At 38.2% G+C, this 542500-nt stretch overlaps 53 protein-coding genes, 1 long non-coding RNA gene and 11 pseudogenes across 65 annotated transcripts; 42 read left to right on the top strand and 23 right to left on the bottom strand.

The window, feature by feature from the left end:
- The first annotated feature begins 181 nt into the window (after positions 1-181).
- On the top strand, positions 182-1108 carry LOC131776873 (adenosine receptor A2b-like). Its single transcript, XM_059093077.2, has one exon. It carries the CDS (start codon positions 182-184, stop codon positions 1106-1108), a length of 927 nt encoding a protein of 308 aa, XP_058949060.2.
- Positions 1109-7685: 6577 nt separating this feature from the next.
- LOC131776908 (glutamate receptor 3-like) lies at positions 7686-14373 on the bottom strand. Its single transcript, XM_059093115.2, has 13 exons — positions 14209-14373; positions 13726-13931; positions 13581-13628; positions 13172-13297; positions 12624-12755; positions 12277-12381; positions 11656-11775; positions 10614-10808; positions 9781-10141; positions 9116-9478; positions 8622-8792; positions 8028-8153; positions 7686-7820 (listed from the first exon to the last, which is right to left on the bottom strand). Exons 1-13 carry the CDS (start codon positions 14294-14296, stop codon positions 7801-7803), a joined length of 2061 nt encoding a protein of 686 aa, XP_058949098.2. The 5' UTR covers positions 14297-14373; the 3' UTR covers positions 7686-7800.
- A 16890-nt stretch (positions 14374-31263) lies between these two features.
- LOC131776906 (histamine H2 receptor) lies at positions 31264-33460 on the bottom strand. Its single transcript, XM_059093113.2, has 3 exons — positions 33003-33460; positions 32820-32911; positions 31264-32710 (listed from the first exon to the last, which is right to left on the bottom strand). The coding sequence occupies exon 3, from the start codon at positions 32672-32674 to the stop codon at positions 31685-31687; it is 990 nt and encodes a 329-aa protein (XP_058949096.2). The 5' UTR covers positions 32675-32710; positions 32820-32911; positions 33003-33460; the 3' UTR covers positions 31264-31684.
- A 6279-nt stretch (positions 33461-39739) lies between these two features.
- Positions 39740-40663, top strand: LOC131776874 (adenosine receptor A3-like). Its single transcript, XM_059093078.2, has one exon. The coding sequence runs from the start codon at positions 39740-39742 to the stop codon at positions 40661-40663; it is 924 nt and encodes a 307-aa protein (XP_058949061.2).
- Positions 40664-48075: 7412 nt separating this feature from the next.
- Positions 48076-54889, top strand: LOC136279881 (adenosine receptor A3-like). The gene is made up of 2 exons (XM_066164295.1): positions 48076-48143; positions 52654-54889. The coding sequence occupies exon 2, from the start codon at positions 52687-52689 to the stop codon at positions 53617-53619; it is 933 nt and encodes a 310-aa protein (XP_066020392.1). The 5' UTR covers positions 48076-48143; positions 52654-52686; the 3' UTR covers positions 53620-54889.
- Positions 54890-57377: 2488 nt separating this feature from the next.
- LOC136279316 (adenosine receptor A3-like) lies at positions 57378-58641 on the top strand (annotated as a pseudogene).
- A 6641-nt stretch (positions 58642-65282) lies between these two features.
- On the top strand, positions 65283-72589 carry LOC131776875 (adenosine receptor A3-like). The gene is made up of 3 exons (XM_066164249.1): positions 65283-65451; positions 65525-65654; positions 70157-72589. Exon 3 carries the CDS (start codon positions 70190-70192, stop codon positions 71120-71122), a length of 933 nt encoding a protein of 310 aa, XP_066020346.1. The 5' UTR covers positions 65283-65451; positions 65525-65654; positions 70157-70189; the 3' UTR covers positions 71123-72589.
- Positions 72590-76096: 3507 nt separating this feature from the next.
- Positions 76097-83334, top strand: LOC131776876 (melatonin receptor type 1B-B-like). Of its 3 annotated transcripts, none has more exons than XM_066164210.1 (2): positions 76097-76203; positions 82041-83334. In XM_066164210.1, exon 2 carries the CDS (start codon positions 82046-82048, stop codon positions 83018-83020), a length of 975 nt encoding a protein of 324 aa, XP_066020307.1. In that variant the 5' UTR covers positions 76097-76203; positions 82041-82045; the 3' UTR covers positions 83021-83334. The 3 variants fall into 3 exon arrangements, with proteins under 3 accessions (XP_066020307.1, XP_066020308.1, XP_058949064.2); XM_066164211.1 differs by lacking the exon at positions 76097-76203 and adding an exon at positions 80516-80662; XM_059093081.2 differs by lacking the exon at positions 76097-76203 and adding an exon at positions 80516-80662 and having other exon boundaries at positions 82038-83334.
- Positions 83335-87909: 4575 nt separating this feature from the next.
- On the bottom strand, positions 87910-91315 carry LOC131776877 (adenosine receptor A3-like). The gene is made up of 3 exons (XM_066162938.1): positions 91211-91315; positions 90473-90537; positions 87910-89447 (listed from the first exon to the last, which is right to left on the bottom strand). The coding sequence occupies exon 3, from the start codon at positions 89406-89408 to the stop codon at positions 88482-88484; it is 927 nt and encodes a 308-aa protein (XP_066019035.1). The 5' UTR covers positions 89409-89447; positions 90473-90537; positions 91211-91315; the 3' UTR covers positions 87910-88481.
- A 6315-nt stretch (positions 91316-97630) lies between these two features.
- On the top strand, positions 97631-98596 carry LOC131776878 (histamine H2 receptor-like). The gene has a single exon (XM_059093083.2). It carries the CDS (start codon positions 97631-97633, stop codon positions 98594-98596), a length of 966 nt encoding a protein of 321 aa, XP_058949066.2.
- Positions 98597-103244: 4648 nt separating this feature from the next.
- Positions 103245-104216, top strand: LOC131776879 (histamine H2 receptor-like). The gene has a single exon (XM_059093084.2). The coding sequence runs from the start codon at positions 103245-103247 to the stop codon at positions 104214-104216; it is 972 nt and encodes a 323-aa protein (XP_058949067.2).
- A 4468-nt stretch (positions 104217-108684) lies between these two features.
- Positions 108685-109638, top strand: LOC131776880 (histamine H2 receptor-like). Its single transcript, XM_059093085.2, has one exon. The coding sequence runs from the start codon at positions 108685-108687 to the stop codon at positions 109636-109638; it is 954 nt and encodes a 317-aa protein (XP_058949068.2).
- Positions 109639-114651: 5013 nt separating this feature from the next.
- Positions 114652-115644, top strand: LOC131776881 (histamine H2 receptor-like). The gene has a single exon (XM_059093086.2). The coding sequence runs from the start codon at positions 114652-114654 to the stop codon at positions 115642-115644; it is 993 nt and encodes a 330-aa protein (XP_058949069.2).
- Positions 115645-116800: 1156 nt separating this feature from the next.
- Positions 116801-127160, bottom strand: LOC131776895 (aldehyde dehydrogenase, dimeric NADP-preferring-like). The gene is made up of 15 exons (XM_059093099.2): positions 126964-127160; positions 125671-125817; positions 125166-125223; positions 124342-124515; positions 123611-123696; positions 123110-123276; positions 122471-122552; positions 122205-122300; positions 121610-121662; positions 120792-120918; positions 120195-120265; positions 119483-119598; positions 118805-118934; positions 118069-118204; positions 116801-117505 (listed from the first exon to the last, which is right to left on the bottom strand). The coding sequence occupies exons 1-15, from the start codon at positions 126988-126990 to the stop codon at positions 117473-117475; spliced, it is 1503 nt and encodes a 500-aa protein (XP_058949082.1). The 5' UTR covers positions 126991-127160; the 3' UTR covers positions 116801-117472.
- A 1124-nt stretch (positions 127161-128284) lies between these two features.
- Positions 128285-133481, top strand: LOC131776891 (SAP30-binding protein). 2 transcript variants are annotated; one of them, XM_059093096.2, is made up of 12 exons: positions 128285-128463; positions 129129-129187; positions 129513-129564; positions 130326-130390; positions 130504-130558; positions 130897-130994; positions 131364-131455; positions 131550-131610; positions 131909-131960; positions 132065-132129; positions 132676-132706; positions 133130-133481. In XM_059093096.2, the coding sequence occupies exons 1-12, from the start codon at positions 128358-128360 to the stop codon at positions 133282-133284; spliced, it is 891 nt and encodes a 296-aa protein (XP_058949079.2). In that variant the 5' UTR covers positions 128285-128357; the 3' UTR covers positions 133285-133481. The 2 variants fall into 2 exon arrangements, with proteins under 2 accessions (XP_058949079.2, XP_058949078.2); XM_059093095.2 differs by having other exon boundaries at positions 132676-132712.
- A 1705-nt stretch (positions 133482-135186) lies between these two features.
- LOC131776883 (uncharacterized) lies at positions 135187-141428 on the top strand. Its single transcript, XM_066162937.1, has 4 exons — positions 135187-135283; positions 138790-139130; positions 140191-140385; positions 141105-141428. The coding sequence occupies exons 1-4, from the start codon at positions 135187-135189 to the stop codon at positions 141426-141428; spliced, it is 957 nt and encodes a 318-aa protein (XP_066019034.1).
- A 1620-nt stretch (positions 141429-143048) lies between these two features.
- Positions 143049-165720, bottom strand: LOC131776884 (uncharacterized). Its single transcript, XM_059093088.2, has 37 exons — positions 165637-165720; positions 164878-165021; positions 164237-164268; positions 163438-163697; positions 162772-162935; positions 162034-162176; positions 161560-161802; positions 160942-161058; positions 160619-160718; positions 159877-159955; positions 159221-159366; positions 156870-156991; positions 156079-156264; positions 155277-155387; positions 154567-154734; positions 154132-154215; positions 153855-153931; positions 153379-153437; positions 152899-152954; positions 152331-152473; positions 151888-151991; positions 151189-151332; positions 151060-151100; positions 150719-150839; positions 150224-150340; positions 149398-149534; positions 148705-148897; positions 148198-148428; positions 147720-147791; positions 147029-147285; positions 146201-146334; positions 145934-146047; positions 145503-145630; positions 145224-145306; positions 144548-144638; positions 143729-143869; positions 143049-143423 (listed from the first exon to the last, which is right to left on the bottom strand). Exons 2-37 carry the CDS (start codon positions 164917-164919, stop codon positions 143175-143177), a joined length of 4689 nt encoding a protein of 1562 aa, XP_058949071.2. The 5' UTR covers positions 164920-165021; positions 165637-165720; the 3' UTR covers positions 143049-143174.
- Positions 157000-158618, top strand: LOC136279977 (uncharacterized). Its single transcript, XM_066164544.1, has 3 exons — positions 157000-157020; positions 158259-158342; positions 158499-158618. Exons 1-3 carry the CDS (start codon positions 157000-157002, stop codon positions 158616-158618), a joined length of 225 nt encoding a protein of 74 aa, XP_066020641.1.
- LOC131776885 (cyclic nucleotide-gated channel rod photoreceptor subunit alpha-like) lies at positions 165599-170996 on the bottom strand. Its single transcript, XM_066162936.1, has 9 exons — positions 170513-170996; positions 169792-169992; positions 168881-168956; positions 168160-168337; positions 167532-167591; positions 167299-167403; positions 166999-167145; positions 166468-166530; positions 165599-165751 (listed from the first exon to the last, which is right to left on the bottom strand). Exons 1-9 carry the CDS (start codon positions 170994-170996, stop codon positions 165599-165601), a joined length of 1467 nt encoding a protein of 488 aa, XP_066019033.1.
- Positions 170997-174862: 3866 nt separating this feature from the next.
- On the top strand, positions 174863-177055 carry LOC136279903 (uncharacterized). Its single transcript, XM_066164350.1, has 2 exons — positions 174863-175712; positions 176377-177055. Exons 1-2 carry the CDS (start codon positions 175382-175384, stop codon positions 176520-176522), a joined length of 477 nt encoding a protein of 158 aa, XP_066020447.1. The 5' UTR covers positions 174863-175381; the 3' UTR covers positions 176523-177055.
- Positions 177056-179651: 2596 nt separating this feature from the next.
- Positions 179652-185316, bottom strand: LOC131776905 (arrestin domain-containing protein 3-like; annotated as a pseudogene).
- Positions 185317-186844: 1528 nt separating this feature from the next.
- LOC131776903 (DNA repair protein XRCC4-like) lies at positions 186845-193271 on the top strand. The gene is made up of 12 exons (XM_066164223.1): positions 186845-186989; positions 187676-187711; positions 187955-188053; positions 188842-188907; positions 189271-189327; positions 189645-189699; positions 189793-189822; positions 190298-190361; positions 190785-190836; positions 191709-191827; positions 192403-192501; positions 193055-193271. Exons 1-12 carry the CDS (start codon positions 186864-186866, stop codon positions 193137-193139), a joined length of 888 nt encoding a protein of 295 aa, XP_066020320.1. The 5' UTR covers positions 186845-186863; the 3' UTR covers positions 193140-193271.
- Positions 193161-198311, bottom strand: LOC131776902 (creatinase-like). Of its 4 annotated transcripts, none has more exons than XM_066164221.1 (8): positions 198237-198311; positions 197402-197595; positions 197070-197185; positions 196161-196359; positions 195949-196046; positions 195110-195416; positions 194678-194792; positions 193161-194307 (listed from the first exon to the last, which is right to left on the bottom strand). In XM_066164221.1, the coding sequence occupies exons 3-8, from the start codon at positions 197169-197171 to the stop codon at positions 193857-193859; spliced, it is 1272 nt and encodes a 423-aa protein (XP_066020318.1). In that variant the 5' UTR covers positions 197172-197185; positions 197402-197595; positions 198237-198311; the 3' UTR covers positions 193161-193856. The 4 variants fall into 4 exon arrangements, with proteins under 4 accessions (XP_066020318.1, XP_066020317.1, XP_066020319.1 ...); XM_066164220.1 differs by having other exon boundaries at positions 197430-197595; XM_066164222.1 differs by having other exon boundaries at positions 197447-197595.
- An 83-nt stretch (positions 198312-198394) lies between these two features.
- LOC131776894 (uncharacterized) lies at positions 198395-201473 on the top strand. The gene is made up of 3 exons (XR_009339589.2): positions 198395-198519; positions 200121-200295; positions 200745-201473. It is a non-coding gene; the product is annotated as an uncharacterized lncRNA (long non-coding RNA).
- Positions 201474-209232: 7759 nt separating this feature from the next.
- On the top strand, positions 209233-219906 carry LOC131776897 (uncharacterized). Its single transcript, XM_066162934.1, has 13 exons — positions 209233-209564; positions 211197-211426; positions 212011-212215; positions 212661-212836; positions 213411-213579; positions 213695-213896; positions 215715-215751; positions 216172-216463; positions 217213-217439; positions 217878-218085; positions 218240-218406; positions 218934-219111; positions 219406-219906. Exons 1-13 carry the CDS (start codon positions 209327-209329, stop codon positions 219534-219536), a joined length of 2460 nt encoding a protein of 819 aa, XP_066019031.1. The 5' UTR covers positions 209233-209326; the 3' UTR covers positions 219537-219906.
- Positions 219907-220693: 787 nt separating this feature from the next.
- On the bottom strand, positions 220694-230585 carry LOC131776899 (nose resistant to fluoxetine protein 6). Its single transcript, XM_066163664.1, is given in 22 exon segments — positions 220694-221817; positions 221950-222092; positions 222572-222779; positions 223118-223244; positions 223437-223565; positions 224159-224238; positions 224574-224742; positions 225026-225118; positions 225790-225842; positions 225844-225889; positions 226048-226222; positions 227138-227188; positions 227191-227253; positions 227256-227285; positions 227288-227343; positions 227345-227395; positions 227921-228027; positions 228029-228057; positions 228828-228912; positions 229266-229384; positions 229387-229416; positions 230220-230585. Coding segments are annotated over 22 exon segments (2205 nt in total). The 5' UTR covers positions 230464-230585; the 3' UTR covers positions 220694-221700.
- A 113-nt stretch (positions 230586-230698) lies between these two features.
- LOC131776888 (O-acyltransferase like protein) lies at positions 230699-248266 on the top strand. Of its 2 annotated transcripts, none has more exons than XM_066163662.1 (15): positions 230699-231364; positions 234374-234525; positions 234975-235059; positions 235200-235332; positions 235824-236104; positions 236580-236750; positions 237860-237959; positions 238996-239088; positions 239695-239863; positions 240477-240556; positions 242145-242273; positions 243013-243139; positions 244357-244564; positions 245761-245903; positions 246548-248266. In XM_066163662.1, the coding sequence occupies exons 1-15, from the start codon at positions 231094-231096 to the stop codon at positions 246662-246664; spliced, it is 2259 nt and encodes a 752-aa protein (XP_066019759.1). In that variant the 5' UTR covers positions 230699-231093; the 3' UTR covers positions 246665-248266. The 2 variants fall into 2 exon arrangements, with proteins under 2 accessions (XP_066019759.1, XP_058949075.2); XM_059093092.2 differs by having other exon boundaries at positions 237866-237959; positions 246548-248265.
- Positions 248267-249235: 969 nt separating this feature from the next.
- Positions 249236-263715, top strand: LOC131776889 (nose resistant to fluoxetine protein 6). The gene is made up of 15 exons (XM_059093093.2): positions 249236-249618; positions 250988-251139; positions 251587-251671; positions 251811-251940; positions 254028-254308; positions 255258-255428; positions 255989-256082; positions 257263-257355; positions 257963-258131; positions 258806-258885; positions 259336-259464; positions 259858-259984; positions 261013-261220; positions 261921-262063; positions 262697-263715. The coding sequence occupies exons 1-15, from the start codon at positions 249369-249371 to the stop codon at positions 262811-262813; spliced, it is 2229 nt and encodes a 742-aa protein (XP_058949076.2). The 5' UTR covers positions 249236-249368; the 3' UTR covers positions 262814-263715.
- A 1307-nt stretch (positions 263716-265022) lies between these two features.
- On the top strand, positions 265023-269874 carry LOC131776887 (arrestin domain-containing protein 3-like). Its single transcript, XM_059093091.1, has 6 exons — positions 265023-265275; positions 266277-266503; positions 267403-267610; positions 268091-268248; positions 268954-269170; positions 269693-269874. The coding sequence occupies exons 1-6, from the start codon at positions 265023-265025 to the stop codon at positions 269872-269874; spliced, it is 1245 nt and encodes a 414-aa protein (XP_058949074.1).
- Positions 269875-273531: 3657 nt separating this feature from the next.
- LOC131776890 (microtubule-associated proteins 1A/1B light chain 3A) lies at positions 273532-276989 on the bottom strand. Its single transcript, XM_059093094.2, has 4 exons — positions 276838-276989; positions 276626-276681; positions 276329-276435; positions 273532-274575 (listed from the first exon to the last, which is right to left on the bottom strand). Exons 1-4 carry the CDS (start codon positions 276881-276883, stop codon positions 274413-274415), a joined length of 372 nt encoding a protein of 123 aa, XP_058949077.1. The 5' UTR covers positions 276884-276989; the 3' UTR covers positions 273532-274412.
- Positions 276990-277316: 327 nt separating this feature from the next.
- Positions 277317-289625, top strand: LOC131776907 (rho GTPase-activating protein 39-like). Its single transcript, XM_059093114.2, has 15 exons — positions 277317-277452; positions 279999-280100; positions 280578-280716; positions 281553-281867; positions 282405-282718; positions 283113-283276; positions 283554-283867; positions 284163-284303; positions 284925-285148; positions 285507-285633; positions 286225-286338; positions 287077-287234; positions 287677-287829; positions 288315-288423; positions 288806-289625. The coding sequence occupies exons 1-15, from the start codon at positions 277442-277444 to the stop codon at positions 288998-289000; spliced, it is 2580 nt and encodes an 859-aa protein (XP_058949097.2). The 5' UTR covers positions 277317-277441; the 3' UTR covers positions 289001-289625.
- Positions 289626-292029: 2404 nt separating this feature from the next.
- LOC131776898 (contactin-associated protein-like 2) lies at positions 292030-293989 on the bottom strand. The gene is made up of 3 exons (XM_059093103.2): positions 293613-293989; positions 293403-293520; positions 292030-293046 (listed from the first exon to the last, which is right to left on the bottom strand). Exons 1-3 carry the CDS (start codon positions 293955-293957, stop codon positions 292433-292435), a joined length of 1077 nt encoding a protein of 358 aa, XP_058949086.2. The 5' UTR covers positions 293958-293989; the 3' UTR covers positions 292030-292432.
- Positions 293990-299786: 5797 nt separating this feature from the next.
- Positions 299787-301342, bottom strand: LOC131792759 (contactin-associated protein-like 2; annotated as a pseudogene).
- Positions 301343-302228: 886 nt separating this feature from the next.
- Positions 302229-309356, top strand: LOC131768850 (rho GTPase-activating protein 39-like; the record flags this gene model as incomplete). The annotated part of the gene is given in 11 exon segments (XM_066162933.1): positions 302229-302344; positions 302747-302910; positions 303188-303501; positions 303800-303940; positions 304563-304786; positions 305145-305271; positions 305856-305969; positions 306703-306860; positions 307377-307529; positions 308015-308123; positions 308489-309356. Coding segments are annotated over 11 exon segments (1815 nt in total), but the record flags the coding sequence as incomplete, so codon positions are not given.
- A 1874-nt stretch (positions 309357-311230) lies between these two features.
- LOC131776900 (contactin-associated protein-like 2) lies at positions 311231-313251 on the bottom strand. The gene is made up of 3 exons (XM_059093106.2): positions 312872-313251; positions 312662-312779; positions 311231-312305 (listed from the first exon to the last, which is right to left on the bottom strand). Exons 1-3 carry the CDS (start codon positions 313214-313216, stop codon positions 311692-311694), a joined length of 1077 nt encoding a protein of 358 aa, XP_058949089.2. The 5' UTR covers positions 313217-313251; the 3' UTR covers positions 311231-311691.
- A 5807-nt stretch (positions 313252-319058) lies between these two features.
- Positions 319059-320615, bottom strand: LOC136279938 (contactin-associated protein-like 2; annotated as a pseudogene).
- Positions 320616-321500: 885 nt separating this feature from the next.
- LOC136279314 (ubiquitin carboxyl-terminal hydrolase 36-like) lies at positions 321501-329729 on the top strand (the record flags this gene model as incomplete). The annotated part of the gene is made up of 9 exons (XM_066162932.1): positions 321501-321616; positions 322016-322103; positions 325765-325840; positions 326119-326432; positions 326731-326871; positions 327494-327717; positions 328076-328202; positions 328785-328898; positions 329637-329729. Coding segments are annotated over 9 exons (1293 nt in total), but the record flags the coding sequence as incomplete, so codon positions are not given.
- A 3555-nt stretch (positions 329730-333284) lies between these two features.
- Positions 333285-335110, bottom strand: LOC136279811 (contactin-associated protein-like 2). Its single transcript, XM_066164088.1, has 3 exons — positions 334750-335110; positions 334540-334657; positions 333285-334183 (listed from the first exon to the last, which is right to left on the bottom strand). The coding sequence occupies exons 1-3, from the start codon at positions 335092-335094 to the stop codon at positions 333570-333572; spliced, it is 1077 nt and encodes a 358-aa protein (XP_066020185.1). The 5' UTR covers positions 335095-335110; the 3' UTR covers positions 333285-333569.
- Positions 335111-340878: 5768 nt separating this feature from the next.
- Positions 340879-342433, bottom strand: LOC136279911 (contactin-associated protein-like 2; annotated as a pseudogene).
- A 5685-nt stretch (positions 342434-348118) lies between these two features.
- On the bottom strand, positions 348119-349686 carry LOC131792758 (contactin-associated protein-like 2). Its single transcript, XM_059110159.2, has 3 exons — positions 349348-349686; positions 349141-349258; positions 348119-348726 (listed from the first exon to the last, which is right to left on the bottom strand). The coding sequence occupies exons 1-3, from the start codon at positions 349684-349686 to the stop codon at positions 348119-348121; spliced, it is 1065 nt and encodes a 354-aa protein (XP_058966142.2).
- Positions 349687-355670: 5984 nt separating this feature from the next.
- Positions 355671-357234, bottom strand: LOC131792757 (contactin-associated protein-like 2). Its single transcript, XM_059110158.2, has 3 exons — positions 356896-357234; positions 356689-356806; positions 355671-356278 (listed from the first exon to the last, which is right to left on the bottom strand). Exons 1-3 carry the CDS (start codon positions 357232-357234, stop codon positions 355671-355673), a joined length of 1065 nt encoding a protein of 354 aa, XP_058966141.2.
- A 12663-nt stretch (positions 357235-369897) lies between these two features.
- On the bottom strand, positions 369898-372281 carry LOC131792766 (contactin-associated protein 1-like). Its single transcript, XM_059110166.2, has 3 exons — positions 371943-372281; positions 371513-371627; positions 369898-370526 (listed from the first exon to the last, which is right to left on the bottom strand). The coding sequence occupies exons 1-3, from the start codon at positions 372279-372281 to the stop codon at positions 369898-369900; spliced, it is 1083 nt and encodes a 360-aa protein (XP_058966149.2).
- Positions 372282-373467: 1186 nt separating this feature from the next.
- On the top strand, positions 373468-382530 carry LOC131792764 (DBH-like monooxygenase protein 1). The gene is given in 15 exon segments (XM_066162916.1): positions 373468-373743; positions 374582-374728; positions 375715-375885; positions 376218-376301; positions 377024-377206; positions 377897-377999; positions 378399-378562; positions 379066-379141; positions 380108-380193; positions 380532-380570; positions 380718-380777; positions 381037-381161; positions 381850-382003; positions 382365-382442; positions 382444-382530. Coding segments are annotated over 15 exon segments (1833 nt in total).
- A 3688-nt stretch (positions 382531-386218) lies between these two features.
- LOC131792762 (GTPase KRas) lies at positions 386219-393415 on the top strand. The gene is made up of 9 exons (XM_059110164.2): positions 386219-386364; positions 386485-386533; positions 388528-388556; positions 388806-388855; positions 389385-389419; positions 390298-390400; positions 390683-390722; positions 391421-391578; positions 391677-393415. Exons 1-9 carry the CDS (start codon positions 386334-386336, stop codon positions 391731-391733), a joined length of 552 nt encoding a protein of 183 aa, XP_058966147.1. The 5' UTR covers positions 386219-386333; the 3' UTR covers positions 391734-393415.
- A 462-nt stretch (positions 393416-393877) lies between these two features.
- On the top strand, positions 393878-395658 carry LOC131792760 (UPF0739 protein C1orf74 homolog). Its single transcript, XM_059110163.2, has one exon. The coding sequence runs from the start codon at positions 393885-393887 to the stop codon at positions 394767-394769; it is 885 nt and encodes a 294-aa protein (XP_058966146.1). The 5' UTR covers positions 393878-393884; the 3' UTR covers positions 394770-395658.
- Positions 395659-398976: 3318 nt separating this feature from the next.
- LOC131792754 (contactin-associated protein-like 2) lies at positions 398977-400431 on the bottom strand. Its single transcript, XM_059110156.2, has 3 exons — positions 400087-400431; positions 399883-400000; positions 398977-399749 (listed from the first exon to the last, which is right to left on the bottom strand). The coding sequence occupies exons 1-3, from the start codon at positions 400429-400431 to the stop codon at positions 399130-399132; spliced, it is 1083 nt and encodes a 360-aa protein (XP_058966139.2). The 3' UTR covers positions 398977-399129.
- A 10921-nt stretch (positions 400432-411352) lies between these two features.
- On the top strand, positions 411353-415220 carry LOC131792753 (contactin-associated protein-like 2). Its single transcript, XM_059110155.2, has 4 exons — positions 411353-411489; positions 413061-413461; positions 413558-413675; positions 414048-415220. Exons 2-4 carry the CDS (start codon positions 413117-413119, stop codon positions 414671-414673), a joined length of 1089 nt encoding a protein of 362 aa, XP_058966138.2. The 5' UTR covers positions 411353-411489; positions 413061-413116; the 3' UTR covers positions 414674-415220.
- Positions 415221-418215: 2995 nt separating this feature from the next.
- On the bottom strand, positions 418216-419584 carry LOC131783607 (uncharacterized protein KIAA1958-like; annotated as a pseudogene).
- Positions 419585-421225: 1641 nt separating this feature from the next.
- On the top strand, positions 421226-422696 carry LOC131781998 (contactin-associated protein-like 2; annotated as a pseudogene).
- Positions 422697-428650: 5954 nt separating this feature from the next.
- Positions 428651-443941, top strand: LOC131770532 (contactin-associated protein-like 2). Of its 3 annotated transcripts, none has more exons than XM_066163110.1 (3): positions 428651-429012; positions 429105-429231; positions 442680-443941. In XM_066163110.1, exons 1-3 carry the CDS (start codon positions 428668-428670, stop codon positions 443297-443299), a joined length of 1092 nt encoding a protein of 363 aa, XP_066019207.1. In that variant the 5' UTR covers positions 428651-428667; the 3' UTR covers positions 443300-443941. The 3 variants fall into 3 exon arrangements, with proteins under 3 accessions (XP_066019207.1, XP_066019208.1, XP_066019209.1); XM_066163111.1 differs by lacking the exon at positions 442680-443941 and adding an exon at positions 429523-430683; XM_066163112.1 differs by lacking the exons at positions 428651-429012; positions 429105-429231 and adding exons at positions 440331-440524; positions 440617-440734.
- LOC136279416 (contactin-associated protein-like 2) lies at positions 433191-434618 on the top strand (annotated as a pseudogene).
- A 2469-nt stretch (positions 443942-446410) lies between the features above and the next one.
- On the top strand, positions 446411-447882 carry LOC131768852 (contactin-associated protein-like 2; annotated as a pseudogene).
- A 9100-nt stretch (positions 447883-456982) lies between these two features.
- Positions 456983-458290, top strand: LOC136276739 (contactin-associated protein-like 2). Its single transcript, XM_066162912.1, has 2 exons — positions 456983-457049; positions 457385-458290. The coding sequence occupies exons 1-2, from the start codon at positions 456983-456985 to the stop codon at positions 457999-458001; spliced, it is 684 nt and encodes a 227-aa protein (XP_066019009.1). The 3' UTR covers positions 458002-458290.
- A 7070-nt stretch (positions 458291-465360) lies between these two features.
- Positions 465361-468379, top strand: LOC136279414 (neurexin-4-like). Its single transcript, XM_066163113.1, has 3 exons — positions 465361-465721; positions 465814-465931; positions 467566-468379. Exons 1-3 carry the CDS (start codon positions 465377-465379, stop codon positions 468174-468176), a joined length of 1074 nt encoding a protein of 357 aa, XP_066019210.1. The 5' UTR covers positions 465361-465376; the 3' UTR covers positions 468177-468379.
- A 9000-nt stretch (positions 468380-477379) lies between these two features.
- LOC131791788 (contactin-associated protein-like 2) lies at positions 477380-480782 on the top strand. Its single transcript, XM_059109179.2, has 3 exons — positions 477380-477541; positions 477634-477751; positions 479558-480782. The coding sequence occupies exons 1-3, from the start codon at positions 477380-477382 to the stop codon at positions 480166-480168; spliced, it is 891 nt and encodes a 296-aa protein (XP_058965162.2). The 3' UTR covers positions 480169-480782.
- A 3548-nt stretch (positions 480783-484330) lies between these two features.
- On the top strand, positions 484331-512913 carry LOC131791829 (contactin-associated protein-like 2; annotated as a pseudogene).
- LOC131791770 (neurexin-4-like) lies at positions 485093-485846 on the top strand. Its single transcript, XM_066163114.1, has one exon. It carries the CDS (start codon positions 485202-485204, stop codon positions 485697-485699), a length of 498 nt encoding a protein of 165 aa, XP_066019211.1. The 5' UTR covers positions 485093-485201; the 3' UTR covers positions 485700-485846.
- Positions 490860-492937, top strand: LOC131768851 (contactin-associated protein-like 2). The gene is made up of 3 exons (XM_066163109.1): positions 490860-491235; positions 491328-491454; positions 491733-492937. Exons 1-3 carry the CDS (start codon positions 490891-490893, stop codon positions 492350-492352), a joined length of 1092 nt encoding a protein of 363 aa, XP_066019206.1. The 5' UTR covers positions 490860-490890; the 3' UTR covers positions 492353-492937.
- LOC136276885 (contactin-associated protein-like 2) lies at positions 496135-497567 on the top strand (annotated as a pseudogene).
- Positions 512914-517170: 4257 nt separating the features above from the next.
- Positions 517171-519532, top strand: LOC131781990 (neurexin-4-like). The gene is made up of 4 exons (XM_066163108.1): positions 517171-517219; positions 517706-518094; positions 518187-518313; positions 518591-519532. The coding sequence occupies exons 2-4, from the start codon at positions 517750-517752 to the stop codon at positions 519211-519213; spliced, it is 1095 nt and encodes a 364-aa protein (XP_066019205.1). The 5' UTR covers positions 517171-517219; positions 517706-517749; the 3' UTR covers positions 519214-519532.
- A 974-nt stretch (positions 519533-520506) lies between these two features.
- LOC136279417 (chromosome partition protein Smc-like) lies at positions 520507-522764 on the bottom strand. The gene is made up of 5 exons (XM_066163115.1): positions 522610-522764; positions 522162-522206; positions 521916-521957; positions 521608-521661; positions 520507-520945 (listed from the first exon to the last, which is right to left on the bottom strand). Exons 1-5 carry the CDS (start codon positions 522700-522702, stop codon positions 520904-520906), a joined length of 276 nt encoding a protein of 91 aa, XP_066019212.1. The 5' UTR covers positions 522703-522764; the 3' UTR covers positions 520507-520903.
- A 1777-nt stretch (positions 522765-524541) lies between these two features.
- LOC131791818 (contactin-associated protein-like 2) lies at positions 524542-527832 on the top strand. 3 transcript variants are annotated; one of them, XM_066163998.1, is made up of 5 exons: positions 524542-524642; positions 524744-524930; positions 526083-526336; positions 526429-526555; positions 526846-527832. In XM_066163998.1, exons 2-5 carry the CDS (start codon positions 524879-524881, stop codon positions 527466-527468), a joined length of 1056 nt encoding a protein of 351 aa, XP_066020095.1. In that variant the 5' UTR covers positions 524542-524642; positions 524744-524878; the 3' UTR covers positions 527469-527832. The 3 variants fall into 3 exon arrangements, with proteins under 3 accessions (XP_066020095.1, XP_066020096.1, XP_066020094.1); XM_066163999.1 differs by lacking the exons at positions 524542-524642; positions 524744-524930 and adding an exon at positions 525406-525501; XM_066163997.1 differs by lacking the exons at positions 524542-524642; positions 524744-524930 and having other exon boundaries at positions 525976-526336.
- A 4679-nt stretch (positions 527833-532511) lies between these two features.
- Positions 532512-533891, top strand: LOC131782788 (uncharacterized protein F54H12.2-like). The gene has a single exon (XM_059099522.2). The coding sequence runs from the start codon at positions 532512-532514 to the stop codon at positions 533889-533891; it is 1380 nt and encodes a 459-aa protein (XP_058955505.1).
- Positions 533892-534622: 731 nt separating this feature from the next.
- LOC131775004 (uncharacterized) lies at positions 534623-535096 on the top strand. Its single transcript, XM_059091101.2, has one exon. It carries the CDS (start codon positions 534623-534625, stop codon positions 535094-535096), a length of 474 nt encoding a protein of 157 aa, XP_058947084.2.
- A 3428-nt stretch (positions 535097-538524) lies between these two features.
- On the bottom strand, positions 538525-541833 carry LOC136280054 (uncharacterized). Its single transcript, XM_066164693.1, has 2 exons — positions 541480-541833; positions 538525-541338 (listed from the first exon to the last, which is right to left on the bottom strand). Exons 1-2 carry the CDS (start codon positions 541831-541833, stop codon positions 538525-538527), a joined length of 3168 nt encoding a protein of 1055 aa, XP_066020790.1.
- Positions 541834-542500: the final 667 nt, after the last annotated feature.

Below are 542500 nucleotides of genomic sequence, written 5' to 3'. Positions count from 1 at the left end.
CATTGAGACCCTCTTGGGTGCTACGACCGACTGAGTGACGAAGCCACACTTTGGCGGCGAGGGAAACTTTGAACTACTAGTAGGTTATTTCAAAAATGAAAGATTCATGTAACATAGCACAAGTTTTGTTTTGTTTTGATACCAAAAGGTTTCTTCGGTATAGAAACAGCATCCCACTGCCATGGATCTCAACACATGGAATATGTTCTGGAGGTTATGTTTTGGATTTTTGGCAACTTTGATCGTTGCTGGAAATATTCTAAACATCTGGATGTTTTCTAAGCTGAGACGCCGAAAGCGGTCCTCATTTCTTCTGATCGGTTTGGGCGTGGCTGATTTACTGGTTGGAGGACTGGCCATTCCTCTTTTCATAGCGGCATTTGAATTAGCTTCAATAACAACATGGCGTGTTTTCAGCATTGTTGACATGTTTACAAGTACATCGTCCATTTATACACTTGCAGTCATTTCCTTGGAAAGAATGTTCTCTGTTGGTTGGCCTTATCGTCATAGAACTGCAAACTTTCGTATTTATATCTGTGCCATTTCCATACCGTGGATCATAGCAGCAATATTCACTGTTCTCACTGATGTATACTTAAACTTCATTATAAGAGACAGGGTAATCTACTTTCTAGTTTTGTTTCCTGTAACACCTCTATTAGTTATGTGTGTAGCGTATTTTGTTATTTGGAGGAAACAAAAATCACCAATATGTAACCATAACAATATCATCAGAGAGACCAAATTGGCAAACACATTACTTTTGATAACAGGAGCTTCTGTTTTTACCTGGCTTCCATTCCAGATTATTAACATATTAGTAAATTTGCATGTTTTTCCATCTTTTTCTCATCTGCAACTGACAGTATTCATCATCAGGGTTTTACAATACAGCAATTCTTTCGTAAACGTAATCATTTATCCACTAAGAATTCCAGAATTTAAAAACTTCCTGCTACACTTGCTTCGTTGTTGTGTAGGTCCTCATCAGATATTTAGAGTTAGGGTTTTACCATCAGCTGAGTCTGGGTCAGTTGTATCCTTAGTAAGATTTACAAGTAGGCGGTTCTTATCACCGAGCTCTAAACAGGAGAGTGCAGTTTGATTGATTGATTTTTTAAATTGATAATTCGACATTTTTTACTGACAAGTGATACAATTGAGGGGAAATCGTGCTCTTCATCATCTGTTTGTGTGTAAAAGTAAGATACCTAAATGAATATCAAGCTAGTTCAAAGCCGAGGTAAACAGATATGTATACTTACCGAGAACGAAAGCATCGAGGGCCGTATCAGACAGTTTCACATCAGCTGAGATAAATAGTCTTGATATTTACCCCTCAAAATGAAGTAAAAGCGGCAATATCATCAGACATAAATGTCTATCTAATTTGGACATCAAACCGGAAAACATCGTACCGTGGTAATTCGGGCTCAAAAAACTGCTCGTAATTTTTAATGACAAGTCAAGGGATGAAAACGATAGAACGAAGTAGAATATTTCATGCGTTCTTTGCTAAAAACAACTTGCATAATTTGTTATACCTGACAATCAAAGAAAAAGAGTTATATTGTACTCTGACTTTTCTCTTTTGAACATCCTGTCGGAGAGATTATTTGAATTAATTTAAGATGAAAACCGAGGTTCAGCTATTTTGGCATTATTTGCGTCCTTCTTCTCGTTTATCAAATAGTTTCCTCATCGGTTATAAGTTATATTTCCCTCTGCATGCATAATGTTGTATATAGTTTTAAATAATATTGGCATTGTAATGTAGCATATGTTTATTTCATTTTAGCTTATTTTCTCGAAGATATTAGCTCTACAGCGACACTGTGAATTTCCGAGCATAAATGAAGTATGTGTATGTATATATTTATGTATGTATGTATCGGTATCCAAGTGGAAGTCATCGCGTTTCCTTTTGACACCTAAGAGCAGGATAGTACAAATCACCCTTGAATTTCCACTAAGAACGTGCGAAAAGCACCATTCAATCACATTGTTTCTACCAAGTCATACACCAGATGTGCATATAACCAGACTGTTATATAAACTAATTGATCAATTTTAGCTCATTTGAAATAGTGTACAATCTACGTCTCGATTTGAATAATAAAAAAATCAAATTAAGTGGGTGAAAGAGATTCAGTACTATAAATGTCCCATCGTTCTCTTATATACTGTGTTAGTGCTTGATGTACATAGTTAATGACGGTTGAGCACATTCAAGTTTCAAGCTGAAGGTGTCGATCTTTTTCTCATTCGAGCTCTTTCACACTGCAACCAAATGTAATACATCATGGTGATGACTGAAATCTAGGACACACGGATCATGTGTACTATAGGTGGCCTCGGTCGACATATAGGCTGACAATCGACCGATATATCGGTCGACTGTCGACCAATAGTCGACCGACAGTCGACTGATAGTCGACCGATAGTCGACCGATATATAAACCAATAGTCCACCAATGTATCACCTGATATGTACACATTTATCGGTCGACTGTCGGCCGATATATCAGTCGACCGATTGTCGACCGATAGTCGACCGATAATCGACCGATATAGCGACCGACTGTCGGCCGATGCATCAGCCGATATGTGCACATTTATCGGTCGACTGTCGGCCGATATATCGGTCCACTGTCGGCCGTTCTATCGGTCGACTATCGACCGATAGTCGACCTATAGTCGGTCGATTGTCGACCGAGGCCACCTATAGTACACATGATCCGGAAAGACTAGTTAAGATGATCATTTCATTTCTGGAAATAACTGGCACCTTTGTTGAATTGCTATCCATATTCTTTGTGCTAATTTTGAGGTCAATTCGAAAGGAGATTGCATTAGGAAATTTATGAAAATTGAGGACCTTTTTAAATTGTGGAACTTCGATTTCTTATTTTGACCTTGGACTTACTCAAGAATCATAGATGTTTAACCAAGAAAAAGTTTTAAAAATGTTCATGTGAACTTAGTAAATTTCTACGACGAAACTAGCAAGAGCCTGAATCAATTTTGTTTACTTCGGCTGAGTGCTTTTATTTGTTATCCATCTTGATGACTTCATAATATTGGCACCGTGGTTCTGTGCGATACAAATTTTTCAGGCGTTGCATCCTCTTAGTCGGCAAATCAAGTGGACCCTCTGTAATATTTTGGAAGTAGTTGCCCTCTTTTGGATACAAACACGTCCTATATATAATTGAATGTTTCCGTTGATCTCCCTTTCAGATTTTACGGCGTGAAGTTTGATCACATGACTAGCTAATCCCAAAAAAACGTTGTTGCGTAAGCAGCTCCTTGCAACGTTGAAATTAAGTAATGGCAATACACCTGCCGTTTTATTGGTGCAGCACCAACATATAATCTCCCGAACTCATTTCTAAAGCAACGCTTTGAAAGTGGAAGGATCATATCGCTACGATCGTTTATTAGTTGAAAATACATACAGCATCAACACCAAGTGGGAATGGAACGAGATGAGTTCGGTCACGTGGGAAATTCCATTTCATTGGACGTGTGAAAATATTGCTAGGAAATGTTTATTCGGCCAATCTAAGGGATCTGTACATTGTTTAACTTTAATTTTTTTCAAAAATAGCGCATGCGATGAAATTTTTGAACGGGATTTAGCGTGATGAAATTCAGAAACGGAGAACTGAAAAACTGAACTTTCAATAATATTTAAGTTATCGCTGATTTGTAATTCATTCTGCTAAACTTAAAGTCGACAGATGTTGGTTTAAGAAGCTTCTATGAAGAAAATAATTTAAATCGTGTTTAACAAAGCACCTTAAAACATTTTAAAGCTTTTTTGTGAATGGGGCATTAGTTGCATGGGAATGAAATGATGAAGCACTAGGCGAATTAAAAAGTTTGACGCAAACCTACATTCCAAACATCCCAAATATGCTCCCTCCTGAATAAACTCACAATCATTAGAATGAATAAACGGCTCCTCAAAAAATCATTATCACTAATCTATTCATGATATCCTAATAGCAGTTAAAATTTCAAGTGTTATATTAGAACATCAAGCATCTTTTTTAATCGTTGAGAGGCAACGGCTTTAAACTCTTGGCCCCTATCCATCGGATAGTGAGGCTATGAGTAGGTAAATATACTTACAGGGAGAATTTCCACATATAATAAGTAATTTGACATAAATAAAAGATTAAGTTGCACTTTACCAGCCTCAAAATGTGTTATTAGTCTTAAGGCGTCCATTTTTAAGACAAATGAATAAAGGGGTAAGTTTTTAAAGAAACTGTGATGCTGCATCGGTAGGAGAGTATACGGCAGGTAATTTAGTTTTAACAACTGACATGAAAACGTAAATTAGCCACCGTAAAGGGTTAAAAAGTTGAAGTTTCGAGCGTTAGCCCTTCGTTAGAGCGATCGGAGGAATTGTGGGATGTATGTGGGTACAGAAAGTGGAGCTACGCCATTGGTGAGAATATGGTGACAAGCAAACAGGAATAAATTAGTTGAATGAAAAGCGCTCGTTGATTCCGTGGGGGTTAAGGGTGCCGATTTGGAAGATAAATTTTTGTTCTTGTGTTTTACGGCTTTCCAAACTGCCTAGATGTAAGGAAAGGCCGCAAACTGCCATATGCCGTTCAGAATGATTAGGAAGATTAAAGTGTCTAGCGAGTGGTTTGGGTGCGTCCTTGTCATTTCTTTCCACGTCGCGAAGGTGTTCTCGGAATCGGTCACTTAGTCGTCTTCCTGCTTCGCCGATGTATAACTTATTGCAATAAGCGCATGTTATGCTGCGAATAACATTGGCGGAGGTACACGTAAAGTGATCAATGATCTTAATGGATCTCTTGGGTCCCGATATTCTATCTACGTTATGAATGAAAGAACAAGTTTTGCATCGTGAGCGAGCGCATTTGAAAGTTCCAGATTGGTCACTGGTTTGAAATGAACTCCTGACCAAAGGGTTGCCTATGTTTGTGTCACGTTTGAATGAAATAAGTGGGGGTTGCGAAAAGATAGTGCCAGTCTCTGAATCGTTTTGAAGTAATTCAAAATTTTAAAGAATGATGGATTTAAATGCGTGGTTGTGAGGGTAAAATATAAGAGTAAATGGAATGCGGTCAGTGCTATCCTTCTCAGCCGTTTGTAGTGCTGACTGTCGATCAATTTGTTGGGCACAGTGGTGGCCCGCTTGAACGACAGAGGCAGGATAGCCACGTTTATCGAAAAACTGGCACATTGCCTCTGATTTTTCGGAAAAATCAGAGTCGTCACTACATAAACGACGAAGTCTGAGAAACTGTGAAAAAGGTATGGAGTTCTTGACTTGTGATGGATGTGAAGATGAATACAACTGTATTTATGTATTCGTCTTCACATCCATCACACGTCAAGAACTCCATACCTTTTTCACAGTTTCTCAGACTTCGTCGTTTATATGAAACTGTAGGTTTTATAGTAAATTCTAGTGCATAAAATGTTGCCTTCGATTGAAATTTTGATGTCTAGAAAAGCCAAAGAAGTGTCGGAAATTTCCCAGGTATATTTAAGATCCGGATGAAAGGAAATGACGGCGGTTATAAATTGAGTGAGCTCCTCTTTGGTAAAGGAGGTAGCACCGATCCCATCGTCAATGTAACGGCCGTAGAGTTCAGGTTTTGGGCCGTGGTGTTGACTAAAAAATTGATGTTCGATAAAATCTACAAAAAGATTGGCGTAGCTAGGTCCATATGCGTTTTAGTACCCATGGCTACGCCATTAGTTTGTATGTAGTAGTTGCCACCGAATGAAAAGGGATTGAGTGTGAGCATTAGTTCGGCTAGACGGAGTAGTGTTTCAGAGCTGGCTTAACAGTGCGATAATCGAAAAAAATGTTTGAGGGCCCGGAGACCTTCGTCATTGGGAATGACAGTATAAAGAGATATTATATCCATAGTGAAAATAAGTTTGTTTTGGCCGAGGAAACTAAAGTCACGAAAAATTTCAAGTGCGTGTTGGCTGTCCTTAATGTAAGACGGTAAAGTTTTGACGATAGGTGCCATAATTTTATCTAAATAGCTGGAAATAAGTTCGGTGGGACAACTGCAGGCAGAAACGATGGGTCGACCTGGGTTGTTAGGTTTATGGATTTTAGACAGCTACGCGAAGGAAACCTTTGTGAGTCCCGAGAGGATCGTCGGCTGTCAGAAAATTCAGAATCAATTCAGTCATGATTAAGAAAAAAAAAATTAATTCTCTAACGCACACAGGAAATTGCTGATATTCTGACATGCCGCCTTACCCGGAACATTTTTATAACAAAGGACGATATTTGAGACGACATGTTGCCGCTTCTACTTATTTTGTCTAGGTTAGCTTGAGTCTTGAATAAATTTATCTCATGAAATTTTCTTCACCTAGGGACATTTTTATGACGAAGGACGCTATAAAGGACTGTATCTTGCTGCTTCTATTGAGTGAGATTGTATCTTGAACTAATTTTATCTCATAAATAATAAGTTATGTAAATCAGAAATTTATCCGTGACGCTTTATGACACAATTGTAAAACCGCTCTTGTCTCCCCAAACCTAGACAAAATTCGTTTAGTAAGGAAGATTGATTACAAAGATCTTTAGGCTGTTCTCTACATTGTCACGCTTGAGAGGTGTGGTGTCCAAGCAAGCAAATTTAATATTTACAAAATTACGAGACAACCTACGACTGATATAACCTACACACACAAGTCTCATATTTGGCGCACGCCTAACCTTAACTATCGTCTCGATATAAGCATTCCTAATTTGACAAGTACATGACATTTTCACAAGTATGCCATTCCTTAACAGCTATGCTACAATAGGGATAAAGAAAACTTGTTTCATTTCATGTGTTCGTGAAAGACAAGTGGATAAAAACATAAACTGAATGACAGTAGTGAGCAGAAATGAGAAAATAAGCCACGCTCTTCGATAAATCGGAATTTTCTGCTCTGACTCGAAAAAGGAAAGGAAGGATTTTTATCGGAGAATCTTTTTTTGAGGTTATCCCCACGCACGCCAGGGGGCTGTCCCGGGGGAATTCCTATTGTTTTCATATCCATACGTGGAGTTGTGACGCAGTTCGTTAATATTTCGTTCCTTTGTGTACCGGTACACGAAGACACACAACCCACGCCAGCCTATCGCGTCCTATTTAAGTAAAAAACAATCTTTTCGAAATATTCAAAAGTTATTCATGGTCATATAATAAAATGCTTATTGACTGAGTCAAGTCATACATAATCCCAAGCTACACATATGAAGTTACCGCTTTTTCCGGTTAGAAATCTTTGTTAAACACCGCAGTTTATATGATAGTTTGCATTTATCAGTCGGACCAGCTGAATTTTCACAACTTCAGTGTTTCTCTAGCAAAATAATAGTTTTCTCAAGAGCTTTGGGAGTAATGCCGAATAATAAACAATTCATTCTTTTTAAGGATCTGTACGCTGTTAAACTTTAATTTTTCTCATAAATAGCGCATGCGATGAAATTTTTCTTTACCAGTTCATACACAATAATGAAAGTATGAGGTTGTGTGGAAGAGTTGTTAAAACTCGGCAGATTACTTTTGAATTTGAATCAAAGAAGAATCCCTCATTCCTTCCTTCCTTTCAACCTCACTCCTTGCGTTTTCGTGAATTTAATATAAAAGTAAATAGTATTAAAAGTAAAAACAACAGAAATAATGATCGAAATACACAATCTTTGACTCCTTCTTTACTTTTTAAAAGAATACCACGACATAAAATATTGAGTCATTCGAGAAGGTCTTGAGGGTCGAATTTTCATGGAACGAAGTTATGCCCTGTGGAAAAAACAAAAGAATAATGTGAGCCTCTCTAGGTCTTATTTGATTTCCTCAAAAAAATATATGCATTAAATAAACAGTTTCATCCATGGAAAAAAAGTTCGAGCCTTACTCCTGCAGCCCCGTTTGCCACAAAATCTAATCGACCAAAAGGGGTAAATAAAAGATGGACAATCCAACAGTCACTGATTCCGTGAGACATACCTTGTTCACCTTTTCTTTTCCAGTAAATTTCGGCCAGTAAGGTCAGGAAAGCAACCACCATTCCAACAAACAGGACCAAGTACACACCCAACATACTATTTAGACCAATTTGCTTGCGAGACAACGCTACGAAATGGAAGAAAGACACGGTTTGCTCGAAACTGTATAAAGGTATAGTACACCTCCATCCATATGCCTAAGGATTTACCGATTCCTTGACATAAAAACTTGATGTGCAGCAATGTTGTGGTTTTTGTTGCGAGGTATCGATTCTGTACGTGAACCATTTACAACTGAAGGGCTCAAACCACTTTAAGTGAATCCTGTTCGATAACACTAAAGACTATCTTCTTGTGCTAATTTGTGAAGTCAATCAATTTGGCGAAACTTTCCTCTTTGATTAGGATGGAGATTACAATTAAATGAACCACATTTTGGAAATTGAGGACCTTCATTAAATGTTAAAATGATTGTTGTCCACCTAATTCAATGCTATAACGAAACTAGCAGAGACAAGCAGAAGAGGAGTTTTGGACCACAATTACTGGAAACTCCAGTGGGAAACGAAAGTCTTATCAAATTGACATATCGTACATGTTTCTTCTTTAACTGAGCAGCTACTTTTGCTCTCCCACCATTTCCGTTCCAGGCTGGCAAGGAAATCGTTTTCGTGTAAACGCAATATGGTCAGACTGAAGTTATGCACATGAGGATCGTTGTCGTGGAAGGCCAGTGCATATCCTTTAGCTGTGCCTAAACCTGGTACTGAGGGGAAAAATCAGATGCTTTTACAAGTGATATAGCTGCAATGAGTTAAATAAATGTATTGGGTCTGATGTGAAGAATTTTTTGTCAGGCCAATCAGAGTAAAAAGTTATAGGCGGAAGATTGTTTGAAATCATAAAATCCCTCGCACAATGTTTTGGTGCGGCTAATTTTTGTTTCATTAACCATTTTTAGTGTTGATTTTGTGGTCATTTACAAACAGTAACTTAAAATCAACTTCAGATATAGAATGGCACAGGAATTATTACCAAACGTACTCACAAAGTCTCTATAAAACTGCCGACTGTTAATTCAGTATTTACCTACTTCCAGGTCACACGGTGGCTTGCTAACAATCTTCCTTAGATAAGGCCCGTCAGTTATCAGAGCGAAGTCTTCTTTTTCTCTCACCCATTGAACACCCTGTGCAATGGTTTGAACCAGTGTTCCGTCCAATTCAATTTTACGCCAGATCTTTTTGTATGTTTCGTAGTCACTAGTCTTGAAAAACTCTGACGTACTGGATGAGCTAAGCACTGATATAGAGTAAGATGATTCCGTGAGTTCTCCAAGGTTATTAATGGGATGCACTGCGTTCTTCACCGTAAAAAATGCTGCCAGATTAGCAGTGTATGTTGAGATACAGATCAGTACGCAGAACCAGTAGCAACCAGTAAGTATGCGGCCTAGGAAATATTTGAGGTAAAATTGTTAGGCTTCGATTATAATGTGTGGATTTTAGGAAGGCACTGGTTTAAACCATTGTGTAATTTATGGATTTCGAACCAGTCTGCCTCACTCTACCGCTTCTCTTATAGAGGTATATAGACAATACGAAAATCTTTTCTAGCCTTTGCTTAGGCACTGTGGCCAGGGTACATAAAAAAAAAATACAGGTAATTTTAAAGTGACGAAACAGTGATAGGTAGAGCGAGAATACCATCACTTCTCAGTTATCACTTGGGTATCTGATTAATTTCTACTCCACCTGATAGGCTTTTTGGTGTGTTATCTCCTCCCTGTTGTAGCATACAAGCTAAAGCAAACCACACACTGTTGAAAAAGCTGAATTCCTTTGATGTCCCTCTTCCATTATCATCTTTATATCCATAAGGACTGTAGTAGTTTATTACAAACACAGCAACAGAGCTGATAACCAAGGTGGCTAAATTAGCGAACCAAACTTGATTATCAAACGGATTCATGAACTGCAAAAGTTCGTATTTGTCTTCGGACGATGCTTTCTTCAGCAATATATCTGATGTGTAGTGCATAAAGGGGACACTGAAATCCACGACCTCCTCTCGCCTTTCAGTAATAGTGAGGGCGGTAAGGGCCATATCTGCTCGCTTTTAGGTAATAAAAGAACAGCCTATTAATTTGATTTATATTACTGTATTTATAGTTGTATCTCTCTCCCAATGAAACTCCATAGCTCGCAAAGATCGTTTTTCAGATTTAAATCTTTGTATTCTGTGTAATATCGCACCCACATTTACGTAAAATAATACAGTAAGGTTTTCAGCAGGAAAATTTCAATCAAAAGGCCAATATATTGTTGTTATAGCAGGTCCAAATCAACAGTTGCTGCCATAACCCTGCTTGAGTGCATGGACGTAATTGGTTGAGGCGAATGTCAGGAAATCGGACCGATTTTTTTCCTACCCAGAGTTTGTTGTTCAGCTTTGTAGACCTTACCAAGGACAATTTTCGATACCATTTCACTTAAGCCTTTCAATTTCTGATTTTGGCTAGTGTGTTTGCTTTCCGATGATATGACCTATCAGAGAAGTTAATTTGATGAGAAATTCTTGAGCATACCTCGTTTACAATCTCACCAATAACCCCATTCCAAGTTCCATCCTCCATTTCAGCGCCATATTTCCCGTCAGACGCGGTGTAGATCTCATAGGTAAATTTGAGATTTCTTGCAAGCTCATTAAGAAAATCAATGCAGTATCCTTCATAAAATAATCCGCCATCTTCCTTTCTCCTTTCCTCAACGTAGGGACTTTCCTGATGGCAAAACAATCGACCCTTAACTCCCAGAAGTGATTAAAATCTAACTTCTCCCCGCAATATTTATACGTTATCCAGCAAACAAGTAATGAGAATACTGAAACACATCAAATAGAAGTTGTTGTCTTTATCTAACACCAAATTCTTGTAATTAATTTAAAAGGAAATAGGTAATAGCTGGAGGGGAGAATTGACCATCAGATCACCATCAGACCTGGTACTTAAAGAGTTAAACGATAATCGTTTTTGAATTGGTAACGCAACTTGTTGCGGATGATGATGAAAATTCAATTACATTATCATAATAATAATTAGGCTTTAAATCGACGCGTTTTCAAGGCGAATAGACTGCCTATCTGGATTATAAGTTTGTGTGGTTTAATTTGTTTTCTGTTTGAACACCTTAATCTTTCCAAGGGACCTCAAGAAAAGATCTTTTTTAGCCTCCCTCTGGTACAACGAAGTGTTATCCGCTTTAATTCAGAAGGAATGGAAATTCATAACAATACGTGACGAGCAATATGAAGACACTTTTTGTGGTACAAAAAATACTTGAATAAATAAACAATCTCAAGAAACACAGACGGAAAATGAAAAAAATTATTAAATATTTCGAGTTAAAGAAATACCCTCCATCTCCCTCTGATACAGTCAATTTTGCAAGCCATCGATTTTCCACCTTATTCAAAGGAAGCTTGTTCATAAAGAATGCCAAATACTTACGCACCCATGAAAATCATGGACTATAATTTTGAGTATTTATGGGCAAATTTTGGCCATTATAGTAAACTATTCCATGACTAATCCCTCATAGGTACAGATATCTGAGTTTGAGGCTCATTACCAATAAGACAACGACTCGAAGCTTTCTTTCCTCCAAAGTTTTTTTTGATGAAGGGCTATCCATGTTGCGCTTGATGTTCCCAGTCATAACAGCGCCTTTGGTTGAATTCCACGTACCAACCTACAAAATAGATTTTGCTTTATAATGTCACCTACTTTGAATAGGATGTTCAATGTTCTGGAGTACGGTAGGTGTAGATAAATACCACACGTTGGACATGTATTTAGATGTAAAGATGCGTAACCAGGTCCGGAAGTGAAATACTTAGCTAAAAGTAACATTGCACAAGCAAAAAACAGCAAACATGGCTGAGATAGTTGAAATCAACTAACAACCAGGATTATGAAACCATTTTATAATTATGAAACCATAATGAAACCAGAACGCATTCGGGCGAGTAATAAATGGCTACTAGCGTTACGAAATTCTTACATAACTTCACGCAAAAGCATTTCAATAGTTGCACAGTAGAGTAAAAAACAAAATGAATTATTTCGCAGTTTCTTGACAATAAATAGAAATGCAAATTCTAGCTGCTACAGTAGCTTTCCTGAGAATTGAAGGATTAATAAATCGAAACACTGATGAAGTTAAGTGGTAAGGTAGATAAAAGACACCCACCCTCTTAAAGTAATTGTTTTGAAGATTTAAGATTTCCAGTTCAATTCTTTCCCGCTCCCCACGCTCAGTAAATTGAAGAAGTCCAGTCATACCACAAAGAACAACCTGTTTCATTCGGAGAAATGTGAACATGATTCAGCTTTACGCACGCATTTGGTTTAGGGTAATAAGATTCTTAGATTTCATTTTCAACCTGAAATGAAAATAAACGCCAAAATTGCAACTACCAAGAAGAGGTCTAAGCACCCAGATTTAAAGAAGAACTTTTCAAAAAGAGTTCTTTTACTCTCTAGTGGATATAATTTGAGAATTAAATGAGAATGATTACGGAAGAAAAATATGCTCACCTTTCTCATGCATGTTAACATTATGTTCCTATCTTCCAGACGAATGTCAGACCCATTTATCGACGAACAAGACTCCGTGTTCACTGCTTCCTGGATGATACGGACAGCGTCATGACTGACGGCAACTAATTCCTGAGGTAATGACAAAAATAAATGTCCTTAGAATATCACAGTGAAAGGTAAGGATAGTGCTTCACTCTTACGTCGAGACATTATAATGCTACTTCCAAATATGAGATCGTTGTCCAGAAAACTGATAATTACTTAGAGTATGCGGTTTAACCTTGACACTTGCAGTTAATAATAGAGTCCGATAAAGAAAGAGAAGTTTTGAAATGGTCTGTTGCTGGTAACAGTGACAGCAAACTATACGGAAGACATTATGGCTTTAACAGCAATTGTCTTAAAGAGTGTGGTTCTGAATTGATTAGATACCTTTGCATCTCAGTCAGAAGGAAATAGAAGCGTGGCAGCGAAATAGCGCAGGGAAAACCAAACAAACAAATAAAAACAAAAAACATAAATCTTTCCTAAACAAGAAAGCTTACCTTGTTAATAAAATCTGAAAAATTGTCTCCAACAACATGTTTCATTTCATCTACGAGTGAAGCCTCAGCATGCGGTAATTTTAAAGCTATCACCACATTTTGGTACCAGGTGAAATTCAAGGGAATCTGTCGAAGTAATGAATTAAGTACTGAACGTAGTTCGCTAATGAAGGCTAGTATCTCCCACGCAGCTTCTAAATTTAGTGGAAATACTGTCTAGGTGAATTCCCGAGTTGTCATTGCTAACTGTAGTAGGCTGCAGGCCTTGGAATATTATGGGCGAGAGAAGTTGGATTAGCTATACTGTCCAAATCGATTTTCGGTCTACCCGTCAGCCATGTGAACTTTTGTCAGTAATAATGGTTTGATGGTAAAATTGAAATGTTTATAGCAAGTTCCAATATCAAACCTGTTCTTGAATGATCCATATATATGTCTTTTCGTGTTGACAAGGCCTCTGACATAAAATGAGAGACGGATTCAAACTTAGATTCCATGAAATTTACGTCAATGAAACAAAGAAGACTTAATAAAAACAAAGACATAATTATTACCTGTTGCAGCAATAGCTCGATGTTTTTCTTCCCCAGGTAGAGTATAATAACTTCGGCATCAAATTTCTGTATTTTTTCTATCACTCTGTGTGCCGGTTCAGTCAGTTCTTTATTTTTGTCGCGCCCAGAAAACTGAACTAAATTAATGATCAGCCGTAATTTCTGTGAAACAGTTAGAAAATTTCCAGCCTCGTGCACTCGACGCTCTAAACAATAACATACAGTAAGCATTAAAATCCACAAATTTCACACCTAACAGGGCAATAAGACCATTAAAAGACTCAACAGAAGGGGGAAAACAAATTTGTTTGCGGGCCTCAAATGCAAAGTTTTCGATGATTACTTTCAAATAAAGCTAAGTTATAGTTAGATCTCATTGTAAACACGCTTCGAATGTGTCAAAAGTACCCAGATGTTATTTGTATAACACTGAAAGGAGCTGAAGAATAACCATATTGAAGCCATGGAATTGACCAAATTTACCCTCATAAACAAGAACAATATTTTTCCACTCGTAGATTTTCAGTATGTCTAGTGTGGCATACGCATAATCTTTGTATCCTGCTGACATTGATCCAGGGGTCCATTGTTGCCATGGAGACGGATGAGAGGAATGCCGGTTATTGTAGAAAGAGCACAACCGGAAGCAGTTGCTGTACCTCCCTCGATAAGTGTGATGACGTTTGATGCTGAAATAAGTGTGGCAGAAAAGGAAGTTTGAATTAGTTGGCCTCATAACATCTCAAAAACTGAAAAAAAGGACTTGACCAAGTATTGGGTCATCTTACCTTCACTAAATAGGTCTACAGCTTCGGAAATATTGAATTCTTTTAAAACCAGTGAAACATTGTTCGAGCCAAAGAAATAACTGGCGACTGAGTTTACTATATGAAACTCCTCAGAATGTCCATTAATAAACCCTGTTTAAAATTGGGCAAGAAGAGAATTATTTAGGCGAGCGTGATAACTGTCATAATGATGACAACAACATTGATAATAATAATGATGATGATGATCATATTGAGGATAATAAAAGCAAATTATGGATTTTATCTCTTGGCTTTCGAATTTCTTTATGACCAAGTAATATCGAGTTTTATGTTGAAAGTTTTTTCCTTTGTTTCCATGAAGATCAATGAAGGAGGTAAATATAAAAAGTTCATTTATCCAGGATTCTTGCATTATGGTAATCGTCAATATGCATCTGGCTCTGATTCGGTAATCACTCAATATGCATGATTTCTTGAAACTTACCAGAAGTCACGATCCTATTGGCCGCGGCGATCCTCTCTAGGATTGATACAAGTAAAAATAATGTGGAGAAAAGGGCTTGCGTCTTCATCCTGTCATGAAAATTTAAAATAATAATGATAATAATAATAATAATAATGATGATGATGATGATAATTTAAAAAAATCAATTCACATGTAACTGAATAATTGATCGAATAATGTGGAAAAGAAGAAATTTTGATTAGATTGAAGAAATCACATTTTTCAAGAGCGAATTGAAACAAGGACCGAAAGGATATTTAAAGGTAAAATGTTGTCAAAGAGATTTCCGGAAAAGGAAGTCTGGAAACCAACAAACCGACAAACAGTGCACCTTGAGGTGCATGCCTGAGATGTTGAAAAAAGAATGAGAGAAAAATTCCACCATATTAAGGTAATATAATATTATTTTCATTTGGTTCAAAAACTTTAAAAACATGTCTATTCCTTCCAAAGGTTACATATAGCAAATCATGCTTATAATTTTAGTTTAAAATTGGTTTATTTTTTTACTTTTTAGATACATTTTATGTTTTGCTCCGCTGGGGGGATTCTTTACGCAAATACTTCGATACGACGCTATATTTCCCTTAATTTAAAATTTTTCATTTGTTTGTTTTATGTGATATATATTTTCCACAGTTTTGAGCAGACTATTCTCAACTTATTCTATCGATTATAAACTGGTGCATACGAATGCGATGAATACATTTTGCGCTTTGTGAAAGAATATATAAATGATAATTTTCATCATAGATTTGATAAAAAAAAAATGCTAAGCAATACACAAAAATAACGGCTAAAGCCTTACTTAACTCACCGTCAGAACTTACTTCAGGTTAAAATTCGAGCAATTTTTTTTTTTGTCGCACTTTCAATACTTAGACCGATCAATTTGTTGCCGAGCTCAATGGCGAGATCCAGTGAATCCCATGAACCTATTTATATCTTCTACAGCGGCTTTCCCAAAAAATAGAAGAATGATATTTTTCTTACTCTCACGACCTTATCCCTATAATGAATAAAAAGTCTTACTGTCAAAAATGAATTATCAAACCTGTTATGATTATTACCACAGCTTTAAATAGATGAATCATGAGCAGTCTCATTTCAAAGATACGAAGGATATCTGCTGAGTTGCAAATTGAAGTAATATAGAGAACTTAGGATGTTAGACACCTGCCAAAGGAGTTAATAAGGAGCGCAGTTGGATACCGAACAGCTTTCATCCCTGAGATAATTGAATCTAAAATTTAATATTTCGTTCTTTGTTACGAGCGTATGCCCAAATTATTTCCCCTTTTTACCATAATTCTCCTTCTTGGTACGATTGTTAAACTTCGTGACTTTTTCTCAGGCGTTTCTCTCACTTAGAGCTCAATTAAAATGTATTTTTTTAGTAAAGCCACGAGATCTGCCTCATGAAAGTTGGTTTACACCTATAGTGCAGGGCTAATAACGAAAGAAGAATCCAAAATAGAGCTAATTTATGATGAAAACGGTAAAATAACTTATTAACTTTCTACATTGAAAACCAACCGTAGCAACAAACATCGCCGTTTAGTTTCATTTGCAAGCAGCAGCAGGTGGTATTTGATAAAGATTCTCTTAATTATTACAAAGTGTTATCAACTGAGTTGATTACGTAAATTGGCCACCGTAAAGAGTTTAAAAGCCGACGTATCAGACACACGAAACGTCAGCTTTCAAACTCTTTACGGTGGCCAACTGACGTTATTACCTCAGTTAATAAATAGAGCATACTACATGGGCACGCATAGATATGGAATTTCTTTTCGAGTTGAACACGAGAAGAGAAATTTCATTTCTACAAGCAATCATGTATTATTATTTTTGTCTATGATATAAATAAAACACCCTTAAGTGACAAGAAAAGCCGACTTCCTTAATGAATGAAAATATAAGAATCGATAATCGTACAGTGCGTTGGCGCTACGGCTCAAGATGGAAAAATGCGTTGAGTCATGAATACAGAAACAACAATGGGCGTAATTCTCAATTTACAAGATTCTCATTTATTGACTTTATTGACGAAGAAATCTTTCAGGTAAACGGCAAAATCGGCTTGTGGCAAATCTTCCGGTTATCAACTTTCGTTCTCAGCGGCGAGAAACGCCACTACCAAAGCCACTGAATGCGTAACTTTCGGCTTTTGGTTTTCGTATGTTGGTTTTCTTTCTCTGAGCAATACGGATGTTCTAGCAACGTTCTAGCCGCCATAATCCGAGGAAGTTCCGACAAATTACCTTGTATTGAGAATCGAGAAGGCTTTGCCGTTCATTCATTAACCTGACCACAGGTATCACCAATCAGCAGCTGATTGGTGATATCAAACACACATGAAAAAGTATCGTATTTTGTTGTGTTTGTTTTCTAAAGCTTTCCTGAATCATAATGTTTGAAATAGAAATTGAGCATGTCGAGCGAAAGTGTATATTTCGACTTCGTTTTTCGAATCTAGAAGACCACTCGGAAACATAAATATGATATTACATAAACAATTTAAATCTTACAATCTTATGGAGGGCTGGGAAACGCTAAGGTTTGTCAACAAAGAGGAAACTCACAGACCAGTGGTGTGAATTGAATAAACTAATTGCCAAACACGCCGAGCAAAACTAAGATTAATAATGGTAATAGGGCCGAGTGGAGTCCAATTCGGTCTGTAATCATACGAGTGATTAACAAAATCAGACGACCGCGAAGCGGGAGTCCGATTTGTGAATCACGAGTATGGTTACAGACTAAATTGGACGAAAGAAAATAGAGTTTCAAATGACCACGGAAAACAAACCGTCGTTGAGATGTAATTCGCTAAGTATGTTGGGTTGCAAAGTCGGAGGAACTCAGTTGCTGCGGACCGCACCATGCTCAACGAAAGGCTTTCAAGGACTCTCGAACTGTCTTTTACTGTTCTTTCTTTAATCACCTTACATTAAGTTCTTTTCACCCTGAGCTGGAAGACATGATTTCTGATCAAATAATGACTGAAAAAATCTCATAAACATTCTGTTATCTTCAACTAGCTTAAAAATTGAGGGATCAGAAAATGTGCAGGTCACAGGGAGAATACGGCAATCAATGAATGTGTGGAACTCTTGCTACTCTAAGTCAAGAAACAATGAAGTAACGAAATCATTTTACAGTGAATTGTTTTATTCTAAGATCATTTCTGAAAAGTGAATGTTTGGAACAGAGGCTGACGATTCAAGTATCCTAGGCAAAAGTTAACAACAAGAACAAATAAAGGCAAAAACAACCCTCGCAAAACTCTGATGATAACTTCTGCTCAGGTTGGCAAAGAATGCGTAGGTATCGTTGCAACAGTTCTTTCCAATTGACTACAGCACATAAACCTTTAATTGGATAATCAGACTACAAGACCTCAAACGGCCGACATAATTCAATTAAAGCTCTCCTTGCTTAAAAAACTTGTCACCCAGGCCAGAGCAGAGAAGAATTTTATCTCATATGCAAATTCAAAAGAAGAACAAAAAGGTGTGGCAGCGGAGGAATTTCTCATAAGGAGCGATCGTCGGTGTATGCAACTATTTTACGCCTTTGAATGTAAATTACTTGAATTCCAACAACCTTTTTATAGACATGCGCAACTCAACCAAACTGATAATTTTTGAATTTTTAACGGTGGTTGACAACTTCATGACACTGAGACGATTCACTCGAAATCCTTCATGGTGCAATTACATTTGATGTCTGTCACTGCTTATCGAAGGCAGCTTAAACACGTTGTGCAGTTTTGAAAAGCCAAAAGGAGACTTCGACGAGTTGATCAAAGCTTTTACGGTAAAATGTAAGCGAACTGATCACACATTGGATGCTCACTTCACTGACATATCAACGGTTCACAACTTTGAACAGCCTTTGGCTGGTTTGAGTCATTGGTTAGAACGGTTGACACGAGAGGAAAAAGACTCATCAAAATACAGGACCTCCAGGTGACAACGTGGAAAAGAAATTATTACTTTTAAAAGGTAGCAGCATGATGAAATTTTACACCGGAGAAATAGCAAGCAAGCGTGAGAAATACGGCTTTAGAAGGGCACAAAGACAAGATACGATTTAAAATTTTTGTCGCAAAACAGGTATTAATTTTCTTAACGTTTCCTAGCTTTCGATATCATTAGAAACATCGCGTTTTTTACATTTAATTTTAAACAACATTATGTAGGTTTTATCTAGAAACTTAGTAGATGCATTTGAATGGCGAATCATCGTTTATCTTGTCTATCACCAATGTCATCATCATTTCGTGAAAATATATGTTCGCAATTGTGGTGGCTAAAAAGAAATTTCTAATTTACAGTTGGTACTTTCTTTCTTTTTGTAGTAGGTTATCAGAAGTGGGATATAGCCAGTTCTTTTTGGAACAGAGTCACTGAATCACTGTGCGGGACTACCAAAACAGACACTCCTTACATGGAAAGAATGCGACCGAGGTTAACGTTCTCGGTCATTCGCACAAGATGTGCTATTGATTTTAGTTTCGTCGTCGATTGTCAGAAGAAAAAGGAGGCAAGACAAAGATTAGAAATGAATGTACATCACAGGTTCTCCTGAAGAAAGCCAAACAGACTACCATGTAAGTTTTTTTTCTCTATGGAGAAGCTAACTTCAGAAACCGTGTAAATTTTATCTCTGTCATCAATAATCATACACACAAAAACACACAAAAAAAAGACGTTTTGAGGTTCCAAAGAGTAGCCTATTCAATCTTTATTTTTTCTTTAAATTTGCTAAATATTTTTCTCATAAGTCATGAAATATGGATACCTCTGAGGTTACAGAGGCGAGATTTTTATTTGTAATTAATTTTTCCTATTTAAGCTTATGGAGGATTGCACTTTTGTCAGCGGCTATCATTAAATACATTTACAGAACAAACATTTCTCCAGAAAACAGAAACGAAGAAAAATAAACGTCAAAACCCTTTTTCAGGTGACACAATACTGTGGGAAAAGAAAAAAAAAAAAAGCAAAATGTTTTGATGGAATTAATCGTAGTTGCACTTTATTGATCAAGTGAAGCAAAGTTTACACTGACATCAAGTTCATGTGATAGAGAAAATAGCTTGGAAGCTTTGATGAAAACATATTTCCACTCTTTATACAGTTCTTAGAAATAATGCATACAGTTTATCTCATGAAGCCTCCGTTCTCTTTCGAATGTTTAGCTTTCAATTATTTATGAGATAGAGAGCGTTTGTTTAAGAAACCTCTATTCTAAGAGAAAGTCAGTCAACACAAGTCATTTACTAAATGCACTCTTTATTTTTCAGCTCAAGGAGCGCGTTTCAGTAAAAGCCGTATCACTCTCAGGGGACAAGTTGGATCACAGAAAACAAATGGTAACATTTATAGGATAGTGAAAGAAAACACATTATAATTTGAGTCCCTACTGAGGATTCGAACCTCGAGCAGTCAGCCCATATAAGGCGATCCCAACTGGGGGAAGAGTTTCGTGCTCTCCACTCAGTGCTTGTTTATATTCGCGTCCCGAGGAGAGGTGCAGTGCAGATTGCCCATACTTCGGTCTCACCCTCTGGTACCTCGGCATAAGCTCGCATCGTTTTTGTTTTTATGTTTTTAATTTTTTCTTTCTTTTATTTTTGATGCGAGCAATAAGCCGTTAAATAGGTCTCAAACCCGGAGGCCAGACCCATTTCGGTTGTCGGCTGTAACCACCAGAGGACTGTGTCTGTACTCAAGCGGGGATTGCAGTTTCTTGGCTGTACAAAAAAAGATGAAGAAAAAAAGCAGGGTCAACAATCATAAGGATTCGAACCTTAGACCTTGAAACTTCGCCATCTGCTCTATCAGCTGTGCAGAGGAAGAAGAAATTTGGGTCGAGTGAAGAGATAGACTTTTGGTTAAATTGCGTGAGGATTCAAACCTCAGACTATATAATATCGGTATCAAATGCTCTACCAGCTGAGCTGAGGAAAACGTGTGAGTCAACCTTTCTATGAAATTACATGCTAATAGCGTGAAATGAAAAATGCTTGTCGACTATGATGAGGATTCCAACCTCAGATCTACCGATTTTGCTGTCAGATACTGTATATGCTGAAGTATGTAAGGCCTGTGCAGAAAAAGAAGATAGAAAAAGAAAAAGCTGGGTCTACAACGATAAGGATTCGAACCTTAGACCTTAAAACTTCGCCATCTGCTCTACCAGCTGGGCAGAAGAAGAAGAAATTTGTATCGAGTGAAGAGATAGACTTTTGGGTTAACTCGTGTGAGGATTCAAACCTCAGACTTTGTAATATCGGTATCAAATGCTCTACCAGCTGATCTAGGAAAAACTTGTGAGTCGAACTTTGTATGTAATTACATGCTAATAGCGTGAAATGAAAAGTACTGGTCGACTTTGATGAGGATTCCAACCTCAGATCTACCGATTTTGCTGTTAGATACTGAGGTGTGGACGTCTTGTATTCTGCGGCGTACACCTTTATTGATATCTGACGGGCTATACAGCAACTAAACTACTCTCTACATCTAGTTACAAGCTCGGCTTTTATAGGTACGGCTGAGGATCTAGAACGTTCTGTAAAATTGTAACAGATTCTATTTATATATTGCTTCAGGGATGACTCAGCATGACACAGCTACTTCTAGAACATTCTTGAAGGTCACCACATCCTCTCTTCTTTACAAAGACTGACGAACAGTTTGTTAAGGAAATGACGAGAAATCACATTGCCTATTGCAGTCTATTAAATTTCTCTAAGGTTATTTAAACAGAACGAAGTCTTTACACTTTGAGTTTGGCTTGACTTGTCGCTGTGATCTTCTTACGCCTTGTCGAATCGGTACTGGTTCTGATTTTGATTTATTTTTTTATCACTCAACTGCATTTGTCCTGTTTCATTGTTAACTCCAGGTAATTCTATGAACTTTAAATGTGGGGCACTTGGAAAGGCTGCATCTGACTGTGTGGGTGGGCCCACAGGAGATTCTAAAGAAGGGTCTGTAACAACGACTTTGGGCGTTGTAATTTCTCTAGTTTTCCTGATGTGACACCGATTCCTCCTGTACTCACGGCCATTGGCCTTCACTATGTAGGATCTGTCAGATTCTCTTCTGACCACACGGCCTTGTGTCCACAGGGACGACGACTGAGGCCTGATCTTGGCGCGAATACTATCTCCTACAACAAGAAGGGGTAAAGGCCTTGCTCCCTTATCATGATACCTCTTGTTCTGTTGCTTCTTCTTGACTGAAGCTCGTATGATGCCTAAGGTTGGTATCACATAGGGTTCAAGTAACTCTGATTTCAGTGGTATAACTGTTATTGTTCTTCTGGAGTTCAGTTTCTCATTTGGTGATGCCACTCATCAGGTGTATTCCTTTGTTCCAAAATAGCCATCCAGTGGTCGTGACTCATCTTGAGTATCCTCTTAGCTTGTTTGACTGCAGCTTCCGCTGTACCGTTTCCTTTTGGATGGTGTGGTGAAGAGGTATAGTGATGAAAGTTCCATCTCTCTAAAAACTCCTTAAATTCCTTGCTAGCATATTGAGGACCATTGTCTGATATTACCACTTCAGAGACTCCCTGCCGGGCGAAAATCTTCTTCATCTGTAAGATTGTGGACTCAGCATCAGTATCATTCAGTTGCTCTAAGTCCCAGTATTTTGTGAGATTATCCACAACTACCAAGTAGACGTCCTTCTTCACATTGAAAAGATCAGTACTGACTATTTGCCATCTTCTCTTTGAAATAGGCTGGCTCTGCATGGTTTCTCCAGGTTGATCTGGCTTAGCTTCCTGACATACGGAACAGTTATCGCAGAGATATTTTATATCATGATGAATCGATGGCCAGTACAATGTATCTCTTGCGATCTCATGCACCCTTCTGCTCCTAGGTGAGCGGAGTGTGTTTTTTCTAAAATCTGTAGGCGCATAGCCGTGGGAATGAGCACTCTCGTTCCTCTGTGGATTATTGCATCCTGAACTGCTAGTTCATCTCTTTACGGCCAATAGTCTCGGACAATGGGCGGTACTTGTGTCTTGTTCTCAGGCCATCCATTAGCAAAAATTTCAGCTAAAGTCGTGAGATTTCCATCTTTTGAGGTTGCTGTTGCTACTTTCTGAAGGGTTGTATCTGTCATGTTATGAAATATATTTGGATCTGTTCCTTCTATCTCTTTCATGAGAAGTTCTTCTGCGTGAATTGTAAAGACTTCATAATCATCTATTTCCTTCTTTTGCGTTCGGCCGTTTGGGAGGGCAGATCTTGACAGAGGATCACTTATGTACATCTTAGTTCCCTTTTTTTTTAACACAATATTCAGGCGGTACTTTTGCAGTCGTAGCATCATGCATTGTAACCTCTTGGGCGTGCTGTTGATACTTTTGGCAAGTATGGTTTCTAGAGGCTTATGATCTGTGACTGCTGTAATATTTTCTCTTCCATGGAGGTGGTGGTCAAATCGTGTGCAACCAAACACCAATGCGAGGCATTCCTTCTCGATCTGAGAGTAACGTCTCTCAGTTTCAGTCATAGCACGACTAGCAAATGTCACTGGTCTGCCGGCTTGAAGTAGGACAGCTCCTAGTCCATAGTCACTTGCATCTGTAACGGAGTAGTGGCGGTTCTGGAATCAGCTGAGTCAACTTTTTAAAGGCATCTTTGTGAACTTTCGACCAAATGAATTGGTTTTGCTCCTTGGTTAGGTTTCTGAGAGGTTCAGATACGTCAGACAGCTGAGGTAAAAATTTGCCCAGATAATTGATCATTCCAAGTGGTCTTCTCACTTCAGTCCTACTACGTGGTTTCGGCATCTGAGTGATGGCTTCAAATTTGGCTGGGTCAGGTAAATACCCTCAGAAGTCAAGATATGACCACAGTACTTCAATTTCTGTTGTTTGAAGACGAACTTGTCCTTCTTCAGTTTGAAGTTTCGCTCCCCGCATCTCTGTAGCAACGCAATCGGATTTCTATCATGGTCTACCAAGTCTTCTTGGGTGTTTCCTGCTTCAGTTACTAACAGGTCATCAGCTATGGCAGTTACTCCTTCCAGGCCCTCAATGATTTCATTTACGTCTCTGAAATTCTTCTGGTACACTACATATGCCGAAGGGCATCCTAAACCACTTGTATCAAAAGGAGTGTAAAATGTCGTTAATTTGCTAGAGTCCTCATCTAGCTACACTTGCAGAAATCCATCTTTAGCGTCCAGGACTGTGAAAACTTGCGCCTTAGCAAGTCTGGAGGTCACATTATCAATGGTTGGAAGGCAGAGCTTTGGTATTTTGACATGCTTGTTCAATTCTCTGGGATCCAGGCAAACACGTACTTGGTCATTGCGCTTCTTCACATATACTGCGCTGCTCACCCAGTCTGTTGGTTCATCAACTTTCGCTATGTGGCCTTTCTGCTCCATTTCATGAATTTTCTGCTTGAGATCGTCTCTCAGTGCGACGGGTACGGTTCTAGGAGCATCTTGTTTCGGTACTGCTCCTTCTGTCAGTTCAATCTTGCAATTTCCAATGTACCCTAGCCCAGTGAATATATCGTTGTGTTCTCGTAAAATAGCATCCTTGGTCAACCCTTTCACGTCAGAAACTGAGTTGACGAGTAATTCTCTTTTAGTAGACAGGAGTTCTAACTCCTCACATGCTTTTCCTGATAACAGTGAACTTGGAGCGTCATCAGTCACTAAGAATTTTGCTCTGGTTATTTTTCCACCTATCTGTATGTCAAGGTAGAATTCGCCTTTGGGAAACACACGTTCTCCATGGTACGCTTTCAAAATGGCACAAATTTTCTTCAAGTCTGGTCGGTTTTGAATCTTTATAAAATCTTGCATTCTTAAGCAATTAGCCTCTGATCCGCTATCAATCTGCATAGCTACCTCAATCCAATTACTTGTCTGTCCACTTCTTAGCTGAGGCTGAATCATGTATTTAGAACGGCTGCTGTCAATGACTGAATACATACAGTAAACTTCATCATCAGTGATTGCTGGCTCGGCCTCTTCAATTCGATGAATACTCCTCGTAGGTTTCTTGGAAATGCTCTTCACAGGTTTCTGTGTTTTCCTTTGAGATTCTTGATCTCGACTTCTGCACATCTTAGCAAAATGGTTCTTCATGTTACACTTGCTGCATTTTTCCATAAGCCCGATACTGGCGCAAGTTGTGGTTCGTTTCACAAAATTTACATTGTTCACCGTTTCTACTCGTCGTGTAAAATCTGGTTTCTTTCCTTTGTACTTGACAGCGTGTACTGAAGTTTCTATTTCTCTATCAATCTTTTCCAGTTGATCGCTGGCTGTTTCTGCAGCTCTAATTATGTCTAAGGTTGTATTGAGAGTAAGAGCCTTCTCACGGAGTAGTCGTTTTCTGACTTCATGGCTTTTGATTACCATGACCAGTCTGTCCCGAATCAGTTCGTCACACAGAGCGCCCTAAGCACAGGTTGACGCTAGCTTTCGAAGTCTGCTCAGGTATTGATCGATGTTTTCGTTTTCTTGGTTGGCATTGTTGAACAGGTAACGCTCAAAAATAATATTCCTCTGTGGTTCAAAATGCTGCGTCAGGGCCTGCAAGAAACTATCAGGATCTGTGCGATCAGTTACAGGCAGATTTTTAGCTATTTGGTAAGTTTCTCTTCCAAGAACTATCTTAATAGTTTCCAAAAGGACTGGTTTGGGTCTCTTATCAAGTTCAGTTGCTATCTTATAGCTCTCCCAACTCTCTCTTGAGACTCATTGGAGGTGGCGTTGGTAACTGACTGTATATCATCATCTGTGTAGGTGGCACAATAGGTTGTGCTAGAGGTGCTTCTGGAGGATTCTTTTGCACCGGAGGGTCCTCTTGATCGTCCATCCTGTTAATTCTTTTGTTGTCCTCGTGAGACGTTCGCTAAATGTATGCTAGGCTCTGGCCTTTCCCAGAAATGCAGTTTCCTCAATCTGTGAACCTCGAAATTCACTTCAAATTTCACAAGTGGCAGTGCTAAGGCTTCCGGTCTGTCCAATAACACCGCTGGATTCTTTTAGCGCCCGTGATTAATTCTTCTGTCTTCGCTTGGATCGACGAAATTTATCTTCAATTTTGTAATCCCACTTCTGACACCATGAAGTGTGGACGTCTTGTATTTTGCAGCATACACCTTTATTGATATCTGACGGGCTATACCAGCAAGTAAACTACTCTCTACATCTAGTTACAAGCTCGGCTTTTATAAGTACGGTTGAGGATCTAGAACGTTCTGTAACATTACAACAGATTCTATTTATATCTTGATTCAGGGATGACTCAGCATGACACAGCTACTTCTAAAACATTCTTGAAGGTCACACTACAGATACTGTATATGCTGAAGTATATAAAGCTGAAGAAAAAGAAGATAGAAAAAGAAAAAGCTGGGTCAACAATGCTAAGGATTCGAACCTTAGACCTTGAAACTTCGCCATCAGCCTTACCAGCTGCACAGGGGACGAATAAATGTGGGTCGATATCAGTTCGTGATGATTCAAACCTCATTTTACACAACATCACTACAAAATGGTCTTCCAACACGTTAGAAAGACAAATTTCTCTCGTGAAGATTCAAACCTCAGATTTTGCAATATCGATATTAAATGCTCTACCTGCTGAGCTGAGAAAAAAATGTGGGTCGACCTTTGTAAGAATTTGCAAGTTAACAGTGTGAAATGAAAAGTTCTGGTCGATTTTTCATAAGGATTCTAACCTCAGATCCACCGATTTTGCTGTCAAAAAACATTCATGCTGAAGTTAATAAAAGCTGTGCACAAATAGAGGAAGAAAAAAAGAAAGGTGGGTCAACAATCATAAGGATTCGAACCTTAGACCTTGAAACTTCGCCATCTGCCTTACCGGCTGGGCAGAGGAAGAAGAAATCTGGGTCGACCTCAGTTCGTGAGGATTCAAACCTCACTGAATTCAACATCTCTACAAAATGTTTTTACAGCTGAGTGAAAGGACGAACTTTTGAGTTAACATACGTGAGGATTCAAACCTCAGACTTTGCAAGATCGGTATCAAATGCTCTGCCAGCTGAGCTGAGAGAAAACTGCGGGTCGACCTTTGTATGAAATTACATGTTAACAGTGCGAGATTATAATTTCTGGTCGACATCTGTGAGGATTTTAACCTCAGATCTACCGATTATGCTATCAGATACTCAACCTGCTTAATTATACAAAACTAATTCAGTGATTGTTCTTAGCTCACACTGATATAAGCACTGTATTTTGTCTGTTATTCGAGTGTGTGATCAACAGGTTATACAGAAGCAGTCATTGTTTGGCTGGAATCAACTGCCTGATCAATTGAAGTCAGAGATCTACTGGACCAAGCCACAGGGTCTTACACGTAATGAGAGTTGCTCAGCTGTTCAGGTATGAGATCAGAGATATCGAAAATTTATATAGTATTACTGAGCTTTTTAAGTCATTAAATGCGTTATCTTTAAGTAAATATATAAAGCGTGACTGAAATTATGAATTCAACGTGGTGGAGAACTGCAAGTATATTGCAGCCACAATCATGATATGCATTACCAAATAACTAATATAAAATAAAATTTTCTGTTTCATTACAGCTGGTATAAGTATCTTAAAAGTAAACTAAGGAAAAAGATCTAAACTTCAAAGAAAAGTTGGCACACCATTCAAACCTTGTCTGACGATTGCAAACTTCTTCGAACTTCTTGAAGCTAGGTGAAGGTGTTGGGAAGTTGTTTCCTCCAGTATTAGGTGGTTATCAACAGTGAACCAGGTTAAAAGTTACGGTGTTGGGGCATCGAGTGTTTGTCAACAAGGAAGCAGTTTAAAAGTTTTGATGTCAATGCATCATGTGCTGTCATTAACGAAGCAGTATAAAAGTTGTGTTGTCAATGCATCATGTGTTTGTCGACGAGGAAGCCGTTTAGGAGTTGTGGTGTCAATGCATCACGCGTTCGTCAGCAAGGAAGCAGTTTAAGAGTTGAAATGTCAATGCATGCATCATGCGTTCGTTGACAAGGAAGCAGTTTGAGAGTTGTGTTGCCAATGCATCATGTGTTCGTTAACAAGGAAGCAGTTAAAGAGTTTTGATGCCATTGCATCATGTGTTCGTCGACAAGGGAGCAGTTTAAGAGTTGTGGTGTCGATGCATCATGTGTTTTTTGACAGGGGAGCAGTTTAAAAGTTTTGGTGTCAATTTATCATGTGTTGGGCAACAAGGAAGCAGTTTAAAAGTTATTGTGTCGATGCATCGTGTTTTTGGCAACAAGGCAACAGTTTCAAAGTTATGGTGTCAATGCTTCAAGTATTTGTCGACAGTGAAGCAGTTTAAAAGTTGTGGTGTCGATGCATCACGTGTTTTTCTGTTTTTCGACAGGGAAGCATTTTAGAAGCCGTGGTGTCAATGCATCATGTGTTTGACGACAAGGAAGCAGTTTAAAAGTTTTGGTGTCAATGCATCATGTGTTTGTCGACAGGGAAGCAGTTTAAAAGTTGTGGTGTCAATGCATCATGGTTTCGTCCACAGGGAAGCAGTTTAAAAGTTGTGGTGTCAATGCATCATGTATTTTCGACAAGGAAGTATTTAAAAAGTTGTGGTGTCAATGCATCATGTTTTTGTTAACAAGAAAGCAGTTTAAAAGTTATGGTGTCAATGCATCATGTGTTTTACGACAGGGAAGCATTTTAAAAGCTGTGGTGTCAATGTATCATATGTTTGGCAACAGGGAAGCATTTTAAAAGTTGTGTTATCAATACATCATGATTTTGGCAACAAGGAAGCAGTTTTAAAATTTGTGGTGTCAACGCTTTAAGTATATGTTGACAAGGAAGCAGTTTAAGAGTTGTGGTGTCAATGCATCATGTGTTTTACAACAGGGAAGCATTTTAAAAGCTTTAGTGTCAATGCATCATATGTTTGGCAACAAGGAAGCATTTTTAAAGTTATGTTGTCGATGCATCATGTTTTTGGCAACAAGGAAGCAGTTTAAAAGTTGTGGTGTCAATGCTTTGAGTGTTGGTCGACAAGGAAACAGTTCAAGAATTTTGGTGTCAATGCACCATGTGTTTGTCGATAGGGAAGCATTTTAAAGGCTGTGATGTCAATGCATTGTGTTTTCGACAACAAGGAAGCAGTTTAAAAGCTGTAGTGTAAACGGATCGCGTGTTTGGCAACAAGGAAGCAGTTTAAAATTTCTGGTGTCTATTCATCTTGCTGTTATCAGCAAATAAGCAGTTTAATCGTTGCAGTTTTGTGTATGATCTGATAATCAAGAAGGAAGCAGTCTCTAAAGCCTCAGTGTTTTAATATGTATTATTTACATAGTAAAATTGTAAGTAATAAAATATGTAAATTTGCCTAGAAAAATAAAGGAAAAATAAATCAATCTTTAACTTATAAATAAAAAAGTAGTAAATAAATCAAACATGCAAAAAAACATAAAAAAACTCAACCTTGATCCACCCCCTGTAATACTTCCCATGAGTACCTGCCTCTTATAAATTTACTTTATTGACTTTATTTTGAGTTTCAAGTTCTCATGATGCTTTAAGCAGTAGATGCTTCGACGGAATAATGAAAAAATTTATTATTGGTTTGTTTTATCAGCTCACAAATCGATACCGCAACAGTAATTCTGATCTCTTGTTTTAAAATCTATATCTCAGACATTCTCTTTCGGTGTTCGGAGTTTTATTTCCGATTATCAACGTTTCATTTTTCCGACTTTCAGCTTCGGACTCTTACATTGTTCTCCGACATTCGATTTCGGAGTCCCGACCATTAATATATATAATTTTCTGACTTCCGGCTTCATAATTTCGACTTCAACTTATCTGCATTGTAATCTCTGACTGAGAACTTTCGAATTCCGTATTTTTGCTACATGTAGACAGTCGACTCTAATGCTCGATCTTTTTTTCCGATTTCGACTCTGAAGTGCCATTTTTAACGTCCGCTAAGTTCGAATGTCTAACTTTCTTATTATAGTTTATAGAGTCAGGAATATAAAATAAAAACATGAGGGCATTCCAGTCATTAAATAAGAGAGAACAGCACTAAGATTTGACTTGGATTTAACCCTTAAACTAATAGTTATTATAACTTCTAATTTCTCCTCACAGCACTACCCTTGAATTAAAAATTTAAGGCAAGAGAATAAAAGAAATGATCTACAAGTTAAAGAGCTATATTGAAATATTTTGTTAGTCGGTACCATATGGGATGCACTGCGAACACTATATAGAATATGCAGTGATGTTGGGATGTCAAGAGTTAAATAAATAAGCCAACAGTTCGTAAACAGCATAGGAAAAACAGAGTTTTGAGGGTTTTTTCTTCTTTCTTTTTTTTAAAGAATAATAAAATAACACTATGTTAGCGTATCGAGTGGTTGGTTGTTCGTCCTAAAAAGCATAGTATTAGGATATGTATCTCGCACCATCAGATCTCTCTTGCCTATCATGTCATGGAATTAGGGAGGGTGCCGCAAAATATTGCAACGGAAGCAACTAAACATTGACACACTAGGAATTGACAAACAACTGTTAAAATAAAGGCCTCGTCGCTATAATCTTTGGGGGCTGGAAAGTTCGGCAGGAAAAGTTTAACCATTTAGAGGTTAAAAATTCTTTTGTGTAACCCTCACTTACAAATCACACGCCGTCAAAAAAGCTTAACTTGTGCGTTTGTTTTGGAAGGGCTAGTTTTGAGATTAGACTTGTGCAAAGCATTTGCATAAATCAGATTGATCGATATTCTTGCTTCCGCCTCGTGTTTGCTCTTTTGTCGAAGGTTGAAAAGATCAGAAGCTGTATTTTCTTTTGCTTCTACTACCATTTCAAAAGTCCGTTTCTTTGCTTTCAAGGGAAAACGATCAATGAAATAATCTAAGATTCAATTTTCACAGCAGTTGCCGTGACATTGAAAATTACTTCACCATGGCCTCTCGCCCGTGCGTAGAAGAATCAAGTAAATGTGGGTGAAAGAGAAAACTTTGATACTTAGTATTGAAGAAAAATACTAAATTTGCCTAAAGCAACCCTTGAACGTGTAGCAACAAAAGCCAAAACATAACTTGGCAGCTTCAATACTCAATCGGAACATCGAGCGCTCGCTCGGCGGAAAATACGCCTGCCACTCGGGCTAATACGCTTTTCAGGCTGAGATAGAAGTTATTTGATTTCTGGAGCACAAATCTATAGATAAACAGATTCAAGAACCTTTTGAAGTGAAACATAGGCCAATTTTATTTGTCAGTTTTTTTGCTGAGTTTTGATACGTTTAAAGTCAAGTGATCTATTTCAATAATATATACACGCGGCACATCACTCGTCTCACAACTAGCGTATATATTTAAGTTTCCTGTTGGACGTAGATGACAAAAACATACGAGTTGTTGTGAACGATTTCATTCTTAATGCAAGTCCACGTTATATTAGAATTCATAAACAAATACAAACCAACCCTGTCGCCCCCGTATTAATTTGTTATTTTAATTCTTTAACTCCAATATCGGGACTTCTGATCCGTCTTCCCTTTTAAACGTCTAATTTCGTTGAAAGTAGCTTGGAGATTTTATGTTAAACTAAGACGCCCTTCGCATTAATATATTTGTCTATTATCAGTACCATTTGGTTGGATAATGCATTGACACTATACGAAGGAGTTACGTAAACACTATATAACGATTACCTCTTACAGTTAGAAAAACGAGAACTGAATCACAAAGAGGTGAGTCGACCTGGTTTGAACTGTTCGAATTTCGGCAAAATGCGATCTTCATAATACCTTGTCTTAATTCTGGCAGTCGCATGGCGTAGATTATAGGATTTATCAGCGAGTTGGCGAGGTATAACACCAATACACCGCTGTACATGTGAAAGGCTAGTCGTTGGTTGAGCTTTTTAAGTAACTGGGGATTAAAACTGTTTAGGCTTCGCCCAATTATCAATGGAAACCAAGTCAGTATGGAGGCAAGAGTCACCATAAATAACGTACTCGTTAATTTCCTTTCCCTCACACTTGCTGCACCCTGATTTGGCAAACGATAACCAAAACGTACTTTGTTAAAAATCGAGATGTAAGAAACGGAAATTACAAAAAGAAGAACAGAAAAAAACGAAAAATACATTGTGTGGCGGCCTTTAGTGCCTATGTCTTTTCCCACCAGAGCAGCAGTCGCCGACATCAACCAAGTTACGGTAACTATAACTCCATAGACCCATTTCTTAACGGCATGATACTTGAAAGGAAAAAACGTTGCATGTGCCCGCTCTAATGAAATAACAGCGAGATTCAAAAGCGATAAATAAGGGAGAGACTGCCCCAATGCTATCGTTAGATAAGAGTACTTCTCAGACCAGACTGCCCTCTCCCACAGGTTACAAGTAGCCCCAACCCGTTGAATAAACGTAGGACCTGCCACTGCCCCTACTAGGAGATCGACGATCGCCAGGTGGATGATCAGGCATGTACCCCTGCGCTGCAGGTGGTGCTTCTTCAAGAGTACAGCAGTACTAACGGTATTTAGGATGACTATAGCCAAGCATTCCGTGATGAGCAGGACGAGCCACGGAATACACTCGGATGGGAGATACGACATCCATTTCTCGTCGCTTGTGTTATTACGAGTACTTTCTACGGTGCTGTTAGCCATTGTGTTCTTGTCTGTGTTGGTAACCCACTGCGTGAACTAGATAAGGGAGGAGGACAAAAATAAATAATTAAGAAAGAGAGTTACTTATTCAAGTGTTGTGAGTTGAACAAAATAATTTGAAATGTTTCTGTGTTATATTACGTACCTTTAGGTAACAGAATATCCAACTGGTTGAACAGAATCAAACAATTCAGCTAGCAAAGTATAGCGGAAAAAGCTAAATGACAGTCGGTCAACCTGCCAATAATGACTCAATTCGTTAAGTGTATTGAAATTATAAGATCGCACAAAGCCAAGTCAACTCGTCGTTAACACAATTTCTTCTTACCTCTCTCGGGAGAGCATGAAAATCAGCTCTCAGTATTTAAATTCCTTTGTATACAAAAGCAACCCGATCATAATGTATGCTTGAGAAAAGACACGACACTTTGTTGACGCAGACGGTCAAGAAGGCTGAATATCCTTTCAGGTCTTTTAATAACAACTCTCAATAGGTCAGAAATCTAACCACAATCCACAAGTAGTTACAAGAAGTCATCCGCCAAATGTTGGTTTATCAACCGGCCGGTGCTGTTTCCTGTGTGTGCCACATCTTATCATCATTGGACAATTTCGCTTGCATTAGGTGGCCTCCGTCTTTCCCAAATTCACCTTCAATAATTTGTTAAGTTCATTTGTTTGCAGGAATAGAAATGTGATAGACTTAACTTCCAATGCTTAACTTTCAAACGATGCTCCCATGCAAATCAAGGTCATTACTCACGTAAGTTTAAGAAAATGCAGGTACGTGAAGACACAGGGCGAATATAAGGCATGATATATTAATTTCAGCTCTTTATATCGCCATTATTATTTCCAGATACAACATATCAGGGAAAGTGACACAAGGGTGTCATCAAAAGCTATTATCGATAAATATGCAATTCGTTAATACTCGTTGAGTAATCAAGTAGTGACCGATTACGAAATATTTTGTCAATGCATTCAATCCTCTTTGAAATCCCCTTCTTTTACAAAAAGCAGAAGAACAGATAGTTAGGTGAGTTGGAATCTTTATCCATTTAACAATAAAGAATCCCCCAATATGAAATTTGATTACAAATTTTTGTGTTGCACTTTGGACATAAATATCAGTTATGTAACTCAAAGATTTATTTTCATCTCCAAATTTCATCCCAGACGTGACTTATCCAAGGTCGGTAACATCAGAGGGTTAAACTTATGGATAATGTATGAAAAGTCAATATTAAGAAAAATATGAACAGATTTTTGTCCGCGGAGATTAATTATCATTTGTTCCGAGAGGTGAACTGTCCTCCAAGAGCGAAGTTCGAGCAAAAAGTGTAAGCTTCGAGGAACATATCATTCTCAAGGAAAAGTACACGAGTATAGGAAAGTTTTGCGCCAACTGGAGGTTATTGTGCTTATTATCCTTTCAATATTTTGCACGGGCGTGAAACAATTTTTACGAACAGTTTATCGTGGATTTGCTGCGTGAGATGTTTCAGTGTTTTCTGTTACGTCTTAATGAACGAAAATAGATGCCTTATCTTCTGTAACAACCAAAAGACGCCCCCTCATCTTGAATTAAGTTTTAAACGAGGACCTGTGGTAGTGGATGTAAGGTTTGAAAATTGGGAGATGACACTTAATCAGGGTATATATCTTCGGATATTCGCCAGCTTATTTATTTATTTTCTTTTTAGTTTCAGAACAAGATGCGTAGAAAAATTTTATTATTTAATGTTTTCATTCGAAGCCGTAACATATTTTTCTCATATTTCTGTAGTTTGTTAGTTTATGTCAACACATATTCACCAAAATGTCATATTTCGACTCAGTTTGCCTGATGTTACTGAGTTCCCCTTTCATAGTCCATTTCCATGCATAACTATCCCAGATAAGCGAAAAAAGGCGAACACAGAAACTGTGGGCCTCGGCTTCGTTGTTTAAAGTCCATGCTAGGAACTCTGCCTACGTTAAGTTTTTAGGAAGACTGCACGCTCAAAATGTGTCGTTTTCTTGGTTTGCTCAGCCAGATCAAAGTCTCAGCAATCAATGCATAGTAACGACGGACTAAAACTGACGAAAGCAATTTAACGGCCTCCAGTTTTTTCTAGCACTCAATCTTATCAAATTAAATGTTACTTGAATTCTGGCAGTTTTGGCAAACAAAGGTCAACTAACTAGTTTTTTTACCCTGTGATAATCCTTTCTACAACTCGCTTTACTGGAATGTCGCGTCGTGATTTGGAAATATTCATGAGCGTATTTCCTACAGGACTTTTATGAACTGGCAGTTGGGATATATATCCTTATTGTCCTTGCAAAATAAAATAAATCGCAAGAATAGATATTCAGGAAAGACCTTTTTCAATTTTTACCCCGTTCTGACGAGAAATCGCTGAGTTGGCAGATCGTGATAGATTAAATCTGATTCCACGGAATTTCTTCGAAAAGGTTACTCGCGGCTAAATTGCATACTGTGTGGGGTTGTACTCGAGACGTTTTTGGTGAGTTTTATAGTGTAAGGGTTATAAAATGGTAATCGAAACAGAGCTAACGTAATGGTATATCGCTCGGCTTTGAACAGTTTGAAGTTCGGCGGAAGTTGATTTCCATGACATTTCGCCTTGTTCTGGTACCTGCATGGCATAGATAATAGGATTTATGAGCGAGGTGACCACGAATAATACTACTACTGTTCTTCCAATACGTAATGATAGCCGCCAAATAATATCGTTGGCGAACTGGGGATGAAACATGAAAACACCTAGTTGTATCGTCAATGGAAACTAAGCAGTTAAAGATCCAATTATCACAGTAAATAACGTAATCGTCAATTTTCTTTCCCTCGTCCCTGCTGCGCTATTGGAACGCATTTGACGATTAGAGCCGACTTTGATAAAAACGGAAATGTAAGAAACAATAGTCATTAAAAATAGAATGAAAGACGAAGAAAAAAAGCATAATATAGTGGACAATGATAGTGACCGGGAAACATCGACTTCCTGCTACCCCGGCTAATTTAATAAACCAAATGAAATGATTATAACTCCATAAACCTATTTCTTAATGAGGCATTGCTTGAATGAACAAATTGTGGTATGTGCCCTTTCAAGTGAAATTGCTGTGAGGTTTACAAGCGAAGCATTAGGGAAGACAGCCCTTAACACCACTGATGGTAGATGGATTTTCTGAGTGTATTCCCACAAATCACAGACACTCCCTACCCAAAGAATATCCAAAGAGCCTGAAACTGCCCCAGCCAAGAGGTCAATTATCGCCAGATGGATAACCAAATGTGTACTCCGACGCTGAAGCTGGCGCTGTTTCACAAATTCAATAACGGCGATCAAATTAAGGAAGTTTATGGCTAGATAATCAGTGATGAACACGACGAGCTAAGGGATATATTTTGATTCTGAAGGTATTAGCTCCTCTCTCGTGTTTGTCCGGATACTATTGACAGTGTTGCCAGCCATTGGGATCTCGTCCGCCATTGTGCTGGACGAGATGTCTTGGATATCTTTTGCAATTAAAATCGTGATCTTAAACAAAACGTTTTGAGATTTTCTTCAGGATATTATCCTCACCATAGCTTTTCTCTTAGTTTTTACAAGACATTGAGCAAGACCAAACAGAAAACGTATTTTAAATGATAAAAGATAGTCAATTTACTCAGCTGCAAAACTTTTAATGGCGGCAACAGGATTTCAATCCAACCAGAATCGGTTTAATCACTGAAGTAAGATGGTCATGTTGTTTAGTGCACACCCAACTAATGACTTAATTATTTTATTTGAGTGGTTACTTCCAGTCTACTTCAAATATCTTAATATGGAAAACCCAAATTAATATACAGCACGCCGATAAAATAGCTAAAGAAGTTTATGACGTAAGTATTTAAAAGATCGAAGTCACGAGGTAAGAGGCTCAATATTCTCAGAAAAAGCCGCAAGGAGTAGTTTTGAGTCACAAAGTGTCGGTGATTCCTGGATCTAGCTCGATATTTACGCTCTGCTGATGCGCCACAAAGTCCGGCAGTGATTGAAGTGAGCTCTAAATGTAACTGATTAGCCTTCCCTTTTCCGAACAAGTCTTGCCTACCTTTCTAAAAATTCTTACATAACAGACGTCTTGCTTACATTTTTTTACAATATAGGCAGCAACAAAGGTCGGGCAGAAATGACGCGCGTCTGGATTATACATTTGTTTTTTATCAACACAATTATCCTCATATCGAGTCACTCGCGTTAACATTGAGTAACATAAGTTCGTTACGTCACCAAAGCCACGCGACGTTTTTTGTCAATGAACTCTACCATGCAGGCGAAGGTGAACAGTGGAAATCCGCAGACGCACGCAGTTTTTTTCCTGCTCCGTAGATGCGACGTTATTTTCTTTCATTACATAATTTGCGGCGGAAAATCCCTAATTAATAACACACGTGTAAAAATAAGATATTTTTCAAGTGTGTTTGACATCGCCAATCAGCTGTTGAAACGTCACACATTTCTTGCCACTCTGTCAGGTTGATGAATGTATGGTCAAGCCTTTAACATTCTTAAAACAAGGTCGTTTGCGATACGTACATCTAGAGTTTTAGCGAGTACTGCGTGGGCGCGGGTAGATATGGAATTTCTCTTCTCGTGTTCAATTCGGAGGACAAATATCGAAGTACACGGGGGTTATGCAAAATGACTGTCCTGTGATTTTGCACCACGCGACACAAAGTGACCAATATTATTGCGCGAATATTAATCTCTCTCAACGTTTAAATCAAAGCGTAACATTGAACGGGGAAAGAAGAAGGGACAGTAAATATTTCAGGAATAAATTTATTTTAAGTTGTCCCAGAATATTGCGAATTCAGAGAGTTATGGAATATATATCAATTTCGGTTAAGTTATTCACGGATAGCCTCTGGAACGAAAGTCTGTTTCCCAAAACGACCACATGAAGGCTAACATCTATGTAATATTTTGGGTCAAAGCAAATGGCAAATAGAGATTTACATGCATTTTTGGGTGCGTAAAGATGACGAAGTAGTTGAACTGCATTTATTTTTCCGCAGCTCTGAGTAAACAAACTTCTTTTTCCAACTCGAACATACAACTAAGATTGGTGAAATCGACAAATCCCAGAAAACGCACCTATTGTTTTTCTTTCTCCCAATTGGTTTCGTTTTATTCTACTGGAATAATTCCACTTTTACGCTTTGTCAAAATGATCTCTAATGCAATCAAAATATCCTTTAATACCCTGAAATGCCATTACCTAGACAGCATGGAGAGGGAAAAAACATGGCATTTATGTAAACTAACATCCACCCACGAAGCAGGTAGTACACAGTCTAGTAGGGTAATAATCTTCGTTGGAAGTTATGGAACTTCCCAGAAACTGAAAAGTTATTTGTTTATATGACAATGGAAAAAAATGATAAGAGTAGATAATGGAGAGGAAAGTTTTGAGGTTTGATCTTCATTTTTTAGGTATTTAGTTTTTCGTCAACACGTCCGCGTTCGTGACTAGAATAAATTGCTAAGCTTTGAACTGGTGTGTTTAATTATCAATTAATAAAGGCATTATGACAATTATTCCGAGTCCATTTGCAAGATAACTGGTTTCCTTAGGAAGAAAGAAATTGGTTCGCTAAAATTAATTTTTCTAGCGTAGAAAAAGCAGCCTGTGTTACAAATATGTGTAAGTTTATGGGTAAATCGTCTTTAAACTAGAAAGAATTTATTTTTTAACTTCGTTCTACACAGCAAGGCCATCGATAAAGTGAAGTCTTTCACCCACCGAAATGTCATCTTTTATATTTATTTGAACAACGTCTCAAATAAAAATGGTCACGTTTCCATAAGTTATTTAACAACATTGCATGGTCGAAAAGTTCCGCTGAACCGGCGCTTTATATTTTTTTTGTCAAGAGCGTCTTCTCTCAGTTTTAAGTCGAGATTGTATGGAAAGAACTATGCGGCCAGAAATCAAAATTTGAAGCCATCACCAAGAAGGTAAGGTATGCTAATAAATCCTTAGCTTCTTCTTTAAAGTTACATGTATGTATTTTACTGGGCGAGAGGTCCGTTTGTAAAGATAATACGAAAACAGCGCGCGCACTCGATACCTCGAGTTCAAATCGAACCGCGCCGTCTACGAAACCTTTGTAATTCCGCACACGTTTACAACGAAACAGTTAAGCGATACTAAATAAACACTAGGTTTCCGTTAAAGAAATCTTTTTCTTTTTCTAGCAACTTGATATCAGTTGCAATTCGCTCCTAAGTTCATTACTGACAAATTTAGCTATCAACGGAAAATAAGTTTCTGAAAGAATTTTGTGAATGGGTTACACTTTGATTACATTTTGAATGCCGTCTAAAAAATTGTTCATAAAGTTGCAAATCATGGCGACCATTGTACTCATTTTACGATGCACGTTGCTTTCATTCATTCTATTCAACAATATATTTTATTTGAGTAAATCATGTGCAAAGTTTGAGCTTATAGAACAAAACCACTCCGGGTAAAAGTTTGGATCAGTCTACCCTAAATGGTAAAGAAGTCTTGAACGAAGCTTAGAAAATTCGAAGAACGAAATAATCAATACACTCTTTCAAATCGAGAAACGACAAAGCAATAGCTACAATGTCAGAAGGCACGAAGTGTAACCACCCGAACCACTTGAGTTACCCCAAAAAACATCAAACTGAGTGAATTTGCGACGGCTACTGGATTTGAGGAATAATATTTAAAGCGCTGGGAAAAATTATGGTTTGTCACCTCAAACGAGGAAACTCGCCGACCAGTGTCGTGAATCGAATAACTTAATTACTAAAAATGCTGCCAAAACTTTGATTAATTATGTAAAATAGGTAGAGTGAATATTTCAATAAAACCGTGTTGCTATATCATTCCATAATGCAATTAAATGGAAAATAACGCAGGTGAAATATAGGTTTAGGCCTGAATGACATGATTCATTATTAATAAGATGGAGGGGTATTAACAAGTAATCTTATTTATTTCTCGTTTATAGAGAGAAAACGTCCTGCTGCCATGGATTTCAACACCTGGAACATGTTCTGGAGAATATGTTTTGGATTTTTAGCTTCTTTTATCGCTGCTGGAAATATTCTCATTATCTGCATATTTTTTAAGCTGAGACGCCGAAAGCGTTCCTCATTTCTTCTGATCGGTTTGGGCGTGGCCGATTTACTAGTTGGAGGACTGGCCATTCCTCTTTTCATAGCAGGATATGAAACCTCCTCATTAAAAACAGTGTTTGTGTTCGAACGTGTTGACATGTTTACAGGCACATCGTCCATTTATACACTTGCTGTTATTTCCTTGGAGAGAATGTTCGCAATAGGTTGGCCACTTAGTCATAGAACTCTAAACTTTCGTGTTTACATCTGTGCCATCGTCATACCGTGGATAATAGCAGTAATATTCACTATTCTCATGTATGCAGGCTCAATCCTCGACAGCGACAGTGTAATCTGCCTTCTAGTTTTGTTTCCCACTACACCTCTATTGTTTATGAGTGTAGCGTATTATGTCATTTGGAAGAAACAGAAATCACGCATGGTTAACCACAATCATGTCATTAGAGAAGTAAAACTAGCAAACACATTATTTATAATAACAGGAGCTTCTCTTTTAACATGGCTTCCATTTCAGATTCTTAATCTTTCAGCATCTTTGCATATGAATGCAAATATTCCTCATATGCAACTTATGACACTAATCGTCAAGGCTTTACAATATAGCAATTCGTTCGTAAACGTAATTATTTATCCACTAAGAATCCCCGAGTTTAAAAACTGCCTGCTTCACTTACTTCGTTGTTGTGTAGTTCCCTCTCAGGTTTTTAACTCTGGGTTATCTCCATTAACCGAGTCTGGGTCAGTTGTGTCCTTAGTAAGATTTACAAGTACGCAGCTCTTATCACCGATCTCTAGGCAGGAAAGTGCGGTTTGATTGCTTTATTGTTGAAATTCATCACTCAACAATTTTTTACTGCCTCTAAGTGACAGAATTGAGGGGAAATCATGCTTGTGATATAAATCAGACTTGTGCTGAACGATTGGACATTTTGCTGAAACTTCCCAGGGTACACTGTGAATCCTTATCATCTTTCCGTTTGAGTATAAAATTTAGATTATTTAAAGGATCTCAAACTAGTTCAAGATTATGCCTCAAAGCCGAGGTAAATCAGGAGTCCGAAAATGGCGAATTCAGAGTCCTTCACATCAGCTGAGATGAATGATCATGAGGCTGAAGGTCACTCTTTCATGCTAATTCGAGCTCACAAAGTCAATATGATAAACCAAGGGATGAATATAATAAGAAAAGTGAAATATTTTATCCCCTTGTTGATCATTAGATTCAAGCAACGTATATAATTCGTTAGCTCGGTGACATTTTTCACTCATAAAAAAAGTTGCACTTTGGTTGTCTTGTGATTTAAAATATTATCAGACAGGAAAATTGTATTAATTATTATTAAATACAACTAATTAAACCAAAGTTAAGCATCATTTAATTTGCCGCTTTCTTCTCGTTTATCAATTAGTTTCTCGTGGGTTACCAAAGAGAAACTTCACTTAGTCATCTTGTTTCTCTTTGACGCCTATCATACTTGATTTGAAATAAAGTTATACAATGTACAAAACTAAGAGTAAGAGAGAGACATTCAGTACTACAAATGTTCAGGAACCATTCCCTACAATGTTCCATTGTACACTTGTATATTATATAAGTGCTTGATGTAAATTGTTAAAGACTGTTGAACGCGGCCAAGTTGCCTCGTGTTGTAAATAACTCTTTGATCTGAGGTAATAAATATTGGATGAAAAAGTTTGCCTTACTTCCCACCTCACTTACCTCATATTTCACTTTACTACAATAAGTAAAGATGGCCAACCGAAGTTTCTGCTATCTGTAAAAAGCAGTCTGTAAAGCGGTAATTAAAACCAGGTGAACAAAAAGCCGAAGTATAAAGAGACCCGTAATCACTTCCTCTCTCCCAAAACAAGCTTCTCCTGACATCCACTGATATGAGTTAGAGACTAAAAAGAAAAGTTTTTAAGGAATTAACTGCTCACAAGGTGTTTTCATTGATTTAAATTTACCATGTTAACTGTTGGCTAATCTTACACAAAAAAATCTGCTGGAATAACCATAATTTCCCAGATTTTCCGTTCCCTTTGCAGCTGTATGAAGGCTTTGAATTGGTTAATTATTAAAGTTAATCAATCTTTTTTTGCAACTACTACGGACCGTTGATATTTTCAAAACTAGTTGTACCTGTGAATAAAAAACAAGTGCTTCATCGAAGCTAAAATTGAAAAAAACAACTAGCAACGGCGAGTTGACGACATAACACTTGATTATCGGTTTGGATACGAAGATATCGAAAAGTACAAAATAGCAGGGTATTGGACCAGAACGAGAAAACCGAACGTAAAATAAGGAATATTATTATCCAACTGCACCAAGCAGAGTACAAACATCGCGGGAATTATACAATTATACAATACAAATATCCTGCGATATTGTATGGTTATTTGGCCGGTCGGTTATTTTGTACTGTATAAAAACCTTTTCAAGCAGTCGGCTTCGCGTGTTATGTTATAAAATATCTGATCATGCTTTAAGCTGTGCAACTTGGGAAGTTTGAAGAGCACCCAGAAAGCTCAAGTTAAAACTCTTAAGCTTCTCCCGTGCTCTCCAAACTTCCCGCGTGCATCCGTTTGACGATTGGCGAAGCACGGTTCTTGTCAGTTCGTTTACCATTAGAAACGTGGAAGGTTTCCCGTGAAAACATCGTTTAAGGTTATAAGCCTGTCTCAATACTTTTTCTGCGCTTCATTCGGCCAGTAATCGCTTTAATGCCAAACGAAATCATGAAGTAATCTTTGCCCAACTTCAGGTATGAATATGCATATGAATATGCTCATTTATTTATTACTATTGTCATGACAATGATAATCATTATCATTATTATTTTAAAAATCTATATTTCAAGTGCTAAAATCTACTTACAATAGAATCTATAAATCTAAATTTTTACATATGTCGATAACAATAAAATTTTAAATAAAAATACATTACTTATATGTTTGTTAAGAAAAAAACAAAATATATTTATTATCATCATTGTAATGATGTTGTTATAATGATAATAATAATAATAATAATAATAATATTTTTATCGTTATTAGTATTATTATCATTACCAATATTATCATCATTCTGTTATAGTTATTTTTCTTAGTAATAAGTTTTTTTTTCCGAGTTGAGGCGCAATTTGGCCGAAACGGATATCATAATCAAGTGAGGAGAATTTTGTTTTAATTGCATTATAAGCATTACTTTAAGAAATTCTGTGAGGAATTTAGATAAGCATAATAGAAAGCCTTCCATGACCCGGCTTCCTTCGGTCTCATTTACCTAGCAAAATCTTAAAAGAATACACAACTATTCGCAGCTTTTATACTTCTCATTCATAATCTGAAAGTAAAGTGTCTCACGTGACAACGTTGAATGTAAGTGGACCTACATGAAAACTACATGAAAACTACAATACAGCAGTCGTATTAGAAGATCTCATGCTTCAAGTTAAATCAACACAAATGCAAATGGCCCAAAAATATCATCGACAATGGCTGTAAAGTAGACAAGAAAATTGGAGAAACCTGATACATGAAATCATTTCGCTAGCCAGGAAGTCGGCAATGGCTTAATTATCTCGTGGGTAAGAGCAGTTTTTACAAAATTTGAAACCAGTTTGCTACACGAATTATGGATTTTAAGCCATTCAATTGAAATTTATCGTAGCAGTTTGCATAAACGTTGATTATGACAGTCTCATTGAAATTCTTTCTCATTAAAGTAATTTTTCCGACTTGTTTTAAGCCTTAATTTTACTTTCGTTTCGTTACCATCTGCGCGGTTTATTTGGAGTCATCGCCGGCAAAACCTTCTTATCACAGGTATGATGAAATGTTCTATTGTAAATACTTCAAAGGCTATTGAATACATTCACTTGTGAATGTTGCCATAGGGGGTTAGGAAAATCTTCTACTTGAGCACACGTTCTTTGAAAATTTAGAGTTAATTGTACTTGATATTCGGCCTACAGTTACATTTTAGAACATACTCCTTTTCCATTCAGTATGCATTTGCGACTCCTATCTAATCTTTCCAAAAACCTAATCGACACAACTCCACAGTCTCTCGAGTGAGAAACCTCCTTCACTTATTCTCTGAAATTAATATTCCTATTTCGATAATTTAGATGATTGCTTTTGCGAAGTATTTCGAACAATACGAGAAATGTTCACTCGTTTTATGCGAAATTTATTACTCCACCATTATTTCATTTTCTTGTATTTTTACCTTCAGTTTTCGAAACACCTTACATGCACAGCCTTGTTTGAGCATCGAATCAATCCCATAATACCTGTGCGAAAAAAGAAAACAACCCAATCGAAACTCTATAAATGTTAGCTACGATCGTCAAAAATCTCCTTCGCTTTAAAGTTATTTACGTGAAAATTCAAACCGATAAAAAAGGGAGAAGATTTGGATCGTTCATGGCGGCCATTTTCAGGCTCCGTCTTTTGTGCGTGTATTTCCCTATTCTGCAAGGTGAAAACGAGGTACATGTTATGGTAAAATAGCGCAATAATGGAGTGTTCTAAAACAAGTATGTAGAGTTGAATAAGTCTTCGGGTTCGCCTCAAGCTCAAGACAGTCAGCCGAAAGCAAGCATCTTAAAGACATTGGTATAAAGTCTGAATGACACTCCCTGCATGGGTTAGCTTTACTTTCTACTTGGAAAATAAATTTTGCATAACATAGCAATTAAATGAAATTCATAGTATTTTGCCTTGTGGATGAAATCGAAGTAAAAAAAAATTTTCCGGTGAGCTTCAATTGAAAAAAATTGCAGAAAGGAAGTCTCAATAGATTCAGGCCTCAACTGGAATCAAGAGAAACAAGTTTCTTCCAAATATTAGGGCAGTACTACCAACTGAGCTACGAAGCCATACGTTGGCAGCGAAGCAAAATTTAACATGATAAATATTAAAAAAAAAAAGAATAAAAATTCACGTAACATAGTTGAAATCTTCCTTTGTTTTGACTCTCCAGCACCATCATATAGGGAAACAGGACCCCATTGCCATGGATTTTAACACTTGGAATATGTTCTGGAGATTATGTTTTGGATTCTTAGCAACTTTTTCATTACGGGAAATATTCTTATCATCTGGATTTTTCTTAACCTGAGACGCAGAAAGCGTTCCACATTTCTTCTGATCGGTTTGGGCGTGGCTGATTTACTGGTGGGAAGACTGGCCATTCCTCTTTTCATAGCGGCATTTAAATTAGCTTCATTAACAGCATGGCGTGTTTTCAACCTTGTTGACGTGTTTACAAGTACATCGTCCATTTATGCACTTGCTGTCATTTCCATGGAGAGAATGTTCGCCATCGGTTGGCCTCTTCGTCATAGAACTGCAAACTTTCGTGTTTATATCTATGCCATTTCCATACCGTGGATCATAGCAGCAATATTCACTGTCTTCACTGATGCAAACTTCAACTTCATTACAAGTGACAGCGTAATCTACCTTCTAGTTTTGTTTCCTGCAACACCTCTATTAGTTATGTGTGTAGCGTATTATGTTATTTGGAGGAAACAAAAATCACCAATATGTAACCATAACAATATCATCAGAGAGACCAAATTAGCAAACACATTATTTTTGATAACAGGAGATTCCGTTTTCACCTGGCTTCCATTCCAGATTTTTAATATGTTGGTAAATTTGCATGTTTTTCCATCTTTTTCTTATCTGCAACTGACAGCATTCATCGTCAGGGTTTTACACTACAGCAATTCGTTTGTGAATGTAATTATTTATCCACTGAGAATCTCAGAGTTTAAAAACTACCTGGTTCACTTACTTCGCTCGGCTGTGTAGTCCTCTTTCAGTTTTTAAACTCTGGGGTATCTCCTTTATCTTTATCTGGGTCTGGGTCTGGGTCAGTTTTGTCCTGAATAAGATTTACGAGCATGCAGTTTCTCTCACCGATCTATAAGCAAGAGACTGTAGTTTGATACATTTATTTACTAACTTTTAGTGATACAATTTTTGGGAAATCGTGCTTATAATTCAAATCAGACTTGTGCTAAGCGACTGGACATATTAATACATTTTGGTTATTCTTTGAATTTTTCGCTATCCATTTGCTTTATCATCTCTGATCTGTTTGAGTGTAAAAGTCAGATCCCTTGATGAATCTCAAACTAGTTCGATGCTAAGGTAAATAGAGATGTGTACTCACCGAGAACGAACGCATATATCAGACACTCTCACATCAGCTGAGATAATAGCCTTGAAAAGTATCCCTAAAGATGAAGTACGAGTGGCAATATCATCAGATAAAACTGAATATTCATAGGATTCTGACGTTATTAGACCGGGAAACACCATACCGCCGAGCTCGAAAGGTCACTTGTAATGTCCAATGGTAAGTCAAGATAAAAAAAAGATGAAAAAAAAAAAGTACAATAATTCATGCCTTCTTTGCTTAAAGCAACCTGCACAATTTTTTTCCTGAGAATTTTTATGAATGTAGCGCAAAAAAAGATTTAGTTGTATTCTGAATTGTTTCCTTTGAGAATGTTATCTTTTTGAAGAGATTATTTGAATAAATTTAAGATACCTTTTCACCGAGGTTCACTATTTAAGTATTATTAACACCTTCTTCTCGTTTATCAAATAGTTTCCTCATCGGTATCCAAAGATAAACTTAAAGCCAACATGTTCCCCTTCGACACCTTAAAGGTGGATAGATAGTCGTTTGCGACCGAGGTAAGAGTTCAACCCAATACACCTCAGAAAACAACACCGAAAAATTTGCAAACGCGGGAAAAGTTGCAATTTGCTGTAAAGAAGGGGGGTAAATATGGCCACTTGGGACGTAGAAATGGAGGAATGCGTACCTCGTTGCAAATATGGGAAAGTATTTATAACGAGATACCAAAGATATAGAGTAAAAGCTGAATTTGTAATGCGCACATAAGCGGATTTTAGCATCTAATCCAAAAATCTAGATTGATTACTTTTTCTCGCAATGCTTTAAAAATAGAAGCAAATTAATCTAATTTAGTCGGACTGCGTCATTAACGAATATTTGCTTGATCCCTTTTGCTGATGAGATTCCTTTGATTTTTAACCCTTCAAAGAGACCTAAAATGGTGGTAGGGAATTTCTTAACTTCTTTGTTTACCACATAGGTATCTTTATTTTAGGGAATTTTGAGACATGCCCGGAACATTCTGCAATTCTGAGTTCCGTTGGATTGCCTTTGGCAAAAAGGTCTTTCCATTCATGTTTGCATCGTATAACATATCATCAGTTAGTAAAGGCACCCAATTTTTTACCAAACTCAACTAAAATGCACTCCACATTCCATTTGTGCGTTATGTTCTTAGCTTAACACGGGGAAAACCCACAAGAAGTGAAATGTTTTAAACTAGATGGCCTAAATTATATCTCCCAGTTTTTTACACTTCGTGCTCGCCTGAATAACGTAAATTTCACAGGATGCCAATGTATGAACTGTATATAATTTTATCTTTTTTTACATACTCTTGAGCTATATATATATATTAATATTGGCATATGCATAACTCACATTTTATCTTGTTTTGTATTTTTGGTTTGTCGAGCGTTTTTAACATAACCTTCTGGCTCGGTAGATTGTGCATACACTTTCCACGTCTTCGACATTAAATAACGTATTCTATTCTATTCTATTATTTTGTTCAATTAACAAGAATAATGGAATATTTGTTTTACATATTGCCATTTATCAATTCCAATTGTCTTTTCTTTTTCTCACCGCGAGATATTTTTCATTTCGGGAGAAACTTCGTATGTTATTCAGCCAAAGCTTTTTGCCGTTAACAGATGTTCCTCCTTTCTAATTCAGCTCGGTAAATCGCATTTCAATTTTCAGGCTTGTTTAGATCTCTCTGTTTCTAAAATGTATGAAGGATAGATGTGTTTTTATTGAGTCGCAATTCGACAAGATTTAATCGGAAAATGAAGTTTTAGCCCCTTCGCTCTTAAACTAAATTTAGAAGGGAATTTTACAGCGATTACTCGATATTACGAAAGTCCATTGGAATCCAGTATCACAGCCAAAGTTCTGTTTGTGATTGGTAATTGTTGATTGTTGCCCGTGGCAAATGTACGTAAGCAGAAGTTGGTAACCAAAGCACATACGGAATAAAGAGAAGCAATATAATTCGCATCACTGACAAAGACATCCTCTTGAGTGATCTTACAAACCTTGTTGAATCAACACAAGCTAAGTTCTCGATATCGTTTGCTGGTAGCATTCCTTCACGTCTAACTGGTTCGAGAGACCTGAAACGGTTGGTATGATTTTCTTATCTTTCGTGCCTCTTATAAGATTACATCTTAATTTAAATTGCAGTTCTGAGGTCGGCTTTCATGCCTTCATACATTTTTAAATCACTCCCTGCATTAATTAGCAAATCTTTAAACATATCTCATTTCAAAAAGTGCATACTGCGTTCCATTTGTTTCGCGATATGTCCATAGCGCAACATTAGCAAGGGCTTTAGGAAATAAGTGGCAAATAACCTCAGCTCATAACAGAGGAAAAAGATACAAAGAGAACCGTAGTACAAAGTTCCAATGAAACTGACATGAATATTGGGATCCTTGTTGAACCTACTAGACAAATCATTCATTCTACCCTCTTTGGTCCCTGTGAAATATTTCGTTGTAAACAGATATTCTTCCCTTAAAATTCAGCACTGTAATTTCCAATTGTATCCTCAGGCCTAAGCTCTCTTTTTCTTTACTGTATAATGGATAGGTGTATGTTTCCAAGAGTCGCAATTCGACCAGACCTGTGAAACAGAGAACAGAGAATAGTTGCTGGGACTAAAGCTTAAATAAATCTTGTTTAGAAGAGTAAATTCTGGCTTTCCCATGGAGTCGTTAATAACATAAGAGTGATTGAGGAGACTCCTAGTATAACTTTAGGGTTTTTTTAGGTCTCACAACTGATATTATACTGTATCACATAAACTGCGGTGTTATACAAGGATTTTCGGCCCTGAGAAAAGCCGTCACAACACACGTGAAAAAATATCATACTTTTTTACGTGTGTTGATATAGCCAATCAGCTGTTGACACGTCACTCGCCTTTGGTGCCCCTCGGTCAGGTTGATGAATAAACGGCAAAGCCTTCATGACTCTCGATACAAGTTGTTTGCCGAAGCTTTCGCGAATTATGGCGCTAAAACACTAAAAAATCAGTATCGTTGACAAAAATGAGGTTCAAACTTTCCTAGAAGAGGAAGAAAACCAATATAATAAAAAAATAAACCGAAAGTTGCACATTCAGAGGCTTAAGTGTTAGCATTTCTCTCGGCTGAGAATGAAAATCGACAACTGGAAGATTTGCCACGGGCTGATTTTAGCCGTGTACCTGAAATACTTCTTCTGTCGGTAAGGACAAAGTCAATAAATGAAAATTTTCTCGTGTTCAATTCGGCATCTCACTCGTTCGCTGCGCTCGCTCATGAGCTATCGAGTTGAACACTCGAAGAGAAATTCCATATCTACGCGCGCCCATGTATTATTCTCTATTTAAAACTACTCTTTGGAAAGTTTATGGTAGTGAATCAATTTGAATTTTACCTTGATATTGAAAATACCTTTAAGAATCCTGCATGATACCTTTTACATTAGTCATCGATGCATCAACCTCGAGCCGATCATGAAGTCTAAAAACTTAAAAGCAAAATATGTCTCCAGCTTGTGACTCAAAGACACTGATAATTGTTATTTGTTTCGAGGGTTCCCTACGATGTCTTGTGAATCACCTTCACGAGAAACCTTAATTTGCTGCTGATAAAAAGCATGACGAGTCAGTAAATTATACTGATATTTGAAACAGCACTATTCAATTACATCGCTTTTACCAAGTCATACATCAAAAGTGATATGCATGCAACCAGACTGTTAGATGAACCACTGGATCAATTTTAGCTCATTTGAAATATGTAAAATCTACAGTTCGATTAAAATGACGAAAGAAATCAAAGTAAGTGGGTCAAAGAGGTTCAGTACTATAAACGTTGTAGTGTACTCTTGTGCACAACAACAAAAACAGGTTTCTGTTGTGCTCTGTCTCTTTTCGTTTGAACATCCCATCGAAAAGTTTATTTGAATTAATTCAATATACCTTTAAGCCGAGGTTCAGTCATTTTAGCATAATTAGCCACCTTCTTCTCTTTTATCAAAAAGTTTACTCATCGATGCCATCGTGTTTCCTTTCGACACCTAAGAGCTGGATAATACAAATCACCCTAAAATTTCCCACTAAGAACGTGCGAAAAGTACTATTCAATCACATTGCTTTTACCAAGCCATACATCAAAAGTGATATGCATGCAACCAGACTGTTAGATAAACCACTTGATCCATTTTAGCTCATTTGAAATAATATACAATCTACACCTCGATTTGAGTAATTAAAAAAATTCAAAGTAAATGAGTAAAAGATTCAGTACTATAAACGTTGCAGTGTACTCTTGTATATTATGTTAGCGCTTGATGTACATAGTTAATGACTGTTGAGCACATCTAAGTTACCTTGCATCGTACACAATTCTTTGATCTAAGATAACAAATATTAGAAATGAGAGAACTCGTTAAAGAAATAAAGATGTTTTTTTGTCTTGGGACAAAGAAACATTTCTGACTCTTTATGAGGAATCGAACCTCAGACCAACAGATTCCGCGCTCCGATGCTCTTCCACTGAGCTATAGAGACTCCACAGTGAGGTGTATCACGAAGTTCATATGACGCGCGTCTTGAATACTGCTAGGATCAGCAATGTCGATGGTGTAATGTTTGTAGAAAAATATAAGAGAGATGGTAAGTTTTGAGCTCGATGAAGAACTTAAGATAGTTTTTTTTTCGTCTTGTTACGAGTGTGGGAGAGAAAAAATTCTGAGTCCCCATGAGGAATCGAACTTCAGATCTTCGGATTCTGTGCTCCGATGCTCTACCACTGAGCCATAGAGACTCCACGGTGAGCGAGGTATATTACTAAGTTCATATGACACGCGTCCTGCATACTGATAAGATCAGCAATGTCGATAGCGTAATTTTTGTAGAAAGAGTCCCACGCTCGTGACAAGACGAAAAAAACATCTTTCTTTATTTCTTTACCGAGCTCAAAATTTACCATCTCTCTTATTTCTATCAATAATTTGAATTTATAAAGGAGTCAAGTTTCTAAAGAAACTGTGGCGCTACGGTGTAACAGGGTAATTTAGTATCATTAGCGAGTTCATAACGTAAATTTGGCCGCCATAAAGAGTTTCAAATCTGACGTTTCAAGCAGTAGCCCGATACGTCAGGGTAGAGGGCAGAGTCAGGGCAGAGTCAGGACAGAGGAACACGGCAAGTCGAGACGTTAATTGCCAGAACCTATTGATTTAACGTGTAAAATGTTCACATTTCGATATATTTATCGTTGTAAATCGACCATATTTCGTTCCCCATGCTATTCCTTATAACATGTTCAATTTCTTAACGGTTCCTCCCGTAAATTAACACTGAGTCACACAACATGTGACGCTTTCATGAATTAATCGTTTGCTTTTTATCAAGACGTGAGCCTGGGAAGCCTTTGTTCTCACGAGTCTGCACTCGAATTATCGCAAGAAGCGTTGCATCTCTCTGCTGTTTTTCTTTCGATATATTAACGAGTAAAGTTAGAAATTAACCAAGTGCTAATGTTGATTGGTCGATGTGCTCTCGTGGGGAGTCCTAGTTCGCGGTAAATTCAGACTAAAAATAGACTTGTCTGTGAAAACACCGTGACAAAAATACAGAGTAGTTGAGGGCTCCAAGTGTTGGGCCCCTGCCAGAACTACGCTCCGATTGAGTGCTACTTGTAAGGTCATTCATAGATAATTCAAGGGTATTGCGTCAAGTGCAAACTTCTGCTCCGCAGTGTTCCTCTTCTCCTCGCTGTTTCAAGACGGGTCATCTATTGCGTCACGTATCGTCACGTGTCCTAACGTTTTCGTTCCCTTTGCAGCTGTATGAAAGCTTTGGTTACTTACTAAATTCAACCAATCTTTTTTTTGCAACTACTACGAACCGTTGATATTTTCAAAACTAGTTGTACCTGCGAATAAAAACAAGTTCTTCATCGAAGCTAAAATTGAAAAAAAACAAAATAAAAAAAAACAACGAGCGACGCCGAGTTGACGACATAACACTTGATTGTCAGTTTGGATACGAAGATATCGAAAAGCACGGAATAGCAACTAAATACTCAGGGTATTGGACCAGAACGAGTAAACTGAACGTATAATAAGAATATCATCATACAACTGCACAAAGTAGATTACAAATAACGGGCGAATTGAGTACTTATATCCTGCAATATTGTACGGTTATTTGGACACTTGGTTATTTTGCACTATAAAACAACCTGTTTAACCAGTCGGCTTCGCGCGTTATGTTATAAAATAACTGGTTCATGCTTTAACCTATGCAACTTCATAAGCTTGAAGAGCACTCAGAAAGCTAGAGTTAAAACTCTTACGCTTCTCTCATGCTCACCAATCTTCCCGCGTGCATCCATTTGACGATTAGCGAAGCATGGTTCTTGTCAGTTCGTTTACCATTAGAAACGTGGAAAGTTTCCCGTAAAAACATCGTTTAAGGTTATATAAGTTTCTTCTAAATATTAGGACAGTACTAACAACTGAGTTACGAAGCCACACGTTGGTAGCGAAGCAAAATTTAACATGATGAATATTGATAAAAAAGAATAAAAATTCATCTAACATAGTTGAAATCTTCCTTTGTTTTGACTCTCCAGCATCATCATATAGGGAAACAGGACCCCATTGCCATGGATTTCAAAACTTGGAACATGTTCTGGAGATTATGTTTTGGAGTCTTAGCAACTTTGATCATTACGGGAAATATTCTCATCATCTGGATTTTTTTTAAGCTGAGACGCCGAAAGCGTTCCACATTTCTTCTGATCGGTTTGGGCGTGGCTGATTTACTGGTGGGAGGACTGGCCGTTCCTCTTCTCATAGCAACATATGAATCAGCTTCAATAACAGTATTGCGTGTTTTCTACCTTGTTGACGTGTTTACAAGTACATCGTCCATTTATGCACTTGCTGTTATTTCCGTGGAGATGATGTTCGCCATCGGTTGGCCTCTTCGTCATAGAACTGCAAACTTTCGTGTTTATATATGTGTTATTGCCCTACCATGGATCATAGCAGTAATAGTCGCTATAACATTATTCGTTTATGTAAACTTCAACTTCATTACAAGTGACAGCGTATTCTACCCCATAGTTTTGTTACGTGCAACACCTCTATTAATTATGTGTGTAGCGTATTATGTTATTTGGAGGAAACAAAAATCAACAATATGTAACCAAAACAATATCATCAGAGAGGTCAAATTAGCAAACACATTATTTTTGATAACAGGAGCTTCTGTTTTCACCTGTCTCCCCTTCCAGATTCTTAACCTGTTGATATATTTGCAAATAGCCGCAAACGTTTCTCATATGCTACCAACGGTACTCATCATCAGGGTTTTGCAATATAGCAATTCGTTCGTGAACGTAATTATTTATCCATTAAGAATTCCAGAATTTAAAAACTACCTGCTACACTTACTTCGTTGTTGTGTAGTTCACCGTCAGGTATTTAGAGCTGGGGTTTTATCATCAGCCGGGTCCGGGTCAGTTGTATCCTTAGTAAGATTTACAAGTACGCAGCACTTATCACCGAGCTCTAAACAGGAGAGTGCAGTTTGATTGCTTTATTGATTGTTTAAAGTCAATAAAAAAATCGATATTTTTTACTGACTTTAAGTGATTCAACTGAGGGGAAATCGTGCTTTTCATCATCTGTTTGAGTGTAAACGTAAGATCCTTAAGTGAATCTTAAATTAACTCGATGCCAAGTGTTAGGAGTAATTGGCATCTCCAGTGTTAATGAGTACTATCATTTTTGTAAATAATATCAATACTGTTTAGTTAGGCTGACCTCATTGTCAGGGAACTTTCTGGAACGTTTTGTCGAGTAACGCAATTATTGCATCATACTTGTCATCCAGCTAAGTGCGATGCAAATACATCACGAGATTGCTTACGTAACGCTTAGGTAGTCGCCGCCTACGTAGTTTGCTTTTGTCGAGAGATACCCTTAGGAGAAAAAAAAAAAGGGAGACGGTGTGAGTGCGCAAAGAAGCTGTATGTAAGGTGTGCAAGGAACTTGGAGCTTTGGAGAAAGTGGTGTGTTTGTGTAGTGGAAAGCCGGTGTGCAAGGAACTAGGAATTTTGGAGAAAGTGGTGTGTTTGTGAAGTGGAAAGCCGGTGTGCAAGGAATTAGGAACTTTGGAGAAACTAGTGAGTTTGTGAAGTGGTAAGCTAAGAATTGGTTTGTAGAGGGCTCAAGCAAGATATTTGGAACCCAGGTTATTTTATTGTAAATTACTTTATCGTAAATTACTTCTAAGTAAGAATATTACCCGCAGTTTTATAAAGTAGTTTAGTTCGTCGGAGCAGCGTTTTTCTGTTAGTTAGGTTATATCGTAACACAAGATAAATAGAGATGCGTACTTAACGAGAATGAAAGCGTCGAGGGCGATATCAGACACTTTCACATCAACTGAGATAAATAGTCTTGATATAACCCATCAATATGAAGAACAAGCGGCAATATCGTCAGACATAAATATCTATCTAATTCGGACATCACGCTGGAAAAATTTGGGCTCAAAAAGTCACCTATTATGTCTAATGATGAATCTAGGGATGATCATGATAGAGCGAAGAAGGATATTTCACGCGTTCTTTCGTTAGAGCAACTGGCACAATTTGACTCTTTTCGTTTGAACATCCAATCGGAAGTTTAAATTCATTTGAATTAATTTAATATACCTTTAAACCGAGGTTTGAATTTCCCACTAAGAACGTGCGAAAAGTACCATTCAATTACATTGCCTTTACCAAGTCATACATCAAAAGTGACATGCATGCAACCAGACTGTTAGGTAAACCACTTGATAAATTTAAGCTCATTTGAAACATGTACAATCTACAGCTCGATTTGAATAATAAAAAAATCAAAGTGGATGAAAGAGATTCAGTACTATAAACGTTGCAGTGTACTCTTGTAAATTATGTTAGCGCTTGATGTACATAGTTAATGACTGTTGAGCACATCTAAGTTAACTCACATCGTTCAAGATTCTTTGATCTAAGATAATAAATATTAGAAATAAGAGAGATGGTAAATTTTGAGCTTGGTAAAGAAATAAAGATGGTTATTTGGTCTTGTCACGAGCGTGGGACTAAGAAAACATTCTGAGTTCCCATGAGGAATCGAACTTTAGACCAACGGATTCCGCGCTCCGATGCTCTACCACTGAGCCATAGAGACCCCACTGTAAGCGAGGTCAATTACGAAGTTCATATGACACGCGTCCTGAATACTGCTAGGATCAGCAATGTCGATAGCGTAATGTTTGTAGAAAAAAAATTAGGGAGATGGTAAGTTTTGAGCTCGGTAAAAAAAATAAAGAAAGATGTTTTTTTCGTCTTGTCACAAGCGTGGGACAAAGAAAAAATTCTGAGTCCCCGTGAGGAATCAAACTTCAGACCTTCGGATTCCGCGCTCCGATGCTCTACCACTGAGCCATAGAGACTCCACGGTGAGTGAGGTGTATTACTAAGTTCATATGACACGCGTCCTGCATACTGCTAGGATCAGCAATGTCGATAGCGTAATGTTTGTAGATAGAGTCCTAGACTAGTCCTACGCTCTTGACAAGACGGAAAAAACATCTTTCTTTATTTCTTTACCGAGCTCAAAACTTACCATCTCTCTTATTTCTATCAATAATTTGAATTATAAAGAAGTCAAGTTTCTAAAGAAACTGTGGTGCTATGTCGGTGGAAGAGTGTTCCGATTTGTTTTCAGCTTTGATTTTACTTTCGTTTCGTTACCAGCTGCGCGGTTTATTTGGAGTCATCGCCAGAAAAACCTTCTTATCGAAAGTATGATGATATTTTCTATTTTAAATATTTCTAAATAAAGGCTATTAAACACATTCACTTCTGAATGTGGCCATAGAGGGTTAGGAAAATCTTCTTCTTGGGCGCACGTTTTTTGAAAAGCTAGAGTTAATTGTACTTGATATTCGTTAATTGTGCTTGATATTCGGCCCAAAGTCACATTTTAGAACATACTCAGTATGCATTTTGCGACTCCTATCTAATCGTTCCTCTGACCAAAAACCTAATCGACACAACTCCACAGTCTCTCGAGTGAGAAATCTCCCCCACTTATTCTCTGAAATTTATATTCCTATTACGATAATTTAGATGATTGCGAGTTGCGAAATATTTCGAACAATGCGAGAAATGTCCAATTTACTCCACCATTATTTCATTTTCTTCCATTTTGTCCAGTTTTGAAAACACCTTACATGCACAGCCTTACTATTTGAGCATCGAATCAATCCCATAATGCCTCATCCTCGGAGACCCAGGGGCTGTGAGTCGATTTCAAGTCAGGGCGGAAGAGCCCCTGGGGACATTGTCTTATAAGACTAGTTCCAGACGGTTGCAGTCGTTCTGGTATCTGATTGGTGCCAGAAAATCTCTGTGTTTTTATGCCCAATCAGAGTGAAGTATGCTTTAGACTCCTTTCGTATGTTTTAACCCGGAGATGTACAAGAAGCTCAGTTGCTCGCCTTGTTTTTACTCGAGGTGAAAAGGTTCAGTCTCAGCACACGATGTAAGAGAAATCGATCAGATTGTCCGCGAAAATCTTACCAGAAATTATATTTAAAACTTTCGTAGGTATCACAGGAGAACGTGTTTAAAAGTTTGCAAGGTTCGTATAAAACGTAATGATTGCAGGCGTTAATATGTCACTTTAAACGTTAGACGAGATGTAGGTTTAAATCGTTCTAGACTTCTTGTATAATTTGCTGGGAGTGAAACTTTGCCAATCCCGTGGAGTTATTTCGTCGCACGGACCACGCAGGTATGTCGAGCAACTGGTGCTTACGCTCGCGTAGCTTTCTGTGCGTACGTACTCTTGTGATACCTGCGAGCATACTTCACTCTTTTCTCCTTTTTTTTTCGATAGGCAGCTGCAGTCAGAATTACACTCGTTTAATAGGTTAGCTTTACTTGGAAAAATATTTACACAAAAGCTTTCAGGAAAAATATTATTCATTAGCGTGTATTATCACTCATAATTAATCGGCCGATTATCAGAACGATAAAGTTTTCGATTCACTGCTTTGTTTTTGTTTCCTTTGTTTCTTACATGACTATAAACTCAAAGAGCCAAATATCTCCGTTAATCATCACATTTACATGAAATACAGAGCATTTTCCCTTGCGGATGGCACCAGAGTAAAGAAAAGATCCTCGCAGCAAGCTGCAATTAACAGAAATAGCAGAAAAGACGCCAAAATAAAAAAAAAACGGTCTGCGGCGAGATTCGAACCTGAGTGCCTATCAGGTTATAATTGGCTGAGGGTAACAATGAGGTAATGGCTTTTACGGCTAACAACTTACAGCTAACGGTTAATTTATCTCCATTGTTGTTGCCAGGAATTCTTTTGCCTACAAATTTTTTTTTGTCATTTATAGTTAAAATTTGACAATTTTATGCCTAACGGCTAAAATTTTTGGCGGTTTTACGGCCATCGGTTATCCCCATTGAGACCCTCTTGGGTGCCACGACCAACTAAGTGACGAAGCCACACTTTGGCGGCGAGGGAAACTCTGAACTATTAGTTGGTTATTTCAAAAATGAAGAATTCATGTAACGTAGCACATATTTTGTTTTGTTTTGATACCAAAAGGTTTCTCCGGTATTACCATATAAACAGCATCCCACTGCCATAGATCTCAACACATGGAATATGTTCTGGAGATTATGCTATGGATTATTGGCAACTTTGATCGTTGCTGGAAATGTTCTAACCATCTGGATATTTTTTAAGCTAAGACGCCGAAAGCGTTCCTCATTTCTTCTGATCAGTTTGGGCGTGGCTGATTTTCTGGTTGGAGGACTGGTCATTCCTCTTTTCATAGCAACATTTGAATCAGCTTCAATAACAACACGGCGTGTTTTCGGCCGTGTTTATATGTTTACAGGTACATCGTCCATTTATACACTTGCATTCATCTCCTTGGAAAGAATGTTCGCCATCGGTTGGCCTCTTCGTCATAGAACTGCAAACTTTCGTGTTTATATCTTTGCCATTTCCATACCGTGGATCATAGCAGCGATATTCACTGTTCTCACTGATGTATACGTATGCATCATTAAAAGAGACAGTGTAATCTACCTTCTAGTTTTTTTTCCTGCAACACCTCTATTAGTTATGTGTGTGGCGTATTTTGTTATTTGGAAACAATAACCATAGCAATGTCATCAGAGAGGCCAAATTAGCAAACACATTATTTCTTATTACAGGAGCTCCTGTTTTCACCTGGCTTCCATTCCAGATTCTTATTCTGTTGGTAAATTTACAAATAACTGCAAACTTGTCTCATCTGCAAATGACGGTATTCATCATCAGGGTTTTACAATACAGCAATTCTTTCGTAAACGTAATCATTTATCCACTAAGAATTCCAGAATTTAAAAACTTCCTGCTACACTTGCTTCGTTGTTGTGTAGGTCCTCATCAGATATTTAGAGCTGGGGTTTTACCATCAGCTGAGTCTAGGTCAGTTGTATCCTCAGTAAGATTTACAAGTAGGCAGTTCTTATCACCGAACTCTAAACAGGAGAGTGCAGTTTGATTGATTGATTTTTTAAATTGATAATTCGACATTTTTTTACTGACAAGTGATACAATTGAGGGGAAATCGTGCTCTTCATCATCTGTTTGTGTGTAAAAGTAAGATACCTTATGAATCTCAAGCCAGTTAAAAGCCAAGGTAAACAAATATGTATACTTACCGAGAACGAAAGCATCGAGGGCCATATCAGACAGTTTCACATCAGCTGAGATAAATAATCTTGATATTTACCCCTCAAAATGAAGTAAAAGCGGCAATATCATCAGGCATAAATGTCTATCTAATTCGGCCATCAAACCGGAAAACATCGTACCATGGTAATTCGGGCTCAAAAAAACGTTCATAATTTTTAATGACAAGTCAAGGGATGAAAACGATAGAACGAAGTAGAATATTTCATGCGTTCTTTGCTAAAAGTAACTTGCATAATTTGTTATACCTGACAACCAAAAAAAAAGAGTTATGTTGTACTCTGACTTTATTCTTTTGAACATCCTGTCGGAGAGATTATTTGAATTAATTTAAGATGTAAACCGAGGTTAACAGCTATTTTGGCATTATTTGCGTCCTTCTTCTCGTTTATCAAATAGTTTCCTCATCGGTTATAAGTTATATTTCCCTCTGCATGCATAATGTTGTATATAGTTTTAAATAATATTGGTATTGTAATGTAGCATATGTTTATTTCATTTTAGCTTATTTTCTCGAAGATATTACCTCTATAGCTACACTGTGAATTTCGAGCATAAATGAAGTATATGTATGTATATATTTATGTATGTATGTATCGGTATCCAAATGGAAGTCATCGCGTTTCCTTTCGACACCTAAGAGCTGGATAGTACAAATCACCCTTGAATTTCCATTAAGAACGTGACAAAAGCACCATTCAATCACATTGTTTCTACCAAGTCATACACCAGATGTGCATATAACCAGACTGTTATATAAACTAATTGATCAATCTTAGCTCATTTGAAATAGTGTACAATCTACGTCTCGATTTGAATAATAACAAAAACAAAGTAAGTGGGGGAAAGAGATTCAGTACTATAAATGTCCCATCGTTCTCTTATATACTGTGTTAGTGCTTGATGTACATAGTTAATGACGGTTGAGCACATTCAAGTTTCAAGCTCAAGGTGTCGATCTTTTTCTCATTCGAGCTCTTTCACACTGCAACCAAATGTAATACATCATGGTGATGACTGAAATCTAGGAAAGACGGATCATCTGTACTATAGGTGGCCTCGGTCGACATATAGGCCGACAATCGACCGATATATCGGTCGACTATCGGTCGGCAATCGACCGACTATCGGTCGACAGTCGACCGATAGTCGACCGACAGTCGACCGATAGTCGACCGATAGTCGACCGATATATCGACCGATAGTCGACCGATAGTCGACCGATAGTCGACCGATATATAAACCGATAGTCCACCAATGCATCACCTGATATGTACACATTTATCGGTCGACTGTCGGCCGATATATCAGTCGACCGATTGTCGACCGACAGTCGACCGATAATCGACCGATATATCGACCGACTGTCGGCCGATGCATCAGCCGATATGTACACATTTATCGGTCGACTGTCGGCCGATATACCGGTCCACTGTCGGCCGTTCTATCGGTCGACTATCGACCGATAGTCGGTCGACTATCGACCGTTAGTCGACTGTAGTCGATCGATTTTCGACCGTGGCCACCTATAGTACACATGATCCGGAAAGACTAGTTAAGATGATCATTCCATTTCTGGAAATAACTGGCACCTTTGTTGAATTGCTATCCATATTCTTTGTGCTAATTTTGAGGTCAATTCGAAAGGAGATTGAATTAGGAAATTTATGAAAATTGAGGACCTTTTAAATTGTGGAACTTCGATTTCTTATTTTGACCTTGGACTTACTCAAGAATCATAGATGTTTAACCAAGAAAAAGTTTTAAAAATGATTCAAGTGAATTTAGTAAATTTCTACGACGAAACTAGCAAGAGCTTGAATCAATTTTGTTTACTTCGGCCGAGTGCTTTTATTTGTTATCCATCTTGATGACTTCATAATATTGGCACCGTGGTTCTGTGCGATACAAATTTTTCAGGCGTTGCATCCTCTTAGTCGGCAAATCAAGTGGACCCTCTGTTTATTTATTTTGGAAGTAGTTGCCCTTTTTTGGATACAAACACGTCCTATATATATTTGAATGTTTCTGTTGATCTACCTTTCAGATTTTACGGCGTGAAGCTTGATCACATGACTAGCTAATCCCAAAAAAACGTTCTTGCGTAAGCAGCTCCTTGCAACGTTGAAACTAAGTAATGGCAATACACCTGCCGTTTTATTGGTGCAGCACCAACATATAATCTCTAGAACTCATTTCTAAAGCAACGCTTCGAAAGTGGAAGGATTATATCGCTACGATCGTTTATTAGTTGAAAATACATACAGCATCAACACCAATGGGAATGGAACGAGATGAGTTCGGTCACGTGGTAAATTCCATTTCATTCGACGTGTGAAAATATTGCTAGGAAATGTTCATTCGGCTAATCTAAGGGATCTGTACATTGTTTAAGTTTAATTTTTCTCATAAATAGCGCATGCAATGAAATTTTTGAACGGGATTTAGCGTGATGAAATTCAGAAACGGAGAACTGAAAAACTGAACTTTCAATAATATTTAAGTTATCGCAAATTTTGTTGGTTTAAGAAGCTTCTATGAAGAAAATAATTTAAATCGTGTTTAACAAAGCACCTTAAAACATTTTAAAGCTTTTTTGTGAATGGGGCATTAGTTGCATGGGAATGAAATGATGACGCACTAGGCGAATTAAAAAGTTTGACGCAAACCTACATCCCAAACATCCCAAATATGCTCCCTCCTGAATAAACTCACAATCATTAGAATGAATAAACGGCTCCTCAAAAATCATTATCACTAATCTATTCATGATATCCTAATAGCAGTTAAAATTTCAAGTGTTATATTAGAACATCAAGCATCTTTTTTAATCGTTGAGAGGCAACGGCTTTAAACTCTTGGCCCCTATCCATCGGATAGTGAGGCTATGAGTAGGTAAATATACTTACAGGGAGAATTTCCACATATAATAAGTTATTTGATATAAATAAAAGATTAAGTTGCACTTTACCAGCCTCAAAATGTGTTATTAGTCTTAAGGCGTCCATTTTTAAGACAAATGAATAAAGGGGTAAGTTTTTAAAGAAACTGTGGTGCTGCGTCGGTAGGAGAGTATAGCAGGTAATTTAGTGTTAACAACTGAGTTGAAAACGTAAATTAGCCACCGTAAAGGGTTAAAAAGCTGACGTTTCGAGCGTTAGCCCTTCGTTAGAGCGATTGGAGGAATTGTGGGTTGTGTGTGGGTACAGAAAGTGGAGCTACGCCATTGGTGGGAATATGGTGACAAGCAAACAGGAATAAATTAGTTGAATGAAAAGCGCTCGTTGATTCCGTGGGGGTTAAGGATGCCGATTTGGAAGATAAATTTTTGTTCTAGTGTTTAACGGTTTTCCAAACTGCCTAGATGTAAGGAAAGGCCGCAAACTGCCATATGCTGTTCAGAATGATTAGGAAGATTAAAGTGTATAGCGAGTGGTTTGGGTGCGTCCTTGTCATTTCTTTCCACGTCGCGAAGGTGTTCTCGGAATCGGTCACTTAGTCGTCTTCCTGCTTCGCCGATGTATAACTTATTGCAATAAGTGCAAGTTATGCAGCGAATAACATTGGCGGAGGTACACGTAAAGTGATCAATGATCTTAATGGATCTCTTGGGTCCCGATATTTTATCTACGTTATGAATGAAAGAACAAGTTTTGCATCGTGAGCGAGCGCATTTGAAAGTTCCAGATTGGTCACTTGTTTGAAATGAACTCCTGACTAAAGAGTTGCCTATGTTTTTGTCACGTTTGAATGAAATAAATGGGGGTTGCGAAAAGATAATGCCCTTCTCTGAATCGTTTTGGAGTAATTTAAAATTTTAAAGAATGATGGATTTAACTGCGTGGTTGTGAGGGTGAAATGTAAGAGTAAATGGAATGCGGTCAGTGTTATCCTTCTCAGCCGTTTGTAGTGCTGACTGTCGATCAATTTGTTGGGCACGGTGGTGGCCCGCTTGAACGACAGAGACAGGATAGCCACGTATGGAGTTCTTGACTTGTGATGGATGTGAAGATGAATACAACTGTATTTATGTATTCATCTTCACATCCATCACACGTCAAGAACTCCATACCTTTTTCACAGTTTCTCAGACTTCGTCATTTATATGAAACTGTAGGTTTATAGTAAACACTAGTGCATAAAACGTTGCCTTCGATTGAAATTTTTATGTCTAGAAAAGCCAAAGAAGTGTCGGACATTTCCCAGGTATATTTAAGAGCCGGATGAAAGGAAATGACAGCGGTTATAAATTGAGTGAGCTCCTCTTTGGTAAAGGAGGTAGCGCCGATCCAATCGTCAATGTAACGGCAGTAGAGTTCAGGTTTTGGGCCGTGGTGTTGACTCAAAAATTGATGTTCGATAAAACTTACAAAAAGATTGGCGTAGCTGGGTCCATATGCGTTTTAGTACCCATGGCTACGCCATTAGTTTGTATGTAGTAGTTGCCACCGAATGAAAAGCGATTGAGTGTGAGCACTAGTTCGGCTAGACGGAGTAGTGTTTCAGAGCTGGCTTAACAGTGCGATGATCGAAGAAATCTTTGACGGCCCGGAGACCTTCGTCATTGGGAATGACAGTATAAAGAGATATTTTATCCATAGTGAAAATAAGTTTGTTTTGGCCGAGGAAACTAAAGTCACGAAAAATTTCAAGTGCGTGTTGGCTGTCCGATAGGTGCCATAATTTTATCTAAATAGCTGGAAATAAGTTCGGTGGGACAACTGCAGGCAGAAACGATGGGTCGACCTGGGTTGTTAGGTTTATGGATTTTAAACAGCTACGCGAAGGAAACCTTTGTGAGTCCCGAGAGAATCGTCGGCTGTCAGAAAATTTAGAATCAATTCAGTCATGATTAAGAAAGAGAAAATTAATCCTTTCACGCACAATGGAAAATGCTGATATTATGACGCGCCGCCTTACCCGGGACATTTTTATAACAAAGAACGATATTTGAGACGACATGTTGCCGTTTCTACTTATTTTGTCTAAGTGTGAGCTTGGGTCTTGAATAAATTTATCTCAAGAAATTTTCTTCACCTAGGGACATTTTTATGACGAAGGACGGTATATAGGACGGTATGTTGCTGCTTCTATAGAGTGAGATTGTATCTTAAACTAATTTTATCTCATGCATAGTAGGTTATGTAAATCAGAAATTTATCCGTGACTCTTAATGACACAATTGTAAAACCGCTCTTGTCTCCCAAAACCTAGACAAAATTCGTTTAGAAAGGAAGATTGATTACAAAAATCTTTAGGCTGTTCTCTACATTGTCACGCTTGAGAGGTGTGGTGTCCAAGCAAGCAAATTTAATATTCACAAAATTACGAGACAACCTACGACTGATATAACCTACACACACAAGTCTCGTATTCGGCGCACGCCTGTCTCGACATTAGCATTCGTAATTTGACAAGTGCATGACATTTTCACAAGTATGCCACTCCTTGACAGCTATGTTACAATCGGGATAAAGAAAACTTGTTTCACTTCACGTGTTCGTGAAAGACAAGTGGAAAAAAACATAAACTGAACGAAATGAAATGCAACGCTCTTCGATGAATCGGAATTTCCTGCTCTGACTCGAAAAAGGAAAGGAAGAATTTTTATCGGAGAATCTTTCTTTGTGGTTATCCCCACCCACGCCAGGGGGCTGTCCCGGGGGAATTCCTATTGTTTTCATATCCACGCATGGAGTTGTGACGCAGTTCGTTAATGTTTCGTTTCTTTGTGTACCGGTACACGAGGACACAACCCACGCCAGCCTATCGCGTCCTATTTAAGTAAAAAACAAACTTTTCGAAATATTCAAAAGTTATTCATGGTCATATGATGAAATGCTTATTGACTGAGTCGAGTCATACATAATCCCAATTTACATATATGAAGTTACCGCTTTTTCCGGTTAGAAATCTTTGTTAAACACCGCAGTTAATATGATAGTTTGCATTTATCAGTCGGACCAGCCCAATTTTCACAACTTCAGTGTTTTTCTAGCAAAATAATAGTTTTCTCAAGAGCTTTGGGAATAATGCCGAATAATAAACAATTCATTCTTTTTTCAATACCTCGCCTTTCAACTTACCACCTGCTACAAGTTACAGGTGACAATAGGCCAGATATGTCATGAATAAAAACGCTGATGAAAATTCGCAATCAAGCTTATGCAAGGAAAGAGTAATTTTCTGGGGTTATCTTTCAATGAAAAAGACGAAGTATTTCGAAAACGGTAAACTTATATGTAATTTCGGCAGAATAAGAAGATTTTTTTTTTCTTGAAATCATAATTAAACATACAGATGTTCAGTCTTTATTGCATTTGTTAAGGCTTTCGTCAGGCAATTGTGTGTCTTGCAGACGTCACTATGAGGAAGTTAAAAATACATCAAACGCTCCTGGCCCTTCCGCTGTTACCTTAAAAATGGGCATAGGCATGGAAAGACCTTTCCTACTCTGAAATTTATAGAAAATGAACAGAAACTGTGGTATTTAAAAGGGAAAAAAGCATTTTGCACTTAGAAGAACCTCAGTTTGGATGAGTTAATCTTGAACTTTGGAGAAAAAGTATTTATTAGCCACTTCAATACCGTTTTGGGGAAATTTTCCTGCGGAATTAAGGTTAGTTACGGTATCTCTAGTAATTCATTTTTCGCTTTTTAAACCTAATTTTTAACTCTCTGCACTGTGACAGGTGAAGACTGGTAGAATTAAAAGACAACAGTTCCAACCTTGCAAAGAAGTTTGAACGCCGTTAAGCTATTACAAATACCGTCCCATATTCTTCTGTGATCTGAGTTGTTTTCATCGAATCTCAGCGTAAGGTAAAGCTTTCGCTAAGTCTAATAAGAATTATCTGTGAATGCTTAAGCTGGCAAAAACTTTCGCTTGGATCGCGGACAGTTCACATAATTGTCACATACTCCTCGCATAAGAAAATTCGAATTACGCAACTAACTCGCAGCCAGCTGTTCCTTGAAGCAAATAAAATAAGAGCTTTAGAGTTCTTTACTATCAATTTTGAGAAATTTGGTCGAACTCTCTGATTCTTATCGTGAGACAAAGTTTAAAACTAACCGCGCCGCAGATAAATTCAGCAGCACATTCGTGACTTTATCATCACCGAAGTAAGATGATTATTTTTCTTCAAATATTTTTGGTGTGGGAAACAGGGAGTGAAGCAATCTTCTACTTTTCTCAAGTAGAGTAGTGAAACTCCACATGTACATTTATTTATCAATTGCTCTCACCATCTTTGCGGAGAGTCATTAAAAATAGAAGCAAATTAATCTAATTTAGTCGGACTGCGTCATTAACGAATATTTGCTTGGTCTCTTTCGCTGATGAGATTCCTTTGCTTTTTAACCCTTCAAAGAAACCTAAAATGGTGGTAGGGAATTCTTAGGTACATACATACTCTATTTTTCTTTACTGTATAATGGATAGGTGTATATTTCCAAGAGTCGCAATTCGACCAGACCTGTGAAACAGAGAACAGAGAATAGTTGCTGGGACTAAAGCTTAAATAAATCTTGTTTAGAAGAGTAAATTCTGGCTTTCCCACGAAGTCGTTAATAACATAAGAGTGATTGAGGAGACTCCTAGTATAACTTTAGGGTTTCTTTAGGTCTCACAACTGATATTATACTGTATCACATAAACTGCGGTGTTATACAAGGATTTCCGGCCCTGCGAAAAGCCGTCACAACACACGTGAAAAAATATCATACTTTTTTACGTGTGTTGATATAGCCAATCAGCTGTTGACACGTCACTCGCCTTTGGTGCTCCTCGGTCAGGTTGATGAATAAACGGCAAAGCCTTCATGACTCTCAATACAAGTTGTTTGCCGAAGCTTTCTCGAATTATGGCGGCTAAAACACTAAAAAATCCGTATCGTTGACAGAAATGAGGTTCAAACTTTCCTAGAAGAGGAAGAAAACCAATATACTAAAAAAATAAACCGAAAGTTGCACATTCAGTGGCTTAAGTGTTAACATTTCTCTCGGCTGAGAATGAAAATCGACAACTGGAAGATTTGCCACGGGCTGATTTTAGCCGTGTACCTGAAATACTTCTTCTGTCGGTAAGGACAAAGTCAATAAATGAAAATTTTCTCGTGTTCAATTCGGCATCTCACTCGTTCGCTGCGCTCGCTCATGAGCTATCGAGTTGAACACTCGAAGAGAAATTCCATATCTACGCGCGCCCATGTATTATTCTCTATTTAAAACTACTCTTTGGAAAGTTTATGGTAGTGAATCAATTTGAATTTTACCTTGATATTGAAAATACCTTTAAGAATCCTGCATGATACCTTTTACATTAGTCATCGATGCATCAACCTCGAGCCGACCATGAAGTCTAAAAAATTAAAAGCAAAATATGTCTCCAGCTTGTGACTCAATGACACTGACAATTGTTATTTGTTTCGAGGGTTCCTTACGATGTCTTGTGAATCACCTTCACGAGAAACCTTAATTTGCTGCTAATAAAAAGCATGACGAGTTAGTAAATTATACTGATATTTGGAACAGCACTATTCAATTACATCGCTTTTACCAAGTCATACATCAAAAGTGATATGCATGCAACCAGACTGTACTCTGACTCTTTTCGTTTGAACATCCCATCGGTAAGTTTATTTGAATTAGTTCAATATACCTTTAAGCCGAGGTTCAGTCATTTTAGCATAATTCGCCACCTTCTTCTCTTTTATCAAAAAGTTTACTCATCGGTGCCATCGTGTTTCCTTTCGACACCTAAGAGCTGGATAATACAAATCACCCTTAAATTTCCCACTAAGAACGTGCGAAAAGTACTATTCAATCACATTGCTTTTACCAAGTCATACATCTAAAGTGATATGCATGCAACCAGACTGTTAGATAAACCACTTGATCCATTTTAGCTCATTTGAAATAATATACAATCTACACCTCGATTTGAGTAATTAAAAAAAATCAAAGTGAGTGAGTGAAAGAGATTCAGTACTATAAACGTTGCAGTGTACTCTTGTAAATTATGTTAGCGCTTGATGTACATAGTTAATGACTGTTGAGCACATCTAAGTTACCTCACATCGTACACAATTCTTTGATCTAAGATAACAAATATTAGAAATGAGAGAACTCGTTAAAGAAATAAAGATGTTTTTTTGTCTTGGGACAAAGAAACATTTCTGACTCTCCATGAGGAATCGAACCTCAGACCAACAGATTCCGCGCTCCGATGCTCTACCACTGAGCTAAAGGGACTCCACAGTGAGGTGTATTACGAAGTTCATATGACACGCGTCTTGAATACTGCTAGGATCAGCAATGTCGATGGTGTAATGTTTGTAGAAAAATATAAGAGAGATGGTAAGTTTTGAGCTCGATGAAGAACTTAAGAAAGATTTTTTTTTTCGTCTTGTTACGAGTGTGGGAGAGAAAAAATTCTGAGTCCCCATGAGGAATCGAACTTCAGATCTTCGGATTCTGCGCTCCGATGCTCTACCACTGAGCCATAGAGACTCCACGGTGAGCGATGTGTATTACTAAGTTCATATGACACGCGTCCTGCATACTGCTAGGATCAGCAATGTCGATAGCGTAATTTTTGTAGAAAGAGTCCCACGCTCGTGACAAGACGGAAAAAACATCTTTCTTTATTTCTTTACCGAGCTCAAAACTTACCATCTCTCTTATTTCTATCTAAAATTTGAATTATAAAGGAGTCAAGTTTCTAAAGAAACTGTGGTGCTACGTCGGTGGGATGGTATAACAGGGTAATTTAGTATCATTAGCGAGTTCATAACGTAAATTGGCCGCCATAAAGAGTTTCAAATCTGACGTTTCAAGCAGTAGCCCGATACGTCAGGGTAGAGGGCAGAGTCAGGGCAGAGTCAGGACAGAGGAACACGGCAAGTCGAGACGTTAATTGCCAGAACCTATTGATTTAACGTGTAAAATGTTCACATTTCGATATATTTATCGTTGTAAATCGACCATATTTCGTTCCCCATGCTATTCCTTATAACATGTTCAATTTCTTAACGGTTCCTCCCGTAAATTAACACTGAGTCACACAACATGTGACGCTTTCATGAATTAATCGTTTGCTTTTTATCAAGACGTGAGCCTGGGAAGCCTTTGTTCTCATGAGTCTGCACTCGAATTATCGCAAGAAGCGTTGCATCTCTCTGCTGTTTTTCTTTCGATATATTAACGAGTAAAGTTAGAAATTAACCAAGTGCTAATGTTGATTGGTCGATGTGCTCTCGTGGGGAGTCCTAGTTCGCGGTAAATTCAGACTAAAAATAGACTTGTCTGTGAAAACACCGTGACAAAAATACAGAGTGGTTGTGGGCTCCAAGTGTTGGGCCCCTGCCAGAACTACGCTCCGATTGAGTGCTACTTGTAAGGTCATTCATAGATAATTCATGGGTATTGCGTCAAGTGCAAACTTCTGCTCCGCAGTGTTCCTCTTCTCCTCGCTGTTTCAAGACGGGTCATCTATTGCGTCACGTATCGTCACGTGTCCTAACGTTTTCGTTCCCTTTGCAGCTGTATGAAAGCTTTGGTTACTTACTAAAGTCAACCAATCTTTTTTTTGCAACTACTACGAACCGTTGATATTTTCAAAACTAGTTGTACCTGCGAATAAAAACAAGTTCTTCATCGAAGCTAAAATTGAAAAAAAACAAAATAAAAAAACAACTAGCGACGCCGAGTTGAAGACATAACACTTGATTGTCAGTTTGGATACGAAGATATCGAAAAGCACGGAATAGCCAGGGTATTGGACCAGAACGAGTAAACTGAACGTATAATAAGAATATCATTATACAACTGCACAAAGTAGATTACAAATAACGGGCGAATTGAGTACTTATATCCTGCAATATTGTACGGTTATTTGGACACTTGGTTATTTTGCACTATAAAACAACCTGTTTAACCAGTCGGCTTCGCGCGTTATGTTATAAAATAACTGGTTCATGCTTTAAGCTATGCAACTTCATAAGTTTGAAGAGCACTCAGAAAGCTAAAGTTAAAACTCTTACGCTTCTCTCATGCTCACCAATCTTCCCGCGTGCATCCATTTGAGGATTAGCGAAGCATTGTTCTTGTCAGTTCGTTTACCATTAGAAACGTGGAAAGTTTCCCGTAAAAACATCGTGTAAGGTTATATAAGTTTCTTCTAAATATTAGGACAGTACTAACAACTGAGTTACGAAGCCACACGTTGGTAGCGAAGCAAAATTTAACATGATGAATATTGATAAAAAAGAATAAAAATTCATCTAACATAGTTGAAATCTTCCTTTGTTTTGACTCTCCAGCATCATCATATAGGGAAACAGAACCCCATTGCCATGGATTTCAAAACTTGGAACATGTTCTGGAGATTATGTTTTGGAGTCTTAGCAACTTTGATCATTACGGGAAATATTCTCATCATCTGGATTTTTTTTAAGCTGAGACGCCGAAAGCGTTCCACATTTCTTCTGATCGGTTTGGGCGTGGCTGATTTACTGGTGGGAGGACTGGCCGTTCCTCTTCTCATAGCAACATATGAATCAGCTTCAATAACAGTATGGCGTGTTTTCGACCTTGTTGACGTGTTTACAAGTACATCGTCCATTTATGCACTTGCTGTTATTTCCGTGGAGAGGATGTTCGCCATCGGTTGGCCTCTTCGTCATAGAACTGCAAACTTTCGTCTTTATATATGTGCTATTGCCCTACCGTGGATCATAGCAGCAATATTCGCTATAACATTTTTCGTTTATGCAAACTTCATCTTCATGACAAGAGACAGCGTAATCTACCCCATAGTTTTGTTACCTGCAACACCTCTGTTAATTATGTGTGTAGCGTATTATGTTATTTGGAGGAAACAAAAATCAACAATATGTAACCAAAACAATATCATCAGAGAGGTCAAATTAGCAAAAACATTATTTTTGATAACAGGAGCTTCTGTTTTCACCTGGCTCCCCTTCCAGATTCTTAACCTGTTGGCATATTTGCAAATAACCGCAAACTTTTCTCATATGCTACCAACGGTACTCATTATCAGGGTTTTGCAATATAGCAATTCGTTCGTGAACGTAATTATTTATCCATTAAGAATTCCAGAATTTAAAAACTACCTGCTACACTTACTTCGTTGTTGTGTAGTTCACCGTCAGGTATTTAGAGCTGGGGTTTTATCATCAGCCGGGTCCGGGTCAGTTGTATCCTTAGTAAGATTTACAAGTACGCAGCACTTATCACCGAGCTCTAAACAGGAGAGTGCAGTTTGATTGCTTTATTGATTGTTTAAAGTCAATAAAAAATCGATATTTTTTACTGACTTTAAGTGATTCAACTGAGGGGAAATCGTGCTCTTCATCATCTGTTTGAGTGTAAACGTAAGATCCTTAAGTGAATCTTAAATTAACTCGATGCCAAGTGTAATTGGCATCTCCAGTGTTAATGAGTAATATCATTTTTGTAAATAATATCAATACTGTTTAGTTAGGCTGACCTCATTGTCAGGGCACTTTCTGGAACGTTTTGTTGAGTAACGCAATTATTGCATCATACTTGTCATCCAGCTAAGTGCGATGCAAATACATCACGAGATTGCTTACGTAACGCTTAGGTAGTCGCCGCTTACGTAGTTTGCTTTTGTCGAGAGATACCCTTAGGAGAAAAAAAAAAAGGGAGACGATGTGAGTGCGCAAAGAAGCTGTATGCAAGGTGTGCAAGGAACTAGGAACTTTGGAGAAAGTGGTGTGTTTGTGTAGTGGAAAGCCGGTGTGCAAGGAACTAGGAATTTTGGAGAAAGTGGTGTGTTTGTGAAGTGGAAAGCCAGTGTGCAAGGAATTAGGAACTTTGGAGAAAGTAGTGAGTTTGTGAAGTAGTAAGCTAAGAATTGGTTTGTAGAGGGCTCAAGCAAGATATTTGGAACGCAGGTTATTTTATTGTAAATTACTTTATCGCAAGTCACTTCTAAGTAAGAATATTACCTGCAGTTTTATAAAGTAGTTTAGTTCGTCGGAGCAGCGTTTTTCTGTTAGTTAGGTTATATCGTAACACAAGATAAGTAGAGATGCGTACTTAACGAGAATGAAAGCGTCGAGGGCGATATCAGACACTTTCACATCAACTGAAATAAATAGTCTTGATATGACCCATCAATATGAAGAACAAGCAGCAATATCGTCAGACATAAATATCTATCTAATTCGGACATCACGCTGGAAAAATTTGGGCTCAAAAAGTCACCTATTATGTCTAATAATAATAATAATAATAACTAGGGATAATGAAATCATTGTTTCTTAAATTATATTTGTTGTTATTAATAACAAACAGGTTCTTGATGTTATTAGGGCACAGATCATTTTTAACTTTAAACATTAACACAGCTATGTCATGTAATCGCCTATTACGTAAGGTTTTTAAATTAGCCCTCTAATGATGTATCTAGGGATGATCATGATAGAGCGAAGTAGGATATTTCACGCGTTCTTTCGTTAGAGCAACTGGCACAATTTATTAGACCTGACAACAAAAAGGTTTATGTTGTACTCTGACTCTTTTCGTTTGAACATCCAATGGGAAGTTTAAATTCATTAGAATTAATTTAATATACCTTTAAACCGAGGTTTGAATTTCCCACTAAGAACGTGCGAAAAGTACCATTCAATTATATTGCCTTTACCAAGTCATACATCAAAAGTGACATGCATGCAACCAGGCTGTTAGGTAAACCACTTGATAAATTTAAGCTCATTTGAAACATGTACAATCTACAGCTCGATTTGAATAATAAAAAAATCAAAGTAAGTGAGTGAAAGAGATTCAGTACTATAAAAGTTGCAGTGTACTCTTGTATATTATGTTAGCGCTTGATGTACATACTTAATGACTGTTGAGCACATCTAAGTTACCTCACATCGTTCAAGATTCTTTGATCTAAGATAATAAATATTAGAAATAAGAGAGATGGTAAGTTTTGAGCTCGGTAAAGAAATAAAGATGGTTATTTGGTCTTGTCACGAGCGTGGGACTAAGAAAACATTCTGAGCTCCCATGAGGAATCGTACTTCAGACCAACGGATTCCGCGCTCCGATGCTCTACCACTGAGCCATAGAGACGCCACTGTAAGCGAGGTCAATTACGAAGTTCATATGACACGCGTCCTGAATACTGCTAGGATCAGCAATGTCGATGGCGTAATGTTTGTAGAAAAAAAAATAAGAGAGATGGTAAGTTTTGAGCTCGGTAAAGAAATAAAGAAAGATGTTTTTTTCGTCTTGTCACAAGCGTGGCACAAAGAAAGAATTCTGAGTCCCCGTGAGGAATCAAACTTCAGACCTTCGGATTCCGCGCTCCGATGCTCTACCACTGAGCCACGGTGAGCGAGGTGTATTACGAAGTCCATATGACATGCGTCCTGCATACTGCTAGGATCAGCAATGTCGATAGCGTAATGTTTGTGGATAGAGTCCTAGACTAGTCCTACGCTCTTGACAAGACGGAAAAAACATCTTTCTTTATTTCTTTACCGAGCTCAAAACTTACCATCTCTCTTATTTCTATCTAAAATTTGAATTTATAAAGAAGTCAAGTTTCTAAAGAAACTGTGGTGCTATGTCGGTGGAAGAGTGTTCTGATTTGTTTTCAGCTTTGATTTTACTTTCGTTTCGTTACCAGCTGCGCGGTTTATTTGGAATCATCGCCAAAAAAACCTTCTTATCGAAAGTATGATGATATTTTCTATTTTAAATATTTCTAAATAAAGGCTATTAAACACATTCACTTCTGAATGTGGCCATAGAGGGTTAGGAAAATCTTCTTCTTGGGCGCACGTTTTTTGAAAAGCTAGAGTTAATTGTACTTGATATTCGTTAATTGTGCTTGATATTCGGCCCAAAGTCACATTTTAGAACATACTCAGTATGCATTTTGCGACTCCTATCTAATCGTTCCTCTGACCAAAAACCTAATCGACACAACTCCACAGTCTCTCGAGTGAGAAATCTCCCCCACTTATTCTCTGAAATTTATATTCCTATTTCGATGATTTAGATGATTGCGAGTTGCGAAATATTTCGAACAATGCGAGAAATGTCCAATTTACTCTACCATTATTTCATTTTCTTCCACTTTGTCCAGTTTTCAAAACACCTTACATGCACAGCCTTACTATTTGAGCATCGAATCAATCCCATAATGCCTCATCCTCGGAGACCCAGGGGCTGTGAGTCGATTTCAAGTCAGGGCGGAAGAGCCCCTGGGGACATTGTCTTATAAGACTAGTTCCAGACGGTTGCATTCGTTCTGGTATCTAATTGGTGCCAGAAAATCTTTGTGTTTTTATGTCCCCAGAGGCTCTTCTACCCTGACTTGAAATCGACTCACAGCCCCTGGGTCTTCGAGGATGATAGTGCCTGTGCGAAAAAAGAAAACAACCCAATCGAAACAAAATTCAAAAATTCCTAGTTCACTTACTTCGCTCGGTCTTGTATTCCCTTCTCGCCTAGCAAAGTGTTTTTAAGCTTAATGTTTTGTTTCAAATGAAGTAGCCTTAACTGCTATCATCTTAGGTATATACAATACAGTACAAACTTTATTAACACACTCCAGGGGGGCTGTTTTGGTGTTAATCATCTCAAACAAAAATATATAAGATAAAATTGCAAAACAATCACTCTAAAATTACAATAAAATACGATAAAAGTTACGATGTGGTAAGAAGTTAAACATCCACGTAAGAGTTTATTTCTTTATTTTCTTTAAAATAAAAACAGATCCACATAACTTAAAAGTATGATACAAACCGTGTTATGGAGAGCAAAACGTAAACTGCGGCTAACGCTGGAGCGTGTGAGTCGTTTTCGACCGAGGTAAGAATTCAACCCAATGCAATCACGGAAAACAACACCGAAAAATTTGCAAACGCGGGAAAATACGCAATTTGCTGCAAAAGAGAAGAAAAAATATGGCCACCTGAGACGTAGAAATGGAGGAATACGTACCTCGTTGCAAATGCGGGAAAGTGTTTGTAACGAGATACAAAAGATATAGAGTAAAAGCTGAATTTGTAATGCGTACACAAGAAGTTAGCATCTAATCTAAAAATCTAGATTGATTACTTTTTTTCGCAATGCTTTAAAAATAGAAGCAAAATAACCTAATTTAGTCGGACTGCGTCATTAACGAATATTTGCTTGATCCCTTTTGCTGGTGAGATTCCTTTGCTTTTAAACCCTTCAAAGAGACCCAAAATGGTGATAGTAAATTTCCTAACTTCTTTGTTTACCACGTAGGTATCTTTGTTTTAGGGAATTTTGAGACATGCCCGGAACATTCTGCAATTCTGAGTTCCGTTGGATTGCCTTTGGCAAAAAGGTCCCTCCATTCATATTGACATCGTATATCATATCATCACTTAGGAAAGGCACCCAATTTATTACAAAACCCAACAAAAAATGCACACCAATTTCTATTTTTTAAACTAGATGGCCCAAATTATATCTCCCAATTTTTTACACCTCGTGCTCGCCTGATTAATGTAAATTTCACTATATATATTTTTCTTTCAATTAATCAATTTATTTTTAATATTTGTATATGCATAACTCACATTTTATCTTGTTTTGTATTTTTAGTAGTCTGACGAGCGTATTTAAGATAAGCCTCTGGCTCAGAAGATTGTGCAAACACTTTCCACACCTTCGACATTAAATAACGTATTCTCTTCTATTATTTTGTTCAATTAACAAGAATGATGGAATATTTGTTTCACATATTGCCATTTATTAATTCCACTCGTCTTTTCTTTTTTTTCTCACCGCGAGATATTTTCATTTCGGGAGAAACTTCGTATGTTATTCAGCCAAAGCTTGTTGCCGTTAACAGATGTCCCACCTTTCAAATTCAGCTCGGTAAATCACATTTTAATTTTCAAGCTTGTTTAGATCTCTCTGTTTCTAAAATGTATGAAGAATAGATGTGTTTTTATTGAGCCGCAATTCGACAAGATTCAATCGGAAAATGAAGTTTTAGCCCCTTCGCTCTTAAACTAAATTAAGAAACCAATTTTACAGCGATTATTCGATATTACGAAAGTCTATTCGAAACCAGTATCACAGCTAAAGTTCTGTTTGTGATTGATAATTGTTGATTCGTTGCCGGTGGCAAATGTACGTAAGCGGAAGTTGGTAACCAAAGCACAAACCGAACAAAGAGAAGCAATATAATTTGCAGCACTAACGAACACATCCTCTTGCATGATCTTATAAACCTTGTTGACTCAACGCAAGCTAAGTTCTCGATATCATTTGCTGGCAGCATTCCTTCTCGTCTAACTGGTTCGAGAGACCTGAAACGGTTTGTATGATTTTCTAAACTTTCGTCACTCAAGTTGTTTGCCGGAGCTTTCTCGAATTATGGCGGCTAAAACACTAAAAAATCCGTATCGCTGGCAGACAATGAGGTTCAAACTTTCCTAGAAGAGGAAGAAAACCAATATACTAAAAAAAGTTGCACATTCAGTGGCTTTGGTGTTAGCATTTCTCTCGGCTGAGAATGAAAATCGACAACTGGAAGATTTGCCACGGGCTGATTTTAGCCGTGTACCTGAAATACTTCTTCTGTCGGTAAGGACGAAGTCAATGAATGAGAATTTTCTCGTGTTCAACACGACATCTCACTCGTTCGCTGCGCTCGCTCATGAGCTATCAACTATCTACGCGCGCCCATGTACTATTCTCTATTTAAAACTACTCTTTGGAAAGTTTATGGTAGTGAATCAATTTGAACTTTACCTTGATATGGAAAATATCTTTAAAAATCCCGCACGATACCTCTTACGTAACCTATCGACGCATCAACCTCGAATCGATCATAAGCAAAATATGTCTCCAGCTTGTGACTCAATGACACTGATAATTGTTATTTGTTTCGAGGGTTCCTTACGATGTCTTTCGAATCACCTTCACGAGAAACCTTAATTCGCTGCTGATAAAAAGCATGACGAGTCAGTAAATTATACTGATATTTGGAACAGCACTATTCAATTACATTGCTTTTACCAAGTCATACATCAAAAGTGATATGCATGCAACAAGACTGTTAGATGAACCAATGGATCAACTTTAGCTAATTTGAAATATGTACAAGCTACAGATCGATTTGAATGATGAAAGAAATCAAAGGATTGCTTCTTCCATTTGTTGTGTTTTGTTTAAGGGGAAAAAAATTAAATCAGAAATTGATCCGTGACCCCTAATGACACAATCGTCAAACCGCTCGTCTCGTCAAACCCGGACAAAATTCGTCTAAGAAGGAAAATTTGTTTCAAAGATCCTCAGGCTGTTCTCAGCATTGTCAAACTTGATAAAGAAAACTTCTGTTTCACTTCACGTGTTCGTGAAAGAAAAGCGGACAAAAACGTAAACTGAATGACAGTGAATGTGAAAATAAGCCACGTTCTTCGATGAATTGTGAGTTTCCTGCTCGGACTCAAAAAAAGAAAGGAAGAGTGTTTATAGTAGAATCTTTTTTTGTGTGGTTATCCCCCCGCACACCAGTCTATCGCGTCCTATTAGGTTAAAACAAACTTTTCCAAATATTCAAAAGTCATTCATGATCATATAATAAAACGCTTATTGACTGAGATAGTTCATACATAATCCAAATGCAGTTACCGCTTTTCTCAGGCTAGAAATTTTTATTAAACACCGTAGTTTTGCATTTATCAGTCATACCAGCTGAATTTTCACAACTTGATTGTTTTCCTTGCAAATTTATAGTTTTCTCAAGGGTTTGTGGGTTCTGCCGAATAATAGACAATTCATTCAGTCATGATGTAGAAAAAATAATTATCGCCAGAAAAAACATGGAAGGAGATGAACTTCATTCGTTTGACTCACGAAGAACAACGAAATTTTGATATAATTACGTGACGCTTTACCTAGGGAGATGTTTCTTTTGTAATACACCTCGCCTTTGAAGGTGATTTTCAAACAAACTTGCCACCTGCTACAAGTTACACGAAACAATAGGCCAGAGAGTAGGTTACCTTTCAATAGAGGACGAAGTATTTCCAAAACGGCAAACTGATGTATAATTCGGCAGAATAAAAACAATTATCTTTTTCTTGAAATCATGGTCAAACATACAGATGTTTAAGTCTTGCATTAGTTTAGGCTTTCGTCAAGCAATTGTGTGTCTTGCACACGCCACTGTGAGGAAGTTAAGAATAGATCAAACGCTCTTGGCCCTTCCGGTTACTTTAAAAATGGGCATAAGCATGGAAAGGCCTTTCCTACTCTGAAAGTATATAGGAAATGAAGAGAAATTGTGGTATTTCAATAGAAAGCCGAAAGGGCATTTTGCACTAAAAAGAACCTCAATTTGTATGAGGGACACGTGAACTAGTAGTTAGCCACTTCAATACGTTTTGGGGAAATTTTCCTGTGGAATTAAGGCTAGTTACAAATAATATCTCTAGTAATCCATTTTTCGCTTTTTAAACCTAATTTTTAACTCTAAAAAAGCTACACTCTCTGCACTGTGACGGGTGAGGACTGGTAGAATTGAAAGACAACAATTCCAACCATGCAAACAATCTGTTACCTTACTGAATGAGTTAAACAACACTATTGGGAATTGTTAACGCAACCAGTGAGAGAAACTGTTAACTCCTTTTAAATCCCCAGCCGCAGGCAACAGCCATCCTTTAATTGTCGCGTGTCATTAGTAAATGAAAAGAAAAAAACAATAATAATGAAAAAGGCTTTTTTGAAAAGGATGTTAATCAACTCTAGGTCTACAACTTTCTTATTGAACAGCTGTGCTCATCACATAAAATTCAGGTTTTGCGATACAAACACCTTTCGATTCTAAGTGTTATTCCCGGGAAATTATGAAGAGATCGAGGATCCGTATAAGAAGGTTGTCATGGATGAGGTAGGCTATAAAATCATTTATTTTAAATCAGATGACAAGTTATTATCAGCCACGGGTTAGTTCACTATCCATATTTTTTATGGATCCATTCTATTTTTTTTACCAATCTTTATACAAGAACTAAGGAACAGAAAATCATGCGTCCATTTTGTATTTAACAAATAGAGAAGCCTTGACTGTGCTCTGTTCTGTTATAAAGCACGCAGGAAGCGGCTAGAGCACGAAAGAAGTGTAGGGAGAAACACTCGACTACGTCTCGTGTTTCTCCCCACTTCTTGAGTGCTCTAGCCGCTTCCTAAGTGCTTTATAACAGAACAGAGCACAGTCAAGGCTTCTATATTTGTTTTATAATAAAGAATCCATTAAATTCCCCGAGCATTACTTTCAATTTTCAAAACAAACTTTATTTCCAAAGCGAAGAACAGTGTCGTCAGCATGCTCTATACTCTCATAAAGCACGCTACAATAAGCCGATCAGAATCCCTGTTAGAAGGGTTGAAATAATCTGATTGGCTGTACAAGACTAAAGCTGTCAAAAGTGTCAAATCATCAAAATTCAAAAACCATCAAAGTTCATCTTATGCGATCGTTTACAAACTAAAATAGTTCGGTAAGTCGAATTTAACACTTTTGCCTGAAGTTTTTAAGTCTCTAATACAGAATCTTTAAGTGAAATGTTCAGTAAACTTCAACCGAATTATGGCTCATAAAAACACGCGAGTTTTTTTCACATGACAAGGTATGAAACAAACTGTTCAAGGCGAGCGTTTTTTGAATGAACGACAGCCGAATTCACCGAAACATGAAGATCGCTCGGGATACGGCAAAACTCGGCTGCAGTGACTTTCCACTCAACGCATCGGAAAGGATATCAGAGCAAGCTCTTATTTTTTCACTCGAAGGGCGGCCACTATAGTTTCTGAGACTTGCTTTACTGTGATGACCGGAGATCGCCATGATGAGCGAGCCGCGATGGACTTCAGCATGATCATATTCGCTCAGACACCGTCATGATTAGAATGAATTTTTACAGTTATGCCAGTTTGGTTATATTTTTCATCATTTCTGTTTTGTTCTGTTTTGTTTTTGAACACTGAACTTTAAATACTCAGTATATGAGTATTAGCTGTGTTTGATTTTTATTTCCGTACGTAAGCTTGCAATCTAACTGAGCGTGAATTAATCTTTAAAACTCGGAATGTCTATTTTGTTTTTTCCTTTGAGGATTTTCGTATCTGCTCACGTTTTAATAACGTAAATTACGGCGCCTGGTATGTTTACAAACCTTTATTTGGTTCTTCTGTTGCTACTTGCCGGCTCGCTTGTTCCGAAACTTCACTTTCAATTATCGGAAAAAAGCTAAAAAGAAGTCCCGGAAAAGGTCGAACACAGCACAATTTGGCAGATGGCGTGACAGCTTTAGCTCAGCTCTATGCTCTATACTCTCAAAGAGCACGCTCTTTCAACCAATGACAGCGCGCGTTATATCCGAACTTTATTATAAATATTACTAAAGATAATTATTCAGTGTGCGAGCTCCTGTTTTCTTATTCAACGGCTTTGCATAACCCATAAAATGCCGATTTTTGCAATAAGAAAGCCTTGTTTGATTCGGAGTGTTATCGTCGGAAAGTTATAAAAAGCCTTTACATGGAATGACAAAGCGGCAGAAAAAGACCACCCTGAGCCATAAAAGTAATTAAAGGTATCTTTCTTTCTGTTTTGAACATATTAGGAAAGATTATTGAGAGCTCGGCCGTGTACAGCTTATGATTGAAGTGCTGATTTCACAATGCAAACTCCTCGTTCGATTCTAAGTACTTTTGCCGGAACATAAAGAACCCCAGGATTCATATAAGAATTTTTTCTAGATAAGGTAGGTTATGAAAATTATTTACTTATTCATTCGCTTTTCACTAAAAACTATTTTCGCTACTGAGGAGGAACACCATACTTTTTAATGTTTGTATGGATTCAACAAAAATCCAGGAAGAAGTGATAAATAGGGAATAATACAAGGGCGCGCTTAGATATGGAATTTCTCTTCGAGTATTCAACTCGATAGCTCACAAGTGAGCGCAGCGAACGAGTGAGATGTCGAGTTGAACGCGAGAAGAGAAATTCCATATCTACAAGCAACCATGTATTATTTTTTTTTATCATATAAACACAAGAGCCCTTTACTGACAAGAAAAGCCGACTTCATTAATGAATGAAAATAAATGAATCGACAATCCCCAAATAACAATCGTAAAGTGCGTTAGCGCTAACTCTTATGATGGAAAAATGCGTTGAATCGTGATTACAAAAACAACAATGGTCGTAATTGTTAATTTACCAAATTCTCATTTATTGACTTTGTCCTTACCGACAGAAGTTTTTCAGGTAAACGGCCAAAATCAGCTAGTGGCAAATCTTCCAGTTGTCGATTTTCACTCTCAGCCGAAAGAAATACCAACACCAAAGCCACTGAATACGTGACTTTCGGTTTTTCTTTTAGTATATTGGTTTTCTTCCCCTTCTAGGAAAGTTTGAATCTCGCTGTCTGTCAGCGATACGGAATTTTTAGTGTTTTAGCCGCCATAATTCGAGAAAGCTCCGACAAACAACTTGTATTGAGAATCGTGAAAACTTTGCCGTTCATTCATCAACCTGACCGAGTGGTGCCAAAGGCGAGTGACGTCAGCAGCTGATTGGCTATATCAACACACGTGAAAAAATACGATATTTTTTCACGTGTGTTGTTACGGCTTTTCTCAGGGCCGGAAATCCCTGTATAACACCGCAGTTTATGTGATAGATATAGCTTCTGAAATACAATGCTATTCTGTGACAATTACATCTAAAATGCTAGGACTCAGTGAAGGCCATGTTTAACCCATATGATACGTTTTAGTTGTTATTTGTTAATGTAAAGATATTTTCAAAATACGTTGTCTTCTTCCCTTAAATGCAACAGTGGAGATGCGTTCAAATAATATATTGATAACAAGATTTAGCTGTAGAGCATACATGGGCTGCCTAAAATTTGTGTTGATTTTAATTTTATGCACGACTCGAAACTGGTATGAAAGATTGGTAGGCGACGCGCCTCAAACATACATTAGGGCCGACCTGAAAACGCATGCTTGATTGCAAACTGCATTTTAAGTTCGTAATTGTAAAAAAAATTGAGCTTTTCTAGACAGCCTGAAGTATTGGAAAGAAAATCAGTTGTTTATTCACTTATTCATTCATTATGCTTTTTCAAGTAGACAAGATGTCAAACCTAGAGCTACCAAGTCGAAGCTTAGCTGTTGTTATAATTGAGGCAAGCATATGCGTTGCTCTCAACATTACGAGCCTCATTGGAAACAGTCTGGTTTGTATAGCAGCTTACAGAAACCTTAAACTGCGATCCACTACCAACCTGTACATCGTTGCCTTAGCAGTCAGTGACCTGTTAGTTGCAACCATCGAAATACCGTTAGCTTCTTCAACGCTGATCGTTGGAAAATGGGACTTTGGCAACGCGTTATGCCAAATTCAAGGCTTTGTTGCTGAATTCGCCTATTACGTGACCCCAGCCACCCTTAGTTTGACAGCGTTTAACCGTTACGTGAAAATTGTGAAGACGAACTACTACAATAAGATTTTTTCACTCCGAAGATCTAAGATATGGCTGAGTTGCTTGTGGCTTTTCCTTGCACTATACCTGCTGATTGTCCGAGTCACAAATTGGATCACAATTAATTTCGTTCAAAGCTTTGCATTGTGCGCCTTTTCTTATCCAAGTGATGAAAGTCAAATCTTTCATTACTGTCTCACTGTCGGATTGTTTTTTGTTGTACCGTTGTGCATCGGTACTTTTAGTTACTATAAGATATTTCTCAAAATCAATGAGCATCAACAGAATGTATTCAGTTCGTTACAGAACAGAAATAACAATGATGCATTAAAGAACTCAGTGAGAGAAATCAATCTTACTCGAATGCTGTTCATCGTGGCCGTGGGATTTTTGTGTTCCTGGATACCAATGTGGGCAATAGTCCTCTGGTTTCGTTTTTCCCCTGAAACCTGCCCAAGAATTGCAGCTTTGGTTAAAATTTTTATCTTTTTTCTTAGCGCTTCAGTAAATCCCATTATTTACACTTTCACCAATGGCGTGTTCCGGAAGGAATTTCGAAAATTGCTCTGTTGCTGCCGTGAAAGGGTAAGAATGGTGCCAATCGGTAACTGTCTCGGTAATCGGTAACTGTAATCGGTAAATGTCTCTAAAGATGTCTCGCAGACTCGTGTCAGAGCAATATCATCTTTTGAAAGCTGGACGGAATTTTTATTTTATTTTTTCTATTTCTTGTTGATTTCGTGGTTCGGTCTCTTTATTTTGTTTTGAATTGTGTGTGTGGGTGCGTGTCTGCGTAATTTTTTAGGGGTTTGTTTGTTTACGTTATAGAATTACTAAACGCTTTATAGTTAACTCATATGTAAACGTAATATTTTTAATGTTGAGCACAAATTTCATGGTAATTGGCCTGAAAATAATTGAAGCAAATATAAATAATAAAATATTTCCTTACTGGCCTGTGTTGTGTAGCTTGTTTCAAGGCTCTCGCGAGCGACGTCAAGAAGGATACACAGGAAGGTTGGGAAATATTACGGAAAGTCCGATAAGTTTCCTCCAAGCGCACATTTCTAGTCCCCACACCCACTGATAACCATAGTGGAGCGCTCAAAGCGTAGCCCCATAATTATGAAATTGGGCCGGTAACCGATCCAGCCGAGAACGTTTGTTACTGTACGACCGTGCAAGCATCCAACCGTCTGCACAAGATTCTACTTATGGCATGCTTAAACAGTTATATTACGGGCACATCTTTCTCACCCCGTTACTCTTGTTTAGCGTACGACTCGTACGACTCGTCAACATATGTCTTTGCTTGTATTACTTGACCTTAGCGCTGCGTTTGATACGGTCGACCATATCATCCTCTTACCGTCTCGAGACATCATTTGGTGTTACTGGAGATGCGCTCAAATGGATCGCCTCCTACCTGTCAGCTCGATCTCAACGTATTATGATTAATGGTATACTGTCTGATTTGATTTGTCATTTGGAGTTCCTCAAGGGTCATGCGTCGGACCACTTCTGTTCTCTGCTTATGCGAGCAAGCTGTTCCAGGTTATCAAAAACCATTTGCCTAATGCGCATGCGTACGCTGACGACACTCAGCTTCATTTGTCGTTCAAGCCAGACAGTTCAATGAATCAGACGGAAGCAAGAAGTACTATGGAAAGATGTATCAGGGCCGTAAGGGCGTGGCTGATTGTTGATAAATTAAAGCTGAATGAAGATAAGTCTGATTTCCTACTCATTGGAACTCGCCAGCAACTTAGCAAAGTTAGAACTGACAGCCTTATGGTTGGTGACACGCCGGTAAAATCAGTCAGTGAAGCTAGGAATTTAGGTGTCTGGTTCGATTCTAATTTCCAGTTTCGCAGCCATATTAACAAAACATGTTAATCAGCTTTCTTTTCGTTATATAACATAAGGCGTAAAAGGAAATATCTACCTTTTGAAGCTGCAAAGTCATTAGTGCAAGCTTTTGTTATATGCAGAATCGACTACTGAAATGCAATATTATATGGTTTGCCTGCTATACACGTTAATGGGTTACAACGCGTTCAAAACGCTGCCGCCAGGTTACTGACCAATACACCGCGTTATTCGCAGATTACACCTGTGATGATTAATCTCCATTGGCTGCCAGTTAAATTCAGGATCATTTTCAAGGTAAATTTGTTGACTTTTAAAGCTCTCCATGGCCTAGCGCCAGCATATCTTAGTGATATTATATCATTCAAAGGCGATTCTAATTATAATTTAAGATCAATTTTTAGTAATTTATTAGCTCGCTTATATTTATTAGATCTGCCAAGACCACTGGGGACAGAGCTTTTTCGGTAGCTGCCCCATTTTTATGGAACATTTTTAGACTATGTACTATATAGATTTTTTTATCGCTTTTTAAGTTATTGTTAAATATAATTTTGTTTTCATTTTGTAATCTAACTATCATATTCCCTGCGATTTCTTTAGATATTTTTTAATTTATTGTAAAGCGCATTAGATCATATACTTATAAGGAATTCTGCGCTATATAAGTATTAAATTTATTGTTATTGTGACTCAGCATAACGCGCGCGCTGAATTTACACAGGGCCGTAATAACAGTTACTCTAAACCGAGATTGATCGGAATAAGGTTACTCTTAGAATGCCTCACTGGCTGCATTGCGGGGTTATTGACACCATCACGTTCCCCTTAATTCAGCAAACGACTCGTGATTCGGGTTTAAAGTTGACCAACCAGCTAATCCCATTTCAATTTTCTGTATTCTTTCGCATATTTTTGCCTAGCATACAGAGAAACGTATGAAAGTTAGTATAAATCTAAGTTTTTCATTGTAATTTCAACTGCCTATCAAATATTGTAGATAACAGCATGAATGCATCGAAGGAGCAATAGCTAGAATCAATACAGTCTAATTGAAAAGCACGTTATATTGCCAATAAATATTGCTAATGAAAAGTTGCAAGTGATTGCAGTCACCATAGGGCTTTTGTCCTTGAGTAAAAAAACTTTTAGAAAAATTCTTAAAAGATCAAAATACTCTTTAAATAATTCATTGCTAGCAGCTCCTTGATTTGAAATTATTGCGATATTTCTTTTCTTTATCCCCATTTTGGTAAAGCTCTTTCACCTATAAATTAAAACCCGTGGCGAGACGGATAAGTTCGGCTGCACGTCAGATATTTTGTTGATCATCGAATTGAGATGATAATTTTTCTTCAAGTCTTTAAACAATGAGAAACTCAGTCTGGAAGCGGTACAGCTTTTTTCCCTTCAGTGAGGTGAAACTCCAAAAAATATCCTCATATCCCTCAATTGCTTTCAGTAGTCATTTTAATTTTCGATTCATTTTTAATAGTAATGACGTATAACACATACGCTTGGAGAAAGATGAATTAAACGTTGGTGGATTCGAATTCATGCACGATTCATGAACAATAGAATGAACGGAACCTCAATGAGGGAATGAACTTTAGTCGAGTGTTGTTGTTCGTGGCTGCTGGGATTTTTTGTTGTTGGATACGAAGGTGGGCACTCATCCTTTGGACTCACTTTTCCCGGAAACCTGTCTATGAGTAGCAGTGCTTGAATGCATCGCAGGAGCAATAGCTAGAAACAATACAGGCTAATTGAAAAGCACGTTATATTGCCTATAAATATTGCTAATGAAAAGTCGCAAGTGATTGCAGTCACCGTGGGGCTTTTGTCCTCGTGTAAAAAGACTAGAAAAATTCTTAAAAGATCAAATTCTCTTTAAATAGTTCATTGCTAACAGCTCCTTGATTTGAAATTATTGAAATTATTCCTTCTTTTTTTAATCTAAGTGCTTCAATGAATCCCATTAATCCCATAGTCTTAGTAAATGAATTAAAAGAGGCGCTTGGCAAAGTTTTGACATTACTTGTAAAATCAACCAATCAGTAGAAATAGCAATATCTGTATAAAGGTGATAAAGGTTTTGAAAAGCATTCAGCCCCTTGGCACCCTCAGTCATTGTGACTAGTTATCCCTGTCATCTATCACAAAAAATTTGACAGATGCTTATTCTGTGTTGGAAAATAAATTTTTCAGAAGACGATCCTTGTTCGGCAGTTCATAGGTTATAAACAAATTGGTTTTGTGCTGCAAATGCCTTGCTTGAGGACGAAGAGTCATTAAAATTATTAACTCATTTAAATTATTAACTCAAAACTTTGAATTCTAGACGCGTTTGTACGCAAATAGTAAGCAAAAGGAAACATAAAAGTATAAGGTGAAAGATGGGATAATAACTCTCGTTAATGAGACAATTGATTCCAAGTTTCGCGTAATGTACAACCTTGAAATGGCATGGTTGGAAAAAAGAACGCATTTCTTGAAATGAACAATGTTAACACTGAAATGCAAAAATCGAATGGTTGCCATGTCATTGTTATTCATTGAGTTCAACCCCGCTTTTTCTGAATGCTGTTTATTCTTTCTCGTCCTACACTAACATACATACTGCATCTCTTGAGGAGCACTTTTCTTATGTCTCTGATATAATTTTGAAAGTACGTTTTCTGGGGCAAGAAAATTTCACTTTCTTGGAAAAAAGGACAGAAAAATATATTAAAAAAAGGGCAGATTAGGCTTACGTGAGTTGAGAAACAACTAAATAATCATACATGGAAAGCCTGCATTCGAGTCTTAGTAAACTTTATGAAAATCTTAATTTTATAAAGATTATCTCCTTTGGAAAGAAGAAAATTTATAGAAATCTACCAACAGTGTATGTTGCAAAAAAATAAAACTATGTAGAAACTGATTAAGTGACATTATTAGAAGGAAGCCTTGAAATTAAGCGGTGGTCAGCTTTAAACAAATGTGATTCGTAAATGAGCTTCTTTCATGGAGTAGAAATATCGAGTACAAAGTACCAAAGCAGAGAAATAACGTAGCGCTTACCGCTAATATCTTCGACCTAGGTAAATAGTTGTGAATTGAAAAAGTTAGTCGAGACGTCGCGAACACTGATAACAATGAAGGTGAGCTAGCACCTTCTTCTGCCAATCTTCTTCTTTTTGAGTCTACGTTGCCCAAGGTAACGTAGACTCCTTGTTATCGTGCCCGTGGGTCCGTCCGTGAAGATTCCCATCATTCATAGTGACATTATATGTGCAAGTTCTTACAATCACTCATTTGAGAAAACGGCTGAAAGCAAATTTCCAAGTAGTTGTTAGGACTCAAATTCACACCTCGCATCTATCACTCAATCACTCCTTCTCCTTCTACGCTAGCGTATAAGGCTTTCACGTGTTCAGTTAGAATTCCTGCATGGGCCTTAACTGAAAGCTAAAAATTGGTCAAAATCTTAACAACCTGCTAAGAAGTGATATGTATTTAACTGAGACTAGAAAATTTTAAGGATGGATGAAACAAAGAACACCATCGACTCGTGTATCCACTAGGCGCTTAATTTTATTACCTGTATATTACTGATAAATATGTCTACATATTTATTCATAAATTTGAGTATTTTTTTACTTCCCCGCTACAATAGACTTTTGTCAATATATTCACACCTACTGCCTCATTGTCCTTCATTAATACATCCACACCCATTGTAATTTTCGCTTTTTCTCACCTATTATATAACAACAACCTACTGTAATCAGCAGCTACCTTTTTTATATATATAAATTAGCCTACAATAATGTTTTTCATAAAATCTGTCCGACGAGTGCGTAGGCACGAAACTCAGAGATACCAAACTTCTATTCTCGTGTTGAAAAGTATTTCAATATGAGAAATTTCATATCTCCGTGCGTTACCATGGTACGATGTTTTTCCGGTTTGATGTCCGAATTAAAGAGATATTTATGTCTGATGATATTGCCGCTTATACTTCATCTTAAGGGGTGAATATCAAGACTATTAGACTATTTATCTCAGCTGATGTGAAACTGTCTGATACCACCCTCGACACTTTCGTTCTCGGTAAGTATACATCTCTGTTTACCGCGGCTTTGAACTAGTTTGAGATTCATTAAGGTGTCTTACTTTTACACTCAAACAGATGATAAAGAGCACGATTTCCCCTCAATTGTATCACTTAAAGCAATCAAACTACGCTCTCCAGTTTAGAGCTCGGTGATAAAAACTGCGTGCTCGTAAATCTTACTAAGGATACAACTGACCCAGACTCAACTGAAGGTAAAACTCTAGCTCTAAATACTCGATGGGGAACCACACAACAACGAAGTGAGTGTAGCAGGCAGTTTTTAAATTCTGGAATTCTTAGAGGGTAAATGATTACGTTTACGAAAGAATTGCTGTATTGTAAAACCCTGATGATGAATATCGTCATTTGCAGATGAGAAAAGTTTGCAGTTATTTGTAAATTTACCAACAGGATAAGAATCTGGAATGGAAGCCAAGTGAAAACAGAAGCTCCTGTAATAAAAAATAATGTGTTTGCTAATTTCGCTTCTCTGATGACATTGTTATGGTTACATATTGGTGATTTTTGTTTCCTCCAAATAACATAATACGCTACACACATAACTAATAAAGGCGTTGCAGAAAACAAAACTAGAAGGTGGATTATGCTGTCTCCTGTAATGAAGTTTAATTTTCTATTAAATAAAACAGCGAATATTGCTGCGATGATCCACGGTATGGAAATAGCACAGATATAAACACGAACGTTTGTAGTTCTGTGACGAAGAGGCCAACCGATGGCGAACATTCTCTCCAAGGAAATGACTGCAAGTGTATAAATGGACGATATACTTGTAAACATGTCAATGAGGTGGAAAATACGCCCTGTTGTTATTGAAGCTGATTCATATGTTGCTATGAAAAGGGGAATAGCTAAAACTCCAACCAGTAAATCAGCCACGCCCAAACTGATCAGAAGAAATGAAGAACGCTTTCGGCGTCTCAGCTTAAAAAACATCCAGATGATTAGAATATTTCCAGCAACGATCAAAGTTGCCAAAAATCCAAAACATAACCTCCAGAACATATTCCATGTGTTGAGATCCATAGCAGTGGGATGCTGTTGATGTGATAATACCAGAGAAACCTTTTGGTATCAAAACAAAACAAAATTTGTACTATGTTACATAAATCCTTCATTTTTTAAATAACCAACTAATATAATTCAGAGTTTCTCTCGCCGCCAAAGTATGGCATCGTTACTCAGTTGGTCACAGCACCCAAGAGTGTCTCAATGGGGAAAATCGTTGGCCGTAAAACCGCCAAAAATTTTAGCCGTTAAGCATGAAAATTGTCAAATTTTAACCATTAGTGATAAAAAACAAGTTAATCGCAAAAAATTCCTGGTGACAGCAATGGAGATATTTTAACATTTAGCCTTAAAAGCCATCTCCTCATTTTTTCTCTAAGCCAACTATAACTTAGGAGGCATGGGTTCGAATCTCGCCGCAGACCGAATTTATTTTGGCTTCTTTTCTACTATTTCTGTTCATTGCAGCTCGCTGCAAGGATCTTTTCTTCACTCCGATGCCATCCGCAAGGGAAAATGCTTTGTATTTCAATTAAATGTGATGGTTAACGGAGATGTTTGGCTCTTTGAGTTTATGGCCATGTAGACCCCTTGTGATTTAGAAGGTATGAATTTTTAAAAAAGTGACAGCCTGCAGGTGGAGATTAGCCTGAGTTATTGTTCATACGGAAGAAACACGAAAAACGGAAAAAAAGAAAATAAAATAAAAAGTAAAGAAAGCAATAAATCGGAAACTTTATCGTTCTGATAATCGGCTTATTAATTATGAGTGATCATACACGCTAATGAATGATGTTTTCCCGAAAGCTTTTGTGTAAATATATATTTCCCAAGTAAAGCTAGCCTATAAACGAGTGTCATTCTGACTGCAGCTGCTTATCGAAAAAAAAGGCGAAAGCAAAGGAAAACACAAAAAATATTTGTATATATGAAGTATATATGTAGTTATATTTTTAAATTTTTTTGAAATATGAAAGAAAAATTAGAACGCCAAGAACTGACTGATTCTTGAAAAATGAAACACAACTCGATCACTTTATGCTAATCTAATGACCCCATACACTGGCAAAGCAAAATCTTACCAGACTATTTTATTCCTCTATGAAATATCTTCTCGTTCAACATCTTCTAGCTCGACATATTTCTGCTGTAAAAAATCGAGTACAAATAATTAAACTACAGCAAAAATTTAAAACATTCAACTGTTTCCAACAAAAACAACACTCTTAATGCTCTATTACAGACCGTATACACATAAATATTCCTGCTGGGTTTCCCTAAGGCCTAAAGCTTGGAAAAACCTATGCATTTCATTAAGGTCTGAAATGTTTTGTTTTCTGGAGGCTGTTTATACATGTTACATTCAATCGTCGATGGTAGCTTTTCAAGCATGATTGTAATTTGTCGTCACCATGTACGTTTTAATTTAAGTATAGCGTTCGCTGGTTAATTCGATTCTTAATGAGGTGGAGGTGGACCCGTAAATCTATTCAGCTTTCAGGCCTTGTACTTGTTCCTTGTCATTTTACTATTACGCCATTTTTTCTTATCAGGGCAACGGAACGGGAAAAAATATGCCACGGCTAGTTACGCTCAAGTACAGGGGACGGAAAGAAGAGCAATGAAAACGGCTGCACTTAACGATCCATACTTTGCCTTTTCCGTCTTTTAGGCTTGATTCACTTAAATCAACAAATGTTTCTGCTGTTTTTTCTTTTCTTTTGTCGAACACGCCCTATGCAATCGGCCGTGAGAAGTAATTTGAAAACTAGAAGCTAAAACACTAGAAAATGACTGAGAATAGTAAAGTAATAAAGTACCTTATTCCATGGTTTAACATATGTGAATATATATTTTGCTCATTTGTAGACTTGATGGGACTCGGAAAATTACCGGGCAACTCGCAAAATATCTGCTTACTGTAATCGAAACCATCGAGTAGAGTTAATGTATTCTTATATCCGGTACAATTGACGCGCGACAACTCCAAATTTCAAAGGACAATTGCTTGAGAGTTTTTCTCTAACCCTCCATGGCCACATTCACGTGTAAATAAACAATTAAATTAATAAATAGCCTAAGAAGTATTTGAAACTGAAAAAAACACTCATATCCTTAAATGAGAAGGTTTGCCAGCGATTACTCCAAATAACCCCGCACAGCATTTAGACGGCAAAAAGTAAATTTGAGGCTTAAACGGGCCGGAATAATCAATTTAATGCGACAGATTGTCAATAAAACTGTCAAAATAAACGTCTTATGCAAGCTGGAAAGATTAGTTTTAATTTGTGGGTCAAAAGTCCATTATTTGTGCAGCAGACTGGAATGCATTTTGTCAAAACTTTTCTTAATAAAAACCAAGGAATGTTGATGCACTTTCCGGGAACCTTACTGGCTAAACATTTATCCCAGCGGTGCTGGGATGCAATAAGGTCTCAGATCATCTAACAAGTACCACTGGCGAAGGAAGATGCTGTAGCTTATTATCATTTTAAATTTTGATATTAATGTTCGCCTTTTTTACCAGAGCTGAAAGTCGAGTTAACATCGATTGTAAACATTTGAGATTAAAAGCCATGCTTCTCCGTCGATATGGCGCTGGCTGAGCAGAATTTTGTCGATACTGTGCTTGAGGTAACAAGACAGAAAATGAAAAAAATCGACACCGGTGAAATTCAGACTTCAATAACCAGATGGAAGATATTCCAGCTTGGCAGCTAGCTTGCTAAAATCATGCCGTATGGCCGTTAGCTATGACTTGTAATTACAGATGTTTAGTTTTGATTTGTAAAACTCCCGGTGGAAGTTTACGACAAACCAAAAGCGTCGTATAATAAAGAAGTTTTACAGCTATTGTTCGCAGAGTGCTACTCACTGGTTCAGGTTTAAAAAAATTAATCAAAAATTTATTATAAAAAAAATTGTATATTTGTTAGTTGTAGTTTTAGGTTGAAATACTGTTATTTCGTAAAATTTTTCACCTGATTATGAAAGAGAGGATAGAGTTGCTAGACCTGTAGCTCTAACTTTTTAACTCGTGAATTGCGCGCATGCTCAAGAGCGAGTTGTAGATACGATGTGGGGAATGGCACTCGCTCGCTCGCTCGCTCGATTGGTCGATTCCTGTAAACTTTTTTTCGATTTTAGGCTTTTAAGTGCATTTGATAGTTTTTGGCGAGCAATAAACAAACGAAATGGCGACCTTTGTTGCTAAGAATAGTGGTGGGGTGAAAAAGAAGCCAATGATAATCTTAAAAGGGTTTTTTTTTTCGTTTTAGTTTCAACAAGTGGCGCCAGCGACTGGCAGGCATGCAAGGATTCACACTGAAATAACAGAACAACCTCCGTTTTTCATAAAATTATAATTTACAATCCTTGAACTTGAAAACAATCCGAAGATTCATTGAAAATATCACTTACTGCGAAGCGCTCGGAGTTTACAGATGTTCAAAAGCTTTTTCTGTTATGCCGTGAGATTAAGGACAAAATTGTTCATTACCTCTCGTCGCGTGTGTTTTTCCTGTGTGAAGCAACAAAAGATGCCGGCGACTGAGGAAATTACAAGTTAACACGAAAATCAAATAACACCTAAACAAACAATTTTAGCTACCGATTTTCAGTGAATTTTTAAAGAACAATTTTCTTTTAAGTTTCAAGACAATTTGAAGATTCAACATACATACAACGTACTAAAATGCGAAAGTTATACACCACAAAATTGATAAATAGGCCTGAAATGAAATTCTATCTTGTTATTGATTATACGTTGCCTAGCACATGACTTAAATCTACCCAGGCGGAGATCCAAAATGACGGTGGCAGGCTTGGCTTAGTTATATCACTCAAAACTCGTTCCCGTTTGTCTCATTTGATAAAGAGGGAATCGTTAATGTTTTCATTAGGACAATATTGCCTTGATTTTCTAATATTTGCAATGATAGACAGTAAATTTCACTTTTCACCCACATTTACTTCCAACCTTTTCTTTTAAACCAGAAACAAAAATGATAGACGATTAAAACACATGACATCATCCACCCTTGTAAATGCATAATCATTTCAATTGTAATGCCTTCTTATCCCAACGTTACTTTGTTTCTTTGCTACATTAGCGAACACCGAACTACTGCTCGTACTCCAGATATGACAATCAACCACAAAATTCCCTAAACCATATAACATTAAATATAATCTAAAAAATCATGTGTCAATTCACGAGTTTGCTCACAGAGCACTTTGATTATCTTTGGAGAAAGCAAAAGTCTCCCTTCGAGAACAATGATCATGTAAATATAGAGGTTAAGTTAGCAAAAACATTATTGTTGATAACAGGAGCTTCTCTATTTACTTGGCTTCCATTTCAAATTGTAAATTTCTTGTTTGAATTGGACGTCGGTATAGTAATTTCCACCTATTTTGGTTCAAGACAATATTTATAATCAAGTTTTTACAATTTAGCAATGCATTCAGAATTCCAGAATTGAAGAATGCTCTCCTGAAGATCTTTCGCTGCTGTTAAGTTTCTGTCGTTTGGAGCTTTGATGCATCTTCAAGGGCTGTATGTGGGACTGGTGTACAAATGGATTTCAAAGGTAACGACTTTTATCTAGCCAATGAACTTGGATCTCCAGTCTTACCTGCCTTGTGGGAAAAAGATCAAACTTGCTGTACAGCGAAGATGAATCATATCAGAACGTTTGGACCAGTACAATTACAAACGAGAGCATATGGCACGTTAAACTTTTCAAGCAGGAGGTGCAAACGGCGAATTTGTAATTTTCTCTTTCACAAAAGTGTAAATTATTAAGTAAAGGATGTATAACTAATCAGTTATGATATTAAATGCGATTCTTCGATCTAAGCTACCTTTATAGATAAAAAATAATTTTTTTAGTGCATTTTCATTTAAAAACAAAACAAAATAAAAACAAAACAAAACGAAAAAGAAAGAGAGAAATTAATTTTTCGAATAATTGTTTATTGTGCTTGTACACCCCTGACGGAATATTGCAACGCTTCAGCGTTAGATAGCGAATCCTAGTCATATTCGCAATTGCAACGTAATTTGGTATCAATGTCTATTTCAGTTTAAAGGGATGTTACTAATCCGTTGTCAGTTTCGTAAACTGTTTTTTAAAAACGGCCTTCTAAATCATTTTAGGATAATACTTATTACATTCCAGGAAAGTAGCCTTAATAAGATATTCGCGTTCTACAAACGCTGCAATTTTATTGGCTACGCTACTCTTTATCTATTCCGTAACAGCCGGATAGTGATTAAAGAGAATGGCCAAACAGTGTGTAGTTGTAAACAAACGAAAATGAAAACTTGAACCTGTCTTTTTATTAAGTTTCGAAAGATGAATAAGTAGTTTTTCCAAAAACGTGTATATTATTCTCTCTCGCAATCTCTGGGTGATTCGGGCCTCTTCAATTATCACACGTTAGAAACCTCGCGCTCAAAATCTGATTTATTTATTTTCATTTATTTGATTATCTATTTTCGATATTTATACAGGGTGGCCCGATTCAACTGGTTTAAATGGATGCTTGTGTAAACAATAACAAGGCCAAATCGCAACATCAGAACTATGTTCCCTGCTATTTGCGAAAAAGAAGGAGGATTATTTAACGTCCCCTGCAAGCCAGTACAGAAAAAATGCAAGAGACGGGGCCGAGGGTTTATCGCCATTATCCGAGAAGACTCGAATGTCTATCGTTTGCAGATGTCACAGCAAAGGCAACATATTTTCCTCAATTATTTTGAGTGTTGTTCCGGTTTGTGTTGTGTACGTTATTTCAAAACACAAGGTCAAAGTGTAGTGTAAAGTGATGCAGCCGAACCTGAAGCGGTCACCCACGGGAAATGACCGTGACCGCTTAATACAGGTTTCACAGAATAGGAGTGTTAAAAACGTCATGTTTTATCATAATTGACCTCTTAATCTACAAGAAATCGCTCAAAAATTCCACTAACATTGCTTTCGGGAGATACACATGGACTAAATTTCACCTGAAAGATTATTCCTAGCTTTGTTTGACTGGTTGCACTTCAAGGGATCATGGATACAGGTGGAGAACTTTATACCGACAGGTCGTTGGGACTCAGTAAAGGATGTGACTAATACCGCTTACTACAGGTGAAATTAAGGGGAAAAAAAACATTCCGATCTTTTAAAACGGACCTCTTTATACAGGGTGATCGACTGAATGTTGTAATGATTTATTCTTGTTTTCTCGTCACCATATTCCCAACCAATAGCATAGCTCCATTTTCTGCATAAAAACGCACACACAACCCACAATTCTCCCAATCACTCTGACGAAGGGCTAAGCCCAAAACATCAGCTTTTAAACTCTTTACGGTGGCCAATTCACGTACTATACTCTCCAACCAAAGTAGCACCAGAGTTTCTTTAGATGTTTACTCCTTTTATTAATTTGATGTGATGCTTGCCGAACATGATCGATATCGAGGTGCTACGGTTGTTGAATGAAAATTGCCTAGAAAATAATTATTACATTGTTTATCTGCCTTTGTTATAGCAACCATGCCTTTTATCGCAGCGTTACATGAGCTGAGGTTGTTTTTTTCTTTCGTGCGCTGCTTGTTTGGAATCTTCCCAAACGAATTATTCATTGACGAACAGGTTTAGCATTTAGTCCCCCATGTTTTCATTTATATTTCAGACAAGTCAAACGACTCGTTTTCTTTGAATCTGTCTGAGTTATAGGAAATCTTTGATAGGAGTCAAAGTGAGTTTTTTGATGTATCGCAACTCGTGAATGAAAATCGTTCAAGCACTTTCCAAGATATATATTTATTTCACACATACTGAGATTTACACTGTGAAGTACGACGCGAACGACTGTAAAATACATCGTTAGCCCAATGAGAGACACGAACGACAGTACTTCACAGTGTGAATCTCAGTATGAAATAAATTGCGTTTCTCTGACGCGAAAAAAGTCCTTGATGGACTTAGGACAGATATTATGAAAACATTTTTATGAAATGATAGAAGATTGATATTTTCTTCTGTGCTGTAGCGTTTTCATGTTTTAAAATAATATAGAACAGATCCTCCTATAAAGTAGATTTGCAAAAACCCAGCAGGGACCTAAGAATGTCATTATTAGCATCTTCCATCCGATTCACCTGTACTCTCCACACTCCAAGAAGGAGCGGAAAACAGTAATCTAAATGAGGCGAGAAAAGGGATTTATAAAGCCTTAACATTACATTGTTAGGTACAAAACGGCTTATTCGCCAGAGAACGCCACTTTTGGTGTATACCTTACGAATCTGGTTTGAAATATGTTCTTCAATGGAAAACATGCTGTTGAGTTTAACTTGAAGAAGTTTAGTAGTTGGCAGTTAAATGATTAATTGACAAGAGTATCTTAAAAAGAATCGAGAAAGGTTTGCTTTTAAGGCTCAATGTTTCAATAATTGGCCTTTTTTCAACTTTTCAGACTTAACTTTTACATTATCTAAGCCTCTCAGTGTTTGTGTATTTAGGTTAATTGATCAAGGTGAAGAAATACTTTGAAGGCCAATTTGGAATGAATAACTATGATTGGGGCTCTAAAAGAAAGAAAAAAAGGAAACTAAGCTTGCTCACGCCCCAGGGGTTGTGTAATTTGTAGTCTTTAAAAATTAATTGGAGCTTATTTGTGCCAAATCAATTTCACGAACAATATTTATAGTTGGCGCTTAATTGTAAGGGTTTGGCTTCAACTAACTATCTATCAGGCAATGAACAAACTGATTCTTTTTGCATAAATAGACATATAAGCAATAAATTTTACTTCTAAAGTAAATACGAAAGTTTTCGTAAAATTCGTAATTAACCTGAGCTCAAGGTGTCGATTTTTTACTCATTCGAGCTCTTTCACTGCAACCAAATGTAACACATCATGGTGATGACTGAAATCTAGGAAAGGCTAGTCAAGATTATCATTCCCTTTCTGGAAATAATTGGCACGTTTGTTGAATTTCTATCCATATTCTTAAGTTGTTCGTGTTGGAAGCTGAATTAGATGTCGATAAAATATGCAAATAACACCTGCCCCCCCCCCCCCCGTTTGTCAGATATATATTGTGTTCTCAAAATTCCATTTTAACATTAATCTTTGTGCGCTGTTAGTCGTGCTAACCGTATCCTTATAAAGATAAAACATTCAGGCTAAATTGCCGGGTATAAATCGATCGATACACTGATATTCAAAAGTAAGCAATGTCCAACTTGGATTTGCCCTTCCGAAGCCTCGCAGCAGTTATAACTGGAACAAGTGTACTCCTCATAATGAACATCGTCAGTGTCATTGGAAACATTCTGGTCTGTTTAGCAATGTACAGAAACCCAAACCTACGATCAACTACCAATCTTTATATTATCGCTTTAGCAGTCAGCGATCTAATTTGCGCAACAGTTGAAATGCCATTAGCTTCAGCTGTTTTTATCACCGGAAAATGGGATTTCGGAGACGCCTTATGCCAGATTCAAGGTTTTGTGGATGCATTTGCCTCATATGTAACCCCAGCAACCATGGCTTTGACAGCGTTTAACCGCTATATGCGGATTGTTAAGACAAACCACTACAACAGGGTTTTTTCATCCCTTAGGTCTAAAATTTGGTTGAGTTGCGTGTGGCTTTTCCTCTATCTTTTGGTTGGTCGACTCACAGGCTGGAACAAGTTTCAATTTATACCTGGTTATGCAGTATGCTCTATAGCCTTTGTTAAAAATGAAAATCGCATAATTCACTATTTTCTCATGTTTGGGATCCTCTTTGTTTTGCCTCTCTCTGTCGGTTGTTTCAGTTACTGCAAAGTTTTCTCCAAGATTAGGCAACATCAGCAGAACGTGGCATCTTCGCTTCAGAATGTTTCAAATGACACAGGAAGAATCTCTGCCAAAGAGATCAATATAAGTCGAGCTTTAGGGTATGTTGCCGCTGGATTCCTTTTCTGTTGGATCCCTCCCTGGGTGTTTGTGTTTTGGAAGCGCTTCTCTCCTGATACTTCTCCAAGAACCACGGAGTTACTTGTCACCATTTTTCTCTTCATGAGTGCCACGATCAATCCCGTGATTTACGCTACAACAAATCCTCATTTTCGAAAGGAATTTGTCAAACTCTTATGCTGGTGTAACGGGGAGAAAATTCAACCAACCGAGGGCCGGTCAAGTGACGAGCAGTAAACAGCTTCAGAACTGAATTAGATTCCATAAGAAAATATATACGCACCTTTCGGATATCAATTGTTTTTCAGAACATGGAGTTTGATACCGGTTTTAACACTAAAACGTACTTACGGCTTGATCAAAGCTGATACTATAAACTTTTGGAAGAAATGAACGGGGACAGTTTCCTGAAGACATAGTCAACTATACTCAGAGATCTTAACAAAACAGGAGCTGGAGGTTGAAACTTTCGTAATTCACATTCTCCTGCCACGATGCAACGCAATCAGAGTGCGCACACCGCCTGTGTCACCAGGGAGCACCAACAGGGAATTTTGCCATGTCGAAAATCATCAAACTCAGAACATAAGAATAACCACATTAAACTACTTCGATCGAGGCCATTCAAGAAGATACATTATTTCTAAATAAACAGATAAAGTAAAAGTGAGGAAACTATGAAATAGTCAGATTATTTCTTGCTTCTGCAGTAAGAAACTAAAGCTTGGACCCATGACTTAAGTGAAATGAAGTACAATGTTAACATCCAATGCCATGGTCAGAGCAGTTACACAGTTTCATGCAACAACAACAATGACGGAAATGATGACCCAAATATGCCGAAGGAAACGTTCAGTGATGAAACATAAACTTCATGATCATCATAATCTTCCACATTAAAATTTCCTACTCAGTTTCCATATCCTGATTGAGTTCATTCTCACACTCAATTGAAGACAGAGAAATAGTTCTTTTTATTAAAGAGGAAATTTCCTTTAAAATCATTCATCTTAATTTGAAGCACAGCCATGACATTTTCATCAGAGACAAATGGAATTTTTCTTCTCTGCTATGGAGATTCTCTAATTTAGTAACATTCTTGATGTCCTCCCCCTGAACTTCATCTTGTCCAATTGTATACAAAGGTGTAATTTGAACTTTAGGTCTTGACTTTTATTCACAAAGTGTTCAAGTGACAAATCTTGTTTGTTTTTCTTCAGTACAAAGGTATTTGTCCTGAACTATGCCACAGAGGGAAAGGTGCTATTTGGGGCTTCCTGTGAAATATTTGTAAAGAAGCATTAAGGAAATGTTAAAAAAAAACAATACAAAGAATCTGGACAATAAAAAAGAATAACATACTTATGATATGATATTGTTACAAATTATGAATTAAATAAGACATTTTCAGTTAACTTTGAGACAGAAGTACATGTATTTGCAACATGGTTGCTAAGCCATAGGTTTACGAAATTCCTCAGCAAATTTAAAATTTCCCTGACCAGTTTTACAATTTCCCAAATTGGCTCTAGTGATTACCTCCAACCACCCCACAACCATTCTCTCCACCCAATTATTTATTAATATGCTTTCAGTGAGTCTCATGCAAGTCAGATTAATTTATAGTTCCTTGACACAACATGGAAAAAGGATTGATTTTGAAATTAGGAGATCCTCGCAGCTAAGAACACTACTGAAACGAGTAGTTGTAAATAGGACCTGGGATTTGAACCCATGACCTCTGCATCCAAGTGAATGAAAATTTTAGATGTATGAAAATTCAGTCCTATTTACAACTACTCGTTTCAGTAGTGTTCTTAGCTGCGAGGATCTCCTAATTTCATCTCTCCACCGCAGTGCAAATATGTGAATTTTCATATATCTAAAATCTTCTTTCACTTGGATGTTTATTTGCACCCAATTCATTGACCAGCTCCCAGTTGGCTTGTTAGCTCAATTGGTAGAGCGTTGCACCGGTATCGCAGAGGCCATGGGTTCAAATCCCGTACGGGCCTGAATTTTTTTCAGGTCCTATTTACAACTACTCGTTTCAGTAGTGTTCTTAGCTGCGAGGATCTCCTAATTTCATCTCTCCACCGCAGTGCAAATATGTGAATTTTCATATATCTAAAATCTTCAGGATTGATTTTGTTGGAAACCTAACATCTGCATCTCTTAATTTTTATGAACCAATATTTAAACAATCCAGCACGTTTGTTGTCTGCTTTTTCTAAATTACAATTCAATCTGGAATTTGATATATGAAGGTAGAGCCATTAAGCGGATATTCTACCGTATGTACCACTAAAACCAAATTATAATTTTGTTTTAGGAAAACCAATTTATTTACATTTCACGTCAATAAAAAACCTACTTAATTACTTAAATTGGTAAAAAAAAATATTCTCCCTAACTTGTCTGAAAAACATTAATTTCCTCTGATTCCACAAGGAATTAAAATTCCTTGACTTTTCCTTGACCTAGAAGGACCTTTTTTCTCTGACCATTTCCTGACTTGAGTCAAAATAAGGTAAAACCTGTACTTGAGCTAAGTTGCCCATCAAGCCAGAGTTTATCCTTAGCATGAAGCAAGTAGAAGCCAAACCAAGGTCAACCCTCAAACGGAGAATAACATTCGATGACAACAGGCTCTCATTTGACAAAGAACTATTAATAGTTTTGTTTTGTGTAATACTTAGGTTCTCCCCGGGCAGTAACAGTAAAATGAAAGGAACCGTCATTGTTTTAAAAAGGCCTCCTTACAAACTACTTCCTGTGCAGTAATAAGAAATCGTAAATAAGACAGTAATGTTCGAGTGATAAACAGAGAGATTAAAAGCATCGTCGAAAACACAAAATGGCGGTAGGCGATTGATTAAGCGATAAGTCAAGACCACCCCATATATAAGGATACGGCTAGCACGACTGACACTGCGCAAAGATTAATGCTAAAAGGGAATTATGAGAACACGATATATAACTGATAAACAAGGGGACAGGTGTTATTTAGTGACATTTGCATATTTTCTTGACATCTAATTCAACTTCCAAGAAGAAAAACAATAAGAATATGTAAGCATGATATATAAGCAAAAAGAATCAGTATGCTGATTGGCTGATAGCGAGTTAATTGAAGCCAAACACTGCAAAAAGTTCAATTAAGTGTCAACCATAACTGATTACTCGTGAAATTGATTTGGAACAAATAAGCTCCTTTTAATTTTTTGAAGACTACAAATTGCACCACCCCTGGGGCGTGGGCAAGTTTCTTTTTTATTCTTTCTTTTCTAGCCTTAATTTCGCTTATTCATTCCAAATTGCCCTTCAAATTATTTCATCTCCTACATCAATTAACTTTAATACACAATTACTAAGGGGCTGAGGTAATGTAAAGGTTGTCTGAAAAGTTGATAAAGGCCAATTATTGAAACAGGAAGCCTTGAAAGCAAACCTTTCTCGATTCTCTCCAAGATACTCATGTCGATTAATCATTTAACTGCCAACTATTAAAAATCTTGGAGTTGAACTCGACAGCATGTTTTCCATTGAAGAACATATTTCAAACCAGATTCATAAGACATACGCCAAAAGTGGCGTTCTCAGACGAATTAGGCGTTTTGTGCCTAAAAATGTAACGTTAAGGCTTTATAAATCGTTTATCTCGCCTCATTTAGATTACTGTTTTCCCCTCTTCTGGGAGGGTGGAGAGTCCAGGTGAATCGGGTGAAAGATGCTAATCATGACATTCTTAGGTCCCTGCTGGGTTCTGCAAATCTATTTTATAGGGGGATCTGTTATGTCTTAATTTAAAACATGGAAACGCTACAGGACAGGAGAAAACATCAATCTCTTATCATGTTGTAAAGATATCTTCATAAGAACGGTCCTAGGTATATCAAGGACTTTTTAGCGTCAGAGAAACGCAATTTATTTCGTACAAACTTAATATTCACACTGTGAAGTAATATCGTTCGCTTCGTACTTCACAGTGTAAATCTCAGTATGAATAAAATAAAGATATCATATCTTAGAAAGTGTTTGAACGATTTTCATTTACGAGTTGCGATGCATTAAAAAACTCACTCGTTCGCTTTTCGATGCATAATCGTCTGCTCGGGATAGTATCAGATCTAATAACCACGTGACGTTACAACTTAGCGACCATTTCGGCAATCGAAGATTTACGTACCCAATTCGAAATGTTCATTGTGTAGTCGTTATTACTCGCCGTATGTACCAATAATTCTGTTGGAAATTATCTAATAGATACTGACCTTCGCGTCTACTCAAGGTGGTAGTCATCAAGGAGTGATCGAGGCGAAATTTTGGGCACAGAAGTAACAAGACAGTTGAAATGACACGTTTGGTTGAGGTGTTTTTTTTCAACTTTGCCTTAGAGCTTAGGTCAGTAAGTAAATTTTCGGGATCCAGAAAATTATGGAGCGGTTCTTCAATCTATTTTCTTTTATTGCATCTGATAATTATCGTGATGCAAACCGCAAAAAATTAAAAGGAGCTAATTTGTTCCAAATCAATTTCACGAGTAATCAGTTATGGTTGACACTTAATTGAACTTTTTGCAGTGTTTGGCTTCAATTAACTCGCTATCAGCCAATTAGCATACTGATTCTTTTTGCTTATATATCATGCTTACATATTCTTATTGTTTTTCTTCTTGGAAGTTGAATTAGATGTCAAGAAAATATGCAAATGTCACTAAATAACACCTGTCCCCTTGTTTATCAGTTATATATCGTGTTCTCATAATTCCCTTTTAGCATTAATCTTTGCGCGCTGTCAGTCGTGCTAGCCGTATCCTTATAGAGATAAAAACATTTAAGCTAAATTGTTGAGCAGTCGATACAGTGATATTCAAAAGTAAGCAATGTCCAACTTAGAGTTACCCTTCCGAAGCCTCGCAGCAGTTATAACTGGAACAAGTGTACTCCTCATAATGAACATCGTCAGTGTCATTGGAAACATTCTGGTCTGTTTAGCAGTGTACAGAAACCCAAACCTACGATCAACTACCAATCTTTATATTATCGCTTTAGCAGTCAGCGATCTAATTTGCGCAACAGTTGAAATGCCATTGGCTTCAGCTGTTTTTATCATCGGAAAATGGGATTTCGGAGACGCCTTATGCCAGATTCAAGGTTTTGTGGATTTATTCGCCTCATATGTAACCCCAGCAACCATGACTTTGACAGCGTTTAACCGCTATATGCGGATTGTTAAGACAAACCACTACAACAGGGTATTCTCACCGCTTAGGTCTAAAATTTGGCTGAGCTGTGTGTGGCTTTTCCTTTTCCTCTATCTTTTGGTTGGTCGACTCACAGGCTGGAACAAGTTTCAATTTATACCTGGTTATGCAGTATGCTCTATAGCCTTTTTCAGAAATGAAAATCGTATCATTCACTATTTTCTCGTGTTTGGGATCCTCTTTGTTCTGCCTTTTTTCGTCGGTTGCTTCAGTTACTACAAAGTTTTCACCAAAATTAAGCAACATCAGCAGAACGTGGCATCTTCGCTTCAGAATGCATCAAATGGCACAGGAAGAATCTCTGCCAAAGAGATCAATATAAGTCGAGCTTTAGGATATGTTGCCGCTGGATTCCTTTTCTGTTGGATCCCTCATTGGGTGTTTGCGTTTTGGAAGCGCTTTTCTCCCGATACTTCTCCCAGAATCACGGAGTTACTTGTCACCATTTTGCTATTCATGAGTGCCACGATCAATCCCGTGATTTACGCTACAACAAATCCTCACTTTCGAAAGGAATTTGTTAAACTGCTATGCTGGCGTAACAAGAAGATAATTCAACCAACTGAGGGCCGGTCAAGTGGCGAACAGTAAACAGCTTCAGAACTGAATTAGATTCCACAGGAAAATATATACACTTTTCGGATATCAATCGTCTTTCAGAACATAGAGTTTGGTACCCATTTTTACTTAAACGTACTTACGGCTTGATCAAAGCTAAAACTAAACTTTTGGAAGAAATGAACAGGGACAGTTTCTTGAGGAAATAGGTAACTATACTCTGAGACCTCTGAGCTGGAGGTTGAAACTTCCGTATTTAACATAATCCTTCTTAACTCGGTAATAGCGTTGTGAAGTGAGCGATAAGAGTTGTTTTCATGGAAACTCCCCTAGAATCGGCGTTATGTTATAATGGGTCTCCAAGCAGGGGCGTACTGTAGTGTTTTGCGGTCATTTTAATTTTGGGATGGTGGGGGCTGGGGGGGGAGGGGGGTGCCAGGTGATTTGACTGATTTTTTGGCTACACGCGTTCTTGGCAAAAATGCCGATAAGAAACTGGGTCGAGAACGCCGTCACATGAGCGGCGAAGGAGAAGTTATGTCAATGTTCCGCATGGCTTCCATTGGAGTCAGGTTTGTAGGACTTTGTACTGACCTTGATATTGTGTAAATATATCTTATTGGACATTTTATCGATGAGTACACCCACTCAAAAAGTGGGTAGAAACACACGACTACGTCTCGTGTTTCTCCCTACACTTCTTCCGTGCTATCGCCGCTTCGTGCGTGCTTTACACCTGAACGCTGGAGGATAGTCAAGGCTACTCTGTTATTTGACGGGGTTGTGTGGAAATATGCTGCTCATCCTATTGGTTTCAAGAAAGTGTGTGACAGAAGAACCTACTAAGAGCCCATTCCACAACACAGTTCTCTGTAACCCAATAGTAGAGCATTGGAGCATGGGGACTGAATCGCTCAGTTTATGTCACGCCCGGCAATCACGACAGGAATAATCAACATCTCTAATAACTCCTTATCGCGCGATGACAAGATAACACTCACAAAACTCAGTGCTTATGCGTTTTTGACCAAGCGTGAGGTCGAGATGGCTGGATATGGGCCGAGTTCCTTTTCTTTATGCGTTTTAAGACGTAAAAAAAGGAACGAGGCTAATATCCAGCTATCTTGACAGAAGAACCGAGCTTAGTCAACAAATGATTTGTTATATAGCAAAAAGATTTCGCTTTATCAAATGCAAGAATAACTTGTATATTTTGAGCTGGGAAAGATAACCATGTGTGTTTTTAACACAATATCAAACCCTCGAGTGCTGTATATGTTGTATTCGTTTTAATGTCTTCAGCCACTTTCTGTGACTTCATCGCCCCCCGGCGAGGAGTGGGTAGTAGTGACAAAGGCCCCTCACTTTCACAAAGCTTATACCTTTGCGCTTAGCTACAGGACAGGGATGAATTGATTTCTTATTTTCCTCACCACTGATACACATCATTTCATATTTATCAGCTTGCCGCATTCCTCGTTACTATTTCCTGCCTGCACAGGACGAATGCTCTTATTTCAGTGCCTTTAGGCAAAACCGAAAGCATCCCTAAAGGTTGACTTAAGCTTTAGGCGTCTTTAATTGCTGCGCGAGGAAATTAGATAAACAGCTCATCGAAGAAAATGTTCCACTTTCCTTTTTGGTTATATTTTTTCACAATGAAAAGGAAGTTACTGTATGGCATTAACTACAAACAAACAAAACGATAATAAGACATCGAATTCTTCACAAGTCGTCTACTTCAAGAAATATCTCGGTAGTCCAATGACCTGAGGACACAAACAAGAAATATTCAATTGCATACTTGATCCAATACACGAGATGTGTTTAAAACTAAAGTAATCTTTATTTGAAGCATAGCCTTGCTACAGCCATAGGTTAATGAAATTCCCGGCAAACGTAAAACTTTCCTGACCAGTTTTACAATTTCCCAAATTGGATTCAGTGGTCACTTCCAACCACCCCACAACCATTCTCTCCACCCAATTATTTATTAATACGCTTTCAGTGAGTCTCATGCAAGGCAGATTAATTATAGTTCCTTGACACAATATGGAAAAGGATTGATTTTGTTGGAAACCTAACATCTGCATCTCTTTATTTTTATGAAACAATATTTAAACAATCCAACACGTTTATTGTCTGCTTTTTTTCTAAATTACAATTCAATCTGGAATTTGATAGATAAAGGAAGAGCCATTAGGTAGATATTCTACAGTATGTGCCACTAGAACCAAATTATAATTTTGTTTCAGGAAAACCGATTTGTTTACATTTCATGTCAATAAAAAACCTACTCAAGTACCTGAATTGGTAAAAAAAATATATTCTCCCTAACGTCTCTGAAAAACACAAATTTCCTCCGACTTCGATTAAATTCCTTGACTTTTCCCTGACCTTGAAGGACCTTTTTTTCCTGACCATTTCCTGACTTGTGGCAAGATAAAGTAAAACCTGTACTTGAGCCAAGTTTCCCATCAAGCCAGAGTAAAGTAAGAAATCGTAAATTAGACAGCAATGTTCGATTGATAAAAAAAAAGATTAAAAGCGTCGGCGAAAACACAAAATGGCGGTTGGCGACTGATTAAGCGGTAAATTAAAACCACCCCATGCACTTTTTTCCTGCGGTTTGCATCACGATAATTATCAAATGCATCAAGAGAAAATAGCTTGAAGAGCCGCTTCATATTTTTTTGGTTCCCGAAAAAATTTATTTACTGACCTAAACTTTAAGGCAAAGTTGAAAAAAACACCTCAACCAAACTAGTCCTTTAAACTGTCTTGTTACCTCTGTGCCCAAAATTTCGTCTCGATCACTCCTTGATGACTACCATCTTGAGTACACGCGAAGATCGGTATCTATCACTAATTTCCAATAGAGCTATTGGTACATACGGCGATTAAAAACGAATAAACAGTGAAAATTTCGAATTGGGTACGAAAATCTTCGATTGCCGAAATGGTCCCCATGTTGGGACGTCACGAAGTTATCAAATCTGATACTATCCCGAACAGACGATTATGCATCAAAAAAGCGAACGAGTGAGTTTTTTTGATGCATCGCAACTCGTGAATGAAAATCGTTCAAGCACTTTCTAAGATATAATATCTTTATTTTATACATACTGAGATTTACACTTTGAAGAACGAAGCGAACGATAGTATTTCACAGTGTGAATATTCAGTATATATGAAATAAATTACGTTCAATTTCTCTGAAGCGAAAAAGTCCTTGATATACTTAGGACCGTTGTTATGAAGATATCTTTACAACATGATAAGAGATTGATGTTTTCTCCTGTGCTGTAGCGTTTCCAAAAAATAACACAACATATCCTCCTATAAAATAGATTTGCAGAAACCCAGCAGGGACCTAGGAATGTCTTGATTAGAATCTTCCATCCGATTCACCTGTACTCTCCACACTCCCAGAAAGTGCGGAATGCAGTATTCTAAAGAAGGCGAGATGAAATATTTAATAAAGCCTTAACATTACATTACTAGGCGCAAAACACCTAATTCGCCAGAGAGCGCCACTTTTGGCGTATGTCTTAAGAATCTGGTTTGAAATATGTTCTTTAATGGACAACATGCTGTCGAATTTAACTCCAAGAACATGCTTTAACAGTTGGCAGTTAAATGATTAATTGGCAAGAGTATCTTGGAGAGAATCTAGAAAAGTTTGCTTTCAAGGCTTACTGTTTCAATAATTGGCCTTTTTCAACTTTTCAGACTTAACCTTTTACATTACTTTAGCCTCTAAGTGTTTGTGTATTAAAGTTTACTGATCTAGGCGATGAAATAATTTCAAGGGAAATTTGGAATGATTAAGCATGATAAAGGCTCTAAAAGAAAGAAAGAAAAAAGGAAACTTGCCCAATCCCTAGGGTTGTATAATTTGTAGTTTGAAAAAAATTAATAAGAGCTAATTTGTTCCAAATCAATTTCACGAATAATATTTATTGTTGGCACTTAATTGTAAGTGTTTGGCTTCAGCTGACTCGCTATCAACCAATGAACATACTTATTCTTTTTGCATCACTAGACATATAAACAATAAATTTTACTTCTAAAGTAAATACGAAAGTTTTAGTAAAACTCTTAATTAACGTGAGCTCAAGGTGTCGATCTTTTTCTCATTAGAACTCTTTCACTGAAACCAAGCGCAGAAAATCATTGTGATAACTGCAATCTAAGAAAGACTAGTTAAGATTATTATATTCCTTTTCTAGAAATAATTGGCACGGTTTTTTAATTGCTATCCATGTTCTTATTGTTGTTCTTGTTAAAAGCTGAATTAGATGTTAAGAAAATATGCAAATGTCACTAAATAACACCTGTCTCACTGTTTATCAGTTATAGATCGTGTTCTCATTATTCCTGTTTAACATTAATCTTTGCGCGCTGTCAGTCGTGCTAACCGTATCCGTATAGAGATAAAACATTCAGGCTAAATTGCTTAGCAGAAATTGATCGATACAGTGATATTCAAAAGTGAGCAATGTCCAACATGGAATTACCCTTCCGAAGCCTCGCAGCAGTTATAACTGGAACAAGTGTACTCCTTATAATGAACATCGTCAGTGTCATTGGAAACATTCTGGTCTGTTTAGCAGTGTACAGAAACCCAAACCTACGATCAACTACCAATCTTTATATTATTGCTTTAGCAGTCAGCGATCTAATTTGCGCAACAGTTGAAATGCCATTGGCTTCAGCTGTTTTTATCATTGGAAAATGGGATTTCGGAGACGCCTTATGCCAGATTCAAGGTTTTGTGGATGCATTCACCACATATGTAACCCCAGCAACCATGGCTTTGACAGCCTTTAACCGCTATATGCGGATTGTTGAGACAAACCACTACAACAGGGTATTCTCACCGCTTAGGTCTAAAATTTGGCTGAGCTGCGTGTGGCTTTTCCTTTCCCTGTACCTTTTGGTTGGTCGACTCACAGGCTGGAATAAGTTTCAATTTATACCTGGTTATGCAGTATGCTCTATAGCCTTTGTTAAAAATGAAAATCGCATAATTCACTATTTTCTAATGTTTGGGATCCTTTTTGTTTTGCCTCTCTCTGTCGGTTGCTTCAGTTACTGCAAAGTTTTCTCCAAAATTAAGCAACATCAGCAGAACGTGGCATCTTCGCTTCAGAATGTTTCAAATGGCACAGGAAGAATTTCTGCCAAAGAGATCAATATAAGTCGAGCTTTAGGGTATGTTGCCGCTGGATTCCTTTTCTGTTGGATCCCTCCTTGGGTGTTTGCTTTTTGGAAGCGCTTCTCTCCCGATACTTCTCTGAGAATCACGGAGTTATTTGTCACCATTTTAATGTTCATGAGTGCCACGATCAATCCCGTGATTTACGCTACAACAAATCCTCATTTTCGAAAGGAATTTGTTAAACTGTTATGCTGGTGTAACGGGGAGAAAATTCAACCAACCGAGCAGTAAACAGCTTCAGAACTGAATTAGATTCCATTTGAAAATATATGCGCACCTTTCGGATATCAATTGTTTTTCAAAACATAGAGTTTGGTACGGATTTTTACTCTTAGAGATACTTACGGCTTGATCAAAGCTAAAACTAAACTTTTGGAAGAAATGAGGGAAATAGTTAACTAAACTCTAAGACCTCTGAGTTGGAGGATGAAACTTCCGTATCTAGCATAATCCTTCTTAACTCGGTAATAGCGTTGTGAAGTGAGCGATAAGAGTTGTTTTCATGGAAACGCCCTTAGAATCGGCGTTATGTTATAATAGGTTTCCAAGCAGGGGCGTACCGTAGTGTTTTGCGGTCATTTTAATTTGGGGATGGTGGGGGCTGGAGGGGAGGGAGGGTGCCAGGTGATTTGATTGTTTTTTTGGTTACACGCATTCTTGGCAAAAATGCAGATAAGAAACTGGGTCGAGAACGCCGTCAGGTGAGCGGCGATGGAAAAATTATGTTAATGTTCCGCATGGCCTCCATTGCAGTCAGGTTTGTAGGACTTTGTACTGACCTTGACATTGTGTAAATATATCTTATTGGACATTTTGGCGTTTAGTATCGATGAGTGTACCCACTCAAAAAGTGGGTAGAAACAGCCAACTACGTCACGTTATCTCCCTACACTTCTTTCGTGCTATTGCCACTTCGTGCGTGCTTTACACCTGAACACTGGAGGACAGTCAAGGCTACTCTACTATTTGATGGGGTTGTGTGGAAATATGCTGCTCATCCTATTGGTTTCAAGAAAGTGTGTGACAGAAGAACCTACTAAGAGCCCATTCCACAACCCAGTTCTCTGTAACCCAGTAGTAGAGCATCGGAGCATGGGGACTGAATCGCTTTGTTTATGTCACGCCCGGCAATCACGACAGGAATAATCAACATCTTTAATAACTCCTTATCGAGCGATGACAAGATAACACTTACAAAACTCGGTGCTTATGCGTTTTTGACCAAGTGTGAGGTCGAGATGGCAAGATATGGGCCGAGTTCCTTTTTTTACGCGTTTTAAGACGTGAAAAAGGAACGAGGCTAATATTCAGCTATTTTGAAAGAAGAATTGAGCTTAGTCAACAAATGATTTGTCATATAGCAAAAGGATTTCGCTTTATCAAATGCTAGAATAACTTGTATATTTGTTTTGTGTGTTTTAAACACAATATTAAACCCTCGAGTACCCTATATGTTGTATTCGTTTTAATGTCTTCCGCCACTTTCTGCGACTCCATCGCCCCCCGGCGAGGAGTGGGTAGTAGGGACAAAGGCTCCTCACTTTCACAAAGCTTATACTACAGGACAGGGATGAATTGATTTCTTATTTTCCTCACCACTGATACACATAATTTCTTACTTCTCAGCTTGCCGCATTCATCGTTCCTATTTCCTGCCTGCTTGAGGAAATTAGATAAACAGCTCATCGAAGAAAATGTTCCATTTTCCTTTTTGGTTATATTTTTTGACAATGAAAAGGAAGTTACTGTATGGCATTAACTACAAACAAACAAAACGATAATAAGACATCGAATTCTTCACAAGTCGTCTACTTTAAGGAATATTTCGGTAGTCCAATGACCTAAGGACACAAACAAGAAATATTCAATCATATACTTGATCCAATACAACGCGATGTGTTTAAACCTAAATTAATCTTAATTTGAAGCAAAGCCTTGTTACAGCCATAGGTTAATGAAATTTCCCGGAAAACGTAAAATTTTCCTGACCATTTTTACAATTTCCCAAATTGGCTCGAGTGATCACTTCCGACCACCCCACAACCATTCTCTCCACCCAATTATTTATTAATACGCTTTCAGTGAGTCTCATGCAAGGCAGATTAATTATAGTTCCTTGACACAACATGGAAAAAGGATTGATTTTGTTGAAAACCTAACATCTGCATCTCTTTATTTCTATGAAACAATATTTAAACAATCCAGCACGTTCGTTGTCTGCTTTTGCTAAATTACAATTCAATCTGGAATTTGATACATGAAGGAAGAGTCATTAAGTGGATGTGCTACAGTATGTCACGGTACGACTAGAACCAAACTATAATTTTGATTAAGGAAAACCAATTTATTTACATTTCATTTCTATAAAAAACCTACTTAAATACTTGAATTATTAAAAAAAAATACTCTCCTTAACTTGTCTAAAAAACACAAATTTCCTCTGATTAAATTCCTTGACTTTTCGCTGACCTTGAAGGACCTTTTGTTCCTGACCATTTCCTGGTTTGTGGCAAGATAAAATAAAACCTGTACTTGAGCCAAGTTTCCCATTAAGCCAGAGTAAAGTAAGAAATCGTAAATTAGACATCAATGTTCGAATGATAAACAGAAAGATTAAAAGCATCGGCGAAAACACAAAATGGCGGTCAGCGACCGATTATTAAAGCGGTAAATTAAAAGCCACCCCATGCACTATTTTCCAGCGGTTTGCATCACGATAATTATCAGATGCATCGAAAGAAAATACATCGAAGAGTCGCTCCATAATTATTTGGACCCCGAAAAAATTCATTTACTAACCTAAACTTTAAGGCAAAGTTGAAAAAAAAACACCTCAACCAAACGTGTCGTTTCAACTGTCCTGTTACTTCTGTGCCCAAAATTTCGCCTCTATCACTCCTTGATGACCACCATTTTGAATACACGCGAATATCAGTATCTATAACTAATTTCCAATAGAGTTATTGGTACATACGGCGAGTAATAACGAATAAACAGTGAACATTTCGAATTGGGTACGAAAATCTTCGATTGCCGAAATGGTCGCCATATTGTGACGTCACGTGGTTATCAAATCTGACACTATCCCGAACAGACGATTATGCATCAAAAAAGCGAACAAGTGAGTTTTTTTGATGCATCGCAACTCGTGAATGAAAATCGTTCAAGCACTTTCCAAGATATGATATCTTTATTTCATACATACTGAGATTTACACTTTGAATAACGAAGCGAACAGTAGTACTTCACAGTGTGAATATTCAGTATGTATGAAATAAATTACGTTTCTCTGAAGCGAAAAAGTCCTTGATATACTTAGGACCTTTGTTATGAAGATATCTATACAACTTGATAAGAGATTGATGTTCTCTCCTGTGCTGTAGCGTTTCCATGTTTTAAAAAAATAACACAACATATCCTCCTATAAAATAGATTTGCAGAAACCCAGCAGGGACCTAGGAATGTCTTGATTAGAATCTTCCACCCGATTCACCTGTACTCTCCACACTCCCAGAAAGTGCGGAATGCAGTATTCTAAAGGAGGCGAGATGAAATATTTAATAAAGCCTTAACATTACATTACTAGGCGCAAAACACCTAATTCGCCAGAGAGCGCCACTTTTGGCGTATGTCTTAAGAATCTGGTTTGAAATATGTTCTTTAATGGACAACATGCTGTCGAGTTTAACTCCAAGAACATGCTTTAACAGTTGGCAGTTAAATGATTAATTGACAAGAGTATCTTGGAGTGAACCTAGAAAAGTTTGCTTTCAAGGCTTACTGTTTCAAAAATTGGCAACTGTAAGTGTTTGGCTTCAGCTGACTCGCTATCAACCAATGAACATACTGATTTTTTTTGCACCACTAGACATATAAACAATAAATTTTACTTCTAAAGTAAATACGAAAGTTTTCGTAAAATTCTTAATTAACGTGAGCTCAAGGTGTCGATCATTTTCTCAATCGAGCTCTTTCACTGTAACTAAGCGCAGCACATCATGATGATGACTGCAATCTAAGAAAGACTAGTTAAGATTATTATATTCCTTTTCTAGAAATAATTGGCGCGGTTTTTTAATTGCTATCCATGTTCTTATTGTTGTTCTTGTTGAAAGCTGAATTAGATGTTGAGAAAATATGCAAATATCACTAAATAACACCTGTCTCATTGTTTATAAGTTATATATCGTGTTCTCATAATTCCTTTGTAACATTAATATTTGTGTGCTGTCTCAATCGTGCTAGCCGTATCCTTATAGAGATAAAACATCTAAGCTAAATTACTTGGCACAATTCGATCGATAGCAACTCTAGCTTCTTGAGTGCTCTCCAAACTTCCCAAGCACTTCATATCTCGATGAACGCACAGCTTTATAACATTTTCGACCCGATGGAAAATTTTTTTTCTCGAGGGAGTTTTTTGCTGACGTCATGAGAGTGCACAATAGGAATATGAAGCACGCTCGCGCAATCGAATTTGATTACACAAATTTACTAGCTATGTTATAACGTTTATTGATCTAGGCGATGAAATAATTTGAAGGGCATTTTGAATTGATTAAGCATGATAAAGGCTCTAAAAGAAAGAAAAAAAAGGAAACTTGCCCACTCCCCAGGGTTTGTTGTGTAATTTGTAGTCTTTAAAAAATTAGTAAGAGCTAATTTGTTCCAAATCAATTTCACGAATGATATTTATGGTTGGCACTTAAATGAACTTTTTGCAATGTTTGGCTTCAACTGACTCGCCATCAGCCAATGAACATACTGACTATTGCATACATAAACATATAAACGATAAATTTTACTTCTAAAGTAAATACGAAAGTTTTCGTAAAATTCTTAATTAACCTGAGCTCAAGGTGTCGATCATTTTCTCGTTCGAGCTCTTTCGTTGCAACCAAATGCAAAACATCATTGTGATTACTGCAATCTATTTAAGAAAGACTAGTTAAGATTATTATATTCCTTTTCTAGAAATAATTGACAGGTTTTTAGAATTGCTATCCATATTCTTTTTATTGTTCTTGTTGGAGGCTGAATAAGATGTCGATAAAATATGCAAATGTCACTAAATAACACCTGTCTCACTGTTTATCAGTTATATATTGTGTTCTCATATTTCTTTTTAACATTAATCTTTGTGTGCTGTCTCAGTCGTGCTAGCCGTATCCTTATAAAGATAAAACATCTAGGTTAAATAACTTGGCAGAAATCGATCGATACAGTGATATTCAAAAGTGAGCGATGTCCAACTTAGAGTTACCCTTCCGAAGCCTCGCAGCAGTTATAACTGGAACAAGTGTACTCCTTATAATGAACATCGTCAGTGTCATTGGAAACATTCTGGTCTGTTTAGCAGTGTACAAAAACCCAAACTTACGATCAACTACCAATCTTTATATTATTGCTTTAGCAGTCAGCGATCTAATTTGCGCAACAGTTGAAATGCCATTGGCTTCAGCTGTTTTTATCATCGGAAAATGGGATTTCGGAGACGCCTTATGCCAGATTCAAGGTTTTGTGGATGCATTCGCCTCATATGTAACCCCAGCAACCATGGCTTTGACAGCCTTTAACCGCTATATGCGGATTGTCAAGACAAACCACTACAACAGGGTATTCTCACCGCTTAGGTCTAAAATTTGGCTGAGCTGCGTGTGGCTTTTCCTTTCCCTGTACCTTTTGGTTGGTCGACTCACAGGCTGGAATAAGTTTCAATTTATACCTGGTTATGCAGTATGCTCTATAGCCTTTGTTAAAAATGAAAATCGCATAATTCACTATTTTCTCATGTTTGGGATCCTCTTTGTTTTGCCTCTCTCTGTCGGTTGTTTCAGTTACTGCAAAGTTTTCTCCAAGATTAAGCAACATCAGCAGAACGTGGCATCTTCGCTTCAGAATGTTTCAAATGACACAGGAAGAATTTCTGCCAAAGAGATCAATATAAGTCGAGCTCTAGGGTATGTTGCCGCTGGATTCCTTTTCTGTTGGATCCCTCCTTGGGTGTTTGCTTTTTGGAAGCGCTTCTCTCCCGATACTTCTCCGAGAATCACGGAGTTATTTGTCACCATTTTGTTATTTATGAGTGCCACGATCAATCCCGTGATTTACGCTACAACAAATCCTCATTTTCGAAAGGAATTTGTCAAACTCCTATGCTGGTGTAACGGGGAGAAAATTCAACCAACTAAGGGCCGGTCAAGTGACGAGCAGCAAACAGCTTCAGAACTGAATTAGATTCCATAAGAAAATAAAAACACACTTTTCGGATATCAATTGCTTTTCAGAACGTGGAGTTTGGTACTGGTTTTAACACTAAAACGTACTTACGGCTTGATCAAAGCTGATACTATAAACTTTTGAAAGAAATGAACAAGGACAGTTTCTTGAGGAACTAGTAAACTGTACTCTGAGATCTCAACAAAACAGAAGCTGGATGTTGAAATTTCCTTATTTCAAATAATTCTTCTTAACTCGGTAATAGCGTTGTGAAGTGAGCGATAAGGGTTATTTTCATGGAAACTCCCTTAGAATCGGCGTTATGTTATAATGGGTTTCCAAACAGGGGCTTTTAACGACAGTAGTGTTTTGCGGTCATTTTAATTTGGGACGGCTGTTGATTTGATTGATTTTTGGCTACACGCGTTCTCGACACCCTCCATGCTTCATGAGTACTGTAGAAGGCATGTTTCAGCAACTCATTAAAAAGACCTGTTACAGTGAGGACCTTTTTTTCACGGTTTAATGGTAAGATCGTTTAATACGTGTGCATACCTGCAAGTTTAAGTGGATGGAAGAAAAAAGAAATGTCGTCAGCGCCTGGCAACAGCCTTTAGGGATTTGCATCATTATGTAATAATCGAGGGTGTTTTTACACATTTGACAATAGAGTGATTTAGCAAGAGGACGCAAACGTCATCTCAAAACGGCGCGCGCAGCAAAAATACCGATAAAAAATTGGGTCGAGAACGCCGTCACGTGAGCGGCGATGGAAAGGTTATGTTTAAGTTCCGCATGGCCTCCATTGGAGTCAGGTTTGTTGGACTTTGTACTGACCTTGACATTGTGTAAACATATCTTAGTAGACGTTTTGGTGTCAAGTATCGATGAGTGCACCCACGACTACGTCTCGTGTCTCTCCCCACACTTCTTTCGTGCTATCGCCGTTTCGTGCGTGCTTTACACCTGAACAGAGCACAGTTAAGGCTACTCTATTGTTTGACGGGGTTATGTGGAAATTTGCTGCTCATCCTATCAGTTCCAAGGATATGTTACAGAAGAACCTACTAATGGCCTATCCCACAACACAGTTCTCTGTAATCAAGTAGTAGAGCATTGGAGCATAGGGATCGAATATCTTTGTTTATGTCGTGCCCGGCAATTACGACAGGAATAATCAAAATCTTTAATAACTCCTTATTGCACGATGACAGGATAACACTCGCAAAACTCAGTACTTGTGCGTTATTGACCAAGCGTGAGGTCGAGATGGCTGGATGTGGGCCGAGTCCCTTTTTGTCTATATCTAGCCATCTTGACCGAAGAACCGAGCTTAGTCAATAATTTATTTGTTATGTAGCAAAAATATTTCGCTTTATCAAATGTAAGAATCAAGAATAACTTGTATATTTTGAGCAAGGAAAGATAGCCATCTGTGTTTTTAACACAATATGAAACTCTCGAGTGCCGTATATGTTGTATTCGTTTTAATGTCTTTTGCCACTTTCTGTGACTTCATCGCCTTCCGGCGAGGAGTGGGTAGTGGGGACAAAGGCCCTTCACTTTCACAAAGCTTATACCTGTGCACTTAGCTACAGGACAGGAATGAATTGATTTATTATTTTCCTCACCACTGATACACATAATTTCATATTTCTCAGCTTGCCACATTCCACGTTCCTATTTCCTACCTGCAGGAGGAAATTAGGGAAACAGCTCATCAAAGAAAATGTCCATTTTCGTTTTTGGTTATAATTATTTTTTCACACTGCTAAGGAAGTTACTATATGTCCTCAACTACAAACAAACAAAATGATAATGAGACATTGAATTCTTCACAAGTCGTCTACTTCAAGAAATATCTCGGTAGTCCAATGACCTGAGGACAGAAACAAGAAATATTCCATCATATACGATCTGTTTGTTTCCCAACGGAATTCAATAACGCTGGAATCACTCGTCGAACGCGTCAATTCCGTCGAGCAAATGCACTCATTTTGCCGCTGTCAGCACTATTTGATTTGTGTATGAGTCTGTGCAGAAACTCCACACCGATTTTCTTACGTTTATTGATTGTTGTTTGGTTTATTGGCCAATTATACGTCAGGTAAATTAGTGTTTCCTGATCTATAGCATTGACCAAAAAGATTGCGGTTTTTTAGGAACGAACAATCGATGCGCTTAGTAAAAGCGGTGATGTACGCTGCACGCTCCAGTTTGGGTGCTTGCTAAAGTCCAGTGGCAGAAAAGGAAAAAGAGCCCCTTGCCACGCTATAATTATCGGCATACGTATATCTCTCGTTTTAAAATTCAGGGGCTCTTTTCACTAGCAAAAAACTACTCCCATGTAAGTGTTCTTTTTCAATTTCCACTTTTAGCTAGTTTGCCGGGTTACTGCGTTATATAATAAGAATATCTGAAGTTTTTCACAGGAATACCAACCTTGTGAATCATAGCGAGTGGAACGGAGAGCAAGAGAGGCGCTATGTCCGACAGCTTTTCGTACGACTGTTCCTTAGCTTCAATCAGCCAACGAATCCACGCAAGACGTTTTTCTTCGTATGGCGGGTAACGGATGCTATCAGGAAAATGACAAACAAATGAGTGAACAGAAGCTGAAGAGAATTAAGAGCTCTGATGAATCAAATGTTCGCCTTCAGAAAGGCGCTAAACGTAAAAACGTCAGTTTTGAACATTCTGTTTGATGGTTGATGGATCTTTACCAACGTTATGTTAACAAAAACGAAGCGAGTAATAACATTTTACATGTACGTATTTGGCCGAAAGTCAAAGCGCATTTTGACCGTCAGGTACTGTAATATAATAATATTAAAAATAATGATAACCATCATCATCATCATCATCATCAACATTAAAAGAACACAGAAACAAAAACGATAATGAAAACTATAGTATTACTATTTATTATAATAATCATAATAATAATAATAATAATAGTGATAATGGTGATAGTAATGATTGATAAGAATAATACAAGAATAATGAGTAACATATAGAAGACATGAGAAGATCTAAACATCCAAGTGGATAATATATCAGAGCACTTCTTATTGAGACAGATCACTTGCAGTTGAAGTGTTTTAAAATATGCTGATTCCGTTCCTCCTCTTTGGTCAATGCTAAAACAAGGACGAATATAAAAAAAAAATTTGAATACCTATTAAACGACTCCATGGCCTGTTTCTTGATGACACAGCCCTTCTTGTGCGAAAACGAATCAAACGAATTCTTGCCATGATAGTTTCCCATTCCACTCTCGCCAACACCGCCAAATGGAAGCGATTCCACTACCAGGAGATGAAAAAAAATTAGATTTGGATTTTTTATCGAGCCATTAGAGCTAAGAAGAGGAGAGTTGTACATTGGGTAGAAATGGGAGACAGGAATGGTGCAATATTAAGAGCACAGGCGGACCAACCTATAAATGCTTTACCATGTGAGACAAACGGAAGAAATAATTGTGAAGAAACGTGCGGTGATTACGGAAAAATCACGTATATAGCTGAAAAAATCGTGGTCTGAAAGACTCAATTAAGTAAAATGAAAAGTTATTACATTGAAATGCCTCTGTTTTTCCCCTTTCAGAGCAGCTTTAAATTTTTTTTTTTCAAATCACTTTTGACCGTCAAATACGAGGCCTTTTAAACGGCCCGGAGAGGCAAAAACCAGGAGAATTTAGCTCTACTAAATAAATTGAGATGTTAGTCCAAGATGCGAGGTGTCTTCGATACGTTGCTATTTTAGTGCAAGAATTCAAAATCGGCCTAGCATAAACACTTAAAAGGGGTCCATCATTTTAACCCAAACGAAACTAGCAAACTGAACTTATACTTACCACCAGCATGTACCACTGTATCATTCGCAAGAAATCCTCCCGAGGATGTACTGTCCATGAAGCGCTGAATCTTGGACTTGTCATTAGCGAAGATGTACAGGGCCAACGGCCTGTCTCTACAAATAAACAACGATTGGAACAAAATACATAGTTCAGCGATACCCATCTGTAAGGTGGCTCTTACTTGTATGACGAAAACTTGGAGCGATGACAATGATAGAGAGAGGAAAACCGACCAACCCAGGAAAAAAAACCCTTAGTTACGTTTACAATAATATTGTATTGCCATATTATGGCCTCGTAATTCATTTCTCAGACACTTGGCCAGGGGTTCAGGTGCCTGTCTTTCGAAAGTCCCGCTTACTTTACGGGCCCTCAGCCATTTTGTCAAACCTCACACTGGGGAGTAGTCGTGCTAAAAAAAGTTTAAGAAGATACATAAATTCTGCTTCCTTTCGCGATATTTCTATTGTTCAAGTTTGACCATTATCAGCAGCAGTAACCATGGCGACTTTCGAGAGACAGACCTCTACTCTGTAACAAGCCCAAACCGTTCTGTATTTCTTTACCAATATTCTTCCATTGTGTTACTTCTGTTATCATGGGGTCAGTATTACGTACATCACTGAAGCAGCAAAAGGCAGTCTCAGCTGGTTGATGTACACGTACATAGCTGAAGATGTAATTAAAACGAAGACTTCTTCAAGATTACCTGTCATTTATGAATTCTATGGCGTCGTCAAAAGATTCTACATTAACTATGGGCAACAGCGGACCAAACACCTGCAAAAAAAATTTAAACATGAAGAAAAAGATAACTGGTTCATGCGCACAATGTTTGCCTCGAATGACATTGCCATGACAACAGTGTTTGTAGAATATTATTTCAAATCAGTTCCTCATTCTCTTCTTGAGGAAGAGGGATGATTGGCCGTTACTTGAACAGTGTTATTTCAAAAATAAATTAAAGTCTCAAGCAAACACTATGAGACTATAACTTTGAACGTGTTCACCCTTTGACCTCTTTACAGTGACCAGCATCTAGTTTCTCCTTACAATATCACCCCTTGATCAAACATTAAGGTTAAAAAGAATACATAAAATGACTTCCGACTACAGAAGCTCTTGGCTGTTCATCAAATTCTCCTTGTCAGCACCTTAGGAAATGTATAGAGAACAGTATGGAGAATATGCATACTGATGTTGGGCTATAAAGGGTTAGATCAGTACCCCTACACAAAGACTCTCTGGTCATCTCCTAATACTAAGAGCCCTGGGTTGAAAAGTTACCCAAGAGATTGTACTGCACCTCATTTTCCATGATTGGGTCTGTTGGTTTCACACCAATCATTACAGTTGGTGAGATATAGTTTTCACTCTCGTCTGTCTCACCTCCAACTGCACATTCGCCACTGCTCAACAAGCTCTTTAAACGACTGTAAACAGGAAATCATTGACGTATTACTGTTTGACAGATATTAGGTATATAGCAACAATAATTCTTTTCATGATTCCCTGTCTAAGAACTGCTTCATTGTGTCTTCCATTTGTTTCCTTTGTTTTATAAGTAGTGTCATTAGATTGTAACACAAAAGTTATGTCAAAAAAAAAGACAGTTGTCATAATTTATGTTTCAGAGAAAAGGTCTTCCATCTTCTTCTAAAACAAGTAATAAATTAAATTTTCAGCAATAAGATCAAGTCATTGTCAATTACTGAAATCTGATGGTGATTACAGTTGTTGACAGGTTGGCTAGAGAATTACTCATTTAGGTTGTAGTTTCCATGGCAGATGATTCGGCAAAAACGGGGAAGTGGTTAGAGACAACTGCAAAATCTTCACCAAGACAGTCTTTTGTTTCAGCTTGCAGTTAGTATCTCCTAATTACATTTTTTGTCTTCTCTCACATGTATGTTAACAACACTAAAAGCTACGGAGCTCTCATAATGATTTAAATAGAATAAATATCCATTACAATCTTTTGCAAATCTTTGAATTTCAACTTTATCAATTTCATGTCCTGATCTTTTCATAAGCCAGGTATCCTGTGACATAAATATTCTGTAGACCAAGTAGCACAGACAAAATGTTGGACATGTAGGGAGTCTGACGATTCAGTGATCTTACTTGAAGTGCCTGTTATTCACAATCCTTGCATAGTCAGGTGATTCTTTTGGATCCTTGACAAAGAATAAAAAAGGGAAGTCAAAAAACAAATCCATGAGACCATGACAAAGTATCATATAGACCTAATTGAACTAAAGCTAACCAACAAGGCTGAAGCCCCACTCAGTGAACTTCATTCAAGACACTTCTTACCAAATTAAAAATCATTCTGGTCACAGTTGTTTCAAGGTTGATTTCCAGTACCTCCATATAATATCGTTGCTTAAATCCATTCTAATTGTAGTAACCCAAGGTTAAATTTTAACTAATGTTCCTTTAGTCCTTCATTCAAAAGCCTTTTGGAATCAATTTCTCCATTCTTTTTGGAGCATTTAATGATCAAATTATACACAAAAAGAAAATTATGAATTTCTATTTAAGTGTTCAGATATGAAATCAGTTTCAGACTAACCCTGAGTTTCCATAACCAAGCTTTGGACAGCCTGGCCCTAGAGAACTACATTAAAAGTTTGCCCTTGATGAGTCCACCTTAATTCTATTCCGACCAGCTTTGTACTTAACATTGCTGACTTCACCTCATACACATATGCCCTACCTCTCCATAGAACTCAAACAGTGCTTCTTTGAATTGTTTAACAAGTGCTTCTTGGATGTCTGGGTGACACAGAATATAGTCTGGGGCTACACATGTCTACAGAAACAGAAACAAATAGTTCAAGGAACTTCAGTAAAAAAATTAACAATAAAAATAATAATAATAATAATAATAACACTCACAAAATTTTAAATGTTCAGCAACACCACTTTGTACATCATGTTCATTTTCCACAATTACAGTATAAGTACATGGTTACAACTCACCTGTCCAGCATTTGCAAACTTTCCCCAGCATATTCTTTTGACAGCAATCTCAAGGTCACTGTCTTTGTCAACATAGCATGGGCTAAAGTAAAACAAATTACATGTAATTACAGCCTATAGAATAAAAAGTACCAGCACTTATCAAAATACAGCCTGGCAGAACATGTATTTCAGCCAAATTAGAATCCTTTTTAGCTTGATTTTGGTCAAACAGAACTGCCACTTTATTGAGACCTTTTCCTTTCAATTTTCTGTCAAAATGTTTGTTAAAATTATGCACATGAATTGTATGTCTTGAGCATAACATTTTGTTTAAAGTTTAACAAATATGTTTGAGTTGGTATTCCCTTTGTATGAAAACTTCACAACAAAACTCGACAGGGCCTGAATCCCAATTCCTTCCCTTGACAGCCAGAACTTTACCTAACTATAGAACTCTTCCACCCCTTAGATCAACTTGGATCTAACATCTCCAAACAACATCATGCCTGTATAAAACATTACAGTCACAAGAATTAAGGAAATGACCACCAACCAAATTCCCTCTCATTTCCTTTTAAGGAAACGTATATTGAACAGTATGGAGAATATGCATACTGATGCTAGGTAGCAAAAAGTTACTGTAAGTTTCATATATACCTTTTCCCACCCAGTTCAAGAGTAACTCTTGCCAAGTTCTTTGCAGCAGCTTGCATGACCAACTTTCCCACAGCACTTCCACCTGTGTAAAATATCTTGTCAAACTTGCATTTGTTCAGCAAACACTGTGTTTCTTCTACTCCTCCATGGATAACAGTGAAGCACTCCTAAAAAATTCATTTCAAATTTACATTGATTTGCACTAGTAATGTAATCACACGTCCAAAAATATAAATTTAAGAGACTAGTTATCATGACACAGTTGCACAATTTTGGATAGGAGTTCTGTGGATGGACAGGGCTCTGGCCCTTTTAAAGTCTACTCTTAACTGTCATCATATATAGACCCTAACAGCCTCAATTCTGACCAGTTAAAGTCCCTTGTCTCCTTCTCCATTGTGTTAGCCTTGACAGAAGCCTCAGAAGGATTGTAAATAGATTACATTTTCCGAAAGCAGTTAAAGAAAAGTCATGAATATTTTGGAGCAAAGTACACTATACCTGGTCTAGGTATTGTGGAATAAGTTTTCCAACAAGCTCTGCTGATGCTTCTGCAATTTCAGATGGTTTGATGACTGCACAGTTTCCTATTAAAGGATATTTCCATGAACACGCATTAGTCAAGTAGTTGACTCTAAGCTATTAAATCAATAGGTAATAACCCTTAAAATACTCTAGAATACCATTGGTGGTCTGACACTGACAAACAGTATGACAACTCAAGAGAATATCTACTGCACATTTGAAAAACATTCTGCCCTGGTAAAAATTGTTGAAGGGTCCTCCAGGATCCCAAAAGATCTTCATCAGGACTCTTGAGGACCCTAATAAGCATCTTGAAAACATCTTTAACAAAATCTTTGAGGATCTCAATAGCTCATCCAGGTTTCCATGAAAAGAAGCCACAAGGATCATTGCTATTAATTTTTTTCTCTAGATAGGATGCTAATATACTGCAGATTAACCCCAGTATTTTTGTGGCTTCCCAAGCAGTTGACTGCTACCCACTTATCACACAAATCCAAGCTGCAGGGAAGCATTGTAAGGGCAAAGTCTCTTGCCCAAGAACACAACAAAAATGACCCATTCCAGCTTCAAACACACAACTCAAGACCCAAACTTGGGTACCCTAACCACAGGCCCACTGCATAGACGAGTGTATACCCCATTAAATCACACCAAAATTGAACAAACATTGCAGCCCTATATCAAATAAGCATGCTAAGCCTCACCAGCAGCAATGGCTCCAATGAGGGGCATGATAGTGAGCTGTATTGGGTAATTCCAAGCTCCAATGACTAATGCCAGCCCCAATGGCTCACTAACAGTAAAACAAGAATCCATTTTGTTCACTAAAGGAACGTCAAGTGGTTCTGGTTTAGTCCACTCTGATAAGTGATTCAATGCTGAAAGAATCAGTCACAGCTTATCAATGGGAGAAAAATCATGTTCATAGATACAGGTACATGATTGTATATTAATGTAACCACTAAAAACAATGCCAAGAAAACACTTTAATTTAACTATTACTGCAAAGTTTGACAACTGAGTGAAGTAAATTTTCCATCATTTATTGTTGGGACAGTAGCACTCAGGGTAATAAAAGCCACCTACAGCCTAAAAAATATTCCTGTCTGAAATCACATCTTGAATAAAGCCAAGAGCATCTAAAAGACTATCATATGTCAAATATGGGAAAATCAGGAACTGCACAACAGTCAAGTTTTACAGAGCAATAAAAACCTTCCTAATTGTCCACAATATGAGGTACCCAACAATTCCTACATTATCCAACAATGTAAAAGGTTGTAAGCTAGAACAATCAAAAGATACACATATAGGGCATAATAACTGGAACTCAGGATCCATGATCGAAACATACAAGCAAACTTCAAAATACAAGTCTTCTAAAACTTTGCAGCAACTCTGCAATCCACTACTAACAGTAACTGTATACTTCAAAAAGTACAATGACATGTCTTTTGATCTATGAACTAATTCATTATGATGCCCTTTCAATTTGATCCACCAGTAGCTCTGTTAGTTGATAACTTACCATAAGCAATGTCATTCTTCACCACCAAAATCTCTGCAAGGGTAGCCTCTGTTCTTGGCTAACAAACACAAAATAAAAAAAAATAAATTACCACAGTACTTGGTAATAAGTTGGAACAATTACAATATTGATAATAACCTCAACTGAACACTACCCCAATGGGGCTGTTCAGGGCCAATAAAAGCAAAGCCAAAACAAACACTGTAAACAAACATCCCCACAAGCTAGAAGCAGACCAGTTGGCTATATACCAAGTGCAGCACAGGAGTGAAACTCCGGGAAACCAAGAACAAATCCAGGGAGCAGCTGGGTTGAGGGTTTGAACCCAGGACCACCAGAGGCTACCAGGTACCAGCAAAATGAAATCTCAAAAAAAGACAAATTTTTTCCCATTCATTTCCTCCTCAAAAACATGCAGCTCTAATAATGCAATTGATCTAAGGCCCTTAATTTAATGCAAGGAACCTAAATTCAAAATCAAATAGTGACGTTTGAAGAGTCCAACCTTGTGCAAGTCCTTGTGAACAGCTTCCAAAATTTCCTCTTCATTCTCATCCATAAGTCTGAGGAGGTTCCTCAGCTGCTCTCTTCTAAATTCCACATCTTTTGTCCTTCCAGTTCTGTAGGTATCTCGTAATTTCTTTACTGCTAACTGTATGTACATTAAAATAGACATGCACTCAGCTAATTAGCATTTAACAGACAGAAACCTCCATAATGGCTGGAATAACCTAAACCTTCATAAAGCTAAGCTTTGTTACAGTTACCCTCTTTCTTGAGAGATTATGAATTTCATTGAACTTTGTCCATAAGTTAGAAAAACTCTTTAATTGAACATGAGCTTCTCCTAAACCTTAGTTTTTTTTGTTTTTTTTCCTTTTCACTTTTTAAAACAAACAAGACATCTGTACTAGTCCAACAGGTTAAATTTACAGTGCTTTCATGTATAAGTAGCTCACTTCAAGTACCATAAAGATTAGGGGTTAATCTTGTTCTATTTCACAATTTAAACTACAGCTCGTTCTTTTCTCGTGTGCCCTGAATGTCACCAATATTTATTCAAGATCTGACTCAAGACTTTAACCTTAAATTGTGAACATTGGAACCAGGATGCACGGATGTCGAGAAATCAGATTCATTCCCCGCGAATATTGTTGACATCACAGTAGCCAAAAATAAAAAGGTCACAGCAAGCATTAACTAATCAAACGGCGAGGCAAAATGTCACCGGTGAAAGTTTTCCAGAAATAAGATATATTCGTCTCTACATTTGCACGCAAAAATTACATAACTTGTACAATAATGGAATAAAAAATTCGCTACGTGTTGAGATCACGGGTTAGTAAAACAACACCGAGGTCGTTCAAGGTCGTATGAAATTAGTCAATATCAAGGAATGTGAAGGAGCAAATAAAAGGCAGCATTTTAAAAATAAAAACTTCTATAGATAAAAAGAAAATAGCTGCAACTGATGAACTTGAAACTTAACTTGAAGATGAACAAGCAAACGAGGGACGAGAAAACTAACATCTCATTGAAGACATATCGTGGATTGCATGAGTTCAACAAATTCCTTCTCTCACGCTAATCGTCAAAAAATTCGTGACCGCCGACAGAAAAACTCAAGACAGATCTGTATTGAATGAAAATAGCCGGTTCTTACACTTTATAAAGTTGAGCTGTGGGAGATATTTTGTAAGGGACTGATTATCAAGCTCATTTTTAAGTGTGAAGTGCAAGCTCGCCCGATGTTCGTAAGCAGCGAAAAAATGAAAGGTCATCCCACGTTTGTACCTACCGTAATCTTCTCTTCACTTCCAGACATATCCGTGTTTGTCTGATCAAATCAAGGTATACCACTCACCAAAACAGCACCTTTCTTCCAAAGTTTTGGCAAAACGTTTGCGTTTGAAAACTACGTCTCCGCTGCTGTGTTTTCTAATTTATACTCGACCCAGAGTCTCGAATGACGATTGAGCTCAGCGGAAGGGAGGAGTCTTGGAACTAGTATCACGGGACGATCAGACCCCACAGGCGTGAACCTTGACTTCGTGGATCGTGGACGTCATTTCATATTTCGTCCTTAAATGCTAATTGCGTTCGACTTGAGGAGAATGCAATGTATTTTTGTCGCGTATCTCCGGATGCCGTGCATATTTTAAGGTTTAGGCGCCATCTTGGACTGGCTGACCACTTGCCACGACTTCACATGGGAGCTTTCAGTCTGATATCCCGCTGGCAATGAGAAGCCCCCCACTGACTTGTATTTCATTTTCATCGTTTTTATCCTTTTTTGTTTTGTTTTGTTTTGTTTTTTTTGTTTGTTTGTTTGTTTTTTTGTTATATAAGGATGTTGAGGCTGAGTTTAAGCAAAATTTTGAGGGCATATGAAGAACATACCCAGACCGAGAGATATTTTGCTTTTTTTTTCTTTTTCTGTGTGAATAGTAATTGAAAGTACAATAAAAATGTAGAACTGTGGTCTAACAGCACAATTAACCCGAATACTACGAATACTAAAATATATATTTTTTTAACATTAAAAATGCGGTTTCTCATTGCACGATACACTGAAGAACAATTCAGTTTGTTATTTTCTGGTCACTTCTGAATGGATTTATTGAAATATTATACCACACTACTTAAAGAGCATACTAAGAATGTTTACAGGCTCAAAACGCAAAGAAAGACTGTTCAGCCTCAGTCTCAAAATTATTGCCATTTAGTTTTAAAGTCCATAACCGAAAACTTGAGATATGAAACGTTGAACTTCAGAAAGCACCTGCCTGGATATTCCTGGGCGGTTGGTACGATAGAAAATATTATTTTGCCAGATTAAAGGCACTTTACTAATCCATGATTTTTATGCGGATTTTGCTTTGATAACGGCTTCTGGTTATGGCGTGAGGTGTCCCTGGACCCTGATCCAGGCATGCATCAGATACATTTTCAACAAAGTACAGAGGTCAACTGCGTTCGTTACAATACTTTCGTGATCGTACCCTGCTTCCTTCCCTTCTTCCCTACCCCACCCCTGACCTAACCCCGCACTTCGCCTTGCATGCGCCAGGTATATGTTCAGCAGGCGCTCCACAACAGACATGCTCAAAAATTTCAAGATGGCGGCTGGGCTGTTAATGATGCATCTTTAAATTGTTTCCATTTTGTAGCGTCTGCATTATAAAAATTGTTATGGATAACCAAAGAATAGGGTCCTTAAACTCTCTGGCAGATTATGGACTTGGTGAGAGTGATATTGAAGACTCTGATGATGAAGTAGAACCGTACGTTAAAACAAGTAAGTCCATCGGAAGACTTGTGTTAAGATTTGCCAAGATATATGATGAGATCTTAAGATATGCATGGAAGGGAGGAGAATCTCTGAGATCGATACATTTATTAACATATGCGCAGACGAATCAGAATTGAATCGCAATTTCGGTACTTTGGCGTTTTCCTTTGAAATGTGTATCTCTAGGTTCAGAATTGTGGTCAGGTCATGTGTACCGAAGTGTGTTTTCCATTGGGGAGTTTGGCTTAAAAAGTGAAACGTCCCATTCTTTTTAAAGCCTGTTTTAACCTCAACTAAATTAGTTGACTAATCTTATGGAAATCGAGTGTTGCAATAACTTTCTAGATCGCACCATCCATTTGCATCCGTTTTTGCTAGACTGAAATTGTCCAGAAGTATTACAATTTTACTCTTTTGTAACAGAGAACCAAACACAGTCAATTGTGTTGCATGACTGCACAATGGCAACGTGGCACATGCATGTATTGCACCCTGTAAAGTGACAGAACAACACTTCATCAAAATATCTTATTTTATTATTGTAATTGTAGATTTAATGCACGTTCGTATTTTGAACGAGACGACAGTTAAATTTATAATTAAATAAATTACTGATATTGATTATTAAACACAAATCAACCAATATCCTGTGTGGCGTTTTGCTTGTTTAGGTGCTCGGTTAGTCTCCTATGATGATGAAGAAGAAAAAGGGGAAGAGCTTAAAGATGAGGTATTTTTGGAGAGATTTATTAAGAAGTTAATGATTGTTTAGAGTTAGAGATTGAATTTAAAAAATCTATAAATATGATTATCAACTACATCAGGGCTGAAGCCAAATTATCATGGTAATACGAGAATATGTATATGTATTACGTACTTATTGACTGAGTTGTGGGCACAATAATAAAATATTTGGCTTGAGTCCTTGTCATACATTACAAATATATCCATTGAAATTACAGCATTATAGTTTTTTCTTAATGCACTATAAGTAGAAAACAAAGGTTTAAATTTTATATATCAGTTCTTATTGGTTTTCGTTTTAATATTATTAGGTAATTGATAAAGACCCAGAGACTGTTGAAGAGACTGTCAGTGATGAAAAAGGTATCAAAAATATGATTGTTTTTGTAAGCTTAAATAGAGAATTATTTATTGTTAGGACTAATCTACTGTGTAATTACATGTAGTACAGTGGAACTTCGATTTAATGAACTACTATTCGACAAAGTCCTTGGTTCAATGATGATATTCTTCAGTCCAGTCAAAGTTACAATAAAATATATGGGAAAGAAACTTGATTTAATGAACCACGATATAACAAAATCCTTGTTATAACGAACGCAATGCAGAAGCCCAAACATACAATATGCCCTGTTATAACGAACAAATGTCAACAGGTGACAAAAGACAAATGTGAGCCGACCAACTAGAATCAAAATCCATCATTATTTGTCCATTTGCCTGTGACTTCCACTGAAGTTTGTCCTCCGTGCCTTATAAACAAGGTGCTGTAGCCATGTACAGACTTGTACAATGTACTGTAGCTTCATATGGTCATTAAAGCACAAATGTTATTTAAAGTAATTGTTTGGATCCCAAAAATTCATGTATTGGGTAGCATGACTTCACACAACAATAAATAAAATTGTTTTTAAATTTTAATATAATTATTAATCAGCCCTCAATATAACAAACAATTTGGTTGTTTTTCCGCAAACTTGTCAATAGAGGTTTTTGATATAACAAACCCCTATTATAACAAACCAGTTTCCTCTGTACCATCAATATGATACTACATCTTTCTTCTTTATGTTATGTCCCACATCTTTATGTGACAGCACTTTTGTTCTGTTTACCCTTTTCAGTGATAGATAAAGATGTTACTGATGAAGATTCCTCTCAAGAAAAAAATACTGCTCAAGTTTCTTTGGTAAGCATATAGTTCTAACTTTTCAGTTTTACTCATTTATTTGTTTTAATAATTACAGGCCTTGTTTGTTTTCACCATTGCTTACATTGGGTTCTGCTTTGAATGTCTTGCAGACAATCAGTGACTCATCAGAAATGGTGCAATCAGGAGAAAAAGATGATTCTATTGGTGAGTTTTTTTTAAATACAAAGTACTTTGTAGAGAGGACAACAACCACTTGAAAAACCACCAGGCAAACAATCCTAAAAAACAAACAATCAGAAATTGTCATGCTCATCACTTTCGCTCTGAGATTTATAAATCAGTCGATGATTTACAAGTCATTGAGGTGACCTCTGATAAAGAGGGAGAAAGAAGGCTTTTTTTAACCAATTTATGATAAATCCTTTTCATTATCTGTTATGTGCTAATCACAGACAGCAAATCAAAACCTGACTGCCTGATAGTGGATTGATTTTGACACTTATGTTAAAATTTCTCTTGAAATTAATTATCACACTTGTTAGTTGAGGATCTCACCACAGAAACATCAAACTCAATAACTGACATCAAGATGCCGCAGTTACCACCTGAACCTACTGGCCGGTGTTCCAACACTCTCCAGGTATCAAGTTGATAATACCATAAACTGCTGCTTATAAGCCATGGGCTCACACAATTTCCCATGAGGTTTTAGGAAGGCTTATGAATAGGGTGTTTCTATCTGAAGGGGGGGCTTATAACAAGAGAAGAAAAAGCGCTTTTGAAATGAGTTAAAGAAATGCTGATTGAAGTAGGTTTTTGGATAATTAACATGTCCTGGTTTTTTATCAAGCTTTAAAACATCATAATGCATCATTTCAGTAGAACTGTGCCACATACATGTATGCAGCAGTTTGTGTTATTTATGGCAACATGGTTATTATGTAAAGGTGGACTGTATACTTGTGCTACGAAGGAAACCTTACTTCAGTTAATTTTATTACTTACTCAGGATAAGATTCGATCACTGTTAGAAAAGACACACCAAGAAAAGCTTGATTTAAACACCAACATACAAAACAGGAAAGATTATAGAAACCCAAGGTGAGTAAGCAGTGATATTGCATCTTTTGTGAGAGTCATGAAACACACAGGTCTGTGAATCATACAATGGATTTTCATTGTCTTTTGATTTCAGTATCTATAAGAAGCTCTTGCAATTTCTCAACATTGATGAAACTGGTAGCAACTATCCAAAGGTAGGCATTTTGTCTTACAGAAGTGAACTTATTATCTGTCGCCACACACCTGTATAATTAGGAAGAAGGTAAACAGGTCATGCAGTTTTTTAAAATGATTGACTCTCAATGAGTATATTACCATAAAAAAACAATGTGATGGTAGACCTGTTGTTAACATGTTTTTGTTTTCAAGGCTAAATAGAAAATTGATTGTAAGTTACCCAAAACATGTCAATAGTAAAAAGATACATATGATTTATTTTTCACCCCTGACTTCTGACTCAATTGTTTATAAATCTTTTCTCTTCCTTAACAGAGTTTGTTCGATCCAACCTGTTGGCCTGAGGAGTCTTACTATGAAAGCTTATGTATGTTGTCTAGATACAATGCACAATGATCTTACTGGTTCCTTATCAACTTCTATCCTCTGATTATTTGATACAATGTATGTGTTTTTTTGTTTTTTTTTTAGCCAAAGCTCAGAAAGAAGCTTACGAGAGAAAGGAAAAAGAAAAAGCAAAGCAAGCAAGAACACAGGTAAGGAACTAGGATGTTTGTGAACCCTTTAGCTGCTAAGATCTGATCATTCATACTCCCTGCTAGCTGCTACACATTTCAATTTAAATTGGTTGTGAGAATTTGGTGTTAGATCAAGATAACAACTTCTACCTGATAAGTTTGAGTATTCCCAGTACCTGTTTGCTGAATAACAGAAATACCAGTACTTAAACTTATCAGGTAGAAGTTGCCATCTTGATCAAACAACAAATTCTCACAACTAATTTACATCGAAATGTGTAGCAGCTACATGTTAGTCACGCCTTGGAGTTAGAGGGTAAACTAAGTAACCAGCTAAATGTGGCATGTAAAATTCTTAGGTGAAATTTTGATGGCATTACTTATAGCTCTCATTTTAGAGGTGAAGAAACTCTTCTACTGTGGTGTCTCACTACTGCACATATTGAATTTAGATTTGCATTGTGCTTTTTCATACATTTAGTTGTTAGACAATAGCAAGAAGAACACCTGTAGAGATTTACATGTATTTGCTCTTTTAATAAGTCAATTGTTTTCCTCCTCAAGGTGGAATTTGTGTCTGGGACCAAAAAGTCAGGTGCAGGTATCTCAGCTTTTGGCTTTTTTGTTCATGAATATGACAGGATTCTTGCAATATTATATGTGCAGTTACCCCCCCCCCCCCCCCACACACACTTTGTTTCTATGGCTCTCTGGGGCAAATCACGAGAGCAGCTCTTTCTTCTTAACCCCGTGACCTCTTAGAGTGACTAGCATCTAATTTCTCCTTTCAATATCACCCATCAATCGCAAATTTAAGGGCACAAGAAAAAAGGAAATGATCACCTACTAAAAAAGCTCTTGATTGTTAAACAAATTCTCCTTGTCAGCACCTAAGGAATTTATGAAGAACAGTATGGAGAGTGTGCATTCTGGTGTTTGGTTGTAAAGTGAATTTACTTATTTTGTTGATGACTCTGTACTTGTTGTTTATTTCCTTTCAATTGTGTTTTTGTTGCAGAGGAACCAAAGAAGAGAAAGAGCAAATGGGATGTGAGTGCAGCCCCAGCACCTCCTGTCAAAACCGCAACTCCACCAGTAAAAGTTGGAGCACAGGGAACAGTTGTCTCCTCTTCTATTGACATTAGTGCTGCCAAAAAGCCAAAGGTTTCTTGATGGTAGCAGTCTCAGGCAGAAGGATCAAGTCAATCTTACAGAGACAGCTAGAACAGCATTAACAAATGCAGTTTATTTCTCAAACTGTTTTGAGGAAACACTGCAGGAGGTCGAAGATTTTCCTTGTAAATCTATGGACATGTACATTAATCTGTTATTTTACATTGTATATCAATAAATATTAGATGAAATCAAAATTTTCACTCTTGAAGATACATGGCAGATACAATCTCTTTCTCAAAGCTACTTGACTTAAGTAGTTCTAAACTTGAGCGAATTTGGAGGTTTCTTCCTGAAGTCTTTTGATTACTTCTACAGTTTTTTTATTTAAGGAATGATGGCAGTTCAGCAGACCTTCACTTCCTACCCAAACTTTCCTCTGGTGCACCATTCCCCTTCTTCCATGATCAGGAGATGACTGAATGGATGGAGATTTTTAGTCGCCATGTACACGAGCAACCAAAAATAAAATTAATCATGACAATTACAAACTATTCAAATATTATTGGTGCATTCACAGCTTTTTTGTTTTTGTTTTTTTTTTTTTTTTTTTACTAATTATTCTGTACAGATGTAATCGGATAATGTAATGGGACATTTGGCTGTAATCGGACATCTTTAATCAGATAGTTGAAGCTATTGTCTCCACTGGAATCATTTTTTTTCTAGGTGTATTTGTTTTTTTCTGAAATGGAAATGGCTATGATTAATTGGTAATAGGACTTCTTCTTCTCCAATTCTGTCTGTAATCATACTCGGGACTAACGAATCGGACTCCTGCTTCGCGGTCGTCCGATTTTGTCAATCAATCACATGATTCAGACTGAATTGGACTCCTCTAGGTCCTATTACCATTACATATATGTATATTACCAAAAAATTACCGCTAGGAAGAAATTGTTTCTTCATTATGTTTTTAAAAATTTTGAGGGAGAAGCAGACTTTTAATTTATCATCTAAGTTATTTCATATGTTAAAAACTCTTAATATGTTTGTTGACCAGTAGCAGTTTAAACAGTGGTATCTGTGAAGTATCCCACTTGCGGCCGGGCTATGGATGTTCGATGGTTTGTGAAATTTCTCACTCACATAAGTAGGATTAATGATGAAATTTAGCATTATTTATAATACTTTATTAATTTATTTTCATGATTTATATTAAGTAGGATTAAGTTTGGTTACGCACTCAATTATCAAGGTGTCTGACAGGCAGCCAGTTTCACTGGCGCTGAAGCTGGGTAACACGATCACAGTGATCGTAATTCCTGGAATTCTTAACAATTTTGCAGCAAAGTGTAGTTGTAACTTAAGTTCCTTTAAAGTAGAAGCAGAGAGACGAATTTGGCCAGACTGTTGAGAATTAAAACATCGTTTTGAAAATAACGATGAAACTTTTACCAAAAACAGAGTTGTTTACGAATCAAAACTAAACTTGACGAAATAAGCAGATGGAACCACAAGAGATAGAAGAAAAATGTTCATTCGACGTTCCGAAGTCATAATGTGTAGAAGCTTCTGACTGGATCGTATTGATTTTCTTGGAAATATTTTGGCAGAGTCGGATCCAACCGAAACATTTCCTTGAAAATCATTTCGTTCCACGTAGATTCTTCTAAAAATTTTAGGGCCGGTTATTTACACGCAGTCTAATCCAAACTATCGCAATCAGTAGGCCTCAGGGATGCGCTATAAGAGGGTTGATTTAATTTGATCAATGGCCTTCCACAGTTTTAGGCACTCTTGACACTGTTCACAAAAATGAGCGTTCAGATCGAAGGTCAAGCTAAATTGAGGATTGTTTAGACGCAGTTTTGTTTAACCAAGGCTATACTTTGTTTAAGCAACCGGCCTTAAGATTACAGACGTGACATTCATAAGTTTAGTGGGTAGTGGGTGTCCAAGATGACACCCAAGTCTTTCGTGAAAGAAACAAGTTCAAGTGATTTTGTTGTTTCAAGAAGCGGCTTTCCTGTCATCGACCTACGATCCGAGACAGCAAGTTTGAGAAGCGAAGGCAGGGCCAGTCAGGTATAAAGAAATATAAAGGCGAGAGAATGGCGTTCTGGGGCGCTCGATAGAGTGGTTTAGCAAGAGGACGGGAGCGTCAGTTGACAACGTCGCGCGCAGCAAAAATACCTTTCAGAAACTGGGTTGAGAACGTCGCCCCGTTGTGTCTCAGAAGTGACTCAGCAGTCGTTGCAACGAACCGTCAACGTTATATTTGTCCTTGAATATCCTAACCTCGGCTCTTTAAAGATCACTATCACCTTTGAATATGCAACAAGCGCATACAAAGGATAGTTATAGATACAGCAAGTAAGTTGTTAAAATGAATCCACATGGGCGATGAAACTTTGAAATTATTTCATTCCAGTTAAGTCTCGAGTCTGCTAATTCATCTATCAAATTTTGAAGCCCACTAAATAACTTTTTTAAAATTATTTGTGCCGCTTCGTTTCGTTTCGTGCCACTAGATTTCAGCACTACTCGTTTTTTTTCATAATTTTATAAAGTATAATTTGGAATTGAAATGGTCGTCGGTTTTCCCTTTGTTTTCTGAATATTCTTAATCATGACTGTACATCTCTTTTGAGCACCTCTCTCTTAGAGTTGTAATGCATTTTGAACGGAGTTATCTGGAGTTATGGCGAAACCATGTAGAAACCAAGCGACCCAACGATGCAAAGGCGTGATTTCAGACCAAAATTGCATGACACGAGGTCTAATTACCTCTTTATTACATCCATTTTGAAATCGCCCAAATACAGGACTTGGTCAGTTCAAATATTTTATTGATGCAGTACTGAGCTGGTTTGAAATTAAATTCATCCATTTTTGATGGGGGGGGGGGGGGCTGGGGGAAATAAGAGTTTTGCAAACAAAAGTTGCAAAATTTGCCACATGATACTCTTCGTCTTTCATTTTCCTGAAATTTGATTGGTTACTCTAAACAAGCCTTGAAATCTAATTGGTTGTTTTGTTTTTAGTGTGGCCTGCTCATTGGTTGGGAAAAAGATGCGATTTAAAGCGAAAAAAGGTGCGATTCGTGAATAAATCGCTCCATTTTTTGATCGAGACGGAAAAACCAGCGAAATGACGTCCTGAACTTGTTGGGGAGAAAGGCAACGCCGACACTGGAAGTCTGAATGGAGTCGTGTCCAGACTAGCCGCGTGCTCTCCCGTTCTGAAATGACGTTCTCGTCGATCATCTTGCTAAATACCTCAAATGGCTGATTGGGAGCGGACTGTTAAGGTAGAATTAAAGCAAACGGTATAGGTACGTGTTATGAATATTTAGAGTTTATTTGGAGTGGAATTCCCTTTTTTCATTGATTAGATATGAGATAACGCCAGGTGGATGACACGAAAAAAAGTTCGTCTAATTGAAAGTCTCTGTCTCTTTGTAATACGTTTAATATATAACTAGCCTCTAGGAATGTATTTTCTGAATTTATTATCATTCACATAGCCATCGGCTGTGGATGTAACTGCTGCCATTTGTATAAATTCTTAGGCGAGACTGCAATTTCGATTCTACCTGAATCTCGTCAGTTGCCTCCTACGAGCGAATTCGTCACGGAGGAAAGACAGGAGTCGCGCGGGCTCGTAAATACTTTTTAACTTTCGAAAGAATGGCATCAGACAGTGAATCCTCATTACATTCCACCTCTGTTCACGCTACCTCGCTGCTACCAATTTGCAATATGGTCATTTGCATCCTGTCGACCGCGACAGGATGCAAATGACTCACTTTTTGTGTTTGATGAGAACATAAATCAAGTATTGTCAGCATAAAATGTTTGCCGTTCTTAATAGTATCTAAGGAAACCTTGAAAAGTCCTTTTGTCTACTGTGCCCGAGTCGAGAATGGAAATGGAAATTTAAACTGTTGTCTTTGCGTACTTGGAGGAAGTAATGTCTTGTGAAACAACGAACCGCATCGAGTCAGTCGCTAAGGGATAAAGAGTGTTTTCGAGAAATGCACCAAAGTGATATGCTTTACAACGTAAAGCATTGGATTTAGGTCACGTCGTCCTTTTTTGATGTTCTTGTGATTTTCAAGATGTTCAGAAGATTAGGAAGACACTCTACCAATATTATCAAGTTGGCCATTTTTTTAATGGTAGTTGTTTCTTGTATTTGTTATTTGATCAAAACTAATGCTGAAAATCAACAACCGGCTGTTAGACCTGTTGGTAAGTAAATATTTTAGGAAGTAATTTAGCTAATGGAGTCCTAGAAGTTAAGTTGACGGAAAATTTTTGTATTAATTTGACCATGTATTGAAAAACCCTGAGTCGGGTAGGGTTGGTCTGGGTTAGGTTGACCTTACAATTCCATCGGCGGAAAGAGGAGAAGAAATAGTACTTAAATTAAAGATGATTATTCCTACTACCTTTATTTTCCAGTCGGTGATGTTTCACACAAAAGAGCACGTTACACAATGTTGTTTTTTTTTCACCCATTAAAGCTGACCCGCTATCTGCAAGTGTTTGAATAAAAGCGTTTATAGATAGGGCAGGTAGATAGTACATTTGAGAAGAAGCGATCTTTTAAGAACATAACGCGAAATTGAACTGGTGACTACACGGTCCCAGCGAGTCGCTCTAACTAACTGAGCACTGAATTAAATGCGCTGAGGAACAGATCAGTTGCAGATTCATGTCTGCAAAAATTATATGAAATTGATACGAAATGGCAATGATCGATACACTTGTACTTCAATCGCTGCGTTGAAATCAACTTGCAAATTAATCATATCACTAGACTAAATCAAATACGGAATTCTTTCATCTGAATTTCTTACTTTCATTTCAGTTGGGTCAATTCATACATGTTAATTTTTGTTCCTGCGTCGGTGTCCTTGGAACTTACCTTAAAGAGCGTCTCATTGTTATCGTAAGCGATTTAAATCCTGGTTACGTACTGGACATTTTTCGGGTGTCGAAGTAAATTTCAGCATTTATTTCCCCACCCCATAAATTATATCAGTCATTTACACAATAAGAAAAAAATGTCCACTTAAACCGAGCGAAAATCAAAACAAGTGACTCTTCTCCAAAGATCAAAATCCATTCAAATTCTGAGTCAAGAGACCTCATATCGGCTTTGGAAACATGGAAAGATATCTAGAAAATTTGGCAAAGTCGTCACGAGTTTTGTAAATTGTCTTGAAAGATACGAAAACTACGTAAAAAGTCTGGTTCAGGTGTATTACGTTTCAGATGAAGTTTTTCCATGTATTCTCAGTTACAGATGCACGGTAGGATCTAGGAACGAAAAAATAAATAAATAAATAAATAAATAAAGAGATTGGTGGCCGTGGTAACCCAAGGAGCTTAACAAAAATTTACTCGCCCTCCTTAGTTTAAGCCCCACCCCACCCCCTAACGGTTGGTTGAATTTTCAAAGAAATAAGTGATAAGGATCCTAGGAATGTATCTTATAAAATCAGTCTCATAACCTCTTTTCCTGGCTAACTAAACGCTGCTTTTCTTTCTTAAGTCCGCAAACTTGATATGGAAAGATTGCACACCGCATATGATGACGTAGATACACTGCTTCTCTTCATTGGCTACCCCAGAAGTCGCCATACGCTTGTATCTGCTCTGTTGGACGCACATCCCAACATAATACTTTCCAACGAGTTAAATTTGATAGGATCCTACAAGAATAACCCAGACTGGAGGAAAATAGAGATGTTTGACAAAATTGCCAAACGTTCATACATGTCGGCCACCTGGGGAATCCGAGCAAGACAAGCAAATGGCACAGTTTCCAATTACGAAAAGCTTGGATACAAAGTACCAAATCAGTTTCAAGGAACATTTGATCAGAAGCTTAAGGTGTGTTTTTGTATTTCATTTCCCAGTTGTGCCTAAAAAACCACCTGGTGGCAAGTTTTAAAAGTATAAGTGTTTGTAACAACAGCCTGGCGTCACTCGCCTTTCACACCACTGGGACAGGTTGATAAATGAACAGCAAAGCCCTCACCATTCTCAATCCAAGGTCGTCACTGTCGGAATTTTCTTGGATTACGGCTGCTAAAACACTGAGAAATCCGTATCGCTTACAGACAGTGACGTTCAAACTTTCCTAGAAGGGGAAGAAAATCAAAGGAAGACAAGAAAAACAGAAAGTTACGTATTCAGTGACTTTGGTAATGGCATTTTTCGCGGCTGAGAACGAAAATCGACAGCTAGAAGATTTGACATAGGCCGATTCATGTCGTTTACCTGAACCATTTCTTCTGTCGGTAAGGACCAAGTCAATAACTGAGAATTTTTCATCTTGAAAATTACGCCCATTGTATGTTTTTGTGGTTATTCAACGAATGTTAAATTTTCATCTTGGTGCACCAACGCGCTTTACGAGTATTATCCGGGATTGTCGATCCTTTTATTTTCATTCATTAATAAAGTCGACTTTTCTTGTCTGTAAAGGGCTACTGTGTTTATATGATAAATAATGGTAATAGGACCGAGCGGAGTCCAATTCGGTCCGTAATCCTACGAGTAATTAACAAAATCGGACGACCGCGAGGCGCGAGTCCGATTTGGTAATCACGAGTATGATTACAGACAGAATTGGACGACGCGAATTCCTGTTACCAATTAATCAAAACTATGGAAAAATTTGAGAAAGAAACGAGACATTGGTTAAACGTTTTCATAAGAAAAAAAACAACAGTTAACTCGGCGAAATGCGAGACAACAGAGCACGTACATGAGGCGTTCTGTCCACTTACACAAGCATGACGTGTTAATTGTCACTTTAACTGTCCTATTACACTGTCCAATTACAAGCATAACGCGTACACCTTCCTATTAGTGTTTAAATCGGGCTGGTGATAACCAATCGTGTTCGAGAACTTTAGTTTTGATTAAACTCTTTTTCACCTTGCAGATCCTTGGAGACAAATTGGGTTGGTTTACAGCTTCCCATTTGTCTACAGAAGTAGGCAGAGATTTACTGAAACAACTGGAGGACAAATTTAACGTCAGGGCAAAAATTATTCACGTGGTTAGGAACCCCTTTGACAACATATCAACAATGGCGCTGAGACTGAGAGGATTAAGAACAGGAGAACATACAAAAAAGGTGAGCCGAGTACAACATGAATTTTTTATTCTAAGAACATTCCTCTTCAGAACCCTACGATTAGTTTTTCGCGCAACTTTACGTATTAAAATATCTTTTAAATCAAGGCTTTGACTTCCCTTCATCGCTAAAGAGAAACAGAAGATTTGGTTAACTCCTCAGAGCATGATATCATTACAAGACGAAACAAAAATTTTTATTGTTACGATTCTTCGACAAATCTTTCCCTTTTAAGGTGGCCCAAAATAGGTTCTTTATTTTTAAACATATATTCTTTGATGGATTGACACCTAACACATTTTTGTGAGCTTCCTTAAAAGTACTGCTATAAATGCCTGATCATTTCTCAACAAGCTGATCTTTTGTTTTTGAAAAGGAGAGAGATTACAATAAAAACATTTAGCTTCATACATGATTGCGATTTAAATAAATATCGTTAAACCCCTATTGTTAATTACTAAATTTCAATCTACATATCAAGTTAATCTTTCTACAAAGTTTGAAAAAAAGCGAAATTGTTTTGTGAGCGCCCGCAGACACATGTGTACGGGGGAAATTAAGGACGGAGTCTAATGTCATGCGTTGTAAGCATACAATTACTGGAGGTACAGAAAAATTACGGTGGTTTAGCATCTACAGAGCAGATTTGTCTGCTTACTCTAGATTGAATCAAGTTGTTTCGCGTTAAGCTCGACATATGATTTGATTCGATTTATTAGGTGCATATCCCAAAGGCGATTGATGACAGTATAACGCGGTATTTCTACATCGCCAATAATTGCCAGGCAACAAGGGAGACTCTTGGAGATCGAATTATTGACATACAAGGGGAAGAATTTGTTCGGGAGCCAACGAAGTATCTTCGAAAAATCTGCGACTTCCTGGATATCTCATGCTCCGAAGATTATCTTCGTGACTGTGCGTCAATGGTTGACCCTGTTCCATCTAAAACTAGATCGTTAGTTGTGTGGACGGAAAAGCAGATCCAAGAAGTCAATAACCTAATGCAGCCACTAGAATTCTTGAAATCGTACACTTTTTAGAATTTAAGGTGATTCTTCAGAAAAAAAAAAAGGTTATCGAACAATTTTTTAAACTTTCCCTAAATGTTAATTACATTCTCTACCAATGTCTGTTTCGAAAAATAAAATTAAAAAGATGGGCCACCTTGTTTGTGTAGGAGATATGATGAGCCAAACTTACCCCATCTATGCCTGTTGTGGCGCTGATCACGCGCTTCATTTCATTGGTTCAAGGCACGTTATGAGGTAGCTGGAAGCAAGGGTTTTTAAACTAGCACTTGAAAAAAACTTGTTAGGTAAAAGTCTCGAGCGTATGGAACAATTTGATATACAATTTGTGGAAAAGTCACGCAGTTTTAAACAAAATCGACTCGAACATTTTCCACGAGTCGTTCATAATTTATAATTTCATAATCGAGTAGCGGGCTTCGTGCAGCACGAAGCCCACTACTTGCGTAACGCGTGACACGTGACGCGTTTAGCTATATCTCTTTTTTTTTTCCCTTCGATGATTATTTTCCAATTTCTCCAATTTATAGGGAATAATTTGTACACCAAAATTATATGATAAAAATATAGGTCACCGTGCTCGTTCAAGAGCTGAAGACAATCGTACCTCTTCACCGAGTCCATCCACTGAAAAACAATACCATGTTCTCGGAATGCACACGCGCCTATTCGCCTGATTGCGTAACTTTATGCGTATTACGGATTCGCGATACAATACTGAGGAATTGCCTAAATTAGGTTACCCCTCTCTTGATAAGTAAAATTTCGACGGCCTCCACAACATTTCAATCCATCCATGGTACTAGAGGATTAGAGGCTACGTTCAGTCTACACCACTCTCTGTTCTGCGTTGATTTAGAAAAAGGAATGCATTAATAGAACAGAGCAAAAGCGATTGGTCTAAACGCGACACGTGACCTAATACGTCCCAGCCCTCGCTCGTTGGCTATTTACCATCTCATATCCAATGCGCTTCAGGAATAATTGTTAAATGGAGTTAAAGTCTTTGTTTGAATTTTTTTTTTAAATTCATCGTTATTGTTATTAATTGTAGTCACAATAGGATGAAGGCTTTTGCCACTTTAAGGATAACAGTTAACCTAGCTTCCTTCTTTTACGATTAAGTTTTCCTGGTTAACTGTTTTGGCTTACGGTTAAATTTATCAATTTTTACGCCTGATGCCTATATTTTTTATGTGTGCGTGTGTGCGCATAAACTTGGTACAGTCGTTAATTTTGATGAATTATATAATGTAAAGTGACGTTTCGTCTGTTGATGGAAAGTCTTGCCTAATGACATTGAAAATAATAAAGAAATCAATACTAAAAAAAGGACAAAAATATATCTGGACATATTTTCGCGCTAAGTGTAAACTTTTTGTTGATATAATAACACTGACATAGGTGATTATCACTCTGAACCATTGCTTTTCAAAATGGCCACAGCGCAATCTTTTGTGTATTTGAAGAAGAATAGAATTGAAAAAGTAGTTGTTGTGGTTCCCACATATCGCGCAAACAGTATATCTGTTAAAAGAGTACAGAAAACAGCTTTTATTCATAGGCTTCATACAGGAAAAAAGAATACGAGATACCAACGATCAAGAAATAAGTGTGAAAAAAACCCAAAAGTGAATATACTTGGCTTTGAAACCACTATCAAAAACGGTTTTGAAAGAGTTTTTTTTTCCGAATATCATTGTAGTGATGAAAAATAATGAACGAGTGAGGATTGATAGTCGCACTCAAGTATGCACATCATTTGGTTTTACTTGGATTAGGATATAGCCTCTCTGCTACTTCGCTGACCTGCTTTGCAACATGGAGGTCATGAACTAGCAGGGCATCCAGATCTTCTTTGCTGAGAAGGAGCATGTCCACATGAGTTACTGCACGTAGAGACATTTTTTGGGGACAGGCGTGAATCAGGAACATTTCTCCGAAATAGTCGCCTTTCTCCAAGGTTTCAATGACCTCTGGTGGGTCTTCCTCGGTGACAACCTCCACCTAAAGAGATGGTATTAATTAATGAGACCGTTTTCGACAGATTGCGCAAAGGGCTTGATCCGATTGCTTATACTAACTGGGCAATTGACTAATTTCTGGTCTTCTTTGAGCTGACACTGGTCCCATTCACACTATCCAAGATAATCCTGGCTGATGTTTCTAACTGTCTACATGGCTGCTCAAATACACTACAGGCTTGATTTTATCCATTAAAATAACGCCAGGGTAAAAAAATTCTTTTCCAAGCTTTTTTTTCCCAGGAAGCGGCAGTGCCTTCGGATGTGAAAGTTAACATAAAAACTTACCAGTCCCTTTCGAATAATGAACATTTCCTGTCCAATATCACCCTTCCGAACGATGTATTCACTTGCGTGGAAATTCGCAGGCTTGACTTTGGTACTCAACAACCGGATGAAAGGTAGTTCAGTATTTTCTAAGAAAGGAACCTTTGTAAATAATAAATATAGAAAATCAGTTTAAAAGTGCTCACAACACAAATCAAACAAAGTAACTAGCCATGAAATAAGGAAGTGACTGAGATGAGAGATTTCACGTTTGATGTTGGAATGAACAACTAAAACGATTTTTTTTAACATTTCAGTTCTTGATTTGGGTATTTAAATTCATTCTTCGCAGAAACTGCGACAGGTAGTAATGAAATTTTAAGATTTGAAATCAATTTCTTAAAGATCTTAGTTAATTTTTATTAACAGAAAACTATTGAACCTTTTTCATCGGAACATCAATACCTACCGTGCTTGTTATATATCTATCACCATTTAGTGCCCACCAGAGCCTGTGAGAGGCCTTCATTATTAAGGCAGCGGGAAGTACGTTTTCCGCGCGCGGGAAGATTTGAGACGAGTCGAGGGAGAGGTTTGCTGGGAGTCTGACACTACTAGACTCCTTGCCGGCCTTCCGCCAGCTTGCGTTGATCAAGACCTTAATACTTTCCCATAGGCGAAGAAACTCTCCTGCCGGAGCGCTATCATGACGAGGGCTATGTTTACCATAACCAATTGTACAGAAATTTAAGTCAATTTATTCCCAGGTAACCAATAATAAACTGCTAAGGATTACAAGACTTTAAGACTCGCAGACGAATGGAAGATCGCTTTACTCACCGCATAAAGAATATCCTTAACGATGCCCAGACACAATTCACCATTCATGCAAAGAGGCATGTCATAGAACAGTGTACCGTGATCAATTCCCCTTCAAAAAGAGGCAAATAATTATTAACGACTGGAACATATTGATCAAAGTTTGGTTTCAGAGATTTTTAACGCAAAATTTTGGTTTGTTTGAATTTTATTTTAATAAAAAAGTGTTACAGTTGGATGAAAGTGTCTCCAACAGAGTCTTGGGAATCTCTGATCCCAGCTTAACGGGCCGAAGCTTATTTCTCGTATTTTAAAACTCTGCCAAAGTCTGAATCTTAAGTGTGACCACAACTGACAAATAGAGTCATCTTCAACTTAGTGTCAAAAGAAATTAAAGATTCCAATGGCTCTGCTTTGCTTTGCTCGATAATTGGTATCGCGCCGTGCTCTCAACCAATCAGATGTAGAACTAAAACCAATCACGATTTGGTCACTCGCGTTTTCCCGCGCTTCGGTTCCAGTTTGACTTCTCATTGGTTCCGATGGGTATTTTCCTGTCTTCTGATTGGTCGTCATGATAACTTTGGTTTAAGTTTTACGACACTCACTCGAAAATCACTCTACCGGTCTTTCGGGATAGTAACTACGGGGACGTTCAAGTAAAGGACCCCTGATCCGATGGAAAATCCAGACTCACTTGTTTTTGTTCCAGATAAACTCATAAAAGTCCATTACTCGATTCTGTAAAGCTTCTGGGATGTCTTGGTCTGACATATGCGCCTAACAAGTGAATAAAAAAGGCGACCAGCTCGGATGGCATAGAAAAAAATTACAACAACCACAGCAACAACAACATTAAAACAAAGAAACCACGAAATAAACAGAGCTAAACACGAAAAATCCTACAGAGTATGGCAGATTAACATTGGCCTCGTATCTGCCATTCTCGACGTGCAACTAGCAGACGGTTACACACCTGAATAGCATCCAGTTTCTCTTCGTACTTGACTCGTCTAATCTCAGCGTTAGCCAAAGTAGAAGCAATGTTTCCAAGGATAAAACCAAAAAGAAGCTTTCCAAAAATCATAACAAAACTTGCCAGAGCTCCATGTAAAAACAAGATGATTGAAAGTTATACCTTGCAGTGTAATTTTGAGCGACAATTTACTGAAAGCAACGGCTATGAAGTAATCTTTCATCTTCGAAAAAAAAAGGAAAGAAAAAGGAATGGTTTGGGGCATACATCCATCTCCATTCTACTCCGAGCGTCATTTCATTTCTTCGCTTACAGAATATTCCTGTTGCATTTTTTAGCGGTCGATATATGTGTAGTGAAGTGTTTTCAATTTAGAGTTTCACCTGTGAAAAATCGTTGGGAATTTCAAGCCTCGAGAAATTTCTGCTCACCCATTTCAGAAGAGCTATCACCATGAATGTCTCCATAACCCGTGGATGTCATAGTGGCTACAACCCAGTATACCGCTGTACAGTAACGAGAAAGAGCAGGCGCGTCTAGAAGATCTGTAAGAAACAGATGTCCAAGTTGGGTATGAAATCTGGGTTTAATTGTCGCATCAAAATGATTTATGCTGGGATGGTTAGAGAACAACTGAAAGTCACGTTAAAATGTAATTCTAAAGCGTTATCGATTCAGCTTTGTTACGTTTAACTGACCTTCAAGTTTAATCCAGTTTTCCTCAGTTGAGCAATCATTGAGCGGACAGGCCAGACCATACCAAGCGCATGCAAATACATGAATCACTATGACCAGCTGGAAGACGAATTTAGTCATGCGCACTCTGAAAACGCTGGAAAGGAACAAAAATCGACAGTTTGCACCTGATAGAATTTAATATCCTATCTTTTTTTTTGTATATAAAAAATGTGTTTCAAATTTAGGCATGAAACTCTTGCAAAATAATTTTTGCGAAAGTGGTTACTGTAAACCAAACTAGAAAACAAATTTGCAAATATGACTGAGGAGGGGACACTTCCCTTGCTGATAACATCATTTTTGACAAAATGGCAGGTCCAACAATTACGGGAGAGAGAACAACTGCGATTCATTCTAATTACGATTAGAAAACCAAGCAATTCTCGATAGTATTTTTTAATCAACAAAGGTAACCTATTAAGGCGTTCATGAGTTGCCAGCTAAAAGATGATATTTTACTTAACATATCACATTAAAGCTTGCAACTCATGAACACAGAAACTAGTCTTGTACCCAGACTTTCCACGGCTAAGCGAAGGGAAGGTCCCCACATTTTAGTTACAGTTAAACGTTAGGATCTGGGTACGAGATCACACAGAAACCTGCTTGGCTACAAGGCGATGAAAAGTAACATCGCGAATGTTGAGCTTTAAGAAGAGCGTCTCGCTGCTCTGCAAATACTAACAGAGTATTCATTCCTGAGCGTGGTTGATAAATCGTAGACGGCTTCTAGTGTAGTGAACGAGTAACACTAACATAAGACATTATTGCTCGTAAATAACACTTACTCAATATTCAACCTCTGCGCCAACTCGGAGAAAAATTGTTGCATTCGAACCACGCGAATCAAGTGAAGAAGCCTCAGATACGACAATACAAACAGCTGTTCGTCCGCGGGGGCAGCCAAGGCGAAAATATCGATCGGAAATGAAGCCAGAGAGTCTAGCGGTAGCTTTCCCTTTGCGTAGTTGATAAGCAGTGTTCTTCCATCAGAAATCACTTCTCCGATGTTATTGGTGTATGCCATGTTGAAATTGAGATATATCTGTTGGGAAAAAGGAAGGAATTTCAACTAAAAATCTGAATAAGTGATGACTGTCATTAAACTGTATTAGAATCATTGGTGGGTTTTCACAGAGAAGAAATGAGACAAAGTGATTCGTATTAGCAACGGTTCTATTTGCTCAGCATATCAAAGGCAATATGACAAACTGGATGCAAAAGTAGGGACATGAGATTTTTCTAGCCTTCGGAAACTAAAAATATATTCTATACTGTCATAGAAATAGGGCTGTTGCCAAGTTATAAACCAACAAAGTGGAAGGCATAACTACAGCTGTCCGGCTACTAAATAGACTTTTCATATTGCATTGAAATTCTTGGAACAACTTGTGTCATGAGGGTGTGAAAGCTACCTTATTTTCACATCGCATTTGATCTCATCACGCAAGGATATTAAATAATATTTCCTAAACTCACCTCGGCGTAAAACGAAAACTCACATAAGTAGTTAAATGTAATCAGATACCAGGGATGATCTTGAAAAGCAGCCTAACAAAGACAACAACGTTGCAAATGGAGACACTGAAATCTTTTCAATATGGTTTCAATCACTCTTCTATCAAGTTGAAGGGATCCTTGCCTTTATAATTTTATGCTTAATAGAAAAAAATTTCCGACTGGAACCCTGATTTTCTATTAACTATTATGGGCCCAGAGTGTCTTCAAGAAATCGTTAGATTACGATATTTTCAGTTGTTTCCTGTGCTCTACAAATTTACCATAAGGGTAAAGGGAAAGGCTGCATGTTAGATTGGTAAGATAAAAACACAAAAAAATCTGCTGAATTGGAGAGGAAGACGGTTGAGGATAAACAAATCGGTGCTAAGTTTCTAAACTCAAGAAATACAGAAACCATGACGTAACTTTCTAAGATGAGCGATGTATGATTCCTCACCATGTAGGTAATGGTTAGTGTTGTAGCAAACACAAACACGCAGTTGACATATTTGATGAGCCTCCACTTGCTGTTGGGTAAGATTACAAAGTGGACAAAAAGTTCTGTCAAACGGGCTTTGAAATTCCATAAATTAGTGAGAATCCGCTGTCCAGTTGTTGGTGTAGGCTCTGCAGGTTCCTCAATCTGGAGTGTCAGGGAAGCCTGGTCATTGTGACCCTCTTCTTGTTCCTTTGAAAAAGAGAGTGCTTAAATTGCAACGGATTACAGCTTTCAGTTTCAAAATGATATTCAAGAGGGTTGCGTGCTCACAAAAGCCTTCCGAAAAGGTTGGTGAATAATTTTGAAAATACATAATCGAATACCGGTGAATGCAACGGAACTCCTGCGCGAGGCAACCCCGGCTTTGAAACGAAGACACCCTGTAGTAATAGGATTTCTTTCTGACAGCTAGCGAACAATAATTTCCTGCAACAGAAACTGACTTCAGACAAAACCATACAATACCTTGAGCTTGTTTTCCTCTTCTCGTTTCTTATCTTCTTCCTTTTTCTTGGCAAAAGCCTTTGCTCGCTCAGCTACCATTCTCTGCCTTTCCTCCGCTGTCTCCAAGATTTTCTTACGTATCTGTGGATAGTGGCTGAGTACTTCGTCCAGGTCCTTTTTTGTCAACATAAACACGTCGGAATTTTTCTGCGTCCTAGAAGAAATGGTAAGCAGGCTGTGTTTAAGTTCTTTAGGAGAAGCAGTGATCCGATCAGTGAGTATACCTTTTCATATATTATTACTCATACGCCTAATCGTGATCGGTAAAGAATTACCGTCGTCATCGATGTCACCTTCGTCTTCGTCATCGCTACCGTCATCGTTATTGACCTTACTGTTATAGTTATTTCAAATTTGCAAAGTAAAAAATTAAATACTGGTAATAATATTCTTGATGTTAAGGGAACTTAACTAGTTTGACTTTTTATATTCATTATGGATGCTTTGCTATCGACATCGTGTCCGAGTTCTTCTGATACATGACTTTCAGGTGGTGTGTTCTCGCTTATAGGGGTACATGCTTATCAAATTAAAAGAGGTTACAGTCTGATCAACAGTCTGATCAAAAACTTGAGCCCAAAATTGTCAGCCTGGCCATGGGTTACCCAAAACAAAAGAATTAAATCAAACGTGACTGTAGCAGTTTCTCCGTACCTGATAGAAGCAGTTCTGGGGCAACTAAATACAACGCTGATCTCCCCAAAAAATCTTCCTTCGCCCATGGTATCAAATACAATCGGTTCATCGTGCTCAGATACCACTTCTACAGTGCCTCGGTGGATAAAATACATCTGAAAAGGAAGAAATTTGCTCACTGGAACGCCAAAAACTTGCTGCTTTAATTTTAAAAGTTTCTGCCAAAATTTTATATCTTTTTATATAAATGTTAATCAAGAAACGCTTTGCTTTTCGTTTTTCACAATAATAGCTAATATCGGTGTAAAGAAAAATAGCTTAAAACGTAGCGTCAAAGAATTGCTCTTAAATATGAGCGAGGTATAGGGATACTCTTAAGTTTAACGGAACAAAATAATTGTTTCATTTGTGTTCAAAAGTTTGGTAACCATTCAAGAAATTCGCTTAAATTGAAGTTTTACTATAAAATGATTAACTTTTTACTTCTTGATATGACCTCTAAACCTAGATTTTGCTCAAAAATTTTTCGAGGTTGCCAGAGCCACAAAAAACTGCTCCAAACGCCAGAAGTGGCTCAAAAGTTGCAGAGCACAATCGGGGCGATCCGTGAGCGGAGGGAAACAGTTGAAGAGCGGGAAAAAAACCCTAAGGAGTAAGGACGAAAGCCAAAAACAATCCAGGTCTGGGAATAGACTTAGCCTACACTCAGTTCGCTCATATTTCAAAGGTGTTTACCTGAGCGTTGGTCGAAATGAAAACCCGGAATAATTGGTTGCAGAGATGATTCATCTAGAACTGTCTTTATTAAATTTTATCCTCACCGAAGAAGTCAATAAAACCCTACCTCCTGACCAATATCACCCTTTCGTACGATATACTCTTTGGCAAGAAAGTAAACTGGCTTCATTTTCATGGAGAGCATCTTCAAGAAACCGATCTCTGTTCCCTCGAATAACGGTACCTGATTAGAAGAAAATGATTTTCCTGTTACACTTAATCCTAAAAGTTAACAAGTAATTAAGAGTAAAAGAAAGCTTTCGGGCTGGGTTATGAGCCATCATACCATGCACGCACATGGAAACAGTTGAACCGGAAATAATTTTGTACATTGTAACATTCGGTTTGTTCTTACAAAATAAAGTTTGGAAGAGTTATCCATATTTTGGGGCGTTTTCAATATCAAAATTATTCTATTCGCGCTTGTTGGATATGAGATGAAAATTATCAACGTGGCCTTACGGGCCTCGTTGGCTATCTATCATTTCATATCCAACGCGCTCTCGTTACAGAAAAGACAAACAGAACTTAGGAAAAATAACAGATAGAGGTTTGAATTTACCCTTTCAATCATATCTTTGTACAGGCTAACGGAGATGTCGGCTTGCAGGGCCAGCGGCAGACCTTCGAACAAAGAACTGGCATCGATTCCTTTGTTTCTCAGCCAGAGATATTCATAATAGCTGAAAACCAAAATTCAGATATAATATTTAACATGTTAGGAACTTATGTCCTTTTTTACATTGTAATTCCCAATCCAAGTGTAGATAACCGTGTTCCCTTTGTTCTATTCCGCATCTGTCTAATTTTCTAGTGTTTGCGTGTGTACGCCGTAATTCAGTCGGCTTAAAAGCGACAAGAAATTTGTCACTTCTTGTCCTACCAGTTTCTCCATAAGCATACCTTATAACACGTGTTGTTAGTTTTTCAGATATCTCTTGTTCCTGTAAAATAGAACAAGAATGGAACTTAGAGAAGAAAAAGTAAGTCGAGAGACGCGTTTCGTTTAAGTTCTTAGTACTAAAATGTTACCTCCAGAAATGTTTTGATGGCATCAAGTCTTTCTTGGTATCGAGCCCGCTGTGCGTCAGCGTTAGCCAGGCTAGCAGCAACACTGGCGATGATGTAACCATAGAATACAATACCAATGATCATGCAGAACAAAGCAAAAGTCATCTGCCAATCAAACAAACAATCAATCAGTCAATCCATCACTCTTCAATCATTGTTTTCCTCATTCCTCTAACTCAGTTGTTCATGATACTAACTGATGAATAATATCTTATCAACTTTATTGTTTAATATATGTAATATAAATATATAGTAAATCAATGGTAGAAACGAAAAGACCAAAAGAGATTGCGCGAACGGAAAAAGTATCCCGTGCGAGGTGCAAACCAGAATCCTGATAAGAAATTTGAATTTTAATAAAATTACAATAAATCTAATTAATCACTAATAGTGCACAATGAAGTGTCATTAAAATCAGTCAGATAGAAATTAAGAGCGGTGGAAAGGGCAGTTACTGGAGAGGAAGCAGGTGCAAGGTATGTTAGTAGAGTCTAGTAAAGTAAAATAAGTGGCCCGCAGAAAATTTTCAAACATACGTAGACCAGAAAACTTGTCATAAGGCCACCTAATCATTACAACGTTAAACATGCGCAAACGTTTTACGGTTGTGTTGCAACACCCACAGCACAGGTGGATCGTCGAAAATGATGTCATTCTCACCTCTGTCGTGTTATATGCATGGATGTCACCATAACCAACCGAGGCTGAGGTAGCCGCTGCCCAGTAAAGACTGGTTATATACTGTTCTCCGAAGCTATTGGTTGCTGTGGACAAACAATCAAAAACAGCGTTCTCCCTGTTAACATGTCATTATATTTGAATTTCATTCCAAATCGTTTTCAGTCAAGTATAGGCCGTTAGAAAAGTGTTTTTCCTTTTTTCATGGGAAGGATTTCATGCCCAAAAGACAAAAAATTAGGCCAAAAGAGAGATCGACAGACAGAGACCAGAGGAGAAGCATTCAGACGGACGCCTGGACACACAGTTCGGATGGTAAAGACAAAGAAGACAGATAAATGAGCAGAAAACTACAGATACAAACAAACAAAAGGACGGTAAGAGAGACAAGCGACAGCCACATAGTCTGAAACAAAGCTTCTTACCTAATGTTCGATTCCCTTGCTCTACCCAAGAATCTGCTGCGCAGGAATGATCTCCGTTTTCAAGTCCTTTACAAGCGAGCAGAAACCAACCACAAGCTATACAGTGAGTGAAAGTTGCCATGTACAGAGCAACCTTGAGCTGCCTGTGTGTATTCAAGTAAAGAGAACTGTTAGCATGTAGTGAAGTCAGTGCTCGAGCCAAGTGGTGCACACCTTTGAGCTTATTTCGGTTTTCAAGGCATGAAGCGCCAGGATTATCGCTACTCCACCTGAATGGGATTCTAAACCATTGCATTGTTACCCATCCCCTCCCCCTCCCCCTTCCCCAGTATATTGTCAGAGTTTCTCAACAGTTCACTGCTAGTAACTTAATACACAACAGAGTAGAGGAAGGCACCGTGAGAGCGATGAGTTTAGCTCGTGAAAAAAGCGTCGTCCATAGAGAATGGATTACTTGATTTGCCTTCATTTTTTGCGCCTTGGTAAATTGTAGGGTTTCCTTGGTTTATATAGGAGCTCTTTATAAGAAAATTGCAGTTACCATTTAAATCTTTGACATTCTTCTTACCCCAATAGGTTTATATTTTTCCCGATTGAATTCGTCATGAAGTGGAAAAACTGTAGCTGTAAAGAACATAATATTATGCGTAATTGTAAGTTTCGGTTTTACAGTAATAAAAGTGGATAAATTTTTGAAGACAAAAATTGTAAAATTCGCCACACAAAGGCTTCATTGTTTTTCGTTTTTCTGCAATTTGATTGGTCATTTAAAACAAGCCTTTTGAAAAAGATGTGAAAAAGATACAATTTACAGAAATTCGAGAATGAATTGCACTGCTTAGAGCCAATTAGATTGCAAGGATCACCAGTGATTTCAAAATAAATGTGTGATAAAGATGATTATCGTTCCTTTTTCCTCTCATCTGTATGAGAACCTTCTCACTAGTCAAAACTGGGTACAGCGCATGCTCATTTAAATAGACTGTAAAGAGTGGCCACTTTTTTCTCCCATGAGCCCTCATTGGACACCTTCTTCATGTAAACCTACCGTTTTGTACATGTAGAGGCATCTGTTTAGACGAGCCAAGGCCAGGATACGAAGAACGCCTAAAGGGAGGAAGGGAGGTAGACACAATCGAGTTCAAACGAAAGAAAATTTAAACAAGGTCAACGATGATGAAAATGCCAGCATTTTCTGGACAGTGCTGCGACTTGTTGGCATCTATAAAATTCATAAAATTTTTTTCTGTTTCAAGCGATTTATATTCAACAAAAGTTTTTGATAAGGAATTTTTAACTTCGGCCGTTGCATCTATGCCTTAAAAATAGAGGAAAATAGCCAGTTGATGTGAAATAGTTAATAACTGTGAACTCATACATGCGCAATGCCTAGCTCTGTAACTTGACAGTCAGCTAAAGGCAGGCCCCGTACGTCAAGGGTACACTTTTTGTACTGAACATCATCAATTGTTCAAGAGGGCGAAAAGAAACTGCTTGTTCAGCTTAATAAGTATGAACACTTACCGAGACTTACTGGCCAAATGGCCAACACGATAATGTCAGTGGGAAAGGAACAGAGAAGATCCAGTGGAAAATTTTTCCTTGAAACGCAAAAAATATTTGATCAATATGCTTCATAGTAATTACTTCACGTAGGGTTATCTGTGTGAAGATTTCTCTATGAATCTCTGTCGCGTTTAGTCCGAAGAAGAAAGTGTGAACCAGCTGCACGCAACCAATTAATTGAGAACCTTTCACAAAACTCATTTTCAAGAACAACAAGACGCCAAAAATATCTTACCTGAGGTAATTACGAGCAGTATAAATCGGATGTGTGACAAGGACGTTGTTCTCGTTGTAAAACGCCAAGTGAAATTTAATATACCTAAAATGAGAGAGCGTAGACAAGAACGTAGCATAAACTGTTAGTCGATCAGACATTTTCACTCTCACACCACCATTTTTGTGTTTCTCTGTCCCTCTTCCCCTGTATTTCTTGTTATTACCACTTTAGAGCTGATATCTCGTAGTCAACTTTGGAAGGGGAAGGGGAGACAACAAGTAGCCTGTGAACATGTTCTCACAAGCGCTGCGGCTTCAGGGACCAGTTTCATGAGAATCTAGCTATTGCAGGGTCTGTGAGGGATCTGGCACGAAGAATGGACCCTTTTGGCTTCCAAATATAGAGTGTTTGTCCACGCACGTACCACCTTGTCTAACTTTTTATGTTACTTACATGTCTACCAAGCACAGGAAATCAAAGCAGTAATTTACGATCCATAAACTGGTAGCAGTATGCAAGAAAGCCGCCTGTAACGTGAGTGTGAAGGTAAAAATCCCTGCAATGACAAGAGACAATCCCTGCCACATGACAAAGTAATGGCTGTCCGGCGAGATGGAATGTCTGTGAAAAGAGTTGGAGAAACATGAACTTAAGTGCAATGATTACATTTATCAGCAGTTCAGTAAGAAGTTCAGCAGCGTACTTTTTAAAGCAACTTGATTCGCCATTCGGAGAGTTAAAGAATCATAGACTATATGTGTAATGAATACATTTATCAGCAGCTCAGCAGTAAGCTAAAGGTAAGCTGCTTATGATTTGAAAAAACTTAAATTCATTATTAAACGCCCGAAAAATAATTCGTAATCACTATAATGATGATAGTAGCTAAAGGAAGAACAGAGGATGGAATTTGCTGAAATGTAATTTACGAAGAGAAGAAGACAAGCACCAAAATGATCTCTTCAAGAAGTAACAAAACAAAACAAAACATAATACCAGGGCTTCATTTCAAGATGATGCAGTGGAGGTGTTGGAGAGAAGGGGAAGGGGGGAGGTCTGGGGAAAGGGGGGGGGGAGGATGGAATGGCGGATGTTGCGTCTACATTTCGATGTTTAACAGTCACGTATTTCTAACCCTGTATTTCTAACTTAAGAGTTTGTACCTCATTAGGAGCCGCGAAAAAAGCCAAAAGATAGGATGAAGGTCATTATATGGTTTGTTGACATCCTCTTTACTTTCATTGGTCACAGACATAAAACCTGTCCGCATAGCACTAGAAATAGGAAGAAAGCATCATGCCACCTCATCTATTTTATTTTCACAAATTAACATTAATGGCTCATGTCTCAGCTTACTTTCAGTTGTTAATCTTAAGAAATAGTGGTCGAATTTGAACTAAGTTTTTTTTTAAAATCTCAACTGAGCAAACAAGACCAAGATCTTGGACCTTTGTCCTATTAAGGCCAATTACCCGAGCATCATGGGAAGGCCTATGACAGGCGCAAGTTTCAAATGAGTATTGTTCACTGAATTTCAATTCAAAAGGAAAATATCTTTTCACCTCTCATCTTTTAGCTACATTGATAAACACCATCTCAAAGCTACAAGACTAATAAAACTTCTGCGCGGCTCAATTTTCGAAATCTAACCAAATAGACTTTAAAAATAAAATTTAGTAGCCACCGAATAATGATGACTATTCACTTGATTGATCGAGATGATTACGCAGGGGCATACAAAATTTCGAATAAACAGGCCAAACTTGGCTTACTGTTCAACCCTGATTGAAAATTCCTTGCAAATGCGTTACGAACGTGGGCAATATACACTTAATCCTCGGCAAATAATTATTGTAAGTTAATGCACCCAAATTTTCGTGTCATAGTGACTGTTTTACAACTCAAAGATCTCAGGTTTTCGTATTTTTTGTTTTTTGGGGGGGTTTAACTTTAAAATTAATGTACCTCAACTCTGGCGACACGCGCCCTTCTTTCTTCTTTTTGGACGTTTGGCTTTTAGACATGACTGATGATCTTTCTTGATTGGCACATTTCATAGACAAGCGTCTGACGGCAGCCTTGGTGGATTCAAAAGCTGCTTGACGAACGTCTTTAACATGGTCACTGTTTACTCCAGCGTCATAGATTTGCCTGCAAAACAAATAAAGGCCCATTTTCTCAAAGTGATCATGTTAGAGGTGATAAATTATAAAAAAAAAGAAACCGAGAACCGAGACATCGATTTTAGCAACAGATTCCTTTATAATAACTGATGCTTCAGTTACATTATTGCATGGTACCATTGTGACTGCGCAATATCATGTTAGAGTTGCGATTTGTTTATACAATATATCAGCTACCATATTGCAGTATTGTTTTTCAAACGACAGCGAGGGCGAGTATGTACAGATTTTCGCCTCTCTCAACCTTCATTCAAGGTCAGGTAACCTAACTTTTGAACAAGCACTTCGTTAAGAAGAAGAAAATCTCAGATTTTGAGACATTGGAGAGCAATGCAGGACTTCAGAATCCGGACTAAAGAGGACAAATTGGTTTTTTCGATAGAGACCTATTAAGGTTGGTGAGCTCTCGAGATCGGATCAAAATTTTGCGAGATCCACGATCTTTTCAAGGTACTATTATCAACCCCTTATGTTGACCTTATCCATCTCTGATCATTCATTGGCCACGAGGCAACTTTAGCCGAAATGTTTCCCTACATGAAGTAAAAGCAATCATTTCAATATGGGCCAAACCTTGCCACAATAGGAAAACGCACCAACACCTCATCAAGATCTGGTTTAGTCAGCATCAAAATCTCACAAAACGTTTTTGCCTTTACAGTAGCCAAGCGATTCTCGCCAAAGATAAGTCCAATCTATGAACATGAACAAAACGGATATTAAGGTCTACGTGATCAAGTACTTGGTTCTCATCGCACCATTGAAAAGTCTGGGAGTGTTAAGGTTCAGAGGTTCTTAGCTGCTTGGTGTTCAGTGTCCCCGCCTTATTTGTTTCGTATAGTTGATGTAAATTGCTCCCCTCCCCCAGCCCACCTAGTCCCGTCCCTCCCTTCTCCCCCTCCCTCAGCCCACCTAGTCCCATCCCTTCCTTCTTCCCCCCTCCCCCAGCCCACCTAGTCCCGTCCCTCCCTTCTCCCCCTCCCTCAGCCCACCTAGTCCCATCCCTTCCTTCTTCCCCCCTCCCCCAGCCCACCTAGTCCCGTCCCTCCCTTCTTCCCCCTCCCCCAGCCCACCTAGTCCCACCCCTCCCTTCTCCCCCTCCCTCAGCCCACCTAGTCCCATCCCTTCCTTCTTCCCCCCTCCCTCAGCCCACATAGTCCCGTCCCTCCCTTCTTCCCCCCTCCTCCAGCCCACCTAGTCCCGTCCCTCCCTACTTCCCACTCCTCCATCCCACCTAGTCCCATCCCTCCCTTCTTCCCACTCCCCCAGCCCACCTAGTCCCGTTCCTCCCTTATTCCCCCTCCCCCAGCCCACCTAGTCCCACCCCTCCCTTCTTCCCCCCTCCTCCAGCCCACCTAGTCCCGTCCCTCCCTTCTTCCCCCTCCCCCAACCCACCTAGTCCCGTCCCTCCCTTCTTCCCCGCTCCTCCAGCCCACCTAGCCCCGTTCCTCCCTTCTTCCCCCCTCCCCCAGCCCACCTAGTCCCATCCCTCCCTTCTTCCCCCTCCCCCAGCCCACCTAGTCCCGTCCCTCCCTTCTTCCCCCTCCCCCCACCCACCTAGTCCCTTCCCTCCTTTCTCCCCCCTCCCCCAGCCCACTTAGTCCCGTCCCTTCCTTCTTCCCCTTCCCCCAGCCCACCTAGTCCCGTCCCTCCCTACTTCCCACTCCTCCAGCCCACCTAGTCCCATCCCTCCCTTCTTCCCACTCCCCCAGCCCACCTAGTCCCGTTCCTCCCTTCTTCCCCTCCCCCAGCCCACCTAGTCCCACCCCTCCCTTCTTCCCCCCTCCTCCAGCCCACCTAGTCCCGTCCCTCCCTTCTTTCCCCTCCCCCAGCCCACCTAGTCCCGTTCCTCCCTTCTTCCCCCCTCCCCAAGCCCACCTAGTCCCGTCCCTCCCTTCTTCCCCCTCCCCCAGCCCACCTAGTCCCGTCCCTCCCTTCTTCCCCCTCCCCCAACCCACCTAGTCCCGTCCCTCCTTTCTCCCCCCTCCCCCAGCCCACTTAGTCCCGTCCCTTCCATCTTCCCCCTCCCCCAGCCCACCTAGTCCCGTCCCTCCCTTCTTCCCCCTCCCCCAGCCCACCTAGTCCCGTCCCTTCCTTCTTCCCCCTCCCCCAGCCCACCTAGTCCCGTCCCTCCCTTCTTCCCCCTCCCCCAACCCACCTAGTCCCGTCCCTTCCTTCTTCCCCCTCCCCCAGCCCACCTAGTCCCGTCCCTCCCTTCTTCCCCCTCCCCCAGCCCACCTAGTCCCGTCCCTCCCTTCTTCCCCCTCCCCCAACCCACCTAGTCCCGTCCCTCCTTTCTCCCCCCTCCCCCACCCCACTTAGTCCCGTCCCTACCTTCTACCCCCTCCCCCGACCCACCTAGTCCCGTCCCTCCCTTCTTCCCCCTCCCCCAGCCCACCTAGTCCCGTCCCTTCCTTCTTCCCCCTCCCCCAGCCCACCTAGTCCCGTCCCTCCCTTCTTCCCCCTCCCCCAGCCCACCTAGTCCCGTCCCTCTCTTCTTCCCCCTTCCCCAGCCCACCTAGTACCGTCCCTCCCTTCTTCCCCCCTCCCCCCAGCCCACCTAGTCCCTTCCCTCCCTTCTTCGGCCTTCCCCAGCCCACCTAGTCCCGTCCCTCCCTTCTTCCCCCTCCCCCAGCCCACCTAGTCCCGTCCCTCTCTTCTTACCCCCGCCCGCGCCGCCCTAGCCCCATCCCTCCCTTCTTCCCCCCCAGCCCACCTAGTCCCATCCCTCCCCTCTTCCCCCCTCCCCCAGTCCACCATGCCCCATCCCTCCCTTCTTCCCCCCCCGCCCACCTAGTCCCATCCCTCCCTTCTTCCCCCTCCCCCAGCCCACCTAGCCCCATCCCCCCTTCTTCCCCCTCCCCCTCCTCCCTTCTTCCATTCCGAAAAAGAAATGAAAATAAGGAGATTGAAAGATTCTATACCTCGCCAAAGTAGGCCCCAGGTCCCAAAGTAGCGACTACAGTGGCTTCACCGGTGCCCTTGTCATCATCTGCGATGACCTCAACTAGACCACGTCTGACGCAGTACATCTCTCTACCCATATCACCCGCGTATACAATGTAGTCGCCTGAGAAGGAAAAGTAAGTAAAAAATAATAATAATTTGAGGTCACTGCAAAAAGAAATTAATAACTGAAGGAAATGAAATGTTGCATTGGTGTAATGCATGAATCTTGTGGGCTACGCTTGTCTATGGTTTAAAAAAAACACGATGAATGAAAACCTCTTTGCGTTTGTCTGCAAAGGCAGAGGTTGCTTTTAGAGATTCAGCGACAAAACAAACAAGTTGTATTAAACAACTTTTTACCGAGGTGGAGCTGACTAATACTGGCTATTTACCGAGTAATTAATACATGCTGATGCAAATAAGCGTTCAACGGTAAGAAAAGGCAAACACAAGCCAACAGTCCTCCAATGTAAGGTGCTGAAGGGACCTTACTACTGAAAAAAAAAGATGCCATCAAACGGATATCCTGATAGAAAAGCCGATGTCAGTGGTCACTCTCTGAGTAATTGCTGGCGATCATACTCTAGTAAACCGATGGGAAACAGCATTCTCAGCTTAATCATTTACTTACCTGGAGAAAATAGATATGAGGTTACTTTCAGCGATAGTTCTCGCAAAAAGATGGCGTCCGTTTCCATGAATATCGGGACCTGCCATTTATGAAAGAGTAAGAAGCTGTTATCTTCTCGGTTTTTACTAAAATCCCAATTAGTGCCGTTAAGCTTTTAGATTCGAGGAAAAATACGAGTCTGCGTACTAATCAGAAAGATTTAGCATCATTTGTTGATCCATTTGTGCTGTGGCTTTCAAAAATATGGTTTCAACGTAAGAAATTGGCAAAATATATTTACTGGTCAATTAAGATTTGTGCACAGTTCGCAGGGTTTATTCGAAATCATCAGACTCAAGACTATGTCGCTCTGACGAAGGGCTAACACTCGAAACGTCAGCTTAAAACTCTTCACGGTGGCCAGTTTACATTATCAACTCTTTTGGTTGAACAAAATTATCTTGTTACATCCCTTACGGACGCACCACTTGCGTCCATAGTTTCTTTAGAAACTCGCCCCCTTTGTTCAAGTTGATAACAACCTACGTGGATATAGAGCTTCATTTTTTATTATTCTTGAAATGAATGAAAACAAGAAAGATTAGAAAATCTTAATTGCTTAAACTCCGCTGCATTATATACCAAAAAAAAAGGGTCATTTGAGAAAGCCATTGATCAGTTCAGACAGAGTGTATTTATTCTTTTGTTCAGAATGAAATAAAAACATTGATAGATTGACAAATACGTAGATGAAAAAAAAAACCTTTTCCAAATAGTCTTTTGTCTCTTCATAAGTAACGTCCATTTGGAGTGATAAAGGCATATCCTCAATTAAACGCCTTCCTCCAGGTGTTGCCTCACCCCTTGAAAAACAAAGTAACCTGAGTTTCAGTTACTGCAATTGCAACAACAAAAAGAAAGGCAAATTCTTTCCTATTATATCTGATACCTTTCCTTGCAGTTTAGAAAGCCGAGCCCCGTATTCTACTTATCGGGCTTGACATCTTCATATAACGTGACTTTTTCATTGAACTATTGCAGAGGTTCCCTTGGGATGTATATTTGGAAGCCAACAAATTTTATTACCTGTGCACTCTCCATAGCATCGTCAGATAAGTTTCAGTTCTCTCCATGAGGTGGCGGCTAAGATTTTGCTCTGCCATAAATTCTTGCGTGGCTGTCATCCGTGCGAAGAATTCCACTCTGAGGAAAGAGAAATATTTCGCTTTGATATCTTTTGGTGTTATGTCCATCCTGTTTCCAATTCAGAACACCATGATTCCTTTTTTCGGCGGTTCACTCATGGTTTTGAGGTCATTTGCATACTGAAAACGCCACTTGCAAGATAGGCCACGTATGGCGCATTGTTAGAGGCGCTGAGTCTTCAACCGCCGAGTCTGGGTTTAGCATATAGACTTGACACCACGTGTGGCTAGTGAACTTAACATCTTGATTTAAGTATTTCTGTATCTGGATGCCTCAGAGCGTAATTCACTCTTCAGCTTGTTAGAATCTTACTTCTGTACAATAATATTTTCCTATCCGAGGAATTAATGTGATATTTCAGATGATGGACCTTGTGCAGTGGCTATTTCCTTTCCTTTTTTAACTTTGAAAATCATAGAATTTATGATGCATATCATACTAAATCCCTTGACAATCCGTTATGCTTTAACGAGTTTTTATTTAAAGGAAGAAACATACTTTGGAGCCGCTGAATTGGCGAGAGTGGCAGCAATGCTACTAAGGCAGTATCCATAAAGCAAGAGACCAGTGAGCATGACCACTGTAGCAATCAGCTGACTTTCCATATTGTGGGCGTGGATATCACCGTAACCCGTTGACGACATGGTAGCTGCTGCCCAGTAGAGACTAGAGATGTAGTCACCAAAGCCAGCTATTCTGTGGGTATTTCCGGTGTGTTGGGCCCAGCTCCCCTCTGTACATCTACAATGATTAGAAGCAAACGATAAGAATTTCAAGCTCACAGTGAGACTCACAATGACGAGCATCGATCGATCATCGATCGATCATCGGTCTGGATCACGATCATTATCACGTCTCAAACGCTTTCGAAGTGAAATAACGAAAGTGGTAGCGTCATTGAAATCGAGATCTAACAGAAAACTGCATCGATATGTAGGTAACAGAAATGATAATAACGAAAATGTAACGTACGTTTCTCTGAAGCAGGCGCCAAGGAACCACACACAGGCACTAATATGAGTGATTAAGATAATATAGATTGTAAACTTCACGGCTCGCACTTTACCAATATTGTAATGGAGATTATTCTCCAGGTTACTGAAGAAACGCGGAATCTAAAAAACACAAATCAAAAAGAAAGAAAGAAAGAATCATAGATTCAATGTAATAAGATATGTGTTTATCGTCCATCGTGCTGTAAGATAAGAGATGAACTTTGTTCGTTTGTCTCACGATAGAGTCTCTATTGATGTTGATCGCGATGTTTCGACTGCAATACTGCTAGTCTTCATCATCGTCTGATGAAGACTAGCAGTCGAAACATCGTGATCAACATCAAAAGTAACTCTATCGTGAGACAAATGAACAAAGTTCATCTCCAATCATAGATTCCTATCTTTTTTGTCTCAAAATCTTGTAATTAGGTGTGACCAAGAAAGATTGTATAAAGTAGAGGAGAGACTAACCACGAAACAAAGAGATATTGATGCAGTCACATCGCTAATTGAAAGCGTTTTGTGTGAGCCAAATTTAACATTTACAAACATTAAATGAAGATTCCCATAGCCGGTTACACGTTCTTCGATGGAAAGCAATGTATCAGTGATAGCAATGTTTTGAAATGTTCTCAAATTCTGCAAATTCCATTTTCGAAGGAAGTTAATTCATTGAAGAAAAAGATCTCTCTCTATAGTTATGCAGTGCTCTTACCCTTACAGCTTTAATGAGCCGATTCAGCCGTAGGAATGCCAAAGAATGCCAAATCTTGTGATGATCGTCTTGGGAAAGGGCGAAGATCTCAATGGGAAGAATAGCAAGTAAATCGATCCAAAATAACAGACTTCTTCTGTAAGACTTTCTTATATCTTCAATTTCTAATCATAAAAAATGAAAAGCTCATTCAAATCAGTACAAATCATTCAGCAATACTGCTCCTAGAATTTAACATCTGCTCCCGAGCTCAATTTGATTCATTTGTAGTTTGAATATATTCAGACTAAGAAAAATTTAAAACGTTTCTTTTTAGAAGGCAGTTAAGTGGTTTCTTTTTTCCCCTTTAGCCGGTTAGTTAGTCCTGAATTTACATGTTAACACGCAATAAACTTTTTAGATGTTATTTTCTAGCCATTCATTATGTATTGTTCCAATAAAAAACTTCTGAAAGTGTATGTCGTGGAGGAAAAAAAATCGTGTTGCACGACGAAACTCAGCTGGTTGGGCATTTTGTGCTAAATGTTGTCTAATTTTATGGCCCAGTTTTCACCCGTGTGTTACACCGTTTTCTAATATGACCTAAGGATGATTTTCAGTCAACTGAGTGCCGAAAAAAATCTGATATTTCTTTAGAAAAATATTAGATTCAAGATCTCTAGTTACCTGTAGTGGTCCCAGAAGCCATGTTAAATCTCATTATAAAATCAGCTACCAAAACAGCGTCCAGTAAGTAGGTAAAACTCATCAACGCTTTACTTCCGATACCTTCTCCGTAACCGAGAGCATGCAAGCTGATTGAAAACGAAGCAACGAAGGTGTACACGAAACAGATGAACAGGAGCACAGACACAAGAAGTCGCTCCCAGATCACCGCGAACCAGGAATCGGGCATGATGACGTGGCGAGAAAACCTCGTTAAAAGGCTAAAAGCACAGGTAATGGTTATTAGCAGAGGACTCTTATGCAGTTGATTTGTGGGAAGGACGAAACTAGATTTTTCCAAGTAAGAAAACGAAATAATTATTGAATTAATTAGAATTTAGCAATTTAGCAAAGTCGGCCACGACACTGAACAGGCCACTTCGAGAAATACCATGCATATGCCATTTCACGATTAATTACGATGGAAGCCCATTTTTCTGTCCTGGAACCTTTACATGGTTCGAACTGTACGTGGCATGCGTAAATTTAGCGAGGCATGCCTTGATGCTCTACTCATTTGTTCGGGAAAACAGCCATACGCGGCTAAAATGAGCATCATTTTCTAGGATTTTTGGGTTTAGACGCCCACTTTCTCTTATTTCCCCTCGTTACTGATAATTTCAAGATTCCTGACCAAAAATAATACTCTAACGTTCCCCTTGATTTTTCCTCTCGGGCAAGACAATTTCATCTTTCAGTGTTCCCTCAACCCGGACTATATATGAGTAACGGCAAAGTTTGTAATCATTTGGCATGGTACCTTTCTTTACTGGATGTATCCTCTTTAAAGTCCTATGAACGAAAGAAAATACATTCGTGATTGGACGAAACCAACATAGGATTGAAGTGCTTTTCGATCGAGTATCGAAAACCAATGTCAAAGCAAACAGAACAGGCAAATTGTTTCAAACCCGGGAAACTCGAGAAATCAAGACGAGATTCGCTATAGTTTTAAGTATAATTGGTCGAGAAAGTGGGGCCAGCTTTTCGGACCAATCATACCTTAAGGTATAGAAAAACCAGAAAAATTTAGGATTACGTTCGAAGGTCAATTGAAAATGTTTCCTTATTAAGTGAGAAACTGGACTCTTTGCAAAATCCCTCTCCCACAAATTATCCACTTCACAAGTTATTTTGCTCTTAGATTTTGGTATTTGGTCTCATTTAAGGGCATTGTGATAACTCATATATCGCGTGTAATGTTTAAACAAGGGGTTGATCATTTCAGGATCATTCTGAGCCCTTCAAAGCGATAAAAATCCGCCTGAGTCCTCTGGTGATGCTTCAAGTCAACTGAAAAAGCTTTTCATTCTGCGTATTACGCAGTAAACAGACGCGATTGTGTCATTGCCGACATACAATCGCGTGGTTACATCTGCCCCTTCCTACCACTGTACTTACCGCGCTTTGCCGTAGCCAGGCCTCAGCTTTTTCGTTTTCCATTTCCAAAAAATTCGTCTTTGTTGCTTCCTGCCTCCATGCCCAGTGTTCCAATATTGTTCAGATCACATCGATGTTCGAGGGTCAAATACAATTGCTCCGCCACTAAAATAGTAAAACCAATTCAGAAATGAAAGCCCCACGTATTTTTAGTGATCCATGCCACTGGAGAATATTTCGTGGAATTTGAGCTGGGGTACAAATGGGATCCTAACCCATCACTGGTCAAACCCTGCCCATCCATCCTAACGCCCCCTGCAGAACTAGAAGGATTGGGCGCTTAACTAATTCTACAAATTCTTTTCACATTGCGAACTCAATCAGGTCGAGCAACACCTCTGATTGGTCCAACTGAATGCAACGTGAGAAAGGAAGAGTTTCATTGATTGAACAGTATCTGAGTGACCTCATCCTACATGAACTTTCCCGTGGTTCATCTGATAGCATTTTATAAGATTTTCCTGAAAATTTACTTGTATCATCTTATACTACAGAATAGAGAGAAACACAGTGAGAGTCTTGTCTAAAAGGAGTGTTCTGACTTGATCAGAACTAGGACCCGGATATTTCCAACTGGATTCTAGCGCAAAAATTGAAATACTATTCTGTTATCGCATTCCACATAAAAGTGCTGTTTGGTTGCTTCACACAAATATAAGCACAAGTGAATCAACAATAATTATCAAAAAGATTTGTTGATGGGTTTTGGTAAAAACGTACCGGCGGGATAATGTCTAAGCACTCTGTTGAGATCAACTCTGTCAAGAAGGAGGACTACACACGGAGAAGCGGCACGAACTGAGGTAGCCCTCGGGAGATTGTACACCATACTCACCTGTGGAAAGAAACAAATAAAATGTCATCAAGAAATTATACGACAGAACTCAAAACACTGTTTTTTTTTTAATTCTATCAACAGTCATTTAGTCTTTTTATAATTCCATATACATGTGGCATAACATATTTCACCAGAAAGTGATGCAGATGGAAAGGAAAAATAAAGAATAATAAAAACGACTGTTTGTAAAATATTTTTGACTGATTTTCGTCGTTGCTTCACGTTAATGTCAAATGAAAAAAAACTATAAACTGCGTAAATAAATTGTGTAAATAAAAAAAAATCAACAGAATGTTTTTTTTCCCTATAAGTATATTTCCCAAAGATGAAACAACGAACAAATGTGCCTAACACTTTATTATTTCACCTCTAGGAGTTATACCCAAAAAAACAACAGCAAATGAACAAACAAACAAAAAAAACAAGAAAATAATAAATATGTAAAGGAAGATTTCGGTTTGATTTTTAAAAAGACGAAACAAACAAACAAAGCGAAAAGTTGACTTAACACAAATAGATCCCAGCAACTGAAAAAAAGACACGTGCACTTAAATTGGGTCGCATAAAAAAAAACAGAAAAAATATAAACAAACCAAAGACAATTAAATCCAGGCAGACAAAAATACACTTGGGTTTTTGTCATTATAAGAACTTAATCGATATCCAAGGGACAAAAAAGCTTGGTTTAAAAAAACAAAAGTGTATTTACGTACTTCACCAAAAAGCTTTCCCTCCTTAAGAGTCACCAGAACTTCATTTTCGTTTTCACAAAGAATCTGATATTAAAAAAGAAAACTTATGAGAGATAACCTTCCAAGTCCTTAATTATCGTGTTACGAATTGATAGTTTCACCTAGTTCAGCTTCAAAGTGATTGAATGACTCAGTTACTAATGACGTACACCATTTGTTGAATGATCAATAGGAAACTTTCTTAGTTTCCTGTTTCATATTTGAAACATACCAAAGACGTGGAATAATAGTTCTGTGTGAAAATGATAGTTGGATAGTAAGGCTGTCTTCAAATTTCGAGAAAGTTGTCCTTGAGGAAAGAAGAAAAATGAGACGTTGAAGGATATATCTTTTTGCCGAGTGGTTGTGAATCGAATGAATTCATTTATAGCTGAGCTAATGATCAAATGTCTGGAAATGTCTACAACAAGAACCGGCACGGAGAAACACTGGGATAACTATAAAAATGGCAATTCCGTGTTTCTGATGATATGTTTAACAAAATGAGCTCACTTCTGCCCGGCCTCGGTGTATGTAAAACATATGATGTCCAATGTCTCCTTTGTTGGCTATGATTTGGTTTGGCATGTAAAATACTGGTCGTATCACCAGTGAGAGCATGCGCCGAAATCCAGGGTTGAGACCTCTAAACAGTGGAGCCTGCAATGCAAAAAGAAAATCACACTGTTTTCGTCAATTTTCTCGGCTTGTTTCAAATTCTGACTCTCCTTGAGTAAACATTTATGGAATACCGTATCAAAAACTATCTTTTTTTAATTCTGCTGCTCGACGTACCTAAAATTTATGGCATACCTTCTCCAAAACCTTTTTGTTGATACTAAGAGACAACTCAGCTTGGAAGGTCAGCGGTAGGTCACTAAACATTCCGTCTCCATTTTCGCCTCTATTATGTGTCCACTGAAACAAGTTATCGAAATAAGTACTATTTCATTAAGATTGTATTTAAGTACTATTTCAATTATAGTCATTGTATTAAGACAGAAACAGTATTTATTAAGCATTTTATTAAGGAAAGGTCAATTTACCAGATACGCGTAGTAGGCAAGAACTCTAGACCGTATGTCAGACGAAATCTTCATGTCTCTCTGTATAAAAAAGAAACGATAGACAGATACGTTAAGCGTTTACAATGATCACTAGTTATTATAACAGCTTGCAGCTGAGCTTCAAGCCTTCCTTTTTTCCCATCGGCATAGCCTAAAGGAGAATGTGCTGCCTATGCTACGACATCCGCAAATGGGTAGACATTCTGTTCTCCTCGGATAAGGACGATAAGTTTCAGGCTTTAAGCGCGTTAAAGAACCCATGCGCTTCTCGTAAAGGGTAGGGGACGTGGTTCCCGGTGTTGTGGTCTGTTTATACGGGCTCCCATTTAAACCAGCTTTAGGGCTGAACTGAGCCAGCCTTTCTGGATGTCGAAAATAAATAATAATTATCTAAACCGGGCAGAATAGCTACAATCACGCATTGCGCATCTTGATCGCGTGGGGTAAATCTGTCTCTTACTCAGCTTTAGAAAAGAATGCAACTCAGTTATAGGAAAAAAAGAAAACGAGAAAGAAAAAAAAAAGACTCGTAATCGATCAGACCTAGAAGCATCTAGTATGCAGACGTAGACTTGACTAACAAACCACAAGGGAGGCCATAGCATACCATGTGATCTTTGATGACTTCAAAGTGATGTGTGTATCTCATTCGCCGTGAATCCAGGTTAGTTAACATGGAAGCCATTCCACCCAAAATAAATCCAAAGAATAATCCAATTCCAGTAAGCATAGCAAATATGGAAAACCATTTCTCGCCTATGGTTGCGGCGTGCAGATCTCCGTAACTGAAAAGGTTAAATGTCATTTATGCTCGCGAGGAAAAATAATATTTAACAGTCCAAAATACAAGTTACTCCAATCCAGCTTGAACTTAACAGGCAACGTTTATATGCATTGCTTTGTTCATTTTTTTCTTACTCTTGGCTAGTTCAGCACTATTCTGACCGCCTCCTGAATAACCTTGTAGAGAGAAAGTCTTGGTACCCAATAGGATCGCTGACGAAAGTCTTGGTATATAGAATGGTTGATTCGGAATCTACAAATCGTAACAAAACATGAAAGAGCCTAGGAATGCATCTGAGAAAAACAAAACGCCCTTTTAAGGGAATACTGGGCGAGAGTATTCTTTGAAACCATGCTAATTCCTTTTTTACAGCTTTGATGTTCCAATACACAAACAGTTTAGTTTTCAAAACTTTCTTAGAGAATTAAGCACTTAACCCCTCCCCCCCCCCCCTAAAAAAATAGAGCTTGATATTTTGAAGAAGGGCTGCGAAGGAGACTTGGAGGTTAAAGATATTTGGGACCTTTTTATGTCATGTACTCACCCCGTGGAAGTAGCAGTTGCAGTAGCCCAGTAAAGAGACAGGACATATCTCTTCCCAACGTTTACGAATCCAATTCCTGAAACAAAATTTTACTAAGATCGTTAGGATCATCAATTATGTCGTCGTCAACAACTTTTGCGTCTTAGCATTCTCACTTGTGAGTGAGGCTCTTGGGTTAAAGGAGATTGAAGAGATGATTGAAAGCTTGTTATCTCTTCATTAGCTTGATATCAATTTTGCTGGATAATGATTCTAGCGTCGCCCGAACATTTATTGAACAGTTTTACGGTTCTTTTGTTTCTAGTTCTTTTTGCACAAGTTTAGCTATTGCTAACCCATAATAAGAGAGTAATTTATAGAGTCTTTTAACTAATGTACCAAACAAAAGCTTTGATAAAGCCCTTATACAATAAAAATTCGCGTATAAGAACCACGGTTTGTTCAAGTAAGCCTTTATAGCTTCTTATGTAAATGACGATTACTAAGAAATTAGGCTACTTATGTTCTTAATCACGTTCTTAATTTTTGTGGAAAAAAAAATTGTATTGGTGAGTGAGGGTATGATATTGTGATGTATACCAGCCTCGGAGTGCCATGCTTTACGTGGTTAACTTGTACACACAGTCGGATATGTTGCACAGCTATGGATGTATTGACAGTACAGTATTGTGTTCTTACGGCACTAACGGTGTTCTGACTAATTTTTGTTACCTATTTGTATTGCATGGGATGTATTGCATCAAATTTGAAAAAACTCTACATTCTACAAATAAGAACTTGTTTTGAGATCTTAGCCCTAGGCTCAGTTTTTTCAAGGAGGGGTGCTTCACTGGAAAATTTTAGCCCAGCGAGTTCTTAAATTTTAGTTTCTTATAAGCGGAGTTTTATTATACTCAAATTTGATGTCTTGCCTGTGTTAAGTTTTATTGCCCAGCTGTCAGGGTCACATGACGTAACTTTTCTGATTTGACCTTCAACAGCTGCTCCCTCATTGGCGCAGGCCAGTGAATACCACACGCAGGACATCACGTGGATCGTAATCGTACCAATGGCAGCATATTTCAATGCCCGGATCAGTGCAGTGTTTGTTCCCAACTCATTTTCTCTTGCCCCTAAAAATGTAGAAAAAAAAAAAATAAAAATTAAACTAATAAGTAAAAAGGGTGAGGAAGTTGATCTCATTAGTAAAAGTTATGCGTGAATTTGAGATAAACTAAGTATTCTATAGGTGAAGGGGCTGGAGGCGACCGACCTTAGAGCCGAAAGTCGTTGAATGGGGTGTGCGCATTCGCCACATAAACACAAAAAATTTTCTTTTACCAGCTACACTATGGATGTCCAATAAATCATTTTTCTAATTTGGATATTTTGGTTGTTTGTAGTAACCTGGAGAAATTCGTCGTGTTCAACAACATCGGTCTGTTCTAACTCGCTCTTTTGAAATATTTAGGACTGAAACACGCGACATTTCATAAATGCAACTGAAATTGTAACACTGATCATGCTGATATAAATTTGTCTTAGGTTTTAGCCACCACAGTGTTTGAGAGAAATTATTCGTTTGTGAAACAACCAGATTCAAAAGTTTACAGTCCATTAATCATCATTTTGGTAAAATACGAAAAGACCTACCAAAAAACGACGCCAGCCTGTAAACCCTTAAAATCCGGTTGAGCCTCACCAAAGTCAGCAACTGATGCCATTCAAGATGTGTCTGAACTCCAAACACGAGCAGATCCAAGGGAATTAGCGTCAATAAGTCCGGTACGAATTTGGTCCGAAGATAGCGTCGACTAACCAATGATTTGTCTGTGACAAGAGTTCCTTTGTTGAAGTATCCAACCCGAAATTTAAGCATCACATCGGCGAGAAACAGCACATCAAAGATATAAACGAAAACCCAAAGATATGCATCTCGAGATTCGAAGCTTGCTTGATAAGGGACTAACAGACAAGTCAAGAAAATGCAAATCGCGCTAACGGCTTCCCACAAACGATAAGAAGTCGTGCGAGGATTTACGGCAAAGTAAGGTTGTGGTACAAAATTAAAATCCTCATTGGCGAGGGAAACTCCTCTGAAAGTAACTTGAACTTTATCGTCTTTAGCTGAGGACATTTTCCCGTAGGAAACGTGATAAATATCTAAGCACTACATCTTAACGTGGCGCTGGACGCGGAAACTCCAAAACACAACGGTTTCGTTCAATGCGCTTAGTTCGTTAAAAGATGACGCGACAGACAGTCTACGTCTTATTTGCGCGCGCTGCGAGTTGTTCATGTTCCCTGAGAGAAGAAAAAGAAGAAAGTTTAATTTGATCGAGCTTTCAGTTAAAGTCACCTCATATACAGCGCGACTCAACGTTGTTGATTGATAGATAATTTTTATATAGATTGAATGAAGCCTAAAATTGGAACTCTATATAGTTTATTTTACTGTCCTTCGTTTACGACTCTTTTCCCCTTCTGCTGGATGTGGGATACACTATTTCCCGCTTTCCCGCCACAACCCTACCGTTATTTTACTTGAATAGCGTCTAATCTGTTACTTTCATTTCTTTATTTACTACTCTTAATCTGTTTCTGATCAAATTTATCTTTTTAAGGAAATTAAAGCTTTGGGGGCTTTCAAGCTTTGAGGGATTTTGGAGAAAGGTTACATATTGTTCCTTTTATTATTTCGAAGTATCCTAAATGTTTTAAACGCGAAGACATAGGACAGAAATGAAGGCAAGTGACTGAAATTTCTCTTTCCCCTAGCAGTTCTTCCCAGTTTACTGTAGGCAATCAACATCGACCTGCTACCATCACAAATATCTCGTGAGGATCTAGTTTCTCTTTTATTCAAACATTTTCCTCAGTCTTTACCAGCAACTCCACTGTGGACACAACAAAGAATAACTACTGCTAGCAAAGCCAAGCTTACGAGCGACTTCATCACGCCGCCATAAAACATGTAAAGAAAAAGAACGCTTCTGTTACTGGTGATTGGGGTCAGTTTTACATCTAATTAGTAGAGAGCTAATATATTATGGAACGTTAATCTGTCTCTGAAATAACCTTTTCTTGAGTCAAGGAATAAAAATCAAGGCAATTTTAGAACATAACGCTGCATGGGTAGGGCGGACGTGCAAGTGAAAAAAATCTTCCTTAAAATAACCGGAGTTTTCATGGACCGAGAACTAAGAAACAACTACTGAAGCAAAATTATGCTGTCACACTCAGTGAGCCGGTGGAACGTTTCGTGTCGCGGAAAAAGCTCTTCTAGGAAAGCAAAGCAGAACGAGATAAGACACAAAGACAAAGACTATCACGGATGTCACGTATGTTTGGTCCTTGACGGCAAAACACATGGTAAGTCAACAATTGTCTCTGAGCTAAACAACTTAAGGAGAAATTAGTTATAAGCTCATTGCAAGTACCTAAGGTTTACTTTTTATCGCAAGAAATAAGCCCTAGCCAGCGATTCTCATATTTACCACCACTTAAAAGCATATCTTTAGAGGAAAACATGTACACGTATTATCATTCTCCTTTACCCTGAATTAACGGAATAGTCCAATACGTTTACACAAAGAGGTACTTAATAGCTATGCTTTCAAATGGTGGTCAATACTCATGAGCACATAATTCATTTATTAATTGGGTGTGAAATGAAAGCTATTTGTAAATGCGCTAAACTTTGTGGATTGACGGCTAAAAGCTAAAATAAAATAGTGAATCACTCCTCTTGAGCTTTTAGCCATAAATCCACAAAGTTCAGCGCATTTACAAATAGCTTTCTTGTTTTGTTCATTCCTACATCCAGATTTTACAGGACTGATTTCTGAGGGCAGTGAAGTGACGGACGAACCCATTGTGAAACTTTTGTTTTTCGAATCAGTAATCACTATATGATTCTCTCAGTCAGGAGAATACTAGAAGCTACCTATGTCATGAAGGTCAAATTATTTATTTGTTCCCACGGGTTGAAAAATTGTGTCATGCGTGTGAAATGACTTCTCAGAAATACAGGAACTTTATGATGCAATCAATTAACTTTGTCGAATTTGTTTTCTTCATCTATGAGGAATTGTCATAGCTTAATGGATCACATGTACACACTTTTCACTCAATTTTTAAAAGCCCTTATCCATCATTTAAGAATGGATTGATTGTATAGGAAAAGATTACATATTGGTTACTCTTGGCGAAAAAGGTTGGCTGATGCAATAAGTAATCATGTCATGATTCTCTTAGTCAAGAGAATACTAGAATCTATTTGTACAATGAAGGTCTAATTATTGATTCTCGCGGGTTCGAAAATTTCGTCATGCGTGAGAAATCATTTCTCAGAAATACAGAAACATTATGATACAATTAATGCACTTCGTCGGATCTGTTTTCCTCAAGCGGGAGAGCAATTGTCTTAGCTCAACTGATCACAAATGTACACATTTTTCACTCAGTTTTTAAAAACCCCCATTTGAGAATGGATTGATTGTACTGGGAAAAAAATTTACATAATGGTTACTCTTGGGGAAAAAGGTTGACTAATGGATGACCCTCCCCCCCTCCCTCTCTCCCTGAGAAGGCAATCCTCCATTTCCCTTAACTTAATCATGTGCACGAATTGACTACCACTTGAAAGCAAATCTTTAAAGTTCCACTTTGTGTAAATATGTTAGACTATTCCTTTAATCCTGTTTAAAAGAACGATTTTCACGGTCGGCTTCCTAAAGAGTAGACGATGAAGTAAAAGTCTATAACATTACTGTATTTACTCCATTACACCCCTTCCCCGAATAATCGAACTAACAAACGACTACTGAAGCAAAATTATGCCGTCACGCTCAATGAGCTGGTGGAATGTTCCGTGTCGCGGAATAAGCTTTTCTAGAAAAGCAAAACAAAACGAGACAAAAAGAAAGACACAAAAGACGAAGACTATCATTGACGCAATGTGAAGGCAAACTGGCGGAACCAAGAGAAGTTACTTAAACAGTAATTACCACACTGAAACCACTAATGACATCCTGAAGACATATTCGAGTTCACATTTTATTCTAGAGCGCGGTTTTGTGGAATTTCCGCTTTTTAAAAAAAAAAATGTCGAGTGAAACTTACGTCCAAACATCGATTGGAGCACAAATACCCTCTTTGGAGTAAAGAATTATGTTACTGTCTCACTGAACTACATTTCTCCTCCTCGCTTTCCTTCTGAGTATAGTTTTAGGGCTCCATCTCTTGGAAAAGGCCCCTGTAAAATGAAAGATTGAGGCCCACCGGGTCCCCTGGCCAATTTCTAGATCAAACCCTGGAGTTATTGCAACACTTTCACGGTACAAATGTGGTGATAATTATCCCTCTTCCTTTTCCTTTTCTGTGCCAAACGCAATTCAAACATATCTCTCGATGTTAACGTTCATCAAATATTACATTGCTTATATAACCTATAATCTACAAATATTATATTGCTTATATAACCTATAATAGGTTTTATAGATTTTTCACTTTGCAGTAAAAAGCATAATAATCCGTGGTTTAAAAGCATTTTTCTATTTTTAGAATTTTTTTTACTTTAAGCAGTAATTTCATCTTAAAAACCGCCAGGAGTTATCAGTACCTGTAGAGCTCTTTCTCTATACACGATTATGATCGCTGATCAGCTGCAGTTGTAACACCTATATCTTAACTCCTATATCAGAGCTTCCTTATTACTTGTTTGTTACATGGCGATTTTATTCCGCCATTCTCGCTTATTAGAAACCCTAGTAGTACGACGAAGTGTTTTTTTTTTTCGCGCGGTGAAACGTCTCACGCGTTAATTTGGTAGCTACAGGAAGTGCACATTTCCTTTTCTCCTTTTATCCCATTGTTTCCATTTATCAAAACTTCATCTAATCTAAGGAGTTTTTCCGTGAAAATGTCCACCCAACTCATTGAGTATGACGTATGTAGATGTCCTTGACTGCAGAAGAAAGACATTCTCTTTATTGTTTGATGCAAGGGGATGACGCAAGGTCTGAACGCAACACGCTGAGACAGACTATAAAATGGGCGACCACGTTTTTACTCCTCACTCCTTGAACGATTTGCATCAACTGAAAGGTATCTGTTTCACTGAGCAGAAAAGAGTTCGTCCAGAGATCAACTAAAAGATGCAGAAAACGTCTACGTCTGTCTATCAGTTTGGTCTGCTGTGGGACACTAACCTCAAACTCAGAGTGAATTTTGACTGTTACACAGCCAGACCTCATTTTATTATTGTGTCAGATGATCTGTCTATAACGACGTACCAAGCTCTATGCGATGATCAAAAGAAAAAGGTAATCGAGTTAGCTCTGCTGATGGCCACTAAAGACGAACTTAAGGGGTCACGAGCTGTTTTGTCCCAGCACTCTGGATCCTGGTACAGTTCGAAGCATAACTATCATGCTCATCTTTGTGTAGAGAGTGGGAAATACCTCAATATTTTAGAAGACAACTTAGAAAAATTAAAATTTTGGCCCAAGCACCTATCTTATGACAAAAAAGAAATATCCTGATCGAGAGGATAAAAAGAAGAAAGAGGTTACAAAAATCCAGGAAATCATCAAAGATAAAGGGTCCCCCGAAGCTACCGAGGAAGCCCACAACGTTACCATGGGGAACTACTCCGTTCTTTTTCACCTATCAGAACCAAGAGTTGGATTTGTAGTCGAAGAGTCAGAGAAACCAGCTGGTTGCAATGATTTGCTTGATGTTCAAAAAGAAATGATGAGGTATGCATCTGAAAATGTTCTCACCAAAGATGATGTAGATAAAGACTATCAGGGATGTCACGTATGTTTGGTCCTTGACGGCCAAAAACATGGTAAGTCAACACTTGTCTCTGAGCTAAACAACTTAAGGAGAAATTAGTTACAAGCTCATTTCGGAATACCTAAGGCTTACTTTTCATCAAAATAAAAATAAGCCCTGGCAAGAGATTCTTTTCGTTTCGTTTCTACTTTAACGTCCGCATCTACCGCTAGAACATAACCTTACAACGGGTTAGTGATGCAGTTCATAAGGATACCCGTGCCGATTCAAGTCAATAATCATTTCCTTTCGTTTCGAATAAGAGCTTATCCTTTGCAGGTTATGATCAAATTACGAAGAAGTCGAAAAAATTGTTGAACAGTATTGGTTTTTCTAGCATAATTAGAGAACTAAAATAGAGATGCTAGTAGACTTTCACATTGACTGAGTATTTGTTGGCGAGAGAAAACTGTTATGAAAATGCCATCCCCCGCTATAGTTTCATTAAACAAAATAGAAACACATCTAAATTGAATAACCTTCATCACTATAGTACTATGAATTATATATGTAAAAGGAAGAAAGCACAAGTCCCAGTTCTCTACGTCCACCCAGATGGGAAGGAGTAGTCGCCATTAAACTGACAAATGCACTCGATCGGTTTCCATTACTACGATTACCTTTCAAATGTATGTTTCCCATCTGTAGCTTTTCAATGGCATTTATTCGACTTTCAGGCTTCGATATAGCTGATTCCGAGTGCCTTGTTGGCTTCATTGAAGTAAGTGGAGCGAAGTTCTACCGAGATTTCTGTCCAGATGGAAGGAAGAAACCCTGGTTTGAAAGTTTTATGAAAAAGAGTCGTGGCTATTCACCGTGGTGAGCATGGTGCTCATTGTAAAACTTGACCATTGCTTCTGAACAGATTTTTTTTTATGATAAGATTAGTTTTGTCTAATATTTTTACTTATTCAATCTAATAGCCATTCAAGTATTCGCTGATATGTGATAGCAGATTCACTTTGATCTGTTGGCAAAATGCAACACGCGGGGTTCTCATATTAACAAATGGATGAAAACAAGTCAAATAATTAGTTCTTAGTGTTAAGCAAAGATTGAGGACTTTTTAATTGCCTTAATATAATCAACAAACTTTTTGTATATTGATCCAAAGTATCGTGATCTTGTGTTAAGTTCTTTCATATGGATATACATTTTGGAAAGTTGTAGTACTTTGGAAAATATTTAATCGCAGTTCACTTGAACAGATGATCTATGACGGATGACTTTCGCAAAGAGAAATGATGTATAAGAGTCACAGGTCATTTTGAAATACTCCTGAGATACCTCGGCAGAGTGTAACTGAGTTTTAAAAAGCAACAAGTAGTAAATGGAATAACATCACTTTAAAATTAATGTGCACAAAGCGAGATTTTTTTTCTTTGCATCTGTTAACATTAGAGTCTCTACAAAGGCGTCTATCATTGATCTGGTGTTGATAATTGTTTCGCCAGATGCGTCGTAGTTGCCATGTAGTTCCCAGTCAGAGAAATTTTCATTTACAGAATACTTCTAGTGGCGTACCTTGAGGACGGAATAACTTCGACGATATTACAGTTGACCGATAACAAGTGCACATGTTTGGAGTGATTCTATTTATCTTTCAAGCTTTTAGGCGTAAATCCACACAGTTCATGTCGCACCTTCGAATAGCTTTTAGTTGTTACATAAACATTTCTGAGGGCTGTAAAGTGACGGACGAAACCTATTGCGAAGCTTTTGTTTCGAATCAGCAATCACTACATGATTCTCGCAGTCAGGAGAATACTTGAAGCTACCTATGTCATGAAGGTCAAATTATTTATTCGTTTCCACGGGTTGAAAAATTGAGTCATGCGTGTGAACTGACTTCTCAGAAATACAGGAACTTTATGATGCAATTCAATTAACTTTGTCGAATTTGTTTTCCTCATCCGGGAGAGGAATTGTCTTAGCTTAACTGATCACTTATGTACACATTTTTAACTCAATTTTAAAAACCCTTATCCATCATTTAAGAGTGGATTGATTGAACAGGAAGAAATTTCATAATAGTTACTCTTAGCGAAAAAGGTTGAATGATGCAATCAGTAATTATTATATGATTCCCCCAGTCAAGAGAATACTAGAATCTATTATATGATGAAAGTCTAATTATTGATCCTTGTGGGTTCGAAAGTTTCGTCATGCGTGAGAAATCATTTCTTAAAAAACGGGAAGTCTAGGATGCAATCAATGCACTTTGTCGAATTTTTTTGCGGTCATGCATATAAAACTAGAAGTTTTTAGTGGAAAGTGAAGTGCTGCGAGGTTAACTCAAGGCACTTTTGCCGCAAAACTAGATTTAAAATTCACCATCACAAAAGGCAATTCCCACTTCAGCACACTACCCAAGCACGCGGTCTATTCTGTCAATGCTACGCATGATTGGTTGGCTACCGCTGACCAATGTACTGTAGAAGTGTTCACAAGAACAAATATATTTCTGTGGCCCGAATCGAAATCAGAAGTGGTTTGTAAACTCTTGCCAGGATCTACGCGCCACAGAAAGCCCTTTAGTGTTGCTGCTCGCTCGCAGCAATTATCTATAAGAGTAACGGAGAAAGTATGAGAACTTGGTCAAATTAGTGTTCCTTACGCTGAGAAATTGTCTTATTTTATGTACACATACCTGACACATTTTCATTTTATACTGACAATTTATGATTTCGTCTCTGTCATTGTCGATCATTTCTTACGATGTAACTACCAAGAATTTTGTCTTTGATCGATTGGCGTTCTCTAGTTGATACTTTTCATAATTTTGTCAGTTATCGCTTCAGAACTTAAACATGTTCAAGGAAATATTGCTTTACAATAGTGGTTACTCTGAAGGAAAAGGGCAGTGCAATAACCCTCCCGCCCTCCGTAAATTGTGTTGTATAAGGATGCACTGCCATTTGAAGGTATAGCTTTTATTTTCTTCTTTGCATGAACGTGGAACACTATTCCGTCCATTTTATCAAAAGGAGGAAGACATTGAGATCGATTGAAGATCGAATACTTGGCAGTTCGAGTAATAACCTAGGACTTTAGTTCACTCTTAGTCCGTCCTATTACGGTTAATTGAAAACGTCCATCGTTTTTTCCCACGTTTTCCAGATAATAATTACATAAATTATTTGAGCAGAACGTGCTTGTTAACAGATCAACGCTTTTTTTTAGTGTCTTGTTAATCTACAATTTTTAGGAAATTCACATTTCCTAGGTCAAACGATTTGGCAAAGGCCTTAGCATAATCATGTATCCTTGTTTATTAAATTGGCTCGCCACAATCATTGAGATTGGAGCCCTAAATTAAAGGTAAGTGAAGATGTTTGGAAACTGCCTTTTGTTTCCAAAGGGGGACACGGGGGAAAACCCAGCCCCGCCCCCCCCCCTTCCACTTCCCTCGTCCCACAAGGATGCGAGTCTTAAAAGCCTTAATAAGAGCGATGAAGTACCACTAAGCCATTAAGATCTCATTAGTGAGGTCATATAGTCAATTCACAAATGTCTATAAATGGGTCGTAGCTTAAAAAGCCTAAATAACCATACCGTTCAACTTCGGTTCATATTTCGTGGTCAGCGGCTGCCAATCCAAAGGGGGGATATATATAAATGTATATATATATATATATATATATATATATGTATATATATATATGTATATATATAGATATATATGTATATATATATGTATATATATATATATGTATATATATATGTATATATATATGTATATATATGTATGTATATATATATATATATATATATATATAGATATATAGATATGTAAATATGGGGGTAGTGTCTACCTTGGCATAAGTGCTCAATGCTCTGGTAGCAGAGCTGAAAGTGAAAGAATCAAAGAGGACGCATCGGTTCTCTGTTACTCTGAGTTTGTCGCCTAAGGCGCGAAACTCAGAGTAATGAGAATCGATGCGTCCTCTTTGATTCTTTCACTTATATATCAATATATATATTACTTTCTAATACATATAAATGAAAATGAAAACTTATGTGTAGGGCATTCACTTGTCTTCTGTGAAAAGATTTAAAAATAACTTTAGCAAATGAACCACAATTTTCTAGCGCGCATGCTCTTACTGATCATGGAAAAGAAGTAAAAAATGCCTAAAACTTAAGGCGGCCTAGTGGCCTCACAATGGTACAAACACTAATAAAATCCTCTGTACACAACTTTTCGCATCACTTCCTCTTCAAGGTCTTAATTCAATTAAAAAAAAAACATTCACACCAAAAAGCTGCAAAATATACATGGATTATATCCCCTTTCGTCTACTACTTTTTGTTGTTGTTGTTGTTTTTGATGGTGTTTTACGCCATTATATTCTGGTATATTGATATGGCTGGCCAGTGTCAGACCCACGTCTCTCGCTGCTTCTGACATCAGGCGGACCTAAAAACAACAGGCAGAGTTCGAGATGATAATATGTGACAAAATAAAACCCGCTATGGCAACTTTGTGTACGAAACAATCCTACTTGCAAGACCTGCGCATTCCTGAGTTTTTATTATTAAAGCCGTGTTTGAACTACGTTTTGTTTGAGTTTATCCAACAACTAAGCTGAATATTAGCGGAGCTCGCAGAGCGTCGCCCCATAGTTATACAAAATAGTAGTAACCCATCAAGCCGAAACAACCCATTTGGATGTACGAACCGTACGAACCGTACGACCGTACAAGTGCTAACTTTTTTAACAATGCGTTGGGTCAACTGTACCGCGGGCACGCAAACACCAACGGGCTTTGGTCCAGTAGTCGCAGTGATCAGTGCACTGGCTCCGAGTCGGACGACCCGGATCCTAGTCCTGGTCGGGGCAAGGCGTTGTGCCCTTGAGACGTGCGGGGAAAAAATGCGAGCTCCGCTTTTAGGCTTGGCTAAATCTATATATTACACACAGAGTCATAAGTACCCATCACATAATATTGATAACGCTAATAAACATAATAATAAAAATGATGAAATGACAAAAGTGAAAACACTTGATTATAACTATTACAAGATAATCTTACAGTCGTAATAATAGTAATCGATGTTTTAATCGCGTCTGTACAAAAAATAAACAATTCAACCTGCGTGTTTGTCAAGTTTACATCGCCGTAGGCGTCAAAATATCATAAGGACGTCATCACTCATATTTCCTTACCATTTTGACGTGTTCTGCGATCTACAACAAGGCAATGCGAAATATGGATTCTACTTCTTGAATCAACAGTTTCAAATAAAACGAAAACTCCCCACTGTATTTACTTACGATTATTTACTTACGATTGGCCTCTGGAGCAGGTGATCCATCCCAAACAGTGTTCCTTTCTCCCTCAGTCGCTTCTTGTGCTTCATTGTCTAGTTCTGCAGCAGCACGTGACGCAAGGTAATTGGCAAGGGCTATGTAGATGTGCTCTCCTCAAGACTGGATCAACGGAGGGCTCGGCGCTAGGAGGTACTGTAGTTATCACAATTGGGAAGATTATTTCGGTGTTGAAGGCCTTCTTCACACGTACTTTAAACTACATAGAATTAATAATCAAAAAGTGTTGAATTGACATTGGAGAGAGAACCATTTATCAGGTGTAACCGTGTCGGATAGTTTACCTTCATAAAAGGAAGGAGAACAATTAAAGTGAGAAGTAAACAGAAAAGCAGCATGGAACATGACGTCAACTGAATCAAAGAGGTCGGAAAAGGAGCTGGAAGTTGCATGCTTAGTGCTCAGCTGACTTACATTGTATTACTCGAGCTGAAAAGCGCCGTTGCTGCCTTACTAATTTTCCTAGGTAGCTGGCGGTCCTGTTTTACTTTAAAGCCTTAGTAATGAGCGATGGAGCTAGAAGATTGCTAAGAGACGCCTGGGACGGAAAACGGGGGGGGGGGGGGGGAGAAACTAATTTCTCAATGTCCCTAGCTTTCCCACGGCTTCAACGCGCGCGTTTTCGCGACTGTGCCGCTCAAAGTACCCACACAGGCTGTCACTGGCAAAGGTTACTGGGGGGAATGGCGAATACCTGACTCATAGGGAGAACAAAAGGTTCCAAGGAGGAGGCCTTAAAACGCAAAGGAACAAACTACAAAAAAATATCTTTAAAACTCTGGCCATGACATATACCCCTTCAACTATACCCTTTGAGACAAGCACTTACCCTGATTGCGTACGAAATGTCGAATACATCCGACATCCTTTTGTCGTTGGAGCCCAAGAAGAGGAAGAGAAGATTGTACAGGTGGAATGACGAAAGAATCAAAGCCTCGACATTGGTTTGGATCTCCAGGTGCTAGTTTCTTGTTCTTTCTTTAAGGATGTAAGCTTCTCTTCTCTGTTACTTTACGTGTTTGTAGCCTAAGGTCACAAAGGGAAACATACAAAAACTTAAATCAAGGTCCCTTCAACAAATGAAGCCACCATAAAAATGATCCCGAGCATCATCATCATTTTCCCGATAAATGAACTTATTTCTACGAGGGCTAGGGATGCATGGTTTGACATGTGTGGAGAATCAGCAATAATGAAACATTTGGGGAGTTAAAGGATTTTTAAAAAAAAATTGAACGTAAACAAAACACGGCACATTAACTGGTGAAGTCAGATAGGCCCGTAGATAAGGGAGTGAAACTTCCCTGCCCCTTCATCCCGCCTTCAAATTTTTCAAGCAATTGTTTCATTCCTAACCCCTAAGCATCCTAATATCAGTATGCAATTTTCCATACTCCTCTCTATTCATTTCCCTTGGTACTCACAAAGAGAATTGGTTGCAATAATCGAGAGCTCCTTTCGTGCGATCATTTGCTTCTTTTTCACATGAGCTTAATGTCACTTTTGACTTAGAGGCGACACTGTAGCAAGGATAAATTTAGATGCTTGCCGCTTCCTTTTGGGTGTAAAAGGTTAAGCTTCCTTACCTTCCGGTGGCCCTTGTATAGCACTGTCTGTACAAGTTGCGCTTCAAAACCGATAACTGTTTTTTTTTTTTGCTGCTTTCATTATTAACATGCCCAGATATCTTGACCTCCTGACCAGGCAATACGCAAGACGTTCTATTGCGGTCTTTGGTGTGTCAGCTGACGCTGAAGGGCAACATGGCCTATCCCAGCCCCCATACCCCCACAAAAAATACGATCTTCTTGTTTCACTCTTGGGTTCCTGTCGACAGACAAATGATCAGAGAGTATCCAAAACGTGGTAGAGCGATCGCCGACATGAGTACTCTAGGACTTTCAATTTTTTGATTTCTTCCTCTTCTTCGTGAAATCAATTTTATAAAAATCAAAACATTTCTTCTTAGGACAACGTGCAGCATATGCCGTTATCTCAATAGAAACCAAAGAGTCCCTAGGGCAAAGAAAGAATCAGCAATGTGATCATGATATCCATGTTTCAGAACTATAAAGACAGTCCGTTATACAATTCCTCATGCACTAGGGGACACGAAAAGGTAAGGGAATTCTAATTTGGGTTTTGTTTTCGATGCGCAAAGATAAAGTTGTGGTGGCTCCCCCCTCGAACCACATCTATAAGACGAGTTCCCTCTGGGCCTGTGAATACATTTCGAGCCAGTACTTACCAGGAATTCTGGATTCCTAGTCTGCACGCGTTTCGACAATAAACTAACGGGTGTGCGGGTACGTGAGGTCAATTCTCCACTGTCGCTCCACCACAGTAAGCGTCCTAACCAATATCGTACACTACCGTATGTACCTTCAAATGCGATGTTGGTAATGTCGGACACAGGAAGTGGGAGCAGCACATTTGGAAAGCGGAAAGTTGTAGTTTCCATACTCTGGTATTGAAGCTTTAACGTCACTCGCTTCCGTTTTGCTGGAAAGGTGCTTATAAGAAAATAAAGTTAAACGTTAGTTTGGATCGAAATGAATAAGAATTAAGGTCCGAATTAATAATAACAGATATTTTCAGACTATGTTAAACGCTGCCGAGGAGTTGATGTAAGAACGTGTTTACGCGCTTTCTATTGGTTTGATTGATCGCCAATCTCGGCCAGTATTAACTGTCGGGAGTTTTTTTTTTCCTTTCTCTTTCGAGATTCGAGATCGGACCAAGCGCTGATGGGTTCCAGAAAGATAATTTAATTTCATCTAAGGGCTCTTGAACAACGATCGTTCCAAGCAAGCACAGTTATCGAATAGCTACGAACCTTATCAACAAGGGTGAGAAACTGAGCTACATTCGTGATGTCTAACCCTCTTTCCACTTTTTTAGTTTTGTCCAATGGTGACAAAAAGGGATATGGAGACACTGAATCTATTTGAATGTGGTAGTGTGGTCACTATGTGGCACATTCTCATGAAAAATCAAATTGAGAATTTTCGGAGTCTTGATCTGCCTGCTACTTATGCTCTATTGATTTACTGTTATTGCTGCTATGAAAATGATCTTTAATTGAGCCAGTAATTTTTTTTAGAAGGAAACGCATCTGTTTGTTTTTATATATTTGAATTTGGGATTCTAGTGCTTCAAAGAAAAAATAATCCTTCGTTTTGCATCCTTCCAAACGAAGAAAATTTATCAGTTTTCTCTCACAAAGGTGTTTTATTAGAAATCGTCCTCCGAAAACCGAGTAAGAGCGCTTTTTGTCCACAAGCACGCGAGAAAGTGCGATGGCCGCCCGAGTGGGTCCTGTGAGGGTTCCTGGCACTAATGCCTCATACTGAATCAAACGTGAAAGCTGACCGTAAACAATCTGATTTTGGCACACTATCGCGGTCGCAACATCAATTTGGTGGGGTACGCATCTACATTATCAAAAAAACAGTTTTTGTTCATTTTTCTTTAATTTTAAAATTAAAATTTTCTGTAACGCTGAAAATGACTCAATTAATTGGACTTTGGAAACGAAAAAAAATGCTTGTCTTGTTTCCGTGTTTTTCTCTCTTGAGAACGAAAATCCCTTGGTTAGTGGCAATTCAACTTCTTCAGGGAGGATCGTTTGTGGGGAAGGAAACCTTTAGTTTATTGGAAAAAAAATATTAAACAAACCAACAGAACTTGGACTATTTCCCCTCCCCCGCATTTTCCCATCTGAATTCAAATTAGCAGACTACTTAAGATAACGAACAATGAAATTTAGGCTCGAGCGAGAAAGCTTGCAAAGGCTGGGTTTTTCTTCTTCTCAAAACCTGTTCGAAACCCCTTTCACACTGAGGGCTACATTCATACTAACGGCGGCAAAAAGGTTGTTAAAAAAAAGGATATTCAGATCTCAGGGTAGTGTTTACAACACTGAACCATATTTTGAAAAAGACTATTGACTGATTTGTGTTCGTCGTAAGTCTAACAGTACGTTGCTAATTTTAAAATGTTAAATTTTGTGAAACTAGTCCCTCATAAACAACGGAGAACAATCTTTTTCACCTCTTCCTACGAAGAATTGACTGAAAGCTCAGATAGTTTTCTCTTCTGGCCTAGGTGACTTTAAACCTGAACGAATACGCACATGCCCTACACCATGCAGCTCAACACGAACACCTCTCAGATTATTTTCTTTTGTTTGATATTCAGAAGCAACACGCCAGAAATTGTATCGCCGGGCTGAATTACTCGTTTGTCTCCGGTACGAGCGAATTGCAAAAAAGATTCGCGCATCATTCATCACTTCCTTTGAAGAGTTTATGCGAGCAGCTTGTTGACCACTTTATCGAGACAAGCGAAAGACACGCTTCCCTCCTCGCTTTATCAAAGCAAAACCAATGGCTGCCACATAGGACAGTGGAAAGGTTATCATTGCGTGAACCCTTTCGAAACTTATAATTTGGGTAATCATACGTCCAAAGATTGATAGTTTTTATTAAAGTAAAACCTTATTTTAATACTTATCATCTTTAAGTGTTTCCGACCAATTTAAATTCAAAACCAGCTTGTGGGAAAATATTTTATTTAAAAAATATGTTTTATAAAATCATATTGAATGCTCCTTCCGTGACCATTTTTTGACCCAATCGAATCATTGTTGATTGACAAATGTCAACCTGTCCAAAATGTGATGATTTGCTGACTGTTCTTCTCCAGTCCTCCCCTGGTCTTGTGCGCGTTTTGCTATTCCCTCAAAGAATAGTAGTTTTTTCCTGGGTGATCTTCACAAGTTGGATTTCTTGTGAGGATCTCAGAGATGCCTGCAGAATTTTTAACCAGAATCACAGCTGAAGATGTTAAATATTATCTTCCTTGTACAGAATTATTTGAGACAAGGCAAAGATGGATTCGACTCACCGTTTGCAATGGCGATCACGTTTGGCTGCGAAACAGGTAAATAGTCTGAAAATATGGAACCAATTAATCATCCTCATGAAGGATTCCTCTTTATTCAGCCATGTAATCTTGTCTTAGAATCTGGAAATATTGGCAATAAACGCTTGCATTTTTGGTAGTCAATTTACTTGGTTTCCTTTTGTAATTAGTTCAGACAACCTGATTCAAGTAAGGTCTAAGTGAGGAAAATGACAACAAGTTTAACTGAATAATGGCTGTAAATATATGAAATCATATATGTCGCACTGCGCTGCGGTTGAAGAACACGAATATAGAAGCGATCCTCGCAGCTATGAGCACTACTGAACTAGTTAGGTTTTGAAAAACACGGGCTAAAAAAAATCCCACCCCATGGACCCATGATACCCCCGGTCTGTGTTTGTGACAGTTGTAGTAATCCACTTTGCCTTCACAGCCAATCATGTTTGGGGCTTTTGGCCCTGTTAATTGTATTCAGTGTAAAAGGTCTAGTGAAGTGAAGTTTTTCTGCCATAAACCATGCTGAAAACCCCTTTGGAAAACATATGCTATATTACAGAAGGTTCCAGTGCTGTTTTTTCCTAATTATATCATAATATTTTGATTTCAATTCCTTATTTTTTTGGTTGTTGTGCTTTTGTTTTTTTCTGCTTTGAGATATTCACTGTGACAGTGACTGATTGCAGCTTTAGATAAAATTGAAAATATGGCTCTGAATCTCAGGTGATGACCTGAGATCATTTTTAACACAACACACTCTTTAGTTGTTGATTATTTCCTATTGTTATCATGAACTTAATGTGCAATTCAGGGAGATGCTGTGAGGAGAAAGTAGATGCTAGTCACTTTTAAGGATTTACTTATGTTGTTTATTTTTTCAAGTTGATTCATTGACTGTTGAATCTATGGCAAAGACTGCTGATATGAGTGTTACTGAATTTGCTGATCAAACAAGCAGAGCACTGACAGGCCAGACAACAAGTCAGGATAATTTTGTCTTTCAAGCCAAGCCTAAAGAGACAAAGTTACAGGTTGGATAAAACCTTTTGAGGCATTTTTGATTAATTACATTTCTGTATCTTTAGATATCTGTTACAAATGACTAAGATGGAATAAAACTGGGTAGTTGATTAAGCTATTTCCATTTCCTGAATTTCGATAAGAATAGAAATGGTAAGCAATTGATACAAACTTGATGTGGTGAGATGCTGAAAAAAGCTTTGTTCCCACAAGCCAGATTTTTGTTTTATTTTAGAAGAGAAACAGCAACATAAGTTAATATATATTTAATTTTTGTAAGCCCAGCTTTTTTAAAAGTTCAAGGTGGCTTGAAACTCTCACTGGAAAAAGATAATGGAGGTTCTAAAACAGCGTGATGTGATTTACAAAATAAGCATGTAAGATCTTCAAAATATATTATTGATATGTGTGCCAGAAGGAGAAGCAGTAAATTTAGATGTTATATACAACCTACTATAGATTCTAATTTCTCAATACTCAAGTCCAAATACTTTACCTTAAAGGGTCTTTTATCCAGTTAAAAAAATTTTAGCTTTCCATTCAAATAACACAAAGAAGGGTAGGGAAAAGTATGCTGGGTATGAATGCAATGTTAGGGAAAACAGAACCAGTTATGGTTTATCAGGACTGTCAGCAACTAGACTTGAGGGAAACTACAAATAATGAGATATCCTCTAATTATTTTTTTGCTTTTTAGTTCTCTTGGAAGATGCATATTGGTGATGGTGTTAAGGTAGTGAAAAGTTCAAAAGTCGTACAGACTTAGTATTGTTCATAAACAGTAGTGATTAATGTATATTCAAGTTGTTCACAGGGGATATATTAAGACCTAGATAAATTAAAGATACAATTATTTAATAACTGCATAAATAGGATTGAATTTTATTTACACATACATGTATATAACACTTCATTGTTGACTTAAGATATGTATTTTTTGAAATTAATATACATACATTATTCTGTCTCATTCCAGTTTCAACTGGGTTCTCTGACTTTGCCAAAAGTTAGTGACAGTGTTCAAGTAATCAAGAACATGTTTGATCTGGCTGTAAACCAGATGACACAGTTAAAGGTAATTGTAACTGATGTATAATTTACATTTTAAATGAAACTGAAATGAATGACTAATGCTCTCTTTGTTACCTGTATGAGTATAAAATTAACAGATATAGAATGGCACTAGATGGCAATTGTTTTCATAGACCTGGACTGCATGATACTTCATCCTCTAGAGTCCATTGACCCTTTAACTCTCAGATCAAATTTGTAATTCGCCTTACTGTCAACCATACAATTATTATGTTAGTTCAGAGAATTTAGTATTGAGTCAACTTATTATTTCCAAATTGATATTTTTCTTTGTTCTCATCACTTATCTGGTTGATATTGTATTAATACTGTAAGGAGAAATTCTGTCTTGGTTACTTATGGGAGTTAAAGGGTTAAGTTTCACTAGCACATTTAAGTTACAAAGTAGAGCCACCCCCTCTCCCCCCCTGTCACTGTAATTTGTCAAACTGTATACTGATACGTTGCAGTGCCCATTATACACCTGGGTGTGGAGACGCTCTCTGACTAAAGTGTGTTGTGCAAGAACACAACATAAAGATCAGGCTAGGGCTAATGAATATAGACTTATCCAAGCCATTTAAATTCCAGCTTACCAACCGCTAAGCTATGGCATAAACTGTCATAATTTAGGTCTCTTTTTCAAGAACTCTAATTAATGTAATCCCCATTGCAATAATTGTACTTGTGAAAATGAAAGATAAAAAATAGCAGATTGGTAGCTATTTTTTCCAGTAGATTTTATTGGCAACTTGTTCATGTGTTCATACATGTATGTTTATTATCTTTTAGCAAGAAATGTCATCTTTGAGATCTGACAATACCAGATTATCTTCAGAGAGAAAAGATACCCTGAAGGTTAGCAGTCTTATTTAACACTTTAACCCTTAAGAGTGACTGACTTCTAATTTCTACTGGCATTCAAGAGTATCACTTGTGAATCAAATGTAAAGGTCATAAGAACAAAGCAAATAATCATTTATTTAAGCAGCTTTTGATTTTCCTTGTTGGTACCATAAGAAATGTAGAGAGGGAACAGTGTAGAGAACATGAATTCTAATCTTAGGATATACAGGGTTAAATCAAAAGAGATTGACTGATTGATTGACTGACTGGATAGTTTTTTTTTAATGATTGATTGTTTCTCTACTTCTACACGATAACTGTATAATTATTTATTAATTTATTCACTTTGATTAGCTTAACATTATATTTTTTCAGCTTCTTGAGAAATGTGTCACTGCCAAAGAAGAAATGGAGAAAGATTTATTTGAAAAGGTTATTAAGGCTGTGACTTACTTTTATTATCAGTAATCAGAAGATTCATTTGGTGACCAGTTCTTGAGCATGTTTTAAGCTCTTCCACTCCAAATATCTCAGAGTCTCTGTCTATCATGAATTTTTTGTAATGGTTTTAGTGAGTGTTTGAAAAGGTATTCATAAGTTATAAGTCAGAATAATTATTTTTAGGCACTTCTAGACTTAAAAGGGTTGCTTTGATATTTTCTGGTATTTGGCCATTAGCAAGTTAAGATTTGTTATTGTTAAATAAATCATTTTTTATTTATTATTATTATTACTTATTGTAATTGCAGTTTGCAGCAGTGCTAAATGACAAGAAGAGCAAGATAAGGCAATTGAAGGAGCAAGGTTTGTTCGCCTTGTGTTAACTGTAGATGGAATTCTGATTTTTGTAAAATGATAACAATTCTTTATTTGTTTATATCCATGCAAATACTGCAGTAAAAGAGGCTTCTTCACAGCCAGTACAAGGTAAAGTGTACATAATGAAATAAATAATAATTTATGATTTCCTTGATTAGAAAATGAACTTTTCCAAAAAATGTGACATTGAATTTATGTTTAGTCAGCTCTCTTGCCTACAGTTCTTAAATGTTAGCTTCACACTAGCTTATTAGGGGTAATTTTCTAAAGGAACTGAGTTGATAATGTGAATCGTAATGAGTGTCACACCAGCTTAGCCTACCAGCCAATTTCTCTCACAAGATAAATCTAAACTTTGCCTTACAGGCATATAAGTTTGGAAAGCTGACCAGTACACAAGAAATCTTTAGTAGACATCCAAAGGCGAACCTTCAGTTTTTCACTGTTAACAGAAATACTGGTACTCAATTTCATTGCAAATTAGATTTGCCTCTAATTTCTCTGTTTTTAATTATAATAACCTTCAAATTTTCAAGATATGTCGCAGTTTTTCCCATAATATAATTATTATACTTTTCCCTAGGTAATAATGAAACACTAGACTTAGCCAACAGAAATAAAGGAAAATCTAAAGGTACAGCCATCAGGTATAAAGCAGTTACTTTAGTAATAGACTGACTGTGAAAATGCATTTTGATTGAGCTTCATAAAACCAAATCCAAAGTAATACCAATGGCCAATTGAGAAAAAGTATCACAAGAAGGTGATCCAAAAAAACAAAACAAGCCAAATGCCTAATTTCCTGGAAAATGCCAGTGAACTAGTCAAAAATGGTTTTTAGTTTTGCATCTGATTGGTTGAGAAAGTGGCATGTTTATTGAGTTTTCTGCACAGATCACGTGAAATAAAGCAAAACCCAGGCAATCCTATATTACTTTGGGCATTCAGATGAAAATTGCTTTTAATCAATAATGATGGCTTAATTTTTAATGAAAGAAATGAGATGATATTTGTCACTTAAGATAATTTAATTAAAAAAGAGGCTCTCTTTTCATGTGTTATTTTCAAAGGCAAGAGGATACTGGTGATGACACAGACATTGAAAAAACAGATACAGAGGATGTAAGCTAAAGATTTTACATGAAGGGTTACTTTTTTGTTCTATTTTCATTTTAAATTAAGTACAAATTGACTCTAAATCTTAAATCTTGATTTGAGTTGGTTCTTCCCATAGCAAAGGATTTTGATGGGAAAGGCTTTGCTCCAGTAATCATGCCATCTGTAATTCAAACAATATATTAATAAATACATAATGATATAGTTATAATATGATGGTCAGTCACTTGAGTTAGTGGCAGTCTTTAGCAGCTTTTCTTGCAAAAACAGCCTTTGAAAGAATCTCATGATCATTTTATTTTGTCTTTAACCCTTTAACTCCCAAGATCTGATTGTTAATTCTCCCCTCTAGCTGCTACACATATCCTTGTAAATTAGTTACGAGAAGGTGGTGCTAGATCAAGATAGCCACTTCTACCTGATAAGCTCGAATATTCTCATTACCTTTTTGCTGAATAATGTATGGGTGTTATAGGGAGAAGTTTCGTGTTCATAACATCTGGGAGTTAAATGGTGAACACTTGACTGCAGGTTTTACAATTCTTGTTACTTACTCTAGTTTACACTTCACTTTTTATTATTGTTTGACATTCATCACCATAAGCAGCAATTACAGTTTGGGTACAAGGTTGCTTAACCCTTTGACTCCTGGATCAAATTTGCAATTCTCCTTACTGTCAACCATACAGTTCTTATAATGTTAGTTCAGAGAATTTAGTATTAGATCAACTAATCATCCCCAAATTGAGATTTTCATTATTCTCAACACTTATCTGGTTGATATTGTATTGATATTGTAAGGAGAAATTCTGTCTTGGTCACTCATGGGAGTTAAAGGGTTAAGTGGCACATTGGATGTGAATTTTTTTTCCCTGTAGTCACCTATCTCTGAACCTGTGAGAGGAAGGAAAAAGAAACCAATGTCTTTGTCTACACCATTAAGTCAAGCTTTGTTACCAGATGATGAAGATGAAGGAATTGTACCAACTGTGAAGAGGTAATATTTGGAAAAGAAAAACAAAAAGTAGGTATATTGTTATTGGAAGCTAAAGGATGGAGAAAGAAATACTGAAAAGACTGGTGACAAGTATTGGTAATATAGGGAGGTTATATTGAGTGTCGAAAGGAATTCAAGATGTCTTTCTATTGGTTTTGTTTAACCATTTGCCTTCGTAGAGTTAAAAGCGTCTAATTTCTCCTTAAAATCTCATCCCTGAATCAAACATTAAGTTTACGAGTATAAAGGAAATGATCACCAATTGAAGAACCTATTTTTTTGACAATTTCTCCTCGTCAGCACTGTAGGAAATGTATAGAGAACAGTATGGAGGAAATGCATATTGTTGTTAGGGTGTAAAGGGCTAAAAGTCGTTCTTCGTACCAAAAATAACCTACGGATTTTTTGCTGGCGTTCTTTCACGTTTCAGGCAATTTAAGTGTCCTTCTTTTGTGATTTTCTCCTGGTTCTTATTGGCAGTTATGATTACTATGGTTATGGTTTGAGGACACTCAATTGGGAAGCACTCTTGGGTTAATCTAAATCCTTTTTTTTTGTTTGTTTGTTTTTTTCAGGCGCCGTAGAAGGAAACCTACAGAATCCCCTGCAGTAAAGCTAATACTTCCCAAGGTACCCTCCGTCAGGAAGACGCCTAGCAGTTCCTCCGGGGAGAGGTGGGGGTGATTAACATTAAGACAAGTTGAGATGTTAGTCTTTGAAGGACGATGGGAAACAAGAGGCATACGTTTTGAATTTCGTTATTTTAAATTTCCACCAAACTGGATACGTAAATGTTAAATGTCTGCTAAATTTCAGCTAATTCTGTCGCGGTTTGTAAACCACAAGCCGCCCCTCCTTTTCGGCTTAAATCTGTCGCACGAGTCAAAAAAAAAATAATAATAATAACAGTAAAACAATTAATAATTGTAGAAAAATTGATGTTAGCGCGCCGCGCGGAACTCTTGGAGTCATGCGCATGAAAAGTAGTCCCAACTTCCAGTGAGCCTCACTCCCAGAGTTCTACGCGGCGCACTAACATCAACTTTTGTCGCTGGTTTTTTTTAGACTCGCGTTAAGGAAAGAGACGGACTACTCCTAGTCCACGCGGTTTATGAAGCGCAAAGCTTTCACTGGTGTCGCTCTTCCTTTCACCCACACTTCTTACTGTTTTGACAACACAAACAGCTTCAGACGCGCACGTAGTAGTTACATCTTTTTATCTTGCAGTTTGACTTCAAGTCGATCTCGCCTTCGTCAGCGATCATCAGACACATTACCTCCTGATGCGGAAGATTTGATGGCTGAGATGTAAAATAAATACGACTCATGTGGCTCGTGGAATGGAGATGTCTTACGACATTGTAATCTTTAATCTCTCGCTCACCAATAACACAAATTGATTCAACGTTTGTTAAAAATGGGAATAAAACGTTCTGAAGCCTAATGTTGAAATTCTTTGTCATAACCCCCCTGGTATGGCTTAACTTCCGCAATGTGGCGCCTCTGTAACGAAAACTATTTTTGAAATACTTTGTGCTTGGTAATAGAACATAAGTTTTTTCTCGGAGTCCCTTAGGTTGTAACTTTATTGCGTTAAGAGAATTTCGAAGTTGAATAGTACGGAGCTAACCCATGTAGGCATTTGAATACCATGGTGAAATAAACTAACTTGTGGAACAGACATGCACATCCCCTTAACTAACATTAAAAACGGCTGAATGTGGATGCTTTTTCATACAAAGAGCAACGGCATTTTGATCAATCAGTCAATTAAGCTTATTATGGCAAATGTGCACCGCCTCTGGATGGGCGTCGAAAGGATTTTCTTGAAGGGGCTTCTTCGTCGGAAATTTATTGACAGGAAGATTGATTATTCAGCAATAAATCATCTTTTTTTTCTCAGTTTTTCTGAAACCCTAGGACCTTATCAGCTATTCCTACAAAAATAGCTTTTCCCGTCAAAATTCTTGGATCAGTCATAGAGGAGACTTACAGAAAGTTATAAACTCTGTCTTTGGGGATAGGATGCTTAGTTTTTGACAATCATTTGTTCAGGACCAATAGGAAACGATGCTGTTGTGTTCTCGGTCCCAGTCTCCGTAATAATCAAAGTATCGTGCTCTCTGTACCCGCCAGCTCCAGGTTTTCCTTCGGGAACTACAATCATTGGTTCCATGGTAATGATCATCCCAGGCTCCAGAACTGTGTCCACGTGCTCGAGGAACTCTAAGCCCCAGTCTCTTCCATAGTAGTGAGAAAGAACTCCCGTGGAGTGTCCGTAGCCAATGACTCGGTATTGCAGAATGTCGTGTTCCATATAAATTTCATTCAGTTCCCGTGCAACGTCACCGCAGCGCATGCCTGGTTTGACTAGTTCCAGGCCTCTACGGTGAACCTTGTTATTGATCTCCCAGAGTTCCATATGTCGATCTGATGGCACGTGATCAAAGAATAACGTCCGCTCTAGAGCAGCATAGTTTCTATTACAAAACAAAAATACCAGCAAAATAAATAACGTTAGAAAATCAGGCAAAAAAGAACACTCGGAAAAAAGAACACTCGAGCGCACTCGAGGCTCTTGCTAGCTTACGTATTGACTCGATCCATGTGACAAACATCCTGCATACTTATCATATTCACGTTCTGGGAGGTCGCAATGCTTTTGGACAGCGTTATGTACCAAGGATCGCAGGCTCTGACGAGATATTACTAGCATACTACGTTCGACCTGGCTGAATGTTTTGCGTATCAAAGTGGAGCCTCCCGCCGATCCGATTTAGTCGGATCATTTGTATAAGAACCTTTATGAATGTAAGAGAAGACATCTACTTTCTGTATAGATAGACTTACCCTGCTATCATTGGAAAGCAGTTCAAACTCAGAATATCGCCTTTTTGAACTCGCCGACTTGTAGGAAAGTTGTGTGCACCGTCTGTGTTTATTCCTGACTGCAGCCAAGACCACGCTAGATAGAAAAGAATGTACGCACAATGAGGAAAGTGTAATGAAAGGGGAGTAGATAACTCCATGATGGGTTATACAGGGAACTCCTCAAGTGAGGGGTACCTATCTCAGAAGTAAAAACAGGAGTAAAAATTTCACGAAGATATCTCTCACTTGAGTAAAAGAAATTTGGTATGCATCCCAGTAACATCCTTAAGTGTTGGGGTTATTTTTTGGGAGTTAAGTTAGATTTTTTGGGAAGGGCCCATCAATAAAGTTCAAAAAAAGCGTAATTAAAAATGTTCTGTTAAAGATCAAACCAGAATTCCGATAACTTACTATCTCGGATATCGATTTGTGGAAATGTTACAGCGACCTCCCGCATCATGGCACTATTTGAAGCGATCACCACTTCATACTCTGGGACACCCTCGTGTAAGGTCTTGATTCCTGCATACGCCCCAAGCTCTGCTATTCGAGAGCCTTGACGGACTATTTCGACCTCCTCTGGAGACTTCACTCGTCGAATTTCCATGGCTGCATCTGCTACGTCGACAAATTTGGCATGCGGTAAGGCCTCTGAGAAACTTTGCAGCGAGGCTCCCATATCTGGAAACTCTACACCCACCGTCTTTGCAGACTGTAACTGATAGTTTTACAAAGAGGCGATAAATAAGAAAATATATACATACTCCTATGCAGGCATCTAAAATCAAGAAGTAGTCTAACTAATGATCTTGGAAAGGCAACTCGCAAATTTTCGCTTTAAAGCTGCAGATTCCCAAGTAGAGGGGTCAAACGAGATAAAAAAAGCTATTTTTCCAAACAGTCCTAAGAGGAAAGATAATCTGCAATTCGTGGAGGACATTTGAAATCAAAGTGCAACCATTGATTTCGGGAGATGAAATGGAATTAATTTTACTTGAGAGATTATTCCTAGTTTTATATGAGTGGTTTCGCTGTATTACAGGTGGAAGACAACACAAAGTGGCCGTCAGGACGTTGTCAAGGGCGATCACGACCACTTAATAGAGGTGAAAATATTTGTGACAACCAACTGCTTAATACGGTGCTGCTTACAATGTTAACAATCACAGCTATTTATCAAGTGCTTTTCTTTCTCAATCAAACATCTGATTATTCGTGTTATTAAACGAATTTTATCTTCTTTTCGATACCTGTTGTTGCATGGCGTAGTAAAAATTTTCCTTTTGCCAGTTGGTGTAGCTAATGTTATCGCAAGTTCCTCGTCTCCATGGAAACCCATAATCTACAGCTGTAAACAGACAAGACCCATCAGTCTCAACAAAAAAATTCTACTTGAAAAAAAAAACTCTTTACTTTAACAGTAAAGTTGTTAATTGAACAAAGACATTTGACGGGTTCTTACATGGCGTAATTGTCAATGCTTTTTCGTCAGTAATGACCAAGGCGTATTGCCGTCCCATGGAACAGTATAGAAACTCGCTGAAGTAATAAATGTTGTAGTAAGAAGTGAACACGCATGCGTCAAGGCCATTTTTCTCCATGTAAGAACGGATACTGTTCAGACGCCGGTTCATTTCTTCAGAAGAAAATAGTGGTTGGGTCTGAAAATAGATTTTACATACACATAAAAGAACGTGAATCATGTAGAAATAAATGAATGGAGGAATGTAAGATTCTTTAATGCATATGGCGATCGACTCATTGAGAAATAAACCGAGAAAGTAAGATAGAAAGACGAAGGAAGGAAAGAGAGTTTTCAGAATCACCGTTACAAATAGGAAAAAACACTTTTGCGCTATAAAATAGATTGAATACTACGTAAAAGTAGTCCACAGTTTCAAATTCAATTTTATTAGTTCATGGCGTTTTCTAGGGTCGTTTTTTTGTACTTTTCGTGTCAATCGTCGGAAATTCCTTCTTTTAGCGTCACAAACCACGCAGTAATTAATCATCGCGGAGGGGGGAGGGGGGGGGATGAGGACTTTGGGGGGAATCACATAGATTTCAGGGGGGGAAGCAACAGAGTATAAAAAGGAGACTATAGAAGATCACGAGAATATTACGGAGCCTTATTCGTCGCAATTGCGGTACCCGAGGACAATACGTTTTCTTCGCATCCTGCAATCTTCTTCCACTCAGATTAAGTTTGAGGGATCCACGCACCCTTCACCTCGGGATAGTCCTCCCGTTATCAGGTTATTAGTGTGTATTATTCTGAGGTTAGGGCTTCATTCTCAGACCTGTGCCTTTTTAAAATACAGAGAGCTTTTGGAGGGGTGACCGGCCGCTCTTAATTGATAATTTAGCTAACCTTTCCGCCATTGTGAAGCTCGAGGGTTCTCGGGAAGTAATCGTTTTTCCCGCGAAATAAAACTGGTGTTAATAGGTTCTTGAGTTTGCGCAGTGTTTTCATCCTAGCTAACGAATCTGTAAAGCAACCACACGATGGCTTTAATCGCAACAAAATTATGTTTAGATTAAAATAAGTAGACTTAATTTGAAGTCCATAAACTCACACGGGGTTAGAGTAAATTTTGAATGGGTTTCAGTTATATCACTGGGAAAGGTTTTTCTCCTCTTTCCTTTCGACTGAAAACTAACAGATGATACCCCACAAACCGTAAATCAAAGACAAAATTTAACTTTTATCTTAATCCTGAGTAACGCTAACCAGCTGACCCAGACTACCCTGTAGGCAATCCGTCCTTTAAAACAACAGTTAGCATCGCTGCCCCAATCCCTCGCGGCTCGTTCTCCTTCCGTCTTCTCTTTCGTGCCTCGTTCAGCACTCGAAAATGACGAAAGCTCGCTAGCAAGCCATCTTCACAGTGTTCAGGCTGAAAAGTTGGAAAAATCGTAGTCTACATTTCATGTTCAAAGTTTTCGGTCCGAAATATGTCACTGGTTTATACTGTGTATGCCACTATTCATCAGCAGGTCATAGCGTGACATAGAAATCTCTTGGTTTCGCAACGCAAAATGCTAATTCAGGCAAAGGTTTGAATAAAAAGTGTGAGCTGTGTATTTTTTAGAAATACTTAACTTTATAACGAAGTCCAAGTGGGGCTTAGTTTTCAGTCACTTCGCCAGCAAAAAACATCGGGGAATTGGGTAATAACAAAAATAGAAACGGCCTTAGAACCGTCCGGTGTTAGCCAGCTAGGTTTTACAAACGACTCAGACAGTTTTCATGAATTTTGTACAAGGCTTCTACTGATATTTGTCACACATTAAGATCGATTCTTAGCGAATATTTAAAAGAAAAACATGCTTTTTACATCTCCTCGGGTCACCTTTGGACACTGAAAAAAGAAGACGAGTCCGCTGGTAGACAAATAATATTACAGGAGACATTATTAATCTTTCGTTCAACTGCCGGCAACTGCAGTAGATTGCATGTCAACGGTACCATTACAATCTCGATGTATATCAGGCACTTATATACGGACATTAATTAACCTTAGACCGAGCTACAAACCTGATTACTGGGTAACGTGGATTAGAGATGGAGAGTTCGCAAAATAGTACCAGAGCCAAGTTGCGTTACATCCCTGGATGAGAATGAACAATGAATGAGTGGCCAATTGGATCCTTGTGTTTACGCACAGATTTCTGGGATCGCCACGAGGAAGACATTGCAACTCACTTGAAGGAAATGTATGGCGAAAGGACGTTCCGACGTCCAGATAAACGAGAGATTTTCGCTTTTTCGCCGCTCTTTTATCAGAAATTGATTTGGGTAATGCTGATACAAGGGAGGCGTAAGTTTTTGTTTGAAAAACCATGTAATATGTTGTAAAATCTACCGATTAACTTGTCTTCATGCGTAAGGTTTATTGTGAATTTGACATCTCGTAATAGTCTCGAAATTTTGAAAACATAACTATAAATCGCCTAGGAATAACTCAACTAAGCCGTTCCAGTTTTTTGTACTTGTGTTAAGTCTCAGTACTTCCAGCGTTTTTCGTGGCTTGGTAATACAAAAGAGCGCTAGAATAGTTGCTTGAGAATTAAATATTATTCCGGTACATTAAAGTGATGAATCACCTATACTGCTTCTTTGTTGTGGTGAATGTGAACGAATCAGTGTTGATAGTTGGCTCAAAGCTGAATCCTTTCTTCTGTGACGAAGAGTAATACAAATCGGTCCCTTAAGGAGTGATGCACAACCGATGATATGTCCACAGTTTTTGCCGGAGTTTCCGTGATCTTGCTTTTCTTGACAAGATCCTTCAGGGAGTTCGAGAAGAAAAGTTGCAGTTCAAAGACCTTTGGATTTTTCTCAAACAAACTATCACTTGAGCGAGGGATTTCCTCATGTTTTTCATCGCTTATTTCATCCTTTCAGAGAGCAACAGCTCGGTAAACATATTTTCCATCTCCGTGGACAACGACTTCTCTCCTTAATAGAGGTATATTTTCAAACATCGTAATTTGTTCATTAAATACGTTAACAAGCATGAAAACAGGCAGTTCATATATAAATACAACTGAAAAGACTTAAATGAGTTATTTCCTAGCGATTCCTGACTAGTTTGTAATATTTCGAGACCATTACGTGATGACGATTTCACAATAGACCTTACGCAAGGAGAGAAGTTTTTCGGTGAAGAAATGTAAAATGGTTTCTGTGTTTACATAGCCTGGTGTAAACACGCGTGAGGTTGGGAGAACACGAGATAAGCGTAGGAAACCACGACGCGAAGCGGAGTGGTTTCCAGCTTATCGAGTGATTATATTGGTATTCGCCTTACTCTGTGTGACAAACACAACGTGGTTTCAGTCGTTTTCATGTGAGACGAGTCAGCCTTGCACTGATCCTAAGAGGGGGAGGGGGGATCGTGGAAAAAGAGACGAGTGACAGTTAGGCTTTTGACACTTCCCCCTCGGCATTTTTTCATTTCTGAACGATGCTATAAGATACTTTCTGTTCTGCAAGAATTTCTAGTCACGGGAGCTTCAAAAACATCTAAAGTTCCATGTGGAGGAACGAAGTGGAGATATGAGGGTGCTCCTAAAGAAGTATGTAGATAAAATATATGAAAGGGAGAATATGATTAAATATGTTTTAATAACTCTGTCTCTCCGGTCCCTCTGAGGTGACTCATTTTTTCACGGTCAGCTCATTAGTAAAATTGGCTGTGAGTCCTATATCGCTGTGTAGAAATTCAAGAGTAGAAATCCTATAAGAAAAGCCATAGTAACAGCGGCTTATGGCTTGTGGCTTATAGGTTGCAATTAACTACCAGGAATTAGTTTTTGATGATATTGTGTTCTGGTCCATATGGGAACTTTGTAATATTTTCGCTATCTGTTTCCTTGACAACCAGTATATCGTGTTCTCTATATCCACCTGCACCAGGCTCCCTCTCGGGTACTGTAATCATTGGTTCCATGGATACCACCATGTTTGGATGTAACACCGTCTCGATATCTTCGCGGATTTCCAGCCCAGCTTCACGTCCGTAATAATGAGAAAGAACGCCGAAGGAATGACCGTATCCAAACGTACGATATTTCAGCAAATCGTGTTCGAGGTATAGCTCGTTCAGTTCGTTAGCTATGTCACTGCAACGCGCGCCTGGCTTTATGAGCTCCAGGCCCCGACGATGAACCTTGCAGTTGACTTCCCAGAGTTCTATATGCCGGTCTGATGGCACGTGATCACAAAAGAGTGTACGCTCAAGTGCTGTGTAGTATCTAGGGAAGACATAAAGATACAGAACTGAGAATTAACGTGCAAAGGGGCTAACTGGAAAGAAACACAGTAGTCGATTAATGCTCCGGCTTGCCATGCCTGTTCAGGATTTGTGGAAAATTATTATGGCTGCGGGTTGCCATATTTGTCCAGCAGCTCGGAATAAAGGGATAGAAAACGGAGATCTGATAATGATGATGCTGCAACAACTTTTCAACTGAAAAATTAAGTTTTTCAAAAACATATTGATATTGTTTTTATTACAATTTCTGTTTATCATCTCCATAGAGAAAGGACTGGAACCTAATGAAGCCAGACCTGTCGATTCCGAGATTACCGCACAAAGCATTGGACCTCGGAGTCTTCCGTTGTAAATAAAGTCTTTTAAATCAAAGCTATATGATTTATACTCAAGTAATTACTCCGCTTGGCCCTCTGTCGCAAGTGTCCCAGATAGCAGACACCTGACGTTAAGCAGATTGCGTAAAAAATTTTAAACAACAACTTACCCAGCTATCATAGGAAAGCAGTTCAAACTGAGTATGTCTCCCTTACGCAATCGCCGCGTGGTAACTGGATTATGAGCACCATCGGTATTAATTCCTGATTGGAACCAAGTCCATGCTGAGAAATACAAGAGCGACAATAAAATTAACCAAAAAAAAGTCCGCCGTTAATTTCGGGGGAGCACTTCATGACATTCGAATGAACGGCTGCGAGAAAGCTTGGGAATTCACAAGGGTTTCAATTTTTAGTTTTAAATTGCTTCTTTTTATACTCTTCCTTATTTTAACTGGCCGTTGTGATGTCTTCAGTTCAAGTTTTACGAAATACAAGCGAAAAGCTCGTATTTTTTCGGAATCGGCAACTATTGGTACTTTCGTGGAACGCGACTCAGGTCCAGGAATTTGACCCAGGCCACCGCGGTGGGTGGCGGGGGTGGGGGCAACCCTGCGCTCCACATTTTTTTCTTGTAATTGAAGACTCCCAAGAAACAAAAAGAAAATGAATAAAGGAATTTTAAAAGGATGAACAATTGAAACTTACTATCTCGTATTTCAGAATGTGGATATGTGTCGGCGATCTCTTTGACCATCGCGTTTGTTGACGCCAAAGCAATCTCGTGCTCAGCGGCACCTTCCTTGATTGCCTTAACAACTGCCTCTCCTCCAAGATCAGCGATACGTGCTCCTTGCTTTATAAGTTCAATTTCTTCGGGAGATTTAATCATGCGCATTTTCATGGTCGGTTGACTGACATCTACGAATTTTGCATAAGGTAAAGCATCGGAGAACTTTCGGTGATTGTCGAGATGGACCCAATCAAACTCCAGGCCTACTGTTTTCGCATCGCCAACCTTGTAGAGATAATTGACGTCTTAGTGACTGCTAAGAAGCGAAAATATCCTGCGACAAATTTTACGATCACAGCAATCCTCATGCAAACCTGTTGTTGTACAGCGTGATAGTAATTGTCTCTTTTCCAGTCCGTATATACGATGTTCTCACCGAATGTTCGGCGCCACGGCTGACCGTAGTCGATGCCTGCAAAATGGAGAAAAATCGCGTTGCACTTTTCGAACAAATGTTCTCTCATCAGTAGAAGGGGGTGGGGTGGGTCGGAGGATTTTGATCCCCAAATGGCCCCCCCCTTCAAAATCTTCCGACCCCTTCCTCCCCCCCCCTTCCCACTCCAAGGTGATCAATGATTACTACCAGAACCTTACTGAAAAATAAAATTAAAAAAATAGGGAAAAGAAGAAGAAGATTATACAGCAAAGCTTACCAGCAGAAACACTTGTCGTCTTCGACGGGGTGACAATGAGCGCATACGGCCGACCAAAGTAACAGTACAGGAAATCGCTGTAATAATGTATGTTGTGATAAGATGTAAATACGCATGCGTCAATCCCGTTTGTCTCCATATGGCGTCGAATCATGTCCAGACGGCGTTGCATTTCTTGGGACGAGAAGGTTGGTTTCACCTACAATTGGAAAAGCGTGATGATGAGTAACTGTTGGCTTGGGTATGAGCCCTTGTCTTAATCAGTACAATCTTAGCTTGTTAGTTCGTTTCCTCGAGATGAGAATTGTTTGCCTAAGACGACTCAGTCTTTTAGCTTCTGGCCTCCTGTCTTTAATAAGATGCTAAAATTCCAATTTCCGTAAATTAATTATATAACACACTATTACGCACACAGGTAGCAGAAGAAAGTTTTTTAGGGTTGGCAAGCTAGGGGACTGGGTATATATTTTTTGAGTTTTTAGCCGTGACTTGTTCAGTAATCAGATCTCATACCTCATTGCAAACAGACATTGCAAAGACAAAGTGCAAATTGCACGCTTGACAAGAATAACATGAACACAAACCTTTTCGCCATTATGACATTCAAGTGTACGAATTTCTTTGTGACCGCTCAGCACATTCAAGCTTAACAACCGTTGAAAGACTGGAACCAAAGTTCGTCGAGAAAAGCGTACGTTTTTGGCCAAAAGAAACATCTGAAAAGAAGACATGGGAATGGAAGTAAATCGCGTGGGATGGTTCACAATGTCCCAAAATCCGTGGCACAACTACTGATCTCAAAATAAACTGGGTTATGGCGAAAGCATGACACATTTTACAATGGACTTTCGTTCAAACAAGAAATCCGTCTAAATCTCACCACCAACAGAACTTTTTCAATTCTTTGACAAACGTTCTGTCTCCAGATATTTAATTGTTTGTCTTCTTTTAATCCTGAAAACTTTCGAGTAAATGACGATTTAAGATAAGTCAGGGATTCGAAAATATCACTCAGCCGAAACTGATTAAATTCTTGAATTAAAAGTTCGAAAGAAAGATGGATATTGTCATAAAAAAAAAAATGGTTGGGAGGGGGGGTGGGGGGAATGGAGGAAAATTAAAATTAGTCTAATTTCCACTTAATCATCATATGCAATCACTTGGTGCTTTGATATTCTGTTGCAGTCTATTTTTTGGTCAAAAATAACAATTGATGATTGGTGAAAATTGAAACTAAAGGTTAACGCCGTATCTTACGTGACAAACAATGGGTAACAAAAACAAAAAACAAAACAAATTTATTTATTTTAGCAATTAAAATACATATCTAACAATCCCGACCAGCGAAATTCATCGAGGCGGGAGGGAAACAAACATTAAAATAAATTCTTCAATAACAAGTTTAAGTAAAACGAGGAAATGACTACGAAAGCATGCACATATACGAACAGTGAAAAACAGCAAGATAAGTTAACGATAAGCCAATTAGGTATTACATGTTACAACTAGAATAAAATTAAACGCGAAATAAACAACAACAACAACAAATGAAGCTAAAAAGATTGTAATTTTATAAATTTATCAATTTAAGTATGGACGTCAAAATAAGTATCCTCTCGCATCAAAATGTTCAGCAGCTATCTATGCAATAGTCTTTGAAATTTCTACTTAGGTAGAGCACGAAGACAGATGGGACCCAGTCTTAAAATAGAATTTTTCATATGTTCTGTTCTGGAATGTTTAGATAGAGATTGCCAGCCGCTAACAACTGCATAATCAGTCATAATTTATGCGTCTTCGCTCTGCTATTCATCTTACACCCTTACGTAATTGTTTTTTTCGTATTACTTGCTCAATTTTTGGGTCCTGGTAATTAAGAATTGTACTTGAACGAAATGATGATGTTTTAAGAAATCATTTAAGTGCGTGTCAAATTTAGCTTTTAGGATTAAAGTAAAACCGGGGCTGCAGACAGATCAGAGGCTCTAAAACGAACGGACCGATCGCTGAAAACTACTGATGCATGAAATAATTACGCATTTAGAGACGAACGATTATGCAATAAAACATTCAGTCGAGGTAAAGGGTCGCTAGATTCACTGCATATGTTACAAAAATTTAACTTTCTTCACATTATTTCTGGGACCGGTTGCATCATACGCGTGCGGAAAGTATTTCGGCTAAAATAGGTTGATTCCAGCGCGGCCCTTTGCGCTTCAATTGAAGTTAGAGTACTTCTATTGGGGCTGCGCATATATGAAAGTCATATTTGAACTGCGGATAAAGACGTGAATATGATAGCGATCTTCGCAGTAATGAATACTACTTAAGCAGTAGTGAAAAGAAGGCCTGAAAAAAATTGCACCGGTATCGCCAAGGTCATGGGTTCAAATCCCGCACAGGCCTGAATTTTTTTTTTTTTTTCAGGCCTTCTTTTCACTTCTGTTAAAGTAGTGTTCATTACTGCGAAGATCGCTATCATATTCAGTACCACTATTGTTTTCTTTACATAAGCAATATTCCTTAGAATAAATGACTGTGAATATATGAAAATCATATATGTGAACCGCGGATAAAGACGTGAATATGAAAGCGATCTTGATAGTAATGAACACTACCCGAGCAGTAGTCAAAATAAGGCCTGAAAGAAAAAATATTCAGGCCTGTATGGGATTGGAACTGGCTGATTTGTGTGCGTTACAGCGATGACAGGCGTCCCCGGGGAGGCTGAAGGCAGAAGCTTCCACTCGAGGCTTCGTCGCTTATCGCTTAACGCACTTAAAAACAGTCAAGCGCACACAAAACCGCTTGTTACGCACGCCACATGGAAGGCGATTTTTCATGTAAAAGTGAAAGAAAGCAGAATCTTTAACAGTACGATGATTTTATGCATCAAATTCGATTTAGGTCTGATATCTTAATACTCATTGCATGTTCATTGCAAATTACCACCTTGAATTCGAAACCTCAACTCGTGAAAATCGCTTGAAGTTTGTGGAACAGTCATGAAAGTGCCTGAGAATCACGGCAAGAGGAAACATGGAAATAATATGAAAAATAAACGTCAACATCGTGCTGATGAGCAATTCGAGATTCGCCAGAGTAAAGGCAACTTAATGGTTACTGACGAAACTTCAGATGAGACCGAAGTCAACAATCTACCTGTGCAAGGAAAACCATCGGTGTTTCCGGTCTGTAATTTTACTTTTCTCTCTTATAGCCCTTACTTTTTAAAGATTTGCCGGAATCGAAATGACTCGTTGAAGCAACAAGCAAAGCTGTGTTTGTGCGAAGATTGGCTCTGTTGAGTAAGATTTTTTCTTAAATCGAAGCTTACCTCGTTCAGTTGCGTGCTGGAGTCACGAACTTTCTTTTTAGGCAAGAAAGGTACGCACGGTCGCAGTCAAATAAAATCGATAGTGGAATGAGATGGTCTGCATCACGTTCCATCTAGTGAAATCACCTTAATGGAGAGGAACCAGGTGGTGTTGCGCACTCCGATTGCGTTGCATTGTAGTAGCTTCATTTTCAATACGGCGGTAAAACGACAGAATTCGGCGCATTTTGACTGAACATTCTGTAAAAGTTAGGCCGCTCCTTTTGCCTTTCACCATAGGTACATGAAATTTGATTTATTCTGAATGTGTAAAACTATTTGGTTAAATTTCCGCACAGCCCCATACTACATTATGCATTCAGTTCTTGGATAGAGAAAACAATGACAAAAACATTACATTTCCACTGGGAAAACAGATTTGTTTTACAATAGTATGGAACTGTGCGGAAATTTTTCCAAGTATTTTTTATACGTATTTGTCACGTATTGAATGGTTCTCAAGGGCAAACGCAATCACTGTTTTTAGTATGTAATTTGAGACCGGATTTAGAGACGGTCAAATTTGATGTACGTCGTAGTTTGGAGCCTTTCAAAGATTTTGATGGCCACTTTGATCCTTCTTTAACAGCACTGACCAAACGCTCTTTAATGGTGCATGTGTTTGAGACCGATTACGGTCGAGAAAAGCCCTGTTGTTGCGTTACACAGCGTTACTATTGCATACTATTGTTACTATGTAAATCTGCTTTCATAAGTAAAAGCAAATTAACTTATCGTGAGTATTGTATGGTAAATCTACTATCTTGATCATTGACTGAAGGACAGTTGAATGTGAGCCATGAAAGGAGTCACTAGACCAATGAATAACTCTACACTGCACACGGCAACACGCCGGGAAAGCCAGAAAGCAAAAGGCAGTCGATCGTTAAAAGGTGTTGATAGGCTTGTGCGACTCCTGCCATTCGCTTGCGTTTTAAATCTTTTGACCTAAAAGCTTAGCTGTTATTAGGATACCCTCTAATGACTTTCGTTTGCGATGTGATATTAAGGGTTAGTTTTAAGGTGTCATTTCCCCATCTGTATGTTCTTGAGGTTTAGCAAAGCCCGTTGAGATTGTGTTACAAAAGGTGATATTGTCATGTGTGCGCACTATTTTTTTTTGTTTGTTTTCAAGTATCAGTCTCTCCCGCAGAAAATAACTCCAGAGATACGTTTCTCAAACCCCTATTCTAAGTATTCTTTATTCTTTAAGCATATTTGAAAATCTGTACCCTTTTTATTAAACGTTGAGCGTGACAAATTTGGTCTTAGGAGGCGTAAGGCTTCTCCTTTCGCGAATCCTTTATTTACGTCATTAAATGTATGATATGAAAAATATTTCGTGTATTAGAAGGTTGCTGTCTCTTTATAATGCGTTTGCATGTCAAGGGTCGATTCCCCGTTAAATGGCTCGCGAATTTGATATTATTCACACAGCCATCGGCTGTGAGTGTAGCTGCTGTCAAATGAATAGATTCTCGGGCATGGCTGCAGTTTCAATTCTTTCTGAATCTCTTCAGTCGCCTCCAAGCAACGAATTTGTCACGGAGGAATAACAGGAGTCGCACAGGCCCGCAAACACTTTTAAGATTTCAAAGGAACGGTAAAAGACAGTGAATCCCCATTTACATTCCACGCTTATTCACGCTATCTCGCTGCCACCAGGTCAGTGTCATACGACCATTCCTAACTGTGTTCAGCAAGCCGTGGTTGACACCATGGCAGCGGATGAAAACAAAATATACGTAAAGTACAATGTTTTATTTACCTCTTCGACTATTTTCGTTTCCTTTTCTCTCGAGCTTTTCTATCTATGCCAAAAGATTCAGTCTACACGCGTATGATACAACCGGTCCCAGAATTAATGTGAAGGAAGTTAAAATTTGGTAACATATGCAGTGAGTCAGGTGACCCGAACCTCTTTAACCTCGACTGAATATTTTGTTGCATCGGTAGTTTTCAGCGATCGGCCCGTTCGACTCAGAGCTTTCGATCTTTATGCAACCCCGGCTTTATTTTGGTCCTAGAAGCTAAACTCGACACGCACATGGATTGCTTAATTTAAGATATCATCATTCCGTTCAAGTATAATTCTCAACTAACGGGATCCAAACTGATTTGGAATGTAACCTTTTTATTTCATCGAAAGCACAGCGTTTTCGTCATGTTCGCACAATGCGCTTGTAACCTCTATCGCCAATGTTCCCTAACCAATCGAATATTAGTCGAGGTTCATGCGTTCAAAATTTTCATGGGTTGCTCAAAAAAAGTATCAAAAGTTTAAAGTAAGCCAAAAAATGGATATATTCGCCCAATTTCTGCTGTCTTAAAGGTCAATGGCCGCCATCAGATGGAGCGAAGTTAACCACGAAAACAGAGTAAAGAACAGTGACACTCACGGGTGCAAAAATGTTACGACATCAGATACACGTTGATGTGACTTAGCGAAAAATATTTAAGTACATTTTGTTCAAAATTGAACTCACCATATGACTGGAAGATTTCACAGAGCACTGAACCACACCAGAGAACATGTGTCACGACATGCCTGTCTAGGCGAAAACATTTTACCATTATTGAAAGCAACTTCATTGTTTGATGATGTGTTGATGTTAACGTGATGTTATCAATAAAGGGCAAAATTACTGAGCGCTGATTGGTTGAGAGAGAGGGCATTTTTTTCTTAATCGAGGGCATTTTTAGTAATCAAGAGAGGGCATGATTACCTGTTAATGATTGGCTAATCCGTTGCATAGCAACCGTTCGTTATCTTGAAATTTGTTAAAAATAGACTGCGCGCGTGATTTTCCTTCGTATAAATTTTGCCCTTTATTGATAAACATGTAATCCCATGAGACCTCGTACTATTAAGGATTAATTGCACTTGAGTTTTCAAAATTTTGAAAACTCTCGTGCAATTAATCCTTAATAGTACTTGGCCTCATGTGATTACCTATACTAAATATTCATCACGCAAACAACTCCCAATACATCGAGTTTGGTGCTCGTTCATCCTACTCTAGATACACCGATCATAAATCGAAAACTCGATTTTTTTCAAAGGCTCGCAGTTTTAGAATACTCGAATAATTGCACAAAAAAAAGAAAAAAAGAAAAAAAGTACGCAAACAAGCTAAGATTCATCTGGTAAATGACAAACTATCACTGGTTCCCTCCTAACGAACCAGTGTTTCTCATTTAAAAAGCGTGTATAAAAAACGAATATTATTTTGAGCATAATTTGGAAAAGTTGGGCATTGCTAGTAGCATAAAATGCGCTACTTTCGCTTTTTAGGAGCTCGCCTTTTATCGCTCTGTTATTTGTTTGTTTTCGTTGGTTTATTCATTTGCTTTTTCATCTAACATTTTCATTTTATCTTTTTCTAATCATTTTTTTTTGTCCTCTCTGATTCAAGACATTTTATCTATCTCATAACGGGATATGGTTTGATGCTTCTCTGGTTTACAGATTTAATGAATGTAACCGAAGAAGTTACAATTTCTTAGACCCAAAGTTTCGACACTCCTGTCTCGGTGCTTTCATTAACGGGATGTTCTCACGTATTGCGTGACATACCAAAAATAGCGAAAAGAGAGAAGTCTAGGTACTAGTGTTTTCTCGAATCTCCTTCACCCTTCTTTTTTTCTTCCGGCATCTAAAAATGGCTGGCAATTTGCCTACTCAGCTTATAGTGTACTGCTCTTTCTAATGGGAAAAGTTGATTTTTTTAGGGTTGTATTTCAGGGTGATAAGACAACGTTCTTCCCTGGTGAAGTTATCCACGGTAATGTTAACGTTAAGGTAAACAGCGATCTTAAACTTCGCGGCATTCGAGTGGAATTCCACGGCGAAGCGAAGGTCTACTTGTCTGGCGGAGATCATAGGAGAAAGCGCCCAGCCAATAGTGAAGAGTACATTAACCTGGTAGCCACTTTGTATGGGAAAGGTTAGTCATTTAAACACTTCTGTTGCTATTTACACAGCTTCAAGATCTTTGCGGGTTGATGTTATTATTAATTACAGAAGCTTATGTCATTAGCAGAGAAAACATATGACATGATTTAGAAATTGACAGAATTTTTACTTATTGATTGTCAAAGCTTCTAAGGCTTAGTGCAAAGAAGTTGTAAGAATTAGCGATATGGGTATAGATAGATGATAATTTGATAGCCATGGTAGACTCAGTTTGGCCTAGGTTTCTAGGGATTTCCTGCGTAATATTTACACGCGTCAACTCGCCTAAACACCACAACAGACTGAGGCTTGTTTTGGGACCAGACAGGTTATTAAATGTATATATCCTACGTAAATAGAATATTACACTATTACACAAAAGGTATTTGACGAATACACTAAACCAACGGTCCAATAATCAAGAATAAATTACAAACACGAATGAGATTAAGATACAATCAAAACTGTCGATGGTGTGGGTGGAAGGGAAACTGGTAAAACTTTCTTAAAGCTAGAAATAAGCTTTTTACTTGCTTGCTTGCTAGATAACTAACAGTAGAAATAATTTCGCCATTAAAACGCGTTGGCGTGGTGAATAGTTATTGGCTCTACCCTAGTCTTATGACTTACATGCTGAACAAATTGCTCAAATTGAGGAAAGGCTAATATGCACCTTGCCTGTACCCAGTCCAGACCTCTCAGTTATCGATGTCTAGATTCATATTTATAGAGATTAATATTCACTTCAAAAATATTGTGTAACTCACTAACTGGTTTGTGGAAAAAAAATGTTTGAATTGCTTATTAAATTAAAGAGGCATTGACTCCAAAGCTTGAACTGAGGGGCCAGACAGGTGGAGTGACTTAACTTTGTCATTCAGCTTGTTGGGTGATGATTTGAAGGTACTGGTTAACTAAGAACAGAATGATAGTAAAACATGAAATGTGTAATTAAAGTTAATGTATCACACAAGGCGACCATTTTGAACCCATGCCTTACAGTCATTCAATTTGACAGCTACATGTATAAAAACCCTATCCTACTCCTATGATTTGCATGGTGAACAAAGTGCTCAGTCCAAGAGAGGACTATTATGTAAACCGCCTGTGCCTACTTTAGACTTCTCAGTTATCAATGTCTAGATTTATATTTAATAGAGATCAATATTCACAGTTTTCTTGTTAATATTGTACATCTGTAACATATTATAAAGAAATAATCATTTGTTTCAATCCACCACAACTTCTTGCTTGAGGAACTAATGAAAGCCCAGTGTTTACAAAATAATCATGAACAAAGCAGAGATTAAGTCCCCTGCTATGACTTTGCTGTGAAAAAATAATGAGGCATTTAAATTTATATGATATGAAACATATTGAAATACGGTCTTAACTTTAAAAAGCTCAGGTCCTGTGTGCTGTTTTCATCAGCCACTTACCTGCCAAGATTTGGTAACAGTTACTTCTCTCAGTTGGCAAAAGAGGTCTAGGGGTATGGTTCAATTAGATTGCGCACTTAGGTTATACTTTACCTCTAAGAGCTAATAATAATGCCGCTGTTACAAAGTAAAAAATTGTATACATTTTTTTAAAATGAATTTAAAATGACACACTCTTCTTTTAGCACCTGAGCAGTCTGGTGAAAATCCAGTGCTAGGGCCTGGAGAGTACAGCTTTCCATTCCAGTTTCACATGCCAAGTGATAACCTACCAACATCCGTTGAAGGAAACTTTGGTCATGTGCGATACTGGCTTAAAGCTTTCATCGATCGTCCATGGAGATTTGACATTACAACAAAATCAGTGTTCACTGTTATTGAACGTGTTGACATAAATCTAACACCAGGCTTATTGGTAAGTGTCAGCTTATGATTACCGGTAAATGACCAAAAAATATTTTGCTGTCTTAAGTTTCACAGTACTGTCTACAAAAATACTGTCCAAGTTTTAATTAAAACCCTTCAATCCCTTAGAGTGACTAGCATCTAATTTCTCCTTGCAGTATCACTAAAGTATTGAACTGAAAGGTCATGGGTGTAACTAAAGATACTCTTGATGAATTGAATAAGTTCTCCTTATCAGTACCCTTGGACCTGTATAGAGAACAATATGGAGAGTGTGTATATTGATGTTTAAGAGTGTAGGGTTGGAAAAGCTTGAAGGAGGATAAAAGTGTATTAATTGAAAAGAGACTATTTACCATGTCTGAGTGAGAAATGTCTACACCATCAGAATTTGGGTAGAAAGCAGAAAGTTCTGCAGAATGGCAGGGAAATTTTTCAGTCTCCTATACTTGACAGTGAAGTTAAAGTACCCTTTTTTAGTGCAAAATGGGGGACAACTTTCAGTTAAAACGAAAACTTAAATGAGTTTTTGGATTCAATTTTCCAGGGTTGTAATAAATTATATATGTTTTGATGGTTTTTCTGTCCAATTAGCAACCTTGTCAAGTTGAAAAAGAACAACAGTATGGATTTGCTTGCTTGGCTGGCCCTATAAATGTGACTGTTCAAACAGACAGAGGAGGTTACTGTCCAGGGGAATCTATTGCATTTTCAGCATTCATTAACAACCAATCAGGCTGCGGACTCAGTGGGGCAGAGATTATTCTGTATCAAATTTCAGTCTACACAATTAAGGGTGGTAAGTTAAGGGTGGGTGGAAAAGAATAGCAGCTAATTGAGGTAACAGCCATTAAATGGTTGGTTGAATTAGAATGGAGTTATTGAAGTAGCCTAGTGTCTCAAGCCTTAAAGTAGTCTGCTGCTGCTAAATTATTATTGTCAGTTTCGGAAGGGTGAAGATAAATGAACTAAGAAATCAATATTGCTACCCTTCCCAAGAAGGGATATTAATCTTTTCATGATAACACACTCCATACCTCAGTTCTTAACTTGTTGTCAGAAAATAATTGAAAAATTATAACTCTTATTAAGCTAACTACAGTACAACCTCGTTTATTTCATCTGTGATGAAGCAAAATGAAATCAGGAAGTGCAGTTTTAAATATTTGTTTTATTAATAAGTACTCCTTACCCAAGGTAATACAAATAAATCTATTTTATTTTTCCGTCTACTTTTAATTTAGGTATGAGTTCAGGTAAAACATCAGGAAAGCGTGTAAATGAAATTGTGGCTTCATTAAAGAGAGATGAGATCAGAGGAGTTGGAGATCATCACCTGGAGATGGTACCACTTAAAATTCCCTCCCTTCCCCCCACAATGTCAAGTTGTAGCTGTATTAAGATATCATATGAAGTGAAGGTAATCTTATTTGTATCAAACATGATTGCTTCTTGGCACCAAAATTTTGAGCAACAAGGAGTCAGATGAGGTTACATAATGCCAATTAAATAATGAAATGAAAGTAATTTTACCTTTTTTAAGGTGAAAATCTTTAAGTTATTAATATTAAAGATTGCATATATTATTTATGCAAATGGTTTGAGCCTGAGGGTAACATGTGGCAATGGAGTATGATTGTCTAGGTGATTGTAGTCCTGAGGAGGACTGTTGGTGGTAGTGGTGACTGACATTTCGATAACCTAAGCAGAAGTCAAGTAAGATTTTATCTTGGTTCTTCATTTGAAATAACATCTCTGGAAAAATTTATATATGATTGTTAATGACGAAGATATAATTATATGGTTTCTAGATTATGCTTCTCATTTTGAAATGCTTTCATTCTCATAACTGGGTGATAAATTATAATTTAAACAAAGTTGTTTCTGGTTAGCCTGACTACACATTATGATTGCTGCTCAGAATGGTGTTATTGGTGTTTGTAACTGGCAGATAATCAATGTGATGCACTGATGTTCAATTTTTCCACCTACAGTTCATCCTCCATGTCAGTGGATGGAGAGCAAAGGACCTTATTCTATCAGTTCCATTAACAATAGGCTCTGTACCTTACCAACCACCAGTTCTTCCAACATCTGTGGAACCCTCAGCTCCCCCACTCTCCCCTCCCCCCTACTCTGAAGGTCAGACATACCCTGGTGTGGGTAAGTGATTATCTAGACAAGAGTTTTGAATTTGACAAACAGAAGTTTTTCGTTGAAGTCTCCTGTCACAATCTTCTTACAATTCATTTATTGATTTATCTTTTTTTCTCTACAGTTCTTCCATCGTACGCAGAATGTGTGTATGGTGGGGTGTCTGTTCGTGACGAGAATGATTCCAACGACATGATGAGTGACTCAACCTTCACTCCAATGTATCCGTTTGTTAGCCATTACGAGGTTCCCTCTGCTGCAAGCCAAGACTCTGCTACTGTGGCTGCTGCTCAACAGCCACAAGCCTCATCTAGTAAAGTGCCTCTGCCTTAAATTTGAACATTTGTACAATTTCATGCATCGAATTACTAGTCAGTGCTTATTGTTTCCCCTCAGTTACGTCAAAGTACTTTATGTCAAGTTTTCCAATTTCTTTTTTATTGTAACACGTTAAAATTACCTCCAGCTCAAAGATGATTACACATTAGCCCAGCTAAATTAATTTTAAAAAAAGGGACAAAAAAATGAGTAAGAATTTACTGAGAAGGAACCTGGACAAATGATGAATTAGACTGAGACGGTTTTTGATGAAAAATGCGAAAAATTTAGACCTCAATGTAATAATAGACATCTTTGGACTCTCGATGACCTCAATTGAAAATTGCTCTCAATGTAATCAGAGTGTGGTGGAGATGGGTGCTTGAAATAAGACCTAAACTTTCTAGCAATTGACTTTCATATTCCGTTTGAAATGAGAAGGTGATCAATATGTTTGATTAATTTCGTCTCAATTTAGATAGCTGAACTAAGTAAGTAATTAAGTAAGTAAGCAAGTTAACTCTTTATTTAAAGAGGGTAGCACTTAATAGCCAAAGGGTTAATAAACTTGTGGCCCTCTTACAATACATTTGGTAATACTAATACAAATATAGATATCAATAAGTAAAAATAAATACATTATTATAGAAATAGAAGAACAGTTTAAAAAATTAAAAATGTCATGAAGATGATGCCTTGTGAGTTTAAGTACTTTTTATCAAATGACGCAAAGGTATATAAGTTGTTTTAGACTCTGGAATTAGCCTGATATATCATATTTATTCAAGTCGTGGGTTCTAAACGGGGTAAAAGATCTTCAATAATTAGAATTAGGAGACCGTCAATTTTGAGCCCGCGAATGAAGTAGATACAGATTTTTTTTTGTATCATTTCTCTGTCTATGATAATTATTTTTAGAACAATGTTTTACGATTCGGATTAGTGATTTTTACTTTACCTTGAGCAGCGTTTTTCCCAAATGTACATTTTGCTGTCGGTTTATGAATATGAACAGACACGCGATAAAAAATAATTCAGTGATTTATTCAGAATTTTTTGATGAATTGTTATGTTAATATATAAATCTTCTAGTAGGTCAGTAATTAGGAATAGGGTGTTATTTGAATATCAAAAAAGTTCCATAGTGTAACTAAAAATATTGGTAATTCAAATCGAAATTTATTAAGTTAAAGCTACAAATAAAATCCAACAACTGAAACAAAAGCACGGTGATCGATTCGCAGCAACGCAGTAACTTGATTAACAATATGTTATTATATACTCAACAAAATATCGCGTTTCTGATTGGTCAATGATGAATGCATAATTAGGTTATAGAGTGCAATAGAGGTTATAGAGTGCAATACGGAGAAGTTGCCATGGAAACACCGGGGAAGCGCCAAATTTGAACACCAAATTATAAAAAAATCGAGAATATAATAAATAAAAAATCGTATGAACCTGCTCGTGCATTTCGTGATTTATGGTCACTCGTGATGTTTTGAAAGTTCTCAAACTGCACTCGCCTACGGCTCGTGCAATTTTGAGAACTTTCAAAACATCACTCGTGCCCATAAATCACGAAATGCACTCGCGTTCATACGATTTCCTATACTTAATGAGGAGCTTGATGTACTCCATGCTCCTGAAAAGAAGTTAACATGCAGTCAGAGAATTTCGCCGCTTATTCTTGATGAACGATTTCTTTACGCAGAAATTTCCGTCTTCCCTCTCTCTCCATATTAGGGAATTTTGATAATGTTCTTGTTCAACTGTCCGCGTGTTTTTTTTACTTTAAGATCAGTTATATTATAATTGCTTGACAGTTATGGAGACTTGATTTCCTGTATTAGGAAAGATGAAGTAGATTACCGCTTTGTTGTTGTCCTTATCATTATTATTATTATTATTAATATTTTTATTATTATTGGTATTATTAATATGCGACAGCCGCCTTAATGATAGAGATTATTTTCCTCCAAAAAATCGTATCGAAGTGGAAAGCCACTTTGTTCCATTACCCAGAGAAACTCATCTAAACAACGTATGCTTGAGGCTTCTTTTGTTTCAGCTGCGATCAGGTCTCCAAGCTATTTTACCCATCAGCAAATATGTGAGAATTAGAATATGCAAATTTCTGTATAAGTTCTCCGCTCTAGTGGCTCTGTCTCTTTATACATAAATATGTTGTCATCAAGGATTACGAGCGAATATGTCTAAACGCGACTTTTAAGAGCAAGCAATTGAGGAAACGTTTTCCAATCATAAACCTTCGTTTGACAGCTCAATCTTCAAGCTAAATTTTACCATGTAGTGTACAGAACTATCATGGAAAGTATAGAGTTGTTTGCAGTTGAAATTTACGGGGATGGATGTTTTTATCCGGGAGATGTTGTGTACGGCGACGTATATTTGAAGACAAATGAAGAACTGACGGTTAGAGAAATTCGCATCGAGTTTTATGGGGAAGCAAAGGTTTCATGGTCCGAGGCGGCGAGAAAGAAGCGACTTGGAACGCGTGATTACTCGAATTACGAGCAGTATTTAAACATTGCAGTAACAGTTTATGGAAAGGGTAAGCCACTTTACTTAGCTTGTAAATATTGAATACTGCGGGTGTTTTAAAATGCATCATTGATCGCAATTTTGATCGGTGAAAATCAGCTGGCTCTTGAGTCAAAAGTCACTTCGATTTTGCATTGCCACATAATATACAACTGAACTTTGCGGTTTGTTGCATTGGCTATCTTAATATTCAGTTGCAAATGCTTTGCTGGGCATATTTCAAATATATACTGCTGTTTACTGCAGCTTATAATTCACTGTGAACTGATATCTCTTTATTCCTATTCACTTGAATGATACTTGATAACTTTCGTAACTGAAGAAAATTTGCTTGTAGACACTGACGGCAAAATAAAGAAATAAAAAAGCACAACATTCTGTTGAGATCTTTAAGTCTTCAGGGGGTTGGATTAAAAGATTTTGTTCAACAGGCTATCATATTCGACCCCTCGAGGCTCTCCGTCACTTCATGCAAAAATACGTTTCCAAAGCAAATGTCATCTCCAAGTACTTTCAATTTAACTACTTAGAGTTAGCCTGTAAAATCGATATTACATTCGCTCTTGATCAGAACTTTCGGGTAAGATCTGTCGATCTCTAAAATGCAGAGACAGGCTCGGCTGCGCCTCGTGTGCCATTTGTTCTGTTTGTAACACATCTTGTTAGTAGACGTACGTCATCTGTAATATGTTACTGAACGTACACAGCCGGCGTTAAGGAATCTATTTTCACTCTACTATGAAATTAATCTCTTAACAGTTCCGGGTCAAATCGGCGCAAATCCAGTCTTGCCCAGTGGGGAGCATTCCTTTCCATTCGAGGTTCGGCTCCCAGAAGACAACCTTCCCACCACATTTGAAGGAAAACATGGCCACGTGAAATACTGGCTCAAGGCCATTCTTGATCGGCCGTGGAAAGATGAGATTAAGATCGTAGAACCGTTCACCGTCACGGAGAGGATTGATGTTAATCAGCCGGAGTTTCTCGTAAGATCATGCACCGATCATTCAGTACAATGTAAACTACATGAATATATAATTATAAAGCGCATGGCTACACTATTAATGGTAATACTGATGGTAAAGAATTTGAACTTGGAGCACCATTCGTTCAAATGGAGATGGAAAGAGAGCGCGAAAGAGTAACTCCGAGGCGCGAAAAATAGAAAAACCAACAAACACACCCACACACACATGCAAACCTCGTTGCTTAATCTTTTGACACCTATCTTAAAATGGGAAATTTTCCTGTTGCCGTTCAGTAATGACCGAGGCGGTGGGGAGGGGCTCAAGACGCAGCTTTGTCCCAGAGGACAACGGACCATCACCATAGGTTCCCTTGTTCCTAAGTTTCGTTGTGTTGAACTAAAACGAAATTTGGATTGAAAAGAGAGATATCAATGTCATGTTTTGTTTCGCTTTAAGCGCCCAGCTCAAATCCAGGAAGACCGGACAATGGGTTGCCTGTGCTGTGTCTCTGGGCCACTGAGTGTCACAGTCAGGACAGACAGAGCAGCCTATTGTGGAGGTGAACTTATGACAGTGACAGTGTACGCTAACAACCAGTCGAAACACAGGATTCTTGGAGTGGAATTAGAGCTCATTAAGGACACTGTATTCGTCGCATCTGGAGGTGGGTGGAACATTCGACCTTTAGTGTATTTCTCACAACAGAGTTATTCCCTTAGCGCACGTTCATTGGCTGACGCGGTGCTAAGCAAAGTACGTTAGTTCGTTTAACAAGTTATACTTAGCATGAACGAATTACTTTTTTCCGTTCTCTCTAGGTAAAAAGGTTTTCAGTGCTGAAACTATCGCAACTATCACAAAAGCTTGTAATAAGACCTCAAACACAGACGGACATGACTTCTTTGAGATGGTGCCATTTCTCATCCCATCCTTAACGCCAACTATGAAGAACTGCAGGTGTATAAAGATTTCGTACCAAATGAAGGTAAATTTTCCATGTTCACAGTTGTTTTTCCAGGGTTCCAATAACCGAAAGACACTCTCAGACAAAACAGACACGAATCATCTTGAAATACGTTATCTAAATTTTTCAAGTATCTCGTTGGCACCCCGCCTGCACTCTTCCGGGCTCCATCTTAATCATCGTCGGTCATGTCTGGATTTTATTTTCTATATTTCTTTCTTTTTTTCTATTTTTCCTTGGTTTACGGTGAAGATAATTTTACAAATTGCAAAAAATTAACTCATGGCAGTAATTAATATTAATGTTAAATAATAGAGTGCATTTCGACTTAGTTGGGATACAAGCAAGAAGGTAGTAAGAGATGTCTGGAGAAAAATTTTAGTAAAAAACGAGTGACAATCAGTGATTGGTTTCTGAGCCATACCGCGAAAGTGGTGTGAGTTTTCTAAAACGCCTCTGACCACAGAAAATAGTTAAACAGACCCAATGCAAGAGTCAATTTCAACTTAATTACTCCTATCTTTCTATTTCCTAATCTGTTCTTCTAGTCCACTCTGCTGATACGAGGATCCGTAAACTTCTGTGTCCATTTACCAATCACCATCGGCTCCATTCCCTGCCAAGTGAGTACATCTCGCAGACCATCCCAAAAAGGCTCCAACTCTTCGATATCATCAGGTGTCACGTTCATGGGATTCCCGTCTACGTCTATGGAACACTCTGACGGTATGATATCATTTAGTGAAGAAGGTTAAAAGTCTTACTTTCCGGATTTATAAAGTGACGGGGTTACTCGTCAGACAATTTCAGAAACCCCCTCGGAAAGATGCCAGAAGTTCATTCCTTGGGAGTGGAACCGCACAGTACTTTCTTTCTTTCTATTTATTGATCATTTACCCAAAATCTTTTCATTATTTCAGGTTGTTTTGCCCCAAACGTTTCTGTCCCTTCTTTCCGATGAAGCACCCGCCCAACTACCTTAATCATGCTCCCCTACTCACGACTTACTTTTTCTTTCAGCCCCACCATCTTATGCTGAAAGCATCAGAGGTCAGACGAGAAGATACGATGCAGTGTATTACAACAAGGGAGAGGAATTTAATTCACTCAATTCACCGCAGTTCTCTGCGGATGCTAAGAAGACATCCTAATTTTCTCTTTGGTTAAAAAGTTTCAACAATATTAGGAGGGATCAAGAGAAGATAGAAGCACTTGTTGGTTTTCGTGACCAGAATATGTACGAGTTCGAGTTTATGTACATATACGCAAGACGAACTATAGCTTTGAAGAAATATTCACGCCGAGATGCCGCTTTTAACTATTCAAGGAAAAATTTTGATAACACCAAAACGGCGAAATAACTCAAAAATTATGTTTGTAAGCAATATACAAGTATGTCTGTCCTGTGCACACGCGTAATACAGCAAAGCTCCATAAAAAGGGGAATAGTAGAACCACAGTGAATTAGAATAGAAGTGAAAAGATTGAACAAATTAGAATAAAATAATGATAAAATTCCAAGACCTTGTCAAATGCTGCGACATTGTTCGATGGTGTTTGGAGATGTTGGCCAAACGTACACATTGCAACATGTTGCAACATTTTACAGGTTTGTCGATGCTGATATGCCCCAATCCCTTGGCCCGCTCGAAGCTCGGACGTCAACGCCATTTCTAAAATGGGGGACTTTGAGTGGTACCGATGTCGTCGTGGAGGAATGTTAGCTTTCACTGGCACTACTGCTAACGGATGATGAAAGAGTTAGTTAGGGAGGTAAAACTCGGCAATGGATTAAGAAGAAACAAGAGGGTTGATTCGCAAATGCTGGTAAATGTATTCAATGATAGAAAACGTGGCGGGATACACAGAGATGTTCCAAGCAACCCTGTATATTTCCATAGCCTCAGTTGCCTTCGTTGTTTTTGCTACTTTCCGGCCTAGTGCCACTACATCGGCCACACTGATATCAAGTGTACTCGGTAATTCTTCCAAACCTTGTTCTCCTGTGTAGTATGACTTAACGAATATGTTTCAAAGCCAAGGAGGCTCCCCAACATGTCTACTGGCTTCCTTGGTATTTTCATTTCGGTTGTTCAATTGGAACATTATTGGTTCTATTTCATTACAGACGCACATTTAAATTTTTGTTGAAACTCTTAAAGTCATGTCGCTAAAAGGTTGTGTCGAATAAATTTAGCAAAAAAAAATACAAAATTCAAAAACGAAAACAAAAAAATAATAAAAAGAAGAGAAAAAAGAAAAGAAAACGTTTTTTTTTTTTACATAAATCAATATGGTTCTAAAAAGCTCTCATAAAACAATCAAATGTTTATTTCATAAAGCACCGTTACAAGGTCATTTATATTGGTATTTCGGTCACTACAAAAAAAGGGTTCTTGAGAGAGCATTCAATACAAATGTGTGACTGGGATTTTCCAATCAAGGCCGGCAAAACCTACAATAACGTCTACCAGAAAATAAGAAGGTATACTTAACGAACCACTTTCGCGAATGGAAAGACGTATTTAGTGTGTCGAACGGCAACAGAACTTCCTTAGTCAATATTTGTGGAGGCCAGCTTCACTTCCAGTTAGAAAAGTATAAACTTCATTGTCGGAATAAGATACATTGGTAACGATACCACATTATTAATTAGTTAATTAATAAACTCATAAAACTACCTCACGATTCGCAGTCGTTCGAAATCTTAAGGCACTCTTCGAGTTTACTTAGAAAGAAAAATCACGTTATCTAAATACTGACCACACTTTTGGATTACTCTTTAAACAATAAGAACAATTTTCCCTCGCCAAGTACTCCTACCTTAGAAGATTTGTGCTAGATACTTATAAAGACGTTTCATGGCTAAAAAAACTAAGTAACTCTTTAAGTCCTTCGAATTCCAATCTCAAGATATCCAAACCCATTAACGTATCATGTAGCCTACGTGTAGCCGTACCCTCCCTCTGCAAGGGTATCATGTTAACCTCCCAAAACGTACCCTGTAAATAGCTTTTGTTACGAATCTTAAGGAAAACTTTGAGTTTACTTTTGTTTCTAAGGTAGATTCTGCAGTTAGTTATAAATCATATACTTAATCAAATTTTTCATTAACAAATTTCATAAAAAGTCTGAAAAAACATAGCGAATATACTTTTACTGTGATTCTCAAATATGTTATCTTTTTAATGTCAATAGAAAAATATAAAAAATAAAATATTGCGCGTTGTTAATAGAGCATCTATTAAAATTGGTTGTATGGCATCGCAGGAACGACTGGTCTTAATCAGACTCTTTTATCCATGACATCTGAGCTCAGTTGTCACTTTTAAAAATAAACTTCTCCAACTGCATCATGGGATATTCCACACACACTGACACAATAAAGGCCACTGCATACGAAATGCCAAGTACACCGACAAAACAAAATGCCTGGTAAGGAAAAAAAGACATACACAATTACGTAACTACTGAACGTTCACTTTCAACAGCAACAGCACTGCATTTCTTACGAAAGGAACAACAGTACATGGATCGAAAAACAGTAAATCGAGTCGCACTTACAATGTGGACATCAGAATATGCCCGAACAGTCTCATACGACTGAAACAGAGCAAAGATGATGATAGGGTGAACCAGATAGGCACAATACGTCAGCCGGCTCAGTGGAATCCAGAATCGAGCCGACAGGAATTTATTCACCAGGCCTTCAAAAGAAGAAGAGAACAAATAAAATCGAGTATTGCTACACTAATGCAACATCGACCAGTAATGAACATCTCTCGTATCCGGTAAGAGATCTCGTAAACATGAAAGCTAAAAAATTGAGACTGTTTTTTTCCAATCGCATGGCATGCATACAATAAAGGCTAACTCTCTGAGACTTTATAAGAATCCAACGCGATGGTTGCGCAGACCGCCATTGAGAGCCCGTTCACCTGCTATGATATATCATGCCTTATAACATTAAACACCACACGCCAAACACAGAACGAGCCATAGAAAACTCGGGGAAATACAAGCAATCGCGCTTGAGCGCGGGAAAACGCAAGTTAGCAAATCACGTTCGAGTTTATTATAGCATCATGATACTGGCCTTAGTGGGTGGTAACGTTTGTGAACTCAACCAAAAGCGTTAAACGATCACAATATCGCTACACTCTATCGAAAATCGCTTTACACGTACCTCCAAGCCCGTTATGGCAAGCAAATATCACCCAGGCTAATGCCAGGCTCCACGCGAAACGTGAGAAAGTTCCGTATATGATATTCTCAGCGCGAGAAAATTGCACGGGATTGTCTTTCCTTAACGCTTTGTACTGACCATACAGAGTAGACAGAGCGAGAACAATAGCAACACACCAGCCAGCCATGTTGAACAAGTACGTCTGAACCTTGAAGAAGTAAAACACTCAATTTGATTTCATTCCAAATTGTGATCAGATTCTTCCACGGGAAAGAATAAAGCCACTAAAATATGCCTCGCTTTCAACCTGTGGCTTCGTGGCTCAGTTGGTAGTACCGCTTAACTAGTATGTAGGAGGTACGAGTTCGAAGCCTGAATTTTTTCCCACCACAAGAATAAATTATTTTATCCCCAGGTATAATCTTTAGCACCTTGCAAACTACTCTTTGCAGGCAAAAAGGGGCTCCCACCGCCAACAAAAACAAGTTCCAACAAAAATGTCAACCAACATTTATGTGAAAAGATATGATCACCATAATTTCATACCTTAGTGGAAAGTCTCCAGTCCTTTACGTGAAGAAGTAAGTATCCTGTTACTATGCCGACAAGATACGGTGAAATACGACAGTAAGGCTTGACGTAAGTCAGAGACATGGAATCCGCACCGCGCCCCCTACAAAAAAAGTCATTGACATACGACAAAGTGAGAACTAAAGAGGGGCATCGAGATTTGCGCTTTTTCTCCACCGTTTGATAACACGTCTGAGCTTCAGCTCGTTGCCATAGCAAAACCAGGAAAAAACAAGCAAATAAACAATCAAAACATAAGAAACGCAAACAAAAAGGTAAAAAAATAGGTTCTCACGCGGCATCTAAAGCAGCTTTACTGATTATAACAGCAGGAAGGTCATAGTGAGCATAGATAACAGCTGTGGTGGTAAAACTGATACCCAGTAACAGAGCAACAAACACAATCAGTCCTCGCAGTCGAAACCTGATAATAAAACACACAAGTCATTCATGAATGAAGCGATAAACATCAGAACTGAATTGTTTCAGGCTTAGAGCTGAATAGTGACTTAACAGAATGACGAAGAAAAACAGAAAGCCCCGCCATATCGCGATATTTCTCAATATCCATAACTTTTCTATTTATTTAAACAATTTCTTGCTATACCGGAGACTTCTAAATATTCTAATGATATCCAGATATCTAAGGAGAGCTTGCTGTGGTGAAAAAAAACCCTTCTTAGCCGGTCCAAGCAATACGCAGGACACGTGTCACATGAACTTAGCTAGTGATGGTTTTGCTCAACATTGAGTGTGGCTCGGTGGTAGAGCATCGGAGCGCCCAATCCAAAGTTCTGAAATTCCATTCTTCACAGGAACTCAGAATCATTCTTGGTACAACACTCGTGACATGACGATAAAACATCTTTCTGCAACACTACTTAGACCTTCAAGGTCTATTAGTTTTTGGAGGAAAAATATCAATTTTTTAATTTGCTTGCAAACCAGTATACTGTTCAGTGAGACACCAAGAACGATTTTTACTGAGACTATTAAAATAATGTCTTTAATACATACCTGTACGCCACAAAGAGAACGGCGGGAGCAATGATATAAAATTGCATGTCATTTGCTAGGTACCAGCTCCAGACAAAACACTGCAAAAAATAGGAAAAAATAAATCGATAAATGTACACAGGAAAAAACGTAAGGAGCCTTTTAGTAACTAAGCAAATTAGCTAAATTGAACAACGTAGGTCTGATATTTCAAAATCCATGGCGTGTCAACCATTTTGACTCAGAAAAAGATCGAATACGTTGCAGTTATCCGAAAGCGATATTTGGCCAAAAGGTAATACGGGTTACGAAACCTATCAGCTTAAGGGCGCAATCTTGATGTAAAATCATATTCTTTCACTTAAATTACAAGGAAATGTAATTTTAGCAACAGATGGGAAGAATCACTGACAAGATCTTAGCAGATAAATCTCACCGATGCACCAAAACTAGTTGGATAGAAGTTGTTAATGTAGAGTAAGTTGGTCCACCAGTACTTGTCACACGGGTTCTTTTCCTGGGCTTGATACCAAAAAGGGCCGTTACCAAGAAATCCATTCAGTTTGTCGTAAAACAACAAAACGAACATGTAAGCTGGAGTTAACCTGGGGAACGATTTGGCAGTATTGTTAATACATCACCAACAGCTGGTTTAACCCAATTTATACACTCTGCTCAGCATGCTCATTCTCTATACTGTTCTCTTTACATTTCCTATGGTGTTGACAAAGAGAATTTATTTAACAATCAAGAGCTTCTTTCGTTGGTGACCAGCTCTGCCGTTATTACATTAGTTGCCTGGTCTATGGTTTTACGGCAAGAAAATAAGCTTTGGTATAAGCAGATGAATCATGATCAGTCGATAACAATTTGAAGTGAAAAACTTACCTCCAAAAACGATGGAAGTAGTATTTAAAGAGTGGCAGCTGTCCATTTTTCTTCTCCATATGACGCAATGACAAATAAGAAACCAAGAGACCACTGAAAAAAAAAAAGCACAGTTGTACACATTAGATATTACACAAATCTATCTCATATGTTCAAAAAGAATCGAAAGGAGAAAGAGGGACACCTTCTAAACCAAATTTCGCACTGGAACTGATATAAAAAACCCTTTCTGTTCCATAGTTCACTTTTAAACAAAGAGGTAAAGACGAAAATTGAGCATCCTCTCTAACTTTTTCTGAGAAACCTCTTAAATTGTACGTCAAAGTAATTTTCAATTCAGTGTGAAGAGTAACTTAACAAAGATTGTTTCAATTCTGGATTACATTTTTCCACAAATGGTTTTCAAAACTCGAGCTATCACCTCGAGATGAGACGAAAAACTGAAGCCACTTGTGTCTTGGTGACTTAAGTCTGTTTTCCCGCACTTTAGGAGAGTTGCTTTTTTCTTTATTTGAGTGACAGAGACTCAGGGTGATATTTTCCTTTGTTCTGATGGGCTTTTGTTATCTCTCTGATTTTGGTTTTACAACTTGAATATTTTATCTAAAAAGCACTTTCTAACAAGAGATCTCGTAGCCTCTGGCCCTGATTTATATGATAATAGGTCAGCACTGTAAACTGAAATCAGTTAAATGGTATTATTATGCAAATATTTATCGTTTTCCAAAATTTTTCCTCATACAAACACTTTGACCACGACATACCTCAGAAAGAAGAAACTATAACTATCCACTGAAAACGTTGCATTCCCAATAGCCCTCCAACGTAAATCGTTTGAAGTAATTGAAAAAAAACACAATTTACCTGCAATTAAAGAAAGCCCACTGATGATCATGAGTCCTGAATTGGTCACTATAATCCCTTATGCTGGCCAATTGAGTGGACAACACATAACACAGAATCAACCAAATATTTGGAATTTTATGATCAATATATTTTGCTAATGAGAAAAATAATACTACTTACTAATTGCGATCCTAATGGAATACGCATACACATGTCCCAGGATCACCCACCACATACTCATCACTCTCATTCCATTGATGACGTAACAGCACTGGCGGGACTTTGGTGTTCCATACTACTGCTTGTGTTTTTGAATTAATGAGAAACACAGAAAAACCTGCCCAATCACATCTACAAGAATTTTGGAAAATTTGTGACAAACTAGGTCAGCAATTTAAGGGTAATAACATACAATTACCCCTACCCTTACAAGTAAGTTCTGTGTTGGCTTATGTTGAGACATCGGTTTGTGCCGCGTCATGGACAACTGTTCTCCTCCAAAAGATTGGCATATTCTTCTATAATAAATCTTAGGGACATGCCAACCCACACTACCCTTGAGAGTTTTGATTGGCCAATTATAAAAAGAAGGGTGAATAGGAGGATTACCCAAGAAGTGGTTGTAAATAGGATGTTTTCACTAATTATGCTCAAAAACATAAAAATCTAACTAGGTTAATGGCAAAACGACTCTACCAAGGCTGACCAAACAAGTAACGTGCACTGAATCCTAAATTCCTCATAAAAATGCCAAAAATTGGTAGCTTTAAAACCGCAACATCACTCTCTTTATTCTGGACGACTGCATGGTGCATCCACTAAATTTGTGAAAAAAAAAAGGAAATCCATGTTTTTTAAACCTTTAACTCCCTAGATCTTATTAGTAATTCTCCTTACTGTCTGCCATATGGTTCTTGTGATGTTAGTTTGGAGAATTTGGCATTGAATCAACTACTAATCCCCTAATTGATATTTTCTTTTTTCTCATCACTTGTCTGCTTGATATTGTATTGATATTGTAAGGAGAAATTCTGTCTTGGTCACTCATGCGAGTTTAAAGGGTTAGGCCAAAACTGCTGTTTCCCACAACCTGACGGCCCAATTCTTTAATTTTGATCACAATGATCTTTGTCTTCTTCTTCCTCTTTTTCCTCTTCCTGTTTCTTCAAAATTTAATTATCTTCTTTACCAATAAGAAAGTTATTGTACTGGGCTATTACATGTGATGACAACACATCAGCACAATTGTAATAATCTTTAACTTACTAGGCTCATTTTTCTGATAAGGGAAGCTTGTCAATCTGGTGGATGAACCATTCTCTCATCAGAAGGTGGGTGAACACTGCTTTGGTGACTTTGTTCAAATGAATCAGACCCCTGGCGTGAAGTATTGGTAAAGAATCATCTCTGATTGCATGAAGCCACTAGTTTGGCTGACAGGTACAGATGGCTCCTTCATGAAACTAATTACATGTCAAGATTGTGCCAAAGAGGCAGAGGAACAGGATTAATCCACACAAAATCCTGTGAAGGTGAGGTGCAAATAATAATCTCTTTAATGACTACCAACTAAAGTCAAGATGAGCAAATTTTGCTAATGAACATGTATGCAAAGGATTTTTGAACCCTTTGAATATGGACACAGAAAGTAATCGGGACAAGTAGATAATGTCAAACTGAACTCCTCAGGGTGGAATTTCAGGGCACCGAACTAAATACTTTTCAAAGTTGCCATTAGGCAATTCTGAAAATGTTTTGTTTTTGGCATTTCATTCTATCCTTTTATTACAAAATGCTCTCAAAAGTGCATTTTAACAACCAAAGGGGGAAGACAGAACAGAAAACTTTGTGCACATTAATACATGTATTCTAATAATACCAATCACAACACACATATCTCCAGGCTTAACAAAATGCGGGGAGTAGGTAGAGGAGGGAGGGGGGGGGGGGGGGAAGAGGTAGTGTGTGAAGTTGCAAAAGTGAGTAAATGAAAGACCTGTCTCACTGTCTCATTGCCTGACTAAAACTGCATCATATTAATGCACTTACAAAGTGAGTATTGCTCCTGTTGTGTATTCTGATTTTTTGCTACAGTAAACAGATTTTCCATTTGCATCTGGTCCTGGCAATGGCTGTGCTCCTGGCCTCAACACCACTGTCTGTTTTATTTGCATAATTATTAATCCCTAAGAGGTTACAACAAAAAATATATTGTGAACTTTGTGATGACCCAGTGTCTTATAATTACTTACTGACAAATATATTAAGCATGAGCTCATTTTCCAACAAACTAGATTTGTTGAGGGGTAAGTTTCTAAAGAAACTGTGGTGCTGCGTCGGTGGGAGAGTATAGCAGGTAATTTAGTGTTAACAACTGGGTTGAAAACGTAAATTAGCCACCATAAATGAATCACTCTGATGGTGAATCACTCTGATGAAGGGCTAACGCTCGAAATGTCAGCTTTTTTACCCTTTATGGTGGCTAATTTATGTTTTCAACCCAGTTGTTAACACTAAATTACCTGCTAGATTTGTTGAGTTCAGCAAGTAATGCCAATTTTTTTTCTTCAAATGTTTTTCTTTCCTTTTTCTCAGAGTAATCCAGCTGGTTGGAATCTTAAATCTTTGAATCTAATTGGCTAATTGCAAATTTGTAACTGGTCCAATAGCTTTTACACAATACAGACTTCAAGAAAGAATTTTTTAGCACCATTTATAGCTAAAATTAAGCTCAGAAAAGCAAACCAGCAGAAAAAATAACTATGTTATTACCCATCCAGGGTAGTCCCCTGTGGTTAAAAAAAATGTCCCTTATGTGGATACTGCCTAAGGCACAGGGTTATCCCCTACAAGGACAACCCTTTACCTTAGATGGTATGCAAGACTTTGGGCACAGTTTTTCCCATGCAGACCTCCAGCCCAGGAAATAACATATTTTCATTGGCTGTGTACACACCTGTAAATACATCTTGCAGACCTCTGGTTACATCCTCTTCACTGCATTGTTTGGGTGCACAAATTCCCCAGCGGACAGGAAACAACTAACAATAACATATGGTTAGAAGACCATGGTTCCCTTACAAAATTTAAGTTTGCATATTTTTTCTTTGGCAGAAGCTCCCAGTGATAGGTCCACCAAATTCAGATATTATCATGCTGATAAAATTTTGTTTCTTTTGAGTTCCTAAAGAGTAACCTTTAAAAGTTAGGCTTGAAGCCCTGAAACTTACAGCATATTTTTGATACTCAAGGAAATCAGATGTAAGAGAAATTAGGCTGTGGAATTAAAAATGACACTTCACTCAAAAAAGGTTTGTACAATATCACATTCGTAGAATGAAGCAAAAATTGACAATTCTGTAAAAGTTTACTAAAAGCTGCAATATGCACTCACCTTGGTAATATTTAAAGGAGGCTGTGTAAAAGACAGATAGGCCAAACAATAATGAGCATCAGGTATGGTTTCAGTACACTCACTGTAAGATCCTAACCAACCGGTGTTCCCCAGAAAAGTCCACTTTGAGGTTTGCCGATCGCATCCACATCTCAGAAAAGAGACCACCATTTGTAAATATCAATCAATTTTCCTTCATCTTAAGTGGTCTGCAGTGGAGCGCAACCAATATGACCTGAGAATAACTAAGATGATCGACGCACATCTGCCGGTTATTTAGATGTCGTCTCGAAATAAATTAAACGTCTTCTCTTCTCGCCTCGATGGTCAAAAACCTTTGAAAACATCGAATGAAATCGAGCGAATCGACTGCATTCCGTGTATTGACACGCAGGCGATCTGCCAAACGAGAGCGAGACCTGCATGATCATGAGCGGGGTGACATAATAATTAGATGCAGACCGTTTCATAAAGGTCGTCAATGGAAGCGATCTACGGAAAATCACCGGGTGACCGCCTAATAAAGGGTGACCACTTCATTCACCTAAACAGATTGAAATTTTTCATGCATTGATGAAGCGAATTTAAGGGATGTAGTGCGTTTGCAAGAAGCTTTGATCAAGTTACCAATCTAGAGTTCGGCTATCAACCAGCAAAGTGAAACGAAAATTAAATTTATGAACTAAACAAGGGACAAAGAAGGGCGTCAGCATACCTGCATGATCAGGCTAAGGTAAGAACATCAAGCTTGCATTAATTTAGTGTCAAAAAATAAAATCGACATCTTTTAATCACGAGATATATCACGCGCATAGTACATGACCAAATACATATGGAGAAGCGTTCCGCCGGTTTCTAATGCAAATATTACGATGGGCTGGTAGGGTCATTCCCTCGTGACAACGTTGTCACAGACGTGCGTATAAAGTACGAATCTACTTTTGATATACTCACAGGAATAAGCAACTGGTAATTGTAAAAGGTTTGCAACAGTATCCTGGCACTCTTTGGAGATGTCTGAGAAGTTAAACTTTATAGGGAGAGGAGGCAGCGATGGAAAGCCGAACTTCTGTGCGAGCTGGCTGTAGTTTTCCAGAACAAATCCAGGGGATGCACAGGAACATGTGTTGAGCAAAGCAAAAGCGAAGAAGATAGCAATGAATTCCATTGCTGTCTTTGTTGGTGAAATTCCTACCATCTTGTAAACGCCGGCTAAGAAATGCCGTACTATTGATGATGCAGCAGAAAACACATGGTCGGAGAGAGACTGGGACTGGAAACAACGTGCAGCACAAAAACGCAAAGTAACAAAATTTGACCCCCTTTCTCGGAAATACTCGTTTTCTATGGATTGGCCATATTTTACCGTAGTCGGGACTGGAAAAGCAACGGCTTTTTGTTTATCCGTCCTAGAAAACTCACATCTGGAGAGCGTGCAATAAAACAATAGAGTTTACGTTCGCGGGCATAATTATGTTTTTGGCTTGACTCTGTAATTTATCGGTGTCGAGACTTGACACTGATGATGATTTCTGCATAGGTTAACAAAACGACAGCTACTATTACGGACAACAGTCCTTCTCAGAACTACTCTTACCCGGACAATCAGACTGCAACATCAAATGTTGTTCCAGAGCACTCTATAAGCTACTTATACTTTCATCCTTAGTCAATTTGGAACGAGAATACGAGGTATCCTTACAAATCTTTCACTGATTCGCGTTGCTCACATAGAGCCTACTCCCAATCTCTAAGAATAGCTTTCGTTTCCAGTATCTCTCTGCCAATTATTGAATGTTATACGGCTTTCTCATCAGCATTACTTCACATGTCTTACAGCTTGTTGTGCGACTTCATCATGGTGGGTTGTTCAACAACGAAGACAGCTGTTAAATCCTTTGCCGTGTTCGTCGCCTTTTCTGTGCTTCAGAGATGTTCATCTTCATCTCCTGGATCTGTTTGGGAAGGCAACAGTCACATCGCTCAGCAGTTTGGCTTTCCATTCCCATTTCCACTCCCGAAATTTAATTTCTCAGACGTCTCCGAAGAGTGCCAAGCTATGGTCCAAAAACTTTTGAAATCGCCGCTATCCTTAAAGTGTGAGTATAGCGCATCTAATTTCCAACTTTTCGTCTAGGAATCTTTAATTTACCTTGATGGTGGCGTCACGACAAAATAACCAACCTAACTCCCCTTCTAAACTTTGCCTAAAATATATTTTCTACACAAACTGCCATTACCGTCCTGTACCATCTTCAGCGTGGTGTCATGTGAACCAGGTTTGATACTGGATGCCAGGTGATCAGATAATCACGTTTTCTTTTTTTAATTTTATCTCACGGCCACGGAGGAAACTGATCGCTGATAACTTCTCTGCGTCTCAATGTTCTCTGATCCCTTTAAGGTTGATTAAACACTATGGATAATTTCGGTAGCTCGACTGAATTTAATTTCATACCTGTGTAAGGGAACAACGAATTCACTTGACATAGTTTTGAAATCGCTGACGGCGGTTCTGTCAACTTTTTGACGGGCCATCTTGTTGGTCAGCGGCTACTCGCACGATCATACAGAGTCCGCTATGATGTCACGAGTTTTGGCGTCAGATGTGTGACAACACGATGGCGAACGGAACTCGAACTTGTGGGAAATGTGAGTTAAAATGTCAATAACTTCGAGTCACGATTCAACGATTACTGCATACAAGCTAACTACCGCGAACTCGCTAAAGATCCTCTTAAGAGCCGCTCATTACAAAAGTCCTCTGAGAGAAATTTCAGCTTTACGCTCTGCACTTCCAGATGAAGCCTTGTCGGTCGTCAGATACACAATCGAACCTCAAATTCCAGATGGAGATTAAAAGAAACCCTTGGTTTAGATGAATAAAATACGAGCCTATTACACTGGCAGCACAGGAAGTTCTCTCCTGACTGATCGATACAAGTTCTGAACTACCTCCCAAACCCATCACGAGTCCATGCAAGAGTGGAAAGTTAAGGTGAGACACGCTGGCAGCCTATGTGGCTATGGCGATCTAAGTGATGAACGTTGTAGAGAAAAATTTATATTTGGGCTGAATGATGATAACATACGTACGGAGTTGCTTAAAACACATATAAAACCTGACAACTTTAAGAATTCCCTTTCCGATGTAGTCGCCGAGGCGAGAGCTATAGAGTCCGCCAAGCAGACAAACAAATTAATCGCAAACTCGTCCATAAGAATTGACGAAAATGTCCACTGGACAGGCCTCAGACACAGCCAGATGAAACTTCGAAGGGAACCTGGTACATATTTTTAGTGAAGATTACAGGAAGTTCTCTGTTAAATACAGGTTTAAACATTCCACATCATCCCCCTGCCATTCTAAAGATAACAGAAGAACTGAAGCTGCCATTAAAGTTGCAGAATCCTTGTTAAAAAGAGCTGATGACTTCCACAGTGCCATGCTGATATACAGGAACAACCAACCTCAAGGTCACACTTACTCGCCAGCCCTAGGCATGCTTCTACAACATGCCAGAACCACACTCCCTACCATAGATTAACTCGTGACCCCCACCACACTAAACTATAATTGTTGAGGAGGAGATCTCAAAGAAAAGGTGCAATAGCAAAACACATTACGACAAGTCAGCTAGTGTAGAACAAGAACCACTCATCATTGGTACTTATGCTTATGCTAAACCACCTCTGCACCAGCATGGGAAACCATGGATCTAAGTGATCAACCAACACTGCTTAAGGCTGCATGATTCAAAGGAACAGAGTCCAACTAAAGCCTGCAGACCCATCTTCCTGGAACCAATCCCCAAGAAGTTGAAATAAGCACACACAACACAAACATTTACCAGAAACGGTCAATGGAAACTGCAGAGCAACCACAGTCCAGTCAACACCCTTCAGCCCAACCCAGTCTACCACTTTAGGGACCCCCCTTTCCTCAGACCCCAGTCAGTTTGCAAATCATAAATACCACACTAGTTGACCCTTCAGCCCCCTGAAGACCAAGCACCAGACATTACACCACCACAACCCCGGGAACTGACACAGAAGTTAAGCAGACCCAGTCTGGACGGCTAATTTAAAATCCCAAAAGACTGAAAGACTATGTCACAAACTAGTCATAAGCTGTTTTTTTATTTATAAGCATCGATTAAGAGTCACTGAACATACATTCAAACAGTTAACATGCATTTCTACTATTGTTCAATTGTTGTCATTCAAGTGTAGCATACATTCTGTATGGTCCTAGGCTATGGGTATTTAAGTTATAGTCCCAGGTTGGTTTTTGTTTTGGGTTTTTAGTCTCTTTCTTTTGTTAGGAGATGTTGGTTAGTGGCTACTTGCACAATTATACGTCAGAGATACGTTCTTGTAGTCTGCCATTTTGATTACACTAACCACAAATAAAGGAAGTTCTGTCACAAGTATTGGCCCCTAGACTTGGTGTCAGAAGTCATGATGGTGTTGTTTCTGTCACTAGTATTGGTCCCTCAACTAAATCTCTGAGGTGATGACTATAAATAAATTGAAAGCTGTTGAACTACCTGTGAGGTGTGTGCAATGTAAGATTTGCACAAATTTTGTCGATATTCTCACAAATTATGACTGGCAAATACAGAGAGACGAACTTGAGTCATTGTTTTAAGTGTGTTTCGATTGAGAGATAACACTCTTAGACTGCTATGAAACTGGTACTATGAAAATGAAGAGAAGTTCAGCTGATGGTTTTGTCACTAAACAGTCGACTCTTGCCCTGTAGACTACTCACCATTATGAACACTCTGCCATTGTGGACAAGAGCCCTGAGCCCCCCGCAAAATGCTTATTTCAAATGCTAATTATCTATAGGAATGAGAAACAGATAAACCAGCTCTTTATTCAGGTTTTTTAGACAAAAATAGATAGATTGTTTAATTTTATGAGTCTTTCATCTGCAACCATCATACATTTGTTTATATTGCAAGAAGTTTATCGCAACTGTTGCATCCATTGGTTGGTCTTCCTGTGTTGTCTCAGTTGAGTTATGGTGTTCTAAATGGTAATGATGGTTATTGTGGTAAAGTCAATCATTTTGATAACTAGTGGCTGTCTGTTTACTTCAGATTTGGATGCTATCGGTAAACCTCAAAGTGGACTTTTTTGGGGTAACACTGGTTGGTTAGGATCTTACAGTGAGTGTACTGAAAGCATTCCTGATGCCCACTATTGTTTGGCCAATGTGGCTTTTCCACAGCTTTCCTTAACCATTACGGAGGTCAGTAGTACATAAATTTACACAATGTTAAATTGTGAATTAAAAATAATTGATCAAATTCTTATAAAACATTTTAAATCTATTGTATTGTAATACCTAAAGAAACTTATTTTACCTTCAATTTCCACTTTTCCAAGATTTTAAAGCATTTTCTGCTAAATCTGGGGATTGTCAGTTGATCCTATACCAAATGCTCAGAACTTCCATCATAAGAACTGTATAGCAGACAGTAAGCAGCATTTCTAATGAGAACAAGGAGTGAAAGGTTTAAGTGAAAATAGAATATTGAGCACACCTGAACTAAAATAAACAGCTCAGGCCTTTGAGAATCAACAATTAGAGAATTCTCCAATTTCCAGTGGTTAATAAACCCTGTAAGATGTACTGAGTGAGCCTAAAATTATGGTACATAACTGTGCAGTCATCATTTGTCTTTGTTACCTGACTAGTCTATTCCTGTGCGCTGGGGTATTTGTGCTCCAAAACAATGCAGTGAAAAGGATGTTACAGCAGGACTGCAAGATATGTTTACAGGTGTGTACAATCACAATTTTATACTTAATCTAGTGAGAAAGTATTCCCAAGATAGCACAAGTCAGGTGAAAGCTGGAATGTAAGAATTTTTAAGTAGTTAAGTCTTTGGTTTATCTGTTTATTTTTTTGTTTCCACACAGGAATCAACAAGTATATGAATCAGACTGAGGTAGAATTAAGGCTGATTTCTAACCTATATGGACCTCCAGCAAGCGACAAAGCTGTTCACTGCAATAAGAAATCAGAATACACAACAGGAGTAATATTCACTCTGTAAGTATGTGCAAGGATTATTTTTACAATTGCTTCTAATGCGTATATACAAATTGAACTTTAATATGTGTTAAACTCTTAACTCCCAGATCTGATTGTAAATTCTTCCCTGCTGGCTGTGACACATTTCCTTAACTACTGTTGGTCAAGATAACTTTTGTTTGATAAGTTTGAATATTCACATCACCTGTTTGGTGGATGATGTATTGATAGTATTGGGAGAAATTACTTGTCAATCACTTCTGGGCTGTAAAGGATGAATGCATGTGTGTGTACTAGTTAAGTGGTCTTTTTCCTAATAATGGTATTAAAAACAATGTTTTGCATTTTTTTAAACACAGAGAATAGTTACTGTTCAGATATTAGTTTATCAACAAAAACGTTTGAAAATTTGAAATACAATTAAATACTTTAATCAGATGTCATGTAGATTTCAAGATAATTAAAACATCATTATTTTTATTATTAATAATTTTAATAATTGTTCACAGGATCTTGTGTGGTCTAATCCTGTATCTCTGCCTTATTGGAACACTTAGCGACATTGTGATTAGCTTTTTGAAGAAAACCTCTGAACCTGTCAACAACAGAAATGGCTACATACCAATCAGAGACGACTCCTCAGTAACGTTTGAAGGTGATGTTCCTGATTCATGCACAGGAAGTGGCGCGCATAGCAGTAACACCACGCAATTCATGAACCCATCCCCTAAAGTGGCAATTAGTGCATCGACTAGGCTTACAAGTTTTTCCCAGAAGAGAGATGAGCCATGTAAGTAGAGGGACTTGATATTTAAAGAATGGATAACACTATCCAACGGATGATTGCTCTCCAGCGAATCATACTGCGCTATCCACAATGTGGAGATATATTTGTCTAGTAGATAGCGTTTTCCACTCTTCAAACAACTGAACCTGCAGATCAATTTATTCCTAAGGATGGGTCTGCCATGGCAGTACTTCCTTATTTGTGTGTGCAGCTCTAACCGTATTTTTCTCTTTTCGAACTTCTTTGCTGTTGAATTTGAACAAACGTTCAATTTTCTTCGCATTGTGGAATTTTTGCCACTCAGATAGCTAATTTATGAAGATAAGGGTCAGATACGGTACGAGGGTCCACTGATCAAGAACCAGAATAATGCAAATACTTTCGGTTCACTGTGAACTGGAAGTACTCCTAAAGAGTCGTTGATGGAATAAATTCAGTCCTTATTTTCTCTCTCTCTCTCTCTGTTACATTCCTATAGATTTAGTGGTGCAATTTTTTCTGTGTTTCTCATTAATTAAAAACACAAGCCGTATTATGGACACCAAAGTCCCTGCCGGCGCCATCACGTCAATCAATGGAATGAGAGTGATGAGTATGTGGTGGGTGATCCTGGGACATGTTTATGTGCTTCAAACTGTATCAATTATGAGTAAGTATTGTTCACTTCATAAAGCAATTTTTGATCGACTGTTGACAATTGTATGGGTTTTGGTTTTGCTCTACTTCGCTGTGATTGGTTTAGAAAATTCGTTTGATTTCTCAACCAAACAGATTCAAAATGAAAACTAATCTTGAGTAGGAAGAATGATATGTTTTTAAGCTCGGTAAAGAAATAGAGGAAGAAAAACACCCATCTATCTCTATTTCTTTACCGAGCTTAAAAACTAACCATCTTTATTATTCTATTTACAACATATGACACTATCGACACTGCTCATTCGAGCAGTATGCAGTAAGCGTGTAATATATGAACTTCGTAATGGGCCTTACTCACCGTAGAGTCTCTGTGGCATCGGAGTGCGGAATCGGAAGGTCTGTAGTTCAATTCTTCATGGGTACTAATTTTTTTTGTCCCACGCTCGTGACAAGACGAAAACATCTTTCTCTAATCTTGACTAATTGATTACTCAGTCAAGTTTTCGTTTGCGTTTTCCTTTAATTCTTATAGGCTCGTGGATTTTATTGTCCTTTGTACTGACTCGCAGTTGTGATTACATTGGTTTTGTTTTTTCCGCACTCTATCGAGCCTACAATTGGCGGAGCCATGAAAATAAGCGGCGAAACCGCAAGCGATTTGGGACGGAAAATTGTCAGCCTCTTGTTGCTGTGAAGCGCACAATAAAACCGCCAGTTGGAATACAATAAAATCGCTAGAATTGGAGTCTCTCCTTGTGTTTTTTCTTTAATGTTTACTATTTGATTCACCTGCGAACGGCATATTTCAAGCTAGGTCTTTCCCCGGTTGGTCGTTCTCAGTGCTGAAAATGCATTACTTGTGTTTGTGCTTCAGATTATTCTTGAAGGGCTACCACTAGCTAAGTCAACCCTGCGTTATCATTGTACCGGTTTCCTAACTTAACATTTACACATGAACGTGCGACTCCTTTACGTGTTCTTTGATTTTCAGCGAGAGAAAATAATGGGCTTTTTATTTCTAGATTGCTTTCAATGAATGATCCTTGTTAAATATGACGCCTGCAATAAAGAGAATTGTTTACGAAGTACCTTACATCATTCGTATTTCTCTCTTTTTTTTAGCTGTAGGTAACCTCCTCTCCGTGGTTGAAGTCATACATCGATTTACGTTTGAAGCTATTGGCAATGCTACCTTTTCGGTGGACAGTTTCTTTTTCCTGAGGTATGTAGTTGACAGTTACCTTATTTGAGGTTATGGTGTAATTTTTTTATGTATTTCTTTTTGAGGAGGACATTGACAATGTACAAGGGTAATGAAGATACTTCACAAGGCTGCCCTTTGCAATTTTTTATTTATTTGTAGTTTTTGAATACATATAATTGCAAGTCTAAGAGATCTGTGGTTTGTTGTCGCCCAATCCTTATGAAGGGGTCGTTTCCCTAACGTTGTTAGGGGCCACTCTTCTTACGGGTGGAGGGTGCTTCTTATCATCGGAAATTTGCGATGGTATAACGCAGAGGGATGTTTTAGTTATTTTAAGTACTTACACCTCGTGTACTACATAGAGAATAATACACGGGCGCACGTAGATATGGAATTTCTCTTCCAGTGTTCAACTCGGTAGCTTACGAGTGAGCGCAGCGAACGTGTGAGATATCGAGTTAAACACGAGAAGAGAAATTCCACATATAAAAGCAACTATGTATTATTTTGTTTAATATACAAACATAATACGCCTTTATTGATAAGAAAATTAATTAATTAATGAATGGATGAAAGGATCCGTAATCCGCGCGATAAGGCTCAAGATGAATAAAATGCGTGGAATCATAACAAAAACAAACAGTAGGCATAACTTTCAATTCACCGAATTCTTAGTTATCGACTTTTTCCGTACTGACAAGGGAAATCTGCTCGGTTACAGGGCAAAAATCGGCGAAAAAGGGTTTTCTTCCGCTTCTAGGAAAATTTTAACGTCACTTTTTGTAAGCGATACGAATTATTCAGTGTTGTTAGCAGCCATTGCCCAAGAATATTTCGACAAATGACGTCAGATGGAGAATGGTGAAGGCTCTGCCATTCATTCATTGACCTGAGAGATTAGCGCCAAAGGTAAGTGACGTGTCAGCAGCTGATTGGCGATATCAAATTCGTGGAAAATTATCGTTACGCGTGTGCTGTGACGGCTTTCTTCAGAAATGGGAATCCTTAATTTGTAAAACACAGCAGTTTATGTAATTAACTTTTTTTTTCACAGTGGTCTCCTGGTTTCGTATTTGTCTTTGCGTCACATGGAGAAGAAAAATGGACAGCTGCCACTTTTTAAGTACTACTTCCATCGTTTTTGGAGGTAAGTCTTTTCCTCGCTTGACAATTTTTAAATTCGTCATCGTTAAGTCCACAGGTTGAAACAACTCCAAATTTATCATCTCTCTTAGTCTATTTACAAACCTCAAAGATCTTCGTGATATGTTGCGTAACAAACCAAGTCGATGGCTGAAGAGGAGATTACCAACCGGCTGAGTTTCAGTAGTTAGAAGCCACATAAAAAGACAGTTTTAATTGCTTTTGTCTATAATTCTAGTTATGACTAAAGCAGAAGTTATTTGTGACGTGCGGCGTTGTGGTTTTGCGTATGCGGCCAGGTTACTGAGATATTTCAAAATGGCGGCGTCCGTTCTTGTATTCGAAGGACATTTGCAGATAATTTTCCAGCGCTTAGGTTGGAACCTCAGAACTGCCATAAGTGTTAAATTTTCGTCCACCCTCGTATGGCCGGGATAGAAACAATTTTCCAATGCTTTATGAAGCTTTTATTACGTTTAAATAATTTTCATTCAGGTAGACATTGATAATTTGCTCTCTCTAGGTCAGTGCCTGATGCATTGTGATAGTTTTTTATAACAAGTTTGGGTAGTGATCCTCGCGTAATGGATTTTTTCATATCTTTCCCCAGATTAACTCCAGCTTACATGTTCGTTTTGTTGTTTTACGACAAACTGAATAGATTTCTTGGTGACGGCCCTTTTTGGTATAAAGCACAGGCAAAGAACCCGTGTGACAAGTATTGGTGGACCAACTTACTCTACATTAACAACTTCTATCCAACTAGCATGAATGCATCGGTGAGATTAGAGGGTGACAAAGTGTTTATACGTGACGCGTGATTAAGGCTGAAATGGGTGATGTGTGAATTGTGCAGATAGGCGAGCGTAATTCGTGCATTATGAACCAGTGTGTTTAGAAGTCTTCCCTTTATACATGTGATGCGTGAGACTGGATGAGGAGTTCAGGACACTCCTCCTTCCTTTGCTCCTCTCACATCAGTCAGAGCAATTTTTTGGGCAATTATCGTCGGTTAGTGGTATGGTTTAAGAGCCCAGTCAAACGCACGCAACATTTCAACGCTACGTCCTGCAACATTGTTAAATCGTGAAGAAGCTGGTTAAACGCGCGTAACATCTCGCAATGTTCAAAAATGTTGCAACAAAACTTTGACCATTTTCAAACTTTATCCAAAACCGTCCAACATGTCGTAACATGTTGCTACAGGGTGGCCAAATGTGTCCAACACATTGCTCGCAACAACGTTGCAAGATTTTACGTTGAAATTTTGCGTGCGTTTGGCCAGGCCTTAAGGAAGCGTCAAGGACCTTATGCCTGTTTTCAGTAGAATTGAGGCTAGAACTGCAGTTTTTTGGAGTAGTCCAAATGGATGTACGATGTTTTTCTCTACAGTGCTTTGGTTGGGCCTGGTACCTAGCAAATGACACGCAGTTTTATATCATTGCTCCCGCTATACTCTTCGTCGTGTACAGGTATGAACTGAAGAGAGAGTGCATCTGTTATCTAAAAAAAAAGTTCGAACAAATATTGAAGCTGACAGTTACTGCCAGTTTCTTACAAAACCTGTGTCTGAGGAATAATTCTACTGTGTCTAGGCGGGTATCATTTTCCTCCACATCCCCGCCCTCGCAAATTATACCTTTCACTGCCTCCACCCGTTGTAAATGTTTTCTCGGAAGTTTAAAAAAATCTAAAGACAGTAAAATGCAATGACATTTTATCAGTTTTTGACTCGATGAGTTGAACTTCTCTGTTGGCTAAAATGTAAATGTTGAATAACAGGAAAAAATAGGGAAAAACTAATTTAATGTTTTCCTTGGAAATACTTTTTCTTCTACGCGGAAGATTTCATTTTCTATAGATTAGGAGAGGTAAACCAAGGTTGATTCATTTTTAACTTCTTTTTAACTCGTGAATTGCGCGCATGCGCAAGAGCGAGTTGTAGTTATGATGTGGCTCGCTCGATTGGTCGATTCCTGTAAACTTGTTTTCGATTTTAGGATTTTGAGTGCATTTGATAGTTTTTGGCGAGTAGTAAACAAGAATAGTGGGTGGGGTGAAAAGGAAGCCAATGATAATCTTAAAAGAGTTTTTTTTTTCGTTTTAGTTTCAACAAGCGGCGCCAGCGACTAGCAGGCGTGCGAGCATTCACACTGAAATAAAAGAACAACCTTCGTTTTTCATAAAATTGTAATTTACAATCCTTGAACTTGAAAACAATCTGAATATTCATTAAAAATATCACTTACTACGAAGCGCTCGGAGTTTACAGGTGTTCAAAAGCTTTTTCTGTTATGGCGTGAGATTGGGGACAAAATCGATCATTACATTTCGAATCGTGTGTTTTTTCTGTGTGAAGCAACAAAAGGTGCCGGTGACTGACGCAATTACTGGTTAACACGAAAATCAAATAACACCTAAACAAATAATTTTGGCTACCGATTTTCAGTAAATTTTTAAAAAACAACTTTCTTTTAAGTTTCAAGACGATTTGAAGATTCAAAAGAAATGTTACGTACTAAAATGCGATAGTTATACACCACAAATTGATAAATAGGCCAGAAATGAAATTCTGTCTTGTTCTTGATTATACGTTGCCTAGCAAGTGACCAAAATCTACCCAGGCGGAAATCCAAAATGACGGTGGCAGTCTGGGCTTTGTGATATCACTCAGAACTCGTTCCCGTTTGTCTGATTTGATAAAGAGGGAATCATTAATGTTTTCATTAAGACAGTATTGCTTCCACATTTACTTCCAACCTTTTCTTTTGAACCAGAAACAAGAATGATATACGTTTAAAACACATAACATCATCCACTCTTGTCAAATGTAATAGCATGATCATTTCAATTGTAATGCCTTCTTATCCCAACGTTACTTTGTTTCTTTGCTACATTAGCGAACACTGAACTACTGCTCGTACTCTAAACATGACAATAAACCACAAAATTCCCTAAACCAGATAACATTAAACATAATCCAAAAAATCGTGTAAGTCATCTGTCAATTCACGAGTTTGCTCATAGAGCACTGATCTGTTCTTGTTTGTTTCTTCTCAGGTTTCGTCTTCGAGGATTGATTGTGATTGTTGGGTTCTTACTGAGCATAAGTTTCGCCACCACAGCTGCTATATATGATCATTACAAGATTTCCGCCGTTATACCTAGTAGAGAAACTCAGGAACAAAGGTGAGAACTCCCTCTTTTGTCTGCTCATTCACCTTTGCACTTGTGAATTGTGTGTTAATTTATCAATTTTTGAAAATTTACATGAAAAAATCACCAACCCTGATTGGTTGACTCAGCTAGTATCCGCTGCGATGGAAGGGGGTAGGTTTCTCAAGAAACTTAGTGTGGCGTCAGAGGGAGATATTACATGATAATTTGGTTCTATGTCAACTGAGATGATAATATATATTGGTCACCGTAAAGAGTTTCTAAAGCTGACGAAGAGCTGACGCTCGAAACGTCAACTTTAGAAATCTACATTATTAGCTTATGAAATTCAATATGAAAACGATCTTCGCAGTAATGAACACTACTTGAGCAGTAGTGAAAATAAGGCCTGAAAAAAATTCAGGTCTGTACGCGATTTGAACCCATGACCTCTGCGATACCGGTGCAGCGTTCTACCAACTGACCTAACAAGCCAACAAGGAGCTGGTCATTATGTTGGTTCCAAATAAACCCGTGAAGTGATGAATAAATGACTGTAAATATATGAAAGTCATACATTTGAACTGCGGATAAAGACGTGAATATGAAAACGACCTTCTATATTTTCACCATTGCTCAAGTACTGTTCATTACTGCGAAGATCGAAGTCTTTACCCGCAGTTCAAATATATGACTTTCATATATCTAGTTATTCGCATCGGCGAAAATCGTCTGGTGATAGACAATGCGTATTTATCTATTGATTTTGCAGCCGGAAAGGTGTGGATTTCATGTCTCTGACTTACGTCAAGCCTTACTGTCGTATTTCACCATATCTTGTTGGCATGGTAACTGGCTACTTACTTCTCAACGAAAAGAACTGGAGACTTCCTAGCAAGGTACGTAATTATGGCAATCTTGTCACATAAATGTTACTGAGCAATTTGTCATTTTTACTAGAAGGACAATCAGAGTTGTGTTTCCATTGCTAGTTGAAGTCAGTTTGCTGGCCTGTTTCAGTCAGCCAGTCGCTCCGTCAGCCAGTCGTGAGTCAGTTAGTCAATCAGCCAGTCAGTCAGTTAGTCAGTCAATCATTCAGTAAGTCAACCAGTCGGTTGGTGATTCAGTCAGTCAGTCAGTCGGTCAGTCAATCAGCCAGTCAGTCAGTCAGTTAGTCAGTCAATCAGCCAGTCAGTCAGTTAGTCAGTCAATCAGCCAGTCAGTCAGTTAGTCAGTCAATTAGCCAGTCAGTCAGTCAGTCAATCAGCCAGTCAGTCAGTCAGTCAGTCAGTCAATCAGCCAGTCAGTCAGTTAGTCAGTCAATCAGCCAGTCAGTCAGTCAGTCAGTCAATCAGCCAGTCAATCAGCCAGTCAGTCAGTCAGTCAGTCAGTCAATCAGCCAGTCAGTCAGTTAGTCAGTCAATCAGCTAGTCAGTCAGTCAGTCAGTCAATCAGCCAGTCAGTCAGTTAGTCAGTCAATCAGCCAGTCAGTCAGTCAGTCAGTAAGTCAACCAGTCGGTTGGTGATTCAGTCAGTCAGTCGGTCAGTCAGTCAGTCTGTCTGTCACACACACAACCCAAAATCCCTTTATTCGCTCTAACGAGGGGCTAATGGGCGAACGTCAACTTGAAACTCTTTAGAGTGGCCAATAACATTATTAACCCCGTTGATTAAAACCAAATTATGTTGTTTGTTATTTGTGTGTCTATCTATTTGCCTGTTCTGTTTGTCTGTCAGTGGATTTGTCTGGCTGTGTGTTTGTCTGTATATATCTCTCTCTGTCAGTATGTGTCTCTCTGTATCCATGGCTTATTTGGCCTATTAGTTGTCTGCCAAGGAGTGATTAACCAGTAACTTCTTCCAAAAACTATTCCGGATGGGTTCGAGAAGTACGATCATCTTATCTCTGTGATAAATAGGGTGTAGAAATAGGGTGTTATTTTGTTGTGGTACTAAATTCTTCTTGTCATGTACATGTACAGCTGAAAGCTGGGAGAGTTACAGACTAGGTCTGACAAGGATGGTCCCTCCCTCTAAAAAAAAAATAATAATAAAGAAGTGTGTTAAGCTCCTAGGATACAAAGTTATTTCCTGACTTTTATAAAATTTATTGAAGGTTCGGACGTACTTGATCAACATGGCTGGCTGGTGTGTTGCTATCGCACTCGCCCTGTCTACTCTGTACGGTCCGTACAAAGTCACCAGGAAAGATAATCCCGTGCCATTCTCTCGCGCTGAGAATATCATATACGGGACTTTCTCACGGTTTGCGTGGAGCCTGGCACTAGCTTGGGTGATTTTTACTTGCCATAATGGGCTTGGAGGTACGTCTTGATTGATAACTGGCTGAGTGTCAAAGGAAGTGCAGAAATTACAATAGATTTTGAAATACTAGCTTTGTATGTAATTACCTCCGTTCTCAAGGGTCCATTCGATAACTAACTTCGCTCCTATTTTTGATTGTTTATTTAATTTTTGTTTGCAACGTTATGAGACAGATGTTAGAATTCAGAGAGTATTTGTGCTCATTGGGAGATCGTTTTATGGGACCTAGTCAAAGTTTTAAAGAATGTTATTTTACACTGCTAAATGAACTGTTCATTATTAACTTTAGTCAAGGATCTGTCTGTAACAAAACCTGCTGGATTACAGAAGTTTGCAACGTTATGAGACAGATGTTAGAATTCAGAGAGTATTTGTGCTCATTGGGAGATCGTTTTATGGGACCTAGTCAAAGTTTTAAAGAATGTTATTTTACACTGCTAAATGAACTGTTCATTATTAACTTTAGTCAAGGATCTGTCTGTAACAAAACCTGCTGGATTACAGAAGTTTGCAACGTTATGAGACAGATGTTAGAATTCAGAGAGTATTTGTGCTCATTGGGAGATCGTTTTATGGGACCTAGTCAAAGTTTTAAAGAATGTTATTTTACACTGCTAAATGAACTGTTCATTATTAACTTTAGTCAAGGATCTGTCTGTAACAAAACCTGCTGGATTACAGAAGTTTGCAACGTTATGAGACAGATGTTAGAATTCAGAGAGTATTTGTGCTCATTGGGAGATCGTTTTATGGGACCTAGTCAAAGTTTTAAAGAATGTTATTTTACACTGCTAAATGAACTGTTCATTATTAACTTTAGTCAAGGATCTGTCTGTAACAAAACCTGCTGGATTACAGAAGTCATCCAACTCCTGCTGATGGCAAATTCAGTAGTGTAGGGCTTATTTTTTTCTGGTGCAGAACAGCCTAGATTTTGTCTAATATCATGTATAAAAGACAGGTCTCTCAGTGACCTCGGAATGCAGCCATTAATCCGTGGACAGGTGATCCCCCCCCCCTCCCCCCGGTAACGATGGTCTAAAGGGACAATTAATGGTACTTCACTTAGATGTGACCTTAACAGTATGTATGGCTGACCGTCGAACCAATGATCTCAGGTGATTTTTATTTTCATATCTAGAGAATCTCTCAATGTTACATTAAAAAACTTTTGTTGATTTGTTTCTGTTGCAAGGTTTGGTGAATAAATTCCTGTCGGCTCGATTCTGGATTCCACTGAGCCGGCTGACGTACTGTGCCTATCTGGTTCACCCTATCATCATCCTCAATCTGTTTCTCTCGTTTGAGACTGTTTGGGCATATTCTGATGTGCATGTGGTAAGTGGGTCATTTAGTACTTCTAACTTCTACAGCGAGCAAGGAAAAATGCCAGAGAATTTTTAGGTGAGGGACAACGCTGACATTGGGTGAAAACGCTGGCATCATAACGATTAGAAGCGCACGCTTTTGACCCCATGAAAATTAGCAGGTATATATTTATCTTCCAAATGAATAGCTGTGCAAAATGGAGCCATTTTTATCTGAGTGTCCAAAGCAATCCGGGATTGCTTTGGTTTGCTTTACTTTGGTTTGTGATTGGTCGATAAACTTACGCCACTTTTTCAACCAATCAGTAGATCCATAACTGAAACCAATTTCGACTTGGTTACCCGCGTTTTCCCGCGCTCTAGGTAGTTTTCTTGGCTGTTAGCGATATTTTCCTTCTTCTGATTGACTGGTTTGATTACGTTCAACTTGGTTTTGGTTTTACTACACTCAATCGAAAAGCGCTCCATATGAAAAATGAAACCTTGTAGCGAACACTTTATGTTATCTCTTGGAAGCTACGTTTATATTAGCTTTCCATTCCAGCAAAAATGATTTTGACCATGGACCCGAGAAATATAAAGGCCGTCGCCTTTTCCGGATAAATGTATCGCGGTTTGCTGGTTTAAAAGTAACTGTCTTTGTTTGGTCTCTAGGCTTTCTGTTATGTCGGTGTACTTGGCATTACGTATGCAGGGGCCTTTATTGTGTCAGTGTGTGTGGAATATCCCATGATGCAGCTGGAGAAGTTAATATTCAAAGGCGATAACTGAGCTCAGATGTCATGGCTGGAAGCAAGTGTCTCGCACACTTCATTCGTTGATGCACTATTCTAACACTGACACGTATTGTTATGATCATCATTATGGTCATCACAATACATCCAATGCAATTAATAATTTTTGATAATTAGTCGCTTTTAACATTTTTTGTTGTTAGCATCTGACTTTGTCCTCAGTGTAACCTCAAAAGGTTACCTAAGAGAATGAGCGGACAATTCGAACGCACACAGTGATCTTTATTGTTTTTGGATGATAGCGCTAAGACGAAATTTGCTCGATAAGAGTAGCGGTTGAGGTTGCGTGTGTGTGTGTAGTTCGAACTAAAAGAAAATACAACATGAACTAAACTAAGAAAAATGCGTTGCGAAATGTAACATTAACCTAACTAAAAATGAAACGATTGCGCGGAAAACTGTATACGAGAACTACACCAATAACAAATACAAAAGGTAAACAACGTAAATGTTAAAGAAATAGATACTTACTTTGGTCTAGCTCCTAATGGTAGCAAATAGCTTGTAGCGATTATCTAGCAGTTACGATTTTGCAGCGATGATTTTGTAGCAGTGATTCAGTTGCGATTGAAATAGAATCTTTACACGTGTACTTAAATGGGAATTGATCGGAGATAAAAACACTTATTGTGTAATAATCATTAACTATTGAAAGACTTATTGATAGAAATGAACCAGAACAAAAACGATAATAAAATGTGTATTAACTAAGCGTTTCGAAACTAACACCCAGAAGCCAAAGGATTTTGCGCAAATGCTAACGCAGGAAACAGTTGTGATTTGCATGATAGTAATTCAAAATGTATGCATTTCTAGATCAGGAATATTTCGGTTTGAAGGCCTGGGTTGTAATCCTTGGCTGCGAAAATAGTTGCAATTTAGAACTTAAGTGATTAGTTAAAAAATTCTCCTTTTACCGGCCATTAATTGATGAGCAGGTAGATATTAAGAATTAGGATAAACTTACTAGATTTCGTTACTCGCCATCTTTTCTGTGATTGAGCAGTGAGTAAAGTGATTACCCAAATAGTGTGTGGGTGTGAACAACAAGCCTCTCTTGTTGTTACGTTTGTAATGACCACTAGATTTGTACTAAAACAATTAGATTCTTTGTTCTCGATTTCTATCGCGTGCTAGCTGATGAGGGAAAGGTGTTTTTACTATGAATTAAAAAATTCTCATAAATAGCGAATACGGTAATCCAAGAGAATATTCTCTTGGGTAATGTCAGTGATCCATGGGAAGAATTACCTTTTAGAGTAATGAGAAGTTGATATGCTCCAAATTAGACTTCCGTAGGGACAAAGGAGTCAAAAGCGGATTATTTTCCTCAGGGTAGCTCACGATTTACATTCATTCCTTGACCAGAGAAGCATTTTCTGTAAAAGTTCAGTCTACCAGTAGAGTCTTATTTTGGAAATAGATAGGCCAAACAATAATGAGCATCAGGTATGGTTTCAGTACACTCACTGTACGATCCTAACCAACCAGTGTTCCCCTGAAAAAGTCCACTTTGAGGTTTGCCGATCGCATCCACATCTCAAGTAAAGAGACCGCTATTTGTAAATATCAATCAATTTTCCTTCATTTTAGGTGGTCTGTAGAGGAGTGCACAAATATGACCTGAAAAAAACTACTGTAAAAACTAAAGTGATCGACGTAGATTTGTGTCGAGACTCGACACTAATGATGATTTCCGCTGAGGTTGTCGAAAGGATAGTTACTATTAACGACAACAGTCCTCCTCAGAACTACTCCCACCCGGACAATCAGACTGCAACGTTCAATGTTGTTCCAGAACACTCTATAAGCTACTTATACTTTCATCCTTGGTCAATTTGGAACGAGAATATGAGATATCTTATTGAGCGCTGCAAAGAATAGATTTGGCCAAGCCGTCGGGGGAGGGGGGGGGGGGCTCCAAATGTTCTCGAAATCCGGAAAGCTTCGTTTCAAGTCGCATGTAACACAGACATGAAAGAGCGTAATGTTGCGACGGACGGACACAGTCCCAACGTCATGATTATGTTTTCGCGTCTTGATGACTTACCATATTATCTTACTTATGGTGCTACGCTGCAAGCACTCCGCTGAAGCTGTAAAGTAGTTTCATGAACACTTTTTTTCCATATGGACATTCTTTGCCAGTGGGCGTATAGAAAGTTAAAGGGGAGAGGGTCTTGGGGTTCTGTAAGGGGGTTTAAAAGATTCACCCTCTTGTATAAAAATCAAACATACAGAAACTCACCGAAATGGAAAAAAAAGAGAAAGAGAGAAAAATAGACAGAAATACCAAATAACTTACGTTGTTACATTTTCTTTTTCTCACATTAATCATATCAACCACCAAAGAGAAACAAACAAGTAAAAAATTTTCATGATTTATTTTACTTTCCAAGACTGTTCAGGGCGTTTGTCGTTAGTTTTTCAAGATTGCGTTCTAGCTCGATTGCTGATTCTATTTCGTCGTCTCAAGTTGTTCACGGACGAGCATTTCGTTACATCCAAGTGTCAAATTCCCTTACAAACCTTTCGTTGATTCGCGTTGCTCACATAGGGCCTAATCGCAATCTCCAAGAATAGCTGTCGTTTCCAGTCTCTCTCTCTCAGTTATCGAGTGTTATACGCTTTCTCATCGTCATGACATCACATTTCGTTACGGCTCATCGTCCGGCCTCATCATGGCGAGTTGTGCAACAACGAAGACAGCTGCTGTTAAATCCTTTGCTGTGTTCGTCACCTTTTCTGTGCTTCAGAGATGTTCATCTTCATCTCCTGGATCCGTTTGGGAAGGCAACAGTCACATCGCTCGGCAGTTTGGCTTTCCATTCCCATTTCCACTCCCGAAATTTAATTTCTCAGACGTCTCCGAAGAGTGCCAAGCTATCGTCCAGAAACTTTCATCGTTCAGTTCGCCGCTATTCTATAGTTGTGAGTATGGCGCGTCTAATTTCCAACTTTTCGGTTACGAATCTCGAATATTAGCCTAAATAGTTGCGTGACAAAATGACCAACTTAACTCTCCTTATAAACTTTGCCTAACCTTTTTTTCTGTACGAACCGCAAGTACCGTCCAGTTCTATCTTTAGCATGATGTCATGTGAACCGGTTTTGATACTAGATGTCAGGTGATCAAGAAATCGTGATATCTTTTTTTACCTTTATCTCACGGCCAAAGAGGAAACTGATCGCTGATAACTTCTCTGCGTCTCAATGTTCTCTGATCCCTTTAAGGTCGATTAAACACTATGGATATTTTCGGTAGCTCGATTGAATTTAATTTTATACCTGAGTAAAGGAACAACGTATTTGCGTACGGTGGTTTCTGTCAACTTCTTAAAGGGTCAACTCTCTGAGGTGACGACTATAAATAAATTGTAGCAGTTTAACTACCCCTGAGGTTTGTGCAACGTACTACACCGTCTGGTAGAATCCGCTATCGACCGCCTGTACTCCAGACGATCCGTTCGAATTTCGTCGATAGTCTCACAGAGTATGACTTTCAAATATTGAGAGACGAACTTGAGTCATTGTTTTAAGTGTATTTCGATTGAGAGATAACAATCTTATACCCCATTCACACCAGTAAAACATGTTTTGTTAAACTGGTTTTCATTGAATGAAAATTATAAACAGAGAACTGAAAAACTTGATTTTCCATTGGATCCAAGTACTTGCTAACTTGCATTTCCAATGTGCTACATTCAAGTCAAAAATATTCGGCTAAATAGTTTCTATGAAGAAAAAAAAAATTAAACTGTGTTTAACAAAACAACTTTTAAACATGTTTAAGCTTTGGTGTGAATGGGGCATTAGACTGCGAGTAGCAAACTGGCACTCTTAGAATGAATAGTAGTTCAGCTGATGGTTTTGTCACTAAATACAGTCGATTCTCACCTTGCGGACACCTAACTATTACGGAACCCCACCATTGTGGACAAGAGCCAGCCCCCCGGCGATGCGCTGATTGCAACTGCTAATTATGTGTGGGAATGGGAGACAGATAAACCAGCACTGTGTTCAGGTTTTTTAGACAAAAATTGATGGATTGTTTAATTTTTTGAGTCTTTCATCTGCAACTATTTTACATTTTTTTATATTGCAAGAAGTTTATCTTGGCTGTTCCATCATTGGCTGGTCTTATTGTGTTGTCTCAGTTGAGATATGGTGTTCTAAATGGTGATAATGGTTATTGTGGTAAAGTCAATCATTTTGATAACTACATTACTATACATTGATAGTTAAAATACTAGTAGTACATATCAACTTACAATAGCTGGTGGCTGTCTATTTACTTCAGATTTGGATGCTATTGGTAAACCTCAAAGTGGACTTTTTCTGGGTAACACTGGTTGGTTAGGATCTTACAGTGAGTGTACTGAAAGTATTCCTGATGCCCACTATTGTTTGGCCTATGTGGCTTTTCCACAGCCTCCCCTAACTATTACTGAGGTTAGTAGTATATAAATTTTAACACAATGTTAAATTATGAATTAAAAATATTTGACTGAGTTCTTACAAAACATTTTAAATCTATTGTATTATAATAACTAAAGAAACTTATTTACCTATTCCACTTTTCCAAGATTTTAAAGCATTTTCTGCTAAATCAGGGGATTGTCAGTTGATCCAATACCAAATGCTCAGAACTTACATTAGAAGAATTGTATTGCAGACAGTAAGCAGCATTTCTAATGAGAAGTGGGAGTGAAAGGTTTTAAGTAAAGATAGAATACTGAGCACATCTGAAGTAAAATAAACAACTCAGGCCTTTGAGAATCAACAATTAGAGATTTATCCAATATCCAGTGGTTAATAAACCCTGTAGGATGTAATGAGTGAGCTTAGATGGTACATAACTGTGCATGCAGTCATCATTTGTCTTTGTTACCTGACTAGTCTATTCCTGTGCGCTGGGGTATTTGTGCTCCAAAACAATGCAGTGAAAAGGATGTTACAGCAGGACTGCAAGATATGTTTACAGGTGTGTACAATCACAATTTTTATACTTAGTCTAGTAAGGTAGTATTCCCAAGATAGTACAAGTCAGGTGAAAGCTGGAATGTTAGAATTTTTGAGTAGTTAAGTCTTGATTTTATTATTATTTTTTTATTTCCACATAGGAATCAATAAGTATATGAATAGGACAGAGGTAGAATTAAGGCCTCAGAAAGGATATGGACTGCCACCAAGCGGCAAAGCTGTTTACTGTCAGAAGAAATCAGAATACACAACTGGAGTAATACTCACTCTGTAAGTACATACAAGAATTTTTATTCAGTTATTTTCACTTAATTAAAAAAAAATAACTCTATGTTAGTGTATAGAGTGGTATGTTGTAAGCACCAATCACATTGCTGCATTTGGGTATGTATCTTGCACCAATCAGATTGCTGCATTAGGGTATGTATCTTGCACCAATTATATCACAGCATTTAGATATCTCACACCAGTCACAGCATTTAGGGTATGTATCTCATGTCAATCATATCACAGCTTTTTTGCAAATGATGTCATGGAATCAAGGGGCTGTGCACAAAGAATGACATAAACCATAAATTTTGGGCTAATATTGATAAGTGTAGTAGTTTGTGTCCTTTGCGAGAGCCTTGACAGTTGAGGTTGAGATTTACCGGGGTATGAAAGGTTGGCGTATAACTTTTTGTATCATTTTAAAGTTAAAACATGTTTTTTCTGCTCCTTTACACGCAACTCACATGCTGATCAACTTACATTCCATCACACACTATGAAAACAACATCCAAAGTCTAATCAGAACATACCAAATCACTGCATTACATAACCATTAGGCAATTTTTCATGTGCTTGAATTGTATTCCACCGATCAAATTCTATTTTACCAAATTAGACTTTGCTCCATCATGTGTCATTTCCTTGTAAACAACCTGCATTTAATCAGGTATTATAACCACATTGTCCAACCCCATTGAAAAAAATTCTCATGGAACTAAATGCTACTGATGGTATATTTTCCAAGCAATTCTCCCATGTTTTGACTTACTAATAAAATTGGCTTTTAGCTACCTTGGACTCAACCAACTAGTGTGTTAATTCCTTGTAAACAACCTGCATTTATCACATATTTCTCACACATACAGGGCAAAGTCCAGATAGATAAAAACCAATCAAGAAGCCCTCTTTGAAATATTATCCTTTTCTCTTGTTCAATGTATCTTCACTTATTGGAGATCACAGCATATCCTTGGTTAGGGTATATTGGAAATACAACAAAGTTTCAGTTTGCTTTTTGTTTTGAAAATTATGTAGAATTATTTTTGAGGCAACTAATGGTAGACGAATAATTTTTGTTTTCTCTCTGTTGGAGGAACGGTAGTTAGCTTAGTTTCTTTCACAACCATTATTTGGTCTCATCATGCAATACACTCTCCCAATGGGGAATATATGGTGTTGTGTGACAAGACCAAATAACGGCTGTGAGGGAAACAACAGTAAGAGTGGCACCTATGCATTTTATTTTTGTTTAAAAGTATGTAGACAATAGACCACAAAATACCTGTGTGAATGCAGATAAATTAGGTTTCTTTCCTTTTGTTTCTCTTAAGGTGATTGAAGTAATACTATATATTCATCCATTGGAAAGTTATGGTCTTTTTCTGTTACAAAAATGAAAACATTAGGTACACAAAGAGTCCGATCTCAACCTGCGCAGCCAAAAAAATAATTCTTGCATGCTACACACGCCTATGTTTACAATTGCTTTTAATACTTGCATACAAATCAAACTTGAATAAGTTTTAAACCCTTAACTCCCAAGATCTGATTGTAAATTCTTCTTTGCTAGCTACAACACATTTCCTTAACAAGGTGAAGATAACTTTAGTTTGATAAGTTTGATTATTCACAACGGATCAATATCAGCATCTGGGCAACTGCCCACCTACCCCTCCCCTAACCCAACATTAACCCTAACTTGTTATCAACTGACTGTTGTTGGGTGGGGGGGGGATAGGTGGGCAGTTGCCCAGATACTGATATTGATCCATCACATCACCTGTTTGGTGGATGATGTTCAGATAGTATAGGGAGAAGTTACATGCCAATCACTTCTAGGCTGTGAAGAATAAATGCATGTGTATGTACTGGTTAAGTGGTCTCTTTCCTAATAATCAAATTACAACCAATGTTTTGCACTTTTTTTAAACACAGAGAATAGTTATTGTTCAGGTATTAGTTTACAAACAAAAGGGTTTGAAAATAATTTGCATGTAATCAAACACTTTAATCAGATGCCATGTAGTTTTCAAGATAATTAAAGCATCATTATTCTTCTTATTAATAATTTTAATAACTGTTCGCAGGATCTTGTGTGGTCTAATCCTGTATCTCTGCCTTGTTGGAACACTTTGCGACATTTTTATAAGCTTTTCGAAGAAACCCTCCGCACCTGTCAACAAAAGCAATGGCTTCATGCCAATCAGAGATGAATCCCCGGTAACACTTGAAGGTGATGTTCCTGATTCATTCACAGGAAGTGGCACGCATAGCAGTGACACCACGCAATTTTTGAACCCATCCCCTGAAGTGGCAATTAGTGCATCTTCCAGGCTTTCAAGTTTTCCCCAGAGGAAAGATGAGCCAAGTAAGTAGAGGACCCTGATGTTTAAAGAACGGACAACGCTATCTAACGGATGAATCGCTTTTCATCGGATCATACTGCGCTATCCATAATATATAGATACCTTTATCCAGTAGATAGCGTTTTCTTCCCTTCGAAGAAGTGAGCCTGTTGATCAATTTATTCCTAAGGATGGGTCTGCCATGGCAGTACTTCCTTATTTGTGAGTGCAGCTCTAACCGTATTTTTCTTTTTACGAACTTCTTTGCCGTTGAATTTGAACAGAAGTCCTTGAAGTAGGATTTTCAAAAGGCAAGAACCTCTGTTTGGCTCTTCAAAATTGCAAATAGAGTCGTAGTTGAAAACAAAAAGATCAGTTGCACGATCCAGGGATGCAATAAGTACTAGCCGCACAAGAACACAATTTGCGAGTTCACCATTATCACGTATCACGTTCAAACTTAACTCTCCAAGATAAAAAAAGAAATAACAATACATTCAACAAACCTAAATTTTTGAAGAAAACCCGAGAATTATATTTTTTGCGAATTTTAGCATCCACTTTAATGGCGTAACGCGTAACATGGCGTCCATTGCTCACAAACGTTCGCTTGGGCCATTACTGGTAGGTTTTTTTTCTTCTGATCGTCTAGGTCTCGGGCGTCGTTGCTCGCACATCGAACATGTTTGCTTCTTCTTCAGTTTTTGTTCATATTTTTTAGCGAAGTTCGGGCAGCCCTGGTCGGTTTCAGATTTTCTTCACATTGTGGAATTTTTGGCACCCAGATACGCTAATTTATTAATGACGGGGAAGATAGGGGTCAGATATGTAACGAGGGTCCACTGATCAAGAAACCAGAACAATGCAAATACTTTCGGTTTACCGTGCACTGGAACCACTCCTCAAGAATCGTTGATGAAATAAATTCAATCCTTATTTCTTCTATCTTCTATCTCTGTTACATTCCCATAGATGTAGTGGTGCAGTTTTTTCTGTGTTTCTCATTAATTAAAAACACAAGCCGTATTATGGACACCAAAGTCCCTGCCAGTGCCATCACGTCAATCAATGGAATGAGAGTGATGAGTATGTGGTGGGTGATCCTGGGACATGTGTATGGGTTTCAAACTGTATCAGCTATGAGTAAGTATTGTTCACTTCATAAAGCAATTTTTGATCGACTGTTGACAATTGTATGGGTTTGGTTTTGCTCTACTTCGCCGTGATTTTGTAAAAAATTCGTTTAATTTCTCAACCAAACAGATTCAAAGTGAAAACTAATCTTGAGTAGGAAAAATAAGAAAGATGATATGTTTTTAAGCTCGGTAAAGAAATAGACAAAGAAAAACGTGGATTTTATTGTCCTTTGTACTGACTCGCAGTTGTGATTTCTTTGGTTTTGTTTTTTCCGCACCCTATCGAGCCTACAATTGGCGGAGCCATGAAAATAAGCGGCGAAGCTGCAATTGATCTGGGACGGAAAATTGTCAGCTTCGCCGCTTGTTTCTGTGAAGCGCACAATAAAACCGCCAGTTAGAATACAATAAAATCGCTAGAATTGGAGTCTCTCCTTGTCTTTTTCCTTTAATGTTTACTATTGGATTCACCTGCGAATGGCATATTTCAAGCTAGGTCTTTCCACGGGTACGAAGTACCGTACATCATTCGTATTTTTCTCTTTTTTTTTTTTTTTTAATCTGCAGGTAACTTCCTCCTCCTGCTCCAAATCATACAACGATTTACGTTTGAAGCTATTGGCAATGCTACCTTTTCGGTGGACAGTTTCTTCTTCCTGAGGTATGTAGTAGACGGCTACCTTATTTAGTTTATGGTGTAATTTTTGTATTTATTTCTTTCTAAGGGAGATGTTCATAATGCATAGGGGTAATCAAGACACTTCACAAGGCTGCCCTTCGCAATTTTTTATTTATTTCTACTCTTTTAATACATCAGTATAATTGCAAGTCTATGAGATCTGTGGTTTGTTGTCGCCCAATCCTAATGAAGGAGTCGTTTCCCTAACGTTTTTAAAGGCCACTCTCTTAACCGGTAGAGGATACTTCTTATCATCGGCAATTTGCGATGGTATTATGCAGAAGGCCACTCTCTTAACCGGTAGAGGATACTTCTTATCATCGGCAATTTGCGATGGTATTATGCAGAAGGGTGTTTTAGTTATTACTGTGTGCTTACATCCCATGTATTAAATAGAGAATAATACACGGGCGCACGTAGATATGGAATTTCTCTTTTAGTGTTCAACTCGGTAGCTCACGAATGAGCACAGCGAACGCGTAAGATATCGAGATAAACACGAGAAGAGAAATTCCACATCTAAAAGCAACAGTGTATTATTTTGTTTAGTGTATAAACAAAATACGTTTTTATTAATAAGAAACTCGACTTAATGAATGAATGAATGGATCCACAATCTGTGAAAAAAGGTCGTTAACTGCGTAGGCGCAACAAGATTCAAGATGAATGAAATGCGCGGAATCATAACAAAACCAAGCTGTGGGCACAACTTTCAATTCACCGAATCCTCAGTTATCGACTTTTTCCGTACTAACAGAAGAAATCTGCTCGGTTACAGGGCAAAAATCGGCGGAAAATGCCATTGCCAAAGCCGAGCAAAACTCGGTTTTTCTATTATTTTGGTTTTCTTCCGCTTCTGGGAAAATTTTTACGTCATCTTTTGTAAGCGATACGAATTATTCAGTGTTGTTAGCAGCCATTATCCGAGAAAATTTCGATAAACGACGTCAGATGGAGAATGGTGAAGGCTCTGTCATTCATTCATTAACCTGACAGATTGGCGCAAAAGGTAAGTTACGTGTCAGCAGCTGATTGTCGGTGTCCAACTCGTGGAAAATTGTCGTAATTTTACGCGTGTGCTGTTACGGCTTCTTTCAGAAAAGGAAATTCTTAATTGTAAAACACAGCAGTTTATGTAATTAACCTTTTTTTTTTTTCACAGTGGTCTCCTGGTTTCGTATTTGTCTTTGCGTCACATGGAGAAGAAAAATGGACAGCTGCCACTTTTTAAGTACTACTTCCATCGTTTTTGGAGGTAAGTCTTTTCCTCGCTTGACAATTTTTAAATTCGTCATCGTTAAGTCCACAGGTTGAAACAACTCCAAATTTATCATCTCTCTTAGTTTATTTACAAACCTCAAAGATCTTCGTGATATGTTGCGTAACAAACCAAGTCGATGGCTGAAGAGGAGATTACCAACCGGCTGAGTTTCAGTAGTTAGGAGCCACATAGAAAGACGGTTTTAATTGCTTTTGTCTATAATTGTAGTTATGACTAAAGCAGAAGTTATTTGTGACGTGCGGCGTTGTGGTTTTGCGTATGCGGCCAGGTTACTGAGATATTTCAAAATGGTGGCGTCCGTACTTGGATTCGAAGGACATTTGCAGATAATTTCCCAGCGCATAGGTTGGAACCTCAGAACTGCCATAAGTGTCAAATTTTCATCCACCTTAGTAATGGCTGGGATAGAAACAATTTTCCAATGGTTTATGAAGCTTTTTTTACGTTTAAATGATTTTCATTCAGGTAGACATTGATAATTTGCTCTCTCTAGGTCAGTGCCTGATGCATTGTGATAGTTTTTTATAACAAGTTTGGGTAGTGATCCTCGTGTAATGGATTTTTTCATATCTTTCCCCAGATTAACTCCAGCTTACATGTTCGTTTTGTTGTTTTACGACAAACTGAATGGATTTCTTGGTGACGGCCCTCTTTGGTATCAAGCACAGGCAAAGAACCCGTGCGACAAGTATTGGTGGACCAACTTACTCTACATTAACAACTTCTATCCAACTAGCATGAATGCATCAGTGAGAATTTTCCCTAAGTATTAACATTAGAGGGTGACAAAGTATTTATACGTGACACGCGATTAAGGCTGAAACGGGTGATGTGTGAATTGTGCAGATAGGCGAGCGTAATTCTTGCATTATGAACCAATGTGTCCGGCGAAAACCTCCACTAAAGGAAGATTGGAAGTCCTCCTTTTATACATGTGATGCGTGAGACTGAATCAGGAGTTCAGGACTTCCCTCCTGCCTTTGCTTCCCTTACGTCAGTCAGAGAAATGTTTTGGGCATTTCAACGCGATGTCCTGCAACATTTTTAAATCGTGAAGAAGCTGATTAAACGCGCGTAACATCTTGCAACGTCCAAAAATGTTGCAACAAAACTTTGACCATTTTCAACTTGGTCCAAAACCATCCAACATATCACAACGTGTTGCTACAGGGTGGCCAAAAGTGTGCAACACATTGCTCGCAACAATGTTGCAAGATTTTGCGTTGAAATTTTGCGTGCGTTTGGCCAGGCCTTAAGGCAGCGTCGAGGACCTTCTGCCTGTTTTTAAATGTGGCCAGAAGAATTGTGGCCAGAACTGCAGTTTTTTGAGTACTCCAAATGGATGTACGATGTTTTCCTCTGTTAGTTTTTTGTATGTGTCCAATGGAATTGTGGCCATAACTGCCGATGTTTTTCTCTACAGTGCTTTGGTTGGGCCTGGTACTTAGCGAATGACATGCAGTTTCACATCATTGCTCCCGCTATACTCTTCGTAGCGTACAGGTATGAATTGAAGAGAGAGTACATCTGTTACTGAAAAGAAAAGTTCGTATAAATGATGGAGCTGATATTTACGGCTGGTCTCTTGCAAAAGCTCCTGTGTCTGAGGAATAAGTCTACTTTGTCCAGGCGGGTATCATTTTCCTCCACATCCCCGTCTTCGCAAATTATACCTTTCACTTCCTTCAACCGTTGTAAATGTTTTCTCTGGAAGTTTACGAAAATCTAAAGACAGTAAAATGCAATGACATTTTATTAATTTTTGACTAGATGAGTTGAACCTCTCCGTTTGCTGAAAAGTAAATGTTGAATAACAGGGAGAAATAGGGAAAAACTAATTTAATGTTTTCCTTGGAAATACTTTTTCTTCTATGCAAAGGACTTCATTCTCTATGGATTAGGAAATCTAAACCAAGGCTTAGTCATCTTCTGTTCTTGTTTGTTTCTTCTTAGGTTTCGTCTTCGAGGATTGATTGTGATTGTGGGGTGCTTACTGAGCATCAGTTTCGTCACCACAGCTGTGATATATGCACATTACAACGTTGCTGCCGTTATGCTTAGTAAAGCAGCTCAGGAAGAAACGTGAGAACTCCCTCTTTTGTCTGCTCTTTCACCTTTGCACTTGTGAGTTGTATTTTAATGTATCGTTTTGAAAAGTCACGTGGAAAAATCACCAACCTTGATTGGTTGACTCAGTTAGTATCTGCTGCAAATAAAGGGGGTAAGTTTCTCAAGAAACTCAGGTGTGGCGTCGAAGGAGGTGTTACAAGATAATTTGGTTTTATGTCAACTGAGTTGATAATTTAAATTGGTCACCCTAAAGAGTTTCTAAAGCTGACGAAGGGCTAACGTTCGAAACGTCAGCTTTAGCAATTTACATTATTAACTCAGTTGATAAAATCAAATTATCTAGTATTCGCATGGGCGAGAATCGCTTGGCGATCAACAATGTGTATTTATCTATTGATTTTGCAGCCTGAAACATGTGGATTCCATGTCTCTGACTTACGAAAAGCCTTATTGTCGTATTTCACCGTATCTTGTTGGCATGGTAACTGGCTACTTACTTCTTCACGTAAAGGACTGGAGACTTCCTAGAAAGGTACGTAATTGGCAATCTTGTCACATACATGTTGATGGGCAATTCACTAGAAGAACAGTCAGAGTTGTGTTTCCGTTGCTAGTTGAGGTCAGTTTGCTGGCCTGTTTCAGTCAGCTAGTCAGTCGGTCAGCTAGTCGTAAGTCAGTTAGTCAGTTAGTCAGTTAGTCAGTTAGTCAGTTAGTCAGTCAGTCAGTCAGTCAGTCAGTCTGTTAGTTCACTAGTCAGTCAGTTAGCCAGTCAGCCAGTCTGCCAGTCTGCCAGTCAGTCAGTCAGTCAGTCAGTCAGTCAGTTAGTCAGTCAGTCAGTCAGTCAGTCTGTTAGTTCGCCAGTCAGTCAGTTAGCCGGTCAGCCAGTCAGCCAGTCAGCCAGTCAGCCAGTCAGTCAGTCAGTTAGTTAGTCAGTCAGTTAGTCAGTCAATCATTCAGTAAGCCAATCAGTCAGGTGGTCATTCAGTCAGTCAGTTAGTCAGTCAGTCTGTCTTTCACACACACACAACCCAAAATCCCTCTATTCGCTCTGACGAAGGGCTCATGGGCGAACGTCAGTTTTGAAGCTCTTTACAGAGGCCAATAACATTATTAACCACGTTGATTAAAACCAAATTATGTTGTCTGTTTTTTGTGTCTATCCCTTTGTCTGTTCTGTCTGTCAGTGTATTTGTCTGGCTGTGTGTTGGTTTGTATATATCTCCCACTGTCGGTCTGCATGTCTCTCTCCATGGCTCTTTATTTGTCTGCCAAGGAGTGATTAACCAGTAACTTCTTCCAAAAAAACTACTTCAGGTGGGTTTAAGAAATAAGATCATCTTATCACTCAGAAGGTGATGTTTTGTTGTGGTACGAAATTCTTCTTGCCATGTACAGCTGCTGAAAGCCGGGAGAGTTACAGACTAGGTCTGACTAGGTTCATAAGGATGGTCCCCTGGTCCCCTGGTCCCCTCCCCCCCCCCCCCAAAAAAAAAACAAAAAAAAAACGTTAGACTCCCAGGATACAAAGTTGATTCCTGACTGTTATAAAATTTATTGAAGGTTCAGACGTACTTGATCAACATGGCTGGCTGGTGTGTTGCTATCGCTCTCGCCCTGTCTACTCTGTATGGTCAGTACAAAGTCATAAGGAAAGACAATCCCGTGCAATTCTCTCGCGCTGAGAATATCATATACGGAACTTTCTCAAGGTTTGCATGGAGCCTTGCACTAGCCTGGGTGATTTTTGCTTGCCATAATGGGCTTGGAGGTACGTCTTGATTGATAACTGGCTGAGTGTCAAAGGAAGTGCAGAAATTACAATAGAATTTAAAATACCAGCTCAGTATATAATCACCTCGGTTCTCAAGGGTCTTTTCGATAACTAACTTCGCCCCTATTTTCTACTGTGATTTAATTCTGTTTGCAACGTTATGAGAAGGATGATAGAACTCAGAGAGTATTTGTGCTCATTGGGAGATCGTTTTAAGGGACCTAGTCAAGGTTTTGAAGAATCATTTTACAATGCTAAATGAACTGTTCATTATTAACTTTAGTCAAGGATCTGTCTGTAAAAAAAACCTGCTGGGTTACAGAAGTAGTCCAATTCCTGCAAATGGCAAGTCCAGTAGCGTGAGGCTTATTTTTGTCTAGTGCAGAACAGCCTAGATTTTGTCAAGTATCCTGTATAAGCGACAAGTCTCTAAGTGACCTCGGAATGCAGGGATTAATCCGTGTACAGGTGACAATTCATCCATAGTTTTGTACAAAAATAAACAATCTTCCCTTCCCGGGTAATCGATGGTCTAAAGGGACAGTTGGTGTTACTTAAGGTCGCTGAGATGTGACCTTAACAGTTTGCATGCCTGGCTATCGAGCCAACGATTTCAGGTGATTTTTATGGTCATATCTAGCGTATCTTTCAATGTTGCATTGAAAAACAATTTTTTTTGGTTTGTTTCTGTTGCAAGGTTTGGTGAATAAATTCCTGTCGGCTCGATTCTGGATTCCACTGAGCCGGCTGACGTACTGTGCCTATCTGGTTCACCCCATCATCATCTTCGCTATGTTTCAGTCTTTTGAGACTGTTCGGGCATATTCTGATGTGCATATGGTAAGTGGGTCATCTAGTACATCTTAATTCTACAGTGAGCCAGGAAAAATGTCAGAGAAATTTTAGGTGAGGGACAACACCGACATTGGGTGAAAACGCTGGCATCATAACGATAAGAAGCTCGCGCTTTTGACCCCCAAAAAATTGGCAGGTATATATTTATCATCCTAATGGCTAGTTGTGAAAAATGTAACAATTTTTATTTGAGTGTCCAAAGCAATCAGGGATTGCTTTGGTCTGCTTTACTTTGCTTTGTGATTAGTCGAGAATTTCGCGCCACCTTCTTAACCAAAAAGCGGATCCGTTACTGAAACCACTTTCGACTTGGTTACCCGCGTTTTCCCGCGCTTTAAGTAGTTTTCTTGGCTGCTTGCGATATTTTCCTTCTTCTAATTGACTCGTTTGATTACGTTCAACTTGGTTTTGGTTTTACTACACTCAATCGAAAAGCGCTCCATATGAAAAATGAAACCTTGTAGCGAACACTTTGTTATCTCTTGGAAGCTACCTTTATATTAGCTTTCCATTCCAATTTTGACCATGGACCCGAGAAGCATAGTGGCTGCCGCCTTTTCCGGAGTAATGTCTTAAGGTTTGTAGGTGTGAGAATAACTGTCTTTGTTTGTTCTCTAGGCATTCTTTTATGTCGGTGTACTCGGCATTTCGTATGCAGTGGCCTTTATTGTGTCAGTGTGTGTGGAATATCCCATGATGCAGTTGGAGAAGTTTATATTCAAAGGCGACAACTGAGCTCAGATGTCATTCACGATTTACATTCATTCCTTGACCAGAACCAAAGCACTTTCTGTAGAAGTTCGGTCTACCAGCAAAGTCTAATTTTGGAAAATATTGCACTCGCATGCAGCACCAAGCAGTGGGAATAGGGGCTTTTTCTCAAGACTTTGAATCTTTGAACAATCTTGAACTGCAGTTGTAATGTGAGGGGAATTAGCGAAGGGAATTTTCATAAGTGATAATTACTTGCGTGATATCTAGCTGCCTGAGTTTTCTTTATATTCCAAAATGAAGTCAAAGTTTGCTTCAACAATTTAATCGATTACAAATTGTAAGGCTGATTTTATGAGTCTATGAACACGTTTTTGATCAGTTGTTTTTTATTTTTTGACCAGTAATATCTTCTTGTCGGAATTTTCCACTTATTTCAGACTTACTTCGAATTTTCTAACGACTGAAGATTGCAACGAAGATCAATTTAAGCGTTTTATCTGTACGTGGCTAACATATGTAAACTTGCCTATGTTTTTTTATAACTAGCAAAGCTGGCTCTTATGGGTGAAGTCGAGCTGCGGCGCCCTAAAAATGAGTGATGACACTGTTAGTAGTGACACCGTTATCACGAATCCACAACGTTTATATTTAAAAATGCTTGCAACGCAGGAGTGTTGACAGAAGCTTTTTCCAGGCCCTTAATTTTAAACCGAGAGGTAATTCTTATGCCTTAAGGCAGATTTGATATATTCTTGAAAAATATCCATTTGAATCATACATCTAAAATCTTTTCATTCGCGAAATTCGCCGTCGTCGTCGTCCAAGCTTCAGTAACTTGTTTCAGTCACAGAGTGGTAGCTATTTCTAATTTTATTGTTACTATTTCATTCCTAACAACTCATTATATAGTGTGTGAGAGATCAGTGTGTCAAACCTCTTCATTAAACAATATGCAATTATTAGAATTGAAACTGAATAAAGTTGCATGCTTAAAAACCAGCTGCTACGACACAATTCAAGTTATGCACCACACAACCGTGTCAAACATGACAAGACCATGGTGTACTGTTGGGGATTTATCAAAATGGAGAATTTTTCCCCATGAACGATGATTTTTTTTTATTTCCTTTGTCAGTCTCTTAGAGCAAATTTTCCCTTTCTTTCATAACTTGGCGTATTCTTTTTTTTCCCGGAAATTGTAATTTTTATGATTAATTGGTAGTAAGACTTCGTGTCATCCAAACAAATCGGACTCCCGGTGCGCGGTCTCACTCACTGATTACAAAACGCATTGGACACCACTCAGTCCTATCACCATCATAAATTAGCTACCTTTTGTCTAAAGGGGGTAAGTTTCTAAAGAAACTGTGGTGCTGCGTCAGTGAGAGAGTATTACTGGGTAATTTAGTATTATGTACTGGATTGGTAGCGTAAATTAGCCACCGTAAAGAGTTTGTGAGTCGCCGACTCGAACAATAAAATGCTCTCTTTTCAAAGGAAAAAAAATCCTCAGAGCCTCGTATCAAGATCACATCTTTTGAGATATTTCTGGAAAGAAAAGTTTTGATCGAAATAACGCGTCGGTGGATGCCAGTGTGGGTTCATTTTGAGATTTTTATCGTCCCTTGTAGTGTCACGGCAAGAACTGAAAAGTTAAATCTTCGGATCTACATAATTTACTGAATTAGACCGTAAAATGCTCTCTTCAAAAAGCATTTTCCTCTAAGTTTAATGATTCATGATTTAAGATATTTGTGATATTTCTGCGTAGAAAACTTAAAATGATTGTGAGTTCTTTATCGTCTGTCTTTCATAGTGTCAGCGCGAGTACTGAACTGACACATGTTGTAGTGGCTTAAGCCAAAAATAACAATAGGAGAGAACTCAACTGTGTATCGAGTGCGAATGTAGGACAACTTAAGGTACTCTGAAAAAAAAAGGAACAATAATAAAATTGTAAATTGGGTCAAGATCGGAATCACGCATCTCGACAACATTTGTGGTGGCTTTGCCTCCCATGACCTCCCACGCCACAAAAATTGTAACCAACCCCACCCTACCCCACCCCCCTTAGTCATGTGCACATCATTTAAATTTCTCTCTTTCCATTGTACCAGTCATGGGTATTGTGTCCGCATCAATCGGGAGGTCACCGCGCTGAATCTAAGATTTTACAGTAAAGCTGCGATTATCAGATCCATTGAGGCTGAAAAGATCGATCACCAGAACAATGGGTAAAATTGAATACTTCATCGTCGAATTTTATGGAGGCAAGACAACGTTTTACCCCGGTGAGGCACTGAATGGTACTCTACGTGTGAAGGTCAACAAGGAGTTAAAACTGCGAGGCATTCGACTCGAGTTCCATGGCAAAGCACACATTCATTGGTCTGAAACGACAGGATCTGGCGAGCATAGAAGGACAAGACATTACAGTAACAGTGAAACGTACATCAACACTATGGCGACGTTGTTTGGCAAAGGTAAGTTCGGTATTTCCAGCTGTGTGTGCTGCTATCAGGTACATTTAATTTATTTTATATTTTCGTCGCTATTTTCAGACGTAAACAATGGTTTTGAAACCGATTGCTGTTGCTCAGTGGCTTGTTTTTCGTGATATTTAGGGTATTTTCGAAAATGTACGTTATTGCCATCATTATCTATCTATTACTCTGGTACATTTTTACACGAGCAACTGTCTTTGGCAGTTTTCCTGGGGTGTATGAATGAGTTGAAGTTAAACTTTATATTTTATTGTCATTTGCGTTGTGGAAGTTTGGCTGTATTTCTGTGCATTTCATCTCTGCTAACTTTTAGTTGTTTTTAAAAGCAGATTGCAATGAGTTTTTTTTCTTTTTTTTCTTTTTTAAACATAAACGTATTTATTCCGATCCGCCCTGTAATTACCAATGATGTGTTTCATGATTAATAAATTATCAAATGCAGATCGATGGTGTATTTGCATGTCTAAGGTGATCAAAAAAATCATATTCAAAAGTAGTAGAAACTAAAACACGAAAATCATTTTTTACAGGAATTTCCTTGTTGCAAGCATATTTCCTTATGGCTTGCATGACAGTAGGCAACTAAGATGTAGGTTTGCTAAATGTTACAGGCATGATTGACAGGATTTGAGGTCAAGAGTATAAAATATTTGGCAGACCATCAAGTTCTTTCTGCATCAATTTGCATTCCTAGTATTTTGCCAAGACATGTCCCAAAAAATTAAACCACTCAATCTACAATTTTTTTCAACTAGGTTTACTTTGAAAAACAAGACAAACTAGTTAAAATTAGTTTAATATAATGTTGAGTTTGAGTTCACCAAATTCAAGTTTGCTGATAATAAATAACTTTAAAAAATGGGGTCAAATGTAGGGAAAAATCTCTTCTTGTTAAGTTAGCAGGAAGTTTGAGTTAGCCTAGTTCAAGTTAGCAGAGATTTTTTATGGCCTCGATCCTTTTTCTTTGTTTTTATTTACAGGTCCAAATGAGAGTGGTGACGATCCAGTTCTGCAGCCAGGGGAATACTCTTACCCCTTCCAATTTCTCATTCCAAATCAAAATATGCCAACATCAGTTGAAGCAAATCATGGCTATGTCCGATACTGGCTCAAGGGAATTATTGATCGCCCATGGAGATTTGACTTCACAACAAAGGCAGCATTCACCATGATTGAGTTTGTTGACATCAACACATTACCTCTCCTGGTGAGTGCACTAATGTTGTAACGCTCTATAAAACAAAACCTTATGTTGTTGAATCTCTTTTTGTTGGTGCTGTTGTTGTTGAGTGGGTTTACTGTCTGCAGAAATTCCCTTTCCAGCACTATTCACATATGAGTGTAGCAAATGGGCAGTGCTGATTCTGTTTTTTGCATTCCTTTCTTAATTCATGGTTTGCGTAAATAAAAGGAAACAGTTCAAGTCTCTCTCCTACTGTACAAAGTTTCTGGGAAATATTGACATGTCATGAACTGAATGAAAAAAATCCATGGGTCACAAGATGTCAGGAGGCAAATCACACCTCAGACTGATGTAAATATTAACCCTTTTCCATCATGACATATGCATGGCTTTATGTTTTAATTTTTTGTTAGAAAGCAGAGATCCAGGAAAAGAACCAGTTGTTCAGCATATTAATTTACAATGTGCTTTCAAAAATATAAGTGTGACTACAATTATTTTCAATGTCGGAATGCATATGTTTGTGGCAATTGAAATTTTTCCTTTTATATAGGATCATACTGCCTGATTAGTAGGAGTCAACTGATATATTTTCAGCAATAAGCATTTTGGATTATGCTGTAAGAATATTTATTTCATTTTCATTTGGAATTCAAGTGCACTCTTCCTGTAGAGGACAAAAATTTTCATGCTGGTAATTACAGAAAATAAAAATGAATTTTCCAGAAATGCAGAAAGAGTTTTTTTAAAGAAACAGTGGCCCTGGTGATTTAAAGGGTGGATAAAGCTATCTCTTGATCCAATGGTTAGCGCAGGGTTTTTTTTACCATTTATCCACTGGTTGGTGGTTCACCTGTTGGATAGCATTATCCTTCCTTTGAAGAACTGGGTCCTGATTTTTATCCTCCCTTATTCTTTGTTAGCAACCCTGTCAGATGGCTGAAAATCGTGATGTGGGATGCCTGTGTTGTAAGTCTGGTCCTCTCAGTATTACACTCTATACCGACAGGGGTGGGTACTGTCCTGGTGAGTCTATTGGAGTCTCAGCTGTCATCAGTAATAATTCAAATAATGAAATTATTGGTCTGGAGTTCCAACTTATTCAAGCCATCATTTATATTGCCTCATGTGGTAAGTTGACGAATATGAATGTTATTAAACTTTGTGATGTTAGAGGCAGCAACAAACAATGTACTTTTAATGTTCTGTAGATGTCTCTGGTATTCATAGTTATCTGTGGTTAATTGTGGTTTAAAATTAATCCTGTTTTAAAAATATTAAATAATTTTTTTCCCCAGAATTTACACAAACTTAAGTTAGCAGACTAAAAGAATTCAGTTTGCAATCGTTGTTTGGGGAATGTTATTCTTACATATTCATCATAATACCTCTTTGATGGGCTAAGGTTTCATTTAGAATTGCCTTAAATTGACTGATTAGCATACAGTTCATGTCAATGTAAATTTTTGCTTTAGTGAAGTACACCTGTATGCTTGTAGAAGTACATGCAGATGTAGGTAATTCCAGAGATGTGAACCTCCTAAAAACTTCTGTGTGACATAGATACAGGCTGGCAGAGTTCCTAACAATTCATTTTTGTGATGATTATAGGAAAGCAAAGGCATGGTGAGGAAAAGGTTGCAAGCATGTTTCAGGAAGGAGTGAAGCCTGGTGAAGAGTCTCGTTTACCAATGCTGGCATTTACAATTCCATCATTACCACCATCCACATTAAGTTGTCATTGTTTGAGGCTGTCGTATGTCCTGAGGGTAAATTGTTAGTTGCTTTTGTTATTGCTTTGGCTTAATAACTGAATTTTGATGCAGCAGGAGACTTTTTTGTTGTTTACCTGGCTTCATCTAAAGAGAAGGGAAAGGGGGAGGGGGGAGGGGGTTTGAAGAAGTTGAGAAAGTTATACATAGCTAAACCCTTGACTGTGTCTCAGCTTTCCATGACTTTCATAAATTCTCCCAACCTCCAAGTGTTCACATGAGGCCATGTACTGACTCCCAAAAGTATTTGGCGCCAGTCATCATAAAACACATCCTTTGCTATATCTTGTGTACTTGTTAAGATTTTGTTTGTTTGTTTTTTTTTCTAGGCAAATAAAACTGAAATGCTTTTTCTAACTTCAGAGCAAAAAAAGGATTTTTGAAATTTTAACTAGATTTTTTGTGTTAACAGTAACCTTAAACTGAAGGTTGGATTATTTTGCATTGAATATTTTGTACAGGGGTAGACCAGGATGTTTTAAGAACATTGGCATGGGAAGCCATACCATTGTAATGGTTTGCTTCCCCCCTATTAGCATTTAATTTGTCCCTCCTCCTCCATTGGCATTTAACAAAATTCTCCTCCCCCATTGGCAATTAATTTGTCAGTTTGTAGCAAAGAGTAGGAGAGTAGCAAAAGGGGGGGGGGGGTCCTGATCTTTTTTCATTTGTCAGTTTCAGATATCTTTATTTCTTCAACAGCTGAAAGTCAGAGTGAAGGGTGCCTTCAATTCAAATGTGAATATCCCAATCACTCTTGGTTCTGTGCCATACAGACCACCCATGCCACCACAGTATCCCCCACCTGCCGCACCTAATTTTGTTGGTCCACCACAACCCTTGGCAGGCTTTAGTGGTATGGCAGGTTACCCTGAGGCTTCTCAGCTTGGTGAAGGCTCACAGCCTTATCCAAATATAGGTGAGTGATAAGTCTAGGTAATGTGGAATTTATTAGTTTCTTTCGAGTTTTAAAGCTGAAGGTGCATGGTGGAAACGATTTCTCTACTTATATATCTTAATTCAGTCAATAAGCATCAACAGTTCTGTGGAAGAGGACTTGGTATAGTACTGGAGGAGTTTCCATAAATCATGAAATTATGAAAACCACATACTGACCATAATTTCTTAGTTTATTTTACACTTGCTTAAAATTTCTAAAATGCTGAGGCTGCTCTTGTCACAAAGCCTTTGGTATTTACTGTTTTCTGAACTGTTCTCTGTCTGTTGTTTAACCTTTTTCAGTAACCTATTGTGCCGTGTGGGTGAGGGAATGTGTTGGGGAGGGAATCCCTTCTCTTCCTCCCTGGAAGAAGAGAGGGAACCTTGGGAACGAGGTTGGGGTCACTCAGGAATTAGACCCTAACTAAGTACTGATGTGAGCTGACAGTTTGGGAGACGTTGTTTCGCTTAACGCTCTTTCTTCGTTTTGTCTCCCTTGTAGCTCCTCCATCTTATGCAGAATCTGTCAGAGGAGGAACGTCGATAAATGACGATGGTGACTCTGGGAAGGCTCTGGGTAACAATACGTTCACACCGATGTACCCGTTTGTTTATAACTATCAGTTCCCTTCTGCTCCGCCGGCGCCATTTCCTCAAGATCCTGCAACTAAATCGACATTTTAGGACATCATTGTTTTTTTGTTTTTGTTTTTTTCCTGCGTGAAATCTGCGATTTTAGAGGGGAAGTTTGAGATGTCCTGTAAATACAGTATGTTTCTCTAGGTATTTAGTTAACGATATTTTAAATCAGTTACATAAGGACAGTTCCTGTTTTTGTGGAAAATACATGTTTCCTAGAAAGTCATCATAAGCAAAAGAAGCAGACAATACTCTACGAAGGGACTCGATCGCTCTGACGAAGGGCTATCGTTCGAAACGTTAGCCTTTAAACTCTTTACTGTGGCTAATTTACGTTTTCAACTCAGTTAACACTAAATTACTCGTTCATTTTTACGCGCATACGTTGTATATACAGAACTCATAGAAATCTGACCTTTAGAATTTGAAATGATGAACGAGTCAACGGAACGTCGTTCGAAATTATTATTGCCGAATTTTATTCTTAAATCTCGTAATCTTTTCTTAAATGGGAAAAAAAGTATTTATCTTAACCTATTTTAAGAAAAGTAATTTTCTGGTGTTTTAAATACCACACATTGCTTTCACGAGCATAGAATGCAGTTCGTTAATGTATTGCACAAACTATTGCGTACTTAGTATCGAGGTCAGGTGTTGCTATGTGAGAACTAGGACCTGCTTTGTGGAAATCCTTAAGAAAGAATAAATTTTGTGTCTGACCAAGCGGTCCGAAATCTCTGTGTACGAGTGGTAGAGCAGCTGAGCGCGGAATCCGACGCTCTGTGGCTCAGATGTAGAGCATCTGAGCGCGGAATCCGACGCTCTGTGGCTCAGATGTAGAGCATCTGAGCGCGGAATCCGACGCTCTGTGGCTCAGATGTAGAGCACCTGAGCGCGGAATCCGAAGGTCTGAGCTTCGATTTCTCATCAAGAATTTTTTTTCTTTGTTACAAGTCGATGAAACCTCTCTCAGGTATCTAACTCTTCCTTTTTTTTCTTCTCAACGAATTATTGTTATAGGCCAATGAAAAAGGGTTAAGTTTCTAAAAAAGCTGTGGTGCTGCGTCGGTGGGAGAGTATAACAGGGTAATTTAGTGTTATTAGCCGAGTTGAAAGCGTAAATTGGCCACCGTAAAGAGTTTAAAGGCTGACGTTTCGAGCGCTAGCCCTTCGTCAGAGCGATTAGCGAAGGGCTAACGCTCGAAACATCAGCTTTAAACTCTTTACGGTGGCCAATTTACGTTTTCAACTCAGTTGATAACACTAGATTACCCGACGTTGCCCGTGCGTCTGTCACATGATAGCGGAGCTCGCAGAGCGTAGCCCCATAATTATACAAAATGGTAGTAGTAACCCATCAAGCCGAAAAAATTTGGACTTACGACCGTACGACCGACCGTACAAGGTGCTACTTTTAACATGCGTGGTCAACTGAACCACGGGCACGCCAACGCCACGGCTTTGTCCAGTAGTGCAGTGGTCAGTGCATTGGGCTCCGAGTCGGACGACCCGGGTTTTAGTCCTGGCCGGGGCAAGGCGTTGTGCCCTTGGGACGTGCGGGAAAAAAAATGCGAACTCCGCTTTAAGGCTTGGCTAAATCTATATAGTACATCATCAGTAAAGACCAATCGCCGTGCTGATGTCATTCGCTTCACTGTCTTCGTTACATTGTCTCGGCCATATGCCACCGGAAATGTCAGCATTAGATTTCACCTTCCAAGAATCTATTTTAAAAGGTTTCCACTCAACAAAAACTCGATATTCCTAAACTGCACGAATTAAACGCTGCTCAAAATGCAAGCTTGAGGATGATGTAAGAGGGAAAAGTAAATTACAGTTTTAGTCTCTTTTTTTTGTCTTCTGCAAATGAAGTTCTTGAAACCGTGATAAGTTCTTTTCCCCTGGTATGTCGAGGAAAGAGGAGAAGACCCCGGCGAAGAGGTTGGGAACGAAGGGTTGTTTCCTGACAGTAGATCTTGAGAATGCGCGTTGTTGTGAAAGTAACAAGATAATTTGGTTTTGTCAACTGAGTTGATAATTTTTGCCCTTCGTCAGGACGAACGAGATTTATCAACACGCCTTGTCCAACGTCATCATAGGCTCCCACATACTCTCGGTCAGTGGCCAGCAGAAGATATTATTAATCTCTGTAGGGCAATTACGGACTGAACCAAGTCAGAGTAGTTAAAATTTCACCACTTACACTAAACCAAGCCATTGTATATGATAAGTACATTTTTGATCATCCCAAAAACAGTGTGCATATGGGGCCGCATGTTTCTTTACACGAGGCGCAAATCTGGGAGCTCAGGGGGTAGAACTTAAGCAGTCAAGTATCCTGAAAATTTCCATGTCGTTTGAGAGTTCTCATTAAATCATTTAGTCTTAGGAGGTGAGCTACAGCAATCAAACTTTAGTCGCTGACATGGTCCGTGTGTAGACTGGCGGCATGTGTCCTTTTCACAGCTTGCCCCAAATAGACTTGAACCCTCTGTGAGTGGTCTGTTGACTAATCAAAGCTAGATTTTCTGCAATTGTCGTTAGTTGATAGGTTTCAAAGATTGTTCTCTCCAGCATGGGAGAGGAGAAAGAGAACTGAATGCACCAACAACTTAAATTTATATCAACGATTTTAATGTGAACCGTATAAGAATTTGGGATACCGATACGATTCAGTTCGTTGACAAATTTGATTGAGGTAGTAATTGGAATGTTTAGCTGAAAGCGATTGCCAATATGGCTAGGTTTACAAGAAAAGCATTTGCTGAAATGCGGCCCGCAACCTAGATGGATTGCAGAAGGGAATTCTTCGCGCGTAAGTAATCTCACTCCTACCCTATCTTTGGTATTTTACCGACCGATAGACGGCCGATGCTCCAAAAGTCAACCAAAACAAAAGACAATTACTAGACTACCACCGTCTAACAATCAACCACAGTATATACCCCGCCAATTCCGCGCGCGCTGATTAGCTAGTTCGGAAATAATAAGCAAGTATCAGTATCTATCAAACAGAGGGATTGCGTTGAAGGCGCACTCTGATTGCCTACTCAAACTCCTAATGTCCTACTTCGAGCAACTTGCATGAGATTTGCGCCCAAAAATATTGTATTTAAAATTATCTTTTGGTGCTGTATTACCTCACTGTTTTAATAAATGCTTCAACAACTATTCACCATAATGTAGGTGGTTAGCGGTAGATATTTACCTCGCCGCTTCAACGCTTGGTTAATATCCATCGCTAACCACCTCCACTTCGGTGAATAGTTGTTAACTCCTGGTTGAATAGCTGTTAACTATCCATCTCCAAGAGCAAAAAATTACGCGTCAAGAGTATAATTTCCGACTATTTCCCAGTAAATCGACAGACATCGACTAGTCTAATTTTTTGGATTTAGTGTGATATATACTAAAACAATTTCTTGATCTGAGTGTCGGTGAAAGTGATGGATGTTTAACTCGTCACTTCACGGCTCAGTAAGTATCCACCATTACTCTCCTCCACTATGGTGACTAACAATTAATAATTAGTCCTAGTTTCATCTCACTCTCCCAATACAAAATTTCAAGGCACTAAAGAAAGCAATAAAAAAGTAACTTCATTATTAACTTGATTTCATTATTTAAAAAGAAATTACAGTGACATCAAAGTTTGTTCATATTATGTTCAAAACGTTTGGAGAACATTTTCACACAGCAATATCAAATTGATTACACTTTATTTTCATTCCAGACAAGTGCTACATTTACAATTTTAGTCAGCTCCAGTGGGGAAACAAGACCTCAAACATATACCTGGAACATTAAAACTTATTGCATAACACCCACAGTACCCACTTAAATTTAATTGCTTATTGAGTTAAACACCATCACAAGTGTGCACCCATGTTACCTAAAATTAATACCTATATAATTAAACAAACTTGTTTTGAGATATATTTGTCCAAATTGGTACATACATGTAGATGGTGTTGGATAACAAAGCACGTACTTAGAATTGAGTTTGTGGAATATTATATTGGTTACAAGAAAAAAAGTTTTGGTGACAACATCTGATCTTAAAAACACACAAACAAAGGAAGACAACAGAGCTTAAAAGTTTACATACAAATTACCACTAACAGTAACTTGTAATCAATTAAGCAATTATATTGTCATTTAAATTCCCATTTTACCCACTCCTCTCATCTTGGCATTTCTCACATCAATTTATATTTAAAGAAACAATAGAATATGAGACCATTTACCTCTCTTCAAATCTGTTACCTATCCTTTACCTTCAGTAACAAAAAAAAGTGCAAGTTTACCATTAATTTAAAATTTAACTTCCAGTAATTTTACCTGTGGCTCAACCAAAAACTTCCTGTTAATTCCTTTTTAAGGTAAAGGCAAGCAATAGATATATTAAAACGCCTCTTTGCACCAGGTATGATATGTCAGCTTCACAGTTCAATGCCTGTCTAAATACAATTCTACAGTAAATAAGTATATACATTCACTCACCCTAATCTACCCTTTACAAATATGTCACGTACATGTCTGAGTTGCATTTACAAACTGTTTTGGTTTGCAAACTAAACAACTTAAGAACCAAAGGTCTCTTGCGAAGCATAAACCATGTAAATAAATCCGTCTTCATCTTTTTCATCCTTGTAAACCTCTCCAACTGTTATTGATATGCTGACTAGATTTTTCTCATTTATAAGAAGGAAAAATGCTTGGGTTGGACTCAGCTGGAGCCTTTTCCTAAACAAGAAATATTAAAAAATATCTCAGACAATCAATCATCTTATTGGTCTCAAACAAGTTAATACACAATCACATTGTTTCTCGAGTAGAACTCTCAGCTTTCAAGTAACTTAAATATTATCTTAAGGTGACTTAAACAACTGCTTTCATAATTTTTTTTCTCACTAGGAATTGAAATTGTGCAAAAGTTATTTTTGTGTAGTCTGATTTGACACCTGCATAATTTGCTTAATTGTCCACTTCAAATTGTCATGCCTCAGTAAGTTTTCAATTAAATTGAGTAAAGACCAAATTTTGCTGGAATGAAAATTTCATAACCTTTCCACTGATATATAATTTATGGTGGTTTTGCTTCAAATTGTGCATTAACATTTTTTTGTTGTGAAGGACACCACCAAGGTCTACTGTATTCATAAGTTTGTTAAATCAATTGATAGCAGTTTCAATGGATGAGGGCTATTTGTGCTTTCAAAAGTTTTAAAATTACTGCTCCATTACAGTCAAAGCTGTATGGAGTAGTGACTGCTTAATACAGGTTCCACATAGGAGTATTATAAAAAATAAAAAAACATAATATTATACTATGAATGACCACTTAATAAACAAAAACACATTCAAAACATTATTGTAGACTGCTTAATAAAGGTCACTGCTTAATTCCAAGCTGCTTAATTCAAATTAGACTTTAATTAATACATGCTGTTGTTGCTATGGATTCATGAACCATTGGTGATATGTGCAGATGATATTTAGCTCAGTCAGTGGTCTAGTGTTTAACAGAATTTTGTTGCACTAGTCGAGCAATCTTATGAATAATTGCACCCCAGAGGCCAAAAGAAAAAACCCCAACAAACCAACAAGTTTACTGTTAACTGGTAAAAACCAAATTCAACATTTCAAAGTTTATAGAGCCCTATTTCCTGAGGTATCTAGGTTAAATCCAATGATTTTGGATTAATTCACTTCGGAAAACTAAATCTCAAAAATTCAGCTTTCGATGGGGATTACACCTGATTCCCATTAAAGACTTCACTTTTTCTGCCATACATCAAATTGAAGTTTATCTGTGAAGATCAGTTTGTCACTTGTTATCTCTTCCACAGGTCAAATTATTATTTATCTCATAAGTAACTTCAATTGTGTGCAAGGATGACCTCAACCAGGAGCCTATCAATGGGAGTTTCTATTCTCCTCTGATTCCTTGAGTCAACCCTGTCCTGAGCAGATTCAGTTTCAGAACAGCTTTTTCCCACAAAAGAACATATTTCTGTTGAGTGACTGACTGCAAATTGAAAAACTAATGTCTCTGCTCAATGCATGTGTGCGGACAATTGACAAAAAACAACAGGATTGCCAAAGTTCTGTTTTGATTGGGTCATAGAACTCGAAAATTCACCTGAAATTCGCCTTTCTATTAATAGATCTACCACGGAGAGGGTTGAGTCCATGGCTTAGCTTTGGAGATAGAGGCTACTGTTGATGAGCTCCTGCTGCAACTAGCTCACCATTTCATTTCAAATTTACCATCAATATAAAAGAGGTATTCTGAAAGACATTATAAATAACTGCAAGCGGTATTTCAATTCACAACCGTTGAGAGAACAAGCTTTCATTTGTTTTAAGTCCAAAGGTTGCTACGCGGTAAAAGATATATCTTCCGAAAAATTAAACGAATCAGTTGATACAGTTTCCCAGAAGACTGTAAGCAACTGTTTTGAACCGGAGTTGTTTATCTAAATACCTATCTCACCTTATGATGCTTGACAAGCTGCTCATGGTGAGATCTGCGGGAACTAAGTATTTAATTTTATCGAGGACTGGCAAATTTTTCTCTGTTTTTAATCTTTCCACAATAACCTAAACGAAAAACGAAACGTATTGAAATATTTTGAATAAAAATATTGATAACATGTTATAAATGGGTATAAAACATGATTGATATAAGTCTCAGTAAGTCATGATGTATCATGAATAAATTTTAAGAACATGATTTTGACAATAGCCGAAATAAAAAACATGGAGGGATGCGACGAATATTAACTCTTACCGGCACTTTGTCGGGGTATTGCCGAACGATGGATTCTGAATCCCTTTTCCTTGCCGCTGAGGTTTTCGGTAAAATGCACAAAAGATATCATTTACAAATTACCGCGATAGGACAGAGGAAAAAGGCAAAACAGTAATAATTTTAGTATATATGATGACGAGTTAATGGCGGTTTGTCGATTCCCCGTAAAAATTCCAAATTGTGATACTTACAGAAGCTTTTCCTCTGTTTAAAAGGTTTACTCGTTTGTCCATTCATTGTTTACAGCCGTTCAAATGTACCCTGGCTACAATAAAAGAACGTAAAATGGCGAAAACTAACAAATCGAAATTCCGGGTCTGGTTTGTTATGTTTTGCTTTTCCAATCGAGTTGATTGCGTCATAAAAAAGATGGCGGCGGAAGCATTTACTTGTCCTATTGGGATAGGTGAGTGATAACTTTTTTATTTATGTGCTGAAAGGGGAGGAAAAACTTTGATTTCGATTTTTAGGTAGAATTATAAAATAATTATTTAATTTATTGATATTTATAAGTCTACAAAAGAAGATTATGATGAGTTTTAATTAAGCTTTTTTTATCAAATTCAGGCCACAATACTTACCCTCCCGCCCCACATAGCTAAATATTTATTCCGAGAAACTCTGGGTCCAAGCTTAGCCCAGACCTCTCTAAAACGGAGGCGCGCCGCGTAAACGAAAACCGCCAGTAGTCATGTAAGCGATGGAGGATGGCCAAGCGATTTGGCGGATTGACGTCCAGCTTATGGCACAACCGCTAATTTTTACGTAGGATCTTCACTACCATCGAAATCTTCAATGGCTGAGAAGTAAGTTTTACATAATCAATCATCCGTTTCGGCTCTATTTCTCAAGAGGTCGTGTGAAGGCAGCGAATTTCCCACCGATAGGGGGTTAACCTGCTCGGATGAAATAAATACGCCTGTTCATGAATTGACAAAGCAAGTGGCATTTTTTCCTTTAGTTGGTTATTTGCTCAGTTAGGATTATGTAGGATTTGAGAATATGATCTACCGGTGTTGAAATGAACGAAGTGTTTTTGGCGTCAAGCTTGGTGCGAAGAAAATTGAATGAACAATCAACGACGAAAAGTAGGAAATTGTACATAACTCGGAATAACGTTTATAACATTACAACTATTCTAGGTACATGATTTACAACAGAAGGCATCTTCTAGCTTTTGACTATCTTTTAAAAAATTCTATATGGTTTCTGCAGTCTTCGCGTTCTGTTTGGTTCTTTCAAGTCGCTTCGATTCCACTCAAGCATAAAATTTGCTGGTGTCAATTCAACGCACTCACTCGAAAAGACAACCGAATTATCTCTGATTAGTACATCTAGCTATTCGACCAGTTTCAATCACTCCACATAATTTCGTTAGTGCCAATCGAAGCAAACATATTTCCAAGCAAGATAGAACATATGTTTCACAATAACATTGTGTATAAACAAAATTGAAATTGCCCGATCAACCTACAAACCATACGCAAAGTCCCATAACTATAATTTCCAAAAATTGCGTCTAAAAAATTTTATTCGGTTTTGCGTTAAGATGCGATCGATCGATTACATATTTTTAATATCAAATTTGTGTTAAAATTGAAGAAAATGTTCAAATTTCTGTACGAATTATTAAGTCGGAAGTTCTTAGAAATGTATTTGTTCAAGAACAATTAGATCTATCTTCCAAGCGGCTTGTCACGAACGTTCATTTTAGCAAGCAACATGTGCTTAAATGAAATGTTAACCCTCTTAGTTCGCATGTTCAGCCGAAAACACAATGTTTTGGTTATGATACACCCGTTGTATACACTTAATTTGTTAATTATCGATGAACAAGAAGGAGGTGGTTAATTTTCAATGAGGTGCGGGTGATATACTGTATAATGTAAATCACACTCGAGTACGCGAATACAAGAATATATTCGGCTTCTTTTACGACACGCTTCAGATATTATTCAGCTTAAATCTTACATCATTTTTAAAATTTTGATTACTAAACTTAGAACAATTTGTTTTTTCTATTTCCTTACCTTTTTGTTTTCATCGTGTTCTAAATTGTTTTAACCTAGTATGCTTGTAAATTATTTATCTTACGAGCCCTAAAATAAATTATGATTTCTTTGATATGGTGCTAATTGAGTTTTTAATGTTGTTCCTTCAATTTTGCGGGTTGTTTTTATTGATCTTAGAGCACTGCCATCAATAAGTTTTTTCAAGATTTGTGAGTGTTTTCAATCCTTGATTCAATCTAAGAAGCAATGAATTAGCTTTTAATTTGCATTTTACATACGTTTTAGTTTCTTAGTTAAACTCATAATGTCATTTTTGAGAACTATTATGTGATAATTGTTTTTGCCTTTTATGAATACAATTACATGTTTCTTCTAGAGTCACTTTTTTGGGAAATATTTCTATTCTGAGAGAATAAATTTTGCTTAAAACTGTGGGAAATTTGCTGCCTTCAGGTCCATCTTAAACTCTCTTTAACCCTGTTAGGAGAGAGCTGAAACACATATGCACATGTTAGGAGCTTTTGTGGGCTAATGATTTAAATTCTAGCAACAGTAGACTAAAGTGGCAGAATTTTGAAAGTGGAGAGATGATGTATTTTTTCTCTAGGCAAAGAGGTGAACATGGAGGTTAAGGTTAAGCTCAAAGCTTTTGCTGGAGACTATTCTTTAACAGGGGTACAAAATGTATTTTGCACACCATAATTTTGTCCATGCACATTTGCTGAAATTTAGCTACAAACTATTGTATTTCATATGCAAGAATGCATTTTGTGCAGATTGGGCTAAAACAAATTATCAATATGCGAGCTGGGCAGTCTTCATCTTTGCTAACAACAGTTTCAATGGATGAAGGATTTTAAGGCTTTCAACATGTTTACACCCACTGCCAAATCAATTTACACAGTACTGTTAATCTGGATTTATAGGTGTATATGTGATCTGTGGAGATTTTATTCAGCTCTGTCTCCCATTAGTGGATGAATTGAAAAATGAATACTGTTGCTTGTTGCTACAAATTTTAGTTGACCAATGTTTCTACTTTTATTTTGTTTTTGTAGCATGTTTATAAATGGATTTAGCCCCAAAAACACATTTTTGGTTTACTGAAGGTGATATAAGACAGAACTTGCAGAAACACAACCTCTTTTGATAAATGGCTTCTGATATTAGAACAGGTGGCCTTTTCGATAAAGGAAAGCCTGTAGCTTTTATTAAAATCCCTTTGATCTTAGAATGTATAATTACCTGTGTGTGCATGTCTTTATCAGTTTTTCATATATCTTATGCCCAACATGCTTGTTACACACGTACTAATTGTGGTCTTAACATCAACTTTTAAGGTCAGACTGGGTCGAAATTATTGAGCCCCGCACAGGGGACCCAATGTATGCCAACCTCAAAAGTGGCCAGTGTTTATGGGAACCTCCTGATGGAGAACGAGTGTAAGTCGATTCACTTTATTTCAGAAGGCAGCTATTTTAGCTGTCATGGGTAGTAGGAGAAAAATTGGTATTTAGATATGAAATTAAAATCATAATTTAGTGATCAGTGTCTTGAGTCCTGAATCAAGCTGTGTATATTATTTTAATTTTGAAGTGTTTATGGTCTTAAGTTAAATAAGGTAACTTTTTCATGGGTAGGAGGATGTCATTACATTGCATCAAATGTGCTTTTTTTCTTTTGAGAGATGTAAGTGAGAGTTTCTTTATGCAAGAGAAACAATGGTTGTTATATTAACTATCACCAATTTAGTACAAGTCTGCTTAAGTTTTTACAAGCAACTTTCCAATAGTCATTTTTATGAATTAACAACAAACGATAAGAGACCTTCAAAAGTTGGGCCTCTTAACATGTGAAGTGAAGGTCTCTTTTATGAACAAGCAACAATTGTAAAATCTTGGATTTGTTTGAAAATGCAGAAGGAAAGCAAATGACAGCCAATGGTGGGAATTGTACGACCAGAAAACACGACGCTACTACTATTACTGTGCTGGAACACAGACTACAGTTTGGCATAAACCTAAAGATTCTGAGATAATTCCGCTTGCTAGGCTACAGGTGAGCTATTGTATTCTTATTTTACACTGAAGTAGGACTACTTTCAGATTTCTTCCTCACTTCCAATTCTATTTTTTCCTCCCAGCCTTTCCTTCTTTAACCGTTTCACTCCCAAGATCACCTTGTAATTCTCCTCACTGTCTGCCATACAATTCTTATGATGTTGGTTCAGAGAATTTGGTATTGGACAATATATAAACATAATTATAATTCTTGATATAAACAATAGCCTCTATTTGGGGCAAAATATGCACAGATATTTGTCTACAGAAATTATCTGTTCCAAGATGCAAATAGTTTTCCTTGTGCAAAGCTTGAGGAAAACTGTGAGAATCTAGGGACCAATAATGTCTAAGGACAAATACATGAGATTATTTTTGTGCAAAATAGAGGCCATTGTGTTCATTATCCTTCAAATATTTTGCAATGCATTTAAAATATTTAATACAAACAGCTTACTGTATGCAGCATGGGATGATTTCAATTGAGTGTTCTCTGGTATGAACAAAATAGATATTTCCTTCCTTCTGTAACATCCACAAAACATGCTCTCATCTTAAATTAAATTTTAAACAAAAACCACTCGTAGAAGACATGGTGTGAAAAATTGGGAATTTAGCTGGGTGTATGTAAACCAATGGTGCGTGAGCAAAAATATCTAATGGATAATAATTTTCAGTATTCCAGTTGATTGTCTGCTTGATGTTGTTTTGATATTGTAAGGAAAAAAGTATGGCTGGCGTTTTTTTTCAACTTTATGCCTTAGAATGGGTGATAGGAATGAGTAATTGCTGACAGAATTCTAACATGACTATTTTGCATTTTCAATAAAAAAGACTCTGAAAGCAAGGGAAAAGCGTAGGGCAGCTAAAGCTAAAGAATTGGAAAGAAAGGAAGGATCAACAAGACGTGAAGGCTCAGAGAGAAGAAGGAGAGATGGAAGTCTCAGGAAAGAGGGTAGCAGTATCCATGGCGATGGTTCCTCATCAAGGAGGGAAAGTAGTAGAAGAAAGGATGGGGTGCCAAGGGAGGGATCTTCCTCACGTCGGCATGGAAGCAGTAGGGAGAAGAGAGAAAGAACAAGCTCAAGAGAGCATAAGAAGAATGATGCAGAGGCTAGTGCAAAGGATGAGGTTTTGGATGACAAACAGGTAAAAATGTAGCAACTCAATATCATTTACAGTTCAATCTGTAGTTAAAAAACTTACTGGTGACTAGGAAAATTCTTAGAGAGCAATGTTTCAATGGTAGTGTGTTCAATAGGCATCATAAATCAGAGGATTCTCTGGCAACCTTTCAAAATTCTTTGGCTAAACTATGGTGGACTTAAAAATTTTTCCTGTGACTTATCAAATTCTCCTGATGCCATAACTTTATATTTCAATCCTTGCACCTTAACATCAGTACCCATTTTCTCCTTACTCTTCTGTATACATTTCTTTGATATTCACTAGGAGAATTCATTTATTCAACAATCCAAGCTTCCTAGGTTGCCAGTCATTTTCTTTATTTTCATCATCTTTAAGGAATACTGTAGGGAGAAATTAGATGCTGGTCACTCTTAGGTTTTGAAGGGGTAATGTCAACCATACAATCTAATGTAAAAGGAAATGTAGATTTACAAAGGCATTCAAGCCAAGAGAATAAATGTAAATCTGTTCATAAAAGTTTTGATTTGTCGATGACAGTCAAATACTGGAGATGAAACCATCCTGAAAGCCACCCCTGTTGCAAATGGAACAGATCAGGAGCCTGATGAAGATGAACTAACTGAACAAGCTGCTGATGAAAGCTGCAAAGAGGCCAGTGAAGAAGATTCGGGCGTTGCTGAAAATGACTTGGATAAACGGAAATCACCCGAGCTTCCTCTACCAGAACTCGACATGCCTGCTCCCAATGTACCTTGTGGTGATAGTGGAGAAAGTGGAAAGGGGGCTATTACAGATGATGAAGGGCAATTAACTCCATCAGGAACCTTGTCACGGCATACACACTTAGATGAGTTAGTGCTCAGAAATTTTGGCTATTATAGAACGTTCAATGCCAAATATACATCAACGGTAAAACTTCAAAAGGTCCCTAGTCTTTTTTGCAATAGTTGCAACGGGATGAATTGGTTTGACCTTGTAAAGATTGAGAATTGGAGTTGTAAGTGGATTCACTAGGTTAACAGGCTTAGAGTTGCAAGAATGAGAAGATATCTAACTCCTATTAATCTGTAAGCTGTATTTGCGCAGAGACAAGCAAAAGTGTAACAAAATACCCCCCATTTCATCGAGTTCCCCTATGTCTCTTTTTATCTGCATGTGGTTTCCTTAACCAGGGCAAGAAACTAAGAAACCTCTCTTTGGTCCATCGACATTCATGACATGTTCCTTTTTTTTTTTTTTTATTAGCTCCTGTGATGACCACCTGAGTCCCTCTGGAACTATTGAGCGAGCACGGCAACTGGTGGAAAGTGCATCCAGAAGCATTCTAGCCAATAGCGCTGCACAGAAGTTAAACAGAGACAATGATTCTGTATTTGTTGATAGCAGAAAGCCCATTGTCTCTAATAAAGGTATCATCTATATCTTTGAAACTTATCTGTAGTTTCAATTTATTTACAGGCAGCACAGCCTATTTTTCAGAGAAGACGTTATAATGTGATCATTTGTGAAGGTGAAAGTTTTAAGCAACTGTGTTTTAAAAGGTCCTTTCCCGTTTTAAAACTCCCATCGATATCATTATTATATTGTGGACGAGAAATATTAATCGTTCTGCCCGCCGCCTTAACTATTTTGAACCATCAAGCACTTTTGAACAATCAAGGCAATCTGTCATTTTCATAATCACAGGACACCAGGACATTTTAGATAATTCTCTGAGCATTAAACTCAGGGCAGGTGGAATGCCAGCTACCACAGCGCGCCTTGTAGAGGCCTGTGCACCACCTACACTTAACGAGAGTCAGGTAAGTATCCGTTCCCTCAGGCATCAGAGGCAAGTGAGCGACAGTGTGCTGAAAGATCTGAGAGATGATGACGACGATGACGATGATGATGACGAGATGGAAACAAAGTCAGTGGGGGCACCGAGTACTTTGCCGCGCCTTAGTCGACCATCTTCGATTGCCTCACCAGTCACTGGCTCGTCGAAACACAATACCTTGGTATGTTGATTTTGAGCCTTTCCAACCGCTTCACTTCGAAGAGCCAGGAGTTGGTTCTCCCACTGATTGCCACAACTTTGTTTGTTGGCTAGTTCTGAGAATTTGGCGTTTCATGAAGGCAGTGACCCATATTCATGATAACGTTTTATTACTCGTGGCAAAGAATACTTCATTTCGTTTATCGTTGAAGTAATAATCCTCATTCCTGACTCTAGTCATATCTTTGAAGTTTGGTACATGGAGAAGATGGTCACAAATCAAGAGATTTACAGAAAAATTGGATTGTATTTTTCAGGAACGTTCACATTCCATCCCTGGTTCGAAGCCTCCACTCATACGAGCTCTTGGCGCATATGAAGAGTACTTAAGTCAACATAAGAAAGGTGTCTTCAGACGGAAGAGAATATCGTTAGCCAGCATGATGTCTTGGTCAAAGGTATGTTTTTTTTTTTAGTAGCGGAGGAGCCGAAGGACAGCTCCGAAATCAACATTTCACAGTCGCCATTAAGTGACTTAAAATGCCTTGATGTAATAGTCGCCAGAAATTTAAGTTAAGTCAACTGGAAAAAGTGAAGATATCAATGAATTTTATTAAAAGAAAGAGAAAGCCACGTGGCAATCGTTTTTGGACTTTTACGCAACAAAGAGGCAATTTTTTTTAATTAAAGAAAGTGGCTGAACATTTGCAACATTTTATGTTTATCTCAGTTTAACTCCAGACCATTTTAAACACTCAATTAAAATAACAGTGTATGTAGCTAGCTTCTTAATCGTCAAACACTTGCAGCGACGCGTACGTCTACTGCAGTTCTAGTTCTCATTATTTTTGTGCATGCTGTGGTGACCAAAACGTTGGTAGCCTGGCGCTGCAAAGGGGAGCGGTGAATTTTCTGTCAGAAATAGAATACCTGCAAGCCCAGAACGTATTCGTTAGATTCAGAGACTTTGAGGTCGCAGGGAACTAATATGATTCACAATTAAAATAGTTCTTCGAGAGAACCAACTGTTACCTAACTTCGCCCTTTTTTCATTGGCGTGTTTTTGGTTCGATTAACAGGTGCCAATCAAAAAACCATTGATCCTTATACAAGATAGGCAGTTAAAAAAGGACGCAATTGATACCTTTAAACTGATTCTTGGCTATATGGGCGATCGATCCATCAAAGGGAAAACTCCAGAGAGGCTGGCTCTAGAACTCACCACAAAGGGTTGGAACACTCCTGTATTACGGGATGAAATTTACCTTCAACTTTGTAAACAGACCACTGACAACTTTAGGCTGTAAGTACTTTTTAAGAAACTGGTGTTTTGGTTGGTATCCAACATAGCAGACCAATACCCAATCATGACAACGACCCAGAAATCAGAAGGGAGTTTAGTAATTAGTCGAAAATGAATATGCCTTTTTTTGCGAAACTTTTACTTAAGTTTTTACCAACGTCCATCTTTATAATGGAAACTGTATGCCGTAGGAATTTACTGGTGTGATTGGGTGTGGCTGGTCTACAACGATATTTTGTGGTCCTATCAAGCAGTTCCGAATTAAGGTTGGCGCCTTAAGTTGTAGTTCTGTTGTGAAGTCGTCGATAGAATTTGTTCTTTTATTATATTTTATTTATTCACGTCTACATTCTTTTAGGGAGAGTTTGCGCAGTGGCTGGGAGCTGATGGCAATTTGTCTCGCTCTTTTTCCTCCTTCAACTAAGTTTTACTCCTACTTAGATGGGTATCTCAATAAAAACTTGGAGGACATCGAACGGAAAGAGGTCAGTCCTCGTAAAAAGAAAAATAATCGGTAGCTTGCGTTGCTGGCGGTTTTTCCGTCATTTGGTGAAAATTAAGGCGGCAGTTCAAAGGACGGAAGTGATACCGTGAGAACGACGAAAAACCCGTTTTGTAGTTTACTCCTTCCCATTCCTCTCGCAGCTTCCCTGGCTCATTTCTGCGGAAGCGCCGCTGAACCTCTCACGAAATCCTCAGATTTGGAAACCCCCCCCCCCCCCCAAAAAAAAAAAAATACTAATAATAATAAAACGAAATACAACACAACAAAACAAAACAAAATTAGAAAAATGAAAAGAAAAGTTACAAATAAAGATCAACAATAACAACAACAATAAGTATCGATATAAGTGATGTTGACTTATATTGGAACAGAAACAACCTAACGACAGTTTCAACTTAAGCAATTCTCTAGTTTTACTTTCCTTTCTATTCCGTCCCATGCCCACGGCAGTTAGATTAGAAATCTCTCTTTTCAGTTTTCGCAGCCTCCAATTACATTGAGTCGGTTAACATTTGTTCACCATAATTATTTGATTAAATTTCCTGTTGTGTCTGAATTTTGTTTATTTCAGATCTCTTTAACATACTATATCAGGCATTGCTCCGTGAGACTCAAAAGAATGGCTAGAACTGGTGCCAAGCGCGGCCTCAGGAAACCAAGCATCGAGGAAATTCAACAGGCGAAGGTAATTCGGCGAATAAAATAAACCCATTTATGAAGAAGAGCAGAATATTTTAACTCAGCTCATCGTCGTTCGCGGGCACTTTGCATCGAGGTTGTTTGACTTCCTGTAACCAGCAATCGTTATTGCTGACCACATGTTGGCTGGCACAAGAAGTTTTAAGCATTCTGAAATAATTCTTGGGTCAAAGCATCGCGTATTACATTGTGGTGGTCCTAGCCTTTAAGAAAACAACCTTACTAGTTATAGGGATTACTTGAACCGATGAGAGTTTACAAGCGGAAGCGTTAGAAACAACAACTACAAAGCTGAATTGCAAATAAAAGACGGACGTTTTCTTTCGGAGGGACAGGGAGAGAGGTATTCGTTTATATCTTTATGTGGGACTCACTAAGCCTCCTAGTCTGTATTGAAAAAATCGCAGAGAAAAGCAAGAAAAAAAGAGGAAAAAACAAATACAAAACATAACACGAAGGATGTATACGTGAGATAAGTCACATTTTGATCGTTGGATGAAGACCAGCAGCGAATTGATCCTGACTCATAGCGCTTCAGAGCTCAGTCGCCAAAGTGAAAGCCCTTTTGTTTCTTCGTCATCATCTTCTGTATCCTTTAGGCTTTCTAGATGTCTTGTCTTGTCTTGGCTCTGAAAACTAATTCGTAACCCATCATTCACTTTTTAAAAGAAAATTTCTTTTATATGTATTTTATTTGTTTTTTTGTTTTTTTTTTTATTCCCAGTCCTCCGTGTTCCACCCATCCATGTTTGGTGCCACCCTTGAGGACATCATGGAGGCGCAGGCCGAGCGTTTCCCTTCACTTAAACTGCCATGGATTTTACCAACCTTGGCTGAGTCGGTGCTAGAGCACCAAGGTGCTTCAACGGAAGGTATTTTCAGGTAAGGTAGAACGTCTTCGCCTTCATTTTCTTAAAGGGTCAACCACAGAGCCTGTGCAGCAGGTCTTTTTGTTTCTCCAAGCAGGAGAAGTGTTAGCGGAGCGGGAGCTGCTCGATACCGTGAGGCGAAAGCGACTCAAAAAGGCTACGAGCATATGGGAGGAGTAGGAAGGAAACCTTGTCACTTCGCAGCACACGCTCTGTTCTCGCTTCTCACGCTTGGATGAAAGGAAACGAAATGGCTGCTGCGCATGCTACAACAATAGTGTCGGTTTCGTAAGCGTTATATGGGCTTCTTTCAAATGGGAACCCGTTTACATCTTAGTCCTAACTTAAGAAAGTTGTATTTTAAATTGACAAATAATGAAATAAACAGCGCGCACGAGAACAGAGAGTGGCGTGAACAACACCAACTAGGTGACCGTTTTTCTTTGTCTTCACAGGGTTCCTGGAGACATCGACGAAGTAAACTCCCAGAAAATCAGGCTTGACAAATGGGAGGCTCCCACTGGAATTACAGATCCCCATGTACCTGCGTCACTTCTGAAACTTTGGTTCAGGGAGCTTCACGAACCTCTTATACCGGAACTGTTTTAATATCCTTTGAAATGAAATTAATTTCGCAGTGTTAAGTGCGCTGAGTCTTTAGTCTGATGCACCAACAGTGATTGTGGTCACGTGGGAAGTAGCACGCTGGACATTGAATCGAGAGATCTGGGTTCGAGCTTTGGCTAGTCATGGGTTATTGTATTGTGGGGTAATTGTATTATCGAATGAGTTGATAATGTAAATTGGCCGCCGTTAAGAGTTTCAAAGCTGACATTTCGAGGGTTAGCCCTTTGTCAGAGCGAAACTGAAGGATTAATGCTCAATAGGTTAGCTTTGAAACTCTTAACGGCGGCCAATTTATGTTATCAACTCAAGTGACAAAGTTAAATTACCTTACACTCACACCGACACAGCACTACAGTTTCTTTAGAAACTTACGCCTTTTTATTAATTATATTGTGGTCTTGAACAAGGCGTTATACATTTATTATTAATGCCTGTTGCACGTCATGTTTCCTTGACTCGTTCCTACTGAAAGGTGCGTTAACAACTGTGATGACGCTACAGTGGCTGTGGCACTTGCGATGTCTCTTCCTGAAGTCAACAGACTCGTCCTCTCGTATCTCATTAGATTTTTACAGGTACGCATGTATAGAGCCTCTCTAGACTCACTATTCTCTTTGGTTAATTTACGCTGATTTGCTAACCGCTGTGCATAATAGTTAAGTTATTACCTAAGATCATTTACCGAGCAAAGTGTGGGGAAAGAATTGTACTCTCCTCTTATTTGGGAAATAAGGTAATTTATCGGGTGCTCCGTGATCAAGGGTGACAAACGATCGAGACCACGACTGTAGCGCTGCTGCATACATGGAGTCTCTTTGTTTTCACTTGTTGGGTTTTTTTTTTAATTCGAATTTCGAAGTTCGAAGGCTGGGCGTCCTAATCCTTAACACCGTTAACACTTGCATAGTTAAAAACATTTTATTTTGGAAAACTTTCAGCTTCCTTTGTTGTTTGCAGATTTTCTCACTCCCTCATATGTGCGTTATAACAAAGATGGACGTAAATAACTTGGCCATGGTTTGGGCACCAAACTGCCTTCGTTGTCCCTCTGACGATCCCAAGGAAATTTTTGAAAATACGCGAAAAGAGATGACTTTTATGAGAACTCTTATTCGGCATCTTGACGCAACTTTCATGGAAGGAGTGCGTTAACACACAAAAACAACAGTTCGTAGTGCCAGTCCTTGACTGTGGGACACCGAGACCAAGATCACACGTGACAACGAAAAGTCTGACAACTGAAGGAGCCTGCGGCTTTATTTCGCAACGTTGCTATGCAACGCAAGGTATTGGAATCCGACCTCGCGTCAGGGTGTTCAATAGCGTCCGTCAAGAAGAAACGGAACTCCTCGAATGCCCTTACTGAGATTTACCAGAACTCATGGCTCGATTGTTCGACTTGTCAAATTGGTGCTCAGCATTGATACGATTCGTCTGGCTGGGAAGTTTGCGCATGAAAATTTTGTTGACTCAATTGAACTCAAATTCAAAGGCAGAAAAGGTCAAAATTTACCTAGGTCCGTTAGCTAAAAAAATACAACTACAGAAAACAATAAAACAAAAATGAAAAGAAAATAAGAAGGATCTACAGAACTGCAAACTAAAGAACACACAGCAAGAGGTTATCTTTCCATTAAGCAAATTGAAGTGTCTAAATTATAGCAAACGTAATCTTCTGTTGTTAGTCGAAAACATCGCGGTAGCTTATGTGAAGAGGCGAAGTAAGCATTGTATATATCAATAAAACTCTAAGTATTGTATAAGATTATTGATGGAACACATGTATTTTTAATTTGTTTTCAGTGTCTTGGGTGCGGGGTGGAGGCTTGTGGGTACTCTTAATTGTGTGCGATACGTATGTCTCCGTGACGTCAAACCGGTTATATTTCCTAGAACAATTGCACAATTTTACTTACTTCAGCGATGAGTTCAATGCCTTTCCGGATAAACACTGAATGTTATCACATGAGAAGTGGTTCATGAGAAACTTGTATGTTTTTTGTATGATCTTAGGGTTAGGGTTACATATTACATTTGAACCTGAATTAAGCGGTCACTCTGTTTTAAGCGGTCGGTTGTCAGAGCCCCGAAATTGTTACCCCCCATTTACTGTAATTTTCATCTCTACTTAGCGGTCACCTCTATGAGCGGTCGCTCATAAATACATTAAATGGTCATTCATGACATTAAATAGCGATATTTATCGGTTCCCTTAAATTTTCCCTTTTGTGGAACCTGTATCGAGCGGTCAAGTTGTATTTAGCGGTCACCACGCCTAAATACGGGTTCTACTGTAAATGCTTTAAGAATAAATGCCATTGGCATGTGAAAACACTTATTTATTCAATTTTAAAAATTAAAGGATGGCCATCTTTTCGACTAGACACAGTTTTAACATGCACATTTCAAAATCTGGGAGAGTTGTTTTAGAATGAGGACATTTTCGATTGAAAGAAGAAAGGTCGTTTTTGTCGCCGTTACTTTGCATGCAGTTAGTCGAATGAGTAGTATCTCGGCTGAAATTCAAAAGCCCACTGCTTGAAAGGAAATCCAATTTTTAAAGAATACGAACGTGCCCGAGAAAGAGATTTCACAGATCCTAATAAGATTGCAAAGATCTTGCTTTGAAAACATATCTGCGACGGGCGTAGTGAAGGTACCATTGATTCTTCAAACGTAACCGGATTTTTCGAAATGGCGGTTCTAACTGCAACGAAGTGTTATCTATTACTTGTATATTAAACATTACCAAGGTTGAATTTCACTTTAAGAAAATATTTGTCATTTTGAGTTTTTATGTAGCTTTTCGACGAGGTAAGTAACGCACGAGTGATTCTGCATTCGGTGCTCTTACAAATGAATGAGGAAACTGTCTTCGATTTAAATAGTAATCTTTATCTACATAATCAACCAAAAAATTATATGTTCACTTTCGATACAAATGCAACGTGGTCCCTTTTATTTGTTACATCTCTTCCTTGTTCTACTAACTTACTCGTGAGAGTTGTCATTTACACCAAAAGATAGCATTCGTATCCAAGCGCGGCCGTGTGAATATCCTCTATTTATTATATAGATACTGATGAAATTCCACGATTTTCCTTTTAGTAAAAAATTAAATCTTCATCGCGCGCAGTGAAGATACCGTCTTTATCTTTCACGTGTGAGGATATTGGTGTCGCCATGGTTACTAACATGATTAGCCAATTACAAGAGAGCTTCCCATTTAGGCGCGCGGTCGGTTCTTTTGAAATAAAAAAAAGTTGTCTTTTATGTAGGAATTTCATCAGTATCTATAAAATAAAAAGAACATTACATGGCCGCTTAGGGATACGAATTTTATCTTAGAGTGCTGAAAGTATCTTTCACGAATGAGCTTCGCTCACTTGAGAGATAATGAATGAGAGATACTTTCAGCACTCGAAGATAAAATTCGTATCCCCAAGCGGCCAAGTAATATCCTCTATATCTGTATGTAACAACGAAATTTGCAATGCAAACGCACGAAGCATACTGCTAAATACGATAATTGACAAAGTGCAAGGTTTCCACCAAAGCTGTTTTGTTAATATCTAGTCTAAAGTGTAGAATGTTTTGTTTAATTTAAAAACACGAAAAAGAGAGTAATTTTTCATTCTTAACTTTGGTTTCAGTTTTGCCTTCCAGTTAAGAGATATGTTTCACCTCTAAAAATAAATAGAAAGGCTGAATGGAATAAATATTTGCGAGAATGTAATTCAAAATATATTCGAATATAAACACGGATACAAGATATAAACTCAATTCACTTTGTATTTCGGATTACGTAACTTCGTGAATTGTTTTCCACAGAATTACCGGTGTATTTTTAATGCAAATAAAACGAAAAGCTATGCTTTCTTCATTCATGCAGGAAGTTAAATTATAAACGATTCATTTTTTACCACCTGTATTATTTTATGGCCAGTCTTTTTAATGACGTTTTATATTTGTTTTGATAGTATTTTGATTTTCGTTTATTGAAATTCTCAGGAGAGTGACCGAGAGCTCAGCGGCGGTTTAGTTAGAATAGGGAATTCGAATTATTTCTTGGCGCAATTCACTTAATTTGCTTACTCTAAACAAAGGGATTCTGTTCCAACGAGTTTCTCAGGCAGAAAAATCTTGATCCCTGAGTTTGTTGAAAACTACAACTGGCAGAAGGTTAGGAGACTGACAAGGCAAACACCACTGGTTTGTGAATTCGCGATCTACTGCGATATTACATAAATCCGTTACTGATGATCAGGTTTTTCCTTTGATTTCACTTTGTGTGTTTTATTGTATTAACAGATCCCTTCCACACCATTGACAACCTCCGTTTCAAAACTACAAGCAGTAAAAATGGGCCTTCAACGCTGAAAGTTATGCTTAATTTTATTAAGAACGCAATATATGTTAAAACTAGGTTTTCTTTTCACTTTCCTACTCAAATGTATCCATCGATTTCCTTTGCGAAAATTTGCAAACCGCTTTTACAAATGTAAAGCATTAGAGTTTACAGCGATAGATGAGGTGAGTCAGCAAATAGCGGGTATATAGTTAAAGTGCACTTTTCAGTTTTTTTTAAATGAGTCCAAAACACTTGAGCTTTCCAAGGGTGTGGTTTCCCTTTTCAATAACAGAACGAGTATCTCCAAACCTCAGTTGCTTCACGGGAAGCTTTGTCTTGTCTGTAAGGAAGCCGCTGTCCTCTCGCCATGTGAGGTCATTTTTGTCGCAGTTGCATCCGTAGTTAACGTTTGCACATGTATTATTCAAGCCGCATGCGCATTTATAATCAACAGAATCAACTCCTCCCCAGTACTTCATCTTCTCTCCATCACGTGACACCCACCAGCCGAACATATTACCATTGTAGAGGAGCACTGAGCCGTAGCACTCGTACTTTACAAACTGCTCACAGTGAGCTGATGAAGCTGTTAGGCTCGCAAGTTGAGCCATATCAGCCTCCGTGTAGTTGATGGAGCGAGAATAGAGGCCTCGGTCACCAAATCCATTCACCAGCATTCTACTTTCACTGTCGTGACTGACAACTGTCACTCCTATCCCGTCCTTGTCAGTCATGTCACAATAGACTTTAAAAGGTTTCACTCCGCCCTCTCCATCAGGATCGATGACGTAAGAGTCACTTGGAGTCCCAGGGTAGGATTGTTTGATGTCACTGCAGGTTCGTTTTCCTGAAAAACAAAAAGACACCAAAAAAAGACTATTTCCCAAATGATTATCCCTGCTCTTGCCGAAAAAGAGAAGTGATGTCGTGAGAAGCCATTTGAGAGATTATATAATTTGATCTCTCAAAAGTTTTATTTCCATGGATACGAAGAAGAAACCGGCCGACTTAGGTCGAACTTTTCATCACCTTTCACATTGGAAAAATGTTGGAGGACACTATACATGTAGATGGAAGCAGTTGCACAAAGTTTTCAATGACATTTAGATATAATTAACGACGACCGTATGACTTCTACTTCGTATGACTTCTACTTTAGAGTTTGTACCTCTCATTTCGAAGAGAAAAAAGTGAATTGAATACCTCCACGTTTGCAGTGAGTTCCACTGTATCCAGGCTGACAATCACAATGATAGGAGTTCCTTTCATATTCAGGAACACAGACACCTCCGTTCTTACAAGGAGCGCTTTCACATTGAGACTAGAAACAAAGTAAACATTCCTTGAACCATTCAGTTTGTATTTAAAGAAATACGAAGAGTGTTAAGCACCAAATATATGAAGAGATCTTACCAACGGACTGCAGTGATGGAAGGTAGCATTTGCACGAACCTTTTCAGCCTCTCTGTACTTGTCTGTGGCCAATAACTCACACAGATAAATACCTTTGGAGTCAGGATACACTGCTATGTTGAACGAATAGCACTTTGGTTCACCAACACAAAGGAAAGTGCAGTCCAACTTATCTTCCACCATGAATGATGTAAGTTTCTCTGCCCATGAGAAGTAGAAAGGGTCGCACTCGAATTTACCAAACGAAGCACGGCCTGTTGGATATCGATAGAGAGCGCTGTTTTGTGTGGCAAACAACAATCCTAACAAAGAAGGAAAAACCAGCAAGAGTGGTAAAAGCAGCATGACAGTGGCCGATGAACTCTCACCACCGGAATGAGTTGCTGAATGATACTAATGACTTTACATTCAAATGAAAAATAGGTCCTTTATAATTGCCTGTCAGTAATTAAGAATTAATAGCCACATCTATGAAGCAGGTGCCATGGGTGGGATAAACTTCTACTATAGGGGAAGTAGAGGTGGAACAGTAACTTTTAAAAAGTCATTCTAAATTAAACTCTTCTTCTTAGCAAACCTGATACTTTTTCAGCTCTTTTACAAGAATTGCTTTCAAAACGTTTTTTTTCCCTATGGAGGAAACGATGTCTATTAATACCTTCTATACAACGGGTTTAAAAAGTTTTAAATATTCATTTCAATATCTATTAACTCTGACTATGCTAATGATTTAATACATTGGTTTGAACCAATTTTTTGTTAATTTTAAAGGGAATTTTGGTAATCTGCTTCTTACTCTGCAACTAACTTGAAAATAAATTTCTATTACTCCTTCACATGTCCCTGTTAGCAGGTTTGTTGTAAGAAGTTGTGTTTTGGCTCGTACCAGGATAACAATATATGAAATAAATTGACACTGACTATAAATTGGCACTAACTAGAAGAAGCTAAAGTTGTTTTCCTCTTTTAGACAGAGCAGCAGTTTATTTAATATTTTATTATTTTACTTTGCCTAGACACTTTCCTCGTAGAGGAGTTTTTGTGAAGAGAAAACAATTCTTTCTAAGTTTTAATTTTTTCTTTTTTGGGCAAAATTAAAAACACCAAATATCAAATTAATCTTTCATTCCCTCCCGCAGTTAGTGTTTACCAAATGGATTCACTGATAATAGGCAGATACTGGGCAGATTTCCTCTTAGTGACTTAAAAGGAGCTAATCTAATTAATAAATAATAATCATTTTAAATTGGAACAAGTTCAGCAAAAATAAATCGAAGAAATTCATTGAAGTCATGTCTTGAAAATGTTAGGAAATCCTTTACGCGGATCGGAAAACACACGAACCTCGATTATGTATTTTCTTTGCAAAAAGTGTCAATCGTTTCTTCTCTGTATATTAGCATTTTCAATTAAACAATATACTGGTTTTAAATACAAACATTGCGCAAGTTATATTTGCGAAGGTTGTTTATTGAACATGTTACAGCATTAACACAAAATAACATTTCACTTAAGAGAAATGGTCAGATTACTCGCTTAGGATAACTTTATGTGCATTTTGAACAAAGCCTGTAAAGCAGCGTTAAATTACACCTGTTTTGCATGACTAGAATAAAAACAAATAGTCTTCGACTTGTATCGGCCTGATATGCAAAAGAAACCGTCTATTTTAGTGCATTATAATAACACAAACAACACGTTGTCGGCAGGAAATACATTAGAGAGAGAACGAACAATGGGGGTTTTGTCAGGGATAGCAATTTAGAACTGATAAGTAACTTATTTTAATCAACGAATTAAGAAAACTGGAACATTATTGACACTGAAATGAACGTTTTGCAGCCTTGTATTCCAGAGATGCTAGTGCGATAACAGGAACAAGTAATTAATTCATTCCACTGTTATACGATAAAGAAGTCATCACTTTGGCGAATATTCAGATATTTTGACACGTTATGTCTCATGTTTAGAAAAGTTGATGTAATGATGCTATATTTTTATGCGTTGCTTTTTATCTCTTATTCCGAACGCGCCTCATCTTTGAAATTAAGATAATCGAAAGGAGAAATTGCATAAACTAAAAACAAAAAAACATGTTTTCATCCGAACGCCTAAGTAAGTATCATCGCCAAAAAATGTATGGCTTATTCATCAGAATACTCTCATAAATCAATAGGTTTAGAAATTTTGCACAACAGTTTATTGCAAAGTGCTTTATTTCATATATATTTTTTTTAAAAAGTGCAGCAAGTGTTCTTATAAAGTGCGATAGTTATTGCAAGCGCGACGGTTATTGCTACAGGAAGTTAAATTGGTAAAAACACGTCAACATACTCCAAGACAAAGAAACTTTCTTAAACGGTTCCGACATAAAAGAAACGTGTTGGTTAAAATGCGCCGTCTAATAAACTTATCTTGTAAAACGTCGCGGTGTATAATAGCATATCACTGTTAATTTAGTTTTAAGAAAATGTATTCTTTTACTGGAATAGGGCGCATAATTTTTACGCTATCTCAGTTTGAGTGAAAACGCTAATTTTTCCTTCTGTGATACCTTAAGTCACGGAGGATGTAGGAAAGTTCTCATAGACAGACTAATGGACACATTCGGTTCGCATGAAGCACGTATTTAGTTCAAAATCAAGTTAAAAACTGAATTGCTGCGTCTGACATGTGACATGAAACTTTTAAACTATTCATTACTTGATAAAACAGCAGCGTCTGCGGTTCTCAGCGATGTATCACCTGCTTTAGATATCTAACCTTCACCACTCTTCGATTGTATTTTGCGTTTTTCTCCTTTGTCTTTTTCCGCCTGGCAGTTAAGAGAAAATGGGTGTTTTCACAAGTCAGTGACATTCGTTTTAGTACATAGAACACTTAACTACGTATTTAACTCATACAGGAAACAAAAAAGTTCTCGTCAACGGACGAATTGACATATAAGGTTTTGCCTCACCCATGTACAAAGTTGTAAATGACAAATTAAGTAAAGAACCACAACTGCTGAACCTGGCATGTAACAGGAAACCCTAAGCCGATCAACAAAGCCTAACTTGGAAATTTCACCACACGTATCACTAACTACAGATATCTAACTTCCGCCACGTTACATCGTCCCTTTCTTTTATTTTCCTTTTTTTTCGGCCTGGCAGTTCAAGATAATACTTTTATAGTAAAAGAAAAACCTTTATTCTAGAAGAGGCGAGGACACTTTAATTTTGAAACGCTCTCAGTGTTTCACAACTCAACCCATGTGTTTCACCTGCTCCTCCTCCCTAGATAATTGCCATATCATGACACTTAACAAATGCCACACTAGACAATTTTCCCTCGGCACAATTACACTTTTTTTTTCTTTTTTTTTCATATTTTTTGCTGCTGTTAGCTGACGCAACGCATTCAGGTGTTAAAAGTTCACTGGCCTCTATCATGTTGCTCCTGCATCTCTTAGTGTTTTTTCCTTTTCTTCTTAACTTGATGTTTGCCATGCAAATCGATCTCCAATAAACGATCTTTTTTCCGGTAACTTTGAGAACGATCCCTTCTATTACTTGTGGGCAGAGGAACTTTCATCGTCCATGGTGAAAGATAAGTTGGACTGCGGTTTTCTTTGTGTTCGTGAACCAAATTGCTATTCGTTCAACATGGCAGCGTATCCTGACTCCAAAGGTGTTTATCTGTGTGAGCTGATGGCTACAGACAAATACAGAGAAACTGAAAAGTTTAATGCAAATGCAACCTTCCATCATTACAGAGCATTGGTAAGACATTTTTCATATCTGGAAGTTTACAGATTTCAATTTTTCTGGATACAGAATAAATATTTTTAATTGAGATGTCATTCTTCTCAGTCTCTATATGAAAATGAAGCTTTCCCTGCAAGAACGGTGGTGTCTGTGTTCCTGAATATGAAAGGAACTCCTATCACTGTGATTGTCAGCCTGGATTCAGTGGAACTCACTGTAAACGTGGAGGTATTAAATTTACTCACTGTGAGCAGTTTATTAAATACAGTGCTATCATTCAATGCTCTTTCACAATGGTGGCACGTTCGGCTGATGGGTATCACGTGATGACGATGAAGTACTGGGGTGGAGTCGACTCTGCTCCATTCAAACGTGCATGTGGGTTGGACAACTTGTGCGCGGCCACCAGTCACGGCTTCAACTGCGATAAGAACGATTGGAATTGGCGAGAGGACAGCAGCTTACTAACAAACAAGTCCAAGCTTCACGTAATTCAAATGAGGTTTGGAGATACCGGTCTTCTTGCGATGGCGATGAAAAGGAAATCACACGCTTGGAAAACTGGAGTGTTATGGACTTAATTACCGAGAAGTCACAAAGACTATACGTCGAACATAAAAAAGATTGAACACTGTACTCTCTTTGCAGAACTGAGTTAGGATGGAGGTCCATGACAGTCAAGAGAAATGTAATGAATTGGTAATTTGATTGTAATGTAGTGAGAAAAATGGAGAAATTCATAATGTGTGGTTAAAAGTATTTGCCCAAAATTGTAACCGAATGTCATACTGAGTGTTGGACAGCTCAAGTGCTTTGGACTCATTTAAGACTCAAATACAGGTCATTAACTTTTAATATATACTTGCTATGGTGATACTTGTATATCAAAATTCATTTGGTTTTGATTAATCAACATTGCTCTTTTACCGCGTTTGAGAATTCCAAGAGACGTTTAAGCAGTTCCCTGCAGTAAAAACCTTCCAACCTACTTCCAATTCGTCGATATATATATGAAGTAATTTGATGATGAAAAAATTTGTTTACCACAGAAAAGTGGAAATGACCAAGACGGAAGTTATTCTGGCGAGAAAATCTTAAATAAAAGATCCAAAGGACCTCATAGTTGCAAACTTTCACCCCTATTTGAATCCAACAAAATACGCTGATTCTAAAAATGACTGTAAGTCTTGTATAAGCACTTGAATTCGAAGATAGTTATCTTTGTTGAAATGGCCCAATTTTTCTCTAAAACCAACTATATTTTCCTTTCATTTTCCTCTCTTTGGATTTCGAAAGCGATTAAATTTTTTGGCTAAGACATTTCATTGGACAGAGCCTGATGACCTCTCGTTGGCACCTTCTGCATTTCAATATATGCTCGAGAATTCTCAACACCACGAAACATCAAAATGTTATGTATTATGTATTTATTTATGTTATGTATGTATTTAAACATCTGTGACCATTACAGTCACCTTCAGGATAAATTATAATATATAGATTTAACCAAGCCTAAAGGCGGAGCTCGCATTTTTTTCCCGCACGTCCCAAGGGCACAACGCCTTGCCCCGGCCAGGACTAGAACCCAGGTCGTCCGACTCGGAGCCCAGTGCACTGACCACTGGACTACTGGACAAAGCCGTGGCGTTGGCGTGCCCGCGGTACAGTTGACCACGCATGCTAAAAGTAACACCTTGTACGGTCGGTCGTACGGTCGTACGGTCGTACGGTCGGACGGTCGTAAGTCGAAGTTTTTTCGGCTTGATGGGTTACTACTGTTACTACTACCATTTTGTATAATTATGGGGCTACACTCTGCGAGCTCCGCTATTAATATTCTTTGTCGCCTTCACTCCCCCCCTACCCATGGAGCCTGAAAAAGAAATCAATCGTTTCATTCTTTGAGTGAAGAGTTGTCCCTTCATTGAGACCTTCTTTTAACCTTTACTTTGAAAAGTCTTGTAACTCTAAATTACCTCCGTATATAAAAAATTATCCAGTTTCCATCAAAGTGGATTTGGAATATTGATTAATAACGAAGCAACAAAGTATATGTCATTTCTAACTCTTGAGTGACGCACTTTGTGATTAAAAAAAGCTTTCGCTCTATCTCATCGCAATTTGTTTTGAAATAAACTTTCCCACTTTGTAAAAAACTTGGTGTAGATGATCAGAAGGAAGGTAGACCTTGTCAACAATAATAATAATGAAAAAGTAACAATGGCTAAAAAGATATCATTGATTATCATTATCATTGTAATCATTAATATAATACCTAATATCATAATATTTATTACGCTAAGTAATCATTAATAAAACTATCCTTCTAATTTTTATCATTTTGATTATTATCGTTGTTTAGCAATCGGTTCATATGTCGGCGTGCGTTCATCGAGAACGCACGCTGTGTTTTTGTGTGTAAGTTTTAAATGAATCCAAAACCCTTGAGCTTTCCAGGTGCGTGGTATCCCTTGTCACCATAATAATAGGTATCTCCAAACCTCAGTTGTTTTACTGGCAGCTTGAATTTATCTTTGAGGAGGCCGCTGTCCTCTCGCCATCTGTTGTTACTCTTGTCGCAGTTGCATCCGAAGTTAATGTTTGCACATGTGTTATTCAAGCCGCATGCGCATTTGTAATCAACAGAATCAACTCCTCCCCAGTACTTCATCTTTTCTCCATCACGTGACACCCACCAGCCGTACATGTTACCATTGAAGAAGAGCACTGAGTTGTAGCACTCGTACTTTATAAACTGCTCACAGTGAGCTGATGAAGTTGTCAGGTTTGCCAGTTGAGCCATATCAGCCTCCGTGTACTTGATGGAGCGAGAATAAGAGCCTTTAGCAAGAAAGCCTCGCACCAACTTCCTGTCTTCACTGTCATGACTGAAAACTGTCACTCCAACACCGCCCTTGTCAGTCATATAGACTTTGAAAGGTTTCACTCCGCCCTTTCCATCAGGGTCGATGACGTAAGATCCACTTGGGAGATTACATAGTTTGATCTGACTGCAGGTCTTATCTCCTTGGAAGCAAAAACGAAGAAATTGATTACAAGTATATCTTTTTTCACGCGTTCTTAGCATTGGATTAAATTCATAGAGTTTTTATGGGGAGGATTATATCTCGCCAGAGAATTCATGTACAATGAAACTCATTAGCATGCTTCATATTTTCGTTGTAAACAATGATGACGTAGTGTGCGTATTGAAAGGAAGCAAACTGTTGCGTTAAAACTGCTCTAGCACGACAGCTGTGTGTTTATCTTGATATGAAGCTCTTAAGATGTATGAAGAGCTCTCAAGAGGCCATAGTTGTGAACACTTCAGTGAAAATGACCAATCACAAATAAAAATAAAGCTAAACCTTCTACAGATGTATTTTTCAACATCTGGAAAAAATAGACGTACACAAACCATTTTATACCTCCTTGTTTGCAGTGAGTTCCGCAGAATCCAGGCTTACAGTCACAGTGATAGGAATTCCACTCATACTCAGGGACACAGACACCACCGTTCATACAAGGAGCACTTTCACATGGAGACTGGAAAGAGACCGAGAACGTTCCACAAACAATACAATTTCTATTGATAAAAATACCTTTCAATCACCAAATATGTAAGGAGAGCTTACCCAAGGACTGAAGTGATGGAATGTGGCATTTGCAAAGAGCTTTCCAGTAGCTCTGTACTTGTCAGTGACCAACAACTCACAAAGATAAAGACCGTTGGAGTCAGGATACTCTGCCACGTTAAACGAATAGCACCTCGGTTCACCAACACAAAGGAAAGCGCAGAAAAACTGACCTTTTACCATCGACGATGTAAGTTTTTCTTCCCAAAGGTAATAGAAGGGGTCGCTCTTAAAGTTACCGTGAGAAATTTCGCCTGTTGGATTTCGATAAAGAGCGCTGTTCTGAATGGCAAACATCAAGTTAAGCAACGAAGGGAAAAAATATTAAGAGTGGCAGGAGCAGCATGATGGTGGCTGTTGGACGACAACACCTGAATGAGCTGTTTTAAGATATAAAGCACTTTAATTGTGAATAAGAAACTTATCCTTTTATAGTATTTGTTTGCTTTTTATGATTAAAAGCCGCATCTATGGAGCAGGTGCAACGCATGTTGGAATTACGAGATTTCAAGAGCTGGCCGAAATAATGTGCAAAGAAACTACACTTAGGCGTCTGGTATGTCGGCTGATAATGTCCACGGCTGAGAAATTGTCCGTTAAATGAATCGTAGGCCGCAAAAAAAGGCTTCGAGAAGAAATTTGAAATTTTGGGGACAGTCTCTCAGCCAAGGGTATTATCAGCCGACATGCCAGCAAGCTAGAAGGGGGGATATTTATTTTATAACCGTCACATTAATTTTTGTTTCGTGCGTTTAAAACACGTTTTTGTTAACTTTTTTGTACTTTCTAAAGTAGCATTTGAAATCAGCCTTTTATTATCAATACCTGTGGACTCTACAAAATAAGGTCGTTTTTCTCCCTTGTAAAATAATAGATTCGAAAAAATGAAACTCTCGGGCTTTTTTCGTCGGCTTTCTTGCCGGCTTTCTTACATGGGGTTATTGCTTGATAATTGTCCGTTGATTTTGTACCACGTCAAATATAGTAGCCAAGCGATAAAAAAGAATATTATAACCTTCTCTTACGAAAACAGAAATGACATTCGTAATGTAGAATGTACAAATTCCCGTCGAGCCCATTGCAGCTCTGTAACCTGTACAGGGCGTGAGCTACATTCTTTTAACTAATGTGGCTGACAATAATTTACCAAAAACGGTCAAGGTTTTTTTTTAAAGTTCACTAAAAAATATTCTTTAAAATAGTTTACCTACTACTCTATACCTGAGTAATATCATGCTGAGAATGTACCTTGTGGTGATAGTGGAGAAAGTGGAAAGGGGACTATTACAGATGATGAAGGGCAATTAACTCCATCTGGGACTTTGTCACGGCATACACATTTAGATGAGTTAGTGCTCAGAAATTTTGGCTATTATAGAACGTTCAATGCCAAATATACATCTACGGTAAAACTTCAAAAGGTCCCTGGTCTTTTTTGCAATAGTTGCAACAGGATGAATTTGTTTGACCTTGTAAAGATTGAGAATTGGAGTTGTAAGTGGATTCACTAGGTTAACAGGCTTAGAGTTGCAAGAATGAGAAGATATCTAACTCCTATTAATCTGTAAGCTGTATTTGCGCAGAGACAAGCAAAAGTGTAACAAAATACCCCCCCCCCCCCCATTTCATAGAGTTCCCCTATGTTCCTTTTTATCTGCATGTGGTTTCCTTAACCAGGGCAAGTAACTAAGAAACCTCTCTTTGGTCCATCGACATTCATGACATGTTCCTTTTGTTTTTTTTTTATTAGCTCCTGTGATGACCACCTGAGTCCCTCTGGAACTATTGAGCGAGCACGGCAACTGGTGGAAAGTGCATCCAGAAGTATTCTAGCCAATAGCGCTGCACAGAAGTTAGACAGAGACAATGATTCTGTATTTGTTGATAGCAGAAAGCCCATTGTCTCTAATAAAGGTATCATCTATATCTTTGAAATTTATCTGTAGTTTCAATTTATTTACAGGCAGCACAGCCTATTTTTCAGAGAAGACGTTATAATGTGATCATTTGTGAAGGTGAAAGTTTTAAGCAACTGTGTTTTAAAAGGTCCTTTCCCGTTTTAAAACTCCCATCGATATCATTATTATATTGTGGACGAGAAATATTAATCGTTCTGCCCGCCGCCCAAACTATTTTGAACCATCAAGCACTTTTGAACAATCAAGGCAATCTGTTATTTTCATAATCACAGGACACCAGGACATTTTAGATAATTCTCTGAGCATTAAACTCAGGGCAGGTGGAATGCCAGCTACCACAGCGCGCCTTGTAGAGGCCTGTGCACCACCTACACTTAACGAGAGTCAGGTAAGTATCCGTTCCCTCAGGCATCAGAGGCAAGTGAGCGACAGTGTGCTGAAAGATCTGAGAGATGATGACGACGATGATGATGATGATGACGAGATGGAAACAAAGTCAGTGGGGGCACCGAGTACTTTGCCGCGCCTTAGTCGACCATCTTCGATTGCCTCACCAGTCACTGGCTTGTCGAAACACAATACCTTGGTATGTTGATTTTGAGCCTTTCCAACCGCTTCACTTCGAAGAGCCAGGAGTTGGTTCTCCCAACTAATTGCCACAACTTTGTTTGTTGGCTAGTTCTGAGAATTTGGCGTTTCATGAAGGCAGTGACCCATATTCATGATAACGTTTTATTACTCGTGGCAAAGAATACTTTATTTCGTTTATCGTTGAAGTATTAATCCCCATTCCTGACTCTAGTCATATCTTTGAAGTTTGGTACATGGAGAAGATGGTCACAAGTCAAGAGATTTACAAAGAAATTTTGGATTGTATTTTTCAGGAACGTTCACATTCCATCCCTGGTTCGAAGCCTCCACTCATACGAGCTCTTGGCGCATATGAAGAGTACTTAAGTCAACATAAGAAAGGTGTCTTCAGACGGAAGAGAATATCGTTAGCCAGCATGATGTCTTGGTCAAAGGTATGTTTTTTTTTTAGAGTAGCGGAGGAGCCGAAGGACAGCTCCGAAATCAACATTTCACAGTCGCCATTAAGTGACTTAAAATGCCTTGATGTAATAGTCGCCAGAAATTTAAGTTAAGTCAACTGGAAAAAGTGAAGATATCAATGAATTTTATTAAAAGAAAGAGAAAGCCACGTGGCAATCGTTTTTGGACTTTTACGCAACAAAGAGGCAATTTTTTTTAATCAAAGAAAGTGGCTGAACATTTGCAACATTTTATGTTTATCTCAGTTTAACTCCAGACCATTTTAAACACTCAATTAAAATAACAGTGTATGTAGCTAGCTTCTTAATCGTCAAACACTTGCAGCGACGCGTACGTCTACTGCAGTTCTAGTTCTCATTATTTTTGTGCATGCTGTGGTGACCAAAACGTTGGTAGCCTGGCGCTGCAAAGGGGAGCGGTGAATTTTCCGTCAGAAATAGAATACCTGCAAGCCCAGAACGTATTCGTTAGATTGAGAGACTTTGAGGTCGCAGGGAACTAATATGATTCACAATTAAAATAGTTCTTCGAGAGAACCAACTGTTACCTAACTTCGCCCTTTTTTCATTGGCGTGTTTTTGGTTCGATTAACAGGTGCCAATCAAAAAACCATTGATCCTTATACAAGATAGGCAGTTAAAAAAGGACGCAATTGATACCTTTAAACTGATTCTTGACTATATGGGCGATCGATCCATCAAAGGGAAAACTCCAGAGAGGCTGGCTCTAGAACTCACCACAAAGGGTTGGAACACTCCTGTATTACGGGATGAAATTTACCTTCAACTTTGTAAACAGACCACTGACAACTTTAGGCTGTGAGTACTTTTTAAGAAACTGGTGTTTTGGTTGGTATCCAACATAGCAGACCAATACCCAATCATGACAACGACCCAGAAATTAGAAGGGAGTTTAGTAATTAGTCGAAAATGAATATGCCTTTTTTTGCGAAACTTTTACTTAAGTTTTTACCAACGTCCATCTTTATAATGGAAACTGTATGCCGTAGGAATTTACTGGTGTGATTGGGTGTGGCTGGTCTACAACGATATTTTGTGGTCCTATCAACCAGTTCCGAATTAAGGTTGGCGCCTTAAGTTGTAGTTCTGTTGTGAAGTCGTCGATAGAATTTGTTCTTTTATTATATTTTATTTATTCACGTCTACATTCTTTTAGGGAGAGTTTGCGCAGTGGCTGGGAGCTGATGGCAATTTGTCTCGCTCTTTTTCCTCCTTCAACCAAGTTTTACTCCTACTTAGATGGGTATCTCAATAAAAACTTGGAGGACATCGAACGGAAAGAGGTCAGTCCTCGTAAAAAGAAAAATAATCGGTAGCTTGCGTTGCTGGCGGTTTTTCCGTCATTTGGTGAAAATTAAGGCGGCAGTTCAAAGGACGGAAGTGATACCGTGAGAACGACGGAAAACCCATTTTGTAGTTTACTCCTTCTCATTCCTCTCGCAGCTTCCCTGGCTCATTTCTGCGGAAGCGCCGCTGAACCTCTCACGAAATCCTTAGATTTGAAACCCCCCCCCCCAAAAAAAAAAAAATAATAATAATAATAATAAAACAAAATACAACACAACAAAACAAAATTAGAAAAATGAAAAGAAAAGTTACAAATGAAGATCAACAATAACAACAACAATAAGTATCGATATAAGTGATGTTGACTTATATTGGAACAGAAACAACCTAACGACAGTTTCAACTTAAGCAATTCTCTAGTTTTACTTTCCTTTCTATTCCGTCCCATGCCCACGGCAGTTAGATTAGAAATCTCTCTTTTCAGTTTTCGCAGCCTCCAATTACATTGAGTCGGTTAACATTTGTTCACCATAATTATTTGATTAAATTTCCTGTTGTGTCTGAATGTTGTTTATTTCAGATCTCTTTAACATACTATATCAGGCATTGCTCCGTGAGACTCAAAAGAATGGCTAGAACTGGTGCCAAGCGCGGCCTCAGGAAACCAAGCATCGAGGAAATTCAACAGGCGAAGGTAATTCGGCGAATAAAATAAACCCATTTATGAAGAAGAGCAGAATATTGTAACTCAGCTCATCGTCGTTCGTGGGCACTTTGCATCGAGGCTGTTTGACTTCCTGTAACCAGTTATCGTTACTGCTGACCACATGTTGGCTGGCACAAGAAGTTTTAAGCATTCTGAAATAATTCTTGGGTCAAAGCATCGCGTATTACATTGTGGTGGTCCTAGCCTTTAAGAAAACAACCTTACTAGTTATAGGGATAACTTGAACCGATGAGAGTTTACAAGCGGAAGCGTTAGAAACAACAACTACAAAGCTGAATTGCAAATAAAAGACGGACGTTTTCTTTCGGAGGGAGAGGGAGAGAGGTATTCGTTCATATCTTTTTGTGGGACTCACTAAGCCTCCTAGTCTGTATTGAAAAAATCGCAGAGAAAAGCAAGAAAAAAAGAGGAAAAAACAAATACAAAACATAAAACGAAGGATGTATACGTGAAATAAGTCACATTTTGATCGTTGGATGAAGACCAGCAGCGAATTGATCCTGACTCACAGCGCTTCAGTCACCAAAGTGAAAGCCCTTTTGTTTCTTCGTCATCATCTTCTGTATCCTTTAGGCTTTCTAGATGTCTTGTCTTGTCTTGGCTCTGAAAACTAATTCGTAACCCATCATTCACTTTTTAAAAGAAAATTTCTTTTATATGTATTTTATTTGTTTTTTTGTTTTTTTTTTTTTATTCCCAGTCTTCCGTGTTCCACCCATCCATGTTTGGTGCCACTCTTGAGGACATCATGGAGGCGCAGGCCGAGTGTTTCCCTTCACTTAAACTGCCATGGATTTTACCAACCTTGGCTGAGTCGGTGCTGGAGCACCAAGGTGCTTCAACGGAAGGTATTTTCAGGTAAGGTAGAAAGTAAGAAATAGGAAAAACAGTATCCTTGTTTTTTTGGCTTCACTTGACCCACTTAGTTGTCGATTTTGTTGGAGGTCTTCGCCTTCATTTACTCAAAGGGTCAACCACAGAGCCTGTGCAGCAGGTCTTTTTGTTTCTCCAAGCAGGAGAAGTGTCAGCGGAGCGGGAGCTGCTCGATACCGTGAGGCGAAAGCGACCCAAAAAGGCTACGAGCATTTGGGAGGAGTAGGAAGGAAACCTTGTCGCTTCGCAGCACACGCTCCGTTCTCGCTTCTCACGCTTGGATAAAAGGAAACGAAATGACTGCTACGCATGCTACAACAATAGTGTCGGTTTCGTAAGCGTTATATGGGCTTCTTTCAAATGGGAACCCGTTTACATCTTAGTCCTAACTTAAGAAAGTTGTATTTTAAATTGACAAATAATGAAATAAACAGCGCGCACGAGAACAGAGAGTGGCGTGAACAACACCAACTAGGTGACCGTTTTACTTTGTCTTCACAGGGTTCCTGGAGACATCGACGAAGTAAACTCCCAGAAAATCAGGCTTGACAAATGGGAGGCTCCCACTGGAATTACAGATCCCCATGTACCTGCGTCACTTCTGAAACTTTGATTCAGGGAGCTTCACGAACCTCTTATACCGGAACTGTTTTAATATCCTTTGAAATGAAATTAATTTCGCAGTGTTAAGTGCGCTGAGTCTTTAGTCTGATGCACCAACAGTGATTGTGGTCACGTGGGAAGTAGCACGCTGGACATTGAATCGAGAGATCTGGGTTCGAGCTTTGGCTAGCCATGGGTTATTGTATTGTGGGGTAATTGTATTATCGAATGAGTTGATAATGTAAATTGGCCGCCGTTAAGAGTTTCAAAGCTGACATTTCGAGGGTTAGCCCTTTGTCAGAGCGAAACTGAAGGATTAATGCTCAATAGGTTAGCTTTGAAACTCTTAACGGCGGCCAATTTATGTTATCAACTCAAGTGACAAAGTTAAATTACCTTACACTCACACCGACACAGCACTACAGTTTCTTTAGAAACTTACGCCTTTTTATTAATTATATTGTGGTCTTGAACAAGGCGATATACATTTATTATTAATGCCTGTTGCACGTCATGTTTCCTTGACTCGTTGCTACTGAAAGGTGCGTGAACAACTGTGATGACGCTACAGTGGCTGTGGCACTTGCGATGTCTCTTCCTGAAGTCAACAGACTCGTCCTCTCGTATCTCATTAGATTTTTACAGGTACGCATGTGTAGAGCCTCTCTAGACTCACTATTCTCTTTGGTTAATTTACGCTGATTTGCTAACCGCTGTGCACAATAGTTAAGTTATTACCTAAGATCATTTACCGAGCAAAATGTGGGGAAAGAATTGTACTCTCCTCTTATTTGGGAAATAAGGTAATTTATCGGGTGCTCTGTGATCAAGGGTGACAAACGATCGAGACCACGACTGTAGCGCTGCTGCAAACATGGAGTTGGGTTTTTTTTTTTAATTCGAATTCCGAAGTTCGAAGGCTGGGCGTCCTAATCCTTAACACCGTTAACACTTGCATAGTTGAAAACATTTTATTTTGGAAAACTTTCAGCTTCCTTTGTTGTTTGCAGATTTTCTCACTCCCTCATATGTGCGTTATAACAAAGATGGACGTAAATAACTTGGCCATGGTTTGGGCGCCAAACTGCCTTCGTTGTCCCTCTGACGATCCCAAGGAAATTTTTGAAAATACGCGAAAAGAGATGACTTTTATGAGAACTCTTATTCGGCATCTTGACGCAACTTTCATGGAAGGAGTGCGTTAACACACAAAAACAACAGTTCGTAGTGCCAGTCCTTGACTGTGGGACACCGAGACCAAGATCACACGTGACAACGAAAAGTCTGACAACTGAATGAGCCTGCGGCTTTATTTCGCAACGTTGCTATGCAACGCAAGGTATTGGAATCCGACCTCGCGTCAGGGTGTTCAATAGCGTCCGTCAAGAAGAAACGGAACTCCTCGAATGCCCTTACTGAGATTTACCAGAACTCATGGCTCGATTGTTCGACTTGTCAAACTGGTGCTCAGCATTGATACGATTCGTCTGGCTGGGAAGTTTGCGCATGAAAATTTTGTTGACTCAATTGAACTCAAATTCAAAGGTAGAAAAGGTCAAAATTTACCTAGGTCCGTTAGCTAAAAAAACGCAACAGAAAACAATAAAACAAAAATGAAAAGAAAATAAGAAGGATCTACAGAACTGCAAACTAAAGAACACACAGCAAGAGGTTATCTTTCCATTAAGCAAATTGAGGTGTCTAAATTATAGCAAACGTAATCTTCTGTTGTTAGTCGAAAACATCGCGGTAGCTTATGTGAAGAGGCGAAGTAAGCATTGTATATATCAATAAAACTCTAAGTATTGTATAAGATTATTGATGGAACACATGTATTTTTAATTTGTTTTCAGTGTCTTGGGTGCGGGGTGTGGAGGCTTGTGGGTACTCTTAATTGTGTGCGATACGTAGGTTTCCGTGACGTCAAACCGGTTATATTTCCTAGAGCAATTGCACAATTTTACTTACTTCAGTGATGAGTTCAATGCCTTTCCGGATAAACTCTGAATGTTATCACATGAGAATTTATGAAACGTATGTGGCTCATGAGAAACTTGTATGTTTTTTTGTATGATCTCAGGGTTAGGGTTACATATTACATTTGAACCTGAATTAAGCAGTCACTCTGTTTTAAGCGGTCGGTTGTCAGAGCCCCGAAATTGTTACCCCTCATTTACTGTAATTTTCATCTCTACTAAGCGGTCGCTCATAAATACATTAAATGGTCATTCATGACATTAAATAGCGATATTTATCGGTTCCCTTAAATTTTCCCCTTTGTGGAACCTGTATCGAGCGGTCAAGTTGTATTTAGCGGTCACCACGCCTAAATACGGGTTCTACTGTAATATGCTTTAAGAATAAATGCCATTGACACGTGAAAAAACTTATTTATTCAATTTTAAAAATTAAAGGATGGCCATCTTTTCGACCAGACAGTTTTAACATGCACATTTCAAAATCTGGGAGAGTTGTTTTGGAATGAGAACATTTTCGATTGAAAGAAGAAAGGTCGTTTTTGTCGCCGTTACTTTGCATGCAGTTAGTCGAATGAGTAGTATCTCGGCTGAAATTCAAAAGCCCACTGCTTGAAAGGAAATCCAATTTTTAAATAATACGAACGTGCCCGAGAAAGAGATTTCACAGATCCTAATAAGATTGCAAAGATCTTGCTTTGAAAACATATCTGCGACGGGCGTAGTGAAGGTACCATTGATTCTTCAAACGTAACCGGATTTGTCGAAATGGCGGTTCTAACTGCAACGAAGTGTTATCTATTTCTTTTATATTAAACATTACCAAGGTTGAATTTCACTTTAAGAAAATATTTGTCATTTTGAGTTTTTATGTAGCTTTTCGACGAGGTAAGTAACGCGCGAGTAATTCTGCATTCGGTGCTCTTACAAATGAATGAGGAAACTGTCTTCGATTTAAATAGTAATCTCTATCTACATTATCAACCAAAAATTATATGTTCACTTTCGATACAAATGCAACGTGGTCCTTTTTATTTGTTACATCTCTTCCTTGTTCTCCTAATTTACTCGTGAGAGTTGTCATTTACACCAAAAGATAGCATTCGTATCCAAGCGCGGCCGTGTGATATCCTCTATATCTGTATGTAACAACGAAAATTTGCAATGCAAACGCACGAAGCATACTGCTAAATACGATAATTGACAGAGTGCAAGGTTTCCACCAAAGCTGTTTTGTTAATATCTAGTCTAAAGTGTAGAATGTTTTGTTTAATTTAAAAACACGAAAAAGAGAGTAATTTTTCATTCTCAACTTTGGTTTCAGTTTTGCCTTCCAGTTAAGAGATATGTTTCACCTCTAAAAACAAATAGAAAGGCTGAATGGAATAAATATTTTCGAGAATGTAATTCAAAATATATTCGAATATAAACTCAATTCACTTTGTATTTCGGATTACGTAACTTCGTGAATTGTTTTCCACGGAATTACCGGTGTATTTTTAATGCAAATAAAACGAAAAGCTATGCTTTCTTCATTCATGCTGGAAGTTAAATTGTAAACAATTCATTTTTTTACCACCTGTATTATTTTATGGCCAGTCTTTTTAATGACGTTTTATATTTGTTTTGATAGTATTTTGATTTTCGTTTATTGAAATTCTCAGGAGAGTGACCGAGAGCTCAGCGGCGGTTTAGTTAGAATAGGGAATTCGAATTATTTCTTGGCGCAATTCACTTAATTTGCTTACTTTAAACAAAGGGATTCTGTTCCAACGAGTTTCTCAGGCAGAAAAATCTTGATCCCTGAGTTTGTTGAAAACTACAACTGGCAGAAGGTTAGGAGACTGACAAGGCAAACACCACTGGTTTGTGAATTCGCGATCTACTGCGATATTACATAAATCCGTTACTGATGATCAGGCTTTTCCTTTGATTTCACTTTGTGTGTTTTATTGTATTAACAGATCCCTTCCACACCATTGACAACCTCCGTTTCAAAACTACAAGCAGTAAAAATGGGCCTTCAACGCTTAAAGTTATGCTTAATTTTATTAAGAACGCAATATATGTTAAAACTAGGTTTTCTTTTCACTTTCCTACTCAAATGTATCCATCGATTTCCTTTGCAAAAATTTGCAAACCGCTTTTACAAATGTAAAGCATTAGAGTTTACAGCGATAGATGAGGTGAGTCAGCAAATAGCGGGTATATAGTTAAAGTGCACTTTTCAGTTTTTTTTAAATGAGTCCAAAACACTTGAGCTTTCCAAGGGTGTGGTATCCCTTTTCAATAACAGAACGAGTATCTCCAAACCTCAGTTGCTTCACGGGAAGCTTTGTCTTGTCTGTAAGGAAGCCGCTGTCCTCTCGCCATTCGTTGTCATTTTTGTCGCAATTGCATTCGTAGTTAACGTTTGCACATGTATTATTTAAGCCGCATGCGCATTTATAATCAACAGAATCAACTCCTCCCCAGTACTTCATCTTCTCTCCATCACGTGACACCCACCAGCCGTACATGTCACCATTGGAGAGGAGCCGTGAGTTGTAGCACTCGTACTTTATAAACTGCTCACAGTGAGCTGATGAAGCTGTTAGGTTCGCAAGTTGAGCCATATCAGCCTCCGTGTAGTTGATGGAGCGAGAATAGAGGCCTTGGCTACCAAATCCATCCACCAGCATTCTGCTTTCACTGTCGTGACTGACAACTGTCACTCCTATCCCGTCCTTGTCAGTCATGTCACAATAGACTTTAAAAGGTTTCACTCCGCCCTCTCCATCAGGATCGATGACGTAAGAGTCACTTGAAGTCCCAGGGTAGGATTGTTTGATGTCACTGCAGGTTCGTTTTCCTGAAAAACAAAAAGACACGAAAAAAAGACTATTTCCCAAATGATTATCCCTGCTCTTGCCGAAAAAGAGAAGTGATGTCGTGAGAAGCCATTTGAGAGATTATATAATTTGATCTCTCAAAAGTTTTATTTCCATGGATACGAAGAAGAAACCGACCGACTTAGGTCGAACTTTTCATCACCTTTCACATTGGAAAAATGTTGGAGGACACTATACATGTAGATGGAAGCAGTTGCACAAAGTTTTCAATGACATTTAGATATAATTAACGACGACCGTATGACTTCTACTTCGTATGACTTCTACTTTAGAGTTTGTACCTCTCATTTCGAAGAGAAAAAAGTGAATTGAATACCTCCACGTTTGCAGTGAGTTCCACTGTATCCAGGCTGACAATCACAGTGATAGGAGTTCCTTTCATATTCAGGAACACAGACACCACCATTCTTACAAGGAGCGCTTTCACATTGAGACTAGAAACAAAGTAAACATTCCTTGAACCATTCAGTTTGTATTTAAAGAAATACGAAGAGTGTTAAGCACCAAATATATGAAGAGATCTTACCAACGGACTGCAGTGATGGAAGGTAGCATTTGCACGAACCTTTTCAGCCTCTCTGTACTTGTCTGTGGCCAATAACTCACACAGATAAAGACCTTTGGAGTCAGGATACACTGCTATGTTGAACGAATAGCACTTTGGTTCACCAACACAAAGGAAAGTGCAGTCCAACTTATCTTCCACCATGACTGATGTAAGTTTCTCTGCCCATGAGAAGTAGAAAGGGTCGCACTCGAATTTACCAAACGAAGCACGGCCTGTTGGATATCGATAGAGAGCGCTGTTTTGTGTGGCAAACAACAATCCTAACAAAGAAGGAAAAACCAGCAAGAGTGGTAAAAGCAGCATGACAGTGGCCGATGAACTCTCACCACCGGAATGAGTTGCTGAATGATACTAATGACTTTACATTCAAATGAAAAATAGGTCCTCTATAATTGCCTGTCAGTAATTAATAATTAATAGCCACATCTATAAAGCAGGTGCCATGTGTGGGATGAACTTCTACTATAGGGGAAGTAGAAGTGGAACAGTAACTTTTAAAAAGTCATTCTAAATTAAACTCTTCTTCTTAGCAAACCTGATACTTTTTCAGCTCTTTTACAAGAATTGCTTTCAAAACGTTTTTTCCCTATAGAGGAAGCGATGTCTATTAATACCTTCCATACAACGGGTTTAAAAAGTTTTAGATATTCATTTCAATATCTATTAACTTTGACTATGCTAATGATTTATTACATTGGTTTGAACCAATTTTTTGTTAATTTTAAAGGGAATTTTTTACTTACTCTGCAACTAACTTGAAAATAAATTTCTATTACTCTTTTACATGTCCCTGTTAGCAGGTTTGTTGTAAGAAGTTGTGTTTTGGCTCGCACCAGGATAACAATATATGAAATAAATTGACACTGACTATAAATTGGCACTAACTAGAAGAAGCTACAGTTGTTTTCCTCTTTTAGACAGAGCAGCTGTTTATTTAATATTTTATTACTTTACTATGCCTAGACACTTTCCTCTTAGAAGACTTTTTGGGAAAGAGAAAACAATTCTTTCTAATTTTTAATTTTTTCTTTTTTGGGCAAAATTAAAAACACCAAATATCAAACTAATCTTTCATTACCTCCCGCAGTTATTGTTTACCTGACGAATTCCTGATCATAGGCAGATACTGGGTAGATTTCCTCTTCGTGACTTAAAAGGAGTTTATCTAATTGATAAACAATAATCATTTTAAATTGAAACAAGTTCAGCAAAAATAAATCGAAGAAATTTATTGAAGTCATGTCTTGAAAATGTTAGGAAATCCTTTACGTGGATCGGAAAACACACGAGCCTCGATGATGTATTTTCTTTGCAAAAAGTGTCAGTGGCTTTTTCTCTGTATATTAGCATTTTCAATTAAACAAGATACTGGTTTTAAATACAAACATTGCACAAGTTATATTTGCGAAGGTTGTTTATTGAACATGTTACAGCATTAGCACAAAAAAACATTTCACTTAGGAGAAATGGTCAGATTACTCCCTTAGGATAACTTTAGGTGCACTTTGAACAAAGCCTGTAAAGCAGCGTTAAATTACACCTGTTTTGCATGACTAGAATAAAAACAAATAGTCCTCGACTTGTATCGGCCTGAGATACAAAAAAAACCGTCTATTTTAGTGCATTATAATAACAACAAACAACACGTTGTCGGCAGGAAATACATTGGAGAGAGAACGATCGAACAATGGGGGTTTTGTCAGGGATAGCAATTTAGAGCTGATAAGTAACTTATTTTAATCAACGAATTAAGAAAACTGGAACATTATTGACACTGAAATTAACGTTTTGCAGCCTTGTATTCCAGAGATGCTAGTGCGATAACAGGAACAAGTAATTAATTCATTCCACTGTTATACGATAAAGAAGTCGTCACTTTGGCGAATATTCAGATATTTTGACACGTTATGTATCATGTTTAGAAAAGTTGATGCAATGATGTTATATTTTTATGCCTTGCTTTTTATCCCTCATTCCAAACGCGCCTCATCTTTGAAATTAAGATAATCGAAAGGAGAAATTGCATAAACTAAAAACAAAAAACACGTTTTCATCCGAACGCCTAAGTAAATATCATCGCCAAAAAATGTATGGCTAATTCATCAGAATACTCTCATAAATCAATAGGTTTAGAAATTTTGCACAACAGTTTATTGCAAAGTGCTTTATTTAATATATATTTTATTAAAAAGTGCGGCAAGTGTTCTTATAAAGTGTGCTAGTTATTGCAAGAGCGACGGTTATTGCTACAGGAAGTTAAATAAGTGAAAACACATCAATTTACTCAAAGACAAAGAAACTTTCTCAAACGGTTCCGACATAAAAGAAACGTGTTGGTTAAAATGCGCCGTCTAATAAACTTATCTTGTAAAACGTCGTGGCGTATAATAGCATATCACTGTTAATTTAGTTTTAAGAAAATGTATTCTTTTACTGGAATAGCGCGCATAATTTTTACGCTATCTCAGTTTGAGTGAAAACGCTAATTTTTCCTTCTGTGATACCTTAAGTCACGGAGGATGTAGGAAAGTTCTCATAGACAGACTAATATATGGACACATTCGGTTCGCATGAAGCACGTATTTAGTTCAAAATCAAGTTAAAAACCTGAATTGCTGCGTCTGACATGTGACATGAAACTTTTAAACTATTCATTACTTGATAAAACAGCAGCGTCTGCGGTTCTCAGCGATGAAGGAAAGTTTGTGTTCATGTTTCTCCTAACGTATCACCTGCTTTAGATATCTAACCTTCACCACTCTTCGATTGTATTTTGCGTTTTTCTCCTTTGTCTTTTTCCGCCTGGCAGTTAAGAGAAAATGGGTGTTTTCACAAGTCAGTGACATTCGTTTTAGTACACAGAATACTTAACTACGTATTTAACTCATAGAGGAAACAAAAAAGTTCTCGTCAACGGACGAATTGACATATAAGGTTTTGCCTCACCCATGTACAAAGTTGTAAATGACAAATTAAGTAAAGAACCACAACTGCTGAACCTGGCATGTAACAGGAAACCCTAAGCCGATCAACAAAGCCTAACTTGGAAATTTCACCACACGTATCACTAACTACAGATATCTAATTTCCGCCACGTTACATCGTCCCTTTCTTTTATTTTCCTTTTTTTTTTCGGCCTGGCAGTTCAAGATAATACTTTTATAGTAAAAGAAAAAACTTTATTCTAGAAGAGGCGAGGACACTTTAATTTTGAAACGCTCTCAGTGTTTCACAACTCAACCCATGTGTTTCACCTGCTCCTCCTCCCTAGATAATTGCCATATCATGACACTTAACAAATGCCACACTAGACAATTTTCCCTCGGCACAATTACACTTTTTTTTTCATATTTTTCATATTTTTCGCTGCTGTTAGCTGACGCAACGCATTCAGGTGTTAAAAGTTCACTGGCCTCTATCATGTTGCTCCTGCCTCTCTTAGTGTTTTTTCCTTTTCTTCTTAACTTGATGTTTGCCATGCAAATCGATCTCCAACAAGCGATCTTTTTTCCGGTAACTTTGAGCGCGATCCCTTCTATTACTTGTAGGCAGAGGAACTTTCATCATCCATGGTGAAAGATTAGTTGGACTGCGGTTTTCTTTGTGTTCGTGAACCAAATTGCTATTCGTTTAACATGGCAGCGTATCCTGACTCCAAAGGTGTTTATCTGTGTCAGCTGTTAGCCACAGTCAAATACAGAGAAACTGAAAAGTTTAATGCAAATGCAACCTTCCATCATTACAGAGCATTGGTAAGACATCTTTCATATCTGGAAGTTTACAGATTTCAATTTTCTGGATACAGAATAAATATTTTTAATTGAGATGTTTACTTTCTTCTCAGTCTCTATATGAAAATGAAGCTTTCCCTGCAAGAACGGTGGTGTCTGTGTTCCTAAATATGAAAGGAACTCCTATCACTGTGATTGTCAGCCTGGATTCAGTGGAACTCACTGTAAACGTGGAGGTATTAAATTTACTCACTGTGAGCAGTTTATTAAATACAGTGCTATCATTCAATGCTCTTTCACAATGGTGGCTTGTTCGGCTGGTGGGTATCACGTGATGACGAGAAGATGAAGTACTGGGGTGGAGTCGACTCTGCTCCATTCAAATGTGCATGTGGGTTGGACAACACGTGCGCGGCCACCAGTCACGGCTTCAACTGCGATAAGAACGATGGGAATTGGCGAGAGGACAGCGGTTTTACTAACAAACAAGTCCAAGCTTCACGTAATTCAAATGAGGTTTGGAGATACCGGTCTCCTTGCGATGGCGATGAAAAGGAAATCACACGCTTGGAAAACTGGAGTGTTATGGACTTAATTACCGAGAAGTCACAAAGACTATACGTTGAACATCAAAAAGATTGCTTGATCACTGTACTCTCTTTGCAGAACTGAGTTAGGATGGAGGTCCATGATAGTTAAGAGAAATGTAATGAATTGGTAATTTGATTGTAATGCAGTGAGAAATTAATAATGTGTGGTTAAAAGTATTTGCCCAAAATTGTAACCGAATGTCATACATGTTGGACAGCTCAAGTGCTTTGGACTCATTTAAGACTCAAATACAGGTCATTAACTTTTAATATATACTTGCTATAGTGATACTTGTATATCAAAATTCATTTGGTTTTGATTAATCAACATTGCTCTTTTACCGCGTTTGAGAATTCCAAGAGACGTTTAAGTAGTTCCCTGCAGTAAAAACCGGTAAACCTACTTCCAATTCGTCGATATATATATGAAGTAATTTGATGATGAAAAAATTTGTTTACCACAGAAAAGTGGAGATGACCAAGCCGGAAGTTATTCTGGCGAGAAAATCTTAAATAAAAGATCCAAAGGACCTCATGGTTGCAAACTTTCACCCCTATTTGAATCCAACAAAATACGCTGATTCTGAAAATGACTGTAAGTCTTGTATAAGCACTTGAATTCGAAGATAGTTATCTTTGTTAAAATGGCCCAATTTTTCTCTAAAACCAACTATATTTTCCTTTCATTTTCCTCTCTTTGGATTTCGAAAGCGATTAAATTTTTTGGCTAAGACATTTCATTGGACAGAGCCTGATGACCTCTCGTTGGCACCTTCTGCATTTCAATATATGCTCGAGAATTCTCAACACCACGAAACAACAAAATGTTATGTATTATGTATTTATTTATGTTATGTATGTATTTAAAAATCTGTGACCATTACAGTCACCTTCAGGATAAATTATAATATATAGATTTAACCAAGCCTAAAGGCGGAGCTCGCATTTTTTTCCCGCACGTCCCAAGGGCACAACGCCTTGCCCCGGCCAGGACTAGAACCCAGGTCGTCCGACTCGGAGCCCAGTGCACTGACCACTGGACTACTGGACAAAGCCGTGGCGTTGGCGTGCCCGCGGTACAGTTGACCACGCATGCTAAAAGTAACACCTTGTACGGTCAGTCGTACGGTCGTACGGTCGTAAGTCGAAGTTTTTTCGGCTTGATGGGTTACTACTGTTACTACTACCATTTTGTATAATTATGGGGCTACACTCTGCGAGCTCCGCTATTAATATTCTTTGTCGCCTTCACTCCCCCCCTACCCATGGAGCCTGAAAAAGAAATCAATCGTTTCATTCTTTGAGTGAAGAGTTGTCCCTTCATTGAGACCTTCTTTTAACCTTTACTTTGAAAAGTCTTGTAACTCTAAATTACCTCCGTATATAAAAAATTATCCAGTTTCCATCAAAGTGGATTTGGAATATTGATTAATAACGAAGCAACAAAGTATATGTCATTTCTAACTCTTGAGTGACGCACTTTGTGATTAAAAAAAGCTTTCGCTCTATCTCATCGCAATTTGTTTTGAAATAAACTTTCCCACTTTGTAAAAAACTTGGTGTAGATGATCAGAAGGAAGGTAGACCTTGTCAACAATATTAATAATGAAAAAGTAACAATAGCTAAAAAGATATCATTGATTATCATTATCATTGTAATCATTAATATAATACCTAATATCATAATATTTATTACGCTAAGTAATCATTAATAAAACTATCCTTCTAATTTTTATCATTTTGATTATTATCGTTGTTTAGCAATCGGTTCATATGTCGGCGTGCGTTCATCGAGAACGCACGCTGTGTTTTTGTGTGTAAGTTTTAAATGAGTCCAAAACCCTTGAGCTTTCTAAGTGTGTGGTATCCCTTGTCACCATAATAATAGGTATCTCCAAACCTCAGTTGTTTTACTGGCAGCTTGAATTTGTCTTTGAGGAGGCCGCTGTCCTCTCGCCATGTGTTGTTACTCTTGTCGCAGTTGCATCCGAAGTTAATGTTTGCACATGTATTATTCAAGCCGCATGCGCATTTATAATCAACAGAATCAACTCCTCCCCAGTACTTCATCTTTTCTCCATCACGTGACACCCACCAGCCGTACATGTTACCATTGAAGAAGAGCACTGAGTTGTAGCACTCTTACTTTATAAACTGCTCACAGTGAGCTGATGAAGCTGTCAGGTTTGCCAGTTGAGCCATATCAGCCTCCGTGTACTTGATGGAGCGAGAATAAGAGCCTTTGGCAAGAAAGCCTCGCACCAACTTCCTGCCTTCACTGTCATGACTGAAAACTGTCACTCCGACACCGCCCTTGTCAGTCATATAGACTTTGAAAGGTTTCACTCCGCCCTTTCCATCAGGGTCGATGACGTAAGATCCACTTGGGAGATTACATAGTTTGATCTGACTGCAGGTCTTATCTCCTTGGAAGCAAAAACGAAGAAATTGATCACAAGTATATCTTTTTTCACGCGTTCTTAGCATTGGATTAAATTCATAGAGTTTTTATGGGGAGGATTATATCTCGCCAGAGAATTCATGTACAATGAAACTCATTAGCATGCTTCATATTTTCGTTGTAAACCATGATGACGTAGTGTGCGTATTGAAAGGAAGCAAACTATTGCGTTAAAACTGCTCTAGCACGACAGCTGTGTGTTTATCTGGATATGAAGCTCTTAAGACGTATGAAGAGCTCTCAAGAGGCCATAGTTGTGAACACTTCAGTGAAAATGACCAATCACAAATAAAAATAAAGCTAAACCTTCTACAGATGTATTTTTCAACATCTGGAAAAAATAGACGTACACAAACCCTTTTATACCTCCTTGTTTGCAGTGAGTTCCGCAGAATCCAGGCTTACAGTCACAGTGATAGGAGTTCCACTCATACTCAGGGACACAGACACCACCTTTCATACAAGGAGCACTTTCACATGGAGACTGGAAAGAGACCGAGAACGTTCCACAAACAATACAATTTCTATTGATAAAAATACCTTTCAATCACCAAATATGTAAGGAGAGCTTACCCAAGGACTGAAATGATGGAATGTGGCATTTGCAAAGAGCTTTCCAGTAGCTCTGTACTTGTCAGTGACCAACAACTCACAAAGATAAAGATCGTTGGAGTCAGGATACTCTGCCACGTTAAACGAATAGCACCTCGGTTCATTAACCCAAAGCAAAGCGCAGAAAAACTGACCTTTTACAATGGACGATGTAAGTTTTTCTTCCCAAAGATAATAGAAGAGGTCGCACTTAAAGTTACCGAGAGAAATTTCGCCTGTTGGATTTCGATAAAGAGCGCTGTTCTGCATGGCAAACATCAAGTTAAGCAACGAAGGGAAAAATATTAAGAGTGGCAGGAGCAGCATGATGGTGGCTGTTGGACGACAACACCTGAATGAGGTGCTTTAAGATATAAAGCACTTTAATTGTGAATAAGAAACTTATCCTTTTATAGTATTTGTTTGCTTTTTATGACTAAAAGCCGCATCTATGGAGCAGGTGCAACGCATGTTGGAATTACGAGATTTCAAGAGCTGGCCGAAATAATGTGCAAAGAAACTACAATTAGGCGTCTGGTATGTCGGCTGAAAATGTCCACGGCTGAGAAATTGTCCGTAAAATGAATCGTAGGCCGAAAAAAAAAGGCTTCGAGAAGAAATTTGAAATTTTGGGGACAGTCTCTCAGCCAAGAGTATTATCAGCCGACATTCCAGCAAGCTAGAAGGGGGGATATTTATTTTATAACCGTCACATTAATTTTTGTTTCGTGCGTTTAAAACACGTTTTTGTTAACTTTTTTGTACTTTCTAAAGTAGCATTTGAAATCAGCCTTTTATTATCAATACCTGTGGACTCTACAAAATAAGGTCGTTTTTCTCCCTTGTAAAATAATAGATTCGAAAAAATGAAACTCTCGGGCTTTTTTCGTCGGCTTTCTTGCCGGCTTTCTTACATGGGGTTATTGCTTGATAATTGTCCGTTGATTTTGTACCATGTCAAATATAGTAGCCAAGCGATAAAAAAGAATATTATAACCTTCTCTTACGAAAACAGAAATGACATTCGTAATGTAGAATGTACAAATTCCCGTCGAGCCCATTGCAGCTCTGTAACCTGTACAGGGCGTGAGCTACATTCTTTTAACTAATGTGGCTGACAATAATTTACCAAAAACGGTCAAAGTTTTTTTTTAAAGTTCACTAAAAAATATTCTTTAAAATAGTTTACCTACTACTCTATACCTGAGTAATATCATGCTGAGAATGTACCTTGTGGTGATAGTGGAGAAAGTGGAAAGGGGACTATTACAGATGATGAAGGGCAATTAACTCCATCTGGGACTTTGTCACGGCATACACATTTAGATGAGTTAGTGCTCAGAAATTTTGGCTATTATAGAACGTTCAATGCCAAATATACATCTACGGTAAAACTTCAAAAGGTCCCTGGTCTTTTTTGCAATAGTTGCAACAGGATGAATTGGTTTGACCTTGTAAAGATTGAGAATTGGAGTTGTAAGTGGATTCACTAGGTTAACAGGCTTAGAGTTGCAAGAATGAGAAGATATCTAACTCCTATTAATCTGTAAGCTGTATTTGCGCAGAGACAAGCAAAAGTGTAACAAAGTACCCCCCCCCCCCATTTCATAGAGTTCCCCTATGTTCCTTTTTATCTGCATGTGGTTTCCTTAACCAGGGCAAGTAACTAGGAAACCTCTCTTTGGTCCATCGACATTCATGACATGTTCCTTTTTTTTTTTTTTATTAGCTCCTGTGATGACCACCTGAGTCCCTCTGGAACTATTGAGCGAGCACGGCAACTGGTGGAAAGTGCATCCAGAAGCATTCTAGCCAATTTGAGAAGATATCTAACTCCTATTATTACTCATTCTAGGATTTCTGCTGTATTACTACCTCGTTATTCAACAACTAATCGGCCTCGCTTTGTTTGTCTACGACCTAAAGGTTACAACACATCCAAAGTCAAATACTACGCTAACTCAACTACCACCTTCAACCAAGCTCGTCTTACTTTGGCTGGTGACGTTGCTTCTAACCCTGGTCCTGAAATGGGTTTCTTGTCGTCACAATTTGACTTTGGAGCAATTTCTCAACCGAAGGAAGATTTAATTATTCAAAACGAAGATTCTCAATGTTATTACATTCCAACCATTGTTTCTACGCATCGACGACCATCAAAGAAAATTTACTCAAGAAACATCAACAATATCATCTCTATCACACGCGTTGGCCATCTACCGAGAACCATTGCTTCTAACCCTGGTCCTGAAATTGGTTTCTTATTGTCACAATTTGACTTTGGAGCAATTTCTCAACCGATGGAAGATTTAATTATTCAAAACGAAGATTCTCAATGTTATTACATTCCAACCATTGTTTCTACGCATCGACGACCATCAAAGAAAATTTACTCAAGAAACATCAACAATGTCATCTCTATCACACGCGTTGGCCATCTACCGAGAACCAAATCCACCAGTAATTTTGCTCTCCTCAATGTGCGTTCGATTGTTAAAAAATCAACTCATTTATGCGATTTGGTCATCTCCCACCATTTAGACATCCTGGCCATAACAGAGACTTGGCTTAAAGGAACCGAGGATGACAACCATGTTATTACTGACATCAACAACATTCTTCCGCATTTTAAACTCCACCACATACCAAGAAGGAATCGTAAGGGCGGCGGAGTCGCTTTGTTGATACGAGATGGTTATACCGTACTGCAAAATTCCATCATGAACACAAGCTCATTTGAGTACTTAGATGTGAGCATATCCAACAAAAGTGAGACATTCCGTTTAATTGTTCTCTATCGCCCTCCTCTGTGCAAAAAGAACAACACTAGAAATAGCTTTTTGCAAGAATTCTCATCTTTTCTTGAAGAACTTACATTATCAAGGCAGCCCATTATAATTGCCGGTGATTTTAACTACCATGTTGATGATCTATCAAATCCTGAAGCTGCCTCCTTTCTAAATCTCCTTGAGTCCACTGATCTAATTCAAAATGTATCTGGATCCACTCATCGCCTGGGCCACACATTGGACTTGATATTATCTCGTGAAGAGAATAATGTTATAACGGATGTTCGCATTCTATCAGCCGACAATATTTCAGATCATAATTTGGTTACTTGTAAGGTGAAATGTACAAAACCGAAACCTTCTACACTACATGTTAAACACAGAAACACCAAAAGGCTCGATTTAGCTAGTATGATCAAAGACATCGAAGAATCTAATCTCATTACTAATCCACAGTCTTGTGTAACTGAGCTGACTACACAATATAATACTAATCTCTCGTCTATCTTTGATCAACATGCTCCTGTGAGCGAGAGATGGGTCACTCTGCGACCGCATTCTCCTTGGTATACTGATGAACTTCGTAAGGCTAAACAAGACAAACGTCGTCATGAAAGAAGATATATTTCATCTGGTCTTCAAATTCACCAAGAAATATTTATTGATTCCTGCAAACACTACAATGATCTTCTAACAGCGACAAAGACAAACTATTATCGGACTCTGATCAGCTCCTCTGACCAATCACAACTATTCAAGATGGTATCTCGCCTATTCTTATCGAAGAACATTGCTGCACTCCCTAATAATGATTCATTGGATACATTGACCGAAACGTTCAACGATTTTTTTATCAAAAAAATTGAGAAAATAAGATCGGATTTGGACTCCCATACTGCCCAAGCACCCGACATCAACGTCAATTATCCAGTCACCTCGTCGTTCCAAACTTTTCAACCTGTATCTGCTGATATTGTTCACAAACTTATTGTTCAATCTCCAACTAAGTCTTGTCAACTGGATCCCATTCCAACACGAATTCTAAAGTCAATTCCACACTTGACGCCAATTATAACCAAGATTATCAACGCCTCCATGGCTAACGGAGAATTTCCTGATCAGTTAAAACAATCCCTGGTATGTCCATCTTTAAAGAAGCCTTCATTGGACCCGAACTGTCTCTCAAATTACAGACCGATTGCAAATCTATCTTTTCTCTCAAAAACAATCGAAAGGGTGGTCGCAAATCAAATATACAGATTTATGGCCGAGAACCAGTTATTTCCAGCGATGCAGTCAGCATACCGCAAATACTACTCCACTGAAACTGCTTTAATAAAAGTCTCAAATGACATCCTAAGAGCTGTAGATCAAAAAGAAGAAGTAGTACTTGTTTTGCTAGACCTTTCCGCTGCGTTCGACACGATCGACCATAACATATTACTTGAAAGAATGGAGAAACGTTTCGGATTTAGAGGTATCGCACTAAAATGGTTCAAATCATACCTAGAACATCGTGTTCAGTCAGTGAAGATCAAACACTCCATCTCTAAGCCTCGACATATCTCCTACGGCGTACCCCAGGGATCAGTACTTGGTCCACTACTCTTTCTAATGTATACCTCGCCTACAGAAGACATTGTTGCTGAACATGGCCTAAACTGTATGATATATGCCGATGATTCGCAACTTTACATAAAGATAAACTCCTCTGACAGAATGCTAGGCATGGAAAGATTGAAATCATGTGTTAATGCAATCATGGAGTGGGCCAAGAAAAACAGATTGCAGTGCAACCCTTCAAAAACAGAAATCATTCATTTCCTCTCACGCTTCTCAAAAAATCCTCCTTTCTGTAATATCAATATTGGAGATGATATCATTAATTTATCTAATACTGTCCGAGACCTAGGCGTCATGCTTGATTCTGTGATGAACTTACGCTCGCATATAAATTCCATCTGTAAATCGTCGTCTCTAGCAATCAGAAATATTGGTCGCGTTCGTAAATACCTCTCGACGCAGCAAAATGAAAGATTGATACACGCCTTTATCTCATCGAGACTTGATTATTGTAATAGCCTATTGTACGGTCTACCGATTTGTGACATCGAAAAATTCCAACGGATCCAAAACACAGCTGCCCGCTTGTTAGTCGGTGCCAAATCAAGAGACAGTATAACACCTATACTTAGGAAACTTCATTGGCTCCCGGTCACAAAACGAATTCAATTCAAGATACTGTTGATAACATACAAAGCACTAAATGACATGGCTCCACCCTATCTTGTTGAACTTCTTAGTCGATATGTTCCAGCACGAAACCTCCGTTCATCAAATATGAATCTACTTGAGGTCCCAACAATTCGAACTAAAACGTATGGGCAAAGAGCATTCTCCTACGCAGCACCGTATTTGTGGAACCAACTACCTGAATGCATAAAAAACGCCGAATCTGTTGACTCCTTTAAACGCTTATTGAAAACTTATCTTTTCAAAAATTAAGCCACCAGATTATTTGATATCGTACGTTGTCAAACATATGCATAACACGTAATAATTCATTAGTTTAGATAGAGTAGCGAATTGCATGTATAGGATTTTTATCGAAATTTTGTTAATTTGTAATTGTAAAGCGCATAGAGTTCAATTTTAATGCGCTATATAAGAACTTATTATTAAATTAAATAGCGCTGCACAGAAGTTAGACAGAGACAATGATTCTGTATTTGTTGATAGCAGAAAGCCCATTGTCTCTAATAAAGGTATCATCTATATCTTTGAAATTTATCTGTAGTTTCAATTTATTTACAGGCAGCACAGCCTATTTTTCAGAGAAGACGTTATAATGTGATCATTTGTGAAGGTGAAAGTTTTAAGCAACTGTGTTTTAAAAGGTCCTTTCCCGTTTTAAAACTCCCATCGATATCATTATTATATTGTGGACGAAAAAAAATTAATCGTTCTGCCCGCCGCCCAAACTATTTTGAACCATCAAGCACTTTTGAACAATCAAGGCAATCTGTTATTTTCATAATCACAGGACACCAGGACATTTTAGATAATTCTCTGAGCATTAAACTCAGGGCAGGTGGAATGCCAGCTACCACAGCGCGCCTTGTAGAGGCCTGTGCACCACCTACACTTAACGAGAGTCAGGTAAGTATCCGTTCCCTCAGGCATCAGAGGCAAGTGAGCGACAGTGTGCTGAAAGATCTGAGAGATGATGACGACGATGATGATGATGATGACGAGATGGAAACAAAGTCAGTGGGGGCACCGAGTACTTTGCCGCGCCTTAGTCGACCATCTTCGATTGCCTCACCAGTCACTGGCTCGTCGAAACACAATACCTTGGTATGTTGATTTTGAGCCTTTCCAACCGCTTCACTTCGAAGAGCCAGGAGTTGGTTCTCCCAACTAATTGCCACAACTTTGTTTGTTGGCTAGTTCTGAGAATTTGGCGTTTCATGAAGGCAGTGACCCATATTCATGATAACGTTTTATTACTCGTGGCAAAGAATACTTTATTTCGTTTATCGTTGAAGTATTAATCCTCATTCCTGACTCTAGTCATATCTTTGAAGTTTGGTACATGGAGAAGATGGTCACAAATCAAGAGATTTACAAAGAAATTTTGGATTGTATTTTTCAGGAACGTTCACATTCCATCCCCGGTTCGAAGCCTCCACTCATACGAGCTTTTGGCGCATATGAAGAGTACTTAAGTCAACATAAGAAAGGTGTCTTCAGACGGAAGAGAATATCGTTAGCCAGCATGATGTCTTGGTCAAAGGTATGTTTTTTTTTTAGAGTAGCGGAGGAGCCGAAGGACAGCTCCGAGCTCAACATTTCACAGTCGCCATTAAGTGACTTAAAATGCCTTGATGTAATAGTCGCCAGAAATTTAAGTTAAGTCAACTGGAAAAAGTGAAGATATCAATGAATTTTATTAAAAGAAAGAGAAAGCCACATGGCAATCGTTTTTGGACTTTTACGCAACAAAGAGGCAATTTTTTTTAATCAAAGAAAGTGGCTGAACATTTGCAACATTTTATGTTTATCTCAGTTTAACTCCAGACCATTTTAAACACTCAATTAAAATAACAGTGTATGTAGCTAGCTTCTTAATCGTCAAACACTTGCAGCGACGCGTACGTCTACTGCAGTTCTAGTTCTCATTATTTTTGTGCATGCTGTGGTGACCAAAATGTTGGTAGCCTGGCGCTGCAAAGGGGAGCAGTGAATTTTCTGTCAGAAATAGAATACCTGCAAGCCCACAACGTATTCGTTAGATTGAGAGACTTTGAGGTCGCAGGGAACTAATATGATTCACAATTAAAATAGTTCTTCGAGAGAACTAACTGTTACCTAACTTCGCCCTTTTTTCATTGGCGTGTTTTTGGTTCGATTAACAGGTGCCAATCAAAAAACCATTGATCCTTATACAAGATAGGCAGTTAAAAAAGGACGCAATTGATACCTTTAAACTGATTCTTGGCTATATGGGCGATCGATCCATCAAAGGGAAAACTCCAGAGAGGCTGGCTCTAGAACTCACCACAAAGGGTTGGAACACTCCTGTATTACGGGATGAAATTTACCTTCAACTTTGTAAACAGACCACTGACAACTTTAGGCTGTAAGTACTTTTTAAGAAACTGGTGTTTTGGTTGGTATCCAACATAGCAGACCAATGCCCAATCATGACAACGACCCAGAAATTAGAAGGGAGTTTAGTAATTAGTCGAAAATGAATATATCTTTTTTTGCGAAACTTTTACTTAAGTTTTTACCAACGTCCATCTTTATAATGGAAACTGTATGCCGTAGGAATTTACTGGTGTGATTGGGTGTGGCTGGTCTACAACGATATTTTGTGGTCCTATCAACCAGTTCCGAATTAAGGTTGGCGCCTTAAGTTGTAGTTCTGTTGTGAAGCCGTCGATAGAATTTGTTCTTTTATTATATTTTATTTATTCACGTCTACATTCTTTTAGGGAGAGTTTGCGCAGTGGCTGGGAGCTGATGGCAATTTGTCTCGCTCTTTTTCCTCCTTCAACTAAGTTTTACTCCTACTTAGATGGGTATCTCAATAAAAACTTGGAGGACATCGAACGGAAAGAGGTCAGTCCTCGTAAAAAGAAAAATAATCGGTAGCTTGCGTTGCTGGCGGTTTTTCCGTCATTTGGTGAACATTAAGGCGGCAGTTCAAAGGACGGAAGTGATACCGTGAGAACGACGGAAAACCCGTTTTGTAGTTTACTCCTTCCCATTCCTCTCGCAGCTTCCCTGGCTCATTTCTGCGGAAGCGCCGCTGAACCTCTCACGAAATCCTCAGATTTGGAAACCCCCCCCCCCCCCAAAAAAAAAAAAATAATAATAATAAAACAAAATACAACACAACAAAACAACATTAGAAAAATGAAAAGAAAAGTTACAAATAAAGATCAACAATAACAACAACAATAAGTATCGATATAAGTGATGTTGACTTATATTGGAACAGAAACAACCTAACGACAGTTTCAACTTAAGCAATTCTCTAGTTTTACTTTCCTTTCTATTCCGTCCCATGCCCACGGCAGTTAGATTAGAAATCTCTCTTTTCAGTTTTCGCAGCCTCCAATTACATTGAGTCGGTTAACATTTGTTCACCATAATTATTTGATAAAATTTCCTGTTGTGTCTGAATGTTGTTTATTTCAGATCTCTTTAACATACTATATCAGGCATTGCTCCGTGAGACTCAAAAGAATGGCTAGAACTGGTGCCAAGCGCGGGCTCAGGAAACCAAGCAGCGAGGAAATTCAACAGGCGAAGGTAATTCGGCGAATAAAATAAACCCATTTATGAAGAAGAGCAGAATATTTTAACTCAGCTCATCGTCGTTCGTGGGCACTTTGCATCGAGGTTGTTTGACTTCCTGTAACCAGCAATCGTTATTGCTGACCACATGTTGGCTGGCACAAGAAGTTTTAAGCATTCTGAAATAATTCTTGGGTCAAAGCATCGCGTATTACATTGTGGTGGTCCTAGCCTTTAAGAAAACAACCTTACTAGTTGTAGGGATTACTTGAACCGATGAGAGTTTACAAGCGGAAGCGTTAGAAACAACAACTACAAAGCTGAATTGCAAATAAAAGACGGACGTTTTCTTTCGGAGGGACAAGGAGAGAGGTATTCGTTTATATCTTTTTGTGGGACTCACTAAGCCTCCTAGTCTGTATTGAAAAAATCGCAGAGAAAAGCAAGAAAAAAAGAGGAAAAAACAAATACAAAACATAAAACGAAGGATGTATACGTGAGATAAGTCACATTTTGATCGTTGGATGAAGACCAGCAGCGAATTGATCCTGACTCATAGCGCTTCAGAGCTCAGTCACCAAAGTGAAAGCCCTTTTGTTTCTTCGTCATCATCTTCTGTATCCTTTAGGCTTTCTAGATGTCTTGTCTTGTCTTGGCTCTGAAAACTAATTCGTAACCCATCATTCACTTTTTAAAAGAAAATTTCTTTTATATGTATTTTATTTGTTTTTTTGTTTTTTTTTTTATTCCCAGTCCTCCGTGTTCCCCCCACCTATGTTTGGTGCCACCCTTGAGGACATCATGGAGAGATCACACGTGACAACGAAAAGTCTGACGACTGAATGAGCCTGCGGCTTTATTTCGCAACGTTGCTATGCAACGCAAGGTATTGGAATCCGACCTCGCGTCAGGGTGTTCAATAGCGTCCGTCAAGAAGAAACGGAACTCCTCGAATGCTCTTACTGAGATTTACCAGAACTCATGGCTCGATTGTTCGACTTGTCAAACTGGTGCTCAGCATTGATACGATTCGTCTGGCTGGGAAGTTTGCGCATGAAAATTTTGTTGACTCAATTAAACTCAAATTCAAAGGCAGAAAAGGTCAAAATTTACCTAAGTCCGTTAGCTAAAAAAAACACAACTACAGAAAACAATAAAACAAAAATGAAAAGAAAATAAGAAGGATCTACAGAACTGCAAACTAAAGAACACACAGCAAGAGGTTATCTTTCCATTAAGCAAATTGAAGTGTCTAAATTATAGCAAACGTAATCTTCTGTTGTTAGTCGAAAACATCGCGGTAGCTTATGTGAAGAGGCGAAGTAAGCACTGTATATATCAATAAAACTCTAAGTATTGTATAAGATTATTGATGGAACACATGTATTTTTAATTTGTTTTCAGTGTCTTGGGTGCGGGGTGTGGAGGCTTTTGGGTACTCTTAATTGTGTGCGATACGTATGTCTCCGTGACGTCAAACCGGTTATATTTCCTAGAGCAATTGCACAATTTTACTTACTTCAGTGATGAGTCGGTCGGTTGTCAGAGCCCCGAAATTGTTACCCCTCATTTACTGTAATTTTCATCTCTACTAAGCGGTCACCTCTATGAGCGGTCGCTCATAAATACATTAAATGGTCATTCATGACATTAAATAGCGGTTCCCTTAAATTTTCCCCTTTGTGGAACCTGTATCGAGCGGTCAAGTTGTATTTAGCGGTCACCACGCCTAAATACGGGTTCTACTGTAAATGCTTTAAGAATAAATGCCATTGGCATGTGAAAACACTTATTTATTCAATTTTAAAAATTAAAGGATGGCCATCTTTTCGACTAGACACAGTTTTAAAATGAGAACATTTTCGATTGAAAGAAGAAAGGTCGTTTTTGTCGCCGTTACTTTGCATGCAGTTAGTCGAATGAGTAGTATCTCGGCTAAAATTCAAAAGCCCACTGCTTGAAAGGAAATCCAATTTTTAAATAATACGAACGTGCCCGAGAAAGAGATTTCACAGATCCTAATAAGATTGCAAAGATCTTGAAAACATATCTGCGACAGGCATAGTGAAGGTACCATTGATTCTTCAAACGTAACCGGATTTGTCGAAATGGCGGTTCTAACAGCAACGAAGTGTTATCTATTTCTTGTATATTAAACATTACCAAGGTTGAATTTCACTTTAAGAAAATATTTGTCATTTTGAGTTTTTATGTAGCTTTTCGACGAGGTAAGTAACGCGCGAGTGATTCTGCATTCGGTGCTCTTACAAATGAATGAGGAAACTGTCTTCGATTTAAATAATAATCTTTATCTACATAATCAACCAAAAATTATATGTTCACTTTCGATACAAATGCAACGTGGTCCCTTTTATTTGTTACATCTCTTCCTTGTTCTCCTAATTTACTCGTGAGAGTTGTCATTTACACCAAAAGATAGCATTCGTATCCAAGCGCGGCCGTGTGATATCCTCTATTTATTATATAGATACTGATGAAATTCCACGATTTTCCTTTTAGTAAAAAATTAAATCTTCATCGCGCGCAGTGAAGATACCGTCTTTATCTTTCACGTGTGAGGATATTGGTGTCGCCATGGTTACTAACATGAATAGCCAATTACAAGAGAGCTTCCCATTTAGGCGCGCGGTCGGTTCTTTTGAAATAAAAAAAAGTTGTCTTTTATGTAGGAATTTCATCAGTATCTATAAAATAAAAAGAACATTACATGGCCGCTTAGGGATACGAATTTTATCTTAAGGCCTATTTACACGGTACGACTTTGTCGCATGCGACAAGCTTACGACAGGCCTACGACACGAATTGTATCGTGTAAATCAAACCTACCACTCGCTTACGACTGTCGTGCACGTCACGAAAAATGTCGTAAGATTTTAAAACATGTTTTAAAACGCTGCGACAATCGTACCCGAAATTGATAGAAAATGACGTATTTTGTGACAAATTTCTACTGAGTAGGGGAGGAAGGTGAAATTTTTTTGCGTCAAAATGGCGGAGGAAGTCGCCTCCGGAGAGTCGAAGACTGCTTCCAAAGCGAAAAATACATTCTCAGATGAGGAAACAGAGAATATGATATCACTGTGGAGCGAGGGCTAAACTTCAGAATACCCCGCAACTTTGGTCCGCCTCACTTACATGTGTCGGGAGGCTTTGAAGATCGAGGCATAACACAATAGACGCTATTCTTATTCAATGACATGTAAATGAGTTGCGGGGTATTCTGAAGTTGCTCCGGAGCGAGGAAGAGGTTCTTTTCCTTCTCTTGCAAATTATTGAAACAATGACCGCGGCCGAAACGAGTGGAATTGCACGCGATTTTGGCATGTCGTAGGTGAAAATGTCGTGCGCGTGTAAATTGTCCTAAGTCATGTCGTAGGCCTGTCGTAAGCTTGTCGCATGCGACAAAGTCGTACCGTGTAAATAGGCCCTTAGAATGCTGAAAGTATCTCTCACGAATGAGCTTCGCTCACTTGAGAGATAATGAATGAGAGATACTTTCAGCACTCGAAGATAAAATTCGTATCCCCAAGCGGCCAAGTAATATCCTCTATATCTGTATGTAACAACGAAAATTTGCAATGCAAAAGCACGAAGCATACTGCTAAATACGATAATTGACAAAGTGCAAGGTTTCCACCAAAGCTGTTTTGTTAATATCTAGTCTAAAGTGTAGAATGTTTTGTTTAATTTAAAAACACGAAAAAGAGAGTAATTTTTCATTCTTAACTTTGGTTTCAGTTTTGCCTTCCAGTTAAGAGATATGTTTCACCTCTAAAAACAAATAGAAAGGCTGAATGGAATAAATATTTGCGAGAATGTAATTCAAAATATATTCGAATATAAACACGGATACAAGATATAAACTCAATTCACTTTGTATTTCGGATTACGTAACTTCGTGAATTGTTTTCCACAGAATTACCGGTGTATTTTTAATGCAAATAAAACGAAAAGCTATGCTTTCTTCATTCATGCAGGAAGTTAAATTATAAACGATTCATTTTTTACCACCTGTATTATTTTATGGCCAGTCTTTTTAATGACGTTTTATATTTGTTTTGATAGTATTTTGATTTTCGTTTATTGAAATTCTCAGGAGAGTGACCGAGAGCTCAGCGGCGGTTTAGTTAGAATAGGGAATTCGAATTATTTCTTGGCGCAATTCACTTAATTTGCTTACTCTAAACAAAGGGATTCTGTTCCAACGAGTTTCTCAGGCAGAAAAATCTTGATCCCTGAGTTTGTTGAAAACTACAACTGGCAGAAGGTTAGGAGACTGACAAGGCAAACACCACTGGTTTGTGAATTCGCGATCTACTGCGATATTACATAAATCCGTGATGATCAGGCTTTTCCTTTGATTTCACTTTGTGTGTTTTATTGTATTAACAGATCCCTTCCACACCATTGACAACCTCCGTTTCAAAACTACAAGCAGTAAAAATGGGCCTTCAACGCTTAAAGTTATGCTTAATTTTATTAAGAACGCAATATATGTTAAAACTAGGTTTTCTTTTCACTTTCCTACTCAAATGTATCCATCGATTTCCTTTGCGAAAATTTGCAAACCACTTTTACAAATGTAAAGCATTAGAGTTTACAGCGATAGATGAGGTGAGTCAGCAAATAGCGGGTATATAGTTAAAGTGCACTTTTCAGTTTTTTTTAAATGAGTCCAAAACACTTGAGCTTTCCAAGGGTGTGGTTTCCCTTTTCAATAACAGAACGAGTATCTCCAAACCTCAGTTGCTTCACGGGAAGCTTTGTCTTGTCTGTAAGGAAGCCGCTGTCCTCTCGCCATGTGAGGTCATTTTTGTCGCAGTTGCATCCGTAGTTAACGTTTGCACATGTATTATTCAAGCCGCATGCGCATTTATAATCAACAGAATCAACTCCTCCCCAGTACTTCATCTTCTCTCCATCACGTGACACCCACCAGCCGAACATATTACCATTGTAGAGGAGCACTGAGCCGTAGCACTCGTACTTTACAAACTGCTCACAGTGAGCTGATGAAGCTGTTAGGCTCGCAAGTTGAGCCATATCAGCCTCCGTGTAGTTGATGGATCGAGAATAGAGGCCTCGGTCACCAAATCCATTCACCAGCATTCTGCTTTCACTGTCGTGACTGACAACTGTCACTCCTATCCCGTCCTTGTCAGTCATGTCACAATAGACTTTAAAAGGTTTCACTCCGCCCTCTCCATCAGGATCGATGACGTAAGAGTCACTTGGAGTCCCAGGGTAGGATTGTTTGATGTCACTGCAGGTTCGTTTTCCTGAAAAACAAAAAGACACGAAAAAAAGACTATTTCCCAAATGATTATCCCTGCTCTTGCCGAAAAAGAGAAGTGATGTCGTGAGAAGCCATTTGAGAGATTATATAATTTGATCTCTCAAAAGTTTTATTTCCATGGATACGAAGAAGAAACCGGCCGACTTAGGTCGAACTTTTCATCACCTTTCACATTGGAAAAATGTTGGAGGACACTATACATGTAGATGGAAGCAGTTGCACAAAGTTTTCAATGACATTTAGATATAATTAACGACGACCGTATGACTTCTACTTCGTATGACTTCTACTTTAGAGTTTGTACCTCTCATTTCGAAGAGAAAAAAGTGAATTGAATACCTCCACGTTTGCAGTGAGTTCCACTGTATCCAGGCTGACAATCACAATGATAGGAGTTCCTTTCATATTCAGGAACACAGACACCACCGTTCTTACAAGGAGCGCTTTCACATTGAGACTAGAAACAAAGTAAACATTCCTTGAACCATTCAGTTTGTATTTAAAGAAATACGAAGAGTGTTAAGCACCAAATATATGAAGAGATCTTACCAACGGACTGCAGTGATGGAAGGTAGCATTTGCACGAACCTTTTCAGCCTCTCTGTACTTGTCTGTGGCCAATAACTCACACAGATAAAGACCTTTGGAGTCAGGATACACTGCTATGTTGAACGAATAGCACTTTGGTTCACCAACACAAAGGAAAGTGCAGTCCAACTTATCTTCCACCATGAATGATGTAAGTTTCTCTGCCCATGAGAAGTAGAAAGGGTCGCACTCGAATTTACCAAACGAAGCACGGCCTGTTGGATATCGATAGAGAGCGCTGTTTTGTGTGGCAAACAACAATCCTAACAAAGAAGGAAAAACCAGCAAGAGTGGTAAAAGCAGCATGACAGTGGCCGATGAAGTCTCACCACCGGAATGAGTTGCTGAATGATACTAATGACTTTACATTCAAATGAAAAATAGGTCCTTTATAATTGCCTGTCAGTAATTAAGAATTAATAGCCACATCTATGAAGCAGGTACCATGGGTGGGATAAACTTCTACTTTAGGGGAAGTAGAGGTGGGACAGTAAGTTTTAAAAAGTCATTCTAAATTAAACTCTTCTTCTTAGCAAACCTGATACTTTTTCAGCTCTTTTACAAGAATTGCTTTCAAAACGTTTTTTTTCCCTATGGAGGAAACGATGTCTATTAATACCTTCTATACAACGGGTTTAAAAATTTTTAAATATTCATTTCAATATCTATTAACTCTGACTATGCTAATGATTTAATACATTGGTTTGAACCAATTTTTTGTTAATTTTAAAGGGAATTTTGGTAATCTGCTTCTTACTCTGCAACTAACTTGAAAATAAATTTCTATTACTCCTTCACATGTCCCTGTTAGCAGGTTTGTTGTAAGAAGTTGTGTTTTGGCTCGCACCAGGATAACAATATAAGAAATAAATTGGCACTAACTAGAAGAAGCTAAAGTTGTTTTCCTCTTTTAGACAGAGCAGCAGTTTATTTAATATTTTATTATTTTACTTTGCCTAGACACTTTCCTCGTAGAGGAGTTTTTGTGAAGAGAAAACAATTCTTTCTAAGTTTTAATTTTTTCTTTTTTGGGCAAAATTAAAAACACCAAATATCAAATTAATCTTTCATTCCCTCCCGCAGTTAGTGTTTACCAAATGGATTCACTGATAATAGGCAGATACTGGGCAGATTTCCTCTTAGTGACTTAAAAGGAGCTAATCTAATTAATAAATAATAATCATTTTAAATTGGAACAAGTTCAGCAAAAATAAATCGAAGAAATTCAGTGAAGTCATGTCTTGAAAATGTTAGGAAATCCTTTACGCAGATCGGAAAACACACGAGCCTCGATTATGTATTTTCTTTGCAAAAAGTGTCAATCGTTTCTTCTCTGTATATTAGCATTTTCAATTAAACAATATACTGGTTTTAAATACAAACATTGCGCAAGTTATATTTGCGAAGGTTGTTTATTGAACATGTTACAGCATTAACACAAAATAACATTTCACTTAAGAGAAATGGTCAGATTACTCGCTTAGGATAACTTTATGTGCATTTTGAACAAAGCCTGTAAAGCAGCGTTAAATTACACCTGTTTTGCATGACTAGAATAAAAACAAATAGTCTTCGACTTGTATCGGCCTGATATGCAAAAGAAACCGTCTATTTTAGTGCATTATAATAACACAAACAACACGTTGTCGGCAGGAAATACATTAGAGAGAGAACGAACAATGGGGGTTTTGTCAGGGATAGCAATTTAGAACTGATAAGTAACTTATTTTAATCAACGAATTAAGAAAACTGGAACATTATTGACACTGAAATGAACGTTTTGCAGCCTTGTATTCCAGAGATGCTAGTGCGATAACAGGAACAAGTAATTAATTCATTCCACTGTTATACGATAAAGAAGTCATCACTTTGGCGAATATTCAGATATTTTGACACGTTATGTCTCATGTTTAGAAAAGTTGATGTAATGATGCTATATTTTTATGCGTTGCTTTTTATCTCTTATTCCGAACGCGCCTCATCTTTGAAATTAAGATAATCGAAAGGAGAAATTGCATAAACTAAAAACAAAAAAACATGTTTTCATCCGAACGCCTAAGTAAGTATCATCGCCAAAAAATGTATGGCTTATTCATCAGAATACTCTCATAAATCAATAGGTTTAGAAATTTTGCACAACAGTTTATTGCAAAGTGCTTTATTTCATATATATTTTTTTAAAAAGTGCAGCAAGTGTTCTTATAAAGTGCGATAGTTATTGCAAGCGCGACGGTTATTGCTACAGGAAGTTAAATTGGTAAAAACACGTCAACATACTCCAAGACAAAGAAACTTTCTTAAACGGTTCCGACATAAAAGAAACGTGTTGGTTAAAATGCGCCGTCTAATAAACTTATCTTGTAAAACGTCGCGGTGTATAATAGCATATCACTGTTAATTTAGTTTTAAGAAAATGTATTCTTTTACTGGAATAGGGCGCATAATTTTTACGCTATCTCAGTTTGAGTGAAAACGCTAATTTTTCCTTCTGTGATACCTTAAGTCACGGAGGATGTAGGAAAGTTCTCATAGACAGACTAATGGACACATTCGGTTCGCATGAAGCACGTATTTAGTTCAAAATCAAGTTAAAAACTGAATTGCTGCGTCTGACATGTGACATGAAACTTTTAAACTATTCATTACTTGATAAAACAGCAGCGTCTGCGGTTCTCAGCAATGTATCACCTGCTTTAGATATCTAACCTTCACCACTCTTCGATTGTATTTTGCGTTTTTCTCCTTTGTCTTTTTCCGCCTGGCAGTTAAGAGAAAATGGGTGTTTTCACAAGTCAGTGACATTCGTTTTAGTACACAGAATACTTAACTACGTATTTAACTCATAGAGGAAACAAAAAAGTTCTCGTCAACGGACGAATTGACATATAAGGTTTTGCCTCACCCATGTACAAAGTTGTAAATGACAAATTAAGTAAAGAACCACAACTGCTGAACCTGGCATGTAACAGGAAACCCTAAGCCGATCAACAAAGCCTAACTTGGAAATTTCACCACACGTATCACTAACTACAGATATCTAACTTCCGCCACGTTACATCGTCCCTTTCTTCTATTTTCCTTTTTTTTCGGCCTGGCAGTTCAAGATAATACTTTTATAGTAAAAGAAAAAACTTTATTCTAGAAGAGGCGAGGACACTTTAATTTTGAAACGCTCTCAGTGTTTCACAACTCAACCCATGTGTTTCACCTGCTCCTCCTCCCTAGATAATTGCCATATCATGACACTTAACAAATGCCACACTAGACAATTTTCCCTCGGCACAATTACACTTTTTTTTTCATATTTTTCATATTTTTCGCTGCTGTTAGCTGACGCAACGCATTCAGGTGTTAAAATTTCACTGGCCTCTATCATGTTGATCCTGCCTCTCTTAGTGTTTTTTCCTTTTCTTCTTAACTTGATGTTTGCCATGCAAATCGATCTCCAACAAGCGATCTTTTTTCCGGTAACTTTGAGCGCGATCCCTTCTATTACTTGTGGGCAGAGGAACTTTCATCATCCATGGTGAAAGATTAGTTGGACTGCGGTTTTCTTTGTGTTCGTGAACCAAATTGCTATTCGTTTAACATGGCAGCGTATCCTGACTCCAAAGGTGTTTATCTGTGTCAGCTGTTAGCCACAGTCAAATACAGAGAAACTGAAAAGTTTAATGCAAATGCAACCTTCCATCATTACAGAGCATTGGTAAGACATCTTTCATATCTGGAAGTTTACAGATTTCAATTTTTCTGGATACAGAATAAATATTTTTAATTGAGATGTTTACTTTCTTCTCAGTCTCTATATGAAAATGAAGCTTTCCCTGCAAGAACGGTGGTGTCTGTGTTCCTTAATATGAAAGGAACTCCTATCACTGTGATTGTCAGCCTGGATTCAGTGGAACTCACTGTAAACGTGGAGGTATTAAATTTACTCACTGTGAGCAGTTTATTAAATACAGTGCTATCATTCAATGCTCTTTCACAATGGTGGCATGTTCGGCTGGTGGGTATCACGTGATGACGAGAAGATGAAGTACTGGGGTGGAGTCGACTCTGCTCCATTCAAATGTGCATGTGGGTTGGACAACACGTGCGCGGCCACCAGTCTCGGCTTCAACTGCGATAAGAACGATGGGAATTGGCGAGAGGACAGCAGCTTATTAACAAACAAGTCCAAGCTTCACGTAATTCAAATGAGGTTTGGAGATACCGGTCTCCTTGCGATGGCGATGAAAAGGAAATCACACGCTTGGAAAACTGGAGTGTTATGGACTTAATTACCGAGAAGTCACAAAGACTATACGTTGAACATCAAAAAGATTGCTTGAACACTGTACTCTCTTTGCAGAACTGAGTTAGGATGGAGGTCCATGATAGTTAAGAGAAATGTAATGAATTGGTAATTTGATTGTAATGTAGTGAGAAAAATGGAGAAATTAATAATGTGTGGTTAAAAGTATTTGCCCAAAATTGTAACCGAATGTCATACATGTTGGACAGCTCAAGTGCTTTGGACTCATTTAAGACTCAAATACAGGTCATTAACTTTTAATATATACTTGCTATAGTGATACTTGTATATCAAAATTCATTTGGTTTTGATTAATCAACATTGCTCTTTTACCGCGTTTGAGAATTCCAAGAGACGTTTAAGCAGTTCCCTGCAGTAAAAACCTTCCAACCTACTTCCAATTCGTCGATATATATATGAAGTAATTTGATGATGAAAAAATTTGTTTACCACAGAAAAGTGGAAATGACCAAGCCGGAAGTTATTCTGGCGAGAAAATCTTAAATAAAAGATCCACAGGACCTCATAGTTGCAAACTTTCAGCCCTATTTGAATCCAACAAAATACGCTGATTCTGAAAATGATTGCAAGTCTTGTATAAGCACTTGAATTCGAAGATAGTTATCTTTGTTAAAATGGCCCAATTTTTCTCTAAAACTACTATATTTTCCTTTCATTTTCCTCTCTTTGGATTTCGAAAGCGATTAAATTATTTGGCTAAGACATTTTATTGGACAGAGCTTGATGACCTCTTGTTGGCACCTTCTGCATTTCAATATATGCTCGAGAATTCTCAACATCACGAAACAACAAAATGTTATGTATTATGTAAAGGATTTAAACATCTGTGCCCATTACAGTCACCTTCAGGATAAATTATAATATATAGATTTAACCAAGCCTAAAAGCGGAGCTCACATTTTTTTTCCCCGCACGTCCCAAGGGCACAACGCCTTGCCCCGGCCAGGACTAGAACCCAGGTCGTCTGACTTGGAGCCCAGTGCACTGATCACTGGACTACTGGACAAAGCCGTGGCGTTGGCGTGCCCGCGGTACAGTTGACCACGCATGTTAAAAGTAACACCTTGTACGGTCGGTCGTACGGTCGTACGGTCGTAAGTCTAAATTTTTTCGGCTTGATGGGTTACTACTGTTACTACTACCATTTTGTATAATTATAGGGCTACGCTCTGCGAGCTCCGCTATTAATATTCTTTGTCGCCTTCACTCCCCCCCTACCCACGGAGCCTGAAAAAGAAATCAATCGTTTCATTCTTTGAGTGAAGAGTTGTCCCTTCATTGAGACCTTCTTTTAACCTTTACTTTGAAAAGTCTTGTAACTCTAAATTACCTCCGTTTATAAGAAATAATTCAAATTTCCGTCAAAGTGGATTTGGAATATTGATTAATAACGAAGCAACAAAGTACATGTCATTTCTAACTCTTGAGTGTCGTACTTTGTGATTAAAAAAAAGCTTTCGCTCTATCTCATCGCAACTTGTTTTGAAATAAGCTTTCCCACTTTGTAAAAAACTTGGTGTAGATGATCAGAAGGAAGGTATACCTTGTCAACAATAATAATGATGAAAAAGTAACAATGGCTAAAAAGATATCATTGATTATCATTATAATCATTAATATAATACCTAATATCATAATATTTATTACGCTACGTAATCATTAATAAAACTATCCTTCTAATTTTTATCATTTTGATTATTATCGTTGTTTAGCAATCGGTTCATATGTCAGCGTGCGTTCATCGAGAACGAACGCTGTGTTTTTGTGTGTAAGTTTTAAATGAGTCCAAAACCCTTGAGCTTTTCAAGTGTGTGGTATCCCTTGTCACCATAATAATAGGCATCTCCAAACCTCAGCTGTTTCACTGGCAGCTTGAATTTGTCTTTGAGGAGGCCGCTGTCCTCTCGCCATGTGTTGTCATTCTTGTCGCAGTTGCATCCGTAGTTAATGTTTGCACATGTATTATTCAAGCCGCATGCGCATCTGTAATCAACAGAATCAACTCCTCCCCAGTACGTCATCTTCTCTCCATCACGTGACACCCACCAGCCGTACATGTTACCATTGAAGAAGAGCACTGAGTTGTAGCACTCGTACTTTATAAACTGCTCACAGTGAGCTGATGAAGCTGTCAGGTTTGCCAGTTGAGCCGTATCAGCCTCCGTGTACTTGATGGAGCGAGAATAAGAGCCTTTGCCATCAAACCCTCGCACCAACGTCCTGCCTTCACTGTCATGACTGACAGCTGTCACTCCAACACCGCCCTTGTCAGTCATATAGACTTTGAAAGGTTTCACTCCGCCCATTCCATCAGGGTCGATGACGTGAGATCCACTTGGGAGATTACATAGTTTGATCTGACTGCAGGTCTTATCTCCTTGGAAGCAAAAACGAAGAAATTGATCACAAGTATATCTTTTTTCACGCGTTCTTAGCATTGGATTAAATTCATAGAGTTTTTATGGGGAGGATTATACCTCGCCAGAGAATTCATGTACAATGAAACTCATTAGCATGCTTCATATTTTCGTTGTACACAATGATGACGTAGTGTGCGTATTGAAAGGAAGCAAACTATTGCGTTAAAACTGCTCTATCGCGACAGCTGTGTGTTTATCTGGAAATGAAGCTCTTAAGACGTATGAAGAGTTCTCAAGAGGCCATAGTTGTGAACACTTCAGTGAAAATGACCAATCACAAATAAAAATAAAGCTAAACCTTCTACAGATGTATTTTTCAACATCTGGAAAAAATAGACGTACACAAACCATTTTATACCTCCTCGTTTGCAGTGAGTTCCGCAGAATCCAGGCTTACAGTCACAGGGATAGGAGTTCCACTCATACTCAGGGACACAGACACCACCGTTCATACAAGGGGCACTTTCACATGGAGACTGAAAAGAGACCGAGAACGTTCCACAAACAATACAATTTCTATTGATAAAAATACCTTTCAATCACCAAATATGTAAGGAGAGCTTACCCAAGGACTGAAATGATGGAATGTGGCATTTGCAAAGAGCTTTCCAGTAGCTCTGTACTTGTCAGTGACCAACAACTCACAAAGATAAAGACCGTTGGAGTCAGGATACTCTGCCACGTTAAACGAATAGCACCTCGGTTCATTAACACAAAGGAAAGCGCAGAAAAACTGACCTTTTACCATGGACGATGTAAGTTTTTCTTCCCAAAGATAATAGAAGGGTCGCACTTAAAGTTACCAAGAGAAAAGTGGCCTGTTGGATTTCGATAAAGAGCGCTGTTCTGCATGGCAAACATCAAGTTAAGCAACGAAGGGAAAAAATATTAAGAGTGGCAGGAGCAGCATTATGGTGGCTGTTGGACGACAACACCTGAATGAGCTGTTTTAAGATATAAAGCACTTTAATTGTGAATAAGAAACTTATCCTTTTATAGTATTTGTTTGCTTTTTATGATTAAAAGCCGCATCTATGGAGCAGGTGCAACGCATGTTTGAATTACGAAATTTCGAGAGCTGGCCGAAATAATGTGCAAAGAAACTACACTTAGGCGTCTGGTATGTCGGCTGATAATGTCCACGGCTGAGAAATTGTCCGTAAAATGAATCGTAGGCCGAAAAAAAAAGGCTTCGAGAGGAAATTATAAATTTTGGGGACAGTCTCTCAGCCAAGGGTATTATCAGCCGACATACCAGCAAGCTAGAAGGGGGGATATTTATTTTATAACCCTCTCATTTATTTTTGTTTCGTGCGTTTAAAACACGTTTTTGTTAACTTTTTTGTACTTTCTAAAGTAGCATTTGAGATCAGCCTTTTATTATAAACACCTGTGGACTCTACAAAATAAGGTCGTTTTTCTCCCTTGTAAAATAATAGATTCGAAAAAATTAAACTCTCGGGCTTTTTTCGTCGGCTTTCTTGCCGGCTTTCTTAGATGGGGTTATTGCCTGATAATTGTCCGTTGATTTTGTACCACGTCAAATATAGTAGCCAAGCGATAAAAAAGAATATTATAACCTTCTCTTACGAAAACAGAAATGACATTCGTAATGTAGAATGTACAAATTCCCGTCGAGCCCATTGCAGCTCTGTAACCTGTACAGGGCGTGAGCTACATTCTTTTAACTAATGCGGCTGACAATAATTTACTAAAAACGGTCAAGGTTTTTTTTAAAGTTCACTAAAAAATATCCTTTAAAATAGTTTACCTACTACTCTATACTTGAGTAACATCAAGCTGAGAACAAGAAGAGAAGAGAAAAGGTTGTTATTTTCAATAAATGACTCGGGTTTACCTTGAGGCGATCCAGGCTTACGATGTTAAGTTCAGATAAATAAGCTTTTCGATATGTATAGGAAATCGCGCCATCAAGAGGAGGCAAGTTTGTAACCTTCCACAGGGTTTTAGAGGCCTGAATTGACGGAACACTTAATGTATTCCAATTCGCAAATATGCACATACTTTTTTTTTGTGGAACATAGGAGGACATCATTTGTATAATTTTCGAGCAGCTGGCATGCTAAACCTTTGATATCCCGCTTAGCGTAAAGCCATTAAGGTGGCAGGAAACAGTTTTCCGAGACGCTTACCGAAAATATATATTCAAATATATTCAAAGCGCCCAAAATCCGTCTTTCCCTCTTCGCTATCAAACCAATTCAAACGTGAGAACCAAAGGATAAAAGTTTGAAAAAAGTGGGCGTGGAAATGTGATCGCTTTTATTATGCTAATGTTATGGGAATTCCTGTGTAACCGGTTTAGTCGACAGTCTTCGTTATTTCATAAAAATGACTGAATTGCAACTTGAGGAATTTTTTGTTCTTCAGATAAGGCCTCGCAGCCAGGTGAATCCTGCAAATTAAATCTTGCTGTTTCAAAATAATGAGCTGTTAAGTTTAGTGTTGAGTTTTCAGCGTCTACTGGAAACTGTTTACAGAAGGAATTATAAATCAAGTTTTCGGCGTACATATCAATAATTTTTCAACAGCATGTCGTATCTAAATAGTTCTTTCTTGCAAAGAATGAACTGAGCCAATTAAAGCCCCAGTGAGATCCCCGTAGATGGCTTTGAATAAAACAGAAAGCAATACTTTTTTTGAAACAAATGAAAAACATCATCGATCCCGTACATCTCCAAAATAAATAAGAACGAATGTTTTGTAAAACACAGGTGAAACCGAACACACTAATGAAAGAACTTCTCAGTCATCTAAGTCCATTTTAAAAAAATAACATAATTCATTTATGCTAAACACGTTTTGTCTGAAGTGACACGAATGGGGGCAAATTATAGGTGGAAACTGCCACACTTGGCCCTAAAGTGCTAGTCAGAAATCTGTTCATGTCTGTAGCTCCTGAGTATTTCAAGTTACACCCCCTTAAATACTGTTTGAATGCAATACTCTTTGCGTTGGTTATTTGGAGAGCTAGAACCTTGAGACTTCTGCATCAAATGAGTGATCATCATGATCATTATATTTGACTGCTGATAGTATTTTGTCTGTACCAGTATTGTTCACGTAAACAAGCATTGTAACCTATACATTCAATAGCGCGAGCCTGCTTCATTTTGTTATCGTGCTAGGATTGTTTTTGCACACAATGAAGCTTAGTGGAGGAGATCGCTCCTCGTCATCCAAATTTCAAACTACCCTGTGAAGAATGTTGAACATAAAAAAAGATTGGCTCAAAAAACTCATGAAGCTCGAGTCGCTCGAGGCATTCTCACGCATCTTTCTTGCTCCCAGCGTAAAAATAATCAAACGACTTATGGTGTTTTTATCTCCAGACCACCTGAAAATAACATGTTATCTTCACAGTTATTTTTAACTTCTTACCCCAATCAATTTTGGAAAATATTGGATAAGGAAAAAAGGGAAGTTTTCAACTTTCTTTTATCAGTTTTTATGTGAATAATGGAAACATCGAAGAAACATCGAACGCATGTTTCATTGCCATCGACGGTGAGTCGAAGAGCAGCTTAACAGGTGACTTTTTAGTAGTATATGATTATATACAAGCATTATTGAAAGTGGCGGTGTTCGTAGTTATGGCTCATTTGAAAAAAAACTTGTAAAGGTTAAGTATGGAGGCATATCGTTTGATAGAGCATGAGAATACAGGCAGAGGGTTTATTGCGTGACAATCAAAAAGATATGTGACAAAAGAACGTGTCATCTATGTAAAAGGCAAACTTAGTTGGGGAAGGAGGGAAAGCTCGAGATTCTCATCCCCAGTTTTCCGCGTTTCCACTTAGAACGCCTAGGAAGAAGATGCAGATTCGGCGACCAAAAGATAAGAAGAAAACCATCGGCTGGCATTTTTAGATTGAAGCGTTTTAGGAAGCACTAGTGATAAATTCTATAGATTCTAGGTGGGCCTCTAAAGCGAAAAGAGGCTAAAGAGGTTAAAATCAGAGTGCTGTAATGCGCCAAAAGTAAATGCGGCCAAATGGTAAGTAACGTGTTGGACCTCGAGCCTTGGCTGGGTAATTAGGTTGCGTTCTTGGAAAATGCATTTTTATATTTCGATCAGTGCCGCCTACACACTCCTTCCTACCGAAAAGTGCATGCACATAGCGACATTGATCAGTTAGCCATTAAAGCTGCGGCTCCCTTCCTCACTCCACCCTTAAGAGATACTCGCCAGCCGCTGATGATCTCCTGTTTTCACTCGTCTTGTAACTGTTTTCACCGTATTTCTGGTTTCTAGAATTTAAGAACAAGTCTCTGTAAGAATCAAACATCTTGGGAAATGAAAATTTTCAGCCTCCCTTCAAAAATGCCTTTTTTAAAGGTCACAGCACACTTGTTGCCATGGTAACAACGGCTGCTTGTTCGAGGCCTGGGGCCTCATTTTCATACAAAAACGTCGCAAAAAAAGAGTGAAATGTTTATTTCTCTATCTCAAGCTAAATGCAACAATACAAATTGGTACTTCTACCACACATAGTAACATCATTCATCTTCACATTGATTCATTCAATTTTCCCTGGGAGTGAATGTTTACACACTAATAGATTATTCATCTCGGTACAGTTTCGGTCATTTTTGTTGTCGGGTAAAACAGGGAAAACGTTTATCTGAATTTCTCAAAAAGTACACCGATTCCGGAGCTGAAACTACCCATCTAGCTGGTTATAATATTCTAGTTTTTTAATATGTAAAAATCTCTGCGGGCCTGCCTCTACTTTTTAAAGGGGAAATTCGCGAACGAAGCTCAAAAATCAGATGTTGCATAATTTGGCGATGTTAACATCTAATGTTCTCAACAAAAAATGTTTCAGACAAATGAAACATGCAAGGCTTTGAAAGAATGTTATCTTATGAGCAATTTTAAAGTCCCGAAAAGAAATCTCGCCTCTGGTTGTCATCTTTTAAAAAACAATTGATCAACCTTCATGGAGGACTACTCGACGTAACTACAAACATATACCTCAAATCGTGTGCATATCATCCAGATTCCGAGTGCTGCACCTTCTTTTATGGGAATTTGAGCGATCCGAAGTCCCCTGGAGATACACTGTTATACTTGTATGTCGTTTAAAACATGTTGAAGTCGGCTGATCTACGCGAAACTATCCTCACACCAGTTATTTGTCATAAACATGTAAGTTGTCACGATGGCGGAATTTTCATTTCCCAAGATGTTTGATTCTTACAGAGGCTTGTTCTTAAGTTGGAGGCATTGGTCAAGAATTGAAGCTAACTTCCCTCAAGGAGGGTAGCAGTATCCAGGCCGTTTATTGAATCGCACCTAGATCAAGTGTCTGGCCTTTGTCTTCATTGATTTTATGTAAGGGGTTTTTAAACTCATATTTTGAACGTCCACCTTAACTTGCATTCTTAATCATATAAATCAAGCCAGTCATCGATGAAAGATGTCTTAACAGTTTCTGTTTAGAGTCTAACAACTTGACCGATAGACTCTGAAGAGGAAGCTCTCTCTCGAGCCTCTCTTTACATGGTAAAGAATCAGGTAAGCAAATGTGGTACAACCATAAAATTCCTCTTTAGGATTCTAATGCGTTATTCAGGAATCATTAGAGCTTATGTTAGCTTGTTATGCACGCAGACAGTTATATTATCAGTTACTTATTTGTTGTGGTCTGTATTATTTCATTTCATTTTTTTGATAGTGATAGTGCCTCACCAACGGCTCAGTTAGAATGGGGCCTTCGAATTATTTATTGACGCAGTGTACTTGAGTTGCTTACTTTAAACTACGAGAATTTAAATCAACAAATGTCTCAGGCGTACGGGAAAAATCTTAGTGAAGATGCTTAATGAAAATGCTTTTCATACTGTTAACAATCTCCGTCTAAAACTACAAGCAGCGGAAACTGGGCCTTCGGCGCCTAAAAATGATGCTTAAAATGCTAAAAGACATGCACTATATGTCAAAACCAAACATTTTCACCTTCCAACTGATATTTATGAGATGATTGCATTCACTCCACCACGTAATATGTTCGATTTCCTTAGGCTCACAGAAAAAATCTGAATCATCATGTTTGTTGATCTACTGCCGCGAACAATATAATATAAACTTGAGGTTGAAGGTCAAGCTTTTCCTTTTTTTCGATAAAACACACCGATACAGTTAAATGTTGCGTAGCTCTTGTTGGCTTTTTTGCATTCCCAGGCGAGAATTTGCATTGAAATCTTATGGTGTTAAAGGCCTAAAAGGTCGCAAATTGTGAGATATCGGTGGAAAGCGAAACAATCTTCTCAGGTGAAGTGATCCCGCTCGGTGCCTCGCACTTCTTCCTTCTCCATTCTTCTTCCCTTCTATGAGTAGAAGAAAGGCCTTTGGCACCTATAGGGATGTATAATAATCTACTACGCATACGATATGTGTCGAAATTAGGGTGGTTTTCACTTCATATCAAAATTGTTTCGTCGATTTCGATCGCAAAAAGCGAACTGCAAAAAGCAATTGTACAGACAGCTAGTTGCTTTAAAGCGGTACGTCAACCGAGGCTACAAAAAGCAAGTGTACAGTTACAATGCACTTTTTTGTATGTGAGTTTTAAATGCGTCCAAAACACTTGAGCTTTCCAAGTGTGTGGTATCCCTTGTCACCATAATAATAGGCATCTCCAAACCTCAGTTGTTTCACTGGCAGCTTGGATTTATCTTTGAGGAGGCCGCTGTCCTCTCGCCATGTGTTGTCATCCGCGTCACAGTTGCATCCGAAGTTAATGTCTGCACATGTGTTATTCAAGCCGCATGCGCATTTGTAATCAACAGAATCAACTCCTCCCCAGTACGTCATCTTCTCTCCATCACGTGACACCCACCAGCCGTACATGTTACCATTGGAGAGGAGCCGTGAGTTGAAGCACTCGTACTTTATAAACTGCTCACAGTGAGCTGATGAAGCTGTCAGGTTTGCCAGTTGAACCATATCAGCCTCCGTGTAATTGATGGAGCGAGAATAAGAGCCTTTGGCACTAAACCATCGCACCAACGTCCTGCCTTCACTGTCATGACTGACAACTGTCACTCCAACACCGTCCTTGTCAGTCATGTTACAATAGACTTTGAAAAGTTTCACTCCGCCCTCTCCATCAGGGTCGATGACGTAAGATCCACTTGGGAGATTACATAGTTTGATCTGACTGCAGGTTTTATCTCCTTGGAAGCAAAAAAGTAGAAATTGATTATAATTGAGTTTATCTTATTTAATGCGTTCTTGGCATCTGATTAAACTCATGGGGGTTTTTATGGGAAGGATTACATTTTGTCAGGAGAATCCGTGTATAATCATTAGCGTGCTTCGTATTCCCATTGTACATAATAATGACGTAGAGTACGCAATGAAACGTAGCAAACTTTTACGTGAATAATGCTCTATCGCAGCAGCTGTGTGTTTATCTGGATGTGAAGCACTTAAGAGGTATGTAGAGCTCTGAAGAAGCTAAAGTTGTAAACGATTCAGTGAAAATGACCAATCACAAAAAAAATTGAATCAAAACCCTCTGCAAATGTAATTTTCAACATCTGAAAAAAAAAAAATAAAACAAAAAAAGCACACGAACTGTTTTATACCTCCTCGTTTGCAGTGAGTTCCGCAGAATCCAGGCTTACAGTGACATTGATAGGAGTTCCACTCATAATTAGGATCACAGACACCACCGTTCTTACAGGGAGCGCTTTCACATGGAGACTGAAAATAGACCGAGAACGTTCCACAAACAATACAATTTCTATTGATAAAAATACCTTTCAATCACCAAATATGTAAGGAGAGCTTACCCCAGGACTGAAATGATGGAATGTGGCATTTGCAAAGAGCTTTCCAGTAGCTCTGTACTTGTCAGTGACCAACAACTCACAAAGATAAAGACCATTGGAGTCAGGATACTCTGCTACGTTAAACGAATAGCACCTCGGTTCATTAACACAAAGGAAAGCGCAGAAAAACTGACCTTTTACCATGGACGATGTAAGTTTTTCTTCCCAAAGGTAATAGAAGGGGTCGCACTTAAAGTTACCGAGAGAAATTTCGCCTGTTGGATTTCGATAGAGAGCACTATTGGCAAACATCAGGTTAAGCAACGAAGGGAAAAATAATAAGAGTGGCAGGAGCAGCATGATGGTGGCTGTTGGACGACAACACCTGAATGAGGTGCTTTAAGATATAAAGCACTTTAATTGTGAAAAAGAAACTTATCCTTTTATGGTATTGTTTGCTTTTTATGATTAAAAGCCCATCTATGGGGCAGATGCAACGCATGTTTGAATGACGAAATTTCGAGAGCTGGCCGGAAATAATTAAAAAAAAAACACATTCAGGCGTTTGGTATGACGGCTAATAATGTTCACGGCTGAAAAAATTGAATCGGCGGCCGAAAAGCAAAGCTTCGAGAGCAGATTTGAGATTTTGAGGACCTCTCAGCCAAGGGCATCATCAGGTGACATGCCAGCAAGCTAGAAGGGAGAATATTGATTTTATATTCTTCCCATTATTTTTCGTATCGTGGTTTTAAAGCAAAGTTTTGTTAACTTCTTTGTACTTTCCGGAGTAGCATTTTAATTCCCAACACCTGTGAACGCTGTAAAATGAGTTTTTCGCCCTTGTAATATAACAAAGTCGAGAAGGTGAAACTGTTGGGCTTTTTTCGTTGGCTTTCTTGCTTTTCGACGGAAATAATCGGACAAATATCAACATAAGGTTATGACCTGATAACTGTCCGTGGATTTTGTACCACGTCAAATAAGAAAAGGAAATAGAGCCGCGCGAAAATAAATGGACGGGTTTGATATTGTATATGTCGATAAAAAAGAACATTATAACCTCTTCTTACGAAAACAAGAAATGACATTTGTAATGTAGAATGTACAAATTCCCTTTGAGCTCATTGCAGCTCTGTGATCTGTACATTGCGTGAGATACATACATGTAAACTAATGCGGCAGACAATAATTTACCGAAAACGGTAAATATTTTTTTAAAATTCACTAGAAAATATTCATTAAAAAAGTTCACCTACTACTCTATATTTGGGTAACATCATGCTGAGAACAAGAAGAGAAGAGAAAAGCTGGCTATTTTTCAGAAATGGCTCGCATTTACCCTGAGACGACTCAAGCTTACGATGTTAAGTTCAGATGAATGAGCTTTCGAAATGTATAAGAAATCACGTGATCAAAAGTAGGCAAGTTTGTGACCTTCCACAATGTGTTCAAAATTCACGAATATGCACATATTTTATTTGTGGAATATAGAAAAACATTATTTATATTGTTTTCGAGCAGTTGGTATACTAAATCCCTGAAATACCCCCTTGTGTGAAGTCATTAAGGTGGCTGGAAACAGTTTTCCGAGAAGCCTACAAATTATATCTTCAAAGCCCCCAAAAGCTATCTTTCCCCCTTTGCAGTCGAACCATTTCAAACATGTTGACCGAAGGATAGAAGTTCGAAAAAGTGGGCGGGCGTGGTAATGTGATCGCTTTTATTATGCTAATGTTATGGCAAATCCTGTTTAACAGTTTTGGTCGAAGGTCTCGTTAATTCCATAAAAATTAATTAAAACCTGAGGATTTTTCTTTCTTGATATAAGGCATCTCAGCCGGTGAATGTTTGCAAATTAAACCTTGCTGTTTCAAAATAATGAGCTGTTAAGTTTGATGTTGAGTTTTCATCCTCTTCGTGAAACTATTTACAAAAATAATTCTAAATCACGTTTTACTGCACATACATCAATAATTTTTCAACAGCATGTCGTGTCTGGATACTTCTTTCTTTCAAAGAATTACAGCCACAATGAGATCTTTTTAGATGGCTTTAATTAGAACAGAAGGGAATTTATTTTTGAAACAATGAAAATCACCATCGATCCCATACATCGCCAAAATAAACACAAATGAATAATGCATAAAACACAGGTGAAACCACAGGTGGCCCAAGCTCGCGTTTCGAGAAAAAGCAAACGATTAATTATGAAAGCGTCACGCGTTGTGTGACTCGGTGTTAAGTAACGATAGGAATCGTGGAGAATTTTAACGCGTTATAAAGAATAGTATGGGGACTTCGTCTTTTGACAGGAATAACAATAATGGAAAAGGAAGCTTTAAAAGGGAGAAACCGCTAGAAAGCACAGCGGACACAAGCTGTGAGTAAGTGCTATTGATTTTATATGTAAAATTTTCATATTTCGAAATATTTATCGTTGTAAATCGACCATATTTCGTTCACCATACTATTCCTTATAGCGTGTCAAATTCTAAACGGTTCCCCTCGCAACTTAACACCAAGTCACACAACGCGTGACGCTTTCATGAATTAATCACTAGCTTTCTCTCGAGGCGTGAACCTCCGTAAGCTGCGCAGCGAGAGTCAAGTGCCTCATTTCCAGACCTTCCCCGGTGCTCTAACATCAATTTTTTTTTCACTGATCTTTTTCGGACTCACGCGACGGACTTTACCGAAAGGAAGGGACTGCTCATAGTCTAAAAGAATTGGATTTCTGACTAATGCAACTTTGGAAATAAGAAAATAAATGAGAAATCAACAGGGAAACCGCCTTCCCTTTCCGCTGCGAATGTATGACAAGTTGAATGCATCAAAATGTCAGAGACATTTGGAATATACGTAATTTAGACTGTTTTAAAGAGATGTCTTTGATATAAACTAAGAACGAGAACCAATGAATCGATTCTAAATTATCAGGTAATCAGTTCATAACCTTTGTGCTGCTGCCGAGAAAGCCCAGTCCTGGGGAGCTTAAATGATGTGCACATGGTCTGGGCTTTTCAGATGCTATACCGATCTACCACGAGTGTCATGATTTAAGAACTGTTGTAATTTTCCATGTAATCGCATAAAGGTCATACAGCTCGTGAGATCATGGGAACTCGATGCGTAAAGATACTGACAGCAACTACCCGCCAAAGGAGAAAAAAAATCAATTAATTCATTAATTAACTTCTGCTGATAATTTCAGCTCGTTATCCATGCAAGAGCAGAAGTAAAAATTTAACAATTGCATCCGTTAGAGGAATGTTATCATTAAAGTGAAACCAAACTCTTCCATCTAACTCACAGGTAAGTGTATTGCAGTTGACAGGAGAATTACAAGATTGATCAAGGAAACTCATGTAAACTTGTCATACAACCAGGTAGTTAAATCATCAGCGATTTATTTGTTCTGATTTGTTTTATTCCACCATTATCTGTTCCTTTTTTTTTGAAAGACGTCATGTCTCTGATTTGTTTTCATTAATTGTAAATTCTCAAGAGGGTGACAAGAGCTCACCAACAGTTCAGCTTGAATGGGGCTCTCCAATTATTTGTTGATGCAGGACAGTTGCGTCATTTGTCTTAAACTCCGGAGGGATTCTCTTCCAACGAGTGTCCAATGCTCAATGGAAAATATAAATAACTTTGTTTATCGTAAACTGCAAATATCAGAAGGTTGTGAGACTCACATGGGAAACGGGGTTATCCAGCCCTGCGTGATGATTATATTTACGCTTAGGTTTGAAGACAATACTGTAATAACTCTCGCCGTAGTAAGACCAGATAAGCCAGGTCGATATGATAAAGATCAATAGAAACTCGGGATGGAGTATCTTATAATTTTATTTTTGCTTTCCGCTTGGTAGATTTCATTTTAATCATATAGCACCAAGAATTAAATAGTTCTCGAATACCAACAAGTCGATCCATTTTAATTCCACTTGACGAACTAAATTGCAATATAACAATGGAGACCAAAAACCTTTTGAGGTGGAATGATTTCGCGTTACCTCTTCTTCCTCTCTCTTTTTCCTACTTCTAAAAACAGAAAATTGTGCTTTCGGCACTTCTGATTGTGTATAACAATCTCCTATACGCATAGAAAAACTACCAATTTTCTCTTTTTTACTGTTTATGGATTTATGAATCTTAAATAAGTCAAAAACGCTTCAGCTTTCCAAGTGTGTGGTATCCCTTTTCATCAACATGACCGGTACCCTCAAACCTCAGTTCCTTGACAGGAAGCATGGATTTGTAAACCGCTATCGTTTTATCAGCTAAGGTCTTCGTTGTCGCAGTTGCTCTCGTAATAATTGTCTGCACATGTATTGTTCAAGCTGCATTCGCATTTGTAGGCAGAAGAATCAGCTCCTCCCTAGTACTTCATGTTCTCGCCGTCATTTGACATGCACCAGCCTTACTTTAAGCCTGTTTTGTCATTTAATCACGATGATCAGGATAAAGCGTAGTCTCTCTGTTTTTTTTTTTCCCTAAGTCAATAAATATCACGCTCTATTTCTTAAAGGCATCATGCTTATGCCTTCCCCTTCATTAAAGTGAATTTTGCGTCTGAAGTGTGAGGTGGATGCCCGCAGGCAACGAGCACGCGGAGTTGAGGGCGCCGATTACCGCGCCATAAACGTCAGCACCAAGGCAGGTTATACTTATTGCGCATGCTCATATTTATCATCAGGTTATTTCACCGTATTCTCCGCTACTTCTTCCTATGAAGTGCTGCAGTGACGTTGCCGGCAATTTAGACTTTTTCAGCTGCAATAGAGCGACTATGAAGAAATAACAGTCCTTGATAGGCGAGAAGAATCAATCCACATAGTGACTTTGCGATCATCGATAGGCAGAGGATTTGAGTGATTTTTTACATTTACAAATCATTTTCACAGCATTTATAACTTCGTCTTAAAACTGCTTTGTGGACCAAATAAACCATGACGATACAGTTAAAACTCAGGATTGAGTATCTCTTAATCGCTTTTTATTTTTCTGCTTGGTAAATCGCATTTTAATCATCTGACATCACCAAAGGCCTCAAACTCAATCAAATTAATCCACTTTTACTCTGCTAGACAAACTAAAAGCGATATTGCGATGGAAAGGTAAAATATTTTATGGTGAAGTGATTTCGCGTTTTTTTTCCATCTTTTCACCTCTAAAAATGGAAAAATGAGCTTTTGGCACCAAAATACTCTACTGCGCAAAGGACATCTGCCCAAACTAGGATGGTTTTCACTTGACGTTAAAATCAATTCATTGATTTCTTTTGCATAAAGAAACTAACCGCCTTTAAAGACAAAGTTAAACTTTAAGATGATAGATCAGGCCAGTCTACATATCGTTGGTATACAGTTACAGTGTATTATATTGTCATACTGTTAACAATCTCTGTCTCAAAACTATAAACAGCGAAAATGGGCCCTGGGCGCCCAAAATTATGCTTAATATGCTAAAACATATGCGCTATATATCAGAACCAAACATTTCTCACCTTCCGACTGATATTTGTGAGATGATTTCATTCACTCCATCACAAGTAATATGTTTGACTTCCTTTGAAGATGTTAGGAAACCCCTTGCTCAAATGACACCACGCGCGAGTCTCGAAGGAGTATTTCATTCAGTTTTCGTTGAATAGAAGATTCAACCAAACACATTAAAGGTTTTAAATACTGTTTTCTCCGTACACTTGCGCTGTTTACTCTAAGCAAAGGGACTTTCTACCAACGAGCGTCTTAGGCTAACAGAAAAAATCTGAATCATCTTGCTTGTTGATGTATTGCTGCGTACAATATAATATAAACCTTAGGTTGAGGGTCAAGCTTTTCCTTTCTTTTGGCAAAACACGCCGATACAGTTAAATGTTGGGTAACTCTTTTTGGCTTTTTTGCATTTCCAAGGGGAAATTTTCATTTAAATCTTATGCTGCCAAAGGCCTAAAAGGTCGCAAATACAATCAAAGTTTTTAACTCTGCTAGATGAACCAAATTGTGAGATATCGGTGGAAAGCGAAACAATCTTCTCAGGTGAAGTGATCCCGCTCGGTGCCTCGCACTTCTTCCTTCTCCATTCTTCTTCCCTTCTATGAGTAGAAGAAAGGCCTTTGGCACTTATAGGAATGTATAATAATCTACTACGCATACGATATGTGTCGAAATTAGGGTGGTTTTCACTTCATATCAAAATTGTTTCGTCGATTTCGATCGCAAAAAGCGAACTGCAAAAGGCAATTGTACAGACAGCTAGTTGCTTTAAGGCGGTATGTCAACCGAGTCTACAAAAAGCAAGTGTATAGTTACAATGCACTTTTTTGTATGTGAGTTTTAAATGAGTCCAAAACACTTGAGCTTTCCAAGTGTGTGGTATCCCCTGTCGCTATAATAATAGGTATCTCCAAACCTCAGTTGTTTCACTGGCAGCTTGGATTTGTCTTTGAGGAGGCCGCTGTCCTCTCGCCATGTGGGGCCATTCGCGTCACAGTTGCATCCGCGGTTAATGTTTGCACATGTATTATTCAAGCCGCATGCGCATTTGTAATCAACAGAATCAACTCCTCCCCAGTACTTCATCTTCTCTCCATCACGTGACACCCACCAGCCGTACATGTTACCATTGGAGAGGAGCTGTGAGTTGTAGCACTCGTACTTTATAAACTGCTCACAGTGAGCTGATGAAGCTGTCAGGTTTGCCAGTTGAGCCATATCAGCCTCCGTGTAATTGATGGAGCGAGAATAAGAGCCTTTGGCACGAAACCCTCGCACCAACTTCCTCCCTTCACTGTCATGACTGACAACTGTCACTCCAACACCGTTCTTGTCAGTCATGTTACAATAGACTTTGAAAGGTTTCACTCCGCCCTCTCCATCAGGGTCGATGACGTAAGATCCACTTGGGAGATTACATAGTTTGATCTGACTGCAGGTTTTATCTCCTTGAAAGCAAAAAAGTAGAAATTGATTATAATTGAGTTTATCTTATTTAATGCGTTCTTGGCATCTGATTAAACTCATGGGGGTTTTAATGGGAAGGATTACATTTCGTCAGAGAATCCGTGTACAATCATTAGCGTGCTTCGTATTCCATTGTACATAATAATGACGTAGAGTACGCAATGAAACGTAGCAAACTTTTACGTGAATAATGCTCTATCGCAGCAGCTGTGTGTTTATCTGGATGTGAAGCACTTAAGAGGTATGTAGAGCTCTGAAGAAGCTAAAGTTGTAAACGATTCAGTGAAAATGACCAATCACAAAAAAAATTGAATCAAAACCCTCTGCAAATGTAATTTTCAACATCTGAAAAAAAAAATAAAACAAAAAAAGCACACGAACTGTTTTATACCTCCTCGTTTGCAGTGAGTTCCGCAGAATCCAGGCTTACATTCACAGTGATAGGAGTTCCACTCATAATTAGGATCACAGACACCACCGTTCTTACAGGGAGCGCTTTCACATGGAGACTGAAAATAGACCGAGAACGTTCCACAAACAGTACAATTTCTATTGATAAAAATACCTTTCAATCACCAAGTATGCAAGGAGAGCTTACCCAAGGACTAAAATGATGGAATGTGGCATTTGCAAAGAGCTTTCCAGTAGCTCTGTACTTGTCAGTGACCAACAACTCACAAAGATAAAGACCATTGGAGTCAGGATACTCTGCCACGTTAAACGAATAGCACCTCGGTTCATTAACACAAAGCAAAGCGCAGAAAAACTGACCTTTTACCATGGACGATGTAAGTTTTTCTTCCCAAAGGTAATAGAAGGGGTTGCACTTAAAGTTACCGAGAGAAATTTTGCCTGTTGGATTTCGATAGAGAGCACTATTGGCAAACATCAGGTTAAGCAACGAAGGGAAAAATAATAAGAGTGGCAGGAGCAGCATGATGGTGGCCGTTGGACGACAACACCTGAATGAGATGCTTTAAGATATAAAGCACTTTAATTGTGAAAAAGAAACTTATCCTTTTATGGTATTGTTTGCTTTTTATGATTAAATCCCATTTATGGGGCAGGTGCAACGCATGTTTGAATTACGAAATTTCGAGAGCTGGCGGAAATAATTTAAAAAAAAAACACATTCAGGCGTTTGGTATGACGGCTAATAATGTTCACGGCTGAAAAAATTGAATCGGCGGCCGAAAAGCAAAGCTTCGAGAGTAGATTTGAGATTTTGAGGACCTCTCAGCCAAGGGCATCATCATGCGACATGCCAGCAAGCTAGAAGGGAGAATATTGATTTTATATTCATCCCATTATTTTTCGTATCGTGGTTTTAAAGCAAAGTTTTGTTAACTTCTTTGTACTTTCCAGAGCAGCATTTGAGACCAGTCTTTAATTCCCAACACCTGTGAACGCTGTAAAATGAGATTTTCGCCCTTGTAATGTAACAAAGTCGAGAAGGTGAAACTGTTGGGCTTTTTTCGTTGGCTTTCTTGCTTTTCGACGGAAATAATCGGACAAATATCAACATAAGGTTATGGCCTGATAACTGTCCGTGGATTTTGTACCACGTCAAATAAGGAAAGGAAATAGAGCCGCGCGAAAATAAATAGACGGGTTTGATATTGCATATGTCGATAAAAAAGAACATTATAACCTCTTCTTACGAAAACATGAAATGACATTTGTAATGTAGAATGTACAAATTCCCTTTGAGCTCATTGCAGCTCTGTGATCTGTACATTGCGTGAGATACATACATGTAAACTAATGCGGCAGACAATAATTTACCGAAAACGGTAAATATTTTTTCAAAATTCACTAGAAAATATTCATTAAAAAAGTTCACCTACTACTCTATATTTGGATAACATCATGCTGAGAACAAGAAGAGAAGAGAAAAGCTGGCTATTTTTCAGAAATGGCTCGCATTTACCCTGAGACGACTCAGGCTTACGATGTTAAGTTCAGATGAATGAGCTTTCGATATGTATAAGAAATCACGTGATCAAAAGTAGGCAAGTTTGTGACCTTCCACAATGTGTTCAAAATTCACGAATATGCACATATTTTATTTATGGCATATAGAAAAACATTATTTGTATTGTTTTCGAGCAGTTGGCATACTAAATCTCTGAAATACCCCCTTGTGTGAAGTCATTAAGGTGGCTGGAAACAGTTTTCCGAGAAGCCTACAAATTATATCTTCAAAGCCCCCAAAAGCTATCTTTCCCCCTTTGCAGTCGAACCATTTCAAACATGTTGACCGAAGGATAAAAGTTCGAAAAAGTGGGCGGGCGTGGTAATGTGATCGCTTTTATTATGCTAATGTTATGGCAAATCCTGTTTAACAGTTTTGGTCGAAGGTCTCGTTAATTCCATAAAAATTAATTAAAACCTGAGGATTTTTCTTTCTTGATATAAGGCATCTCAGCCGGTGAATGTTTGCAAATTAAACCTTGCTGTTTCAAAATAATGAGCTGTTAAGTTTGATGTTGAGTTTTCATCCTCTTCGTGAAACTATTTACAAAAATAATTCTAAATCACGTTTTACTGCACATAAATCAATAATTTTTCAACAGCATGTCGTGTCTGGATAATTCTTTCTTTCAAAGAATTACAGCCACAATGAGATCTTTTTAGATGGCTTTAATTAAAACAGAAAGGAATTTATTTTTGAAACAATGAAAATCACCATCGATCCCATACATCGCCAAAATAAACACAAATGAATAATGCATAAAACACAGGTGAAACCACAGGTGGCCTAAGCTCGCGTTTCGAGAAAAAGCAAACGATTAATCATGAAAGCGTCACGCGTTGTGTGACTCGGTGTTAAGTAACGATAGGAATCGTGGAGAATTTTAACGCGTTATAAAGAATAGTATGGGGACTTCGTCTTTTGACAGGAATGACAATAATGGAAAAGGAAGCTTTAAACGGCAGAAACCGCCAGAAACCACAGCGGACACAAGATGTGAGTAAGTGCTATTGATTTTATATGTAAAATTTTCATATTTCGAAACATTTATCGTTGTAAATCGACCATGTATCGTTCACCATATTGTTCCTTATAGCGTGTCAAATTCTAAACGGTTCCCCTCGCAACTTAACACCAAGTCACACAACGCGTGACGCTTTCATGAATTAATCGCTGGCTTTCTCTCGAGACGTGAACCTCCGTAAGCTGCGCAGCGAGAGTCAAGTGCCTCATTTCCAGACCTTCCCCGGTGCTCTAACATCAATTTTTTTTTTCACTGATCTTTTTCGGACTCACGCGACGGACTTTACCGAAAGGAAGGGACTGCTCATAGTCTAAAAGAATTGGATTTCTCAGAAATCAGTGATTAATGCAACTTTGGAAATAAGAAAATAAATGAGAAATCAACAGGGAAACCGCCTTCCCTTTCCGCTTCGAATGTATGACAAGTTGAATGCATCAAAATGTCGGAGACATTTGGAATATACGTAATTTAGACTGTTTTATAGAGATGTCTTTGATATAAATTAAGAACGAGAACCAATGAATCGATTCTAAATTATCAGGTAATCAGTTCATAACCTTTGTGCTGCTGCCGAGAAAGCCCAGTCCTGGGGAGCTTAAATGATGTGCACATGGTCTGGGCTTTTCAGATGCTATACCGATCTACCACGAGAGTCATGATTTAAGAACTGTTGCAATTTTCCATGTAATCGCATTAAGGTCATACAGCTCGTGAGATCATGGGAACTCGATGCGTAAAGATACTGACAGCAACTACCCGCCAAAGGAGAAAAAAAATCAATTAATTCATTAATTAACTTCTGCTGATAATTTCAGCTCGTTATCCATGCAAGAGCAGAAGTAAAAATTTAACAATTGCATCCGTTAGAGGAATGTTATCATTAAAGTGAAACCAAACTCTTCCATCTAACTCACAGGTAAGTGTATTGCAGTTGACAGGAGAATTACAAGATTGATCAAGGAAACTCATGTAAACTTGTCATACAACCAGGTAGTTAAATCATCAGCGATTTATTTGTTCTGATTTGTTTTATTCCATCATTATCTGTTCCTTTTTTTTGGAATGACGTCATGTCTCTGATTTGTTTTCATTCATTGTAAATTCTCAAGAGGGTGACAAGAGCTCACCAACGGTTCAGCTTGAATGGGGCTCTCCAATTATTTGTTGATGCAGGACAGTTGCGCCATTTGTCTTAAACTCCGGAGGGTTCTCTTCCAACGAGTGTCCAATGCTCAATGGAAAATATAAATAACTTTGTTTGTCGTAAACTGCAAATATCAGAAGGTTGTGAGACTCACATGGGAAACGGGGTTATCCAGCCCTGCGTGATGATTATATTTACGCTTAGGTTTGAAGACAATACTGTAATAACTCTCGCCGTAGTAAGACCAGATAAGCCAGGTCGATACAATAAAGATCAATAGAAACTCGGGATGGAGTATCTCATAATTTTATTGTTGCTTTCCGCTTGGTAGATTTCATTTTAATCATATAGCACCAAGAATTAAATAGTTCTCGAATACCAATAAGTCGATCCATTTTAATTCCACTTGACGAACTAAATTGCAATATAACAATGGAGACCAAAAATCTTTTGAGGTGGAATGATTTCGCGTTACCTCTTCTTCCTCTCTTTTTTTCCTACTTCTAAAAACAGAAAATTGTGCTTTCGGCACTTCTGATTGTGTATAACAATCTCCTATACGCATAGAAAAACTACCAATTTTCTCTTTTTTACTGTTTATGGATTTATGAATCTTAAATAAGTCAAAAACGCTTCAGCTTTCCAAGTGTGTGGTATCCCTTTTCATCAACATGACCGGTATCCTCAAACCTCAGTTCCTTGACGGGAAGCATGGATTTGTTTGTGAGTAAACCGCTATCGTTTTATCAGCTAAGGTCTTCGTTGTCGCAGTTGCTCTCGTAATAATTGTCTGCACATGTATTGTTCAAGCTGCATTCGCATTTGTAGTCAGAAGAATCAGCTCCTCCCTAGTACTTCATGTTCTTGCCGTCATTTGACATGCACCAGCCTTACTTTAAACCTGTTTTGTGATTTAATCACGATGATCGGGATAAAGCGTGGTCTCTCTGATTTTTTTTTTCCACTAAGTCAATACATATCACGCTCTATTTCTTAAAGGCATCGTGCTTATGCCTTCCCCTTCATTAAAGTGAATTTTGCGTCTGAAGTATGAGGAGGATGCCCGCGGGCAACGAGCACGCGGAGTTGAGGGCGCCGATTACCGCGCCATAAACGTCAGCACCAAGGCAGGTTATACTTATTGCGCATGCTCATATTTATCATCAGGTTATTTCACCTTATTCTCCGCTACTTCTTCCTATGAAGTGCTGCGGTGACGTTGCCGGCAATTTAGACTTTTTCAGCTGCAATAGAGCGACTATGAAGAAATAACAGGCCTCGATAGGCGAGAAGAATCCATCCACATAGTGACTTTGCGGTCATCGATAGGCAGAGGATTCTGAGTGATTTTTTACCTTTACAAATCATTTTCACAGCATTTATAACTTCGTCTTAAAACTGCTTTGTGGACCAAATAAACCATGACGATACAGTTAAAACTCAGGATTGAGTATCTCTTAATCGCTTTTTATTTTTCTGCTTGGTAAATCGCGTTTTAATCATCTGACATCACCAAAGGCCTCAAACTCAATCAAATTAATCCACTTTTACTCTGCTAGACAAACTAAAAGCGATATTGCGGTAAAATATTTTATGGTGCAGTGATTTCGCGTTTTTTTTCCATCTTTTCACCTCTAAAAATGGAAAAATGAGCTTTTGGCACCAAAATATTCTACTGCGCAAAGGACATCTGTCCAAACTAGGATGGTTTTCACTTGACGTTAAAATCAATTTATTGATTTCTTTTGCATAAAGAAACTAACCGCCTTTAAAGACAAAGTTAAACTTTAAGATGATAGATCAGGCCAGTCTACATATCGTTGGTATACAGTTACAGTGTATTATATTGTGTACGAGTCTTAGATGAGTCCAAAACACTTCAGCTTTCCATGTGTATGGTATCCCTTATCATCAGCATTTGAATTGGTATCTCCAAACCTCAGTTGCTACACGGGAAGCTTGGATTTGTCTTTGATTAAACGGCTGTCATTTCGCCAAATTTGCCCCCCTTTGTCGCAGTTACAATCGTATTTGATGTCTGCGCATGTAGAATTCAAGCCGCATGCGCACTTGTCGTCAACAGAATCAGCTCCTCCCCAGTACTTCATAGTTTCGCCGTCACGTGACACCCACCAGCCATAGGACTTTCGACCAAAGAGAAGGAGTACTGATTGGTCGCACTCGTACATTATGAACTGCTCACACTGATCGGATGAAGCTGTTAGACCTGCCAGCTGAAGGAAACTGGTGTCATGGTAAGTGACATCGCGTGAGTAACAACCAGGGTCACTAAACCCGTCCACCAGTGTTCTGTTTTCACTGTCATGACTGACAACTGTCGCTCCAACACCGTTTTTGTCCGTCATGTTACCAAAGACCTTGAAAGGCTTCACTTCACCCCCTCCATCAGGGTCGATGACGTAAGTGCCACTCGGGAGATTACATTGCTTGATCTGACTGCATGTCTTATCTCCTTAGATGCAAAGAAGAAAGCAATGGTAAGTGATGTGTTTTAAGATAAATAAATTATCCACATTCATATGGGAAAAAGGAACCTTCTAAAGAGTTCCTACCGATAAACTGTAATGATGGAAGAATGCATTTGCAGTGAACTTTTTGATTTCTCTGTACTTGTCTGTGGCCAACAACTCACACAGATAAAGACTTTTGGAGTCAGGATACGCTGCCATGTTAAAGGAATAACACTTTGATTCTCCAGCACAAAGGAAAGTGCAGTCTAAGTGATCTTCCACCATGGACGATGTCACTTTCTCTGCTCTTAAATAATGGAAGGGATCGCGTCTAAATTTTCCGATGGCGCCGTGACCTGTTGGATTTCGATAAAGAGCACTGTTCTGCATGGGAAACATCAAGTTAAATAACGAAGGGAAAAATATTAAGAGTGGCAGGAGCAGCATGATGGTGGCCGTCGGGCGACAACACCTGAATGAATTCGTCATTAGACAGAAGAGCTTAAGTTGAAACGAAAAGTAATTGTTTTCGTTTCGAACTATAATTTTACATGAAAAGATAGAGGGGCCGCAGCCAGGATAAAACATCTTGTAAAATTTGAAAAACGATCTCTGGCTAAAACTTTTAAAAAATACGAGCTTTCGGCTGTTTGCGCTACAGCCTTCAACGGGTAAAATGATAAAAAGGTAAGAAATACTAGGTGTGAAGTACAAAGTAAAAAATTAAAAATGCTGATAACTAAGAATGTTTGTTAAAAAGAATGTTGTATTGTCCGGGCAAAGGACAGGAATTGTTGTCCGCATTGGGAGTTAACTTGGAATGCCACGCTTCTAGTGTTTTTCTTGTTCTAAAACCGCCTTTGTCAATGATAGATGCATTATCAAAGTCTATTGCGTGACTATTGGCCCAGACGTGATTGGCAATTCTTGAGTCTTTTGCCGCGGTTTTCACATTTCTGAGGTGTTCTTTCTTTCTTGTGTTGAAGGCCCTGCTATAATTTTACAGTGTGGTAACTGTCTAGGGTAATGAAATGGTAATTATCTTCTGTGGAGGTGGAAACACAGGTGTTGAGTGTTAAATTACTAGGGACGTTTAGAAATAATTGTTGCCTTTTTTGGATCAAATGTTACCTCTTTCTTGAAAGTAGTGTTTTGAACTGTCAGGAAGAAATGACAGAGACAAATAAACGAAAGAGACGCCGTAGAGAAGCAACGCTAGATATCAGTAGCAGGAGATACGCAAGTGATACGTTTTGGTTAGAGTTCCTCACATCGTTTTAGGCTGAGATCCCGATGGCCAAGTAATGAAAAGTCTCAATTTACTATCAAGTGCCAAATCCAGGAATTGTAGTTCTTGATTCATTCTATAATTCACCAGTTTGCACATGGGTCAGGAGAAACTCTATGTCAAATTGTCCGTTTACGAATATGTTCTACGCACTAAATTAACAGTGATAAACCCCATTTTCCCTTCAAAACTTCAAATACTTATTATCATGTTCTACGAGCTAAAAGGAATGCCATTAGATTGTAAAAACCCATTTTCTCTTAAATTATAGAGCGGAAAAGACAAAGGATAATACACGAAAGAGATGCCGTGGAGAGGCGAATGTTAGATATCTGTAGCAGGCGAGAACCGGAGACGCTGCTTGTTTGATCAAGTAATGGCTAGTCTAAAAGTTTACTATTACATGTCTGATTCAGTGATTAGGGTTCTTTACCTAATTGAGAGTTGAGTACGTGCTTCATGCGAACCTTATATGTCAATTTTTCCATTTACGGAAACCTTCCCGCTTCTATACAATACAATATACAATATTTATTTGCCATATACAACATTTACAGATGGAAAAAAAAAATGAAGAAAATTGATGACAGAAAATAAATGGCGAGAAAACCTGAAAGAAACCACGAGGTTTATAACAAGTCAGGCTTTCTCACTTAAAATAACTAATCTTATATTAGAATTACAATATGGACTTATGGTAATTAACTTTGACCGCGCACACGTACACACACACACACGCACACACATATTAAGTAAGTTAGTTAAGAATTACTGCCTTACAGAAGTTAATACTTAGAGAGAAGAAATTCCTTAAGCTTTCATTTAAAAGAAGCGGAGGAGGGAGAACTAGTTATGTCAGAATTTAGCGAATTATAAAAGTTTGGACCTTGAAAGTAAATTGAAAACTTCCTGGTGTTCGTTCTGCACAGTGGCAAACGGAAGGACTGAGCATTCCTATTATTATAATTGTGGATTTGACTATTTAGTAAAAAAAAGTTATTGAATTTGGAAGGGAGTGTAGAGTTCTCGAATGAAAACATAAAAGTACCTAATTGAAACGAATGGATATCATGAAATTTTAAGAGTTTAAGTTCCTTTAAAATAGGGCCAGTATGGGCAATGTATGTAGAATTGCTTACTATTCTTAACGCACGTTTCTCTAAGGTTACAATTCTTTGAAGGTTTGACTTGTAGGTACCAGCCCAAGCTAAATTGCAATAATACAAATATGGAAGGATCATAGAATTGTATAAAGTACGAAGGGAGTGAGTAGAGAGAAAAAACCTAGATTTATGAATAATACCTATAGATTTGGATAATTTATTTGCTGTTAAGGATATATGCGATTTCCAGGTCAAATTGTCATCTAATAAAACACCCAAAAACATGGTCTCAGAAACACGAAGAATAGGCTGCTCATTTATGAAAACTTGAAATTCAAAGGATTGCTTCTTTTGCCAAGGCTTGAATACCATAAAATTAGTCTTGGCTAAATTCAAGGAGAGCCGGTTTGCTGCAAACCAGGTTGACAATTTGTTTAATTCTCTATTTAATGTGTTAATTAGGTAAACAGGATCGTTATGGGAGATAAATAAGTTTGTATCATCAGAAAACAAGATTGCATCAAGCAGGGAAGCATTGTTCAAATCATTGACATACAGGATAAAAAATAAGGGACCAAGAATAGAACCTTGAGGCACCCCACAGGGAATCCCCTGCTTCTTCCATGATTTAGATACTTACATGTACATTTTTCTAACAGGGAACGTCATTTGTTCCTCTTTGCCGTAATATCTCACAGTGGGAATGGCCGCCTTTGTGCAAACGTTCCAGTGGAAAACAAATTAAAGACTATTCGGTTGAAATATTTCCTAATTCTAAATTGGATGAACGAACACGGCCTCCGATCACATAGTAATGTTATATCTATAGTGGTATACTCAGCACTGCTTCACATGGCTTCACAAACCCAGTATATATAAAGCTTCAAAAATTGGAATACTTAAGACCACTGTAAAATTTCCGAGACATTTGAAATTATGACGCTGGTTGCGGTTTATACCCTTCTAAAAAGAAAAGTCTTTAATCTGACTTATAAGGGAAGACCAACGGGTTTGATTCAGATCAGTCCAGAACCTAGGTGCAGCAGACGAGAAGACCGACCTAGTGCTTGTGTGGATTTAAAACGGACTTAAGCCTTCTTGTTGGGGCATAATTGACAACAAACAAGTGATAAATACCGTGTTAAGGTCATTCAATGACATTTTAATTTTTAATAAAAATTGTCGCACTCTGTAATAAGATTGTTTGCCGCACCTTTTAATAAAAAAGCTGTCACACTTTGTACTGAATCTTCGCTCTTGGCAACAATTGTCGTTCTTTCGTAATGACACAGCTGACGCACTTTGTAATAAGTAAGCTGTCTCACTTTGTAATAATCTTAGTTCTTTGCACAAATTGTCGCACTTTGTACTAAGAAATGCTGGTTGCACCTTGTATAATAAAAGCTGTCACACTTTGTAATAATCTTCGCTCTTAGCCATAACTGTCGCAATTTCTGCTTTGAAATAAACTTTCACACTTAATAAAAACGCCTTACGTACTTTACAATTAAAAAAATGCTGTCGCTCAATGAAAGAACAGCCTAAGGCATTCGGTTATGAAATAAGTTTCCGCACCTCGTAATTAATTTGGTATCGATGATCGGAAGGGAAGAAGTCCTACAAATAGCTATAAGCCTTGTCAATAATAATGATTAACAAATATTTACCCGGTGGTAGATATTTACCGAGCTGATCCACCATCAGCCACCGAAACTGAGGCGAATATTTGTTTAAGTATATACCGAAACAGTGAGATAATACAACAGAAAAACATGATTTTTATCTCATTTATTCCTGCAACGATTACCACGTTTTCGGGCGTAAATCACACGCCCGCGTTGGTGGATATTCGGAGTTTGTGTAACCAATCAGAGAGCGCCTCGAACGCTATCCACTGCATTAGTATATACTTATAGGGCTGATAAAAGTTACTAGAGAAGTTTTCTTTAAATTTAATTTATTGGTGAGAACTTTCTGAGATGTGCACTCTGCCTATTACAATGGTGTTCTGAATTTTCTGCGTTTTCATATTTCCTGGAGTTTCTTAGACTTCTTTCTCATCGTCTTTTCTGTCACTGATGTGCAAAGTGTAATTAAGTTACAAGTCCGTTCCACAGTTAATGTCTCCAGTGAGATCTTCAAAGTTGATATGGCCCCAGCTGACAGTCAAGCTGTTGTCAAGCAGTTTTGCTCGTGCATGCTGACCAATGAGTTCTTGGACCTCCCAAGTCTTTCGCACAATCGTCTCCGAACATTTATTAGCGGCTTTCCTGACGACCCAAGGAGTCAAAAAGAAACTGGTGCTTAGAATCGGCTACTCTTCTTATTAAAGGAAAGAAATTAGGAGGCTGAAAAACATTTGTCGCATAGTGTTTGGTATTCTATACTGAGGTTTCTTATTTGGAAAAAACTTACTAAAAAAAACAACAACAGCAACAATTGAACAATCTGACTGCATGGCTAATATAAAAACCTTTGCCGCATGCATGTTTTTTTTAGACATAAGGAGAAAACTTAGTATGCTGGTTGCAATTTGGCAGTGAAAATAGGTTCATCAAACTCGTTTTTAAGCAACATGTACTGAGTGCTTTTGAGAGTAAGTGGCGTTGCGGTAGCAACTTCTTGGAGTTGATAAAGAACGTAATTTCATTACCGAAGCAAAAAGGCACAAATTGTGATTGTATTGATCTTTCAAACTAAAAGATTACAGAGAAATTGGTTGATTCTTAATTACATAAACCACTTCCCATAATGTGGATAATTCCCACGTTCAATTGTCAGAAATGTCCAGTAATTTATAGAAAAGGAGTGAGTGAAGTTAGAGAAGGAAAAGGGATGGAAGGGAAATGAAGGGGTCTTAAATCAATCACGATTTCGTAAGATCCCACGAAGATTTCAGAAATAATAAATTCTGCGCTGCAAATCTGTTCAATAGAAATGAGCCTCATTTTTTGTCGAGCCTTACTTCGATTAATGTTTAACACTTCATATTATTCCCTTTTAGCATTTCATTTTTGACTGTGTATGGCAAAACACGTTTTTCGCTAACAGCTTTCACATCCTGAAGTCGTCTCTTTGAGATCCTCCTCGAAAATGTTACAAGCGTCAGAAGCCTGTCCGATAACTTATCGTTAGGATACGTAAGGCATCCTCAGGACGGCATGTACCCCACAAGCCTTACAGTGTGCTTTTTTTGTTATTTTATCAAAATGCAACTGTCGAACAAGACTTACTTTTACACTAGCCAGAGCTCAAAAATGACAGGTCATTAGAAAACTTTACACAATTCCTGCTACCTTTGCGATCACAGTTGATGCCACAAAATTCAGGGTGACACTCAGAGTGGTAGGAGTCCCACTGGTACTCAGGAACATAGACAGTGCGGTTCTTGCACGGAGCGCTGTCGCATGGAGACTTTGTGAAATTTGATTGAACAAAACAGCTAAACAAAAAAGTTGTTAATTAATTTTGAAATTCACTTTTGTCGCTAATTCTTACGTAACTTGCTTTCTCGTAGAAGAAAACCCTATAGAGTAAGCAGAATCGTTATAAATATATTTTATTAGATGTTTTGGTATTTAGTATCGTTGAGTATTTTAAAATAAAAAACATTCAGTGCATCTTATTAACTCCTAGAAGAATTATTGTTTTCTTACCGCTAGGCTAAAATGATAGAAAGAATTATTTCCCTGAAGCTTCTCCGTTACGCTGTACTTGTCAATGGCCAAAAACTCACACAGATGAAGACCACTGGAGTCAGGGCAAGAAAGGATAATTACTTCTTGAGTCAGGATACGCTGCCATGTTGAATGAATAACACTTTGATTCACCATCACAAAGGAAAGCGCAGTCCAATTGATCTTCCACCATGAACGATGCTAGTTTCTCTTCCCATAGGTAATGAATGCGATCACGCTTAAATTTACCAAAATTGAGGTTACCTCTTGTGTTTCGATAAAAGCTATACTCGATCATGGAAAAAATAAATAAGATTTGGAAGAAAGCCATCAGCCAAATTTGACAAAAAAGAGTCATATCAAAAGTCGGAGACAACGCGCTTGAATTCGTTTTCAAACGTCCGGCTTGAAGTGTGGACTGTGCACGCAATAATTCTGCCTTGAACGCCATAAATATTTATTATCTTTTACATTTCTCAAACATAATGCAAGAGACCGCAGAATACAACGAAACTCGTCATCTTTATTCATCAGTTTAGGATAAATCATTTCATATTAATGTCGAAGAGTTTCTCTCATATTTGCGATAAGGATGTTAATGACCTATCTATTTCAACCAGTATTTTCTTCTTGGAATTAGCATTAATTGATTTGTGTCAAATGTTTAAGTGTGCGGTATTTTTAATGAACTGGTGACCACACAAAGGGATTATTAATGAAATTTATTCATAAGTCCCGAGGGCAATTTAACTAAGCACGAACACATAATAAAAATGCCGTAACTATTCAACCGATTCCTTTTTCTGAGGTTAAAAAAAATCATTTAAAGTACTTGTTTTTCTTCTTACTTATTTGCATTACTCATGCTATTACTTGGAGAGAAGCGACCTATACATTACTGACAAAGTCATGGAAAACTTAAGCAATGCCATAGCACTTAAACTTTCCAAGAGTGTGATACCCCTTTTCATCTCTTCCAGCCCCATCAAAACCAGTGTCTCCAAACTTCAGTTGCAACACAGGAAGGTCAGACTTATCAGTCAGTAAGCCACTATCCACTCTCCACACGCCATCATTGGCATCACAATTACATCCCAGATTTGGATTTGCGCATGACCCGTTCAATCCGCATGCGCACTTATTGATGTTAGATGATGCAACTCCTCCCCAATACTTCATGGCTTCATCATTACGTGAATGCCACCAAGCAAATCCATCGAGCAACAGAAGTGATCCATAGCATTCGTACTTAATAAACTGCTCACAATGGGCAGAGGCAACAGGCAGGCCAGCTAATTGTGCAACACTTGACAGCCCAGCTCCAGTGTAATGAACGCGGCGAACATAACTCCCTTCGTCATCATATCCATCAACTAGCATTCTTTCCTCGCTATCGTGACCAACAACTGTCACGCCAACTCTATTTTTATCCGTCATATCACAGAACACAGTAAAAGGTTCGTAGCCACCTTCTCCATCGGGGTCTATTACGTAAGAACCACTAGCGGCACGTGAGCTGTGAGATTTGATGTCACTGCATGTCTTTCCTATTTGATTAAACACAAAAGTGTGTCAACCTTCTGATCTGATTCCATGAACTGAAACGTTGGGCACCAAACTAACCACTAACATGACCCAGCCTTAAAGTAACCATTTTCCATATCGACTTGCTGACATGATCCTTCGACACTACCGATCCTAGAACGGCGCATAACGCATATTACACATGAATCTAATCTCGGCGTAGCTTACCACACAGTTCATTGTAGCTGAAGGCTCAGGGTAAACTCATTGCAGCACGGAATATGATGGTTTGGTACTGAATTCGTTTTCTTGTCTCACGCTTTTGTTCCACACATCTTATAGGTTTTTATAGAGCTAAAGGCATTTTAATTTCATGTTTCTATACTCATTCAAACACACTGTGCCTGCCGTAAGAATCAATCGATAATTTCGAAAAAACGTAAGACCTAGCCAAATCATAACCATTACAATTTCCGCAAATGTGATTGGTGCATCGACTGATATACTTTTCACTTATCATTCTGTGCACTTGTAATCGGATAATGTAATCGGACGGTTGGCTGTAATCGGACACCTGTAATCAGATAGTTGAAGCAGCCAATCATAGTCATTCCTTTTAGCTAAATCTACCGACCACAGAATTGATCACAATAACCATAGCAACAACCGCTTATCCGAAAGAAAACTGTGAAATTTCCAAAATTGAGGAACTTTTCACTTTATACATTGTCTCTACCAGAGATTTTGTCCAAAATATTTTTAATTCATTCAGACGGCCCCTCTCGTGCTGCTCCTATACATTTTTGTCGGAAAATTATTTCTTTATCTGGTCAGCTGCTGTATACGGTACCGTTTTTTTTTAACAAACGGCCTGCAAATTTACCTACACATTTCTCGGTACAGTCGAAATGTATTTGTTATTGCTGCGATGTATTAGGAGCACTCGAAATTGCCTCTAGTTTTCGTGAGTTCGTCGATAACACTGACTAAAATATATTTAAAGACACACCTCTTTGTTCGCAGATAGTTCCAACGTATCCTGGCTTGCATTCACAGTGATAGGTGTTCCTTTTATATTCAGGAACACAGACAGCATCGTTCTTGCAAGGAGCGCCTTCACAAGACTGTAATAAAGCAAAGAATGGCGCTGCAGTGTGAATTAAGATATAAACAAAAAATAGCTCTTAAACTTAGTAATGTTTTGAAAAAAGAGGGTAAATTTCTGAAGAAACTGTGGTGCTACGTCAGTGGGAGAGTTGATAAATTAAAATTGATCACCGTAAAGAATGTCAAAGCTGACGTTTCGAGCGTTAGCCTTTCGTCAACGCGAATAACGAAGGCTAACGCTCGAAACTTGAACTTTGGGGTAGTTACAAAACAATGAAAGAAATCCAGAAGTGGGGGTAAAACATCCAGATGCGACAAAATATCGAACTTACCCTTGGGAAATAGTAATGAAAGGTAGAGTTGACGGAAAATTTCTCAGTTTCTCTGTACTTATCTGTGGCCAACAACTCACAGAGATAAAGACCTTCAGAGTCAGGATACACAGCTATATTAAACGAATAACACTTTAGTTCACCAATACAAAGGAAAGTGCACTCCAGTTCATCATTTACCACGGACGATGTCACTTTCTCTGCCCATAAGTAGTGGAAAGGAATGGCTTTAAATTTTCCAATAGTAACATCGGCTGTAGGGCATGGATAACCAACATGCTTTTCCTCGGCAAAAATCATGTGAAAAGCAAGAAACATCATAGATGTAACGAAAACCATGGCGCGCGAAATAGCGGCTGACAGTTTTGAATGCGTTGACGTAGAAGGCTGAGGAAAAGCAACCAAAAGTGATTAATTATTACCGCTCTTCTTTTGAAAAATCTCCATGAAAATATTCTTTTTCTACTTAATGAAGCATATGATGTTAATAATTAATAGACAGCGGGCAAGCTGATATCTAAAACAACTAAGGAGTTCATATTTCGTGAAATCCTCGGGTGTCTCTTCATTTTGCTCCGGATGATATCAGCCTTAATTCTAATAAATAAGATCTGGCTATTTTGGCTTCAAAACAACGAGCTATGCATTACGCTGTTATAACACTTTATAGTCCCTACGATCGTTCGTTTTTATGAAGTTGGATGAATTAAATTCAAACTCCCAAGTTTAAGCCATTCTTGTCATAAACTGTTTACGAAAGAAAAAATCGTTGGAACATTTTGGTCGGATTCGGATCTAATTAAGGGATTGCTGGATTGATACATTCAACTTGATAATAAAAACGATGTTTTCTTGTTCGCAAGCGTGAACCGTGAAACATTTGCAGCTTCAAATTTGCGGAATTTAAAGACTGTCTTCACCTCGCTAATTTAAGTCTTCGAATAAGAAATCCTGAAAATATAGAAGAGAAACAATTTTAACCATCAGTTCAGTTTTCCGGAAACTGGATTGAATTGTTTGATGAATTGGCACAGGTAGACCACACTACGTGTTCGTGGTTAATAACTGTTGACATGAGACGAACAAAATGTATGAGGGTTATGAAGAAAGCTCTGAAAATTGCATATCTAGATTATGTTTTGGTCTTAATATCTCAATTAACTTAAATAAATGTTAATCAACTCATTTGTGGAAATTTTTTAGCCTTCATGGGCCGTTTGAAGCGTCCTTTTACGAAATTACTTTTGGACGAAATAACTCGCTGTAATGGCCTCTTTTAAACAAAGTAAGCGGTCAGACAACAAGAAATTCACTTTGGTAGTAAGGTGAGATATTTTTCATAGAAAATTTGACTGAATTTTTACTTCCTAAGAACGATCGTAAATATTCCCATATAAACTCATATTTCCGCCATGACGCTTATTACGTAAGATGATTCATCTCACAGCTGGAGCTTGGGCTACATGTGGGTACACAAAGGAAAATAGGTGTTGGTCACACACTGGAACAAACAACGTTACCGAAGATGGCGAGTCCACTGGTTCTTTTCCTGTGCTTCGTTTCAATCTATTCGGTCGCAATCGCTGATCTGTCTTCGGAGTTTGCTCATCATGCCGTCCTGGACCCAGCAGAAAAAATGAAACTATACTGGACCGTTGATTGGGACGCAAAAATGGTTTATTTCGCTGTGGAGGCAGCAACCACTGGGTGGGTAGGATTTGGATTCTCCGGCCGCTCTGGAGCTATGATCGGAAGCGATGTTGTTATAGGATGGGTGAAGAATAACGAGGGATATCTTCGGGTAAGGATGTAAATCTACTTGTCTCATTTCGGACTAAGGGAACGGAGCATGTTTGGATTTGTGACTTCTACTGTTATGTAAAGCTCCCACTAAATCTGCGCGTAGTATTTCATTTCATTTCGATCAGGATCAGCAATGTCAATAGCGTGATGTTTGTAAATAGAATAAGAGAGTTTTGAGCCTGGTAAAGAAATAGGGAAAGATGTTTTTCGTCTTGCCACGAGCGTGACATTGCTGATCCTGCAGTATGCAGGACGTTTGTGAAATTCGTAATAGACCCTCGTGGCTCAGTGATAGAACATCGGAGCGCGGAATCCGAAGATCTGAGGTTCGATTTCTCATGGGAACTTTTCCTTTGTCCAACGCTCGTGACAAGACGAAAATCATCATCTCTATATTTCTCTGCAGGGATCAAACTTACCATCTGTCTTATTCTATTAATAAGTGATCATACTTTTACCGTTCTTGCAAATTCAACAGTCATTTCCACTCATTTAGTCTTTTTAATGAGAGATCAGTTTGGGACGTGTCAATCAACCATGTTTGACACTTTGAAGTTTATCGACCGACGTTTTTACCAAGCTGTTAGGGGTGTAGGTTACTCGTAGGTCAAGTGAACACTCTCGTTCCTCTATATGAACTGTCTTTTATTCAATCATCAGGATAATATATATAACGTACGACACTCGTAATCAGTTATTTTACTTTCACATATGAGAGTAGATTTACGGCGCGATTGGAAGTTCCTTCCAGTACAGACCTTATGTAACGCAATATACAACAAGAGGGAGGTTTGAATAAGCGGGTCCCTCTGTACTAATCTTTTATTCCGTTACAGGATCGTTTTGCAGATGAGGAAAAACTTCCACCAGTCGATGAACAGCAGGACTACAAACTGATAGGATTTGAAGAGAGTGGAGGAAAAACTGTGCTTAAGTTTAAACGAGAGTTTGACACATGTGATTCGCGCGACAGGAAGCTTGAGGTAAGTGTTTGGATTTTGTACCATGTCGTTACGACATAAGGGAACGCGTTATTAAGATTGACAGTTTTGAAGGCGTATCGCCTAGATATGTTATTCATCAAGCAATACGACAAAAACAGGTTTATGTTACACGAGCAAAGAACCCAATCGAGACAAAAGGTAAAAGCGAACAGGTCTTCAGTCAGAATAATTGTGTAAGCGAGAGAGGGTTTGTTGTTCTAATAAATCAGTTTAGGACAGTGATTGTAAGGACGGAGTCGGTGCCATCTATTTTTCTTTCTATTTCCCCTCCCCCTCCCTCCTTTTTTTCCCTTTTCGGATTTGGTATTCTCAAGCCCACACATAGTAAAAACTGAACTGCTGAGTCTGGGCCTTAAACAAGATAAACCAAAAAAAACCTGCAACTCGCTCAAAAAAATAGATAAATAAATACATGAAGTCAGGGTTGGGAAGGAGGATCTCCCGTTATTTTACCACTGGACAATTAAAATTCATTCATGCTGAAGATACAAAGTAAGATTTAGAAACAAAAAATTGAGAATGTAATGTGGTTAATTTTTTCGCTTTTGTTCCGGAATGGAAAAGAGTTAAGTATATCTGACTACCATAACAAAAATACTGTTGTGAAGAAGACCAAAATGGAAATATAAATGTTAAATGCTCGCCTAATTTCTGGATAGAGCTTGTGTTATCGGCTAAGTAGAAGTTGTTTCTGTCTCCCAAGTTTTTTGTCTAAGATAATAGTTAGGTAGCATTGCCAATTCATGAAATGTGATCTCGAACTCAGATCAAACAGCTCAGTTTTACAGGAAACTAAGCTTGATCATGAATTTGTCGCTGGTGCAGCTAAAAGGAGACAGTAAGTCACGAAGTTTACATCTATAAGCTTTAAGGACATGTTTAATCATCACATCGATACTACGAGATAGCATCTTGCAAGCTAGCAAACTTTATTTCTCTGATCACCGGTCTGTGTATGTTCACAGGCTGGAGCTACCAAAGTTGTGTTCGCATATCATGACGATGACCCGGCCTCAGAATCGAAGATAAAGTATCACACGTTCAGGGGAAGCAGGACACTTATGCTTCTTAACAGCATGGATAAAAGAAACATCAACGAAACTGGCTGGCTCTCTTTTCCTATAACTACTAAGAACGTAAGAACTATTCAGTTATTGTTAATACCGTCTAGCATGCCGTCGAAGCCTGTAATTATGAAATTTCGTTAATTGTTGCTCATTTACGAGGATCAGTTATTTACTTCTTCTTCAACATGCACATATGGCTTGGTAACTAAGTCGGTAGAAATGCCAAACTAGTTACTGTGGAACTCTAATACTTAAGTTTCTTTAATCGCAACGAGGATCATTTCTTCAAAGACATTTTTACACCGATTGGTTTGAGAACTTTTTTGACCACTAACACTGAGCTTAGGCTAAAGTTTTCATGTTTTAGTATTTTAAATCGAACTTTCTGATTTGTTTTGAAGGTAACAATCCCTGCCAAGGAAACAACTTACTGGTGCGCTCTGATCAAAGCTCCCGAACTGCAATCCAAACATCACATCACAAAGGTATTAGCACTTGTAATTACCCGGATAAATTCGGACATTTAATGTCCAGTGAAAATAAAGTTACATTTTAATACTCTTCAACTTCAGCTCGAAAGTGAAAATAAAAGAAATTAACACATCATGGCTGCCAAACATATGTGAATAATGCAACTGAAACCACCTGTAAACACACGACTAAAGAATTTTGCAGGGTTATCTCATTATTCATTCAGCCAATTAGTCCAGAAATTGGTGTCGTCGAGATAAAAAAAATGGAACAGAGAAGGATACTCTAATGCCAGTTATTTATAGATAGTCTCTCAAAAGGAAGTAAGTAAGTTTCGTGACATCCGCATGAAAGTCAGTAACTACCTGATCTTAGTGAAATCGACATATCCTGGCCAACGCCCCAATTTTCAGTCTCTTTCCCATTATTTCCTCTTGGTGTCGTGCAATCCAAGCATAAGCATGCTCTTAATTACAAATCGCTCGGTCAGTTTGAACTGACTTACCGCATTACTTCCTTAATTATACACCAATCAGTCTGGTTGCCGTTTGTTTTCTTCCTTGCCTGGGTGGTTCTTGTGCGTCATTTCATTTGTTGATTTTCTATAAATAAATCATGACTAAGACTGGAGATGTGCTTGACTATTTTAACGTATAGGATGAAGACTTTTCTATCCCCTCGTGCTTGTCATAATCATAAAACAGTCTGCAACTCTTAACTTCCTTCTGTTTTGTAGGTCGAACCACTTGTACAGAAAGGCAATGAAGGTTTTGTTCATCATCTTATTCTTTACGAATGTGAAGGAAACTTTACTGAAAATGATTATGATCAAGGCAGGGACTGCATGGACACAGCTAACATGCCTTATGCCAGGTGCCGAGATGCCAGTATTGTCGTCGCCTGGGCTGTTGGGGGAGAGGTAAAAAATCAATTTTGTGTAAGCCTTCACTTAACGTGATTCCTCAGCATTACGCATCCCGTATTGCGCATAACATCATGTATTTAGGCGAATAAGTGCGCGGTATCATCTCTGCATTACTTCCTCGGGCCCCATTACCATTGGCATTTTTACCCTTTACAAATTCTCCATACTAGTGCCGCTAAGAAGATGCGAGAAGTGTTCTTGTCTCTTGATCCTAAACTAACTGGCAGTTTTGTGAATAACGTGAATTTCGTCCTGGCAGTGACGAAATTCACTCGCATGGAAGGGCGATTTCGCCTAATGATGACGGGCTCCTAAAGGCTGTCAAACTTTTCATTCAACACATTTCTTTAGATGAAGTACTAGCAATAACTATATGTACCTGGCTTAATTTCTTTGGCCAGACACTGAAAATCTGTTTATATTTGCCAAGCAACCTCAAAAAAAGGCGCTCTCGACATTGTACCAACAGTTTTCTGTCTCTTCGTGATAGAGCATCAAAGCGTGAAATCCGAAGGTCTGTGGATCGATCCCTAGTGGGGAGCTCAGAGCTCTCTTGATTACTTGCTCTTAACGAGACGGATACCATTTTTCTTTATTTGACAGTTCAAAATTTACTAAGATCTTCTAAAGTTCTATGAATTATTGTGCTATTTTACTCCATCTTTGTTTTTGTTTTTTTAACAGTCGTTTTATTACCCTCTGCACGCGGGATTTCCACTCGGCGCAGATGATTCACCCAAGAATTTCCTGTTGGAAATGCATTATGATAATCCAAGCAATGTACCAGGTAAGGAGCTTATACTTGTCTGAAGTTTGCTTGGTAAATTGAGTCTCACTAAGGAATAAGTGAGTTTTGTGGTGATTCATTGAGTGAGTAGAGATGATCTTAAATCAAATTTAGACAATTGCCTATGATAAGTGGCAGATTCGATAAAGGAATTTAGGGTTTTATCGAACTCTTGCGCTGACAAAGTTGTCTATTTCGACTAATTTTTTGCTGGATAATGAAGTGGTATTTTACCGGGAGATAAGCTGAATGTGGATCAAATCTGAAGAGTTGGAGAGAGTTTAATTAAATGTTGTGTCATCAATGACGACGCAACGGCGGGAATATTGTACCTCTTTCCTCATACAAGGGCTCCTTTTACAACTGCTTATGCTTTTCGTATTCATCTTCAATGTTTAGGCCGAGTTGACAGTTCAGGTGTTCGGATTTATTACACCGACAAACTTCGTAAGTATGACAGTGGAATTGTATCAGTAGGAGTGAGAGTAAATAACTGGCACATCATACCCCCCAAACAAAAGGACTGGCTCAGCATTGGATACTGTACAGCAGAATGCACCGAGGTATGGTATCATTTAATTCTTTGCGGTGCTTAATTAAGCTGACACATTGTATATTCTTTTTTTTTGGGGGGGGGGGGGTGGGGGGAGGGGGTAAGGAGGGATTACTGCTAAATCTTCAAGGTTTATTTGTTGTTGTTTACATTTAGCAAGTTCTCTCGTTATTGCTGTTGCTGTTCCTTTTACTGTTGTTTTTGTCTTTGCTGCTGTCGTTCGGAGCTATGAAAACTTTGATCCAAAGTTAGATTCAGTTTGTAGGCCTCCTTCATGGTCAAAATACTTAAAGCTAGGTCATAAGCGACGAAGGAGAAGGAGGATTGCATATCTATATCGAGACCAAATACGTAATTTAAGAAGCCTTGACCAAATTTTCGCTGAGTGTGCGAATTTTTAATGATATGAAATTTAGTCCACGTCAAGGACTGTGCGTGCTACAACATGATGAGTAATCGCACATGTGTATGACCGAAAAACTGGCGTCTCATGGGATACTATTTCTGTTTCAGTCCATCTTTAACTCGACGTCTCTACAAGGGGGAGGCATCAATGTGTTTGCCTCCATACTTCACACTCATTTGGCTGGTAAGCTCACCTTCGACGAGGATAACAGTCATTTGATGCTCGAATGGATAAATTGTTTCTTGTTCGGGTCCTTCGGCCAAAAAACTTTGGTAAAGTAACGAATGGGGGGGGGGGCAGGGAACGTAACCCATTAACCCCTACTTCGTACGTTTCCGCCCCTTTTGTACAGGAATCTGTAAGCAAATGAATAAAAAAGCAAACACAGAAAGCCCTAATGGAAGTTGGATTACCGAAATCATTTACTTGCCTTTTTAGTTCTTCTCTGATATCTGTTTTCTGCTACAATTCTACTTACAGCAAGTTCACTTCTCTTTTCCTTGATCTCTCTGACTCTGATCAAGTCCGATGGACTTTGATTCTCACTGACCAATAAATCTAAAGTACATGCTTTCATAGACAATATCGGTAGGCATGAGAGGGCGTGCGGGCCAAATAACCGTGAAAGACTACACATGTATTATCAAAACGCTAACTCAAACATTTTCAGATGCACCTCACGAATTAGTGTAGATCCAAGGCAAAGATCGGAAGGCAAACCAAACACGTCCGTTAATGGAGGACACTGGAAGACTACCAGAATCAGAGAACTTGTTGAGATAGCTAAAACCCAAATAAATTCGGATTTTGAGTTCATATCTTAACTCAAATGCTGGATGTAAACAGATCACCATAAAATAAGCAACTTACTAAATGCTTCACAAAATATGAAACCACCGAACTGTCTCTTAAGTTTATTTCCCTTCAGCTCTCTGAAGTTTAAAGGCAGGTCTTCCAAAAGATAATCGGCGATTTCGTCGCCCCAAACTCTATTGGGAATCCCGGTTTTACTTTTTTCCCCACTATGTTTATGGCTACAAACAGATATTTATCACACAGTTACTACCATCATTAATTTGTGCGTTGTCGCGTGCGTACGTTGCAGATGAAAAAGTCTTCTCTTTGAATACAAACGCATTCTATTAATAGGTCGAGCTATATGGACTAGACATATTCGAAATGGAAAAGAACTTCCAGAAATTGCGCGTGACGATCAATACGACTTCAATTTCCAGGTAGGGGTACTGTTGGTGCACTTAAATCTTACGAGCAGGATGTGCTCTGTGAAGAAGTACTACCCGGTACTTCTTTTCACTTCTCAGCCAGAAATAATAAAAGCAGGGGCTAGAAACATCTCCTGTTGGGATGTCAGACAGACACATCCTAAAATAGTTTCTTGCTGGTATTTGTTGGCATGGTTGTTTTGTCATCATAGAATATAATGATTTCTTAACAAAAAGGGAAATCCATGCAAATTAGGAACTTCCGTCTTCCCCTTTTCTTCCACCTTCCTTCTCCTCCAAACGAGAGCAACACCCCAGCAAACAATGATGGCATTCGTTCTTGTTCACAGGACACACAAGTTCTCAGAAAAGAAATCAATATTCAACCGGTGAGTATACATGTAAAATACTACATAACCGATTAACTACATTTTCGAAATAATGTTACCAATATTATCGTATGTAAGTCATTGCATGCTGTAAATCAGTGCTTGACATAACCGATGCTCTTGTTTTGCCTTATTTTTTCCTTTAAGGGAGACGAAATGATTCACTACTGCAAATACAATTCTATGGACAGGGATCAGCTAACGAAGGTAACAATTATAACGATCCGTTTTCTAAAAAGGTGATGATCTTGCTTCATAGTTTCATTATTTTAAACAGGACGCGAACCAATGTGTTACAGTCCTGGTAAAAGACCTTGGAGCACCCTAGGAAAACACGCAAAAAATTGTTTCCCTGAGAACCACTAATTTTCACTTATCCACCCTTCCAATCGTCCTCAATAACTTAGGAATTAATGCAGGCTACATTGATTGCACTGTTTCTTTCCCTACACCTATCCATATTTAGGGAGGCATTGCTTCGAGAGAAGAAATGTGCTTGGACTTCTTGTTCTATTATCCACGTGTACCCAAGATCAAATTGTGTCAAAGTACTGCATATGGTCCTCCATACAAGTTCATCAAAAAATACTTGTGAGTCTCGTTTAAATTCGTATTTGACATTTCAAGGTTGTTGTATTAGTTGGACGGTTCCCTTCCCTACCTTCCCCCCCCCCTCCTCCCAGGCTTCTCAGATGTTCTGTGGGCTGACAGCCAACTGTGTTTTGAAAAAAACTGCATTTCCTCGTGTTCTTTAAAAATGAGCCAGAAAATTATGGTTTGTTCCCTTGACTAAACAAGGTGCAATGTACGTTTTTAACATGTCATGCCACCTGATTCCGAGAAGATCAACCTGCAGACTTGTTCCATCAATCGATAACTATTGGACCAACTTGTTTAGTATTTTGTATTTTGTCATAATTCAACTATTGAAAGCTCAACAGAAATCGAAGCCGTACGCTTAAACAATAGGTTCATTTGTGATATACACGCCTCGTGCATGATGTTTGATTTGCAAATGTTAAAATATCAATGGCTGTGAATACATGAAAATCATATATGTGAACTGCGGATAAAGACGTGAATATGAAAGCGATCTTCGCAGTAATAAACACTACTTGAGCAGTAGCGAAAATAAGGCCTGGAAAAAAATTCAGTATGTTAAAGTAACCTGTGTGGAATTCGCTAGCGAGCAAATAAATATTTTGTTAAAAAAAAAAAACTTTCACGAGCATGGCGATATGTTTGATTATTTGTTTGTTTGATTTGGCCTTGACTCCAGGAAAGATGCTAGCTTAACCTCTCCATACCGTAATCCTATGACCAAAACGTCATTGGACTGGACTGATGAAATGGTGGCTGACTTCAGAGAGTACAACGAAGAAGTTCAGAGAGTATTTCCTCGTTGTGGTATTCGTAAATTTTCCTCTGTTGCTGTAAGTATCCACGTTTCTTCAACATCCGACTCTCCAAACCTTACCTGTAAGTTAATGAGTGAGGCAAACTTGGCCATGACGAAATTTTCTAATGGAAGTGACTCCAGAAGGGGATTTCTGACCATGTTTTATCTACAGATGTATAAAGCGAACGCCTTATTCCTTGACAAGGCCATTTTTCTGGGCAACATTTTGAGTACAGATGCGAAAACAAAATTTAAAATGGAGAATATTCCAGAGATAATTTCACTGCCGAGTTGTGGAAACTCGATACTTATGCACAACCACAGTCGTCTCGAAGTTCAATTTTCATTTTTATACTTTCTTCTGAATTGACTTGCACTATATTTGTTTTCCTCAGGACACAATGGATCCAAACTTCACGGTGCCGATACCAAAAATCGCTGAGCCTCTTCCAACCGAGAAGTCCGACTGTCCACCAATCCCAGTTGCTGCAGGCCAGCGCATGTCACCTGGGGTTTTCGCAGTGTACTTTGGGATACTGCGTGCTGTCTTTTGTATTGTAAACCAATGAGTGATCGCCTTGCTGAAATCTGCCTTATCATCACTTTTTCTTTTTCTCCTTTTTTTCGCATTTTTTGTTTTTTGTCTTGTTGTTTAATCATGACTAACGTGAAGACAAGTAAATATTATGAAATATTAAACTGATGCAAAACACTCGAGTTGATAACTTTGTCTTTCCCGGCCTTATTAGTCACTTGTAGGTTTTGCAGGTTTATCAAATGTTGCACAGCTTGATTCCTATTTAGAAGTCCTATAATGAATAAAATTATCGACTACAAAACCGTTTTCCACCTCATGGAAAATATCTATCTAAATGCGGAGCTGCCGCGTAAGAAAGGGTTCCTAGTCGTCACGTGTCAAGATACAACCACTTTTAGAATTATCTTACATTGGATTGTTACGTCAGTATCTCACGCACTTTAAGGATTCTCTTTCATTGAAGTGTTACGTCAGTATCTCACGTACTTGTAGAATTATCTTTCATTGAATTGTTACGCAAGTATCTCGCGCACTTTGAGGATTCTCTTTCATTAGATTGTTACGTTAGTATCTCGCGCACTTTGGGATTATCTTTTATTGGATTGTTACGTTAGTATCTCGTACACTTTTAGAATTATCTTACATTGGATTGTTACGTCAGTATCTCGCGCACTTTAAGAATTATCTTACATAGGATTATTACGTTAGTATCTCGTGTTCTTTTAGAATTATCTTTCGTTAGATTGTTACGCAAGTATCTCGCGCATTTTAAGGATTCTCTTTCATTAGATTGTTACGCAAGTATCTCGCGCATTTTAAGGATTCTCTTTCATTAGATCGTTACGCAAGAATCTCGCGCATTTTAAGGATTCTCTTTCATTAGATTGTTACTTTAGTATCTTGCGCACTTTTAGAACTATCCTTCGTTCGATTTTAACGTCAGTATCTAGCGCACTTCTAGGATTCTCTTTCATTGGATCGTTACGTCTGTATCTTACGTGCTTTAAGGATTTGCTTGCAAAAGGTTTTTATGTAAGTATCTGGCACTCTTTTATATTTTAGAATAAATGCACCTTTCCTCGGGACGCGAAACTCTCCACCAAGCTGCTATCGCTTTTAATAAGGCTGAATGCTCGAGATTCGAATCCTCATTGTGGACCCTGATTGTTTGTGAGTCCCAGGCCCAAAACGTAAATGCAAGGGCAGTCCACCGCGATCATCAGACCTGATGATCTGATCATTAGGTCTGATGATCGCGTAAGCGTGAAACTCAGAGTCACAGAAAAGTTATGTCGTATTGATTGGTTCAACCTTCAGATACATATATATATATATATGTATATGTATATATATATATATACAAATTCCTCAGCCTAATCGACAAACATTTCCCTAAGGATCACAGCCTCCGCAAAATATTTAACCGCAACACCATCAAAATCAGTTACAGCTGTATGAACAACACCAAACAGGTCATCGACAACCACAACAAGCGCATCTTACACTCGTCCCACTCACCTTACACGAAAGACAACAAAGACGGCACGGAAACCAACAAAACATGCAACTGCCGACAAAAGAACAATTGCCCGCTCAATGGTAACTGCCTTCAATCCTCAGTCGTTTATCAAGCCACCGTCACACGGAACGACAACAACACCTCTGAAACATACATCGGACTCACAGAAACCGACTTCAAAACAAGACACAGAAATCACACCGCATCATTCCGCCACGCCAAGCACAAAAACTCTACCGAACTTAGCAAACACATCTGGACACTCAAGAACGACAACATTGACTATTCTATCTCATGGCGCGTCTTATCATCTAACTCTCCCTACAACAGCTCCAGTAAAAGATGCAACCTCTGTCTAAAAGAAAAATTCCTGATAATTTACCGACCCGACCTCTCATCACTAAATAAGCGTAACGAACTCGTATCTTCATGCCGACACAGAAACAAAGCGTTGCTACGCAACAGCTGAACTTTAAAGTTTTTAAGTTTACCGCGTATTATGCAAATTTTCCTAGTATATAAACGATAGTCACATGAATATTCTTTCATTAAACCCCTGAAGAGTGAAGCGATTCACGAAACAGGCTTGTCGGGAAATGTAGTTACGTCCCTTTTTTTCCTCTCGTAATATTTATATATATATATATTATACTACCACGTCTATAAAGCAAAGTTACTCTTATCATCACGGTTGTAGCCTGGAAGTCTAGATATTTTGCAGAACTGTGGAACTCGGAATGGAGTCTTTCTCCCCTGGAGTTATCCATTACAACAGACGAATAACACCAGCAAAACTTAATTCAGTACCGAATGTGAGACCCTGATATCTGTATAAGTGAATCGAGGATCAGATTTGGGATCAGTTCCGCGGGAGTTTTATAATATAAAAGGTCTGATAAAACTCGTAAGACTCATCTATGTTTTTCCGCTGTCTTCCTCAACCACACATTCGGACAGTGCCTCTGAATGTATCGTGACATGAAGGATACTCAGTAAATCCATTTCTTTTCAATGTCACAAAGTAAACAATCACCGTTGGAAATTCGGCTGAGCTGCGCATGGTTTGAGAACAAAAATTGTTGGAATTCACGTGGTCTACAATCAAAGGTGCGAAATGTGCGCATACATCGCTACGCTTGCTTACTTTAATACTTGCGTATGCGATTATTTTTTTTCTGTTTTGACTCGGATAAAACGTGGAAATTTTTCATCAGGTGAGTTATGGAATCACAAAAGGAAGCTTGTAGTACATAGTTTATCTGTTTATATGTATTTATCAGAGGGCGGAGGTAAGAAAAAAAAATCATGCTTTCTGGGGCATACTTCCCTTTTAATGAAAAGAACGGGCCCTTTGCCAGTGTCTGCTTAACCCTTAACCTGTAATAATCTTAAATTTCTCCTTACGCCATTATGGTCATGAAAATGACTGGAACGATCATCAATTTAAAACCGCAGAAGGCATTATTTATACGATAAGCTAAATTATACATGAATTTTGATTGGTTCTTATCAGTCTAATGGAGGACAGACGCATAGATGACGTCACAATTAGCAACAGACCACGAGTATTCCTCCTCTTCGGCACAATCCTTACCGAAAATCAGCGGAAAAATAGATATTTGTACGCCGCACAGAACTCCGGGAGTGAGGCACACGACGTATAACAAAGCCCCTTGAAAAGTCCGCTGAGTATAGGTATATGGTCACGAAGAGCTCAATTCTAGAGTCTACGTTTGCTTTTCCTCTGAATACAGGTCATTTTACGATGAATTCGGTATGATGTGCGCTAGATACAAGGTTTCTGTTTAATACAGTCGCTTCGCAAAAAAATAATAATTAATAAATAAAAAATAAAAGTTTACCAATCACAGGTTTGTTTTTCAAACACATGCTCGATGAGTTCAAATCAGGATTCAAACCAAGATCAGTTTATCGCAAATGTTTCACCTTTTTGCTTCTTTCAAGGGAAGAGTCAGAGATGTTCATAAAGTTTAAAAAAAATCCTCTTAAAAATCGCCCTTAGTTTGCTGACTAATTCTCAATAGGAAAATTGGGTGGTTCTTATATAAGAGGAACTTAGCCACTGAGGATATAAAAGCCTTGATTGGTCAGATAGAACATATCGAGATGCTGATTGGTTGATAAATTTAGCTTGGCTATATAAACGGCCTGTGACTCACTTTCCATGCGCGATATCTGTACCCGGCTTCGACCTTGATCAGAAAAAAAATTAGCACTTTGCGCTGTGGAAAGTAGACTATATTAGAGCGGAGACAGAAGTCGTGGATAGTTTGGTGTTGGTAAGCCATGACTGAATACAAACTGGTGGTGGTTGGAGGTAATCAGATTCTGGTGCTCTCCATCGATGGAACGTTTGATCTTTCAATGTCTGTTTGAACCGATTGCGCTGAACATTTGATCCTTCCAACCTAATTCTGCGCTTTTGTTCCTCTTGCAGCCGGCGGTGTTGGGAAAAGTGCGTTGACTATACAACTCATTCAAAATCAGTAAGTGTCTGTCTATTGAAGAACCAGTTCGTGCACAGTTTAACTTATTGTTCTGTTTGGAAGTTGTGTTGTGGCGAATTATGCAAGGGTTGAGTGTAGTTACATTCAAGCGGGACTCATTTACGCCCCGGGATGAATTTTAATTCAGAATATTTCACCGAGTCGTTCGATTTTGGAAGTACTGTAAACTTCGATTTAAATGTGCATGTCGTATTCAGTTCTTTCCCTCAAAATCGTTGTAGCGTGAGTCGGTACATGTTACTTCTAACAAACAACAAGCTTTTGAAGGCAACTTACCTGTAAATTCAACTTTATCAGACGCTCTCCGATAAATTCGATCGAACAACAGCATTTTGCAAAATCGTACTATTTACTACAAGTCCACAAGCCTTCATATGATTTCATATCAAACGATTGATGTTTTGCAAGCATGTGTTTAAACCTCCCCTTCATCGTATGGATTATTGTATTCGCCCTTGTTAGCTGAAACAGGAACTCTTCGCTAAGACTGTGCGCGGAGTAGGGTAATTTTGAATTCTCTCACTTAGTTTAGTAAGCTTCTCTCTTTCTTTCTCTCGTAAGTAAATTTGGTTAAAGAGTAATCCATATGGTTATTTCATGAGCATATTTGGGCCTTTCGGTTTTTATTCCATTCTAGTAGGGGAGTTGTTGATGTACATGTGAAAAGTTTACTGTATACCATGGGAGGGGAGAGTAAAAAGGGTGTGGACACAGATTTAAAGGTGGGGTATAGAGTTATGAGTTTGGGGTAGACTAAGACAGAGGTAAATTTTTTTCATCATACTTATTAACAACAATAAATGGGACAAGTAGAGCAAGAATATGCATATATTTTACATTATATGCTCATTGTTTATTTTCAATAAACAGAACTTTGACTAATGAAGGACTTGAGCTGGCATTTATGCCCTTCTTTATAAATATTTCTGGCAGTTAAAAGGTCACCTAGTAGCAGTGAATGTCATTTTAATATTTTCCAATTTATATTTTTTTCATGCTCTGACTTTTAGAGGGCAATGCAGAAATAGCACTCTATTACAATTTTCTGTTCATAAGTCCCCCCTCTATTATAGGCCCATCTGCTTGTAAACAAAAAAAATACAACCATTCGAACCCCTCCTCACCTTGTGGCTTTTGTTATTCTTTTTTTAACAGCAAAGCAGAAAGTGTCACTGATATGAATTAGACGTTAAAATTTTAATTTTGAGAGGGCAAAAATGATTCTCAAGGGAAATGTCTGACCTTCCATTGTTGTTTTCCAGTTTTGTTCCTGTTGTCTGTTTTAATTCTGTTCCAATCTATTGAAATGTAGTTATTGTAAATCACATTTTGAGGCTTACTTAAACAACCATTAAATGCAAAGTGTACACAATGTATTTTGTTCGGTATCATTAAAGCTCATTTTGAAATGCTTTTTCTATTCCGGTTCAGGGCATGAAATTGCGCCTAATACAGGCACCAATGTGACTAAATTTTTCACTTTGGCAACCAAATCCTGAAAATTAGTTGCCAAATTGGCGACTAGAATGTTTCATCATAACCTTACCTAGAGATATAGTGAATTAAAAAGATTTGCAAAGACAAATCCGCAGCAAACTTCCTTGTTAAGTTTGTTTCCAAAATGCAGCAGATGCATCTCGATCGATAACTAGACGCCATCTTGGATTTAAGTGAGCTTAAACGTTGCATATTATCCATCCTAGTGTCCCCTTAGTAGCACGTTAAAGATCTTTTCCCTCACTTAATTTCTAGAACGATGACAGCGTAAAAAAAAAGGTTTTGTTAGTCTTTCAAAATGGCGACCAACTTTTTTTGAATTGGCTACCACTTTGATGAATTTAGGAGCCAAGTGGCTATAAGAAAAGAAAAAATTAATTTCACGCCCTGCGGTTATCAGTCCTCTTCAAGTTAGATGTAAGCTGCTTTATTCTTTAGTTAAGTGAATTTACACATTTTTTTTTTTTTACTTTTAGCTTTGTAGATGAATACGACCCAACAATTGGTGAGTAAAGACTGTGTTGAAAATTTTGATATACATCTGCTTGCCCAAGGTGTTTGTGTGTTTTCTCAACATTGCTCCATGTTTATACAGTAGAGCCTTATTGGCTCAAACTCAGTTAAATTCTTTCCTCAATTTAATGGGAACTTCCTTGAAACTTGTTTATGTTAAAGCTGTAAATTTAAATTTGTGCATTTCTTGTATAGGTATAAACTACAGCTTTATACTAAATAAATATTTCCTTTGCTGCAGAGGATTCTTACAGAAAACAAGTTGTCATAGATGGGGAAACATGTTTATTGGTGAGTTTGAATGTGCTTTTATTGTTCAGTGCATCAAGACTGAGATCAATTGTAAGACCTTTTTGATAACTCAAAGTGAAATTTTACATGTAAATGTCTTCTATTTAGATTAATGGATAACCAATTTAACTCCCTTTTCAAATTTAAGTACATCATGAATTCAAACATAAAAGATTGTTTTCTTGTGTCTTATATTATGTACTGATATGTGTTTCTTATCTGCCATTATTTTGGCTACATTTTCAACTTCGAAGATCTCTTTGTCAATTCTCCCCTTTTGGTGCTTCACATTTCCTTCAACTTAGTTACAAGAATTTGGTTGTAGATCAAGATAAAAACCTCTACCTGATAAGTTTAGGTATTCTCATTGCCTGGTTGCTGGATAATATATGGGTATTTTAGGGAGTAATTCCATCTTAATCAATTCTGGTGGGTAAAGAGTTAAGTGACAGCTCAGAAACTTTCTATTTTGTGCTAGAGACTTAACATTTTTCAAACTTTTTTTTAATTTCCTGTTATTCCTTTATAGGATATTCTAGACACAGCAGGACAAGAAGAATACAGGTTATTATCAAGATGACAGCTTTAGCATGAAATATAATACTATTCTTAGATGCAGGGACAAACTTATTTCTCTAAGTCAGAATTACTCAAATGCAATAGCCACCTCAATCTGATCAGCTTGAGCAGGAGCCAGGCCATTCCTGTAATAACATACAGTCCTTCAAAATTTGATCTTCAATTCTCAATCTTTGGATCTTGTGACTTTCAGGGATTGAGGCATACAGATGTACATGTATCTGAATTTTTTTTTTACCTTAAAAGGTTCTTTGATATTCAAGGGTTTCCAAAAAATGTTTCAAATCTTTTCCTTGAAACAGCAAATCCAGATCCTCAAAGAATTCTTAGAGTGTCTTGAAACTCAAAACTCAAGCCCCAAAACTGCAGCTTTCGAACTGTGTTCAAGTTTTTCAAGAGACAGAGAATCAAGTTTTGAATCTAGATTGTCAACTTTTGAGTACATGGGTGGTATTTGTGCAAGTAATTCAGAAATTCTAGCTCTTTTGGGTAAGGCCTACAAATTCTGCACCTATTATTCTGCTTGGTCACTGGTTCATGGTATCATAAAACTGAGAATTTTATGTTGGAAGTGTGGCTTCTTTTCTGCCATGGCTAAAACTGCAGCTCATCAGGGAGGATCATACACTTTACACCTTAACATTATTATGCATATTCTCCATACTGTTCTCCATACATTTCCAAGGTTCTAATAAGGAGAATTTGTAAAAACATCAAGAGCTTTGTTAGTTGCTGATCATTTCCTTTATTATGGTGACTTTAACATTTGATTCAAGGGATAGATTGTAAAGAGAAATTAGAACCTTGTCACTCTTAGGGATGAAAGGGTTAACTTGACATATTACATTTTTTCTCATTTTTAGTGCAATGAGAGATCAATATATGAGAACTGGAGAAGGATTTCTTTGCGTCTTTGCAGTCAATAACAAGAGATCATTTGAAGAAATCCATGCATTTAGACAACAGGTACTGTATACTATAAATTGTAAAACATGCACTGTAAAAAAAAAACTGGTTAGTCATTACACACTCAGTTTGTTCACTGGTGATACACTCAAGTTATGTTTGAGTTCAATTTATTTTTCAGGCTTTTCACAAATGCACTTATTGTAAAACATCAATGTGAGGATCATTTCCTTTGACTCATTCGCAATGTTTATTGATGCACATTGAATTTGTTGAGAGCATCATTCAATTTTCCTTTCCAAATTTATTTTTTAATTTCAAATTTGTTCTCTCCCTTCACAGATTAAAAGAGTGAAAGATGCAGATGAAGTCCCCATGGTTTGTAAGTAGTCAAAAGAATTCTTGGTTTTAAATAAAAAAATAACTCCAAGTCAGCCCTGCATTGTGTGTATGATTTGTCTGAAGTCATTTCAATCAGAAACATTGCAAAGAAAACAAACAAGCTCACAATGCTTGAATAATGAAGAGATCTCATATGAGGTGTGGTTTATCATGCACTGTAAAATTCCTTGGTTGCTTAACCTTTTAAACCCAAGCGACTGGCATCTAATTTCTCTCACAATAATACTGCCAAATCATTTAAGCTAAGAAATGGTGACCATTCAACAAATTATCCTCATCTTTGCTCAAATAAATGTGTGGAGAAGGGGAAAAATAGGGATACTGATATTAGGATATGAAAGGTTAATCTAAGCAAGTACATGGTGTACATTTTTCATTCATCCACTCTGTATATGAACAGAGACACATGAAAGAGCTGCTCAGTTACTGTGGTACGAGGTGTTCCCTTTCATGGTCGCGTCAATAGAATTGGATCACAACAGCTTGTCATAGGGGTAAAAAATTGACACAGGAATGGATACACCCACATGTATGTATGTACCTGTGCTTGCCTTTTCCCTGTACATTGTGGTCTTTGAAGGCAAAAGGGTCAACCCATGTAATTTCCTCTCGTAAGTAGAGATATTAGCCATTTCACATTTTACTCATTTTTAATTCATGTTATGTTATTCTTTGTAGTGGTTGGAAACAAGTGTGATCTTCAAAGGACTGTAATGCCAGCAGAAGCATACGACTTAGCAACAAGTTATGGAATTCCATTTATAGAGACATCAGCTAAGACAAGACAAGGAGTCGAGGATGCCTTTTACACTTTAGTCAGAGAAATCAGACGGGATGTAAGTGACTTTAATTTCAGAAATTATTTTCTTTGTTTTAGGCTGTTTATACATGTAAATATAACCTTAACTTTCTATTTTTTATTATTATCTTACAGAAAGGAAAGAAACCAGTGAACGCTCCTAAAAAGAAGAAAAAATGTATAATCTTGTAATGTTTTTTCATTTCTTATTTGTTCAGTTAACAGCTCAGTAAATTTAGTCCCTTCAAAGTATTCTAAGTTCTCTCATAGAAGATTATACATATCCAACCATCATGAATCAGTCAGTGGAAGAAGGCTGAGCTGATTTGTGTGTGTAGGCCTCACTACTCCTTCCAATCCATTGTAAGCATTGACTCCTTGGTGAAAGTAAAAGGTACCTTAAGTTTGGAGAATAGTTTAAAACAAATTCAAATTGCATAGCCAAGAAGTTTGACAAGATTGAAGGAGAGACTTCAAACTTTGTAGTGATTTGACAGAGGTTATTTTTTCTTTTTTGGAGCTGTAAGATTTATAATGGCTGAATTTGACTCAGTTCCTGTTGTAAAACTTACAGTGGTGTGACTTGTAGAAAATTTTAAAAATTTATTTATTGATATTTTAAAGACAATTAACCAATAATAAAACAGAACTGCTGCATTTTTTGTGAGATTTGAAGGAGATAAAGCAATGTGTATTACAATTTTTTGTTTGTTTTTACTGTTGGAAGAATGTGACTATAAATTCAAAGCAAAATAGATCTGTCACCAGAACTGACTGTAAATTTGCAAACAAATAATTCCGTTTGCATGTACATGCCAATGGTATTTTTCAGGGGAAATGTTCTGATGTTGTGGGAGAGGTCAGCCAGAGGTTTCTGCAGGTCAGAAACATTTTGCATTTGAGGATAATAGTAAATGAATGACTGATAACCATACGCATGTACTTGCAGGGTATACATAAGAATGAGGTGACAGTGATTTTCCCCTTGGATTCATTGATAAACTCTTTGTACACCAAGGTGTTGCTCAGCTTCCATAAACAGCTTGTTAGTCATTTTTAGCAGTAAATTGAAGGCTTTAAAGAGAGGGTCACTTAGTAGAACATTTATTGCAATTACTATGCAATGTGAAGACTAATGGAGTTAGGTTGTATTCTGTAACGTGTTGGTTGACCACAGCAGTCAAATATCAGGCATGAGCCAGTGGACAGCTAGAAAACATAAGAAATGACTGCTTTCATGCAAAACGTAGGGGAAAAGTGTTCTTAGAAATCTGTAAAGAGATGTTGAGACTCTCAAAAAGGGAGCTAACTTCACATCAGCTGTGTTGTTGAATTTGCCTGGAAGCACTTCTGTTACTCATTAAAATATTGTCACGTGTGGAGATGTTTGACTGCTGGGTTCCATTTTAAGTGAATTGACTGATCATGTGACTCTTCCCCTGTCTGTATAGTAGACTCCTTATCTTACAATCAAACCTTTTTAGGGGCAACCAAGAATTTCATTTTGATAAGCCAGTTGGAGGTTCTCATAGGCTAAGCAACTCAAGTGGCAAAGTTGTTAGAGATGCTGGCTCATCTAAAACAGGCCTGAGCTGTTGCACTTGTGAGAGCTTGTTCTGAGAGTGTGATTTAAGTTCTTAGGGTCAACTGTACTTAATCCCCTTTGTTCTTTTGTGTTCTCAGCTATAATACTTAACCTTGTAAACATGTAGGTAGCTGTTATTGCTTTATTTGGTGTTTCTTTGTATCCTGTTATGGTACTGTGTGTATTTTATCCCCTTTTTGTTCCTGGAAAAGAAGTCCTTTTTCCAAAAGTAGTTTTAAATTTAGTCGTTTGAGTAAAGCAGAGTTGAAAATAAAGTAAAATAAAACAATCTTGTTTTTCTGTCTTTTTGTTTATGCTTAATCATAACTGGGGTGTATATTGCACACCAGATAAGGGTTTGGGCAAGGAAGAAAGAGGATGTATGTACATACAGCATTACAATCTAGTAGGAATGCGGCAACGCTAGCGTAACTGAGGACATGACAAAGGTCATTGTGTTCCTGCTTTCAGATACGGTTCCCATTCTATTCATTGCTTATTGTTTTATTTATTTAGTTATTTACAGCTATATGAGGTCATTAAAAAGAGCTCAAAGACCCATTCTGGGTGATAACTATGAACAAAAACCTTCAAAAAATGCAAATTTGCAAGATGAATCATACAAAATACGAATGATACTACAACCGACTTTTTCTTTTTTCTTTCTTTTTCTTTTTTTAGAATTGCCTCGCTCCCAAGAGTAGTAGAAAAGAAACTGGGCACTAATACCGAGGAACGCCTATGGCTTTTTGTTCATCATGGCGGAGTCATTTCCTTGTGAACGGAATCTGTTATTCCAGCGGTGTGTTGGTAAAATGAGTAAAAAGTGTTACCGATCGTTTCTTTTAGACCTTGCAAACGTCTACCTTGGTCTGAAACCCTCGCTTCTCTTCGATTACGCGGTTATTGATGCAACGAACGCAAGCATTTTGATCGATGCCCTGGTTTTAGACAGTGTTGTTCCTTATGCGTTGGACGTTCTTCAAATTGGCGACGACACATTCTTCGCTGACTTGAGATATTTGGTGAGTCATTTAAAGACATCTGTGGAGCGAGAAGAGCTTATTTTAATCGACGTTTCAGGAACATTGTCAGAGCCTCGTATGTTGGAATCAGATGCTTCGAAAAGCGTTTACAAACAGTTCTCTGAGATTGTGAACATTTTAGATCAGAAATTGGGAAATCAGCGTTCGAACGAAACGCGAAGAGACAATGCCATTAAAAAATCAGAGGTTATAGATTTAAATAGTTGTAATATTAACGATAGCATGTGGTGTATTCCTTGTGTTTTCGGCTTTCTTCTTGGTTATCCAGTAATTTACTGGTGCAACGATCAGGATACGTGTGTTAATTGCAATTGCCTCGGCATGCTACCACTCAATCGTTACACTGTGACTGTAAAAGAATCATTTTTGATCCATTCTTGGTTGATGAAACATAATAATGGACTTATTCAAGCTTTAGGCAGAGGTACAAAAAGCTGCAGTGAACACGCTCTGTTTTCATTCTCTGCCCCAGTAGCCCTCGAATCTTGTTATGAATCAGAAGTTGAAGGGTGGAAGAAGAGAATAAGGGAACCTGGAACTAGTGAGCACCTAAAGGTTCAGAAAACAGTAGTTTCATTACCTCATCTGGCTTTGTAATATTCTATATTCAATGATTTTACAGGAATTCATCTTATTTCATCATTACATATTTGCTCACAACAACCAAATTTGGAAGTCTTCCTTGCAGCCATTCTTATGCCTTCACACAATACTCCTCTCCATGAATAATGAGAGAGGTGTGTTGCTTGACAAATCTAGGAATGGGTTCGCAGGAGGGTACAAAATTAGGTGCAAGTTCAAAATTTGAGCCCAAGAATACATGACTGATAGACTGTCCTATCTTAGTTGCTTACTGGAGATTGCTTTGCCTCTTTTTCATCTATACTGGCCATGTAAGGGGACTGCCGTTTTATTGGATGCCTTGAAAAAACCTGTTGGACACCCTGGTGTCCCTGAGGGATTGATGCCAGTTACCTGGTAGTAGGCTGCATTTTTCACCATATGTGATAACAAAAACAAAATTTTCTTTCATGTTCATTAAAATGTTCATTTAATAGTTGCTGTCAGCTGACGCATTGTTTGATGTTTCACGAATTTATTTAACCAACCTAAAATTATTTAGATAGAGATGTAGATCTATCTTATTGCTGGCCTCTGTGGGCAGGTTATTCAAACAAAGTTTAGCCTTAAAGTTTAGCAAAACCGCATTCAAAGTCGTCTTCAATTCAGTAAAACCTTTTTATCTGAACATTTATTTTTTTGTTAACAGCATCAAGAGGGCCAAAACTAATAGTGGAAAGACATATAAATCAAACCTCTTATAGAGAATCCCTAAGTCCCACTGCTTATGTCAAACCATGGTTTGGGTTAGTTGTAGTGTTAATAACCAGCCCTATGAGTTTCTGTTTGTAGCAATTTTCTTTTATTTATAAATGGACGATATGATTTTGGTTTGGATTCTTGGTTACATTTTATCCTTGCTTTAGCTCTCGTCAATCGTTCAATTTATTCTACAAGCTTTCATTGGTTTCTCGAAGTTTTTGACTGATGAATTGGGAATCTCCAACCTGATCACAGATGGCCTATGAATCATTGTCGTAGTTCTTTCAGCTTAACATCATCAATAGTTATTTAATAAAGGTAATAATCACATTTATCCAGGGTTAATAACGTACTGAACCCATTTAGAATGTTGCAAGAACACAAGAAAAGCTTGTAATTCACTCACTTAAAAAGCTCATGATTGAGGCTTTTTTTCTTGTGTTATCCCAACATCCTGCTGAAGTATATCGCACCTGGAAATCCGAAAAAATGTTTCTTTCATATCTCTTGCTAAAATTTTCTGACTTGTTCTGATGTTCTTTCCGTATATGTCGGCTAATTTACTGCTGTTGGTTCATCTGTTGGGCATAAAAGCTTGGTTGGGGATAAAATCTGGTAACTAAACTAGCGATCTTATTTTGCATTTCCTACAGCCTTGAAGGTTACGTAATGGGTGTTTAAAATTAAAACTGATATTGCTTAAAAATTCCTTTCCTTGTCGTTAGTTTAAAATCGCTATTATAATATACCAGACTGAGAACTAACCAGAATAGCAATCACGTTTCCGTTGTGTCATGTTCACGTTGAAAGTCATGAAATGAAAATTTTCCAGATGCATTCCGATCTTAACGCAGAATAATTACTTTGTTCCTGTCTGGAGACGTCCTTTCTAAATAAAAATTTTTCCTTCCCTCCCGACTCACTGAAAATTGTCGAAAAATCCTAGCCCACTTCTACTCAGGCATACACCGTATTTGTCTGAGCGATTCAAATTTCCTTTGGCGATTAAAACTAGTCGTTGAAAGATTATTACTAATCCATTGAGCCATGACAGACACTGGGAAATTCAATTTGTTTTTTTCTTTCCGCTCTTTTTTCAAATCAACTGGACATGAGTTTTCCTGTTTATGCTTTTCTGACCCCGAATAAAGTTGTTAATCTACCTTAGCCTACTCACTATAGATTAGGGTTTGAAATCTCCTTGTTATAAACTTGATAATCTATGCTACTCTTGCTTTTCCAAGAATAATTTAGAATTCCTGTCAATGAAAAACATTCCTTGAGGCAAACTGATAACGTTTATGTTTTATGATGTGTTTCTGTTATCAGAAATTACTTAAGATCTGAATGATTCGTTTCTGAGTAAATGCAGGCGGATAAGCTCTACGTCGATCGTTTCAAATAAATTGAGTTTCTTAAAAAACACACGACAAAAAAAATTGAAATGAAATGCTTTTCAGCGAGAACAACATCTTTTGGAAATGAAACATTTGAATTATAATTGGGAGCCAAAAGTGTACGTGCAGATATACAAGTTAGATTTTCCTTTTCACAAAGGTGGTCAAAGCGCTCAAAGCGTAAGCAATTTTTGACCAAAGAAAATACATGAGGGCAAAAACACATTTCCAAAGTACAACTTTAAGTTTAATTGGAGATGTCCAATTTTACTGAGTATTATTATTAGTTGATGAGGACGTGGTCAGCTCATGAAATTGATATCGCTTTGGTAGACTTAAAGTCTACGCGCAGTTTGGAATAAGATGAAATGACTTAAATCCTGTAACATTTCTGTAAACTCAGTGTGGAAGGACAAAGGGATTTTTTCTTCATGATATATTCTTGATCCAATACCTTCTACCAAACCTTAAAAATGGGTAAGGAAAGACATAGATTATCAGGTTGGTGAATTTATTTTTTTCAATAGTTTTTTATGGCCTGAGGGCTATTACAGAGCCATATTCTCAATAACAAGGATTCAGCAATAAACAACAAAAGCGATTCTTAGGCCAACACACTAAAGATGTAAAATTGTTCCCTTCAAAAGTACGTCATCCGCAATTCGCTAAAATGCAATTAACTGGTGCAGTGGACAATAAAAAACAACAAACATCCCGGACGATTTTGGTCACATCTGCTTGCCCAGCATGGCAAGCAGTGCTCATAACTTGGCCATAGAAGAAGGAGATCGCTCACAAGGTGGCCTTTGTTACGTTATTAGTGCTCGGTGTAAGCGTCTTCATCAACTCAACTCAACTTCGTCTTCTTCAACTCTGTGCAAAAGTTGCACAGAGTTGAAAAGACTCTGAGTTTGAGAGTTATTCTGTGAGTCCTTTCAAATGTATATTTTTCAATTTCTACTGAGCTCATGGTGAAACCGTTTTAATTAAATATGTCGGCGGAAGATAAGGCATAATATTAAGGTTATATTTTATGACAAGGCTGGAAAAAGGAAGGCGAGTTACATTTTATTCAAGTTTTCTTTACAAATTTCCCAAAATTTTTGATTCGTGTTTTAAATTTCCTGGCTTATTAATGGCACAGTCATCCACTTACCCACTGCTACTTCCACTGCTACTTTTACTCTTAATCAAAACTTTCCAATGAACCTACTGATAACAAATCCATTCATTGACGATGGCCTCTGATTCCAAATCCTTGTTCACATCCCACATCTTCTCTCGTAAATATCAACTAACACTTTTACTGTTGTAAATCATTGCGTTTGTCTTTGTTTGCCACATTCATCGTATTATCAGTTGAAAAGTGTTTTGAATAGATATAAAATACTACATTGCATTATAAAGTTATTTGTTGAGAATATGATAAAATAAAAACTGTGTGATCTACGAGTGCATTTCGTGGTTTATGATTACTTGTGTTGTTTTGAAAGGTTTTCATTTGCACTCGTCAAGAAAAAATTCCTAATCTTTTAAAAAAAATGCGTGCTTTAACGTACTTTCACGTTTTAAACAAAACAAATTCGCTTTTAATTTATCAGATCGCGTGTTGAGATGTTGTGGAGGAACTGGCCAAACGAGAAATACAAAATCTGTGAATTTAAAATTTTGTTCGCTGTTCGTTGTTCGTTCCAGGGGCAGTACATGCAAATATAAATAACAAATAAATACTTACTAATCATATGACAATATTGATAAACCTATATTGCTTTCATTTTAGGTGTTTAAGGGTGGTAATACATCGTGTGGAAATACTGGTCAAAGAGAAGAAGAATAAGGAAATACAGAGTAATGCTCTGTTCGATCTAAACTGACATGCGTCCTGTGTAAACTTTAGTCGTGGTGTTACCGGTATTACATGCATCTTTGTTTCAACACTTCGACGACCCCTAAACATTGGCTGCAGATTGCTATTTCCAACCTTAGCTCCTATTTTTCCGATAGATATATACTAACCGATAAAAATTAACTAAGAAAGGTATATTTATGCGCATAATCTTTTTCTTAATTTAAAAAATTTCCCAAAGAGTCAATTCAATCCTTTACACGAACTCCATTTCTTTTAGTTTCTCCGAACTTTATGAATAGATAAGCAGTTCTTTTCTCATAGATATCAACTAAGTGAGTCTAAAGAATATGTTATGCATCTAATAACCAAGAAAAGTCAATATTCATTCTCACTTAAGTCCATAACATTTCAGTTTTCCAAGTGTGTGATATGCTTTTTCATCTATACCATCATCAGTAATGCCGGTATCTCCAAATCTCAATTGTGTCACTGGAAGCTTAGACTTGTCAGTGAGAAAACCGCTGTCCTCTCGCCATGTGTTGTCATTCTTATCGCAGTTACAGTCGTAATCAGGGTCTGCGCATGTGTTGTTCAAGCTGCACGCACATTTGTATGGATCAGAATCGACTCCTCCCCAGTAAAACATTTTCTCGCCGTTGAGTGCCACCCACCAGCCGTCTGCTTTACTATTGCGGAAGAGTGCCGTGCTATAGCACTCGTACTTTATAAACTGCTCACAGTGAACGGATGAAGCTGTTAGACTTGCCAGCTGAACCAGATCTGTCTCCATGTAAGTGATATTGCGCGAATAACTGCCAGAGGTCTCAAACCCATTTACCAGGGTTCTGCTTTCACTGTCGTGGTTGACAACTGTCACTCCAACACCGTCCTTGTCGGTCATGTCACAGTAGACTTTGAATGGTTTTACCCCACCCTCTCCATCCGGGTCGATTTCGTAGGAGCCACTTGGAAGAGAACACAATTTGATCTGACTGCAGCTTTTATCACCTTGGAAAATAAAAAAAAATTGAACATAGTACATATGGTGTTTCTCAATTAATGTGCTACCCTTGTTGGCAGTATTTTCACTTTCTGCTACATGCAAAAGAAAAATAAAAAATAAAAGAGATGGATTAAGTACCTCCTCGTTTGCAGTGAGTTCCACAGAATCCAGGCTTACAGTCACAGCGATAGGAATTCCTTTCATATTCAGGAACACAGACACCACCGTTCTTACAAGGAGCGCTTTCACATGGAGACTGAAAAGAAATAAAACGTTCCGAATAATGCATTTTATGTTAATTAACATACGAGTAAAATCACCAAATATATAAGGCGAGCTTACCCAAGGACTGAAATGATGGAATGAGGCATTTTTGAAGGAATTTCCTGTTCCTCTAAACTTGTCATTAGCCAACAACTCACACAGATAAAGGCCTTCGGTGTCCGGAAACGCTGCAATGTTGAACGAAGAACACTTTGGTTCACCAATACAAAGGAAACTACATTCAAGTTGATCTTTCATTATGGACGATTTAAGTTTCTCTTCCCATAAGTAATAGTAGGGATCACACTTGAATTTACCAAATGAAACACGGCCTGTTGGATATCGATAGAGAGCGCTGTTTTGCACTGCAAACATCAATCCTAACAAAGAAGGAAAAAATAGTAAGAGGGGCAGAAGCAGCATGATGGTGACTGTTGGACTGTTGGCATCTGAATGAGTTGCTTTAGGTGTCCTTTTTCATATAAAATCGTTTAGCGTTTCTGTTTGGGTGCGGAAAATGTGCACAATAATTCAACCCAACATTTTGCAACAAACAACACGCGTTTTGCCTCCTCGTAGCGACATGTTTCAAGATGGTATTGAATTGAGTCTGATTGTTTAGGTAGCTTTTGGAGACATCAGTATGTTAATTATGCTCTGTAGATCCTGTTTTAGCTATGACGTTCTTCAGCGTAACCCGCGGAACAATTAATTTTTTTGTAACAGAAAAAAAATTAAAATAATGGAGTAAAATTAAAACTAAAAATACTTCAGCACTGTTCGAAATTTCTTTTTCGGGTATAAAGAAGATAATGTCAGAAGAAAAATATATTTTTTTTATCTAAATTCACGTCCAACCGCTGGAAGCCCAAGCTCACACAGTGAACTTCTGTGAATATGCAAATATGTTCACGTTACGCGATGGGTGAACATTCGCGCTCTCAACCTTAAAACGATCTGGACTAGTATTGAATAAAGACAAATTTACCCTGCTCGAGTGGTTGTTTTTGGCATGGTATGAATTTCTTGGGCTTATTTAGGGTAGTCTAGGTGGGTTTTCGTTTATCCTCTTTGCCTTCTACGTAATACTTTCTAAGATACGTCTGTGAGAAACGCCAACCAAACGAATCCACCGGAAGTAAAACGTTGTAAATTCGCCCTGGTCTTCCCGATCACCCCGAAATTCTACATGCATCTCGGGCGATGATGTTACTTTACGCTCGTGGGCATGTAAAAAAAAATAGAATTAAACGCCGCCAATTCTAGCCTAGACGTTTGCTAAGAGCCTTCAAATGAGGCGGTATTCGGATATGGCAAACTGTTAGAGCTTTTAAATCGTGACATTACATACCCTTGAAGGGTGAATGTTTTATTGTCTAATACAAATAGACTTTCCCAAATTTTTACATTCCAATCAGAAGTTCTCACACTTAACTGCGGATTCAAAATCCCTAGAGATCAACCTGAAGGTTTTTTTAAGCAGATTCGACCACTGCTGTGAACATGTCAAAGTTCCAACAAATTCGCTTCCAAAAACTTATGTTGAGGAAAAAAAAGCTACATCAAATGAGAATAACGATGAAATAAATATTCGGTTTTAGATAACAAGTCAATATTTTTTCTGTTCTTGAAAATAGAGGCCAGAGAAAGAAAAAATAGGAAAGAGAAAATACAAAATCGTGACTCAGTCTCTGTGAATTATTTCCATACCCCGCTGTGAAACAATGAATTTACAAACTTTAACTGACACTGTTTTCGTTATTTCACATTTTGGAACTCAAAACAATCACCAAATGTATTTATCTATGTAGGTATTTATGAACCTCTGTACAGAAAAAAAAAATTAAAATTGTGATCCCTTTTCGTTACTTTGAAACCTTCGTTAAAAGTACTTTTAAATTTATTAACTGTCTGGAGAAATTAAAATATTATGGCTCTCCTACCCCACAAGAAACAGGCATTTGGTATTTCATGGCATGCAAATAGTAAACAATTAACGTTGTAATATAAAGATCCTTTCGAAAGAAACCAAAAGTATTTAAGTATTTTGGGGGAGAAAAAACAATTTTCATCAAAGGCGTGTGCTTGTCTCAAAGAAGAAAAAAAAGCAACATAAGCGTGTGTGGACGTGCTTGTGATTAGAAATTATCCACTAGTGAATGAAACAAAGAAAAAAATATAATACAGCTTAACAGCATTTGTTTTTGTAATTTTAAGTTGATAATTCAACTTAAGGTTTCTCGCGATCAAGGCGTGTTACCTGGCCAACAAAAATTAAAAAAATTAAATAAACGTACGGTTGCTCGAGCTTTATATAATTATATAATTTTACACTTTGTTCACACATCAATTTTCTCTACTTTTTCTATTAGCTTTTGTTGGCTACCGTAACTTAGGCGCACTGGCTGTACGATTGGAATGGATAAATAATAATAATAATAATCATCATCTATATTGAGGAAACTTTTTCATAGAAGATATGGTTTTCAAAAAGGACCTCAAAACTAGATATATATAGTAAAAACAACAAAGCTATAAAATTGCAAAGGGATTAAAAAGATACAAAAAATGCACAAAATTCTTGCTTCCCCCCAATTTCTATTGACACGTGGTAATCTAAAATTGCCTTTGTTATGTGTATTATGCCTATGAAGTAGTGGAGGATGAGTAAAATGGTCTATTTAAAATAACTTTAGCGGCCTTATTTTGCAAAACTTGCAAGCTAGACATAAGGGTAATATTATGTTTATCGCCCCATACAAGATCAGCATATTCAAAAAGAGGCATAACAAGACTTTTATAGAAAAGTAGACGCGCCCTGAAAGGCAATAAATGCTTTATACGCTTGAGAAGCCCAAGCCTCTGATTGATTTTCCCAGTTAGGTGTTCAATATGATCAGTCCATGTGAAATCCGAGGATATATGTATACCGAGGTATTTAAAGCTGCGAACATTACTTATACTATGATCTAAAATTGAGACAGTCAAGTCAACTTTGCTTTCGCGTTTCCTATTACTACCGATAAGCATGCATTTAGTTTTGTCCAAATTTAAAGTCAGTTTGTGATCATGAAGCCATTTCGCCACACCCAGTAAATCGTTATTTAACTTATCACTCAACTCCTTTGAGGATGTACCATAGCAATAAATCACAGTGTCGTCTGCATAAAGTGACGCGTAGCAGGAGTTAAGCACATTTGGCAAGTTATTTATGTAAATTACAAACAACAGAGGCCCTAAAATGCTACCCTGTGGCACCCCATGCGTGACTGGAAGTTCCTCAGATAACTCATTTCCACATGAGGTGCATTGTTGTCTACCAGTTAAGTAAGAACGGAACCAATGAAGAGCTGTTTCAGAAAGGCCGATCTCGGAGAGCTTGCATAACATTATTTGCTGGTCTACCGTGTCAAATGCCTTGGTTAGATCGACGAACACGGCCCCGCAAAGCTTTCCTTGTTCCATGTTTAAGAGCACTTCATCAGCAAATGGGGTCAAAGCTGTTGTAGTTGAGAAACCCTTCCGGAAACCAAACTGCTTGTTGGACAATAAATTATTGGTAATCAAGTACTGATACAACTGCAAGTGTACCGCTCTCTCTAAAATCTTGCTTAGTGTAGGGAGGATTGAGATGGGGCGGTAGTTGGAAGCGTTAGTTCTGTCACCTGACTTAAACAATGCCGTGGTTTTTGCGCATTTCCACAATTTGGGAAATTGACTAGTGCGAATTGAGAGATTCAAAAGGTTAACATCAGATGGTGCAATTGTGTGAGCTGAGATTTTAAGAAGTCTTGCGCTAATTTTGTCAAGACCAATCGCTTTGTTTGCTTTCAATGACAAAAGCTGCTCAAGCACAAAAGATTGATCCAATTCAGTCAATTCGAACTGGAAAAGCGGGTGTTTTGAAATGGAATTTAAATTCAAGACAGAAGTCTGTATTCTACTTGCTAGAATTCGGCCAATGGAAGCAAAGAAGCTATTCATTGAAGAAGCAATGGATTGGGATGTCATATGCTGAACACCATCAGAGATAATACACTGAATACTCTCTAAAGATGAGTTCCGATTGCATGCTTCGTTCACTGCTTTCCACACCTTTTCTGAGTCACCCTTGGCTTCCTCGATCATGTCACAGTAATATTTAGACTTGGCAGTTCGTATTAAGCCATTAACTTTGTTCCTAAGCTTTGCATACATTGACCAATGACGCGCCGAGTTCGATTTTCGCGCCTTTCTATGCGCCCAGTTACGTTCTTTCATAGTATCACTTATTTGACTGTTCATCCATGGAAGAGGTGTTCCCTTGACACGCCTTCTTTTTACTGGTGCGTGTTGATCAGCAACCTCCGAAAACATTTTATTCCACGTAAACAAGGCATCGTCGACGTTGTCCTCGTTTTCAACAATATGCCAGGGAATATTCCTAAGATCATCATTAAATAAAGTCGGATTAAAATTCTTATAGGAGCGATACTCGAGTATTCTCGGTTTAGTCTTTGTTGTAATACCAGCTTTAATTATGCAAAATACCAGAAAATGGTCGCTAAGCGGTACCGGAACAACACCAGATTTGACAATGCGGTGTTCATTATTAGCAAAAACCAAGTCGATCATTGTCCGCGAGGTGTCAGTTATGCGCGTCGGTTCTTTTATTAATTGAGTGAAGTTGTAGGCCCGCAAAAAGTTAAGAAGTTCTTGTTTATCTCTTTTGGGCAATTTAGAACTCGCCATCATGTCTGCGTTTAAATCGCCTAGAATTACCACATCCGATTTTTCCAGATCCACAGATGATATACTCTCATGTAGCGAAGAAATAAAGGTCTGAAAGTCAGAATCCGGTGCTTTATAAGCGCAGCAGACGAGTGTTGACTTGCATTTGTTTCTAATCAACTCAATCATAGACACTCCTGACCGCCAGTATTAATATCATTCCGCAGGCGAAAAGCCAAACCCTCTCTCACATAGATAGCTACACCACCATATCCCTCTTTGATGCCAGTGCGATCCTGACGAACGCACACGAATCCAGGAAGATTAATTTCTGTGTCGCAAATATTCCCATCCAACCGTGTCTCGGATAGAGTTAGAATGTCAGAATGTCAGTATAATTCATTTGACTTTTGCTCCCCAAGTGTTGGCTATTAATAATACTTGTAAACTAATTTTTGTCTCTGTCTCTTAAGAACTGTTCCCTCACAGGCTGGGTGATAGTATTTAAAGTTGTTGGTGGCCTTTCTCTGCCAGATGTTGGTAAAATTTGGTTTTCACGCTCTCCACATTTTGAAAGTCTCAACGGAACCTTAGACGTGACTTCAGCTTATCCGATTCATAACAAGAACCGTATTGTAATGAAGTGGGAATGTTTCAAACCGAAGAGGATGGGAAAGTTATGAATAACTACTCCAATACTTCTATGGCACAAAGAGCTTTAATTTATTAACCCTTTGATTCTAACAATGACTAGAATTTAATTTCTCCTTTCAATATATATCACCCCTGAAAATAAGGCACAAGGAAATGATCACCTCCTCGAGAAGGCTTCTAGTTCTAGTTTTAGTTCTAATTCCCTTATCAGCACTTTGGGAAATGTATAGGAAACAGTGCATAGAAAATGCGAACTTATGGTATAAACAGGTGAAGGGTTAACTGCCGATGACTCTTACTACTGACATAGCTCTCGTAATTAAACTGGTATGTGTTTTCGTAATGTTACTGTCAGTTGAAGGCAGATGAAAGACGCTGCCAATTTGAAAAACTGGTTGTGACCAAGAGAAAATAATGGCACATAATTCCATTACACACTGTTAAAAAAGTGTTTTCTTAATAAAGGTTTATTGTGAGCCGATTTTAACTTCGCCCTCACGTTCGCATCGTTTTGTACAAGGACAGTCGACAAGTCGTCTCCCTCAAGTTCAGTGCCACTGTTACAAACAACTCGAATTGTTCTTCACAAGAAAACCTAATACATTCGCCGTGGACAACCTCAAGACGGCAGCAAAGATACATTTTGCCTTCTTGCCGGGAGTCTCGATCGCTTCTCTGAAATAAGCGGTCCTTACGACGGATGCATAAACGATTACAGTTGGTCGGTAGTTACCAGTTACAAGGTATGTCAATGGAATAAACGAGTCCCTAAACCCAGTATCCAATACAGCAAGCTGCGGAAGGCGTCGATCACGCAAGATTACCGTAAGTTTAACACTGAACCCGTTTTTCATTGTACTCTGTTTAGAGTGTGTGACTAACCAACGTGTGAGCAGTTTTAAAAGGCAAGATTCTTGAAGTTCTCTTATCATTTGGCCCTTCCTCGGCTATCGAACGCAAAATCTAATAAACAACCACCGACCGTTGTGCACGGAGGAAGGGAATTAACGCAGCTCCCGCCCCTTGTTTGCCAGCATGTTTTGAAACAATTTTATACCGTTGAAAGAATAATTTATATCGCCAGATGAAAGATTTCCCATCGGTGGAGGATTGGCTAGGGATTTACTGGTATTAAAGATGACAGGCTAGTTGTCCTTGGCCTTGTTTAGTTAAGTTATTCACCCCCTCCCCCTTGGAACTGAAAACAATTCGTGATTCCGTGAACTTTTAGCTATATACAGGCAACGTCAAATGGAGGAGGGGTAGTTTTGTCAATGATTAAGAGGCTGTCTCTCTTATTTCCACCCGGTCAATTTTGGGTCAAAAATAATTTTACCTGAAACTCTGTCAACAGAAAGACTTTACCTAGGAAAGAACTAAATTAGATTTGGTTTGATTCGAAATAATTTTCTGACTGCATTAGGGGCCACAATTATTTCCCAGTCCGTAGGACCGTCGCAACGTCTCGAAAATTGAAAAATAGGCATATTTTGTAACATTGTAAAATATTTGATTCGCATAGTTAAGCCACAGAATTTATATCAGATTGCTTATAAACCTTTCTAGTTTGCCAAGAAAGTTAGAATTTTCCCTCTCAATATATTTGAAAAGGCGAATTTTAGCATATTCTGACCACTAGAAATCGCCATCGGCCGATGGCCGTAAATAACCTTAATTTAGACGTTAAGTTTTGGGTTTTGGGACCTGCATGGTTGACGACACTATCCTACACAACCGTTAATTTTAGACCTTTATAGGCAAAAATGTGCAAAAACCCCCGTACATTTTCGATTTTTCAAAAGTTATGACCGTTTGAACCAGCACATGTACGAGCATTCGCGATTTTTTCACCTACACCAAAATCGAACCACTGAAGCAGATTTCGTAATAACTACAGCTTACCCGCTTTGCAGCCCGGCTTCATGGCTCGCTTCAGAATTTTTCTAATAACCAAATTGGTGAAATCCATGATAACTTCAACAAATAGCTAGGTATTGCCTTCGAAAAGTAGGCGGCATCCATCGTGATTCGTGGTATCAAAACAAATGTCGGAATTGGCCACATTTCGCGGTGAATCACCCATTTAACATCGCTGCAGAGCTGAATTTTTTCCAAAATCAGAATATAAACTTTCCATGTCTGGAAGCTGAGGGAGAAATGAAGGTTTTAGGCTTCTGAAGTGAAGAAAGAATCGCTTAAATTTAGATCCACTTCGCTGTTATACTGTTCTCACAAAGGTCCGCACAAAAGAGAAGACCGCTGATAGTTTGTGCCGTACGTTGTACCGTATGGTTTTGTTTTGTATCCCAATGTAATATTTGGGGAGAAAAATTTTGGATGAAAAGAATAAATGCTTTTACCTGGAGTTTGATATCATATAATTAATAAATCAATTTCAAATATCCTGAGCTTGCTTCTCTCGGTTCCGCGTCGATTGTGTCCACAGAACAGCAACCTGTCAATAGCCGGAGAAATCGGCTACCAACGTGATAAAAACTTGACACATGCTTCGTAAGAACAGATGTTATAAGTGTTGCTTTTGGTAAATTTTCGATCGTTTTCATCAAAACAGTTCACTGACTACTAGATATTATAATATATTACACTATAACAACGCCGTCAGAACTTGATATCGGAACTAAAGGTAGTTTGTATCTGTAGAGCATATTCTACACTTTCAGCCACCGTATAAGACACTGTTTACATAAGTCTACTCAGAAACACATTGACAATCACTAATCACGTTCGACAGTTTGTCTATGAGAATCTGTTTTTTGTCTCTCAATTTTACAGGGATCTCAAAATGACTACAGATGGCTCTCAACAAAACCACATTGAATTTCTGAAGTGTGCTACTGTGGTAACGTTCACAGAAGTCCTACGTGTCGTAGCAGACTGGATGTGAGACTTTGATCTCTTTGTTAACTTTGTCTACCAGATCTTGTCTCTCTTGAATTTTCCTGGACGCATTGGACATCTTCCTCCTCATCCAGCGATATCCCGATCACACCCTGATCTTTTCGCAGCATTGCTGCTAGCTGGGAGAAATAGCTCTGAACTTGGCTCTTTGTCAGCCACTGTTCTCTAGTGAACAAACGTGCATTTGATTCACTTTTTCGCATTTTGCATGTCCACTGCAACTTGGGCGGGGTCTACCTTCCGCCCAGTTCTTTCTCCAAGTGTAAACCGTGCCGTTAGGTATTCTTTTACCTTCTCTGAAAATCTAACGCTACCCCTTGGTTTGCTTACGGCCCATCCTGTTCGTAGAGACGAGTAGGGCGAAGTATCCACGGGAGAAGTGAGTGGTGTACTGGAATCTAACGAACAGCTCGAACACTCGATACCAGCGGTATCTATCGACGAGAACTTAAGGGCCCAGTCCCTTTTGATTGCATCATACTGTCTTAACCTGCTGACTGTATGCTTTCCAACGTCCAGGTGCAGCTCTAGCTGCGAAAAGGTTTCGAACACTTCAACACGTCCAAACACAGAGCATTCAAACAATGGCGTTGTACTCTCTGTTTCCTTGCTGCCCTTTGAACGACGCTTGACCACACGCTTTTCAAGAGAATCATAAAACCCTTGAGATTCTATGGTTTGAAGGGACGTTTGACCTTGGTGCTTGATATAAATTACGTCATATGGAATGTACTTCCCTTTACCGATGCCATAAAATTTCCAAACTCTCAGACTGGTATCTCCATATTCGAAGCTGTGGAAGCTACTAAAATGCTCAATCTTATTTATACAGAGAGTGTTCTTTGATTCGCCAATGAAGTCCTCTATTCGTGCTTACTGCAACGAAGGGCACGATGTTCTAACTGCCTTGGACATGAGAGATGCATTGACGCAACACCCAGTGAAGGGAACAACAACTGCAATGAGCATAGTCGACGAATCAAAGAACACTCAGGGTAAAGGTCGTGTGGCAACCTTGACCTGTTAACGATAAGCTCATATTCTTGTACCGTTCCTTTAGGCTGACCTAAGTGACACGCTTGTAGATGATCATTGATATCACCTCTACATTCTGAAAGCTTTAACAACCTCGCTGAAAAAGCACTTGCATGCCATACTACACTTGCAGACCTTCCAAAAAAAATAAACGGTCAGCGGGTTCACCCCCAATGGTTAATGCGGACCTCTGTTATGCGCGATAGTGCAATCGTTCAGCTTTAAATTCCACTTAACGTCTAAATCAAGGTTATTTACGGCCATCGGCCGATGGCGATTTCTAGTGGTCAGAATATGCTAAAATTCGCCTTTTCAAATATATTGAAAGGGAAAATTCTAACTTTCTTGGCAAACTAGAAAGGTTTATAAGCAATCTGATATAAATTCTGTGGCTTAACTATGCGAATCAAATATTTTACAATGTTACAAAATATGCCTATTTTTCAATTTTCGAGACGTTGCGACGGTCCCTACGGACTGGGAAATAATTGTGGCCCCTAATGCGGTCAGAAAATTATTTCAAATCAAACCAAATCTAATTTAGTTCTTTCCTAGGTAAAGTCTTTCTGTTGACAGAGTTTCAGGTAAAATTATTTTTGATGCAAAATTGACCGGGTGGAAATAAGAGAGACAGCCTCTTAAGAGTGTAGCAGACACAGGAGTGTTATTTAACACATGAATAGAAATCTTCAAACATAAGCCTTTCTGCGGAGAATAGTGTGACGATAGGTTTTCGCGCCCAAACTGGAAAACTGAATCTTCGCGGACGGCACAATAACAACTGGGGGAAATAACTCTGTAGAGACGACTTGGCAGCGAGAACGGAAACTCGTCTTACCGATTTCCTGGTACACGGAGATCTGCTTCGAGCGAGCTTATACGGACGTCAAGGATAAGACAATCTTTGGTTCCACAGTACTTTTATTCTAGGTCTGGTCAACAAGCGACATGACCTCTAGCATACTCTAGTTTGTAATCATCAAAACTGTACAAGGTACTTGCTTAAGAAGTAACTGGTGTGAAGTGCTATTGTTACACAAATCGGAATATTTGAATAAGGACCGTCAAAGGAGCGGAAAAAGTCTCTTTGAAGTTAAACGAAAACTACTTAAATATTCCATCTGTTTCTACGACGGAAAGAATCTCAAAATTAAAAAGACGGATGCAATAAACTTTAGGCCATTAACGTAGGGAACTTAGGTGCGAATTTACAGCTCTGATATAGAAAACAATACCTATCTTAATTGCAGTAGCGCAGCTTAGGAAATAAAAACGGAAAAGTAATTAAAAGTTTCTGCTTATTTATGCGAGGTTGGTTTGGAAACTATCGCATGAAAAGAAATTAAATTTACGCGTATAAACTCAGCTGCTATCTACCATGAAAACAAATGTTTCCAGAAAGACCATTAACACTTATATTTACCTAAAAAAAACCATGTAATAAATGACAAAAGTGCCGACAAGCAGGTGCATAGTAAAAGTGAGTAATCAACAAAATCCATTCTAAAAGCCATTGTGGTTTTTATGCATTTTTTTATTTTTTAAAATGAAAGAACTTGAAATGGTTAAATGTGAAAGTTTACGAATAAATATGTACCGAATAACACACACGGGAAAATCAGTAAATTTTCTCGTAACAATAGGCATTGATACCCATTGTGGAATCCGGGCGGTGTAGTGGACATACAAACATTTTTTTTGAATTTTTGTTTTTGAAGCAATGCTTCACTTCATGCCACTTGTGACGGCAGATTTTATCACCTGAACAGAAGTACCCCCCCCCCCCAAAAAAAAAAAATAAAAATAAAATAAAAAGAAAGAAAGAAAGAAAGAAAGAAAGAAAGAAAGATAAACTAACAATTTCTCAAAGAAAAAAATAGTGATCCTCTCAAAGCATCGGCTAAACGTCCCAAATGAGTCTCAACTCCCCTTCCCCTTCTACTCTCAACTACCATGGTGACAGTTTTTATGAAAAGGCATATTATTAATTATTCACAAGATATTATATATTTGACTGTCAATTTATGAAAATCGTATATGTGAACTGAGGTTGAAGAATTGAAACCACAACCTCTACGCTACCGGTGCAGCGCTTTACCAACTGAGCTAACAAGCCAATTGGGAGCTGGTCATTATGATGGTTCCAAATAAACCTGTGAAGTGGTGAGTAAATGGCTATAAATATATGAAAATCATATATATGAACTGCGTTTGAAGAATGGAAGCGATCCTCGCAGTTATGAACACTTCTTAAGCAGTAGTGAAGATAAGGCCTGAAAAAAATTCAGGCATGTACGGATTTTATTATTGCTTAAGTTGTGTTTATAGCTGCGAGGATCGCTTCCATTTTCATATTATATACCGTTATTCATACATAAATGTCCCTTATCCGCTAATAGCACACGGAAATGTATTTAGTTACAGCATTAAGCGGAAGGTCATAAACATATTAATAAAATGAGGCTCCGCTTTAAAAAAATGGCTGCTTATGAAATTATGTACCTGGCTAGTAAAATAACAGCCAAGAATCAGAGAAAAGCTATAAATTATCCGAAACTAAAATTCGTTCTGTCTTTCTTTGGCAAATCATAACGACAATTAATTAAATGGAATTTGATACAAGACACTACAATTATGTTAAATCTCTCCTACTTACGTTCGTGTTGGTTTTAAATTGCATTCTGTGAGAGGGCTACACTATTAGTGGTGATAAACATTCATCGCACGCGTTTCGCTAAGATAACAATTGTGAGGGAAGTTTCGCACTAATGGTAATTATCTGCGTCACAGGTACGGAATAAGTCGAAGTATGAGTCTTAGATACCTGTATAACAGACATTATTAAACTCCGCTTTTGCAAGAAGTGCTCGAGGAGTATTTCACTTTAGCACAGACCATTCTTTGCAAGTGACATGAATTTTGTCATATAAATATTTTCAAACTCATAAATTAAATAATCTGCCTATCAGAAAAGGAGACATCTATATAAATGTTGATGTTTAAAAAATTTACAGTTTTTGATTGAAACTGCTATCATACGGAATGAAAAGACTGACTAAAACACGATATGAAGGCTCGCACGTTGCACATTTCAATTGAGAGGTTTCCTAGCTTCTTCAGACGAAGTCAAACATTTCTTGCAACTGTAAACGAGTGTGTAGAAGTTTCTCAGAAATGCCCCAGGAAGCAGGAAATTACAAAAAAACAGTATTTTTATAAGGTTATGGTGTTCATTCATACGTATTAAATATGCTTCTAAGTATTAAGGCTATAAAATATCTATTACAAGGCTAAAGTCGCTGAAAAGGTTCGCAAAATTCGGTTAGGGGTTATAAACTATAAATAGAAGGTTATTGGTGGAGCGAGACATATGAAATAGGAAACTATCTATTAGTTAATCAAATAAAACAGGTAAAAAACAGCGGAACAACGGCGTCTGAGATTGAATGGTTTAATTAACTGATACTTTATGTTTAACAACTGTATAACATATTGCATATATTTAACAGTCGCCCGACTATGACATACCTTTTGTTTCTCGCTTTTTTCTCTCACCCATCGGTTTAAGATACTTCAATCTACTGACAAAAAAAATGCTCTTTTATGATTTCTAAAAGAAGAAATTTGTTTTATTAACTATCGTAACATTTCATATCTCAACTCGCAAGTTGCACCTGCTCTTTGAGTGGATTTGTATAAACAGGCAATTACCATATTTTCCATTCATGTTTAAGCTCTTCGGTATCCTAAAGCAGCTTATTCAGAGGTTGACAGTTCACCGGCCATCACCATGCAGCTCCTGCCTCTCTTGTCGTTTTTTCCTTCTTTGTTGAAGTTGATATGTGCCATGCAAAACAACGCTCTGTACCGATATCCGACAGGCACTGTTTCGTTCGGTAACTTTGAGCGCGATCCCTTCTATTACTTGTGGGCAGAGAAACTTTCATCGTCCATGGTGAAAGATCAGTTGGACTGCACTTTTCTTTGTGTTCGTGAACCAAATTGTTATTCGTTCAACATGGCTGCGTATCCTGATTCCAAGGGTGTTTGTCTGTGTGAGCTGTTGGCCACAGACAAATACAGAGAAACTGAAAAGTTTCATGCAAATGCAACCTTCCATCATTACAGAGCACGGGTAAGACATCTTTATTCATATCTGGCAGTTTCCAGATTTCAATTTTTTTGGATACAGAATAAATTTTTTTAGTTGAGATGTTTGTTTTCTTCTCAGTCTCTATGTGAAAGCTTTCCCTGCAAGAACGGTGGTGTCTGTGTTCCTAAATATGAAAAGAACTCCTATCACTGTGATTGTCAGCCTGGATTCGATGGAACTCACTGTAAACGTGAAGGTATGAGATTAACTTTTTTTCCCTTTCAACTGAGAGATACAAACTCTAAAGTAGAATTCGTGCTGTCGTCTTTATTTCCATTTTTTAAAATGCACTATAAATGAATTATTTCTAAATATCATTGAAAACTTTGAGCAACTGCTTGCATCTACATGTATAGAGTCCTCCAACATTTTCCCAGTATGAAAGGGAAGGAAAAGTTTGACCTAAGTCGGCCGTTTTTTTCTATCTTCATTTTCCATGGAAATAAACCTTTTCAGAGTGAAGTATATAGTCTCTCAAATGGCTTTTTACATCATCATTTTTTTTTCGGTGAGAACAGGGATAATCATTTGGGAAATAGTCGTTTTTCTGTGCCTTTATGTTTTTCAGGAAATCGAACCTGCAGTGACATCAAACGCTTCTACCCTAGGACTCCGAGTGACTCTTACGTCATCGATCCTGATGGAGAGGGCGGAGAGAAACCTTTTAAAGTCTTCTGTGACATGACTAACAAGGGGGGGATAGGAGTGACAGTTGTCAGTCACGATAGTGAAAGCAGAATGCTGGTGGATGGATTTGATGTTCGTGGTAGTTATTCGCGCAACGTTACTTATAATGAAGCCAGTCTAATTCAGCTAGCAAGCTTAACAGCTTCATCTGCTCACTGTGAGCAGTTTATCAAATACGAATGCTATCATTCAATGCTCCTTTACAATGGTGGCATGTTCGGCTGGTGGGTATCACGTGATGACGAGAAGATGAAGTACTGGGGTGGAGTCGACTCTGCTCCATTCAAATGTGCATGTGGGTGGAACAACACGTGCGCGGACACCAGTTACGGCTGCAACTGCGATAAAAACGATTGGAAATGGCGAGAGGACAGCGGTTTACTAACAAACAAGTCCAAGCTTCCCGTGATTCAAATGAGGTTTGGAGATACCGGTGTCCTTCCCAATGGCGATGAAAAAGGATATCACACGCTTGGAAAACTGGAGTGTTATGGACTTATCTACTGAGAAGTCACAAAGACTATATGTTGAACATCAAAAAGATTGCTTGATCACTGTACTCTCTTTGCAGAACTGAATTAGAATGGAGGTCCATGATAATTCAGAGAAATGTAATGAATTGGTAATTTGATTGTAATGTAGTAAGAAAAATGGAGAAATTCATAATGTTTAGTTTAAAGTATTTGCCCAAAATTGTAACCGAATGTCATACTGAGTGTTGGACCGCTCAAGTGCTTTGGACCCATTTAAGACTGAAGTGCAGGTCATTAACTTTAAATACTTGCTATAGTGATACTTGTATATCAAAATTCATTTGGTTTTGATTAATTAACATTGCTCTTTTACCGCGTTTGAGAATTCCAAGAGACGTGAAAGCAGTTGCCTGCGGTAAGAAACCTGCCATCGTTTTTACAAAAGTAATCTATGCTTCCAATTCGTCGATATATATATGAAGTAATTTGATGATGACACGATTTGTTTACCACAGAAAAGTGGAGATGACTAAGCTGGAAGTTATTCTGTCGAGAAAATCTTAAATAAAAGATCCAAAGGACCTCATAGTTGCAAACTTTCACTCCTATTTGAATCCCATAAAATACGCTAAATCTGAAAGTGACTGTAAGTCTTGTACAAGTACTTGAATTTGAAGCCTACAGTACACAGTCATCTTTGTTAAAATGGCCCAATTTCGTACTAAAGCCAAGTATGTTTTCCTTTCATTTTCCTCTCTGTGGATTTTGCAAGCGATTATATAATTTGGCTGAGACCTTTTATTGGACAGAGCTCGATGACCTCTCGTTGGCGCCTTCTGCATTTCAATATATCCTCGCGAATTCTTACTACCACAAAACAACAAAATGTTATGTATTATGTTAAGGATTTAAAGATCTGTGACCATTACAGTCACCTTCAGGTCAAATTATATTAATATTCTTTGTCGCCTTCACTCCCCCTACCCATGGAGCCTGAAAAAGCAATCAATCATTTTATCCTTCGAGTGAAACTGGCTCACTCTTCAGATGCTCTGAAATACCCTTTAAGTTTCTTCGATATGTTTTACTCTTTGATCATTTCCGGTAAAGTTTAGGGGGTTCAATGGGAGGGGGGGAGTAGGGTTCATTAGAGAATCAGTAGGGTGGGTGGGTGGGTAAGTGGGTCTAATCTGTCAATTTTGACGAATTTTCGCCATTTTCGTTACTGCATGCATTTCTCTGGACATATCTTTAGTAGTTAATCATTAGAGGTCTTTAAAATTAAGTTTACTTTGTCAGAGAAAGACTGAATAGCTGTAAACATAATTCATAACTCGTGCTAAATCAACAACAAGCTAGTTTAAAAGTGATTTAAACTCGTAATAACCGTCAGCTGTCAAAGGTACTGACATCGTCAATCGTCATTAGCCCCAAGATTTAACCATCAATAGTCAAAATTGGAAAAAAAATCAGTTGTCAACATCAAAATTATCCCTTCATTGAGACCCTCTTTTAACCTTTACTTTGAAAAGTCTTTTAACTCTAAATTACCTCCGTATATAAGAAATTATTCAAATTTCCATCAGAGTGGATTTGGAATATTAATTGATAGCGAAGCAACAAAGAACATGTCATTTTTAAATATATTTATGCATATAGCTGCCGACGTTTTGTTTCAATAAAGCACTTTGCAATAAACTTTTGAGCAAAATTTCTAAACCTATTGATTTATGAGAGTATTCTGTTGAATTAGCCATACATTCAGACATGGTTTGATGCTACTCTGGTTTGCAGATTTAATGAATGTAACCGAAGAAGTAACAATTCATAGACCCAACGTTTCGACACTCCTGTCTAGTGCCTTCATCAGGGGTGATCTAAACGCTGCAACAAGAGGTCCTTTTATATGATCACTAATAGCGGCCTTTTTTCTGACGAGGTGTAAATAGGCGTCAGGAAGCAAACCGCCATCGTCACGATTTAAAGGAGCGTGGGCGGAGTTTATATGCCAAGCCTCCAAACAAAGGCGCTGGTGGTAACGCCGATTAGTGGTGATAATTTTAGAATTATCCCACCCAATTGTATGGTTAGTTAGGCATGTATGCTCCGATAAAGCTGAATTTTCCTTTTTGCAAAGGAAAGCCGCTTTTTGGTGCCGTGTACCAAACTGACGTTTGGTCTGTCCGATGTTTTCGTTGTCTCAGTCATTGCAAGGAATAGAATAAATGGCGTCGGTTCATTGTTCTTTCGTGACAGAATCCTTAGGTTTGGCGAAAATATGCCCCAAAGTCTGAAAAGGTTTTTGAGCAACTTTAACGTTGTGGCTATTCAAAATTCTCTTGATGGGTTCCGTAACACCCTGTATGTATTAGGAATAACAGCAAAACCAGTCGCTGGTTCCCTTTCATCAAGAGCGTTACTATTTGTTATTGGTTTCTGGCAGTTACGGAGAAAAGTTTTTGTATAACCATTTGCCTTTAGGACATTGGAAACATATTTCCTCTCCTTAGCCTTCGAATCGAGTGAAGATGGTAGACAGTCAGCCCTCCTAAGTAAAGTTTTGGCTACAGACTTTTTATGGCAAATAGCCATACATTTTTTGGCGATGATATTTACGTAGGCGTTCGGATGAAAACATGTTTTTTTGTTTTAAGTTTATGCAATTTCTCCTTTCGATTATATATCTTAAGGTGGCTGGCACCAGTTATAACAGTGGAATGAATTAATTATTTGTTCCTGTTATCGCACTAGCATCTCTGGAATACAAGGCTGCAAAACGTTCATTTCAGTGTCAATAATGTTCCAGTTTTCTTTATTCGTTGATTAAGATGAGTTACTTATCAGTTCTAAATAGCTATCCCTGACAAAATCCCCATTGGTCGTTCTTTCTAATGTGTTTCCTAACGACAACGTATTGTTTGTAGTTATTATAGTGCACTAATGAACGGTTTTTTTGTATCTCAGGCCGATACAAGTCGAAGACTATTTGTATTTATTCTAGTCACGCAAAACAGGTGTAATTCAACGCTAATTTGCAGGCTTTGTTCAAAGTGCACCTTTAGTTATCCTAAGCGAGTAATCTGACCATTTCTCTTATATGTTATTTTTTGCTGATGCTGTAAAATGATGTTCAATAAACAACTTTCGCAAATATAACTTTTCTTATTTGGATATTTTTTTAAACTTTTACAGGAAATATTTTATGATGGTAATTGAACTGACTGGAGTGCAATTTGGGCTGAAATCATACGCGTGATTTCAAAATCGAACGAGCGCGCAGCGCGAGTTCGATTTGAAATCACAAGTATGATTTCAGACCAAAATTGCACGACACGAGGTTCAATTACCACTTTATTACATCCATTTTGAAATCACCCAAATACAGGACCTGTTCAATTCGAATATTTTATTGATGCAGTACTGAGCCGGTTTTTAAATAAAAAGCGGAACCGGAAACGCTTTTACATCTCATTTTGTATGCAAAACAGAAAGACTTTGACGTCATGTGTCAAAAACTCAGTCAAGCGTATCAAAAGAAAGACAACTTTCATTCAAGAAATTCGAGAAGTCCTCAATAACTCAGAAAAATAGTGAAGCGTTAAAGTTCAGTCCTCGTCGTCTGACTCAATGATGCAAGCTCTTCGTTTCTTCTGTGGTTGGGGTGGAGAATTCTGGCTGTCTCTAGAGAAGAAATTGAAGGTGCAGCCTGTGTAATTCTGCGATGGAACGGGAGCAGCACAACTGAAGGCTTCCATGCGGTACTGAGACTGCAACGGAAAACGTGGTGGAAATCCTGAAAATTCAGCCGGCTGAAAACCAGGATTGGAGCCCATGGCCTGATGCATTTGGCCTTGTTGTTGGACGTGATAAATGGGAACCAGAGGTGTTCGTTTATGTTGGACTGCAATCTCTTGATTTGAGGCTTCATTTGCAGTGTTTTGGCGTGAGACTTCGTTTGCTTGATTTTCGTTTGACACTTCTTTATATCCACTGATAATGTGAGACAGTTCTTTCCTGTGATTCTCGTCTATTTCATTGTAGTCGTCCAACGAAGATTCACGTGCATGGCCTGTTATTTCACAGATAACATTGCGCGGTTGACCAGACTTCTTCAGTTTTGATACCGATGTTTTCCTCATGCTGTGGTTCGTCAGCTTCTTATTCGTCCTGAGACAGGAGGCCATGGATTTCATTAAATTGCCGATGGTGTTTTGTCCCATTCGAACTTTGGTGTACCAAACATCTGCTGATGTAGGACGATTTATGATGCTAAGATAGAGTGGCCCTGTGTTCTTCATTCCTTCGGGTCACTTGGACAACCAAAGCTTGAATAGCCACACTGGATCGCTTTTTCCGCCATCGGTGCTGAACATTGCCTGTGGTGTTGTTCTTCGCCTGATGGTGAGACCACCGCTCCGCGTTTTAGTGGGACCTTCCCTGAACTCAACAACTTCAGTTCCATCTTCTCGCTGTCTTATAATTACGTCTTCCACGTATGCATCGTAGTGTTCTTGGCGACCACGAAATCCCAGTTGTTCTGTCAAATTTTTGAAGTTGACATTGGTCAAGACCTTTCCATTAAAATCACCCAACTGACCTTTTTCCCACAGGGCTGACTCTTCTTCAGGTGTGATTGGCTGAGCTTTGTTGGGTCTCTTTCCCTTTCCTTGTTGACGTAGGGAAATTGCTTTCGCATTGAGGATTTCTTGTGAGGAGTGAAATTCTCTCGATCTCACGATGCTCAATGGATAGTTCTTCTCCTTTAGATACCGTTCAATGGCACTTTGCATGATTCTAAGGGATTCTGGCTCGTAGTTATCTCCGTCCTTTTTTTCACCTCGGCGTAAAACTTACTAAAGACCTTGTCAAGTTTTTCAGGCGCCATTGTTTCGATGGAGACATATTCAAGATGGTGGCATTGACACCAGCTTCTGAAAACATTCATCCATTGTTTTGTGGAGCGGGACGTATTTTTATTCGAAGCGACAGACTTAAGCTCCTGTATTTCATCGCTTGAAATGATAGGAAATCTTGAAACATCTAACTCTTGTGGTGGCTTTTTATTTTCTTCATTTGTTGCTGACTCGGTGGACTCGGGATTGTGCGGATTTTGAGCTTGAGAGGGTAGAAAATCGTCAAAATATTCACCAAAATGTACACGAAAAGTGGGAAAGTCCCTGGAATGTTGGTCTTCAGCCTGAAGGATCTCATTGTCATCATTCAAAAACTGGAAAAAATTAAATTCATCCATTTTTGGGGGGGAAAAATAAGAGTTATGGAAACAAAAGTTGCAAAATTTGCGAAATGATACTCTTTGTCTTTCATTTTCCTGCAATTTGATTGGTTACTCTAAACAAGCCTTGAAATCTGATTGGTTGTTTTGTTTTAAGTGTAACTTCCTCATTGGCTGGAAAAAAGATGCGATTTAGAGCAAAAAATGGTGCGATTCGTGAATAAATCGCACCAATTAGAGCCAATCAGATCACAGGGACCACCAGTGTTTTCAAAATGGATGTAATAAAATGAGTAATTGTGCAATGTTTATATTTAAAACCAGTTTATTGTTTAATTGAAAATGCTAATAAACAAAGGAGAAACGACTGACACTTTTTGCAAAGAAAATACATAATCGAGGCTCGCGCGTTTTCCGATCCACGTAAAGGATTTCCTAACATTTTCAAGACATGACACTTTAATTTCTTTTTGCTGAACTTGTTCCAATTTAATATGATTATTATTTATTAATTAGATAAGCTCCTTTTAAGTCACTAAGAGGAAATCTGCCCAATATCTGCCTATGATCAGAGAATCCATCCGTTAAACAATAACTGCGGAAGGTAATGAAAGATTTATTTGATATTTGCCCAAAAATAGAAAAAATTAGAAAAGAAATATTTTTTCTTTCACAAAAAGCTTTCTAAGAGAAAATGCCATGGCATGATAAAATAATAAGATATTAAGTAAACAGCCGCTCCGTCTAAAACGAAGAAAACAACTTTAGCTTCTTGTAGTTAGTGCCAATTCATGGCGTGAATTTATTTCATATATAATTATCCTAGTGCGAGCCAAAACACAACTTCTTACAGAAAACCTGCTAACAGGGACATGTGGAGGAGTAAATAGAAATTTATTTTCAAGTTTGTTGTAGAATAGGGAGCAGAGTACCAAAAATTGACAAAAACATTAGTTCAAACTGAGTAAATCATTAGCATGGTCAGAGTTAATAGATATTGAAATGAATATTTAAAACTATTTATAGAATATCTATAGAGGGCATTAATAGACATCATTTCATCAGTAGAAAAAAAAACAGTTTGAAAGCAGTTCTTGTAAAAGAACTAAAAATAGTATCAGGTTTGCTAAGAAGAAGAGTTTTATATAGAATGACTTTTTAAAACTTACTGTTCCACTTCTACTTCCCCTATAGTAGAAGTTTATCCCACCCATGGCACCTGCCTCATAGATGTGGCTATTAATTCTTAATTACTGACAGGCAATTATAAAGGACCTATTTTTCATTTGAATGTAAAGTCTTCAGCATCATTCAGCAACTCGTTCCGGTTGTGAGAGTTCATCGGCCACTGTCATGCTGCTTCTGCCACTCTTGCTGGTTTTTCCTTGTTTGTTAGGATTGTTGTTTGCCACACAAAACAGCGCTCTCTATCGATATCCAACAGACCGCGCTTCGTTTGGTAAATTCAAGTGCGACCCTTTCTACTTCTCATGGGCGGAGAAACTTTCATCATCCATAGTGGAAGATAAGTTGGACTGCACTTTTCTTTGTGTTGGTGAACCAATTTGCTATTCTTTTAACATAGCAGTGTATCCTGACTCCAAAGGTCTTTATCTGTGTGAGTTATTGGCCACAGACAAGTACAGAGAGGCTGAAAAGGTTCATGCAATGCTACCTTCCATCACTGCAGTCCGTTGGTAAGATCTCTTCATATATTTGGTGCTTAACACTCTTCGTATTTCTTTAAATATAAACTGAATGATTCAAGAAATGTTTCCTTTGTTTCTAGTCTCCATGTGAAAGCGCTCCTTGTAAGAACGGTGGCCTGTCTGTGTTTCTGAATATGAAACGAACTCCTATCATTGTGATTGTCAGCCTGGATTCAGTGGAACTCACTGCAAACCTGGAGGTATTAAATTTGCTTTCGAACTGAGAGGTACAAACTCTAAAGTAGAAGTCATACTGTCGTCTTTAATTATAACTAAATGTCATTGAAAACTTTATGAAACTGCTTCCGTATACGTGTATAGTGTCCTTCAACAATTTTCCAATATGAAAGGTAATGAAAGTTCGACCTTACACGGCCGGTTTTTCTTTCTTCATTTTCCATGGAAATAAAATTTTTGAGATATGAAAGTATACAATCTCTCAAATGGCTTCTTACGTCATCACTTCTCTTTTCCGGTAAGAACAGGGATAATCTTTTGTGAAATAGTCGTTTTTCTGTGTCTTTTTGTTTTTCAGGAAGTCGAACCTGCTGTGATATCAAACACTCCTACCCTAGGACTCCAAGTGGCTCTTACGTCATCGATCCCGATGGAGAAGGTGGAGAGAAACCTTTTAAAGACTTCTGTGACACGGCTAACGAGGACAGTGTTGGAGTGACAGTTGTTAGTCACGACAGTGAAAACAGAACGCTGGTGGATGGATTTCAGGACCCCGGCAGTTATTCGTGCAATGTCACGTACCAGGGAATTAGTCGAACAGCTTCATCTGTTCACTGTGAGCAGTTTTTAATGTAGGAGTGCTATCACTCAAGGCTCTTTCGCAATGGTTACGGCTGTTGGGTGTCACGTGATGGAGAGGAGATGAAGTACTGGGTAGGAGTGGATTCTATCGACTACAAATGTGCATGCGGCTTGAACCATACATGTGCAAACCCTTAGTACGAATGTAACTGCGACAAACTTGACCAACAATGGCGAGAGGACAGTGGTTTACTTACTAACAAGTCCAGGCTTCCCGTGAAGCAACTGAGGTTTGGACAAATAGTGATCAGGGATACCACACACTTGGAAAGTTCAAGTGTTTTGGATTCATATAGATCGTTACTGTACACCCGCTATTTGTAGACTCGCCTGTTATAGCGCTGTAAAGTAGAATGTGATCTGTTATGATAGCTTGCTGCTTGAAAGGAATTCCAGGATGGATAAATATCAGTAGGAAGGTTAAAAAATGTTTGGTTTTGACGCGGTATAGCGCATGTGTTTTAGCATATTAAGCGTAATTTTAGGCGCCGAAGGCCCATTTTCGCTGCTTGTAGTTTTCAGACAGAGATTATTCACGGTATGAAAAGCATTTGTGAAAGGATAAACATGTCGTCCAAATACCGTGGAATTGAAAAGAAAACCCGATCATCAGTTACAGATTTGTGCAATATTGTTCTACAGTATATGACGATTGAAAAACTACGTGCGTTTGCCTTGTTAGTCTCCAAACATTCTGACAATTCCACTTTTCAACAAATGCGATACTTGAGATTTTTCCCGCAAGCCTGAGACACTCGTTGATATAAATTCTCTTAGGTTGAAGAAAGCAACTCAGGTAATCTGCGTCAACAAATAATTCGAAGGCCCTATTCTAACTGAACCGTTGGTGAGGTACTATCACCATCAAAAAAATTAAATGAAATAATACAGACCACAACAAATAAGTAACTGATAATATAACTGTCTGCGTGCATAACAAGCTAACATAAGCCCCAATGATTCCTGAATAACGTATCAGAATCCTAAAGAGGAATGTTATGGTTGTACCACATTTGCTTACCTGATTCTTTACCATGTAAAGAGAGGCTCGAGAGAGAGCTTCCTCTTCAGAGTCTATCGGTCAAGTTGTTATACTCTAAACCAAAACTGTTAGGACCTACTGGACGTTTAAACATCAATTTGAAAACCCCTTTTGTAAAAGTCAATAGAAACCAAGTCAGTCAATTATTTAACGCTGGGAGTAAGAAAGATGCGCGAGAGTGCCTCGAGCTACTCAAGCCTCTTGAGTTTTTTGAGCCAATTTTCTTTTATTTTCAACATTCTTAACAGGGTAGTTTTAAATTTGGATGATGAAGAGCGATTTCCTCCACTAAGCTTCATTGTGTGCAAAAACATTATTGGCACAATAACAAAATGAAGCAGGCTTGCGCTATTGAATGTATAGGTTACAATACTTGTACAATACGTGAACAATGCTTGTACAATACGTGAACAATGCTGGTACAGACAAAATATTATCAGCAGTCAAATTTAATGATCTTGATCGTAGTGATCATTCATTTTGATGTAGACTTCTCAGGATTCTAGCTTCTCCAAGTAGCCAAAGCTAAGAGTATTGCATAAAAACAGTACTTAAGGGGGGTCTAACTTGAGAGACTCAGGAGTTAGAGACACAAGGAGATCCCTGACTAACACTCTACAGCTAAGTGTGGGAGTTTCCACATATAATTTACCCCCATTCGTGTCAATTCAGACAAAACGTGTTTTGCTTACATGAATGATAAGTTATTTTGTAAAATGGACTTAGACGACTGGGAAATTCTTTCATTAGTGTATTAAGTTTCACCAAGGTTTTACGCAATATTCGTTCTTGTTTATATTGGCGATATACGGGTTCGATGTTGTTTTTCATTAGTTTCAAAAAAAAAATTCCATTCTGTTCTAATCAAAGTCGTCCAAAAAGATCTCGTTGTGGCTGTAATTGGCTCAATTCATTCTTTGCAAGAAAGAACTGTCCAGATACGACATGCTGTTGAAAAATTATTGATGTATACGCCGTAAAACTTAATTTAGAATTCCTTCTGTAAGTAGTTTCACTTAGAAGCTGAAAACTCAACACCAAGCTTAACAGCTCATGATTTTGAAACAGCAAGATTTAGGATTCAGCAAGATTCAAGAAAGAAAAATCCTCAAGTTGTAAACAACTTTTACGGACTTACTGAGACCGTCGACTAAAACTGTTTAACAGGATTTTCCATAACATTAGCATTAGGAAAGTGATCAAACTGCAACGCCCGCTTTTTCAAACGTTTATCCTTTGGTCAACGAGTTTAAATTGGTTTGACTGCGAGGAGGGAACGATGGCTTTTGGGCGTATTGAATATATATTCCGTAGGCGTCTCGGAAAACTGTTTCCAGCCACCTAAAGACGTCATGCTAAGCGGGATTTCAAAGATTTAGAATGCTAACTTCTAAAAAACAATACAAATGATGTCCTTCTGTGTTCCACAAATAAAATATGTGCATATTCGTGAATTTTGAACGCATTGGGGAAGGTCACAAACTTGCCTGCTTTTGATCAAGTGATTTCTTATACATATCGAAAAGCTCATTCATCTGAACTTCACATCGTAAGCCAGAGTCGTCTCGGGGTAAACGCGAGCCATTTCTTAAAAATAGCCAGCTTTTCACTTCTCTTCTCGTTCTCAGCATGATGTTACCCAAATACAGAGTAGTAAGTGAACTTTTTTAGTGAATATTTTCTAGTGAATTTAAACAAACCTTTATCTTTTCTGGTTAATTATTGTCTGCCACAGTAGTTAAAATGTATGTATCTCACGCCCTGTGCAGATCACAGAGCTGCAATGCTCGAAGGGAATTTGTACATTCTACATTACGAATGTCATTTCTTGTTTTCGTAAGAGAAGGTTATAATGTTCTTTTCTATTGACATGTGCAATATCAAACCCGTCCATTCATTTTCGCGCAACTATGTTACCTACTTTATTTGACGTGGTACAAAATCAACGGACAATTATCAGCCAATAACCCCATGTTAACATTTGTCCGATTATTTCCGTCGAAAAGCAAGAAAGCCAACGTAAAAAGCCCAACAGTTTCACTTTCTCGACTTAATTACGTTAAAAGGGAGAAAAACGAACTTATTTTGTAGAGTCCACAGGTGTTGGGAATTAAAGGCTGATCTCAAATGCTGCTCTAGAAAGTACAAAAAAGATAACAAAACTTTGTTTTATACGCACGATACAAAAATTAATGAGAGGGTTATAAAATAAATATCCCCCCTTCTAGCTTGCTGGCATGTCGCCTGATAATGCCCTTGGCTGAGAGATTGTCCTCAAAATTTCAAATTTACCCTCAAAGCCTTGCTTCTTGGCCAAAGATTCATTTTTTGGACAATTTCTCGGTCGTGGACATAATCAGCCGACATACTCGACATAGCCGCCTGCCTCGACAGCCTTCTCGTGTTTTTCCTTTAATAATAAGACTGTCAATTCTAAGTAACAGTTTCTTCCTCACTCCTAAGGTCGTCAGGCAAGGTACTGATGAATGTTTGGAGACGAAGGTGCGAAAGACTATAGAGGTCTAGGAATTTATTGGTCATCAACATGCACGAGTAAAACTGCTTGACGCCAGTGCTGTCAGCCGGGGCCATATAAACTTTGATGATCTCACTAGAGATATCAGCTGTGGAACGGACTTATGACGTACACATTACACTCATGATGTCGGATATAGGGGACAGTGTGGGGTTCCGCTCCCCCACCATCAGGATTTTTTAACTACTTGCCTAAAAGCAAAATTCTTTCAACGACAGGATCGCATATGAGTACTCAGCTTGAAGAAACTAAAGCTTATCATGTAGAGATATTCAGTACTTTGTAAAAACTAAAACAAATACAAAAAATTGTTTTCTGCATCGAAGTTTGGACTACCCCCTCCCCCTTCCCCCAAATATTGAAGATGAGAACCGTGGTAAATCCAGTAGAAGTGAGCGTTCCAAGATCGACGAGAAGAGGCACGATGATGCAAATCAATGAAATTCCGGGAAGTATCAAACTGTAGTAAATCCAGAACACAATTCTTATGGGAGGAGCCTACAATCTCAGAAAGGTTTCATCGATAAAGAAAATTGAAAAAAATGAAACTTCTCAAGCTTATTTTATAATTAACAAAATGTCATGATCTGTTCTTACACTGAGCAACATCTCTTTAATTAGAAAGCTCTACAAGTTTTAATACGAAGTGCGAAAGCTTATGTTACAACAAAATGCATTGGACTGTTCTTTGAATAAAGCGACAGCTTTTTAATTACGAACTGCAAATGGTACTCATAAGAGCGAAAGTAATATTCCGGGGTGCGACAGTAATTTCAAAGAGCGAAGATTATATTACAAAGTGCGACAACTTTTTTATTAAAAAGCGAGGTAAGTGTACTTATAAAGTGCGATATTTATTGCAAGGGCGATGATTATTGCAACAGGAAGTTAAACAGGTGAAACACATCAACATACTCCAAGACCACGAAACTTTCCTAAACGGGTGAGGAGATCAAATAGTTAAGATGGACCAATCTAGCAACCAAAATAACCCAGCTTTTTAACGAAGGAGGCTTTCGTATTTCAATACTATTATGAACGATGGCTTTTGTCTGACGTACACGTTTCTCACGTGAAACGTTTATTCCATTCATATACGTTAATGAAGTATTATTTTAAACATAAGCTCAAGTTTCACGATACTGAGATAGTCTTGGCTCTCGTGGATTTGAATTTAGATCGATGTAGTGAATTGTATACGGTAATTTTCCTTTAAACTTAACATAAAAAAAATAATGATTAGGGAGATTAAAGTGGGTGTATTGACAGCCGTCACTTAAAAATTACTATTCCGCATAATAGACATAAAATGTCAAAAAACAAAATTAAAGCCCTATTTTTAATTTCGCGTGTTATTTTCCCATTCCCGCTCAGCTTTGTAACAGCCCCCCAGCACGCATCAACGCCGACAGGCTAAACAGCGTCAAATAGCTTGCTTCAATGTGATTGGATAACAGCCTTCACAAGCGTGAAGTGGAAATACATTTATGTAAACAAACTCCGACGCCCCGAAAAATTTTAAGTCGTTTTCTCTGGCAAAGTGCTTTGGCTTAAGTTTTGATCTTTGGAAAGTTTATTGTTGGCTGGTATTCAGTCAATTTTCGTGAAATTTGATGATAATGTCAGAATTATAATGAACCCCAAAAGTGTGTCCCGGATTTTCGATTTTTCCTTATTTCTCGAGATATGGCGACTACATTGAAAACTTTGCTCAAGAGTGCTACTTTCAAGTTTAAAAGATAATAATCCAAAAATAACGAATCGTAAAAATACAAATCCCGGACACCCTTTCCAAGTTCAAAATATATGCAGATCACGTTCCGATATAAAAGAAACGTGTTGATTAAAATGCGTCGTCCTATAAACTTATCTTGTAAAGCGTCGCGGCGTGAGAGAATAAGCTCCCGTTCTGTTCAATGCATATCTCAAATCACTGTTTATTAAGTTTTAAGAAAATGTATTCTTTTACTGGAATAGGGCGCATAATTTTAGGCTATCTCAGTTGGAATAAAAGCGCTAATTTTCTATCTGTGATACTTTAAGCTCAAAGTATCACCTGCTTTAGATATCAAACGTTCACCACTCTTCGATATCTTTTGCGTTTTTCCCGTTTGTCTTTTTCCGCCTGGCAGTTAAGAGAAAATGGGTTTTTTCACAAGTGAGTAACATTTTTTCAGTACACAGAACATTTAACTAAGTATTTAATTCATAGAAGAAACAAGAAAGTTCTTGTTAACGGACAAATTGACATATAAGGTTTTGCCTGACTCACGTACAAACTTGGAAATGACAAATTAAGTAAAGAACCACAACCACTGAACCTGTCATGTGACAGGAACCTTTCCGTCAGTTGATCAAACAAAGCGGAACCTGGAGATTTCACCACACGTAAAACTTTCTACAAATATCTAACTTCCGCCACGCTACTGCGTCCCTTGTCTTTTACCGTTTGGTAGTTCAAGATAATACTTTTAAATTTTGTAACGCTCTCAGTGTTTCACAACTCAACCCATCTGTTTCACCTGCTCCTCCTCCTTAGATAATTGCCATATCATGACCCTTAATAAATGCCACACTAGAAAATTATCACTCTGAATAATTATATATTTTTTTTCTTTTTGTTCTTTATTTATCGCTGCTGTTAGCGGACGCAAGGCATTCAGGTGTTAAAAGTTCACTGGCCACTATCATGCTGCTCCTGCCTCTTTTAGTGTCTTTTCCTTTACTGTTTAACTTGATGTTTGCCATGCAAAACAGCGCTCTCTATCGATATCCAACAGGCCGTGCTTCGTTTGGTAAATTCAAGTGCGACCCTTTCTATTTCTTATGGGAAGAGAAACTTACATCGTCCATGGTGGAAGATAACTTGGACTGCACTTTCCTTTGTGTCGGTGAACCAAAGTGCTATTCGTTCAACATAGCAGTGTATCCTGACTCCAAAGGTCTTTATCTGTGTGAGTTATTGGCCACAGACAAGTACAGAGAGGCTGAAAAGGTTCATGCAAATGCTACCTTCCATCACTGCAGTCCGTCGGTAAGATCTGTTCATATATTTGGTGCTTAACACTCTTCGTATTTCTTCAAATACAAACTGAATGATTCAAGGAACGTTTACTTTGTTTCTAGTCTCCATGTGAAAGCGCTCCTTGTAAGAACGGAGGTGTCTGTGTTCCTGAATATGAAAGGAACTCCTATCATTGTGAATGTAAGCCTGGATTTTGCGGAACTCACTGCAAACGCTGCAAACGTGGAGGTATTGAATTTAGTCTTTTACTGTTGCATGTGGTAGAACTGGAAGAGTCACAAACTGTCATAAACCACTATTCTTGTATGTATATGGTTTACCTCTTTTCAACTTTTGGCTATGAATTTAATTCAAATCGGTCTATTGTACTTCTTTTCCCCAATAAACATTCCCCAAGTATATTTCCCGTAAAGAGAAAATAAATTTCGTGTTCATGTCAGGCACTTTATATTAAGATAAATGAAATCTTTTACTTCTAAACTTCTTATGTTCTTTGTTGCTTTGTTATTTGTTTTTCAGGGAATCGAACTTGCAGTGACATCAAATACTGCAATCCTGAGGCTAAAAGTGGCTCTTATGTCATCGACCCTGATGGAGAGGGCGGAGTGAAACCATTTAAAGTCTTCTGTAACATGACTGACAAGGACGGGATAGGAGTGACAGTTGTCAGTCACGACAGTGAAAACAGAACACTGGTGGACGGGTTTGATGGCCCTGGTAGTTATTGGCGTAATGTTACTTATAATGAAACCAGTCTAATTCAGCTAGCAAACTTAACTGCTTCATCTTCTCACTGTGAGCAGTTTATCAAATACGAGTGCTATCATTCAGTGCTCCTTCTCAATGGTAGCATGTTCGGCTGGTGGGTATCACGTGATGACGAGGAGATGAATTACTGGGGTGGAGTCAACTCTGTTCCCTTTAAATGTGCATGCGGTTTGAATAACACCTGCGCGGACATCAGTTACGGCTGCAACTGCGATAAGAATGATTACTATTGGCGAGAGGACAGCGGTTTACTAACGGACAAGTCCAAGCTTCCCGTGATTCGAATGAGGTTTGGAGATACTGGTGTTGATGAAACAGGATATCACACGCTCGGAAAACTGGAGTGTTATGGACTCATCTAGAATTCACATTTAAACATTGTATTCCCTTAGTCAGACCTGAAAAAAATGGAGGTCCATGATAGTTAAGAGAAATGTAGTGAATTGGTAATTTGATTGTAATGTAGTAAGAAAAATGGAGAAATTCATAATGTGTAGTTAAAAGTATTTTCAAAAAATTGTTACCGAATGTCATACTTAGTGTTAGACTGCTCAAGTGTTTTGGACTCATTTAAGACTCAAATACAGGTCATCAACTTTAAGTAGTTGCTATAGTGATACTTGTGTGTCAAAACTAATTTGTTTTTAATTAACATTTCCCTTTTACCGCGTTTGAGAATTCCAAGAGACTTGAAAGCTGTTGCCTGTGGTGAAAAATCTGCCATCATTTTACAAAACTCATACATGCTTCAAATTCGTTGGAATATATCTTTGATGTAATTTGATGACACAATTTGTTAACCAAAGCAAAAGGGAGACGACCAAGCTGGAAGTTAGTCTGCCAAGGAAATCTTAAACAAAAGATTCTAAAGACGTCAAGTTGCAAACTTTCACCCCTATTTGAATCCAATAAATACGCTCAATTTGAAAATGACTGTAAGTCTTATATTAGCACTTGAATTCGAAGCCTACATTAGATAGTCATCTTTGTTATAATGGCCTGATTATTCTTAAAAGCAACCATATTTCGGTTTTATTTCCCTCTGTTTGGATTTTGCAAGTGATTAAATTATTTGGCTAAGACATTTTATTAGACCGAGCTCGATGACCTCTCGTTGGCGCCTTCTGCGTTTCAATATGTGCTCGCGAATTCTCAATACCACTAAACAACAAAATGTTATGTATTGTGTTAAGGATTTAAAGATCTGTGACCATGACAGTCACCTTCAGGACAAATTAAATCAATACTCTTTGTCACCTTCACTCCCCCTACCCATGGAGCTTGAAAATGCAATCAATCGTTTTATTTTTCGAGTAATATGAAATGGCCCGCTCTTCGAATGCTCTGAAATACCCTTTAAGTTTCTTCGATATGTTTTTATTCTATGATCATTTCCGATGAAGTTTGGAGGGTTCAATAGGGGGGGTCATTAGGGAATCAGTAGGGTGGGTGGGTGGGTCTAATTTGTCAAAGCGAAATTAATGATTTTGACGAATTTTCGCCATTTTCGTTATTGCATGCATTTCTCTGCACATATCTTAATTAGTAAATCGTTGGAGGTCTTTAAAATTCAGTTTACTTTGTCAGAGAAAGACTGAGTAGGTGTAAACAAAATTTGTGACTCGTGCTAAATCAACAACAAACTTAAAGGGATTTTAACTGGTAATAAACGTCAGCTGTCAAAGGTACTAACATCGTCAACCGTCATTAGCCCCAAGATTTAAACCTCAAGAGTCAAAATTGGGAAAAAAATCAACTTTACTTTGAAAAGTCTTGTAACTCTAAATTACCTCCTTATACAAGAAATTATCCAGTTTCCATCAAAGTGGATTTGGAATATTAATTGATAACGAACCAACAAAGTACATGTCATTATTAAATATATTTATGCATATAGCTGCCAATGTTTTGTTTCAATAAAGCCCTTGCAATAAACTGTTAAGCAAAATTTCTAAACCTACTGATTTATGAAAGTATTCTGCTGAATTAGCCATACAGTTTTTGGCGATAATATTTACTTAGGTGTTACTTAGGTGAAAAAATATATTTTGTTTTAAGTCTATGTAATTTCTCCTTTCGGTTATCTTAATTTCAAAAATGAAGCGCATTCGGAAGGAGAGATAAAAAGTAACGTATTACATCAACTTTTCTAAACATGAGACATAACGTAATCCTAAACAAGTAATCTGTTAATGTTATTCTTTGCTAATGCTGTAACATGTTCACTAAACAACATTCGCAAATATATATAAGTTTTCTTATCTGGATATTATTTTGAAACTTTTACAGGAAATATTTAATGAGTAATTGCACAATGTTTATATTTGAAACCAGTATATTGTTTCATTGAAAATGTTAATATACAGAGAAGAAACGACTGACATTTTTTGCAAACAAAATACATAATCGAGGCTCGCGCGTTTTCCGATCCACGTAAAGGATTTCCTAACATTTTCAAGACATGAATAAATTTCTTCAATTTCTTTGTGCTGAACTTGTTCCAATTTAAAATGATTATTATTTATTAATTAGATTAGCTCCTTTTAAGTCACTAAGAGTAAACCTGCTCAGTATCTCTTTATGATCAGAGAATCCATCCGGTAAATAGAACATCGCAACTTTTTTCTACTAACTGCGGGAGGTAATGAAAGATTAGTTTGATATTTGGTGTTTTTAATTTTGCTAAAAAAAAATTAAAAATTAGAAATGAATCGTTTTCTCTTTCTCAAAAAGCTTCCTAAGAGAAAAGAGTCTTGGCATGATAAAATAAAAAAATATTAAATAAACAGCTGCTCCACCTAAAAAGAAGAAACTTGTGGTCGGTGCCAATTTATGATCTCAATTTATTTCATATATTGTTATCCTGGTGCGAGCCAAAACATAACTTCTTAAAGCAAACCTGCTAACAGGGACATGTGAAGAAGTAAGTAGAAACTTATTTTCAAGTTTGTTGTAGAATAGGGAGCAGAGTACCAAAATCCCCTTAAAATTAACAAAAAATTGGTTCAAACCAATATAATAAATCATTAGCATGGTCAGAGTTAATAGATATTGAAATGAATATTTAAACCTTTCTAAACCCGTTGTATAGAAGGTATTAATTGACATTGTCCCCTCAATAGAGAAAAAAACAGTTTGAAAGCAATTCTTGTTAAAAAAAAAAAAAAAAAAAATTAAAAAGTATCATGCAGGTTTGTCAAGGAGAGTTTTATTTAAGATGACTTTATAAAACTTACTGTTACACCTTTACTTCCCCTATAGTAGAAGTTTATCCCACTCATGGCACCTGCTTCATAGATGTGGCTACTAATTCTTAATTACCGACAGGCAATTATAAAGGACCTATTTTTCATTTGCATGTAAGTGTTCGGTATCATACATCAGCTCATTCCGGTGGTGAGAGTTCATCGGCCACTGTCATGCTGCTTCTGCCACTCTTGTTGTTTTTTCCTTCTTTGTTAGGATTGTTGTTTGCCACACAAAACAGCGCTCTCTATCGATATCCAACAGGCCGTGCTTCGTTTGGTAAATTCAAGTGCGACCCTTTCTATTTCTTATGGGAAGAGAAACTTACATCGTCCATGGTGGAAGATAAGTTGGACTGCACTTTCCTTTGTGTTGGTGAACCAAATTGTTATTCGTTCAACATAGCAGCGTATCCTGACTCCAAAGGTCTTTATCTGTGTGAGTTATTGGCCACAGACAAGTACAGAGAGGCTGAAAAGGTTCATGCAAATGCTACCTTCCATCACTGCAGTCCGTTGGTAAGATCTGTTCATATTGGTGCTTAACACTCTTCGTATTTCTTTAAATACAAACTGAATGATTCAAGGAATGTTTACTTTGTTTCTAGTCTCAATGTGAAGCGCTCCTTGTAAGGACAGTGGTGTCTGTGTTCCTGAATATAAATGGAACTCCTATCATTGTAAATGTAAGCCTGGATTCTGCGAAACTCACTGCAAACGCTGTAAACGTGGAGGTATTGAATTTAGTCTTTTACTGTTGCTGTTTACTGGAAGAAACACATACTGTCATAAACCACTATTCTTGTATGTATATGGTTTACTTCTTTTCAACTTTTGGCTATGAATTCAATTCGAATCGGTTTATTGTACCTCTTTTCCCCGATAAACATTCCCCAAGTATATTTCCCGTAAAGAGAAAATAAATTTCGTGTTCATGTCAGCCACTTTATATTAAGATAAATAAAATCTTTTACTTCTAAACTTATTATGTTCTTTGTTGCTTTGTTATTTGTTTTTTAGGAAATCGAACTTGCAGTGACATCAAATACTGCAATCCTGAGGCTAAAAGTGGCTCTTATGTCATCGACCCCCATGGAGAGGGTGGAGTGAAACCATTTAAAGTCTTCTGTAACATGACTGACAAGGACGGGATAGGAGTGACAGTTGTCAGTCACAACAGTGAAAGCAGAACACTGGTGGATGGGTTTGAAGCCCCTGGTAGTTATTGGCGTAATGTTACTTATGATGAAACCAGTCTAATTCAGCTAGCAAGCTAAACAGCTTTATCTTCTCACTGTGAGCAGTTTATTAAATACGAGTGCTATAATTCAAGGCTCCTTCTCAATGGTAGCATGTTCGGCTGGTGGGTATCGCGTGATGACGAGAAGATGAAGTACAGGGGTGGAGTCGTGCGCGGACAGAAGTTACGGCTGCAACTGCGATAAGAACGATTGGAATTGGCGAGAAGACAGCGGTTTACTAGCAGACAAGTCCAAACTTCCCGTGATTCAAATGAGATTTGGAGATACCGGTGAATTTGTGAGTCATAATGAATCAGGATATCACACGCTTGGACCACTGGAGTGTTATGGACTCATCTAGAACTCATGAAGACTGTTTATTAACCATTTAAGAGATAACTTGAACAGTTTACTCTCTCCGTCAGACCTCAATTATAGTTATAATTATTAGTTATATTTACATGTAATATTTTCAGAATCTCAGCAGTGTTGTGTAGTTTTCCATGGTTTCTTTTTAAATAGCGCACGTGGTAGACTTTTTCAAAAAGGCAACCAATATTGTTAAGAGCAAACTTGAATCGCTTAAAGAAACATCTTCCTTTTCGAATAGTCACCAGGCATCAGAGTTTACGGCAATTGCATAAGGCGAAAAGTAGCTCTGATTTGATTCTCTTCCTATATCAGAACTGAAGTCATGTAAAGCAGCAAAGTAATTTCTGATTCCCGGATAATAAAAATATTGAAACAAAGAAAGATGTTTTCCTTCCTGCCTCGAATGTGTAACAAAGAAAAAAATGGAGACCTCATGATGAATTAAAAACTAAAGCTCCAACGCTCTACCCCTGAATCACAGAGACTCTGTGGTAAGCTGAGCCATTACTAACTTCATGTCACACGCAGGAGGCATACTGTAAGGATCAGCTATGCAAATATTTTCACTTCAGGCTTAAAACAGGTGCAAACAAGAAGCAAGGAATTCAATGTTTTCCGTTTACTTTGAGGTCCAACGCTTAACCTCTCTAACAAAAGAATACACTCGTCGATGTCAATGGGAGAACCCATAATCCATCAAATATTTTTGCTCGCGTGCGATTGGTCTAAACGTGACTCGTGACCGAAAATATCCCAGCTACAAGTGGGAAATATCCCAGGTAATAACCCACCTATTGATGTTCGCGACTCAATTGGCTTCGGTATGTCATGTGGTACAAAATCACCGGACAATAGTCACGCAATAATCCCCCTATACGTCGATATTTGTCCTCCGTTAATTTCCGTCTAAAAGAAACAAAGCCATAGTCTTTGTCACCTAACAACTCGTTTGGTAGAGTCCAGTGGTAATGATGTTTAAAAGCTGACCTCAAATGCTACTCCAAAAATTACAACAAAGTCAAAAAAATTTGCTGTCAACGCGCGTTACGATAATTAATGAGAGGGTTAGAAAATACATACAGCCTCTTGGCTTGCTGGTACGTTGGCTGCAAGCTGATAATGTCCACGGTCAAGAGATTCTCCCCAGAATTTCACATTTTCCCTCGAAGCTTCGCTTCTCGGCCTCATATTCGTCCATTAGACAATTTTTCAGCCGCAAACATTACCAGCCTACATACCAGCCGCCTGGAGGGGTTTATTTACCAAATATACCCCGAGTGATGTTCTCCAAATTTCAAACCTCACATCCACAACGATAAAACTATTGGTTCAAAATTTAATTCAAGATGAGAGGGGGTTTTTCTTGTTACAGAGAAATGAACATGTTTATTTTTTTTATAAAGTTGTACCAGAGGACAATGAAAAGTAACTATCCCAGGAAACAATTAGCTGTTCGTAAATATTTTTCTTGGGCGTTGCTCCATTTGACGCAAAATTATGCTCTTCACAACAACAAACAAACAACAAACAATCTGTTCCTCGTAGTTCACCATTTTCCTCGAGCTTCGCTATCGGTAAACTGTTCACATTTCGGGACAGATAATGTGTGCGGACAAATATCCGTGCATATTTTTGTGCCAAATGGAGGCTATTGTTTATTTACTCGTTACCACAAAATTGAAAGTTAAACTGAGTAGCTAATTTTATTCACTTAATTACGGTATTGAGCTTAGACTCATTTTCTTCTTCAAGTTCCTGCCAAGTAAAAAGGAAAGACAGAATAGACAAGTCACATCAAAGGGAAAGAAGTTCATACCAAGTCCTGAAAACTTTTAATTACTGACAGAAGTGGTTAAGGCTTGCCACAGGAATTTTCAGGTGCATTAAATTTAAAGGAATGTTATAAAACTTTTTCATTGAATTAAGTGATAAAAAGTTCAAACTCCTTGTTTGGAAACTTTTTTTCTGTTGTTGTGAAAAAAAGCTTCAGGAATGCTAGACTCTGGATTGACTCTGAAACTACTCGTCCTCAAAAAGACCCTTTGCTTGACAAATCAGACATATCATTATCTTTGTTTCATAAATGGAGCAAATTCCAGTTCTTCAATTTGCCTTGGGGAAGTTCATCCTTATTCATTACCACCTAATGGGGGGAAGGGGTGAAGGGGGTGCGGGGGGTGGAGGGGGGGTAAAGGGGTTGGAAGATTTTGGAATCACATGCTTCTCGGGGGGGGGGGTGGGAGGGAGGGGGATCAGTTGTCACTAACAGAGAAAGTCCTCTAACAGTCATATTTTCTGATAGCTCAAGAATTTTTCTTGTTTTTACTCCAAGTGTTCATTAGCTTATTCTGATCATCTATTTCCATTTTATAATACTCAATCAAAATGCCCTCTATATATAGTCAGAGTAATTAACCTTCAGTTGTTTCCGCAACTTCAAAACTTCTATTTCTTGCTTGCAAGTGGCAATTTAATGGCACCATACAAACAGAAGAAAAAATACAATTAACCATCTCTTGCAACAGAGAAAAAGATTAATATGGAATTTTAACAATTAAATGATAAATTACTTGAGCATGGAGACCACAAGTGTATCAAGGAGGGGGGAGGGGGGGGGAAAGGGGACACAGAAAAATGACCATTCATACAAGCATAACTTACAGTACCAGTACCACTCAATACTAACTCAAGCTAATTGATTAAAATTAGGTACATCTTTTTACCTTGGATTTCACACCATCAACTTCTTTTTCAATTTCCTTTTCCTTTATATGTTTGTACTGAAGAGTTAAAACAGCTAATCTATTTTAAAGCAAACTGCAACAGGGAGAAGGCATGACTGAGAAAATCAATCAAACCATCTCAATGAAACCCACCATCTTTACAAATAATACAAATGACATAAAAAGATCTAACAACTAACTGTATATGCATTTTTTTACCCTCAAAATTAGTCGTTCATCTTCTATCATGGTGGGAAGGAACCTCTGCAAAAATAACAAGATTTTACATTTACCTCAATGACCAGTTAATTTAGAGAAATTATACGTTCTTTGTGTTTGCTTTACAACAGTCTTTGACTGGTCCAGGGAACTTGCACACCACACACATCAAATTGGATCCAACACTAAAAACAATCACAACTTGGTTACTCATGTTTTTCTGCCCTTCACACAGTTTGCTTTTTTTTCTTTATGCTCATGTTGGCTCCTATTGAAATTTCCTCCACTCAAATTTGCTGCTATGATTTCTATGGTTTTGGTTTAATTTATATTGATGCTTATATTTTTTCCCTTCACGAATTACCAAATGTCCTCTTGCACATTAGCTTATTGTGTGTTTTGCTGTCACTTCCTGTTTTTTTTTGCCTCTAACCTTCTCAAAGCCTTTTAACCTTTCCTCCTTTTCTTTAATACTCCTTAGCAAGACCTGCTTCTTTTTAGGCCAGTCCTCCATTTTGACTGACATCTTCTAGGAAATGGGTTGCGTGGTATCGCAACTCAGGATTACAGCTTCATACCTATGAAGCAAAGATTGAATAACCACCGAAACCATTACTAGCCTGCATGAATATTGCTACCAGCTAAAAGACTGGTACTAACAATGTGGGTGAAACAGGGCGCAGGAGACCAGGTGATAGTCCAGGCTTCCCAACACCCCGCCAGGTCATTGTGTTGTGTTCTTATGCAAGTTAACAATCCAATTTGTGATCATGTTTAACAGTTACAAGCCATTGCATGGGGTTGGATGGAAGTCCCGCAAAACGGGTCAAGTCATAGCTTCCTAGTACACTTCCAAAACTTTTTGCCTGCGGTGAAAAATCTGCCATCATTTTACAAAACTCATACATGCTTCTAATTCGTCGAAATACATCTTTGATGTAATTTTTACGATGACACAATTTGTTAACCAAAGCAAAGGGGAGACGACCAAAAAAGCTGACGTTTCGAGCGTTAGCCCTTCGTCAATCGCTCTGACGAAGGGCTAACGCTCGAAACGTCAGCTTTTTTACTCTTCACGGTGGCTAATTTACGATTTCAACCCAGTTGTTAACACTAAATTACCTGCTATACTCTCCCACCGACGCAGCACCACAGTTTCTTTAGAAACTTACTCCTTTATTCACTCTTTAAATGCTCTAAAATACCCTTGAGCAGGATACGAAGTCGGTCCTGTTTTAATTCATCAGAATCTGGCGACGCAAAGAAATGAAATTATCAGAAAATACAATCTCAGGGAAATCATGATTCTTTTAAGCCATCATGTAAATAAAGTTTCCTCGATATGTTTTTTTTACTTTATGATCATTTCCGGTGAAGTTTGAATATATATTGATAACAAAGCAACAAAGTGCATGTTGCTGCCACCGTTTTGTTTCAATATAGCACTTTGCATAAACTGTTGAGCAAAAAGTCTAAGCCTATTGATTTACGAGAATATTCTGTTGAACTAACCATACATTTTTTGGCGACGACATTTACTCAGGTGTTCAAATAATAATTGCATTTTTTATTTCAGTTTATACAGTTTCTCCTCTCGATTAACTTAATTTCAAAGATAAAGCGCATTCGGAATGAGAGATAAAAGAAAGGCATAAAGATATAATATCATAGCATCAACTTTTCTAAACATGATACACAACGTGTCAAAATATCTGAATATTCGCCAAAGTCATGACGCCTTCTCCTTTATTGTATAACAGTGGATTGAATTAATTAGTGTTTCTGCAAGCCGGAGGCATTCCACATTTTGACGCTTAAACAAGTTTAGGCGCAATTAAATAATACCAGAGGTTGCAAAGATCTTCCGACGATCTTTTGGTATATTGACTGAAGTTAAATAATTTTTTTGGTTCCTGATTGGTATCCTTCTAAACAGCTATCGCTGGTAAAACCCCCATTGTTCGTTCTCTCCAATGTATTTCCTGCAGACAAGGTGTCTTTTGCTGTTATTATAATGCACTAGCAGACCGTTGTTTTGCATCTCAGGCCTACATAAGGCGGAGAATATATTTTTTTATTGTTTTTTTAGAGGGCACGGTAACGAATCTTGCAATCTGATTGGTTCTTTACCCGGTCAGTATTTTCCTATCTCTGCCCACGGGCCACGGTAACGCTTTCGTGAGTCGCCGAGTACATCCCAACTTTCGTTGTCATTTTTCATAAATATACCTCGTTTTCCGGCTGGGCAGTATTTTTAAGCAAACACGTCGGTCACTACCTCAAGCCGATAAATAACTTATGAATCCTCTCTTTTCTCTATATCAAATCACTTTGGTTGACAGAAAAATATTAGTTTCAGAATGAATTTGTATAAACAATAGTGTCATTACGGTGGTTGACAAGCGGCCTAAAAACTGTCTGCAATTAATTTTAATCGTTCACAAAAAGTACCCAGAAAGTTGAAACGTGAGGTATTTGGTTACAGTTAAACTAAATGATGGAACTTTCATTCATTTAATATCTGAATTTTCTCGAGCAATTTGTCATAGTGAAAGAGCGAGCGAAGTTTTAATTTAAGTTCTACAACAAATATACGCTCCCGGTGAGTCTTTCCAATTCCGTTCAATTTGGACATTTGTACCGTAAATTGCACAACAGAAATTGAAGGAATTTTTTGAGAAAAGGCCGCATTAAATTCCCTTGTGTCTCGTTGGAGTGTGCCGTTCGAATTTAGTTTTTGTGAAGGAAAGACCAGAAACTTTCATCATCCACGGTAAAAGATGAGTTGGACTGCGGTTTTCTTTGCCTTCGTGAGCCAAAGTGTCATTCGTTTAACATGGCAGCGTATCTCGACTCCAAAGGAGTTTATCTGTGTGAGTTATTGGCCACAGACAAGTACACAGAAACTGAAAAGTTCCATGCAAATGTTTCCTTCCATCACTACAGTCCGTTGGTAAGATCTCTCCATATGTTTAGTGATAAACACTCTTTGTAGTTTTTTTAATTCAAACTGAATGATTCAAGGAATGTTTATTTTGTTTCTAGCTTCCGTGTGTAAGCGCTCCTTGTAAGAACGGAGGTGTCTGTGTTCCTGAATATGAATGGAGATCCTATCATTGTGAATGTAGACCAGGATTGTGCGGAACTCACTGCGAAAGGGAAGGTATTGAATCTATCCTACTTTCTGTTGCATGAAGTACTGAAAAAAAACTCATACTTGTGATCACTTTCATTCATGTCTTTACCCGCAGTTCAAATATATGACTTTCATGTATTCTTAAACGTTTAAAACTCATACTGTTATTCTCAATCACCTGTTATAAATTGATGGTTTACCTATGTTCAACCTTGTGCTGTAAAATTAAATGCATTCGAATCATCAAACCGCCTAGCAGGTAATTTAGTGTTAACAACTGAGTTGAAAACGTAAATTAGCCACCGTAAAGGGTAAAAAAGCTGACGTTTCGAGCGTTAGCCCTTCGTGAGGGCGATACCAATCGATACCAATCTGGGTTAACGCTACCTCTTTATTCTTTTTTACTGCCTTCCCGATAAACATACCTTATTTGGCTTTTCCTTTAAAGTGCCTATGACAATAATTTTTTTTGCATAAATATTTAGCTTATCGTATGTTCAAACCAATTCCGATAAAAAACAAAATTTCAAATAACTTCAAACTCGGTTTTTCGGGCCTAAAAGTGCTCTTGTTTTGTTTTAAAAGTGTCCCGTGGACTGGTAACGAATTAGCGGGTTATGACGTAGAAAACTGTGAAAGCTCTCAGTGGACACTTGCAAATCTCTCACTTTTCTTGTAATTTTGTATCAGTCAGCGTTGAAATACTGTCCGATAGCGATGTATACCTACCTTCACCAAGCTCTACCAAGAGTTGATACTTCGTACCCAATTAGTAAAGAAAAAATTGGAAGTTACGAGAACGGTTCAGCCCTACGAAGGAGAACCATGTGTATCAAACGAAGATTTAGACGAAGACTGACAAAATGGTTTCTCGCCTGCGGTGTTTAGGTCAAGACGAGAACAAAAATACTCCCGATACTGAATGTTTAGTTGTTGCGTTTGGCGCTTTGTTTTCTACGGCGAAATCCATTTTAAAAATAAGTAGCTGTGTCCGTTTTGGTCGTCTTAAAATTTTATTCCTTTGCACTAAGTGGGGCGAAGGTTCTCCTTGCTCAGTGCTCTAGTGTTTCGTTGCTGTAGAGTAATTCCCTTAGCAAACCAAAAGCTAACTTTTGACGAAAGAATCAGTTGTACTATGAGGCACGATGACTTTCCGCCGAGAAGTCATCGGGCAGTTTCACTGCAAGTTGCTTCTTTTCTCAGAGATTGCAAAGGCAGAGGTTATCGTCGTCGAGCCGATCAAAAGGGAAATAGTGAGTTTATATAGATTCAAGTCAATCTCAAACAAGGGTTTTAATAGAGAAAAACTCATTTAGTTTAAGCACAGCATTGCCATATGACCCATTTCGCTCAATGGCAAATAACTGACATTTGTGTTGCAAATAAATATTTCGTATGCATCGACTTTCGTACAGCACTTGGATTCGCCACCATCCAATTCAATTATATTTGTGTTTATTTATTTATCTCGTCGGAAACCTAGGTTAGAAGAATACACAGCCCTTTCGAGCTTGTGTTTATACCAGTATCCGCGCCAGAGGTTTCTCACTGCTCAGGCAACAGGATATCGGTCAGCTCAGGAAAGGGCTTGAACTTGCTTACAAATAATGTATTTCTGTTATTAAAATACGATGACGATCCTTTCTTCTAGATTTCTCCTTTCTTTACAATAATTGCCGACGTGTCTTCACAGTTTTCTATGTCACAGCTATGTAACGTGATCGTTTTGGCCGCGCGCTTTATGGGAACACTTTTTGGCCGACAAATCGTAATTTCAAAGCGCTAAAAAAATTGTCAAGGAGAACTTGCTAGGCGCAAAGGTCGATTATTTATACTTTTAAACGGAGCTATCAGAAAATGCAAAAAAAAATAATTTCGTGTACATGTCAGGCATATTATTATATTAAGATAAATGAAATATTTTGCTTCTAAATTTCTTATGTTCTTTGTTGCTTTGTTATTTGTTTTTTAGGAAATCGAACTTGCAGTGACATCAAATACTGCAATCCTGAGGCTAAAAGTGGCTCTTATGTCATCGACCCTGATGGAGAGGGCGGAGTGAAACCATTTAAAGTCTTCTGTGACATGACTGACAAGGACGGGATAGGAGTGACAGTTGTCAGTCACGACAGTGAAAACAGAACACTGGTGGATGGGTTTGAAGCCCCTGGTAGCTATTCGCGCAGTGTTACTTATGATGAAACCAGTCTAATTCAGCTAGCAAGCTTAACAGCTTCATCTTCTCACTGTGAGCAGTTTATTAAATACGAGTGCTATCAATCATTCCTCCGTTTCAATGGTATCATGTACGGCTGGTGGGTATCACGTGATGGCGAGAATATGACTTACTGGGGTGGAGTCAACTCTGTTCCCTTTAAATGTGCATGCGGTTTGAATAACACGTGCGCGGACAGCAGTCACGACTGCAACTGCGATAAGAACGATAGGAATTGGCGAGAGGACAGCGGTTTACTAACAGACAAGTCCAAGCTTCCCGTGATTCAAATGAGGTTTGGAGATACTGGTCTCTCGGGCAAAGAAGAAGGATATCACACGCTTGGAAAACTGGAGTGTTATGGACTTACTTACTGAGAACTCACTAAGACTGTATGTTGAACATTAAAAATATTACTTGAAGACTTATTCTTTTTCTCAGATCTGAATTAAAATGGAGGTCCATGATAGTCAAGAGAAATGTAATGAATTGGTAATTTGATTGTAGTGAAGTGAGAAAAATGGAGAAATTCAAGATGTGTGACTAAAAGTATTTGAAAAAAATTGTAGCCAAATGTCATACTCAGTGTTGGACCACTCAAGTGTTTTGGACTCATCTAATACTCAAAATAGGGTCATTAACTTTAAGTAGTTGCTATAGTGATACTTGTGTGTCAAAACTCATTTGTTTTTAATTAACATTGCCCTTTTACCGCGTTTGAGAATTTCAAGAGACGTTAAAGCTGTTGCCTGCGGTGAAAAATCTGCCATCATTTAACAAAACTCATACATGCTTCTAATTCGTTGGAATATGTCTTTGATGTAATTTGATGATGACACAATTTGTTAACCAAAGCAAAGGGGAAACGACCAAGCTGGAAGTTAGTCTGCCAAGGAAATCTTAAATTAAAGATTCTAAGGACGTCAAGTTGCAAACTTTCACCCCTATTTGAATCCAATAAATACGCTCAATTTGAAAATGACTGTAAGTCTTATATTAGCACTTGAATTCGAAGCCTACATTAGATAGTCATCTTTGTTGTAATGGCCTGATTATTCTTAAAAGCAACTATATTTCGGTTTTATTTCCCTCTGTTTGGATTTTGCAAGTGATTAAATTATTTGGCTAAGACATTTTATTAGACCGAGCTCGATGACCTCTCGTTGGCGCCTTCTGCATTTCAATATATGCTCGCGAATTCGCAATACCACTAAACAACAAAATGTTATGTATTGTGTTAGGATTTAAAGATCTGTGACCACGACAGTCACCTTCAGGAAAAATTAACTTAATACTCTTTGTCACCTTCACTCCCCCTACCCATGGAGCTTGAAAAAGCAATCAATCGTTTTATTCCTCGAGTAATATGAAATGGCCTACTCTTCAAATGCTCTGAAATACCCTATAAGTTTCTTCGATATGTTTTTATTCTATGATCATTTCCGATGAAGTTTGGAGGGTTCAATAGGGGGGGGGGGTCATCAGGGAATCAGTAGGGTGGTTGGGTGGGTGGGTCTAATTTGTCAAAGCGAAGTTAATGATTTTGTCGAATTTTCGCCATTTTTGTTATTGCATACATTTCTCTGCACATATCTTAATTAGTAAATCGTTGGAGGTTTTTAAAATTAAGTTTACTTTTTCAGAGAAAGACTGAATAGGTGTAAACATAATTTATGACTCGTGTTAAATCAACAACAAACTTAAAGGGATTTTAACTGGTAATAAACGTCAGCTGTCAAAGGTACTAACATCGTCAACCGTCATTAGCCCCAAGATTTAAACCTCAAGAGTCAAAATTGGGAAAAAAATCAACTTTACTTTGAAAAGTCTTGTAACTCTAAATTACCTCCTTATACAAGAAATTATCCAGTTTCCATCAAAGTGGATTTGGAATATTAATTGATAACAAACCAACAAAGTACATGTCATTATTAAATATATTTATGCATATAGCTGCCAATGTTTTGTTTCAATAAAGCCCTTGCAATAAAGTGTAGAGCAAAATTTCTAAATCTGCTGATTTATGAAAGTATTCTATTGAATTAGCCATATAGTTTTCGGCGATAATGTTTACTTAGGTGTTACTTAGGTGAAAAATATATTTTGTTTTAAGTCTATGCAATTTCTCCTTTCGATTATCTAAATTTCAAAGATGAAGTGCATTCGGAGGGAGAGATAAAAAGCAACGCATTACATCACCTTTTTTAAACATGAGACATAACGTAATCCTAAATGAGTAATCTGACCATTTATCCTAAGTGAAATGTTGTTCTTTGCTAATGCTGTAACATGTTCAATAAACAACATTCCCAAATATAAGTTTTCTTATCTGTATATTATTTTGAAACTTTTACAGGAAATATTTAATGAGTAATTGCGCAATGTTTATATTTGAAACCAGTATATTGTTTCATTGAAAATGTTAATATACAGAGAAGAAACGACTGACATTTTTTGCAAACAAAATACATAATCGAGGCTCGCGCGTTTTCCGATCCACGTAAAGGATTTCCTAACATTTTCAAGACGTGACTTCAATAAATTTCTTCAATTTCTTTGTGCTGAACTTGTATCAATTTAAAATGATTATTATTTATTAATTAGATTAGCTCCTTCTAAGTCACTAAGGGGAAATCTGCCCAGTATCTCTTTATGATCAGAGAATCCATCCTGTAAATAGAACATCGCAACTTTTTTCTACTAACTGCGGGAGGTAATGAAAGATTAGTTCGATATTTGGTGTTTTTAATTTTGCTAAAAAAGAAAAAATTAAAAATTAGAAAAGAATCGTTTTCTTTTCCTCAAAAAGCTTCCTAAGAGAAAAGTGTCTTGGCATGATAAAATAATAAAATATTAAATAAACAGCTGCTCCGCCTAAAAAGAAGAAACTTGTGGTCGGTGCCAATTTATGATCTCAATTTATTTCATATATTGTTATCCTGGTGCGAGCCAAAACGTAACTTCTTAAAGCAAACCTGCTAACAGGGACATGTGAAGAAGTAAGTAGAAACTTATTTTCAAGTTTGTTGTAGAGTAGGGAGCAGAGTACCAAAAATCCCCTTTAAATTAACCAAAAATTGGTTCAAACCAATATAATAAATCATTAGCATGGTCAGAGTTAATAAATATTGAAATGTTTATTTAAACTTTTTAAACCCGTTGTATAGAAGGTATTAATTGACATCGTCCCCTCAATAGAAAAAAAAACAGTTTGAAAGCAATTCTTGTTAAAAAAAAAAAAACTAAAAAGTATCATGCAGGTTTGTCAAGGAGAGTTTTACTTAAGATGACTTTTTAAAACTTACTGTTCCACCTCTACTTCTCCTATAGTAGAAGTTTATCCCATTTATGGCACCTGCCTCATAGATGTGGCTACTAATTCTTAATTACTGACAGGCAATTATGAAGGACCTATTTTTCATTTGCATGTAAGTCTTCGGTGTCATACATCAGCTCATTCCGGTGGTGAGAGTTCATCGGCCACTGTCATGCTGCTTCTGCCACTCTTGTTGTTTTTTCCTTCTTTGTTAGGATTGTTGTTTGCCACACAAAACAGCGCTCTCTATCGATATCCAACAGGCCGTGCTTCGTTTGGTAAATTCAAGTGCGACCCTTTCTATTTCTTATCGGAAGAGAAACTTACATCGTCCATGGTGGAAGATAAGTTGGACTGCACTTTCCTTTGTGTTGGTGAACCAAATTGTTATTCGTTCAACATAGCAGCGTATCCTGACTCCAAAGGTCTTTATCTGTGTGAGTTATTGGCCACAGACAAGTACAGAGAGGCTGAAAAGGTTCATGCAAATGCTACCTTCCATCACTGCAGTCCGTTGGTAAGATCTCTTCATATATTTGGTGCTTAACACTCTTCGTATTTCTTTAAATACAAACTGAATGATTCAAGGAATGTTTACTTTGTTTCTAGTCTCAATGTGAAGCGCTCCTTGTAAGGACAGTGGTGTCTGTGTTCCTGAATATAAATGGAACTCCTATCATTGTGAATGTAAGCCTGGATTCTGCGAAACTCACTGCAAACGCTGTAAACGTGGAGGTATTGAATTTAGTCTTTTACTGTTGCTGTTTACTGGAAGAAACACATACTGTCATAAACCACTATTCTTGTATGTATATGGTTTACTTCTTTTCAACTTTTGGCTATGAATTCAATTCGAATCGGTTTATTGTACTTCTTTTCCCCGATAAACATTCCCCAAGTATATTTCCCGTAAAGAGAAAATAAATTTCGTGTTCATGTCAGGCACTTTGTATTAAGATAAATGAAATCTTTTACTTCTAAATTTCTTGTGTTCTTTGTTGCTTTGTTATTTGTTTTTCAGGAAATCGAACTTGCAGTGACATCAAATACTGCAATCCTGAGGCTAAAAGTGGTTCTTATGTCATCGACCCTGATGGAAAGGGCGGAGTGAAACCATTTAAAGTCTTCTGTGACATGACTAACAAGGGCGGGATAGGAGTGATAGTTGTCAGTCACGACAGTGAAAGCAGAACACTGGTGGACGGGTTTGAAGCCCCTGGTAGTTATTGGCGTAATGTTACTGATGATGAAACCAGTCTCCTGCAGCTAGCAAGCTAAAGAGCTTTATCTTCTCACTGTGAGCAGTTTATTAAATACGAGTGCTATCATTAAAGGCTCCTTCTCAATGGTAGCATGGTCGGCTGGTGGGTATCACGTGATGACGAGAAGATAAAGTACTGGGGTGGAGTCAACTCTGTTCCCTTTAAATGTGCGTGCGGGTTGAATAACACGTAAGCGGACAGCAGTTACGGCTGCAACTGCGATAAGAACGATTGGAATTGGCGAGAGGACAGCGGTTTACTAACAGACAAGTCCAAGCTTCCTGTGATTCAAATGAGATTTGGAGATACCGATCTCTGGGGCAGTGGCGATGAAAAAGGATATCACACGCTTGGAAAACTGGAGTGTTATAGACTCATCTAGAATTCACATTTAAAAGACAACTTGAACATTGTATTCCTTTAGACAGAACTGAATTTACATGGAGGTCCATGATAATGAATTGGTAATTTGATTTTAATGTTGTGAGAAAAATGGAGAAATTCATAATGTTCAGTTAAAAGTATTTGAAGAAAAATTGTAACCGAATGTCATACTCGGTGTTGGGTCGCTGAAATGTTTTGGACTCATTTAAGACTCAAATACAGGTCATTAACTTTTGTTATTGACCTGTATTTGAGTTGCTCTTTTGATACTTATATATCAAAATTCGTTTTTTTTAATGGTAACATTCCTCTGTCACCGCGTTGGAAAGCTTTGCCTGCAGCAAGAAACCTGCCATCTTTTTTGCAAAAGTCATATATATTTCCAGTTCGTCGAAATATATCTATGATATAATTTAATGATGGCACAATTTGTTTACCAAAGACAAGTGGAGACGACCAAGCTGGAAGTTAGTCTGCCAAGAAAATCATAAATAAAAGATTGAAAGGACCGCTTAGTTGCAAATTTTCACCCCTATTTGAATCCAATAAAATACGCTAAAAATCTGAAAATGACTGTAAGTGTAGTATTAGCACTTGAATTCGAAGCCTACAGTAGATAGTCATCTTATTGCAATGGCCTAATATTTCTTTAAAAGCAACTATGGTTCGGTTTCATTTTCCTCTGTTTGGATTTTGCTAGCGACTAAACTATTTGGCTGAGGTAATTCATTGGACAGAGCTTCATGACCTCTCGTTGGCGCATTATGCATTTAAAATCTATGCACGCAAACTCTCAATACCACTCAACAACAAAATGTTATGTACTATGTTAAGGATTTAAAGTTCTGTGACCATTACAGTCACCTTCAGGATAAATTATATTAATATTCATCGTCACCTTCACTCCCCCTACCCATGGAGCCTAAAAACGTTGTCAATTGTTTTATTTTTCGAGTAATGGCCCACTCTTTAATTTAACTTCTGCTATCAATTAATCTTGATTAACCTATACCTATGAGGAAAAGTGACTTTTACCTCAAGTTTTACACTATGTCTTACTTATTTTGTGTTTTAAATTTTACTTTTTAGGAAAGTCCTGGGTTTCAATGATGAATTTTTTTTTCCTGAGAAGCCCATTCTATACACTTTAAAATGACATATTGTAGGTGTTATTCCTGTAAATATTTGTTGAGATATGAATTAAAAACTGAATGTGGACAAATTTGTGCGTTTTTTGTAACTGCAGGAGTTGGGTTAAATGCTCTGAAATACTCTTGAGTGGATTACGAAGTTGGTCCTGCTTCAATTTATCAGAAAAAGGCAACTTAATCTGGCGACGCAAAGCAATAAAACGATCAGAAAATACGATCTCAGGGAAATCATGATTGTTTTAAGTTATCATGTAAATAAAGTTTTCTCGATACGTTTTTACTTTATGATCATTTCCGGTGACGTTTGGAGAGCTCAATATAGGGGGTCATTGGGAATCAGTAGGGTGAGTGGAATTTGTCAAAGCGAAATTGATGATTTTGACAAATTTTCGCTATTTTCGTTACTGTATGCATTTCTCTGGAAGTATTTCAATTAGTTAATCGTTAGAGGTCTTTAAAATTATGTGAATCAGTAGGGAATCATTGGGAATCAGTAGGGTGGGTGGAATTTGTCAAAGCGAAATTGATGATTTTGACAAATTTTCGCTATTTTCGTTACTGCATGCATTTCTCTGGAAGTATTTCAATTAGTTAATCGTTAGAGGTCTTTAAAATTAAGTTTCCTTCGTCAGGGAAAGACTCAATAGGTGTAAAAATAATTTATAACTCGTGCTAAATCAACAACAAAGTTAATATGGGTTTAAACTTGCAATAACCGTCTGCTGTCAAAGGTATTAACAACGTCAACCGTCAAGATTTAACCATCAATAGTCAAAATTGGAAAAAAAATCAACTTTCAACATTAACCCCTTTATTGAGACCTTCTTTTAACCTTTACTTTGAAAAGTCTTGTAACTCTAAATTACCTCCGTATATAAAAAATTATCCAGTTTCCATCAAAGTGGATTTGGAATATTAATTGATAACGAAGCAACAAAGTACATGTCATTTTTAAATATATTTATGCATATAGCTGCCTACGTTTTGTTTCAATAAAACACTTTACAACAAACTGTTGAGCAAAATTTCTAAAACTTTTGATTCATGAAAGTATTGGGTTGAACCAGCCATATATTTTATGGCGATGATATTTAGTTAGGTGTTCGGATACAAAAATATATTTTGTTTTAAGTTTATGCAATTTCTCTTTTCGATCATCTTAATTTCAAAGATGAAGCGCATTCGGAATGAAATAAAAATATAGCATCATTACATCAACTTTTCTAAACATGAGACATAACGTGTCAAAATATCCGAATATTCGCCAAAGTTATGACTTCTTTATCGTATAACAGTGGAATGAATTAATTGTTGTGCTTCTGCATTCCGCATTTTGACGCGTAAACAAGTTTATACGTAATTAAACGATACCAGAGGCTGCAAAGATCTTCCGACGATCTTTTGGTATATTCACAAACATTAAATGATTTTTTTTTCGGTTCCCTATATGGCATACGTAAACAATTATTCGCCTCCACTTTGGTGAATAACTGTTGATTATTTATTCCTGTTATCCGCGAACTAGCATCTCTGGGATACAAGGCCGCAAAACGTTCATTTCAGTGACGATAATGTTCCAGTTTTTTCCCGTTGATTACGATAAGTTACTCATCAGTTCTATATAACTATCCCTGGTAAAACGCCCATCGTTCGTTCTCTCTATAATGTATTTCCTGACGACAACGTGTTGTTTGTTGTCATTTTAGTGCACTAATAAACCTTTTGTTGCATCTCAGGCTGATACAATTCGAAGACTATTTTCTTTTCAATCTAGTTATGTAGAACAAATGTAATTCAACGCTGCTTTGCAGGCCTTGTTGAAATTGCACCTAAAGTAATCTTAAACGAGTACTCTGACCATTTCTCCTAGGTCAAATGTTATTCTTTGCTAATGCTGTAGCATGTTCGATAAACAATATTCTCAAATATGAGTTTTTCTATCTGGATATTTGTTTCTGAACTTTTTACAAGAAATATATAATGAGTAACTGTGCAATGTTTATATTTGAGACCAGTATATTGTTTAATTGAAAATGCTAATATACGGAGATGAAACGACTGACATTTTTTAGCAAATAAAATACACAATCGAGGCTCGCTCGTTTTCCGATCCATGTAGAGGATTTCCTAACATTTTTAAGAGATGTCAGACAGACATAACTTGGATAAATTTCTTCAATTTCTTTTTGCTGAACTTGTTCCAATTTAAAATGATTATTGTTTATTAATAAGATAAGCTCCTTTTAAGTCACGAAGAGGAAATTTGCCCAGTATCTGCCTATGATCAGGAATTCGTCCGGTAAACAATAACTGCGGGAGGTAATGAAAGATTAGTTTGATATTTGGTGTTTTTAATTTTGCCCAAAAAAGAAAAAACTAAAAATTAGAAAAGAACTTTTTTTTCTTTCACAAAAAGCCTTCTAAGAGGAAAGTGTCTCGGCATAGTAAAATAATAAAATATTAAATAAACAGCCGCTCCGTCTAAAAGAGGAAAACAACTTTAGCTTCTTTTGGTTGGTGCCAATTTATAGTCAGTGTCAATTTATTTCATATATTGTTAGCCTGGTGCGAGCCAAAACATAACTTCTTACAGCAAACCTGCTAACAGGGACATGTGAAGGAGTAACTAGACCCTGTGAGCAGGGTAACTGGGATACCTGGATGCATTGTTACTGGATCCGTGGAATCAAGTGTAGTGATACTACGCGTGTCGGACTAGTATACTGAAATAGTGAGCTCAAGTCTGGCCAAATGCATACACCTGTCTCAAAACATAGGCATGCTATGCATGCAAGAGTTATTTTTTCTAGGGTGGGTGGATTACTTGAAACATTGTATGTGGTCCACATTCTTACAAAAGGAAAGAAGATTATTAACGCGGGAAAGAATGAAAATGTCGAATTACCTCACACACAGGTATTTTGGGGAAGATTATGTGTGTTGTGCGAATAAATGTAACCAAAAATAAACTGTATTTGTGCCACGGATACCTGTTAGTACAAAATGTAGACAGCAGACTGCAGACCAGATACAAAATATAGACTGCAGAGTGGGTAAAAAATGCAGACTGAGAATCTGAAGAGTTTTTACGTCTGGTATATAATAACATGTCATCTTACAGCTTACCGAGCGTCACGCAATCGCTTTTCCGCGATCAGCCTTCACGATTATTTGCACTATTGTGGAAAATTCCTGGCCCATTTCTTGATGAAAATCGATCGTAATATAATTTCAAGCCTTCAACATAGTCTTCTTACTTTGCGCGCGAGTTGGTTGGTGTGATGTCTGTACAGATTTTACCAATGTAATAAAAGTAGACGACGTGAATAATAGTGATGGTAAAGCAAGCTTAAAACGGCAACAATCGCCAGAAACTACAACGGATACACAGAGTATGAGTAAGTTTTACTGATTTTTCGAGAAAAATCTTCATATTTCGAAATATTTATCGTTGTAAATCGACCATATTTCGTTCCCTATACTATTCCTTATAACGTGTTCAAATTTTCAACGGTTCCTAGAATAACTTACTCTGAGTCACACAACGCATGACGCGTTCGTGAATTAATCGTTGGCTCTTTCTCAAAACGTGACCTTGGGTCGCCTGTGACAAGACAATTGCGTAAACAATACTTGACATAATAACATTATACACAAAAAACACGGGATTTTGGATCATGTGTTTATTAAAAAAGAATATCCATACAACTACAATGAATACAAACATAAGATTCACCTTTCTGATCGTGAAATTAATACCATTCGCTCTGTTATCGTAGCTACGTGCCCTGGCATCAAGTGAATCCAACATGGCGTCTTTCTTCACTAGCAGTTTGCATCCATCTGAATTTTGTTCTTCAGTCTCACGGTAGTAGTGTTGTTCAATAGATTGCATAGAGTATATGCAGTTTGGTTTCAGATTTCAGATTTTGCTTTTTACGACGAGTTTACGTTTTCAACTAAGACATACAACTTGGCATACAAGACATACAAGGCATTCAATACTTTCATGGCTTTCAAGCGTTCGCGATTCTGTCCGATCCAAAATTACTGCTCAATAACATCTTTTTGTGTGGATTGGCCGCGAACAATACGACTTGTGTATGCGTCTATAAGTATTTTGAGCGTTTGCGCCATAATGCTCCAGATGATCGTAATCCAATTACGTTGAAATACAAAACGACTGACAAAATAGTTTTATCGGCAAAAATCTCGTGTTCGTCATGTGACCCGGCCCTGTCCGTACATGACAACGTCAATCATCATCAAGATAGCACGCGTGATCAGCATGTGAACACCTCATTAGATCACAGTTAGTTGTCATGGTGTTGAGGGCCCAATGACCTATGGGTACTATTGCGCAATTTTTCCATTTTGTGGCGGAGGAAAAAACAAAAAAAACAAAAAAAACAAAACTAGACCCTGTGAGCAGGGTAACTGGGATACCTGGGTGGTACTGGATCCTTGGAATCAAGTGTAGTGATACTACGGGTGTCGGACTAGTATACTGAAATAGTGTGCTCAAGTCTGGCCAAGGGCATACACCTATTTCAAAACATAGGCATGCTATGCATGCAAGAGTTACTTTTTTGTAGGGTGGGTGGATTACTTGAAACATTGTGAGTGATGTCTACATTCTTACAAAAGGAGAGAAGAATATTAATGTGGGAAAGAACAAAAATGTCGAATTACCTCACACACAGGTATTTTGTGGTAGATTATGTGTGTTTTGCGAATAAATGTAACCAAAAATAAACTGTATTAGTGCCACGGATACCTGTTAGTACAAAATGCAGACAGTAGACTGCAGACCGGATACAAAATATAGACTGCAGACTGCAGAGTGGGTACAAAATGCAGACTAAGAATCTGAAGAGTTTTTACGTCTGGTATATAATAACATGTCATCTTACAGCTCACCGAGCGTCACGCAATCGCTTTTCCGCGATCAGCCTTCACGATAATTTGCACAATTGTGGAAAATTCCTGGCCCATTTCTTGATGAAAATCGATCGTAATATTATTTCAAGCCTTCAACATAGTCTTCTTACTTTGCGCGCGAGTTGGTTGGTGTGATGTCTGTACAGATTTTACCAATGTTATAAAAGTAAATGACGTGAATAATAGTGATGGTAAAGCAAGCTTAAAACGGCAACAATCGCCAGGAACTACTACGGATACACAGGGTATGAGTAAGTTTTATTGATTTTTCGAGAAAAATCTTCATATTCCGAAATATTTATCGTTGTAAATCGACCATATTTCGTTCCCTATACTATTCCTTATAACATATTCAAATTTTCAACGGTTCCTAGAATAACTTACTCTGAGTCACACAACGCGTGACGCGTTCGTGAATTAATCGTTGGCTCTTTCTCGAAACGTGACCTTGGGTCGCCTGTGACAAGACAATTGCGTAAACAATACTTGACATAATAACATTATACACAAAAAACACGGGATTTTGGATCATGTATTTATTAAAAAAGAATATCCATACAACTACAATGAAAACAAACATAAGATTCACCTTTCTGATCGTGAAATTAATACCATTCGCACTGTTATCGTAGCTACGTTCCCTGGCATCAAGTGAATCCAACATGGCGTCTTTCTTCACTAGTAGTTTGCATCCATTTGAATTTTGTTCTTCAGTCTCACGGTTACCGCTCAATAACATCTTTTTGTGTGGATTGGCCGCGAACAATACGACTTGTGTATGCATCTATAAGTATTTTGAGCGTTTGCCCCATAATGCTCCAGATGATCGTAATCCAATTACATTGAAATACAAAACGACTGACGAAATAGTTTTATGGGCAAAAATCTCGTGTTCGTCATGTGACCCGGCCCTGTCCGTGCATGACAACGTCAATCATCATCAAGATAGCACGCGTCATCAGCATGTGAACACCTCATTGGATCACAGTTAGTTGTCATGGTGTTGAGGGCCCAATGACCTCTGGGTACTATTGCGCAATTTTCCATTTTGTGGCGGAGGAAAAAAAAAAAAAAAAAGACGACAAAAAAACAAAGGCATTTTAAGACTGGGCTACCACAGGTATCCCAGTAAAAAACAAAAAAAACAAAAAAAGACGACAAAAAAACAACGGCATTTTATGACTGGGCTACCACAGGTATCCCAGTAATAACATTATACACAAAAAACACGGGATTTTGGATCATGTATTTATTAAAAAAGAATATCCATACAACTACAATGGAAAAAAACATAAGATTCACCTTTCTGATCGTGAAATAAATACCATTCGCACTGTTATCGTAGCTACGTTCCCTGGCATCAAGTGAATCCAACATGGCGTCTTTCTTCACAAGCAGTTTGCATCCATTTGAATTTTGTTCTTCAGTCTCACGGTAGTAGTGTTGTTCAATAGACTGTTGTTCATAGAGTATATGCAGTTTGGTTTCAGATTTCAGATTTTGCTTTTTACAACGAGTTAACGTTTCAACTAAGACATTGGCATACTTAACATACAAGACATACAAGGCATTCAATGCTTTCATGGCTTTCAAGCGTTCGCGATTCAGTCCGTTCCAAAATTACCGCTCAATAACATCTTTTTGTGTGGATTGGCCGCGAACAATACGACTTGTGTATGCGTCTATAAGTATTTTGAGCGTTTGCGCCATAATGCTCCAGATGATCGTAATCCAAACACATTGAAATACAAAACGACTGACAAAATAGTTTTATCGGCAAAAATCTCGTGCACGTCATGTGACCCGGCCCTGTCCGTGCATGACAACGTCAATCATCATCAAGATAGCACGCGTGATCAGCATGTGAACACTCCTTGGATCACAGTTACTTGTCATGGTGTTGAGGGCCCAATGACCTCTGGGTACTATTGCGCAATTTTTCCATTTTGTGGCGGAGGAAAAAAAAAAAAAAAAAAAAGACGACAAAAAAGCAAAGGCATTTTATGACTGGGCTACCACAGGTATCTCAAGTTTGTCGTAGAGTAGGGAGCAGAGTACTAAAAATCTCTTTAAAATTAACAAAAACATTAGTTCAAACCAATATAATAAATCTTTGGCATTGTCAGAGTTAATAAATATTGATATGATTATTAAAAACTTTTTAAACCTGTTGTATAAAAGATATTAATAGACATCGTTTCCTCCATAGGAAAAAAACAACAGTTTGAAAGCAATTCTTGTTAAAAAAAAAAATCTAAAAAAGTATCATGCAGGTTTGTCAAGGAGAGTTTTATTTAAGATGACTTTTTAAAACTTACTGTTCCACCTCTACTTCCCCTATAGTAGAAGTTTATCCCACCCATGGCACCTGCTTCATAGATGTGGCTTTTAATTCATAATTACTGACAGGCAATTATAAAGGACCTATTATTTATTTGAATGTAAAATCTGCGGTATTATACAGCAACTCATTCCGGTGGTGAGAGTTCATCAGCCACCATCATGCTGCTTTTGTCACTCTTGTTGTTTTTTCCTTCTTTGTTAGGATTGTTGCTTGCCACACAAAACAACGCTCTCTATCGATATCCAACAGGTCGTGCTTCGTTTGGTAAATTCAAGTGCGACCCTTTCTACTTGTCATGGGCGGAGAAACTTACATCGTCCATGGTGGAAGATAAGTTAGACTGCACTTTCCTTTGCGTTGGTGAACCAAAGTGCTATTCGTTTAACATAGCAGTGTATCCTGACTCCAAAGGTCTTTATCTGTGCAAGTTATTGGCCAAAACAAGCACAGAGAGGCTGAAAAGACTCAAGCAAATGCTACCTTCCATCACTGCAGTCCGTTGGTAAGATCTCTTCATATATTTGGTGCTTAACACTCTTCGTATTTCTTAAAATAGAAACTGGATGATTCAAGGAATGTTTACTTTGTTTCTAGTCTCAATGTGAAAGCGCTCCTTGTAAGAAGAGTGGCCTGTCTGTGTTCCGGAATATGAAAGGAACTCAATGATCTTAATTGCCTATCACTATGATTATCAGCCTGGATTTAGTGGAACTCACTGCAAACGTGGAGGTATTAAATTCATTTCAAACTGAGAGGTACAAACTCTAAAGTAGAAGTCATACTGTCGTCTTTAGTTATAACTAAATGTCATTGAAAACTTTGTGCAACTGCTTCCATCTACATCTATAGTGTCCTGCAACATGTTTCCAATATGAAAGGTATTAAAAGTTCGACCTTACTCGGCCGTTTTTGTTTTTCTTCATTTTTCATGGAAATGAAACTTTTGAAAGATGAATATATACAATCTCTTAAATGGCTTCTCGCGTCAATAGTTCTCTTTTCCCGTAAGAACGGGGATAATCTTTTGTGAAATAGTCGTTTCTCTGTGTCTTTTTACTTTTCAGGAAATCGAACCTGCAGTGATATCAAACACTCCTACCCTAGGACTCCAAGTGACTCTTACGTCATCGATACTGATGGAGAGGGTGGAGAGAAACCTTTTAAAGTCTTCTGTGACATGGCTGACAAGGATAAGGACGGTGTTGGAGTGACAGTTGTCAGTCACGACAGTGAAAACAGAACGCTGGTGGATGGATTTCAGGACCCCGGCAGTTATTCGTGCAATGTCACGTACCAGGGAACCAGTCTCCTTCAGCTGACAAGTCTAACAGCTTCATCTGCTCACTGTGAGCAGTTTATAATGTACGAGTGCTATCACTCAAGGCTCTTTCGCGATGGTTACGGCTGGTGGGTATCACGTGATGGAGAAGAGATGAAGTACTGGGGAGGAGTGGATTCTATCGATTACAAATGCGCATGCGGCTTGAACCATACATGTGCAAACCCTCAGTACAGATGTAACTGCGACAAACTTGACCAACAATGGCGAGAGGACAGTGGTTTACCTACTAACAAGTCCAGGCTTCCCGTGAAGCAACTGAGGTTTGGAGAAACCGGCTATACAGATAGTGATCAGGGATACCACACACTTGAAAAGTTGAAGTGTTTTGGACTCATATAGATCGTAACTGTCTACCCGCTATTTTTAGACTCGCCTGTTGTAGCGCTGTAAAGTAACATGCTATCTGTTATGATAGTTCGCTGCCTGAAAGGAATTCCAGGATGGATAAATATCAGTAGGAAGGTTAAATTGTTTGGCGCATGTGTTTTAGCATATTAAGCATAATTTTAGGCGCCGAAGGCGCCATTTTCGCTGCTTGTAGTTTTGAGACGGAGATTGTTACCGGTATGAAGAGCATTTGTGAAAACAATAAACATGTAGTCCAAATACCGTGAAATTGAAAAAAAAACCCGATAATCACTTACAGATTTGTACAATATTGTTGTACAGTACAAGTTTGTGTACGTGAGTTTGCCTTGTTAGTCTCCCAACATTCTGACAACTGTAGTTTTCAACAAACTCGGTCCTCGAGATTTTTCCCGTAAGCCTTAGACACTCGTTGATATAAATTCTCTTAGATTAAAGTGAGCAACTCAAGTACACTGCGCCAACGAATAATTCGAAGGCCCCATTCTAACTGAGCTGTTGGTGAGGCACTATCACTGTCAAAAAAATGAAATGAAATAATACAGACCGCAACAAATAAGTTACTTATAGTATAACTGCCTGCACGCATAAGCTCCAATGATTCCTGAATAACGTATCAGAATCCTAAAGAGGAATGTTATGGTTGTACCACATTTGCTTACCTGATTGATTATCATGTAAAGACAGATTTCTCTCGAGAGCTTCCTCTTCAGAGTCTATCGGTCAAGTTGTTATACTTTAAACCAAAACTATTAAGACCTCTTTCATCGATGACTGGCCTGATTTATACGATTAAGAATGCAAGCAAAGTGGACGTTTAAAAATCAGTTTGAAAACCCCTTTTGTAAAAGTCAATAGAAACTAAGTCAGTGAATTATTTAACGCTGGGAGCAAGAAAGATGTGTGAGAGTGCCTCCAGCTACTCGAGCTTCTTGAGTTTTTTGAGTCAATTTACTTTTATGTTAAACATTCTTAACAGGGTCCTCCTTCATTGTGTGCAAAAATATCATAAGCACGATAACAAAATAAAGCAACCTCGCCCTATTGAATGTGTAGGTTACAATACTTGTTTACGTGGACAGTGCTGGTACAGACAAAATATTATCAGCAGTCAAATTTAATGATCTTGATCACAGTGATCAGTCATTTTGACATAGACTTCTCAGTATTCTAGCTTCTCCAAATAACCAACACAAGGAGTATTGCACAAAAGCTAATTAGTTATCATATAAAAGGACCTCTTGTTGCAGCGTTTAGATCATCCCTGTTGAAGGCACTATATAGGCAGGAGTGTCGAAACGTTGGGTCTATGAATTGTAACTTCTTCGGTTACATTCATTCAATCTGTAAACCAGAGTAGCATCAAACCATGTCTGATTGTCCACCTGGTTACGCGAGCTATTTCTCAAAAATAGCCAGCTTTTCTCTTCTCTTCTTGTTCTCGGAATGATGTTACCCAAATACAGAGTAGTAAGTGAACTTTTTTAATGAATATTTTCTAGCGAATTTTAAACAAACCTTTACCGTTTCTGGGTAATTATTGTCTGCCACAGTAGTTAAAATGTATGTATTGTTTCGTTTAATAAATAGGCGTTGCCTCGTGTTGACAGATTTATTCGATGACAAGAATCGTGATTGACATTAATTCAATAGATTGATTTAAAAGCGTTAGATTATTATGTTTAAGTCAGTTTTTCAGCAGAATCGAAGTGAGAAAGAAGTTATTTTGTTATCGTTTTTCTGTCTCTAAATCCGCTTACCTGGAGAATCTGCTAACCCGTAAAGTGAGACTGTTGTAACGACCCGCCACAGAAGTAAGTTTATATTGAAGTTTTTGAATTCAGTTACAAGATAAAGACTTGATTTGCGTTTGTTCTAATTGCGAATTATAAATGTATTTCTTTTAGATCGAATAATTATTAAAGCTTGGCTTAATATTATACGGTTTGTGGTGGTCACTTGATCTAATCAGTTCCGAGTAAGGAAACATGTATCTCACGCCCTGTGCAGATCACAGAGCTGCAATGCTCGTAGGGAATTTGTACATTCTACATTGCGAATGTCATTTCTTGTTTTCGTAAGAGAAGGTTATAATGTTCTTTTCTATCGACATGTGCAATATCAAACCCGTCCATTCATTTTCGCGCAGCTCTGTTACCTACTTTATTTGACGTGGTACAAAATCAACGGACAATTATCAGCCAACAACCCTATGTTAATATTTGTCCGATTATTTCCGTCGAAAAGCGAGAAAGCCCAACAGTTTCACTTTCTCGACTTAATTACTTGAAAAGGGGGAAAAACGAACTTATTTTGTAGAGTCCACAGGTGTTGGGAATTAAAGGCTGATCTCAAATGCTGCTCTAGAAAGTACAAAAAAGATAACAAAACTTTATTTTATACGCACGATACAAAAATTAATGAGAGGGTTATAAAATAAATATCCTCCCTTCTAGCTTGCTGGCATGTCATGATAATGCCCTTGGCCGAGAGATTGTCCTCAAAATTTCAAATTTACCCTCAAAGCCTTGCTTCTTGGCCAAAGATTCATTTTTTGGACAATTTCTCGGTCGTGGACATTATCAGCCGACATACTCGACATAGCCGCCTGCCTCGACAGCCTTCTCGTGTTTTTCCTTTAATAATAAGACTGTCAATTCTAAGTAACAGTTTCTTCCTCACTCCTAAGGTCGTCAGGCAAGGTACTGGTGAATGTTTGGAGACGAAGGTGCGAAAGACGATAGAGATCTAGGAATTTATTGGTCATCAACATGCACGAGTAAAACTGCTTGACGCCAGTGCTGCTAGCCGGGGCCATATCAACTTTGATGATCTCACTGGAGATATCAGCTGTGGAACGGACTTATGACGTACACATTACACTTATGATGTCGGATATAGGGGAGAGTGTGGGGTTCCGCTCCCCCACCATCAGGATTTTTTAACTACTTGCGTAAAAGCAAAATTCTTTCAACGACAGGATCGCATATAAGTACTCAGCTTGAAGAAACTAAAGCTTATCATGTAGAGATATTCAGTACTTTGTAAAAACTAAAACAAATACAAAAAGTTGTTTTCTGCATCGAAGTTTGGACTACCCCCTCCCCCTTCCCCCAAATATTGAAGATGAGAACCGTGGTAAATCCAGTAGAAGTGAGCGTTCCAAGATCGACGAGAAGAGGCACGATGATGCAGATCAATGAAATTCCGGGAAGTATTAAACTGTAGTAAATCCAGAACACAATTCTTATGGGAGGAGCCCACAATCTCAGAAAGGTTTCATCGATAAAGAAAATTGAAAAAAATGAAACTTCTCTTATTTAATAATTAACAAAATGTCATGATCTCTTCTAACACAGAGCAACATCTCTTTAGTTAGAAAGCTCTACAAGTTTTAATACGAAGTGCGAAAGCTTATGTTACAAAAAAATGCATTGGACTGTTCTTTGAATAAAGCGACAGCTTTTTAATTACAAACTGCAAATGGTACTCATAGGAGCGAAAGTAATATTCCGAGGTGCGACAGTAATTTCAAAGAGCGAAGATTATATTACAAAGTGCGACAACTTTTTTATTAAAAAGCGAGGTAAGTGTACTTATAAAGTGCGATAGTTATTGCAAGGGCGATGATTATTGCGACAGGAAGTTAAACAGGTGAAACACATCAACATACTCCAAGACAACGAAACTTTCCTAAACGGGTGAGGAGATCAAATAGTTAAGATGGACCAATCTAGCAACCAAAATAACCCAGCTTTTTTACGAAAGAGGCTTTCGTATTTCAATACGATTATGAACGATGGCTTTTGTCTGACGTACACGTTTCTCACGTGAAACGTTTATTCCATTCATATACGTTAATGAAGTATTATTTTAAACATAAGCTCAAGTTTCACGATACTGAGATAGTCTTGGCTCTCGTGGATTTGAATTTAGATCGATGTAGTGAATTGTATACGGTAATTTTCCTTTGAACTTAACATAAAAAAAATAATGATTAGGGAGATTAAAGTGGTTGTATCGACAGCCGTCACTTAAAAATTGCTATTCCGCATAATAGACATAAAATGTCAAAAAACAAAATTAAAGTCTTAATAAAGAAACCACAACTTTTAGTTTGCAAGACATGTTTCGACATTCTTATGTCATCTTCAGTTGTAAATGCGATTTTAACGGTTGTACATTTGAATTTATATGAGATTACGTTACAAATTACGTCATATTGTTTACGTTACAATTTGAATATTAAATACGAAAAAACGTGACATAGCACGCGCCAGATGGGGAAAGAAGGAGAAAAGAAAAATAATGATCATAATAAGAAAAATTATTATGATGACAGAATCAAAAGGAAAGAGACAACTCTAGATGCTTCAATTGCTGATTAAGGATGGGTTTGTCCCACTTAATATGCAATGCCTCTTTGATCTTAATTTTGTATTTCGAAGCGGCAGAATCTAAAATGGTGAAACATTCTGTACCACAAGAGTCGAGACAGGCCTTTGATGATTGTAGGTGCTTGTAAATGTGTGAAGTTTTGTCAGACAAGAGGTGCTCACGAACCCGTGTACAGATGTGGCGAGTGGTCTCACCAATATAACTGGCATTACAGCCAGCACACGAAAATTTATAAACGACACGCGAACGTAGACCTGGTGGTACTGAATCTTTCACACTGAACAAGTTTCTGAGCTTAAACGTATTGAAGACTAACTTAATATCTAAATCAGGTCTACAATAACGTTTCAGTAGATGCCTTAACTTGGTTTGAGCGATGTCAGAAAACCGCCCAACATAAGGAAGTTTAAAATAATGCGAAGAAGGGTTTCCGGAGTTTAATGTGGCGTTATGCGTGGGAGAAGGATTATAGCTCTTGGCCAGATGTCTTGAGATAATCCTGTCTATGACGCTGGAAGGGAAACAATTTTTCCGTAGCAAGAAAATAAGTTTTTGCACATCCTTGTGGAAACCAACCCAGGAATTATTGATCTTATATACTCTGTCAACCAAAGTTCTTATTAAACCTAATTTGTACATCATAGGAGTGAAGCTAAAATAATTCGTCAGAAGACCAGTAAACGTCTTCTTGCGGTAGACGCTAGTAATTATGGATGGATTACTGTTGTCAATCAGTATGTCTAAGAACGATAATTTCTCATTAATTTCCTTTTCCATTGTGAAGCGAATACTAGGGTGTCTGGTGTTTAAATAATCAAAGAACAATACCGCGTCCTTCTCATTATTGAACAAACAGAAGGTGTCATCGACATAGCGTCTGTAGAAAACAACTTCAGATAATGAATAGTTGTCTAACCAGGTTTTTTCATGATGTCCCATAAAGAGATTTGCAAGTACTGGAGCAAGTGGGCACCCCATGGCAACTCCATCTATCTGATCGTAAAACACTCCCGCAAACAGAAAACCGGTTTCAGCTGTCGCAAAGGCAAAAAGCCTTCTTAGGTCAGCGGCGTTTATCTTAAGACCAGGGTTACCTTGATAAATATACCTAATCGCAATATCTATCTTACTTAAAATATCTCACTTAAAATTAAAGTCCTATTTTTAATTTTGCGTGTTATTTTCCCATTCCCGCTCAGCTTTGTAACAGCCCCCCAGCACGCATCAACGCCGACAGGCTAAACAGCGTCAAATAGCTTGCTTCAATGTGATCGGATAACAGCCTTCACAAGCGTGAAGTGGAAATACATTTATGTAAACAAACTCCGACGCCCCGAAAAATGTTTATTCCATTCATATAGGTTAATGAAGTATTATTTTAAACATAAGCTCAAGTTTCACGATACTGAGATAGTCTTGGCTCTCGTGGATTTGAATTTAGATCGATGTAGTGAATTGTATACGGTAATTTTCCTTTGAACTTAACATAATAAAATAATGATTAGGGAGATTAAAGTGTGTATATTGACAATCGCCACTTAAAAATTACTATTCCGCATAATAAACATAAAATGTCAAAAAACAAAATTAAAGTCCTATTTTTAATTTCGCGTGTTATTTTCCCATCCCCGCTCAGCTTTGTAACAGCCCCCCAGCACGCATCAACGCCGGCAGGCAAAACAGTGTCAAATAGCTTGCTTCGATGCGATTAGATAACAGCCTTCGCAAGCGTGAAGTGGAAATACATTTATGTAAACAAACTCCGACGCCTCGTAAAATTTTAAGTCGTTTTCTCTGGCAAAGTGCTTTGGGTTGAGTTTTGAATTTGGAAAGTTTATTGTTGGCTGGTATTCAGTCAATTTTCGTGAAATTTGATGATAATGTCCGAATTATAATGAACCCCAAAAGTGTGTCCCGGATTTTCGATTTTTCCTTATTTCTCGAGATATGGCGACTACATTGAAAACTTTGCTCAAGAGTGCTACTTTCAAGTTTAAAAGATAATAATCCAAAAATAACGAATCGTTTAAATACAAATCCCGGACACCCTTTCTAAGTTCAAAATATATGCAGATCACGTTCCGATATAAAAGAAACGTGTTGATTAAAATGCGTCGTCCTATAAACTTATCTTGTAAAGCGTCGCGGCGTGAGAGAATAAGCTCCCGTTCTGTTCAATGCATATCTCAAATCACTCTTTATTAAGTTTTAAGAAAATGTATTCTTTTACTGGAATAGGGCGCATAGTTTTAGGCTATCTCAGTTGGAATAAAAGCGCTAATTTTCTATCTGTGATACTTTAAGCTCAAAGTATCACCTGCTTTAGATATCAAACGTTCACCACTCTTCGATGTCTTTGGCGTTTTTCCCCTTTGTCTTTTTCCGCCTGGCAGTTAAGAGAAAATGGGCTTTTTTCACAAGTGAGTGAAATTTTTTCAGTACACAGAACATTTAACTAAGTATTTAATTCATAGAAGAAACAAGAAAGTTCTTGTTAACGGACAAATTGACATATAAGGTTTTGCCTGACTCACGTGCAAACTTGGAAATGACAAATTAAGTAAAGAACCACAACCGCTGAACCTGTCATGTGAAAGGAAACTTTCCATCTGTTGATCAAACAAAGCAGAACTTGGAAATTTCACCACACGTATCACTATCTACAAATATCTAACTTCCGCCACGCTACGGCGTCCCTTGTCTTTTACCCTTTGGCAGTTCAAGATAATACTTTTAAATTTTGTAACGCTCTCAGTGTTTCACAACTCAACCCATCTGTTTCACCTGCTCCTCCTCCTTAGATAATTGCCATATCATGACCCTTAATAAATGCCATACTAGAAAATTATCACTCTGAATAATTACATTTTTTTTTCTTTTTGTTCTTTATTTATCGCTGCTGTTAGCTGACGCAAGGCATTCAGGTGTTAAAAGTTCACTGGTTACTATCATGCTGCTCCTGCCTCTCTTAGTGTCTTTTCCTTTACTGTTTAACTTGATGTTTGCCATGCAAAACAGCGCTCTCTATCGATATCCAACAGGCAGTGCTTCGTTTGGTAAATTCAAGTGCGACCCTTTCTATTTCTTATGGGAAGAGAAACTTACATCGTCCATGGTGGAAGATAAGTTGGACTGCACTTTCCTTTGTGTCGGTGAACCAAAGTGCTATTCGTTCAACATAGCAGTGTATCCTGACTCCAAAGGTCTTTATCTGTGTGAGTTATTGGCCACAGACAAGTACAGAGAGGCTGAAAAGGTTCATGCAAATGCTACCTTCCATCACTGCAGTCCGTTGGTAAGATCTCTTCATATATTTGGTGCTTAACACTATTCGTATTTCTTAAAATAGAAACTGGATGATTCAAGGAATGTTCACTTTGTTTCTAGTCTCCATGTGAAAGCGCTCCTTGTAAGAACGGAGGTGTCTGTGTTCCTGAATATGAAAGGAACTCCTATCATTGTGAATGTAAGCCTGGATTTTGCGGAACTCACTGCAAACGTGGAGGTATTGAATTTAGTCTTTTACTGTTGCATGTGGTAGAACTGGAAGAAACACATACTGTCATAAACCACTATTCTTGTATGTATATGGTTTACCTCTTTTCAACTTTTGGCTATGAATTCAATTCAAATCGGTTTATTGTACTTCTTTTCCCCAATAAACATTCCCCAAGTGTATTTCCCGTAAAGAGAAAATAAATTTCGTGTTCATGTCAGGCACTTTATTTAACAAATAGAGAAGCCTTGACTGTGCTCTGTTCTGTTATAAAGCACGCAGGAAGCGGCTAGAGCACGAAAGAAGTGTAGGGAGAAACACGAGATGTAGTCGAGTGTTTCTTCCCACTTCTTGAGTGCTCTAGCCGCTTCCTTAGTGCTTTATAACAGAACAGAGCACAGTCAAGGCTTCTCTATTTGTTTTATAATAAAGAATCCGTTAAATTACCCAAGCATTACTTTCAATTTTCAAAACAAACTTTATTTCCAAAGCGAACAACAATGTCGTCAGCATGCTCTATACTCTCATAAAGCACGCTACAATAAGCCAATCAGAATCCCTGTTAGAATGGTTCAAATAATCTGATTGGCTGTACAAGACTAAAGCTGTCAAAAGTGTCAAACTATCAAAGTTAAAAAACCATCAAAGTTCACATTCTACGATAGTTTACAAACTAAAATAGTTCGGCAAGTCGAATTTAACACTTTTGCCTGAAGTTTTTAAGTCTCTAATACAGAATCTTGAAGTGAAATGTTCAGTGAACTTCAGCCGAATTATTGCTCATAAAAATACGCGAGTTTTTTCACATGACAAGGTAGAAAATAAACTGTTCAATGAATGAACGACAGCCGAATTCACCGGAACATGAAGATCGCTCGTGATGACAGCGCCGCAAAACTCGGCTGCAGTGGCTACTGTGAATTGCCACTCAACGTATCGAAAAGGATATCAGAGCAAGCTCTTATTTTTTCACTCGAAAGGCGGCCGATGTAGTTTCTGAGGCTTGCTTTACTGTGATGACCGGAGATCGTCATGATGAGCGAGCCGCGATGAACTTAGCATGATCATATTCGCTCAGACACCGTCATGATTAGTATGAATTTTAACAATTATGCCAGTTTGGTAATATTTTCCATCATTTCTGTTTTGTTCTGTTTTGTTTTTGAACACTGAACTTTATATACTATACGAGTGTTAGCTGTGTTTGATTTTTATTACCGTACGTAAGCTTGCAATCCAACTGAGCGTGAAAATCTTTAAAACTCGGAATGTTTATTTTGTGTTTCCTATGAGGATTTTCGTATCTGCTCACGTTTCAATAACGTAAATTACGGCGCCTGGTATGTTTCAAACCTTTGTTTGATTCTTCTGTTGCTACTTGCCGGCTCGCTTCAGTTCCGAAATTTCACTTTCAATTATCGGAAAAAAGCTAAAAAGAAGTCCTGGAAAAGCTCGAACATAGTACAATTGGCAGATGGCGTGACAGCTGTATCTCAGCTCTATGCTCTATACTCTCATAGAGCACGCTCTTTCAACCAATGACAGCGCACGTTATATCCGAACTTTATTATAAATTAAGATAAATGAAATCTTTTACTTCTAAATTTCTTATGTTCTTTGTTGCTTTGTTATTTGTTTTTCAGGAAATCGAACTTGCAGTGACATCAAATACTGCAATCCTGAGGCTAAAAATGGCTCTTATGTCATCGACCCTGATGGGGAGGGCGGAGTGAAACCATTTAAAGTCTTCTGTAACATGACTGACAAGGACGGGATAGGAGTGACAGTAATCAGTCACGACAGTGAAAACAGAACGCTGGTGGATGGATTTCAGGACACCGGCAGTTATTCGTGCAATGTCACGTACCAGGGAACCAGTCTCCTTCAGCTGGCAAGTCTAACAGCTTCATCTGCTCACTGTGAGCAGTTTATAATGTACGAGTGCTATCACTCAAGGCTCTTTCTCGGTGGTTTCGGCTGGTGGGTATCACGTGATGGAGAAACGATGAAGTACTGGGGAGGAGTGGATTCTATCGATGGCAAATGCGCATGCGGCTTGAAAGGTACATGTGCAAACCCTGAGCGCGGATGTAACTGCGACAAACTTGACCGACAATGGCGAGAGGACAGGGGTTTACTTACTAACAAGTCCAGGCTTCCCGTGAAGCAACTGAGGTTTGGAGATACCGGCGCTACAAATAGTGATCAGGGATACCACACACTTGGAAAGTTGAAGTGTTTTGGACTCATATAGATCGTAACTGTCTACCTGCTATTTATAGACTCGCCTGTTATAGCGCTGTAAAGTAACATGCTATTTGTTATGATAGTTCCCTGCCTGAAAGGAATTCCAGGATGGATAAATATCAGTAGGAAGGTTAAAATGTTTGGCGCATGTGTTTTAGCATATTAAGCATAATTTTAGGCGCCGAAGGCGCCATTTTCGCTGCTTGTAGTTTTGAGACGGAGATTGTTAACGGTATGAAGAGCATTTGTGAAAACAATAAACATGTAGTCCAAATACCGTGAAATTGAAAAAAAACCCGATCATCAGTTACAGATTTGTACAATATTGTTGTACAGTATATGACGATTAAACAACTTCGTGTGTTTACCTTGTTAGTCTCCCAACATTCTGACAATTGTACTTTTCAACAAACTCGGTCCTCGAGATTTTTCCCGTAAGCCTTAGACACTTGTTGATATAAATTCTCTTAGATTAAAGTGAGCAACTCAAGTACACTGCGCCAACGAATAATTCGAAGGCCCCATTCTAACTGAGCCGTTGGTGAGGCACTATCACTGTCAAAAAAATGAAATGAAATAATACAGACTGCAACAAATAGGTTACTTATAATATAACTGCCTGCATGCATAAGCTCCAATGATTCCTGAATAACGTATCAGAATCCTAAAGAGGAATGTTATGGTTGTACCACATTTGCTTACCTGATTGATTATCATGTAAAGACAGATTTCTCTCGAGAGCTTCCTCTTCAGAGTCTATCGGTCAAGTTGTTATACTCTAAACCAAAACCAAACCAAAAATATTAAGACCTCTTTCATCGATGACTGGCCTGATTTATACGATTAAGAATGCAAGTCAAGCTGGACGTTTAAAAATCAGTTTGAAAACCCCTTTTGCAAAAGTCAGTTAATTATTTAAAGCTTGGAGCAAGAAAGATGCGTGAGAGCGCCTCCAGCTACTCGAGCTTCTTGAGTTTTTTGAGCTAATTTACTTTTATGTTAAACATTCTTAACAGGGTCCTCCACTAAGCTTCATTGTGTGCAAAAATATCATTAGCACGATAACAAAATAAAGCAACCTCGCGCTATTGAATGTGTAGGTTACAATACTTGTTTAAGTGGACAGTGCTGGTACAGACAAAATATTATCAGCAGTCAAATTTAATGATCTTGATCACAGTGATCAGTCATTTTGACGTAGACTTCTCAGTATTCTAGCTTCTCCAAATAACCAACACAAGGAGTATTGCATAAAAACAGTACTTAACACCTGAATGCGTTGCGTCAGCTAACAGCAGCGATAAATAAAGAACAAAAAGAAAAAAAAAAGTATCATTATTCAGAGTGATAATTTTCTAGTGTGACATTTGGCAAGGGTCATGATATGGTAATTATCTAAGGAGGTGGAGCAGGTGAGACACATGGGTTGAGTTGTGAAACACTGAGAGCGTTTCAAAATTGAAGTGTCCTCGTCTCTTTAGATTAAAGTTATGCCTTTTCATTATAAAAGTATTATCTTGAACTGCCAAACGGTAAAAGACAAGGGACGCTGTAGCGTGGCGGAAGTTAGATATTTGTAAATGGTAATACGTGTGGTGAAATTTCCAAGTTCCGCTTTGTTTGATCAACTGATGGAAAGTTTCCATTCAGATGACAGGTTCAGCAGTTGTGATTCTTTACATAATTTGTCATTTCCAAGTTTGCACGTGAGTCAGGCAAAACCTTATATGTCAATTTGTCCGTTAACAAGAACTTTCTTGTTTCTTCTATGAATTAAATACTTAGTTAAATGTTCTGTGTACTGAAAAAATTTCACTCACTTGTGAAAACACCCATTTCCTCTTAACTCCAGGTGGAAAAAGACAAAGGAGAAAAAGGCAAAAGACATCGAAGAGTGGTGAACGTTTGATATCTAAAGCAGGTGATACTTTAAGTTTAAAGTATCACAGATGGAAAATTAGCGCTTTCATTCAAACTGAGATAGCCTAAAATTATACGCCCTATTCCAGTAAAAGAATACATTTTCTTAAAACTCAATAAACAGTGATTTCAGATATGCATTGAACAGAACGGGAGCTTATTCTTTCACGCCGCGACGTTTTACAAGATAAGTTTATAGGACGACGCATTTTCATCAACACGCTTCTTTTATACTGAGAACGTGATCTGCCCATATTTTGAACTAAGGAAGGGTGTCCGGGATTTGTATTTAAACGATTCGTTCTTTTTGGATTATTATTTTTTAAACTTGAAAGTAGCACTCTTGAGCAAATTTTCAATGTAGTCGCTCTATCTCGAGAAATATGGAAATGTCGAAAATCCGGGACACACTTTTGGGGTTCATTATAATTCGGACATTATCATCAAATTTCACGAAAATTGACTGAATACCAACCGAGAATAAACTTTGAAAAGATCAAAACTCAAGCCAAAGCACTTTGCCAGAGAAAACGACTTAAAATTTTACGAGGCGTCGGAGTTTGTTTACATAAATGTATTTCCACTTCACGCTTGCGAAGGCTGTTATCTAATCGCATCGAAGCAAGCTATTTGACACTGTTTTGCCTGCCGGCGTTGATGCGTGCTGGGGGGCTGTTACAAAGCTGAGCGGGGATGGGAAAATAACACGCGAAATTAAAAATAGGACTTTAATTTTGTATTTTGACATTTTATGTTTATTATGCGGAATAGTAATTTTTAAGTGGCGATTGTCAATATACACACTTTAATCTCCCTAATCATTATTTTATTATGTTAAGTTCAAAGGAAAATTACCGTATACAATTCACTACATCGATCTAAATTCAAATCCACGAGAAACTTGAGCTTATGTTTAAAATAATACTTCATTAACGTTTATCAATGGAATAAACGTTTCACGTGATAAACGTGTACGTCAGAGAAAAGCTATCGTTAATAATCGTATTGAAATACGAAAAGCCTCCTTCGTGAAAAAGCTGGGTTATTTGGGTTGCTAGATTGGTCCATCTTAACTATTTGATCTCCTCACCCGTTTGAGAAGTTTCTTTGTCTTTGACTATGTTGATGTGTTTTCACTTATTTAACATCCTGTCGCAATAACCGTCGCTCTTGCAATAACTATCGCACTTTATAAGAACACTTGCCGCGCTTTTTTATAAAAAAGTTGTCGCACTTTGTAACATAATCTTCGCTCTTTAAAACTACTGTCGCATCCCGGAATATTACTTTTGCTCTTTTTAGTACCAGTTGCAGTTTGTAATTAAAAAGCTGTCGCTTTATTCAAAGAACAGTCCAATGCATTTTGTTATAACATAAGCTTTCGCACTTCGTATTAAAACTTGTAGAGCTTTCTAATTAAAGAGATGCTGCTCTGTGTAAAAACAGACCATGACATTTTGTTGATTATAAAATAAGCTTGAGAAGTTTCATTTTTTTCAATTTTCTTTATCGATGAAACCTTTCTGAGATTGTGGGCTCCTCCCATAAGAATTGTGTTCTGAATTTACTACAGTTTGATACTTCCCAAAATTTCATTGATTTGCCTTATCGTACCTTTTTCGTCGATCTTGGAACGCTCACTTCTACTGGTTTTATCAAGGTTCTCATCTTCAATATTTGGGGGAAGGGGGAGGGGTAGTCCTAACTTTGATGCAGAAAACAATTTTTTGTATTTGGTTTTGTTTTTACAAAGTACTGAGAAGTATCTCTATATGATAAGCTTTAGTTTCTTCAAGCTGAGTACTCATATGCGACCCTGTCGTTGAAAGAATTTTGCTTTTAGGCAAGTGGTTAAAAAATCCTGATGGTGGGGGAGCGGAACCCCACACTCTCCCCTATATCCGACATCATAAGTGTAATGTGTACGTCATAAGTCCGTTCCACAGCTGATATCTCCAGTGAGATCATCAAAGTTGATATGGCCCCGGCTGACAGCACTGTTGTCAAGCAGTTTTACTCGTGCATGTTGATGACCAATAAATTCCTAGACCTCTCTAGTCTTTCGCACCTTCGTCTCAAAACATTTACCAGTAGCTTGCCTGACGACCTTAGGAGTGAGAAAGAGACTGGTACTTAGAATTGACATTCTTATTATTAAAGGAAAAACACGAGAAGGCTGTCCACGAGTTCGTGTTTGTCGCAAAATGTTTGTTATTCTATACAATGGTTTGTTATTTGGAATGAACGTAGCAAAAAATAATGTAACAATTAGGGCGCATGGCAAGAACCTTTGCTGCGAGTTGTTTTTAAACTCTGCAATAAGATAAAACTTGGCATGCTGGATGAAATTTGGCATAGAATGGGTTCACCAAACTTGTTTTTGAGCAGCTGTACTTAAAGTTTTAGTTAGGGGGGCTTTTCGGTTGAAGGGTACTCTCAGTAAAGAAAATCGTTAAAAAATAAGGAAATTTCAGTTTAGAAACTGCATTGTCTTATTTGTTTGTAGAGTTATTTTTTATAATCAATCAAATATTTTTGCTCAAGTGAATATCCAGTGATATACCTCAAGCGTTTTTTTACGAGTACTTACTTCAAACTTAAAGTCCGTTACGAGCTGATATAGAAATTATTCCATGGAGGGTGCGCACGAACGATTTTATTCACGAGTTGAATAAAAAACAAAACAAAAAAAAAAAACAACTAAAAAGGCAATTGAGTGCAGCGAACGAGTGAGTTTTTTGATGCATCGCAACTATTCTCAACAGCGTACTACTTATTCATCAAAATGCAGCTCTCGGTTAAGACTGAATTTTACATTTACGAAGATTCCTTAATATTGCTCTGTGCATATATATTATTCAAGCATGTGCATTCGTAGTCAACAGAATCAACTCTTCCCCAGTACTTCACGTTCTCTCCACCACGTGACACCCGCCAGCCGTACATGTCACCATTGTAGAGGAGCCGTGAGTGGTAGCACTCGTGCTTTATAAGCTGCTCACAGTGAGCAGGCTGTCAGGTTCGCCAGTTCAACCATGTCAGCCTCCGTGTAGTTGATAGAGCGAAAATAGGAGCCTCTGCCACCAAACCCTCGCAGCAACCTCCTGCCCTCACTTTCATGACTGACAACTGTCACTCCAACACCGCCCTTGTCAGTCATGTTACAATATACTTTGAAACGTTTCACCCCGCCCTCTCCATCCGGGTCGATGACGTAAGATCCACTTGGGAAGTTACAAAGTTTGACCTGACTGTTTGATCTGACTGCAGGTTTTATCTCCTTAGAAGCAAAAAGGAAGAAATCGATTGCAATTATATCTTATTTCATGCGTTCTTAGCATCGGATTAAATTCATGGAGTTTTCATGCGGAGGATTATTTCGTGTCAATCAAATTCACTAGCGTGATTCATATTCCCATTGTACACAATGATGACGTAGTGTACGTAGAAAACGTAGCAAACTGCATTAAAACTTCTCTATCGCGACAGCCGTGTGTTTATCTGGATTTATAATAAAGTTCGCATATAACGCGCGCTGTCATTGGTTGAAAGAGCGTGCTCTATGAGAGTATAGAGCATAGAGCTGAGCTACAGCTGTCACGCCATCTGCCAATTGTACTATGTTCGACCTTTTCCGGGACTTCTTTTCAGCTTTTTCCCGATAATTGAAATTTCGAAACTGAAGCGAGCCGGCAAGTAGCAACAGAAGAATCAAACATACCAGGCGCCGTAATTTACGTTATTAAAACGTGAGCAGATACGAAAATCCTCAAAGGAAAAACAAAATAAACATTTCGAGTTTTAAAGATTTTCACGCTCAGTTAGATTGCAAGCTTACGTACGGTAATAAAAATCAAACACAGCTAACACTCGTATAGTATATAAAGTTCAGTGTTCAAAAACAAAACAGAATAAAACAGAAATGATGAAAAATATAACCAAACTGGCATAATTGTTAAAATTCATACTAATCATGACGGTGTCTGAGCGAATATGATCATGCTGAAGTTCATCGCGGCTCGCTCATCATGGCGATCTCCGGTCATCACAGTAAAGCAAGCCTCAGAAACTACATCGGCCACCGTTCGAGTGAAAAAATAAGAGCTTGCTATGATATCCTTTCCGATAGGTTGGGGGCAATTCACATCAGCCACTGCAACCGAGTTTTGCGGCGCTGTCATCGCGAGCGATCTTCATGTTCCGGTGAATTCGGCTGTCGTTCATTCATTGAACAGTTTATTTTCTACCTTGTCATGTGAAAAAACTCGCGTATTTTTATGAGCAATAATTCGGCTGAAGTTCACTGAACATTTCACTTCAAGATTCTGTATTAGAGACTTGAAAACTTCAGGCAAAAGTGTTAAGTTCGACTTGCCGAACTAATTTAGTTTAGTTTTTTGTAAACTATCGTAGAATGTGAACTTTGATGGTTTTTGAACTTTGATGGTTTGACACTTTTGACCGCTTTAGTCTTGTACAGCCAATCAGATTATTTGGATCATTCTAACAAGGATTCTGATTGGCTTATTGTAGCGTGCTTTATGAGAGTATAGAGCATGCTGACGACATTGCTGTTCGCTTTGGAAATAAAGTTTGATTTGGAAATTGAAAGTAATGCTTGGGTAATTTAACGGATTCTTTATTATAAAACAAATAGAGAAGCCTTGACTGTGCTCTGTTCTGTTATAAAGCACTTAGGAAGCGGCTAGAGCACTCAAGAAGTGGGGAGAAACACTCTCCCTACACTTCTTTCGTGCTCTAGCCGCTTCCTGCGTGCTTTATAACAGAACAGAGCACAGTCAAGGCTTCTCTATTTGTTAAATGAAGCACTTAAGACGTATGAAGAGCTCTCAAGAGGCTAGAGTGGTGAAAACTTCATTGAAATTGACCAGTCACAAAAAAATTGAAGCTTAACCTCGTGCAGATGCATTTTTGAACATCTGGGAAAAAAAAAGCGCACAAACCATTTTATACCACCTCGTTTGCAGTGAGTTCCACAGAATAAAGGTTTACAGTCACAGTGATAGGAGTTTTACTCATACTCAGGGACACAGACACCACCGTGCATACAAGGAGTGCTTTCACATGAGACTGAAAAGAGACCGAGAACGTTCCACAAATAATATATATCGATAAAATACGTTTCAATCACCAAATATGTAAGGAGAGCTTACCCAAGGACTGAAATAACGGAATGTGGCATTTGCAAAAAGCTTTCCAGTAGCTCTGTCTTTGTCAGTGACCAACAACTCACAAAGATAAAGACCATCGGAGTCAGAATACTCTGCTACCAACACAGAGGAAAGCGCAGGAAAACTGACCTTTTACCATAGATGATGTAAGTTTTTCTTCCCAAAGGTAATAGAAGAGGTCGCACTTAAAGTTACCAGAAGAAAGATCGTATGTCGGATACCGATAGAGAGCGCTGTTGGCAAACATCAAGGTAAGGAACGAAGGGAAAAATATTAAGAGTAGCAGGAGCAGCATGACGGTGGTTGTTGGACGACAACACCTGGATGAGCTGCTTTAATATAAAAAGCACTTTAATTGTGAATAAGAAACTTCTCCTTTTGCGGTATTTTTTTGCTTTTTATAATTAAAAGCCCATCTATGGAGCAGGTGCAACGCATGTTTGAATGACAAAATTTCGAGAACTGGCCGAAATAATATGTAAAGAAACCACATTCAGGCGGATATGTCGAGTATATCGGCTGATAATGTCCACGACCGAGAAATTGTCCAAAAAATGAATCTTTGGCCAAGAAGCAAGGCTTCGAGGGTAAATTTGAAATTTTGAGGACAATCTCTCAGCCAAGGGCATTATCAGGCGACATGCCAGCAAGCTAGAAGGGGGGATATTTATTTTATAACCCTCTCATTAATTTTTGTATCGTGCGTATAAAATAAAGTTTTGTTATCTTTTTTGTACTTTCTAGAGCAGCATTTGAGATCAGCCTTTAATTCCCAACACCTGTGGACTCTACAAAATAAGTTCGTTTTTCTCCCTTTTAAAGTAATTAAGTCGAGAAAGTGAAACTGTTGGGCTTTTTACTTTGGCTTTCTCGCTTTTCGACGGAAATAATCGGACAAATATTAACATGAGGTTATTGGCTGATAATTGTCCGTTGATTTTGTACCACGTCAAATAAAGTAGGTAACAGAGCTGCGAAAATAAATGGACGGGTTTGATATAGCACATGTCAATAAAAAAGAACATTATAACCTTCTCGTACGAAAACAAGAAATGACATTCGTAATGTAGAATGTACAAATTCCCTTCGAGCATTGCAGCTCTGTGATCTGCACAGGGCGTGAGATACATACATTTTAACTAATGTTGCAGACAATAATTAACCAGAAACGGTAAAGGTTTGTTTAAAATTCACTAGAAAATATTCATTAAAAAAGTTCACTTACTACTCTGTATTTGGGTAACATGATGCCGAGAACATGAAGAGAAGAGAAAAGCTGGCTATTTTGGAGAAATAGCTCGCGTTTACCCTGAGACGACTCAGGCTTACGATGTTAAGTTCAGATGAATGAGCTTTTCGATATGTATAAGAAATCACGTGATCAAAAGTAGGAAAGTTTGTGAACTTCCACAATGTAAAAAATATTAAAGTTCACACGGCAACCAGGTGGACAATCAGACATGGTTTGATGCTACTCTGGTTTACAGATTTAATGAATGTAACAGAAGAAGTTACAATTCATAGACCCAACGTTTCGACACTCCTGCCTATATAGTGCCTTCAACAGGGATGATCTAAACGCTGCAACAAGAGGTCCTTTTATATGATAACTAATTAGCTTTTTTTTTCTGACAAGGATTTTTCTTCCTTGCCATAGGTCCTCGCAGCCAGGTGAAGTTTTGCAAATTAAATTATGAGCTGTTTTAAAAATTTGGTGTTGAGTTTTCAGAATGGAATATTTTCTTTGAAACAAATCAAAAACATCATCGATCCAGTACATCGCCAAAATAAGCAAGAACGAATATTGTGTAAAACACAGGTCAAACTGAACACGCTAATGAAAAAACTTCTCAGTCGTCTAAGTCCATTTTACAAAATTACTTATAATTCATGTATGCAAAACACGTTTTGTCTGAAGTGACACGAATGGGGGCAAATTATATGTGGAAACTGCCACACTTAGCTGTAGTATACTAGTCAGGAATCTGTTTGTGTCTGTAACTCCTGAGTCTCTCAAGTTAGACCCCCTTAAAAGTTCACTGGCCACTATCATACTGCTCCTGCCTCTCTTAGTGTTTTTCCTTTACTGCTTAACCTGATGTGTTTTCTTTGTGTTGGTGAACCAAATTGTTATTCGTTCAACATGGCAGCGTATCCTGACTCTAAAGGTCTTTATCTGTGTGAGTTGTTGGCCACACACAAGTACACAGATATTGACAAGTTCCATGCAAATGCTTCCTTCCATCACTACGGTCCGTTGGTAAGATTTCTCTATATGTTTGGTGATAAACACTCTTTGTAGTTCTTTGAATACAAACTGAATGATTCAAGGAATGTTTACTTTGTTTCTAGCCTCCGTGTGTAAGCGCTCCATGTAAGAACGGTGGTGTCTGTGTTCCTGAATATAAATGGAACTCCTATCATTGTGACTGTAGACCAGGATTCTGCGGAACTCACCGCGAAAGGGGAGGTATTGAATCTGTCCTACTTTCTGTTGCATGAAAAACTGAAAAAACAAAACTCATACTGTTATTTTCAATCATCTGTTATAAATTGGTGGTTTACCTATGTTTAACCTTGTGCTATAAAATTAAATGCATTCGAATTAGTCTATTTTACTGCTTTCCCGATAAACATACCTTAGTTTGTTTTTCCTTTAAAGTGCCTATGAAGAGAATTTATGTTCAAACCAATTCCGATAGAAGAAAAAATTTCAAAGAACTTCAAACTCGGTTTTTCGGGCCCTAAAGTGCTCTTATTTTGTTTTAAAAGTGTTCCATGGACTGGTAACGAATAAGCGGGTTATGACGTAGAAAACTGTAAAAACTCTCTATTGCACAAATCTCTCACTTCTCCTGTAATTTTGTATCAGTCAGCGTTGAAATACTCTTGAAATAATTTCCGATAGCGATGTATACCTACCTTCACCAAACTCTACCGAGAGTTGATACATCGTACCCAATTAGTAAAGAAAAAATTGGAGGTTGTGAGTACGGTTCAGCCTTACGAAAGAGAACCACGTGCATGAAACGAAGATTTAGACGCAGACTGACAAAGGTTTCTCGCCTGCAGCAGTCTTTAGGTCAAGATAAGAACAAAAAACTCCCGTTACTAAATGTTTAGTTGTTGCGTTTGGCGTTCTGTTTTCTATGGCGAAATCCATGTTGAAAAAAATGTGTAGCTGTGTTCGTTTCTGTTGCCATAAAATTTTATTCCTTCGCACTAAGTGGGGCAAAGGTTCTCCTTGCTCAGTGCTTTAGTGTTTCGTCGCTGTAGAGTAATTCCCTTAGCAAACCAGATGCTACTTTTACGAAAGAACCAGCTGTATCATGAGGAACGATGATTTTTCGCCAAGAAGTCATCGGGCAGTTTCACTGCAAGTCGCTCCTTTCCTTAGAGATTGCAAAAGCAGAGGATATCGTCGCCGAGCTGATCAAAAGGAGGTATCAGATACAGAGTATCGGTCAGCTCAGGAAAGGGCTTGAACTTGATTACAAATGATGTATTCCTGTTATTGTAATACGATGGAAACTACAATTATTAGGATTTTCATACGATTAGAAAAGCGTAAATGTAGTCATGTGGAAAGACAAGGAGTATGAGTACATCTCAAGCACGTGAATTAAAAAAACAATAAGGAACTTACCATTCTTTGCTTGCATCCGAAAAGAATGTTGAACAATCGTATGCGGTGTGGGAACAGGCATTCTTTTTAGCTGAATTTATGGTTATCTTCCCCTGATTTAACAAGTGGTATGTGTTCGTAACAGCCGTTTTCGAAGCCGGTACGGAGCATAAGACCGACGACATTGAAGAGTAAAATCTCCTCGATGTCGACGATCGAGGAGCGTCCATTTTGGCCATACAGCTACATCCTTTGGAAATTAGTGTATAGAAATACCCGGTATATGTGTATTATTCTTGTAGCAAACATCTTTTAGCGCTCCAGCCACGCAATGCGTTCGTCCTTTCTTCTAGATTTCTCCTTTCTTTACCATAGTTACCGACGTGTCTTCACAGTTTTCTACGTCACAACTATGTAACGTGATCGTTTTGGCCGCGCGCTTGATGAAACACTTTTTGGCCGACAAATCGTAATTTCAAAGCGCAGAAAAATGGTCAAGGAGAACTTGCTAGGCGCAAAGGTCGATTTTTTATACTTTTAAACACAGCTATCAGAAAATGCAAAAAATAAAATTTCTTGTACATGTCGTAGGCACTCTATCTTAATCTTTTACTTCTAAATTTCTAATGTTCTTTGTTATTTGTTTTTTAGGAAATCGAACTCGCAGTGACATCAAGTACTGCAATCCTGAGGCTAAAAGTGGCTCTTATGTCATCGACCCTGATGGAGAGGGTGGAGTGAAACCATTTAAAGTCTTCTGTAACATGACTGACAAGGGCGGGATAGGAGTAACAGTTGTCAGTCACGACAGTGAAAGCAGAACTTTGGTGGAGGGGTTTAGTGACCGTGGTAGTTATTCGCGCAGTGTTACTTATAATGAAACCAGTCTAATTCAGCTAGCAAGCTTAACAGCTTCATCTTCTCACTGTGAGCAGTTTATCAAATACGAGTGCTATGATTCAGTGCTCCTTTCCAATGGTGACATGTTTGGCTGGTGGGTATCACGTGATGACGAGAAGATGGAGTACTGGGGTGGAGTCGACTCTGTTCCATTCAAATGTGCATGCGGTTTGAATAACACGTGCGTGGACACCAGTTACGGCTGCAACTGTGATAAGAATGATTGGAATTGGCGAGAGGACAGCGGTTTACTAACAGACAATTCCAAGCTTCCCGTGATTCAATTGAGGTTTGGAGATACTGGTGTTAATGAAACAGGATATCACACGCTTGGAAAACTGGAGTGTTATGGACTCATCTAGAATTCACATTTAAAAGACAACTTGAACATTGTATTCCCTTAATCAGACCTGAATAAAACGGAGGTCCATGATAGTTTAGAGAAATGTAGTGAATTGGTAATTTGATTGTAATGTAGTAAGAAAAATGGAGAAATTCATAATGTGTAGTTAAAAGTATTTTCAAAAACTTGTTACCGAATGTCATACTCAGTGTTAGACTGCTCAAGTGTTTTGGACTCATTTAAGACTCAAATACAGGTCATTAACTTTAAGTAGTTGCTATAGTGATACTTGTGTGTCAAAACTAATTTGTTTTTAATTAACATTTCCCTTTAAGCGCGTTTGAGAATTCCAAGAGACGTGAAAGCTGTTGCCTGTGGTGAAAAATCTGCCATCATTTTACAAAACTCATACATGCTTCTAATTCGTTGGAATATATCTTTGATGTAATTTGATGATGACACAATTTGTTAACCAAGGCAAAAGGGAGACGACCAAGTTGGAAGTTAATCTGCCAAGGAAATCTTAAACAAGAGATTCTAAGGACGTCAAGTTGCAAACTTTCACCCCTATTTGAATCCAATAAATACGCTCAATTTGAAAATGACTGTAAGTCTTATATTAGCACTTGAATTCGAAGCCTACATTAGATAGTCATCTTTGTTGTAATGGCCTGATTAATCTTAAAAGCAACTTTATTTCGGTTTTATTTCCCTCTGTTTTGATTTTGCAAGTGATTAAATTATTTGGCTAAGACATTTTATTAGACCGAGCTCGATGACCTCTCGTTGGCACTTTCGGCATTTCAATATAAGCTCGCGAATTCTCAATACCACTAAACAATAAAATGTTATGTATTGTGTTAGGGATTTAAATATTTGTGACCATTACAGTCACCTTCAGGACAAATTAAATTAATACTCTTTGTCACCTTCACTCCCCCTACCCATGGAGCTTGAAAATGCATTCAATTGTTTTATTTTTTGAGTAATATGAATTATAACATAGCTAGTAAATTTGCCTACTCAAATTCAATTGCGCGAGCGTGCTTCATATTCCTATTGTGCACACTCATGACGTCAGCAAACAAATCCCTCGAGGAAAAAAATTTTCCATCAGGTTGAAAATGTTATAAAACAATTGGTTCATACGTCAGCTGTACGTTCATCAATATATGAAGCACTTGGGAAGATTGGAGAGCACTGAAGAAGCTAGAGTTGCTCTCGGTTGCGCCTTGAGCAACTCTTACGCATCTTTCTTGCCCTCCAAACCTCCCGCGTGCTTCATATCTCGATGAACGCACGCTGACGTATGAACCAATTGTTAAATGGCCCGCTCTTCGAATGCTCTGAAATACCCTTTAAGTTACTTCGATATGTGTTTATTCTGTGATCATTTCCGATGAAGTTTGGAGGGTTCAATAGGGGGGGTCATTAGGGAATCAGTAGGGTGGGTGGGTGGGTGGGTGAGTGGGTCTTCGCCATTTTCGTAATTGCATGCATTTCTCTGCACATATCTTAATTAGTAAATCGTTGGAGGTCTTTAAAATTAAGTTTACTTTGTCAGAAAAAGACCGAATAGGTGCAAACATAATAAACCATCAATAGTCAAAATTGGAAAAAAAATCAACTTTCAACATTAACCCCTTTATTGAGACCTTCTTTTAACCTTTACTTTGAAAAGTCTTGTAACTCTAAATTATCTCCGTATTATTATTATTATTATTATTATTGTATTATTCAACATTAACCCCTTCATTGAGACCTTCTTTTAACCTTTTCTTTGAAAAGTCTTGTAACTCTAAATTACCTCCGTATATAAAAAATTATCCAGTTTCCATCAAAGTGGATTTGGAATATTAATTGATAACGAAGCAACAAAGTATATGTCATTTTTAAATATATTTATGCATATAGCTGCCTACGTTTTGTTTCAATAAATCACTTTACAACAAACTGTTGAGCAAAATTTCTAAAACTATTGATTTATGAAAGTATTCGGTTGAACCAGCCATATATTTTTTGGCGATGATATTTAGTTAGGTGTTCAGATACAAAAAATATTTTGTTTTAAGTTTATGCAATTTCTCTTTTCGATCATCTTAATTTCAAAGATGAAGCGCATTCGGAATGAGAGATAAAAAGCAACGCATAAAAATATAGCATCATTACATCAACTTTTCTAAACATGAGACATAACGTGTCAAAATATCTGAATATTCGCCAAAGTTATGACTTCTTTATCGTATAACAGTGGAATGAATTAATTATTGTGCTTCTGCAAGCCGGAGGCATTCCGCATTTTGACGCGTAAACAAGTTTATACGTAATTAAACGATACCAGAGGCTGCAAAGATCTTCCGACGATCTTTTGGTATATTCACAAACATTAAATGATTTTTTTTTGGTTCCCTATATGGCATACGTAAACAATTATTCGCCTCCACTTTGGTGAATAACTGTTGATTATTTATTCCTGTTATCCGCGAACTAGCATCTCTGGGATACAAGGCCGCGAAACGTTCATTTCAGTGACGATAATGTTCCAGTTTTTTTTCCCGTTGATTACGATAAGTTACTCATCAGTTCTAAATAACTATCCCTGGTAAAACGCCCATCGTTCGTTCTCTCTATAATGTATTTCCTGACGAAAACGAGTTGTTTGTTGTCATTATAGTGCACTAATAAACCATTTTTTGCATCTCAGGCTGATACAAGTCGAAGACTATTTTCTTTTCAATCTAGTTATGTAGAACAAATGTAATTCAACTCTGCTTTGCAGGCCTTGTTGAAATTGCATCTAAAGTAATCCTAAACGAGTACTCTGACCATTTCTCCTAGGTCAAATGTTATTCTTTGCTAATGCTGTAGCATGTTCGATAAACAATATTCGCAAATATGAGTTTTTCTAACTGGATATTTGTTTCTGAACTTTTTACAAGAAATATTTAATGAGTAACTGTGCAATGTTTATATTTGAGACCAGTATATTGTTTCATTGAAAATGCTAATATACGGAGATGAAACGACTGACATTTTTAGCAAATAAATTACATAATCGAGGCTCGCTCGTTTTCCGATCCATGTAGAGGATTTCCTAACATTTTTAAGAGATGTCAGACAGACATAACTTAGATAAATTTCTTCAATTTCTTTTAGCTGAACTTGTTCCAATTTAAAATGATTATTGTTTATTAATTAGATAAGCTCCTTTTAAGTCACGAAGAGGAAATCTGCCCAGTATCTGCCTATGATCAGGAATTCGTCCGGGAGGTAATGAAAAATTAGTTTGATATTTGGTGTTTTTAATTTTGTCCAAAAAAGAAAAAACTAAAAATTAGAAAAGAACTTTTTTTCTTTCACAAAAACCCTTCTAAGAGGAAAGTGTCTCGGCATAGTAAAATAATAAAAATATTACATAAACAACCGCTCCCTCTAAAAGGGGAAAACAACTTTAGCTTTTGTGGTTGGTGCCAATTTATAGTCAGTGTCAATTTATTTCATATATTGTTAGCCTGGTGCGAGCCAAAACATAACTCCTTACAGAAAACCTGCTAACAGGGACATGTGAAGGAGTAACTAGAAATTTATTTTCAAGTTTGTTGTAGAGTAGGGAGCAGAGTACCAAAAATCTCTTTAAAATTAACAAAAACATTAGTTCAAACCAATATAATAAATCATTAGCATTGTCAGAGTTAATAGATATTGATATGAATATTTAAAACTTTTTAAACCTGTTGTAAAGAAGGTATTAATAGACATCGTTTCCTCCATAGGAAAAAACAACAGTTTGAAAGCAATTCTTGTTAAAAAAAAAAAAATCTAAAAAAGTATTATGCAGGTTTGTCAAGGAGAGTTTTATTTAAGATGACTTTTTAAAACTTACTGTTCCACCTTTACTTCCCCTATAGTAGAAGTTTATCCCACCTATGGCACCTGCTTCATAGATGTGGCTTTTAATTCATAATTACTGACAGGCAATTATAAAGGACCTATTTTTCATTTGAATGTAAAGTCTGCGGTATCATACAGCAACTCATTCCGGTGGTGAGAGTTCGTCAGCCACTGTCATACTGCTTTTGTTACTCTTGTTGTTTCTTCCTTCTTTGTTAGGATTGTTGCTTGCCACACAAAACAGCGCTCTCTATCGATATCCAACTGGCCGTGCTTCGTTTGGTAAAATCAAGTGCGACCCTTTCTACTTGTCATGGGCGGAGAAACTTACATCGTCCATGGTGGAAGATAAGTTAGACTACACTTTCCTTTGCGTTGGTGAACCAAAGTGCTATTCGTTTAACATGGCAGTGTATCCTGACTCCAAAGGTCTTTATCTGTGCGAGTTATTGGCCAAAGACAAGCACAGAGAGGCTGAAAAGGCTCAAGCAAATGCTACCTTCCATCTCTGCAGTCCGTTGGTAAGATCTCTTCATATATTTGGTGCTTAACACTCTTCGTATTTCTTAAAATAGAAACTGGATGATTCAAGGAATGTTTACTTTGTTTCTAGTCTCCATTCTAGCGCTCCTTGTAAGAACGGTGGCCTGTCTATGTTCCTGAATATGAAAGGAACTCCTATCACTGTGATTATCAGCCTGGACTCAGTGAAACTCACTGCAAACGTGGAGGTATTAAGTTCATTTCAAACTGAGAGGTACAAACTCTAAAGTAGAAGTCATACTGTCTTCTTTAGTTATAACTAAATGTCATTGAAAACTTTGTGCAACTGCTTCCATCTACATCTATAGTGTCCTGCAACATGTTTCCAATATGAAAGGTATTGAAAGTTCGACCTTTTCTTCATTTTTCATGGAAATGAAACTTTTGAAAGATTAATATATACAATCTCTTAAATGGCTTCTCGCGTCAGTAGTTCTCTTTTCCCGTAAGAACGGGGATAATCTTTTGTGAAATAGTCGTTTCTCTGTGTCTTTTTACTTTTCAGGAAATCGAACCTGCAGTGATATCAAACACTCCTACCCTAGGACTCCAAGTGACTCTTACGTCATCGATCCTGATGGAGAAGGTGGAGAGAAACCTTTTAAAGTCTTCTGTGACATGGCTGACAAAGACGGTGTTGGAGTGACAGTTGTCAGTCACGACAGTGAAAACAGAACGCTGGTGGATGGATTTCAGGACCCCGGCAGTTATTCGTGCAATGTCACGTACCAGGGAACCAGTCTCCTTCAGCTGACAAGTCTAACAGCTTCATCTTCTCACTGTGAGCAGTTTATAATGTACGAGTGCTATCACTCAAGGCTCTTTCGCGATGGTTACGGCTGGTGGGTATCACGTGATGGAGAAGAGATGAAGTACTGGGGAGGAGTGGATTCTTTCGATTACAAATGCGCATGCGGCTTGAACCAGACATGTGCAGACCCTGAGTACGGATGTAACTGCGACAAACTTGACCAAGAATGGCGAGAGGACAGTGGTTTACTTACTAACAAGTCCAGGCTTCCCGTGAAGCAACTGAGGTTTGGAGATACCGGCTCTACAAAAAGTGATCAGGGATACCACACACTTGGAAAGTTGAAGTGTTTGGGACTCATATAGATCGTAACTGTCTACCCGCTATTTTTAGACTCGCCTGTTATAGCGCTGTAAAGTAACATGCTATTTGTTATGATAGTTCGCTGCCTGAAAGGAATTCCAGGATGGATAAATATCAGTAGGAAGGTTAAAATGTTTGGCGCATGTGTTTTAGCATATTAAGCATAATTTTAGGCGCCGAAGGCGCCATTGTCGCTGCTTGTAGTTTGGAGACGGAGATGGTTGACGGTGTGAAGAGCATTTGTGAAAACAATAAACATGTAGTCCAAATACCGTGAAATTGAAAAAAAACCCGATAATCACTTACAGATTTGTACAATATTGTTGTACAGTATATGACGATTAAGCAACTTCGTGTGTTTGCGTTGTTAGTCTCCCAACATTCTGACAATTGTACTTTTCAACAAACTCGGTCCTCGAGATTTTTCCCGTAAGCCTTAGACAATCGTTGATATAAATTCTCTTAGATTAAAGTGAGCAACTCAAGTACACTGCGCCAACGAATAATTCGAAGGCCCCATTCTAACTGAGCCGTTGGTGAGGCACTATCACTGTCAAAAAAATGAAATGAAATAATACAGACCGCAACAAATAAGTTACTTATAGTATAACTGCCTGCACGCATAAGCTTCAATGATTCCTGAATAACGTATCAGAATCCTAAAGAGGAATGTTATGGTTGTACCACATTTGCTTACCTGATTGTTTATCATGTAAAGACAGATTTCTCTCGAGAGCTTCCTCTTCAGAGTTTATCGGTCAAGTTGTTATACTCTAAACCAAAACTATTAAGACCTCTTTCATCGATGACTGGCCTGGTTTATACGATTAAGAATGCAAGTCAAGCTGGACGTTTAAAAATCAGTTTGAAAACCCCTTTTGTAAAAGTCAATAGAAACTAAGTCAGTGAATTATTTAACGCTGGGAGCAAGAAAGATGCGTGAGAGTGCCTCCAGCTACTCGAGCTTCTTGAGTTTTTTGAGTCAATTTACTTTTATGTTAAACATTCTTAACAGGGTCCTCCACTAAGCTTCATTGTGTGCAAAAATATCATTAGCACGATAACAAAATAAAGCAACCTCGCGCTATTGAATGTGTAGGTTACAATACTTGTTTAAGTGGACAGTGCTGGTACCGACAAAATATTATCAGCAGTCAAATTTAATGATCTTGATCACAGTGATCAGTCATTTTGACATAGACTTCTCAGTTTTCTAGCTTCTCCAAATAACCAACACAAGGAGTATTGCATAAAAGCTAATTAGTTATCATATAAAAGGACCTCTTGTTGCAGCGTTTAGATCATCCCTGTTGAAGGCACTATATAGGCAGGAGTGTCGAAACGTTGGGTCTATGAATTGTAACTTCTTCGGTTACATTCATTCAATCTGTAAACCAGAGTAGCATCAAACCATGTCTGATTGTCCACCTGGTTACCGTGTGAACTTTAATATTTTCTATATTGTGGAAGGTCACAAACTTGCCTACTTTTGATCACGTGATTTCTTATACATATCGAAAAGCTCATTCATCTGAACTTAACATCGTAAGCCTCAGTCGTCTCAGGGTAAAAGCGAGCTATTTCTCAAAAATAGCCAGCTTTTCTCTTCTCTTCTTGTTCTCGGCATGATGTTACCCAAATACAGAGTAGTAAGTGAACTTTTTTAATGAATATTTTCTAGTGAATTTTAAACAAACCTTTACCGTTTCTGGTTAATTATTGTCTGCCACAGTAGTTAAAATGTATATATCTCACGCCCTGTGCAGATCACAGAGCTGCAATGCTCGAAGGGAATTTGTACATTCTACATTACGAATGTCATTTCTTGTTTTCGTAAGAGAAGGTTATAATGTTCTTTTCTATCGACATGTGCAATATCAAACCCGTCCATTCATTTTCGCGCAGCTCTGTTACCTACTTTATTTGACGTGGTACAAAATCAACGGACAATTATCAGCCAATAACCCCATGTTAATATTTGTCCGATTATTTCCGTCGAAAAGCAAGAAAGCCAACGTAAAAAGCCCAACAGTTTCACTTTCTCGACTTAATTACTTGAAAAGGGAGAAAAACGAACTTATTTTGTAGAGTCCACAGGTGCTGGGAATTAAAGGCTGATCTCAAATGCTGCTCTAGAAAGTACAAAAAAGATAACAAAACTTTGTTTTATACGCAAGATACAAAAATTAATGAGAGGGTTATAAAATAAATATCCCCCCTTCTAGCTTGCTGGCATGTCGCCTGATAATGCCCTTGGCTGAGAGATTGTCCTCAAAATTTCAAATTTACCCTCAAAGCCTTGCTTCTTGGCCAAAGATTCATTTTTTGGACAATTTTTCGGTCGTGGACATTATCAGCCGACATACTCGACATAGCCGCCTGCCTTGACAGCCTTCTCGTGTTTTTCCTTTAATAATAAGAGTGTCAATTCTAAGTACCAGTTTCTTCCTCACTCCTAAGGTCGTCAGGCAAGGTACTGGTGAATGTTTGGAGACGAAGGTGCGGAAGACTATAGAGGTCTAGGAATTTATTGGTCATCAACATGCACGAGTAAAACTGCTTGACGCCAGTGCTGTCAGCCGGGGCCATATAAACTTTGATGATCTCACTGGAGATATCAGCTGTGGAACGGACTTATGACGTACACATTACACTCATGATGTCGGATATAGGGGAGAGTGTGGGGTTCCGCTCCCCCACCATCAGGATTTTTTAACTACTTGCCTAAAAGCAAAATTCTTTCAACGACAGGATCGCATATGAGTACTCAGCTTGAAGAAACTAAAGCTTATCATGTAGAGATATTCAGTACTTTGTAAAAACTAAAACAAATACAAAAAATTGTTTTCTGCATCGAAGTTTGGACTATCCCCTCCCCCTTCCCCCAAATATTGAAGATGAGAACCGTGGTAAATCCAGTAGAAGTGAGCGTTCCAAGATCGACGAGAAGAGGCACGATGATGCACATCAATGAAATTCCGGGAAGTATCAAACTGTAGTAAATCCAGAACACAATTCTTATGGGAGGAGCCCACAATCTCAGAAAGGTTTCATCGATAAAGAAAATTGAAAAAAATGAAACTTCTCAAGCCTATTTTATAATTAACAAAATGTCGTGATCTGTTCTTACACAGAGCAACATCTCTTTAATTAGAAAGCTCTACAAGTTTTAATACGAAGTGCGAAAGCTTATGTTACAACAAAATGCATTGGACTGTTCTTTGAATAAAGCGACAGCTTTTTAATTACAAACTGCAAATGATACTCATAAGAGCGAAAGTAATATTCCGGGGTGCGACAGTAATTTCAAAGAGAGAAGATTATGTTACAAAGTGCGACAACTTTTTTATTAAAAAGCGAGGTAAGTGTACTTATAAAGTGCGATAGTTATTGCAAGGGCGATGATTATTGCGACAGGAAGTTAAACAGGTGAAACACATCAACATACTCCAAGACAACGAAACTTTCCTAAACGGGTGGGGAGATCAAATAGTTAAGATGGACCAATCTAGCAACCAAAATAACCCAGCTTTTTTACGAAGGAGGCTTTCGTATTTCAATACTATTATGAACGATGGCTTTTGTCTGACGTACACGTTTCTCACGTGAAACGTTTATTCCATTCATATACGTTAATGAAGTATTATTTTGAACATAAGCTCAAGTTTCACGATACTGACATAGTCTTGGCTCTCGTGGATTTGAATTTAGATCGATGTAGTGAATTGTATACGGTAATTTTCCTTTAAACTTAACATAAAAAAATAATGATTAGGGAGATTAAAGTGGGTGTATTGACAGCCGTCACTTAAAAATTAAAAATTAAAAATTAAGTCCTATTTTTAATTTCGCGTGTTATTTTCCCATTCCCGCTCAGCTTTGTAACAGCCCCCCAGCACGCGTCAACGCCGACAGGCTAAACAGCGTCAAATAGCTTGCTTCAATGTGATCGGATAACAGCCTTGACAAGCGTGAAGTGGAAATACATTTATGTAAACAAACTCCGACGCCCCGAAAAAAATTTAAGTAGTTTTCTCTGGCAAAGTGCTTTGGCTTGAGTTTTGATCTTTGGAAAGTTTATTGTTGGCTGGTATTCAGTCAATTTTCGTGAAGTTTGATGATAATGTCAGAATTATAATGAACCCCAAAAGTGTGTCCCGGATTTTCGATTTTTCCTTATTTCTCGAGATATGGCGACTACATTGAAAACTTTGCTCAAGAGTGCTACTTTCAAGTTTAAAAGATATTAATCCAAAAATAACGAATCGTAAAAATATAAATCCCGGACACCCTTTCCAAGTTCAAAATATATGCAGATCACGTTCCGATATAAAAGAAACGTGTTGATTAAAATGCGTCGTCCTATAAACTTATCTTGTAAAGCGTCACGGCGTGAGAGAATAAGCTCCCGTTCTGTTCAATGCATATCTCAAATCACTCTTTATTAAGTTTTAAGAAAATGTATTCTTTTACTGGAATAGGGCGCATAATTTTAGGCTATCTCAGTTTGAATGAAAGCGCTAATTTTCCATCTGTGATACTTTAAGCTCAAAGTATCACCTGCTTTAGATATCAAACGTTCACCACTCTTCGATGTCTTTTGCGTTTTTCCCCTTTGTCTTTTTCCGCCTGGCAGTTAAGAGAAAATGGGTTTTTTTCACAAGTGAGTGACATTTTTTCAGTACACAGAACATTTAACTAAGTATTTAATTCATAGAAGAAACAAGAAAGTTCTTGTTAACGGACAAATTGACATATAAGGTTTTGCCTGACTCACGTGCAAACTTGGAAATGACAAATTAAGTAAAGAACCACAACCGCTGAACCTGTCATGTGACAGGAAACTTTCCATCAGTTGATCAAACAAAGCGGAACTTGGAAATTTCACCACACGTATCACTATCTACAAATATCTAACTTCCGCCACGCTACAGCGTCCCTTGTCTTTTACCGTTTGGCAGTTCAAGATAATACTTTTAAATTTTGTAACGCTCTCAGTGTTTCACAACTCAACCCATCTGTTTCACCTGCTCCTCCTCCTTAGATAATTGCCATATCATGACCCTTAATAAATGCCATACTAGAAAATTATCACTCTGAATAATTATATATTTTTTCCTTTTTGTTCTTTATTTATCGCTGCTGTTGGCTGACGCAAGGCATTCAGGTGTTAAAAGTTCACTGGCCACTATCATGCTGCTCCTGCCTCTCTTAGTGTCTTTTCCTTTACTGTTTAACTTGATGTTTGCCATGCAAAACAGCGCTCTCTATCGATCTCCAACAAGCGATCTTTCTTTCGGTAACTTTAAGCGCGATCCATTCCATTACTTGTGGGCAGAGAAAATTTCATCATCCATGATGAGAGATCAGTTGGACTGCGCTTTTCTTTGTGTTAGTGAACCAAATTGTTATTCGTTCAACATGGCAGCGTATCCTGACTCCAAAGGTCTTTATCTGTGTGCTTTGTTGGCCACAGACAAGTACAGAGAGGCTGAAAAGGTTCATGCAAACGCTACCTTCCATCACTGCAGTCCGTCGGTAAGATCTGTTCATATATTTGGTGCTTAACACTCTTCGTATTTCTTCAAATACAAACTGGATGATTCAAGGAATGTTTACTTTGTTTCTAGTCTCAATGTGAAAGCGCTCCTTGTAAGAACGGAGGTGTCTGTGTTCCTGAATATGAAAGGAACTCCTATCATTGTGAATGTAAGCCTGGATTTTGCGGAACTCACTGCAAACGCTACAAATGTGGAGGTATTGAATTTAGTCTTTTACTGTTGCATGTGGTAGATCTGGAAGAGTCACATACTGTCATAAACCACTATTCTTGTATGTATATGGTTTACCTATTTTCAACTTTTGGCTATGAATTCAATTTTAAATCGGTCTATTGTACTTCTTTTCCCTGATAAACATTCCCGTAAAGAGAAAATAAATTTCGTGTTCATGTCAGGCACTTTATATTAAGATAAATGAAATCTTTTACTTCTAAATTTCTTATGTTCTTTGTTGCTTTGTTATTTGTTTTTCAGGGAATCGAACTTGCAGTGACATCAAATACTGCAATCCTGAGGCTAAAAGTGGCTCTTATGCCATCGACCCTGATGGAGAGGGCGGAGTGAAACCATTTAAAGTCTTCTGTAACATGACTGACAAGGACGGGATAGGAGTAACAGTTGTCAGTCACGACAGTGAAAACAGAACACTGGTGGATGGGTTTGAAGCCCCTGGTAGCTATTCGCGCAGTGTTACTTATGATGAAACCAGTCTAATTCAGCTAGCAAGCTTAACAGCTTCATCTTCTCACTGTGAGCAGTTTATTAAATACGAGTGCTATCAATCACTCCTCCGTTCCAATGGTATCATGTACGGCTGGTGGGTATCACGTGATGGCGAGAATATGACTTACTGGGGTGGAGTCAACTCTGTTCCCTTTAAATGTGCATGCGGTTTGAATAACACGTGCGCGGACAGCAGTCACGACTGCAACTGCGATAAGAACGATAGGAATTGGCGAGAGGACAGCGGTTTACTAACAGACAAGTGCAAGCTTCCCGTGATTCAAATGAGGTTTGGAGATACTGGTATCTCGGGAGGAGAAGAAGGATATCACACGCTTGGAAAACTGGAGTGTTATGGACTTACTTACTGAGAACTCACTAAGACTGTATGTTGAACATTAAAAATATTACTTGAAGACTTATTCTTTTTCTCAGATCTTAATTAAAATGGAGGTCCATGACAGTCAAGAGAAATGTAATGAATTGGTAATTTGATTGTGGTGTAGTGAGAAAAATGGAGAAATTCAAGATGTGTGACTAAAAGTATTTGAAAAAAATTGTAGCCGAATGTCATACTCAGTGTTGGACCACTCAAGTGTTTTGGACTCATTTAATACTCAAAAAAGGGTCACTAACTTTAAGTAGTTGCTATAGTGATACTTGTGTGTCAAAACTCATTTGTTTTTTACTTAACATTGCCCTTTTACCGCGTTTGAGAATTTCAAGAGACGTTAAAGCTGTTGCCTGCTGTGAAAAATCTGCCATCATTTAACAAAACTCATACATGCTTCTAATTCGTTGGAATATGTCTTTGATGTAATTTGATGATGACACAATTTGTTAACCAAAGCAAAGGGGAAACGACCAAGCTGGAAGTTAGTCTGCCAAGGAAATCTTAAATTAAAGATTCTAAGGACGTCAAGTTGCAAACTTTCACCCCTATTTGAATCCAATAAATACGCTCAATTTGAAAATGACTGTAAGTCTTATATTAGCACTTGAATTCGAAGCCTACATTAGATAGTCATCTTTGTTGTAATGGCCTGATTATTCTTAAAAGCAACTATATTTCGGTTTTATTTCCCTCTGTTTGGACTTTGCAAGTGATTAAATTATTTGGCTAAGACATTTTATTAGACCGAGCTCGATGACCTCTCGTTGGCGCCTTCTGCATTTCAATATATGCTCGCGAATTCTCAATACCACTAAACAACAAAATGTTATGTAATGTGTTAGGGATTTAAAGATCTGTGACCACGACAGTCACCTTCAGGAAAAATTAACTTAATACTCTTTGTCACCTTCACTCCCCCTACCCATGGAGCTTGAAAAAGCAATCAATCGTTTTATTCCTCGAGTAATATGAAATGGCCCACTCTTCGAATGCTCTGAAATACCCTATAAGTTTCTTCGATATGTTTTTATTCTATGATCATTTCCGATGAAGTTTGGAGGGTTCAATAGGGGGGGGGTCATCAGTGAATCAGTAGGGTGGTTGGGTGGGTGAGTCTAATTTGTCAAAGCGAAGTTAATGATTTTGACGAATTTTCGCCATTTTCGTTATTGCATACATTTCTCTGCACATATCTTAATTAGTAAATCGTTGGAGGTTTTTAAAATTAAGTTTACTTTTTTCAGAGAAAGACTGAATAGGTGTAAACATAATTTATGACTCGTGCTAAATCAACAACAAACTTAAAGGGATTTTAACTGGTAATAAACGTCAGCTGTCAAAGGTACTAACATCGTCAACCGTCATTAGCCCCAAGATTTAAACCTCAAGAGTCAAAATTGGGAAAAAAATCAACTTTACTTTGAAAAGTCTTGTAACTCTAAATTACCTCCTTATACAAGAAATTATCCAGTTTCCATCAAAGTGGATTTGGAATATTAATTGATAACGAACCAACAAAGTACATGTCATTATTAAATATATTTATGCATATAGCTGCCAATGTTTTGTTTCAATAAAGCCCTTGCAATAAAGTGTTGAGCAAAATTTCTAAATCTGCTGATTTATGAAAGTGTTCTGTTGAATTAGCCATATAGTTTTCGGCGATAATATTTACTTAGGTGTTACTTAGGTGAAAAATATATTTTTTTAAGTCTATGCAATTTCTCCTTTCGATTATCTTAATTTCAAAGATGAAGTGCATTCGGAGGGAGAGATAAAAAGCAACGCATTACATCACCTTTTCTAAACATGAGACCAAAAATCCCTTTAAAATTAACAAAAAACTGGTTCAAACCAATTTAATAAATCATTAGCATGGTCAGAGTTAATAGATATTGAAATGAATATTTAAAACTTTTTAAACCCGTTGTATAGAAGGTATTAATTGACATCGTTTGAAAGCAATTCTTGTTAAAAAAAAAACTAAAAAGTATCATGGAGGCTTGCCAAGGAGAGTTTTACTTAAGATGACTTTTTAAAACTTACTGTTCCACCTCTACGTCTCCTATAGTAGAAGTCAGAAGTTAGCCCCAAGATATAAACCTCAATAGTCAAAATTGGGGGAAAAAAACTCTAAATTACCTCAGTATATAAGAAATTATCCAGTTTCCATCAAAGTGGATTTGGAATATTTATTGATGACGAACCAACAAGGTACAAGTCATTATTAAATATATTTATGCATATAGCTGCCAATGTTTTGTTTCAATAAAGCACTTTGCAATTAACTGTTGAGCAGAATTTCTAAACCTATTGACTTATAAAAGCATTCTGTTGAATTAGCCATATAGCTTTTGGGGATGATATTTACTTAGGTGTTCGGATAACTAAAAATATTTTGTTTTAAGTCTATGTAATTTCTCTTTTGGATTATCTTAATTTTAAAGATGAAGCGCATTCGGAAGGAGAGATAAAAAGCAACGCATTATATCAAATTTTCTAAACATGAGACATGACGTAATCCTAAACGAGTAATCTGACCATTTATCCTATGTGAAATGTTATTCTTTGCTAATGCTGTAACATGTTGAATAAACAACATTCGCAAATATAATTTTTCTTATCTGGATATTTTTTGAAACTTTTACAGGAAATATTTACTGAGTAATTGCGCAATGTTTATATTTGAAACCAGTATAGTGTTTCATTGAAAATGCTAGTATACAGGGATGAAACGACTGACTTTTTTTGCAAACAAAATACATAATCGAGGCTCGCGTGTTTTCCGATCCACGTAAAGGATTTCCTAACATTTTCAAGACATGACTTCAATAAATTTCTTCAATTTCTTTGAGCTGAACTTGTTCCAATTCAAAATGATTATTATTTATTTATAAGATTAGCTCCTTTTAAGTCACTAAGAGGAAGTCTGCCCAGTATCTCTTTATGATCAGAGAATCCATCCGGTGAATAGAACATCGCAACTTTTTTCCACTAACTGCGGGAGGTAATGAAAGATTAGTTTGATATTTGGTGTTTTTAATTTTTCTAAAAAAGAAAAAATTAAAAATTAGAAAAGAATCGTTTTCTCTTTCTCAAAAAACATCCCAAGAGAAAAGTGTCTTGGCATGATAAAATAATAAAATATTAAATAAACAGCTGCTCCACCTAAAAAGAAGAAACTTGCGGTCGGTGCCAATATATGATCTCAATTTATTTCATATATTGTTATCCTGGTGCGAGCCAAAACATAACTTCTTAAGGCAAACCTGCTAACAGGGACATGTGAAGGAGTAAGTAGAAACATATTTTCAAGTTTGTTGTAGAGCAGGGAGCAGAGTACCAAAAATCCCTTTAAAATTAACAAAAAATTGGTTCAAACCAATTTAATAAATCATTAGCATGGTCAGAGTTAATAGATATTGAAATGAATATTTAAAACTTTTTAAACCCGTTGTATAGAAAGTATTAATTGACATCGTTTGAAAGCAATTCTTTTAAAAAAATAAATAAATAAAAAGTATCACGGAGGCTTGTCAAGGAGAGTTTTACATAAGATTACTTTTTAAAACTTACTGTTCCACCTCTACTTCTCCTATAGTAGAAGTTTTTCCCCCTCATGGCACCTGCTTCATAGATGTGGCTACTAATTCTTAATGAATGACAGGCAATTATAAAGGACCTATTTTTCATTTGCATGTAAGTCTTCGGAGTCATACATCAGCTCATTCCGGTGGTGAGAGTTCATCGGCTACTGTCATGCTGCTTCTGCCACTCTTGTTGTTTTTTCGTTCTTTATTAGGATTATTGTTTGCCACACAAACAGCGCTCTCTATCGATATCCAACAGACCGTGCTTCGTTTGGTAAATTCAAGTGCTTTATTTCTTATGGTAAGAGAAACTTACATCGTCCATGGTGGAAGATAAGTTGGACTACATTTTCCTTTGTGTCGGTGAACCAAAGTGCTATTCGTTCAACATAGCAGTGTATCCTGACTCCAAAGGTCTTTATCTGTGCGAGTTATTGGCCAAAGACAAGGACAGAGAGGCTGAAAAGGTTCATGCAAACGCTACTTTCCATCACTGTAGTCCGTTGGTAAGATCTCTTCATATATTCGGTGATAAACACTCTTCGTGTTTCTTTAAATACAAACTGAATGATTCAAGGAATGTTTACTTTGTTTCTAGTCTCAATGTGAAAGCGCTCCTTGTAAGAACGGAGGTGTCTGTGTTCCTGAATATGAAAGGAACTCCTATCATTGTGAATGTAAACCTGGATTCTGCGGCACTCACTGCAAACGCAGCAAACGTGGAGGTATTGAATTTAGTCTTTTACTGTTGCATGTGGTAGAAATGGAAGAAACATATACTGTCATTAACCACTATTCTTGTATGTATATGGTTTACCTCTTTTTAACTTTTGGCTATGAATTCAGTTCAAATCGGTTTATTGTACTTCTTTTCCCCAATAAACATTCCCCAAGTATATTTCCCGTAAAGTGAAAATAAAAGGAATTTTTTACTTCTAAATTTCTTATGTTCTTTGTTGCTTTGTTATTTGTTTTTCAGGAAATCGAACTTGCAGTGACGTCAAATACTGCAATCCTGAGGCTAAAAGTGCTTCTTATGTCATCGACCCTGATGGAGAGGGCGGAGTGAAACCATTCAAAGTCTTCTGTGACATGACTGACTAGGACGGGATAGGAGTAACAGTTGTCAGTCACGACAGTGAAAGCAGAACACTGGTGGACGGGTTTGAAGCCCCTGGTAGTTATTGGCGTAATGTTACTGATGATGAAACCAGTCTCCTTCAGCTAGCAAGCTAAAGAGCTTTATCTTCTCACTGTGAGCAGTTTATTAAATACGAGTGCTATCATTCAAGGCTCCTTTTCAATGGTAGCATGTTCGGCTGGTGGGTATCACGTGATGACGAGAAGATGAAGTACTGGGGTGGAGTCAACTCTGTTCCCTTTAAATGTGCATGCGGGTTGAATAACACGTGTGCGGACAGCAGCTACAGCTGCAACTGCGATAAGAACGATTGGAATTGGCGAGAGGACAGCGGTTTACTAACAGACAAGTCCAAGCTTCCTGTGATTCAAATGAGATTTGGAAATACCGATCTCTGGGACAGTGGCGATGAAAAAGGATATCACACGCTTGGAAAACTGGAGTGTTATGGACTCATCTAGAATTCATATTTAAAAGACAACTTGAACATTGTATTCCTTTAGACAGAACTGAATTTACATGGAGGTCCATGATAATGAATTGGTAATTTGATTGTAATGTTGTGAGAAAAATGTAGAAATTCATAATGTTTAGTTAAAAGTATTTGAAGAAAAATTGTAACCGAATGTCATACTCGGTGTTGGGCCGCTCAAATGTTTTGGACTCATTTAAGACTCAAATACAGGTCATTAACTTTTGTTATTGACCTGTATTTGAGTTGCTCTTTTGATACTTATATATCAAAATTCGTTTTTTTTAATGGTAACATTCCTCTGTCACCGCGTTTGAAAGCTTTGCCTACAGCAAGAAACCTGCCATCTTTTTTGCAAAAGTCTTATATATTTCCAGTTCGTCGAAATATCTATGATATAATTTAATGATGGCACAATTTGTTTACCAAAGACAAGTGGAGACGACCAAGCTGGAAGTTAGTCTGCCTAGAAAATCATAAATAAAAGATTGAAAGGACCTCTTAGTTGCAAATTTTCACCCCTATTTGAATCCAATAAAATACGCTAAAAATCTGAAAATGACTGTAAGTGTAGTATTAGCACTTGAATTCGAAGCCTACAGTAGATAGTCATCTTTATCACAGTGGCCTAATTTTTCTTTAAAAGCAACTATGGTTCGGTTTCTTTTTTCTCTGTTTGGATTTTGCTAGCGACTAAACTATTTGGCTGGGGCAATTCATTGGACAGAGCTTCATGACCTCTCGTTGGCGCCTTATGCATTTAAAATCTATGCACGCAAACTCTCAATACCACTCAACAACAAAATGTTATGTATTATGTTAAGGATTTAAAGTTCTGTGACCATTACAGTCACCTTCAGGATTAATTATATTAATATTCATCGTCACCTTCACTCCCCCTACCCATGGAGCCTAAAAACGTTGTCAATCGTTTTATTTTTCGAGTAATGGCCCACTCTTTAAATGCTCTGAAATACTCTTGAGTGGATTAAGAAGTTGGTCCTGTTTCAATTCATCGAAAAAAGGCAACTTAATCTGGCGACGCAAAGCAATAAAACGATGAGAAAATACGATCTCAGGGAAATCATGATTGTTTTAAGCTATCATGTAAATAAAGTTTTCTCGATACGTTTTTATTTTATGATCATTTCCGGTGACGTTTGGAGAGCTCAATATAGGGGGTCATTGGGAATCAGTAGGGTGGGTGGAATTTGTCAAAGTGAAATTGATGATTTTGACAAATTTTCGCTATTTTCGTTACTGCATGCATTTCTCTGGAAGTATTTCAATTAGTTAATCGTTAGAGGTCTTTAAAATTAAGTTTCCTTCGTCAGGGAAAGACTCAATAGGTGTAAAAATAATTTATAACTCGTGCTCGAATCAACAAAAAAGTTAATATGGGTTTAAACTTGTAATAACCGTCTGCTGTCAAAGGTATTAACATCGTCTACCGTCAAGATTTAACCATCAATAGTCAAAATTGGAAAAAAAAATCAACTTTCAACATTAACCCCTTTATTGAGACCTTCTTTTAACCTTTACTTTGAAAAGTCTTGTAACTCTAAATTACCTCCGTATATAAAAAATTATCCAGTTTCCATCAAAGTGGATTTGGAATATTTATTGATAACGAAGCAACAAAGTATATGTCATTTTTAAATATATTTATGCATATGGCTGCCTACGTTTTGTTTCAATAAAAACACTTTACAACAAACTGTTGAGCAAAATTTCTAAAACTATTGATTTATGAAAGTATTCGGTTGAACCAGCCATATATTTTTTTGGCGATGATATTTAGTTAGGTGTTCTGATATAAAAAAATATTTTGTTTTAAGTTTATGCAATTTCTCTTTTCGATCATCTTAATTTCAAAGATGAAGCGCATTCGGAATGAAATAAAAATATAGCATCATTACATCAACTTTTCTAAACATGAGACATAACGTGTCAAAATATCCGAATATTTGCCAAAGTTATGACTTCTTTATCGTATAACAGTGGAATGAATTAATTGTTGTGCTTCTGCAAGCCGGAGGCACTCCGCATTTTGACGCGTAAACAAGTTTATACGTAATTAAACGATACCAGAGGCTGCAAATATCTTCCGACGATCTTTTGGTATATTCACAAACATTAAATGATTTTTTTTCGGTTCCCTATATGGCATACGTAAACAATTATTCGCCTCCACTTTGGTGAATAACTGTTGATTATTTATTCCTGTTATCCGCGAACTAGCATCTCTGGGATACAAGGCCGCGAAACGTTCATTTCAGTGACAATAATGTTCCAGTTTTTTTTTCCCGTTGATTACGATAAGTTACTCATCAGTTCTAAATAACTATCCCTGGTAAAACGCCCATCGTTCGTTCTCTCTATAATGTATTTCCTGGCGACAACGTGTTGTTTGTTGTCATTATAGTGCACTAATAAACCATTTTTTGCATCTCAGGCTGATACAAGTCGAAGACTATTTTCTTTTCAATCTAGTTATGTAGAACAAATGTAATTCAACGCTGCTTTGCAGGCCTTGTTGAAATTGCACCTAAAGTAATCTTAAACGAGTTCTCCTAGGTCAAGTGTTATTCTTTGCTAATGCTGTAGCATGTTCAATACACAATATTCTCAAATATGAGTTTTTCTATCTGGATATTTGTTTCTGAACTTTTTACAAGAAATATTTAATGAGTAACTGTGCAATGTTTATATTTGAGACCAGTATATTGTTTCATTGAAAATGCTAATATACGGAGATGAAACGACTGACATTTTTAGCAAATAAAATACATAATCGAGGCTCGCTCGTTTTCCGATCCATGTAGAGGATTTCCTAACATTTTTAAGAGATGTCAGACAGACATAACTTGGATAAATTTCTTCAATTTTTTTTTGCTGAACTTGTTCCGATTCAAAATGATTATTGGTATTAATTAGATAGCTTCTTTTAAGTCACGAAGAGGAAACCTGCCCAGTATCTGCCTATGATCAGGAATCTGTCCGGTAAACAATAACTGCTGGAGGTAATGAAAGATTAGTTTGATATTTGGTGTTTTTAATTTTGCCCAAAAAAGAAAAAAATTAAAATTAGAAAAGAACTTTTTTCTTTCGCAAAAAGCCTTCTAAGAGGAAAGTGTCTCGGCATAGTAAAATAATAAAATATTAAATAAACAGCCGCTCCGTCTAAAAGAGGAAAACAACTTTAGCTTTTTGTGGTTGGTGCCAATTTATAGTCCATGTCAATTTATTTCATATATTGTTATCCTGGTGCGAGCCAAAACAAAACTTCTTACAGCAAACCTGCTAACAGGGACATGTGAAGGAGTAAGTAGAAATTTATTTTCAAGTTTGTTGTAGAGTAGGGAGCAGAGTACCAAAAATATCTTTAAAATTAACAAAGACATTAGTTCAAACCAATATAGTAAATCATTGGCATTGTCAGAGTTAAAAGATATTGATATGAATATTTAAAACTTTTTAAACCCGTTGTATAGAAGGTATTAATAGAAATCGTTTCCTCCATAGGAAAAAAACAACAGTTTGAAAGCAATTCTTTAAAAAAAAAAAAAAAACTAAAAAAGTATATAAGATGACTTTTAAAACTTACTGTTCCACCTCTACTTCCCCTGTAGTAGAAGTTTATCCCACCCATTGTCACGATTCTGTGAACTCAAAAGGGTTGTTTATTGTGCGAACTCGACTGCCGCCACGTGTGTATTCGTTGTCTCCTAAGTCTTCTAAATATAAAGATGTTCATCGGCCCAGTGGCGTGACCGTGTAACGCAATATCACGACATCTTCCCCTTTTTACAAAGTTTATCTTCAAAAGTTAATTAATACTTAATGTTCGGTTTCGATCACTGTTCAAATCACATAAAATCGATAAAACATTGTTCTTCATTGAAATCATAAAAAGATAGAAACAGAACCCAACAACTATTTAGCGGCTCAATCATTCAATGTTCAGTTCATATGGTAATCCTGATGCCACAAAGGCGGTCGACGTCTGCGTTCTGATCGACGAGTTTCAATCCTTTGTGGCTCAAGCTCAGTTCCCATCTCATTTTCAGGTGGCATTCTCTCTGTTTTGGTCTCGCCATGGAACTCCGGTGGAGGAGGTCCTGGCTCTGTCAGATTTGGCGCCGGTTTGAGGGTAGACTCGGCGGAGTTAGTTCTACCAGACGCATAGGTGGTGCTGTTTCCGGGGTCAGGCGCAGTTGCCGACGGTTGCGTCGGTATCGCCTGCCGCAAACTTCAACTTCATAAGACCTGTTCCCCAAGGCTTTCATGCAGGTCCCCAGACTCCATTCCTCCCTTCCGGGAAGCCGCATCCTGATGGCCTGTCCACCACTTTAGTGCCTCTAAAGGGCGAAACTTTTTGTTGTATTGTTGAGCTTGTCTTTTCTTGCGCTCAGCTAATTGGTGGCTGTTTCCTGTGTGATGGCTGCCGCAGGAGCGTTTCATGGGTTGGTAAGAAAGTGCGTAAGCGGCGTCCCATCAGTCTCTGTACGGGTGATGTTCCTAGACCCTCTGTTTGGGGTGTTGCGCCAATCAAGAAGGGCTAACAGCGGGTCTTGCCCATCCGCTTTCGCTTTCGTCATCAAGTTCTTGCAGGTCTTCACGGCATTCTCGGCGCGGCCATTTGACTGGGGGTAACGGGGGCTCGAAGTTCTATGTTCAAACTGCCATTCTCTCACGAATGCACTGAACACCGATGACGTAAACTGAGTTCCGTAGCACGTCTGGTACCCATGGCGGTCGAATTGTACTTTATACGCAGCTATCACGCTAGCAGATGTGGCCACCTTACCTCCTGGACTTCAAAGAACCCACTCCAGTAGTCGACTAGGACAAAGAAATGTTGTTGCCCAAGGTCAAAAAAATCGGCACCTAGCATCGACCAGGGACGCGACGGGATCGGATACGGTTGCAATTCCTCGCGGCACTGATCTGGCTGGTACGACTGGCAGATTGAGCATTTGGAAACAAAGTCCTTTACTTCCGAATCATGAGGGGCCAATAGAGGACCTCCCTAGCGCGACGTAAACACCCTTCGATTCCAATATGTGATCGGTGATTTGCTTCAACATTTCTTTTCTCAAGGGAAGGGGGTTCCCAGCAATCGCTCCTCCAGGAATACTAGTCCCTTGTCTTCTATAAGCTCACTTTTTCGTTTGTCATAGTAAGGCGTCAGCTCCGGGTACAGGACTTCCGTGACACTGGCCATTCACCCTTGATTGCTCCGATTAGCTTTTGCATCACTGGGTCCCCTGGCAATCTCGTTTCTGAATTCAGCGAGCCTGTACTGGTGCAATCGAGAGGTTTCTGAATGATCTATCTCGGCAAGTTTACATATCATACTTGTACGCGTGCTTGGAGGCTTCGGTGGTGTTGCGGTATGCTCGACTCAGTGCATCTGAATACCCCAGAAGTTCCCCTTTGTTACTGCACGCCAGGGAGTAAATTCTGAAGGTCCATCAGCATTCTCTGGAGTCCTCTTTGGTGAGTTGTGTATTGGCTTGGTAAAAACTTGCCCTTATTGGTTCGTGCATACCTACGCAGGTACAACTTCGCCGTTTGTTTACCCCCCCCATATTTGATTGAACTTGTCGGTTGACCACACTATGGCGAGGAGCTCTTTCTCGATTTGAGCGTAACGCGTTTCGGTGTCGGTCAGAGCTCGCGAGGGCAAAGGCAACGGTCTTACCCTTTTTTGCATCAGTACTGCAACCTAGACCCTTTCTGCTGGCATCGCATTGTATTGTCACTTCTTCGGTAACATCATAGTATTTCAGTAACCGTGGCCTTGGCCAAGTATTCTTTGACGGTAGGTAAATGCTTTCTCATGCTGTGCAAGCCAACACCACTCGACGTCCTTGTCCTCAAGCCTTCGCAAAGGTTCTGTCATGTCGGACAGGAGTGGCAAGAATATTGGCCAGATAATTTACCATCCCCAAAAACCTCTTCCGGCCTTTCACATCAGTCGGGGCGCCTTATGCATTAAAATCTATGCACGCAAACTCTCAATACCACTCAACAACAAAATGTTATGTATTATGTTAAGGATTTAAAGTTCTGTGACCATTACAGTCACCTTCAGGATTAATTATATTAATATTCATCGTCACCTTCACTCCCCCTACCCATGGAGCCTAAAAACGTTGTCAATCGTTTTATTTTTCGAGTAATGCCCACTCTTTAAATGCTCTGAAATACTCTTGAGTGGATTAAGAAGTTGGTCCTGTTTCAATTCATCGAAAAAAGGCAACTTAATCTGGCGACGCAAAGCAATAAAACGATGAGAAAATACGATCTCAGGGAAATCATGATTGTTTTAAGCTATCATGTAAATAAAGTTTTCTCGATACGTTTTTATTTTATGATCATTTCCGGTGACGTTTGGAGAGCTCAATATAGGGGGTCATTGGGAATCAGTAGGGTGGGTGGAATTTGTCAAAGTGAAATTGATGATTTTGACAAATTTTCGCTATTTTCGTTACTGCATGCATTTCTCTGGAAGTATTTCAATTAGTTAATCGTTAGAGGTCTTTAAAATTAAGTTTCCTTCGTCAGGGAAAGACTCAATAGGTGTAAAAATATTTATAACTCGTGCTCGAATCAACAAAAAAGTTAATATGGGTTTAAACTTGTAATAACCGTCTGCTGTCAAAGGTATTAACATCGTCTACCGTCAAGATTTAACCATCAATAGTCAAAATTGGAAAAAAAAAATCAACTTTCAACATTAACCCCTTTTGAGACCTTCTTTTAACCTTTACTTTGAAAAGTCTTGTAACTCTAAATTACCTCCGTATATAAAAAATTATCCAGTTTCATCAAAGTGGATTTGGAATATTTATTGATAACGAAGCAACAAAGTATATGTCATTTTTAAATATTTATGCATATGGCTGCCTACGTTTTGTTTCAATAAAAACACTTTACAACAAACTGTTGAGCAAAATTTCTAAAACTATTGATTATGAAAGTATTCGGTTGAACCAGCCATATATTTTTTGGCGATGATATGTAGGGAGGTGTTCGGATATAAAAAATATTTGGTTTTAAGTTTATGCAATTTCTCTTTTCGAGCATCTTAATTGCAAAGATGAAGCGACATTCGGAATGAAATAAAAATATAGCATCATTACATCAACTTTTTCTTAAACATGAGACATAACGTGTCCAAATATCCGAATATTTTGCCAACGTTTATTACTTCTTTATCGTAGATACAGTGGAATGAATAATTGTTGTGCTTCTGCAAGCCGGAGGCAACTCCGCATTTTGACGCGTAAAAGTTTATACGTAATTAAACGATACCAGAGGCTGCAAATATCTTCCGACGATCTTTTGTATATTCACAAACATTAATGAGTTTGTTTTCGGTTCCCTCTATGGCATACGGTAACAATTATTCGCCTCCACTTTGGTGAAAACTGTTGATTATTTATTCCTGTTATCCGCGAACTAGCATCTCTGGGATACAAGGCCGCGAAACGTTCATTTCAGTGACAATAATGTTCCAGTTTTTTTTTCCCGTTGATTACGATAAGTTATCATCAGTTCTAATAACTATCCCTGGTAAAACGCCCATCGTTCGTTCTCTCTATAATGTATTTCCTGGCGACAACGTGTTGTTTGTTGTCATTATAGTGCACTAATAAACCATTTTTGCATCTCAGGCTGATACAAGTCGAAGACTATTTTCTTTTCAATCTAGTTATGTAGAACAAATGTAATTCACGCTGCTTTGCAGGCCTTGTTGAAATTGCACCTAAAGTAATCTTAACGAGTTCTCCTAGGTCAAGTGTTATTCTTTTCTAATGCTGTAGCATGTTCAATACACATATTCTCAAATATAGTTTTTCTATCTGGATATTTGTTTCTGAACTTTTTACAAGAAATATTTAATGAGTACCTGTGCAATGTTTTATATTTGAGACAGTATATTGTTTCATTGAAAATGCTAATATACGGAGATGAAACGACTGACATTTTTAGCAAATAAAATACATAATCGGGGCTCGCTCGTTTTCCGATCCATGTAGAGGATTTCCTAACATTTTTAAGAGATGTCAGACGACATAACTTGGATAATTTCTTAAATTTTTTTTTGCTGAACTTGTTCCGATTCAAAATGATTATTGTTTATTAATTAGATAAGCTTCTTTTAAGTCACGAAGAGGAAACCTGCCCAGTATCTGCCTATGATCAGGAATCTGTCCGGTAAACAATAACTGCTGGAGGTAATGAAAGATTAGTTTGATATTTGGTGTTTTTAATTTTGCCCAAAAAAGAAAAAATTAAAATTAGAAAAGAACTTTTTTTTCTTTCGCAAAAAGCCTTCTAAGAGGAAAGTGTCTCGGCATAGTAAAATAATAAATATTAAATAAACAGCCGCTCCGTCTAAAAGAGGAAAACAACTTTAGCTTTTTGTGGTTGGGTGCCAATTTATAGTCCATGTCAATTTATTTCATATATTGTTATCCTGGTGCGAGCCAAAACAAACTTCTTACAGCAAACCTGCTAACATGGACCATGTGAAGGAGTAAGTAGAAATTTATTTTCAAGTTTGTTGTAGAGTAGGGAGCAGAGTACCAAAAATATCTTTAAAATTAACAAAGACATTAGTTCAAACCAATATAGTAAATCATTGTGCATTGTCAGAGTTAAAGATATTGATATGAATATTTAAAACTTTTTAAACCCGTTTGTATAGAAGGTATTAATAGAAATCGTTTCCTCCATAGGAAAAAAACAACAGTTTGAAAGCAATTCTTTAAAAAAAAAAAAAAAACTAAAAAGTATATAAGATGACTTTTAAAACTTACTGTTCCACCTCTACTTCCCCTGTAGTAGAAGTTTATCCCACCCATTGTCACGATTCTGTGAACTCAAAAGGGTTGTTTATTGTGCGAACTCGACTGCCGCCACGTGTGTATTCGTTGTCTCCTAAGTCTTCTAAATATAAAGATGTTCATCGGCCCAGTGGCGGTGACCGTGTAACGCAATATCACGACATCTTCCCCTTTTTACAAAGTTTATCTTCAAAAGTTAATTAATACTTAATGTTCGGTTTCGATCACTGTTCAAATCACATAAAATCGATAAAACATTGTTCTTCATTGAAATCATAAAAAGATAGAAACAGAACCCAACAACTATTTAGCGGCTCAATCATTCAATGTTCAGTTCATATGGTAATCCTGATGCCACAAAGGCGGTCGACGTCTGCGTTCTGATCGACGAGTTTCAATCCTTTGTGGCTCAAGCTCAGTTCCCATCTCATTTTCAGGTGGCATTCTCTCTGTTTTGGTCTCGCCATGGAACTCCGGTGGAGGAGGTCCTGGCTCTGTCAGATTTGGCGCCGGTTTGAGGGTAGACTCGGGCGGAGTTAGTTCTACCAGACTCATAGGTGGTGCTGTTTCCGGGGTCAGGCGCAGTTGCCGACGGTTGCGTCGGTATCGCCTGCCGCAAACTTCAACTTCATAAGACCTGTTCCCCAAGGCTTTCATGCAGGTCCCCAGACTCCATTTCCTCCCTTCCGGGAAGCCGCATCCTGATGGCCTGTCCACACTTTAGTGCCTCTAAAGGGCGAAACTTTTTGTTGTATTGTTGAGCTTGTCTTTTCTTGCGCTCAGCTAATTTGGTGGCTGTTTCCTGGTGTGATGGCTGCCGCAGGAGCGTTTCATGGGTTGGTAAGAAAGTGCGTAAGCGGCGTCCCATCAGGTCTCTGTACGGGTGATGTTCCTAGACCCTCTGTTGGGGTGTTGCGCCAATCAAGAAGGGCTAACAGCGGGTCTTGCCCATCCGCTTTCGCTTTCGTCATCAAGTTCTTGCAGGTCTTCACGGCATTCTCGGCGCGGCCATTTGACTGGGGGTAACGGGGGCTCGAAGTTCTATGTTCAAACTGCCATTCTCTCACGAATGCACTGAACACCGATGACGTAAACTGAGTTCCGTAAGCACGTCTGGTATCCCATGGCGGGCGAATTGTACTTTATACGCAGCTATCACGCTAGCAGATGTGGCCACCTTAACCTCCTGGACTTCAAAGAACCCACTCCAGTAGTCGACTAGGACAAAGAAATGTTGTTGCCCAAGGTCAAAAAATCGGCACCTAGCATCGACCAGGGACGCGACGGGATCGGATACGGTTGCAATTCCTCGCGGCACTGATCTGGCTGGTACGACTGGCAGATTGAGCATTTGGAAACAAAGTCCTTTACTTCCGAATTCATGAGGGGCCAATAGAGGACCTCCCTAGCGCGACGTAAACACCCTTCGATTCCAATATGTGATCGGTGAATTTGCTTCAACATTTCTTTTCTCAGGGAAGGGGGTACCAGCAATCGCTCCTCCAGGAATACTAGTCCCTTGTCTTCTATAAGCTCACTTCGTTTGTCATAGTAAGGCGTCAGCTCAGGGGTACAGGACTTCCTTGACACTGGCCATTCACCCTTGATTGCTCCGATTAGCTTTTGCATCACTGGGTCCCTGGCAATCTCGTTTCTGAATTCAGCGAGCCTGTATGGTGCAATCGAGAGGTTTTCTGAATGATCTATCTCGGCAAGTGTACAGATCAGACTTGTATCGTGCTTGGAGGCTTCGGTGGTGTTGCGGTATGCTCGACTCAGTGCATCTGATACCCACATAAGTTCCCCTTTTTTATACTGCACATCCAGGGAGTAATTCTGAAGGGCCATCAGCATTCTCTGGAGTCTCTTTGGTGAGTTGTGTATTGGCTTGGTAAAAACTGCCCTTAGTGGTTCGTGGTCAGACTCGATGTGTACAACTTCGCGTCCCAGTATGTATTGATTGAACTTGTCGGTTGACCACACTATGGCGAGGAGCTCTTTCTCGATTTGAGCGTAACGCGTTTCGGTGTCGGTCAGAGCTCGCGAGGCAAAGGCAACGGGCTGACCCTTTTGCATCAGTACTGCACCTAGACCCGTTATGCTGGCATCGCATTGGATTGTCACTTCTTCGGTAACATCATAGTATTTCAGTACCGGGGCCTTGGCCAAGTATTCTTTGACTGTGGTAAATGCTTTCTCATGCTGTGCAAGCCAACACCACTCGACGTCCTTGTCCTCAAGCCTTCGCAAAGGTTCTGTCATGTCGGACAGGAGTGGCAAGAATTTGGCCAGATAATTGACCATCCCCAAAAACCTCTTCAGGCCTTTCACATCAGTCGGCGGTGGCATATCCAAAATAGCTTCAACTTTGGCTGGGTCTGCCTTTAGACCATCAGGAGTCAAGAGGTGGCCCATGAAACGCACTTCGGTTTGAGATCTTTTCAGCTTGAGTTTGTTGAGCTTGAGGTTCCACTCCCGGCATTTCTTGAAGAACGCACGTTCGTTCTTTTCAAGGCTCGAGTTGACCTCTGCGTCAGTTTCGCCAAATCCAGCGATGAGGAAGTCGTCAGCGATAACTTCAACTCCTTCTAAATTTTCTACGAATTCATGCATGCGTCGCTGCCAAACTTCAGGCGCACTTGAGATACCAAAAGGCATGCGGGCCCATCTATAACGCCCAAAAGGCGTATTGAACGTTGTCAGGAAACTAGAAGCATCGTCTAAGAGGATTTGGTGGAAACCATCCTTGGCGTCACAAAGAGTAAATTTCTTGGCACCTGTTAAGCGGGAGGCCACTTCATCGATAGTCGGCAACTGGTAATGCTCTCGCCGAATGGCACGATTTAAATCTCTCGGGTCAATACAGATGCGTACTTTGTTTGGCTTCACTATGGCCAACATGCTGGATACCCACTGCGTCGGTTCTGTTACTGGAATAATAACTTTACGATCAACAAGTTCGTCCAGCTTGTTTTTGATGCATGGACGCAAGGCTACTGGCACTCGCCTCGGTGCGTGGACAACTGGTTGCGCCTGTTCGTCTATGGCTATTTTGTATGTTCCCGGTAGGGCCCCTAATCCGTCGAATACGTCCTCATACTCTTCGAGCAAGGAGGCTTTGGGACACTTGACGTGTAATGCTAGGACGTCACAATTATGCAAACTCACAAAGCCAAGATTGAGGCTGGTGTTCAATGATAAAATCGGTTGATAGTCTCCGTCTAAGATGTTAAACTCCATTGACCTCCGCTGTCCACGGGACCACACAGGCAGGGTAGCTTTACCAGCAATTTTGCGGCGATCCCCTGTGTACGAGACTATTTCCTTTTGGCATGGTTTGAGGCGATGAAGGAGGGTGTCCCCAGTGATTTGCTTGTATAATTGGGCCGGGAGAATGTCGCACTGCGACCCAGTATCTATTTGAAACTGGACTTCTGTCTTGGGATCTGGCCCATAAATGTGGAGTTTGACCACTGCCAATTTTTCCTGGCCTTTGCTCTTACTAGTAGTAGCACCAATGTAGTAGGGGTCGTTTCCCATGTCGACGGCTTCGTGGACCGCCGAAACTCTACTTTTCACTCCTCGGGGATTAGCGCGACATTTATTCGCAAAATGATTCATACTCCCACAGTTAAAACATGTTCTTCCATACGCGGGACAATGACGTCCATGCACCATTCCTCAATTTCCACATTGTTTAGACGGTCTTCTAAATGCTTGTGACTTAAGTTGTCGTTCTTCTTCAGGTTTTTCTGCCGATCCCGCCTTCCGTAACGCATGAACTGCAGTGTCTCCTCCAGCCATTAGCTTTACTTGCTGTTGGGTCTGTTCTGACGACTTAATAATGTCAACTGCTTGTAGGAGAGATAAATCATTCAAACGGAGAAGTCTCTCGCGGACGCGATCATCCCGTATGCCTAGCACGAGGCGGTCACGCAAAATTTCATCTGGTGTGATTGTATCGTGTGCACAGTTTTTTGCGATCGTTCGAAGCTCCGTAAGATACGTCGAGATGTTTTCGCCTGGTTCCTGGTTTCGGTTGTTGAACCTATAGCGTTCATATATGACCTGTGTCCTAGGAATGCAGAATTCGTCGAACTTCTTCAGGACTTGTGAAATGTCGTCTGCGTTTCCGTCTTCGTTCCAAATAAAGGTATCGTGGGCTCTGACGCCATCCTCGCCTATAATGCTTAGTAATGTCGACACACGAACTATGCCCTCTTGTTTATATACACCAGTAGCGATTTCGTAGCGCTGCCACGCTGCTTTCCACGATTTCCATGCGGTGGCTAAATTGTCGTCAAAATTAAGCGCTTTCGGCGGGGGCAAATTTGACGGGGGAATAAAAACTTGAGTCGGCGCTGGTGGCACAACTATGGATGCTTCAGCTGCTTCTGTCATCTTTAGGGGTGAACAGATCCCACTCCTGACACCATGTCACGATTCTGTGAACTCAAAAGGGTTGTTTATTGTGCGAACTCGACTGCCGCCACGTGTGTATTCGTTGTCTCCTAAGTCTTCTAAATATAAAGATGTTCATCGGCCCAGTGGCGTGACCGTGTAACGCAATATCACGACACCCATGGCACCTGCTTCATAGATGTAGCTTTTAATTCTTAATTACTGACAGGCAATTATAAAGGGCCTATTTTTCATTTGCATGTAAGTCTTCGGTGTCATACATCAGCTCATACCGTTGGTGAGAGTTCATCAGCCACTATCATGCTGCTTTTGTCACTCTTGTTGTTTTTTCCTTCTTTGTTAGGATTGTTGTTTGCCACACAAAACGGCGTTCTCTATCGATATCCAACTGGCCGTGCTTCGTTTGGTAAATTCAAGTGCGACCCTTTCTACTTGTCATGGGCAGAGAAACTTACATCGTCCATGGTGGAAGATAAGTTAGACTGCACTTTCCTTTGCGTTGGTGAACCAAAGTGCTATTCGTTTAACATAGCAGTGTATAATGACTCCAAAGGTCTTTATCTGTGCGAGTTATTGGCCACAAGTACAGAGAGGCTGAAAAGACTCAAGCAAATGCTACCTTCCATCACTGCAGTCCGTTGGTAAGATCTCTTCATATATTTGGTGCTTGACACTCTTCGTATTTCTTAAAATAGAAACTGGATGATTAAAGGAATGTTTACTTTGTTTCTAGTCTCCATGTGAAAGCGCTCCTTGTAAGAACGGTGGTGTCTGTGTTCCTGAATATGAAAGGAACTCTTATCACTGTGATTGTCAGCCTGGACTCAGTGGAACTCACTGCAAACGTGGAGGTATTAAATTCATTTTAAACTGAGAGGTACAAACTCTAAAGTAGAAGTCATACTGTCGTCTTTAGTTATAACTAAATGCCATTGAAAACTTTGTGCAACTGCTTCCATCTACATCTATAGTGTCCTGCAACATGTTTCCAATATGAAAGGTATTGAAAGTTCGACCTTACTCAGCCGCTTTTGTCTTTCTTCATTTTTATGGAAATAAAACTTTTGAAAGATGAATGTATACAATTTCTCAAATGGCTTCTCACGTCATCAGTTCTCTTTTCCCGTAAGAACAGGGATAATCTTTTGTAGTTGTTTCTCTGTGTCTTTTTACTTTTCAGGAAATCGAACTTGCAGTGATATCAAACACTCCTACCCTAGGACTCCAAGTGACTTTTACGTCATCGATCCTGATGGAGAGGGTGGAGAGAAACCTTTAAAGTCTTCTGTGACATGGCTGACAAAGACGGTGTTGGAGTGACAGTTGTCAGTCACGACAGTGAAAACAGAACGCTGGTGGATGGATTTCAGGACCCCGGCAGTTATTCGTGCAATGTCACGTACCAGGGAACCAGTCTCCTTCAGCTGGCAAGTCTAACAGCTTCATCTGCCCACTGTGAGCAGTTTATAATGTACGAGTGCTATCACTCAAGGCTCTTTCGCGATGGTTACGGCTGGTGGGTATCACGTGATGGAGAAGAGATGAAGTACTGGGGAGGAGTGGGTTCTATCGATTACAAATGCGCATACGGCTTGAAACGTACATGTGCAAACCCTGAGTACGGATGTAACTGCGACAAACTTGACCAACAATGGCGAGAGGACAGTGGTTTACTTACTAACAAGTCCAGGCTTCCCGTGAAGCAACTGAGGTTTGGAGATACCGGCTCTACAAAAAGTGATCAGGGATACCACACACTTGGAAAGTTGAAGTGTTTGGGACTCATATAGATCGTAACTGTCTACCCGCTATTTTTAGACTCGCCTGTTATAGCGCTGTAAAGTAACATGCTATTTGTTATGATAGTTCGCTGCCTGAAAGGAATTCCAGGATGGATAAATATCAGTAGGAAGGTTAAAATGTTTGGCGCATGTGTTTTAGCATATTAAGCATAATTTTAGGCGCCTAAGGCGCCATTTTCGCTGCTTGTAGTTTTGAGACGGAGATTGTTAACGGTATGAAAAGCATTTGTGAAAACAATAAACATGTAGTCCAAATACCGTGAAATTGAAAAAAAACCCGATCATCAGTTACAGATTTGTACAATATTGTTGTACGGTATAACAGAAAGTTCGTGTGTTTACCTTGAGCAACTCAAGTACACTGCGCCAACGAATAATTCGAAGGCCCCATTCTAACTGAGCCGTTGGTGAGGCACTATCACTATCAAAAAAATGAAATGAAATAATACAGACCGCAACAAATAGGTTACTTATAATATAACTGCCTGCATGCATAAGCTCCAATGATTCCTGAATAACGTATCAGAATCCTAAAGAGGAATGTTATGGTTGTACCACATTTGCTTACCTGATTGTTTATCATGTAAAGACAGATTTCTCTCGAGAGCTTCCTCTTCAGAGTTTATCGGTCAAATTGTTATACTCTAAACCAAAACTATTAAGACCTCTTTCATCGATGACTGGCCTGGTTTATACGATTAAGAATGCAAGTCAAGCTGGACGTTTAAAAATCAGTTTGAAAACCCCTTTTGTAAAAGTCAATAGAAACTAAGTCAGTGAATTATTTAACGCTGGGAGCAAGAAAGATGCGTGAGAGTGCCTCCAGCTACTCGAGCTTCTTGAGTTTTTTGAGTCAATTTACTTTTATGTTAAACATTCTTAACAGGGTCCTCCACTAAGCTTCATTGTGTGCAAAAATATCATTAGCACGATAACAAAATAAAGCAACCTCGCGCTATTGAATGTGTAGGTTACAATACTTGTTTAAGTGGACAGTGCTGGTACCGACAAAATATTATCAGCAGTCAAATTTAATGATCTTGATCACAGTGATCAGTCATTTTGACATAGACTTCTCAGTTTTCTAGCTTCTCCAAATAACCAACACAAGGAGTATTGCATAAAAGCTAATTAGTTATCATATAAAAGGACCTCTTGTTGCAGCGTTTAGATCATCCCTGTTGAAGGCACTATATAGGCAGGAGTGTCGAAACGTTGGGTCTATGAATTGTAACTTCTTCGGTTACATTCATTCAATCTGTAAACCAGAGTAGCATCAAACCATGTCTGATTGTCCACCTGGTTACCGTGTGAACTTTAATATTTTCTATATTGTGGAAGGTCACAAACTTGCCTACTTTTGATCACGTGATTTCTTATACATATCGAAAAGCTCATTCATCTGAACTTAACATCGTAAGCCTCAGTCGTCTCAGGGTAAAAGCGAGCTATTTCTCAAAAATAGCCAGCTTTTCTCTTCTCTTCTTGTTCTCGGCATGATGTTACCCAAATACAGAGTAGTAAGTGAACTTTTTTAATGAATATTTTCTAGTGAATTTTAAACAAACCTTTACCGTTTCTGGTTAATTATTGTCTGCCACAGTAGTTAAAATGTATATATCTCACGCCCTGTGCAGATCACAGAGCTGCAATGCTCGAAGGGAATTTGTACATTCTACATTACGAATGTCATTTCTTGTTTTCGTAAGAGAAGGTTATAATGTTCTTTTCTATCGACATGTGCAATATCAAACCCGTCCATTCATTTTCGGGCAGCTCTGTTACCTACTTTATTTGACGTGGTACAAAATCAACGGACAATTATCAGCCAATAACCCCATGTTAATATTTGTCCGATTATTTCCGTCGAAAAGCAAGAAAGCCAACGTAAAAAGCCCAACAGTTTCACTTTCTCGACTTAATTACTTTAAAAGGGAGAAAAACGAACTTATTTTGTAGAGTCCACAGGTGTTGGGAATTAAAGGCTGATCTCAAATGCTGCTCTAGAAAGTACAAAAAAGATAACAAAACTTTATTTTATACGCACGATACAAAATTAATGAGAGGGTTATAAAATAAATATCCTCCTTCTAGCTTGCTGGCATGTCGCCTGGTAATGCCCTTGGCCGAGAGATTGTCCTCAATATTTCAAATTTACCCTCAAAGCCTTGCTTCTTGGCCAAAGATTCATTTTTTGGACAATTTCTCGGTCGTGGACATTATCAGCCGACGTACTCGACATAGCCGCCTGCCTCGACAGCCTTCTCGTGTTTTTCCTTTAATAATAAGAGTGTCAATTCTAAGTACCAGTTTCTTCCTCACTCTTAAGGTCGTCAGGCAAGGTACTGGTGAATGTTTGGAGACGAAGGTGCGAAAGACTATAGAGGTCTAGGAATTTATTGGTCATCAACATGCACGAGTAAAACTGCTTGACGCCAGTGCTGTCAGCCGGGGCCATATCAACTTTGATGATCTCACTGGAGATATCAGCTGTGGAACGGACTTATGACGTACACATTACACTTATGATGTCGGATATAGGGGAGAGTGTGGGGTTCCGCTCCCCCACCATCAGGATTTTTTAACTACTTGCCTAAAAGCAAAATTCTTTCAACGACAGGATCGCATATGAGTACTCAGCTTGAAGAAACTAAAGCTTATCATGTAGAGATATTCAGTACTTTGTAAAAACTAAAACAAATACAAAAAGTTGTTTTCTGCATCGAAGTTTGGACTACTCCCTCCCCCTTCCCCCAATATTGAAGATGAGAACCGTGGTAAATCCAGTAGAAGTGAGCGTTCCAAGATCGACGAGAAGAGGCACGATGATGCAGATCAATGAAATTCCGGGAGGTATCAAACTGTAGTAAATCCAGAACACAATTCTTATGGGAGGAGCCCACAATCTCAGAAAGGTTTCATCGATAAAGAAAATTGAAAAAATGAAACTCCTCAAGCTTATTTTATAATTACCAAAATGTCATGATCTCTTCTTACACAGAGCAACATCTCTTTAGTTAGAAAGCTCTACAAGTTTTAATACGAAGTGCGAAAGCTTATGTTACAACAAAATGCATTGGACTGTTCTTTGAATAAAGCGACAGCTTTTTAATTACAAACTGCAAATGGTACTCATAAGAGCGAAAGTAATATTCCGAGGTGCGACAGTAATTTCAAAGAGCGAAGATTATATTACAAAGTGCGACAACTTTTTTATTAAAAAGCGAGGTAAGTGTACTTATAAAGTGCGATAGTTATTGCAAGGGCGATGATTATTGCGACAGGAAGTTAAACAGGTGAAACACATCAACATACTCCAAGACAACGAAACTTTCCTAAACGGGTGAGGAGATCAAATAGTTAAGATGGACCAATCTAGCAACCAAAATAACCCAGCTTTTTTACGAAAGAGGCTTTCGTATTTCAATACGATTATGAACGATGGCTTTTGTCTGACGTACACGTTTCTCACGTGAAACGTTTATTCCATTCATATACGTTAATGAAGTATTATTTTAAACATAAGCTCAAGTTTCACGATACTGAGATAGTCTTGGCTCTCGTGGATTTGAATTTAGATCGATGTAGTGAATTGTATACGGTAATTTTCCTTTGAACTTAACATAAAAAAAATAATGATTAGGGAGATTAAAGTGGGTGTACTGACAGAAGTCACTTAAAAATTACTATTCCGCATAATAGACATAAAATATCAAAAAACAAAATTAAAGTCCTATTTTTAATTTTGCGTGTTATTTTCCCATTCCCGCTCAGCTTTGTAACAGCCCCCCAGCACGCATCAACGCCGACAGGCTAAACAGCGACAAATAGCTTGCTTCAATGTGATCGGATAACAGCCTTCACAAGCGTGAAGTGGAAATACATTTATGTAAACAATCTCCGACGCCCCGAAAAATTTTAAGTCGTTTTCTCTGGCAAAGTGCTTTGGCTTGAGTTTTGATCTTTGGAAAGTTTATTGTTGGCTGGTATTCAGTCAATTTTCGTGAAATTTGATGATAATGAATTATCATGAACCCCAAAAGTGTGTCCCGGATTTTCGATTTTTCCTTATTTCTCGAGATATGGCGACTACATTGGAAACTTTGCTCAAGAGTGCTACTTTCAAGTTTAAAAGATAATAACCCAAAAATAACGAATCGTAAAAATGCAAATCCCGGACACCCTTTCTAAGTTCAAAATTTATGCAGATCACGTTCCGATATAAAAGAAACGTGTTGATTAAAAATGCGTCGTCCTATAAACTTATCTTGTAAAGCGTCGCGGTGTGAGAGAATAAGCTCCCGTTCTGTTCAATGCATATCTCAAATCACTCTTTATTAAGTTTTAAGAAAATGTATTCTTTTACTGGAATAAGGCGCATAATTTTAGGCTATCTCAGTTTGAATGAAAGCGCTAATTTTCCATCTGTGATACTTTAAGCTCAAAGTATCACCTGCTTTAGATATCAAACGTTCACCACTCTTCGATGTCTTTTGCGTTTTTCCCCTTTGTCTTTTTCCGCCTGGCAGTTAAGAGAAAATGGGTTTTTTTCACAAGTGAGTGACATTTTTTCAGTACACAGAACATTTAACTAAGTATTTAATTCATAGAAGAAACAAGAAAGTTCTTGTTAACGGACAAATTGACATATAAGGTTTTGCCTGACTCACGTACAAACTTGGAAATGACAAATTAAGTAAAGAACCACAACCGCTGAACCTGTCATGTGACAGGAAACTTTCCATCAGTTGATCAAACAAAGCGGAACTTGGAAATTTCACCACAAGTATCACTATCTACAAATATCTAACTTCCGCCACGTTACAGCGTCCCTTGTCTTTTACCATTTGGCAGTTCAACATAATACTTTTAAATTTTGTAACGCTCTCAGTGTTTCACAACTCAACCCATCTGTTTCACCTGCTCCTCCTCCTTAGATAATTGCCATATCATGACCCTTAATAAATGCCATACTAGAAAATTATCACTCTGAATAATTACATTTTTTTTTCTTTTTGTTCTTTATTTATCGCTGCTGTTAGCTGACGCAAGGCATTCAGGTGTTAAAAGTTCACTGGCCACTATCATGCTGCTCCTGCCTCTCTTAGTGTCTTTTCCTTTACTGTTTAACTTGATGTTTGCCATGCAAAACAGCGCTCTCTATCGATATCCAACAGGCCGTGCTTCGTTTGGTAAATTCAAGTGCGACCCTTTCTATTTCTTATGGGAAGAGAAACTTACATCGTCCATGGTGGAAGATAAGTTGGACTGTACTTTCCTTTGTGTCGGTGAACCAAAGTGCTATTCGTTCAACATAGCAGTGTATCCTGACTCCAAAGGTCTTTATCTGTGCGAGTTATTGGCCACAGACAAGTACAGAGAGGCTGAAAAGGTTCATGCAAATGCTACCTTCCATCACTGCAGTCCGTTGGTAAGATCTCTTCATATATTTGGTGCTTAACACTATTCGTATTTCTTAAAATAGAAACTGGATGATTCAAGGAATGTTCACTTTGTTTCTAGTCTCCATGTGAAAGCGCTCCTTGTAAGAACGGAGGTGTCTGTGTTCCTGAATATGAAAGGAACTCCTATCATTGTGAATGTAAGCCTGTATTTTGCGGAACTCACTGCGAACGCTACAAATGTGGAGGTATTGAATTTAGTATTTTACTGTTGCATGTGGTAGAACTGGAAGAGTCACATACTGTCATAAACCACTATTCTTGTATGTATATGGTTTACCTCTTTTCAACTTTTGGCTATGAATTCAATTTTAAATCGGTCTATTGTACTTCTCTTCCCCGATAAACATTTCCGTAAAGAGAAAATAAATTTCGTGTTCTTGTCAGGCACTTTATATTAAGATAAATGAAATCTTTTCTTCTAAATTTCTTGTGTTCTTTGTTGCTTTGTTATTTGTTTTTTAGGGAATCGAACTTGCAGTGACATCAAGTACTGCAATCCTGAGGCTAAAAATGGCTCTTATGTCATCGACCCTGATGGAGAGGGCGGAGTGAAACCATTTAAAGTCTTCTGTGACATGACTGACAAGGGCGGGATAGGAGTGACAGTTGTCAGTCACGACAGTGAAAACAGAACACAGGTGGCTGGGTATGAAGAACCTGGTAGTTATTGTCGCAATGTTACTTATGATGAAACCAGTCTAATTCAGCTAGCAAGCTTAACAGCTTCATCTGCTCACTGTGAGCAGTTTATCAAATACGAATGCTATCATTCAATGTTCCTTTTCAATAGTAGCATGTTCGGCTGGTGGGTATCACGTGATGACGAGAAGATGAAGTACTGGGGTGGAGTCAACTCTGTTCCCTATAAATGTGCATGCGGTTTGACTGACACGTGCGCGGACAGCAGTGACGGCTGCAACTGCGATAAGAACGATTTGAATTGGCGAGAGGACAGCGGTTTACTAACAGACAAGTCCAAGCTTCCCGTGATTCAAATGAGATTTGGAGATACCGGTGATGTTGTGCTTTACAATGAATCAGGATATCACACGCTTGGACCACTGGAGTGTTATGGACTCATCTAGAACTCATGAAGGCTGTTGATTAACCATTTAAAAGATAACTTGAACAGTGTACTCTCTCCGTCAGACCTCAATTATAGTTATAATTATTAGTTATATTTACATGTAATATTTTCAGAATCTCAGCAGTGTTGTGTAGTTTTCCATGGTTTCTTTTTAAATAGCGCACGTGGTAGACTCGCTTAAAAAAAAAACATCTTCCTTTTCGAATAGTCACCAGGCATCAGAGTTTACGGATATTGCATAAGGCGAAAAGTAGCTCTGATTTGATTCTCTCCTACATCAGAACTGAAATCATGTAAAGCAACAAAGTAATTTCTGATTCGCGAATAATAAAAATATTGAAACAAATAAAGATGTTTTCCTTCCTGCCTCGAATGTGTAACAAAGAAAAAAATGGAGACCTCATGATGAATTAAAAATTAAAGTTCCAACGCTCTACCCCTGAATCACAGAGACTCTGTGGTAAGCTGAGCCATTACTAACCTCATGTCACACGCAGGAGGCATACTGTAAAGATCAGTTATGCAAATATTTTCACTTCAGGCTTAAAACAGGTGCAAACAAGAAGCAAGGGATTCAATGTTTTCCGTTTACTTTGAGGTCCAACGCTTAACCTCTCTAACAAAAGAATACACTCGTCGATGTCAATGGGAGAACCCATAATCCATCAAATATTTTTGCTCGCGTCCGATTGGTCTAAACGTGACTCGTGACCGAAAATATCCCAGCTACAAGTGGGAATATCCCAGGTAATAACCCACCCATTGATGTTCGTGACTCAATTGGCTTCTGTATGTCATGTGGTACAAAATCACCGGACAATAGTCACGCAATAACCCCCCTATACGTCGATATTTGTCCTCCGTTAATTTCCGTCTAAAAGAAACAAAGCCATAGTCTTTGTCACCTAACAACTCGTTTGGTAGAGTCCAGTGGTAATGACGTTTAAAAGCTGACCTCAAATGCTACTCCAAAAATTACAACAAAGTCAAAAAATTTGCTGTCAACGCGCGTTACGATAATTAATGAGAGGGTTAGAAAATACATACAGCCTCTTTTGGCTTGCTGGTACGTTGGCTGCAAGCTGATAATGTCCACGGTCAAGAGATTCTCCCCAGAATTTCACATTTTCCCTCGAAGCTTCGCTTCTCGGCCTCATATTCGTCCATTAGACAATTTTTCAGCCGCAAACATTACTAGCCTACATACCAGCCGCCTGGAGGGGTTTATTTACCAAATATACCCCGAGTGATGTTCTCCAAATTTCAAACCTCACATCCACAGCGATAAAACTATTGGTTCAAAATTTAATTCAAGATGAGAGGGGGTTTTTCTTGTTACAGAGGAATGAACATGTTTATTTTTTTTATAAAGTTGTACCAGAGGACAATGAAAAGTACCTATCCCACGCAGGAAACAATTAGCTATTCGTAAATATTTTTCTTGGGCGTTGCTCCATTTGACGCAAAATTATGCTCTTCACAACAACAAACAAACAACAAACAATCTGTTCCTCGTAGTTCACCATTTTCCTCGAGCTTCGCTATCGGTAAACTGTTCACATTTCGGGACAGATAATATGTGCGGACAAATATCCGTGCATATTTTTGTGCCAAATGGAGGCTATTGTTTATTTACTCGTTACCACAAAATTGAAAGTTAAACTGAGTAGCTAATTTTATTCACTTAATTACGGTATTGAGCTTAGACTTTCATTTTCTTCTTCAAGTTCCTGCCAAGTAAAAAGGAAAGACAGAATAGACAAGTCACATCAAAGGGCAAGAAGTTCATACCAAGTCCTGAAAACTTTTAATTACTGACAGAAGTGGTTAAGGCTTGCCACAGGAATTTTCAGGTGCTTTAAATTTAAAGGAATGTTTTTTTTCATTGAATTAAGTGATAAAAAGTTCAAACTCCTTGTTTGGAAACTTTTTTTCTGTTGTTGTGAAAAAAAGCTTCAGGAATGCTAGACTCTGGATTGACTCTGAAACTACTCGTCCTCAAAAAGACCCTTTGCTTGACAAATCAGACATATCATTATCTTTGTTTCATAAATGGAGCAAATTCCAGTTCCTCAATTTGCCTTGGGGAAGTTCATCCTTATTCATTACCACCTAATGGGGGGAAGGGGTGAAGGGGGTGCGGGGGGTGGAGGGGTGGAGGGGGGGTTAAGGGGTTGGAAGATTTTGGAATCACATGCTTCTCGGGGGGGGGGTGGGAGGGAGGGGGATCAGTTGTCACTGACAGAGAAAGTCCTCTAACAGTCATATTTTCTGATAGCTCAAGAATTTTTCTTGTTTTTACTCCAAGTGTTCATTAGCTTATTCTGATCATCTATTTCCATTTTATAATACTCAATCAAAATGCCCTCTATATATAGTCAGAGTAACTAACCTTCAGTTGCTTCCGCAACTTCAAAACTTCTATTTCTTGCTTGCAAGTGGCAATCTAATGGCACCATACAAACAGAAGAAAAAATACAATTAACCATCTCTTGCAACAGAGAAAAAAATTAATATGGAATTTTAACAATTAAATGATAAATTACTTGAGCATGGAGACCACAAGTGTATCAAGGAGGGGGGAGGGGGGAGGGGAAGGGGACACAGAAAAATGACCATTCATACAAGCATAACTTACAGTACCAGTACCACTCAATACAAACTCAAGCTAATTGATTAAAATTAGGTACATCTTTTTACCTTGGATTTCACACCATCAACATCTTTTTCAAGTTCCTTTTCCTTTATAAAGTTACAAATATAAGGTCATGTAAATGTTTGTACTGAAGAGTTAAAACAACTAATCTATTTTAAAGCAAACTGCAACAGGGAGAAGACATGACTGAGAAAATCAATCAAACCATCTCAATGAAACCCACCATCTTTACAAATAATACAAATGACATAAAAAGATCTAACAGCTAAATGTATATGCATTTTTTTTACCCTCAAAATTAGTCGTTCATCTTCTATCATGGTGGGAAGGAACCTCTGCAAAAATAACAAGATTTTACATTCACCTCAATGACCAGTTAATAGCCAATACGCAATTTAGGGAAATTATACGTTCTTTGTTTTTGCTTTACAACAGTCTTTGATTGCTCCAGGGAGCTTGCACACCACAAACATCAAATTGGATCCAAAACTAAAAACAATCACAACTTGGTTACTCATGTTTTTCTGCCCTTCACACAGTTTGCTTTTTTTTCTTTATGCTCATGTTGGCTCCTATTGAAATTTCTTCCACTCAAATTTGTTGCTGTGATTTCTATGGTTTTGGTTTAATTTATATTGATGCTGATATTTTTTCCCTTCATGAATTACCAAATGTCCTCTTGCACATTAGCTTATTGTGTGTTTTGCTGTCACTTACTGTTTTTTTTTTGCCTCTAACCTTCTCAAAGTCTTTTAACCTTTCCTCCTTTTCTTTAATACTTCTTAGCAAGACCTGCTTCTCTTTAGGCCAGTCCTCAATTTTGACTGACATCTTCTAGGAAATGGGTTGCGTGGTATCGCAACTCAGGATTACAGCTTCATACCTATGAAGCAAAGACTGAATAACCACCTAAACCATCACCAGCCTGCATGAATATTGTTACCAGCTAAAAGACTGGTACTAACAATGTGGTTGAAACAGGGCACAGGAGACCAGGTGATAGTCCAGGCTTCTCAACACCCAGCCAAGTCATTGTGTTGTGTTCTTATGCAAGTTAACAATCTAATTTGTGATCATGTTTAACAGTTACAAACCATTGTATGGGGTTGGATGGAAGTCCCGCAAAATGGATCAAGTCATGGCTTCCTAGTACACTTCTAAAGCTGTTGCCTGCGGTGAAAAATCTGCCATCGTTTTACAAAACTCATACATGCTTCTAATTCGTCGAAATACATCTTTGATGTAATTTTCATGATGACACAATTTGTTAACCAAAGCAAAGGGGAGACGACCAAGCTGGAAGTTTGTCTGCTAAGAAAATCTTAAATTAAAGATTCAAAAGACTTTATAGTTGCAAACTTTCACCCCTTTTGGGGTCCAATAAAATATGCTAAATCTGAAAATGATTGTAAGAGTAGTATTAGCACTTGAATTCGAAGCCTAAAGTAGATATTCATCTTTGTTACAATTTTTCTTTTTCCCTCTGTTTGAATTTTGCAAGTGATTAAATTATTTGTCTGAGACATTTCATCGGACAGACCTTGATGACCTCTCGTCGGCGCCTTCTACATTTTAATATATGCACGCGAATTCTCAATACCACTAAACAACAAAATGTTATGTATTATGTTAAGGATTTAAAGTTGTGTGACCATTACAGTCCCTTTCAGGATAAATTATATTAACACTCACTGTCGCCTTCTCTCCCCCTACCCATGGAGCCTAAAAACGTTATCAATCGTTTTATTCTTCAACTAATGGCCCACTCTTTAAATGGTAATTTAGTGTTAACAACTGGGTTGAGAACGTAAATTAGCCACCGTTAAGAGTAAAAAAGCTGATGTTTCGAGCGTTAGCCCTTCGTCAATCGCTCTGACGAAGGGCTAACGCTCGAAAAGTCAGCTTTTTTACTCTTTACGGTGGCTAATGTACGTTTTCAACACAGTTGTTAATACTAAATTACCTGCTATACTCTCCCACCTACGCAGCACCACAGTTTCTTTAGAAACTTACCCCTTTATTCACTCATAAAATGCTCTGAAATACCCTTGAAGTCGGTCCTGTTTTAATTCATCAGAATCTGGCGACGCAAAGCAATGAAATGATCAGAAAATACGATCACAGGGAAATCATGATTCTTTTAAGCCATCATGTAAATAAAGTTTCCTCGATATCTTTTTACTTTATGATCATTTCCGGTGAAGTTTGAATATATATTGATAACGAAGCAACAAAGTGCATGTTGCTGCCACCGTTTTGTTTCAATATAGCGCTTTGCATAAACTGTTGAGCAAAAAGTCTAAGCCTATTGATTTACGAGAGTATTCTGTTGAACTAACCATACATTTTTTGGCGACGATATTTACTTAGGTGTTCAAATAAAAATTGCATTTTTTTTTCAGTTTATACAGTTTCTCCTCTCGATTAACTTAATTTCAAATATAAAGCGCATTCGGAATGAGAGATAAAAGAAAGGCATAAAAATATAATATCATAGCATCAACTTTTCTAAACATGATACACAACGTGTCAAAATATCTGAATATTCGCCAAAGTCATGACGCCTTCTCCTTTATTGTATAACAGTGGATTGAATTAATTAGTGTTTCTGCAAGCCGGAGGCATTCCGCATTTTGACGCTTAAACAAGTTTAAGCGCAATTAAATAATACCAGAGGTTGCAAAGATCTTCCGACGATCTTTTGGTATATTGACTGAAGTTAAATAATTTTTTCGGTTCCTGATTGGTATCCTTCTAAACAGCTATCGCTGGTAAAACCCCCATTGTTCGTTCTCTCCAATGTATTTCCTGCCGACAAGGTGTCTTTTGCTGTTATTATAGTGCACTAACAGACCGTTGTTTTGCATCTCAGGCCTACATAAGGCGGAGAATATATTTTTATTCCAGTCGAGCAGAACAGGTGTAATTCAACGCTGTTTGCAGGCTTTTTTCAAAGTGCACCTGAAGTTATCCTAAGCGAGTCATCTGACCATTTCTCTTAAGTGAAATGTTATTCTTGGCTAGTTCTGTAACATGTTCGATAAACAACCTTCGCAAATGTAAGTTTACTTATTTGGATATCTTTTTTGAAACTTTTACCGGAAATATTTTTATGAGTAACTCTGCAATGTTTATATTTAAAAACAGTATAGTGTTTAATTGAAAATGCTAATAAACAGAGATGAAACGACTGACTTTTTTTGCAAATAAAATACATTATCGAGGCTCGCGCGTTTTCCGATCTTCACATGTCAGACAGACATGACGTAGATGAATTTAAGAGGAAAACAACTTTAGCTTCTTGTAGTTGGTACCAAGTTATTACAGAAATATGAATAGTTAATAGTATTTAAACCTATTTGTATAGAAGGCATCAATAGACATCGTTTCCTCAGTAAAAAAGAAAAAAACAGTTTGAAAGCAATTCTTGTAAAAAACGCTTCCTAAGAGAAAAGTGTCTTGGCATGATAAAAATAATAAAATATTAAATAAACAGCTGCTCCGCCTAAAAAGAAGAAACTTGTGGTCGGTGCCAATTTATGATCTCAATTTATTTCATTTATTGTTATCCTGGTGCGAGCCAAAACATAACTTCCTAAAGCAAACCTGCTAACAGGGACATGTGAAGGAGTAAGTAGAAACTTATTTTCAAGTTTGTTGTAGAGTAGGGAGCAGAGTACCAAAAATCCCTTTAAAATTAAGAAAAGATTGGTTCAAACCCATATAATAAATCATTAGCATGGTCAGAGTTAATAGATATTGAAATGAATATTTAAAACTTTTGAAACCCGTTGTATAGAAGGTATTAATTGACATCGTCCCCTCAATAGAAAAAAAAACAGTTTGAAAGCAATTCTTGTTAAAAAAAAAAAAGCTAAAAAATATCATGCAGGTTTGTCAAGGAGAGTTTTATTTAAGATGACTTTTTAAAACTTACTGTCCCACCTCTACTTCCCCTATAGTAGAAGTGTATCCCACCCATGGCACCTGCTTCATAGATGTGGCTACTAATTCTTAATTACCGACAGGCAATTATAAAGGACCTGTTTTTCATTTGCATATAAGTCTTCGGTGTCATACATCAGCTCATTCCCGTGGTGAGAGTTCATCGGCTACTGTCATGCTGCTTCTGCCACTCTTGTTGTTTTTTCCTTCTTTGTTAGGATTGTTGTTTGCCACACAAAACAGCGCTCTCTATCGATATCCAACAGGCCGTGCTTCGTTTGGTAAATTCAAGTGCGACCCTTTCTATTTCTTATGGGAAGAGAAACTTACATCGTCCATGGTGGAAGATAAGTTGGACTGCACTTTCCTTTGTGTCGGTGAACCAAAGTGCTATTCGTTCAACATAGCAGTGTATCCTGACTCCAAAGGTCTTTATCTGTGTGAGTTATTGGCCACAGACAAGTACAGAGAGGCTGAAAAGGTTCATGCAAATGCTACCTTCCATCACTGCAGTCCGTTGGTAAGATCTCTTCATATATTTGGTGCTTAACACTATTCGTATTTCTTAAAATAGAAACTGGAGGATTCATGGAATGTTCACTTTGTTTCTAGTCTCCATGTGAAAGCGCTCCTTGTAAGAACGGAGGTGTCTGTGTTCCTGAATATGAAAGGAACTCCTATCATTGTGAATGTAAGCCTGTATTTTGCGGAACTCACTGCAAACGCTACAAATGTGAAGGTATTGAATTTAGTCTTTTACTGTTGCATGTGGTAGAACTGGAAGAGTCACATACTGTCATAAACTACTATTCTTGTATGTATATGGTTTACATCTTTTCAACTTTTGCCTATAAATCAATTTAAATCGGTCTATTGTACTTCTTTTCCCCGATAAACATTCCCCAAGTATATTTCCCGTAAAGAGAAAATAAATTTCGTGTACATGTCAGGCACTTTATATTAAGATAAATGAAATCTTTTATTTCTAAATTTATTGTGTTCTTTGTTGCTTTGTTATTTGTTTTTCAGGAAATCGAACTTGCAGTGACATCAAATACTGCAATCCTGAGGCTAAAAATGGCTCTTATGTCATCGACCCTGATGGAGAGGGCGGGGTGAAACCATTTAAAGTCTTCTGTGACATGACTGACAAGGGCGGGATAGGAGTGACAGTTATCAGTCACGACAGTGAAAACAGAACACTGGTGGCTGGGTTTGAAGCCCCTGGTAGTTATTGGCGTGATGTTACTTATGATGAAACCAGTCTAATTCAGCTAGCAAGCTTAACAGCTTCATCTTCTCACTGTGAGCAGTTTATTAAATACGAGTGCTATCATTCAATGCTCCTTCTCAATGGTAACATGTTCGGCTGGTGGGTATCGCGTGATGACGAGAAGATGAAGTACTGGGGTGGAGTCAACTCTGTTCCCTTTAAATGTGCATGCGGTTTGACAGACACGTGCGCGGACAGCAGTTACGGCTGCAACTGCGATAAGAACGATATGAATTGGCGAGAGGACAGCGGTTTACTAACAGACAAGTTCAAGCTTCCCGTGATTCAAATGAGATTTGGAGATACCGGTCATGTTGTGCGTTACAATGAATCAGGATATCACACGCTTGGACCACTGGAGTGTTATGGACTCATCTAGAACTCATGAAGACTGTTGATTAACCATTTAAAAGATAACTTGAACAGTCACGGTACTCTCTCCGTCAGACCTCAATTATAGTTATAATTATTAGTTATATTTACATGTAATATTTTCAGAATCTCAGCAGTGTTGTGTAGTTTTCCATGATTTCTTTTTAAATAGCGCATGTGGTAGACTTTTTCAAAAAGGCAGCCAATATTGTTAAGATCAAACTTGAATCGCTTAAAGAAACATCTTCCTTTTCGAATAGTCACCAGGCATCAGAGTTTACGGCTATTGCATAAGGCGAAAAGTAGCTCTGATTTGATTCTCTTCCTATATCAGAACTGAAGTCATGTAAAGCAGCAAAGTAATTTCTGATTCGCGAATAATAAAAATATTGAAACAAAGAAAGATGTTTTCCTTCCTGCCTCGAATGTGTAACAAAGAAAAAAATGGAGACCTCATGATGAATTAAAAATTAAAGTTCCAACGCTCTACCCCTGAATCACAGAGACTCTGTGGTAAGCTGAGCCATTACTAACCTCATGTCACACGCAGGAGGCATACTGTAAAGATCAGTTATGCAAATATTTTCACTTCAGGCTTAAAACAGGTGCAAACAAGAAGCAAGGGATTCAATGTTTTTCGTTTACTTTGAGGTCCAACGCTTAACCTCTCTAACAAAAGAATACACTCGTCGATGTCAATGGGAGAACCCATAATCCATCAAATATTTTTGCTCGCGTCAGTAGTATAGCGCGTCTGACTAGCAATTCCCGCGCGGCCTGGGTCCGAGTTTGAGTAATAATTTATTCATGCCATGTAGGTACACGTGTTAGGGTTATTAGATAATTATATTCATGACGTGTAGGTACACGAGGGTAAAAATTGATTATTTAATGAGCGAGTGTCCATGTCGGCCATCTTTGTTAATAGAGATAAGGGTCGGTTTGATTTATATATGGAACGGTAGCGTAAAATTCATCCATGTGGGATACCTATTTGTGTGATGCGCATGTGCACTCTTCTGATTAAAAATGTACGCATGCGCAATGCTTTAAAGCCAGTCCCTATGTGGTATGAATGTCACGAAATGTCCTATGGCTGGTACTTATGTGGTGTAAGACGTCACAAAATGTTACGTGTGACGTCATCTGCCCAGACTTGCCCACCCAAGCTAAATCCCAAGAGAACATACGGTCTAAACTTAGGACTTGCTCAAGAGTTGTCTAGTATTGCTTAAGACTGTCCGAATCTCTAGGGGTTAGGATTTATTATTTAAAGTGAAGTCGTAAGTAGATGGAGTCATAAACATGCCTGTTTTTCAATATCCCTACGATTTTACGTGTGCATGCAAAACATGTAAATCGTGTATCAAATATAAAGAAATTATGGAAGAAGCGGCATGGAATGTCAAGATTAGGAACATAAGAAAAGCGTATGTAGAGAAACGTATGGAAGAGAATACAAAAAGATTACGAAATGTAAGTCTAAAAGATTCAGCCCAAACTTGCCCAATCTCCCAAGAGGGACCTGTCAATCAAGATCATATATTTTCCTTATAAAAGTGGAGTCGTTGTAGCAGTCAAATCACATTTCTTACTCCCAGAGTGTAAAGCAAGCATCAAGAAAGCAAGATGGAAGATAACAAGACTAAGAAGACATCAAAGAGGGTTCACCCTTATGCCAAGAAAGAGACTTTGAAGAATAAGAAAGAATGGGCTAAGAACAAGTTGAAAGGTAGTCTCGTTATAGATGCACTGCCTATGAAGAACCCAGACTTTGTTGCTAAAGATGTGAAACTACCCAAGTTCGAGGTGGATTATATGAAACCAGAAGTCAAGTCATCTAAGCAAACATCTCCCCTGAAAGAGTTGAACCAGCTGGTGGAAAGTGTTCAGAATGACCCATCAACCCTGGAGAAGACTGAAGTAATGGAAGAAGGAGAAATCGTACCTGGCGTAGAAGGTACAGGTACGTTTCATTATTCTTCTCTGCAAGAATTGTTGGACAGTGTGGAAGTCAGTTATCCATGTCCGATTCACCAGACCATGATGGACGTATTGAAATCTAAAAAAGAAGATTGTGACGATGTATTCCTACGTTGCTCGTCCGCCCGTTGCCCAGTATTTTGTAATCTCAGTGATTACAACCGTTATTACTATGAATGTCAAAGACAGGGTCACCCCTGGTTCACCCTGGACAGAATCGACAAGATGGTGTGCGAATGTGGAATGACTCCCACATTGTCTTTGACTCAATCAGAAACAAATTATGGCAAAATGTATTTGCGATGCAGTCGACATAACTGTGATCTTTTTACCTGGTGGCGATTTAAACCCAACAAGAGGTCAGTGCAAATTCTTACGGATGGATGTGAATGATTCATTTCAGGACTAGATGTCAAGATGACATTTGCTGATTTATTAGAAGCCCTTTTTCCTTTACCTCAAAGAAAGTAATAAGAGTCAAATGTATTAATTTTTTAGGCATAGTGTTCATTCAAACTTTTCTTTCACCAGATGTAAAAATACACATGTTTTTTAGTTGTAATTCCAAGTTTTGTTAGTTTTTTGTAGATGGGATAAGTACAGACCATCTTGAAATCGCACGGTTGATGGGTAGAAACACAAAGCTAGATACATTGTCTATGGACGATCATGTTGAAATCGCTTGGTTGATCGGTATGCCTAAGTTTAGAAAATTAGCTAGACGCTTAGGATTGTCGGATAAAGACTTAGAATGTATTAATCATCATGTACAGTTTTTAGAAGATAATATGGATAAATAAATAAAAGTTGTATCACCGAAAACACTGTGTCATTTGTCTGTGTCAATCATGAGGCGTGTAAGACGGTCACTGATTAAAAGAAGAAAACGCAATCAACGTGGGGGTGCTTCTGTGAGTAGGGTTAAGAAAATTCTTCGTAGAGGTCCCTCTCTTACCGATAAATTAGCTTACGCAGCAAGTATGTTGTTATCGGGTCCTGCACCAGGTTTTGGAACACTTGGTAAACTTCTGGGAAAACAGGCTTTAACAGGCATTATGGATAATGTCAAGCATTATAAAAAGGGTCGGCGATGAAAAAAAATCACCAGTTCATCATGCTTACCTCGTGGAGTCAATGGCTATGCTACTTGCATTATCGAGTGGTGTCGTGGCTTTGTGATCGCATCCCACATATCGTCTTCGAAGAGGATGAGCCGCATAAAATCCCTTACCATTGGGTTCCCGAAGACATGGAAGTTGAGGTGTTTAAATTTGTCGTGAAACCACACCTACATCCACTACACGACCGTATCTTTCATTTGATGACGTTTATGAGATACTATGATGGGAAGTATACATATAAGACGTGGAATCAATTGTATACGCAGTACCTTCATAAGTATTGGGTCACCTATCATTGTTTCAAACTTTGGTGTCATTTATCATGGTTAAGAACATTAAGAAAGATGTCAAGGACGACTTGTATGACGAACCCGGTGTCGTCGGTAGTTTGGGTGGTGTGGCACCGTATGCCAAAGCTCAAAAGATCTCTATTGCTCAAGGTAAAAAAGAATTAGAGAAAAAATTGGCGTACACGCTTCACAAACCCAGACGTCGACGAGGAGAATTTTTACCTGTGGTGGTGTTCGACATTGATCAACAATGGGTAGCAGATTTGATCGAAGTACAGACCCTATCCAAACAGAACAAGGGATACCGATACGTATTGGTCGTGATCGATGCCTTTTCCAAATACGCGTGGGCCCGGCCGATTAAAAAGAAAACAGGAAAAGATGTGACGGATGCGTTTGCAAAAATACTCAAGGAAGCCAAAGGAAGGAAACCTCAGACGTTACAGACAGATGCAGGCAAAGAATTTTACAATCAGACCTTTCAATCATTGATGAAAACACAGGAGATTCATCACTTTTCTACTCATGGAGATGCCAAAGCCAGTATCGTCGAACGATTTAATAGAACCCTTAAATCGAAATTGTATCGCTATTTCACGGCTGCCAACACACTCAAATATGTAGACATATTGCCCAAACTTGTCAATCAATACAATCGCACCTATCACAGGAGTATTAAAACCACACCAGCTAAAGTCACCACATTCAATGCCAAAGAAGTGTGGAACAATTTGTATGGGAAATATCAGACTAAGAAAGAAAAAAAGCCTGCATTTAAAGTAGGCGATAAAGTCCGATTGAATAAACAATTTAGACCGTTTAAGAAAGGGTATCTACCAGGATGGACGGAAGAAGTGTTTCAAGTTCGTAAAGTCGTACCCGGAATGGTAACGACCTATAAAGTGCAAGAATTGGATGACACGCCCTTACAAGGCACATTTTATGTGTGGGATTTGCAAAAAGTACATGTAGATGAAGCGACTTATTTTCGAGTGGAAAAAGTATTAAAGAGACAAAAGGATAAATTGTTTGTCAAGTGGAAAGGGTACCCTAGCAAATATAACAGTTGGATTAATAAAAAAGATTTAAAGTGAATTGTGTGTTTGTGGTGATCGCATCATGAGAGGAGGAAGTTTGAGACGCTTTAAAGTGTATGTGCCAAATGAACAAGGAGGTGGTGGTCTCATGCGCTGGCAGACCCCCTCACCTTATGCCCCACCACCTTTTATCGGATCCTGGGGTGATCCTCAAATAGGTGCCGGAGTCAAAGACATGGCTAAAGATTTTTTGAAAGGTGTAACAGGAGGCCTTAAAAGCAGTGTCAAAAAGCGTTCGTTATCAGAAGTGCCGCGAGGTATAAAGAGAGGGGCTTCCCAAGCGCTCAAGAACGAATTGAAGAGAAAAGTTGCCAAGAGGTTGAACGATATTTTTGGAGAATAAAACATGGTCCGCATCAGCACCGTACGTCAAAGTGATCCTATCATTGGTGTAGGCACAACATCACCGACAGATCCTGTGTCTTCCATCTTAAAAAGGTATAAAGGGAGAAGAAGAAAACAACAGCAACGAGGAGGATTTCTCACAAGTCGTATAAAGAAAATAGGAACACGACAACGTGTGCATAAACGCAGAAGACGTTGAAACAGACACATCACCATGTCTATCAAAGGGGCAGAGCAGAATTCAAGTCTAGATCTCTTTAGAATACCACCTACAGATCTTTCTACGGTAAAGTACCGATATGTCAAAATACCACCTCAGACATCTAGTATTACTCCTATCCAAGTGTACGTGGAACGACAATCAGATCTCATCGATCTTTCGAGAAGTTTTGTCCAACTGGATTTGGGTTTCAAAACCACAGAAAATGCCAGTCTCACAGCACGCGCAAACAATGTGGGTGTGATGACTTCACCAGCCAACAATATTGCACACACCCTCTTCAAGCAAATCAATTTCAGAGCCAATGGTACCTTACTCACCGAACAAGTAGACATGTACCATCTTAAAGCTTTCATACAGACCATCCTTAATTATGACAGGAATGATGGAGAGACGATACTCGAACCAGCTGGATGGCGGAACGAAATTGATTCTCCTGTAACCTACACCGCTGCAAATGTCAAGATGGATGATGACGCGTATACAGCTCTTTCCATAAATCATCAAGAAAGCATTAAGAGACAGAGAGCAGATGCAACAGATTACTATGCAGGAGGAAAGAGGAGAATCTTGAGAATGAAACCGTTTATAGACGCGTTTCACCAAGGAAAATGGATCGTCCCCAAAACTCTTTTGGAATTGGAATTTTATCTGAATCCAGCAGCTTTATTCATGAATGGAGAAGCCAATCCACCCAGTGAGGAAGTCCGAGTCAACCCGGAGGATATTAAACTTACCTTCTTTCTATGTCTGGTGTCCCTAAACCCAGCCGTCTACATGAGCATGATGAGTATGATGACCAAAACCCCAACCAAGTATCCCATGATCCGTACCGAGATGAGACAGTTTCCCTTAGACAATGGGGCCACTTCTAAAGAAATCAACAACCCATTCAATGGAAAGGTGCCCCAAAGAGTCATCATTGGTATTCTGAAAACTACTGCATTCAATGGTCAATACAACGAAGACCCCTTGGCCTTTGGAAAATTTGGGGTGGAATACATCAAACAAATTGTGAATGGAGAAGAATACCCATACGAGACTTTGGAACTCAACACGGCTAATGGTCAAAAAGACTTGGTGGGTTATCACCGATTTCTGGATGCTACTGGCTGTCTGTACAGAAATGCAGGAAACATGGTGCGATTCAAAGACTGGGGTCATGGAAAAAATTGCACGCTGTTTGCGTTTTCCAATGTGGCCAATGGAAGTCACGATGACCCGGTTCTTCTACCTAAAAATGAAGGCTTCATCAACATTCACATTAAATGTGCAGGGCAAGCAAGTCAGAAAACGGTGATCGTTTATGCTGAATATGAAGGCATTATGGAAATTGATGGCATTAAAGGAGCTACCACGATGGAAGTGCATTAGTGATGGAGTTTGTGTGGCTTACTACGAATCAACTCAACGCTTTAGCGGAAAGCGATCCAGAACTCCGCAAGTACTTTGTGAGTGCTTTAGCCTGTGACGAACTACCCGAGTCGCCTGAACGTGTGAAACCGAGAGCTTACATTGTCAATACCCACCCTGCAGACAAACCTGGGGAACACTGGATAGCTGTGTGGACCGAACACGATAGCTGTGAAATTTTAGATAGTTATGGTTTAGATTTAACCACCTATGAATTTCTGGCACCATTCATTGTATGGTTAAACCGATGGCCTTACGTGCGTAAAAATACTCGAGCATTACAATCTGTAAAAACCGCAAGTTGTGGAAACTATGCCATCATTTATTTAATGTGTAAAGCAAGACGCAAGAGTATGGATGAGTTTTTTTCCATGTTTTCTAAAAAGGATTATGTAGGCAACGATGATAAAGTAGGCGACATGTTAGAAGACATCATTCAATCGTTAATAAAATAAAAGGAATGAAATAAAATCGTGTCACTTTTGTGTAACTCGCTTTTAGCAATCATGTTCAAGTGTGTGGAACCAGGATTTTCGTTCAAATCCCCTTCCAATATTTTGATTGTGGGCCCTACAAGTTGTGGAAAAACCACCTTTCTCCATCACCTACTTTTGGAAAATTTAGACCTCTTTGACCAAAGACCGACCCGCGTGCATTACTGTTATGGATCCTGGCAAAATAAGTTTGACGACATGCAACGCCATGGCATAGAATTTTTTAAAGGAGTGCCTACCCACGACGATTTAACAACATGGTTTGGAGATAAACGAGGGGGTATTCTTGTCTTGGATGATCTCATGTCGGAGGGAGGAGATGACAGAGAAATACTAAATCTTTTCACACAATATTCTCACCACATGAATGTCACCGTGTGTTATCTCTGCCAAGACATGTTCCCTCAAGGAAAATATGCCAAAACCATCTCTAGGAATGCGCAATACATTATTGCCTTTAAAAATCCTAGAGATAAAGTGGCGTTGCGCACCTTACTGCTACAGATATACCCGACCAAGTGGCTACCTGTTATGGATATATATAATGCATGTACGGACAGACCCTATGGTTATTTGTTATTTGACGTACACCCTGCAAGTAGAGATTCTACGAGACTTTTAAGTCACTTGTTACGACACGAAGGGTGTGTACGCTGTTACAGAGAGAAATAAATAAGAAAGATGCCTGGTTATAAGCGCAGTATGCCCACAACCCGAAGGAGAAGAAGAGTGAAAAGAAGACTAACCAAAAGAAGACAAAAAGGAGGTATCCTACCATTAGCGGCACTCATTCCAGCCCTCATTGCTGGAGGTAAAGCATTGGGTTTAAGTGCCCTTGGAGGAGCTGCATCGTTTGGGGCTAAAAAAGGCCTAGAAGCTCTTACAAAGAAAAAGCGATGATTAATAGTTTCAAGAGAAATGTGGATTTTTTAAAATCTATTTTACAAGAGAAAAATAGAAAGCGTCGTATGGAAAAATTACTTCACGCTAGTAAAGATCAAATCAATGCCGTCAGTGAATTCACGTTGAACATGTTGAAGAAAAAGATACCTTTATCACCGCCCACCGTTGCCAAACTCAAGAAATATAGAGTGATGTTGAGAGAGTTGGGTAAACGGAGGAACTCTTTAAGAAAGCGGCGTCAATTACTTGTGAATCAAACAGGCGGTAGCTTTTGGAGTGGTATGAACGACGCGTTCTGTCAGTGTTTCAAGAGATCATGACTGTCACCGTGCAAGAGGGTATAAACGAAGTGGACACGGGTATAAAGTTTGATTTGCAATTCAACTACGACGACGACGACAGTGACTATAAGGATTCAACCGAGTGTAGACTCACAATAACTCAACTGTTTCGGTGGTTGCGTATGCGTGTGGTGGAACCCTTGTGGCGATTATGGAGACGTTCTTAATGGTGAAACCCGATGAGTTTCGAGCTTTGGTAGATTATTACAAGGGAAAAATTACTGAAAGTACTCTTCTGGACAAAGCCGCACGCGTGGCCGCCGAAGCAAAACTGTTATTAGAAGATACATCTACTCCTGCTGCTTTAAAAGAACCTGTGGTAAAAGAATTGTTAATGCAAGAACGCAAGCTTACTGACAAATTGAGACAGATTCCTATCGCCGGTGGTGTAGAACCTCCACCTCGAGACGATGATGGTAATCTCATGGAGGGGTTGCAAGAGGGATTGTTAAAAGAACTCATTAAATCCATAAATATGAGGGGACAAGCCGCCGTACCTCAGATGACACTCAAGAGGGAACCTGTCACACCTGTGGGGATCAAGAACGAACACGTCACCCCTGCGAAACCGGGAACGTCCAAGATTCCTTTTCTCACAGCTCCATCCCAAAAGATACAAAAAACGAAACGAAAACTTCCTGTTCCCACACCGCAAAAGCATCGCACGGAGTTGGAACGACTCAAAGAATTTGGTAACTGGGAACCTTGGGAAAAGAGAGGTTACGACCCGTATCAAGTGTTTGAGGATGACGAAACGCCAAAGTCGAAGAAAGGCAAAGGGAGGGGCAAGAACCGTCCTAGTTAAGGCTAAAAGGAAACGACAGAGAGGAGGAAAATTTGATATTCAGAAATGGATTTCAAAGTTAGGTGTCGAGTTTCATTGGCCCGGATACCAGTATATGGGTCCAGGTACAAAATTAGCCAAGCGATTAAAACGTGGTGATCCAGGAATTAATCGTCTTGATAGATTAGCCAAACAGCACGATATTGATTACAGTAAAGCTAAATCACTCGCTGACAAACATATTGCAGATCGTAAGATGGTAGCCGGAATCGATAAGTTTCCAGGCAAGAAGAGTTTAACCGAGCAAATTGTGAAGCGAATCATGCAAGCTAAACTTAAAACAAAATTGTAACGCCTCTACAATGATGAAATAAAACTTGTGAAAATGCAACACAGTGTGTGTCTCCGGTTCATTTGTAGTTTTGTCGTTATCGAGAGCACATCATGTCAGGTGATACTTTTTACTTGACGTTACCCAGTAACGATGGGAGTCTGAAATATTTTCCAGACAACAAAAACAATTCTTGGAAAAATCGATTAGACAAACGCATCGATTTAGAAGGAGAGTGGGAAGTGGGATTGAGTAGTATTTCGCTTCCACACGATTCTAAGGTGTCCAGTTACCTCAAAGGATTAAAAGACGATGATGTCTTGCTAACCACAGGACGAATTAAAGTAGCCACTGGGGATATACAACATAAAGTGACTTACAATGTCACGTATGGAGACATCAAACAACATCGTATCGAGACAGTTCACGATTTACTCAAATCCTTGTTTGATGAAGAACGTTTAAAATGTATTATGAATATGGGCTCGGCGTTTGGGAGTCATTTTTCTTCAGGACACAGCGCACAATTTGAAGTGATTGCGGATGAGGATAAAGAAACGATTACTGTAACAGCAGACAAGGTAAAATCGACTGATATAACTCATCAAGAAGTTCGTGACGGTCTCTATTTTGAGTTACCTCGAGACATGTGTGAGTTGTTTGGTTGGACGAAAAAAACAACAGTTCCTTATCGTCGTATTGTTAGTGGTCCTATTGAAGAGAATTGTAATGTATCACGACCGGCGCATAATCTCACAGTGACCAAACGTGGTACGGTGTGGAGTTATGATAGGAGGCTTACTACATCCAGTTTGGCGTATTACAGATATGAGATCCCATGGAAAGACCGATTTGCGGAGAAATATCATAGATTTCTTCTTAGCGATCTGAACTGGACCTTTATCAATACTAAGAGAAGTACCTACTTAAATTTACCTTACCCACGAACCTTGTATATGTATTCCTCGCTTTGTGCTCCAGTACGCGTGGGAGATCAGACGACTGATCTTATACGTCAAATACACTACCAACCAATCTTGGAAGGAAATTATTATTACGAACCCAAGCAGATTCATTACATCAAGTTACGTAAGAATCACATCGATGTGGTGGAAACACAGATGAGTGAGTCGGAAAATAATAATTTGGCTCAGTTTACAGACGGCGCTTCTATAGTCACCATGCATTTTAGACGAGTGAGATAACATGTTTAACCAAAAAGAGGCAGCCAGAGGCTGTCTGTCTGAAGCCGCCGCCGCCAAAAACCGAAGCCCAGGAAAAGAAGAAGAGAAAGAAACGCAAACGGATCATACATGGGAAGAAAAAAAAAGAACTCCAATTAAAAGAAATGATACGTAACGTGGAGGAAAGAACTTATTTTTCAAAGAAATGGCTTGATAATATTGAACAACATAGAAAACGTTCAGTGTAGTGTTTTTTGTTAAGTTGTAGACACTAAAGATGCCGCGAGTGTATTCATGTCGATGCCGCAAATATAAATTATGCATGATTTCTCAAGAAAAACAAATCGAAGAAACATGAAGGGATTATTATGAAAATTTACGAAAAGTAGTACGCCTCACCGAAATGGAAGTGGTCACCCAAGGGATTCAAGAATTAACCGTTTACTTAAAGAATTAACAAACACGTCATGAAAACTTTTTTAAAACTTTGTTTTATTAAAAAAATAATTTAAAAAATGTTCGCTTTGAGTGTCAATGTTTTTTGTTTTGTTTTGTTTTTATAAAAGCAACAAGTCCATGTTCTCCAAATCTTGTGCATCCAGTCGCGAATATCCGTAAGGATAAGACTTAAAACCGTGCGAATGATCTAAAACTCGCTTGTCGAACACGAGTTGATACGACTTAGTCTGAGTCTCAGTCTTGATTTTTTTCAAAGTGGGGTTTCTGACAAAGTGGGTCGGGTTGACTACCAGCGTTTTTCTTTGTTCATCTAACGGGTGAAGAACCTCATCCAAAATATTTTGGCGGATGATGTCGTAATTTAGCTGTTTGGCACCACGTACATTCAGCGAGAATCCCTTTACTTTGCACACCACTTTACCATTCTTTGTTTGATACCCATAGTTCTTCGCACCTGCGGAGATGAATTCTACAATAAAGTCGCCATTGTCAAGCTCGTTGGTCATGTCGCCGAGGTAGTCGCCAAGCTCGATTTCTGTCTGCCCCGGTTTCCATGTATATATGACCGAGTCTGTATCGTAATATAAGACTCGGTCACCCAACTTCTCCAACGATTCGTACAATTTAAGGCGGGCCAAACAGGTGGTAAATGCTGCGATGAAAATATTAGTATTGCTCCCTTTGTAAGGATCTTCTTCATCGCGTTTGTATGATACTTCTATTACTTCGGAATTAAGAATACGGATGTCTGTCACGGTGAAGAGAGGGTCGTCAAGCAGATCTAGGAGTTCGTAGGGTTGCGTGCATTGTTTGGTCTTCGATTTATTGTTTTGTTGGCCAAATTTCCCCCAGAAGGAGTTAAGCATGAGTTTAGCCGTGGCTTTTCTTCCGGGGTTCTTGACGATCTTGGTAGGGTCGAGTCGGATACCTTCTTTTTCTTCATAGCAATGAATGTATTTTTCTTTTTGAGTATCGGTCCGCACCCAGTTTGGGTAGCCACCGCTCTCTTGCTTAATTTTTAACCAGGTGTCCACGTACGGCTGGAACAGACCTTTTCGACGCTGCGGGAAGTCCCATACTTCATGAATTCGGACGAGTCGGTATCCTTTTTCGATCGCTTTATTTATCTCTGGGGTACACCAGGTGCCTCGTAACATTCGTTCTTCATCACTGTGTGGGCAGTGATAGTCGCGTTCCAGCATGTGTTCTTTCTGTGTCTCTATTTCTACACACTTACGGCATAACGGGAAGGTCAGCTTGTAGGAGTTTCCAATTTTATGACGGTAAGGTAAGACTGGGTTATACATGTCAGCGGGTGGTGTGATGTCCACAGTCATCAAGCCAAAGTAACTTCTAGGGTCTTGATTCTCTGGTTCCAAATAGATGTCCGGGTGGCCTACAGGGTACGTACCATACTTGTTTACGTAGGGGTACTCAGACGTTACGTCGATGTAGCGGATTTCTTCTCTTTCTTCTTCATTTACTTTATGGTACAGGCAGGCGGCGCCCGTTCTACCACCGTAAAAACCTTCTCTTGGGTTCAAAGGAGGGACGATATCCAAATCTTTTAGAAATTCGGTAATGGCTGGTGTTTCTTTCTTCTCTTTCTCCCATTCACACCCCCAGATTTCCACCACTCGATACCCTTTACCGCGGAGTTTTTGAATTTTCTGACTGGTCTGTTGGCGTAAGGCTTCTACGGTCAACCCATTGGAACAGAACGGAATTTGTTTGCGATTGGTGTAACAGGTACGACAACCATGATAGAGGCATCCGTAAAATTCGTAGACTGTGCGGGTCTGTGCATCGTAACCATCCACGAAGTACGAGGTAGGGCCAACAGGGATACGATACTCTCCACCGTTACGTGCGTGCTGAATTCGACTTCCGGTATTGTATTCTTGCCACATCAACCATTCCAAAGATGCTTTGGAGTGATTCATACGGGCACCTCGCCACCCCGATGAAGGTTCTACTGCTATGAGATCTAAGGGTAAATGTTTCCTCCTCCAATAACGGTTACACGCTGCGGCGATCGTAACGCATTTTTCCATAGGATTGAAACCGGCGATGCTTTTAAATTCTTGGATGAATTTGTGACATCCAGCTTTCAGTAACGCAACATCTGAGTGACAGTATGCAAGCAGTTCTTCTTTGAGATCAAATGGGTGTTGTTTGGCTGCTTCTTCTCTATACCACACTTCGAATTCTTCTTTTTTCTTACTCGACATTCCCTCCGGATCATAGTAAGAAACTTCAGGTAACGGACCCACATAACTTCGATTTTCTTGCGTATGAAACTTGTGTGGGAAGAAGCCTTTTTTCAACTCGGTGAGACCAAAGGTGTCGGTAAATGCAGACAGAGCCATGGGAAGAAAAGCCATGGAATCTTTAAATGTGATTTTACCAGCTTCCAGAGAAATCATCTTTGTGCCGTTAGGAATCATCAAATCGAATTTTCTTCCTTCTATCACAAGCTGATGCTGTATGAAAATGGAATCATACCCTTTTAAATTATGGAATATGCAGATGACTTCACGCGGTTCTTTGTACTGATCTTCGGTAAGGTTCGTCAAGAATTCCAGAAACTGTTTACTGCAATCGTCGCCATAAAACGTGTAGGAGGTGTTGTTTTCGGAAGTTTGAGCGCAGACGCAAATGGGTAGGTGTGTTCCGTCCTCGCTGATCATGGCTTCATAGTCCGCGTAGACGAAGATGGATGGTTCTTCGTACACGGATGCCTCGGGGTTTATTTTTAAATGCTTCTTGATTTTGGCTTTCGTTTTCCGTTTGGGTGAATCTTCTTGTTCAGGGATGGGTTGAATGTAGCATTTGTGTTCTCTAAGGTCCACGTACTCCTTACAGTTAGAGCATTTTCCAAAGTAACAACGGTGCAGCTGTTGGGGGTCTGGCTGAAATTGTTTGCAAACAGTTACCGCATCGTACTAGGGTCATGCAGATGTTTTTTGCGCGGTGTAAGGCGAGGCAGTTCTGACTGTAAAAATGGCGGTTGCAGGCTGAGCAGTGGAGAGAGGGTTCGTGAGGTTTTGTACCACATTCGGTCTGCTTGCATGCTTTACAGCGACGGCCCTCGCATGGGTGGTTGCGGAAGTCGTCATGGTCAAAGCCTTTGTTGCACGTGTCACAAAAATACGATCTTTCCAGGAATCCGAGGTAAGACGTACATCCATGGTAATGACCCATATCGCTTTCGTACTCTGGTTGATACAGGAGGCGGGATGTACTTTGGCGATTCCACGTTTCCTTGAAACGTAATGCAATATGGATAGCATGTGGTCATCACTTTCAACTGGTCGGGCGCCAGGTACTGTTGAAACTTTTCTAATTCGGCACGCCCACAAGAGCCTTCGGGCACACCAGCTTGCTTGTGAATGAATTTGGCGCATCGGGTGAGCACATTCGGATTATTTCCAAGATTCTTATAGTAACGCTTTCCCTCTACACCATCGTCTTTATGCAAGTGGGCTTTTGTTAGACAAATGGCTCTTGCAAGGCAAAGGTGTCTTCTGAATTTTTAATCGGTAACACACATTGTTTGTTGTGGAGAACATCTTCAATATTATGTCTTCCCTTTGTTAATTAGATTTACCACCTTCCTTTGGTTTTGGCACGATGGTGAGGTCGACGGCGAAATTATCCTCAGGGCTTTAAGATTCATTAGAGTTAAGTTGATTGGCCATTGGTTCATATATGCACCAAATCGCTCTTCGCCATTTCCATTCATGATTTCACTGACAGTAAAGCGTTGTGTTTGTACATGGTGGTCAAATTTCTCGGCTTTAAAGTTTAAAAACACTTCATCTGTATCTTTCAATGTTTGTTTTGCCACTGGTCGGTAACTTTTTTGCGATGGAGTGTTTCTTTCATCGATCTAAGAAATAAAAAAGGTCCTTAAGGATCTAGCAGTTTTTTCTCTTTCATTTTGATTTCTAAGACAAGTTTGATATTGCTAGGTCAGCTTCTCCGTATATCGAAGACACATGATGATTTTTATCTATGTCTGTTCATAGTGCTCGTAGCAATTACTTAACGACAGAAACTAAATCATGATCA

Source organism: Pocillopora verrucosa, chromosome 3 (genome assembly GCF_036669915.1).
Source record: "Pocillopora verrucosa isolate sample1 chromosome 3, ASM3666991v2, whole genome shotgun sequence".
NCBI classification, from domain to species: Eukaryota; Metazoa; Cnidaria; class Anthozoa; order Scleractinia; family Pocilloporidae; genus Pocillopora; species Pocillopora verrucosa.
The sequence above is the reverse complement of the archived record's forward strand: the minus strand, read 5'-3'. Positions and strand labels throughout refer to the sequence as shown.

Coding starts and splice junctions, on each gene's coding strand:
- LOC131776873 (XM_059093077.2), top strand. CDS start 182: ATGGATCTCAACACATGGAATATGTTCTGGAGGTTATGTTTTGGATTT.
- LOC131776908 (XM_059093115.2), bottom strand. CDS start 14,296: ATGTCAGCAGGATACAAAGATTATGCGTATGCCACACTAGACATACTG. Junction 13,629..13,725: donor TCGAGCTATTGCTGCAACAG/GTAATAATTATG, acceptor ATTTTATGTCAG/AGGCCTTGTCAACACGAAAA. Junction 10,809..11,655: donor TTCGAGTCGTTGTCTTATTG/GTAATGAGCCTC, acceptor TTTTGCCATCAG/GAAAGTCCCTACGTTGAGGA.
- LOC131776906 (XM_059093113.2), bottom strand. CDS start 32,674: ATGGCTAACAGCACCGTAGAAAGTACTCGTAATAACACAAGCGACGAG.
- LOC131776874 (XM_059093078.2), top strand. CDS start 39,740: ATGGATTTCAACACCTGGAACATGTTCTGGAGAATATGTTTTGGATTT.
- LOC136279881 (XM_066164295.1), top strand. CDS start 52,687: ATGGATTTCAAAACTTGGAACATGTTCTGGAGATTATGTTTTGGAGTC.
- LOC131776875 (XM_066164249.1), top strand. CDS start 70,190: ATGGATTTCAAAACTTGGAACATGTTCTGGAGATTATGTTTTGGAGTC.
- LOC131776876 (XM_066164210.1), top strand. CDS start 82,046: ATGTCAAACCTAGAGCTACCAAGTCGAAGCTTAGCTGTTGTTATAATT.
- LOC131776877 (XM_066162938.1), bottom strand. CDS start 89,408: ATGGATCTCAACACATGGAATATGTTCTGGAGGTTATGTTTTGGATTT.
- LOC131776878 (XM_059093083.2), top strand. CDS start 97,631: ATGTCCAACTTGGATTTGCCCTTCCGAAGCCTCGCAGCAGTTATAACT.
- LOC131776879 (XM_059093084.2), top strand. CDS start 103,245: ATGTCCAACTTAGAGTTACCCTTCCGAAGCCTCGCAGCAGTTATAACT.
- LOC131776880 (XM_059093085.2), top strand. CDS start 108,685: ATGTCCAACATGGAATTACCCTTCCGAAGCCTCGCAGCAGTTATAACT.
- LOC131776881 (XM_059093086.2), top strand. CDS start 114,652: ATGTCCAACTTAGAGTTACCCTTCCGAAGCCTCGCAGCAGTTATAACT.
- LOC131776895 (XM_059093099.2), bottom strand. CDS start 126,990: ATGTCTGGAAGTGAAGAGAAGATTACG. Junction 125,224..125,670: donor TTCACAAGGACTTGCACAAG/GTTGGACTCTTC, acceptor TGTGTTTGTTAG/CCAAGAACAGAGGCTACCCT. Junction 118,935..119,482: donor TACAGTGGTACATGCTGGTG/GTAAGTATAAGT, acceptor ATCTCCTGGTAG/TGGAATCGCTTCCATTTGGC.
- LOC131776891 (XM_059093095.2), top strand. CDS start 128,358: ATGGATAACCAAAGAATAGGGTCCTTAAACTCTCTGGCAGATTATGGA. Junction 129,565..130,325: donor GACTGTCAGTGATGAAAAAG/GTATCAAAAATA, acceptor TACCCTTTTCAG/TGATAGATAAAGATGTTACT. Junction 131,611..131,908: donor CTGGTAGCAACTATCCAAAG/GTAGGCATTTTG, acceptor CTTCCTTAACAG/AGTTTGTTCGATCCAACCTG.
- LOC131776883 (XM_066162937.1), top strand. CDS start 135,187: ATGACACCCAAGTCTTTCGTGAAAGAAACAAGTTCAAGTGATTTTGTT. Junction 135,284..138,789: donor CCTACGATCCGAGACAGCAA/GTTTGAGAAGCG, acceptor TTCTTTCTTAAG/TCCGCAAACTTGATATGGAA. Junction 139,131..140,190: donor CATTTGATCAGAAGCTTAAG/GTGTGTTTTTGT, acceptor TTCACCTTGCAG/ATCCTTGGAGACAAATTGGG.
- LOC136279977 (XM_066164544.1), top strand. CDS start 157,000: ATGAACAAAACGGATATTAAG. Junction 157,021..158,258: donor TGAACAAAACGGATATTAAG/GTCTACGTGATC, acceptor CAACCCACCTAG/TCCCGTCCCTCCTTTCTCCC. Junction 158,343..158,498: donor CCCCCAGCCCACCTAGTCCC/GTCCCTCCCTTC, acceptor CAGCCCACCTAG/TCCCGTCCCTCCCTTCTTCC.
- LOC131776884 (XM_059093088.2), bottom strand. CDS start 164,919: ATGGAAAACGAAAAAGCTGAGGCCTGGCTACGGCAAAGCGCG. Junction 160,719..160,941: donor ATGCTATGGAGAGTGCACAG/GTAATAAAATTT, acceptor TTGTTTTTCAAG/GGGTGAGGCAACACCTGGAG. Junction 143,870..144,547: donor TTAAGGATATTCTTTATGCG/GTGAGTAAAGCG, acceptor TTATTTACAAAG/GTTCCTTTCTTAGAAAATAC.
- LOC131776885 (XM_066162936.1), bottom strand. CDS start 170,996: ATGTCCTCAGCTAAAGACGATAAAGTTCAAGTTACTTTCAGAGGAGTT. Junction 167,404..167,531: donor TTGCCTACTACGCGTATCTG/GTAAATTGACCT, acceptor AACTTGTTTCAG/TGGACACATAATAGAGGCGA. Junction 166,531..166,998: donor TACACCGAGGCCGGGCAGAA/GTGAGCTCATTT, acceptor TTTTAATATCAG/ATTCTTTGTGAAAACGAAAA.
- LOC136279903 (XM_066164350.1), top strand. CDS start 175,382: ATGACAAAAAAGAAATATCCTGATCGAGAGGATAAAAAGAAGAAAGAG. Junction 175,713..176,376: donor CCTTGACGGCCAAAAACATG/GTAAGTCAACAC, acceptor TTCGACTTTCAG/GCTTCGATATAGCTGATTCC.
- LOC131776903 (XM_066164223.1), top strand. CDS start 186,864: ATGGCAAAGACTGCTGATATGAGTGTTACTGAATTTGCTGATCAAACA. Junction 188,908..189,270: donor AGAGAAAAGATACCCTGAAG/GTTAGCAGTCTT, acceptor ATATTTTTTCAG/CTTCTTGAGAAATGTGTCAC. Junction 192,502..193,054: donor AGCAGTTCCTCCGGGGAGAG/GTGGGGGTGATT, acceptor TTTATCTTGCAG/TTTGACTTCAAGTCGATCTC.
- LOC131776902 (XM_066164221.1), bottom strand. CDS start 197,171: ATGAAAACACTGCGCAAACTCAAGAACCTATTAACACCAGTTTTATTT. Junction 194,793..195,109: donor ACAAATCGATATCCGAGATA/GTAAGTTATCGG, acceptor TTTTCTATCTAG/CGTGGTCTTGGCTGCAGTCA. Junction 194,308..194,677: donor TGCTTTCCAATGATAGCAGG/GTAAGTCTATCT, acceptor GTTTTGTAATAG/AAACTATGCTGCTCTAGAGC.
- LOC131776897 (XM_066162934.1), top strand. CDS start 209,327: ATGGGAAAAGTTGATTTTTTTAGGGTTGTATTTCAGGGTGATAAGACA. Junction 213,580..213,694: donor TCAGACATACCCTGGTGTGG/GTAAGTGATTAT, acceptor TTTTCTCTACAG/TTCTTCCATCGTACGCAGAA. Junction 218,407..218,933: donor AGATTTCGTACCAAATGAAG/GTAAATTTTCCA, acceptor CTGTTCTTCTAG/TCCACTCTGCTGATACGAGG.
- LOC131776888 (XM_066163662.1), top strand. CDS start 231,094: ATGTCTTACAGCTTGTTGTGCGACTTCATCATGGTGGGTTGTTCAACA. Junction 235,060..235,199: donor ACTGCAAGATATGTTTACAG/GTGTGTACAATC, acceptor GTTTCCACACAG/GAATCAACAAGTATATGAAT. Junction 243,140..244,356: donor ACTGGAGACTTCCTAGCAAG/GTACGTAATTAT, acceptor AATTTATTGAAG/GTTCGGACGTACTTGATCAA.
- LOC131776889 (XM_059093093.2), top strand. CDS start 249,369: ATGGCGAGTTGTGCAACAACGAAGACAGCTGCTGTTAAATCCTTTGCT. Junction 249,619..250,987: donor TTCGCCGCTATTCTATAGTT/GTGAGTATGGCG, acceptor TATTTACTTCAG/ATTTGGATGCTATTGGTAAA. Junction 259,985..261,012: donor ACTGGAGACTTCCTAGAAAG/GTACGTAATTGG, acceptor AATTTATTGAAG/GTTCAGACGTACTTGATCAA.
- LOC131776887 (XM_059093091.1), top strand. CDS start 265,023: ATGGGTAAAATTGAATACTTCATCGTCGAATTTTATGGAGGCAAGACA. Junction 266,504..267,402: donor TCAACACATTACCTCTCCTG/GTGAGTGCACTA, acceptor ATTCTTTGTTAG/CAACCCTGTCAGATGGCTGA. Junction 269,171..269,692: donor ACAGCCTTATCCAAATATAG/GTGAGTGATAAG, acceptor TCTCCCTTGTAG/CTCCTCCATCTTATGCAGAA.
- LOC131776890 (XM_059093094.2), bottom strand. CDS start 276,883: ATGAATGGACAAACGAGTAAACCTTTTAAACAGAGGAAAAGCTTCT. Junction 276,436..276,625: donor AATACCCCGACAAAGTGCCG/GTAAGAGTTAAT, acceptor TTTTTCGTTTAG/GTTATTGTGGAAAGATTAAA. Junction 274,576..276,328: donor AGCTTGTCAAGCATCATAAG/GTGAGATAGGTA, acceptor TTTCTTGTTTAG/GAAAAGGCTCCAGCTGAGTC.
- LOC131776907 (XM_059093114.2), top strand. Junction 280,717..281,552: donor TTCCGCTTGCTAGGCTACAG/GTGAGCTATTGT, acceptor TCAATAAAAAAG/ACTCTGAAAGCAAGGGAAAA. Junction 285,634..286,224: donor AGGACATCGAACGGAAAGAG/GTCAGTCCTCGT, acceptor TGTTTATTTCAG/ATCTCTTTAACATACTATAT.
- LOC131776898 (XM_059093103.2), bottom strand. CDS start 293,957: ATGCTGCTTTTACCACTCTTGCTGGTTTTTCCTTCTTTGTTAGGATTG. Junction 293,521..293,612: donor TCCATCACTGCAGTCCGTTG/GTAAGATCTCTT, acceptor CTTTGTTTCTAG/TCTCAATGTGAAAGCGCTCC. Junction 293,047..293,402: donor AACTCACTGCAAACGTGGAG/GTATTCAATTCA, acceptor TTTGTTTTTCAG/GAAAACGAACCTGCAGTGAC.
- LOC131776900 (XM_059093106.2), bottom strand. CDS start 313,216: ATGCTGCTTTTACCACTCTTGCTGGTTTTTCCTTCTTTGTTAGGATTG. Junction 312,780..312,871: donor TCCATCACTGCAGTCCGTTG/GTAAGATCTCTT, acceptor CTTTGTTTCTAG/TCTCAATGTGAAAGCGCTCC. Junction 312,306..312,661: donor AACTCACTGCAAACGTGGAG/GTATTCAATTCA, acceptor TTTGTTTTTCAG/GAAAACGAACCTGCAGTGAC.
- LOC136279811 (XM_066164088.1), bottom strand. CDS start 335,094: ATGCTGCTTTTACCACTCTTGCTGGTTTTTCCTTCTTTGTTAGGATTG. Junction 334,658..334,749: donor TCCATCACTGCAGTCCGTTG/GTAAGATCTCTT, acceptor CTTTGTTTCTAG/TCTCAATGTGAAAGCGCTCC. Junction 334,184..334,539: donor AACTCACTGCAAACGTGGAG/GTATTCAATTCA, acceptor TTTGTTTTTCAG/GAAAACGAACCTGCAGTGAC.
- LOC131792758 (XM_059110159.2), bottom strand. CDS start 349,686: ATGCTGCTCCTGCCACTCTTATTATTTTTCCCTTCGTTGCTTAACCTG. Junction 349,259..349,347: donor TCCATCATTTCAGTCCTGGG/GTAAGCTCTCCT, acceptor GTCTATTTTCAG/TCTCCATGTGAAAGCGCTCC. Junction 348,727..349,140: donor AACTCACTGCAAACGAGGAG/GTATAAAACAGT, acceptor TTTGCTTCCAAG/GAGATAAAACCTGCAGTCAG.
- LOC131792757 (XM_059110158.2), bottom strand. CDS start 357,234: ATGCTGCTCCTGCCACTCTTATTATTTTTCCCTTCGTTGCTTAACCTG. Junction 356,807..356,895: donor TCCATCATTTTAGTCCTTGG/GTAAGCTCTCCT, acceptor GTCTATTTTCAG/TCTCCATGTGAAAGCGCTCC. Junction 356,279..356,688: donor AACTCACTGCAAACGAGGAG/GTATAAAACAGT, acceptor TTTGCTTTCAAG/GAGATAAAACCTGCAGTCAG.
- LOC131792766 (XM_059110166.2), bottom strand. CDS start 372,281: ATGGTTTTCGTTACATCTATGATGTTTCTTGCTTTTCACATGATTTTT. Junction 371,628..371,942: donor TTCATTACTATTTCCCAAGG/GTAAGTTCGATA, acceptor GCTTTATTACAG/TCTTGTGAAGGCGCTCCTTG. Junction 370,527..371,512: donor AACTATCTGCGAACAAAGAG/GTGTGTCTTTAA, acceptor TTAATCAAATAG/GAAAGACATGCAGTGACATC.
- LOC131792762 (XM_059110164.2), top strand. CDS start 386,334: ATGACTGAATACAAACTGGTGGTGGTTGGAG. Junction 386,365..386,484: donor CAAACTGGTGGTGGTTGGAG/GTAATCAGATTC, acceptor TTCCTCTTGCAG/CCGGCGGTGTTGGGAAAAGT. Junction 389,420..390,297: donor GCAGGACAAGAAGAATACAG/GTTATTATCAAG, acceptor TCTCATTTTTAG/TGCAATGAGAGATCAATATA.
- LOC131792760 (XM_059110163.2), top strand. CDS start 393,885: ATGGCGGAGTCATTTCCTTGTGAACGGAATCTGTTATTCCAGCGGTGT.
- LOC131792754 (XM_059110156.2), bottom strand. CDS start 400,431: ATGCTGCTTCTGCCCCTCTTACTATTTTTTCCTTCTTTGTTAGGATTG. Junction 400,001..400,086: donor TCCATCATTTCAGTCCTTGG/GTAAGCTCGCCT, acceptor ATTTCTTTTCAG/TCTCCATGTGAAAGCGCTCC. Junction 399,750..399,882: donor AACTCACTGCAAACGAGGAG/GTACTTAATCCA, acceptor TTATTTTCCAAG/GTGATAAAAGCTGCAGTCAG.
- LOC131792753 (XM_059110155.2), top strand. CDS start 413,117: ATGCAGCTCCTGCCTCTCTTGTCGTTTTTTCCTTCTTTGTTGAAGTTG. Junction 413,462..413,557: donor TCCATCATTACAGAGCACGG/GTAAGACATCTT, acceptor TTTTCTTCTCAG/TCTCTATGTGAAAGCTTTCC. Junction 413,676..414,047: donor AACTCACTGTAAACGTGAAG/GTATGAGATTAA, acceptor TATGTTTTTCAG/GAAATCGAACCTGCAGTGAC.
- LOC131770532 (XM_066163110.1), top strand. CDS start 428,668: ATGCTGCTCCTGCCTCTTTTAGTGTCTTTTCCTTTACTGTTTAACTTG. Junction 429,013..429,104: donor TCCATCACTGCAGTCCGTCG/GTAAGATCTGTT, acceptor CTTTGTTTCTAG/TCTCCATGTGAAAGCGCTCC. Junction 429,232..442,679: donor CAAACGCTGCAAACGTGGAG/GTATTGAATTTA, acceptor TTTGTTTTTTAG/GAAATCGAACTTGCAGTGAC.
- LOC136276739 (XM_066162912.1), top strand. CDS start 456,983: ATGATCTTAATTGCCTATCACTATGATTATCAGCCTGGATTTAGTGGA. Junction 457,050..457,384: donor AACTCACTGCAAACGTGGAG/GTATTAAATTCA, acceptor TTTACTTTTCAG/GAAATCGAACCTGCAGTGAT.
- LOC136279414 (XM_066163113.1), top strand. CDS start 465,377: ATGCTGCTCCTGCCTCTCTTAGTGTCTTTTCCTTTACTGTTTAACTTG. Junction 465,722..465,813: donor TCCATCACTGCAGTCCGTTG/GTAAGATCTCTT, acceptor CTTTGTTTCTAG/TCTCCATGTGAAAGCGCTCC. Junction 465,932..467,565: donor AACTCACTGCAAACGTGGAG/GTATTGAATTTA, acceptor TTTGTTTTTCAG/GAAATCGAACTTGCAGTGAC.
- LOC131791788 (XM_059109179.2), top strand. CDS start 477,380: ATGTGTTTTCTTTGTGTTGGTGAACCAAATTGTTATTCGTTCAACATG. Junction 477,542..477,633: donor TCCATCACTACGGTCCGTTG/GTAAGATTTCTC, acceptor CTTTGTTTCTAG/CCTCCGTGTGTAAGCGCTCC. Junction 477,752..479,557: donor AACTCACCGCGAAAGGGGAG/GTATTGAATCTG, acceptor TTTGTTTTTTAG/GAAATCGAACTCGCAGTGAC.
- LOC131791770 (XM_066163114.1), top strand. CDS start 485,202: ATGGCTGACAAAGACGGTGTTGGAGTGACAGTTGTCAGTCACGACAGT.
- LOC131768851 (XM_066163109.1), top strand. CDS start 490,891: ATGCTGCTCCTGCCTCTCTTAGTGTCTTTTCCTTTACTGTTTAACTTG. Junction 491,236..491,327: donor TCCATCACTGCAGTCCGTCG/GTAAGATCTGTT, acceptor CTTTGTTTCTAG/TCTCAATGTGAAAGCGCTCC. Junction 491,455..491,732: donor CAAACGCTACAAATGTGGAG/GTATTGAATTTA, acceptor TTTGTTTTTCAG/GGAATCGAACTTGCAGTGAC.
- LOC131781990 (XM_066163108.1), top strand. CDS start 517,750: ATGCTGCTCCTGCCTCTCTTAGTGTCTTTTCCTTTACTGTTTAACTTG. Junction 518,095..518,186: donor TCCATCACTGCAGTCCGTTG/GTAAGATCTCTT, acceptor CTTTGTTTCTAG/TCTCCATGTGAAAGCGCTCC. Junction 518,314..518,590: donor CGAACGCTACAAATGTGGAG/GTATTGAATTTA, acceptor TTTGTTTTTTAG/GGAATCGAACTTGCAGTGAC.
- LOC136279417 (XM_066163115.1), bottom strand. CDS start 522,702: ATGTCAGTCAAAATTGAGGACTGGCCTAAAGAGAAGCAGGTCTTGCTA. Junction 522,207..522,609: donor GGTTAAAAGACTTTGAGAAG/GTTAGAGGCAAA, acceptor TTATTTTTGCAG/AGGTTCCTTCCCACCATGAT. Junction 521,958..522,161: donor ATGAACGACTAATTTTGAGG/GTAAAAAAAATG, acceptor AACTTTATAAAG/GAAAAGGAACTTGAAAAAGA.
- LOC131791818 (XM_066163997.1), top strand. CDS start 525,992: ATGCTGCTTCTGCCACTCTTGTTGTTTTTTCCTTCTTTGTTAGGATTG. Junction 526,337..526,428: donor TCCATCACTGCAGTCCGTTG/GTAAGATCTCTT, acceptor CTTTGTTTCTAG/TCTCCATGTGAAAGCGCTCC. Junction 526,556..526,845: donor CAAACGCTACAAATGTGAAG/GTATTGAATTTA, acceptor TTTGTTTTTCAG/GAAATCGAACTTGCAGTGAC.
- LOC131782788 (XM_059099522.2), top strand. CDS start 532,512: ATGTCTATCAAAGGGGCAGAGCAGAATTCAAGTCTAGATCTCTTTAGA.
- LOC131775004 (XM_059091101.2), top strand. CDS start 534,623: ATGCAACGCCATGGCATAGAATTTTTTAAAGGAGTGCCTACCCACGAC.
- LOC136280054 (XM_066164693.1), bottom strand. CDS start 541,833: ATGCGCCAAATTCATTCACAAGCAAGCTGGTGTGCCCGAAGGCTCTTG. Junction 541,339..541,479: donor ATGCAAGCAGACCGAATGTG/GTACAAAACCTC, acceptor AAACAATTTCAG/CCAGACCCCCAACAGCTGCA.